The sequence below is a fragment of the Stenella coeruleoalba genome (assembly GCF_951394435.1).
Source record: "Stenella coeruleoalba genome assembly, chromosome: 5".
Taxonomy (NCBI): Eukaryota; Metazoa; Chordata; class Mammalia; order Artiodactyla; family Delphinidae; genus Stenella; species Stenella coeruleoalba.
The window spans coordinates 16,902,013-17,478,728 of NC_137150.1; the positions used below are offsets into that span (position 1 = coordinate 16,902,013).

The following is a 576,716-nucleotide window of genomic DNA, read 5'->3' on the forward strand; positions in this document are numbered from 1 at the left end:
ACCACAAAGACTTTGAGTCACTTATTATCATTGCTTTTGCTTTTTTGAGTCTTGATTTCTTCATCTGTTAAGTGGTATGAGAATACCCATTTGTAGATATTGTGAACATTGGGAGAATTACTTAAGAAAATGGAGTTAAAGAACTAGACACATTGACATATGCAATACCTGGTAGTTATTATTCCCCACTCTAGAGTTGAATACTATATTTTTCTAAACAAGTAATCAGGTATATCTGAGCTTTCTTATTTCTGGGATAGATTGCCCCCTAACAAAATGAAGATATCATCCCCATGTAAAATTTGGTAGCAAAAAAATTTCTTTGCAAGTCAAAATAATAAGAGCAAAATACGCTAGTTCATTCCCCAAATATTAATAACTATATGCCATGTATCAGGCACTGTGTTTAGTACTTAGGCGATACACATGCATACACACACACACACACACAGATTCAGGTTTTTTCCCTAAAGGGCAGATAATCTAGTGAATTTATTAAACTTTGGTAGTGAGTTAAAGCTTTACAGATTGAGGGATAAACTAGGAGTTGGGATTACATGTCTTATTTTAATACAGGTATATTACCTTCTAGAAGAACAAGTCAAACCATCAAGGTAGTGTGCCTAAACAGATACCTGATTGGGTCTGCTACAATGGATAAACAATTTATTAGTAATTAATAACAGCACTAACATTAAATAATATTTTTAAATAACCATTTTCAAAAAGATAATCTAGTTCACATTTTATTTACACTACACATTTCATCCATTCAAAATAAGAAGGTTAAACTTCAGTCCAATCCAAATCTAAGGACACCAAGTTCCTCACCATTAAATTAGGAATTGATTATAACTTGCTGTTATATATAACATGGCAGTGAGCACATTTATCAGGCCTTTAGAAGTACATTTCTTTGCCTGCAGGTTTCATGTTTTATTTGTTGGTTTTCACAGCTCAGACACGTGACAAAGTGCATTTCCGTCCCATCAGAAGCCATAGACTTGGAGTGAATGAGGTACTCGAACTGTGTGAGCTGAACCACTTGGGTGCAATGTGCAGAGGTAAGAGCATCACCAGGTGAGACTTGGTAGCCCAGGTAGAGCATCCCATCTCTATGGCTCTCAAGGGACCAAAAATTATTAAAATAAAAACATTAATTAGGCATTTACTATGAACACAACACCCTGGTTTGTAGAGAGCTTATACAGAGTACCACAGATATTGAAAGCACATTGTCTGACCTCAAAGAACTCAGCCAAGTTCAATAGCAAAAACTATATTGTAATCCTTGATTGTTATTACTGAGAATTGGGTGAGAAGAAGTGAAATCAGTTCTCTGGATCCTTGGAAATATTTACTGTGTATAGCCACATTTTTTTTTTGTTTTGTTGTTTTGTTTTGTTTTGTTTTTGCGGTACGTGGGCCTCTCACTGTTGTGGCCTCTCCCGTTGCGGAGCACAGGCTCCAGACGCGCAGGCTCAGCGGCCATGGCTCACGGACCCAGCGCTCCATGGCATGTGGGATCTTCCCAGACTGGGGCACGAACCCGTGTCCTCTGCATTGGCAGGTTGGACTCTCAACCACTGCGCCATCAGGGAAGCCCACCACATGTTTTTTTATGGCAGAAAACAATACAGTTCCCTGCCAGTGGCAAACTGACATCATTTAATTAAGTATTCTAAATGTATGCTTTCACTCAATTCTCTGTCAGCATTACCTTTTAGTAAAAGATCTACTGCGAGCACTGGCAAGGTTTTTTTAAGTCAAATAAAATGAAAGAATTGTTTTGGGTATAATGCTCTTGCTGCCAGACTCTCTCAACAAGATTAATAATTCAAGTGAAATACATCGCCAAAGGAACTGTATGCTTTCTCTCATTTGAACAAATGTTTAACTAATTATCTGCAGATGTGCTGAAAAGCCTGTACAAAAGTAAAATGTATCACTTGCTACCACTTTCAATGTAAATGCATCCTGTGGTTCCCTTCTGCATATTAAGGAATTTTAAAAGTAAACATTTGAGTGAAACATCTTTCCAAATAAAACCTTACTAAAAACAAATACAATGTGAGCAAGGTGTCCATTTTAGTAGCCCATTCCTGAACCAATATTAGCCTCTATTGAGGGAAACTGAGCTGTTGGAATTGAAATAATCAGGATGTTCAGGTCTAAGTAGACTTACTGAAAATACACAAAGCATTTGGTCCATTGTGGGGAAAAATTCCACCTCATTTCCCCCTGCCATGACCTGCTTATTCCATTTATGAACCGACAACCTGCTTTTTAGTTCATTTCCCATCAAAACCTAAAATGTGTCTGAATTTAAAATTTTGATGCTTACTCTTACAGCTTCATGTCCTAAACATTGCGTAGCTCATAGTACTTGACTTGAGAACTGCTGATGAGCTATGTGGCCTTCCAGTAATAGCTACCTGCTGGAAGCCTGCATACAAGCCAACAAGGAATTTGTCCTGTCTTTCAGGGTCAAGGATGGCTTCTATAAGGGCCATATATTCAAAGTATTACATAAGTTCTTTACTATTATGTCATCATATAGATTTTGACACATGCATCATACTAAAACTTAATCATAGGCCAATACTGGCCAGTGGTATTGTAGATGTAAGCAAATATAGTAATACTCCATCAAATCTCAACACAAAGAAGCTTTAAGATCAGAAGTACAAGATGAAACTGTGGTCCTACTCAGCCTAGTGTAGATGTGGCAGGAAGTGGGAATATATAAATATACACATACATACATGTACACACACAATAAAAAACGTTGTCTAGAAACAGTTCATCAATTTCCAGAAAATTATATTATTTGGTGGTTAAGTAACCAATTTGTGAGCAATCCACAACCCTTGGCTTGTGTCCCCCTTCTTTTCTGGCTGGATGCCTTTTGGCCATTTCACTCCTCGGGAATATTTCCAGCTATGAGTAGTCAGGGGGAATAAAAATGGTGAATATCAAATTAGTCATTCGGCCTGCTTGTCATTAGCTCTTAGGAAGGTTTGATGGAGAAAACAATGAAAATTAGATTTGTGGGTTGTCAGCCTCAATAATTTCTTCATTTTTACCTCTGATTTTTCATGGATAATGTAGAATTGGTATTACTGCTCAAATGTCACAATTTCCAAGCTTGGCTTGTTTTTAATTAAGTCATGAATATTCATCAATAGTCATGGTAGATCATATTCTTAGTCATTAGTCACAGATTTCATTCCCAAGGTCCCTGTTTAGTTTTTACATAATTCTATTTGTGTAAATGACCTTCTGTGTTATACAAGAATATATTTAGGATTTGGTACTTTGAGCACAGAAATTTTTCCATTTCAATCATAACTTCTAAATTGCAGAGATAGCAGTTTTAGAGTAACCTGTACTAAATCTGTTATGCTCAGAGAATAAGATTCACTTAAAAGAAAGAAGAAGAAGTTATGTATGTCTTAGATTGTGATGCAAAGTATGATGTCATTTGTATTTTCCAAGTAAACTTCAGCATATGCATTGGTGTTTTTCCTTCATGTGATAGTGAGTAGCCAGACCGGGAGAATGTTCTTCCTTACCATGCGTACACTGAGTGTGCTCTCAAATAATTGTTTCTATGCTTCTCAAAAAACCCAATATTGAATTACAGAAGTACTAAGCCCTTCCCAGAAAGCTGCTGAGAAACATGTGGAATATTTTACCCTGAAATGTGGTTGTGATTTAATGGTACTGCATTAAAGAAAATACAGTTGTTAGACAAACCCCGCTAATTATCTAGTTTTGCCAGCAAACACTGGCACATGTGTTTTACAGAGGTGTAATATAATTCATTACCATTAAGAGGCACAAAAGTTGTCATTAATGTAAGCTGTGCTTTGGGCAGAATCTGTGAGCAAAACGTAAACTTTCCAGTATTTCTAATATTAAAGGATAATTATCTTGTGAGTACAATCAAATGTAGTTATAATCAAAAGTTGATTATTAAGCACTGAACCAAAGTAAAAAGAATTGTATTCCTGAATTATATTTGTTATTTGATCATAAAATCATTCCTAATTTTCCATAAACAAAAGCCATCACTAAACAATACAGAGGGGGGGGGAAAGTGCAAGTTTTGGGTTACTTGAATTAGTAAGACTGCCTTTATGATTATTTTTTGTGTAGTTAGTGGGTTTGTTGTTGTTGTTGTTGTTGTTTTGGCTGTGCGGCATGTGGGATCTTAGATCCCCAACCAGGGATGGAACCCGTGGCCTCTGCATTGGAAGTGTGGAATCTTAACCACTGGACCACCAGGGAAGTCCAGTAGTTAGTGTTTTAATAGGAATTTGAAGACTTCTCATTCAAGATTTGCCTAAGCTTTTTGTACATATCCACTTCCCCTCCACCCACCCATCTTCCTCCCTAACTAGAGAGAAAATTCTAGGTAAATCATTATTTCTTCTTCCTCTTTTTTTCTTTATTTCATAGAAAACAGCATTTTAGAGTTAAAGTCAAACTAGTGTTTACATCAGCCAAAATATACTTTTGAGAACCTGGAATTCTGTATCTTTTTCCAAGGAATAAAACTTTATAAGGTACTTTGGAGAAGGTGAGTTTATAGTTGTGGTAAATTAAAGCTACTCAATTAGAAAATTCTCAGTGTTTTTCTCTTTTTTTTCATGAAGCATTTATTAAATATGAGTAATAACTTAGGCTCAGAGCTACAATATAAGTTCTGGGTTTTGTCTCTCTTCTTTGTAATGCTCCCTTAGGCGTACTATGCTCTTATCCTCTATTGCTGTGTAACAAATTACCTCCCAAAATGTAGTGGCTTAAAACAACACGCATTTATCATCTCAGAGTTTCTGTGAATCAGCAGTTTGGAAGCCATGTAGCTGGGAGACTCTGACTCAGTGTCTCCCACCGGGTTGCAATGAAGATGCTGGACGGAGCTGCATCATCTTAAGGGAAGCAGGATCTGACTGGGGTTGGAGGACTTGCTCCCAAATTCACTCTATGGCTGTTCACAAGAGATTTTACTTGCCAGACACTGCAGTTCCCCACGATGTGAGTCTCTGCAAAGTGTTACTTTTTTTTAACTTTTTGTTAGTTTCTGCTTTATAACAAAATGAATCAGTTATACATATACATATGTTCCCATATCTCTTCCCTCTTGCGTCTCCCTCCCTACCACCCTCCCTATCCCACCCCTCCAGGCAGTCACAAAGCACCGAGCTGATCTCCCTGTGCTATGGGGCTGCTTCCCACTAGCTATCTATTTTACATTTGGTAGTATCTATAAGTCCATGCCTCTCTCTCGCTTTGTCACAGCGTACCCTTCCCCCTCCCCATATCCTCAAGTCCATTCTCTAGTAGGTCTGTGTCTTTATTCCTGTCTTACCCCTAGGTTCTTCATGACATTATTTTTTCTTAAATTACATATATATGTGTTAGCGTACGGTATTTGTATTTCACTTTCTGACTTACTTCACTCTGTATGACAGACTCTAGGTCTACCCACCTCATTACAAATAGCTCAATTTCATTTTTTTAATGACTGAGTAATATTGCATTGTATATATGTGCCACATCTTCTTTATCCATTCATCCGATGATGGAAACTTAGGTTGTTTCCATCTCTGGGCTATGGTAAATAGAGCTGCAATGAACATTTTGGTACATGACTCTTTTTGAATTATGGTTTTCTCAGGGTATATGCCCAGTTGTGGGATTGCTGGGTCATATGGTAGTCCTATTTGTAGTTTCTTAAGGAACCTCCATACTGTTCTCCATAGTGGCTGTTCCAATTCACATTCCCACCAGCAGTGCAAGAGTGCTCCCTGTTCTCCACACCCTCTCCAGCATTTATTGTTTCTAGATTTTTTGATGATGGCCATTCTGACTGGTCTGAGATGATATCTCATTGTAGTTTTGATTTGCAATTCTCTAATGATTAATGAAGTTGAGCATTCGTTCATGTGTTTGTTGGCAATCTGTATATCTTCTTTGGAGAAATGTCTATTTAGGTCTTCTGCCCATTTTTGGATTGGGTTGTTTGTTATTTTCTTATTGAGCTGCATGAGCTGCTTATAAATTTTGGAGATTAATCCTTTGTCAGTTGCTTCATTTGCAAATATTTTCTTCCATTCTGAGGGCTGTCTTTTGGTCTTGTTTATGGTTTCCTTTGCTGTGCAAAAGCTATGACGTTTCATTAGGTCCCATTTGTTTATTTTTGTTTCTATTTCCATTTCTCTAGGAGGTGGGTCAAAAAGGACCTTGCTGTGATATATGTCATAGAGTGTTCTGCCTATGTTTTCCTCTAAGAGTTTGATAGTTACTGGCCTTTTATATTTAGGTCTTTAATCCATTTTGAGCTTCTTTTTGTGTATGGTGTTAGGGAGTGATCTAATTTCATACTTTTACATGTAGCTGTCCAGTTTACACAGCACCACTTATTGAAGAGGCTGTCCTTTCTCCACTGTACATTCCTGCCTCCTTTATCAAAGATTAGGTAACCATATGTGCAAGGGTTGATCTCTGGGCTTTCTATCCTGTTCCATTGATCTATCTTTCTGTTTTTGTGCCAGTACCATACTGTCTTGATTACTGTAGCTTTGTAGTGTAGTCTGAAGTCAGGGAGCCTGATTCCTCCAGGTCCATTTTTCGTTCTCAAGATTGCTTTGGCTTTTTGGGGTGTTTTGTGTTTCCATACAAATTGTGAAATTTTTTGTTCTAGTTCTGTGAAAAATACCGGTGGTAGTTTGATAGGGATTGCATTGAATCTGTAGATTGCTTTGGGTAGTAGAGTCATTTTCACAATGTTGATTCTTCCAATCCAAGAACATGGTATATCTCTCCATCTATTTGTATCATCTTTAATTTCTTTCATCAGTGTCTTATAATTTTCTGCATACAGGTCTTTTGTCTCCTTAGGTAGGTTTATTCCTAGATATTTTATTCTTTTTGTTGCAGTGGTAAATGAGAGTGTTTTCTTGATTTCACTTTCAGATTTTTCATCATTAGTGTATAGGAATGCCAGAGATTTCTTTTTTTTTTTTTTTTTTTTAGTGCATTTTTTTTTACAGATTGAAGGTTTCTGGCAACCCTGCATAGAGCAAGTCTATGGGCGCCATTTTTCCAACAGCATTGGCTCACTGCCTGTCTCTCTGTCACATTTTGGTAATTCTCACAATATTTCAAGCGTTTTCATTATTATATTTGTTACTGTGATCTTTGATCAGTGATGTTACTATTGCAAAAAGATTCTAACTCACTGAAGGCTCAGACAATGGTTAGCATTTTTTAGCAGTCAAGTTTGTTTTTTTTTTTTTGGCTGCACAACTCGGCATTCAGGATCTTAGTTCCCCGACCAGGGATCCAACCTGTGCACCCCGCAGTGGAAGTGCAGAGTCCTAACCACTGGACAGCCAGGGAATTCCCAAGTATTTTTTAATTAAGGTATGCGCACTGTTTTTTTAAGACATAATGCTATTGCACACTTAATAGACTACAGCACAGTGTAAACATAATTTTTTTTTGTGGAGTATTTTTTTTTAACATCTTTATTGGAGTATAATTGCTTTACAATGGTATGTTAGTTTCAGCTTCACAGCAAAATGAATCAGTTATATATATACATAAGTTCCCATATCTCTTCCCGCTTGCGTCTCCCTCCCTCCCACCCTCCCTATCCCACCCCTCCAGGCGGTCACAAAGCACCGAGCTGATCTCCCTGTGCTATGCGGCTGCTTCCCACTAGCTATCTACCTTACGTTTGGTAGTGTATATATGTCCATGCCTCTTTCTTGCTTTGTCACTGTTTACCCTTCCCCCTCCCCATAGCCTCAAGTCCATTCTGTAGTAAGTCTGTGTCTTTATTCCTGTTTCACCCCTAGGTTTTTCATGACATTTTTTTTTCTTAAATTCCATATATATGTGTTAGCATACGGTATTTGTCTCTCTCTTTCTGACTTACTTCACTCTGTATGACAGACTCTAAGTCTATCCACCTCATTACAAATAGCTCAATTTCGTTTCTTTTTATGGCTGAGTAATATTCCATTGTATATATGTGCCACATCTTCTTTATCCATTCATCCAATGATGGACTCTTAGGTTGTTTCCATCTCTGGGCTATTGTAAATAGAGCTGCAATGAACATTTTGGTACATGATTCTTTTTGAATTATGGTTTTCTCAGGGTATATGCCCAGTAGTGGGATTGCTGGGTCATATGGTAGTACTATTTGTAGCTTTTTAAGGAACCTCCATACTGTTCTCCACAGTGGCTGTATCAATTTACATTCCCACCAACAGTGTAAGAGTGTTCCCTTTTCTCCACACCCTCGCCAGCACTTATTGTTTCTAGATTTTTTGATGATGGCCATTCTGACTGGTGTGAGATGATATCTCATTATAGATTTGATTTGCATTTCTCTAATGATTAGTGATATTGAGCATTCTTTCATGTGTTTGTTGGCACTCTGTATATCTTCTTTGGAGAAATGTCTATTTAGGTCTTCTGCCCATTTTTGGATTGGGTTGTTTGTTTTTTTGTTATTAAGCTGCATGAGCTGCTTATAAATTTTGGAGATTAATCCTTTGTCAGTTGCTTCATTTGCAAATATTTTCTCCCATTCTGAGAGTTGTCTTTTGGTCTTGATTTTGGTTTCCTTTGCTGCGCAAAAGCTTTCAAGATTCATTAGGTCCCATTTGTTTACTTTAGTTTTTATTTCCATTTCTCTAGGAGGTGGGTCAAAAAGGACCTTGCTGTGATTTATGTCACAGAGTGTCCTGCCTATATTTTCCTCTAAGAGTTTGATAGTTTCTGGCCTTACATTTAGGTCTTTAATCCATTTTGAGCTTCTTTTTGTGTATGGTGTTAGGGAGTGATCTAATCTCATACTTTTACATGTAGCTGTCCAGTTTTCCCAGCACCACTTATTGAATAGGCTGTCCTTTCTCCACTGTACATTCCTGCCTCCTTTCTCAAAGATAAGGTGACCATATGTGCGTGGGTTTATCTCTGGGCTTTCTATCCTGTTCCATTGATCTATCTTTCTGTTTTTGTGCCAGTACCATACTGTCTTGATTACTGTAGCTTTGTAGTATAGTCTGAAGTCAGGAAGCCTGATTCCTCCAGCTCCATTTTTCATTCTCAAGATTGCTTTGGCTATTCGGGGTTTTTTGTGTTTCCATACAAATTGTGAAATTTTTTGTTCTAGTTCTGTGAAAAATGCCAGTGGTAGTTTGATAGGGATTGCATTGAATCTGTAGATTGCTTTGGGTAGTAGAGTCATTTTCACAATGTTGATTCTTCCAATCCAAGAACATGGTATATCTCTCTATCTGTTGGTATCATCTTTAATTTCTTTCATCAGTGTCTTATAATTTTCTGCATACAGGTCTTTTGTCTCCTTAGGTAGGTTTATTCCTAGATATTTTATTCTTTTTGTTGCAGTGGTAAATGGGACTGTTTTCTTGATTTCACTTTCAGATTTTTCATCCTTAGTGTATAGGAATGCCAGAGATTTCTGTGCATTAATTTTGTATCCTGCTACTTTACCAAATTCATTGATTAGCTCTAGTAGTTTTCTGGTAGCATCTTTAGGATTCTCTATGTATAGTATCATGTCATCTGCAAACAGTGACAGCTTTACTTCTTCTTTTCCTATTTGGATTCCTTTTATTTCCTTTTCTGATTGCTGTGGCTAAAACTTCCAAAACTATGTTGAATAAGAGTGGTGAGAGTGGGCAACCTTGTCCTGTTCCTGATCTTAGTGGAAATGCTTTCAGTTTTTTACCATTGAGGACGATGTTGGCTGTGGGTTTGTCATATATGGCCTTTATTATGTTGAGGAAAGTTCCCTCTATGCCTACTTTCTGCAGGGTTTTTATCATAAATGGGTGTTGAATTTTGTCAAAAGCTTTCTCTGCATCTATTGAGATGATCATATGGTTTTTCTCCTTCAATTTGTTAATATGGTGTATCACGTTGATTGATTTGCGTATATTGAAGAATGCTTGCATACCTGAAATAAACCCCACTTGATCATGGTGTATGATCCGTTTAATGTGCTGTTGGATTCTGTTTGCTAGTATTTTGTTGAGGATCTTTGCATCTATGTTCATCAGTGATATTGGCCTGTAGTTTTCTTTCTTTGTGACATCCTTGTCTGGTTTTGGTTTCAGGGTGATGGTGGCCTCGTAGAATGAGTTGGGGAGTGTTCCTCCCTCTGCTATATTTTGGATGAGTCTGAGAAGGATAGGTGATAGCTCTTCTCTAAATGTTTGATAGAATTCGCCTGTGAAGCCATCTGGTCCTGGGCTTTTGCTTGTTGGAAGATTTTTAATCACAGTTTCAATTTCAGTGCTTGTGATTGATCTGTTCGTTTTTTTATTTCTTCCTGATTCCATCTTGGCAAGCTGTGCATTTCTCAGAATTTGTCCATTTCTTCTAGGTTGTCCATTTTATTGGCTTAGCGTTGCTTGTAGTAATCTCTCATGATCTTTTGTATTTCTGCATTGTCAGTTGTTACTTCATTTTTCTCATTTCTAATTCTATTGATTTGAGTCTTCTCCCTTATTTTCTTGATAAGTCTGGCTAATGGTTTATCAATTTTGTTTATCCTTTCAAAGAACCAGCTTTTAGTTTTATTGATCTTTGCTATCGTTTCCTTCATTTCTTTTTCATTTATTTCTGATCTGATTTTTATGATTTCTTTCCTTCTGCTAACTCTGGTTTTTTTTGTTCTTCTTTCTCTAATTGCTTCAGGTGCAAGGTTAGGTTGTTTATTCGAGATGTTTCCTGTTTCTTAAGGTAGGATTGTATTGCTATAAACTTCCCTCTTAGAACTGCTTTTGCTGCATCCCATAGATTTTGAGTCATCGTGTCTCCATTGTCATTTGTTTCTAGGTATTTTTTGACCCTCTTTGATTTCTTCAGTGATCACTTTGTTATTAAGTAGTGTATTGTTTAGCCTCCATGTGTTTGTATTTTTATAGATCTTTTCCTATAATTGATATCTAGTCTCATAGCGTTGTGGTCGGAAAAGATACTTGATACAATTTCAATTTTCTTAAATTTACCAAGGCTTGATTTGTGACCCAAGATATGATCTATCCTGGAGAAAGTTCCATGAGCACTTGAGAAAAATGTGTATTCTGTTTTTTTTTGGATGGAATGTCCTATAAATATCAATTAAGTCCATGTCATTTAATGTATCATTTAAAGCTTGTGATTCCTTATTTATTTTCATTTTGGATGATCTGTCCATTGGTGAAAGTGGGGTGTTAAAGTCCCCTACTATGAATGTGTCACTGTCGATTTCCCCTTTTATGGCTGTCAGTATTTGCCTTATGTATTGAGGTGCTCCTATGTTGGGTGCATAAATATTTACAATTGTTATATCTTCTTCTTGGATCGATCCTTTGATCATTATGTAGTGTCCTTCTTTGTCTCTTCTAATTGTCTTTATTTTAAAGTCTATTTTGTCTGATATGAGAATTGCTACTCCAGCTTTTCTTTTGGTTTCCATTTGCATGAAATACCTTTTTCCATCCCCTTACTTTCAGTCTGTATGTGTCTCTAGGTCTGAAGTGGGTCTCTTGTAGACAGCAAATATATGTGTCTTGTTTTTGTATCCATTCATCCAATCTGTGTCTTTTGGTGGGAGCATTTAGTCCATTTACATTTAAGGTAATTATCGATATGTGTGTTCCCATTCCCATTTTCTTAATTGTTTTGGGTTCGTTATTGTAGGTCTTTTCCTTCTCTTGTGTTTCTTGCCTAGAGAAGTTCCTTTAGCATTTGTTGTAGAGCTGGTTTTGTGGTGCTGAACTCTCTCAGCTTTTGCTTGTCATTAAAGGTTTTAATTTCTCCATCAAATCTGAATGAGATCCTTGCTGGCTAGAGTAATCTTGGTTGCAGGTTTTTCTCCTTCAGCACTTTCAATATGTCCTGCCAGTCCCTTCTGGCTTGCAGAGTTTCTGCTGAAAGATCAGCTGTTAACCTTATGGGGATTCCCTTGTGTGTTATTTGTTGTTTTTCCTTTGCTGCTTTTAATATGTTTTCTTTGTATTTAATTTTTGACAGTTTGCTTAATATGTGTCTTGGCGTATTTCTCCTTGGATTTATCCTGTATGGGACTCTCTGTGCTTCCTGGACTTGATTAACTATTTCCTTTCCCATATTAGGGAAGTTTTCAACTATAATCTCTTCAAATATTTTCTCAGTCCCTTTCTTTTTCTCTTCTTCTTCTGGAACCCCTATAATTCGAATGTTGGTGCGTTTAATGTTGTCCCAGAGGTCTCTGAGACTGTCCTCAGTTCTTTTCATTCTTTTTTCTTTATTCTGCTCTGCAGTAGTTATTTCCACTATTTTATCTTCCAGGTCACTTATCCGTTCTTCTGCCTCAGTTATTCTGCTATTGATCCCATCTAGAGTATTTTTCATTTCATTTATTGTGTTGTTCATCATTGTCTGTTTCATCTTTAGTTCTTCTAGGTCCTTGTTAACTGATTCTTGCATTTTGTCTATTCTATTTCCAAGATTTTGGATCATCTTTACTATCATTATTCTGAATTCTTTTTCAGGTAGACTGCCTATTTCCTCTTCATTTGTTAGGTCTGGTGGGTTTTTATCTTGTTCCTTCATCTGCTGTGTGTTTTTCTGTCTTTTCATTTGGCTTATCTTACTGTGTTTGGGGTCTCCTTTTCGTAGGCTGCAGGTTCGTAGTTCCTGTTGTTTTTTATGTCTGTCCCCATTGGCTAAGGTTGGTTTAGTGGGTTGTGTAGGCTTCCTGGTGGAGGGTACTAGTGCCTGTGTTCTGGTGGATGAGGCTGGATCTTGTCTTTCTGGTGGGCAGGTCCACGTCTGGGGTGTGTTTTGGGGTGTCTGTAGACTTATTATGATTTTGGGCAGCCTCTCTGCTAATGGGTGGGGTTGTGTTCCTGTCTTGCTAGTTGTTTGGCATAGGATGTCCAGCACTGTAGCTTGCTGGTCGTTGAGTGAAGCTGGGTGCTGGCGTTGAGATGGAGATCTCTGGGAGATTTTCGCTGTTTGATTTTATGTGCAGCTGGGAGGCCTCTTGTGGGCCAGTGTCCTGAAGTTGGCTCTCCCACCTCAGAGGCACAGCACTGACTCCTGGCTGCAGCACGAATTGCCTTTCATCCACAGGGCTCCTTAATTTGGGATGAGTCGTTGTCTATTCATGTATTCCACAGATGCAGGGTACATCAAGTTGATTGTGCAGCTTTAATCCACTGCTTCTGAGGCTGCTGGGAGAGCTTTCCCTTTCTCTTCTTTGTTCTCACAGTTCCCAGGGGCTTAGCTTTGCATTTGGCCCCGCATGTGCGTGTAGGTCGCCTGAGGGCGTCTGTTCTTTGCTCAGACAGGACAGGGTTAAAGGAGCCGCTGATTCGGAGGCTCTGGCTCACTCAGGCCGGGGGGGGGGGGGCGGTGTAGGGAGGGTCACGGAGTGTGGGGCGGGCCTGCGGCGGCAGAGGCCGGCATGACGTTGCTAGCCTGAGGTGCGCTGTGTGTTCTCCCGGGGGAGTTCTCCCTGCATCCCGGGACCCTGGCAGTGGCGGGCTGCACAGGCTCCCCGGAAGGGGGTGTGGATAGTGACCTGTGTTCGCACACAGGCTTCTTGGTGGCGGCAGCAGCGGCCTTAGCGTCTCATGTCTGTCTCTGGGCTCCGCACTTTTAGCCGCGGCTGGCGCCCGTCTCTGGAGCTCTCTTAAGCAACGTTCTTAATCCCCTCTCCTCGTGCACCAGGAAACAAAGAGGGAAGAAAAAGTCTCTTGCCTTTTCGGCAGGTCCAGACTTTTCCCCGGACTCCCTCCCGGCTAGCCACGGTGCACTACCGCCCTGCAGGCTGTGTTCACGCCGCCAACCTCAGTCCTCTCCCGGCGCTCTGACAGAAGCCGGAGCCTCAGCTCCCAGCCCCGCCAGCCCCGACGCGCGAGCAGACAAGCCTCTCGGCTGGTGAGTGCTGGTCGGCCCGATCCTCTGCGCTGGAATCTCTCCGCTTTGTCCTCCGCACCCTGTTGCTGTGCTCTCCTCCGCGGCTCCCAAGCTCCCCCACTCCGCCACCCGTAGTCTCCGCCCGCGAAGGGGCTTCCTAGTGTGTGGACACTTTTCCTTCTTCACAGCTCCCTCCCACTGGTGCAGGTCCCATCCCTATCCTTTTGTCTCTGTTTAGTTTTTTCTTTTGCCCTAACCAGGTACGTGGGGGGTTCTGTGCCTTTTGGGAGGTCTGAGGTCTTCTGCCAGCGTTCAGTAGGTGCTCCGTAGGAGTTGTTCCACGCGTAGATGTATTTCTGGTGTATCTGTGGGGAGGAAGGTGATCTCCGCATCTTACTTTTCCGCCATATTCCCAGAAGTCCAATGCCACAGATTTCTGTGCATTAATTTTGTATCCTGCTACTTTACCAAATTCATTGATAAGCTCTAGTAGTTTTCTGGTAGCATCTTTAGGATTCTCTATGTTTAGTATCATGTCATCTGCAAAGAGTGACGGCTTTACTTCTTCTTTTCCAATTTGGATTCCTTTTATTTCCTTTTCGTGTCTGATTGCCGTGGCTAACACTTCCAAAATTATGTTGAATAAGAGTGGTGAGAGTGGGCAACCTTGTCTTGTTCCTGATCTTAGTGGAAATGCTTTCAGTTTTTTACCATTGAGGACGATGTTGGCTGTGGGTTTGTCATATATGGCCTTTATTATGTTGAGGAAAGTTCCCTCTATGCCTACTTTCTGCAGGGTTTTTATCATAAATGGGTGTTGAATTTTGTCGAAAGCTTTCTCTACATCTATTGAGATGATCATATGGTTTTTCTCCTTCACTTTGTTAATATGGTTTATCACATTGATTGATTTGCATATACTGAAGAATCCTTGCATTCCTGGAATAAACCCCACTTGATCATGGTGTATGATCCGTTTAATGTGCTGTTGGATTCTGTTTGCTAGTGTTTTGTTGAGGATTTATGCATCTATGTTCATCAGTGATATTGGCCTATAGTTTTCTTTCTTTGTGACATCCTTGTCTGGTTTTGGTATCAAGGTGACGGTGGCCTCGTAGAATGAGTTTGGGAGTGTTCCTCCCTCTGCTATATTTTGGAGGAGTTTGAGAAGGATAGGTGTTAGCTCTTCTCTAAATGTTTGATAGAATTCGCCTGTGAAGCCATCTGGTCCTGGGCTTTTGTTTGTTGGAAGATTTTTAATCACAGTTTCAATTTCAGTGCTTGTGATTGGTCTGTTCATTTTTTATTTCTTCCTGATTCCATCTTGGCAAGCTGTGCATTTCTCAGAATTTGTCCATTTCTTCTAGGTTGTCCATTTTATCGGCTTACAGTTGCTTGTAGTAATCTCTCATGATCTTTTGTATTTCTGCATTGTCAGTTGTTACTTCTTTTTTCTCATTTCTAATTCTATTGATTTGAGTCTTCTCCAATTTTTTCTTGATGAGTCTGGCTAATGGCTTATCAATTTTGTTTATCTTCTTAAAGAACCAGCCTTTAGTTTTATTGACCTTTGCTATCATTTCCTTCATTTCTTTTTCATTTATTTCTGATCTGATTTTTATGATTTCTTTCCTTCTGCTAACTCTGGTTTTTTTTGTTCTTCTTTCTCTAATTGCTTCAGGTGCAAGGTTAGGTTGTTTATTCGAGATGTTTCCTGTTTCTTAAGGTAGGATTGTATTGCTATAAACTTCCCTCTTAGAACTGCTTTTGCTGCATCCCATAGATATTGGGCCATCATGTCTCCATTGTCATTTGTTTCTAGGTATTTTTTTATGTCCTCTGATTTCTTCAGTGATTAGTTCATTATTAAGTAGTGTATTGTTTAGCCTCCATGGGTTTGTATTTTTTAAGGATCTTTTCCTCTAATTGATATCTAATCTCATAGCTTTGTGGTCGGAAAAGTTACTTGAAACAATTTTAATTTTCTTAAACTTACCAAGGCTTGACTTGTGACCCAAGATATGATCTATCCTGGAGAATGTTCCATGAGCACTTGAGAAAAATGTGTATTCTGTTTTTTTTGGATGGAATGTCCTATAAATATCAATTAAGTCCATGTCATTTAATGTATCATTTAAAGCTTGTGATTCCTTATTTATTTTCATTTTGGATGATCTGTCCATTGGTGAAAGTGGGGTGTTAAAGTCCCCTACTGTGAATGTGTTACTGTCCCCTTTTATCTCTGTTAGTTTTTGCCTTATGTATTGAGGTGCTCCTATGTTGGGTGCATAAATATTTACAATTGTTATATCTTCTTCTTGGATTGATCCCTTGATCATTATGTAGTGTCCTTCTTTGTCTCTTCTAATTGTCTTTATTTTAAAGTCTATTTTGTCTGATATGAGAATTGCTACTCCAGCTTTCCTTTGGTTTCCATTTGCTTGGAATATCTTTTTCCATCCCCTTACTTTCAGTCTGTATGTGTCTCTAGGTCTGAAGTGGGTCTTTTGTAGACACCATATGTATAGGTCTTGTTTTTGTATCCATTCAGCCAATCTGTGTCTTTTGGTGGGAGCATTTAGTCCATTTACATTTAAGGTAATTATCGAGATGTATGTTCTTATTCCCATTTCTTAATTGTTTTCAGTTCGTTATTGTAGGTTTTTTCCTTCTCTTGTGTTTCTTGCCTAGAGAAGTTCCTTTAGCATTTGTTGTAAAGCTGGTTTGGTGGTGTTGAACTCTCTGAGCTTTTGCTTGTCTGTTTTTAATTTCTCCATCAAATCTGGATGAGATCCTTGCTGGCTAGAGTAATCTTGGTTGCAGGTTTTTCTCCTTCAGCACTTTCAATATGTCCTGCCAGTCCCTTCTGGCTTGCAGAGTTTCTGCTGAAAGATCAGCTGTTAACCTCATGGGGATTCCCTTGTGTGTTATTGGTTGTTTTTCCCTTGCTGCTTTTAATATGTTTTCTCTGTATTTAATTTTTGACAGTTTGATTCATATGTGTCTTGGCATATTTCTCCTTGGATTTGTCCTGTATGGGACTCTCTATGCATCCTGGACTTGATTAACTATTTCCTTTCCCATATTAGGGAAGTTTTCAACTATAATCTCTTCAAATATTTTCTCAGTCCCTTTCTTATTCTCTTCTTCTTCTGGAAGCTCTATAATTCGAATGTTGGTGCATTTAATGTTGTCCCAGAGGTCTCTGAGACTGTCCTCAGTTCTTTTCATTCTTTTTTCTTTATTCTGCTCTGCAGTATTTTCCATTTTATCTTCCAGGTCACTTATCCGTTCTGCCTCAGTTATTCTGCTATTGATCCCATCTAGAGTATTTTTAATTTCATTTATTGTGTTGTTCATCAGTTCTTGTTTCATCTTACTTCTTCGAGGTCCTTGTTAAATGTTTCTTGCATTTTGTCTATTCTGTTTCCAAGATTCTGGATCATCTTTACTATCATTATTCTGAATTCTTTTTCAGGTAGACTGCCTATTTCCTCTTCATTTGTTAGGTCTGGTCGGTTTTTATCTTGCTCCTTCATGTGCTGTGTGTTTTTTGTCTTCTCATTTTGCTTATCTTACTGTGTTTGGGGTCTCCTTTTCGTAGGCTGCAGGTTCGTAGTTCCTGTTGTTTTTTATGTCTGTCCACAGTGGCTAAGTTTGGTTCAGTGGGTTGTTTAGGCTTCCTGGTGAAGGGGACTATTGCCTGTGTTCTGGTGGATGAGGCTGGATCTTGTCTTTCTGGTGGGCAGGTCCACGTCTGATGGTGTGTTTTGGGGTGTCTGTGGACTTATCATAATTTTAGGCAGCCTCTGCTAATGGGTGGGGTTGTGTTCCTGTCTTGCTAGTTGCTTGGCATAGGATGTCCAGCACTGTAGCTTGCTGGTCGTTGAGTGAAGCTGGGTGCTGGTGTTGAGATGGAGATCTGTGGGAGATTTTTGCCGTTTGATAGTATGTGGAGCTGGGAGGCCTCTTGCAGACCAGTGTCCTGAAGTTGGCTCTCCCACCTCAGAGGCACAGCACTGATTGCTGGCTGCAGCGCCAAGAGCCTTTTATCCACATAGCTCAGAATAAAAGGGAGAAAAAGTAGAAGGAAAGAAAGAGGATAAAAGAAAATAAAGTTATTAAAATAAAAAATAATTATTAAGAAAAAAATTTTTAAAGAAAAAACAAAAAACGGATGGCTAGAACCCTAGGACAAATGGTGAAAGCAAAGCTATACAGACAAAATATCACACAGAAGCATACACATACACACTCACAAAAAGAGGAAAAGGGGAAAAATTCATAAATCTTGCTCTCGAAGTCCACCTCCTCAATTTGGGATGATCCGTTGTCTATTCATGTATTCCACAGATGCAGGGTACATCAAGTTGATTGTGGAGCTTTAATCCGCTGCTTCTGAGGCTGCTGGGAGAGATTTCCCTTTCTCTTCTTTGTTCGCACAGCTCTCGGGGCTCGGCTTTGGATTTGGCCATGCCTCTGTGTGTAGGTCGCCAGAGGGCGTCTCTTCTTCGCTCAGAGAGGACAGGGTTAAAGGAGCCGCTGATTCGGGGACTCTGGCTCACTCAGGCCAGGGGGAGGGAGGGGCATGGATGTGGGGCGAGCCTGTGGTGGCAGAAGCCGGCGTGGCGTTGCACCAGCCTGAGGCACGCTGTGCGTTCTTCCGGGTAGTTGTCCTTGGATCCCGGGACCCTGGCAGTGGTGGGCTGCACAGGCTTCCCGGAAGGGGGGTGTGGACAGTGACCTGTGCTCACACACAGGCTTCTTAGTGGCGGCAGCAGCAGCCTTAGTGTCCCATGCAAGTCTTTGGGGTCCGCGCTGTTAGCCGCGGCTCGCGCCCGTCTCTGGAGCTCTCTTTTTTTTTGGAGCTCCTTTAAGCAGTACTCTTAATCCCCTCTCCTCGCGCACCAGGAAACAAAGAGGGAAGAAAAAGTCTCTTGCTTCTTCGGCAGGTCCAGGCTTTTCCCCTGACTCCCTCCCTGCTAGCCGTGGTGAACTAACCCCCTGCAAGCTGTTTTCACGCCGCCAACCCCAGTCCTCTCCCTGGGATCCGACCAAAGCCCAAGCCTCAGCTCCCAGCCCCGCCCACCCCAGCGGGTGAACAGACAAGCCTCTTGGGCTGGTGAGTGCTCTTCGGCCCTGATCCTCTGTGTGGGAATCTCTCCGCTTTGTCTGCGCACTCCTGTTGCTGTGCTCTTCTCCACGGCCCTGAAGCTTTTCCCCTCCGCCACCCACAGGCTCCGCCCGTGAAGGGGCTTCCTAGTGTGTGGAAACCTTTCCTCCTTCACAGCTCCGTCCCACCGGTACAGGTCCCGTCCCTATTCTTTGGTCTCTGTTTTTTCTTTTGCCCTACCCAGGTACGTGGGGGAGTTTCTTGCCTTTTGGGAGGTCTGAGGTCTTCTGCCAGCATTCAGTAGGTGTTCTGTAGGAGGTGTTCCGCGTGTAGATGTATTTCTGGTGTATCTGTGGGGAAGAAGGTGATCTCCGCATCTTACTCTTCCGCCATCTTCCCGGAACCCTATCGCAAAATGTTACTTGAATGTCCTTCTGATGTGGCAGATGGCCTCCCAGAGAGGGAATCAAGGAAATCCTACTTCTTTTTTTTTTGTCTCTTTTCCTTTTCTAGTTCAGCCAACAGGTGAACCCCAGACAGTGAGTTGCACTGCCATACCAAAAGGGATGGCACAGACACCTAAAGCCCTTTGAGAGAATATGTCCCTCTAGTCAGAGCATCCATGCAAGGCACTCCTGTGGTAAGATGATTGTGGGGGGGCATCCTGTTAGTTTGTTTTTTCTTCTAATTCACTGCTTTTCCCTGATGGCAGCCCAAATCTCATAGAATTATATGACAGTGGGAGGAGCCTAAAGCTGTGGGAGAAAGTCTTTTTCTTTTCAGAGAAATGGGGCCTAGAAAGTGAAGGAAAATCCATGAGAAGAGAGAACTAGAGAAACAGGTCCCATAATTCTGTGTATGAACTGATACAAGTCCCTGACTTAACCCTATGAGTTGGTTACATGAGTGGAACAGACACAAAAGAAGCATAGCAAATGTTTTGAGAACTCTTGTTGTCGCATAAACTGCACCATGTCCCAGACTAACCCCTGAGTGAAAGACCCAAACATTGCAACAAAGAGTTTAAAAAACTGAATTCACATTGGAACCAACACCCACAGAAAGTGATGAAGAACTTGCAGTCAAACTTACATGGCTAGATTTCCTGTTAATCAAAACAATCAACATTCTCCTGAGGATTTTAATGGGGCTTAGAATCTCACAACACATTTACAGTGTGCATAACAACGTTCAAAATTATTTGACATAAAAATTTTACAAACAGAATATATGACTAATTCTCAATGGAAAAACCAGTCAACAGACACAAACTCTGAGATTCCTCAAATGTTGGAAGTATCAGATAGACTTTAAAGTACCATGAGGTAAATCTGTACGCTCTTGAAGTAAATGGAAATATAAAACTTATAGACATAGAGATAGAAATAGAATAAATATTTTAAAAATCTTAACTGAAAATATGACACTGAAATAAAAACTTCCATGGATATCTTAAATGGCAGAAAGGAGATGACAAAAGTAAAGGTCACTGAACTTGAAAAATAGTAAAATAAAAATTATCCACTCTGGGGAACATAGAGAAAAAAGATTGAAAAAAATTTACAGAGTTTTAGGGACTTGTGGGAGAATGACAGAATGTCTAAAATTTGTGTCATTGGAGTCCTGGAAGAGAGAAAACATGAATTGGTGTAGGAAAAGAATAGCTGAAAACGTCCCAAGTTTGGTAAAAGACAATAAATTTTCAGATTGAAGAAGCTCACCAAATTCTAAATGTAATAAACTTAAAACAATGCTCAGAAATATCTTAATAAAACTGCTGAAGACTGAAGAGAAAATATCATGAAAGCAGCCAAAGAAGAACAACACATTACTTGTAAGGGAACAAGATTTCTCAATCAGAAACCATGGAAGCTAGATGACAGTAGGAAAACATCACTAAATTGTTGGAAAAAGACTGTCAACAGTTTTACATCAACTTCTATACCAAGAGAAAATATTCAAGAATAAAGACATTCTAGAGGAAGGAAAACTAAGAATTATTTTCCAACAGATTTTCTCTAAAAGAAATACTACAGAAAGTTCCTCAAGCTGAAGGAAAATGGTAAAAGAAGGACACTTGGAACTTCAAGAATGAAAGAAAAACAGAAATGGTAAATATCAGGGTAAATAAAGTAGACTATATTTTCTCCTCTTACTTTTTTTAATATGAATGACAAAAGCAAAAGCTATAATGTTTGCTGGTGGGGTTTTCAGTGTATGTAGATGAAAACGTATAGCAACTATAACATAAGGAGTAGAAAGTAGAGACATAAATGATTGTGATGCTTTTCCATTTTATTTGAAATTGAAAAATTATAACTTTAAGAAGGCTGTAAGGGGTAAGATATATATATACGTTATATAACATATATATGCTATAATTCCTAGATAGGCTACTAAAAACATAATAGAAAAGATAGACAAAAATCCAATAGATAAATTTAAATGGAAGTAAAAAGTAAAATAATCCAACAGGAGGCATGAAAGTAGAAAGAGAAACATAAAACAAAGGAGAAAAACAGAAAGCAAACAATAAAATGGTGAATCTAATTATACCAATAATCACATTAAATGTAAATAAACATACTAAGTGAAAAACAGAATTGTCAGGTTGGCTATATTTAATGTATTTACTTTAAATTGAATGATACAGGTAAGTTTAAAGCATGGAAATGATATACCATGCAATCACTAATCAAAAGAAATCTGTGGTGGCTATATTAATACCAGACAAAGATTTCAGGGCAAAGAAAATTACCAGAGGTAGAGAGGAACATTAGATAGTGTTAAAAGGGTCAATTCACCAAGAAGACATAACAGTTCTAAATTTGCACATACTTACCACCAAGGTAGTGGTAGGCAGAATTCCAGGATGACCCTCCCTGGCATCCCCAATCTGGTGTACACAACTGTATAATCCCTTCCTTCAAAGTATGGGCAGGACCTGCAACTACATTATGATATCACTGGTGGAATTACGTTATACTGCCTGGCAAAGATGAAGGGATTTGGCAGATGTAATTAGGGTTCCCAAGTCAGTTTTTTTTTTTTGTTTTGTTTTTTGTTTTTTGTTTTTTGCGGTACGGGGGCCTCGCACTGTTGTGGCCTCTCCCGTTGCAGAGCACAGGCTCCGGACGCGCAGGCTCAGCAGCCATGGCTCACAGGCCGAGCCACTCCACGACATGAGGGAATCTTCCCAGACCAGGGCACGAACCCGTGTCCCCTGCATCAGCCAGCGGACTCCCAACCACTGCACCACCAGGGAAGCCCCCCAAGTCAGTTTTGACTTTAAGTTAATCAAAGGAAGATTTTCTTTTGTGGGTCTAATTTAGTCAGGAAAAACTCGTTAAAGGGGTAATTGGTCTCTTCATGAAGAAAGAAATTTGCGTGCTGGCTTTGAAAGAGGTATGCTGCCGTATTACAAGAGGATCTGTGAAAGTGCTACATGGAAGGAACTGTAGGAGCTTCTAGAAGTTGAGAGTAATGCCCAGTCAGTTGCCAGCATGAAAACTGAGACCTCAGATATACAAAATTGAGGAATTAAATTATGCCAATAATCTAAGTGACCTTGGAAAAGGACCTTGAGTCTCAGGTGCCAACAATGACTTGGCTAACATGTTGATTTCAGCCTTATGGGACCATGAACAGAAGACACACCTAAACTGTGCCTGGACTCCTGACCCACAGAAACAGGGAAACAATAAATGAGTGTTATTTTAAGCTGCTAATTTTGTGGTAGTTTGTTGCATAACAATAGAAAACTAATACAAGAGCTTCCAAATACACAAATGAAAAGCTTATAGAACTGGAAGGAGGAAGAGCAAATCCAAAATTACTGTGGGAGATTTCAATACTCCTCTCTCAATAAACAATAAAAAAAAAAGAAGACAGAATATCAGCAAGGACATAGAGGACTTGAATACCATCAATCAAATGAAACAAAGTTACATTTATAGAAGAATACTCCTCTCAACAATAGCAGAATATACATTCTTTTCAATTGCACATGAAACATTTACAAAAAAATATTCTGGACCATAAAAACCAATCTTAATACACTTAAAAGACTTGTAATCAAACAAAATATGTTCCATGACCATAACGGAATTAAACTAGAAATCAAAGATATCTTAAAAACCCCCAAATATTTGAAAATGAACAATACTTATAAATAACTCATGGATCAAAGGGGTTCTCAAGGCAAATTATAAAATAGGTTTAACAAAATGAAAATACAACTTATTAAAATTTCTGGGATATAGCTAAAGCAGTGTTTACAGGTAAATTTATAGCAGTAAAGGCTTATATTAGACAGAAAGTCTCAAATCAATAACCTAAGCTTTAAGTAACTAGAAAATGAAGAGCAAATTAAGCCCAAAGTAAGTAGAAAGAAGGAAATAATAAAGAGCAGAAATCAATAAAATGCAATCCAGGAAGATAATACAGAAAACTGGTGAAACCAAAAGCTAGTTCTTTGAAAAGATCAGTACAACTGATAAAACTTTACCCAAACTGACCAAGAAAAAAGAGAAGATACAAATTACAAAAATCTAAAATGTAAGAGACATCACTGCAGGTTTATAGACATTTAAAAAGCAATGAGAAAATACTATGAACAATCTTTGCCCATAAATTTAATAATTTAGATGGGACAAATTCCTTAAGGTAAAAATATTATCCATTCTATCCAACCTCTTCCAGAAAATAGAATAGAAGGATAAACTTCCTGACTCACTTTATGAAACCAGCATAACCCTGATACCAGAATCAAAGACAACAAAAAAAAGCTCCAAATCAATATACCACATGAATATTGACACAAAAATTCTGAAACCAATATGAGTTAGTTAAATACAGCAATAATTATAAAATGATAAAGCATCATGACCAATTCAGATTTATGAAGTGAATGAAAATCTGATTCAACATTTGAAAATCGACTCTAACTGACTGAAAAAGAAAATGCACAAGATTATATCAACAAATACAGAAAATGCATTTGACAAAGTTCAACAGTCATTCATGATAAAAAAAAAAAAAACCTCTCAGCAAACTAGGAATAGAAAAACTTTCCTAACATGATAAAGGGCAGCTATCAAAAAAAAAAAGAAGGAAAAAGAAATCCTGCAGCTGACTTCATATTTAATCATGAAAGACTGAATTCTGTATAAGATCTGGAACAAGCAAGGATGCCTACTCTCTCCCTTCCTCTTCAATATTGAATTATAAGCCTAAACCAGTGGAGTAATGCAAAAGAAAAAATAAGATGCCTACAGATAGGAAAAGAAAAAAACTATCTTTAATCACAAATGACATGTATGTCTATATAGAAAATCCCAAGAAATCTACAAAAATCTCAGGCATCATGTCGTTTCATGCATGCATATTTCACAATATCTCTGAGATACTCTTTTTAAAAAACTCTGCTTTTCTTTAAAAAAATAAGACAGTATTAAGAAAATGAAAAGTCAAGCCTTTTATTTTTAAAATACATATCTTTCAAAAAGCTTATATCCAGCATATATAAAGTAGTCCCAAGACTTGAGAATAAGAAAACAACTCAATATTTTTAATGGACAAAATACCGAATGGATGTTTCATCAGAAGATATATATGGAAGGCAAATAAGCACATTAAAGATGCTCAACCTCATTAGTAATTAGGGAAATGCAAAATAAAACAATGAGATTTCACTACTTAATAAGATTTCACTTATTAGAATAGCTAAATTCAAGAAAATAACACTACAAGTGCTACTGAAGAGGCAGAGCAACTAGAACTCTCAGATTTGCTGCTGAGAATGCAAAATGGTACAGCCACGTTGGAGAACATTTTAGAAGTTTCTTATAAAGTTAAAAACATAGTTATCATAAGATCCAGCTATGGAACTCCTAGTATTTATCCAAGAAAAATTAAAAAATTTGTTTTCACAAAAACCTGTTTATAAGTGTTTATAGCAGCTTTATTCAAAATTTACAGAAACAAAAACAACAAAAATATGCTTCAACTGGAGAATAACTAAGCTCATCACACAATGGTTCATTATTCAACAATAAGAGGAACAAACTCTTGATGTAATCAACAGCATGGATAAATCTTGAATTCATTGTGCTGAGTGAAAGAAGCCAAACTAGACTATCATTTAATTTGAATTGACTTTTTTGTAGTGTTAGGTAGAGGTCAAATTTTATACTTTTTTCTAAGCAGTTGTCCTAGCCAGTTTATTGAAAAGTCTATCAATGGCACATATGTCATAATTCAAGTTTCCATATTGCTTCAGTCTGTTATGGGAACCCTGTTAATTTCTACTAATTGTTCCTGAACAATACTGCACTGTCCTACTTAATATGTACTATCTTTCTATTTATCTATATTTTATTTAATATAGCTGAATTGTTTCATACGTCTCTCTAAAGTTTTATACATCTTTGTTAAAATTGTTCTTACATATATATTTCATGCATTACTTTTTAAAAATTACATTTTTAATGTTTAATTACATAAAGCAAATGAATTTATTTTCATATGTTTTGTGTCTAGCAAACTTGCTAGATAATTTATTAATACTAATAATTTATTTGGAATCTCTTTGAATTTTTGAGGTAGACAATTTTATTACCTGAGATTAATGAAGGTTTTGTTTTCTCCCTTACAAACCCTACCCCCCCACACACATATATACACATATATACAAATATATATAAATTTGCTTTGCTGCACTAGCTAGAGATTGAACAAAAGTGAGGATAATGGATGTGATTGTTTTGTTCCTGATTTTAAAGTGATGGTTTCAACACTTCAGAAGTTCTGAAGTAATGGGATTTACTTCAACACCACCAAGTAAGATGTTTGCTATAGTTTTTTATCGAATTCTTTATCGAGGTAAAGAAGTTTCCTTTTATTCCTAGTTTGCTAATTTGTTGGTTTTTTTAAGTCATGACTGATTGTTGAATGTTTTCAAACATTTTTTTGCTCCTGTATTGAGATGATTGGATTGCTTTTCTCCTTTAATACATTAATATTTTAGTGTGATTATTGACTTAATTTTCTAATGTTAAATTCAAATTGAATTTGTAGGATAAATCCAACTCAATCCTGATGTATCAACTTTTAATTTTATACATAACTTGATCCTGGTATTTATTTAATTTTGCATCATTTTTCATGAGAGATAATTTTCTTATACTATTCTTGTTGAGTTTGATGTCAAAGTTACATTAATTTTATAAAATAGTGGAATTTTTTCTCTCTTTTTCTATACTCTGTAATAATTTATTTATAGTTGGAACGTCTTTTCCTGGTAAAACCATCATGGTCTGATGTTTTCTTTGTGAGAAAATTGTTACAGTCAATTGTATTTTTTAAATTGTTACATTATTTAGGCTTTCTATTTTAAGTTGACTCCATTTTGATGAAGTATATATTTTCTCTATATAACTTTATATGTATAGTAGATTTCTATCTGTATTTGCAATATATAAAATTATTAATGTCAAGATATTCGGCAACTACTATTTTTTTGTTTTAAAATTTCGTTTTAACTTTTATGTAAAAAAATTGACTTTTTATGTTGTACAGTTTTATGTTTTGACAAATAGAGTTGTGTAACCACCACCACAATCTAGCTGCAGAACCATTCTACTACCCCTCAAAATTCCTTTATGCTGCCCCATTGCAGTCAACTCCTCCCCCAGCCCTTACCACAAGCAACCACTACTCTGTTCTTCATCACTACATTTTTGCCTTTTCCAGAATGTCATAAAAATTAAATCATACATGACTTTGACTTTGGCTTCTTTTACTGAGCATTTGAGATTCACCCATGTTGTTGTGTGTGTCAGTAGTTCATTCCTTTGTATTACCGAGGAGTCTTCCACTGTATGGATGTTCCACGGTTTATCCACCCACCAGTTGAAGGATTTTTGTTTCTAGTTTATTTTTTACACAATTCAGATTCTTGTTTTTAGCTTTCTATTTTTTATATCACTTTAGGATTAGAGAGTTACAAAGATATTACAGAGAGTTCTCATATCCTTTACTCAGCTTTCCCTATATAACTATGGGACACCCATCAACACTAAGAATTGATCAATAATACTATAAATTAAACTACAGACATTATTCAGATTTTCTGTTAATGGCATTTTTCTGTTCCAAGTTCCCATCCAGGATACCAGGTTTCCTTTAGTGATCACGTCTCCTTAATCTTCTCTAATCTGTGGTCATTTCTCAGTCTTTCCGTGTCTCTCGTGACCTAAGCACTTTTGAAGAGTACTCATCAGATATTTTGTAGAATGTCCCTCAGTTTGGATTTGTCTGGTGTTTTCTCATTATTAGACTGAAGTAATGGATCTTTGAGAAGTACATCACAGAAGGCAAGGACCTTTCATTGTATCATATCAGGGAGTACATGCTATCAACGTGGCATCACTGGTGATGTTAACATTGATCATTTGATTATGGTAGTGTCTGCAGGTTTCTCCACTGTAAAGTTATTAATTTTCTCTTTCTATTCTCTGTTCATTAGAAGTGAGTCCTTAAATCCAGCCCACACTCAAGGGGAGAGGGATTAATTTCACCTCATGGAAAGAGGAAAATCAAGGAATTTATGGAAAATATGATAAAACCACTAGAGTAATTAAAAAATATTTTCAGGAAAGTTACTGGAGGCTATGCAAATATCCTGTTCCTCTTTAAAATTTTCATCCACTAATTTTAGAATTCGTCAATGGAATTTGTCTGTGGCCATTATTACCATGGTATTCTAATGGGGATTTTCTTTCATTTTCTTTCATTCTTTCTACATTTATTAATTGAATTTCTTCTCTAAGAAAGGTTTGTCCCCTCTCCAACATTTATTGATATTAGCATGAATTCATGGACACTCATTTTATTCTTTGGGTTATAATATAATGCTGTAATTATTTATTTTGTTGCTCAAATTGTTCCAACTCTGACCATTAAGTGTTGTGTCACTTTGACTCCTAAGTCCTTTTGACATGGCTCCATTTTTTAAAAGTACTTTCTTACTTTCTGACACAAGATCATTCAGATTAATTTTCCTGTTCAAGCCCTGAAATCAGCCATTTCTCCAAGGAGCTTTGGTTCTTTTTATTGGAAAGTGGTATTTAGAACCTAAGATCTGAGCACTTTTGCTGGTGTGTCACTTCTTTTAGGCCCTGTCAATGAACATAAAAAATTATACATTCTGTTATCTCATTAATATAAAGTTCAAAAGCAAGAAAAATTATTCATAGAGTAGAAATTGTTATTGGTTACCTTTGAGGAACAGAGAAAGTGTAATAGCAGCCAATATGAGGAAGACTTCTGGGATGCTGGTAATGTTCTTGATTTGGATGGCAGTATCATAGAGACTTTCACTTCATTGAGTTGTACACTTACAGATTTTTGCTATTTTGTTTTTCATTTCTTAATATAAAAGTTTGTATATATTTTTTAAATGTATATGAGATGCATTTACACTCCCAGCAGAATAGCTAAAGTTTAAAATGGGGAAATAAGCCTGAAAGTAAAAGACTAAGAATACCAAATCCTGAGGAGGATATGAAGCATCAGGAACCCTCACACACTGCTGGAGGGAATGTAAATCAGTACAACAGCATTGTTTGGCATTATCTACTAAAGTTGAACATATGCAAACCCTATAACCCAGCACTTACACCTGAGAATAAATAGGAAGAAAAGAAGGAAGAAAGCAAGAAAGATGTGTACATATGAACAGTGCTGTTCATAGCAGCATTGTTTATGATGACCTAAAGTTGGAAACAACCCAAATACCCCCTCAATAGTACAATGGATAAATAAATTATGGTCTAGCCATGCAATAGAATAATATTCTGTAATGAAAATGAACAAACTGTAGTTAATCACAGCAACATGGATAAAGCTTACAATATAATACTAAGGAGGAAAAAAACGTACAACAGATAAGTGTGAATTATTTAAAGTTCAAAACAGGCATAAATAAACTATGGTTGTAGAAATCAGTGTAGTGGTTACATTTAGGGGGGATGGAAAAAGTTGTAAGAAGAATAAGAGGACATTTATAGGATGTTAGCCATCTTTCTTGAATTAGATGGTAGTTATAAATATTAGCTTTTTTGATAATCCATTGAGTAGCACACATTGGTCTGTACATGTATTCGTTGCCGGGGGCTGCTACATAAATTTATTACAGTTCTACAGGTTAAAAATCTGAAATCAACGTGCTGGCAGGTCTTCACTTCCTCCAGAGACTAGAACGGAATCCATTCTTTGTCTCTTCCAGGTGCTGGTGGCTGCCAGCACTCCTTGACTTAAGGCTACATCAGTCCAATCTCTGCCTTCATCTTCACATCACCTTCTCCTCTGTATGTTCTAACCTTTCTCTGCCTCTCTCTTATAAAGATGCTTGTGATGGCATTTAAGGCCCGCCTGTATGATCCAGTATAGTCTCATCTCAGAATCCATAAAATTTAATCATATGTGCAAAGACACTTTTTCCAAATAAGATGACTTTCAGAGGTTCTAGGTATTTGGATGTGGACATATCCTTAGGAAGCATTAGCAGGTTACCCCAGTGTACTTTTCAGTTTGTGTGTCCTATTTTAATTAAAATTTTAAGGTAAAATAATGAAAGATACTTGGTGAACTAGAAATAAAGGAGAATGTTTTTTCTTCCAGTTTTATTGAGATATAATTGACATACAGCACTATATAAATTTAAGGTGTATGTCATAATGGTTTTGCTTACATATATCATGAAATAATTACCACAATAAATTTAGTGAATATCCATCATCTCATATAGATACAACATTAAAGAGAGAGAAAAATATACAAATCTGGTCTCTTTTTCTATGAGTGCTTTTGTTTGTTTGGTTCGTTGGTTGGTTTTGAAGTATAATTGACCTACAACAGAATATTAGCTCCTGCTATACAACATAGTGATTTGATATTTCTATACATTTTGAAATGACCACCACAATCAGTCTAGTATGATCTATCACCATACAAAAAGATGTTACCTAATTATTGACTATAGTCCTCACACTGTACATTTCATAGCCATGACCCATTTACTTTGCTACTGGAAGTCTGTACTTAATCTGTCTCATCCCCCACCCCTTTGGCAACCACTTGTTTGTTCTCTGTACCTGTGACTTTGTTTCTCTTTTGTTATGTTTGTTCATTTATTTTTTTTTTTTGATTCCACATGTAAGTGAAATCATACAGTATTTGTCTTTTTCTGGCTGACTTATTTCACTTATCGTAATAATCTCTAGGTCCATCCATGTTGTTGCAAATGGCAAGATTTCATTCTTTTTTATGGCTGAGTACTATTCCATTCTGTATATATATACCATTTCTCTATCAATTCATCTATTGTTGGCTACTTATGTTGCGTCCATATCTTGGCTATTGTAAATAATGCCACAATGAACATAAGGTGCCTATATCTTTTCTAATTAGTGTTTTCATTTTCTTCAGATAAATACTCAGGACTAGAATTGATGGATCATATGGAAGTTCTATTTTTAATTTTTTGAAGAATCTCCATACTGTTTTCCATAGTGGTTGTACCAATTTACATCTCCACCAACAGTGCACGAGAGTTCCCTTTTCTCCATATCCTTGCCAATATTTCTTAGTTTCATGTCTTTCTGATAATAGACATTTTGACAGGTGTAGGGTGATATCTCATTGTGTTTTTCATTTGCATTTTCCTGTAGTGATGTTGAGCACCTTTTCATGTGCCTGTTAGCCATCTGTATGTTTTCCTTATAAAAATGTCTATTCAGATCCTCTGCCCATTTTTAAATTGGGCTGTTTTGTTCTCTGATGTTGAATTATATGAGTTATTTGTATATTTTGGATATTAACCCTTTACTGGATATATTGTATGCAAATATCGTCTCCCATTCAGTAGGTGGCCTTTTCATTTTGTTGATAGTTTCCTTCACTGTGAAAAAGCTTTCTAGTTTGATGTGGTCTCTTTATTTTTGCATTTTTTCCCTTGCTTGAGGAGACATATCCACAAAATATTACTAAGACCAATGTCAAAGAACACACTGCTTATGTTTTCTTCTAGAAGTTTTATGATTTGAGGTTTTACATTTAAGTTTTTAATCCATTTTGAATTTATTTTTGTGCATGGTGTGAGAAGGTAGTCCAGTTTTATTCTTTTGCATGTAACTATCCAGTTTTCCCAACACCATTTATTGAAGAGGCTGTCTTTTCTCCATTGTATATCTTGCCTCCTTTGTCATAGATTAATTGCCCATATAAATGTAGGTTTATTTCTGGGATCTATATTCTGTTCCATTGTTGTATGTGTCTGTTTTTGTGCTAGTACCATACTGTTTTGATTACTTTGCTAGCATAGTTTGAAATCAGGGAGCATGATACCTCCAGCTTTCTTCTTCTTTCTTAAGATTGCTTTGGCTATTTGGGGTATTTTGTGTTTCCATACAAATTATAGAATTATTTGTCATAGGTCTGTGAAAAATACCATTGGTATTTTGATGGGATTGCATTGAATCTGTAGATTGCCTTGAGTATAATAGTCATTTTAACAATATTAGTTATTCCAATTCATGAGCACAGTATATCCTTCCATCTGTTCGTGTCATCAATTTCATTCATCAGTGTCTTATAGTTTTCTGAATACAGGTCTTTTACCTCCTTAGATTTACTCCTAGGCATTTTATTCCTTTTGATGTGATTGTAAATGAGGTTGTTTCCTTAATTCTCTTTCTGATATAGCATTGTTAGTGTATAGAAATACAACATATTTCTGTATATTAACTTTTTATTCTGCAACTTTACTGAATTCATTAATGAATTCTAATAGTTTTTTGGTGGCATCTTTAGGATTTTCTGTGTATAGTACCATGTCATCTGCAAACAGTGGTGGTTTCACTTCTTCCTTCCAATTTGGATTCCTTTTATTTATCTTTTTCTTGTCTGATTGCTGTGGCTAGGACTTCCAATACTATGCTGAGTAAAAGTGGCAAAACTGGACATCCTTGTCTGTTCCTGATCTTAGAGGAAAAGCTTTCAGTATGATGAGTATGGGGATAGCTATAGGCTTGTCATATATGGCCTTAATTATATTGAGGTATATTCCCTCTATACCCATTTTGTTGAAAGTTTTTGACATAAATGGCTGTTTAATTTTGTCAAGTTTTTTATGCATCTATTGAGATGATCATATGGCTTTTATTCTTAATTTTGTAAATGTGGTATATCACATCGATTGAACTGCAGATATTGAAACAGCCTTGCATTCCTGGGATAAATTCCACTTGATCATGGTATATGATCCTTTTAATGTATTGTTGAATTTGGTGTGCTAATATTTTGTTGAGGATTTTTACTTATATGTTCATGAGTGACATTGCCCTGTAATTGTGTGTGTGTCTGATATCTTTGTCTGGTTTTGGCATAAGGCGATGCTGTCCTCGTAGAATGAGTTCAGAAGCTTTCTATTCTCTGCAATTTTTTGGAATAGTTTGAGAAGGATATGTGTTAACTTGTCTCTAAAAGTTTGGTAAAATGCACCTGTGTAGCCATCTGATCCTAGACTTTTGTTTTGGGGGATTTAAAAAATATTACTGATTCAGTTTCATTACTGGTAATTGAGATGTTCATATTTTATATCTCTTCCTGGATTGGTCTTGGGATATTGTATATTTATAGGAATTTGTCCATTTCTTCTAGGTTGTCATTTTTATTGATGTGTGATTGTTCATAGTAATATTTTATGATCCTCTGTTTTTCTGTGGTGTTGGTTGTAACTTCTTTTCCATTTCTGATTTTGTTTTGGGCCCTCTTTTTGTCTTGATGAGTCTGGCTAAAGTTTTATCAATCTTGTTTATCTTTTCAGAGGACCAGCTCTTAGTTTCATTCTTTCATTTTCCTTTTCTTTTTTTTTTTTTCTTTTTTTTTTTTGCAGTATGTGGGTCTCTCACTGTTGTGGCCTCTCCCGTTGCGGAGCACGGGCTCCGGATGCGCAGGCTCAGCGGCCATGGCTCATGGGCCCAGCAACTCCATGGCATGTGGGATCTTCCTGGACCAGGGCACGAACCCGTGTCCCCTGCCTCGGCAGGCGGACTCTCAACCACTGAGCCACTAGGGAAGCCCCCTCCTTTGCTTTTTGTGTAGTAAAATTGTCTCTATTTTATTTATTTCTTCTCTGTTATTTATTATTTCCTTCTTTCTAGTAACTTTCAGTTTGTTTGTTATTCTTTTTCTAGTTCCTTTAGGTATAGGGTTAGGTTGTTTATTTGAAATTTTTCTTGTTTCCTGTGGTAGGCTTCTATTGCTCTAAACTTCCCTCTTAGAACTGCTTTTGTGCATCCCATAGACTTTGAATTGTTGTGGTTTTTTTCATTTGTCTCCAGATGTTTTTTGATTTCTTCAGTGATCCATAGTTGTTTAATAGCATATTGTTTAGCTTCCACATGTTTGTGTGTTTTGCAGTTTTTTTCTTGTAGTTGACTTCTAGTCTCATAGCCTTGTGGTCAGAAAAAAAGTTTGATATGATTTCAGTCTTCTTAAATTTACTGAGACTTGTCTTGTGACCTAGCATGAGATCTATCCTAGAGAATTTTCCATGTGAACTTGAAAAGAATATGTATTCTGCTGCTTTTGGATGGAATATTCTATATATATTAAGTACATTCGATCTGATGTGTCATTTAAAGCCCATGTTTCCTTATTGATTTTCTGTCTTGATTATCTGTCCATTGATGTAAGTGGAGTGTTGATGTCCCCTACTATTATTGTGTTGTTGTGAATTTCTCTCCTTGTGTCCGTTAATAATAACTTTATGTATTTAGGTGCTCCTGTGTTGGGTGCATATGTTTACAATTGTTATATCTTCTTCTTGGTTGCTCCCTTGAACATTATGTAATGTCCTTCTTTGTCTCTTGTTATAGTCTTCTTTTAAATTTGATTTTGTCTGATATAAATATTGTGTACCCAAGCATTCTTTTCATTTCTATTTGCATGGAATAACTTTTTCCATTCTCTCACTTTCAGTCTGTGTACGTCTTTAGATCTGAAGTGAGTCTCTTGTAGGCAACATAAATATGAGTCTTGTTTTTGTGTCCATTCAGCCACTCTATGTCTTTTGATTGGAGCATTTAGTTCATTTATATTTAAAGTAATTATTGATAAGTATTATTGCCATTTGGTTAATTGTTTTGGAGTTGTTTTTACAGTTCTTTTTTGTTCTTTTCTTCTTCTTTTGCTCCCTTGTGATTTGATAGCCATCTTTACATTATGTTTAGATTCTTTCTCTTTTTTGTATGTTGTATATATTATAGATTTTTGGCTTGTGGTTACCATGAGGTTTATATATAGCAATCTATATGTATACATGATTATTTCAAGTTGCTTATCCCTTAAGTTCAAACATATTTTAACAACCCTGCATTTTTACTCCCCCCAACCAGCGTTTACTATTTTTAACCTCATATTTTGTATATTTTTGTTTTGTTTCTCCCTTAACTACTTATTGTGGATACAGATGATTTTACTACTTTTTTCTTTTAACCTTCCTACTAGCTTTATAGTGGTTGATTTACTTCCTTTACTGTATATTTGCCTTTACCAATGAGATTTTTCCTTTTATAAGTTTTATATTCCTAGCTATGGCCTTTTCTTTTCTACTTAGAAAAGTCCCTTTAACATTTCTTGTAAAGCTGGATTCATGATGCTGAACTCTTTTAGCTTTTGGTTGTCTGTAGAACTTTGGATCTCTCCTTCAAATCTGAAGGAAAGCCTTGCCAGGTAGATTATTCTTAGTTGTAGGTTTTCCTCTTTCATCACTGTAAATATATCATGCCATTCCCTTCTGACCCACAGAGTTTCTGCTGACAAGTCAGCCGATTGCCTTATGGGCGTTCCTTTGTATGTAACGTGTTGCTTTTCCCTTGCTGCTTTTAATGTTCTCTCTTTATCTGTAATTTTTGCCATCTTAATTACAATGTGCTTGGCATGGTCCTCTTTGGCTTGATCCTGTTTGTTACTCTCTGTGCTGCTTGGACCAGAATGTCTGTTTCCTTGCCCAGAATAGGGAAGCTTTCTGCTATTATGTCTTCAAATAATTTCTCTGCCCCTTTATCTCTCTCTTCTATAATACAAATGATAGGATGTTTGATGTCATTTCAGAGGTCTCTTTTCTTTTTACATGAATCCTCTACATATGGATGAGTTCCATCCTGAGAGCACATTCGTAAGTCCAATTTGTAAGTCCAACAAAGTTAGCCTAGGCACCCAATTAACACAGTCATATATATAGTACTGTACTGTAATAGGTTTATAATAGTTTTCACACAAATAATACATAAAAAACAAACACAAAAAATAAAGGAAACATTTTTAATCTTACAGTACAGTACCATGAAAAGTACAATAGTACCAGCTACATCACCACTGCTTTTACGCTTGCTTCCGGACATCCTGGCCTTGAAATAAAGATACTATACTACTGTATTCTATACAGTACTGTACAGTAAAGTACACAAAAGCACAACCACTTGTAGAGGATGCACGCAGGTGACAATGTATGCCAGGCATGTGAAATAACTTACATGATTGAACATGCAAATGCATGTTTGCCTCTTTGAAAGTTTGCAACTTGAACGTTCATATGTAGGGGACTTACTGTATTCTTTTTTTCTTTTTTTCTGTTCAGTTTCAGTGATTTCCACTGAAATTCTGTTCTTTAGTTTGCTTACCCATTCCTCTTTGTCATCTAAACTACTGTTGATTCCTTCTAGTGTGTTTTTAATTTCAGTTATTATATTCTTCAGCTCTGCTTGTCCTTTATGTTTTTTAACTCTTTGTACAATTCTCACTGTGTTCACTCATTCTTCTCCTGAGGCCTTTGAGCATCTTTATGATTATTACCTTGAACTCTTTGTTGGGTAGATTTCTTATCTCTACTTCACTTAGTTCTTCTTCTAAGGTTTTATCTTAGAAGATAGATAGAAACATATCTATCATTATAGATAGATAAAGTTAGAAACATATTCTTCGTTAGAAACATATTCTTCTATTTATTCATTTTGCCTAATTCACTGTTTTTATTTCTATGTAGTTGGCAGGTTGGTTACATTTTCTAGTTTTGGAGAACTCTCCTTTTGTAGGAGACATCTTATGTGTCACAGCAGTGTACTCCCCTCTAGTCACCAGAACTGTATGTTCTAGGGGTACCCCCTTGGTGGGCTGCATGGGTCTTTCTGTTATAGGTGGCTGACTACTGTGGGAAGTCCAGTTGGCATGGCTGCCCCCCATCTGGTTGGTTGTCAGACCCTGCCTTGTGTGGAAGCTACTGGCCGCTGGTGGGTGGAGCTCTGTCACAGAGCAGCTGGTTCAGAGCCCCTGAGGGCCCAGGGTTGGTGCTGACTCACTGGTTGGCAGAGCCAGGTCCTAGGGTTTGTGTTGGTGGATCCAGGGGTCCTGCATCTTCTGTCTGCCTGCTGATGGGCAGGGCAGGTTCCTGACATGGCTGGCTGCAGGGTCAGAGGGTGTCCCAAAGCTGGTGTAGACTGGCTGGTGAGTGGGGCTGGATCCTGGAGTGGCTGGCTGATGATCCTAAGGTGTCTCAAAGCTGGTGTCAGCCTGATAGTGGGTGAGGTTAGGTTCTGGGTACAGTACTGGTCCTCTGGTGGGTGGAGCTTGGTCCTGGGGTCTTTGGTGTTTGGGCCCAGGGGTCTGGAGCTGGTGTTTATCCACTGGTGGGTGGGCCTGGGGACCCTCTGGGTGGCTCAGTGTTGGGTGGAGCCAGGTCCCAGTGTCTCTAGCTGCTGGGCCCTAGGGGTCTCGGAGATTGTGCCTGTCCTCTGGTGGATGAGGCTTGTCCCAATACTAGTGTCAGCCCAGTAGTGGATGGAGCTGTGTCCCAGGGTTTCCGGCTGCAGGACCCTGGGGATACTGAGGCTAGTGCTGGCCCACTATTGCGTGGAGCTGAATTCTGTGGTATTTGGATACAGGCCCCGGTGCTCCAGAGTTGGCTTTGGCCAACTAGTTAGCGGGGTCAAGTCCCAGGTGGTCCCTGGGCTAGTGCCAGTTCACTAGTGAATGGAGCTGTATCTTGTGGTCTCTGGCTACAGGGCCCTGGAGGTCCTGTAGCTGGTTTGGCTGCTGGTGAGCAGGCTGGTTCCTGACATGACTGGCTGCAAGGCCTAGGGTATCCCGAAGCTGGTGTCAGTCTGCTGGTGGGTGGGGTCAGATCCTCAGGCAATGGCTGAGGCCCAAGGTGTCCCAGAGCTGATGTTTGCCCACTGTTGGGTGATGTTGCCCACTGTTGGGTGGGACCAGGGCCCAGGTGGTCCTGGGGCCAGTGCTGGTGCGTTGTTGGGCACGGCTGGGTCCTGGGCCCTCTGTAGATGGGTCACATCCTGGTGGCAGCTAGGGGCTCAGGGAGTCCTAGTGCAGCTGGCCTGCTGGTGGGTGGGGCTGTGTCCCTGCCCAGCTAGCTGCTGACCTTAGGCAACCAAGTACTTGTTCTGACACCAGGTGGGGTCAGGTCCCGGTGCTAATAAGCTCAAGGGAAAACTCCAAAATGGCACTTGCAAGCACCATTGCCTTCATGGTAGAATGGGCTCCTCACAATGGCTGCTGTCAGCAGCTATGTCCACCAAAGTGAGCGCCAGTTGCCTCCTGCCTCTCTGGGAGACTCTCCAAGATGAGCAAATGGGTCTAACTCAGGCTTCTTTCAAACTATTGCTTCTTCCCTGGGTTTCAGAGTGAGGGAGATTTTGTGTGTGCCCTTTAAGACTGGAGTTTCTGTTTCTTACAGCCCTCTGGCTCTCCCCAAAATAAGCCCTGCTGGCCTTCAAAGCCAAATGTTCTGGTGCTTATCTTCCCAGGGCAGGAAACCCCAAAGTGGGGAGACCAGTGTGGGGCTTGGACCCCTCATTCCTTGAGGAGCACCTCTGCAATTATAATTATCCTCCCATTTGTGCATCCACCCACCTGGAGGTATGAGTTTTGACTATACTGCCTCTCTGCAGTCTTCCTACCCATCTTGTTATTGTTTCTTCTTTACATCTTTAATTGTAGAAGATCTTTTCTGCTAGTGTTTAGGTCTTTCTCATCAATAATTGCTCTGTAAATAGTTGTAATTTTGCTGTGCCTATGGAAGGAGGTGAGCTCAGGGTCTTCCTACCCTACCATCTTGGCTACTTCCCTGAATAGGTATTATTTTTAAAAACCAAAGCAACAATAAACATATGGCCACCTTCACACATGGCCATTTATGTATGTACTCCTCTATAGGTAACTGTGATAAAGGTGATGATAAAGGTGATGATTGACATTTATCTTGTTCTCTTCATTAGATTATTAACTCCTCAAAGCAAAGACTGTGCTTCTTCATGATGTAACTCTTTCTGTAGAGTGCATGGTGCATCGTGCATCGCTGATGCAGGTAATGATGGCATTGAAGAGGAGGATTCAAGTTACATTCCATATAATAATTTATAGGTAAATGGACCTCTTTCCAAACTCTGAAGTCACTCCATAGATGTGTTTTCTGTATTCCCTGACATTGTTAAATTAAAAAAAAATTTTTTTTAATTTTATTTATTTTATTTTTGGCTGCATTGGGTCTCGTTGCCGTATGCGGGCTTTTCTTTAGTTGTGGAGGGGGGGGCTACTCTTTGTTGCAGTGCACGGGCTTCTCATTGTGGTGGCTTCTCTTGTTGTGGAGCACAGGCTCTAGGCACGCAGGCTTCGGTAGTTGTGGCACACGGACTCAGTAGTTGTGGCTCCTGGGCTCTAGAGTGCAGGCTCAGTAGATGTGGTACACGGGCTTAGTTGCTCTGTGGCATGTGGGATCTTCCCTGACTAGGGCTCGAACCAGTGTCCCCTGCATTGGCAGGCGGATTCTTAACCATTGTGCTTCCCTGGTGGCACAGTGGTTGAGAGTCCGCCTGCTGATGCAGGGGACACGGGTTCGTGCCCCAGTCCGGGAGGATCCCACATGCCGCGGAGTGGCTGGGCCCGTGAGCCATGGCCGCTGAGCCTACGTGTCCGGAGCCTGTGCTCCACAACGGGAGAGGCCACGGCAGTGAGAGGCCCGCGTACTGCAAAAAACAAAACAAACAAAAAAACCCAAAAACTCTTGGTCCTAACAAGGAAAGTCTGTTCTATGCTTTTACTTTAGCAGAGGACATGTTTAAACACTGTGCTAACTGGTGAACTGTTCTGTGTTAGCCAGGAGTTTCTTATACTATATTATATCTATTAAGTGGAGGTTTTAACTTTAAATAGTGAGTAGTAAGTAGACAACTCAGTTATATTCCTTTGAGGGACAGGGCTAAAACTATAAAAGAGTAGAAAATAAAAATTAATTAAGACATTTAAACTTTGTTTTCACATTAACCAGAAAGAACAACTGGTTTAAATATATGCAGGAGTCACCCAGTTTCTAGCTATTTTCCCCATCAAGACTTGCGGTGAATCTATCCAAGCTTATGAGTGACCAACATCCTACTTTGCTTCCAGCATTGTATTTAAGTTTTATATAGGAAAAGAAAAGTTCATCTATGTGAACTCTTTCAACTTCAGCTCTTTCAACTCTTAGAACTGCTGCAACTAGGATTTCTTTGTTCTGGAGTACATGATGTGGAAATGTCTTGCTGCTCTATATTTGCAGACATGACTTTGCTAACTTAAATCAGATTTAGCACAAAAATAAGACATATTAAATTGTAAAGAGTATTTGCCTGAGAGCTCAGGTGTTAGGAGATTATAGCAAATTAAATACCGCTTTTTGAATATTTGATTAGTCTTTCCCTTGATATTTTTAGTTTAGGCTAATGTTTCCTGAGTGTATATCAATTTAATTTATTATGAAAGGGCTTTATTTTATGTCATCCAAAGCTGACTCTATGACTTCATTCTATTACTTAAACTTTTCCTCCCATATCACACTCTTTTGAAGTCCCTAAGGATGGGCCTTGGCTATCCTTTTATTTTTTAGGATTTGTCCTTCTTTTCAAATGCAAAATGGTTTCTTCTTATGGGGCACTGGAATTTGATTAAGTCTTCTTGTAATGGTCAGAAGTAAATTCTCCCTTTCCTAAATATAGAATTCCAAGAAGAAAAGGGGCATTTACTTGTGAACTGCAGAGTTTTAAATTATCTGTTTAGTTAGGCCTCATTTAAGCACTATGTCAAAATCTTGACAATGCTGGCATATGTCACTGCTGTATTCTGGCAAGATTATTACAGAATGTTGCATGAAGAAACTCCAAATTACAAAAGAGTTATGATCCATCCAGAAAGTGACTTTTGACTGCTGAAGATAAATCTCTTAAAGCATGTTTGGCCATTCAATCCTAGACTTCCTAGACTTTGAAGTGAAAAAAAACCCTCAAACCCTTCCCTTTTGTATTTGATATGTTAGATCACATGTGACACTGAATGCCGGTGTTCAGATCACGTCTCCACCACAAAGGACCCAGTGGGAATGCTTAGCTCTAAAGCAGAAGTAGGCAAACTATGGTCAGATCCAGTCCCCTGCCTTTTTTTGTATGGTGTGCAAGTTAGGAATTCTTTTTTTATAGTTGTAAATGATCGAAACAAAATCAAAATAATAATATTCTGATATATTATTTTTTTACATCTTTATTAGAGTATAATTGCTTTACAATGGTGTGTTAGTTTCTGCTTTATAACAAAGTGAATCAGTTATACATATACATATGTTCCCATACCTCTTCCCTCTTGCGTCTCCCTCCCTCCCACCCTCCCTATCCCACCCCTCCAGCGGTCACATAGCACCGAGCTGATCTCCCTGTGCTATGCAGCTGCTTCCCACTAGCTATCTACCTTACGTTTGGTAGTGTATATATGTCCAGGCCTCTCTCTCACTTTGGCACAGCTTACCCTTCCCGCTCCCCATATCCTCAAGTCCATTCTCTAGTAGGTCTGTGTCTTTATTCCTGTCTTACCCCTAGGTTGTTCATGACATTTTTTTTGTTAAACTCCATATATATGTGTTTCTCTTTCTGACTTACTACACTCTGTATGACACACTCTAGGTCTATCCACCTCATTACAAATAGCTCAATTTCGTTTCTTTTTATGGCTGAGTAATATTCCATTGTATATATGTGCCACATCTTTATCCATTCATCCGATGATGGACACTTAGGTTGTTTCCATCTCCGGGCTATGGTAAATAGAGCTGCAATGAACATTTTTGTACATGACTGTTTTTGAATTATGGTTTTCTCAGGGTATATGCCCAGTAGTGGAATTGCTGGGTCATATGGTAGTTCTATTTGTAGTTCTTTAACGAACCTCCATACTGTTCTCCATAGTGGCTGTACCAATTCACATTCCCACCAGCAGGGCAAGAGTGTTCCCTTTTCTCCACACCCTCTCCAGCATTTAATGTTTCTAGATTTTTTGATGATGGCCATTCTGACTGGTGTCAGATGATATCTCATTGTAGTTTTGATTTGCATTTCTCTAATGATTAATGATGTTGAGCATTCTTTCATGTGTTTGCTGACAGTCTGTATATCTTCTTCGGAGAAATGTCTATTTGGGTCTTCTGCCCATTTTTGGATTGGGTTCTTTGTTTTTTGTTATGGAGCTACATGAGCTGCTTATAAATTTTGGAGATTCACCCTTTGTCAGTTGCTTCATTTGCAAATATTTTCTCCCATTCTGAGAGTTGTCTTCTGGTCTTGTTTATGGTTTCCTTTGCTGTGCAAAAGCTTTGAAGTTTCATTAGGTCCCATTTGTTTATTTTTGTTTTTATTTCCATTTCTCTAGGAGGTGGGTCAAAAAGGATCTTGCTGTGATTTATGTCATAGAATGTTCTGCCTATGTTTTCCTCTAAGAGTTTGATAGTTTCTGGCTTTACATTTAGGTCTTTAATCCATTTTGAGCTTATTTTTGTGTATGGTGTTAGGGAGTGATCTAATCTCATACTTTGACATGTACCTGTCCAGTTTACACAGCACCACTTATTGAAGAGGCTGTCCTTTCTCCACTGTACATTCCTGCCTCCTTTATCAAAGATTAGGTAACCATATGTGCCTGGGTTTATCTCTGGGCTCTCTATCCTGTTCCATTGATCTATCTTTCTGTTTTTGTACCAGTACAATACTGTCTTAATTACTGTAGCTTTGTAGTATAGTCTGAAGTCAGGGAGCCTGATTCCTCCAGATCCATTTTTCGTTCTCAAGATTGCTTTGGCTTTTGTGTTTTGTGTTTCCATACAAATTGTGAATTTGTTTTTCTAGTTCTCTGAAAAGTACCAGTGGTAGTTTGATAGGGATTGCATTGAGTCTGTAGATTGCTTTGGGTAGTAGAGTCATTTTCACAATGTTGATTCTTCCAATCTAAGAACATGGTATATCTCTCCATCTCTTTGTATCATCTTTAATTTCTTTCATCAGTGTCTTATAATTTTCTACATACAGGTCTTTTATCTCCTTAGGTAGGTTCATTCCTAGATATTTTATTCTTTTTGTTGCAGTGGTAAATGGGACTGTTTTCTTGATTTCACTTTCAGATTTTTCATCCTTAGTGTATAGGAATGCCAGAGATTTCTGTGCATTAATTTTGTATCCTGCTACTTTACCAAATTCATTGATTAGCTCTAGTAGTTTTCTGGTAGCATCTTTAGGATTCTCCATGTATAGTTTCATGTCATCTGCAAACAGTGACAGCTTTACTTCTTCTTTTCCGATTTGGATTCCTTTTATTTCCTTTTCTTCTCTGATTGCTGTGGTTAAAACTTCCAAAATTATGTTGAATAAGACTGGTGAGAGTGGGCAACCTTGTCTTGTTCCTGATCTTAGTGGAAATGCTTTCAGTTTTTCACCATTGAGGACGATGTTGGCTGTGGGTTTGTCATATATGGCCTTTATTATGTTGAGGAAAGTTCCCTCTATGCCTACTTTCTGCAGGGTTTTTATCATAAATGGGTGTTGAATTTTGTTGAAAGCTTTCTCTGCATCTATTGAGATGATCATATGGTTTTTCTCCTTCACTTTGTTAATATGGTTTATCACATTGATTGATTTGCATATACTGAAGAATCCTTGCATTCCTGGAATAAACCCTACTTGATCATGGTGTATGATCCTTTTAATGTGCTGTTGGATTCTGTTTGCTAGTATTTTGTTGAGGATTTTTGCATCTATGTTCATCAGTGATATTTGCCTGTAGTTTTCTTTCTTTGTGACATCCTTGCCTGGTTTTGGCATCAGGGTGATGGTGGCCTCGTAGAATGAGTTTGGGAGTGCTACTCCCTCCGCTATATTTTGGAAGAGTTTGAGAAGGATAGGTGTTAGCTCTTCTCTAAATGTTTGATAGAATTCGCCTGTGAAGCCATCTGGTCCTGGGCTTTTGTTTGTTGGAAGATTTTTAATCACAGTTTCAATTTCAGTGCTTGTGATTGGTCTGTTCATATTTTCTATTTCTTCCTGATTCAGTCTTGGCAGGTGGTGCATTTCTAAGAATTTGTCCATTTCTTCCAGGTTGTCCATTTTATTGGCACAGAGTTGCTTGTAGTAATCCCCCATGATCTTTTGTATTTCTGCATTGTCAGTTGTTACTTCTCCTTTTTCATTTCTAATTCTGTTGATTTGAGTCTTCTCCCTTTTTTCTTGATGAGTCTGGCTAATGGTTTATCAATTTTATGTATCTTCTAAAAGAATCAGCTTTTAGTTTTACTGATCTTTGCTATTGTTTCCTTCATGTCTTTTTCATTTATTTCTGATCTGATGTTTATGATTTCTTTCCTTCAGCTAACTCTGTTGTTTTTTTGTTCTTCTTTCTCTAAGTGTTTTAAGTGCAAGTTTAGGTTGTTTATTCGAGATGTTTCCTGTTTCTTAAGGTAGGATTGTATTGCTATAAACTTCCCTCTCAGAACTGCTCTTGCTGCATCCCGTTGGTTTTGGGTCATCGTGTCTCCATTGTCATTTGTTTCTAGGTATGTTTTTATTTCCCCTTTGATTTCTTCAGTGATCACTTCATTATTAAGTAGTGTATTGTTTTGCCTCCCTGTGTTTGTATTTTTTACAGATATTTTCCTGTAATTGATATCTAGTCTCATAGCATTGTGGTCGGAAAAGATACTTGATAGAATTTCAGTTTTCTGTAATTTACCAAGGCTTGATTTGTGACCCAAGATATGATCTATCCTGGAGAATGTTCCATGAGCACTTGAGAAAAATGTGTATTCTGTTGTTTTTGGATGGAATGTCCTATGAATATCAATTAAGTCCATCTTTTTTAATGTATCATTTAAAGATTGTGTTACCTTATTTATTTTCATTTTGGATTATCTGTCCATTGGTGAAAGTGGGGTGTTATAGTCCCCTGCTATGAATGTTTTACTGTCGAGTTCCCCTTTTATTGCTGTTAGTATTTGCCTTATGTATTGAGATGCTTCTATGTTGGGTGCATAAATATTTACTATTGTTATATCTTCTTCTTGGATTGATCCCTTGATCATTATGTAGTGTCCTTTTTTGTCTCTTGTAATAGTCTTTATTTTAAAGTCTATTTTGTCTGATATGAACATTGCTACTCCAGCTTTCTTTTGGTTTCCATTTGCATGGAATATCTTTTTCCATCCCCTTACTTTCAGTCTGTATGTGTCTCTAGGTCTGAAATGGGTCTCTTGTAGACACCATATATATAGGTCTTGTTTTTGTATCCATTCAGCCAATCTGTGTCTTTTGGTGGGAGCATTTAGTCCATTTACATTTAAGGTAATTATCGAGATGTATGTTCCTATTCCCATTTTCTTAATTGTTTTGGGTTCGTTATTGTAGGTCTTTTCCTTCTCTTGTGTTTCTTGCCTAGAGAAGATCCTTTAGCATTTGTTGTAAAGCTGGTTTGGTGGTGCTGAACTCTCTCAGCTTTTGCTTGTCTGTAAAGCTTTTAATTTCTCCGTCAAATGTGAATGAGATCCTTGTTGGGTAGAGTAATCTTGGTTGCAGGTTTTTCTCCTTCATCACTTTAAATATGTCCTGCCAGTCCCTTCTGGCTTGCAGAGTTTCTGCTGAAAGATCAGCTGTTAACCTTATGGGGATTCCCTTGTGTGTTATTGGTTGTTTTTCCCTTGCTGCTTTTAATATGTTTTCTTTGTATTTAATTTTTGACAGTTTGATTAATATGTGTTTTGGCATATTTCTCCTTGGATTTATCCTGTATGGGACTCTCTGTGCATCCTGGACTTCATTAACTATTTCCTTTCCCATATTAGGGAAGTTTTCAACTATAATCTCTTCAAATATTTTCTCAATCCCTTTCTTTTTCTCTATAATTCGAATGGAATTATAATTCGAATCCCTATAATTCGAATGTTGGTGCGTTTAATGTTGTCCCAGAAGTCTCTGAGACTGTCCTCAGTTCTTTTCATTCTTCTTTCTTTATTCTGCTCTGCAGTAGTTATTTCCACTATTTTATCTTCCAGGTCACTTATCTGTTCTTCTGCCTCAGTTATTCTGCTATTGATCCCTTCTAGAGTATTTTTAATTTCATTTATTGTGTTGTTCATTGTTGTTTGTTTCATCTTTAGTTCTTCTAGGTCCTTGTTAAATGTTTCTTGCATTTTGTTTGTTCTATTTCCAAGATTTTGTATCATCTTTACTATCATTATTCTGAATTCTTTTTCAAGTAGACTGCCTATTTCATCTTCATTTGTTACGTCTGGTGGGTGTTTATCTTGGTCCTTCATCTGCTGTGTGTTTTTCTGTCTTCTCATTTTGCTTATCTTACTGTGTTTGGGGTCTCCTCTTTGCAGGCTTCACTTTCATAGTTCCCGTTATTTTTGTTGTCTGCCCCCAGTGGGTGAGGTTGGTTCAGTGGCCTGTGTAGGCTTCCTGGTGGAGGGGACTGATGCCTGTGTTCTGGTGGGTGGGACTGTATCTTGTCCTTCTGGTGTGCAGGGCCCTGTCCAGTTCTGTGTTTTGGAATGTCTGTGAGCTTAGCATGACTTTAGGCTGCCTCTCTGCTAATGGGTGGGGTTGTGTTCCTGTCTCGCTAGTTGTTTGGCATAGGATGTCCAGCACTGTAGCTTGCTGGTCATTGAGTGAAGCTGGGTGCTGGTGTTGAGATGGAGATGTCTGGGAGATTTTTGCCGTTTGATATTATGTGGAGCTGCAAGGTCTCTTGTGGACCAGTGTCCTGAAGTTGGCTCTCCCACCTCAGAGGCACAGCACTGACTGCTCGCTGCAGCACCAAGAGCCTTGCATGCACACGGCTCAGAATAAAAGAGAGAAAGTTGAAAGAAAGAATTAGTAGAAGAAGAAAGAGAGAAAGAACAAAAGCAAGAAAGAAAGTAGGGAGGGAGGAAGGAGGGAAGGAAGGAAAAAAAGAAAGAAAGAAAATAAAGTAAAATAAAGTAAGATAAAATATAATAAAGTTATTAAAATAAAAAATAATTATTAAGAAAAAAATTAAAATGAAAACAACAACAAAAAAGGATGGATAGAACCCTAGGACAAATGGTGGAAGCAAAGCTATACAGACAAAATCTCACACAGAAGCATACACATACACACTCACAAAAAGAGGAAAAGGGGAAAAAATAATATATCTTGCTTCCAAAGCCAACCTCCTCAATTTGGGATGATTCGTTGTCTATTCATGTATTCCACAGATGCAGGGTACATCAAGTTGATTGTGGAGCTTTAATCCGCTGCTCCTGAGGCTGCTGGGAGAGATTTCCCTTTCTCTTCTTTGTTCGCACAGCTCCCAGGGGCTCAGCTTTGGATTTGGCCCCGCCTCTGCGTGTAGGTCGCCGGAGGGCGTCTGCTCTTCGCTCAGACAGGATGGGGTTAAAAGAGCCGCTGATTCGGGGGCTCTGACGCACTCAGGCTGGGGGGGAGGGAGGGGCACAGAGGGCGGGGCGGGCCTGCGGCGGCCGAGGACAGCATGACGTTGCGCCAGCCTGAGCCGCGCCGTGCGTTCTCCCGGGGGAGTTGTCCCTGGATTCTGGGACCCTGGCAGTGGCAGGCTGCACAGGCTCCCCGGAAGGGGGGTGTGGACAGTGACCTGTGCTCGCACACAGGCTTCCTAGTGGCGGCAGCAGCAGCCTTAGCGTCTCATGCGCGTCTCGCGCCGCACCTCGCGCCCGTCTCTGGCGCTCCTTTAAGCAGCGCTCTTAATCCCCTCTCCTCGCGCACCAGGAAACAAAGAGGGAAGAAAAAGTCTCTTGCCTCTTCGGCAGGTCCAGACTTTTCCCTGACTCCCTTCCGGCTAGGTGTGGCGCACTAACCCCTTCAGGCTGTGTTCACGCCGCCAACCCCAGTCCTCTCCTTGGGATCCGACCGAAGCCCGAGCCTCAGGTCCCAGCCCCGCCAGCCCTGGCAGGTGAGCAGACAAGCCTCTCGGGCTGGTGAGTGCCGGTCGGCCCTGACCCTCTGTGCGGGAATCTCTCTGCTTTGCCATCCGCACCCCTGTGGCTGCGCTCTCCCCCTCCGCCACCTGCAGTCTCCGCCCGCGAAGGGGCTCCTAGTGTGTGGAAACCTTTCCTCCTTCACAGCTCCCTCCCAGTGGTGCAGGTCCCGTCCCTATTTTTTGGTCTCTGCTTTTTCTTTTTTCTTTTGCCCTACCCAGGTACGTGGAGACTTTCTTGCCTTTTGGGAGGTCTGAGGTCTTTTGCCAGCGTTCAGTAGGTGTTCTGTAGGAGTTGTTCCACATGTAGATGTATTTCTGGTGTATTTCAGTTATCTGTGGGCTTCTTCAGGTCGTCCAGGTAACCGTTCCTCATACTATATAAGTCAATTGCAGGGGAACTGTACATCTCCAAACTCCGGAGCTCCGCACTCCGGAGGTGCCCCTTTCCACGTGCTGCCTCTCCCGTTCTGCACAGGTCCTAAGCCGATATATTATTATATATATTAAAATGATATGAAATTTAAATTTCAGTGATTATAAATAAAATTTTATTGGAACACAGCCATGCTCATTCATTTATATATTGTCTGTGGTTGCTTTCTCTACAATGATAGGATCGAGTAGTTGTAATAGAAATCCTATAACCCATAAAACCTAACATATTCACTACTTGCCCTTTGCAGATAAAGTTTTCTGACTCTGCTCTAAAACCATAGACTTTCCTCTGCATTGTTCCATGGCTGTTCTCAGAGTGTGTTAATTACAGCCTCTATTAGGAGAAGTGAAAAAACAGAGTAATTTCTCTGTGATGATTGTGGTCTTTGGAATCTTTATTGAATCTTTCCACATAACTCTTTGTTCTTTCATAATGTCCTAACATGTCTCTAGCTTATTCCAAGAGAATGTCTAATATATTTTACAACTATGTTCAGTGACTTAAAATAACAATGAAGAATAAAAAGGAAAACTTCTATTTTTTTGTGATTATGATATATGTAAAACAAATCCTAATATTCTAAGACACTGCACTGCTAAGAAACTCCACTTATCCTATCTATGTTTAATGCTGTAAAGTACTTGAAAATGCAGCCGTGTGTGTGTGTGTGTGTGTGTGTGTGTGTGTATATACACACGCATATGTCTTTATTACTTTTCCCTATCATCAAAGAGACTGGATCTGGAAAATATTGCATTTGTTATCTGTGAAGAAAGGGCAAGTTTCTAATAAAACAGAATTAAGTCAAAGACTCAAACTGACCTAAGAGAACAGTAGAAGGGAGGGATAAGAATGTAAGTAGTAATTTACAAAATAGCCAGGACATGGAACCAACCTAAATGTAATTTACAAAATAGTGTAATTTACAAAATAGCCAGGACATGGAACCAACCTAAATGTCCATCGACAGATGAATGGATAGAGAAGATGTGGCACATATATACAATGGAATATTACTCAGCCATAAAAAGAAACGAAACTGAGTTATTTGGAGTGAGGTGGATGGACCTACAGTCTGTCATACAGAGTGAAGTAAGTCAGAAAGAGAAAAACAAATACCGTATGCTAACACATATATATGGAATCTAAAAAAAAAATGGTCATGAAGAACCTAGTTGCAGGGCAGGAATAAAGATGTAGACATAGAGAATGGACTTGAGGACACAGGGTGAGAGGGGGAAGCTGGGGTGAAGTGAGAGTAGCATCGACATATATACACTACGGAATGTAAAATGACTAGTGGGAAGCAGCAGCATGGCACAGGGAGATAAAAGCTCGGTGTTTTGTGATGACCTAGAGGGGTGGGATAGGGAGGGTGGGAGGGAAGCAGACGCAAGAGGGAGGGGATATGGGGACATATGTATGCATATGGCTGATTGACTTTGGTGTACAATAGAAACTAACACAGTGTTGTGAAGCAATTATACTCCAATAAAGTTCTATTTAAAGAAAAAAACCAAGAATGTAAGTAGTGTAGTTGTTGGCTTAAAAAAAATAATTTTTCAAGGCATCATCTGACAAGGATGTGATTCTCTAGAACTCACCCCTTCCAAAATTCCTACCATGTGTGTCAGGACAACAAAAGGATCCCTACTCCAAAACTCAGAATACCTCAGTGTTATGGAAAGCTTCATACAGTGGCCAACAGCTTAACCAGACATTGTGTATGATCTACCCCTAATTATAGTTTTGGATTCCTCACTCCTCTTTCCAGTGGCTGACCTCAGAAACCACCTCGAAGTTGTTCCTCCTCGAAAATCAACTTCTAGGGTTGTTAGTGTGGTTGACTATAGTGCCCTTGAGTTTTCCCTATGTACCAGCTCACACTCTGTTTGCTCTTAGAAAATGCTCATGAAATTCTACCAACATTGTACAACTACCACATTGTACCATCCCCTTTTCACACATAGGACATTCACCTTCGGACAACCTCTGAGATTTCATCTCATAGATCTGAGAATCCTTAGATGTATCTCCTGCCCGTGCTTAAGAAATCATGACGAATTCCGTACATATCCACCAATGATGGCCTTTGATACAGCACCTGTTAGAAAAGCAACATGTAGCGTTTACAGGGACCAGTGTACAGTGTTACAGTCAGCAAGGGTGTCCTCTAGACATCTCGCAGTCTTGACAGCTGTGGATGCTTGGTTATTATAGCGCTGCTTCTGCCTTGATCTTTTCTCAGGTCTGCATCTATGTGGACTTCTCACTTTTATCTGCTTCCGCCCTATTTTTCCCAGGATCCTTGGAAGTCATTGACGAGAAACGTTAAGATTCATGCATCATTTCTCTTTTATTTCTCCTTGATTCCCCAAATACATTTTTAACAATTCTGGTTCCTACATGCCTCTTCTACCTAACATCTTTCTTTACTCTCCCAACCACCAACTTAGCTTGTCATTTTGAGGCTGTACTGTTACAATTGCCTCCTAAGTAGTTTGTCTATTTCCTATAATCTGGAGCCTATGAACCCATAGGAGAACTATGCATCGGCTTCAAAATGGCTCTAAATCTTCCGAAGTTGTACCTATACATAGCATTCTGAATGACTGAAGGATTAAGAGTGTGGAATATTAATTGTTCATTGAAAAATAAGTGCCTTAGGGTCTGCAGCTTGACTTCCGTGGGCTGAGATGCAATTCTATTGGATCAGGGCTGATACTGACTGATTTTGATACCCTTTTTCTGCACTATTTCTCTTCATGGCACTTATCACTTGCGCCAGTAGGCTGTAACTTCAAAAACAAAAAAAAGTGGCCAGGATTTTAGGTCTACTTCACTGCTGTTGTATTCACTAAGCAGGTGACTTGATTGTTTGGTTAATCAATTAATAAGAAAATTGTGGGGCTGGGAGCTAGTAATGATTGGTCCTGATGAATAGATATGTAACGATTTTAGCATTTGTTTATCGTTGATATGCATATGAATGAGTTTCAAAATACATGAGCTCAGCAGTTCACTTGGTGGCCTAATGGTTAGGATTCCAGACTTTCACTGCCATGGCCTGGGGTTCAATCCCTGGTCGGGGAACTGAGATCTTGCGAGCCACAGGGAGTGGCCAAAAAACAACAAAAACGAAACCTGAGTTGTTATGATTGTCAGGTGATGTATGATGTAAAATCTTAGACTGGATTTATCGGTGTTTATTGCTCTGACTTAGGAGTGAAATGAACACCAAAAAGGGTAACGAGCCATGTCAATGACAGAGATGGGGGAGATGTAAATTCCCAGGTGTGATGTAAAGGGTAAAAAAGATGTGTGTGTATATATATATATATATATATATATATATATATATATATATGTATATATATATGTATATATATATATATATTTTTTTTTTTTTTTTGCGGTACGCAGGCCTCTCACTGTTGTGGCCTCTCCCGTTGCGGAGCACAGGCTCCGAACGCGCAGGCTCAGCGGCCATGGCTCACGGGCCCAGCCGTTGCGCGGCATGTGGGATCTTCCTGGTCCGGGGCACGAACCCGTGTCCCCTGCATCGGCAGGCGGACTCTCAACCACTGCGCCACCAGGGAAGCCCAAAAAGATGTATATTTATTGTCATGTTTACTAGAAAAAAATATCAAACCTGTGAATTTACTGATATTGTTTAGGGAAAGACTTAGAATAAAGAAGGGAGGAGTGATTTAAAGAAAAATATTAGGTAAACTATAGTGAGAGGTAATTAAAATGGCAAACCGTCCTGAAGGCATAGGTGAAACACAGTTTATAGTCCAGGAAGCACAGCGTTAGGAGTGCAGGTTAACTCCAGATGTGAGTTTGGCAATTCATATACATAGTCAACCTCAGCTTCTCCTATAAAATAGAATTATTATCATTGAGTTTTACTTATTTCTTGTAAACATTAAATGAAGCCATATTCAAACATGAAAGTGATTTGTACACTGTAAGAATCTATAGAAACAAATTGCATTATTAAGTATGGTTAGAAAGGAGACTGGTCAAACTTTAATCCTTGATATGCTGTGGAGCCTCCAAATTTTACAACAGTGTAAATGTAAACAGAAGTGGAGGAGGCTGGGAAAGGTAGGGCTTAAGAACAGGGGCCTTAGAGGTTTAAAATTAACTCAGTATTGTATTCTGGCTCTTAATTATTTCAGAGTATCACCTGAAAAATGGGTATAATTTTAGTGCCTACCTCATAAGGATATGTCCGAGAATTAAGCAACACATATAACGCTTCTGGCACATATATGCTCTGACTACAATACAGTGATTATTATTATTAAATAGGGCAAGTTGAACTAGAATTAGTCCCAACATGCCTTTCGGGTTTCTAATAATTCTGGCAGATTAAATAAAAAGTGGAAAATACAGAGAGAACTCTGACACAAAGCAGTTCTAGAAATATCTCTCATTAAAACCCTTAAAACAAGCAAACATTCCTAACAGGAGTTCTTTTTGAAACTGACAGCAAAAAAAATGACCCCATGTAACCATCCTGGGAAAAAAAAAAGGAGCATAACATGCTACGGTCATCTTTCTGTGATTCATCCTAGCAAGGGTCTGGGAGTCCAGACCTTGGTTAGAAATTGACAAGAGTATGAAGCCATGAGGTGATCTCCAAGGAGCTTTGGAAGAAAAACTGTGGATGTGAAGAATCCACAAATATGCCGTGTTTCCCAAGCAAGCTTCTAAGTCTAGAGATCCCATGTGAATTTTTAACTTAAAGAACCATGTCAGCTCTGCAGAACTAAAGACCGTGTTCTCATCACACATACTTCTAGAGTTACTTCTGGGTCCCTGATTCTAGAATTCGACCATGGTCACTGACCCACTTATTACTAACTATAAATCACTTGAATGTTTAGCTACTGGATATGGGACATTCCTGATGTTTGGCTGAGCGAGGCAGCTGCAGCTTTGTGGCGAAACATTCAGGCTGGAGAGCCAGGTGCCTGGGTTTGAATCAACTTCGGTTTCTCTGCTTACAAGCTGGCAATGACCTGTGGTGAGTCACTTACCTTTATGTGCCTAACCTGTAAAATGAAAATGACACAAACATTTTCCTTTTAGGTTTTTTGGTGTTTTGGGTGAGGTTTAAATGAGTCAATATTCGTAAAATGCTTAGAGTAGTATTGCCACAGGGTAAACCCCATTGTCATTATAAGAAGTTATTTCCTTAAACCAGCAATCCTCAAAATTTGCTGCATGGGAATCATCTGGAAGACTTGTTAACACGCAGACGCCAGGCCTCATCCCTGCAGTTTCTGATTCTGTGGGTCTGGGATGGAGCCTGAGAATTTGTGTTTTTTAACAAGGTCCAGTGTAATGCCGACGCTGCTGAGCCCAGAACCACAGCCTGAGAATCACTGCTCAAAAACGTTCATATCAAACTTTCATCAAAAGTTTAAACGCAGTGTAACTAAAGTGAAAAGGGTCATTTTAGTTATACTAAGTGTTTATGAGTCAAGATATTGGGGGCCCTGTCTCCAGTGCAGGCACTCTTAAATGAGGTCTGAGTTGCTAGGGGCGATTCTGGAGGCTATCTTCATGGATGGCGGGGGTGGAGGTGAGAGAGGGGGATGCAACTCAAACAGAAAAAATAAGAAAAAAAAAAGTATTTAAACCCAGTGCTCTGGTAATCCCGGAGAGATTTCTCCAGTTGGGTCAAACAGAAAATTCAAACTGCAGGTATCATAGGTTATCATGGCTACCTCTCAGCCTTCAGACAGAACTTTGATGAACCTCAGAACTGAGAACAGCTCGTGGTGATTCAAGCAAGTCCTTAAACCAAAAGATTTACCCATCACCTGTCAACAGGTGGAGGAGGTAAACGTGGGAGTAAAGGCCCCGCGGCTGAAACTGACCTGCCCACCAGCCAGAACGCGCCTGAGAAATACAGGGAATCGGAGAAAGAGGAGGAAATAAGACAGAAGGCGAGCAGACATCCGCGCGTTCTGCAAAATGAAGAGGAGTCTAGTGGTCGTTTATAATCCGCGTGCGATGGAGCCTCGGCGCAGTCCCCAGACACATAAATCAACGTCGCCCCGCCTCGCCTTCCCTCCCTCAGCTCTGGGCGGTCCCTGCGCCCCGGGCAGCTGAGCCCAGCACACGCCGGCGGCGGGAGCCCATTGGTCACCTGCGCTGAGAGGTGAGCGGCTCTGGCAGTCCTTCCCGGGGAAGGGGACAGGACCCATGCCCGGGCCAGGGGCAGCGGAGAGGGGGCTTGGCGTGGGAATGCAGCTAGTCCTGGGGCCCGAGCCAGGGCAGGGCCAACAGAGCACGCGCCGAAGAGGGGGAAGGATTACAGCAAAAATGAGAAGGTCGCTTCTTCGGTGACTGATGCCAAGCAAAAGACAAACTCTGAGCAAAGATTCACCAGTAGGTGGAGACCCTTATTGTGGGCACTTCTGACAGATTTGCCCAAAAAGGATAAGGGAGGAGAAGCTCCTGGGACTTGGGGGCAAAAGGGAGTGATATTAATACATATATTTAAATGACAACTTCAGGGGGAATTTAAGCACACCGTTGAGGGAGGAGAAAGGACATTTTAAAACCTCCACTTTGCTTTCTGTTTCCGTAGCAACAGTTATAAAGGCACGCTGCTGATTCATGTGAGCTCCGGTTATCTAGCTGCGGCTCGGGGGGTGCCTCCAGGTCTCTCTCCAGAGTAATACCCCTGAGCTGCAAGCCAGAAAGACCAAGCCACTGGCTTCACTTTGGAGCAGAGAATTTTTCCTTACTCAGGTTTGGATATGATCTTCCATTTCTTGGGAAGATTTTCAGTCTCTGCCTATGTCAGGAGAGGATTTAGGACCAGGACAGAAGAGCTCAGGTATTGTCAATTTCTATCTATTTCATTATACACATTTTCAGGTTTAAGTTTGTGGGAATCCACTATCCACGTGTTCTTTTAGACTTTTGATTCTCTTTTCAGTAACTCTCAAGTGGGCATACCCGTAACTTCTATTTTTCTAGCTGGATGAGAGAACTACCTGCATCCTATTGTTTCTTTCTTTGCTTACCTAATGATAAGAAGGTGGAAATGCTGTCTCCGATCATACGACGTTTATTTAAAATGTTTGTAACCAGACGGTTACAATGACAAAATTTGTCATGTGATTAATCCTATAGTAAATTTTAATTTGGCTATATTCTAATAATTCCATTATCTTTCTATCTATATGGAGATACAAGCGATTCAGCATTCATGTTATTTTAAATGTGGTTTATAGCTAAAGGATGGTTGCTGGTAGAATCTAAAAGAAACCATTCTATGAAGGTCACTTTTCTTAGAGAAGCATAACAAAGACGTTATTACAATCTTTGTATATTCTGAATTTCAGGCAAAAACTAGGTTTGGATCCTTGGGCTTCACCCCCATGTGGGTAACAGATACCATTTTTCCAACAAGCTGAGCATATTTCTTCCCTGGTTATGCTCCCCCACCCCCATAGCAGAGGAGAAGGGACCAAGAAAAGAGGCAGAGGGATGTTCTAAGTAGAGCAAAAGCAGACGGCATAATGCCTGCGAGGGGTCAGTGTGGCGCAGGTGCAAGGCTCAAGCCCTCTCAGCCGGTCAGTTACGATTACTTACGGTCATCGTTTGGCAGTGACATGTACAATGTGTCTTTTTTGTCAAGGACTTGAGGACATGTTAGAAAGAGATTTATTCGTCCTTTCAGTGGATTATTACGGCTCTTAAAAATGTTTTTGAAGAAGGTTTGATAAAATGAAAAAACAAACATATGTTCAATGATAAAAATGTGTTATGAAATTTCATTTGATCATATATATGCAGTAACATCCAACCCAATATGTAAAAGGCTGGAAGGAGTACGGCAAAATGTCATTGATTATATCTGGGTGGTGGGAAGTATGAGTGATTTTATTTTCTTTTTTCTTCTTATTTACAGCTTCTGAATTTTCTGTTGCACATGTATTAGTTTTATAATCAGTTTTTTTAAAGTCTAAAAAACTAAAGCATAAACAGGAAACTAAGCCTTATGTACTTCAGTTGTCACAATATCTCCATTATGGTTTCCACTTTCCTTTTCTAATGAATCTCTAAGTAATAGGGATTGCCGCTTTTCGTTAAGTGAAAAGCTGTAAAGGAATTTCACAACCATAAATATCCTGCTTGATCACAAGGATCTATATGAGGCCAGCATACACTATGGCTTTGTGAAGAGTAAGCTTTACCATAAAAGTTGTGAATGAAATTGGCCCCTTACGACCTTTTAGGAAGGTCTCCCAGATTACCAGTTACTGTGTGTGGTCTACTGGAACTTTGCTCAAACCATATTTATAACTCCGAGGTATGATGTTTTTTCAGGATGAAGGTGAAAAGCAGGGGAAGCACCAGCTTACTGGTCTCCTTCGCTGCAGTCTGCCTGGTGGTCTTCCCCGGGGGCAGGGCCTGTCCTCGCCGCTGTGCCTGTTACGTGCCTACAGAGGTGCACTGCACGTTTCGGTACCTGACCTCCATCCCACACAGCATCCCGCCCAACGTGGAACGTATCAATCTAGGGTGCGCAGGGGCCCTTGTCTTGCTTCCTTCTCAAGGAGGGATTGATGACACTGCTGATTTGTCCTCAAAACACTTGTGACTTTGGGAGATTAACCACAATTCTTTTAACAATATTTCTCTTCTGAAATGAATACATGAGGATCTTAAGCTTGCTGGGGCAATAAAAAATTTTTTTCTGTTAAACTTTTACTAAGAGAAAGTTCTTCTAGAACCCATAGTCCCTCATAGTAGGCTGAGAGGCCCATGATTATAGAAAAGCTGCATTCTGGCTACATATCTGCTGGATAATAATATAGCTCTTGTTAAGAATTAGTGTTATGATATATCAGTAAGAGGTAACAGGACAACTGGAAGCGTCCTCTTACACATAAAAGATATATATGAAAACTCAACTAGATCTTTTTTTAAGGCCCTTGGATTTTTTCTCCATAGAAACCGACTTATTTAAAAGGCTTTAAAAATGTGTAAATTAAATCTGCTAAAAGGCAACTGTATTTTAAAAGTTGATGAAAAACTGTGTGTGTGAATGCACATACAAGCAGACTAAACATCATTTATTGGACATTAGTGGGCGCCTACTGTGGGCCAAACACAATGATGGTACCAGGGATACAATGATGAACAAGATATATTATTCATTTCTAGAAACCATAGTTAAAGGGAGAAGACAGTTGTATAATTAGTACAATTTAATAAGAACTATAATAGAGCATACAAAGTGCCTTGGGACACAATCACTAACACTGTGTCCTGGCATTGAGCTAAGCACTCTTCATGTACGCATTCATTTAATCCTCATAACCCGTTTGAAGTAGGTTCTATTATTTGCATTTTATAGACAAGGAAACTGAGGCACAGAAAGGTTACTGATTTAACCCAGGGTCAGCCCTACTCCCAGGTACCTGAGTTTATACTCATACCCAAAACATTTGGCTTCAGAGCCCAGGTTTCTTAACCATTACTTCATAATGATGAATTACACCTGGGAGAACAAGGGGGCCATGTTATTAGAGAATGGACTGGGTCTTAACAGTGTTCACAAATAGGGCTAGAGTCAAAGGCATTCCAGCATGCAGGAACAGCATATGTACAAAGGTTTGAAAATGAGAAGGGATGTGGCATTTTCCAGGAATCTGAGTAGGATAATTGTAACTGAGACTGCAAGGGCTGGGTTGGAGGGGCTGACCTTCTGTGGCGTCTGATGAATTTCAACAATATTTCAAGCATTGGATTATCTCCTTAGAGCACAAGAAATAAAAAGGGGGCGGGGAGTGAAATTCAGTTCTATGTGTGTGTTTGTTGGGTTTTGCTTTGACATTTGAACTTTAGTTGACTTAGCTTATGCCCAGAATGATGTTTTTCTTTCAGGTACAACAGTTTGGTGAGATTGACAGAAACGGATTTTTCTGGCCTAAACAAGTTGGAGTTACTAATGCTACACAGCAATGGCATTCACACAATCCCTCCTAAGACCTTCTCAGATTTGCAGGCCTTGCAGGTGAGACTGATGTGGGGAAGGGGCAGGTTAATGCGGTGAGATGTGCCTCCAAAAGCTACCTGTTCCTGGAGAACCCCCCAAATCGACACTGTACATTAGATGTAGACATCAAGGGAAAAGGTCAAATAACTGATTTCTTTTTAAAGGCAACTGTATGTGGAAATTAGAATAAGAAAATTCTGATTTTCTCATACCTCAGGCTCATAGAAAGAAAAAAATTATCAATGCCCAAGGATTACTAAACCTTTAAAATTTAATCCTAAAAGGCCACTTCTAGTCATGTTCATCTGGGAATTGAATAGTTTCTAAAAATAATTGCAGTCTTTACATAGAAGTTAGCTTCACTTTACTTATGCACTGCCTTATTCAAAAACTTTTTTACAGTTACGGGGACTTCCAAGAATGCATCGAATATTGTAAGAATTACCACCCCAGTAGGAAAGAAAGCAAAAGGTAGAAGAAATCTTAGGAACAAGAACAAAGGGAATGCGGGGAACTGCAGGCATAAAGATCAGTATGTCTGCTGTAAGTAGGACTTGAGGCTTTTGAGAAGCTAACTCAATTTTTCAGTTAATTAAAAAATAAAACTACTGTTCAGGAAAAGTACAACCACATCTGATTTTAAATTAGAAAAAAAAAATGTTTCCCAAAGCTCCTCATAGAAGAGATACAGTGCAATAAAATAAAGTCAGTTCTATCCTTAGAAAAGATAAAATGCCAGTGGGCAGTGTGAGCCTTTTTACATCACACTAAGCCTCTGTAAAACCATAGATTTAAGTCTAGGTATGTGATTCTGTTGGTTTGGCTTAATCAGGCTTTATTTGGAATATATATCTTCAGAGGATTAGATGGAATACATTTCATTCATGGAATTCACACGTATTTGTTTTCTTGACCAGGTTTTCCATAGATATTGATGAACACTGAGTTTGATAATACTTGGGGCAAAGCCGTTCCATGTTGTCAATTTCAATTTTCTTTGCTTATTAGGGAACTTGGCATTCCAGAAAAACATTCTCAACAGAGATGACAGATTAGGTCAAATTAGGATAATATGATGATAAATCATTGTTTTTGCTAGCATTTCTTTTTCTTTTCTTTTTGGGAGAAGGAGCGTGTTCAGTTGGTAACTGGAGAAGGAATTGGAGAATACCCACACACTACTGAAATACTGAAAAACTTTTAATTTCAATTCAAAATCAATTAAAAATCATATTACTCATAATAGCTAAAAAATAAAAAGCACCCAAATGTCCATTGACTCATAAATGGATAAACAAAATATATTACATGTATACAGTGGGATACAACTCAGTAATAAGAAGGCATGAAGGACCGATATGTGCTACAACCGGGGTGGGTCTTGGAAATATTATGCTAATTGGAAAAAGCCAGACACAAAAGACCACATATCGTATCATCCATTATTTAAAATGTTGACAATAGGCAAATCCACAGAAACAAAGTAAATTAGTGGTTTTCTAGGGCTAGGAGGAGGGGGAGAATGCCTGCTAATGGATATCAGTTTTTATTTTGGGGTGATGAAAATGTTCTAAAATTAGATAGTGGCGATGGTTGCACAACCTTGTGAGTATACTAAAAGCCACTGAATTGTACAGTTTAAAAAGGTGGATTTTGGGGACTTCCCTGGCGGTCCAGTGGTTAAGACTTGACCTTGCAATGCAGGGGGTGGTGCAGGTTTGATCCCTGGTCAGGGAGCTAAGAGCCCACATGCCTTGTGGCCAAAAAACCAAGACAGAAAACAGAAGCAATATTGTAACAAATTCAATAAAGACTTTAAAAATGGTCCACATAAAAAAAATCTTTTAAAAAAATAAATAAAAAGGTGGATTTTTATGGCATGTGAATTATATCTCAGTAAAGCCATTTTATTTATTTATTTTTAAATTTATTTATTTATTTATTTTTGGCTGCGTTGGGTCTTTGTTGCAGTGCACAGGCTTCTCATTGTGGTGGCTTCTCTTACTGCGGAGCATGGGCTCTAGGTGCATGGGCTTCAGTAGTTGTGGCTCGCGGGCTCTAGAGCACAGGTTCAGTAGTTGTGGCGCACGGGCTTAGTTGCTCCGCAGCATGTGGGATCTTCCCGGACCAGGAATCAAACCCATGTCCCCTGCATTGGCAGGCGGATTCTTAACCACTGTGCCACCGGGGAAGTCCAAAGGTGTTTTAAATGTGAAAGATAAAATCATATTTCTTATGAAAAATTCAGGTTCAAGAAATCTTAAGTTTACTTGAAATGTCAAGATACTTTTGTATATGGTTGAAAATTTCCATAATACGTTTTTAAAAAAGTATACCATATACAAAAATAGAATAATATAATGATCCCCAATGCAGCATCACCCAGCTTCAGTAGTTATCAACACATAACAGATCTTGTTTCACCTGTACCTCACCCACTACTTTTCTACTTCATTGCATTGTTTTGAAACAAATCTGAGATATCGTAATGTTTCATCTATAAGTACTTCAATACATATGTCAAAGTTATGGAATCTTTTAAAATGAACCATAATATCAGTATTATACCTTAAAATTATAGCAGTAATTCCTCAATATCATAAACTGTTCATGAATATTCTAATTACCCTGATGTTCTCATACTTGATTTGCAACTCGTTTGTTTGAATTAGGATCCAAACAAGGTACACACACTGCATTGGATTAATCTCAACGTATGTTTTACTATGGATATGATTTTCCTTTTTGTGATAATTCCTTTGACAAAATAAGTGTGTTCTTTTTACTCTTAGGTCTTAAAAATGAGCTATAACAAAGTTCGAAAACTTCAGAAGGACACTTTCTATGGTCTCAGGAGCTTGACACGGTTGCATATGGACCACAACAATATCGAGTTTATAAACCCAGAGGTTTTTTATGGACTCACCTCTCTCCGACTGGTGCACTTGGAAGGGAACCAGCTCACTAAGCTTCATCCAGATACATTTGTCTCCTTGTGCTACCTCCGGATATTTAAAACATCTTTCATTAAGTACCTATACTTGTCTGATAACTTTCTGAGCTCCATCCCTCAAGAGATGGTCACCTATATGCCTGATCTGGAAAGCCTTTATCTTCATGGGAATCCCTGGACCTGTGATTGTCATTTGAAATGGTTGTCTGACTGGATACGGGAGAAGCCAGGTACCTGGACTGTTTCTTTCTTTTTTTTTCTTTATTGGAGTATAATTGCTTTACAATGGTATGTTAGTTTCTGTTTTATAACAAAATGAATCAGTTATACATATACATATGTTCCCATATCTCTTTCCTCTTGCGTCTCCCTCCCTCCCACCCTCCCTATCCCACCCCTCTAGGTGGTCACAAAGCACTGAGCTAATCTCCCTGTGCTATGCGGCTGCTTCCCACTAGCTATCTATTTTACGTTTGGTAGTGTATATATGTCCATGCCACTCTCTCACTTTGCCATAGCTTACCCTTCCCCCTCCCCATATCCTCAAGTCCGTTCTCTAGTAGGTCTGTGTCTTTATTCCTGTCTTACCCCTAGGTTCTTCATGACATTTTGTTTTCTTAAATTCCATATATATGTGTTAGCATACGGTATTTGTCTTTCTCTTTCTGACTTACTTCACTCTGTATGACAGACTCTAGGTCTATCCACCTCATTACAAATAGCTTCGTTTCTTTTTATGGCTGAGTAATATTCCATTGTATATATGTGCCACATCTTCTTTATCCATTCATCCGATGATGGACACTTAGGTTGTTTCCATCTGTGGGCTATTGTAAATAGAGCTGCAATGAACATTTTGGTACATGACTCTTTTTGAATTATGGTTTTCTCAGGGTATATGCCCAGTAGTGGGATTGCTGGGTCATATGGTAGTTCTATTTGTAGTTTTTTAAGGAACCTGCATACTGTTCTCCGCAGTGGCTGTATCAATTTACATTCCCACCAACAGTGCAAGAGTGTTCCCTTTTCTCCACACCCTCTCCAGCATTTATTGTTTCTAGATTTTTTGATGATGGCCATTCTGACTGGTGTGAGATGGTATCTAATCTGCCTGGAGGTGTTTCCCCAGTAAGTAGGGAGTGCCAAGGTAATTTAGCTGGAAAGAAAATGAAAGCTCAATAATAATTCAATGAGAATGAACTCTCTTAATTCATTAATGAATAATCTTTCATTAATTCAGGTCAACTATCCAATCATCACTCTTGGCTTTTAGCAAGATTGGGAAATAAGAATGTATTGTGTGTTACTCTCTTCCCTACTTACCACAAGGCATAAAAGCCCTTCCCTCTTCTTATCTTCCCTTCAGTCATTCGATCAATACATATGTTTTGGAGTTCTATTCAAGGCCCTGTGCTCAGTGATGCAACTACCAAGAGCACTGTCTCTGCTCTAACTACACTGCTGGTGGGATACAGATAAGCAGACAATCAGAGTGTAAAACATGCTTTGATGGGGAAAGTAGAATTTACCAAGAAGAGGGCAAGATCCATTCAGTCCCTTAGTTATTGTAAACTTATTATGTACAAGAGGCCAGAGACAACATAGGGATCCCAAAGTGAACAGAACTGATGAAGGTCCCTGCCTTCATGGAGCTTACATTCTTGTTGGGGAAAATGGACAGACAACTAATTGCACTATCGTTAAAATCTGATGAATCATTTCAGTTAATCAGGTCCTTAGGTAGTGACTGAAAGGAGTCCATTGATTTTGGCATCAAAGGGGTGGCTGGTTACTTTGGAAAGATCAATGAGAGCTGGATTGCTGTGCAGGTGGGAGGGGGAGGCAGGGCCACAGTTGACTCTGGAGAGGTTTGGCTTGAGGTGAGGGAGGAATGGTGGCCGCCAGCTGGAAATGTGCCATCGTTCAGGACTCCGAGCATCAGAGAGACCTGAGCATGTTTAAGGTGAGATGAGATTGTTGAGCAGGAGAAGGTAGCAACATTGCAGAAGGAGCAGATCATCAATGGAGCAAGTCCCCCGAGATGACTGGAGGGCAAGAGACCCAGCCATAGGGGAGGGATTTTCCGTAGGAGGTAGGAGGGAAAGGACTAGACTGGCACAGAGGCGAGTTGCTGGGTGTAGTGGAGGAGAGTAAGAAAGTTCTTATCTGATGGCTTTTCCTCTTTCGTGACGTTGTAGGAGAGGTGACTGAGGAGGGTGCTAGGAAGGGGTCAAGGTCGGAAGCTTGAGAAAAGTGGGAAAATTTGAAGTTGCTGTGGTAAAATATATATATATTGTGTGTGTGTATATATATATATAGATACACAATTGTATGTATATATGTATGTATATATATGTAGTCAGTCAAAATAATTAGTCAAAAAGTGAACTACTTTAGGCCAGTAGACACCACCTTTGCTCTTCAAGAGTTTGCAGTCTTGTAGGTAAGTATGATGAACACATAAAAAGATAATAAGGCTATGGGTGAAAAACATCAAAATGTTTATATTGAAGATTTAGTTCTATAGGAGCCAGAGTCAGTAAGTTACTTCTGCCTTGACTAAAATGGAGGAAAACTGTGCTGGGGCACAAAAGATATACCGAAAGGACAGGAAGGAATAATAGGGAGCAAGCAGAAAGGTAACATATACTCAGTTTGTGTTTGACATTGTGCTCGATGCTTTCTATTTAATCCTCACAAGAATCCTCAATTTACAGATGAAGAAACTGAGGCTTAGAAAAGCTGGGTATCTTGAGCTAGTCATTTAGACTCTTTTATGCATCAGTTTTCTCACCTGTAACATAGGGATAATAATAATTGGAAAAAATAATTAAAATAATACATATGAAGTGCTTAGCACAGCATATGACACAAAGTAAGCACTCAACACACATGAAGTATTATCATGATTTTCATTGCTACCCAGCTCACACAGCTAGAAAGTAGAAAAGTAGAAACTGAAAAGTCCAGACCTTTTTCTATAATGTATTTGGGATGGAGAAACTGCTTTGTACCTAAAACCAGATAGGATAAGTCTCATGAAGAGGGCAGTGAACAGCCCAATTTGCCTGGCATGGAGTCAGTAGAGACTGGCAAGGTATTCTGGTTTTTTTAAATTGAAGTAGAGTTGATTTGAATTGTTGTGTTAGTTTCTGGTGTACAGCAAGTGATTCAGATTATATATATATATATATATATATATATATATATATATATCCTTTTTCATATTTTCTATTAGAGTTTATTACAAGATATTGAATATTGTTCCCTGTGCTATACGGTAGGACATTGTTGTTTATTTTATATGTAGTATTGTATCTGTTAATCCCAAACACCTAATTTATATACCCCCTTTCCCCTTTGGTAACCATAAGTTTTCTAAGTCTGTGGGTCTGCTTCTGTTTTGTAAATAAGTTCATTTGTGTCATATTTTAGATTATCCACATATAAGTGATATCATATGGTATTTGTCTTTCTCTGAGTTACTTTGCTTAGTATAATCTCTAGGCCCATCCATGTTGTTGCAAATGGCATTATTTCATTCTTTCTTATGGCTGAATAATATTCCATTGTGTATATATATTTACCACATCTTCTTTATCCATTCATCTGTCAACGGACATGTCTTGGCTATTGTAAGAAGTGCTGCTATGAACATTGGGGTGCACATACCTTTTTGAATTAAGAGTTTTCTCCAGATATATGCTCAGGAGTGGGATTGCTGTATCATATGGTAACTGTTTTAAGTTTTTTTAAGGAATCTCCAGTATGTTTTCCATACTGGCTGCACCAATTACAACAGTGTAGGAGGGTTCCCTTTTCTCTTCACCCTCTTTAGCATTTATTATTTATAGATGGTTTTGAACCCAACTGTGGGGAGTGCTGAATGCCAGACTAAATTTTTTTATTTTATCCTATCGACAAAAGGGAGATTTTACAGTGGAAGATTTGAATGCAGGGTTTCCCAATGAAATGCTTTTTAGGGATGACCAATCTGTGAGCAGTGGAGAGGATGGACCTGGGGAAGGGGGTGAAGTGGGAACCCAACTAGGAAGTGCTCATGGTGTTTCATGTCTGGGGAATGAGAAATTGAATTATGAGGTGACCACACCTGAAAGTAGCTTCACAGATACCTAACAGGCAGTAGGGACTGAGCGGGGTTTTCCCAATACTTTCTAATGCTATGGAGAAATAAAGGAGAATGAGGAATGAGAAAGAACTGCTGGATTTTCATGCAGTTGCTAGCTGGACTACAGGGAGAGAATGGTGAGCAAATGGGGAAACTCATCTGAGAAAGGTAGAAGTGAAAGAAGAAATAAGATTTTGCCCATAGGGAGAAGTGATTCTGTGCTCAGTTCCTACAAAGTGTTAAACCTACTTGCCATTTTGCTAGTTACATGCTCTGGTAGTAAAATCAGGCTAATATATATGGTTAGCAGCTAACATTTCATCAGGTGGAGTATGCCACTGACTGTTAGATATCCAGTTATTTTACATACTAAAGAATTTTTTAAATGACCTAATAGAGCCCGGGAATTGCCAAACTAGAGCCCACAGGCCAATTCCAGCCCTGTACAAGCTTTCGTAAGTAGAGTTTTATTGGAACACAGTCATGCCCAGTTCTTTACATATCATCTACGGCTGCCTTGGTGCTATGGTGGCATAGTCGAGCCATTTTGTCAGAGACCTCTGGTCCACAAAACATAAAATCTTCGCTGTCTGGCCCTTTACATAAAAAGTTTGCTGACCCTGGCCTAGAGAACAAAGCCCAAGCTTGTTGGCCCATCATGCCAGGTGTTCCCAGCACGCTCCTTGCTGGGTCTCAGCCTCATCTCCTTCCTTCCAGCTCTCATCCCAGACACACCGCACACTGTTTTACCACCTCATACCTGCTCCTTCCCTGTCTGGAGCACTTTTCTGCCTGATGGGCTCCCAGCCACAAACTGCTCAGCACTCATCCCTACTAGGAAGGGGTGTTGCCTTTCCTATGTCTCATTTATCTACCTCTGTCCCCTAGAAAGTGCCTAGAACATAGTACTCAGTTTTTGTTAAGATTTTATCAATTAAATAGCCATTTGGCTGGTGAATACAAATGAGTCCACCAGCCACCTATGGTCTTTTTTTTTAATTGGGCTATAGTTGTTTTACAATGTTGTGTTAATTTCAAGTGTACAGCAAAGTGATTCAGTTATATGTATACATATACCTATTCTTTTTCAAATGCTTTTCCCATTTAGGTTATTACAGAATATTCAGCATAGTTCCCTGTGCTACACAGTAGGTCCTTGTTGGTTATGTAGTTTATATACAGTAGTATGTATATGTCAATCCCAATCTCCCAATTTATCTCTCCACCCCACTTTGGTAACCGTAAGTTTGTTTTCTATGTCTGTGGATCTGTTTCTGTTTTGTAAATAAGTTCATTTGTATCATTTTTTTAGATTCTGCATATAAATGATAACATGATATTTGTCTTTCTCTGTCTGACTTACTTCACTTAGTATTATACTCTCCATGTACATCCATCTTGCTGCAAATGGCATTATTTCATTCTTTTCAATGGCTGAGTATTATTCCACTGTATATATGTACCACATATTCTTTATCCATTCATCTGTCAATGGATATTTAGGTTGCTTCCATGTCTTGCCTATTGTAATGAACATTGGGATGCATGTATCCTTTCTAACCATAGTTTTCTCTGGATATATGCCCGGGAGTGGGATTGCTGGATCATATGGTAGCTCTATTTTTAGTTTTTAAGGAACCTCCATACTGTTTTCCATAGTGACTACCAATTTATATTCCCACCAACAATGTAGGAGTGTTCCCTTTTCTCCACACCCTCTCTGGCATTTATTGTTTGTAGACTTTTTGATGATGGCCATTCTGACTAGTGTGAGGTAGTTTTGTAGTTTCAAGTGTACAGCACTCTCATTGTAGTTTTGATTTGCATTTCTCTAATAATTAACGATATTGAGCATCTTTTCATGTGCCTCTTGGCCATCTACATGTCTTCTTTGGGGAAATGTCTATTTAGGTCTTCTGCCCATTTTTTGTTTCATTGGGTTTGTTTTTTTGATATTGAGCTACATGAGCTGTTTGTAAATTTTGTAAAGATTAACCCCTTATCAGTCTCATCATTTGCAAATATTTTCTCTCATTCTGTGGGTTGTTTTTTTGTTTATGGTTTCCTTTGCTGTGCAAAAGCTTTTGAGTGTAATTAGGTCCCATTTTAAAATTTTTGTTTTTATTTTCATTACTCTAGGAGATGGATCCAAAAAGATATTGCTGTGATTTATGTCAAAGAGTGTTCTGCCTATGTTTTCCTCTATTGAGTGTTATAGTACCCAGTCTTATGTTTAGGTCTTTAATCCACTTCATTTTTGTGTATGGTGTTAGAGAGTGTTCTAATTTCATTCTTTTACATGTACTTGTCCGGTTTTTCCAGAACCATTTATTGAAGAGACTGTCTTTTCTCCATTGTATAGTCTTGCCTCCTTTGTCATAGATTAATTGACCACAGGTGCATGGGGTTATTTCTGGGCTTTCTATCCTGTTCCATTGATGTATATTTTTATGTTCTGTGCCAGTACCATACTGTTTTGATGACTGTGGCTTTGCAGTATGGTCTGAAGTCAGGGATCCTAGTTCCTCCAGCTGTTTTTCTTCCTCAAGATTGCTTTGGCTATTTGGAGTCTTTTGTGTCTCCATACAAACTTTGAACTTTTTTTGTTCTAGTTCTGTGAAAAATGCCATTGGTAATTTAATAGGGATTGTAATTTAATAGGGATTGCATTGAATCCATAGATTGGCTTGGGTAGTATAGTCATTTTGACAATACAGTAAGTCCCCTACATACGAACCTTCAAGTTGTGAACTTTCAAAGATTCGAACGTGCATTGAAGGCCTGATGGAATTGGAGGACCAGAGAAAGGATGAAGAGAGACAAGAGGAAGAAGAAGGAACTGAAGAACCAAAGAGATTCACAGTGCAGGAGATGGCAAGGGGATTTTATTTATTTGAGGAGGCACTGTTAGTTTTTGAGACACAGGATCTGAATGTAGAATGGTACACGAAGGTTGCAGCAGCCATTCAGGATGTAATCCAGTGCTACCATTATCATCTATGATGAGAGAAAAAGAGCTACTACCCAGACATCACTGGATCATTTTTTTCAATAGGGTAGATAGAACTGAATCCAGCAAGGAACCAGAACCTGTGCCATCAATGTCAAGCATGAGTGAAATTGCAGCTCGCCCTCTATACTATTGCTGATGATCCTTCAGCTCTACCGTCTCCCACCTCCTCTTCCTCCTCCAGTCAGTAACTCTTCTTGCCTATTCACTCAATGCCAGCCCCCGTATGCCAGCTGTTGTACTATACTATTGTGCTTTTCAAGGTACTGTACTGTAAGATTAAAAATGTTTTATTTTTTGTGTTTGTTTTTTAGGTATTATTTGTGTGAAAAGTATTATAAACCTATTACAGTACAGTACTATATAGATAATTGTGTCAGTTGGGTACCTAGGCTAACTTCGTTGGACTTACGAACTGGATTTATGAACACGCTCTTGGAATGGAACTCATTTGTGTGTAGGGGAACTACTGTATTGATTCTTCCAATCCAAGAACACGGTATACTTTTCCAACTGTTTGTGCCATCTTCCATTTCTTTCATCAGCATCTTATAGTTTTTGGAGTACAGTTCTTTTGCCTCCTTAGGTAGGTTTATCCCTAGGTATTTTATTCTTCTTGATGCAATCATAAATCGGATTGTTTCTTTAATTTTTCTTTCTGATTTTTCATTGTTAGTGTATAGAAGTGCAACAGATTTCTGAGTATTAATTTTGTATCCTGCAACTTTACTGAATTCATTGATGAGCTCTAGTGTTTTCTGGTATCACCTTTAGGATTTTCTATGTATAGTATCAAGTCATCAGCAAACAGTGACAGTTTTAACTTTTCCAATTTGAATTCCTTTTATTTATTTTTCTTCTCTGATTGCCGTGGCTAGGACTTCCAAAACTATGTTGAATAAAAGTGGCGAGAGTGGACATCCTTGTCTTGTTCCTGATCTTAGAGAAAATGCTTTCAGCTTTTCACCATTGAGTATGATGTTGGCTGTAGGTCTGTTATATATGGCCTTTATTATGTTGAGGTATGTTCCCTCTATGCCCACTTTCTAAAGAGTTCTCCCCCATAAATCAGTGTTCAATTTTGTCGAAAGCTTTTTCTGAATCTATTGAGATGATCATATGGTTTTTATTCTTCAATTTGTTAATGTGATGTATCACACTGATTGATTTGCAGATATTGAAAAAAATCCTTGCATCCCTGGGATATATCCCACTTGATCGTGGTGTATGATCCTTTTAATGTATTGTAGGATTCAGTTTGCTAACATTTTGTTGAGGATTTTTCCATCTATGCTCATCAGTGATATTGGTCTGTAATTTTCTTTCTTTCTTTCTTTCTTTTTTTTGTGGTATCCTTGTATGATTCAGGGTGATGGGGGCCTCATAGAATGAGTTTGGGAGTTTCCGATCCTATGCGATTTTTTGGAAGAGTTTGAAAAGGATAGGTGTTAACTCTTCTCTAAATGTTAGATAGAATTTGCCTGTGAAGCCATCTGGTCATGGACTTTTGTTTGTTGGGAATTTTAAAATTACAGTTTCAATTTTAGTACTTGTGATTGGTCTGTTCATATTTTCTATTTCTTCCTGGTCAGTCTTGGGAGATTGTATCCTTCTAAGAATTTGTCCATTTCTTCTAGGTTGTCCATTTTATTGGCATATAGTTGCTTGTATTGATAGTAGTCTGTTAGGAGCCTTTGCATTTCTGTGGTGTCCATTGTAACTTCTCGCTTTTCATTTCTAATTTTATTAATTTGAGTCCTCTCCCTTTTTTTCTTGATGAGTCTGGCTAAAGGTTTATCAATTTTGTCTATCTTTTCAAAGAACTGAATTTGTTCCATTGATCTTTTCTATTTTCTTCATCTCCATTTCATTTATTTCTGCTCTGATCTTTTTTTTTTAAATTTACTAGTGTTGGGGTTTTTTTGAATTTTATTTATTTTTTTTATACAGCAGGTTCTTACTAGTCATCCATTTTATACACGTCAGTGTATACATGTCAATCCCAATCTCCCAATTCATCACACCACCCCCCCACCTCTTTCCCCCCTTGGTGGCTATACGTTTGTTCTCTACATCTCTGTCTCAATTTCTGCCCTGCAAACTGGTTCATCTGTACCATTTTTCTAGGTTCCACATATATGTGTTAATGTACGATATTTGTTTTTCTCTTTCTGACTTACTTCACTCTGTATGACATTCTCTAGATCCATCCATGTCTCTACAAATGACCCAGTTTTGTTCCTTTTACGGCTGAGTAATATTCCATTGTATATATGTACCACATCTTCTTTATCCATTTCTCTGTCGATGGGCATTTAGGTTGCTTCCATGACCTGGCTATTGTAAATAGTGCTGGAATGAACATTAGGGTGCATGTGTCTTTTTGAATTATGGTTTTCTCTGGGTATATGCCCAGTAGTGGGATTGCTGGGTCATATGGTAATTATATTTTTAGTTTTTTAAGGAATCTCCATACTGTTCTCCATAATGGCTGTATCAATTTACATTCCCACCAACAGTGCAAGAGGGTTCCCTTTTCTCCACACCCTCTCCAGCATTTGCTGTTTGTAGATTTTCTGATGATGCCCATTCTAACTGGTGTGAGGTGATAGTCCAGCCATGGCTAGCACTTCCAAAACTACATTGAATAATAGTTGTAAGAGTGGACATCCTTGTCTTGTTCCTGATCTTAGAGGAAATGCTTTCAGTTTTTCACCATTGAGAATGATGTTTGCTGTGGGTTTGTCATATATGGCCTTTATTATGTTGAGGTAGGACCCTCTATGCCCACTTTCTGGAGAGTTTTTTATCATAAATGGGTGTTCAATTTTGTCAAAAGATTTTTCTGCATCTTTTGAGATGATCATATGGTTTTTATTCTTCAGTTTGTTAATATGGTGTATCATATCGATTGATTTGCATATATTGAAGAATCCTTGCATCCCTGGGATGAATCCCACTTGATCATGGTGTATGATCCTTTTAATGTGTTGTTGGATTCTGTTTGCTAGTATTTTGTTAAGGATTTTTGCATCTATATTCATCACTGATTTTGGTCTGTAATTTTCTTTTTTTGTAGTATCTTTGTCTGGTTTTGGTATTAGGGTGATGGTGGCCTCATAGAATGAATTTGGGAGTGTTCCTTCCTCTGCAATTTTTTGGAAGAGTTTGAGAAGGATGGGTGTTAGCTCTTCTCTAAATGTTTGATAGAATTCACCTGTGAAGCCATCTGGTCCTGACCTTTTGTTTGTTGGAAGATTTTTAATCACAGTTTCAACTTCATTACTTGTGATTGGTCTGTTCATATTTTCTATTTCTTCCTGGTTCAGTCTTGGAAGGTTATATGTTTCTAAGAATTTGTCCATTTCTTCCAGGTTGTCCATTTTATTGGCATAGAGTTGCTTGTAGTAGTCTCTTAGGATGCTTTGTATTTCTGCAGTGTCTGTTGTAACTTTTCCTTTTTCATTTCTAATTTTATTGATTTCAGTCCTCTCCCTCTTGATGAGTCTGGTTAATGGTTTATCAATTTTGTTTATCTTCTCAAAGAACCAGCTTTTAGTTTTACTGATCTTTGCTTTTGTATTCTTTGTTGCCATTTCATTTATTTCTGCTCTGATCTTTATGATTTCTTTCCTTCTGCTAACTATGGCTTGTGTTTGTTCTTCTTTTTCTAGTTCCTTTAGGTTTAAGGTTAGATTGTTTGAGATTTTTCTTGTTTCTTGAGGTAGGCTTGTATAGCTATAAACTTCCCTCTTAGAACTGCTTTTGCTGCATCCCATAGGTTTTGGATAGTCGTGTTTTCATTGTCATTTGTCTCTAGGTATTTTTTGATTTCCTCTTTGATTTCTTCAGTGATCTCTTGGTTATTTAGTAACGTATTGTTAGGTTCCATGTGTTTGTGTTTTTTACGTTTTTTTTCCCTGAAATTGATTTCTAATCTTATAGCGTTATGGTCAGAAAAGATGCTTGATATGATATCAGTTTTCTTAAATTAACTGAGGCTAGACTTGTGACCCAAGATATGATCTGTCCTGGAGAATGTTCCATGCGCACTTGAGAGGAAAGTGTAATCTGCTGTTTTTGGATGGAATGTCTTATAAGTATCAATTAAATCTATCTCATCTATTGTGTCATTTAAAGCTGTGTTTCTTTATTAATTTTCTATTTGGATAAGCTGTTGATTGGTGTAAGTGAGGTGTTAAAGTCCCCCACTATTATTGTTTTACTGTTGATTTCCTCTTTTAGAGCTGTTAGCAATTGCCTTATGTATTGAGGTGCTCCTGTGTTGGGTGCATATATATTTATAATTGTTATATCTTCTTCTTGGATTGATCCCTTGATCATTATGTACTGTCCTTCCTTGTCTCTTGTAACATTCTTTATTTTAAATACTATTTTATCTAATATGAGTATTGCTACTCCAGCTTTCTTTTGATTTCCATTTGCATGGAATATCTTTTTCCATTCCCTCACTTTCAGTCTGTAAGTGTCCCTAGGTATGAAGTGGGTCTCTTGTAGACAGCATATATATGGGTCTTTTTTTTGTATCCATTCAGCAAGCCTGTGTCTTTTGGTTGGAGCATTTAATCCATTCACCTTTAAGGTAATTAGTGATATGTATGTTCCTATTACCATTTTCTTAATTGTTTTGGGTTTGTTTTTGTAGGTTCTCTTCTTCTCTTGTGTTTCCCACTTAGAGAAGTTCCTTTAGCATTTGTTGTAGAGCTGGTTTGGTGGTGCTGAATTCCCTTAGCTTTTGCTTGTCTGTAAAGCTTTTGATTTCTCCATCGAATCTCAGTGAGATCCTTGCTGGGTAGAGTAATCTTGGCTGTAGGTTCTTCTCTTTCATCACTTTAAGTATATCATGCCACTCCCTTCTGGCTTGTAGAGTTTCTGCTGAGAATCCAGCTGTTAACCTTATGGGAGTTCCCTTGTATGTTATTTGTGATTTTTCCCTTGCTGCTTTCAATAATTTTTCTTTGTGTTTAATTTTTGCCAAATTGATTACTATGTTTCTTGGCCTGTTTCTCCTTGGGTTTATCCTGTATGGGACTCTCTGCACTTCCTGAACTTGGGTGGCTATTTCCTTTCCTATGTTTGGGAAGTTTTCGACTATAATCTCTTCAAATATTTTCTCGGGTCCTTTCTCTCTCTCCTTCTGGGACCCCTATAATGTGAATGTTGTTGCGTTTAATGTTGTCCCGGGGTCTCTTAGGCTGTCTTCATTTCTTTTCATTCTTTTTTCTTTATTCTGTTTTGTGGCAGTGATTTTCACCATTCTGTCTTCCAGGTCACTTATCCGTTCTTCTGCCTCAGTTATCCTGCTATTGATTCCTTCTAGTGTTTTTTTCATTTCAGTTACTGTATTGTTCATCTCTGTTTGTTTGTTCTTTAATTCTTCTAGGTCTTTGTTAAACATTTCTTGCATCTTCTCGATCTTTGCCTCTGTTCTTTATCCGAGGTCCTGGATCATCTTCACTATCATTCTGAATTCTTTTTCTGGAAGGTGGCCTATCTCCACTTCATTTAGTTGTTTTTCTGGGGTTTTATTTTGTTCTCTGGTACATAGCCCTCTGCCTTTTCATCTCGTCTGTCTTTCTGTGAATGTGGTTTTTTTCCCACAGGCTGCAGGATTGTAGTTCTTCTTGCTTTTGCTGTCTGCCCTCTCTGCTCTGCTCTTTATGATTTCTTTCCTTCTACTCACTTTGGGTTTTGTTTGTTCTTCTTTCTTTAGTTGCTTTAGGTGTAAGGTTAGGTTTTTTATTTGGGATTTTTCTTGTTTCCTAAGATTGTATTGCTATAAACGTCCCTCTTAGAACTGCTTTTTCTGCATCCTATAGATTTTGGATCATTGTACTTTTGTTTTCATTTGTCTCTAGGTATTTTTGATTTCCGCTTTGATTTCTTCAGTGATCCATTGGTTGTTTAGTAGCATATTGTTCAGCCTCCAGCTGTTTGTGTTTTTTACAGTTTTTTCTTGTCATCAATTTGTAATCTCATAGTGTTGTGGGTGGAAAAGATACTTGATACTGTTTCAATTTTCTTAAATGTACCAAGGCTTGCTTTGTGGCCCAGCATGTGATCAGTCCTGGAGAATGTTCCGTGTGCACTTGAGAGGAATGTGTAGACTGCTGTTTTTGGATGGAATGCTCTGTAAATATCAGTTAAGTCCATCTGGTCTAATGTGTCATTTAAGGCCTGTGTTTCCTTACTGATTTTCTGTCTGAATGATCTGTCCATTGATGAAAGTGGGGTGTTAAATTCCCCCACTGTTATTATGTTATATATATTCATTCATTATATATAATTAGCCAAACCCATTAGTGCTAACATTTCTTTGTCGTGTCTAAACAATCAAGTGTTCTCCTTTGACTGAGATGCCTTAATGATCATTCTGTGAGACTCATGAATCAGTCACATCAACTTCTGCTTTGACCTTTTTTCCATCTATTCTAAGAGACTGACAGTTTCTCATACCTTCAGTTGCCTCACTTGGCAGTCCTTTTGCACATATCTCAGTAGTTAAATGTAACACAGCTTCATCTATTTTTGGGTGTCCTCCATTCTTAGGTTCCAAAAAGCTCTAGGTGTTGCTTTTCTATGAAATATGGGTTTGTGGCCATTTCTCTGACAAACACTTATTTCACAAATATTAAAGTTATGTCCTGCTTCTGTTTCCAGGCCTTTCTATACGCATAATAACTTCCTATTGTAATGCGAAGCATAGTGTTATCTTAATAGAAACATTTTAAGTGGCAAACAATATATGTAATACCAACAGTGCATGTAACTCAATTGAAGAGAAAACAATATATGTAAATATCAACAGCTGTAACAGTATTTGTGTGTGTGCAAGCAGTGGTAGCTATATCAAGACGGCCAGCTGGTCAGCCGCTACTGTAAAGCACCTTCAGTTGTAAGACACATCTCAATTTATAAGCTAAAATGTGGAAGAAATGTGGTCTTAGAATTAGGCTGCCCTTCCTTACTTCCTGTAATCTTTCCTGACCGTCCCTTTGCCAGGGTTGGGACACATAGATCAACAAGTAATGGGCTTACAGTCTTGTGGGAAAACAGACAACTAGACAAGTCTTTCTACTAGTGGGCAATAAGGGCTATGATAGGAGAAGTGGAAGGTACCAGGAGAACAAAAAGAAGAGAGCCCACCCAGAAGTAGCACTCTTCTGGCTGGGTAATGAAGGAGGTAAGTAGTTAGGCAGTGATGGAAGAGGGCCTGTCAGACGGCAAGTGTACTGGAAGGTAGGAGGAACAACATATGCCTGAGCTTGATTGGGCATGGCAGAGTTGAGGAATGGAAAGTGGTTCTGTGTGAATAGAACTGAGTGTGGTGGAGAGAATGTAAATGACATGATCAGATTTGCAACTGAGGTAAAATACCTGATGTCCAGGGCCGAGCAATAATCAAACCAAGATGGGATCATAATTCTGTGATGAGGTTTAATTAAGCCAGAAGTCTCCCATGTTTTTTGCTATAGCAGGGTTTGAGTCCAGGGTACTGGGAAGTACGTAAAAGGTCACAGCTGTTGGTAAGTGGGTGGTTGAGAAGAGCCTCTTATGAGTGCTCAAAGAGGTTTGCAGGCTTGCCAGCTACTTCCTCTGTGTAAGTTGGGACTTTAAATTTTGCTGAAGAATGCTGAGTAGCCAGATATATGTGGCATTGCCTGTAACATTGAAGTACACACTGAAGGGTTTGGAGTCATTGGTCAAAGAGATTTTCTCAAGCCTTTGAGAGGAATCATGCACACATGGGAAGGTGATTTGACCCTGTCCGGCCACTCTGTCAAGTGATATCTTCTAAGAAGTACAATGTTTCTTTTAAATGCTGTGTCTAATGCATGATATGGAACAGCATGGAAGTCCCTGGCTGTATTTTGTAGGAGGTAAAACTCCATACCTCTTATCAAGTATTGCAGTGACCAGCCATTTTAAATAGGCTCACCAGAGCTGTATTTTTAAATGACCAGGTACGTGATATGTGAATACCTGAAAGAGGAGATTTCTATGATTCGCAAAGGCTTAGGGTGGTCCAAGAGCTATAAGATTTTTCAGGCTTCTGACTTCACCAAAGTGTCAGTCCTTTAATGGGCTGCTCCGTTGCTTGGGCACAATGTTCCTCTTTCCCCATTAAACTTGATCCTCCTCCATTGAGTCTACCTCTGTTACCAAAGTCATACTGTGTCTTCCTTCACTCTTCTTCTTAATCACCCTCTCTGTTCAACCACATCCTCACCTCTTATTGATTGGTTCTACCGACTTCATTATCTCCTGCAACCATCTTGTTGTCTCCATTCCTACTGCGGCCAAGCTAGACCACACCAAGGTAGCTTGTAATTCACTCATTGTTCTTTTTGGTAATGGACAGAAACTTGGGTTCTTAATGATATCCAAGGGCTTATAAATGGTAATTTATCAAACAGGTTATCATTTAAAAGACAGTGAAGGTCTCTGAGTCTTAAAACATTAAAATGGGGAAACAGAACTAAATAATACATAAGTTAATAAAAAGCGACAAACATAAGCATAGCATTTTGTTTCCCTAGATAAGGAAACTATTTATTCAACTAATATTTATGGAGTACCAAATATATATATCAGGTACTTTATAGGCATGGGAAATATAGCAGTGAACAAGACAGACAAAATCCTTGTGCCTATAGATATGATATTGTGGCAGGGTATATAGACAATTTGTTTTCAGAAATCAATCCAAAGACCAAAAAAAAACACAAAAAGGACGAGACACTAAAATTTCTAAATTGTTGTTTTAAATTCTAGCAAAAGCTACTTATTCAAAATGTTTAAATGTTAATTCATAAAGAAGCCACAACTGGCAATAATTCAATTATCATTTTTTCTAGATATAATAAAATGCAAAAGAGACAGAAGTCCCTCCAGTCCTCAGCAATGTCCACGTTGCATGAACCCCAGGACCTCTAAAGGCAGGCCCTTAGTTATGGTCCCAGCTGCAGCTTTCCTGTGTGCCAAGCCAACCATTGACCCCTCCCTGAAATTGAAGAGCCTGACTATTCTGGAAGATAGTGTTTCTGTGTCCATCTCTCCCCAAGATTTCATGGCACCCTTCGGCTCCCTGACTTTGAATATGACAGACCAGTCTGGAAATGAAGCTAACATGATCTGCAGTATCCAAAAGCCCTCAACAACATCATCCACTGCATTCACTGCAGAAAATGACTATATCATGCTAAACGCATCATTTTCAACATTTCTGGTGTGTAACATAGATTACAGTCACATTCAGCCAGTGTGGAAAGTGCTGGCTTTGTACAGTGACTCTCCTCTGATCCTAGAAAGGAGCCACTTGCTCACTGAAACACCACAACTCTGCTACAAATATAAACAGGTGGTACTGAAGCCTGAAGACATCTTTACCAACATCGAGGCTGATCTCAGAGCAGATCCCTCTTGGTTGATGCAAGACCAAATTTCCTTGCAGCTAAACAGAACTGCCACCACACTCAGTACACTGCAGATCCAGTACTCCAGCGATGCCCAAGTCACTTTACCAAGGGCAGAGAAGAAGCCAGAGAAACACAAATGGACCATGATTTCCAGGGATAACAATACTAAGCGGGAACGCACTGTTTTGGTCGGTGGGACCATTGACCTAGATTGCCCCAGCCAAGGAGACCCTCCCCCACAACTGGAGTGGCTTCTAGCTGATGGAAGTAAAGTGAGAGCCCCTTACGTTAGTGAGGATGGACGAATCCTGATAGACAAAAGTGGAAAACTGGAACTCCAGATGGCTGATAGTTTTGACACAGGCATATACCACTGCATAAGCACCAATTACGATGATGCAGATATTCTCACCTATAGGATTACGGTGGTAGAGCCCTACATAGAAGCTTATCAGGAAAATGGAGCTCGTCATGTAGTTTCCATTGGTGAAACACTTGACCTTCCATGCCATTCTACGGGTATCCCAGATGCCTCTGTCAGCTGGGTTCTTCCAGGAAACACTGTGCTCTATCAGTCCTCAAGAGATAAGCAAATTCTTAACAATGGCACATTAAGAATATTACAGGCGACTCAAAAAGACCAGGGTCATTATCGTTGTGTAGCAGCCAACCCATCAGGGATCGATTTGTTAATTAACAAAGTTTCAGTCAAAATAAAAGGGCAACAGCCAGTGGAGCATAATGTAGAAACAGATGGATCTGGGTTTGATGAGCTCAATGCCATTGCTCAGCTTAAGGACCCACCAGCTGCACAACTCCCCACATCTGCTCCAGTGAGGGCTGAGGCTGGAAAACAAGTCTCAATCACAAGTAAGAATCCTAAGCATGGGGTGTTAATAGCCCAGCGGCGTGGAGATGCAACCAACCGACGTTTCGGAGAGCACAGGAGGCAGTTCCCTCCCTCTGCCCGGAGAATTGACCCCCAACACTGGGCAGCACTACTGGAGAAAGCTAAAAAGAATATTGTGCCTGAGAAGCGAGAAAATACCATAACAAAGCCACCTCTACCGGTCACCCAACTCCTGGAAATACCTGGTGAGGAAGTAGACTCATCAGGCATGCTCCCTCCAGATGAGGAATTTATGGTCCTGGTGACTAAAGCTCCCAGTGTTCTGGCAAGGACAGTGACTGCTGATTCCAGAAAATCATCTGATAGCCCTGTGACAAGTATAACTGCTGGCACCCAAGTCTCCCCAATTGTGAGTCCACAGATACTACTGCCTGAAAAACCAAGAGGTTTCAAACCATCTACTACTATTAAAACTAAAGCCATGTCAAAGAATATGAACACAACCACATCAAGCAAAATGCAAGGCACAACCAACCGAAATTTATCTACTATCTTTCCTCTACTACCTGAAGCAAGTCAATTTCAGGATACTGACGACATGGAGAGAAAAAGAGAGCATTTGCAAAGTGCACCCCCAGTAACAGTGGGGGCTACTACAATCAAAGATGTCCGTATCAAAATTCTGGGCAGTGCTAACAGTAAAGCTGATGTATTTTTAGGATCAGTAAATGCCACGAAGAGTCATCAGACGTCTGTAGTAGGAGTCAGCGAACCCTGGAGCCATCATTCCCATTCTCATGTTACTCAAAAACCTAACACCTCTAAGCTCCCTTCAGACCCATACACTGGTGCTCATTCTCAGTTACACATTCCTAGAAATAGTACAATTAACACTCCACTGTCCAGACACTTTGGAAGGCGGAGGAAAATTTGGAGCAGGGGGCGAACTCCAATTTTCCGACAGCATGGATACAACTTTGTGGGGCCAACACTCAGAGGTTCTTCTGTAGAAAGAACCACTGCATTTTTAGCCACAGAGCACAATGTGGAGTGCCCATCCTGTTCTCCCAGAGAAAGACTCACCACTGCTGCAGCAGCATTGCCTTTTCCAAGGACTTCCCCCATCACCCTCCCTGAAGCTAAAATTGCCAGAGTCATAGCAGAAGAATCTACAACTCTAGTCCACAATCCATCATTACTATTTGAGAAAAAACCAAATGTAGATGTTGAGAAAACAACACAGACAATAAAATGTTTCAGTGCTGAAAGTACCCAAGTGACTCCAACTTGTGCAGTTATGACTCATGCAACAAATATTAGTTACCCAAGCATGTCTAAAGTCAGTGAAGCTAAAAGAGATTCAGTGATTGTATCGCCACTTCCAGGTCCCACCATCAAGCCACCTATGCCTACTACTATAGCCATTACAAGACTTTCAAGAAGGAAAATTCCCTGGCATCATATCTTTGTAAATAACCATATCCAAAAAGAAAAGCTAAAGAATCAGCAAAAATTTGGTTCACAAAAAAGCACAGACTTGGTTCTTCCTAAAATATCTCCTGCTTTACCCACAGATAAAGTTTCCCCCTTCCATTTCACAACACTCTCAGCAAGTGTGATGCAAATTCCATCCGTAACATCAGCTACAACTCACCACAGTACCACTAGAACACACAGTCGTATAAGTCTCCCAACAGTGAAGGAGCTGCCCTTCCCACCTGTTTACCCTACACCTCCTAGTAGCTCAAGCAAAGAATCAAGTACAGATTTCATATCACTGCAAACAGCCATGCTGACAACTACTCCTACTGCCCCTGCATCTATCATTATCAACAAAGCCCAAATAGCCAGACCCAGGGCACGAAAAGTACAAAGAATAAAGGAGCCTCAAAAGAATAGGAATGACCCAAATAACTCTCCCAGCCAGATTTCTGGCTTCATTACACCCACCACTGTGACACTTCCTGTTCTAACAGCAGCTGAAACTTCAACCAAACCCAGTGTGTCTGTTCTCACTCATTCTCTTCTAGAAAACATAAAAGAAATTTCAAGCACAATTGGTCTTCATCCAAGAACCTTTCATCTGACAGATGTGCTCGAAGAACCACCCCAGAAGAGCAGTCAGACTTTGAAGAGAACAGCTGCTTCTGAAACCACTTTGTCCAGCAAACGACACCAGAGTACCACCACTAGGAACACAATCCTTAGACGCTCAACTGTGCCACCCTTCCTGAGCGCCAGTGCCACTCCAATGCCAATTCCCACCTCCCCTCCCTTGAGTAGCCAAAATGCAGTTGCTGACAATATGGCAACTCCCATTTTCAGGACGATGACAAGTACAATGGTCAAGTCACATGAATCCTCAAAGCACAATGCTCATCCACGGCAATTAGCAGTAACACCTCCCCAAACTCACCCAAATGCCAAGTTCACAATTGGAATCACCCACTTTGTCTACTCCAATCTGTTACGTTCTACTTCTATGCCAGCACTAATAACAGCTAAATCACAGACTTCTAAGTTGACTCCCTCTTCCTGGTCAGAAAACCATTTTTGGCACAAGTCACACCCAGAAATGGCTGAAAAGGTCAAAAAGCCAGTAGTGAGCATACTGCCCACTCCAGATCTGCCAGAGGACACCACTCATGCTTCAAATTGGGATACACAGAAGAATGCAAAGAAAAGTAGCTTCGATAAGACACCAATTCAAAAAATAACAACTTCCAAATTCCTTCCCTTTGATTCTTTATCTAGGAATATATTGCAAAGGCCCAGAATAGTTGGAGGAAGAGCGGCAAGTTTTACTGTTCCAGCTAACTCAGATGCCTTTCTTCCTTGTGAAGCTGTTGGGAATCCCATGCCCACTATCCACTGGACCAGAGTCTCATCAGGTATTTGAAACGGTTTCTTTACGCTTCATCTTCTTTAGTTACAAAACAAGGAAAACACTGTGTTATGTTTTGGGGTTATGTAGCCAAATAATCAACATCAACCTCAGATTTCTCCAAGACTCAAACAATTAATATCCTTATTTGATATATGCATGGCTTTTTGCTCATTAGAAGGTTTTAAAACATATGTTAAGACCATTTTTTTGAAATGCTTTGAAAGCAGATCCAAAGAAATTGTGAGTGGTCACTGTGTTGAAGCATCTGGCTTTTACATTAAAATTAGTTTTATTTAAAAAAAAAATCCAGAAATAACTTTACTACTCTGAAGACTAGGTGTCTTAATTTTAAATATATTATTTCCCAGTAGCCTAATAAAAAGATAGCGTTCCTCTTGAGACTTCCATGTGAGCAATTTATGTTTACTACCTAAACTTTGATGACCTATGGCTATAAATTTCTTTCTTCTTATCAGGACTTGATTTGTCTAAAAGGAAACAGAATAGCAGGTTCCAGGTGCTCCCCAATGGCACCCTGTCCATACAGAGGGTGGACCTTCAGGACCGTGGACAGTACCTGTGCTCAGCATCCAATCCATTTGGCACGGACCGCCTTCATGTCACCTTGTCCGTGGTTTCCTATCCCCCCAGGATCCTGGAGAGACATACTAAGGAGATCACAGTCCATTCCGGAAGCACAGTGGAACTGAAGTGCAGAGCTGAAGGCAGGCCCAGCCCTACAATTTCCTGGCTTCTTGCAAACCAAACAGTGGTCTCTGAATCATCCGAGGGGAACAGGCAGGCCCTGGTGACATCTGACGGGACGCTGGTCATCCACAATCTCAGCGTTTATGACAGGGGCTTTTACAAATGCGTGGCCAGCAACCCAGTGGGCCAGGACGCACTGCTGGTTAAAATACAAGTTATTGCGGCGCCACCTGTTATTCTAGAACAAAAGAGGCAAGTTATTGCAGGGACTTGGGGTGAAAGTTTGAAACTGCCCTGTACTGCCAAAGGAACTCCTCAGCCCAGTGTTCACTGGGTCCTCTCTGATGGCAGCGAAGTGAAACCATTACAGTTCGTCAATTCCAAGTTCTTATTTTCAAATGGAACTCTGTTTATAAGAAACATAGCCTCTTCAGACCGGGGCACTTATGAATGCATTGCTACCAGCTCCACTGGCTCAGAGAGAAGGGTGGTAATTCTTACAGTGGAAGAACGAGAGACGATCCCCAGGATAGAATTTGCATCCCAGAAATGGACGGAGGTGAATCTGGGGGACAAACTACTACTGAACTGCTCAGCCACTGGGGAGCCGAAACCGAAGATAATCTGGAGGCTACCATCCAAGGCTGTCGTCGACCAGCGGCACAGGTAAACCATACCTTTCTGTTGAGATGATCTTATTTAGCCGTACAACTTCGGAAGTGGTCAAAGGGGTAGAGCGAGAGTAGCAGCAGTGTTAGCACACAGACTCTACACAGAAAAGTAACTCGCTCTAAAGAAAACCTAATCATTTTGAGACTAACACAAAATAATACAAATTATATAAAAACCAAGTTTCTTACATGCCATACTCTAAGGGCCAGCTTCTTCCTGAGTTTATATAGTTAAAAAGGATAAAAAATCTCATTTGCTTCCATACTTGTGACAGTTTTAAAATGGTACCTGTGTAAATGTATTTATAATTTTTCTATCCAAAAATAAGAGGGAATGTTGTAAAGCAATCAAGTTCTGGAGAGATGCACTTCATTATTTCACTCTTCAGAATCTCCTAGTAAAGCATTTTCAATTTTAGTGCAATCTGTACTTAATTTATGCTACCCTAAAACTGCAAAGCACTTTATGAAAGTCACAACATTAAGGCCTTCACAAAGTGAAATGTATTCAGGACCTCAAATCACTCTGACGGTGTCGGACACATATGTACACATACACACTTTCTCTAATATCTCCTGTTACAGGCATATTAATAGTGATTTTTAACTGTTTTCTATACAGATTAAATCTCTTTGAAGAATAAGTTTGAGTATTAATTTTTGCCATTTACATGACTTCATACAATGATGTTTCATAATATGACAGAAAAGATGGGGATGAACATTTCCCTTTTATATGTTTGTTTGTTTATTTATTTTTAATACATCCTTATTGGAGTATAACTGCTTCACAATACTGTGTTAGTTTCTGTTGCACAACAAGGCGAATGAGCCACATGCATACACATGTCCCCTCCCTCTTGAGCCTCCCTCCCACCCTCCCTATCCCACCCCTCTAGGCATCACAAAGCACCCAGCCGATCGCCCTGTGCTACGCTGCTGCTTCCCACCAGCCAACTATTTTAGGTTCGGTAGTGAATATATGTTAATGTTGCTCTCACTTCGCCCCAGCTTCACGCTCCCACCCCATGTCCTCAAGTCCATTTTCTATGTCTGTCTCTTTATTCTTGCCCTGCAACTAGGTTCATCAGTACCATTTTTTTTTTTTTATTCCATATATATGTGTTAGCATACGGTATTTGTTTTTCTCCTCCTGACTTACTTCACTCTGTATGACAGACTCTAGGTCCATCCACTTCACTCCAAATAACTCAGTTTTGTTTCTTTTTATGGCTGAGTAATATTCCATTGTATATAGTTGTCACATCTTCTTTATCCATTCATCTGTCGATAGACATTGAGGTTGGTTCCATGTCCTGGCTATTGTAAATAGTGCTGCAATGAACATTGTGGTACTGTCTCTTTTTGAATTATGGTTTTCTCAGGGTATATGCCCAGTAGTGGGATTGCTGGGTCGTATGGTAGTTCTATTTTTAGTTTTTTAAGGAACCTCCATACTGTTTTCCATAGTGGTTTTATCAATTTATATTCCCACCAACAGCACAGGAGGGTCCCCTTTTCACCACACCCTTTCCAGCATTTCTTGTTTGTACATTTTTTTGATGACGGCCATTCTGACTGGTGTGAGGTGATACCTCCTTGTAGTTTTGATTTGCATTTCTCTAATAATTAGTGATGTTGAGCATCTTTTCACGTGCCTCTTGGCCATCTGTATGTCTTCCTTGGTGAAATGTCTATTTAGGTCTTCTGCCCATTTTTTAACTGGGTTTTTTTGATATTGAGCTCCATGAGCTGTTTGTGTATTTTGGAGATTAAGTCTTTGTTTATTGTTTCATTTGCAAATATTTTCTCCCATTCTCAGGGTTGTCTTTTTGTCTTGTTTATGGTTTCCTTTGCTGTGCAAAAGCTTTTAAGTTTAATTAAGTCCCATTTGTTTATTTTTGTTATTTCTGTTACTCTAGCAGGTGGGTCAAAAAAGATCTTGCCATGGTTTATGTCAAAGAGTGTTTTTCCTGTTTTCCTCTAAGAGTTTTATAGTGTCTGGTCTTACATTTAAGTCTTTAATCCATTTGGGGTTTATTTTTGTGTATGGTGTTAGGTAGTATTCTAATTTCATTCTTTTACATGTAGCTGTCCACTTTTCCCAGCACCATGTATCAAAGAGGCTGTCTTTTCTCCATTGTATATTCTTGCCTCCTTTGTCATAGATTAGGGGTCTATAGGTGCGTGGGTTTACCTCTGGACTTTCTATCCTGTTCCATTGACCTATATTTATGTTTTTGTGCTAGCACCATACTGTCTTGATTACTGTAGCTTTTTGGTATAGTTTGAAGTCAGGGAGCCTGATTCCTCCCACTCCGTTTTTCTTTCTAAAGATTGCTTTGGCTATTCAGGGTCTTTTGTATTTCCATACAAATTGTAAATTTTTTTGTTCTAATTCTGTGAAGAATGCCATTGGTAGTTTGATAGGGGTTGCACTGCATCTGTAGATTGCTTTGGGTAGTATACTCATTTTCACAATATCAATTCTTCCAATCCAAGAACGTGGTATATTTCTCCATCTGTTTATATCGTCGGTGATTTCTTTCATCAGTGTTTTACGGTTTTCTGAGTACAAGTCTTTTGCCTCCTTAGGCAGGTTTATTCCTAGGTATTTTATCCTTTTTGTTGCAATGGTAAATGGGAGTGTTTACTGAATTTCTCTTTCTGATTTTTCGTTGTTGTTGTGTAGGAATGCCAGAGATTTCTGTGCATTAATTTTGTACCCTGTTACTTTTACCAAATTCATTGATTAGCTCTGGTAGTTTTCTGGTGGCATCTTTAGGATTTTCTATGTATAGTATCATGTCATCAGAAAACAGTGACAGATTTACTTCTTTTCCGATTTGGATTCCTTTTATTTCTTTTTCTTCTCTGATCGCTGCGGCCAGGACTTCCAAAACTATGTTGAATAAGAGTGGCGAGAGTGGACATCCTTGTTTTGTTCCTGATCCTAGTGGAAATGCTTTCAGTTTTTCACTGTTGAGTATGATGCTTGCTGTGGGTTTGTCATAAATGGCCTTTATTATGTTGAGGTAGTTTCCCTCTATGCCCATTTTCCGGAGAGTTTTTATGATAAATGGGTCTTGAATTTTGTCAAAAGCTTTTTCTGCATCTATTAAGATGATCATATGGTTTTTATCCCTTAATTGGTTAATGTGGTGTATCACATTGATTAATTTGCATATATTGAAGAATCCTTGCATCCCTGGGATAAATCCCACTTGATCATGGGGTATGATCCTTTTAATGTGCTGTTGGATTCTGTTTGCTAGCATTTTGTTCAGGATTTTTGCACCTATGTTCATCAGTGATATTGGCCTGTAGTCTTCTTTTTTTGTGATATCTTTTTCTGATTTTGGTGTCAAGGTGATGGTGGCTTTGTAGAATGAATTTGCGAGTGTTTCTCCCTCTGCAATTTTTTGGAAGAGTTTGCGAAGGATCGGTGTTAGCTCTTCTCTAAATGTTTGATAGAATTGGCCTGTGAAGCCAACTGGTCCTGGACTTTTGTTTGTTGGAAGATTTGAAATTACAGTTTCAATTTCATTACTTGTGATAGGTCTGTTTATAGTTTCTAATTCTTCCTGGTTCAGTCTTGGAAAATTGTACCTTTCCAAGAATTTGTCCATTTCTTCGTGGTTGTCCATTTTATTGGTATATCGTTGTTTGTAGTAGTCACTTATAATGCTTTGTATTTCTGCAGTGTCAGTTGTGATTTCTCCTTTTTCATTTCTAATTCTATTGATTTGAGTTTTCTCCCTTTTTTTCTTGATGAGTCTGGCTAAAGGTTTATCAATTTTGTTTATCTTCTCAAAGAACCAGCTTTTAGTTTTATTGATCTTTGCTATTGTTCTCTTTGTTTCTATTTCCTTATTTCTGCTCTGATCTTTATGATTTCTTTCCTTCTGCTAACTCTGGGTTTTGTTTGTTCTTCTTTCTGTAGTTCCTTTAGGTGTAAGGTTAGATTTAGTTGAGATTTTTCTTGTTTCTTGAGGTAGGCTTGTATAGCTATAAACTTCTCTCTTAAAACTGCTTTTGCTGCACCCCATAGGTTTTGGATCGTGTTTTCCTTGTCATTTGTCTCTAGGTATTTTTTAATTTCCCTTTGATTTCTTCAGTGATCTCTTGGTTACTTAGTAACGTATTGTTTAGCCTCCATGTGTTTGTGTTTTTTATGTTTTTTTCCTGTAATTGATTTCCAATCTCATAGCATTGTGGTCAGAAAAGATGCTTGATACGATTTCAATTTTCTTAAATTTTCCAAGGCTTGATATGTGACCCAAGATGTGATCTGTCCTGGAGAATGTTCCACGTGCACTTGAGAAGAAAGTGTATTCTGCCACTTTTGGGTGGAATGTTCTATAAATATCAATTAGACCTATCTGGTCTCTTGTGTCATTTTTTTTTATTTCCAGTACGTGGGCCTCTCACCGCTGTGGCCTCTTCCGCTGTGGAGCACAGGCTCCAGAAGCACAGGCCCAGCGGCCACGGCCCACGGGCCCAGCCACTCTGCGGCATGCGGGATCCTCCTGGACCGGCGCACGAACCCGCGTCCGCTGCATTGGCAGGCGGACTCTCAACCACTGCACCACCAGGGGAGCCCTCTTGTGTCATTTAAAGCTTGTGTTTCCTTATTTATTTTCTGTTTGGATGATCTGTCCATTGGTGTAAATGGGGTGTTAAAGTTCCCTACTATTATTGTGTTACTGTCGATTTCCCCTTTTATGGCTGTTAGCATTTTCCTTATGTATTGAGGTGCTCCTATGTTGGGTGCATAAACATTTATAATTGTTATATCTTCTTCTTGGAGTTATCCTTTGATCATTATGTAGTGTCCCTCCTTATCTCTTGTAACAGTCTTTATTTTAAAGTCTATTTTATCTGATACAAGTATTGCTGCTCCAGCTTTCTATTGATTTCCATTTGCATGGAATATCTTATTCCATCCCTTCACTTTCAGTCTGTACATGTCCCTGAAGTGGTCTGACTTGTGTCTCTTATAGACAGCGTATAGGTGGGTCTTGTTTTTGTATCCATTCAGCCAGTTTGTGTCTTTTGGTTGGGGCATTTAATCCATTTACATTCAAGGTTATTATTGATATATATGTTCCTATTACCATTTGCTTAATTGTTTTGGGTTTGTTTTTGTGGGTCTTTTTCTTGTCTTGTGTCTCCTGCTTAAAGAAGTTCCTATAGCATTTGTTGTAAAGCTGGTTTGGTGGTGCTGAATTCTCTTAGCTGTTGCTTGTCTGAAAAGCTTTTGAGTTCTCCATCGAATCTGAATGAGATCCTTGCTGGGTAGAGTAATCTTGGTTGTAGGTTTTTCTTTCATCACTTTAAGTACGTCCTGCTACTCCCTTCTGGCCTGCAGAGTTTCCACTGAAAAATCAGCTGATAACCTTATAGGGATTCCTTTGTATGTTATGTTTGGTTTTTCCCTTGCTGTTTTCAATATTTTTTCTTTTAATTTTTGTTAGTTTGATTAATATGTGTCTTGGTGTGTTTTTCCTAGGGTTTATCCTGTATGGGATTCTCTGTGCTTCCTGGACTTGGGTGACTATTTCCTTTCCCATGTTAGGGAAGTTTTCAACTATAATCTCTTCAAGTGTTTTCTCAGACTCTTTCTTTTCCTCTTCTTCTTCTGGGACCCCCTATAATGAGAATGTTGGTGCATTTTGTGTTGTCCCAGAAGTCTCTGAGATTGTCTTCAATTCTTTTCATTCTTTTTTTCTTTATTCTGCTCCTCAGCCATTATTTCCACTATTTTGTTTTCCAGCTCACTTATTCGTTCTTCTGCTTCAGTTATTCTGTTATTGATTCCTTCTAGTGTATTTTTCGTTTCAGTTATTACATTGTTCACCTCTGTTTATTTGTTCTTTAGTTCTTCTAGATCTTTGTTAAACATTTCTTGTATTTTCTCAATCTGTGCCTCCATTCTATTTCTGAGATTCTGGATCATCTTTACTATCATTACTCTGAATTCTTTTTCAGGTAGATTGCCTATTTCCTCTTCATTTATTTGGTCTTGTAGGTTTTTGCCTTGCTCCTTCATCTGTGACATATTTTTTTGCCATCTCATTGTTTTTTTTTTATGAGTGGGATTGTATTCCTCTCTTACTGGTTTTTTGGCCTGAGGCTTCCAACACTGGGCTTTGTAGGCTACTGTGTAGAGCTGGGTCTTGGTGCTGAGATGAAGAACTCTGTAGGAACTCACTCCATTGAATATTCCCTGGGGTCTGAGGTTCTCTGTTAGTCCAGTGGTTCGGACTCACAGCTCCCACTGCAGGAGCTTTGGCCCACTCGTAGGCTCGTGAACCAAGATCCTGTAAGCCACCTGGGGTGGCAAAAAAAAGAAAAAAACCCCACAATAACAAAGTAAAAAATTAGACTAGGAAACTAACAGGTATGTTAGTAATATAAAAATAAAAATATAGATCTATCAACAACCAGAAGGTACAACAGTACCACAATAGTGAAAAAGAGGAGGAGGGGAAAAAAAAAAAGGCTGGAAATAGGCCTTGGCTGTGGAGGGCAGGGTCTAAGCAAGGGTGAGGTTTGGGTGGTGGGTGGGGCCAATGGTTAGGACCATGACAGGGCTGGAAAAGGCCTTGGGGGCTCTTGGGGGGGGGTGGGACTTAGGCTCAAGGAACAGAAGGGGCCCAGGCATGCCCCACACCCCTGCTCTCAGAGGGCAGGGGACCTCACCTGGGAGCCCAGCAGGCTTTCTGGGCTCAAGCGCCCTCTGCTCCTCTCCCACTCCTCCCAGAGGGACCCTCCCGCCTGCCTCTCCTGATCTCCCCAGCCTCAGGGTCACTGATCCTGTCTGGCCTCCACTTCACCTCCCCCTCTTAGTCCCCCTATGTCCTACCGGTTCACTTTGGGGTTCCTCCCGTCTCCTTGGGTGTCAGAGTCCCCTACCAGCGGCCAGTTGGTACCATAGTTGTGGGGAAACGCTAACTCTGCATCTTCCCATGCTGCCATCTTGACTCTGCCTCCATGTTTATTAATAGAAAATATCCATGCAAGAGAAATTATACATGAGTTTATGCTTAAAAGAATAGATTTTTTTCTAGTGTCAAACTATAAGTTGGTAACGGATATAGTTAAGGAAGTTAATTTGTGATCTTTAACTCCAAAGTAAATGTTAATTTTCAAATAAGTCATGAAAATTACCTAAATTTTAAATTGAAATTTAGGTTTAAAATTTAAAAATGCTGGGTTACGAAATGTAAACTTCACAACTCACATGTTTATGCTTGTTATCTACTATATGTATACCCATTTGTAGCATCAAATATTTTCAGTAGTTTACCAGTTTTTGTATATAATAATATTGGTATGTCTGTTTAATCACCCTGCAGCACATGAGGGTGAGTCTCATTTACCCAGAGACTGCTCATTATTCTGCGTAATTCTGAATACAATTTTACTACCCATGCAGAAACCAATGCAAGAAGTGTAGAAGGCATTATACTTGTGATGGGAATAACAGATAAATTTCTAATTTTAGGTTGTAAAAACAATGTCTAAAATGTTTACTGGGCATTAGGTCAATTTTTAAGAATGGAAGAGGTGTGAAAAAATGTAAGGGAATGTCTTAAAAAGTTAATCCAAAGGAATGTCTAAAACACATTAAGCATCTTAGAATAAATCTCGACCAATAAATCTCGCCCTAGGTAGTCCAACAAATCTTTCAGAGTTTGATAGCAAAGATATTAGGTAGGCTGTTTATATTTTGTTTTGGGAAAGCACTTACAAAACACAGAAAGATTGTTCATATTTTGGAAGAGGCAACAGAGTGTGTAAGATCAGAGATGCTATCACAGGCCCACTAGAGGTACTGTCATTCTTTTCTTTCATAATGAACTACAACTTGTTTGCTAACTGAACACTTCAGTGATTATTCTGCAACTAACCCACTCAGAAAGGCAAGAATACTCTTTACTTAGATGCTTTAGATGTCAAGAGAAATTAAAAGGGCACTTCTGCTGGAAAAAAAAAAAAAAGTCCTTCCTGTTGCCACTTCTTGGCTCTGTAAGTCTGAATTTATTTTAGATTCTAAAAATTAAAATTTTCATCATAACTATGCTCATCCAAGTCTATTCCACCATCAACAAAATAAGCAAAACGTTTTACTTTTTTAAAGCCTAGTTGTCAGGTGAACGTTGCCTTTTCTGAATTTTTTTTTTAACCATCTCAGACTTAACAGCACCACTGGTCTACCTCCATGACTTTAAATATGACTTACGTGACCTATGTTTCAGGACAGAATTGTGTTTCCTCTTCTTTGGAACCTTGCTTCTCATGACCTAGGGGCTTGTTACAAGAACAGAAAATCAGGCCCCATCCCAGATGGGCAGAATCAGAATCTGCATTTTAAAAAGATCCCCAGGTGAATCACATGCGCAATAAGGTCCAAGAAACACTGCTCTAAAAGACTGCAGATGCTTGCCTGTGCATTAATTTTCATAAAGAATTCCCTTTCTTTTACTCAGGGAAAACTTCCACTTTCAAAAGTAAATTTTCCCTTAAAAATATCAGTTTATAAAAGGAAACAGTTACAGTTCTCTTTTTATATATTACAACTTCCAGATGCATCAGATTTGGGAGTGAGGAAAGGTCATTTTGAGTCATTGGTTTTCAAAGGGTTGTCCTCCTACCAAGAGCGTTAGCATCGCCTGAGAACTCGAGTCCGATTCTGTGTTTTGACATGCAATCTGTGTTCTTAAAAGCTGTCCAGATGATTACAGCGCACACTCAAATTTGAGACTGTTTCGCAAACTTTAATGTTCATAAAGTCACCCGGGAAGTTTGTCAAACACTGGGTTCCCGGATCCCTGGCTAGATCTATTGGATCAGAATCTCTGAACAGTGAAACCAGGAAATATGCATCTTAAATTAGACCCCATGTAATTCCAATGCAGGTAATGAGGGAACTGCATTAAATACCAAGATTTAGAGCAGTGGTTCTTAGACTTTGCTGCACATGAGAGTCATTTGGAAAACTGAGTCCTGAGGCCAAGGTCACATTCCACACCAATTAAGTCAGAAATTCTGGAGGTGGGACCCAGGCAACAGCACTATTTTATACAAATGATTTTAATGTGCACCCGAGTTTGAGAAACAGAGCTCTTAGAAAGCATTAGGAAAGAATGATAGCAGGTGGCAGTGTAGCATGGTGAAAAGGGCAAGTTACTACGTCTGTCTAAGTATCTTTTTTTTTTTTTTGGCTGTATAGTGGGGGAACTACCTAAAGATTAAAAAATGAATGCAAAGACCCTTGTAGTTTCCATTCCTTTTTCTAAGTGCATCCATTATGATGACCTTCCTTTGGTTTATATTCAAGACAAGTTCTTTCCAGGCTTGAGGGAAAAAAAAAAAAAAAGAATATCAGCACTTGTAAGTTGTCCTACAACAAATACTCTTCCTACTTATGGTATGTTTTCTTGAAGGTAAAAAATGACTTGAGGCTGTTTGACTGGCTTAGCAGTTATGCTATGAAAGGCCATCCACGCTTTTCTCTCTCGTTTCTCCCCCCTGCTTAGCTCATGTTGCCAAAGAACTAGGAAGAAAAACTTGTACGGAGATTTCCACCTATGGGTGTTTTTGATTGCGTTTTTAGCAGTTACTCAGTTTCCACTGGTCTTTTTGAAAAACTAGATTTGGTTTTACCAGGAAAGATCTGCCACCTGATGGTTCAGTGTGGTAATAGCAGGCTGTGTAGTGGCTTCAGAGAGAAAAATGGTCTTCACGGAGTTCAACATAATGCAGAGAGAGACCAGAGTCACGGTACAGCTGCCTGCAGAGACGGATGCTTTAGTAAGCTTCTAATGTGTCTTACCTTGGCATTTTCTCTCTTTATAAAAAAAAGTAAAACTCATTTTCTAACCAAATAACTGATTACTAATATCTCTTTAAAAAGGAAAACCTGGTATCTTTTCTGAGCAAGTAAATTTGTATGAAAGTTGTTCTTTACTGACGTATATCACAAAATGATCATTTGATGTGTAAAGTGGTCAAGACCGTCATGGGTCTAGGAAACTGGTATTTCTAATATTCTCGTCACCATGAAAATTCTTGTTAATTGAAATGCAGAGGAGATTCATTTGAAGTCCATCTAAGACATAGTGCTTGTCTGCAATAAATCATATCTGTTCAGCTAATTTCATCTTTCAGAATAGCTTAAAAGACAGTGATTTTAATTCCATTGCAACAGTTTAAGAAAATGTCCATAAAGCTAATCCTGTGTAAGTAAGTCTCCCACCCCTTGTTAGTACCTGCACACTCAATCCGTCTCTTCTTTCCTCAGAATGGGCAGCCGCATCCAAGTCTACCCAAATGGATCCCTGTTTATCGGATCAGTAACAGAAAAAGACGGTGGAGACTACTTGTGTGTGGCGAGAAACAAGATGGGGGACGATCTGACCCTGATGCACGTCAGCCTAAGACGGAAACCTGCCAAAATTGACCACAAGCAACATTTTAAAAGGCAGGTTTTTCACGGGAAAGACTTCCAAGTCGATTGCATGGCTTCCGGCTCACCAGTGCCCGAGATATCCTGGAGTCTGCCTGATGGGACGATGATAAATAACGCCATGCAGGCCGACGACAGTGGCCACGGCACCAGGAGGTTCACCCTCTTCGACAATGGAACGTTATACTTCAACAGAGTCGGGATGGCAGAGGAAGGAGATTACACTTGCCATGCCCAGAACACTCTAGGGAAGGATGAAATGAAAGTCCACCTAACAGTCATAACAGCCGCCCCACGGATCCGGCAGGGTTACAAGACCAACGCGAGAGTCAAGGCTGGAGACACAGCCGTCCTTGACTGTGAGGTCACTGGGGAACCCAAGCCAAAAGTATTTTGGTTGCTGCCTTCCAACGACATGATTTCATTCTCTAAGGACAGGTACGCATTTCATGCCAACGGGTCTTTGTCTATCAACAGAGTGAAACTGCTCGATTCCGGAGAGTACGTATGTGTGGCACGAAATCCCAGTGGGGATGACACCAAAATGTACAAACTGGACGTTGTCTCCAAACCTCCATTAATCAATGGTCTGTATGCAGATAAAACCACCATTAAAGCCACGGCGGTGAGGCATTCCAAAAAACACTTCGACTGCAGAGCCGCAGGGACACCATCTCCTCACATCATGTGGATCATGCCAGACAATATTTTCCTCACAGTTCCGTACTACGGAAGCAGAATCACAGTCTATAAAAATGGAACCCTGGAAATCAGGAATGTGAGGCTTTCAGATGCAGCCAATTTTACCTGTGTGGCTCGGAATGAAGGAGGAGAGAGTGTGCTGGTGGTACAGTTAGAAGTCCTGGAAATGCTGAGAAGACCGACATTCAGAAATCCACATAATGAAAAAACCGTTGCCCAGCTTGGAAAGTCCACAGCATTGAATTGCTCTGTTGATGGAAACCCACCACCTGAAATAATCTGGATTTTACCAAATGGCACACAATTTCCCAATGGACAAAACAATTCTCAGTATCTAATAGCAAGTAACGGCTCTTTTATCATTTCTAAAATGACTCGGGACGCTACAGGAAAATATCGGTGTGCAGCAAGAAATAAAGTTGGCTATATTGAGAAATTAATTGTATTAGAAATTGGCCAAAAGCCAGTGATTGTCACTTATGCGCGAGGAACAGTTTACAGTATCAGTGGAGACACTCTATCGTTGCACTGTGTCTCTGATGGAAGCCCTAAGCCACGTATCAAATGGACTGTGCCAAGTGGTTACGTAGTAGACGGGCCTCAGATCAGTGGAAAATACATACTGCATGAAAACGGCACCTTGGTCATCAAAGAGGCAACAGCTTACGACAGAGGAAGCTACGTTTGTAAGGCTCAAAACAGTATTGGCCACGCACTGATTACTGTTCCAGTAATGGTTGTGGCCTACCCTCCCCGAATTACAAATCGCCTACCCAGGAATGTCCTCGCAAGGACAGGTGTGGCTGTTCAGCTCCGCTGTGTGGCCCTGGGAGTCCCCAAGCCAGAAATCACATGGGAGATGCCTGACCACTCCCTGTTCTCAGGGGCACACGAAGGGAGGACACGTGGAATTCAACGTTTTCACCCACAAGGTACCCTAGTCATTCAGAATCCTCAAACCTCAGATTCTGGGATATACAGATGCACAGCAAAGAATCCACTTGGAAGTGATTATGCAACAACTTACATCCAAGTAATCTGACAGAAAATAAAACTACCTGAACAAAGTCAACATCTGGACAGAATTTACTTTTTGGAAGAAGTTTAATCAAAGGCAGCCATAGGCATGTAAATGAATTTGAATACACTTACAATATTAAATTTATAATAGACATGCAAAAAAAAGGACTTGTAAATAAATGCATTATGAACTGATACTGATTTTTTTTATAATGGATCTCAAAACAAACTTTTAACTTAAGGCACTTTTATTTTGCCAACAAATAACAATGAACATGAAGCGAAAACGATCGACCATAAAATAACAAGTGGATAATGTACCTGAATTCTTCATTAAAGAATGGACTTTTTTCCTTTCATTACCATTTGCCTAGTGTCCACCTTCTATTAATCAATGTTACAAGCATGGCGCTGAGGACAGACACAATGGAAAAGATGATTAAATTTGCGGTCGATGTAAATTTGCCATCCTGATGTATAAATAAATACTGTGGTCAGTTTATAAATATTTTACTAAAACCCACAGAAAATAAGCGCTGAACTGTTTTATGATTCACCATTTTGTGCACTGAAAATTTTCACTGATGGGGAATAGAAAAAAAAGTTTTAATAACTGCATTTAAAAATAAATGCAGGCTGAATTTCCACTTGTAAGAAAGCAACTTAACACCTGCACATCATAAAACGTGAAAAGGGGGTTGATTACATCTATCCCAAATAAAACCATTAAAAAGTTTTTAAAATACACAAACTTCTTTATAACTTCAAAATCTAGCTCAGGCACCCCCGGTTTGGAACTGTTTGTTTATAAGGAAAAATTTTCTTAGGAGGAATCATTGCTCTATGAGCGTCTATTCTATAAGGTGATAATCCTTTGTGACAGGGAAATGTTTGGGAAAATCTAGACCGAATACATATAATGGAGTTTCACTGTAGTTAAAATTTGATCAACCCTATACAAAATGTTGCTTTTTGTAATTCACTGAATTTATTTATATTACATGCTTAATTCAACCTGAATTAATTTAAGGGACAATATGATTCAGCTTTTCTAACTCTAGAGGCTAGGATTTTCCAGTGTAATTTCTCCAGCATCTATTCAAATACTTGCTTATTATTTAAGAAGACTTATAGGAGACTTAATAAATGAAAAAGAAGAAAATGCCATAGGTCTTGCTCAGATAGCTCAGCACACAAAACCGAGAACTACATTTTTCCCTGTCAATCAGTTGAGATGGGGGTGGGGGGGGACTCACTTCATTTTGTTTTCATCACACCAACTTTCAGCTTGCCCCACCTAAAGAGGTGACCTGATTCCTACGTTCTTTGATGTTGGTATCCTGTGGCCATAAGCGGTCAAGGGCTACTCGTTCTAACAGTGATCTCATTCTACTTCCGGACCAAGAGGAATTAAAAAAAAGAGGACAAATGTAACCCTACTAGGAAGAAGCCTACTATGTAAACAGGCATATCTAAGGGCTTCTTATGTCCAACTCCATTCTATTTCAAAGTCTTTAAGGGGAACTGGGGTCTCCATCTTATCCTAAGATAATTTCCTCTTTGTCTCACCAAGCAAATTACCAGGTTCTGCCGAAGGACAGGGCTTTCCTTTGTGATCATTTCAAGACAAATCAATGCATATTCTAAAAAAGAAAAAGAAAACTCTCAGGAGAGAGGATTAAATGGGAGGAAATATGATAAGAATAGATTGAAAATTCCAGTTTCTCTCTGTATAGGACACAGGGGAAAACCAGTTCTAGGTTTTTCCTCAACTCTCTGTAGAATCGTCGAATTATAGGGCCTTACCATATCTTAGCTTTCCCACCGGAAAAAAAAAGGAGACGACAGCAACAAAAAGCTATGTCCCACAGCTTTCAAGTGCAAAATGATTAATAAATTAATTTCACTAACTTCTGCAAAATATAAAGTGCATACAAATGCTATGCAATTATAACACTCATTCTTGAAACAGTCTTACTTCTGTTTGCAATACTGAGCTACAAATATATATGGTTCAAACTGAAAAGTGGCATTTTAAACACCAGTAATTCTTGAGAAGAAGTAAAACAACAATTAGGACAGAACATGACTGGTACTCACTAGGCACGACATTCACATTTCAGTTGTTTTGCCAAGGCAGTCATTATATGACAGATTACTTTGAAGAAAAAATAACTTCATGAGCTCTAAGTATGACTCTCAAGAGGGAAAAAAACCAAAAACCAAAAGAAAAACCCTGATATACAAAACCAGCTGAAATGTCAAGATTCATCTTCTGAAAGCAGATAGAACATGTTAATTTAGTGAAAAGAATGGTCTTTAATGTTTTGGCAAAGTCTTTTCCAGCCCAGAGTAAACATGAAATGAGCGGGCTGGAGCGAAATCGTTTCACAGTGTACAAAGCAGTTCACATGGATGCTGCCACAGCAAAGTAAGCGGACACGTATTTGAGGTCATTTGCATGAGTCAAATTTTGCAATGAGTAACTCACCTGGGAAGATATAAATTATTTATATAATGATTTGCAAAGGAAATGATCTACTAAAGTTGTACCAGCTACATTTAAAAAAAGTAGTTCTACATGGTTTGCTCATTATAGACAAATCTATTCACAGTATGCTCGACTACGTTACATGTAAATTCACATGGCAAAAGAAAGTGAATTAACACAGAACATGGGAAAATATCCCCCACATGTGTTAAAATGCCCTGCAATTTTCACATTCAAAATTTTATGCATCTAAATCTAAAAAAATATTATATGGAATACTCTTAAGTTACACAAACTGATAATAATTTACTGTATTTTTCACTCTAATAGGAGCAAATTACCACATACTTGAACAAAGTTAAAATAGTTACTATTTCTTTATAATAAATTTGATGTATAATTTACTTTACTTGTGCTTTTTGCACCAATTTATAAATACAGTATATGCAATACACAACCAAGACAGACACCAACATTAATAGTTAAATTCAAAATAGCAAATACTTACCATACAAAATAAACAGCAAATACATCTCTTAGGAAAACCAGAGCCCCCCTCGACTTGGGGGCCAGATTCTCTGGAAACCATGTCAAGTTTGAGCACTGTGGAATCTCAGGCCAGCTGCGAGATTTTTTTCTCAAGTTGGCATAAGGTTCAGGAGAACCAAAACTGGACAGAGTCATTTTTGCCAAATCTGGCAAATAATTGGAACAATTCCACTGTGGTTCGTTCCGGCCTTTAGAATTTACATGTTGTACCTTCACAAAGACTCTGGTCAATGATCTCGCCACTGAAAACAAATTTAGTAGTACAGCTACTTCTAACAGGCTTCCACGTACCTTAGGGTGGCTCTCACAGAAGCCTTGGTTTAAGTTCTTGGTCTAAGAAGTTTAAGTACTAAGCAACAATCTGTTTCAGCACCTTTTGACCACAACAAAAGCAAAGAAAAATCCTACATAAATAAGAACAAAGTTCATAAAGTGCTTAAGAAATTACGAACATTTCAAATTAGAGCGATGCAAATAAATGTCCATTTTGCCACCAAAGGTGAATGCAGAATAAATGGGTCGCTTTCCTGTCAAGATCTGACATGCCTTTCAAATCAGTAGTTTGGTCCGGCACAGTGTGCAAAAAAAAAAACCCAAAACAAAAAAAAACCCCAAAAAACCAAACTTCATCATTAATGAATACATAAATATTTAAAATCCATTCTTTCTATAACTACGAGATTCAATAAAAGCACCAATTTCAAAAGGTCTGCTACCAAACTCTTCCTGGCGTAGGCCCCCATGATCCACATTTTTAAACCTACTTTCAAATTGAATGAAACAAAACCAAACCACACCTTTTCCTTTACATTTTGTTTAAACGCCTTTGTATGAAATGTAGCGTAAAACATAGGAAAACGCCAAAGAAATGAAAGAACAAAGGGACATTTCTAAAGGTGACTAATGCATTAAATGTGATTTTCTGTTTTTCAGTGCAAACAAAAAACTTCATGTCTTTGTCCTCTTCCAGACTCAGAAGTGTGAAGGATGCCCGTAGGGCGTCACTCCTTGCTGTGGCTGGTTACCTAATGAGAAAAAGAAAATCCAATAAAATTGCAGACGCAAAATTATGCCACAGATCGGTGGCACGCTCTTGTCACTGTTCCTCTATTCCTGAGGCTGGCACTGAAAGCAGACTGACTGGTCAGGAAGTATAACACTAGCCCAGACACCTGTGCGGCCAAGGTCTTTATACCACTGCTCGATTCATTCTGCAGAGGGGCCACCTCTACATCAGAGTCCCACAACGGCCAGCAAGAGGTCTTGGGAAGGTCATTGGCCCGTCAAAAGTCTGTATCCCTGAGCTAACAAACATCTCAATACGAACATAAAAAAGGACTGTAAGTATCATAAAACATGAAAAGTTCTGGAAACTTCATAAAAGCACATCAGAGATTCTACTTTAACACTGATGTTATAATAGGTGAGAGAGAAGTAGCTTGAAAGGGGCAATTTTCTGCAAATGGCCATGGATAGATACATCAGAGAGAACCGTGCAAGAGTGTATGCCTGGGAGAGAGAGGCTGTGTGTGTGACGCGAGGGTGTGCCTGTGCACGTGTGTCTATGTGCACACCTGGACAAATAAAGAACAGTGAGTAGGTTCAAAACAATGACACAGGCTTAGAAATAGCTACTGCCTGCACAACTCTGGTGGGACTATTCAAATCCAAAGGCCCCGTTCACACGGATTATGGCAGAAATGCAGCCGGCTGGAGCTGTGCAGTGGGCAGCTCAGCTTAGTTGCCCTTATTCAACAGAGGAGGCCGGCATCACTGCTCATGTCAGGCATCAGACTATATGTTGTGGTTAAGAGGTGGGCTCTGGAAGGAGACAGTCCGAGTTTTAGCCCCAGCGGCTAGCCGAGTAACCTTGGGCAAACGGGAAAATGTCCCTGTTCTTTAGTTGTTTCCTCATCTGTAACACGGGAAGAGCAATAATACCTCGGCGCATGAGGTGGTTTAGGAAATCAAGTGAATTAATACATGTAAAGTCATGGGTCCATGACTGGACCCATGGTCCAAGAAAGTGCTCCAGAAATGATGGCAACCCCCACCCCGCAAAAAAAAAAACAACAAAAAAACCTGCGTTCTGTGAGCCCTTGGACATAGGAACCAAGAGTATGCTCCCCAGATAGGCGCTACTCCATAAAAATCGTAGGTACATACCTCCAATCACTAGAAAAAAAAATTAAAATATAACATGTTGTCTCTACCTTAAAATTATATTCTCTCTTTAGCCATGCAAAAATATGAACTCTGGGGACTTCCCTGGTGGCACAGTGGTTAAGAATCCGCCTGCCAGTGCAGGGAACACGGGTTTGAGCCCCGGTCCGGGAAGATCCCACATGCCGCAGAGCAACTAAGCCCGTGTGCCACAACTACTGAAGCCTGCGCGCCTAGAGCCCGTGCACCACAACGAAGAGTAGCCCCCGCTCGCCGCAGCTAGAGAAACCCCGCGTGCGGCAGTGAAGACCCAGTGCAGCCAAATATAAAAAATAAAAAAAAAATTAAAAATGTGAACTCTGGAGCTGATGAAACACAGTGAAATTTTAACCACACGTGTGTTTAATAGACCACACCGACTGAACAGTTCTTGGAAAAGACTGACATGACTTAACTGAGGGAAATATTTTTAAAGGAAAACAACAACAAGAACAACAACAGACCTTCGTTATGCCCTCGGAGAGACACAGGGCATAAGAGAGGTGTTCCCTCTGCCCAGGAAAACACATGGACAGCAGCAGGCAGGAAATTAAGACTAGAGCCAAGCTGCCCCTCCCTCCCAGTCATAAACTGACCCTTTTCCCTACAATCTTCCACCAGAGCCACACCACTGCCTTCAGAACTCGCTGCTCTTAGCTCTGTAGCTCAGAGGCACAGAACCGAGAAATTGCTAGTCTCCCTGCTTGCTGTATGGATGAAAAACTCCATGACCCAGATAACGGTGACAGAGTTGGCAGCAGAATTCAGGTCTCCTGACTTCCAGGCCAATAGTCTTTGCATCACAGGGGCCTCGCTCCCATTTCTGAAAGAGTTTGCCCACCCCGTGACTCCAGCGCAGGGCGACTGGATTCATGGGAGCAGGCTGCTGGCACTGGGATGAGGTCCGATGAAATGGGCTGTCGGCATGCGCCCTAGAAAGGTAGCACGCCAGCACAGCAGCAAGATTAACTGGGGAGAAACACTGTCCTGCGATGCCGCCTGCCGCGTTCCAGGTCTGGATTTCTCTTAGCCGCTATCAGGAAGGGCAGGGTGGTGCCGTGGTAAGAGCAGCCACGGCCCTAGTGACCAGGGGACGGGTCTGGTGCTGGCCTCTCCATATCCGAGTCTTGGGGGCAGGGGGGCACCTATCCCGTCCCATCGTACACTGGAGGGTATCAGCCGAGTTGCTCTCTGGGACATCTAGCTTTATCAGAAAAGCACCTGCCGTCCCACCGGGCCCCCAGCTGGAAAGAAACATTCCCAGATTCCAAGAGAAGCAACAGGAAAACATCCTCGCTGAACTCAAGGAAAAGACTGGGGCTTTCCCGGAAAAGAAGCATTCAGACCAACACCAACAAAATGAGAACGGCCTGGACTTAAAACGAACACGAGAACGGCACCAAGGAAGACAGTTTCTGAGGAGCTGCCACCTGTGTTTTGCTCACTGGCTTGTTTTTCACGTCCTGGGAGCCATCTGTTCCTGACGGAGGGTACTTACTGGAAAGCTGCTTCTGGAGCTGCCGCACCAGAGCGGCCGTCTGCTGCTGTTGCTGGGTCTGCTGCAAGCCTTGCCTGGGAAACTGTAATCCAGAGAAAGGAGGGAACTCAGCGCTCAGCACAGACGAGAGCAGAAGGTCTGCAGTGCGCTTTGAAGCCCTGCGCAGGACCACGCCCAGTGCGCCGACACTGATCTTCAGCCAACCCTGGTCGACACCTGGGCATTACCTGAAAGTGCCCCATCCATTCCAAAACCCGTCTCCGGGGGGTGACCTAGCCTTTGCTGGGAGAGCCCTGAGGAAGGAGCCCAGCCGTGCCCAGTGGTTCACACGTTCTTGTTAGCTCAGCCTTCACCAGTTGGCTAGCTAGTATCACCATGTTACAAACCATTTGCATCAGCAAACTGAAAGCTGTCTGGAGGGAGGATTGGGTCAAGCACCACAGGCCTGGCCCTGGGCGAATGGAGACAAGAGCGTGGTGAGCAGCGCAGGGGCCTGGACTCATCTGGGACTGTGCCCTCCTGCCTGATGGAGGATGAAGGTCGGGCGGGGGCGAGCCCAGGGAGGCAGCAAGGACCACACGTTAAGGCGGTGCTGCCTTCCAGGGTCATACACATGCCGGCATAATATGAGGGCCCAAGTGCTCTGGTTCTAGCCATTAAGTTGATGCAGGAAATCGAGGTGGTTACTCCAAAGAGGGGAAAAAGAACCTATTTGGCGGAAACAAAATTACCTTTGATTAAAATCATTCATGGTGCTGATTCACCTTTTCCTTGACCTTCAAATTGCAGACTGTCACTCTGTTCTTCCTTTTCGTTTTTCCTTTCTGTCCCTCCCCACCTTCTTTCCCCCTAGCTTATCACTGTCGTAGCAAAGGATGTGTTCTGATGCAAGGATATCTTAATCAGATACACATCGGAATGAATTAACTTACCTCCATAGGCCCATCCCCTACCCACCTGGGTATGGAGTGCCGGCCCCCTGGCCTCCTGGCCTCTAGTGAGGGCAGGGGCACTCCCAAGATTGCAGGACAGGAGCAGAGTGAAGTCGGGAGGGAGCAGAATAAAGTTTTGGGTTTGTTTTTTTTTGCCAATTTCCTTCCTACTGGGTCTGTGCTGGTGGAACGCATCTCACCCTGGGATGGCCATGGTGCCTGTCAGCGGCCCTCTCTGTTTCTGTCCTTCTTGCCCCTCTGGGACCTGGGGGTAGTAACTGCTTCCAGCCCCGGCTGTTTTGTCCTCCTTAGTGGCCTTTAACCCTGCCCATACCTCTATAAATAGTCTTCTTTTAAAAACTCAATTACCCAATATGAGTGCAATATCTATTTCCTACTCAGAGCTTGCCAATATGGTTGAAAATAGCCCAGGACCGTAGTTAGGGTTGCCGGATTTAGCAAATGAAAATACAGAGTGTCCTTAAATGTGAATTTCAGATAAACGATAAATAATTTTTTGGTTCTAAGTATGTCCCAAATATTGCGTAGGACAAATACTGCATTTAGTATAAGTATGTCCCATGCAATATTTGGTACATAATTCTACTAAAGAGTTAATCATTGTTCACCTGCACCTCAAACTGATTGTGAGTCCTGTATTTTATTTGGCAATCCTAAATTAGAAGGCATTGCCGGGTTAATTCTTTTAAAACCGAGTATTTGGCATGACCGCTGGCTCTCAACTATTTCTCTCCCATTAGACTATGGGTGACTGCGGACAGACTTGGGCTTATTCCCTTATGTAGCCCTAGTATCCAGCTTTCCAGGCACATAGTAGGTGCTCAATAAAAATGAACAGAATCACAAATTCTAAAGTGCCTTCAATTTCCAAATAACAAGGAATGTACACTTCCACCAAAGTTACTATTTTCCCTGATACAAAACAGAAAATAGCACTTTTCCTTTTTTTTTTTCCTATTGCCCAACTCAAGAGGAAAAAAGAAAACAAAAACTCATCTTTCATTGATGTGGAAATGTTAGTAAAATAAGAAGAGCTTTCTTTCCTATTCAGGGGTTTCCACACTTATTTGGAAATATCACCCTATTTTTTTTTTAACATCTTTATTGTAGTATAATTGCTTTACAATGGTGTGTTAGTCTCTGCTTTATAACAAAGTTAATCAGCTATACATATACATATATCCCCATATCTCCTCCCTCTTGCGTCTCCCTCCCACCCTCCCTATCCCACCCCTCTAGGAGGTCACAAAGCACCGAGCTGATCTCCCTGTGCTATGCGGCTACTTCCCACTAGCTATATCTATTTTACATTTGGTAGTGAATATATATGTCCATGCCACTCTCTCACTTCATCTGAGCTTACCCTTCCCCCTCCCCACGTCCTCAAGTCCATTCTCTGCGTCTGTCTCTTTATTCCTGTCCTGCCCCTAGGTTCTTCATACCCATTTTTTTTCTTTTTTTCTTTTTTTTAGATTCTATATATATGTGTGTTAGCATACAGTATTTGTTTTTCTCTTTCTGACTTACTTCACTCTGTATGACAGACTCTGGGTCCATCCACCTCACTACAAATAACTCAATTTCGTTTCTTTTCATGGCTAATATTCCATTGTATATATGTGCCACATCTTCTTTATCCATTCATCTGTCGATGGACACTTAGGTTGCTTCCATGTCCTGGCTATTGTAAATAGAGCTGCAATGAACATCGTGGTACATGTCTCTTTTTGAATTCTGGTTTTCTCAGGGTATATGCCCAGTAGTGGGACTGCTGGGTCATATGGTAGTTCTATTTGTAGTTTTTTAAGGAACCTCCATACTGTTCTCCATAGTGGCTGAACCAATTCACATTCCCACCAGCAGGGCAAGAGTGTTCCCTTTTCTCCACACACTCTCCAGCATTTATTGTTTCTAGATTTTTTGATGATGGCCATTCTGACTGGTGTGAGGTGATAGCTCATTATAGTTTTGATTTCTCTAATGATTAGTGATGTCGAGCATTCTTTCATGGGTTTGTTGGCAGTCTGTATGGAAATATCACCTTACTTATTTAACAAAACCTAATACGGTGCTAGGTACTAGGCAATGTTCTAGACATTATAGGTATACATTAGCCCATTTAATCCTGACGTGGTAAGACCTATCCTAAGTCTCTCATCTGAAGTCCTTGGGGCAGATGTGTTTTGGAATTCAGTGCCTATCTGACTTAACTATGAAACATTCATAATACACAGACTAATCAAGGTCTACAAAGTACTCCATAATCAAACATACTAATTTCTGCAGGAAAATACACAAATAGTCCGATCAGGTGAAATAAATGAAAAGAGCTTCAAGTCCATTCAGGTGAGCTTTTCCTACCAAAGGAATTCAGGTCAGGTTTGCCTGTTCCGTGAAATTTCAAAGAAAATTTCCATTTTTAGAGGTGTCTGAATTTCGGAAATAAATATAAGGGATCGTGAACCTTTACTGCTGTTATTCTCACTTTCAGATGAAGAAACTGAGGCTCTGAGGGCTTCTGTCACTTGCCCATGATCCCTGTTTTAAGTACTGGGGCTGGAAGTCAGACAGCTTTCTGGACTCAGAGCTCAATAACCATGATCCAGTGCTACCCTTAGTTAGAACTTTTAGCTTCCAAATATTAATTTATTTGAAAATAATCAGATTTTCTAAATGGTTGGCTGCAAAGGCACCTAATCTTAATTTATCAGCTGATTAAACGTACACAGTACATAAATATTTAACATTTATTTATTCAACAAATACTTAGCTGCCTTCTTTATGTTCATTTAAAGTCTGCTTCAAACAGAGTAATTTATAGAACAGAACACTGTAGTGATCTTGTCAGATTCCTTATTTTGAGGAGTCAAGGTGGTAGCTAGGTGCCCGGGGAAGCTTGTGTGTGTGTGTGATGGGGGGTGGCGAGGGGAGTGATGGGTGGTCTGCTGGATGGCCTTAAGACATAGTATGCCTGGGGGACCCCAAGAGTCTACTGGGGTATCTGCAAGGTCAAAACCATTTTCACAGTAATATTAAGGCAGTATTTACTTTTTTCACTTTCATTCTCTCGGTTGTATACAATGCAGCTTTCCAGCTGCTACACAGTGTGTGACGTTGCAACAAACTGAATGTCTTCTATTAACTCAGACGTCAAAGAAAGCTTCGAAAATGTAAAACAATGTCATTCTTCTAAGTTTTCATTTTGATAAATAGGCCTACTTTTCATAAAAATTTTATTTCTGTTAATATGTAATGAGTGGCTAAGGAATCATAAAGCCACCAGGGGAAATGTTAAGAGTCATCCTCCTAGGGTCCTCCAAGGCTGCTCCAGCACATTTGCCCCTGAATTAGAATTTCTGGGGCAAATGTGCTGGGAACCTGTATTTTTAAATGGTTCCCCCCCACTGGTCTGATGCTTGGCTAGATTCTGGAATCATCCCTGTTGTTGCAGTTGAAACTTTTAATTTACCTAAACAGGTCAATAAATAGGTCAATTGAGGTTTACTAGAGGCCCGAAAAAACACAGTCTGTGTATACTGAACCTTCGCCGCGTAAGTGTGATAAATGAAGAGGGAACGGGTTTTCTGGACTCTCTCCATACAGGAGATGGTCCCAGTTTCTCTTACCCCTGTACCTTTGCAGATGTTAATCCCTCCTCCTAGAATACTGTTCCTTCCCCTTAATCCTACCCTACCCACTCCTAAAAATCTTACTCCTTCAAAGATGAGCTTAAGCACTCAGTGACTCCCTCAGGCATCCGAAGGGTGAATCCCTGCACCCTCAGCACCGTGTAGATGCCTTTCTTATGAACTATGGCGTAACAGGACAATTGCCTCTCTCTCTCTAGGGCTCTGTGTTTTGAGCTTCTCGGAGGCAGGAGCTGTCCCGGGCCTCAGCTGCAAGCACAAAACACAGAGCTCAGTAACGTCAGTCACACACCAGCCAAGGTGGCACAGTCGCTCTCCAGCCAACCATTCTCTGCTGAACTGAAAAAGTAATTTAAAAATGTATTTGATGTATTTTCACCAGTCCCTGTTGTGACAACACATTTATTCAAGAACACTTAACTTTTCTACTCAATCATTACTGAGGTAAAAATGCATCACTAACGAATAATTTCTATTTAAATAAATGTCACTGAATCTTTTTTGTCTCCGAATAGCTGACTTACGGGGGCTCATCCGTTTCAGCAGCAGAAGCAGACACTGACTAATCATGACCAGCAGCAGCAGGGCTGATTCATTAGTGATGGACCTTGAGCTGCCTCAGAGCCCCTGTAGACATCTCACCCTCTGAACTGTGTTTTCCTTTGCATATGGATAATGGGTGGGGTTTTCTTCCTTCACTGCCGTGACATCCAACAAACGAGTTATCCAAATCCAGGTACTTTTCCGGATTCCAGGGACACCAAAGTGAGTAAACACAGTCCTTGCCTCCTGCCGCTGTGTCCTGACACCTGTGACTGCACCATCAGTAAGCAAAGGAACAAAGTACCAAGGCAACGTTTAGTTTAAACCCGCACTGCCGACTGACAGGATCCACAGACAGATCCGCCTTCCTCTGATGGACAGAACACAAATCTTCATCCGTATCGGCTTTAGCACAATAGACTGTAGCACTGCCCGGGCCCCTCCACTGGGGGCCTGGACAGAAGGACACGTGCTCCGGAGGGCACACTCAGAGGGGACCAGCAGCTGGTGCATTTCAGAGTATTTAGTATGCATTCATTTGCAAGTTAACTAGCAACTTCAACTGAGCCTTTTTTGATCTGCACATGGTATTTAGTGGGGGAAAAAAAAAATTAAAAGTATCTGGCCTGTTACCACAAATCTCCCAAGAACGTCTTCCCCAACCTCCTTCCATAAATACTACTTCTCTTTTCTCTTCAAAAAAGAAAAAAAAAAATTCCAGATTCATGCAAAGGAAGGCAACCTGGCTTGATAAAGTTCTATGGACCGAATTTCTTCCATTTGCAAAGGAGAATAAGATTTTCTGGCTAATTCTGAATTCCAGAGGCATCCTGAAAAATTTCTCAATTTCTCTGACTGGAACATATGAATTCCTTGAGGAAGATTATATGACAATTCTACCCCACCTTTGACTAAAAGTTAATGCAATTATTTAAGTAACTACTGCTGCTAATTATGCAAATTTTTTAAAGTATATGTTCAATATAATATGATACTGACACAAGGATCAGTCAATTTAAAAAGCCAACTTTCTAAAGCTTTCTGTTAGCATGTTTTCCAGGTCACCCAACTAGGGCACCCTAAGTTTATGATGAAAAGGTATGACAGAGCAGGATGGTGTAAACATTATTTTCTTAAAAGCTGGAAGCAGCTTTAAAGAAAAACTCGTGGCCTGCTAACATAGTTGAGTCAATTTAATCATAACAACTCATGAGCTTTAAAAGTATTTTTCAAGTCAAGAACCATAATTTAGACCAAAGCTAAAGCTAGAGATGTCAAATATAATTCTCCAGCAAGGGCACCCATTCTCTTTCCAGATGCTCTTCCTTCACAGAAGATAAGTGACTTAAGTAAGCAAATGACAACTCCAGATTTAATTTGGAAGCACGAGCTTTTCTTACACTTCCTTTTTCTTCACAGAAAAGTTCTGTTTTCTTGATGACCCTTTCTGAAAAAGCACTAGCTTCTGTTCTAAGTTAGTTTTGTCACTTAGGATCACACTTTTCATAGCAGTGACCAACCTGCCTATAGGGGTGTTGATGACCACGGTCTCACAAGGCCCAGCTGCTGTTGTCAACAAGGAAACAGACTGACAAGGGACTAGTCAAAAACAGTGAATCAACTGCAAATGGCTTTCGAGGTCCCCTGCATTCAACCTCCTCCTCCAAAGCTTCCCAAACTTCTCATATTTCTCTTGACCTCTGTTACGTGTTAAATTATGTCCCCCCCTCAGAAAAAAAAAAAGATATGTTGGTGTCCTAACCGTCAGTACCTCAGAAAGTGACTTTATTTGGAGATAGTCTTTACAGAGATAGTCAACTTAAAGTGAGGTCACTAGGGTGAGACCTGATGACTGGTGTGCTCATAAAAAAAGGGAAATTTGGACACAAACACATATACAGGGAGAATGTCAGGAGAGGATGATAGGAAAGATCCGGTGGTGTGTCTACGAGCTGAGGAGTGCCAGAGATTGCCAGTAAACCACCAGAAGCTAGGGGAGAGGTATGGCTCAGGGCTCTCAGAAGAAAGCAGCCCTGCCAACACCCAGATCTTGGACTTCCAGCCTCCACAACTGTGAGACCATACATTTCTGATTGTTTAAGCCACACACTTTGTGGGACCTCGTTACGGCAGCCCTGGCAAACAAATACAACCTCACTAATGCTTCTACTACTTTCCATTTGACAGCTTCCGATGATTCTAAGCCATCTGGTGGCAGGAAGCAAGCCTGGCATGTCATCGCTGTGCTCCATGACCTTGGGCAGAGGGCCAGCCTCCACTGTACATACTGAGTAAGCACTTGTCAACTTGTGGATGTCACCAGATAGCAAGAGGGCAAGTCATGAGGAAGGTGGTGGCTGTGTTAGCACCATCCCTCCTCCCTTGAGACTTCAAGAAGGGCAGCTGTGAATGAATCAGAGCTGGCATCTCTTCAACAGCTGGCTCACCACTCCAGTCTCCAGCAAAGAAACAAACAGAGAAGGAAGAACACTGGCCAGTAACAAAAGCTGGATCTGCTGGAGATGTTTATAATAAATATATTTATAACATCTATAATAAATCTTAGAACTAATAAGAAAAGGAACAGTACCTAATGATAAAAAGAAATATAATACTTTTGTTAATATTGCTGAGGCTCTGTGGTATTGCTCTTCTGAAGATATACAATTAGAACTTTTTTCTTATACTTCTATTTTCTTTTATTGTGAGAAGACAGAAAAAAAAAGAGCAACAGAATACATATCAAAATATCCCCAGCAGCACTATTTTTGCAACTGGAAACAATCTAAATGTTCAACAGTAGGTGGTGTGGCTAAACAAGTAATAGCAGAGCAAAAGACAATGGACTGACTTCACAGCTGTTCAAAATTACAAACATGTGGACTAAAAGGATATATAAATAAGTATGCTGTAATAAAAGTATGCACAAAAAAGAAGAATTATGATAATACAAAAATCCAAGATCACTGACCATCCCTATAACTTCTAATTCTGAAATTACCTGAAATCTATCACTCTAAGTGATAAATTAGCCCATCTTAAGACTTACGACATACAACATGCCTGCCTTTGTACAAACAGCTGCTGCCTAGATTATAATATATTGCTCTAACACAATCCTACCTTAAGAAACAGGAAACATCTCGAATAAACAACCTAACCTTGCACCTAAAGCAATTAGAGAAAGAAGAACAAAAAACCCCCAAAGTTAGCAGAAGGAAAGAAATCATAAAAATCAGATCAGAAATAAATGAAAAAGAAATGAAGGAAACGATAGCAAAGATCAATAAAACTAAAAGCTGGTTCTTTGAGAAGATAAACAAAATTGATAAACCATTAGCCAGACTCAGAAAGACAAAAAGGGAGAAGACTCAAATTAATAGAATTAGAAATGAAAAAGGAGAAGTAACAACTGACAATGCAGAAATACAAAGGATCATGAGAGATTACTACGAGCAACTCCATGCCAATAAAATGGACAACCTGGAAGAAATGGACAAATTCTCAGAAATGCACAACCTGCCAAGACTGAATCAGGAAGAAATAGAAAATATGAACAGACCAATCACAAGCACTGAAATTGAAACTGTGATTAAAAGTTTTCCAACAAACAAAAGCCCAGGACCAGATGGCTTCACAGGCGAATTCTACCAAACATTTAGAGAAGAGCTAACACCTATCCTTCTCAAACTCTTCCAAAATATAGCAGAGGGAGGAACACTCCCAAACTCATTCTATGAGGCCACCATCACCCTGATACCAAAAAAAGACAAGGATGTCACAAAGAAAGAAAACTACAGGCCAATATCACTGATGAACATAGATGCAAAAATCCTCAACAAAATACTAGCAGACAGAATCCAACAGCACATTAAAAGGATCATACACCATGATCAAGTGGGGTTTATTCCAGGAATGCAAGGATTCTTCAATATACGCAAATCAGTCAATGTGATAAACCATATTAACAAAGTGAAGGAGAAAAACCATATGATCATCTCAATAGATGCAGAGAAAGCTTTCGACAAAATTCAACACCCATTTATGATACAAACTCTGCAGAAAGTAGGCATAGAGGGAAGTTTCCTCAACATAATAAAGGCCATATATGACAAACCCACAGCCAACATCGTCCTCAATGGTAAAAAGCTGAAAGCATTTCCACTAAGAACAGGAACAAGACAAGGTTGCCCACTCTCACCAGTCTTATTCAACATAATTTTGGGAGTTTTAGTCACAGCAATCAGAGAAGAAAATAAAATAAAAGGAATCCAAATCGGAAAAGAAGAACTAAAGCTGTCACTCTCTGCAGATGACATGATACTATACATAGAGAATCCTAAAGGTGCTACCAGAAAACTACCAGAGCTAATCAATGAATTTGGTAAAGTAGCAGGATACAAAATTAATGCACAGAAATCTCTGGCATTCCTATACACTAATGATGAAAAATCTGAAAGTGAAATCAAGAAAACACTCCCATTTACCACTGCAACAAAAAGAATAAAGTATCTAGCAATAAACCTACCTAAGGAGACAAAAGACCTGTATGCAGAAAATTATAAGACACTGATGAAAGAAATTAAAGAAGATACAAATAGATGGAGAGATATACCATGTTCTTGGATTGGAAGAATCAACATTGTGAAAATGACTCTATTACCCAAAGCAACCTACAGATTCAATGCAATCCCTATCAAACTACCACTGGCATTTTTCACAGAAATAGAACAAAAATTTTCACAATTTGTACGGAAACACAAAACACCCCGAATAGCCAAAGCAATCTTGAGAATGAAAAATGGACCTGGAGGAATCAGGCTCCCTGACTTCAGACTATACTACAAAGCTACAGTAATCAAGACAGTATGGTACTAGCACAAAAACAGAAAGATAGATCAATGGAACAGGATAGAAAGCCAAGAGATAAACCCACGCACATATGGTCACCTTATCTTTGATAAAGGAGGCAGGAATGTACAGTGGAGAAAGGACAGCCTCTTCAATAAGTGGTGCTGGGAAAACTGGACAGGTGCATGTCAAAGTATGAGATTAGATCACTCCCTAACACCATACAGAAAAATAAGCTCAAAATGGATTAAAGACCTAAATGTAAGGCCAGAAACTATCAAACTCTTAGAGGAAAACATAGGCAGAACACTCTATGACATAAATCACAGCAAGATCCTTTTTAACCCACCTCCTAGAGAAATGGAAATAAAAACAAAAATAAACAAATGGGACCTAATGAAACTTCAAAGCTTTTGTACAGCAAAGGAAACCATAAACAAGACCAGAAGACAACCCTCAGGACGGGAGAAGATATTTGCAAATGAAGCAACTGACAAAGGATTAATCTCCAAAATTTATAAGCAGCTCATGCAGCTTAATAACAAAAAAACAAACAACCCAATCCAAAAATGGGCAGAAGACCTAAACGGACATTTCTCCAAAGAAGATATACAGACTGCCAACAAACTCATGAAAGAATGCTCAACATCACTAATCATTAGAGAAATACAAATTAAAACTACAATGAGATATCATCTCACACCAGTCAGAATGGCCATCATCAAAAAATCTAGAAACAATAAATGCTGGAGAGGGTGTGGAGAACAGGGAGCACTCTTGCACTGCTGGTGGGAATGTAAATTGATACAGCCACTGTGGAGAACAGTATGGAGGTTTCTTAAAAAACTACAAATTGAACTACCATATGACCCAGCAATCCCACTACTGGGCATATACCCTGAGAAAACCATAATTCAAAAAGAGTCATGTACCAAAATGTTCACTGCAGCTCTATTTACAATAGCCCAGAGATGGAAACAACCTAAATGTCCATTATCGGATGAATGGATAAAGAAGATGTGGCACATATATACAATGGAATATTACTCAGCCATAAAAAGAAATGAAATTGAGCTATTGTAATGAGGTGGACAGACCTAGAGTCTGTCATACAGAGTGAAGTAAGTCAGAAAGAGAGAGACAAATACCGTATGCTAACACATATATTTGGAATTTAAGAAAAAAAAATGTCATGGAGAACCTAGGGGTAAGACAGGAATAAAGACACAGACCTACTAGAGAATGGACTTGAGGATATGGGGAGGGGGAAGGGTAAGCTGTGACGAAGCTAGAGAGAGGCATGGACATATATACACTACGAAACGTAAGGTAGATAGCTAGTGAGAAGCAGCCACATAGCACAGGGAGATCAGCTCGGTGCTTTGTGACCGTCTGGAGGGGTGGGATAGGGAGGGTGGGAGGGAGGGAGACGCAAGAGGGAAGAGATATGGGAACATATGTATATATATAACTGATTCATTTTGTTGTAAAGCAGAAACTAACACACCATTGTAAAGCAATTATACTCCAATAAAGATGTTAAAAAATTTTTAAAATATATATATATTGCTCTAAATATCAAAATAAGACACTATGCTTCTCAAGGCAGCTTTTTAAAAATTTCTGCTTAAAAGAAATTAAAAAGGCATAAAAAGCCTAGTGTGCATTTTACTATGCATTACGATTACCGTGGATGAAGGTCTTTGTTTCTCTGGAACTACTTTCCTATGAATACACTGGGAAACAATCGTGAGCCTGACCTCACTGACCCACTCAGCTCCTGAGATGGAAGTGTCTTAAGCCAGTGAGGGAAATACAACCTAGTGCATTAAAACATGTCAATACTGTCTTAGAAGTCAAAACTGAATGTGCGATATATACTCGCTACACACCAAAAATTATGAAATATTTACGACACTATTAGGAGAGTAGAAAGGTACTAAATTCTGCTGTATGAGACATGCTTAATTCCAGTGGAGCATGGGGACAGGGTCTCCCCTCAGTTCTGCATAAGCTGATCCTCTGCTTCCAATCATAACGAAGAAGCCTGAAGGCGACTTCTACCCTACTCCTGTAAATTTAACTTCGTGACGGAATCAAATGTTTATTTTTTTATCCTACCCAAAATAACGATTACATTTCATGATAAGGAAGAATTTCCTTAAAAATGAAGATCAAAATGGCCAAGGCAGAGGCTTATAAAATATCCTCAAGGTGTCCTATTCCAGTCCTTTTTGGGCATTCTCAGCCCTTTACCACCTAACTCTACTCTATCCCTGCTAATATACTATAGCCCGGGCCATACTGTTCCTTCTTTACTAGCAAACTGAAAAACCATCTATCTTTCAAATCCTGTCCTGGAAAGAGTCTACGTCAGTATTTTCCAAAGCGTGAGACACATGCAGTAACACGGCTCATCTTAGGGGTGGTACTCACTCAACTCATGTTGCTGAGCTCCCTGCAGAGTCGGTATTTATTTTTACAGATATTTCCAATGCGTGACAAGGGATGTGACCACTACCGCTGAGAGTGGTGATCAAATGCTTCTTTTTAGAAAACATTTGTTTAAGGAAATAGGAAAAGAGGCAATTTAAAGACAAGTAGCAGGTAAGTAATAAAGAAGGGATATGGCACTAGCAGAAGTAAGAAGTACTGAGGCTTGGACCACGTTGACTGGTGCTATGCATATAACATTTCGAAATTTGACTTACAAAGCTACAGAAGCAAATGATAAGATTACATGAAAATTTCATGAAATTATATGAAATGAATTACCTGAAAATTCTTGCAGCAAATGCTAACTGGCTAGACTCAGAGTTTCTTTTACATCAGTAAAGTAATATGTTAGAAAGTACTCTCATGCTCCTTTGGGATTATAGTGAAAACTCAAAGCCAAGTTAAGATAATCTTCTAAACATATCCATACTAAGTTATCATTCTAACACTGTTTAGAATAAAACTTGGTTTCTCAATATAAATATTTCGTCCACGGAACGGAAAAGTCCGAAGAAATTTAAAGAGGAAAAATTACATAACCTACTGAACCCCAAATATTTATTTATACCTTCTAGGAAAACAAATATACTGACTACAATGGTAACACAACCCTACTCTGATGAAGTGCTGGGGAGAAACGGCTAGGGTATATTTAGGCTTTTTCAGTTCTTAACAATCTCACAGGACATGAAAAATGCAATCTGCCTTTAAAGAACACCACCAAAAAAAAAAAAAAAAAAAAAAAACAAAAGGGAAAAAGGAAGAAGAAACCCACATGTTTGGTTTCAGAACACCAAGCCTTACCAGAGGCTGCTGGGGCTGCATGGTTTGGAGACCGAGGGTCTGACCCTGGGGCTGCGAGGACTGCTGAGGCTGCTGCATCTGGAAAGAAAGAAAAAGAATTATACATGTGAAAATAGGAGGTTGACGTCCGCCATTCCAGTTCCCTCCCCCCATATGCCTTTGATCTAATTAGTCTGCTCCAACAAGGATGACGCACACCTGCCTCCTCCGTCTTTGTCTTCCCAAATATATCGTTCCTCCTTCAAGGGCAAGACCTAAATCTCCTCTGTGTGCTTCCAGACTACTGCAACCCCAGGGATCTCTTCTTTGCTAGTCACAGTGTTCACAGTCTAAACCACCCTACACTGTCCAGGGACATGCTTTGTACTCACTGTCTTAATTCATTTCATGCCATTTGCCCTTCCACATATTTCATTCCACCTTACGCTCTCAAGTGAGACAAGGACTGCTCGCTAGTTATCTTTTCGTTCCCTATGGTACCCAGAGGAACTCTTGAATTTAGATTTTTTTTTTAAAGGAAGATGTAGATGTGAGAAGTTCTGGCCTAAATTACCAGCATAAAATCATAAATTGTGTCCGTGAACGCTGGCTCAAATACATGGCTCTTGGAAAACACTTGCAAGTCACAAAAGAAACACAGACTAGACGTCCACCAGGGGGAACATCACAGAGGAGAGGAAAATATTAAGAGGTGGTTTGTCTCAATGACCTTTAAAGTCTCTTCCACCCTAACGCTTCATCTCGAGGATGACAGCACCAGACTTCTTTTCAGCCTCTGCATTTTTCCAACTTGGTTTGCATACTGTCCCTCAAATTCTTTGTCTTCTTTAGGGCAAGGTAAGCAATAGTTATTGCCAGAAGGCATTTTTCATTAAGTGACAAGGGTCATGGATTTGGAGTCCTAGCTGAGGTGTGGGCAGGCCACTGCCAACATGGACCAGAAACACAGCGACTGCAATAGGAAGCCAATTCTCCATTGGGCTCTCTGTGAACCCTTTCAGGAAAAGTCACCCCAACTTTGTAATTATTAATCTGTTCCTTTATGGAGGTAGTCAGTCACCAAAAAAGGAATAAGTATAATTCGGATGCAGAAGCAAATCATTTTTCCTTATCTCCCAGGAATGTGTTGGTAATGCAAAACTTATCAGAAGGACACACCATGTTAATTGGGATAAAAAGTACACATTAACCAATAAGGAAGGTTTTCAAAATTTGTAGCTTGAAAACAATGCTAGTGTAAGAAAGGAAGTGGTAAATAAAAAAATAATGTAGTAACTTTCCTCGGTGATCTGGAAATGAGAAATTTTAAAACAGAGAAATATAAATATCAGTCCTAAAAAGCTCTGAAACATATACTTAGCACTTGGGGAAAAAATTATTTTAAGAAAATATCACTATGAGTATTAACAGTCATAATAATGGTAAAATTACCAAATGGGTGCTTGAGTTGCATTTTCATATTTAATTTTCACTACACATTTAAGAGGTGGGCACTATAATTAGTTCCATCTTATTCATGACAAAATTAAGGACTAGAGGGTTTTTGACCACGCTGGAGATTTTATATATGCAATGTGTGGGATTGGCCATCTATAGGCCACACTCCCTCCCAAACCAATTACCATATGTTGTTTAATTTTGTGATACAGTTCTTTCCACATTTTAACAGGCAAAAACTGGGATGCAATTCATGGCATCTTATAACTATGAAGCCCAGTTTTGTTGAAGATTTATGGTGGCTTTGGTCTGTCAAAGTGTTGGCACTGCCAACCAGAATTTTTTGGGTCACACTGAATTCAGACCTCAAACCCACTTGAGCTAACGGTTCAAATATTTTCTTCCCACCACCAGTGTCAAGGTTGAGACATGCAAGTTCCTTTGCTGTCCCTTTCTGCATGACAGGTTTATTTCTCATTGACCTCATACAAAGAGTATGGCCCTTGGGTGCCCCAGTTCTACTAGAGTTCCCATTCTCAGTGCTGCTTTCTTTTCCTTTCTTAGAAATACACAAAAGGACAGTGCATCTCAAGTTGGACTGTTGATGAGATTAGAGTCCACTGTACAGACTCATCAGGCAGTTTCCAACCCAACAACACAGGATAAGCTTGCTAATAATAAAGGCAAATGGAACAGATAAACCTAACAGCCTATATTCCCTAAACAAGGGAGGGAGAAGCCGGAATGTGTTAAGGGGAGGAGCCCTTTATCTAGGAGACTCAAATATTTATGACAAATAAGTGAAGGACAGCTCTCTGGATTCTACCAGAGACAGGATGAAATATTCCTTTGAAGTATCCTACCTACATAACTCCAACTTCACAGCCCAATCAGACTAGAGGTGTTAAACAGAAAAGTTTTTGGATCACAGACCCCTCTAGAAATCTGAACAAAAACTCTGGACGGCTTGACTGTTTCTAAAAAATACACATGTAAGAAATTTTGAACTCAAATTGCATGGCCTCTAGTCGAACAGTGACTGGGGAAGCTGAGGCTTACACTCCTAAGATAAAGGCATCCAGCTACCCTCCCGAACCTTTGTGAAAGGGCAAGGATGGTCTGCAAAAGGTACTCTTCTGTCCGCGACCTGGCAGATGCACAGAGAAAGGAAGACCCCTGCCGAACTGGAACTAAATTACCCCAGTTAGGTCCCAGCAATTAAAGTCTGAAGTGTCTGTTATTTCTTATGACCGCTGAGGACCCCACACACATTGCACTCACTCCCAGCTCCATACCTGGAGGGGCCTCTGCTGCTGTCGCACCTGTGGCTGTCTGGGCCTCACTGGGTCCTGAGACAGGGACACCGAGGGAAGGTTTGGATGCACGGAAGTCAGCACCGCATCCAGTCCTCCACCCACCAGAGGGCTCTGCTGAAGCGACTGATGATTCAGTCTGGTCAAGAATAAAGAACTTGTTTTCAGGCCCAAGCATACTGTCAAATGTTTATCATCAGTGCCACTGGCACACTGCACACACTCACAAAGAAGCCATCATGTTCAGTAATCACTATGTACAATTCAAATGCAATAAAGACCAGTGGTTAAGGTAACCTAGATTCCCAGGGACACATGGTATCATAGGTCTTCAGACAGCAAATGGCACAGGTGGGATTTAAACCCAGAACTTCGGGGCTCTGAAGTTCAAGTTCTTAGGCAACGTGCTATGCTGCCACTTATTAGACAAATAATAAACATGGTGCATGTTTTCCAAATTCATTTATTTTCCCAAATGTGTTACCAACGACCCTGCCAACTTTCCAAACAGTGATTACTAGAGTTGACCTGCAATCTTTGATGGTAACACACGGGAGTCCAGCTGCCGTCCACTGTAGTGCAGCAATCTGCATGAAACTGAGTTCTCCTAGACCCACGCCATCCAACAGAACTTCCTACGGTGACCGAAACGCCTCCACCTGTGCTGTCCAATGAGATAGCCACTGGCCACCAGGACCAGCTGTATCATTTCTGGGTCTCAGTGCAAAACAAGAATGCAGGGCTCTCTGATCAAAAATCAGTAAGAATTTCAAGCGGGTGACAATAGAGCATTACAATCAACCATGCGGGTCTTCTAAACACAGTGCCCTATGGGACTGCGCAGGTCACACACCTTCAAAGCTGGCCCTGCTGGCCACATGTGGTTCATGAACACTTGACATGTGACTAGCGTGACAGAGAACTGAGGAGCTTTAACTTAACTTTAATTAGTCTAAATTTAAACAGCCCACGTGGCTGGCAGCTGCTATAATGGACAGTGCGGTTATACGCTATGTACTACATCGACAAGATCCAATTAAAGCAAAAACGGAGTAAGAGTCTTTTCATGATCCGGTTTTGCCAGCCATTCCTGAGGTGGAAAAGGTAGAAACTAAGATATGTGACAAAAGTGTTATGGGCACCGTGCACAACGAGTATTGCAGATCAACATATTCTAGTAAGGCACTGCTAAGGATAATCAACAATTTTTAATCTTAGATATTTATTGCCAAAAAACCTTTTTAAAAGAGGAGGAAAAAAAGAACATTGGAGCTAACATGGTGGTATCATTGAAAAATATTACACAAATACTATGGGAGATGTGAGTCAAACAATAAGGGACTTGAAAGGAATAAACGAGATGGGGCACTGCTTCTTTTGAACCACAATCTGGATGCTGCTGAAGATGAGATGACGATGAAAATTATATGCAAATAGGCAAGCTCATAGGAACAATTATAAAGCACCATGTCCTAGAAGAAGCACGGTAAAGGCGAGAATTTGAGTGTCCACCACTGCCATCATTATTTCCACATGCATCACCTCTGAGAGCCACTCAGGGGCTGCAGGTACGGCGACGCCTGCTGCTGAACGTAGCCACTCGGCGGCTGCTGCTGCATCTGTCTGAGTCTTTCCATTAGCGCCGGGTTGGAATGCGCAGCCGGATAGGTTCTGGAATTATAGGTAGGAGACAGGACCACGCTGCCAGCCTGCTGCTGAGGGGTCTGCTGCAAAGGCATCTGCGTTCCGTACATCGTATAGCCCTGGGGCATGGTCTGCAGGCAGGCACAAGGAAGGAAGTCAATGTTTTGATTTGCCCCCAGCTTTCCTATCGCTAAGATATCGAGGGCAAAAACAAAGCCAGGAGGAGCCCCCTGAAATTCGCCGTTCTCAAAGACTCTTTTTAACTCAAAATACGAGGAAGAGCACTCTGGAGGCAGAGAGAGGAGCCCGAAAGTTATACAATGAACTGTTTGTATAATGATTCACCAGAAATTTCAATTAAAGAGCAAAAGGAATCCTCACTTGGTTAAGAGATCAGTTTTAAGCTCAGTTGCTTATTTTGAGGAAAGGAAGGGCAGGTTTCTGCACAGAAATAATCAGGCAAGCATCTCTACCTTTAGTGCACAGATGGCATCAATGTTCAACAGATCCCAAGCATCATTAATGTTGTTTCCAAAATTAACCAGAAGAGTTACTCATGCTCAATGTAAATTAAAATCATGGAGTACACTTTCCTTATATGTAACTACACTTCCTTGGATCTAATGAATTTGTCTGTAGTAACCAACCAGTTAACAAGAACAACAACAACAAAAACAATCAATTACCTTAACCAGAGAATAAGGGTGTCATTGGTGACTATTCAATAATCTCTAGTTCTGGTTGGACTGCAGCCTGTTTCAGCACTCTACCAATAATCGTTAATATATGAGTGGCTGATTCTCCAAATCTTGACACCCAATGTAAATGAAAAGCTTCAGGTTCTGCTGCGTCACTATCTACAATTTACAGAACAGAGTGCTGATTAAAATAGAAGAGGACTGCTCTTCAGGTCCTCAAAGTACCACATTTTAAGGTAGTTGAATGGCTCTGACTTGGAAGACAGAGTGAGGGATGATGACCTTCCTGCAGGCAGCGTGCAGGGATACAGGCTGTGTGGCTCGGTGCCTGTGAAGGCCAACCTTGGCCTTCCTTTCAGCTGTGGACACAGTATGAACCGCTGGCCTAACTAGAGGCCCTGCCAACATCCCTGGCCTCCTGATTATCCCTCCCTGAGAGGGATAGAGTACAAAGTTATGGAAGCAGAAATGACAAAACTATTAGAAAAAATAGCACAAGATTTGCATCATATTAAGGCAAATCTATCATTTGCTGAATAACTACTGTGTATCTATCTGGTGCTTTGCTAGTTCCATAGGTTGTCTTAAATCCCCACAATGTTCCTCTCTATTTTACAGAGAAGGAAACCAAGACTCAGAGTAACTCGCACAATGTTACACAGCTTGTAGGTTGTCAGGAGTTTTGTCAAGGTCTGATGCCAAGGCCAATTATCTTCTTATTCTACCATGATTCCTCTTCGAAGCTATCTTTGAATATCATAAATTCAATCATGAATTACATCATTATACATTATAACATAAGTACCCTGGTTGGGACTGTTCCTCATTTCAATATCTACCATCATCATTAATAGAAAGGTATGAACTGATATTTCTGATTCAAGAATTTCCTAAAATGTTTCATGCCCTTTAATCAATCCTGAGACTTGTTTAATAATCACTGGTAAAGCTTTGTTTTTGAAATGTCAATTATAATCTATAAGCAGAAGTGACTAAGTTCTATACCCCATGAGGGAATTGATACCCTACTTACCTAGTTCCCCCCTTCAAATAAAGAGCATTAAAAATCCCAGCAGCACCTACAAAGCAAACATGGGTACCTGTGCTTGCTGCAGACCTGGATACTGGGGGAGCTGAGGGGAGGGCCGTGCTTGAGCAGCAAAGAGAGCAGCCTGGTCCCCCGGCTGGCCCTGGAAGACAAAGCCGAGGCGGCTCTTGATCATAACAGCAAGGGCATGATCCGAGCTCCTGGTTAATTACCCCCAAAACCCCTGACACCGCGCCCTATGTGAGAACAACACTTGCAGATTCTAACCTGCATTGAATACTATTTCTCATCAATTTCCTATTAACAGTAGAGATTGCTGCACTTATTATTTCTTCCAAAGACGACTACAGATGTCCCCAATGATCATACATATATAAACACAAGCCAAAATAATCAATGGTCTGCTCATCAGAGAGGCTCTGAGTCAGCTTTCCTGTACACTCCAGGGTACAGATGTCCCTCTAGAGTAAAAGGCATGAGTCTCTAAGTGTGAAATCTGAAACCACAGAGTTGCCTCATCCTGTGCCCATAAAGTAAGAGAACACGTGGTACACGCAGATGGCATATACTACCTTCATGACTTTTTAATGATGTTTCTTCAGAGGGACCTAAAAATTGCCTATTTAGCCATGTATGCAAGGGATGAATTTGGGATCTCTTATGACTCTAATAATCAATTAAAATGTATAATAAGTTAATATCAAATACAGTTCTAACCAACTACAATGTAAAATAAAACCAATTAACATCTGTTCACCAGTCTTAATTTAATACACGTTTTGGCCTGAGGAAAAATAAATATATTCCTAAGAGCAGCTGGATGTATTTTACATTTTGGCGGCAGAACCTATTTCATGGAAGCTTGCGGTATTAATCACAGAAGGAGGCCAAGCTTCCGACCGCCCCTTGGTTTTTTCAGGACTTACTAATAACGAAGAAATGGGGTTTATTCTAGGATATTTCACCACTGTTTTATATCACAGATGTCCTCGTTTTTTTTAAGTGCTAAAATACAGTTATATTAAAAACCAATTTTAATGTTCTGGGAAAGTAGTGCAGCTATTTCTGGCAGGGAGAAAGGTATAAACATTTAGCTTAAGAGAGAGAACACCAACCATTATTAAGCATCTACTATGTGCCAGGGACTGGGCTTCTTGTTCTTATTCCCATTCTCTCACAGGAACTCTGCAGGGAGGGGACATCATCCCCATTTTCTTCAGGTAGGAAAAGCCAGGCTCAAAGAGCCTAGGTAGCTTAGCGAACTCACCCAGCTAGACCTGGCTAAGCCATGAGCGCTCAGGTAAGTCTGCCTCCAAAGCCTAGGGTTTCTTCCATTATGATGAGATGCCTCCATATGTGATATCAAGGATGAAAATATTTAAAACTTCATTTGGTGCTTATTCTTAAGGGACACAGAGCCTTGTAACCTCACCCCAGTAAGAAACCAAAAGGAGACTCTTTATTAAGACTCGTTAATGAGATTTTGAAATGAAACGTATACATCGGACGGTGAAGCCTTTTCTCTGATCCCCACATAAAATCACTCGAGGGCAGTTAAGAAACTTCGGCCTCTCCGAAGGTGGCTCTCCACCCATACACGGACCAAACACAAACTTCTGGGAGCATCTGCTATGGTATCTACATGTAACAGCTTCAACAAGAATCTAACTTTCCAGCGTAGGGTACCATGAAGATACTCTGAGCCTTTAGCTGATTAATCTAAGTGCAATTATATCCCTATTTGCTTAAGTCTAAGAAAAAGAGCCCAAACTCCCTCTAGGAGAGCTCATGCCACGGGAGTGTGGCTATCTGGAGCCTACAAGTATTGCCCCAAAGTATCCAAATGGCCCTTGATCCTCCAAACACTAAGCCAGGGAGTCACTAAATCAACCAGATCTTTACATGCCGCTCCTCGACTTGGTGCTCCCCAACAGCATTGTCCAAGGTCCCTGAAACATATACTGCTGTGCCTCTTGGTGGGGATAAATATATGTATATTATCATTTTTACAGAAGAAAAGAAAAATGAATTATTTCTGTGAGTTAGAATCTTGAGATCCCTAAGTAGTCTAAAACACCCAGGCCCTTTTTTGCCTTGGAGGGAAACAAGATGCGATGTGCCTGTGACAGAGGCATGCGGATACATAAAACAGATGTTTTTTAACTCTTTACTCTTCCTTTGCTTGTTGAAGAACCTTAGGAAACAAACTATGACTTATATGTAGTGGTGGATCTGAGTTACTGGGCAACGCTCTTTTTTTTTTGTTTTTGTTTTTTTTGTTTTTGTTTTTTGTTTTTTGTTTTTTGCGGTACGCGGGCCTCTCACTGTTGTGGCCTCTCCCGTTGCGGAGTACAGGCTCTGGACGCGCAGGTTCAGTGGCCATGGCTCACGGGCCCAGCCGCTCCGTGGCATGTGGGATCTTCCCGGACTGGGGCACGAACCCATGTCCCCTGCATCAGCAGGCGGACTCTCAGCCACTAGCGCCACCAGGGAAGCCCAACACTCTTTTATTGACAAAGAACAGTGGAGATTTTGGAAATTTAAGAAATACGAATTAAAAAACAGCTACATTTTTAAAAATCACAAAATTAACATTCAAGGAAAAACACTATAACTTTGGAAAAAAAGCAAGAAGAGAGGGGTGAAAAATTTCAAATCAGTTTTACACTCTAAAATTCATGTACTCTTCAGTGAACCCTTTTTAGTCTAAAGGTAAACTATTTATTTGTAAATAGACTATATTCCCTCCCATCGCCATCCCCCCCCCCCCAACTCGCTACTTAAGTACAGTAGGTAAGGGTTCTAACATTCAATACCCTCCCTGAGGAAATCACAAACACCTCACGTTGGCCAGCAGCGCTCGCCAAGGGCTTTTATCGTCATATTTGCCCTCAATGAAAAATACCCATCTCTTCTCCCAAACGGAAATGACCTCCTCCTGCTCTCTGGTTTTCCCAGAATAATGACAGGAACAAATTATTTCAATTTGTAGAAATAGTTCAATCTGTTGAGCAAGGAATGAATGACCAAGAAGTTCTTTAGTAACTTGAAAGATTTTACAGATGCTAAACGAGGACCATAATGCGGGAATAGGTAAGAAAACTAAATATAGTAAGAGTCTTAAAATGTTAGTAGGGATGGTTTTGCTGCATTCAGGAAGGGACTATATAAGGTATCATCTGAACTGGGACAGGCCAGGAGAATGGGGGCAAAGTGAGACCATGCCTGGCAAATTGTGACTTACGGTCACCTGCGTCGTACATAACCTACTTATCTGTTATTTTCTGAAAACTATCTAAGTTTTATTTGACTTTTTTTTTTAAAATCAGTTCCTAGCACTGTGTCTGGCATATAGTAAGTGCTCTATAAATATCTATTGAGGAAACCTAAGATCTAAGATTTAACTTAGTTTATCTGTGAAACAAGAGTTCCAGAGGTAAACTGAGATTTATATTTCAGGATAAATTAGTTTACCAAGTGCTTTCCAATTGCCCCATATTTTTAAGTACCATCTTTCGTTTTGAAAACTCACTTTTTAATTTAATTTTTAGCACCTGTCATTCTAATGATTTCTTCTTTCTGCCTTCATTAATACCTGGAGAGTAGCTCAATTGCCCCTCTTGATTTATTCTGCTTAACTGCAACAATCAGAGGCAACATTAAGTTCACACTTTTGTGGTTGTAAAGGAGGCTGGTTTCTGAGGGAATATCTGTGTCTAGCCAGGGGCCACACTGTGCTCCGGCTCCAGCTCCCCTGGCTCAGGTACCCAACGTACACGTGCTAAGAGAGTGAGCCACAGTTAACTGGGAAATTCTGATAGCTACATGAACCCATCTCTGCATTGCTACCCAGGGTAAATTCCTACATGTGGTCTCTCTCGTCTGTTTTTATACATTTTGCTTTAGGCTTGCCTCTGGGTAAGAAACAGAAATCTATTATATTTTCTAAAATTTCCACTTCCTAAAAACTTTTAAAAAAGCTGTGCTGTTCAATACTGACTCATCTTGCTGGTCTTTATAAGAACAATTCTCTCTCTTACTGCTTTATTTTTAATTAGACAAGAGAAGCATCTGAGCTCAGAGAGATGTAGACTCAAAACCTCTTGCATAATTTGAAATGAATACATCCAGTAAGTTAAAAAAATTTTTGATAAATCATCCTCAAAGATAATTTTCAATCTTCTGGGTCTTGTTCTCTTCATTAGTTCACTCTCTCAGTCAACTGAGAAAATGTGAGGGTCTCTTTCTAAAGGAGAATTGGTTATAGCTCCAATTAGCAGACAGTTACAATCAGCAGCATTTCAGAAGCAGGGATCTTCTATCCACTCAATTCACTAGTAATGAGTTTTTTTCAAATCCTTATTTAGTAACTTTCCAATAGTGTTCAAGGGTTGCAAGTAGAGAGGCAAGTTGTGCCTGAAAAACCACAGCCAGATGTTGTGACTCTGTTTCTGAAAATGCTGATTTAGGAATAATAATAAAAGTCACCCAACGAAAGCCAGTGGGTAATGTTTCACGAGTCAACTAGCAAAAAGGGTTTTACTTGTGATGACTGGTTTGGAAGGTACTGGGTGATGGTGCCCAAGGTTAAACAACAAGTGGCCTGAACCCCAAGTTTTGGTCGTCACATTATACGGGTGTATTTTGATTGCAGGCAATAGATACACAGAAAATTCTATCATTAAAAGAGGTCCTGTTGACCAGTGATGCTTAATTCTTTTATAAAGCTTCCCATCAAATATAACTTGGTTGGCAATCGATTAACAGTAACATTAACTGCTGGAACCACCTGATTCATCTTGAAATAAACACATGTCATACAATAATGAACCTTTACAATATATTCTGTTAACATGCCCATAAAGGAGGAATATAACATATTGATTGATTGAGTATACATACACATTCATTAAATTCCTGATATTGGAGAATATTAAAGAAAAGTAAGAATGGTGAAAAGGACAGCAAAGATATATATACACATTTCCATTTATTTGAATGAATATATAGATCATATAACCTTTTGACTTTAAATACCTGATGAACAAAATATTGTGTCTGTTTTTTTAAAAAGTAAAATCAATGGTAGATGCAAATTGTATTCTGTTCAAATTACATTGTCATCTGAACAATAAATGCCCTACAGCAAACATAAGCTACCTGAAAGATATTTTTAAATTTGATCGTTTAATTCAAGTTTTTTTAAAAACAAAAACCTCGCCTGCTCTCTGTACAAGTGTCAAGAAAAATTGATAGAAAAATTGACTGCTTTCAGAAAAGTCTCCAAACTTTCCTTTGTTGAAAGAACTATTAAAGAAATTGCCTATATGACAGTACTTCATAACTGAGATATTTTCAAAGCTTGTATATGCCATTAAGGATATTTTCACCAATGTATAGAAAATGTTACCCATTAAATTGGCAGTGAAACGAGTTGACTTACATTCACATCTGAGATGTGTGCTCTTTTTTATTCTAATGCTTCTTGGGTTTATGTTGTGGGTTGGCTAGCTGATACAGAAACCTATAAGTAATTTAATGCGAAACATGCATTCTTCGCTAGCCCAGGCAAAGCAGTAGAGATGAAGTCTTATGACATGCATGCACAAGACCTACGCTCAAAAAAAACACCTTCTCCATACCGGAAAGAAAATAGAGATGATGCGTTCTGTTGAGAATTTAGGAAGAACCAGTGAGTGGGATGTGATGAGAAGGGCATGTTTCATAACCACAGTTTTCATTATCTTGCATTGGCCTGTGAGTCAGCATGCCATGCGTTCCTCTACTAATGAGGTGAGTTATCGCAGAGAGAAGCGAGAGCTCGGGAACAGATGGGTTCAGAACTGGGACTGAGATGAAGGTACACGAACTGGCCTATGTTCCCAAGCCCAGGCCACGAACGTCCACTGGTTTCGATACCATACACGTATATGATGAAAATCATGAGGCAATCAAAGGGGACAACTTTCAGAAATAAATTCTGTTAAAGCGAACATGGTCAATGCATTCATGATTCTGTGTTACAGTCTCAAACATAAACCAAGTGAGTAACAGTGAAATGAAGACTATAATAATTACCAGCTAGAGGGGAATAACCTGCTTCTCATTCTGATGTTCAAAGAATAATGCTATAAAAGTTTACTTAAAGAAAAAAAAAAAAAAAAAAGAAAGTAAAAGGAATGACAGACAGCAGGGGTGTTACCATTATGTTGTCAAAGTCTTCCAGAAGGGAGACAGCAGAGTTACAGAAGTCCTACAGAAAGGGGACAGCAAGAAAACGGCAGACAATACAGATAAGATTGTTTAGCCTAATGATGTGGGTAGCCAAAATACATAAGAATTAGTTCATTTTAAAACAATGTTTCAGGGAGTCAAGACTTAAAAAACCCAGGCCCTAAGAGTTCATATTAATTTATATGCCAAACAATATCACCATAGGCTGGGACACAGATAAATAATACGGCAATAGTCATATAATGGAATAGCACATCCTGGAGGTTGAACAGGGACATACAAGAAGTAGGGGGGCTATCAGACCCAGATACCTTCCCGAAGCTAAGGGATGCTCGCACCTCGGTGTAAGCAAAAGAGCGCCCAAGTCCTTCCCAGCCCAGAGCCGGGGGAGAAGCGCTCAGGACATTTGGGTCACATGAAACACACAAGACATTAAGTGAACAAGTCATATATTATTGGAGGATGTCATTAGATAGCTCCATCCCCAGTAAATGCAAATGAAAACAGAGCATCAGTTTAACCACACATTCAATCAAGCAACATAGACAACAAATATTCAGAGTGCCACTGGTGTTTACACGCTAACAGGGAGTCTAATTTAGAAAAAGGGAACCATATGCTGGGGAAAAATATTCCTGTTTCTCAGGTCAATGATCCCCTTGCTTAATCATCTTTATGAATGAATTCTAAGTGACACTTAGTCTGAGACATTAAAATTTTTCTGTTCACTGAATTTCAGAAATAGAGATGAGGCAAAAAATTCATAACCCTAATGGAAAAAAAGAAAAGTATTTTATTATACTAAGAACGAGAAATCATAGGAGGAATTTCCCAACAAATAATATCTATTCTCACCATTTTAGGGGTAGGTACATAATTCATTGCATCTATTCATTTGTCTTTATATCCAACTACCACCTTTGTATTAGTGGTTCACTCTCTCAGCCCTCTACCCCTATCTTCTCCCCGTTCATAAACATCAAGCTGTGTACACCATCTATGAGATCACGACAGTTGCACAATCATAATGTCAGCAAACGACATGGGTGCCTTCCTTATCCTTCAAGTAAATAGCGAAATACCAGATATTAAGTAATAAGCAGAGCATCTACTTTCCTGGACATGGTTTCCACCCAAGGAACAAAATGACAGGGTTTAGGACATATTTACTAGCTCAGTGTTTTTTGTCCTCCTAAGTTCATTTTGTCACTGAGATGTATGAAAATTGTACTTCTCTGAGTCAATGCATTAAAGATTCTTGTCAAAACTCAAGATTTGTTTCAACAAGTCTATTTTGTACACCTTTACCAACTAAGAACCAAATTAGTTTGAAAATATGCTCAAATTATAGAATCAGGAAAATTACAGAAGGGAAAACTGAAATTGCTGGTAAAGTTATAAAACATGCCTAAACTCACAGGTAATAAGAAAATGCAAGTTAAAATCATGTAACGCAACACGATTTCACCTGCTCTGAATGAGGAAATTAAGGTCTGACAATATCAAGGGTTAGTGGAGGATGTGGAGGAAAGAAAACGCTCATTTATAACCGACGGGAAGCACCACCACTTTGGAAATTAAATCCGCATTTCCACTTCCACGTACGTACCCTACAACTCGGCACGTGCAGAAGACACGGACAAAAATGTCTACCGTAGCACGGTTAACAGTAACAAACAATTGGAAATAACTGAAATGATCATCAACAGAATGGATAAATGTTAATACTCATAATGGAAGAGTATCCAACCAGGACAAGCACATACATAAAACCAAGTATAACAAGGTAGATATAATTAAAAATTAGTCAAAACAAAAAAGTTACAAAACAGTACAAAAATACCTGTGTGAGACTATCATAATGTAAAGTTTCAAATCTGAAAGTAATACTATATAATGTTTATGTCCATGGATGCAAAAATATGTAGTAAAAATATAAAAGACATTCATAAGAAAGAAAAACATGAAATTCATGGTAGTGATTACCTCTTTTTCTTTATGAGACAAGGGGCCTCATCCACGTCTGTAAAGTTTTATGTAATAAAAGAATGATCTAGAGCAAATGTGGCCGAACATTATTATTTAATAAAGCTAGGTGGTAAGTACATTAGTGTTTGCTATATTATTGTCTATTCTTGTACGTTTGAAAAACACTGCTAAAAAGAGTGAGTAGGAGGTAAAGAGCAAAAGGAAGGAAACAGATATTCCAAGGTGATACCATATCCAGAAGGTAGATCAATTACCAGACCAAAAAGGATGGCTGCTCAACTGAAATGAGCGTCATCAATCCAAGAGGCATGCTTTCAGGATGTTACAGAGACACTTTTGCCAAGGAGCTGACAACTCTGGAAGGCTCTGACTCAGTCAGTGTTCTTTCATTAAATTACTTAATTCCTTTATTTGGATACACAGTGACGGCACCTGCTCCATGGTTAGATAACCAAGTGTTCTTACCAGTAACCACCAGCTATAACTGAGCACATCATTTCTGTCTGTCAGAAATCTTCCTCTTTAATATAATGAAAATCCTTATGATTCATTATCTGTAGCCAACAATCAACTGCTTTCTTCCAAATGTGTCTCAATCAAATTAAGCTAAACGTACCTTTTATCTTTCACTGGTCTCTCAGAATAAACTGTCTAGCAGTGATTATTACAAAGAACACAAGATGATTTTGTGCGTTGAAAGGGAGAAGTCAGGATAAAGTGATATCATAAATCAAGGCACAAAATTAAGTTCTCTTCCTGTATCAAAACTGAAGAGTCCCTTCAAAAGCCCCTTCTCTAGAATACTGATAAGGTGGCGGGGGGCGGGGGGGCGGGGAAGGGGAAGAAATTACCTTGTGTCAGAAGAAAAATATGAGGTATAAGAAAAAGGTGACTGAAAAACAATTTAAGCAGCATTTGGCATTATTATAACCAACATTCTATATTTTATGACAGGTCTCATGGGATATGTGGAAAATAAAATATTACAGTGATATTTTTATAACAGTGAAATTGGAATCAGTCCCTCTAAAGTTTGTATCACAGAATTTAGATGGTAAAAACATACTGCTCTAAGAAACCAAAATGGCTATTAGGAAAACTAAACAATCTTCAACATTCCTTTTTCTTGGTCTCTTCTACTGGTGGCCACCGAACACCAATCATATATAGGGACAATTAATGTAATTATACAAGTAAAGCACATACTATAAGCCAGCCACCGTTCTAAGGGCTGTTACAGACGTTAAATCATTAATTTCACAAGAACCCTGTGGAGTAAATGTTGCATTAGCTCCATTTTATAGATGAGCCTCTGAGGCACAGAAAGGTGACAAAATCACTATACTGGGTCCCATTTAAATAAGGGACACTGAGTAAGGAATGGAGGGGGGGAGACTTTCTACTTCCTTGGATGAAGACTACAACTGAGAAAAATGACAAGTTTCCTCACCTAACATCTTTGTGCATGTTAATATGCACTAAAGCTGTAAGAAAATACACCTGATTATAATAACAGTCACTACATCAAATAACTTGGTTAACAATACCTAACAATATCCATGCTATTTAGTACCTGTTTTCTAGACACTATTGGTACATTCCTAAGGAAGTGTAAGACGGTTCATAACAGAAAATTTCATGACCAACTGAAGCTGGTATTCAGTCTCTGTAGCAGAATCAGAATTATTTTATAATGGTTCTCTAGTTTTCATTGTGCACCATCTAAGGCTAGATCTTCCTACACACATCAACTCTGTCCATTACATGTAAAGAGGCTAAGGGGACTCTGCAAGGTCTGAGATGTATCCAGAATTCAGGAATTTGTGCCCTCTCTGCCCCATCTAGGTTTTCAAAACAACCATAGCAGAGGTTGCTGTTGGGAGAAGTTTCTGGAAGCACTCAGAGGAAGAGGTACGAGATGAGTCTGTGGATAAAAATCAGGTTGCTAAGGATCAAGGCTACTAAGAAACTCCAGCGTTCTGGAAATAGCTGCTCAAAACATGAATTCATTCAATAAACATCTCATAGATTTCTATCCTCTGCTCAGTAGGTGGAAAGATGATACAAAGTATTGTAAGACCCAATGCCTGACCTAAGAAGAGGGGGCCAGCCGGGGGTCACCGTACAACCAGCCTGAGAAGCTAGAGTCACATCCAAGGCTTGGAGCAACCGGTCAGTCTTTAAAAGCAGCTGCTACAATTCCAAGATAAGTTTTGAAGGTTAAGTAATTTGAAATTCTCCAACATGTTTGTTACATTTAAGAAAATGGATTCTGTAATTAGAAAATTTGTAGGATAAGGAGGAAAATGATACCTATTTCATCTTCTCTATAAGAAGCCAAAAACTGAAAGAAAAAAAAACAAACCCACAAGTTTGTATGTAGCTAGAGAGAATCACATTCTGTGTATGCGTTTAATCCGAGAAAATGCTACTGCCAAAATCTGAATCAACATTTCTTACTATGAAGGATATGGGTCAGTGCTTACTAGAAAAACAACGAATTGCATCCAGAATCATATATGAAAACACTGTTATCAATATCCCTTATATTCCATGTAATTCTGCCTTTATTCTAGATTTTTAAAGATTACCATGAGGCGAATTTTTTTGTGCCACGATACCACAGTTAGCTAGATTCTAGGTATACTAATCCATGATCTACTGGGAGAGAGGAAAGGGGCTAACGTTTCCCTCAGAACCTCCTCGGTGCAGGCACTCTAGCAGATGCTACATACAAGTCTCATCTACTCTATGGAGGACCACTCCATCCTGCGACTGCACCCCGTATGCATTTCTCTTCCTTTACAGAATTCTATTTTTCTCAATTATTCAACACTTCAAGAATGGTGAGGGAGGAAAAAACATGTCTGCTTCTGAAAGCCCTTCAGAAACTCCAAAGCAAGTTTCAACAGTTAAAGAAAGAACATGGGGGAGAGGGAGAGGTGACTATTATACAGGCAAACCTTGGAGGTACTGCGGATTTGGTTCTAGGCCACCGCAATAAAGCGAATGCCTCGATCAAGAGAGTCACTTGAAGTTTTTGGTTTCCCAGTGCATATAAAGGCTATGTTAAAATTATACTGTAGTCTAGTAAGTGTGCAATAGTATGATGTCTTTTAAAAAGTACATTTTAATTTAAAAAAATACTTCATTGCTAAAAAATGCTAACCATCATCTGATCCTCCAGTGAGTCATAGTAATAACCTCAAAGATCACTGATCACAGATCACCATAACAAATATAATAACAAAAAAGTCTGAAATATTGCAAGTACTACCAAAATGTAACACAGAGACACAAAGTCAGCAAATACTGTTGGAAAAACAGTGCCGAGACTTGCTCAATGCAGGGTTACCACAACCCTTCAGTTTGCAAGAAGTGTAATATCTGTGGAGTGGCACAAAGCGAAAGCACAGTAAAACAAGGTATGCCAGTACAATCACTGTTACGAAGCTGAGCTTTTATTACTTGAAGAAAGAACTCCTGACTTCTCAAAAGGAAAAAAAAAAAAAAAAAGCAAGATAAAAGGAAAGAAAAGAAAAATCCAACATGTGACAGAGTTGCTACAAAAGAATCAGTTAAAAAAAAGAATGCATTATCAGTTAATTCCTATTGGTACCAGCAGTACAACCCTAGATGGTATGAAAGAATAGTCAGGTATTTTTGAGTGTTGTGAGTAATGGGGTCCTACAGTGACGTTTTAGGTCGTAAGTCTACCTTCTCCAAACATGCAAGGATATTTCTGAATATGCGAAGATTATTCTATTGAAACCCCTTTAAAAAAATTTTTTTTTTTTGCTGTAGGGGAAATAGCTTGTCATGGCTTGTGTCAGGAAGTGAACTTCTGAGGACAGGTGTTTCACCTATAAATGACACAGTGAGCTCCTGCCCAATTAGAGACATTCAAAACTGAACCCAGCAGTAATAGATTGAAAGTGGGCTATTAATAAGTCAAATTCTACCTTGTGATAAAAAGGTAGATAGGAAAAAATAAACATTTCTTATTGGAAGGTAAATTTTACTTAGGCTTAAATTACTTTAAAAGCAAACTGAATTCATTCTAGTAGAATAATTATTCGACTTCCAGTAAATTTTTTCTTGATAAGGATTGGAAACAGTGATGTAACTTATTTTCATTCATCCCCAAGAAGAGCTAAAATCCCACTGAGGTTTTAAATGACTCCAAACATGCTGCCTATTTAGAGAAAAATCAAGGCTTCTTAAGGATTTTAATCAAATCTTCATCACTTCTGTGTAAGAAGTAACTTAGGCCCGTGTTTCCTGACACCCAGGGAGTTTGAGTGATCAAAAATCTCTCAGAGCTCAGGGGGAGACAAGCATGTAGTGACTGTTGTTTGTATTCTCATGTGGTTCAAACTAGATTCCTCTCTCCTGTCCTTCTTATAACACAGGTTAGAACAAATAATAAATTAAAAAAAGGAAAAGAACCATTTTTAAGACGGCATAACTAGCCCTACCACTCCCATCCCCCAAATCACTAAGTGGACTTCATGCAGAAATGCCACAAGTTGTACAATGGAGACACGTCTAGAAAGTTACTCAGAACACAAAGAATATTTTTAAAAGCGTTAGAATTCCTTCTAATTTGAAAATCGGTGGTTGTTCTTAGAGCAGGATACACTTGTAGACTGGCTACTTCCTTTGAGGATCATAAAGTACCTCACTCAAGGGTTGCTGTGAGATCTAAGACAATCAATACATTAAAGTTCTCAAAAAAGTAAGTGCTCTCATCGTGTTAGCGGCTACCGTCAGCACCATCATAGTGCAATTGTTCTAAGAAAAACCGGAAAACACAAAAAGTGTACAGAAACTGGAAGAAAAAGCACATTCTCACCTCCCGCTTTTTACTTTAACATATTTGTACAGATTGGTGGGTTATTTATGAGTCTATACTAAGTTTCGTGTGACTTCCACCAATGTTAAACAATCACTATCATTTTAAAATTTATAGAAGATGGGGTTATAGGGCATAAAAATAGAAATAATATAAATCAAGAGTTAAAGATATCCATATGCTGACTGTCACTTGTAGTGTATGTATTCTTTGCCTACTGTAGATCTTGTGAAGTATATACTAAAAACAGAGTCTGTGCAGTACAGGGCACTGTAGGAGAAAACCTAGGAAACATCAGGGCTTCAGAGCTACAACATCAAAGTAATACATCAAATAATAATACGTGAAAGTAGAGCTAAAAGGAGTACGGAATATGGTGATAACGATAATAGGGAATGAGTGCTCAGAGAAGGTCACTTCAAGGGTGAAAGTCCTGCAGCTTCCAAGTGACTAGAAAATCATTAGCTCTCCTTTTTGTTTTGAGGCATACTTTGAATGAACCTAAGACATTTCAAGTCCTTATCTGATCCATGATAATAGTAAAATACAAGGGGGGGAGAAGCATGTATCAACCTGTACGAGAGAGATCCACGTGCACTCGCTCGCACAGGTAAACAGGCGTGCACGTGCAGCAAGAATCTGTCACATCCCCACTCTCATCCTGAGCTAGAGGAACTAATGAAACGTGGAGGACGACACTGCTGATCGGGACAAACCTGTTGGAAAGGTCGCGTCTGGGCTTGCCTGAGAAGCCGCTGTTGCTGCTGCTGCTGCAGAAGCTTCATCTGTATCAACTGCTGCTGCGACGTGATGGCGTGAAGGGAGGGCGGCTGCATCACGGCCCCCGAGCGCCGCTGCAGCATGTTGGACAGAGCTTGCTTGGTATTGGTGGGGACAAAGGAGCCCGCGGGGTCCAACCTGGAGCCACCTACAAAAGCAACCGGAAGGAAGGGCTTTCTGCGCATGTTAATGCAATAGGTCTTCCTTACTTTATTAAAATACAGAAGTCTCACCCCGAGCCTCACCTGAGGAGCTCAGTGGGAAGTAGGGCACTGCCCCACCCTCTACAAATATCAAAGATCCCTAAGGGTTGCATAAATTCCAAACGATGGGGAGGGTGACGTCTAGTGAATGATAATATCTGAATGACTTCACAGAGGGCCCACTTTGGTTGGTAAAGTGAAACGCCCCGAGATGCAGAGTCACTGGCACAATTTCAGAATCATGTGGGTTCTAAATTATGCGAGGCGCCCCGGGGACACGTCACTTGCACAAAATGTATTGCCTTCGTGGGGTATTTTATCAAGTGTGCTAAGCCAGGCATAGAGACCCTTTTGGAACTTTAAACCCTTTTGAAGTTCATGGTATTTAAGTTTCTTTACCACAGCAAAATAAAAATGCCTGTTTTTCGGTAGAGAAGCATGACAAAACTTTAAAAACCTGAAATGCTCGGAAGCTTCAAATACCATGATTCTAAAGACAAAACACATTGTTTTTGAAGGGTAGACGTCAAATAAACAAGAAACATTAATTATAGCTTAAAAAAACAAATGGAAACCTTAACATATTTGCATATATAATCTGCCAAATGCCTTTAAGAGGAAAAAAAATTTCAACATTTACTGGCTTCAAGTAGGTGCCAATCCTTCACTCACCAGATAGTTTATATTCTTGAATGTATGTGAATAAGAAAACTTCTACATAAATACCTTACAAATGTTATATTTTTTCTTTAAACCAACTTGTATGATGGAAACAAACATTTCAACACTGATCAGTGAAAAAGCCCACATTCTTTTAAAGACTCAGCGTCACAATCAGCAATATGATTTATGAAGTCATTCAGCAGCATTTGAAGAACATTTGGAAAAAAAGTGGGAGGTCAATTTGAGTAACATGACAAGGTAACTTTTGTTGAAGAATTGGAAATATACTAATACAACTTTATTGACTCATTTTATAAGTAAGAGACATTCTTTTTAAAGATTAGGCTATGATCTACTTCTAATTTCCCTCATTTTTCTATAATCTTATACCTCTGAGTCAGCTAAAGAAATAAGATATAATAAATACACTGACGCCCTCTGTATAGTCTCACCGAATTAATTTCCTCCCCATCTCTCACCAAATGCTCTTTATTATTCACATGCATTTCCTTATAATTTTACCATCTTGGAGTGTATACATGAGAGAGAGAGATTGCTAAAGATGTGTGTGTGTGTGTGTGTGTGTGTGTGTGTGTGTTGGGGGGGGAAGGGCACTGTTTTGCATTTTTAAGAATGTATGAATGCAAGCAGATGGTACATACTCTTCCTCAACTCCATAGGATTTAAAACTTTATGAAAATCTATTAATTCACACATGTAAAATCCTCATAATTAATTGTTTTCTTCAATTCTTTTTCTTACATGTCATGATACCTAAGACTTACCTAATACCTAAAGTTCCTCAACTTATAAACACCTTTTACAATATTCTAGGGGGAAAAGGGTATGTGCCTTTTAAAATACTTAGCCTTCAATTTATAGACAGTCCTTGTGTTTGATTTCAATATCTAAAAAGTTTAAAAATGCTTAAATTCACAAGGACTTTGGAATTAAAGAGAGAAAGTCAAAAGAGAGGATGAGCCCTTATTATTTTCCACATTTACCACTGCCTAGTCTGTTCTTTCTTTTGTCGTCTACATTCTATTCACTCAATAACCTATTTTTAAGACCCCACTACAAGCCGGACACTGCTCTAAGTTCTGGGCATACTATAGTGAGCCATGAGAAAAAATACCTGCCCTCATGGAGCTTACATTCTGGAGAAGGCAGATAATAAACCAGGAAGTAAGTAAAATATAGATAGAGTCTATAAACAAGTGCCGGTGCTAGAAAGAAACTGAAGGAAGTGGAGGGGAACAGAGAGGCCAGGGAAAGGGTGTGGTTTACAGTTTAAAACAGGGTGGTCAGTGCAGGCCTCAACCCAAAGGAAGCAGGCAGTGAGCATGCAGATATCTGAGGGAGCCCACTCCAGGCAGGGGCCAGCATGTGCAAAAGCCCTGAGGTAGGATATGTTAAGATCACTCACTGAACCTGTCTGTTGTGTCAGGCTATCTTCTAAATGCTGTATTTTTAAAAACTCACTGTAAATTATATATGTGTGTTTGTCTGTGTATGTAATATAAAACTTATTTCATCCTTCAAAGAAAGAATGAGCATTTTCATCCATTCTGCTTACTGCAATACCCTAACAACTAAAACTGTATCTGGCACACGATGAACGAAGCTCAGTACATGTTGTTGAATGGATAATTGAATCACCCACACTGTGAGGGTATATGTTAGCACGTCCACTTTACAGATGATCAGACTGAGGCACAGAGAAGCTAAGACATGGTGGAGATGATACAGTAAGAGGGTGGTAGAGCCAGAGTTGAAGCAGAACTGTAACTCCCAGACCAGCTCTCTTAACCACAGATTCAGAGGACAAAATATGGATTCTCCCCTACCGTAAGCCAAGAATCAAAATGTCATCCTCCAATTACAATAAAAATCACAATATAATACAGAACACAGTAAGGAAAAATTATTATTTGTTAGAATGTCACATCCTAACAAAATGCAGGTTGAGATCTCAAAATAAACTGTTTCACAGAAACAGGCAAACTTTCATTTAGAAAGAAAAAATTAAATTCATTTCTAATTAAGAGACTTCTTTATTCAGAAAAATCTTTATTCTAGATATAAAATCTACTTGGGCTTGAATCAAAGCAATACTAACATTTACTGTGAATACGGTAGGATTTCTTACTGATATCTATTTGCTGCACCAAACTTCTGAGATCCTTCGTGGTATAAACAATTTAAAAGTTATAACATGAGGAAACAATAAAAGACACTAAAATAGTGTCTAATAATTCAAAATGCTGATAAGAATTATATCTGATAAAAGCACACGCAAATTTCACAACACAAAACTTTATGAACTTTTTATCTTATAGCTGAGATGTGCATCAGGGGCTAATCTTCTGACATTGGATGAAAATTCCAAAAGCGACACATGAACTAGTCACTGAAACTGAAATCTTAGAAGAAGGAAAAAACACCTTGAGTGGAGGGAAATTCCAGACATGTCCACTGAGCGCTCACTTCTGGAAATGTGCAAGTTGTGTGGAGGTTTCAGTTTAAAAGCAAAGAGAACCCCAAGCTATTTCTCACCTCGGAGTCCCCTGACTACGCTCCGTCTTCACATACCTGGAGTGAGAGCTTGGCTCTGAAGGAAAAGGCCGGGCTGCTGGGGCTGACCCATGAGGTTGTAGCCCCACAAGGTGGACTGTGGGTGATGCATCATCTGGGAGGAGACGGGTGAGTAGTTGGGAGGCACTCGGTACATGTTGCTCTGTGGATACTCCTTCAACACAGGGTTAAAGAAAAAAACAGTTACTTAACTCCACACGCCACAAAGATAATTAACGCAAATTCCTCCTATCACATTACTTGAGAGAGCTCCTATCCCAGCAGTCGGCATATTCTCTGCAAAACACTCATTTAAATTAAAACTCTTCCTTGACTTAAAATGTACATGGCTACAGCAGGGGAAGTTGGAAAAGGATCTCTTCTGCACTCTGTGTTTAAAATACTAAAAGCACATTTGGAACACCACCCACGGCCGAGAAAGTGTCTTTAGGGGCTGAATCTCCTGCTCACTGCATCTTACAAGGCTTTCCTGATACCTTGTACCTGGATGAGAATTAGCCAGAAAGGCCCACAGTACTTCAGAACCAGTCTCCAGCCTAGACAGTGTCTTAGTTCCAACTTTCAGTACAGCACTCTAAAGAAGTAGATTCCCCTTCCATCTTGTCCCCTTCCGCCCCTCACCACACTTCTTGCCCAGGGCTTTCTCTTCCTTGGAGCAACTGCAAAGCCTCTAAGGATCACACCTGAATGCCTCAATTCCTCCTTCTCCAGCCCTGAAGGATGAAAGGAAAACTAAAGGCTCAGTTCCCTGCAATATACCCGATTGAAAAGAGGCAGCTTCAGGAAAAGTATGGGAGAAAGGGACATGACCAGGATGCACCTGGGGAATGAGATGAGTCTGAGGTCTTTTAAAGCATCTGAAAGGAACAGAAATGCATCCATGTGGATAGACAGGCTAGGAGACCCAGACTCGGGGGAGTGGCAGTCTGAACCTTATTAAAACAGTCTGGACCTTTTTCAAAACAGAGGGATATTGGTAGGAAGGCTACACGAGAAGAGGGCACTGACATTCAAGTGGCATCCAAAAGCGATGGTGGTGTTTTCTAGAATAATATTAATCACCAAGCTATCAGCTAGGAAAAAATGTTTTGGTTTTGACATAGGTGAACAATACCAATAATTAGTCATGATGACTGAACAACAACTTGTGAATATTTCTTCCACTGGACAACAAGAACGCTCTCGAATTTTATAGAAAAATGTCACAAGTTCCCTCTCAAATATTTTCAGGTGAGTTTAAATGGAAAGCTATTTTACATGTTAATTCTATAAAATTATTTCTAAGTTACCATCTCATAGATTTCTCTTTTTTCCAGAAAAGGTTGCTCTAGGTAGGGAAGGCTAACAGGGAAACAAGAGGTAAAACTGTTTCAAATTATGTTTACTTCTTATAAAGTCTGAAAATATGGTAAAAAGTAGAATATAAAGGACAGTAAGATGGAAATGGTAAACTAGGAAATCTCAGAATCATCCTATTAGATAGATCAGATGGGGTTTTATCTAGGGAAAACAAAGAGTTTTCTATGTTAATTTACTATAGATACCAACTGCCCAAAATACAAAAAATATTTTAGACACCTCATAATAAAAATATGTACGAGGATGAGATTTTATAGGTCAAAAAATTCAAGTTTCAAATTTGAGAAATTGTGAGACAGTGAAACATTCATATTATTCACAATTGAAGCCTAAAATTAAACCAAGTTATGAAAAGTAGAGGAGGTTCTGTTGATGACATCTGAGCCGTCAGGACAGCTTACAAATAGGCTTATACTGCGCCTAGGAATGTTTCTTAGGGATATAATTCAGGAACTAGTAAATCTGCTAGGAGACGCTAACGTGCCCAAGACCTCTCTCTACTTCCCGTACTCACATCAACTCTCGAGCTGGATTTCGTCTTGCGCTTCCTTCCCTTTGTCTTCTTCTCTTCATCTGTTGTGGTTTTTCCTTGATCTGACAGCTCAGCTGATTTCCTCTCCGGTTCCTGAGAAATGGGAGATGTAGGCCCTTCCTCTTCCTCCTCAGGGGGCAGGGGCAGCGGCTCGAGGTAGTAACTTCGCGGCTTGGGCATGGGGTGTGTGTGATACAGGAGGAGGTGATGCTGTTCCTCGTACTTGATGACCTTCCGGTCCACTCGGACAGTCCCGAACCAGGCCCAGGACAGAGGAGCTGGGTTCTTCTGACCCTCAAACAAATCCCATGGGGACACCTTCTGCTTCGTGGAGACCTGGAGACCCTGTGGTGAAAAAATGCGCTATGACCACATGCTCAGATCTTTGCCTGACTCGGAGGCCAGGCTTGCTTGGGACATGGATTCAGAGAACATTCTGCCTCGTGGGGGTCTTAGAGAACTCTAGCACAAGGCAGACGGGCTAAGTGATGAGTCCAGGCTGACACTAGATCACTGAGAGCGGCGGCTACAATCCAGACCTTTAACTCCAGTTCTACGGTCCTTTATACGACACTGTTCAGGCTGTGACACCAGACAGTACAGTAGATTTTACTGTAAATGGCATTTTTTTCCATTTGGTTTTTTTTTTTCGCAAAAAAAAAAAAAATTCTAAGAAACACTGCAAAGGTGATCTTACTATACTGAACTGTAAACCTTTGGAATCTATTGCTTTTAAGATGAAACAAAACTTAGGAGTCAAGTTATAGTCAACCTCTAATTGGGTTGGACTTGATGCAATACAGGCACCTTTCAGGTACTTACTTGGGCAGTCTCTGAATAGTTAAGTAATATTATTACAGAATTAACTTGCACCAACAGGTACAAATAAAGACCTTCAATTCAAGCTTATCTCTACTGAGTGTAGAAGAAGAAATGTTATTCTGTTTCTGAAAATAAAAGTTTCTTATTTTTAACATTAATTGGCACTGTCCCTTGGTCCTTTCCCTGGCACACCAATCTGAAAAAAATTTTTCTTCCAAGTGACCCTGAAAATAACTGCTCAAGTTACTTTGAATAACTTATGAATGCTCCCGTTCCAAAGCTACACACACTCTTCCACGGTGGCTTCATCCAAAACCAAGGCTCACTTACCATCTGTATTTTGACTGCTTCCTAATATCTGTCTTGACATTAGACCTCTTTCCTGGGTGCCAAGACCATGTATCCAAATGTGTCACCACTGGAGAGCCCACCAGCACTGCGAACTCAACCTGCCCCTGACTCTAGCCTTGCCTCTCTCCACAACCGTGCGGGTACCAGCACTCAGGGCGCTGATTTACTGCAGCGCTGCATCTTGCCTACAAGCGACAGTCTCGCATGCCTTTGCACAAACACTTCCCCGTGCCTGTACCACACTCCGCCTTAACTCCTGGCTGACTCTTAATCCTCCAAAATGATTCAAGCGTCAATTTTCCTAAGGATCCTGTTCTGACTACCTACGCCACATCTGAATGTGTTGGCCCCTTGTCAGCTTCCCCTAGCACTCCGTACCAGGACACACAAATCTCACCACACCGTAATCGTCTACTTCCTCTTAAGGGTAGGAACTCTGTCTTTCATCCCTGTGATCTCAGAAATCTGTGGCCGCTCAGTGTTCACTGAAAGAGTAACTGACCACTCTTCTCATATTCTAGAGAACCACGTTTAATATCTTATATATATATCAAGTGTTCATTAAATATTGTTCAGTTGATAAGGAAATAAAGTGCCCTCACTTTAAAAAAAATTTGTTTACTCAAAACAGTCACTACATGAAGACTTTACCAATAAAAACTTTCTCATCTATTAAACGTATTCTGTTTCCAATTCTGCAGTAAAATCAAACCCCATCTTTGCTTTTTTTTTTACATTAAGGTTTTACTTACTTTTCCCTTGGTGGGCTTCAGAAATTCACTTAAATTCAGGAACAGTTTTAAATGAAGATCTTCAAAGATCATTATCTGTATGATAATGCCAATAACCGTTGCATTTAAATGACAAGGATATGTTTTAAAAAATCAAGAAACAATAAAGTTAAGATGTTTTACATGCCCTATAGGAAGACAAGAAAATGCATTTTGTCTTTGTAAGTTCATGCATTTTTATATATAAGAAACAAACATTTACTCTTGCCTGTTTTTTGTCTATAGAGTCGAATCCAGCAATTTTGTTTCCTTTTGTGTCAATCAAGGAGCCCATAGGTTCACAAGTGATGACATCACATGTCTGTTTTGGCAAAGGTAGCAACTGTCGAACTTTGTCAATACTTTCTGACCGCTTGTCTCCCAGCTCTTTCTAAAAAAAAAAGGGAGAGAGAAGTAAGACAGAAATTACAATAAAGGCAAAAGTTAACAAGAAGGAAGTTCCATTTCCTTTTTTATAGCTGGAATGTTCTTTAACCTTGAAGACGGTCTATGGGGCAGCTTTCATTGAGAGTGGTGAGGATGTTTCATTTCTTCTATTTAAGTAGAAAATAGAACACATATAAGGACACCCTTGTTACACAACACACATCAGAGTGCTGAAATGACAAAAATCCAGAGTAGCATTTGCAACCAGAAGGCAGGAGCTGCAGCACGGAACACATTCCCCAACCCAGGGTCAGACCTCAAGGTAACCATCGGTTATTTTATTAGTAAGGTCATCGGGTATGTTAATTTTTTTTCCTGCATTGTTTGTTTGCACTTTATTTCAAAGACTGTGTTAGTGGCTGGTCAAATGAATTGAATTTAGAAATATCAATGCAAATGTTTATTTTTCAACTGCATGCTGCCAGTCGAAGGCCAAATTATCCTAAATCTAACGTTGGCATTTTGGTTATACATTTGATAAGGGATTTCTAAAGTTCCTTAAGAAATTAAATGTTTTATGAATATAATTATTTTAAGAAAAATCTCCAAGTTATATATACTTATAACTTTTGGGTACTGGGAAGCTGAGGTAAAGCAAATAGCAAAATAATCACATTACATTAAGTTGAATGCAATAAATAGTATCTAATTTAAGGAGTGATAAGATAACATGCACTAAATAACAAATCCATAAACAATGAGAACCCACAATATAAGCAGGTCACAAACTTACTTTCAGTTTCTTTACTAAGTTCATGTATGCGCGTTTGTTCTCTTCAGATCCCCCTGGGGATGCATTTGATAGGTCAGAGGCCAATGTTCCATTGATTAAAACACCCAGCATGTCAAGAACTGTTGTGAATAATTCACTAGGAGGAGAAAGAAAGCATTTGCACCTTAAAGCAAAACCAAGACACTCTTAAATAACTGAGCATTTTTATTTAAGGCACAGAATTATTAGTGGTACCGAAGAATATACGATGTGATAGAATTTGTAGTCAGTATATCAAAGCCTTCACTACACACGCATGCAGCAAAATCAGTGTGAAATGAATAAGAACATACTTGTTAGTGTGCATGTCGACGGTTCCAGAAGTAATGATCTGAAGGAGAAGAAGGGCCCAATCTGTCGTCCACTGGGTGCTTCTCTGCACTGTGTCAAACATTCCTCCCACCTTGCACATAAAAAATACAATGAAAAAATATGCACGGTGTTACAGAGAAAATACCACCCTCACCACTTTATGCAACCAAATTTTGATTGGTTTAAAAATTTTTTTAAAAGGTGCTCTAGTTTATGGATTATCTTGTCTTCTCTCTCACCTAGCTATATATTTGCTACTCTTTTTGGTTCCATTAGAACAGGAACTGGTCATTCCAAAAAAAAAAAAAAGAAAGGGGTACTCTAGTGTAGACATGTCATCAACATGAATTACATACTAGTATAATTAGCTTTCTTTTGTCCCTAAATTTCATGATATCCAGTTTCATGACGTAATTTTCATCTAATTAAAGCTGAATAGATCAAAACCGCGGGACTCAATTATCTACAACTTTGTGTTGTCAGTTACTATTGAATCTAAGCCTGTTGTCATAATAACACTTGGAAATACCCAGTAACAGAGAAGTAAAGACAAGCGCCCAGGGCTGCTTGTTCACGCGCGGGAATTAATAGCAAATATCAGGCAAGCCATCTTCCAGAGTAGCTTTTATCTGGGCTGTACACTGAGAAAAGGAAAAGTCAGAGGAATGTGCAGTGGGCAAGGAATTTTAAACTTCTATAAAACCTCCCTGTGGGGATTTGTCTTTATGACCAATTTGATGGAAAGTTTGATAAAATTTTGCCTTAAAGGACGTTTTAATACAGTTTTTAAGCAAGTACGGTAAAAGCTAACACATCTCAAATTAGTTCTCTAAGACCTACTCTTGGCACAAATGGAAAAGAGAGAGAGATTCACTGCGGGTGAGGCGCAGAGGGCAACCCAATGCCTAAAATACCTACTGCTGTCCAGAAGCCAGACCAGACAGGAAGGACAGTGGCCAGGACGACAGAAGGTTTGAGAGACAAGGAAGTAGTAGAGAGAGCAAGCAGCAGGCCTCACCTTGGAATGGAAACTGTGGCCACAGCAGGAGTGGAAAGCTGGAGCTATTTTCACATTTAGATAAGTGTAATGAAGGGAGAACACTAGAAGCGTCTCTTACCAAATTCAGGCGGAGCTGCAATGCCTCGTGCATCATCTGTCGTGCTTTTATGTCATCTTGGTACCGTTCTTCTCTCCAATTACTTAAAATCTAAATCAGAAGACGAATGAAAACAACCCCCAAAACTTGTTTTCCCTGTTAAATTTGATTTTTCTCATATTTAAAGTTAAATTGAGCTTTTTTACTGACAGTCAAAAACAACTTCTTAGTTTAATAAATTAAAAACCAAGGGGAAAATAAAATTTTGCTTTCCTCTCCTTCCTCCATGCAGACAGAAATCTGACTATTTCTTTGTTTGGTATCTAATTACATACCCTGTTAAGAAAAATCTTATCTAATTACAGATCCTGTTACTAAGTCTTAGAAAATGCTGTAGAGGGTCATCAAGTTAAGCATTAACAAAAATAAAGATTATTTTTAAAATGCATCATTAAACTGGTCTTATAAAGATAAGTATAAAGACAGATAGAATTACATTTTATATCAGTCTTGTCCTGTATTTCTAGGGACATGCTGTGAATCCTAGCAAAAGTATTATTCTGATGTTTCATTGAAGGCTTGCTAGTTTATAAACTTGTCTTCCTTGATAAAGATATTGTAACCTATTTTGAAAAATATGACCTATTGGACATCAGTGGCATATCAATTTATTAAGTAACTGCTTCCTCACTGATTCAGACAAATGTTGGGAAGGGAAGGGTTGCTTAGCGAAGGCAAACCACAAGTGGGGAACACCCAGAATCAGATATAAGCAAAAAAATCCCAAACAAACCCATACTGCCATGCTCTGAAATAGGGCACCAAATGAGAATCATCTCAAAAGAGCTGAAATGAGTCGTATGCAGAAGTAACTGAGCCCAAGAGATGACTTGTAAGTACACCTCATGGTAAAAGGAGAGCACTTCCCAAATATCATCAAAAGATACGTATGAACCTTCCCCAAGGCAGGTGAAGGGTACAAGGCAGTTAACAAAACACACACGCTGTCATGGAGCTGACATTCTGATAGCGGGACAAATAAAAATAAGTGGAACAAGTGGTATGAAACCAGGGCAAGGGGATAGAGAATGACTGTGGTCCTACTTTTAGAGAGTGATTGGCGGGGGGATGTGGGGGGAGGACTAAGGAGGTGACATCTGAGCAGAGACCTGAGGAAGTGAGGGACCGGCCATGTTAATAACTTCCAGGGAAGGGGAGAAAACACGCAACGGCTCTGCAATCAGAATTTGCTTGGCAAGTTCAAAGAACAGTAACATGGTCTCTGTGTACAGAGTGGAGTGAGCGAGGCCATGCCGGGCAGGAAACAAGGTAGAGGTGGGAGCCAGTGCCCAGTCGTGGAGGGCCATGTAAGCCTAGACCCGGAAGTTTTATTCTAGGTATAGTAAGAAACACTGCAGCATTTTGGGCACTGGAAAAATATGTGGTTTACACTTAAAAAGGATCACTCTGGCTGCTGTCTAGAGAATAAGTCTCACATATCCAAAAGGGAGCGGATGACGAGAGGACCAAATGAGTTAAGTGTCTTGTTCATGTTCATCTAGTACCGTACCAGAAGACACGGTGTCACAGAATCACAGCCCCACGGGAGGTCTCCATCAGATGCTACCGCAGGATAAAACATCCCATATAACCAAGTCTACCCGCTCTGCTCCACTCTATACTTTCTAATTCCACTTTGATCACTCAGTTTCCTTGCGGTACACAGAATGTAAGTGCTCTGAATAGTGACCAGGAGAACTGTGATTGGTGGAAAGGCAAAGTCCAAAGTCTTTGTAAGTGAACCAAAATGCCTTCTGATTTATAAATGAGTATCTTGTGCACTTGACCAGCATCAGTCTGGCTCTCGCAGTAAAACTGAGTTTCTGAACCTACATAGCTCAAGCTGAGACCCTGCCTGCTACATGGAAGCCCAGCAGAGGAAGTGGAGAGAGGTCCCTTTTGTCGTACTGCCATGTCCCCTGCAACACAGATTGCTCCAGGACCTCTCCCATGAGGCAGGGTCAGGAGAGGAGCAGATATGACAAAATTACGTGCAATCTGGAAAACGTCACTTTTATAGTCTACATTCACCCAACACGTAATTAATATTATACTATCGTTAATCTCATGGTGACTAGAATGCCAGGTAGGAGAACGGGGCATGGACGGTGTTTTCCTGCTTCTAATCAAAACATGTTGTGCCCTTATTTTAAGGGCAGTATTTGAGTTTAAGCTCAGTATTTGAAAGGAAAACAAATGAATGCCATTAGGAAAATACCTGCCTGGCTCCATATTCTACTGTACTTTACCTGGTTAACTTGATTCTGCAGAGAGGTTAGGAGGCCTTCTCGTTGTTCATCTTGTCCCTTAAGGCAGGTAAGGACCAGGGAGAGGAATGGTTGTTGACTCAAAAGAGACATACTACAAAGGAAGTAATAACAGCAGATCTAGTTAGAAAGAAAGGATTACTTCATGTGCCACATTGATGTCTTGCCCTCGGGTTACTGGCTCTTATTTATTTTACTGTTACAAAAGGGAGGGGAGTAGTAAATAGCCAGGATTACTTGAAAAGTTAAATCATATCTCTAACTAATATGGTTAAAAGTCACTGCAATACTTCTAAATAATTTAATATGTTCTCTTGCCCTCGAGAGAATTCGCAAACTAGCATTAATTCGTACTGCATACGAGTGTGCTGGGGGGTGCAGGGAGAAGAGAACGTGTAGTTTCCATCAGTAAACGGAATTTAAAGGTACACATCAGGAGGAGTATCACTTTATACACAGAATAAAATGAAGAAATTGTAAACTTCTCTTTCACAACCTTCGTATTTTAGGGTCCAGGAAACAGGCCTATACGATTGTTCTGCCTGCTTTGTTTTTCAGCACATTTCTCAAGACCAAACAGCTGGGTCTGGGTAGAGCTAAGTAAGATGCGCACTGAGGTCTGAGGACTCCAAAACCAGAACGCTTGCTAGTGAGCTAGGGCACAGCTCTGCCACATCCCCCAGGCTTGACTTGTAAAGTGGTTTTAAGACGTCTGATAAAAAACCCATTTTAAATTGTCATTTTAGTACCATTTCTTCCATGACCAGGAACAACTGACAAAGCATACTGACAAACTAACTCTGCCACAGCGGAAAGGAAAATTTCTTAAGATGAGATCGAGGTCAAAATATTTCAATCTGCTTCATCTTACACCGGCAAAGCTGAGAGAGGCTCACTTGGGAAGAGCCAGCTTCAGACTCTGACACACCATCTCTGCTCCCCGTGGGAAGTGTGGCAATGCACATGCCATCACCCATTAGCAAATCGACTTTGAGAATTAAAACTGAGTCATCTGGTTGATTAATAAATACTGGCAAAGATGACAAAACAACCCAACAGCATACACGCAAAGCGAGGTCAACACCAAAAGGTATCAATATTTCAGTTAAGAAAGGAGAGCGCAGACTCAGAGGCCAGACCACCTGGGTTTCAACCCCAGCTTTACACCTCCTTAGCGGTGTGTCTTTGAGAAATTTACTTCACCTTTCAGTGCCTCTGTTTCTTCATCTTTTAAAAAGGATATGATGAGAGCACCTATCACATATGATTGCTGTGAGATGTTCACGTATGTGTATAATGAGTTTTATACAGAGGTTGGCATTTCATAAGGGCTCAGTAAATGGCAGCTACTAAAAAATATTACTGATTAGGGGGCAAGAAACCTGTATGTTCATGTTTTTCAATGTTAGGAATTTCCTTTTACTCCCGGGGCACTAAATTCATCACGGTTTCACATCAGAGTGTGCTTATGTTCCTTCTCAGTAACATGGTCAGTTTTCCAATAAAATTACTTGAAACCTTTTCTAGGGCATAAAATTTTAAAAACATTCAACTTGGAGGCTTATAAGTTAATATCTAGTCTAGAACAAGAGTCCTAAATGTTAAAAAGATTAGTAACTATTTCAGGGTCCAGCATGACAGAATCATAAATTATTCTATGAAATTGAAGCATAAGTACCTAAATAACAAGAAAAACAACAACAACAAAAGACCTGTGAATACAGGGACCAAGTGGATGTCCAGATTTGATTCAGCAGGTCTGAAGTCAGTATTTTTAATAGTGTAGCAGTGATTGGGGTACACAGGCAGAATTGAGAGCTAGTGTACTACATATTATAATCTGGGGTCTTTGAGGAACAGGGATTTGCCTAACAGAATGTTCTCAGTTCCATATAAAGATGAAATTTCAATGGACTCTGAGTACAATGAGCCTGTGCATCTGTAGAATATTGGATTTTCTCGACTGCCCTTTAAATTCTCACATAGAAACACATCTTCCAGACGTACCTTTTCTGTTTTTGTCTGTCTCTTTCCTTTTTTGAAGAAGAACCCAAGTGCTGTCCCTTCTCCAGCTCCTCCCCAGCAGCTTTCAACACTCTTCCCTGCACAGAAGTCGGCAGCCTAGCAATTAGGGGGGCTACCAGCCACACGCCCCTGCGTTCAGAGGAACTAAAATCAGAAAAAGATGTTATACCCAAGGAGGCATCCTTTTTCTCTGCTCTCACGGTTCTCATAGAAACTCCAGAGCATAACTTTTATGCACAAGACACAGATTATTCTAACATTCCCCCTTTTACTCCTATACTATCTTTCCTCTTGCCAAATACCAGACATTTGCACACACTCTTCAGTCATGCTTATGGAAAGCAATAAAAGGTGGGGTTCTGAGGGGATACGATAACTAAACTTTTTTTTAATTCTAGAAAAGTGTTTTTCTATGATTCTGGCTTTCTGAGCAGTAACAGTCCTTTTGTCTAACAAGCGATATACTTTTCTGTCATGGTTAAAATATGAAATGTTCTGATTATGTTTAAGTATGTAAATAACCAATTTTTAAAGGTTCAAAATTCACTAGTTATACTTTACACCTAAATGATGAAATACAGGTCTATCTGCCTTTTGTGATTATCATTTGAGCAAAACTGCCAATTAATAAAGATGGCAGAAAGAGTGTTTATTAGGAATAAACATATTAGGAATACCATGGAATAGAGCAGCCTCAGGGCACACTAGAGAAATTCTTCTGTCCTGAATGTCATCTGTGGTTCCAAGGAGTCGGGGTCTGCTCAACCTAATATTTAGAACACTAAGATATCACCCACCCCAGCAGCATGGCCCTTTAACATATTAAATAATGATAATGGACACTTACAAGTAATTATTTTCTTCACAATCCTGCAGCTTTATGAAAAAAATAACTGCATTATGAGAATAAAATGTACGGTTATGTGTGAAAAATTAATGATAGCCTCATAAAACTACAGAAAAAAATACCTTAGAAATGTCTTTATTCCATTCTGTCTTGTGCTACTCGTATCGGTACTTCCAATCCCGTTTGGGTTGAAGAGGCCCATACCCGAATTAGAAGAGTTATTGTTCAGGTCGGCCGACTGCTGGAATACCTCTATTGTTGCCTTGGCAATATTGTCCAGTAGGTTGTTCATTTCAGCCACCGAACCAGAGCCCTGGAGTTAGACGTGAGAAAACCAGCACGCATGTGTTTTACTTTATCCTCAAACACCAACGTGGTTTTGCTTTTCATAAAATTTTGTACACATACACGCTTTCAATATATACTCACAGGGTCCTTCAAGCACTGTTTGATCATTAACTGAAGTTCCAGCCAGGACTGCCTCAGGGTCCACTGCTCAAGATTCTGGGGAAAATGGAGTGAACACATTAGAATATTGAACGTGTTTTAAAACGTAATAATTCCTTGCACTATTCTCTTCCTCAAGAAACAGAGGAATGATCATACACAATAAATGGATTTATATGAATCAGAAGGCTTCCAAGTCTATTACATATGCTCATTATAAACACAAAGAAATAAATAGGAACTTTAAAATAATGTGCCTTACTCTGCTAGGCACTGTAAATGAATAAGACAAACATTTCTTCTCCCAAAATCTATCTAACCAACCACCTAAAAAAATGATTTCGATATTTTTTTAATAATATACTTAAGACAGTCCCTCTACAAAGCTTGTTTCTCACGTAAACACAGTACTGACTTAACACATCAATATTTATATAATGGTTATACACAGTTTGCAGTATCTGTACTACCCAGTAATAAAGTGTGGCAATTACACGAAACAGAAAATTGGGGGAATAAAAATCCCAATTTTTCAAATCCCAAAAATAGAATTAATTGAAGTTAAGAATTACTTAGCAATGACAAAAAAAAAAAAAAAAAAGAGGCACAGTAACTCTTGCTATAAATACAAAGAATGTGTCAAATAACAAAACCACAATCTTTATACTATTATCACTCACCTGAAGAATGCGTTTAATGTGCTGTCTTTGTAGGTTGTCCCCCTCTGTACATTCTTTAATGCCATGAGGATAACAGATCAGCTGCAATAATTTCTGTGCTTGCATATTTGAGAGCACAGGGTCCAAAATAAGTTCTTTGTCTGTGCATAATCTTTCAGGTTCTTTTAAGCAATGCTCTCCTACCCATTCCTAAAAATAATGCAGCAGTTATATTGACAGGCAGAGACTTTCATCAATATGTATACGTAATATGTACTAAACTCATGGTGCACAACAGAAAGCGGACAGGAATCTTCCAATTTAAAAAATATTAGATGGAAAAAGTGGGAGGGAAAAGGCTTACAAGCAAATTTTCTAGTATTTTGACTCCTTAAAAATACAAAGTAGAATCTTGGTTATAGAAAATTTTTAAAAAGGAATGCAAAAAAAGAAATAGGCAAAAAATACAGCAGGGGCAGAAAAAGCTAAATAAAGAAAATACTGGTATGTGTTTTCAGTCAGAGAATGAGGCCTTGCTCTAAGTAATGTTTTGTAATCATTTTTTTTAACCTCCTATATAACAGTAGTGATTCTATATTATAATATGTATTCTTCATTTTTATGGAATGCACTATAATATATTCCACTGAATAGATAGGACATAGTATAACATTGAGAAAATTGTCTTCCTTTTTTGATATCATTATGAATAATGTTACCACTGTAAATAAATATTTGTGCACATGTATTCTCTGTACAATTATTTTCTTAGGATAATTTCATGGAAGTGCAATTGCTGGGTCAAGGGGGATAGCAAACATTTAAGGCTATTGATGCATATGGCTAATGGACCTCTGGGGAGTTTCCACCAAATTAAAATTCTTTTAAACAGCTTTTCTTCATCATTTTTTCAAAGGCAAGTTCTTGTACTAGATGGGGTAAGAAATCATCAGAAGTACTAGAGCCAAACTTGAACCCAGATATGTTTCTGAGGAAACCTGTTTCTTAACCACCTCATCAGTGGCTCAAGGCTGGCTGTCCATTAAAATCACCTGGGGAGTTTGTTAAACTTCCAAACCCAGGCCCCATATCAGAGCAATGAAATCAATCTCAGGTAATGCTACCCAGGCATCAGCAATTTGTTAAGCATCAAAATATTTTTTAAACTCTCCAGGTGACTCCAATGTGTACCCACACTTAGAAACCAACGCACGGCTCGGTACCCTCTCAACATCTATATGACTAATAGCTAACTTTTACCATGGTTACAGTATACCTTAAGAAAAACATGACCCTGTCAACATTATATCTATAGCAAAGTGAAAAAGAGTATATATGGTAGGCCTTTTTATAGAAGGAAGGAGAATTTAATGCAAAATGGAAAGAAAAACCAGAAATAATGAAATTGATCACCTAGGGCAGGGAGGAACCCAGGGTAGGAAAGATGAGGGAGGGAGATGTACATCTCTCTGAATACACACTATTGCTCCTTGACCTTTGGAAGTATGTTACTCTAAAGACAGAGCTAGGGTAGAAAAAGAAATCTAAACTGAACACGAACAAAACCAAATGAAATCAACTCTATTTCAAGTGAATAACATATCCACACTGAAAGAGAAAGGTCAAATAACTTTTTAACATAATACTGTAAACGCTTAGGGAAAAAAGAGCTACAAACAAATCCTCAGCTCCTTTTAGTAGGCTGGTTTTTCACAGTGGTATAGTGGTAGTAATTCTGAACCTACTTCAGGTGTTTTGTAGAATTCAACCAATGAGTAAATGGTTGATGTTATTGGTAGCCAGGGTTCTTACTGTGGAAGAAGGCGGTATTAATATGGAATGAGGGAATGCAAACAAAAATTTGTGCAGTTTGATTGGAATTGGAGGTATCGGTATAAACTCATGCTTATACACACACACATTTATGTACATGGATGTTCTTTTCCCCCTAGATCTGTCTGCTGAAAGGGCCTAGAAGCAATGAACACACATTGTGCATAGCAACGAGCACACGTAGTGCTCGGATCTTGGTTTCTAAATACCGTCCTCTACTAAATGGAACCAGGGTTCCATGAAGGAATGAGTAATTCCAGGTCTGGGGCAGGGAAGTATAAGATAGGCCAGAAAGTAAGAAAATACTTGTTATTTAAAAAAAAAAAAGAGAGAGAGACGTGTCAAAATAACACAAGAGTCAGCATGAAAAGATTGATTCACACTGGACAAATGTGGGATAATTTGAACATGAAAATAACTGAGGACAGTATATTATAACATATATGAAAACAAATGAATGAGTGGAAGGAAGGGAGGGAGGGAGGAAAAGGGTAGGCTCTTCCTAGAGTAGAAAGCAAACTGATAAATGTGGAGGGAGTGGAAGAGTTGGGAAAAGCCATTCTGCAACCATTGTAGTAAAGACTGGTGTGGACAAGAATCAGAATGGATGCTATATGTGAGGTGGGGAAGAATGATGAGGAACAGAAAACTTGCACTGTCTCAGAGTGTCTCCCCAAAACTGTTTATTAATTGCAAGGGAAAAAATAATAACTATACAATAGAAAAATCAAAAAACCATACAATGGAGACAACTTGATCAAAATTAACGTCTCCGGTGAGGTGCAAATGAACCTCATGTGCCTTCAGATGTGATTACCTGAGAGGAAAGAACATAACATACTTCTACAGTATCCTGGCCAGCAAAGCATAATCTGAAGCTAATCTACAGGAAACTTCAGACAAAGCCAATACTGGGACAACTGACGAAACTGGAATGTGGCCTATAGGTGAGAAAAAATTACCATGCCAATGCTACATCTCCTTACTTTTGATAACTGTAGTTTGGTTATGTTAATAAATGCTGTAATATTAAAAAGTAAAGAAGAATAATGCATGCCATCTACTCTCAAATGGCTCAGTAAAAAGAAAAACATTAAAAAGTATATGAGGCCACATTCACACACACATAGAATTAGGAAGCAAATGTGGCAGAATGTAAAAAATGACTGAATCCGTATAAAGGGCATACTAGAGTTCTTTATAATTATTACAACTTTTCAGCAAATTTGAAATTATTTCAAAATAAAGTTAGCAGGAAAAAGAGGACCACATATGTACAAGTTTCCTACAATATTGGGCATTTCTCTCCAAAGAACAGTTACATACTCAAAGTTAAAGGCCAATTAAATCTGAAGAATACCTGTTGACAGATAGTCCTCAGTACATATCTAGCATATTCTCTTAAATTGGCAGTTTCTATGGAAATGCTTTTCCCACAGGATTTTGAATTTTGTGAGGCAGTCCAGATATCATCAGCATTTCCATCACGTCGTAAACCCCTCACGGTGAAGTCGTCATTCTTTAAAGAGCTGACATTGTTACTGCCAATTTTGGCATCTCCTAAATAACAGAATCACAAAAGCAAAATCACAGACGTTCAAAATATTGCCAAATATTTGGGAAATAAATGAGGCAAGCATTCAGGGATTTAAAATATATGAATGGGATCATCATTGCATAGTCAGTTGTTCAGCAATAGAGAGAAGGGATTGAGACAGTAAATGCTAGAACCCTGAGAAGTTTCATCAGACATGGGAAAAAAACCAACCAAACAAACAAAACAAAACATGTTCAAGACTCATTCTTTATTTCGTTTACAGAATTAAGTATGCTTTCACCAAACTTGGAAAGGCCATTATGAATCACACTTAATCATCACAGAACATTGATTTCACCAATATTTCAAGCATGAACGGTATTCAAATTCATTTGACTTATAGACAAGGAAAAAATGGGTTACTCACCCTTCTAGATGTCCCTTTTCCATTTCTTCTCTTACAATGACTTATTTTCTATCCATAGGTCAAGAGAAAAGTTTTGCCTTAGCCCACCTTACTAGCAACTTCTTGACAAGAGAGATTTATTTCCCTGGGAATGGAAAAGGGCAATGCATACTAAGGAAGCCCTGGAAAACAGGGCATTCATTGAATAACCCATGTCTTTCACTTTCCTCTCTGTAAACATCCAAATTAGAAAACCTCACCTGATCAACCTCTAATACACTCAATAAAACGAAGCTCAGGAAAGTGTTTTCCTCATTACAAGGTTCTGGGGCCGGGGAGGGGAACTGAGCAGAATGGTTGAATAGCTGGAAATAAGAAATCTTCTCTAGCCATGAAAGACGAGTAATTGTCATATTTTAAAAGTGAGAAATTAATATAATTTGGTGATAAAGATTGCCAAATGACAACAGAGCCTCCAAACTCTTGCCTGTTTACCCACAGGATCGTAAGCGTTGAACAGGAAAAATTCCTGGAACCAACAAATGAGTTTAGATGAGGCCCTCACGGCTTCACTGTAAGTGAAACCAAGGCCGGGTCAGTGCAAAAAGCCTTTTAAAACCCACAGGTCAACCAAGAAAAAGTTTTGACTCTGCTAAAAAAAATTTCAGAAAATCAGAATTGCTTAGTGAATATTTGCTTATAAAATCATAAGAGGAGGGGAGGAATAAATAATACATTTCAACTCATCAATATCTTATTAGGTATTATACATTTCTCATTCAAATACTCATACAAAAAAGTACCAAGTTCACTCCACTCACAGACGTTTGTTTAATTCAACAGAGCTCTTCAGGAGCTGAAACAAAGACCAAATTCTACATGTACCAACATTTAGCATGTTTTTTCCAACCTTAGGTGTATAAACAACTATTTCCGCACCTTGAAGTAAACTACTACAGAAATTAGAAAACAAATTCTATAAAACAACCCTATCTCCCTAACTCGGAATAGATCCTAGTGGATAGGACTTGAGAGAACATTGAGAACGACATGGTGAGGTAGATAAAACTGCAAAAACAAAACAAAGAAACAAACACCTCTGCCAGTCCTAGTCTAGGAGATCCTCATTCAGTTTAGATGTTAGGATGACAGAGAAGGTCTGGAAGGCTGTGCCAGAACCTTCTGTAATGGTAGAGACAATAGAACAAACACAGTGTTCAGGGACTGCGTGGTCCAAGGGTCTGCTGACATTCAACTAGCCTGATCCTGACTTCTCAGACCTGAAGAACCCTCCATGGCTTAGGAAGCTGTAAAATCTATCAAGAACTGGGGCCAATTAAAAAGGTCAAGGAAAGGCAATCAAAGAAAAATAAACAGGTGATTATGCATTGAGATTAAAATATGGTTATCTGGATAGTTAAAGAGGTTGGCAAACTGTACTTGGGATTAGACCGGTCCTACAAATCAAGGGGATAATGTCTAGATGGGACACGTCTTGGTTTCTGCCATTAAAATGTCTATCACTTATGCATTCACACTTCCAACATTAGTGTATGGAAAACCTACTCTTTAGTTTCTCTCATGGGCATTAGAGATACCACAGCAAAAATGTGAGTCCCTGACTTCATGGTACGTACATATATTTATTAAATAGAACTGACCAGCCAGCTTTCCTTTCAAACGTAGTCAGAGTAGAGCAATATGACTGACATGAGCATTTAATGTTGGCTGTACAATATTACAAGCTCAGAGGAGAGGGTGTGGCCTCCCGTGTGGCTCTACCTTTCCCTTTCTACTACAAAACCCACGGGCACTGCAAGAGGAATGTGTGTGTGTGTGTGTGTGTGTGTGTGTGTGTGTGTGTGTGTGTGTGTGTGTGTGTGTGTGTGTGTGTGTGTGTGTCTGTGTGTGTGTTGAGGCGAACTTTTAGTAGTTTGTTTTATGAAAACCCTGTTATGCTTCCTCATCATCACCGAATAACACTTCTCAAGCAGGAGTATAAAGGGTCAGGGTATATTCTAAAACATGTTTAAGACTCATCTAAAACAATTCCTAACCACTCAGTAAATTTAGTTCCAGTCAAAGGACGCTCCCTTGGAACATTAGAGACAACTTTTGTTTAGTCAAGAACATAAGAGGGTGCCCAAAGTTGAAATTAGGCAGTGTGAATTCAAGACTTCCTAATCTTTCAAATCCTAAATGATTTATAGGATAAAAATGTCTTAAGGTATTGCACTGTAAATGAAAAGACAATACTACTACTCCTGGAGAATATATATCAATAAAGATATAAGGATGTCTTGGACATTACAAATTAAATGAAAACAAAAGTGTGATATCCAATATTGATTTATCAACAGTATCAATATCATTGCAATTATCACCTCATTCATGAAAAAACTAAGGCAGATGGACATAAACGTGTCTAGGGTCACAGTGGAAGCAGAAAAACTAAGATTAAAACCCAGATTTTCTGGTTGTTCTAGTCCTGGAATATAATATGAAATTTAAACCTTTAGATAGATTACCAAATCAACTGTGTCCATCACAAAGTGTGGCTTCTGCCAACAAATGAAGTCAAAACAACCCTGTGGGTCTAAGGATCTATAGTACATCAGAATGAAACATCCTGCAGTTAAAATGCCACAAAAAAAGTATTATATTTAAATTCCCCCAAAATTGTAGATAAGGGACAGACTCCTCCGAGGCCAACTGAACGTGAACTTGGAAAATGCCAACTAATTTTTCCAGGAGAACAAACAAACAAAAATATGTTTCTAATAATATTAATTAGAGTTAAACCTGAATACAAATTATTTTGTCTCAGTTTCTGGTGATTAACCAAGCTGAGTGCCAGGATAGTCTTACCAAGCATCATAATTGCTTTTAAGACAGCAAACACCGCCCCCACTTCAATGCTGTTGTGAGCAGCGGCTAAGAGGTGTCTATCACAGGACGATCTTATTCCGGGGAAAGGTTTGCCTAGGAGGAAAACAACAAACCTTTAATAGTCTCATCACCATCATTAACCATCTTTTGTAACCATTTACAGTCAGCAGAGCCTTTCATTGTCAGACTGCCGGCACTTAATTGCTATTAGCTAGCTTTAATTGATGCTTCAGGGATTCACTAAGAAACACTGACAGTATTCCTTACTTAACCTTTTCTTTTTAAATATTAAGACAATGGTGTTACTCTTTAGAGAGATGTATCCAAAAAATCAGGAGGACTTTTATCCACTTCTGCTGTCACACACACACACACACACACACACACACGCGGAAATGATCTTTAGGAACAGAATGCAGTAACACCCCTAGAATTCTTACCTTATGCCTTTCACCTTAGTAAAAGAATAAATGCCTCACCATTGCCCTAAGCTGCTATGGTGTGTTTCATTAGCAACACACACAGTATGTTGGAGGATCATGCTGCCCACCAGCTTGGCCTGGCTGAGGAGAAGAGGTATTTTTATTGTTTATTAACTCTTGACGTGAGTTTCTCGATACATCCTGATATTACCTACATGAAAGGTGCTGACAGCCCTCTTAATGGCCATACCCCATGCCTTCATCACCTCAAAGCAAGCCCACCAAAATCAGGAAGGAAACTACAGAATGGACAGCCTACTTGGTCAATTTAAGCATATGCCTTCCAAATGAAAGCGTCATCAGAGATATTCCAGCTGTCAGCTCACCGGTTGCTTGAGGTAATAGGCAGGCCTGGGGAGCTCGGAAGAGATGAAGTAGGAGTCGGCATGTCATTCTCGCCCCAGGCTCCGCGTCTGCATCTCCACAAGCTAGGAGAGAGGGATTTTAAAAGCAAGTTTTCTAACATATTCAAGAACACGTCTTCCACCTTTCTATTATGCTAAATTTTCTGGAATAATCTAAATAAATGCTCCTTACAGTAAAAAGTAAGACACTGTCTATGCTTTTCAGAGAAACCGGAATCCTTCCTTAAAAACAAGTACTGAAAGTGTCGTTTCCAACCTCTTCCGTTGGGATCCATGTGACTTCGTTTGGAATAACTGTTATAAAGTCTACCATCTCTACCCTGATGCCATATCACTGCCCAATGCAGGTTCCCTTAAATTCTACTCTGTCACTGCCTTTTAATAGTTAGAAACCACTGCACCAAGACAACAATGAAATAACCAGCGCCGTTCTTGCATGCAGCCTTACCTGCGGCTAGGAGAGAGGGAAGAGCGACGTGCTGCACGACGTCCTCCAGGGAGAAACACTGTCGTGCTATCAGAATAGCAATGAAAGTAGCTAATGAATCATGGAATGAAAGGTCACTCACCTTCAAGAAAAACATTGACACGTTTTAATACCTAACACCCTTTTAAGTAACATCTAAGATTAATATCTAAGAGAATGTAGGTAATACGAATAAGATCTCAAATCCCAAATTGAACCGGTAGAGTGAAATGATTTATAATTATTACCCTCTAGGCCTCCTTCTACTTTATAAGACAAAGAATGAGGTCTACCCACACGCCCAATGCTTTAAGAAGATACTAAGCTTTAGCTTGAGTACATGTAACTGAAAAACAAAACAATAGAACAGCAAAATCAAGAAATCCCTAAAAGATGCAGCATAAATAAGCCTTTTTAGCAGAATGCAGTATAATCTAGCGTTGCAGGGTAAGACCATTAGGAAGCAACAGAAAACAGGAGGTTCCCCTAATTGAAAAACAAGCCTTATTAATGTTTTAGAGTCCCTTTTGGGAATAACCAATAACGATTCTGTAATATAATTAAATCAGTTTTAAAAACAACTTTGAAAATTCTCACCCGACTCCGAAATTTAAAGAAGAAAGAGTGAAGGTGAGTGAGACAGAGAATGAAAGAGGAGAAAGGGGAGGAAAATTAATTCATTCAGGGTGGAAACCTCTACCCTTTACAGATCTCACAAGACTTTGACAGAAAATAATAAGAAAAACAGCTGTAACAGCAGCCTCCACATTAAGTTGTCCTATATGCCAGTGACTATGGTTAGAGATTTACAAAGATCACCTCATTTAAGGGCACCCCACTGTGAGGTTCATACTATTATTAATTCCAACTTTACAAATGAGGGAACAAGCAGAGGTAAAGTGAAACAAAAAACAACCGAGAGATTAAGGAACTACGTTAAAGATAAAAATTTGGGTCTTTTTCTGTCTGGAAGAGCAGGTCACAGATATGAGTTTTACATCTTAGGTGCCCACAGAATGGAGCAGGATTATCCACCTGGTCTTCAGATACCAGAACTAGGAAATAAACCTTCAACGGGGAGCCAGTTTTTAAAATGTATAAAGTTCTTCTATACATGAGATATACTAATATGCAACACAAACTACTGCAAGAAGTGATGGAAGTGATAGGCAGAAATAAAGAATCCAGATGGATTTTTAAGAAATTCACACACCATGGATGCAACATGCTCTCTGAGGATATCTGTGATCCATAAAGGATATCTCTTCATAAGCTTCCTGACACCACTACTAAGAAAGACTGGACACCCCTCTGATTCTGAGCCTGGATGTCCTGATGCCACACAACAGAACCTATACTCTCAGATGTTTTTTTTTCATTCTAAGAAAACAAACTGGTGGTCTTCAGAATGTAAACTGCTTTAGTTAAATTATGTCCTATGCCATGAGGAACCCAAGGCACTTGGTAAAAACTATGAACAAACCACTCTGAGGAGACTATACAGAAGAAATCTCAGCTAACAACAAGGAAACTCTTGGCATCTCCACTCTAGATTAGGCTATTTTATTTTGATTTTTTCCCCTTTATTTATTCTTGGCAACCACATTCTGGTTTATTGCTTTCAGGGAGAGAAAGACAAAATAATTTACAATATTTCAGTTAATAGTTGAGTCAACTAAAAAAAATTACTAGCTAAATATTTAACTGCATAGTTGAGTTTTTAAATGAAAAAGAAAACTTACATCTACAGTGCAAAGTACATCATTAAACCCCCAGACGTGGTTTGAAGAACAACAGAGAGCCTTCAGGACTCCCAGCCATTCTGAACTGAGAACAGTGCAGCAGGCCGTCAGCTCGGAGGAGAAATTGGCTATGTCATTAATCCTAGAAAGAAGAAAAAGAATATAGAAGAAAGTAACAAAAGAGAAATACTCACATACGATAAACTTAATGAACACATAATTTCAATATCATCAAACATGGCGTTCATTTCTTAGATTCAAGGATATAATAAAAATCCACTTGTCAAATAACCTAGTAGAACCTGGAGCAGAAGGGAAAGGAAATGTCTTCAAATGGTTTCTACTGGCTTGGCCAAAAAATTCATTCAGTTAATGAATACATTGTTCAATAAAGTTCTGGGAGAAAATGAAAAATGTATCTTTTATCTTTACTTAAAACCAAACGAACGTTTTGAGCAAGCCAATATTTAATGCTGTTGAGCAACAAACAATAACCAGTATAGATGTCAATTAACATATTTTTAGTTCTGTGAACAAATCTGACCTGTAAATTCACATTTGTAAGGGCATCAAAAAAATTAAAAGGTCAGTCTAAATCCAGTGTTTTCAAAATCTGTCTTTTTCATTTGTATTTTCGTTATGCCTTTGAAAACATACCAGATAACTTACAGATTATATCTAGAGCATCTCACACCAGATCAATAAGCCAGGTTAAGAAAATCATGGAATAGAGAAGTAAGTGCAGGAATACAATAAGATTTAAAAACAAACAAAAGCCAAATGTCTGCTTAGGCAATTATTAAAGCCCTTAATTTCAAAGGAGCAGCCATGCAACAACTGTGTGGTTAATCGTGAATCCCAGCTCACCTTCCAGCATCCTGATGGCCCATACATACATTCATGAGTGTGTTGCAGACGAAGCTGTAGCGATTGGCCGCATTGTCACTAAGGATCTTGCCCAGCATTGAGTAGTTGATGCTACGGGCTGAGGGATTCTCAATAAAATCCATCATGAAGTCTGGATCCCATCGCAAGTTAGAATTTGCAGGAATCACATTATTATATATGGTTTGCTTTACTTTTGAACAGGCACTACTGAGGTTACAAGAAGAAGAGTTAAAAGACAAAACAAAACTAAAATAACTAGAAAGGTATTTCATTTAAGGACAGATTAAATGGCAGCTGTAATGTATTCCTAGAGAAGGTTCACATTATGGGTTCTTCCTAATAATCGGCACCGGACACAGTGCTTGGAATATGCTAGTTCAATAGTTACTGAATGGGTGGAAGAACAAAACAAGAATAAGACATCTGGGTACTAATCTTGATTATGTCCTAAGTCTTTTCTACATTTTACATGCTTTAAAAAAGAATCTACTATGGCTTCCAACAACTGTCTCTGAACAGTGGTTGGAAAGTGCTATTACTTAAGAATAATAAAAATGGATTGGATTACACATCAGGAACAACTTGGTGTTTTAGTCCTAATCATTCATCCTGTAAAGCGATTCCTCTCGGTACAAAGTATACGGGGGTTCATGTGCCATGGCTACTCTGGGCACCATGGTGCAGCTGAGAAAGAGAGGCTCACTCCCTGCCTTCAAGGAGCTTAAATTCTAGTAGGGGGATATGGGGAATACATACATTCTATGAGAGTACAGAAACTATTACATTGTTCCTAAAACTTTATCACACTGTACTTCTCAGCAGTATCTAGAGTTTTTTAAGAGCCTGGTCTACCACATTCAGAGTTACATCTGAAGAAAATGCAGAATATTATAAATTTATAAAGGGAATTAGAAAGCATCCCCTCTAACCCTGCTCTGCAGATAAGGCTGAGGGATGACCTGATTTCAAAGCTCAGATTCCATGTACACTTTGCTATTCTAGCCCAGTTGCTGTGGATAACAAATCCATAAGCCACAATTCACCTTCTCTATTCAAGAGCTCTTTTAAGCAGCAAAGACTCTTTGCCTTTTAGATTAAGTTTTGGCAGCAAATTTATTTGTGATCAAGGCGACACACGTCTTAGTCTTATGCGCCTACATAAACAGTAGCCAGGAATGATTTCCTCAAAAATGAAAAGACATATAGATTCTTCACCCTAAGCTGTTAACATTGACAACTGCTTTAAGAAAATTGAGATTGTTCCGTTCAGTGTTTACCAAAAAGTGACTTTTAGACATCCTCCTTCAGAATCACCTCTGGGGCATCTGTTAAAAATAAAAGACTCCTGGGCCTCACTGCAGGTGTACTGAATCTGTATGCTTAAAAAGCAGTCCCAGGACTTCCCCGGTGGCACAGTGGTTGAGAGTCCGCCTGCCGATGCAGGGCACAAGGGTTCGTGCCCCGGTCCGGGAGGATCCCACATGCCGCGGAGCGGCTGGGTCCCTGAGCCATGGCCGCTGAGCCTGCGCGTCCGGAGCCTGTGCTCCGCAACGGGAGAGGCCGCAAAGTGAGAGGTCTGCGTACCGCCAAAAAAAAAAAAAAAAAAGCAGTCCCAGGTAAAACTAAGTACCAAATATGCGTGGGAGCACTGGGCCAAGAGAGAGGACTGAAGCCACCCACTAAGTGGCAGCAAGTACAATCTTCTACACCCTTTTTCTTCGCCTACAACTTATATAAAAACTTGTCAGGGGTTGCTGAAGGATACAAGTTTGCAATCTGAAGTCACAACCTATTCAAAATGACAGAATTATACAGTCCCCAGTGTTTTTAAGAATCTCCCTTTTCCCTGTCTTAACCCTGCCAGGCTGCATATATTCTCACTTAGCAATAGTTCTTAATTTGTTTCATTTTCCCACTAAAAATGAAACAAAAACAAATTTTGCTCTCTGCCGGTTCCCTCCCTAATACCACGTCCCTGGTTTCCTCTACCACCCAATACTCGGAGTCTTTAAGGAAACAGAGTTCTGCAAATAGCAAAGCAGCATCTCTTGTTATTCAACTTTCCATTTAATTCTAACAATCTACCCCTGTCTGTCTTTGGAAACCAGAAGAATTCTGCTTTTCTTTCCTAATTTTTATAAAAGTCAGCCTCACTTTTCGATTAGTATAGAGACTTCTCTCAAGTTGATGCCCTCCTACCTCCTCTGGCAGTTCTTCTGAACTCTGTGGTTCATGGTGAAGTCTCGTGTCCCTTCATTTCTAGGCTTCATATTTCACTTATTACACTCTTTCCAGATGAGCTCTAGGTTTTAGTGAAATGTTAGCTGCCACCTAGGTCACTCTCAAATTCTTAGCACTCTCTGTTGCAGGCGTATATGGAGTTTAAAAAACCCCAAACCAAAACCAAACAAACAAAAACTCAGACATTTTCCTTCTGAAACTTGCATGTATAAGAAAAAACTGATAGAGTAATGAAAGCAACACCACCTTGAGGCCAAAATGACTTATGTTCAAATCCAGGCTTTATCATTTATTAACTTATAATGAGGAACGGCCATTTGTTGATAGGAAAAATCATTTCTACTTCCTGGGGTTGTTGGGAGGATTAAAGATCTTGATGGAAATAACCCGCCATAGTGCCTGGCACAAAGCAGCAGCTCAGACGTGACTAATCAGAAGCAGACGTGACTAATGCTCTACTTCCTCCAAATATGATTCTCACACAACCTTATAGATGATGTTTCTGATCTAATCATTCAAAATGGTCTATTAGTATACAAACAGAAGTCTCTGCATATCTAGCGTCTGTTTGACCATTTTTCGTAATCCCAAGCTACAAATAATGCCTGACTTGAAGGTTTCCTGAGAGAAACGCAGTTCTCTTCCATGGCTTAGTCCAGGAAATTTTAGACGGGTAACCCCTTGTGAAGCCCCATGGTGCTGATGCTAAGTAGCCCCTCAGTTCATGGCTGGTCTCCTGAATCTCCACACAGCCAGTGCGCGTTACTTGAATTAACTCATTTAACATGCTTCACCACGCCGCAGGAGCATTAGAGGTCAAATACACCCAACTGTGGCTTCCTTGGGAAATTCACACGGCTGTCGCAAGAACCGACTCTTGTATGAGAAAGCTCTTTGAAAACTGTAAACTGAAACTGAAAGCGCTCTGTAAAGTAATAGAAGAATACGGGGGCGGGGGGGGGGGCTTCCCTGGTGGCGCAGTGGTTGGGGGTCCGCCTGCCGATGCGGGGGGCGCAGGTTTGTGCCCCGGTCCGGGAGGATCCCCCATGCCCCGGAGCAGCTGGGCCCGTGAGCCGTGGCCGCTGAGCCTGCGCGTCCGGAGCCTGTGCTCCGCGACGTGAGAGGCCCGCGTACCGCAAAAAAAAAAAAAAAAAAAAAGAATATGGGGTATTATTATTACAACATTTCTGTGGAAAGATGGTTCCTAAGACCCACTCAGACATTCCATAAGGGATTATTTTGAAACCTAATTCATTTCATAAAGAACATACTTTCACATTTTTCCCTATCAATACCATTAAAAATATCATGGTTTTTGATTTGGTATATATCATTCTTTAAGCAGATTTTTTTTTTTTTTTTTTGCAGTGCCTACTATGAGCCAGACACTCTTCAAGGTACTGGGATAGAGCAATGAAGAAACTAAAGAAAGTTTCTGCTCTCATGAAGCTTACATTCTAGAAAGGAGCCAGACCATAACTAAATACATAATGTATGAAATGGGGAGGGGCAAAGTGCAAAGGTTCAGAGAATGACGGAGACCGGGGGGAGGGGCTATTTCCAGTGCGGTGGTCAGGGAGATAGAGCCCCGAACGAACTGTGTAAGGGAGCATCACGAGAGAGGTGACAGCAAGTGCAAAGGCCCCAAGGTGGGAGTGTGCTTAGAGTGTTGGGAGACCAATACGGACGTCCACGTGATTAGAATGGACAGAGAGAAAGTGGTGGAAGACAGGACTGGATCCAGTAGATCCTAAAGGCTAGGTAAGGACTTTGAATTCTATTCTGAGTAGATATGAGAAGCCACTGGAAAACTTCAAGTTATTCTTATTTCAAAAGGATAACTTCTGAAGACATGTTGAGAATACACTTAAGAGAGTCAAGAGTGCAAGCAGAGAAACGAGTTAGAAGGACACTACGATGGTCCAACCAAGAGAGGAGCACGGTGGTAGTTGCCAAGCAATGAAGAGTGGTCAGGTTCTAGATGTACCTGGGAGGCAGAGTTCATAGGATTTACGAACAAGCTGGATGCAAGATACAACGGAGCAAAGGAAACTGTAATTGACTATTCTTTCCTTGCCTGCTTCCAGATTCCAAATTTATTCTGCCAGCTATTACTGCCCCCTTCCCTCCCCCAACTTAGTTAATCATCTAAATTTCCTCCAACACCATTACGGAAGTACAGACTCTCCAGCACCTGTCTACCTGTCGTGGGTACAAGTGCTAAGGTGCAGAGGATGACAGGGAGTCAGAGATGCTCTGTGAAGTAGGAAGTTCAAGGAGTCAGAGAAGCAAACGCAGGGAGAAAGTAGGTATGCAAACAGTGGGGAGGCAATGTTCCAAGAGAGGTAACAGCAACTGCAAAATACAGAACGTTTTCTCTTATATCAAAACTGCAATCAGAGCTAAACATGCATAGTGATTTGGAATAGGAGGTTAGAGCTACAATGAAAGATAATTCAATAGGAATTCTGGCAGATATAATTAGGATTAACTTTCATTATTCAAACGGATGACAATTTGGTACACAAACAAATATAGGCACAATCCTATTCCTATTCTTTCGACTTTCTTCTACCCACCTGAAGAGGTCTCCGAATTTACTTCTGAGGTGGCTACATGACACATAGAGATCGTAGAGGTAGGCTAAGATGCATCTTTCTGGGGAAGAACATTCTGAGGGGTTCACCACATGCTTTACCACACCACACAATCTGGGGAGAAAAATATATGAAGAAATGAGACACTTTGCTAATATACGTGTTAGCGCTTGGATCTTTTAGAGTGAGAATGTGTCCATGTATTACTCAAGTAAGAAAAAAGATACCAGATTGTTAACAGTAATCATTATACCAAGTAAATAACTGCAAAAAATCAGTTTTCTATTATGATATTGAAACACTAAATATTTTTTTAACACTTCAGAAATGCCATTAAGAAATAAAAGAAATTCCTCCGTACAGAAGATATGTAGGGAGGAATCCACCGATAAAGCTGCTGTGACTAGGACACAAAAGTTGTAGGAGAGAATCTCTCATCAGTAAGAAGACTGACAAATTCTGGAAATTTGCAAAGGGCCCCATGTCCACTATGTAAAAGGGCAATCTCTTCGTATCAGTAAGTCTGGGAAATCTATTTTCAAGACCATGAGCTGGTTCTGGCATGAACTTGAAGAATTCATGGTTTGAGGTCACATTCTCCTTGTTTTTCCAAACTAGAAACAAATTTATTTTAGTTTATCTTAATAAGAATTTAAGACCCCTTCTTTTTAGTGACATTCTCCATAAGACTTGTGGTTCAGAAATACCACTATTACTCCAATTCCCCAGATCAGAAAGATGGCCTTTTGGGCCACAATTCATACAGAACAGAAGTTCATACCACACAGAAGTAAACACTAGCGGTCCATCCATCTATCTATGAGTCTGATTCCACTGTCATCTTGCATTCTGTTACAGGGCTCGGTACTACTACAACAGTGTCACAGACGACTCAGATTATTAAAGCTGAAAAGGGCTTTAGAAATCATCTGATTCACCTTCCTCATTCCACAAAGAGGGCTCTGAGCCTCAGAAAGGTGATGTATCTTGCCCACAAGGCAAAGAGCTACTTCACAGCAGATCCAAAAGGAGAACTTAGGTCTCCAGAACCCCAGTCTGGAGCCCTCTCCACTGTTTAGGGGACGGGAGGGAGGCTAGCATGTCAAGGCTGAGAAGGACCCTGGAGTCACAAACATCAGAGGTGGGACCTAGGAAACTATGCAAAGAAATAGCCACGTAGCATCCCAAGCCCTGTGAACTGACATCAGCAGAGGCAGGCAACTGATAAAGGCTGTCAATTATAGCAAAACTGTCCCACAGTTAAGGAGAAAAGTAGATGATTCAATCAGCTGTTACCTATATAAACCAAAAAATTCCAGGTATACCCTGAAAAGCAAAGAATTATTTTGTGATTAAAATAAACAAACATTTATTGAAAGTTTGCTAGGCATTTACTGTATCGCAGTAAATATTGAGTGTTTGTTTCCTCAATAATTTTGTCACTTACTCGAGGTAAGAAAAACATTTTACATTGAGATCCAATATGCTTATTCATATAAGTGCAAAAAAAAAAGAAAAAGAAAAAACCCCCAAATAATAGTTTTGGGGAAAATACTTATCCTTACTCTACATGATAAAGAACAAATATAATAAACTGAATATCAAATATGATTTTATGAACATTTAATAGAACACAAATTTAAAATGTCAAAATAAATGATAATGAAATAAATTCCAAAATAACAAACAAACAAACAAAATACTCGTGAAAACCTATTATATTCATTTCGTGACCAACTAGAGATGGTTCCATACACGGTTTTAAAAAGTATGGTATAAATCAAACAGCATGAATGAGCTCCTAGTCAGAAAGACTTTTAGCAATCTGGGAGATTTATTGGCTATCTGATGTTGGGTACATCACTTCACCTACCACTCCATTTAACAGGCCCGAGTTTCCGTTTCTTGACTTATAAAATGGTACTAATCATTCAACCCTACAGGGTAGTGGAGGGCTATAAAATAGTTCTATATTTCCTGGGTTCTAAGATGGTCATTTCCTTACATTTAAAAATATCAGGGATGTTTCAGATGTCCCTTAGTAATAATCTAAGTGTATATTATCTGTGGTTATGCTCTCATATGAAGAGAAAGCTTACGGTCCACAAAAGCTAAAATATTTACTATCTGGCTCTATACAGAAAAAAGTTTGCTAACTTCTGATCTCAGAGAAGAAAATTGAAGAAAGAACCAAGAATAGGAGAGACAAGGTAGAAGGAAAGATTAGGAAGATATTAACTGAGGTGCCTTCAAGTGGTAAGATAATATTTGCTAGGTGAGGAAGCGTGTAAGTAGAGAAGAGGCCCAGAAATAATAAACTTAAATCAAGCTCAATGTTGGCAGAAGTTTAAGGGCATAAATGCTACTTAAGGCTAAAAGCTGAAGTCAAGAATGTATTTCTCTATGGCCCAGCAATCCCACTACTGGGCATATACCCTGAGAAAACCATAATTCAAAAAGAGACATGTACCACAATGTTCACTGCAGCTCTATTTACAATAGCCAGGACATGGAAGCAACCTAATCGACAGATGAATGGATAAAGCAGATGTGGCACATATATACAATGGAATATTACTCAGCCATAAAAAGAAACGAAACTGAGTTATTTGTAGTGAGGCGGATGGACCTAGAGTCTGTCATACAGAGTGAAGTAAGTCAGAAAGAGAAAAACAAGTACCGTATGCTAACACATATATATGGAATCTAAGTAAAAAAAAAAAAAAATGGTTCTGATGAACCTAGGGGCGGGACAGGAATAAAGATGCAGACGTAGAGAATGGACTAGAGGACACAGGGAGGGGGAAGGGTAAGCTGGGACGAAGTGAGAGAGTGGCATGGACATATATATACTACCAAATGTAAAATAGATGTTAGTGGGAAGCAGCTGCATAGCACAGGGAGATCAGCTTGGTGCTGTGTGACCACCTAAAGGGGTGCGATAGGGAGGGTGAGAGGGAGATGCAAGAGGGAGGGGATATGGGGATACATATATACGTACAGCTGATTCACTTTGTTATACAGCAGAAACTAACTCAACATTGTAAAGCAATTATACTCCAATAAAGATGTTAAAAAAATTTTTTTTAATAAAAAAAAGAAGAATGTATTTCTCCCCCAAGATTACAAAGTAAAAATGTTTCATCTTAGGAACTGCAGTTAAAGAAAAGCACATATAATTAAGAGACAGCCTCTTTTACAAACTGAATGTAACAACAATTGGATTTAATTTGGTTATGGTTATTGATTTACATGTTTATTACAGAAACATCTTTGAGACCATGAAGAATATTATAAAAAATATTCAAATTAAAAAAAAATAAATCTATGTGTGTAGAATTAACGTGGAAGCTCTTCCTCTTCTCCTAAAAAGCTGCTGTTAAATGGATGACACTCTAGAATAGAGTACATGTTGATTACATGCGCTAGATTACCAAAAAAAGGCACTGTGAACCCCATGTTTCTTTTGAGCCCAGGAGGGTTGCCTTTCTTTTAAGTATATAAAGCTCTGGAGAAAGGAGTCTGCAGTGGACAAAAAGGAGCTCAGAATAGGTTTTCTGACAGCTCATTATACTTCTCTGGTGCCAGTAGCCTCGGCCTCATTTAATGGGGGTGATGTAATTACTTCGCCCAACTCCCTAACAGTAGTAGAGAAAACCTCAGCCTACAATTCACACAAACCGAAGAAAGACTAAGAATCAAAAAAGTCATTTATTCTAGATTAACCCTGGTCAAAAATTTCCTTTAATTTATAAAAGAAATAAAATTGAAAAGGTAAATCTATAAGATGATGTATGTGCAAAGCTTATTTGGCGTTGGATTCTCCAAACAGAAACTGAAATTACATGAGCGAAGAAGCAGTCACTTATTCACCATCCATAATAAGCCAGGATGCTGGGTAGCAGAAATGACAGCAACTAGGGGGAGCGAAGTAGCCACCAGGCAGGCAGGCAGACTTTTCATGCTTTTATCTCCTTTCCGATAAACGTTTCCTGGCACAAGCATTCCTTAACTGTGTTATACCTTTCTATGAAACAAACAGTACTATTTTTGTCTTAAAACCACTATCATATTTCATCACAAATTACACATTCTAGGGTATACCAACCCTTCAAACACCTGGGCCGTCTGATCGGGATTCAGGATCAGACAACTGTGGTATCTCCTGAGAACGGCCACAATGCAGACACACAGTCCCGTTGTGTAACTTCCTGCCAGGCTGGAGGATTTCAGGAGCAGTTCGGCTTCCACAACACTCAGTTCATTCAGGAGCTACAATGGGAGAAAAGATCGAAGAAAAATGTAGCTGCCAAAACAAATAGGAAAGACGTTTATCTTTACAAACCACGGATATATTGAGTCATTCTAAAACTACTTGATCTCCTTCCTTGTCCTGCCCCAGGAACATGCACATATACAACCACAGTCTCAGCACCCCGATGAATTAACTGGTTTTTATTTTTAATACTTTATCAAATTATAGAGTTTTCCTTCTGTCTGGGCATCACGGTCAATGCAATCGAGAGGTACCCAATACTGAAACAGTTATCAAAATTTTATGGTGGTCCAAAGTTCTGGACTGGATAGTTTCAGAGAAGAACATCCCCACCTCTGACTTTTTGTCCACTTGCCCCTCCTTTTCAATAAATGGAAGTTATTTATCATCATTTTCTTATTACTAACAAAGCTAACACCTCCAATAGAATAAGTAAAAGAAACCAAGTTTTATGTCTACTCACTAGTGACATAACAAATGAACTCAAGTATGTGTATAAGAAAAATAGTGAACAAATTAATAATGTTTCATATTTTTTGCTCTTCCCTAAAATATACTCTACTATAAATAGCAAACAAACTTTCACCTTTCCCTAAGCAAAAAACAAAAGACAAACAAGAAATACCCTCAAAGCTCTCACGTTTTAAAGTGACTATTACTATATTTCAGCACAAATTATAATTATTTAGTTGAAAATTATGAACGCAGATGCAATTAAAATGCTAGTTGAAAATGCTAGCTGAGTACTGTTGACTCAGAATGTTTCAACTATTCAAAAATGCACTGGGTGGCTCATTTTAAACTGTACAATGCCTAGTAGGTTTGCCTTCTGCAAAAAGAGAGAAGCAGGATCCCTTTGACACCTGTATTGCAAAGTCAATGAGGCCATTGATATTCAGTGCTGGCTCCATGAGATCAAAGATGAGTTGAATATGGTGAGCCAATGGGAGATGGTACGATGTTCCTGATGCAAAGCTTGTGATTTGTTCCAGCACGTTGTTAGAGATCTGTGCCAAAAAAAAAAGTGAAAGTAATCGTAAGACCAACAGTCCGAATAACTTTTATTTATTAAATTACTTCAATTTTGTAGGTAAGAAACGTGAATTTATACGTGATTCTATTTAGAAGTTGAAACATACTTCTACAGAAGACAAAACCATGTACAAATGCAATAATATCCTTAAAACAACTATAATTTGAAGAAATAAGCTGAGTTGTCATTCAGATCTACGCCCAACTCTCCTAAAGGCAGAACAACAATAAACGCTAATTAATTTCCAGATGACATCCATTTGACTATCAATGGATTTGTAAAACAAAAGAGATTTGGTTTCTTCTCAATGGCATAGTAATTTTTCTTCAGTCATCAACAGATTTCTCCCTTATCGATAGCAATGTAGGACTAAAATGTAATAATATAAGTACTGCATTATAGATTATTTTATATAGTGTTGATTATTATCATATGGTAAAAATATTTCCATGATAAAAATTAATTCCTCTGAGGAAGGCAACCTGACACTTAAAATTGAACTGCTTGATAGTTTAAGACGCTTCCAAATATGTTTAAAAAATGTATTTGTGAAACAAGCAAAGCCAAAAACATATATTGCATGAAAAAGATTTTTAAGGAAATATCCCAAATGCATAATAAAACAGCTTTAATGGCTACCTGAGATGTCACTTGATGTTGATCAAAATATGAAAGGAGTTGAAGTTTTGTGAACACAGTCTCCAGTGTTGGAAATGCCTCCTGTTTGCTCTTCCTGGCTTTCTGTCCTTCATCTCCAACTAAATAAACACACAGTAGGTACATTATTTTCCATTTAATTGAAGCTCTTGACTTTAATGGATACTTTTTATTGAAGTATAACATACGAATGGAAAATTGTACAAACTTACTGAATTTCTACAGAATAAATTTATGTAATGAAACTCAAATCACAAAATCACGTACCAAAACTCCAGAAGCCCCCTCAGGTCCCCTCCAGTCACTTCTCCCTCCTCAGAGAACCAAGATCCTGACCTCTAATGGCTTGGATTAGTACTGCTCACTTTGGAACTTTATACAAATGGAATCGTATGATACGTACTTTTTACATCTGGCATCTTTCACTCAAAATTACGCTTCTGAGATTGATTCATACTGTTGAGGTAGTTTTATTTTTTTTCTAAAAATTAACAATTCTTGGGACTTCCCTGGTGGCGCAGTAGTTAAGAATCCGCCTGCCAATGCAGGGGACGCAGGTTCGATCCCTGGTCCAGGAAGATCCCACATGCCACGGAGCAACTAAGCCCGTGCACCACAACTACTGAGCTCAAAGAGTAGCCCCACTCGGCGCAACTAGAGAAAGCCCACGCACAGCAACGAAGACCCAACGCAGCCATACGTACATAAAATTATAAAAAAAAAAAACCAAAAACAATTCTCACTTATGTACTATATCTAAACTTTTGGCTATTAATGAGAAGTCCCTCTATAAACGTTTCTTACCCACTGGCTTTTAAAATACGCTATCAACAATGAATGGGGGGAAAAAAATCACCGAGGCTCACATTGATATAATAGGAAAAACTTCACTGGCATTTTCTTAGGAGATTCCCAAACAGTTTAGTATGTAAAAAAGGAAATTTACACAATTCCTAACTTTTTTAGGGGTAGAAAGGAATTAAATGTCTCCACCTTAATGGAAAAGTGCTACCTTTATCAATTTAGTATAAAGAAGTTTGAAGAAAATATCAATAAGAAATACTATAAACATTGCTTATTCCAGAGGGACTCTTGCTCTTTCATCTCTAAGGATAAGATCCAGAAATAATTAGGTCCTATTTTAAAATATTTTTAATATATGTATTTACAAACACAAATCTAAAAACAAAAAGGAAATGTTGGATTATACGATCTCCACGAAAGATCATTTCCAACACTATGATTCTAAGCAGTCAAAGGCTACTGAGAAAAAAGCCCTCTTACTCACATCATCTTATTTGGGAAAGTTTAATTTGGGGAACAGAGCTCACTTTACTGATTTTTCTATTAAAGATTCAAGAAGGATTTCACTAAACTCAAAAGGCTTTGCTAATGGCAAATGGAATGGATTTAGAAAATAACAAGAAAGGAGACTTCTCTTTCAACAATAAGCAGTTGTGGTTTATAGATAGGCAAAAGACAAGCAAAAAACCCAGGCTGTTGTTTCCTAAGACAAACAAACTTAGAATTAAAAGGTGCTGAGTAACATAAGGTACAAGATTGTGTGTCACTTTTGTCAAATATCACCAAATGTAACGCAAATAATAAGAAAGGAGCTCATGAAACCTACTTGTTTTTCAGCATCTATTCTCAAAGGTACAAGTGGCATTTTGCCTTCAATACAGCTGTTTGCATGTCATGAGCATGTGTAAAATATCCAAGTTTTGAATTTTTCATTTACTAACATCATTAGTCCAAGGCTGAAAACTTACACCAATAGTCTTGGGTACCATGAGCTTTGGAAGTGAAGTTAATATATTTATTCAGTCCTTCCTGGGACCAAAACCAAGTCTGTTACCAAGAAAAGTAACAGACTGGAGGATGTGGACCCAGCACAAGAACTCACAAATACCTCTTTTTTTGGTTTATCTATATTAATAGGCTCTGTTTACTTACACATAGCTAACTTCTCAAGACCTCTTATAAAAAAAGATGCAATTGACTCTTGGCAATTTACATTCACTTTGAGAGAAAAATTTAAGAAATTAGTGGTGGTTCTCAAAGGAATATTTTAATGACATTTACATAGATAACAGTATAGTCATAATTCATAGATTTTCATCTGTTTTATGTTAATTTGCTTTCGTAATATATATTATTGCTCTCTTGTTGCTTAATTTTGATTTTCCTTTTTTTTCTTTTTTTTTTTTTTTAAATCTCTAATCCTGGAAGTTCTGACTTTTATTGGTATGGTAAAACTTCATTAATGTTTTGAAAATTTACACCCAAAGGTGACTAGTCAATGTAAATGTAAAATGAGATTTGAACATGTTCAACTGGAAATGTCATTTCAGCTTTAGATTATAAATCTCCCCCCGCCCCCAGGCAAGGTCCGGTTGCTCTGAGAGCACTCCTAATGAGTTCCTCAAAATCATGTTTTTATGTGTAGCCAGAAATCAAATACATGCTAAGACAACTTCTGTTTTCCTGCCTCACCAGCCTCTTTATCAGAAGGCAGCTCACCACATCCCAAATTAACAAACGTATTTCTGGTTGAGGAGTTTTATCTAAAACGTGGGAAAGACAAAAATCCCCACAGAAGATGACCCTCTCCTCAGGGGTACATCTAGTACTGTACCAGATACCTCAAAAATGAGCGTGGAACAACAATGATTTTCTCCTGGTGAGTTCACGAGCAAGAACTGCCTATTTAAGAGACTGGTACAAAGATAGGACAGACAATAGTCTAGCATTTTAAAAAACTTCATAAAGGAAGGAAGTAGACTCAGCAGAAAAGGATACCGTGTTGCTTCCTTCCCCGTGCCACCCCTCTCAGCGTCCCCAAACCAAACATTCCACAGGACCTGAAAAGACTCTCTAAAAGTAATTTAGGCAAAAGCCCATATTACTGACCCTTCTAAAGGACACAGTGTCCATCCCATTCCCAAATATGCAAAAAGTAGCTTCAAATATACTTTGCTAGCTAGTTGCAGGGCTTTGGGATTCAGCCCATTTCCTCTTTTCTCTAACAGAGAAAACAGCAAAACAACAGATCAACAGTTTTTTTAGAGCAGTTCTTTACCCCTCCCCAATCTCAATAATGACAACAGTGTTTCATTTCCCTTCCACAACCTCATGGCGCCTGTGTAGCACTAACTCTTTAAGAGGCCACAGAAGTGAGTTAGGGAATGTGATGCAAATAACACGAAGGTAGCCTTCCCACTGTGTTCTAAGACATCAGGCACCCAAAACACACATTCAGACTAAAAACACTTCGCCCTGCCCTCGTACCTTGTTTCTGCACCTGCACCCTTACTGATGGAGAGGAAAGAGAGCTATTTGCAATAGTTATATCTGTCCTTTTCTGTGGGAAAGATCTAGTGTGGGCAAGCTCTAGTAATTCAGCCGGTTAAAGTCCTAAAGACTGGTCCCCTGTGGAGAGGTTCGTAAAACAGTATTTATTTTGTACTGAACAAGACAGCAGGGTTCCTAGAGGTGGTTTATGCCCTGTGTAGGAAGCGTGCTGTTCGCACAGGGAAAATCCAAACTTTTTTTCCCCATTATATTATTTAAGTAACAGAGAGATAAATACCAGTGGTGGTAGTGGAGTATACATAATGATAGCATACTTTAAATCGTATGACTGTCTAATAAAATAAAGAAACTTTGAAGAGTAATTAGGCAAACGTGACGTGGATAATTACAAAGTTCCAATTACGTTATATGGTGACATAATACAAAGGCATAACTTCACTGTAAGAGCTGTGTAAAAAGCTTGGTGACAGAGCATCCCAAGTAAAGGCATTATGGAGTAAAGACCCAGTTTTCTTTTTACTTGAAATCGTTTGGAGACGTGGGTAGCCTCCCCTACCTACTGCAATTATTCTTCTGAATAACGTAAGAAAAGATCGGCCACTACTATGCCATGATTTTTAATCATCATGTAAACATGAGTACCCAGAGCCAACTATAAGCTTGAAAAAGGATGGAACTGGGGGAATGGACCTCTTCCAGCCTAAGGGTTTTCCAACTCATTCTTCAATACTTTATGTATGACTGCTGTGGAAAATTTGGGAAATACGAAAAGAAGACGAGCAAATGAAATCACCTCTATCTATCTAGAGAAGGTGCTATTTTCATGCAAGCATTACTATAAATGGGACCAAGGCCTTAAAATTTCAATGTGCTTATTCATATTTCAACGTGACAGTCATTCGGGGGAGGAAACCCCCTGCTGACAGTGCCATGTACGACTGTGATAAAGACCGTGCTGAGGGGAAGACAAACGACAGCACAATGGGGGCAAACGCATTAGGGCTCTTTACCCCCGGTCTCTGTGGTGCTCTTCTTATTTAGGATTTTCAAAATATCTTTGGTAATTTTCTTCAACTGATGCCTCGCTTCTTCACGCTCTTTGCCCACTCCATAAAGAAGGATTGTGCGCTGGTTATACTCATGACTTGAAGATTCATCCTGAAAAACAGAAAATGCATTCTGAAACCCCTGTTTAAAGGATGGGGTTCGTGGACATGATATGCGCTGACCACAGCAGCTCCATGCTGGCTCGTGCGGTGGTGGCATCCCGCCCACCTTTCAATTCACCTCAACCTCCACTGGCAACACCCTTGTTTTTCCAGTTTGGAACTTGCTAAAGTAAAAAAAAAAAAAAAGTGCCAACTGACCTGAAGTCTTAATAGAAGCAGTTGATGTGGGCGTACCTTACAGAGTAAGTTTTGACTCTTGATTGTTTAAAATTTAACATGGTATTAATTTCACATCCTATTACATACTATCTAGTTTAAATTTTTCCTTATGGAAAATGTTATTTCTTAGCAAGCTCAGTTTTCTACATGCATTAAACATCATTAAACATTTTATATTTAGAAAAAAGAGGATCCTCAAGTACTTTTATTACAAAAAAAATTCCATTTACTTCCAATATGACTGTGTAAGACACATGTGTATTTCTTTCCAAATGGAAAACGACAGACAGCATGGGTCTCATTAGGTGTGAGGAAAATAGCTGGAAATGCAAACACGTTCTGACACTACCTTCCTCTTCTGGACCACCTTCCCACACCTGCCCCACAGACACAGTGAATTCAAGCACTATTTTTCTCACAAGGGAAAGGAAATTACTTAGTCACACCATCACAAAAACAAACACACCGCTAAACACATTCTTTAGCCAGAGTTAAAGAGTCCAGGATGTGTCTTCTCTTATGCCTGGTTTTGAATTTTTCTATCTAAATTTCTCTCTTGGATCCTATACTCTTCCATTTTCTTAGTGAAAGTCCTAGCTCTACGTTTCAGTTCATCTCCTTTTCTTACCATTTGTACATGTTTGCCCATGCGAGGTACTTACTCTCCCTAACAGTATCTATCCCTAAGGAGCTCACGTGCGAAAAGTTTTGTCCCAGGGAAAACAAACTGCACTGTGTGCACGTAAATTAGTAATGGCTGCAAAAAAGAGCAAAGTCCTTGTGACCTGGAGAACGACAATGTTCAATTTGGAGTACTCCACGTGTGTACTCTGCACAAAGTAGCATTTTGCTTCTTTAGCCTTGAAGTAAGAGCCTGTTTCTTCTCAGTTTCTGTCACTGTTCTCTCAGTCTCTTTTTGTCATGCTGTCTTTCTCTCTCCTGCCCGCATTCAAAGCACCACTTCTTGCACCGGTTCCTTTTTTTTTTATAACATTCTATCAGAAATATACATTTGCATACTCTGCCAATCTATCTTGCTACCAAGTCCCCCGATAATTAATATTTCAGGTTGTTCAAACCGAGTAAGTCTTTTCTAGAAGCTGTTATTTAATAACTTGAGTTTCAAAATCTCCTCCGAAGTTTCAAAAGGCAGACCTAACCACAGGACAAAGTTGACATAGGTAGTGATTGCTATATCTCAGTGACCTGAGCTACTTTGTCAATCTCCAATTTTTGTTGTCATCACACAGTATTACTGATATACTTCCTGGTGGGGTGTGTACATATAGGCAAGCCCTATAAAGGGGACAGAAGGGCGATGAGGAAACTGCACAAAACTCAGATGTCAGTCATGTGCCCTGTCATGTCATGTGACATGTGATTGTTTTCAGTTAAGGCACCTGTCAAATGGTTCTAATGTAAACCTGTTGTGTGAGGGGTGATGGAAAGATGTTAGCAACAGCTGTTTATAGAGTACCTACCTACAGCAAGACAAGATACTAAGAACTCTGAGAAAATGCAAGGATGAATGTTCCCTGATTTAAGGAGTACAGCTTCAGTATCATAGAGATAGCACCTGCAGCGTTCGAACCCCAAACAGGGATGGTGACGGAAGGTATCCTGGAAAGACCCATGTGTTCTATGAACACGGGGTACTGTGGCTTCATATTGGCCCAATAACAACCCGAGCTCAGGGTAAGAGAGAGCTGTGCCTGCGTGCAGGGTGTGTCACCTGCCAACGCCATGGCCCAAGATAATGAGCCTTTTTGAGCCTCAGATTCTTCCTCTGAAAAACGGTTAACACTACATACCTTATAAGGTTTTGGTGAGAGTGGGGATCTGTCTGTAAAATGCTTAGTGGCATATCAGACACAGCACCGCCTGCTGTCCATTGATATTACTGCACCTCCACGCCTGCCCTGCAGGCACCCCACAGCCACGCTGTGCTGCATTGCTCAACATTTCCCGAAGGTGCCGGGCACTTCCTTCCTTTGCTGGTCCCTCCCGCCACCTGAAATACTCTCAACAGCCTCAAGTGCACGTGTGGAAATGCTATGCATGATGACAGCGTCAGGTCCCTCCGTCAACTCACTTTAGCGAAAGCCCTCACTGCAGAGGGAGGTGTGCGGACAAGCGACTTTGGAGCATTTATCGCTGTGTAATTCACCTATTTTCTAGGTATCTGTTTAATGTCTGTCTTCCTCACTAGACCATTCACATTTATATTTTCCTTAATGGCACTGACTAGGCACTTAATATTTGTTGAATGCATGAAATAATGAGTAAACAAGTGGATTAATGAAGAAACGTGACTAAAAGAATAGGGCAGGGATGAAGAAAAAAAAAAACTAGTTTAGTAGGAAACTTAACCTGATAACTAAGTGTTTAAAAAAACTGAAGAGGAAAAATGAAAGGCAGAGAGAAGTTTAGACCAAAAAAGTCTGTAGGGTGTAAACTAGGTCTTAGTGGTGGGAATAAAAAATAAGAAGCAAAATCAAGAGGTATCTGAGGAAGTTAGGAAAGGATCAGGCACCTGAGTGAATGTGCATCTCACTGGATTTCAAGACGGACTCACTAGATACAATTTGTTGGGGTCCGAGCGGGGACGGGGAAGGAGTAGGTTATAAGGGGGGAGCTCATAAATTCACCGTTAGGTGAGAGGAATTCAAGGGGTAGGTGGAAATGTATTACAAATGTCTAGTAGGTGGTTTGACGGCAGGTCTAATGCAGAAGTGACAGCTTACGGATAAGAGCACTATGTAACTGGAAGGCATTCAAAACCTCCATGTTCTCTTTGGGCAGGGGTTGGGAGGGAAAACAGCTGCAATAGTGAAGGGGATAAATAAACCATCAAATGATGGACACACACTCTCCATAGTTAATAAATAAGCAGACAAGTCAAGGTCACAAAAGCGAGGGAAGGGACAGTTAGCAACAGGGGTCATCAACAGTGTTGAATACAGTTAAGAAATCACAATGGGGCTTCCCTGGTGGCGCAGTGGTTGAGAGTCCGCCTGCCGATGCAGGGGACACGGGTTCGTGTCCCGGTCCGGGAAGATCCCACATGCCGCGGAGCGGCTGGGCCCGTGAGCCATGGCCGCTGAGCCTGCACGTCCGGAGCCTGTGCTCCGCAACGGGAGAGGCCACAACAGTGAGAGGCTCGTGTACCGCAAAAACAAAAAACAAAAAAAACCAAACAAACAAAAAAAGAAAACCACATGTGTGAACCTCAAAAGAGAAGTTTCTCTAGAGTGGTAGGGGCAGAAGGTAGGAAACAGGAGGTTTAAGTAAGAGCAGATGGTGAAATGGTGAAGGTGTGGGAAGTAAACCACACTTACTAGTAGTTGGGTATAAAGAACAATGGCTTGAGAGAAAAGTGATCATTGTATTAGGATAACCAATGACAAACTGGTTTCAAAGCTATGCTTCAAATGAGTCTCCATAAAGGAAATCCGGACTGGAGGGCAGATAACTGACAAAGGAGATGGGTAACAGTGACCTCTTGTCTGGATTAACTTCAAAAGACCAGGACATCTTTCCACTTAACCACAGACAAAAAAGAAAATTGGTGAAAATACAGGGAAATCTGGAGGTGAAGAAGTGAGGAACTTGAAGATGCTTGTATTAGTTCATTGGCTCTGTTATGTTCAGGGAATTGGGCCAGAAGCAAAGCAAAGCCATGAGGTGAGAGTAAGGGGATGGAATTAAAAAGCAAGAGAAGCCTGCAGTTAGCTGGGCGGGGTGGTGGGGGGAACCACCGGTCAACCTCCATATGGGGCATGACGACTGTGTTTCTGACAGTTAACATTTTTCAGGGAAACCGTGAGAGCCGTTACTCGTCTTCAAAGAGGAAAGGCAAACACGTTTTCAAAGCAACTCTTTTTCAATAGCCTACAAGATTGGTTTACATCAATTTTTTGTGCATGTAGAAAATGCACAAGTCTTTAAATAGCAACTTATACATGAGAATAAGGTCAATCTCAGAAAATGGACCAAATGTATCCAAAGGTATCAATGAGTTCTCCTCTTTAAACTAGGTATTAAAACACCCTCAAGTTGCATAGTTGTAAAGATCAGTACCAAAGAATTATTCTCTTGTTGATACCCTGAAGGACACGTTTGTGGGGTGGAGAAAGAATCCATAGGAGAGTCCGTGGAAGTCTAGCTAACCCCTTTCACGCTAGCCCCCTGCTGTCCTCGGGTTAAACAGGTCACCCCCCACCCCGAGTTCTGAACATCTCATCCTCCAGATCAATCACTTTCTTTCTTCAGATAATATCTCACACTCACACTTAATCGATCTTTTAAAAACTTAGGAGGATGCACATCCAAAAACTCTGGAAGGATTGTTGTACCACAGAAATTAAAAGATGTCTCTTGAGCCAGATGTCCTGAAAAGGGAAAACTTGGAGTTAACTGAAGGTTGATATTAGTCATCTTCATTTCTTTAAAATGAGTGATTAGAAATGTTGCCAAAACGTGTGTGTGTGTTCACAAGGATGCCATAATGGTGGTGAGATTATCAGAGCCATGTACTCTCCTTTCCCCTCCAATCATTATTTCTTTCAGCTGAAGCTTTCAATGTACCACGTTATTCTGTTTAGAATAAAATAAATTCAAATCAGTGTTACAGCAGTAATAAGCCTTGGGCTGGTGGGGGGCGGGGGGAGATGGGCGTGCACACTGTGGAGAGGCTGTGTGAAAGGAACAAGGAGATCAGTAGCTTCTCAGTATAAATACACCTGGCCTGGAGTAACTCTTTCTAATTCAAGAAAATCGGAGACTCCTTTACTTAGATTTGTGAAGGAAAGCTTTGTTCAAAAATAGCTTATAGTCCCCAGTGTGGCCAAAATGAGGCCTTTATCCAACGAACTCAGAGCATCCTAGGAGCGTAACGGCCGTCAAGCAGTTTAACGGTATATACTAGTCCTCTACTTTCAAGCGGAACACTCAAGACAAGGCTGACAAATAACCGCATCACCAGAGGTAGTATTCTTTTCTTGCTAAATACCGCAATGCCCAAGACTCCTTGCTTTTGGAATTTATCTTATAGCTAACCTGAATTTGTATGCGCTAACAGGTAAAGCCAAGCTAGATGACGTAAGAAGTGCCTTAGAATGCATGTGCTCCATCCAAACCTTCACTAATGTCAAAATGACTGCATCTCAAAACTGTAAGATGTTGGAACTAAAACAGCCTAAGAGCTCATCCAGTGGCTTAATTACCTCTCCATCCTTCTGTCCCAACCCGGTTTCACAAGGACCACAGGGTCCTTCCATTTCAGGGCATGGCCCTCTCTGTTCACAGTAATCCTATTTGAAGCAAATACATATTTTCAGATAAACAGACTTGATAAAATAAAGAAACCAATTAAACCACTTGCATGTAAAAATTCTAGGGTATATAGAATTACTTCACTTTTCCAGTCATCCTCCACTGAGTAAATACTATTAGAGAAGGTTTACAGATAGGTGTGGTTGTGAGTTAAAATCAGAGGAAAGAGAAAGTTAATTTAGATCAAGAACTGGAGCCTTTCATTTACCCCTCAAATCCCTAGTCATAGCCCTTTAGGAATCTGGAAATATAAATTCTCCATAAAGTAGCATGAATTAGTGTTCCTTTAGCATGGCATATTAATTTGCTGAAAATAGTCATGATTTTTCTTTTTTTTTTCCAAAAGCCTTGTTTCATCCAAAGGTCTTAGAAACACTTCACAAACTTCCTTTAAAGTTGACAATCTGGTGTGAAGGCAAGCATGACTCCTATCTTCTTAAAAGTGTAGCCATTCCATTCATGGCATTGACCTCTTACCGTTGGGCCTCAATGTAGGGGTGGGGCATGTAGGGAGGGGTTGTGGAGACAGTGAGATGGGGAAGATTTTTGTACACAGTGGTCACAGATGCAGGCTCTGGAATCAGACAGTATGAGTTGAACAGGATCTCTAACTTCGCTGCTCTGCTCCTTAGTTTCCATCACCCAGAGAATAGAAACAAGATGATTATCTACTTCACAGAACAGTTGAGATCATAAAAGGTTAGTTAATTCGTGACAACATAAGAAATCAAAAGTTGGCTGTTACTATTCTGAACTGTATGTAGCATAAAAGGTTTTTCAGAAAGTATGCTGTCTCTCTAAACCAACAAATAAGTTAATCTTCTAAAAGTATAGCATCAAAGTGACACCTCTAGATGACTAACAGATGGGGATCATCACGTGACTGACATTTCCAACTGAAATTACCCAAATTCATAGCTTGATTTCAAATCCATAATGCCAACAAAATTCTCAGGTAGTTTAAGTCAGTGGTCTTCAACCTTGAGTGTGTATGAGCACCACTTGGAAGGCTCATGTGAAACCACAGGTGAGGGGTGCATTCCTGAGTTTCTGATCCACTGGGGCTAGGTTGGTGCCCAAGAAAGTGCATTTCTCCTGATTCCCCAGGTGACGCTGAGCTGCTGTTCTGTACTTTGAAAACCATCCTTGAAGATTACCTAACCTACACAGAGACAGACACACTCAAAACTCAGAAGAAAGAAATAACCAAAACATATGTTCACAGCAAAGACACCTACCCAAGTGGATCTGCTGGTAACAGAAGGACACTACAGTTGGAAATATCGTACGAGTGTGTACACATGCGTGAGTGCCCACAATATTTACATAAAGGTAGTAGTGATTCCACAGTCCCTTCATTTAATGATATATTTCCCCAAAAAAACAAAAGCAAAGTCAAAAGAAAAGTAATAATAATTTGTTTATATTTAAATTCTACTCAAGAAAAGCATGAAAGACACTATATAATAAGCCTGGCAATGGATACAACTGTTTCTCTTTCTTAATGTAATTTTAGAATCTTAAAATTTATAATGGGGGGAAACTGTGTCGCCTACAAAGAGTTGCTCAAACACAGATTTAAAATACTGACATTATTAACCAGGAAAAAAACAAAGAGCAAGAAACCTAACATCCCTAACGAGCACACATTAAGAGTTAAAATGTGATTACTTGTTAAAAGGCAATATATCACCCAGTGTTGAGCACATGTGTTTCCAGGTAAATGAACATCTGAGAAAGCAAGTTTGCAACCTTCTCCAGGAAGCAGACGTTGACAGGCTTGATCTCCACTTGGATTTATCATTTTCATGGGAAATAACCCAAAGAACTCACAAAGCATCAACTCTATGGCAGGTTTCAGTAAAAAGCCACAAGATTTTAAATTGCTTTTTAAAAGATGACTTCTCACCCACGCTGCCCCATATTTCCCAGGGAAATAAAAGCAGAAGTCCTAAAAGCAGCCAGACAGAAACACAGCGTCTGCATAGCTTTGAGTCCACGGTGTCTGAAGGTAATTTCTGATTGTGAAGTCTTCTTCCTCTCTCCCTCTATTTCTCTCCAGAACACTCCAGACCTTACTGATGAAAGCTCAGAAGACTGTCTATCATAAAGAGTGTAAACAGCTAAACTAAGACATTAAAAGGAAAATAACCAGATGCCACTCTGCAGGTTTTATTAACTACCACATACTGGATACATTCAAATCCTTCAGAATCAACAGAGTAACCAGGTAACTTTATCTCTAGAAGTATTTGACAAGTATATGTATTTGCACTATGATGTGTGTGTGAGTTTTTTCAAGTTTTCTTAAAGTTGGAAAACTTTAATAGCAATATCATTGCAGGTACTTATATGGAATATAAATTAAAATACAAGCTGCATTAACGATGTTAGAGATAACCATTAACTTCTTCACTGAAAAAAAAAAAAAATTTACACAGAACATGGAAATAAAATTCAAATGGTCTTACTTATTTTACCTTGAGTGTAAAATGAAATTTAATATAGATAGAGGGAGCCGAAATTCTCAATATCAAGAATACTTGTTAAATAAGTTACAGTCTACGCAAAATGAGCATTCCCAAAGTAGAATTTCCAAAACCATCAGGGCATAAACAAAGGCAAGTAGCAGTAGCAAGGAAGGTTAAATCAGTGATCTTGTGTCAAATACTAGGGTTTATTTAGGTTTGTTTGTTTGTTTGATTTTTTAAGTTAAACAGGTGAGGAGGTATTGAAAATTGAAGCCATATTGTGACATGAATCTTCACTTGTTCTACTTTCAGTAATTAAAGGATGGAAAAAAGAATTCCACTGACATTTGGGGGAACTTAGCGCTGCCTTTGCTATATTTAAATCTTTTAAATGGAAGGATTTTTTTTTAATTTAGATATTTGTACTCTAACATTACCATGTCATATTTAGGAATAACACTTTACATAGAATCAATTCCATTTGTTTTTGATGAATTAAAATTTTACAAATTTCATTTTAAATTTCAAAACTTAGATGCCAAATAATGTATTCAAGTCAAGTGTTAATTTCCTTTATAGCTGCCTGTTGTGGTATAACAACCTATGGAACCAGACAAGGACATGATTTTGGTATTTTATTTTAATCATATACACTCTATAAATCTAGAAAGTATGCCCAGGCTGTTTTGAGGAATGCCATCTGATGACTACATACAGAAGCCATTTCCTTATTTTTTTAGCATTTAAAAATTTGCACTGAATGATATTCAAGAAAACATATGTAAAACCTTAAAATTTACTGAGCGAAGTTGGAAAAGAGATACACATGGGTTAAAATATTTGGAGCTAAAGAATAGTCTCTATGAGGCTGATTTTCGAACAGATGACTGAGCAATAGAGAAGCAGAAATACCTTCCAATTATAAAAGAAAAAAAATGTTTTCTGCTTTTTATTTATTTAACAACAATTTTTCCACAAGTGATGTTATACCAATTTCTTTTCACTTTTTACTTTTAAAATTCTACTCAGCAATTATCGGTCATTTCTCCTTAGAACCCTTTGAAGGTACTAGAGGAAAATGAAGTCCAGGAACAAGGATGGTGTAGGAAAAGTGACTGTGAATAGAAACAAAAAAGTTAGAAGGCGTGGAAATGAAGCTGCAGAAGAACAAAGCACAGCCCGAGTATTTCTCTTCTAGTTTTTATGTATGTGCACTTTTGCCTAAGATCAATAAATGTCCTATAAGAGGCAAAAATTCAAAAAACAAGAAACACAAAGTAGCCACACCTTCACACAATGTTCTTCAGGCTATTTTATTTTGCTACAGATAAAATATTTGTCACCATGAAATATTTTGAGATTTAATTTTCTGTGTTCTTACTGTCCCAGTGAAGCTCAGACACCTCAATTTTTCTGTGTTCTTACTAACTCCGACCCAGTGGGGATCAGACACCTCAACTTTTCTGTGTTCTTACTAACTCTGACCCAGTGAGGATCAGACACCTCAATTTTTGTCCAAAAATGTTACCCCCCGAGATGAGAGTGAAATCAAAGATCTGGGACTGAAAATAATCACGCCCTCTGTCCCCCTCTAGGTAGCCAAGCAGAAACACAAGCCATGGACAACCTCACCACTGCGGCTGGGAATGGCAGCCTGTGCACCCGAGATTACAAAATCACCCAGGTCCTCTTCCCGCTCTTCTACACCGTGCTGTTTTTCGTTGGACTCATCACAAACAGCCTGGCAATGAGGATTTTCTTTCAAATCCACAGTAAATCCAACTTTATTATTTTCCTTAAGAACACAGTCATTTCTGATCTTCTCATGATTCTGACTTTTCCATTCAAAATCCTCAGCGATGCCAAACTGGGAACAGGACCGCTGAGAGCCTTTGTGTGCCAAGTGACCTCCGTTGTATTTTATTTCACGATGTATATCAGTATCTCATTCCTAGGACTGATAACTATCGATCGCTACCAGAAGACCACCAGGCCATTTAAAACATCCAACCCCAACAATCTCCTGGGGGCTAAGATTCTCTCTGTCGTCATCTGGGCATTCATGTTCTTACTCTCCTTGCCTAACATGATTCTGACCAACAGGAGGCCCAGTGACAAGAATGTGAAGAAATGCTCATTCCTGAAATCAGAGTTTGGTCTGGTCTGGCATGAAATAGTCAATTACATCTGTCAAGTCATTTTCTGGATTAATTTTCTAATTGTCATTGTATGCTACACGCTCATTACAAAAGAACTGTACAAGTCATACGTGAGAACAAGGGGCGTCGGCAAAGTCCCCAAGAAAAAGGTAAACATCAAAGTTTTCATTATCATTGCTGTATTTTTTATTTGTTTCGTTCCTTTCCATTTTGCCCGAATTCCCTACACCCTGAGTCAAACCCGGGACGTCTTTGACTGCTCTGCTGAGAATACTCTGTTCTACGTCAAAGAGAGCACTCTCTGGTTAACTTCCTTAAACGCGTGCCTGGATCCATTCATCTACTTTTTCCTTTGCAAATCCTTCAAAAATTCCTTGATGAGTATGCTGAGATGCTCCAATTCTGCATCCCATAAAAACAGGAAAAAAGGACAGGATGGTGGTGACCCAAGTGAAGAGACCCCAATGTAAACAAACTGAGGTAGTACTTCAGTCTATTAGTGTTTGGAACTCCAAACAGGCAAGCACTATGTGAAAATATTAATACTGACTAAGAAGTAGCTGAGTTAGTCATGATGACTCTTGAAACAAGTAACAGAGGGTGACAAAAGCAATTTTCTTTTACTTGTCCAGTACTGAAAGCAATCTTAAAATGCAGAAAAGTAACTGAACATGTAGCTGTGTAGCAAAACAAACTGCACCCAGTCACCACGCCACATGCAAAACTACACAGAAGTCAGACGTGTGGAGTTTTGGCAAAATGGGTAAACATATAATAACATTTACGGTAATTTTTAAAATATATTACTGATCACAATGCTATTATCAACTTATTGTAATCAACTAAGAATGATAAATCTGATAAAATCTTCTGACCAAATATTATACTTATACACTTATATATGTATATATACTTAAACGTACTTACATATGTATATATATCACAGTCCCTTAACCAAATGCTGACCTATTGTGATACTCATAAGTAACTGGGACATGCAAAGAACAGTAACTACTAACTTTTAATTATAAGTAAAAACTTAAGGGATTTAAACTAATTGAAATGGTAATTGATGAGACTAAATTTTTTTTCATTAAGTAGAGGTTTTAAAACTACCTTCTCAAGAAAAAGAGCAAAAATAGGAAAGCTATTAAAATAGTTGCCTTATGACATTCTAATACCAAAAACTTATGAATATATCCTTAACACCAGAGAAACCAGTTTGCTACTACTTTGACAACTTCAGTAAATACAATACCATCATCGATACTTATCTTTATTAACTAGCTTCTAGAAACTGCCTGCGAGTTGGGTTAATGAACATTTCCCTTATGAGAAAAACAAGTTAAACATGATTATGCAGTTGAACAGTATAACTATTAGCAGGAAAGTGATGAAAATGTCTGGAATTACCTGTTGATGTAGATAATAAAAAAATTACATTAAACTCTAAAACATACTTTGTGGGAATTTCTTTGTTCAAAGACACTAGATACTATGACTCATCTTTCATATACGCCTACATCAAACCCCTTTAAGAAACGACAGCTGCCAACACAATCCGTTTTATTGCACACTATTGGGCAAAATCTCTTCTGAAGGTGACGTCTCACATCCATTAGTTCATACGTAAATGAAAAAATAGGTCAAACTTATAATGTAGTCTGATTTCCCCACAAGCCACATTATTTTTTATTATAAAAAAAGTACGTAACACACTTGGAAGTGGACACGATTCATCTCAGTTATTTAGGCTCCTCAGAGGTGATTCCCAAATACAAGGCACAGGAACCGATATCTAAATATAATGTGAGAAGAAATAAAAACGGTGAGTTGTAGGAAAAGGAAATTCACTGAACTCCAATAATAATCTATTTTATTCTGCTGAGTTAAATTTCAGTACGTAGTTGAACTCATTTAACTCCCTAGATGGTAGCTATTCTCCAGCGGCCACATTTCCTTCTCTGGCACTTCTGCGAGCAAGCACTGGATGTCAGTGGAGATGCATAGTCGACCTGCGGCTGGGCAAAGGCAGTAGCCATTTCTGCCAGATAAACCAATGCAATTCACTCTCATGTCACATGAGTAAGCACATTCTGTAAGAATACCAGGATATTTGAGCTGGAAGAGAAACTAAGGATCAACTAACCGGACCATCTTACTTTATATGGGAAAAGTGAAGGGCAGGTTTACTCCTCAATCCAGTCAAGTCAGGGGTAGAGAGTGGATGAAAGCTGGCCACCTCACGGTGCCAGGATCACATGAGGTGTCGGGAAACTACAGGATGGGCAGAGATTTCCTGAACAATCTTTCATTTTGGATTAAACTCATTCACTGAGATGACAATTTCCACAAGAGAAAGACAAAAAAAAAAGCAAAACAGAAAAGCTAATGGTATTACAGTACTTTTGTGGAAAAGAAATTGTAAAATGTTTGGAATTATCTATGTTTTTATATATAACGTGAAACATTTACATTAAACTCTAAATCACACTTTGTTGATACTTCTATATCAAACATCAAACTGATCCCATTCAAGACAGACTGAGAGATCAGTATTTATGGAACACTCATTATACACAGAAAATGTCACTATCTCTAGCTTTAATAACTTTAATATACACACTACATGTCACATTTCACAATAACTTCGAGAGACAGAGAGAGAGAGCGAGAGAGAGAGCGAGAGAGAGAGAGAGAGAGAGAGAGAGAGAGAGAGAGAGAGAGAGACGGAGAGAGGGAGATGCCAAATTTTGTAGACTCAGGTTCAGAAGATGAGACAAACAAAATGTAGTCTTGCCCATAGCCTTAGTGGCTAACAAGTCCTAAGGATGCTGGTTATTGGAAGTTTCTCTCAGTGGTTTCTTATATAAACAGTCATAGACAGCCGTGACAAACTCTAGCCTACAAGCCAAATCTAGCCTAGCACCTGTTTTGTACAGCCTGTGACTTAAGAATGGTTTTTCCATTTTCAAATGTTTTCAGGAGGAAGAATAAAACTTTACGTTGCATTAAAGTATGAAATTCAAGTTTTTGTGTCCATAAGGTTTTATTAGCACACAGGCCACACCCACTCAGGTTTTATCTATGGCTGGTTTCCTGCTACAACAACAGGGTTGAATGGTTGTGACAGGCTGCAGGGTCACAAAACCTAAATATTTACTAACTGGCTGTTTAGAAGATTGACAGCCCCTGGACTAGAACTCTAAAAACAGGGAGAAAAGCCCTATGTAGAGAAAGAACCCCCTCTTCATGCCTCTCGATGTTTCAGCAGTTTTGCACTGAAAACACCTACAGGTTCCTACGGCTGACCTAGATGATACGGTAACACCCAAAGTGGGAACTGGGATGAGGCTGGTGGGAACTAAATATATGCAAGTATACTTGCAAGCCGATAAGTAAAGAGAAACAGCCTGACTTTTTTTTAGAAAATGGGAAAAGGGCAAGAAAAAAATCAATTTCCAGGAGAAATACAAATAGGCAATGAAAATATGAAAAGATAGATACCCTCACTAATAAATAAATTTATATTTACATGACACGGCTTTTTTCACCTGTAAGTTTAGAACTGATTTAAAAGATTTTTAGTAATAGTGCTGGATAATCCTACTTGGTGAGACTATAAATGGGTACAGTCTTTCTGGAAAGCTTTTTGAAAATATTCAACATTGCAATGCACAGCTTTTGACCCAGTAATCCCACTTCTAGGAAACTTCCTATAAATATATGTTGGAACAAAATACAAAAATACATGGAGAGGTATTTGCTCTACAGCATGTTTTCAACAGAGGAAAAATGGGGAAAAAAGAAAATCTAAACGTCCATCAGTAACAGCTTAACTAAACTATGGTACCTTTATATAGTGTAACTTTTTAAAAAAAAAACTTGTTAGCAAATCTTCATGTACGAACATGGAACGAAACAAAGAGCTAATATGTCAATACATAAATATATACATATATATTTGCACACACACTGGTAGGTATATGTAAAGGGAATTAACTTTCACTTTCTACTACATATGTCTATATTTGAATTCTTTACACTGGTTTTCCTTTTATAATAAAATTATGAAACTGGATATTAATATATGTGTTTCAGATAGTAGTGTGAATTTATTGCCTGTTTCCAGTTCTATGTAGAGATTTTCTAACATTAAATTTATTCATACACAGATCACTACAGTTAATGTTAAACTGCATAATTTATTTTAGATTATTACCACCTTGGGCTAATTCATTGTGGGATTTTAAACACTTTCATATAATCTGAGAAAGTACCGTGGTATCCTTTGATGGGAAGTAAAAGGCTCTTCTATGAGTACAGGAGTTCCCACTTTGCCTTTCATTCCAAATGAAAGCAAATACTTCCACATCTTTTCAATTGTCATTTATATGGTAGTGGTTACATCAACATGAACATTATACTGTTGACTCTGATCCAAAAGACAATCCCTAAGGAGACAGCAAATGCAAAAAGTAGTTTATTCCCATTTGGCAGGCTTCTAATTTCTATGACTTTTCCTTACATATTTGATTCTCTCCTGATCCTACTGCTATGAACCAATTTACGTTTTCAACCTGGCACCTCACTTTGAGACTAAGAGTTTCACAAGTCCCTGAAACTTTATAGTGGATTCTATCTCCTCACTCATCAATCAGTAATACGCAGCTCAAAAACTCCAGAATTTGGTAAACAATTCCACATTCACCCTGTCTCTGGCTTCTGGCAGACAGGAGAGAGAGAGGCTGGTTCCAAGCGGGGGCTCTGAAACCAGACCATGAGGGTTTACAGTGGGCTTTGGTTGCAGGACTTTGGGCAAACTGCTTAACGTCTGCACCTCCATTTTCTCATCTGTAAAATGGGACGGATCTCTGAGACTGCTGTAAGAATTAAATAAGACCAGATAATCCCTTATAAAGTCTAGCTTGTGTGATTTAATTGGTTTTGACTAAATTCCCTTTGAGCTTGATAGGATTTTAAATGTTTAGTTTAGGAGCTTGCCAAATCGGAATAATTTCTAGGACCCTTCATCCGTTATCTTCTGTGATTCACTCCTGTCTTTTGTGCACTATCCCCACAGGTGCACACAGTATTCCATTTTTCTTTTAATTTCATTTAACAAGAAACTTACTAACACGTACCATTTGACGGACATTATTCAAAGCACCTGACAAACGTTCACTCATGTTATCCCCTCAACAACCCTATAAAGCAAATACTATTACTCATTTTCATTGTGAAGAGGGGGCACTGGTTTCACAGAGAGCATAAGTCACTTGACCAAAGTCACAAGTAATGGTGGAATAAGGAAATGAACCCAGGCCCTCTGGCTCCTGAGGCGGTGCTCCTGTCCCATCACAGCCTCTAAGGTACGGCATCAAGGGTGAAGGACCCTCCCTCAGGGGGCACCAGCACCACTGCGAACTAAGAGACTGTTGGCTAATACGTTTGAAGCACGTGGACATAAAGGAGTGAGTGATTTGTTGGATACTTACTACAGTCAAACATTGTGAAACCTACTACATTTAAGAGAAGATACTTCTGTAACTCTAGAAATGCCACCGTAAATCAGTTCCTCCTCTTAGGTTTCCCACATTTCGGCATTTTGAAATTTGACCAAAAAGTGATTTCCAGTTTTCATATTATGAAACTATCTTGTACAGCATTTCCCTTGTTTAAATTGAAACTATTCTGAACCTGCATCTAAATAATGGATTTGGAGCCATTAGGAAATTTATACTTAATTGACATAGATCTAATCCCTCTACTTAAATTTTTTTAAGTTTGCTTTTATTCTCTACTGAAGCAAATAAAAGGATATATGTTTAAATTATGTTCCGTTACATTAATAAAATCCAGAATCTGTATTTCCCAAGGATCAATTTATTTGAATCAAACACCAATTTTTCAGACTGTGCCACCACACTGGGTAGTTCCAACCAAAATTATCAGGCATCCTATTCCCTCATAAAAATGTCTGGTGGGATATGTAATTTTGTTCTCAGAATTCCAAGCTAAGTCACCCAAAATGCTCGATCAAGCCAACGCGACGGTCTGGTCAAATTCTGTGGTAAAACTCATAGCAAGAAATATGAAGTGAAACTCACCATGGAGAACTCTACATTCCCTCATAGGATCTTCTGATTTCCTCTTTCCCTTTATCTATCTGGGGAGCAAACATTTCTTCACAGACAACAGCTTTCTCTATACAAAAGCAGCAATTACATACTTCCAAAAGTTTTATAGAACTTGACCCAACGTTGACTGATGAAATTCCTGAAGTTTTCAGCACTTGGCATACAATCACAAATAAAGAAGAGACTTCCAAAAATGGCTTTCTAATAAGTGAAACAGTATATCTCCATTTAAATCTGCAATTCGCTCACCAGAGCAGTGAGTGGCTAACATTTTTTTCATGCTTCATATATAGTCAGCACTATTCTAGGCACTCATCTCAGCCTCTCAACACTGAGGTATGTACTATTATTAAACCCATTATACAGATGGGGAAAATGAGGCACAGAGCTACTAAATCATTTGTCTATAATCTACTACCCAATAATTGGTGAATCTGGAATTCTAACCCCCCAAAATTTGGGTCTTATAGCCCTTAACTCTTAGACGATACATCCTCTTATCTCTCAGAGATCGAAAGACCAAAAGACTAAGATACATGTCTACAGAAATAATCAGGTCATACCTAATGAACACACATTTCTGAAAAAAGCAGGCTACAAGGATGCAGATGACGATGCTGTCTGATTTTAGAGTCAACTCTTATTCTCCTACAATTTGGGGCTGTTTTCTGTACACTTCTCCCTATTATTATATACAAAAGGCACTAAAAATTCCATTGAACATGTAGAGAAGATAAACTGCAGGGAAGTTATTATATGAGAAAATATAAAAACAACTGCAACTAAACTGACTTACTCAAACCAGAGTAGATTAACAGTATATAAGTTTAAAATGAGAGAGCTTCCTTATTAGAAAATCCCCCAAAGGTTTGCATGTGAAGAGGTTCTAATGGATCACACTGCACACGTGAAAATGAGGAAGGAAACTGGGTATAAGAAAGCAGAACGACATTTGCTTCACATGGCCTTCATGGGCTGAACTAATGACTGCCTCGATCGGAAGACACTGAGCTGAGCATCCTCCCAAACAAAGGTGAATTTCAGCTGTTATTATGAGTGGCTTGCTTATAAATGATGGCATAGGTTCAAGGGGAAAAAAAATGCTTTAAGGTTAACATTCTACAAACCTTAGATTATGAGCCTAGGAAATTACATAAGGTACAGCAATCTGACATGAGTAACTTTACCTCTTAGCCAGCTTTGTTTTACTGCCATGCCAAAAGCCGAACTTGTGAATGGGGTAGAACCAGTTATTTGGATTTCATCAGGGTGTGAAAGTAATGGTACTGTTACAAGTACCAAAAATGTACTATGTGCTTTAAAAATTCTGGCCAGAAACAACATGGGACTTCTCAAATGATCTATTAAATGGGATGAAGACATGTAAGGTGCTAACATGCTGCAAACCTAAAGTCTGCTTTTAACAAGTAGTGTTTTGAAATCATGAAATGCTTCTTGTTTTACTGTGTGTGTATGTTTATGTGTAACAGCTGACATTGGAAAGCATGAACGACACAGTGATGAAGGGCTTCAACGGGTCTGAGAGGTGCCCCAGGGACATGCAGGCAGCGCACCTGGTGTTCCCAGCCATCTACACTGTCGTTTTCTTCATGGGCACCCTGCTGAACACTTTGGCCCTGTGGGTGTTCATTCACATCCCCAGCTCCTCCACCTTCATTGTCTACCTCAAAAATACTCTGGTGGCCGACTTGATCATGACGCTCATGCTTCCGTTTAAAATCCTCTCAGACGCGCGCCTCGGACCCTGGCAGCTCAGAGCCTTTGTGTGTCGTTTCTCTGCCGTCGTCTTTTATGAGACCATGTATGTGGGCATCACACTGCTGGGGCTCATAGCCTTTGACAGGTTCCTCAAGATCATCAGACCTTTTGGAAAATTCTTCGTACAAAAACCTGCTTTTGCAAAAGTGGTCTCAACCCTCATCTGGCTCTTTTTGTTCCTCCTCTCCCTGCCAAATATGATCTTAAGCAACAAGGAAGCAACACCGTCATCTGTGAAAAAGTGTGCCTCCTTAAAGGGTCCTCTTGGGCTGAAATGGCATGAAGTGGTGAACTACATTTCCCAGTTCATTTTCTGGACTGTTTTTGTCCTAATGCTTCTATGCTATACGGTGATTGCAAAAAAGGTATACAATTCTTATAGAAAGTCCAAGAGGAAGGGCAGCAAAAACAGTAAAAGGCTAGAAGGTAAAGTATTTGTTGTCGTGGCTGTCTTCTTTGTGTGTTTCGCTCCATTTCATTTCGCCAGAGTCCCATATACTCACAGTCAAACCAACCGTAAGACTGACTGTCGATTGCAAAATCAACTGTTTCTAGCTAAAGAAACCACCCTTTTTTTGGCAGCAACTAACATTTGCATGGATCCCTTAATATATATATTCTTATGTAAAAAATTCACAGAGAGGCTACCATGTATGAAAGGGAGAAAGATTGCAGCATCCACCCAGGAAAATCCTACGAGTCAGTCAGACAATATAACCCTAAGCTGATAACTTTATCATGGTTAACGATTGACTGACAAGACTTCAAAAGACAATTTACTTGGAAATCAAATGTAAGCAGTGAAAGAAAAGATGGCTTCGAGCAAATGCTTTCTTACATTTTACTATCCTCGCGTACAGAAAGGATTATATAAATTTTAATTCCACGTAGATCTATTCATAAGCCGAAATGAAGTATCCGTAAGAGAATGCAACGGGAAGCAAACAGCCACTAGAAGTCACCTTTTCAAGAGTGTTCACTTACACTTTGGAAAAGATTTATCGTGGGGAAATGTATATTCCTAAAAATACATATCTTCTAATTATGAAAAAGACATTCCTCCACTCTAAAACACCTCACATTCTTCTGCACATGTAATTCAAACAATGCTACGCTTTTGTATCCCACCTGCTGATTTAAAAAGAAAAAAACCCGAAAAACCCACCTTGTGAGTCCTTTGGTGAAAACTGAGGCTAGAGGTTGAAAGGGATGCTAGATGTAAAGCGTCTGGGGAATAGGTCAGAAAGCCCAGATACCTGGTGAAGGCGCTTCTTCTTAGAGTTACAAACAGCCTCTTCCCCAGTACGCAGCTACACCATAGGAGGCACGAGCAGCATTACTAAGCCACATAAAACATTGTACTGTAACACTTCGCTTACATCCTGAGTGTGTACAAATTCAAGGGCAAGAATACTGTATTCTGATTCTTTGGAATCGCCCCTCTGCCCAGCAAATACTCTAACGGTGGTTGAATATTCCACCTACTCAGCAAAGCCTTCCTGGGCCAGCACCTCCATGCTCCTTCCTCATGTCTCTGGGTGAAAATAATTACCTCTTCCACTGCTTGGGTATGTTAGGGCCCTCAATGCCGAGTTCCTTTTACTAGCTTGCTGTATTCTTTTTTTTTTTTTAATAGATTTATTTATTTATCTTTGGCTGCACTGGGTCTTCGTTGCTGTGAGCGGGCTTTCTCTAGTTACGGCGAGTGGAGGCTACTCTTCGTTGTGGTGCGGGGGCTTCTCACTGCGGTGGCGTCTCGTTGCAGAGCATGGGCTCTAGGCACGCGGGCTTCAGTAGTTGTGGCACGCGGGCTTCAGTAGTCGTGGCTCACGGGCTCAGTAGTTGTGGCCCGCGGGCTCTAGAGCGCAGGCTCAGTAGTTGTGGCGCGTGGGCTTAGTTGCTCCACGGCATGTGGGATCTTCCCAGACCAGGGCTCGAATCCGTGTCCCCTGCATTGGCAGGCAGATTCTTATCTACTGTGCCACCAGGGAAGTCCCTAGCTTGCTGTATTCTTGACTGCATCCTCCAAAGATGGTTAGGATTTTTTAAGAAAGACAACATATTTTGAAGACAGAAAATATGTCATGTTTTTTTGGTATCTCCCACAATACTTCCCACAGAGGATAAATTACAAATGTCTTAAATAGAATATGTCATCGTTATGCCATTCTTGGTACACATATAGATAGAACTGCTGACCCACGATCAGTAACATCTATACTGGGAAATTTTTAGAGGATGGTGACCTACTTGTACTTATTTACCTCCATATGTTTTCCTGAATCCCTCTGTGGTTCAAAAAAGAGCTGCTAAAGTATGTTTATCTGGAATTGTAGATGCTGATTTGCACCTTCTAGATAAAATGTACAAAGGAGTAGTCATGCTCTGTAGAAGTGCCACTAGTTCCAATACAACCATCAGACTGTGAACTCCAGGCCTCTTTCCATGGCCTCAAAGGCCCTGAAGGCCCTGGATCTTGTCCACCTTTCTGGCCTTTTTTCCTAAGTATTCTTCCATCCTTGGAAATGCATACTCTTGTGTAAGTTTATAATTATCAGAAAATGCCATGCTCCTTTTTTGCCCCCATGTCATTGCACTTGCAAATTTCCCTCTGACTCACCAAGAAAACTCTTATCCATCCGTGGAACCCTAAGTTGCCATCACTTAAACCATGAAATCTCATCTGGCTAAATTCCCACCACCACCTCAAATCCAATCACTCCATCATCTGTGTGTTGTCACACCTCAATTATTATAATGATCACACTGCTTTGTAATTACTGGCTCATACATGTATCAACTCTTTTCATACCTTATGTGTACTTTTGAGAACAGAAATTGTGTCTCATTGTGCAATCAATAAATATTTGATAAAATGCCAAACTGGCTTTATTTTTACATACTAGAGAAGCAAAAGGGAAGCCAATTTTCACTGATGTTTTTCTTATCAAATGATAATATAAACTTCTTGAAAGCTCAAGCTCTTTTTAGTTGGTCTCCTATGCATGTACACAGGGGCCTGGGAAGTGTGGGTGTTCTTGGGTTCACTAGTGAATGACCGGGAAGGAAGCAGGATTATTAAACAGTACACGTATAGCTTGGGGGCTAACGTCTATCATCATTTCAGTTTTAAAGCTATTGACAAAATGCTTTAGCTATGTATTGTCGGTTTTGGTTAAGTAAAATTTGTAACTGTAGCATATTACCGTCACCAAAACTCTTAGAAAGTACTTTGACATCTGATTTGCATTTGCTAAAATAAAAGAATTAAGTCATGATAACTATTAGAGATGTCACTAAATCCATGTTACCTTTACTGAGTACATTATACAATCCTGAGCAGACTCTACTAATGTATAAGTAATTGCATCTAAGCCACATTTCAAACTATGCTTGGGAATATGACCCATGTATTTCAGCTCTAATAATACTTTCAAAATACACTGAATGGATATAGATAATGAATATAATTTTGGGGAAAGATCTTTCAAGATAAAATTTCAATAGGAAATGTGTCCACCACAAATGCAAATATTTCATTAAATTATAATAATATTACAGTCAAAAGCAGAGTTCCTGACGTGTAAAATGAAATAATCTACCAAGAACTTAGAGAAGAGTCAGCTTAAAATCACATTCACAGAATGAAGAACAACTATTTGAGGAGAGCTTCCCAGACTAGCAATCACAAATACTAAAATCTAGAATACTTACAGAATGGGGAACTATACCATAGCCATTAATGAGACATAGAAGCGAGGGAAAAGTGGAAAAAAACATTAGTAGCTTTGGTAAAGTCTGTAAGCTCAGAGCACAATTAAGGGCTTCTGTCAAAAGCTAAACTGTCATCATTTTGACTGGATAAGGCCTTCCAAATACCCCTGATGCAGGAGAAGTGGGAGAGGATATTGTCCCATGCAGAATTAGTCTTCAGAAACCAAGAGAAATTACTGTAAAAGGGGAAGGAATTCTGCCCATTTTTTGATTGGGTTGTTTGCTGTGATGGTATTAAGCTGCATGAGTTGTTTGTAAATTTTGGAGACTAATCCCTTGTCAGTCACATCATTTGCAAATATTTTCTCCCAATCTGTGGGTTGTCTTTTCATTTTGTTTATGGTTTCCTTCGTTGTGCAAAAGCTTTTGAGTTTAATTAGGTTCCATTTGTTATTTTTATTTCCATTACTCTGGGAGACAAATCAAAAAACATTGCTGCGATTTATGTCAGAGAGTGCTCTGCCTAGGTTTTCCTCTAAGAGTTTTATAGTGTCCAGTCTCACATTTAGGTCTTTAATCCTCTTTGAGTTTATTTTTGTGTATGGTATTAGAGAATATTCTAGTTTCATTCTGTTACATGTAGCTGTCCAGTTTTCCCAGCACCATTTATTGAAGAGACTGTCTTTCCCCCATTGTATAGTCTTGCCTCCTCTGTCATAGATTAATTGACCACAGGTGCATGGGTTTATTTCTGGGCTTTCTATCCTGTTCCATTGATGTATTTTTTTATGTTCTGTGCCAGTACCATTACTGTTTTTATGACTGTAGCTTTGTAGAATAGTCTGAAGTCAGGGAGCCTGATTCCTCCAGCTCCTTTTTTCTTTCTCAAGATTCCTTTGGCTATTTGGGGTCTTTTGTGTTTCCATACAAACTGTGAAATTTTTTGTTCTAGTTCTGTGAAAAATGCCATTGGTAATTTGATAGGGATTGCACTGAATCTGTAGATTGCCTTGGGTAGTACAGTTATTTTGACAATATTGATTCTTCCAATCCAAGAACATGGTATATGTCTGTGTGGTCTGTGATTTCTTTCATCAGTGTCTTATAATTTTCAGAGTACAGGTCTTTTGTCCCTTTAGGTAGGTTTATTCCTAGGTATTTTATTCTTTTTGATGAGATCGTAAATGGGATCGTTTCTTGAATTTCTCTCTCTGATCATTCACTGTTAGTGTAGAGAAATGCAACGGATAAATAGACATTTCTCCAAAGAAGACATACAGATGGCCAAGAGGCACATGACAAGGTGTTCAACATCGCTGTTAGAGAAATGCAAATCAAAACTACAATAAGATATCACCTCACACCAGTCAAAATAGCTACCAACAAAAAATCCACAAATAATAAATGTTGGAGAGGGTGTGAAGAGAAGGGAACCCTCCTACACTGTTGGTGGGAATGTACATTGGTACAACCACTATGGAGAACAGTATGAGGGTTCCTTAAAAACCTAAAAGTAGAGCTACCATATGATCCTGCAATCCCACTCCTGGGCATATATCCAGACAAAAACATGGTCTGAAAGGATACATGCACCCCAATGTTCACTGCAGCACTGTTTACAATAGCCAAGACATGGAAGCAACCTAAATGTCCATCGACAGATGACTGGATAAAGAAGATGTGATACATATATACAATGGAATATTACTCAGCCATTAAAAAGAATGAAATAATGCCATTTGCAGCAACATGGATGGACCCTAAAGATTGTCATACTGAGCGAAGTCAGACAGGGAAAGAGAAATAGCGTATGATATCACTTATATGCAGAATCTAAAAAGAAATGATACAAATGAACTTATTTACAAAACAGAAACAGACTCACACACTTAGAGAACTAACTTATGGTTACCAGGGGGGATGGGTGGGTTGGGGGAGGGATAGACTGGGAGTTTGGGATTGACATGTACACACTGCTATATTTAAAATGGGGAACTCAATATTATGTAACAAGCTAAACGGGAAAAGAATTTGAAAAAGGATAGATACATGTATATGTATAACTGAATCACTTTGCTGTACACCTGAAACTATCACAACATTGTTAATCAACTATACTCCAATATAAAATAAAAAGTTAAAAAAATAAAATAATGAAAAAAAAGGCGGAGGCTGGGGAGGAAGAGGCAGAGAAGCAGTGTGAATTCCCAACTCAAAGACGTTAGATGGCCGATAAAGTGATCATGACATCAGAATATAAATTATTCAGTCTTATTAATCTCATCACTTCATATATTCCATATGCATTTGAAAGCAGCTCCTTCCATAACTTTCTAAAATCTTCTTTCTAAAAATGCCTGACCATCAACCCAGGTAAACTGTACTCTTCCAGTAAGTTAATAGATCAAAGCTCACATAGATTAGATCTTAACAGAACAAAAGCCCCACAGCAGAGGAACCTGCACCCAGCTGTGTTTAATAGCTAAGGGAGTACACACTGAAAAGACAGCAGCCCTCACAAATCAACTGAAGTGCCTGGAAACACAACTCCACTTTTTAAATTTTACATGGAAACCAAATGTAGGTAATATGAATATAGGACACACGTGTTAAATCAGTAGTTTTCAAACTTTAGCAGGTACCAGAGCCAGCTAGAAGGATTCTTAAAACACAGATTGCAAGGTCCACCTCCAGAGTTTCTGATTCAGTAGGTCTGGGGTGAAGCCTGGGAATAAGTTTCCAGGAGATAAGGATGCTACCGATTTGGGCCACATGTTAAGAACCCCTGTGCTAAAAGTTCCTTGAGGTTCATCCATCCGTAAGGACTGATTCACAGCACAGCACTGCACTCCTGGACATGAGTGCCCAAGGGTGAGATCTGTCAACAGGAGACAAACAACATTGTTACAAAGAGAGCAGGACAGCTATAAGGTGACAGGCAGTGGCAGGAACTACAGCTACCTGGAAAGTTCACGTCCCACTTAGGGGGGCATCTACTACTCAGTGCCAGCTGTTGGCACGGGAGGGAACTGGGGCCCAGGGTTGCCAGTGGGTAGCCACAGCAGCAGTAAAACCAGCATCAGCAACGACAAAAACAGCACACATTACTTACTATTTACTAGGTACCAGGCAAGCATGCCAAGAGCTTTAAATATACTGGTCCGTTTAATAATCCCAGGGAGCCTATCAGGTGCTATTGTTATTTCCATTTTAGAGATAAAGAAGTTGAGAAACAGAGAAGTTAAGCAACTGGCATGGGGTCACACGACTTATAAGTAGCAGGGCTAGGACTCTTAATTCAGACTCTGGCTTCTGAGCTCATATTCTTTTTTTTCTTTTTTTTTTTTGCGGTACGCGGGCCTCTCGCTGTTGTGGCCTCTCCCGTTGCGGAGCACAGGCTCCGGACGCGCAGGCTCAGCGGCCATGGCTCACGGGCCCAGCCGCTCCGCGGCATGTGGGAGCTTCCCGGACCGGGGCACGAACCCGCGTCCCCTGCATCGGCAGGCGGACTCTCAACCACTGTGCCACCAGGGAAGCCCCTCTGAGCTCATGTTCTTAACCACTATATTGACAATCGCAGATCTTCTAATGTTTTCAAGAGAAATCATAAATCCAGTCCACTCCGCCATATTTCCTGTTATTTTCAAAGCTTCCGTAGTCACCCCTCACACTCCCTGAATCCCACAAAACAGTACCTTCACGTGTGGACCCTAGTGGTCCGCATGCTGCCAGCTAATCATCCTTGACCTAGAAGCTGACAAGCACCTCCCAGGACCTTACACTCCTTTACTGAATGCTTGCTATGTGCCACGCACCATGTTACGTATGCACCTTACAAGGGTTATCACCTTTCTACTTCTCACTATTACCCCAGGAGACAGATACTACAGGGCTCCCTGTTGGGGAGAAAAAAAAGAAAAGAAAACGGAGGCACCAAGTGAACAGATACCTTGACCCTGGTGCCCACGACCCCACCAGCAAGCAGAGGCAGAGCTGGGACAGACACCCCGGAAGGTGGCCGCAAGACCACACCTCAGTGGCTCTGCTGCACTGCCTCTCTGACAGTCGGGACAAACCTAATTCCTCAAGGGGTGACACCTCAAGCCCCAGCTGTGAGAATGGTGAAGAGGGGGGCTCCTGAAAAGGGAGGTCTCAACACAGGAAAAGTTTCAACAGCTCAGGGGTATGAACAGACCAACCATGGACCTTCTGAGCCCTCTGGGGGCCCCTCTGGTTCTTAAGAGGAGTAACAGCCCAAAGAGTGGGTTGACTCGCTCATTTAGCCCATCACTCCTTCATCGTGTGCTTCGTGCAGGGCCCTTGGCCTCCCTGGAAGCCGCACACACACCATAATGAATCCAAACGTGGTTCGTGGAATAAGAGACATAATTAGCTCACCCAAGAAGCTCGGAGGAAAAGGCCGCTATTGCCAAATGGAGAAACTGAGCAAGGGCTCACAGGAGATAGACGTGTGAACTGGACCCCGGGGGAAAAACAGAGGCTTCGGAAGGGAACCCCGCGGTGCTCTGAGCAGTTTGGAGGAAGGCTCAGGTGAGGGTGGGCGCTGTGCTACGGCCGAGCGAGAGGGGCCAGGAGGGCCTGAGGCTGCAGCACGTGTGTGGCGAAGACAAGCCTGGGAAGGGAACTGGGACCTCGGTGCACAGCACTTCCGGGTTGCTGGGGTGTTCGGAGCTCTCCGTGAGCCACTGAAGGTGGCTGAAGTGAAGACTACTGTTCTCTATGCCGTGCTTTAGCAAAAGCAACTTGCCGGCAATAGGCAGTTCTGAATTAACGGAGCCACTGAGGCCAAGAGAGCAGTTAAAGAAGTCTTCCATCTATGCAGGCGAGAGCCAAGGGGAAAGAAATCTGACATGGAACTTAGAGACATTTTCAAAAAGAGACAAAGGTCTTGAGTCCAAGATCACTGGAGAGTATGGGTTTACATGTAAAACGTATGTGATTGATACGCAAAATGTATTCTCAATGGGGTCCATAATCCCCATCACACCCCCTCCCAATCGAGATTCATTGCTTTGAAGAAACTTAGCTTGGGTGATGTCCTTGATCGTGACGGGCGTGTTGAATGTGAAGTCCTAGTGAGAGAGCTGGGTCAAGGAGTCCAGCTAGTAGGGGCAAAATATGGATCCAGGGCTCTGAAGACAGGGCTAGATCAGAAGCCAAGGGAATCATCTTTTCTAAGAAAGGGAGAGAACAAGGAATGAGCTAAGCACCTCAGAAGCCATGCTGCACCAGTCTCGTGACAGACGAGATAGAAAGAGAGGAGCGATGCCTGGGATTGTGGGGGCGGGGATTGCCGACAAGGAGCACCAAGACGTTCCTTGGGAAACTGAGGAACAAGAGAAGTTCGAGGAGGAAATGAGAGTCAGCAGAATCCCACAGTCTGGGAAGGTCAAATGTGACAAATCTACAACTAACTGTGAGGTCAGTGGTCACTCTAAGAAGGAGGTGGCGTAGAGCCCCAGTCTGCAATAGGAAGGGCGGGACGACAAGCTACTCTTGTGAACTCAGTTCACAGGAGTTCCAAGGAGGAAATAAGAACAGCTGTTATATTAGCTCGGCCTTTTCCAAGGGTTTCTAAGAATAGGTGGAGTAGTAGCTCCTTGCCATGCTTCCTATGCAGTACAGTGTGAAGATGCTCCATGTGAAATGGCCCACAGAGCAGAGGCGCAAATCACATGGTGAGTGTCACCACACGACCAAGAGAACCAGCTTCAGTCAGAAAATGGGTGTGCCCTGGGCTTCCCTGGTGGCGCAGTGGTTGAGAGTCCGCCTGCCGATGCAGGGGATGCGGGTTCGTGCCCCGGTCCGGGAAGCTCCCACATGCCGCGGAGCGGCTGGGCCCGTGAGACATGGCTGCTGAGCCTGCGCATCCGGAGCCTGTGCTCCGCAATGGGAGAGGCCACAACAGTGAGAGGCCCGCGTACCGCAAAAAACAGGAAAAAAAAAAAAAAAAAGGGTGTGCCAACACCCATGTGTCAGATAATCAAAATATTATGAACTTAACCTTGACTTTCTAGTTGCAGAATGTTTTTAAATTTTTAATCATTCCAACTTTATATTCATAAAAACACCCCCATTCGTATTCATTTACTTACTCTCCCTCTGATCAAAAAAAAAAAAAAGCTACTGCTCACTAAGTACCAACCAAGTTTCAAACACTGTAGGAATTATCCTATAGTGTATTATCTCATTTAAACTTTACAATCTTACAAGGTAGCCATTTTTCAGAAGAAGAAATTGAAGCTCAGATATAATAATGATTTGCCCAAAGTAAGAAAGCACCTAAGTGGAGAGGCTGAAATCCACACTGGAAACTATGTGATACCAGTTACTGAGCTCTTATCAAGGCTGACACCGCCCCTCACAAGAAGATTTCCAAAGTGAGGAACTGGCCGGGTATAGAAGAGAGTATCAGTATGAGGGCGGAGGTCAGATGCAGGCACGTCTCCAGAGTCAGTCGCCAAACCATCCCTCCCCTTTAACTGACCATTACACATGAAGTTCTCATACCAGAAAAAGGTAACTGCTTTATTGAAAGCAAACCTAATAGATACAAATCATTTCAAATGACAGATTAAACACAGTAATTCAAGCACAGAGACCTAAAGATACCAATCTCAGCCAGGAAACATTAAAGGGTTTGTAATAATTATACTCAGCACGAATTCTCAGCAACTGGATGGTGAGCCACAGTTAGAGCGATTTTTGTGTACAGAGAGGTGGAACAGGAAGATCTGGAGAGGATTTTACTGCAGCCCTTGTTGTATGTTCTGGCTACATGCAAAGGACATGGGCATCCCAGACAGATCATTTGAGCTATGTGTCAATTAGATCCCTGCTCATCTTTGTCTTGTAATGATGAGTTCATGTACTGTGAAAGACTAAGAGGTCCTTCGTGTGTGCATTTTCCTTTCAGAAAAAATGGATACATCAGAGATTACAGAGACAGAGAAAATTAGACTGCAGTACCAATTCTCTGCCTAGCAGCGTTGGAGGAAGCAACACTGTGCCCAGGTCCAGGCCAATGCAGCGAAGCCAAATAAAGGGAGGAGAGAGCAGGCGGTCATATGCAAGGCAGAAATGACTAGAAGACCAAGGTAAGCCTTAGCAATGCATTTGCCAGTGCCTCACACTAAAAAGGGGGGAGGTAGGAATAGGGTTAAAAAAGTTTATTCTGGGATTTAGGAAGACGTATCAACACCATTACCTATTTTCATTCCTTTAAAGGGATGAAACATTAGAAACCTTCTCTCCTTGAGTGCTTCTGTCTCTTTAAGAATATATTTTGAAAGATTATAGAAATTCTCATCTAAAATTCTGTGATTAAACCAGAACCTTAGTTTTACAGAAAACTGAAGCCGGGAAAAGTTGAATGAGTTTGTCCAGTATCCCAGAGAAAAAGTGAGTTTGGATCCACGAACCAGGTCTCTGTCCAAAACAAGAGTATAGATATCCCCATTTGATTTCAAAGTTCCAAACCCCAAGGTAGACTTCAGGGTAATATATTCAAACTGCCTCAGAAACATTTGAAAGCATCTCCTTACTAAGTGACCCACAGGATGGACCTAGCGAATACAGAGCAAACCAATTTTCAAAAGCCAAGGAGATTTAAAAAAAAAAAAAAGCAGAAAGATTTAGAATAAAAGAGTAAACTAGAAAAACACAACGTGTGACCACTGATTAGTTCTGCCTCAAAAAATTGTAAAGAATGTTACTGGGAAAAAGCAAAATTCAGACTGAATATTGTGAGTAGGCAGGAGAAAATCCCTTTTTTTGTTGGTTTTTTGGGGGCTGTGCTGTGTGGTTTGCAGGATCTTACTTCCCCTACCAGGTACTGAACCCACGCCCTGGGCAGCGAAAACACAGAGTCCTAACCGCTGGACCACCAGGGAATTTCCAGGTAGGAGAATATCCTTGTTTTTAGGAAATACATGCTGAAGCAGTTAGAGGTGGGACATCTGTCCCAATGACTGCAACTTCAAACAGGTCTCCCCACAAATATGTGTGTTGAGGGGGAGGGTGGGGGGGGGTGTGAAAAATGTCAATGGGAAAATTTAGATGAAATCTGCTTGAACTATAATTTCAACTTGTCTGTAGGTTTAACATCTTTAAAAGTAACATTATTATAGAAGGACAAAAATCACCTGTAATAAAAAATGAAACACAAAAATTTTTTTAAACATTGTGGTGGTAGAGAAACACAAACACATAGCCTAGGACATCGTCCTATATTCAAAATAAATTTGGGGTTTGTAATAGCTAAACAATATTATTAAAATAGCTTCCTTGCATTTAATAGGATCTTCCATTGAAGCAGCAAGATAATTACTGTTATAAAGTCTCCTGTGGCTTTTATGAAATGTGAGACTTGCTATAAAAATCGGCAGAAAAAAAATTATGCAGGTTAAACTTTTGGTGATTTGAACAATAATAAAGCTATGGGCTGGTTCTTAGCTGCTCTTTTCATCAAAGCATTACACTCTTCTCTGACTAAACCTGTACTACTTCCCTTTTTGAAGGTTATGTAAGACCAGCTTTAACAAGTCCCAACTTGAGATCGGCATAACGTGCTTTAAGACAAATGCATAAAGGGTGCCTCATGTTAACTTTCTCACTACAAGACTTTGTATGGCCAGCCGAAGAGGATTTTAAATACACAATCCCACTGTGACTAAGGCCAGGAAAAGGCTAGTCCATGCCCAGCCCAGCCCACCCTCAGGAGGAGACAAGGAGGGCCACCTACTGCACTGACACCAGCTCCTTCCCTCCCCCTTGTGGAAATCTTAATACAAAACCAACACATACAAAGTCAAGGTGTGTAACCCTGAATTATCAAAACATTTCCCTTCAAATTCAAAACAGAATAGTATATGAAAAATATTATCAGCAGCGATGTAACAAAGGAAAGGTATTTTCTTTAACATTAAAAAACAAACAAACAAAAAAACCGTATTAAGTTAGTTGACAAGTAATAGGACGAAGTTAACCCAGGTCACAAATGTATTAAAATTTAAGGTAGATAACAGAACTGCCTTTATTCCCTCAACAGGAGCTCGTGAAATACTTGTCCACACAAGCTCCTCCACGTGAATTCACGCCCACCACTGGAACTGTGGGGCGAGAATCCTCAGAACTTGCAGAGAAGGTCTTTGCCCAACATACTTTCAAGGAGGCTAAACGGGATGTGCTCCTTTGAATTGATGCTTTTAAGGCCGGCAGTTGGTTATTCTGGCAGAGTTCCCGTTTTGAGCAGTACATCATTTACTGTTTATGGATCACAGTGACAAACGGCCAGAAGTGCAACCCCCGAAAAACAAGTCTCTCATCTCAGGCCCGCATGGCACAACTTCCCCCCCTCAAGATGCAGGGAACGGGCTTTAAATGCTCAAAGCGAAATCCCTGGAGAAGTAGTACCAAATGGCACAAAGCGGAGTCCACCCTGAACGAAGGATGGTTTAGTAAACGTGGCAATTTCTTATCCGACTGAGCCACTATTAAGTTGGCTAATTTTTTTTTTTTTTTTTTTTGCAGTACGCAGGCCTCTCACTGTTGTGGCCTCTCCCGTTGCGGAGCACAGGCTCCGGACGCGCAGGCTCAGCGGCCATGGCTCACGGGCCCAGCCGCTCCGCGGCATGTGGGATCTTCCCGGACCGGGGCATGAACCCGTGTCCCCTGCATCGGCAGGCGGACTCTCAACCACTGCGCCACCAGGGAAGCCCAAGTTGGCTAATTTTTGTTCAGAGACTTTCCCTAGGGCTAGCTACTCATCCACAACATACTTAATCCATCCTAAATAGAATGGAATGGAAAACCATTCAATTTTAGTTGTCTGTTTTTGTTTGTTTAGGAAAAGGCAACAGAAGAAACAAACTTTTGATATTCAACTACTGGTATTTAAATTAAATACATTTGTTTTTCTGCATAAACACAGGGAAAAAACCCAACTAGTACATATACATTATTTCCTTAAGGCATAAGTAAACACTAAGTAATACCTATTATTTACTAGCTTCAAAAAATGTTCCACCTTAATTATTTTCATTTATCTTTCTCTTCAACCATGATAGTAACAAGTTTTGATTTCATTTGGTGATATTTTCTTCATTTCTTTTACTTGCTTGAATGTTGCATTCAAGAAAATCTTGGAGTCTCTGGGAAATTTTTTGGAAGTTCTAAAATTAATTACAAATAGGAAAAAGTGATTCGATTACATAAATTTACCATTGTGGGAAGATTTTTTAAAAGAATAAAAGTTGTCTTGTGGAATTCAAGAGATAAGGTAAACTCGCCCCCTAAATAACTTTATTTAAAATATTTTTGTGTAGGTGAAAGCAGGTTATATGGAATTCAGCAGATTCTTGAATAAGACAACAGGTTTCCCAAGTTATCGATCACCAGTATGAACACATATTAATTTGTCTTTAATATATTGAATAATACCATGAAAGATCTGTCTTTTATAAAAGATATTCTGGTTCCTTTTTATCCAAAACTTAATTAGCAGGAAGGTTTGTAAATGCATATTTTCTGATTAGTAATAGGGAGTTCCCCTCCCACCCCCCAAAAAACCCTAAACACTGGGTCTGATTTAAGAGGGCCCAACGTGAGGCTTGGTGCCTTCCTCCTCCTTAAACAGCCCTCTGGCCCTGTGGGTTCCAGCCCTCTGTGTTCCCTTCTGGTGAATCACCATCTGATTCCTGCAGGTTCAGGAAATGTTCTTCCCCAGTCTACAAATCTCACCTACTCTCAGGTGTGAGTCATTTCTATTAGCAAGAGAGCGAGTTGCTCCAGTTGTCTCCGAGCAGGAGAGTTGGAAAGGGTGCCCCAAAGAACAATCTCAAGGTGGGCAGGGGAGCACCTACCTTCTCCGGCAGGGGCCAAAAAAAGAAAAGCTTATTTTTCACGCTTTAACAAAAAAACAACTTCCCTGCCAACCTTAGTTTCAAGGTTTATTCTTAATTAGAGTTGAGAAGCCTGTTTCGACTTGAAGACACCCGTATCAGGTGAATGGAGAGCCAGCTACCGCCATGAAAGGTAAATGAAGTTTTTTTTTTTTTTAATTTTCTTAAAAGCCATGGTTGGTAGGACGCAGCCCTGATTAAGAGTATAATTATACCTCTGCTTAAATCTGAGGTCTGAAGAAAAAGTGGGGGTTAGAATGCTAAGTGGATGAGATCCACAAGCTCTCTTTGGGAGGAACCACTCGTTCTGAAACGAGAGTCATCGTACTTCATGGAACTTCCCGGTTTCCAGCTCAGGGAGGCAGGTAATGCAAACCGTGCACTGTGCCTTCAAACGTGGAAACGGTATTTTGGAAATCACTTCTACTAAGTGGATTTTTAAATCACATTTGCTTTATTAGTTGAGTTAGTTTGCTTTATTAGTTGAGTTAAATCCAAAGTCCCTTATAATGGTTTCCCAAGACCCCAAACTGAAATTCGTTTCGTTCACTTTTCTTTTAAAAAGAGATCAAGAGAAAAAAAGATGATTTTCTCTCCTAACTGCCTCATTTTGATAAAAGAATCTCAATCGTTTCGTTGTAACACAATGAACAGGGCGATCCTCTTTCTGATTCCTTAAGAGATCATGTTAAAACATGTCAGGAAAGTCGCTGAGAAAACTGCCTAACTAGTGACGAACGGCTTAGGGACAGCTTAGGTCTGGTTCACATTCAAAGTCGTGGGGAAGCTCTTACTTCACTGAGGGAATCAAGAAGCCAGCAAGGAGATCTGAACTCTTCTAAGTTATAATAAGGATTCTGAAAGATAGGGGAGCCTAAGGTAGGGTGACTTTTCGATTTACTAGGTTAAGATTTATCTGCTACGGAGTTTTCTATCATATTCTCAAAGTGAATCTTTCAAGTTAGGTATATTACCATTTTCTAACAAGGACTTCCTTTCATAATTCTGATTAGAGACTCCGATTTACTAGCAAAATGAACAACAAAAACTTTGGTTCCATATTGCCAAACAGAGCCAGACACTTTTTATTTTATACTATTATCTTATTTATACTGTATTGTTATTTCTGCCAGTTCAAGGTTAACAGTCGTTTCCTCCTTGAAGCTAAGGGATCAAGGGGACGTGTTGTTTTAGTCCTTCAGCAAAATCCTATCCTAAGACTACTGTTTCCAACACCTATTCAAGAAGTGTTCCAGGTATATGTGGGTTAAGGAGAAGGGGCTGGGGGAGCAGTTAGATTGCTGAGTACCATACACTTAAGGAAGGAGCCTAGAAAAGAAAAAGTCATTAGTCAGAAAATCCTAACTATTTCATGAAGAGACCCAGGCAAAAATTTCCTGGCTAGAGACAGCATGTTGGGAGGGCTTATTACACTCTGGGATATGGGTGGGAGATGGAAAACTAAATTAGAATGGATGTTTTTATTTAGGTTAGTGGTATCTGTGCCCCGCTTCAGAGTCTGTCTACTTTCCTTCCTTCCTTCCTTGATATCTCAGGGTTTCACTTCCTTTAAGAACAAAAAATGTTACCCATAGCCCTGTCCTCTGAAAAAATGCCACAGAAACTTAAAACAGAAGAGACACAGACGGCCATTTGTTCTCTGTACTCCTATAAGCTGAGGAAAAACTAGGAAAACCCATGAAACGCCCTCAGAGCCCAATAAAAGGAATGGTGGTGAAGGCAGGATAGAAGGGAGGTGAAATTTAGGCGAAATCACCTGGGAGCATCCCACAGTCTCCAGGGGGCTGCTGTGTGCAGGATGGGACAGGACTTTGGTTTAAAGCAGAAAGGCCAGCTGGGGTGTGGGCGCTGACAATGTCAAAAGTTTCGTCCGACTTGAGCCTCTTAACTTCCTCAGGAGCTCACTGATGCCTCTCACACTAAAATGAGGGGATTAGATCGGACGGTTGTTCGAGGCCCCTTGTATGGCTAGATTCCCACGATCCAGGTGATGTGCTGAGGCACTAGGGTTGGTTAACAAGAACCCAAGGCTTGAACCACATGCAGATGCTGGAGAGGACACTGTAGGGTCAGTGATGAGGAAGAAGACTGGTCCTCCCCTTTTCTGTCCCAGCCAGCTATGTGATGTTCATCAAATCTCAACCTCCTTAGAGGCCCCAGATTCTTCCTCTGCAAGGCAGAGATGAAGACAGTCTGCTCCTGCTTCCTCGGGTGGGAAATTCTGCATTAGTACAAGTGGAAGGGCCAACTGCTGTTCCTAGAGCTGTTGACTATCTGAAGTAGACAGGAGAGAGCAGAGGCAGCCCAGACCCTGTGGTTTAAAACTAGATGAGATGAACCACGTGGAAAACATCACGGTGAACAAGAAACGAGAGGCAAACCTTCTGCTTCAGGCCATTGATTAAAGCCAAGCCCCTATCCAACCTGGCAACAATTTCCAAACTTTCTAACCTCCTCATACATGGGCAGAACAGAACGTTCATTCTTCCTCTTGTGCGTAATTAGCACATCTTAAGTTTCACTGACATTCTTATTATCCAAATGTGAAAAAAGCTTACACTAAAAATGCATTTGAAGGAGAGCGCTGATAAAGATTCACTTGGTATAAGCCATCACATTAAGTCATATGTATCAGTGATTCTATAATTTCTCTTATAAGGCAATTTCTAATAATAATTTCCAACATTTTGGAAGAAGGGAACTCCTTAACTGACTTTTTCTAATGTATTAGATAGAAACTCGTACGACACAAACTGTCCTTCTAAACCTTATTATTGAAACAACAATCACTAACGTGCACTGACACCTTAATATAGGTCCAAGACTACTTCACATTTTAACATAGATTATTTTCTTAGAAAACCTCACACAACCTGAAGACATATACTGCTGTTACCTCCGTGTTACAGGTGAGCAAATTGAGGCTTAAGTGGTATGCAAGTAAGCAGCAGAGCTCTGACCTTGAACCCTGTCTGCCTGCAGTCAACCATGCTCTCAGTCACTACTTTTTAGCGTTCTAAGCAAACTCAGTATTTGCTATTTGGGACCTCTTTTTTTTTTTGGTCAGTAACTTAACAGGTAAAATTGTACCGATCTGTGATTTATTTACTGTACTACTTGACTGAGGTAGATAAGTGGCTGTCTTGGGCACATCATGCCCTACAATCACGTTGGAGCTACTTGATTACCTAGTCTGCCCAAAGGAGAGACATCAGATTATAATGAACACATGAACCGCCCCCACCGGGCTGCGCAGAAATAGGAGCAAAAGAGTAGTTAAGAGCCCAGCACTTGGACCGACCTCTGTTCAAATCCAGGTTGTGCCCTCACCAGGTGTGCTAGCCTGGGTGAGCTCCAGCGGCACATGTCTGCTGCAGGAGCCTCTGCAAGTCTCAGTTTCTTCATTTGAAAAATGGGCGTACTATTCTTACTACCACTCAGGAAGCATCTATACGGTGAGCTTTTCCAAGATGCCAAGCTCCAATAAAAGATCTATAAGGCTTGAATGACATAATACTGTGGTAATACCTCATTCAATGCTCAAATCAATCCTATATGAGTGTTTTACAGAAGAGGAAACGGAAGCATAGTGGGGTTAGATGACCTGCCTAAGTAAGTGGCAGATCTGCAATTTGATTCCAATGTCTTTTTGATCAATTAAAATTTATCTTAGGGCTTCCCTGGTGGCGCAGTGGTTGAGAGTCCGCCTGCCGATGCGGGGGACATGGGTTCGTGCCCCGGTCCGGGAAGATCCCACATGTCGCGGAGCGGCTGGGCCCGTGAGCCATGGCCACTGAACCTGCGCGTCCAGAGTCTGTGCTCCGCAACGGGAGAGGCCACAACAGTGAGAGGCCCGCGTACCGCAAATATATATATATATATATATATATATATTTATCTTAATAATTTAGAACAGTCCTAGGCACAAAATAATATTAGTCAGCATTTGCTGAACCCATACGCTTATTAACTTTGTTGTTGTTGTTGTTATTGTGACTAGCAAGACAGAAACACAGACTCTTCAGCTACCAGAGGAGGGTTTGCCTGTAGTCTGGACATGCTCTCAGGTTAGAGATATTACCGGCTCTCAATCTGTCTTCTGAAACTCCACTTTTCAAGTCCCTGAGTCTAAAGAGAACCCTTTGCTAAAAACATCAAGATTCTGGCTGCTTCCAAAGTGGAAGCCAGTATAATAGGGGCTGCAGAAACAAAATATCCTAAGGTCCCTGCACTAAAGGAGCTTCTGATCTAGTTGAAGAAAGAAAAATCGTAACAGAAAAACACTTGGGCTGTCAGCACTGAGCTGTGTGGCTCTCCGGCTGAGAGCTGACAGAAGAGACCCAAGAAAATAATTCATGGGCATGAGTTGCCTCAAGATGGCAGGCATTTTAGGGCCTGCCACACTCCTTTTGGGGTGGAAGACCTGCCTGTCCAAACCTGTTCCTCCTCATAACGGCCAAACTCAAAGGTTAGACGTGAAACTGAAAACAAATCATCAATGAGCTTCTCAGAGCTCATTGCAAATTAGATAAACTGACTAAAGGACAAGTTGGAAAAGCTGCAAAATTGTTTACTGGTTGTATTTATAAAGAGGCCGGTCCTTCATATCGTGACTGGGTACCCTGCGGCTACTCACGGCGCACAGTAACATGCAAGCCTCAAATAATAACAGCTACATTATTTTTTGGTTGTTTCAACCAAGCATGTTAAAAGTCCTGGAAAATGAAAACTTTAAACAAAGTCTCGCACTGTGTCAAAATTGTCTATGTAGAACCCATATGATACACAGCAATATGACTAGATAAAGAACAGTGGATGCTGTCGAAAAGGTAACTACTATATCAATGTATCAGTGAGCAATGTAATCATGATCACTGTTCAAAAAATAGTACGGTTTCATCTCTTCAACATCAATATTCTCTTTTCCCGTTAGCCCGAAACATTCTAATTTCCTGTTGCAAAGACGAAACAAAATATCTATGTATATTCTGTGGTATGAAAAAGAAGTATCCACACGGTGCCTACAGCCACCGGTACAACAATGAAAAGGGGCGACCGCACGTAGATAGCAGCTCAAAGTTCAGCCGAAGCCATCCTACGGAGGCAGATGGTAGAACATACTTTTACCACATTGCTGTTTCTTGATAATTAATCGAGCAGAATCTCTCTGCCCCCTTCTCCCCAGTATACCTGATTCCAGTTACCAAAATTTCCCAAGTGCTAGACATGTTAAGTTAGACCATATGAAAATGCCATCTATAAAAACATTTCCATTTCAGTTCAACCTAATGCATCAGCATCAAGGAAGAAGACACCTTAGAGCTTTTGAGAAAGTATTCATCCCAAAGTGAATACAATGCCATTCAGTTCTAAAATCCTATAATGAACTCTCTCGTCTTACAAGCTCATCGATTTCAGGTGAAAAGGAAAATATTAAGTGAGGGGGAAATTACTAAAAATGAGGGGCAGGTTTGGAGCTGGCACTGGGTAACAAGGCTCTAGGTCCCCCAGGGTACTGGTAGAAACCCCATAGAGAGACCTGGGGCAGCCCCACCATGAAGTCAGATGTCACAAACTGTAACCCACAAACCGGCTTTATTTGGTCTGTTTTAATGAAATTAAGCCAGAATTTTTTTAATTTAAATTTTTGAAATTCATGCAATTTTATATAAAAATCCATTTTTTATAGTCTCATGGCAGGTGACCCACACACCTGCATGGCAACAGCCCAGAGCCTGGGAGCGGGGCAACACTCCGCAGTTCACCGCAGCCCCCAGCCTTCCCGATCATTTTTCCTAACACCGAAGCTGTTAGCTGTATTTTACTGGCCTGATGGTGCTGCGATTATTTCTTCTTATACCTGGCTCACTTTTCTCACTGACATTAGATTTGGGGCTCTATCTGAATTTGCAATCCGTCGCTTTAGTCCCCTCACTTCACAGTGAGCTGTTTAGAAACATCAGAGGACAGTGTTGGATCAGCTTCTCTCCTGGTCTTTGGCCATGCCTTACGCGAGATCACCTGCCAATTCCTATTCTCTCTGCCCTTCCTGGGTTGTACTGTTTCACTTCGTTCATAAAGAAAAAAAGATAATTAATGCCAGTGAAGTTGACAGCAGGAACTACTTTAAAGAAAATGTTATATATGTATGTACGTGGGTGTGTATGTATTCACACACACACACACACATTATACAAAATAAATTATCTGTGATGCCAGATCTTTTTACTACATTGGGGTGGGGGTGGGGTGGGGGATTTATTTATTTATAAATTGAAGTACTGTTGATTTACAATGTTCCAGGTGTACAGCAAAGTGATTTGGTTATAGACAGACATTTTTTTCAGATTCTTTTCCGTTATAGGCTATTATAAGATATTGAATATAGTTCCCTGTGCTACACAGTAGGTCCTTGTTGTTTATCTATTTTATATATAGCAGTGTGTATCTGTTAATCCCAAAAACTCCTATTTCTTGTTTTTATGAGAGGAAAAAATGAGACACGGTGAGGGTTTGATGCCAATGAAAACTGTACAATATCCACTAGCATTCAAGACCTCACTAAAGAATCTTTACCATTGATGGTAGGGGTTGAAACTGAAGGAAGACTTGTCTCTTAAGTACCTGTCTTAATTCATTAATTTAAACAAAAAGCATTGCAGTGTCATTAAACTGTGATGCGAAAAACTAGGGTAGCTAACTTGACACCCAATTCAATTGAGAGTGGCCTTGAGGACACCTACCCACTCATCCACAACCCAGATAACCACAGTGATGACCTCATTAGAATGGTGACCATGGCAACCACCATCATCACCGTGAAGAATAATTACGACCCTTTAAGTATAAGTATAATGCTTAAGCCATTAAGTATAATGCTTAAGCCATGGAATGACCCTTCGAAAACAAGGAACATCTCCATAAGCCTGCGAAAAGTACTCTCCTTTCTTAATAGGTTGGTAAATGGTAATCAAACAACTGAAGACTTACCTGGGGTCTTAGATTCTGAGCATTTTTTTTAAGGGACCAGAAGCCACTTGAAATGCATTTGGGTTAGAACAGATTCATTCAAAACCACTACCCTGGCTATTGGGACTGTAGCCTGTAACCTCTCTGACCAGCTAACTCTGTATTAATAGTCCAGAATTTCACTGTGTATACATTAGACTTTCCCTAAACAGAACACAAAAATATACATTTCAATTAAGGAAACGATAAAAATTGGACTATATGAGTAATAAGATTTTCACTGTTAAGCAGAAAAAAGATTTGCCGGGAATGACATTGCTGCAGCACTTACAATATAAAATGGACTTGCACACAGTACCTCTCCAGATTCTCACAGTGCCTTTGCGAGCCAGGCCAGGTACTTATTATTTTCGTCATTTCACAGACAGGCAAGCTCCAGCTCCGAGAGCTAAACGGCTTTGCCCAGGGTCAGAGCCAAAGACTCAGTCAAAAACATAACGCCTGCCGATTGCAGTGAGGTCCAGGGCACCGTCCAGGCTGCTTCTGAGCTGCCACTGATCAAGCCAAGCAGCACAGCGGAGAGGCAGCCTGTTCTGGGGCCACAAAACCTGGAGCTCGTCTCCTGGCTTTGCTTCTCACTGTCTGTGTGACGTTGAGCAAGGTGTTGAAGCTCGCTGAGGCTCTCCACCTGCACAGTGACCAGGTCTGGGGTAAGGTTATAAGGAAGCATTAGACACAAACCTTGCCTTCAAGGGGTTTACAACCCAGTTCACACCACCCTCCACCCCTCGCCCTCCCCCCTCCCTACATCAATCAGTGAGTGAGTGAGTGAGTAACTAAGGAAGTAATCAGAGGTCACCTGGAAAAAGAAAAGTTAAATCCAAATGTGAACCAAAACATACTTAATTGTAAGCTACAGGTGTCAAGCATAACTTTGCAAAGAGAACTTCAGGGTAGTACCTGAAAAACCAGAATGAAGGCTGTGTGCTTTGCATTCCAACACCTTTGGGTCACTGACTCCAAGCCTGCATTAATGAAGTGCCTTATGAATACAGTGACCTGATTCTATCACAGAAAGAAGTCAATATACCCAGTGAGGTAACTTGTTTGTTTCCCAAGGCCTTCAGCAGAGCTGTATCTTAGCAGCATTGGAAGACACACACACACACACACACACACACACACACACACACACACACTCACTCTCTCTCTCTCTCTCCCTCTCTCACTCCCTCTCTCTCTCTCTCTCTCTCTCTCTCTCTCTCTCTCTCTCTCTCATTCTCTCTCTCTCAGGCTTAAATTGGGAAAGATTCTTACGTTACAGGTGATTCCAAAATGCAAGAAAGGCTGCACCTTTCACCAGACGTTTTGCCTTAGGTGGGTCTTGTGAACATTACATCTCTCCACTGAACTTTAGGGACTACAGCAGTATTCCCATATGCTCTACTGGCTTAGTATAGCTTTTCTACAAGAAAGTGACCCCTCTCCACCCTCCCGCCAAAAAAAACCCCTCAGATCTGAAATTCTTGCAGTTCCAGATGCGAGCTTCTTAAGAACACATTGAAAAGTGGAGGACAAATAAGAGAGAGAATTATACTACAACTCTGTCACTTGAGAACCACCATCACCAAATAATCAGTCCAAAAAATCGTGAGCAGCAAGCTCTACGGAGCTTGCTCTGGGGAGCAAGCATTTAACTGGCATTTATCTTTCAAATCTTGACCAGAAAGGCAATAACGAGGCCCTGGGAAGCCGGGGAGAATTAAGGATCGCATGGCCTGCTGCGCACGCCTGCCGGCTCTGCCTGCTGAGGAGGGAGTTCCCCAGCCCCGCACAGCAGCTGCCTGCCCGTGTGGAGACCTAGCCCGGGAACGGTGAGAACAAAGCTGTGTGCCCATCGCAGCAGGTCCGGAGCCCCGGGTGCTGATGCTCCCCCAGTCTTCCCACCGCCCTTCCAGGCTACAGCGGAGGTTTGCGCATCCAGCTCACCTGGGTTCAGTCAAGCCTCTGCTCCACCGTTAATAAACCTTTCCTTCCTTGAGACACAGAATCTCCATTTTTCCAACCATAAAAGCGGTTTAACAATACGACCAGTTAGGGTTTTCACTTAAAGGCCTCAGAAGAGGGCTGGGCACAGAGAAAAGGTCAACTGTGACAATTAATTAATTCTCGGGTGTGCACTAAACAACAAGATCTCCTGCCACTATTCTTTGTGGGTTGCTAAGCGGTACCAGGAAAGTCATTTTGCTAAGAATGCTAAGTGTTGGTCGCCGAAGCGAGAAAAATCAGGAGTTGGTAGAGAGGGAGGAAGAAAGGCGTGTTTATAGTCAACGTAGGACATTCGATGATCCATATAGGTCAAATGTCGTCATAGAAGAGTAAACGATAAACGCACCGAGAGTTGCAAAATCAAGCGCCTACAGGACCTGGCGAGCAACGCTCCCGAGTGAGGAGGCCCAGGGACGTCGGCAGAGGATGCCGTGAGCTGGTGACCCAGACAGCATATTCTCCAAAGGGAAGAGTCAGCGAACACCGCTGGACTGTTCACGCTCACTGTGGGCAGATCTTCTTTTCCAAGATAGGATCCAAAGCTGCATTCTTAAGTGAAATTTCCTGCTGTTTTCCACATGGTTCAGGCCAAGCCAAACTACATCTCCAGTTTAGAAGATCCGCAGTTCCCTCACGAGCTTGACAGGGAAAACAAATCCCACCGCTGCCCTATCCTGGCCCTCCCGTTTCCGGCCCTCCAATATCAACCCCAGAATCGCTCTGCATGTGGACTCCAGGGCAGGGTAATGGGAAAAACTGCAGATAGGGTTTCAGTCAGATCTGATGGGAATACTTACTGGCTGTGTGAGTCAGGGCAAGTTAATTAACATGTCTAAACCTCGGATCTTCCCAGCTGGGGAAGAAAATGGGAATAAAACACACCTAGGGCACGGGCTGCTATGAGGGTTGCAGGAGAAATCAAGCACCAAGTTCAAGGCCTAAGATAAAGGAGACACTGAGGACATGTTCATCCTTTTCTACCATTTCATTTCACTCATTTAAAAAGCCAGCTTAGGGCTTCCCTGGTGGCGCAGTGGTTGGGAGTCCGCCTGCCGATGCGGGGGACATGGGTTCGTGCCCCGGTCCGGGAGGATCCCACATGCTGCAGAGCGGCTGAGCCCGTGAGCCATGGCCGCTGAGCCTGCGCGTCCGGAGCCTGTGATCCGCAACGGGAGAGGCCACAATGGTGAGAGGCCCGCGTACCGCAAAAAAAAAAAAAAAAAAAAAAAAAAAAGCCAGCTTACAACTAACAACATCGCAACACAGTTAACAGTCAAAGGATCATATCAATGGTTGGCTGGAGAAAACCTAGAAGGTCTCCTCTCAGCCTCGATGCTATCTAACCTCAGGAATGGCTGTGAAACCCAGGACTGCCACAGACATCGCCTTCTTGAGAGGTTTCGTCAGCTCTCAGCTAGGGGAGCAGTAGGTGGCATGACAGGGTTCCTGCCCATCAGTGAGATCCTGGACCCAAGCCCATGACTACAGCTGAAGCAATGCTCATCCCAACACCCTGCAGGCGCTGGGACGCGCAGAGTACGCACAGCGGCTCTGCTGTAAACTGCACGGGGGGCCCGGGAGCTTCGGTGCTGCTGTTGAAGAAGGAGCAGGCAGATGAGGCTCAGAGGCAACCGGTACGAAGCTCTTAGAGCAAAACGATCAAATGACTCCTCACGGGGCGGCTGAAACTACAAACCACGCAACAGTTCTCAGGTGGTGAGAAATGAGTTTCATTCACCCTGTGTCCAACCCATCAATCACTAAATGCATTCTACTGTGTACCTACAACACGCAACAGGGGCTTGTAAGACTTAGCCCATACCCTGCACAGCTGTGCCAGATGCTTCATAAACATTCTCACTTCAACCTCACCCCATAGTGGATACATCATCACGGCCACTGTACACAGGAGGAGACTGAGGGTCAGAAAGCTGAAAGGCAGCAGAGCTGGGGTCGGCACCACACCGCCACCATGTCGGCCAGGGGTAGGAGCAAGGGTTTGTTTGTTTTGTTTTTTTAAGCCAAGTGAGGAAAAATATTTTTAAATGTAAGACATGAAATGAGAAGCTTAGCAGAATCTTCCATTGGTACTATATCTACCTCTACCCCCCACCCTCTCTCTCTTTTTCCTGTGGTAAGCATAGTGTTTTGTTCTTTTTTTTTTTTTTTTTTTGAAAGAGTTGTCTGAAACCATTCCCTTACTTCCTCACCTCACAAGTATTACCCAACCCTTTGTCATCAGCCCTCTGCTCTGCCCCTACTTCCCCCCGTACCCAGCCCCTGCACTCAGGCAGCACGACATATGCAGCCCCGGCAAAGACCAACAGTGACCTCTCTGTTACTAAATCCCATCCAACGACGCTTCGCTGTCCTAGGTCTCTTAACTTCCCTGCAGGAGAAAACTAGTTACGACTTCTCATTTCGTAAACTCCCATCTCGGTTCACAGGCCATTAATCTTTGCCGGTAATCCTTCCAGTTCTCTGAGCACTCCTTCAGGCACTTCACCTTCCCGAGAATTGCTCCTTAAAAGCTTCGAAGTCAGCCTTCTCCTATTCTCACTCTACTGGGCAGGTTCATCCTGGGCAACCTCAGCCACTCCCATCGCTTTTTCTGTCACAGGTCTTCTGTTGATCTTAAACGTACCTCACCAGCCAGGAGCACCTCCTCAGGCTCCAGACCTCTATCTTCAATTCCTTAGTAGACATCTCCACATGGATGCTACGCGGGCATCCTGAAATCAACAAACCTAAACCTGAACTCCACCCATTCTTTCATGTGCCCCTCCTCTCACGGGGCCCTAACATCAGTGAAAGAGACCGACACCCACTGCCAAATCCTGGGAGGACACAACACTCCCCGTCCCTTTGCACCAGCATCAGTCAGCCACTCACTGCTCAATATGCCTCGATCTGTCACATCTCTCCACCACTCAAGGCCATCATCGTCTCCCCAGCAGACTACTGCATGTTACCTTGGGCCATGCTCAGCATTTCCATGTGCTCCTTTCCCATCGGACCTTCAGCAAACCTGCCACAAGCCAGGCATCGAAGCTGCCATGGAACCTCCCTGATCCCTGCTTCCCCTCATCAGGGGACACCTCTACCTCTGGATGTCTATAGCATCCCAACCTCTCACTCTGTATTTTGTGGTCTGTTGTACGTCTGGATCCTCCAGTAGATTCTAAATTCCTTGAGGGCAGAAACTTACCCTCCCCTTTACCCTCTTTATAATCCCTGAGCGTGGACCATCAGTAGACTTTGAGAAAATGACCTCATAGAAAAGGTCAGATTCTGACCTTGACACTGAAGGGGAGGCAGAGATTCCCAAGGTAGGGAAACAGGGGGGAGAAAGGAGGCCATGCAGGAGCAGGAATGGGTATGAAGAAAAATCGGGGACTGAACACAAGGCACGCCCCTGAGAGGCAACAGTTAGGTTAACGGAGAGAATCCCCGATCAGATGAAAATGATCGTGAATTCCATGTAGGCAAGGTTAGTGGAAATAACACAGGCAAAAGCTACGTTCACAAAGCACATAATTCATAAACATGTATTCTCACTTAACCTCATAATGATTCTATAGAGTAGGTATTATTGTCATCTGATTCAGAGGATTAATTATGGGACAAGAAGATTTCTCCCAAAGTTGAGTGCCAACTTTTAATTATCAGAACCCAGCATCTTTCGGCTTCCACACTCCATGATCTCCAACAGTAAAAAATAATAATTCCTTATATTTCATTAGTAACTGTAATTCAAGAAGTTCCCTGTCTTATCATACTCAGGGTTAGAGAACATGATGACATGGGTAATTTAGAAAGAAGAATCTAGCAACAAGAAGCAGGACAGCCAGCTTCAAGAGGAGAGAAGCAAGAAGCAGGAAGACCAGAGAGGAGGTCAGTACAGGGCCACATGTGACACTAGGAGGGCCTGGATCTGGAAGATGACTGGGAGGAGCAAGGTGAGGACAGAAACAAAGGAATGATATTGTAACAGAAGAAGCAGAAAGACTAGATAAGTGACTGACTAGATGGGGGCAAGGAAGAGAGAAAGATCCAGTCCAGTACTGAGGTCTTAAACTCTCTCAACTAAGAGATGAACCAAATATTCATACACAGGGATGAAAGGAAAATGATGTGTGCCAAAGGAAGGAAAGACAGTTCAAGTTTAGAAATGCTGAGTTTGAGGAACACAGACAGACGACACACTCCAGCGTACACAGTGGATTGAAGTCTGGGGAAGGGAAGGTTGTAGAAGAGAGGTGATGGCCGACCATCCGAGGAGACATGCACGCTCGTGAGAAAAAGAAAATGCAAAAATGAGGAGCCGTGGCCTAAATTAGGGGAGGCATTTCATCTAGAGAAGGTAGTATAAGAGACGAAGGAGGCAAGAGGATACTCTCATAAGCCAGCTGAGGAGAATAAAACATCTCATTTCCCAAACCTGGAAAACAAACTTGACTCCAGAAAAATCCAAATATCATGTCTGAACTAATTAAAACCCAACTCTCTCATATAGTTTCCATAGGGATTAAGAAAATGGGAGTATGGATGCCCCCAAAGTACAAATAATCACCCACAGCCAGGGTCTCTGGATTTTGAACCGAATTCTAAAAGAAGAAACTCATGGGGCTTCCCTGGTGGTGCAGTGGTTGAGAGTCCGCCTGCCAATGCAGGGGACACGGGTTCGTGCCCCGGTCCGGGAAGATCCCACATGCTGCGGAGCGGCTGGGCCCGTGAGCCATGGCCGCTGAGCCTGCGCATCCAGAGCCTGCGCTCCGCAACGGGAGAGGCCACAACAGTGAGAGGCACGCATACCGCAAAAAAACAAAACAAAACAACAACAACAAAAAACATGGTAAAAGAAGAAAACTCATAAATGAATCATCCAGATCGCTAAGCAGTGCCCCTCACCTACGTCAAGGGGTGGCAACTCTTGCTGAACGTATTTTGCATTTCACTATCTTCTTCAAGAGGTGACAGGGAATGTGCTTACTAGGTGCTTTTCCCTGGCCTTGAAAACTCATCCGTTATTGCACAGTGAGCTGCTAGCTTGTATCTATTCCTTTCCTCTTCTGTATACTACTTGTTCCTTTTAAACTTCATTCAAATATAATTTACATACCATAATTTTCATCCATTTTAAATGTACAATTCAATGATTTTTAATGAATTTATAGAGCTGTGCAACCACCATCATAATCCAGTTTTTATCACCCTAATAGAACCCCTCATACCCTTACAGTGAGTCTCCACGCCCACCACTAGCCCTCATCTACTTTCCACCCCTATAGACTTGCCTCTTCTAGACATTTCATCTTAGTGGTATTCTGTATCTGGCTTCTTTCCCTAGCAAAACATTTTTGAATTCATCCATATTATAGGTGTATTTCACTCCTTTTTGTTGCTGAGTAGTATTCCATTATGTGACTTTACTGCCTTTGGTTTATCCATTCATCAGTTGACATCTGGGGTGATTCAACTCTTAGCTATTATGAATAATGCTACTAAAAACGTATATGCTACCTGCATATAAGTCTTTGCATAGGTCTCTGTTTCCATTTCTCTTGAGTAGATACCTATAAGTGGAATTGTTGGGTCAGAAGATAAATTTAGGTGAAACTTTTTAAAAAACTACCAAACTGTTTTCAAAGTGGCCGTATGATTTTAAATTCCCACCAGCGGTGTACAAGGGTTCCTACCTCTCCACATCCTCGTTGACATTTCTAATGGTCTTTTTTATTTATAGCCATTCTGGTTGATGTGAAATAGTATCTCACTGTGTTTTTTATTTGAGTTCCCCCAATGACTAATGATATTGAGCATTTTTTCATGTGCTTTTGGTAAAATGTCTATACAAATCTTTAGACCACTTTTTAGCTGGGCTGTTTTTTTCTTATTAGGAAGTTGTAGAAGTTCTCTGTATGTTCTGAATTTAATCCTTCATCAGAAACATGATATGCAAATATTTTCTCCCAGACTCTTTTCCGTGTCCTCCTTAATGGCTGTCTGCTATCTCTTACTGCTGCTGTGGCTCACCCACTTCTAGACACTGCTTCTCCTCCAGTGTGGAGAAGCCATACTGGATTTCCTGTTATCGAGTAAGGTATAAGTGAAGCCAAAAAGATGGAAAACCACATAACTTGCCCACAGAGGAACAGAAAATTAGAGATGTCTTTCATGTAAACTCCTTGAAATGTTTCCATGAGAACTTGGATTCAAGAAAATAAGGTTTGCTGAAATCCAAAGGTCATTATTATGAAGTTTAGAAAACTGCCTCAATCCCAGTAAACTTTTATGAGTGGGGGGAAAAAAAGTAGGGTTTTACCTCCTTGCCTTACTTTAAAAACACGGCAACACCGACACTCAAAAAGGCGGGAGTCTAAGAGCCCTAATCATTGTCTATGATCCATTAACCAATAGATACCTTCTGACCACCCACTATATACCACCTACCCTAGTGATTCAAGGTGAGAGGCATGGACAGGGCTTCTAAACTCTCAAAAGAGATGATTGGTGGAGGGGAGGAAATCACTGAAAATTTGGACACCACTTTTTTTTTTTTTTTTTTTTTTGCGGTATGCGGGCCTCTCATTTTGTGGCCTCTCCCGTTGCGGAGCACAGGCTCCGGACGCACAGGCTCAGCGGCCATGGCTCACGGGCCCAGCCGCTCCACGGCATGTGGGATCTTCCCGGACCGGGGCACGAACCCGTGTCCCTGCACCGGCAGGCGGACTGTCAACCACCGCGTCACCAGGGAAGCCCGGACACCACTTTTTCCATCTATTACCAAATCCAGCCCCTGAACTTCACGTGTTACTAGGGAGCAGAAGAGAAGGACAAAGTAACAGAGAAAGAAACATGTGCCTCTCCACTTGCGGCCCAATTCTTAAATATACTTTTGCCTCCGAAGTGCTCTCTCCCTGCTGACTCAGCAGATGCAACTGCTGATGCAATCAGAAGATTGCCTTGTACTTGGAGGGGACGAGCTCACTTGGGGGCTCTCTGCAGCTGTGTGGTAGAGAAGCAGTATCAGTGAGGGGACACGAAGGCCTCACATGGTTTCATTTCATGAGAAACAGTGCAACTTCCCTACAGTGAACTGTTCCCGAAACACACCTGGCTTCAGCAGCACACTCATGACAACAGTTCCCAGGATTTCTTCTCTCTTGGATCGACTCCTGAGGAAAGTCAGAAAACAGGGACTAGACACAGAGAAGGCTGCTCAAGGAGAACTGGGGGGACTGTCCTAGAGCATTCAAAGCAATGTCACGTGCACATATGGTCTCAGGTAATCCCGATAAGAAGGTTGTGAGGAATCTGAAGCTCAGAAAAGTTAGGGTACTTAGCCCAACATCACACACCAGTCACTCAAAGCTAATTTAATGATTCACTCCTAGCCAAACTCTGAGCTTGGATGGAATCCAGTTAGCACAGAGAAATACAGGGACTTACGAGACAAACGTTCAAATGGTAATAAATTCTTAATGGGAATCTATGTTTGAGGAAAACGTAGAAGCCCACATAAATCTGAGTCCTGATAGGGATTTTTTTTAGGGCCTTCAGTCCGAAATTCCAAAAAGGTCGGGTGACGATGAAGGTCACACAGCTGGTTAGTGTAAATCCCAAACTAGAACCCTAGAGATTACAGGAGTGATTGGATGCTGAATATATCTGAGCTTATAAACCACTCTTTACATATATCAGCGCTAGATCTCTTAATTTACATACAATTGGAGATTGTTAAAACGTCTCATCATGCATGTATGTAAGTACATGTGCTGAGGTTAGGGGCTGGGGCGTGTAGAGTGAGGCAGAAGCAGGATGGCAAGGCATAGGCTAATATGTCCTGAGCACATTCTTTGACCTAGGTTCTGACAGGTGCCTTATGGACTATGTCACATAATCCTTATCACACTCCTGTTGTATGGTTGCTATTATTCTCATTTCAGAGATGAGGACACTCAGTCACAGAGACGTTAAGTAACTTTCCCAGGGCCACACAGTGGTATTCAGATGGAGAGAGCGTACACAGAAACGGTCCATGCTTCCTGGCACACGGAAAGAGCACAGAAAAACAGACAATTCTTATGTGGCACAGTCGTTCCTATCCAAAGAATAAGCCTTTTCTGAATCGTGGGGATATCTTTTCTTTTTTTCTTCTTTTTTTAAAAGTAAAGATCGAAATACTGTGTGTTCAAATTCCTGCCTAACTGTTTCTCTCCCCCCCACCCCGGCCCCCAGAAATCAAACCAGGAATAACCTATGCTGAGCCCTTGCGTCAATCGTCCCCGAGTGTTTCCTGACACGTATTTTTGCTTACAGTCCCTCAGAACTAAAGAATGGGGCTCAACGTGACATTTGCAAAATTACCAGGTAAGCGGTAGGGAAAAATGCAAAGAAAATCTTACTTGATCAATAACTGTTATTTACACTATGTGGCCATTTAGGGGTTTTAGCGGTCACCAACCAACTAACAAAATAAACCAGCATTTATCCTTGCCTTTCATTAAATGTAAAACAGCAAACATGCAGGGTGGCATCACTGAGAGAAATTTAACTTGCCGTCACTTTGTTTTTAAGCTTTGTTTCATCTAGAGACCATCTCTAAAAGAACAAGAAAGATTAAACTAATAATTGGGGAAGTTTTTCATACCCAAACTAAAGTACACATTACTTTTCAGATGTAACAGTCTAGATCAAGGTTCACTGAGATTCCCCAAGAGGTCAAGACAACATCTACCTACACTACTGGGTAGCTAGAAAATGGTCATGCGAGGGCAGCTGTGCCAGGGGAGTGACACTCTGCAATTTGCGTGACTTTGGTATTTCATTCCCACCTGGCAGGTAGAGCAGTGATATATCGTTGATACTTTCACACTTTGTGCCTAAGTGTGACATGCCCCAACGAGCAACAATGCAGCTTCACCAAAAGCAAAAGGACCAAGATTCTTCAACACATATCGTTCAGAATGTGACTGCTATTAATGACACAAAAGTCAGAGAGTGAACATCTACTGAGTACTAGACACTGTGCTTGAAACGTATGCAGAGCATTTAACTCTCAGAAGATCCAGCAAAGTGGCCGCTATTTATTCCATCTTACAAAGTCATGAAGTGGCTGAACCAGCATTGTCAAAGAGGACTGCCTGCAATGCCCTCTATCTGCCCTGTCCAATACAGGAGCCACATGTGGCTGAAGCAGTATCTGGCTACAAAGCCCACGCGTTTCTCCAGCACACACAGGTGAACACACGATCCCCCTTACACACAAACACAGGCAGCCACAGCCGCAACACACACATCCCACAAAACCACTCTCACAAACCCACTGGCACAAAATGATGATTTACTGTGGAACCAGTGTTCGTATGTCATTGCCTCTGCTAATTCAGTTTAAAAGGAGTTGGAAGAGGGGGAGCAGAGGGGAGAATAAGAAAGGGATTTTTACCCTCAATTATCACCCTGTAATCAAGCTCTGCACTAAACAAACAGGGAATAACATCTTGGGAGATAAGGAGTGTGTGAGCTGTGAGAAAACAGCCTTTACACTGTCAAAACAGCTTCTAGTTTTTCTTAATTGAATCACCAAACTACTTGTCATTAAAAATGTTCCCTAACCTGGCCAAGCTCTTTACTGACAGCAAAGAACAACATGATAAAACCTCCTGGGGAAAGAAAGCCACTCACTTTTAACGGTCTTTGTTCCTGAGTGGGAACATTGCAGAGAAACGCTTCTGGGCATAGCCACAGACTTTGGAAAAACTGGGGCAATGATACAGAAGAGAAGAAAGGCTGGCAGGAAAGAATATACCACAGACTTAATTCTAAAAAAAAAAAAAAAAAAAACTATGTCACACAGAACTCTCTATATTAAGTTCTGAACCTTCCAGAGCAACCCACAGATGGTTATTCCTGCTTCGCAGGAACCATTTTTCTCTCCACTACCATATTTATTGCATAGGATAACCCGTAACAGGCTTTAACCACTAATTTGTTTCAGCTGCCTCATAAATGTAGAATTTGTAAATGAAGTAATAAACAAGCCCAAGCCTATTCCACTGAATTAAGAAATCCTATATTCTAGAGCGTTAATCCCGTACATAAACTAAAGAAGCAAAACTGTGAGGTGACATGCTCAGCAGACTGTCTCAAAGCCACGGAACGGTTCAATAATCACTGTGGAACAAGGTTACTCATACCTGATGTTATTTATGACTCAGAGTATCTTTAAGGACTATTTCTGACATGCTGATTTAAGACTGTGTTTGATGATAAATATAACTGATCAGTAAATCGTCATTTAGTAAGAGTGCTTGTTCATACAATTAAAACTTTAAAGTATATAATAAACAGATACAAAATCCCTACCCAACCCTGAGAAGTATGGGTCCTTCCGTTCCACAACGGAAAAGCACAGCAGATCCAGGGAGCCGACACTAAGGGTGGAAATACTCCATGCCTATTATGCTATGGTTCGCAAACCATTCTACTTGCATTTACAATGGTTTTGAAAATCATTCGTTAGTAATTGTTACAAGGTATAACCAGTGTTTCAGGAGATGATGCAGCTGCCCCTTTTCAGGCTGGGTCCCTCAGCTAGACCACTCATCCTGTTTAAAAGTTACCTGTCCTCTCTCTACTTCCCTTAGGGTTCTATTCTGGGTTAGATGAAAGTAACTGTTAATAGTTTAATTGGGGAAATTAAGTCAAGCAGGTATCTTAACCCAGGTAAAGCTGCACATCTTAAGAAGCTTCTAAGGGCATGGATGCTGATGTAGATCTGATGGAGCAGAAGCGGCCAAGACTGAGACACTTCATTAAGTTAAAGACAGGCTTGAACGATCCTGTTCCAAGACAACATTTGAAACTGGCAACAGGAGTACAGATGGCAGCTGAATCAGGCATTTTAAACTTGTAAAGCTTAATAAGACTGTGGGTCTCATCATAACAGGCTAGTCCAGGTATAAATTACCAGCCTGTGTAAGGACGTTTAAGCCAGGAATACCAGTTTTTAAAAACACTGGTAGCAGAGAATAAAAGGGAAAGAATCACCAAGGGGACAAGGTTACTCGGGAAGAGCCTACACTTAAATTTCAGGCAGCAATTTAAGAACCTGTTTTTAGATTATAATCATCAAAACTATCTTCCTGGGTTCGCCTCTTCAAAGAAGGGAAACAAAATATATACTTCACCGCCTGTCATGTAGGGAAATGAGGGCTAAATTCATGCTGTTAGCTCTAAAACAAAATCATTCCAAAACATAATTGTAACTATAGTAAACATTATTAGTGAGACATGAAAATTCAGAAATGGCCTTCCTTGTCAACTTACATCCACACAGTTCATTTGTAAATTGTTAGCTCCAGTTTAAAAAAAAAAAAGACAAAATGTAACTGGATGGTCAAGAGATTTATGGGGGTGATTGCCCAGAGGGACTGCTGACAGCTGTGCAGGTCTGACCTCTGTGGAAGAGAGAGGGGAGCAAGGAGGCAGAGGAGGCAGATTCAGACTTCAGTGTAGTTTGAAGAAAGTTTTTTTTTTTTTTTTTTTTTGCGGTACATGGGCCTCTCACCGTTGCGGCCTCTCCCGTGGCGGAGTACAGGCGCCGGACGCGCAGGCTCAGCGGCCCTGGCTCACAGGCCCAGCCGCTCCGCGGCATGTGGGATCTTCCCGAACCAGGGCACGAACCCGTGTCCCCTGCATTGGCAGGCGGACTCTCAACCACTGCGCCACCAGGGAAGCCCTGAAGAAAGTTTTGACCAGACTGATGCAAAGTCCTCCAGCCAAAGTCACTCGTCAGAGAAACCCCTACTGTCCCAGAAACAGGCTTGTCTTAGTATCATGTGCTCAGTTACTGGCTGGGAGCAGTCCATGCGAAGCATGGCATCAGCAAGAAAACAGTGCTGGGTTCAGAACACTGAGCTGGAGTTGCCCATCAATTACACTCCCTGCAGTAGGAGATCTGAGAGGCCCGTTCTCATGGCTGTCAGGCAAATCCAATGTTCATAAACCGTTTCACTGATTATATGATACAGTGGTGCAGGTCTTTAACAACACGAACTCAAAATTCCAAAATAGCAAAAGGTTTAAAATTTTCATATTCTCAGCACAATACGTATAATCTAGACTTGTAAATTAAAATAGGTACCAGACTGCAATTATTTTTAATAACTGTCCTCCTTGAGAATGAATTTAAATATTAATGACAATTGTTCCTTTTTATTTCTCTTCCTAACGATGGTCCCTAAAGTTTCTTAAGTATTATAAAAAAAAAAAGTCATGGACAAAAAATTCAAAATGACCTGCTAGTTTTACTCTTTCCCAGTTCTTGATGATTAAATAGCTTAAAACTAAGAGAGAGAAAAAGATATTTCAAAGAGCGCCTGCCAAAGACTGCACTAAAAGAATAACCACATGCTACCATTCTGCTATATAAAATTCTAATTTTCTGCTCCCAAATTTTGTTGATTCTATTTGTAAGGATATCAAACACTGAATTAAAAATCTAATCAAGGTAGTTTTCACCGGTATATTTATTTTCATTTTCAAACAGTTAGCACAGAGAGCCAGAAATTCACATTTTACTCATGGGACTTGGGGGTGGGGGATTTAGGGGTGAGGTCACCAGTTCTTTTTTTTTTTTTTTAATGTTTTTTCGTCTGTTTATTAAAGTATAGTTGATTTACAATGTTGTGTTAGTTTCTGGTGTATAGCAAAGTGATTCAGTTCTATATATATATATATATATATATATATATATATACACACACACACACACACACACACATTCTTTTTCATGTTCCTTTCAATTATGGTTTATTACAGGAAATTGAGTACAGTTCCCTGCACCATACAGTAGGACCTCGTTGTGTGAGGCCACCAATTCTTTAGGCACTCAAAGTATTCACAGTGCAATAAACTGAGTCTTTAAATTACTAAAGACATCTTTTAACTAGCCCGAAACGGCAATAGTTCAGCCTGTGAGGAAGCCCAGCACTCTGTAGGGCAGGCATCAAAGCACTGAAGTGACGTCTCCCCGCTTCTCCTACAGATAATGAGCTGCACGGTCCAGGGAATCACACCCCAAGTAACACAAGCGATGGACCCGGAAAGAACACCACCATTAACAACGAATTTGACACTGTCGTCTTGCCTGGGCTTTACCTCGTCATCTTTGTGGCAAGCATCTTGCTGAATGGTCTAGCAGTGTGGATCTTCTTCCACATTAGGAATAAAACCAGCTTCATATTTTATCTCAAGAACATAGTGGTTGCTGACCTCATAATGACGCTGACGTTCCCATTTCGAATAGTCCACGATGCAGGATTTGGACCTTGGGACTTCAAGTTTATCCTCTGCCGATACACTTCGGTTTTATTTTACGCCAACATGTATACTTCCATCGTGTTTCTCGGGCTGATAAGCATTGATCGCTACCTGAAGGTGGTAAAGCCGTTTGGCGACTCTCGCATGTACAGCATAACCTTTACAAAGATTTTGTCTATTGGTGTCTGGGTGCTCATGGCTATCCTGTCCTTGCCAAACATCATTCTAACAAACGGTCAACCAACTAGGGAAAATATTCATGAGTGCATGAAACTTAAGAGTCCTCTGGGAGTGAAATGGCATAAGGCCATCATTTATGTCAACAGCTGCTTGTTTGTGGTTGTGCTGGCGATGCTGATAGGATGTTACATAGCCATATCCAGGTACATCCACAAATCCAGCAGGCAGTTCGTGAGCCAGTCCAGCCGGAAGCGAAGACACAACCAGAGCATTAGGGTGGTCGTGGCCGTGTTTTTCACCTGTTTCCTACCCTATCACTTGTGCAGGATTCCTTTCACTTTTAGCCACCTGGACAGACTCTTAGATGAATCGGCACACGAAATCCTATATTACTGCAAAGAAATGACGCTTTTCTTGTCTGCGTGCAACGTGTGCCTGGATCCGATAATTTACTTTTTTATGTGTCGCTCATTCTCAAGAAGGCTGTTCAAGAAATCAAATATCAGAACGAGGAGTGAGAGCATCCGATCACTGCAAAGTGTCAGAAGATCAGAGGTCCGCATATACTATGATTATACTGATGTGTAGGAGTTAAAGGCCACCAGGCCTTCTCTTGCTTGTCGAAGTCAATGTGTACAAAGTGTAAATAAATTTGTCTTTTGATTACCCTCGCTTGAGCCCATCGAAATATGGATGAAAAGAGAACTGAGATGATATGAAGTTGGGGTATAATTTGGAACTGAGAAAAACATTAAGGCATACCCAAAAAGTGAAATTAACAAGAGGTGGTGTGTGTCGCTGAGTGGCAGGGATCATGGCTCAGGGTTGAAGGAGCAGGTTACAGGTGCAGAAAAGGCCACAGCAATGCCAGCGCACTGCAGGAAATGCTTCCAGGAAATGCTGGTGCTCTGAAGCCACTTCTGAAAGAAGAGGAAGTGGAGGGAACTCTATCTAACCTGGATCCCTAAGATTTGGGAAAGAAAATGCTGTTTTCAACACAGCTCATACACTGCAGATGTAACTGAGTAAATATGGATTGCTAGGTCTTTCTGTCATTGTATCTATGGCCCATACACAACCTTTAGCCATTATCCCCTGTCTGTGTTTATTTATGTCTTATGCATATGAGAAAAACTTGCACAGTGCGGGGTGGGGGGTAGGCAAGAAAGTCCACCTGTGTTTTTTTAAGCAACGCGTTTGAAAGACTTAAGTCAATTAACTGATTTTAAACTTAGATTATTTCAGAGAAAAAAAAAAGTGTGACCAAAAAAAAAAAAAGAGTATTAAGACAAGTAGATTTTGGATAAAACACTCTGAACTTATGTTTGACATTCTTATACCCTATGCTGCATTTGAATCCTCCTGTACTAAGGGTAGAGAAGAGAATGTGAAGGCTTGGTTAATAATCAAGTATATATAGTTTATTCAAAAGCCACTTAATAGTCCTTATTTTAGAAAAACTAGAGTTTTAAAATAGTCTTCCTTTTGAGCTGTATCCCATCATTAATAGGGATATCATTAGTTTAAAAGTAACACCTTCAGGTGAAGAACAGAGCTCAATAAATCAAGTCAAAAAAGAACTATCTTAGAATAGTTTCTGCTTCGATATAAACCTTTGAGCCTTCATTCTTTTTCAAAGCCTTCAGCTGCTTGACCACTGACTAGATGCCTAATTTGTTCCTAACACTCAACAAGGAACCAGGGGAGCGTTAAAAGAACAGGAGTGAAGGCATGTTTGCTGAGGAAAAGGGAACATTACCGGTTAACGGAGACAAAGCAGACATACACATGCAAAACAGTGCGATATTTTATTTAGACTCTTGTAAACGATCTGCCTGCGAAATTCTAAAAAGCTAAAGTGAGCAAAAAAGAAGTCAAATATCCCACTCAAAAGTGATACTACCCACTTCCCTCTGTGTGTGTGTGTGTGTGTGTGTGTATTCTGTTAAAGGCATGTTCACCTCAGAACCTAAAAACTAAGAACCTACCATCTTTAATAGCATCAATGGCCCCATTTGGTGCTCTGAAATTTACCAAACCCCAGACTTCATTTAATCCTCTAAAATTCAGGCCTCAGTCTAAGAGGTCCTTAAAATATTTCAATCCCACTTGCATGTTTCTAAAATTGGATTGCTGTAGAGTTAGTGGGTATATTTTATGTAAGGGTGGATTTATTCTCTGAAATTACATGATTAAATCAATGGGACATCTTGAAACATTGACTTAGGAAAAAAATAGAAAGGATTATCCCTATTTTTTTAAAGATATATTACCAAAACATCAGAATCATACTGCTTGTTTTTTACACCAACGCTCACATTGTGGTCACAAAAATTACTTATCCAGGCCAACCAAGAATGAATCATTTATATAACTAACATAATATCAACAGGAATAGCATAAAATATTGTGCTGGTGTCATAAGTTAATACAAACTACTGCATTAATATTGAAGAAAATAAGCATTCTATTTGACTGGTTTTTAATTAATTGATAATTTGGAAACAATCTTAAACTTGAAATCTAAAATCTCTTACATGGAGCCTTTGGATTATAGTCAATGTTTCAGGACCCTCTTAAGGCAGCAATAAATAACAAAGTTAGTCTTTATTTTATGCAAATGAGAAACATATTCAGATACTTTCAAAAAGAAATTTTTCTATTACTTATAAAACTTACATGCAGAGAAACTGACTAATAGAAAATCTTCAGTGGATTACTAACTCTGTTATATTCATTATACCGTTCATACCATTTTCTTCTCATTTCCAAACAGTATATCATAATTTTTTTCTCAACGAAAGCTTCAAGGGAATGGTAACAAGGAAAATCCATAAATTTAGGTAAACAGCTAAGCCAAAATTGTGCACAGAGACAGTACAACCTAAACCACACATTTTATGATCATTCTGGAGAAATGTGATATATGTGAAAAAAATAAACAAAAAAAACAACAAGGGCAAAATAAAGCTTGGGGGTCACTTAAATCTCATAAATAGAGAGTTTTCTCCCAGACAGAACACCGCAAGAAGACAGCTATCAAATCAATAAATACTTACTAGGCACATACCATGTAAAAAAAAAATGTCTAACATTATATTTACAATAATCTTTGGCTATATCTAAGTAAATTATAAAAGTAAATATTTCTTAAGATCAAACATTTTCAAATTTCAACACAAACATCTGGTAGATGCTGACTTAGCTCCCGTCCCCAGCCCTCTATCACCATCTAGTGGTAAAATTCATGAAACACCTGAAGAAAACGACTCCTGTCCTATTTACTGCTTGCGACTGACTACACAATAACATGGCCTAACCCTTCCCTCCTCCCCCGAGTATTCCTTCAGTCATCTCTAATGCTAAGGTACACCAAAAACAGTCCTGGAGCTGCCCAGACAAATGTATGCTGGAAATGTTTAAAAAAATAATTGATACCTATAAGAAATTATCTTACAGATGTTAAAAAAACTAAAAAGGCTGCAACATACATGGATTTCACAGGGAAAATGGAACAAATACTGGCTGCTCTTCCTTGACATACAAAAAAATTTTAATTAAATATAAAATGATTTATTAGAGTTTATTTATTAGAGTTGAAGAAGGAGGAATAAGATTGTCAGTGTTAAAATTTTTAACGTATCAAGAAATGCATGGGATTCAAATGGCAACTTTTATTTTGAATATTCTAAAGTTTTTCTTATAAGCTACAATAACAAGAAATCATCTAAAATGATTTTTATAATGGTGTAATGTGGCTATCAGACCACCTATCTTTTCTCCTCCTCATTTGAAAACGCAAGATATGGAACTAAACTGGAAATTCCTTTCTTTCAAACAGCTTCATTGGCAAGCGTTCTTGATAAAGTGGCCAATTTCTCCTTGAATAATGCCAGAGAATATCCACTGGTTGCAGCAGTTCTCAGAGATGAGCCACACATCTGATTAAATCAGCCTAGCTTATGAACAAGAAGCTAGAATTAGTCACCAGACCGCCCAAAGCTTCCAAGTCTAAGTTTAGGTTTAAATGTTATAAACAAGACTTTCCAACAACACTCTAGACATGTTTATCTGGACACACATATAAACACACAGCATGTATAACGAGGGCTAATAGATTTAGTATAACAAACATGACTCAGCTCCTTAACCTATGGTAGTTTTCAAATAGTCCTTAGAAACAGACCTTAAACATCCCATCCCATGCTTGTTACTACTAGCCCAAACCAAAATACTTTCAGTAACAGTGAAGCCATCTGTCAAGTATCAAAAATAAATATCTCTTGTGTTTCCTCAAAAAGCCTGAACCATATCACCAGTGTCTTTAGATTTTCATGTGCTGTTTTATGCAGCTAGAGAAATGCCACCATTAAACACAATAGAAAAATGAATAAGTATATAAGGACGTGAATACTGGGCAGAACACTTACATGATATAAATTTGGAATCATCTAGATCAGGGCTTCTCAACCCCATCAAACCCAATGCACTCTTTCTGTGGGATATATTTCAACCTATTTTTAGTACAGTGATATGAAAGCCAGACATAATATAACCTATCTGCACACACAGACCTCACTTTGCCTGGTACTGTGGGACCATAACAATATGGACTGCATCGCTTTCTCTACCTCATCCAAGGAGGCTCCTTAACCCTTGAACTTGATTAACAGCATCACCATCCACCCAGGCACCTGAACTGGAAATTCTGAGTCATCCTATGACCCCTCTTGCCCTCACCCCTATTAGCAGCCCTGCACCAAACCTTGCAGATTTGCCCTCAGATACAGTGGGCAAGCTAGGCCTCCACCCGGCCTGGCCCTGCATCGGGCTTGCCTCGGGCCGGGGGAGGCTGTGTCGTCTCATGGACCAGCAAGGACCTGGGAGCACAGCAAACCTGGCTCCTACCTCCCACCGTACACCCAGCTGAGAGGAGAAAACGAACCAACTGCACCACGATTCTAAACTGCCGGCACTGCTGCTAGAGGCCTCAGGTTCTCCCTTCCGTCCCAGGTCCTCACATACTCTTCTCGCCTAGTACTTTTAACACTCAATGGTTATTTTCTAATGAAATAAAAATAGATAACTTTTATTGGGCACTCTCTACACAGCAGGCATCGTTCTCAGCACCTGACCTGCATCAACTACCTTCATGCCCTTGATAAACCCCTAAGGAAGCACCAGTATTACCCTAACGTTCTCAAGGTCACGCAGGTCAGAAAAGCCGTTGCTGGGATCCAGACTCAAGCCACCTGGCTCCAGAAGTTCTGGCTTTAACCACGGCTCAGTACTGAAATGAAACGCACGCCTCAAGGTATTAATGACATGACCAAAAGCCTTGCCAATTATTTATGTTACCGAATGCTAGGAGCACAAACTATTTCACCACTGCAGATAAAGCTGGGGTTGAAGTTGAGAAGCACCCTTAAGCAAAGCCTCAATAATTTCTTTACTAAATATGAAAGATTATACTCACTATTAAGAGAACGTTAAGCCTACCAATCACACGTATTTGATCATTTTATTCCCTTATAATTCAGATGAGCATACAGTTCAGGATCAAAACCTAGATAACTTTTGAGAGTGCAAGTGTCACGTACTGAGCTGGCACGGGTGTAAGCTGAGACAGTGCGGGCAAACCCGTGGGCACAGTGCGTCTGAAAATTCGCGTCTACGTTAGGATTGCGTTACCCAGTTAAACAGGCAGCTTAGGACAAGGAAAAAGGGCTCAGGGAATCCAGCCATTTCATCAGCGAGAGGCCCCACAGTGAAGCTTCTTCCGTCCAGTTTACTAACACAAACTGGGAAGCCCTGGATGCTGGATGAGCAGGTATTCAACAAAAATCTCTAACGGAGGTTTCCTGGGCGGGTGGATAACGGTTTCTAGGTCAGTGGTCGCTGCTGGCGGCTCTGTTCAACGCCACAGGAAAGAACCCAGCTCACCCAAGTTGAGTATTTTTATTTGCCTTGGCTTCCTGAAGGAACATATAAGCTAAATTCTAGTTTAAATTCTCTCTCTCCTCTACAGCAAAACCATCACAAATCTTTTGTCCCACTATTAACGACTAAGTACGAAATTTATGATTGGTATGACTTCAACAGGATTTTAGAGAGGGAGGCTGCATTTGTCCTTCCAGCACACAGGCCTCCGTGGAGACAACTAAACAAACAGGCTGGTCAGGAGGCTGGGCCACTGAGGGCACTGATGTCACCAACGAACTACAACTCGGGTTAGATAAACACCCCCTACAGGAAGCCTGCCAGGCTCCCGAAGGAGGAGTAGAACATGGGATCCGAACGAGCCTTCCGGTCATGATGGAGTCACACAAGTGGAACCACACGTCCTCCTTCAACCCACCCCGTGATCCCTGGGAATAAGACAAGGGCAACATGCACCGCTGCTCCCTGAACAGCTCACCTGAGGACTAAACACAGAAACTTGGCCTCACTGATTCTACATTCTGATGACGCCAACTGGTCCATGCAAAACAGCCTAAGAATCACTGCTGTGCTCCAAATAGGAACTAAACAGGTACGTAGCTCTCTACAGCATTAATGGCCTAAAACTACAGAAAAATTTCTCGGTCACGCTGCCAAGGAAACTAAATTGCCAACGAGGACCACACAACACTCGCACAAAGCACAAGCACACACAAGTGTGCTTTAGCTAACAGCAGTTTGCTGGACAGAGAAGAAGACTGAGTCTACAAATTTCAGGCGTGCTTAGTCTTGGGGCGGGGGGGTGACAACAACAGAAACCTGCATGAGCTCACCCACAGCATTCAGCTAACCTCAGGCAAGTTCGCTGGAGTCTCCCCACCACAAAACCTTCCCCTCAACATGCTAGCGCCTGCTCTTCACACATCACGCAGCCCGAACAGGCGACATCTATTTGTCGGAACAACTCCGGGGAAGTTTATCTAACTGATAAAAGGTTTATCTAACTGATATCGAGGCACGGGGAAGTCATTCCGCCCTATACGTGAGTTGACTTGAATTTCGTGCTAACAGAACAGCCTGTTTGTGGCCTATCGAACATACACTGTACATCTGCTTTAATTATTAAAGAAAAGGGTGCACAGACCAGAAGTAAAGGCCCTTGTTAAAAATAGGGATTAAATTCTTCCCTTCCTGGGGTGCCAGTGTTGGTCCTCCTTCCATGACAAGACAGACGCCCGTCCCAGGGGCCAAGGCCACACTGACTCACTGTGTACGTGCCGATCTTTTTTTGGAAACCATGAAGGAATGTATCCCTGACTTGTTTTATGTGCTCTGTTCTGAGAAGACATAAAACTGTGCTGAAAACCATGTTTCTCCAGAGCAGTTCCTCAAGTATCTGAGAGGCTGTCTCCTGGGCTTTAGTCCTCAGTTTGGCTCAAATCAAACATTTTTCTATTCCTATTACAGATTGTTTATTATTTTCATCGACATAATAAAAATGAAGTATTCATTCTCTATGAGTCTCCTTCCGGCCGAAGCTTCTCTCAGTGACTTCTGAGGCTCATTTTCCTAACTTGTTCTAACGATTTACTAAAAAAGCTGAGCCGTCAGAGTGCCAAGTAAATAAACCGTCTTATAAAGCAGCGCGCAATCCTCTAAGGGACCCGTCCTAGGATGAATCATGATGCAGGTCGGGGGTCCAGAAACCTACGGAAGGAACTCAAAAGTGGGTAGATACAAATGAGTAGATGATTTGATGCCACTGGGTTAACAGTATTTAAAAATATCCACAGTCCTTGTTTTCAGATGAATTCCATCGTCTCTCTTATCTTTACCTACAGGACCAGAGCATACAGTTGCAGGATATTCCCTGTCTTTCCCCTGTGTGTTTTGGTAACACACATTCACTCAACAAACATTTCTGAGAGCCTGCTATAGGAGTGGGTACTGGTGAGACCAAAACAAGCCAACCAAGGCAGCCACTGCCCACTCCAGCTGAGATTGATATAAAAACATAGGCCATGTGGGAAGTATATGAACAATGCCAAGATGTCAGGGACACGCCCAGGGATAGTGACAGGTGAACTGAGTCTTAAGAGCAGTATGGAAATAATGAGAAAGGATACATTTTGGAGACTCCGAGGGATAAAAGAAAATGCCCTCTGGCTTTATGAGCACTTTTCCAAAAATCCATACATAGAAGAGGAAATACATGCACTGAGATTTTGTTTTTGTGACTACGAGTTCTCAATTTTGACTCTTTGTGAATATCATCAACTGAAATTCATTCTTTCTGATTCTTAAGGTTAAACCCAATCTAATATTAGCAACACAGAAAACCTGTTTGAGCAATTCAACTAATTGAGACTAGGTATTCAACTCATGACTCAACGTCAGTGCCTATGTCAAAGTGAGGTTTTTGTTAGCCGTCCACAAAATATGTAAATATTGCACATATCAGTTCTTTTTATGAACTGTTACTGGTGCCAACCTTCCAGAAGGTGGAGCTATCGTACCAGACATTTGTTTCTCCAATAACTCTCAGATAAAGGTAAGCACACAACTGCCAACGAATTTCCATGCCTGTCGCTCATTTCAAGAGGTTAAAACAAACCAAAAAGCACTGTTTTCCAGTATAGTGACTAATTATGTTCTAAAGACGTACTTTCTGCCACGCCCTTCCACTACCCTAAGTCAACGCACTGACTTTGGCAGGATTTGATGCCTCACATAGAGAAACACACAAAGGCACGTCTGCATTCCATGTTTTTCTACCAGATCACACTTTTTAAAAGCACGTCTTCAATTACTGTATCACAAAGCTCGAAAGCGTCACTGTACAGTGAATTATGAACGCCTCACCATGACGATCAAGATATCCTCACATTATGCCCCACCCGCCTCGGCTGACTTTCCTTCCCTGATGCCTTAGCTTACACTGTTCTTTTCCTCCCAGATTGACTTTCACCCTATTCTAGGCATAAAAGAGCCATCATTTCAGACACCAGCTCCTTCACAGATCCTTTTCGAGGACAACTTCCAAACTCACTTCTTTTTTTTTTTTTTTTTCTGGCCATGAGGATTGAACTCTGGGCCTCATCAGTGGAAGCGTCGAGTCCTAACCACTGGACTATCCTAAATTCATTTCCTTTAAACTTCTCTGCACTTTCCTATAATGTTTCTATTGAGCCTTGTACTAAAATCCTCTGTATCCTTAACCCAGTATATCTCTCAATGTCCAGTGGAGTCCTGTCTGCAAACATAACCCCCTCTCCACACACACACACACACACACACACACACACACACACACACACACACACACCACTCTAAATCACTTGTCAGCAAAGCTTTATTTTAACTTTTTAAAAACAATGTAACCCAGTAAAGAGCTCCTGCAGTTAAAACAGATTCATTGAAAATGTCCATATCTATCTAAATGTCCATCAATAGGGACTGACTAAATAAATTATGGGATACTACAAAGCTATGCAGAAAAAATGGCATAATTATATAGGGCTAACATGAGTAAGTCCCCAAGACAGCAAGTGGGAAAAAGCAAATTGCTCTAGTGTGGCTAACCGTCCAGTGAAGCAAGTGGGAAAAATTGGGGATAAGGCAGTAACAATAAAGTTGTTTTTGTACCTAAAGAAAAGATTTTGGAGTAAGGAACAAAGTAAGACATTTATAGAAGTAAGTAAACCAGCTTTTAAGGCAGCCGTTGCCAGGCTGGATGGAAACTGACTGGAAACGATAACAGACCTTGGAGGATTCCCCGTATTAGACTCACTCTATTTGTACACAAATACACAAGAGATGTTTATATATAACCGGTCTCGTAACTGACAAGGCAGAGTCCCGCCTGGAAGCAATGCTGGGGAAAGGAAATGTGTGCGTGTGTGAGCATATGGGGTGGGCTGGGGGTGGCGGTCATACCCGGTTATGTGGAGGGTTCTGAGATCAATCAGGATGAAGCCCCGTGGTATTTTAATCCTAGGGTTCCACAAAGGGAAATGGAAATAAATTGAGGGAACATAGAACTATTCGGCATAAATCAAAGCATCAGAGACAAAAGGAAAACAAAACATCGATTATGTTGTCTTTTTTCCTTTTTGGAATCCTGGAAGCAGGAAATATGCCCTCTACATATTATTATTACTGCTACTACTATTATTATTACCATCATCGTTATTATTTTATTTATTTTGTATTGAAACTGGTGTCTAGTGTTGAATAAAGCCACGTTATTTGCGTCGTTAATCATCAGAACAGAATACCTAGTTTTTAAAATACACAAAATAGGATCAATAGTTTGTCAAGATAAAATATTTTTGCAAACATTAATAAGATACTTATTTCCATTTCTAATAGAGAAAAAATGTATACAAGCTAATCTTTACATTTAGGCATATGCACAAAATGCCCAGCATAAATCTCAAGGAAATACAAAAAATTTTACATCCTGCATTGAAATATGTCCAAGTCTTTCACAAATATGCCCAGGTTTCCACAAGCTCCAAACTCTGGGACACCTGAGGCCAGTTTTCAAAATCTGGGTGACAGGGCGAGTGAGGTGCATAAAGAAAGGAAGACTCCACTCCTAAAACCTCCCGGCTACAAAGAAGGAGTAACAACAGACAGTGTAAGGACAGATTTGTATCATTCACTGACATCCAATAGGGAAAAAAAATGATCAGAGAAGACAGGCTGAAATATAAAACTCAAGGCCCCAGGAGAAGTCAGACATTCTTGTTTTTGCTACATAAGTCCCTGATGATATTCTTACTTCCTCCTTGGGTTTCACCTAATCTGTGGATGTTCTAGCCCTAGTCTCTGTCTCAAGGTCTCCCTATGAATCTCTCCTCTCACTAATACCACCCAACTAGTCCTCTGATCATCATAATTTCTGCTCTCAGGGCACAGGGTCTGCACGGGCGTCCAAAGCTATGGCGGTAACTGATTAGGGCCAGGCAGCTGGAGGGAGCTAGACAAAACAGGAGGCAGGACATCTGCCTGGAGGATGAAAGTTCCTCCAAGGGCTGTAAGATCAGAGGCTCCGAAACAGCAAGGCAGGGAGGCTCACACGTGGCCACATTTCTGACTTACCCAGACACTTTTGGAAACAGAGAATTCTGAGCCAGAAACAAGGATTCTGATTGGTTCATTTGAAGTAGGGTCTTGGAATCTGCATCATTAAAGCTCCCCGGCTGGTGTCAATGACCAGTCAAGTATATAAACAATGACTTAAAAGAGTCAGAACTGCTTCAGAGTTCCCAGGTGAGCAGAGGGCAAGGAGGACCGCCCAGGGGCCCAGGGGTGAAGAGGTGGTAGCCCCAGGCTTTTCTTAAAAGCCTCCCAAACATTTGAAGAGAAACCACAGGACGTGCCCTTGCCCTGCTGGCAGTAAGCTCCTATAGCCAAAAACTCTCCTAAGGCAGACACTCTGTCTTGAAACATGCAATCCTGAGAAGACAGGATGAACAGACAACTCACCAAGTTCCTCCTGGACCCTTATGTTTTCATCTTCCCCAGTTCCAAGGCAAGCACAGCCTTAACCACTAACTCTACCACTCGCCTTGGTATCCATCATCATGATTACCCTCACCACTTATCTGCTGCCATCACTCTCTTTACCTCAGATTAAAAAATGTCACACCTGCGTACAACCAGCATTTCCTGATGAGAAAATACACTTTTTCTGTGCTCCCAACAAGGCCTGTCCTGCCTAGAGGAGCCGGCTCTCAGATGCTTGATGAATTAACGAACCAGCGTTCACTGTTCACGTGGCTGTGGAAAAGAGCCGCTGAACTGGGGAAGGAATCCTGAACTCTGAATCTGAACTCTGGCTGCAAAGTCCAGCCCAGCTACCTCCCCGCCTGAGCAACTTCGTTACATTCTCCCAAGTTCTACTCTCTCATCTGTAAAAATAGAAGCAGCTGTCCCTCACATGGTTCCTGTGTAAACCGGCTGTCACAGGATCTAATACAAAGAAAGCCCCCTTCAGTCAAGTGTGGGAAAGGATGTGTATCTGTGCTTCGATCCAGTCCTTGCAGACAAGTGTTCATCTGAGTCCCCCGGCGACCTGCCGATACGACTGCTATAAAGCAAAGGCCACGCACCGGCTTCCCACGAGCCAGTCAGTCAGTCAGGTTCCGTTTCGCCCCACAAGACATCAGGCCTACACGATTTGAAAAGTGTCTGACTTAGACGGCACGTGAAACCAGAAGAGACATAAAAGTGCAGTTGAGAGCACGGCTCTGCCAGGGTCCAAATCCCAACTCTAGGGGCTGTGGGACATCTCTGTGCCTCAGTTTCCTCATCTATTAAGAAAGAGGTGGAACCCACCCAGCTCATGGAGCTGTTGCGAGAACCCAACGAGTTAAAACACAGAAACACAAAAAAGTGTTTAAAACAGGGCAATCACCACTTGAGGTTCTGACAACACTGGCCCATCCACAGAGGAGGCAACATTGGACCCTGACAAGGTCTAGCTGAGCAGCTGCCCCCCCCCCCACTCCTGGGTGGGCCATGAGCTCTCCACTTCTCCACCATTCCTCAGTCCCCAAGGGTCTTACACCTGGTCTGCTTCACTTATCTGGACTACCTGTCATCAGGTGACCACCTGTAGGGCTCTCCCTTTGGCCTTGGACTTTGCAACTCCTGGTATCAAGAGGAAAACAAGCAGATCCAGTGAATTTAATTTAATGGTAATGTCCACCTGAGTCGTGCTGCATACAAACATGGGGCACCCCGTGGAGAAGGCAAGAAACACAAGAGAGCACGGGGACAAATCATGGGTGTTTCTGAGACCGTCAGAATAAACAGAGCCTCCTGCAATAAGTCAGGGAAGTCCTGAGAGCCGCAGTTCAGAGACTGCTAGTGCTAAGTCATCCATTTCATCAGCATAATGTTTACATCTGAAGGACTCTGCAATGTGCCCTGGCAATCGTCCTTGTCTCTTTGTCCTTACATGTATTTGCCCACCAGATCTCCTTGCAAGCGGAAGCTAGCAAGCCTCTGTAGGCAAACGGGTGCTCTGAGCCCCAGGGGTCAAAGCAGCAGCCAGGACTCTATGGGCACCGGGGAGGGAGGGAGAAGGGGTGCACCCAGGCACAGCCAAGTGGGAAGCTTCCCTAAACCAGCCCTGCGCCCCTTGGGGCCTCCGCCGAGTCTATTAAGGATCAGTAGTGACTACTGGGTTTGTATGTAAGACTCAAAATAAGCAAATATGCTTCATGAGGGAAGGGACCTGGGTCTGACTTAGTCACTACTTCATCCCCAGTGCCTGGAACACAGCCCATTACACAGTAGGTGCACGTAAAGTACCTAGAACAGCACCTGGCATATCATAAGCACAGAAATAAGTACTACTGACTATTGTGACTGCAAATGTACTTTATGTTTTTAAGTCAAACTGAACTTGACACGTTAAACTGTGAGCCCACAATCCGGCCGTGGAACCACCTGAGAGAACACACCTGCAATGTAGCAGCCTAATAGAGAGCTTCCAGGGCAGAATTTCTTATCTGGTTCTGCGTCACACACTCTGATGAGGGATTCGCAGCCCAATTCTGAGTACTTCCATCTCTAACTGCACACGGTTTTTCAGTGGGAATGACACTGGAGCGCTCCTTGGAACATTACGCATTATATTATACAACCTGGAAGAAACCCAAAATACAGAGATTTCCTGCCTCTCACTTTCAAAACAGTAACCTTAGCAGCACACACTTAGCAAAAGATTAACGCATGATGAGTTTATCTGAAGTCCTACTCGGGACCTGTTGGGTTGCCCAAAGAGTTCGTTTGGGTTCTTCCATAACATCTTACAGAAAAATCGAAACGAAATTTTTGGCCAACCCAAGATTTGTCAGTAATGCTTAAATATGGAAAAAATTAATGTGGGGAAAAAAATAACAATAACAGCACCTCTTATCTAACAGATGGGGTCATGGATGCCAGAATGCTTCTTTACTCAAATACTAATTCCACATTTTGCGGGAGCCCGGCTCATCACCTGTTTGTCACACCATGTGGCCGCTGACAAGAAACGGGGAGCAAAACCTGCCCCCCCCCACAAAATGTGTCTCTTAGGCTTGCTAATTATTTTGAGCTGGAAACAATCCAGGCACCAAAGACTCAGGAACCTTTGACCTACCCCCCTAACTGCCTAAAAGAATTTAGGTAGAGGACCTGTTCCAGGGAGGGAGCTACCACTACAGATACCTACAGTATAATATGAATTAGGTGTGCAGACAGGGAGGAACCTAGCAGAATTTGTTTGTTAAAATGCCTCTCGGGGTCCCACTGTCTCTGTACAGGGTACAGCAAATGTTTGTTTACCAAACACTGGCTCTTCTTTCATCTTCCTGTGAATTGCCTTCCCCCGCTTTGAATTCCCAGACCACTAACCTCAACATCTTCTCTTGTCTTTGGTTGAAGACGGAGTTTGAGGTGGTGGCTTCTGCCATTTTGGTGAGTTACTCAGTTTTCCTGGGTCTCTCCCATGTACACATGTTATTAGACGTTTTAGTCGGTCTCAGGTCAACGTAATTCTGAGGCCAGCCCCAGGAACCTAGAAGGGTAGAGGGCAGTTTTTGCCTCCCCCATGAGCTTCCTCTTAGGAGGGTGTGGTAGCTACAGCCATGTCTTCCCACCTCAGTGACCCCACCAGCTCTCCACCTTTTACCACATGTTGAATTTGGCAATGGCGAAGTTTACAAAGAAAACCTGCTGAGGTTGTTGCCCAGCTGTTCATTTGCCGGATGACGTGGCGATGTCGGGGAGAAAAAAAAAAAAAGTAGAAGAAAGTTCAAGAAGAAAAAAAAAAAAGGACCACGCTTTTTTAGGGATCACTGAAGGAAAGGAACTAGCACAGAGGCCAGCCCGACACGCACGGAGATCCAAACATCTCTCTTCCTCCTTGTTTCCATTTCCCGACCTTGAGTGAGTTCTAACTGACCAATTCAGCAGAGTGACAGCTGACCTACTATCTCATGGTTTCTGTCAAGTTCCTGATTTTCATCTGTTCCTGAAGACGAGTGAGAACTCTGCGTAGAACAGTCTTAACCTGGAGCGTCCACTGAGACATGTTCTGAAATGAATGCTGTTTGACTCACAGATGAAGGGCTACAAACAGGTAAGGAAACAGCTTTTCCATGAAAGAACATCAGGGTGTGTGAAGGGGCCATGAGAATGGAAGAGGAGAATTCTGGGCTAGGCGGCAGTGGTGCCGAGTACCACTGCACTGTCCCCATTCTCAGTAAGTTCCTTTGGGTTTGAGAACTATAATTGGTTGATGTAGTAATATATTTGCTCGTGCTGGTTTGGGGATCCAAATCTGAAATTTTATCACTGATGATTGTTTAGGATTTCCGACTGTGGCTGTCAAAATACATCTGTGATGAGGCGAAATCAGAGAAAATGCTTGAAAGGTATTCACCCAGGACAAACATTTCAAAAGCCTGTAGATATATATCAAAATTGCCTCTAAAAACTGCAAACTCAATTATGATAATAATACCTATAAGTCAGTGTGAGTATGTTTTGGTTGGCCAGTTCACGTAGGCATAGATATACAGTTAGTATCTATTTGTGCATATACTTACTTATATAGATAAAAGCTTTTGTCTTTGTTGTTATTGGGATAAATTAACCCTATTAATACCTAGTAAAGTATGTATTTACCTTGAAAGTGAATCACAAACATCTCTCCTGTGCATAGCAAAACTTTAAGTTCACATGTTAACTTATCATGGTCTAGGACTAACCAGCTAAATTATTTAAAATACTTTAAACATTATAAATTTACAGGACACACAGGGGAATTAGCGCAGATCCACACTGTCAGCACAGTGAACCAATCAGAAATTTTTTTTTCAAGCAAGGATGCCTAATTCTATGGGGAAAGTGAACCAAAGGTCACGCTGGTAAAACAGAAAATCCTCTATAGCTTGCATATTTAGCTTCCTAAAACGTACAGACTTGAAACAGCTTTGGCACTAAAAAAAAAACCTAGATAAGTTTAAAAAAATAAATAAATAAAACAATGTACTCACTCTAAAATATCAAAATAACCTTTTATGATCTGTGAACATAACAAATAAATTTTAGACTTCAATAAAATCTATAAATACACACATAAAAGTATGCACATCTATACACATTACACACTGGTAATAATACACATAAACTGTAGATTGTCGTGTCTGTTACAGCTTAGTAAGGAAGAAATGAGGGGACACCAAGATACTCAAAGCGTGAAGACCCAGGAAGGGAGAGTGGGCAGGGCGTGGGGAAAAAAACTACTGTTTGCTGAGATGTGAAAGTGCCCATTTCACACTTGAGGAAGTAGGCAGACAGGAGGTAACCACCCTGACCAAGGTTACCCAGCTGATATCACAGTGAGCCTGAGCCCCTGGGCACAAGGAAGGTACCTGCACCCCACAGGGTTTCAGTCAGCCCAGCCTTCCCACTGCTACACCCCTCCCGGCCCTGCCACACTGTCCCACCAATCGCCAATGGGCATGTCCTTCAATCCTCTTCAACTACTTTCATCCTCAATCATGCATTTGTAGGAGAGTATTTCTAATTCCCTGGTGCGAAGAGTGTTCAATCTAGTGTCACACACATATACTGGGGAGAAAAATTACTCTAAAAACATAAAATTATAATTATCCTTGACATATTTAAACAGGATACAAAAGGGGGAAGGAGACAGGAGTAGAAAAAGACAGTCTCTCAAAATCAGGAGAATTTTGGGGGGTGGGGGGGTGGGGGGGAGACACATTAAAACAGCTAATGGGTACACCAGGCAGCAAAATACTAAGAAACCACCCTCTAAGAGGCCTGTCTACCAAGCTCCTGAGTCCCATTCCCCTATTTGTAAAACAGTGATGATATTAGCACAAGACTACTGTGAAATTAAATGAGATATTATTTGTAAAATCTTTAACATAGTAATGTAGAAAGTGTTCAGTAAATGTTGGCTAACATCATCATTGCTTTCACTATTATTACAAAGACTCATTTAATCGAAGCAGATGTGTATGAAATTACATATCAGACCACTGGAAAGCATAATTTAGACATTTCAATACCTCTGTAGACCAAAACAGACAGATAAGATATAACGTAAAGCCGTTTACAACAGTGCCTGTCAAACTTTGCTACACGTCAGAATTACCTGGGGGGCTTGTTGAAACGCTTATCCCTGGGCCCTACTCCCCAAAGTTTCTGATTCAGTAAGTTGGGGCCAGAGAATCTGCATTTCTAACAAAGTCCCAGGTGATAGTAATGCTGCTGGTCTGGGGGTCCACCCTTTAAAAACCACTCATCTACGGTGAATCCCACATTCACATCTGCCTGACTAATAAATCTATCCATGTGTTTCTCATTCAGTCTAAGTCAGTTAACAAGAGGGCAAAATAATGAATAAATGCTTAAAAAGCAAAAGCACCCCCCATTAGTTTTGATTTAAAAAGAAAGGGAAACAAACAGATATTTCCCATTAGATCTATGATGTTCCTGAAGTCAACTGCTGAACTGAGAAATATTGGAGGTTTGGGGGGTTTTTTTCCAACGTACGAAGAGCTAGCATTGTTTCTGCAGTTAGGCAGGAGTCCTGCATGACGCAATTCTAGCAAGTTCACTTAGTCCGATGTGACAAAGCCTGCGGAGTACTGACGGCACACGGTGAAGCTGTGTTTCCGGGTCAGACTGTGCCAGTTTGAACAGTTGCACCAAGAGCAAGAACCCCAGCCACATTTTCTCAGATGGCTCCAGCAGAGCCGCTGGTGACCCACCTTGCTTTTTCAGATGCAAAAGAAAAGGGCGGAGGAACACTGTTGCCCATAACAATGTTCATTCTATAAAATGTCCCTAGAGTGAATTTAGGTGCTGAGGCTTCCCCAAGCCAAAGTCTGATATGGTAAGAAACCAGAAGTCATGTTTCTTCCATTTGGTTTCAACATTTCTTTGAAGGTTAGGTTGGTACCAGGGAGCTGTCTCTGGAATGCCAAGAACAGACCAGTCCACAGAGACACAGGTCGAAGCCAATGCAAGTTTTTTCTGCCGTCTCCTTCATGGGTATCCTCATTTGCAGAGGGCTGTCTAGCGGAGGAGGACTGAACACTAAGGAGAGTTTCTTTCAACTGAAAATTACATCGTCGGCATAAGAGTGCCACACCTGTCTAGGCAGAGCGGTAGTTCTCAAAGTGCAGTCCCCAGACAGGCTGCTGCACCAGCATCACCAGCGAACTTGTCAGACATGCAAATTTTTGATCCCAAACCTACCGAACATGAAACTGTGGGAGTGGAGCCCAGCAGTCTGTGTTTTAATAGGCTTCCAGGTAATTGTGTTGCACGTTCAAGTTTCAGTTCCATTGGGTAAAGTGTCACTAAGTCCTGAGACAACTCTAGTTTTCACCCGCTTTCTGGCATAATGGTAAACCGTTCCCCCTTTCTACCTCAGAAGTGTCCTGGTTTGGACAATAAATTACATGGTCATCCTTACCCTTCAGATCGGATGCTACAAAGGGGTTTCATTGGTTGGATTCTGTTTACTGCTTGGGATTTCAAATTAAGTGCATGTCTGCTACTACATTCTGGTACTAAACCCATCGCTGCCCTGAATGCTGAAAGATGCACTGCCTCCTAAAAGTCTAGGGATCATGGCTACAGAAATCCATTTCAGAAGAAGTATCCTATCTTTACCAAAAAAGAACCCACCATCAAACTATATAAAGTCTGGTTTAAATTTCTAGCATGTGGGATCAAGTCTCCTCCATCAGGTCTTTAAAATCCTTTTTACTAAATCTTCTGGTTCCTCTACAGGGAGTTTTCTTTTCCCAACTAGCAACCAAGAAAAGTACAAACTTAGTAGGAAATTTACTGCTCGTCTTATCTTTGTGGTAATAACTTGGAAATATTAATTCACAGAAAAACCAAGTTTGCCACAAAGTTTCTCAAGCCACCTGTTCTTTTAAAGGCAAAGTGAGATAATGGTCATATGCTTTTGGATCTGATACATTTTCCATTCCTTTGAAATCTTTTGTCTTCACTCAGCCTAAATTAAATTGCTGGCTTTTTATTCTTCACTGAAGTCTTCCATCTGCTGTTTCTGAAAAGCATCAAAGGCCTCAGATATCATGTTCTGACCCTTTATCTTTCAGATAAAAGTCAGAGAGGGATCGGTGGCTTCTGTTCAATTATGTAACATCTGCTATTGAGGCTAAAATCTCAAAGAAAAAAAGAGATCAGCTATTTGGCTTCTCAGACTTGGCCCAAAGGAGACTGTACACTTTGGTGTGAACACTGGGAAAAAGAGTCTGATTCTCAGTCTTCTAGGATCACACACTTACTTTTATCACGTGATTGGACGATAGGTACAATTTACACCAAGCCGACCTGAAGTGTGTTAACCTTTCTTTTATTGTGGGGGGAGATACCTGGCTGGAAAGCAGGGCCCACCTGCTGCTTACAGGCACTTCCAGCCCTAAGGTCAAGGCTGGTAAATGAGCTCACAGGAGGCTTCATCTAATGAATGTTACCATCCTGCTACAGAGGATAAGCAAAATCTCCTTCTCATTCTAGAGCTATTTCAGTCATTCATTCATTCAACAAACACTGATTCCTTACTGTGTGGCAGCCACGATTCTAGATACTGGAGATACTCTGCTTCCAAGAGTCCCTCACCTCAGGGAGCTTACGTTCTAATAGGCACAAAGACAACCTTTCCATTGGCAATCTTTCTCCTCTAGGAAGTGGTACTTCTTCAGTATGACAACAATCTCTGGGCCTATTTTAACTTATTAGGTTACATTTTTATTTTCTTTAGAGAGGTTTGGAAGGGATCCTAATCTCATCAGAAGCCAACCAACATGTACTGACTTGATCCAAATCTCAGACCTAACCCTGGTAGGAGCTGATAGCCCTGAACGCACTGTGATGAAAATGGAATACGGGAAACAATACTAAACTCAATTAAATATCCTAGGAGGTGGCCCGGAGTGTTTCATATTCTCTCTTTCCTGGCCCCTGAAACTGCCAACTATGTTTCTGCACAAGGATCTCACCGCTTCCTTCCCTACTATAAATATCTCCGCAAGCACCATCTTTATAGAAGTGAAAAAAGGAAGGGAAAGAATATGCTCTGCGATGAAAAGAAAACCTAAAATGTAAGATTAGCTGCCTCTGTATCCCTGAGCCTATGAAGAATGTGAAATCGGTAGTCCTTGTCGCCAGGGCCACTCAGGCAGGTAGCCGGCTAACCAAGAAACAAGACTAAGTAGGAATCACTTTTAGGAAAGGATAAATACTTCCTTTAAATACATTACCGTAACTTACAATGCACCTTTACTGCCTAATCTTTTGGTATTGTGGCGAGATTCTTCTTCTTGGGTATGGCTCCGCTGATGACAGTTCTGGAACTAATTGTCCCTCGTAAATTATAACTGTAGCACATTGCCAGTCACGTCCAGTTTCTTAGTTTAGTTCAAGTAGTATGAGAATTTTTAAAGACTTGAGCAGCCACAAGAGTTTACCACAAAAGCAAACCCAGACCTAGACTCTTAAGCCCTCAAAGAATGGAACCTGTCTTAGCCGAGTAAGGAAAAGACACAGTAGAGCTTCCCTGGTGGCGCAGTGGTTGAGAGTCCGCCTGCCGATGCAGGGGACACGGGTTCATGCCCCGGTCCGGGAGGATCCCACGTGCCGCGGAGCGTTAGGGCCCATGAGCCATGGCCGCTGAGCCTGCGCGTCCGGAGCCTGTGCTCCGCAGCGGGAGAGGCCACAACACTAAGAGGCCCGCGTACCGCAAAAAAAAAAAAAAAAGACACAGTAAAATTTCTCCACAACTTCTCATGGATGGTTGGCAATAAGGAGCATCTTATTTTAACAAACTGAATATGTCATGGAAAGAACATCCTGCCTCACTAGTTTTTATCTAATAAATCCATTCCTATCCCTACCCCACCTCAGGAGAAGTGCGTGCCTTGTTCTCGCTAAGGGAGACGCCAGTCCTCATGCTCGCAAAGCCAAGTAGCAGAGCACGATAATCAAGAGCAAAGACCGTGTATTCTGGGATCAGACTAGTTCAAATCTTTTTTTTTTTTTTTTTTTTTTTTTTTTTGCAGTACGCGGGCCTCTCACTGTTGTGGCCTCTCCCGTTGCGGAGCACAGGCTCCGGACGCGCAGGCTCAGCGGCCATGGCTCACGGGCCCAGCCGCTCCGCGGCATGTGGGATCTTCCCGGACCGGGGCACGAACCCGTGTCCCCTGCATCGGCAGGCGGACTCTCAACCACTGCGCCACCAGGGAAGCCCACTAGTTCCAATCTTGACTCCACACTGCTTACTCTGACATGACCCTGATAAAGTTACTTAATGACCCTATGAATAATTTCCCTCACTTGTCATGGAAGTTAAATGAATTAATATGTATACAGTGCCCAAAGAGTGACTGGCGTGACATAAGAGTACAAGCAATGTTTACTGTTGTCATCACTGTCATCACCTTATTTCTCAGGAACACAAATACAGTGGTTTGATGACTACAAGAATGGTGGAAGCCAAAGAGATATATTCGAACTCCAGTGTGCCATTTAACCTCTGCCTGCGCAGTTTACTCATCTGTAAAGACAGAATAAAAATACCTACCTAGGAAGAACTATCGTGATAGTTATCATAATGCCTGGTACACAGTCGACAGTCAAAAAATTACAGCTATTAACACTCTTATATGTAAAAACCTACAGCATACACTTAATGTAGTAAACCTACATTCCAACAGGTGTCCTCTCCTGCACATCTATCAAACCTCCATCCAAAGAACCTTAACTAGCATTTGATGATGGACTCAGCATTTCACTTGGAGCAGTGAAGGACAAACCACCTTCCCCCAGAAAACATGTTCTGAGAAAGTACACACTCGACGTGTAGGGTATAACCTGGGAAAATTTAAGCGCTATGCTGTGGAGTTAAAATAGGAGCTGAGAAATAGGAAAGAACACCGTGTGCTGGAGCATCTAGTGGACAGAAGGAACAGAATTAGGCCAAGTCCTGAAAGAGGAAAGTGATACAGCTGTAGAGGGCTGGGAAATGATAAACTGAATAGGGAAACAACTTCAGTTAACATGCTTATTGACCTCAAAACATGTCTTCTTTTATTCTTATCTTGACCCCTTGGCCTGAGTGAGACCCTGACCCTGTTTGGAGTATTTTCTCTCCAATCCTAATCTCTAACATTTATCCATTTCTGTCTTCAGAACACAACACAAACCATCTCTTGCCCAGAGAACGTTTCCCATCTGACATGCTTTCTTCTCAGCGTTCACGGGGTACATACTTCCTGCCATCTCTGCCATCGTTCTAACATCCTATGTACCATTTACATGTGGTTTACAACATGCATGATGTCTGCTCAATATGCTTACTGCTCCAAGAGCAAGTTTTACAGCTTTGACTTTTTCCCCCACTGAATTTGGGCTGGGTATAAACTGCACGCAATAAAATGGAAAACATTTTAAATGTAAATTCAATGAGTTTGACACCGCGTAATCACCACCCCAATTACTACAATACAGTATTTTCCATCACAAAAGTTCCCTTGTGCTCCTTTCCAGTCACAGGTGTCCACATTCCTGATTTCTGTCCCCAGAGCTTAGTTTTACCTGCAGTAGAACTGCATTTAAACAGATTCACACAGTACATACCCCACTGTGTCTGACTGCTTTGGCTCAACATACTGGTTTGAGATTTACCCATGTTATTGGCAGGTATGATTCCTTTTGATCCCTAAATGGTATTCTATAAGTGTACCACGATTTGTTTACTTATTTTAATCTGTCAACGAACATTTGGGTCATTCCCAATTTGGGGCTATTATGAATAGAGCTGCTATGAACGTTCCAGTAAAAGTCTTTTCGTGGATATATGTTTTCACGTCTCTTAGGTAAACACCTAGGAGTTAAATTACTAGCTCATAGGTAGTTATATGTTTAACTTGATAAAAGGTTACCAAACTGTTTTCCAAAGTGTATTTTCTAGTTTACACTCGAATCAAAAATGCATGAAACTATTTATTGCTCCATTTCCTTGTCGACAGTTGACATCATCAGCTTTCTGGTATTTGTTTTATTTTTCTGCCATGGGTATGAAGTAGTATCTCATCATTTTAATTTGCATTTCCCTGTTGACCAATGATGGGAAGCATCTTTTCATTTGTTCCTTGGTCAAACATCTTCGTATGTGATTTGTTCATTTAAGTCTTTTGGTCTTTTTTTTGAGTCCTTTGTCTTTTTTTATTACAGACTTATGAGAGTTCTTTAGATAGCCTGAATCCTTTAACAGAGTTACAAATTGTGAATATTTCCTCCCAATCTATGGCTTGCCTTTCATTTTCTTAATAGTGTCCAAAGAAAAATGAAAGTTTTAATTTTTTTTTTTTTTTTTTTTTTTGCGGTACGCGGGCCTCTCACTGTTGTGGCCTCTCCCGTTGCGGAGCGCAGGATCCGGACGCGCAGGCTCAGCAGCCATGGCTCACGGGCCCAGCCGCTCCGCGGCATGTGGGATCTTCCCAGACTGGGGCACGAACCCCGTGTCCCCTGCATCAGTAGGCGGACTCTCAACCACTGCGCCACCAGGGAAGCCCGAAAGTTTTAAATTTTGATAAAGTCCAATTTATTAATTTTTTATTTTATGGTTTAGTGCTTTTTATATCCTAAGAAATCCTTGCCTGTCCAGCATTGGGAACACATTCTATTTTCCTCTGTTAGCTTTATGGTTTCAAGTTTTACACTGAGATGTATGATCCATCCTGAATTGCTTCTTCAACTCCTCCACTTCATCTGGTAATAGATCTCTGCAGAGAACAGGTGCTCTGTAAACACTGCTGATTCATTTATAAATGCCCCACAGGTTAAGAGAAATGTATTTTTAAAGCCTGTTGGAGGGGCACGTGCTCAGCCTCAGGAGCATCTTGGATAGATGTTCAAGAATAAAGTCATGAATGTGACCCAAAGGAGCAAACCGGAAGCATCTGTTTAGAACTGTTATAATAATAGCCTTGCCTTATGATAAGCTTTTGACTAGGACAGGGATAATCCAAAGTTTCTATTTCTGCACAAATAACAGCTTTAAGCCAGCATCAAAAAAAAAAAAGTCGAACACTTTGCTCACACTATTTTCTTCTTCTTTGTGTATACTTTAGAACAATTGCAATGTCATTAGTGTAGACTGAATTCTCTTTAATGAATTAGGCTCCATAAAAACAGTCAGTGATTCACAGCAGTTCTACTGAAAACTTACTTTAAAGTGAGTAATAAATGTTAAAAACATTACTCTCAGGGGACATATTTTCTATAACCCAAAACATTCACATTATTTTATAGGATTTAGATGACTTTTAAAAACGTTTTACTAATATTTCATCTGGAAAACACGTCAACTCAAAAAATAAAGAGAAGTATTCCTGCTATTCAGATAAAGTCTACTAGCCATGCATCTTAAAACAAGAGCATTTCGAGCTATTTCCTTGAGATTTTACTAAGAAAACATAGGACTGAGAAGAGTAAAAATACTCTTTCCCATTTAATTGAGGCTTGGAGAAATTAATAAATTAACTAGGAGCACAGAGCATTTCATAAATACTAAATAATACAGCTGATAATTCTAAAGAGCTATATTATGACAGCTGCTTCCTGAATAGTTTTGAGCCAAAAACACACTCATTGCTTAGCAAGGCTCACTTATTACTCTGCCTTAGCTTAAGTTTCCACACTACAGTTGAGGAACTGCCATAGGAAAACTCTTTACATCTAAACAAAAACCTAGGCACTCATTTGTAGCTTGCAAGTACTCTGTTTTTAATGATTACCCAGTTTCACAAGCTAACAGCTCTTAGAAATAACCAACAGTAGCTGCTTATAATTTAGGTCGAAAAGAAGAGAAAGTACCATATAAATCTGGTATTGTTTCTTTTTATTATTATTTTTAAATTTATTTATTTCTTCATTTATTTAATTTTTGGCTGCACTGGGTCTTCACTGCTGCACGTGGGTTTTTCTCTAGTTGCTGAGAGCGGGGGCTACTCTTCGTTGCGGTGCGCAGGCTTCTCATTGCGGTGGCTTCTCTTTCTGTGGCTCGCGGGCTCTAGAGCGCAGGCTCAGTAGTTGTGGCGCACGGGCTTAGTTGCTCCGCGGCATGTGGGATCGTCCCCGACCAGGGCTCAAACCCGTGTCCCCTGCATTGGCAGGCAGATTCTTAACCACTGCACCACCAGGGAAGCCCCCATGGTATTGTTTCTTTTTAAAGAGAAAAGAGGGGTTTGTGTCTAGCTACTTGAATTTGGTTAAGTTACGCATTTAAATGCCTTTTCTCATCAAGTATTTCAATTATCACCATTTCCTTAATAGCACTCCATTATTTTTATGCCTTCCTAAATGTACAATCCTTTCTATAGCCGAAGGTCAAAAAGAATAAAAGTAGCAAAAAACTCCCAGTAAGAAATATTGTCTTAAGCCAAACATTCCATGAAGTGTTTAAGGGTTCCAATAATAGTCAAAATAAACTTTTCATTTAAAGAATGTGAGAAACTGTATCATGCAAGAAATACGCTCTAGAATGAGCTGCCCAGACACTACTTAATTAGAAAAGTTCTCTTGTACTTTACAGCATCGATACAATTCACCAATGTCAGCTGTGAAGTAAATCTTAGTTTTCCCTAAAATCCCTTCTAAATGACTCTGAAAGCACCCCAGGAGTGGCTAGATTGATTTCCAGGGAGGAGGGAGTTTATAAAAACGACAGAACCCTCTGGCATGCTGGACATGAGAATACCACTGCTTGCCTAGGAGAGGTCACTTTTTCTTCACACATGTCACATCTACAGCAAATTTGTGTTCTGACTCGACTTTCTCCTTACCAGACACCCGAATGCCCCTGTGTGCATACTTTGTTTTTCCCTGTGCCGAGCCATCAAGTCCCAAAGCTTTTCTCCTACAGCTGGAGTTCCCTTCTACGGATCTGTTCATGTCACTCACTCATTCACTCCTTCATTTACTTAAAAATCTTCGAAGTGCTAGAACAACAAAAGAATATTCAAGGAAAATGACACGCAGCACCCCTCCCCCATCTCATACAGCTAAGATTAACGTGGAAGTCAAAAATGCACCCCCTCCCCGCAAAAAAAAGGGATTATACGCTCATACAACAAGCACTTTTATGCAGATACAGTTTGTATTGATGCCTAGAGTCTAGGCACCCTGCGTTTACTTAAGTTCATTCACTCAACAACAAACTGCTTTCCATTTCCATGAATATGAGTCCAAAGTTTCTTCGGTTTGGGATTTCCAGATACAGTCAATGATAAGATTAAAATACTTCACAAGTCTGTTTACATTTCGACTTTGATGAGTCTGTGTTCTCATTTTAATGGAGAATTTTAAATGCCTTGGAAATTGAGCATAGGAAGGGAAATCGAATTATTTAACAGAAATCAGATGAGCCTTCCCCAAACGCACAGTGCCAGGAGCAGCCATCAGCATAAAGTTTCCATAGCAATGTTGTACCACAAACAGAAACACTCGGGAGAAAGGAGGAACTGAAAAAAGACAAGGTAAGGTGGCAGCAAAGCCAAGGGCACCTGTGTACACCGCCCGGTAAAACCTAGGCCAGTGGCTCACGAGCTCCTGTAATTCAGTTCAAGGCACAGACATCAATCAAACGCCTCCTTGGGTCAGAACGAGTCAGACTCATCCAGAACAGGCTGCCCTTTGTCTGCCACCTTCAATTCTCAGGGATACAAGGCCCTGTTGCAAGCCCTCTCGTTATTCCCTGAAAAGGGAAGAGACCCCTCTAAATCACAAGCGTTCCGATACTGTGTTATGCATGAGGCGAATCCTACTCAGAATCTTACAGGGAATGCTGATACACCAGACAGACAGACACAGAAATGCTCCTGATGGGGCTGAGGCCAAAACTCCATCAGCCTCCCTGGAAGCTGCCCTGGAAAGCCCTGGGGCCCAGCCCGGAGGCCCAGAAACTTCTTGAAACCACAGCTCAGAGCCCTCTGTAGAGAGAGGGATGACCTTGGATGAGACGGCCATATACTTCCTGAGTCCCTAGAGAGAAGGCGCCCTGAATATACTGTAAGACTGTCATCACTAGTGCGACGGGGGTGAGCAGTCTGCAAGTGCGCGTTTGAGAAGATGAGAATAAAGACTCAAAAGTGCTTTCATGATATAAGACATAAACACAAGAGTAAAATCAGAAAGCAGAAGAGAATGATCAAAGATGAGCAATCAATCCACGGCACTTCTGCTTTCTGAAAATTTCTCAGAAGCTACATGTCTCTGCTCTGAAAAACAAACTGAAAGACGGACAGTTTTTCTGAACTGTTTCATTTTTCAATGTTAGAAGCTCTTCTCTTAGTTTGCCATCAATATTGAGACTAAAGCCTCAAAACACAGCATCAAACATTAAATTCTATAGGTATCTCCACTTCCTTGATTCCTTCATTAATCCAACAAGAGTTCAGAACTGAGTACCTCCACCGTGCCAGCAGGTGCTGGAGACATGGCGGTGAATGGGACAAAGCGCCTAACCTCGGGAGCTTATAATCCTGGGGAAGAAACCGCTAAGCAGAATGGGGGTAGGACATGATGGGGCGTCCCCCCGCGGAGGAGGTGACCAGGAGCAGTCACAGTGAAGATGAGGGATCAGAACAGGAGACCTGAGTGAAATGAGGAAGACAGAGGGAAGGGAAGCGCACAGGCAAAGGCCCCAAGATGGGACTGACTCGTTGAAGCGGGGAGGATGGGGAGAGGCGGCGGCAGCAGCAGCAATGGCAAGAAGACGACTCCTTCTGGCACCAGAAGGGGTGAGGCCAAGAGCACAGGAAATGCAGTGAGGGAACCGGGCAGAGGCCAGCCAGGTCATCCAGGGCTTTGCAGGGCAGGATCCAAATGTGGATCAAAATCTCCCCGGGGTGGGTTACGACCGAGATTATGACCCAGAGAAGTTTTGTTTTTTTTTTTTTTTTTTTTTTTTTTTTTTGCGGTACGCGGGCCTCTCACTGTTGTGGCCTCTCCCATTGCGGAGCACAGGCTCCGGACACACAGGCTCAGCGGCCATGGCTCACGGGCCCAGCAGCTCCGCGGCATGCGGGATCTTCCCAGACTGGGGCACAAACCCACGTCCCCTGCATCGGCAGGCGGACTCTCAACTACTGCACCACCAGGGAAGCCCGAGAAGATTTTATATACACAAATTAAACTACAATTTGAGGAGGAACAATTTCAGGGAAAGGGCGCCCCGTCGAATATAAATGAGAAAACTCTCCATGCTGGGTTTTCACAATTACATGCTAGCTTATGAGCTTAGGTTTGATCTTCTGAGAGACGGGCCATAAGAAGTTTTCAGTAAAGGCTCTCAGGCAGTTTCCTCTTTCTCATCTGGTAAACCTCACTCCTACTGCCCTCAGTTCTTCAACTGATAGGACAGGATGGCCAATAATTATTTAGTTTTAGGCTAAGTGAGCACAAACCCTCCCTGATACCCCATCAAACAGGTGTTTACAATACAATGGAAATAATTACAGCAGTGGTACTGAGACCAACCTCAAAACACAGCCTTCAAAGTTTCGAGGGGAATGTTGCAGGGGGCAGGGAAATAAGAGTATGAGATATTTATAATGATGAGGAAAATACAAAGTCATCCGAACAACCATTAATGATTCTTTCCTTCAACGGGATGGTGTGCAACTATTCCAAAGAGAAATGAGGAGCTTTAAGAACTGACGTGGAAAATTCATGGAGACACACTGCGAAGTGGGTGGGGGTGAGGAACGGCGGCAAGAGACCCCAACCTCTGTCCACAGTTATCTGCTCTTCCAGGATTTAATAACTGCTAACGTTTACTGAGGGTTTTCCACACTTTAGACATTGCACCCGTGCTTTGTGAGTAATGAATACCATCCCACTGAATTCTTACAGCAATCCTATGGTATACAGAGAGTTCTTCCCATTGAACTGATGGGTTAAGTATTTTAGTCAGACTCAAATCGCTGCTGAGGGAGGCAGGATTTGAATCCAGGAATTTCCACCCTGTAGCCCCGTCCTTAGCCTCTCCATTACTCAGCTCTCAGAGACAAGTCCTTATTCACTGAGTGTATTAAATCAATTCGCTCTTGGATTCTTTCTTTAAAATAACATTACAGGAAAAAATGTCCACTTAGTGTTCTGGGAAATAATTTTAGGGAAAATTGAATTAATGATGAAACATGCAAAGCTCGTGACATTTTGGAAAGTCGATATGACCAAATTGGCATTACTCTCAAGATCAAAATACAAGGCCACTTTACACACAAATATAATTTAAAGGCTCAGTGACCTATAACAATTCTGTCAGCCCTCACTCTATTAGTAAACTGTGAACACCACACATTTGTACATTTCCTTCTGAGTCCAGCTGTTTGCGAACGTTCAGCACAGGGAACGTCACTGCACCCAGTTTAAAACTGAACAGGTGCCCACCATTCTAAGGTGGGCTGGGAAGGTTCCAATCAGCAGACATTCTTTCAGCTGTTCCACATGCTGATAACAAAGGAAGGAGAGATATTTCAAGGTGAGACTGATGATTAGCCTAATTACTAAAGGGTCCAAAAAGCATAGGGCCTGTGCACACTCCTGAGTCCTTGCTCCATCTCTGCAGCCACCTGACCCACGGAGAAATGTCACCGTCCTCATCCCCCAACCCCAAAGCGTTCATGCAGGAGTCTCCTCTCCTCCACCATCACCTCCACCACCACCCAACAGTAATTCATAGCAGTGTTTCTTATCATCCTAGAAGACCAGAAGAGGATACACGTCTGGGACCAAGATGGCATCTCCCTGCCTCAACTCAAATCCTTATCGGCTGTGTGACCTCGGGCAAGATGCTTAACCACTCTGAGCCTTACTGTTAGTGTTAAATTGGGGTACATTAGCAGCACTTACTCGTACACCAGCTATCAGGTTTTAATGAGTTAATACAAATAGGGAATTTAAACACAACAGTATCTGGCATGTTATAAAACTTCAATAAATGTTAGGTATTATTAATAATGCTATTGTTATTACCCTAGTGCATAGCTAGGAGGCATAAACTCCCCTCCAGTGTCAGTCACCAAGTGACTCTTCTTTTGCTTCTTATTTTGCCGTTTACAATAACTGGTTACCCAAGGAGAAATTTTCCAATAATCTTTTTTCTTCCTTTCACTTATCTCTATTTCTAATTTGCCCATGCATTCCTTAGGAATTTTAAAAAATTTAGTGGTTTAAAGTAAATGTAATTCACTAAAAATTAAAGCAAATTAATACAAAAATTCAGTTGTTTAAAGAAAAGTAAAAGGGAATTCACTAAAGTCCCCTCCCGCCCTTCTGGCTGGGTGGGGGGCCCACCAGAAGCCTCCGCCACATCAAGTGTGTGGCTGGTGAGAACGTGGCAGGACCACCCAGCAGGTACCATGCTGACATTCACTACAGGGCCTAGATTAATGCCTGGAGAAATCTCAGGGCATGAGCTGTTGATGAAAAAAAAAAAGTTGGGGACAAACCACAGGCCAAGGTTACTAAAGATAAATAATCATCAAATTCTCAGATCACTGGTGTGTGACTTCCTCTAATAATTCTAATAGGATTTATTCTGAAAATTAAAGTGCTTAGTTTATATCAGAGTACTGAATCAGCGGTTCCCAAATACCCCATTATTGTGTAAAGTATGTTTGTGCATTTTTCTAGCTTTCTGGCTTTCATCGAATTCTGAAAGGTCTTCACAACCTAAAGCTGCTACAAATTGTCGATGTAACAGTGATTCTCAAACTTGTGAAAGTGTGTTCAAGTTTGAGAATCACTATTAAATGATTAATAACAATCAGCCCTATCCAGCCATACAGTGAGGACCCACTGTATCCCCGGCAGTGAGCTGGATGCTACAGTTGACCAAAAACTAGAAAACGCCCTGAGCTCCCCCTTTAGAGTGCTTACAAATCTGAAATATTTATCACATAACAAAAAAGGGATTTTGTTCCAAATAACTTAGAATTAAAATACTGGCACAGAGACATCATAAAGGAATAAGAATTAGAACAGAGAATAAACAGAGCAGAAAAAGAATTCATTGGGGATAAACTGTAAGCCAGGACTCCTGAAACTTTGTTTGGAAAAGCACTGTGTGCTTTTAAGTGGTTGATGAAAGAATCCTCCTAAAGCCTAGCACAGAGTATTTATACATAGTAGATGCTCAATAAATGGACTCACAGTAGATGCCAACCCTATACCATAGCAGCATTCACTACAAAGAGAGACAAGGTAGCACCAGTCTGTCTTGAGGCTCATTTTAAGGTTTTCCATAATTCTGGGCTTGCAAATGATTTGGAAATTTTTTTGGAATATTATCAAATGATAAGTAGAATTTATCATTTCTATTCTGATTCTCCAGAGTGTACCTACTGTGGGGTGAATATATGTCCCATATGCCCAGGACAGACCCAGTTCACTCCTGCAGTCCCGGTCTAATTATAATTAATGCCCCTTGTTGCTTTCAAAAGTGCCCCAGTTTGAATAATAAATTATAAGATCACCCTATTCCAACCTGCTTTGGTTAAGCCTTTGGTAAGTGAAATCTCTTCAAAAGTATTTCCTGGAGCAAGGTACCTCAGATCAAAAAGTTTCTCCTTAATCTTAAAGCCGAGATGAGAAATACTTCACAGTTTAAAAGGACTGCCTATTTCTGCAGGAAAGCCAGAAAGTCATAGCACATCGCAGAGAACACTGTTCGCAAAGCGAGCTATGTGGTCACAGTCCTACAGCACCGCAATCAAACGCAAACAAAAAGAGCTCAGCACCTCAGGCGAACCATGTCATTCCATTCTAAAGCACTATCATCCGATGATGGACACTTAGGTTGTTTCCATGTCCTGGCTATTGTAAATAGAGCTGCAGTGAACATCGTGGTACATGACTCTTTTTGAATTATAGTTTCCTCAGGGTATATGCCCAGTAGTGGGGTTGCTGGGTCGTATGGTAGTTCTATTTGTAGTTTTTTAAGGAACCTCCATACTGTTCTCCATAGTGGCTGTACCAATTCACATTCCCACCAGCAGTGCAAGAGTGTTCTCTTTTCTCCACACCCTTTCCAGCATTTATTGTTTCTAGATTTTTTGATGATGGCCATTCGGACTGGTGTGAGATTATATCTCATTGTAGTTTTGATTTGCATTTCTCTAATGATTAATGATGTTGAGCATCCTTTCATGTGTTTGTTGGCAATCTGTATATCTTCTTTGGAGAAATGTCTATTTAGGTCTTCTGCCCATTTTTGGATTGGGTTCTTTGTTTTTTTGATATTGAGCTGCATGAGTTGCCTGTATATTTTGGAGGTTAATCCTTTGTCAGTTGCTTCATTTGCAAATATTTTCTCCCATTCTGAGGGTTGTCTTTTGGTCTTGTTTATGGTTTCCTTTGCTGTGCAAAAGCTTTGACGTTTCATTAGGTCCCATTTGCTTATTTTTGTTTTTATTTCCATTTCTCTAGGAGGTATATATATAACTGATTCACTTTGTTATAAAGCAGAAACTAACACACCATTGTAAAGCAATTACACTCCAATAAAGATGTAAAAATAAAAATAAAAAAATAAAGCATTACCAAATGCTTTTTCGCGGGGGGGAGGGGGGTAAGTTGGATTAGTGATAATAAATATGTATAATTATGTATTTAATATACACATAAGTGCATATATCAGAGTTCGGGAAATGAGTTATCTTCAGCAAAACAATTTAACTCATTTAAAAAAGAACATACACGTGCACACGCCAAATAAAACCATAAAATAGGAAGGCACTGTCATTCAAAGAAAAGGCAAATATTTTGGTGGCGACATTACTGTTGACTCTGTGGGGCTCCCTAGCCCACATACGTCCCTGCAGGCTGGATAACGGGCCTGGCCCGATGGCCCTCTCTGTGCTCCAGGCCCATCTCGGAAATGCCTGAAGTGCATAACTGGTAGTGCAACTACCACAAAAGGGGGACACGTTCAAATATGGCACTGAATGCGAAGATACTAGACAGGCTGGATTTTACGGAGGTTGTCTCCGTCTTAAACACTCTAGCCTCCAAAGCCATCTGACCCAGAGAGTACCTCACATTGTCCCAGGAAGGGCCGAGGAGCTTGGGGTAAAGAGGTAAACGCCTACCTCTGGTCCAGTGCACAACACCCAGACCTGCTGGCCTCATACCAACAAACCAGGGATGGTAAAGGAGGCCCGTAAAGCCGGAAAGGAAACCCAGGTTTGAGTTAACTGGTTATCTCACTGGAGTTCTGCAGGTCCTGGTACTGTAACTTCCCAAAGGGACCATATCCAATCAGCATCAATCTCCTTGTTACCTTTATTCTCCGTCTCAACTTCTAAATGTCAATTCAGTGGTTTTGAATTACTAAAATATCTATGAAGCCCGCGGCTGCGCCTTGTGGGATAAGCTTATTCAAGAACAAAAGTATTCTAGAAGGACACAGTTTTCAAACTGTATTCCTTAGCCATAGGGAATCATAGACATACCTTGGGGGCAACCAGGTAGAGACTGAGCAGGCAGGCCAGCTCTTCCCTGCATCTCCATCTGCATTCAAAGGTACACTTCCATCTGTTTTATCCACTAGGGTTCTAGTTAAGATTTGAACAGGAAAAAAAAAAATGGGTTCTACGTCTCTGCCCCTCAAAACAAAACAGAACACACACAGTTTTACAACATGTTAACTAGAACCAGCGACTGAACAAACACTTTAGAGAGAGACCACAAGAACTGCCAAAAAAGTCTGAAAACTTTGAGGAAAGGATCTTAGATAATCTTTCATACAATTCACTCATTAAAATTGAGGAATTAAGTGAGCCCTTGAGCATGTAAGTAAAAAGCATATCCTCACAATATCATCTCCATCCCCACTTCCTGCCCACTTTTTGTCCACAACTTTCCCCAAAGTCCCCCAAACCTTACCACTGGCCTGAAGTGTTCAGATCCTATTTGCACAGCTTCTAAGAGATGGTGCATCTATAGCCCACAGGCAGACGTTCCAGGAATCAAAATGCTAGAGTCTGTTTCTAAGATACGCCTACTAAGCGGGGTGGGGGGGAGAAGCAGAATACACTTAAATTATCTTAACTTGGAGAAATCAATAGAAATAACACTAATATTTACTAGCTCTACTTGCGGCCACAAACTGCATGCATGCCATGTGCACTGTTTCACCTAATGCACACAGCAACCCAGTCAGGGAGGCACCATCATCAGCACCATTTCCCAGGTGACAAAGGCGAAGCCTAGAGATGAACACCTGACTCCAGGGCTCCTGTCACACCTTCCCCACCCTGCAGCAGGCAGAGACAGAGACCTGCCCTCAGGACTCGGAAACGGCCCAAGCACATTAGCTTTTGATGCTAAATTTAAAGCGAACGAAGGTACAAATAAAAACTTCCCACGTTCCTCGGGATGCGTCACAACTCGGGCAATTCAACCGTGACTCTACAAACAGCCTAGAGAATGAAGATGCTCATTCTCCTGCCGCCAGGGGTACCTTGGAACTTAACCCAGGGCCAATCCCGGACGACACTTCATCAATCAACCTTTGTCTCTTCCTCCTTGAAAGAAGACACTAAGAAAATGTCTTCACCAGGTTTGTATGTGGCGCTCATACTGGAGCATACTAAAATTTTTTACGTCAGCAACAAGCCAACAAACAGAATTAAAGAGGTAGTGAAATTATATAAGAAATAATAATTGTGAGGGTCTGGAGTATTTGATGATGCCTCTGAGCTAGTTCCAGGTAGCTTCCAGATCTTTCTAATCCATGACAAGTAAGTAGTATACGAACTCGACGTTGTGCCTCTGAATGAAAATGAATCCCAAAAGTTGGCCTGGAGATGTCTCAGTGCCACGAGGACCCACAGATTGGAAAAGGACGGATATCGAGTCTGCACCTTCACTATCTTATTTTATAAAAAATAGAGCTTCACGCCAGAAAAATTGAACTTCAGATTCTTAATGTTGTCTACATACAAAATGCCTAAAGCAAGTTAGAAAAAATGGTGGGAAAGGAAGCAGTAAGTAGGAATGACCGTTAAAATGCTGTCCTATGCGGAGGAAACCTGTAATATAAAAATGTGTGTGAATCTCATCTACACCAAATGATCCAGAGACACTTAGAAGACTGTCTGAACACGGGCCAGAGGAAAATTATAATAAAATACGGTTCCGTAAATACTATATTTAAGCTCCACTTCAAAATCACGTTTTCTCCAAGCCATCATTACCTTTGATAGATAATAAGACACCCCTACAATGCAAGTCTCCTTGAAGTCTTTTTTTAGTTCCCCATTAGGAAATAATACTTATGACAGGCAACATTAACTCTGCTCTTCTATAGCACTCACACGGTATCCTGAGTTAAATATTACCACTGCTTTCGTAGGGATCAGCCCCAGGAAGAGACTGCGGAGGCGCAGAGCGGTTACGTAATGTGCTTAAGGATTCACAGCTAGCATGAGCCCGAGCCAGCCTTCTAACTACAACAATCTACTCCAGAGACACACTGCTCTCACATCCTCTCAACCACGCATTAAGAAATATTACAAATGCCTGAAAGATAAACATGCAGCGGTAAGATCCTATAAATATTTAGACTGCAACACGCCAATTGGCATTCGGTAAAAAGAGGATTAAACTGAAGTTGTAAAAAACAGCTACAGAGAAAAGACTCTGCATCAAGATGCCTTCCAGGCAAGATCACTTAGAAACCACTCCAAATGGTCGTGAGAAAACTTTACAGGTCCAAAACGTCGACAAGCTCTCATAATCGTTTCCTTTTTAAAACCACACCATCTCTCATATATTTCAGAAGCAGCTGTACGATGTGCTGCTTTTTTGAAACTAAGTGCTTCCAACAGAGTGGTAATAAGCATCTGAACTTCAGGGAGATAGCATATACTTCATACGTGGAGTTGATAAGAGGTATTTGGTTTGGCAAATGGCAAGAGATTATTTAGCAAACTCAAACATTATTTTCTTCCTATGGGCCATTAAAAAAAAAAAAAAAGAGCCTCTGTCATTTCCCACAAAACACCAGAATAGATTAATAACCAGTCAGCTGAACTAACAAAATACACACAAAATATTCTGCTTGTATGAGCTTTTGTTCTCCCTACCTGGGGAAAAGTAAACATTTCCTGCCTTTACTATTATGTAGCTTCATCTCCCCGCCTTTAATGAGAGAGATTCATCTAGACATGGCTAAATAATACCATTAGCATAATGAGCTTTAGTCTTTCCTGAAGGGCAGCAGGCTGATGTGATTTCTGGCAATGGAGAGGTACTTTTGGACCACACGGTTTGTCTACATTAGGAAAAAAGAGCAGAACCCTAACAACTTCTCGAGTTGGCTACAGTGAAGAAAGAGGAAGCATGCTCCTCCATCCACACTCCCTGTGGAGACGGAGTGGAAGGAAAGGGGATGGCTACCCGGCTTCCTCACCAAGGGGTCCAGGGAAGTGAAAGCACTGAAGTACTCCATCAGATGCTCCATCTTTAAAGGTGCCCAGGCTACCGCATACTGCTCATTTCCTCTTGAAATTACGCTCACAGTTTGGAAACACTTCTCCCAGCATTAAGGATGGCTAAGTTATAAAAGAGCTTTCCCATAACCATGGTTACTGAGCCAAAGACCTGCTCAAATTTGGATCGTTCCATAAAAATCAACATTTATTAAAACTGCAAAGCATAGCACTCTCTATCTTCCGTATAGTCAATGATAACACGACTTCAAGAAAATTATGAAGCAACGATTAGCCTGTAATCATATTAACAAGAGCCCCTACCATTCGCTGACCACCTACTTTGGCTGAGCATGGCAGTAAGAAAATACACATTACTTCATTTAAACTTTCCAACAACGTTAATGAGGTAGGTGGTACGAGACCCTTTTTACAGATGGGGAAACAAAGCGATGTAGAGAGATTACATAACTAGCCCACAGTCCCCAGGCTGATAAGAGGCAGAGCTTGCTTTTGTACCCAAAGTTAACTCTAACTACGGTATGTGGGATTAACTCTCAAGAAACACAGATTAATCTAATCCTGACTGTCTCCACGCTACAGCAGACAAGCTTGCCGGGGTTTTTTGTTTGTTGTTTGTTTTTCTCCCCCTTCATTTTGTCCTGGATGAAACTCTAGCCAAAGAGGACCAAAGCCTTCATCTCGGGGCAGGCTCTGACAGATTGCTCGAGATCCCCTAGAGGAGGACTGAAAGGCTATAGGAGGATGGGCTGTGGTTAGTCACAGATGCCTGCAAAAGGCACGTGGCGGCACAGATGCGCAGCCACTGCTTACACCCCACATCCTTGAGCTCAGCAATACTTAACTGCCATGGACTTTCTCTCTCCTGGAGGCTCATTATCTAGAGACCCTCCCCTTTTGAACTGTGACGAAAGTTTAGGCAGGTATTTAAGTCACACTCTCACACTCTGAGGGTTACCAACTAGCAGGAATCCTCAAAGTAGGATTTTTACAAGCTAGTGGACGTCATCGAGCTCCTCCCACATCTGCCGTTATTTAGCGGGTAGCTCTCTTCTCAGATTGCTTACTCTTACGTGAAACTGGTCTCCCAACAGCCTCATCAACTCCAGAAATCAATCCCCAGCCTGCCTATTTAGGACTCAGGAGCTTTTATCTTGAGACTGTTTGTATTTTTAAATGAATAAAATCAAGGGCCTTGCTTATCAGGTATAATATAATATAAGGCATCTGGGAAAACTACAAAAGAGAGCAGCAAAGCAAAGGTTCAGAATTTTGATTTAGGCTTTTGGTAGCAGGTAAGTTTCAACTAGGAAGAATCAAAAACACAGTCCTGGAAGTGTGTATGCATCGCGGACAGGACTTTTCCAAGACAGCAAACACTGCAAGCTGCCCAAAGCAAGATGCCTGGAGCGGATTCAGCTGGAAGGCCTCTTCAGTGAGATATAACAGAAAACTATTAATAACAAGGATTCGTCAACACATTTCCTCTGCCTGTTGAGGTACAATGCTAGGAAGTATCTATCCAGCAGAAGTTGTATTACGTAAAAATATGCCTGGACTTTATGTATTTTCTCTAAATGCAGCTGCTGGCAAAAGTACTTTTAAGCTTATTCATACGCATATATAGCTAAGAACTGGACTAAATGAGGTTTGGCTCAAATTAGAATACTGACGTGATAACAAGAGCTAACATTTATATAGCTTGTTTACATATCTTAACTAACTGTAAGTGGGAAAATGGGCAGCCTGGACTCAGGGGGAAGCCTGCCGTCATTAGACCCAAAGGGCACAGTTTCTCCTGGTCACTAGAGGCAGCTGGGGAATTGCGATCCCTTTCAGTGCAAGTGAAGAGCCTCGGTTACAAATAATATTGACATGGTTCTAACTATTTGAATAGAGGATACTGAGTTAGCAAAAAATTATAGACATAATTACCTAGGTGAAGAGAAGTATGGAGAATAAGCAAACTAAATCTTCATCTTCCACACAAAGTTGTCAACAGACACTAGTGGAAGACGAGAACTGTCAGTTACGTTAGAAATACAGGGATTGACACCCCAAAAGTGAACAAGGTCCCCACTGGGGCAAAAGAAAAGGGCAGGACTTTTTTCATTATAAGTTTTATAAAATTATTTGATTTTTTTAAAGTACATAAATGCATGACTTTGGTAAAAAAAAATTTAAATTAGTTTAATTTGAATTACCAACAAAAAGAAATCAAAATTAAAAGGATGTTTAGATTTCTTGGACTAGGAAAAGAAAGAAGGGAACATAGTGGAGTTCCTCATTCGTTAAATACAACCACATGCTTGTCTCTGTAAGATCTTCCTTTCTCACTGAGCTGGAGTCTTAGGAGAGAGGGTGCCCATGGATTTCAAACGGGTAACATGCTAAGCCCAGGAAGCAAACCTGGCAATATGGGGTGACAGAGGCTACAGAAAAACCACCTGCCCTCCAGCCCAGCAGGCCAGATGACTGCATGAATAACAGATGCAGGGAGTATCAGCAAAAGACCCGCCTTTCCCCAAAACCAGGAGAGACGGCCATTACCATCAGCGATACAGTACAAGGTCTGAGTTGTGATTATTCCTAATCAGAGCTCAAATTAAGCATCACAGGAGTTTAGAGAGGGGCTAACCATTCATTCATTCTTAGTGGGAAGATAAGGAAAAGCTCCTTATCTGGCCTGGGTTTTAAGGAATGCACAAGAGATCAACAGGTAGAGATGGAAGAAAGGGGCCATTCCGGCAAGCAACCTGAACAAGGCCAGCGGTGAGAGAAGAGATGGTGTGTTTGGAAAAGGGACACGGTCAAAGCCACATCCAAATGCACATCTCCTGCTGCTGTTGCCCCACTTCAACTCAGGAGAGTGTGGGGAGGGGTGAGCATCTCCTGGGACAGACAGACAGTTCAGTGGTTAATGGGTCAGTGCAAAACTACAGACATGATCAACTAAAATACACTAAGAGGGAGTGTACCTCTTAAACTACCTAGTTTATAGAAATACATCTTCCTTGGTTAAACTGGCCTGTTTCGTGTTGGACACTCATAAATCCCAGACACTGACATTTATCTCATTATTCAGCGATCCTGTCATACCCCCAGGTTTCCCCGAGTCCTTGGCTTTGTGCTGGTGGATTCTGTCAATAATTTTTCCTTATAATTCCCCAGGAGTACAGAGCTCATAAGACTTAGAGATTTGAGTTTCAGGTACCTTCAGTTCGCCCTTCAGCTTACAAAATAGAATACCATTATAAAGGTACAAGTTCCTTTAAAAAAGAAAATTTCCCCCCTTTGGCATTCTCATGTAGCACTTGTTACTTTCAACATTGCAATCTTTATTTAATCCCATAAAATGGAACCACGTTTGATCCGTACAGCCCCAATTACCAGTTTTAGTATTAAAAATATACGCATCTGACTCAAGGTTTCTTTGAGCCAATTAGAGCAGTTACTGGATTACAGACAAACAAACCCACTCCTGCAGGTCAAACTGAATATTTATAAAAGGCAGTTTATTTTTATGTCATGGATCACAAGCCTTCAAAAGTAAAAGTGAGCCCATTAATGTTTACTCTGGCCTTTATCGTTGTTTAAAAGTCTCCTTTTTGAAAACATACCAAGCACTGTAAGTAAAACTTGGAAGAAAGGACAGCTTCCCAGGGGAAGGGTATGCTGAACAGTGTCTGAAAGCAGAGTTCCCACAGGTTTGAGAAATCCTCAAGAGAATCGAACTCAGACAAGTTTATTCCACAGTTACTTAGTTATTTTGATTAAAAGACTAAATACATAAAATCTATCATTTCAAAGTCTTTTTTACTTAGAATAAAGCTAAACACCTAATTTTTAAGGCAACTCCATGTAAACAAAAATCAGATATAATAAACAGAGCAGATGGTATATGGATATAATAAAAATTAAGACACAAGTATCACCCCTGCTTTTCAAGTTTGCTTTACACCACTTCGCTTTTATGAAAGATCGACTTAGTACCTGTTTTCAATAACCGAAAGAAATCCAGAGGCTTTTTGCTTTTATGAAAAAAGGCGAAAAGCGTTCAGCGTTTGTTTTGCAGGCAGTCATTATAAAGGCAGCATGCAGCCCCACGTAGTGAGAGCCGAACCCCCAGCTCCTCCTCCAGAACTGTTCTCAGCTGCTCAGCATCAAGCCACAACAGCTTTGAACTGTGTCTGTGAGCATCTGTGCTTTACTTCAACTTATGTGCATCCATTAGCAAGATAGGCCCTAAGGTAATGGCTTCTTCACTTTATGACATTCCGGCTTACGAAAGACTCCCCAGGAATGCTCTGCCTTCGGGTAGCGGGGAAAACTGTACAAGAATGGCTGAAACTTTAGAAACACAATTCAAATTCAGGATGAAACAGGTGAAAGGAGAAGAGAATTATTCCAGAAAGTTATTCCAGGCAGAAGGAAAGGCCCAAGGACCATCATTAGTTGCAGGAAGTTCAAAGAGGTCAGGACTGCTATGACATAAAGTTCAAGGCAAGCAGTGGCAGCGGACGAGGGGTGTCAAGCCTGACTTGATTAAATAGCATAAACTTGTAAGTGATAAGGACCCACGAAAAGGTCACGGACAGGCTTAGATTTTAGAGGGACTCCACTCATGGGTGACTGGAGGGCAGACACTGTGGGTCGGGAATAGACTGGAGGAAGTGAATACAGACAACACATGACCTTGAGTTTGGTGGGAATCATAGACAAGAGATATTCAGGTGTTTAAAAAGAACCATCAGGTTTTCGTGATTGGATAGGTATGAGACAGTAAAGCAGAATTTAATGGTTTATAGCTTGGGCGACCCCTGGAGGTAGCACCAAATAAAAGGGACTTAAGGTCAATCGGAGTTTTGAGGGGTTTCGTTTCATTTTGATACTGATAAGAAGCATGACTGATAATAAGCATGCTATCTTAGGACAAAGGGAAAGAAACTGGTAAAAGGAGTAAAGTTGATGACATCAGTCCACAACTGGATGAGTCTAAACTAGACAGAGTCAGGAGCTTCAAGATGGCACAAGAGTAAAACGTGGAGATCACCTTCCTCCCCAGAAATACATAAGAAATATATCTACACGTGGAACAACTCCTACAGAACACCTACTGAACGCTGGCAGAAGGCCTCAGACTTCCCAAAAGGCAAGAAACTCCCCACGTTCCTGAGTAGGGCAAAAGAAAAAAGAATAAACAGAGACAAAAGAATAGGGACGGGACCTGCACCAGTGGGAGGGAGCTGTGAAGGAGGAAAGGTTCCCACACACTAGGAAGCCCCTTCGCGGGCGGACACTGCAGGTGGCGGCGGGGGGAAGCATCGGATCCTCAGTGGAGAGCACAGCAACAGGGGTGCGGAGGGCAAAGCAGAGAGATTCCCGCACAGAGGATTGGTGCCGACCGGCACTCACCAGCCCGAGAGGCTTGTCTGCTCACCCTCCGGGGCGGGCGGGGCTGGGAGCTGAGGCTTGGGCTTCTGAGGTCGGATCCCAGGGAGAGGACTGTGATTGGCTGCGTGAACACAGCCTGCAGGGGGCTAGTGCGCCACAGCTAGCCGGGAGGGAGTCCAGGGAAAAAGTCTGGAGCTGCCGAAGAGACAAGAGACTTTTTCTTGCCTCTTTGTTTCCTGGTGCGCCAGGAGAGGGGATTAAGAGCGCTGCTTAAAGGAGCTCCAGAGACAGGCGCGAACCGCTGCTAAAAGCACGGACCCCAGAGACGGGCATGAGACGCTAAGGCTGCTGTTGCCACCACCAAGAAGCCTGTGTGCGAGCACAGGTCACTAACCACACCCCGCTTCCGGGGAGCCTGTGCAGCCGGCCACAGCCAGGTTCCCGGGATCCAGGAACAACTTCCCCGGGAGAACGCACGGCGCGCCTCAGGCTGCTGCCTCTGCCGCCGCAGGCCCGCCCCGCACTCCTTGCCCCGCCCTCCCCCCAAGCCTGAGCGAGCCAGAGCCCCCGAATCAGCTGCTCCTTTAACCCCGACCTGTCTGAGTGAAGAACAGACGCCCTCAGGAGACCTACACGCAGAGGCGGAGCCAAAACCAAAGCTGAGCCCCGGGAGCTGTGAGAACAAAGAAGAGAAAAGGGAAATCTCTCCCAGCAGCCTCAGAAGCAGCGGATTAAATCTCCACAATCAACTTGATGTACCTGCATCTGTGGAATACATGAATAGACAACGAATCATCCCAAATTGAGGAGGTGGACTTTGGGAGCAACTATATATATATATGTTTTCCCTTTTTCTGAGTGTGTATGTCTGTGCTTCTCTGAGTGATTCGGTCTGTATAGCTTTGCTTTTACCATTTGTCCTAGGGTTCTGTCTGTCCGTTTTTGTTTTGTTTTGTTTTGTTCTTTTTAAGTATAGTTTTTAGTGCTTGTTATCATTGGTGGATTTGGTTTTGGTTTGGCTGCTCTCTTCTTTCTTTATCTTTTTAAATTACTTAAAAAAATTTTTTAATACTTATTTCTTCTTTTAATAACTTTATTTTAGTTTATTTTATCTTCTTCCTTCCTTCCTTCCTACTTCTATTAATTCTTTCTCTCTACTTTTTCTCCCTTGTATTCTGAGCCATGTGGATGACAGGCTCTTGGTGCTCCAGCCAGGTGTCAGGGCTGTGCCACTCAGGTGGGAGATCCAAGTTCAGGACACTGGTCCACAAGAGACCTCCCACCTCTACATAATATCAAACAGCGAAAATCTCCCAGAGATCTCCATCTCAACACCAGCACCCAGCTCCACTCAACGACCAGCAAGCTACAGTGCTGGACACCTTATGCCAAAAAACTAGCAAGACAAGAACACAACCCCACCCATTAGCACAGAGGCTGCCTAAAATCATAATAAGGCCACAGACACCCCAAAACACACAAACAGATGTGGACCTGCCCACCAGAAAGACAAAATCCAGCTTCATCTACCAGAACACAGGCACTACTGCCCTCCACCAGGAAGCCTACACAACCCACTGAACCACCCTTAGACACTGGGGACAGACACCAAAAACAACGGGCACTACGAACCTGCAGCCTGTGGAAAGGGGACCCCAAATACAGTAAGTTAAGCAAAATGAGAAGACAGAGAAAGACACAGCAGATGAAGGAGCAAGGTAAAAACCCACCAACCTAACAAATGAAGAGGAAATAGGCAGTCTACCTGAAAAAGAATTCAGAATAATGAGAGTAAAGATGATCCAAAATCTTGAAAACAGAATGGAGAAAAAACAAAAAATGTTTAACAAGGACCTAGAAGAACTAAAGAGCAAACAGTGATGAACAACACAATAAAACAAATTAAAAATTCTCCAGAAGGGATCAATAGCAGAATAACTGAGGCAGAAGAATGGATAAGTGACCTGGAAGATAAAATAGTGGAAATAACTACTGCAGAGCAGAATAAAGAAAAAAGAATAAAAGAACTGAGGACAGTCTCAGAGACCTCTGGGACAACATTAACTCACCAACATTTGAATTATAGGGATCCCAGAAGAAGAAGAGAAAAAGAAAGGGACTGAGAAAATATCTGAAGAGATTATAGTTGAAAATTTCCCTAACATGGGAAAGGAAACAGTTAATCAAGTCGAAGAAGCACAGAGAGTCCCATACAGTATAAATCCAAGGAGAAACAAGCCAAGACACATATTAATCAAACTATCAAAAATTAAATACAAAAAAAAAATATTAGAAGCAGCAAGGGAAAAACAACAAATAACACACAAGGGAATCCCTATAAGGTTAACAGCTGATTTTTCAGCAGAAACTCTGCAAGCCAGAAGGGAGTGGCAGGACATATTTAAAGTGATGAAGGGGAAAAACCTAAAACCAAGATTACTCTACCCAGCAAGGATCTCATTCAGATTCGATGGAGAAATTAAAACCTTTACAGACAAGCAGAAGCTAAGAGAATTCAGCACCACCAAACCAGCTTTACAACAAATGCTAAAGGAACTTCTCTAGGCAGGAAACACAAGAGAAGGAAAAGACCTACAAATAGCAAACAATTAAGAAAATGGTAACAGGAACATACATATCAATAAATACCTTAAATGTAAATGAATGAAATGCTCCAACCAAAAGACAAAGACTGGCTGAATGGATACAAAAACAACACCCATATATATGCTGTCTACAAGAGACTCACTTCAGACATAGGGACACATACAAACTAAAGGTGAGGGGATGGAAAAAGATACTCCATGCTAATGGAAAGCAAAAGAAAGCTGGAGTAGCAATTCACGTATCAGAAAAAACGGACTTTAAAACAAAGACTATTACAAGACACAAAGAAGGACACTACATAATGATCAAGGGATCGATCCAAGAAGAAGATATAACAATTGTAAATATTTATGCACCCAACAAAGGAGCACCTCAATACATAAGGCAAATACCAACAGCCATAAAAGGGGAAATCGACAGTAACACAGTCATACTAGGGGACTTTAACACCCCACTTTCACCAATGGACAGATCATCCAAAATGAAAATAAATAAGGAAACACAAGCTTTAAATGATACATTAAACAAGATGGACTTAATTGATATTTACAGGACATTCCATCCAAAAACAGCATAATACACTTTCTTCTCAAGTGCTCATGGAACATTCTCCAGGATAGATCATATCTTAGGTCACAAATCAAGCCTTGGTAAATTTAAGAAAATTGAAATTGTATCAAGTATCTTTTCCGACCACAATGCCATGAGACTAGATATCAATTACAGGAAAAGATCTGTAAAAAATACAAACACATGGAGGCTAAACAATACACTACTTAATAACGAAGTGATCACTGAAGAAATCAAAGAGGAAATTAAAAAATACCTAGAAACAAATGACAAGGGAGACACGATGACCCAAAACCTATGGGATGCAGCAAAAGCAGTTCCAAGAGGGAAGTTTATAGCAATACAAGCCCACCTTAAGAAACAGGAAACATCTCGAATAAACAACCTAACCTTGCACCTAAAGCAATTAGAGAAAGAAGAACAAAAAAACCCCAAAGTTAGCAGAAGGAAAGAAATCATAAAAATCAGATCAGAAATAAATGAAAAAGAAATGAAGGAAACGATAGCAAAAATCAATAAAACTAAAAGCTGGTTCTTTGAGAAGATAAACAAAATTGATAAACCATTAGCCAGACTTATCAAGAATAAAAGGGAGAAGACTCAAATCAATAGAATTAGAAATGAAAAAGAAGTAACAACTGACACTGCAGAAATACAAAAGATCATGAGAGATTACTACAAGTAACTCTATGCCAATAAAATGGACAACCTGGAAGAAATGGACAAATTCTTAGAAAGGCACAACCTGCCAAGACTGAATCAGGAAGAAATAGAAAATATGAACAGACCAAACACAAGCACTGAAATTGAAAGTGTGATTAAAAATCTTCCAACAAACAAAAGCCCAGGACCAGATGGCTTCACAGGCGAATTCTATCAAACAATTAGAGAAGAGCTAACACCTATCCTTCTCAAACTCTTCCAAAATATAGGAGAGAGAGGAACACTCCCAAATTCATTCTACAAGGCCACCATCACCTTGACACCAAAACGAGACAAGGATGTCACAAAGAAAGAAAACTACAGGCCAATATCAGTGATGAACATAGATGCAAAAATCCTCAACAAAATACTAGCAAACAGAATCCAACAGCACATTAAAAGGATCATACAATATCATCAAGTGGGGTTTATTCCAGGAATGCAAGGATTCTTCAATATACGCAAATCAATCAATGTGATACACCGTATTAACAAATTTAAGGAGAAAAACCATATGGTCATCTCAAAAGATGCAGAGAAAGCTTTCAACAAAATTCAACACCCATTTTTGATAAAAACCCTCCAGAAAGTAGGCATACAGGGAATTTACCTCCACATAATAAAGGCCATATATGACAAACCCACAGCCAAAATTGTTCTCAAAGGTGAGAAATTGAAACCATTTCCACTAAGATAAGGAACAAGACAAGGTTGCCCACTCTCACCACTATTATTCAACATAGTTTTGGAAGTTTTAGCCACAGCAATCAGAGAAGAAAAAGAAATAAAAGGAATCCAAATCGGAAAAGAAGAAGTAAAGCTGTCACTCTTTGCAGACGACATGATACTATACATAGAGAATCCTAAAGATGCTACCAGAAAACTACTAGAGCTAATCAATGAATTTGGTAAAGTAGCAGGATACAAAATTAATGCACAGAAATCTCCTGCATTCCTATACACTAATGATGAAAAATCTGAAAGAGAAATTAAGGAAACACTCCCATTTACCACTGCAAGAAAAAGAATAAAATACTTAGGAATAAACCTACCTAAGGAGACAAAAAGACCTCTATGCAGAAAATTAAAAGACACTGATGAAAGAAATTAGAGATGATACAAACAGATGGAGAGATATACCATGTGTTGGATTGGAAGAATCAACATTGTGAAAATGACTCTACTACCCAAAGCAATCTACAGATTCAATGCAATCAAACTACCACTGGCATTTTTCACAGAACTAGAACAAAAAATTTCACAATTTGTATGGAAACACAAAAGACCCCGAATAGCCAAAGCAATCTTGAGAACAAAAAACGGAGCTGGAGGAATCAGGCTCCCTGACTTCAGACTACACTACAAATCTACAGTAATCAACACAGTATGGTACTGGCACAAAAACAGAAATATAGATCAGTGGAACAGGATAGAAAGCCCAGAGATAAACCCATGCACATATGGTCACCTTATCTTTGATAAAGGAGGCAAGAATATACAGTGGAGAAAAGACAAGCCTCTTCAGTAAGTGGTGCTGGGAAAACTGTATAGCTGCATGTAAAAGAATGAAATTAGAACACTCCCTAACACCATACACAAAAACAAACTCAAAATGGATTAAAGACCTAAATGTAAGGCCAGACACTATCAAACTGTTAGAGGAAAACGTAGGCAGAACACTCTATGACATAAATCACAGCAAGATCCTTTTTGACCCACCTCCTACAGAAATGGAAATAAAAACAAAAATAAACAAATGGGACCTAATGAAACTTCAAAGCTTTTGCACAGCAAAGGAAGCCATAAACAATACGAAAAGACAACCCTCAGAATGGGAGAAAATATTTGCAAATGAAGCAACTGACAAAGGATTAATCTCCAAAGTTTACAAGCAGCTCATGCAGCTCAATATCAAAAAAACAAACAACCCAATCCAAAAATGGGCAGAAGACCTCAATAGACATTTCTCCAAAGAAGATATACAGATTGCCAACAAACACATGAAAGAATGCTCAACATCACTAATCATTAGAGAAATGCAAATCAAAACTACAATGAGATATTATCTCACACTGGTCAGAATGGCCATCATCAAAAATCTACAAACAATAAATTCTGGAGAGGGTGTGGAGAAAAGGGAACCCTCTTGAACTGATGGTGGGAATGTAAGTTGATACAGCCACTCTGGAGAACAGTATGGAGGTTCCTTAAAAAACTAAAAATAGAACTACCATACGACCCAGCAACCCCACTACTGGGCGTACACCCTGAGGAAACTATAATTCAAAAAGAGTCATGTACCACGATGTTCACTGCAGCTCTATTTACAATAGCCAGGACATGGAAGCAACCTAAGTGTCCATTACAGATGAATGGCTAAAGCAGATGTGGCACACATATACAATGGAATATTACTCAGCCATAAAAGGAAACGAAATTGAGTCATTTGTAGTGAGGTGGCTGGACCTAGAATCTGTCATACTGAGTGAAGTTGGAAAGAGAAAAACAAATACCTTATGCTAACTCATATATATGGAATCTAAAAATAGAAAAAAAAAATTGTCAGAAGAACCTAAGGGCAAGATGGGAATAAAGACGCAGACCTACTAGAGAATGGACTTGAGGATACGGGGAAGGGGAAGGGTAAGCTGGGACAAAGTGAGAGAGTGGCATGGACATATATACACTACCAAACGTAAAATGGATCGCTAGTGGGAAGCAGCCGCATAGCACAGGGAGATCAGCTCGGTGCTTTGTGACCGCCTGGAGGGGTGGGATAGGGAGGGTGGGAGGGAGGGATACGCAAGAGGGAAGAGATATGGGAACATATGTATACGTATAACTGATTCACTTTGTTATAAAGCAGAAACTAACACACCATTGTAAAGCAATTATACTCCAATGAAAAAAAATTATCCAAACATGCCCCCCAAAATAAATAAATAAATAAAGTAGACAGAGTATGGGAGACTTGGGCTCTTCCTCCAAGAGATGCATTGTGACTGCATTAATCCAGAGAACTATGTAAGAAAAGTAAAGGATCCCAGCAACAATTTGTTAAATAAGCAAACAATCCAGAAATTAGGGTCAAACAGGGCGCTCCAAAACCAAATTTAAGAGGAGAGGGAAACCTGAAGAAAGATTAGGAGACCCAACAGCACGAAATCCAGGTTGGGAATATGTGAGGATAACACCTGGAGTAGGCCGGGCACCAGCAGGCATCACGTGTCTGTCCTCCCCCCACACCCAGAACAGGGTGAGGCTAGAGAGGAAAATCACCCAAGTCCAAATGAGAGAGCTTTGGGGTCCTTTGAATCTCTCATCTCATTTGATAATGATCTTGCCCTCTGCTGGTCAAGACACTCCGGTGAACATGTTACTTACACAGCCTCCCCACTCCTTCCCCTGAAAGTGAGAAATGTTCTGGTCTGGTTGACTCTCAACTATTTTTTCTGGTTTTCCAACGGTTTTCAAGGAGTTGGTGAAGCCGTGTGAATTACAACTTGAAAATACTTCCCAATAAATACAGGAGCTATTCTTACAACAGTGTCACAGGCAGAGGTCATGGCCAGGCATGGGAAAGATCCAGCCTCCTGCTGGCTGGAGCTCTCGCTTACCGGGTCGCTCTCTCCTCTCTCTTGGTACCCAGTTTCATACCAGCTACTATTTGGTCAAGGCTGGATCATTTGTCACCCTAAGCACAAATCAGATTCAATTCACAGAAGCACAGAGTACAGCTGGGCTCCAAAGAGGACTGGACATCTGTGGTACTTGACATTCAAGCCTTTGGCGAGATGTCAACATTTCATAGAGCACTTTAAATGTTTTGGTTTGAGAGCTAATGCAGCATTTCCCACTGGTCAACACCAGCAGTCTAGGCAGAAAGCAAAGTAGATTTCCCTCAACATCAGATGTTACGCTCAGTTGCTGATCCAGTCTTGCCTTCAGAGACCATAAGAGACTGGATAAATTGGTAAGTAAGAAAAGCCCATCCAATGCAGGGTTTATTTAAAGATTTAAATATTTGTGATTCCACTGTAAAACGGCTTGTTGTGCTCGTAGTGTCCTAAATTCTTTTTCTGAATGAACAGAGTGACAGATTTGCAGGTGAGATGTGACTTTTCCAGGTTCAAAGACTAAACTAAGTCCAATTACCTTTTCTCTGTAAATGTTCTTTTTAATTTCATGAAGCACAATTTTCTTTCATGAGTTCATGCATAGGCTTTCGGAAATTCCTATTTTAAACAATTTGTAATCGTACTGCTTGTAGAATATAAGACAGTGTTGTGTGTATGTGGATAGTGAGTTAAAATCAGTTTGGGATATGGTAAAGGGCATAAATACAGCTGGGTTATGATGTAATCCTCAGAGCTGAGGGAGTCCAATTAAGAACTAAAATGCTGGAGGGAAAAACAGAAGGTTTGGTTTAACGGCACAAAAGGACACAACCTCACTAAAAACTGAAACCAAAGTGAAACACTTCATGAGAGGAAGCATTTTAAATCTTCTCTGAAATGGTAAATGCCTGGGCTACCGGTGTGGATTTAACGGTGAGTCACAATTGATTTTCAAAGGAAAAAACAGGAATTAAATAAGCCTTATAGGTGCTGTTCTAGCTTTTATTAATGTCTTATAAGTTTTGATTTTCATGTTCTTGATTCTTAACTTCTGATTTCTTCCTCTGAGATTTCATGTAACACTTAAATGTCAATCATTGGTAGCATTTTTAGTTTAATTTGTGGATGGCAGGGACAAGGGAGGTAACCTGTGGAACTTCTATTGCTTGTTTTTCTAGAAATTTGAGTAGTAAATTCCATAGAACCTAAACTAATAGATAATTTTAAAACCTAATTTGTGCTAAACTAATAGATAATTGTAAAACTTAATTTGTGCTTAGAATCCATTCCAGTTTATTTCCCAGCCAAAAAGAAAATCTTTCTTTAAAGAGCCCCATTTACTGGAGAAATTGTAAGAATTTACAACTGAAAGCAACTGAAAGCAGGCGGAGGTTTAGAGCATAATTGACCAACGACAAACAGCTCCCTCCCTCTGCCAACGAAAATTTTAAAAATCACTAAATTTAGTATTTGTTATAAGTTGTGACGTCCTTCTTAATAAATTACTCTCTAAATGGAGAAACAGCAACCTCTTAAGTCTTCTCTCATTCATTTTTATACCTACCACCTCCCTGCCAGTTCTCCCCGCTTAAAGAAAGCATTCACAGGAGAAAATCTATCTATTTATACACAGTGTAGACATTTAGACATATAGGTAGATCTCACACTTAACATAATTAAAATGAAGAGACTGGCATTTGCAACTAACTCCTGTTTCCTCCATTCAGTCCAACTCTCGGTATCAGACCCACCCATTCTGGGGAAGATGCTTCACGGCCTTCAGTGCTTCTTCAACACAAAACGTTTCACTGGCTACTAGGGATTCACACGTGCCATCAGATAGCGTGAGAAAGAAAAATCCAGAGTAAAACTTTGGTTTGTAAAACATAACCAAGATCTAAGCCTTCTTTACTTTTTGCCCTGTGCCCTCTGGTACAATAGATTTTATTTTGACTGTTCATGTGTAATTTTACTAAAAACTATTTAAAATGTATCAGCATTAACCTAACCGTATGAAATGGACATTTTCTGCAGATAAAAAATAGTCAAATATCAGCAATTTTATGACTCATCCTAATAAAAAGGAAAACAGTCTTAAAAGGTAGCCCCAGAAGTCGAAGGGCAAGGGAAACATCAATAATAATAATTTACATAATTTTTATATGCTAGTGAGACCTACCTAGTACGTCTAATTATCCCCATAGGTACTCCTCTGCTTTTAAAGGCTTTGCACAGATTCTGTTATCAAAACTGGGTGTTTCCAGCAGCCAAATTACACTGGGAAAGAACTTCTATCATTTCCTTTGTTTTACTGATTAGGAAACTGGGGTCCAGAGAGGTTCAGTGACGCAAATAGGATAACACAGCTAATAAAGACCAAGGATTGAATTTAAAGGAAAAAGTCATCTGGCCTCAAATCCAATGCCCTTTCACCTACCCCATCTGTCTCTGACCTAAGGAGATAAATGTGTCCAATAAAAATTATGACTTATACACAAATAAAAGCTGAAGATGCAAGAGTGTGCAGGACTGCTCTGCCCCTTAACTAGGCACTCACACAATAATGGCAGTAATCACACTGTATGAAACAGTCAATATTATCGGGACGCAAGTTTTTAGAGAGGCAATTTTACCTCGTCGAAAAAGCAGGCACTTTGCAGACAAGCAGCTGAATTTGAATCTACCGTGAGCTTGAGCTACCTTTTGTTTTGTTTTTTAGCTCCTTTGCCTCTTTGATCTACCTCTGTTCCATCTGTCACCCCAAAGAGCTACTAAGATATTAACTGGGCTTCCCTGGTGGCGCAGTGGTTGAGAGTCCGCCTGCCGATGCAGGGGACATGGGTTCATGCCCCGGTCTGGGAAGATCCCACATGCCGCGGAGCGGCTGGGCCCTTAAGCCATGGCCGCTGAGCCTGCGCGTCCGGAGCCTGTGCTCCGCAACGGGAGAGGCCCGCGTACCGCAAAAAAAAAAAAAAAAAAAAAAGATATTAACTGAGACATGCTAATACCCGGCACCTTAAGAGTTACTCAGTAAAAATGGAATTCCTCACTCTTCCTTGCCAGTAACTTATTAAGTTAGAGGTAGTACCGGCAAGAGTAAAATCCCATAGGAAGTTTCTTGAGTTGATTCTGACACACATGGAGCCAAAGAACTCACAAAATAAGGGGAAATGAATACTTCTCCCAATTTACCTCCTGTCATTCCAACAGAAAACCGGGCACCATGTCAGTACCCAAGTAGTGAGTACCTGTCAACATGTCTACTGAGTGCCAACTAACTAACCATCAGTGACCACTGTAAACAAAGAGGCCGGTCCCTCCAGGCCAGAACAGTAGGCCTGACAACTAGGAAGCGTGGAGATCTGGGTCAGGGCCCGTGAGCCCCACAGGTCGTGGTCCCATACAGAAAGGGGTGGGAGGAAGACATGAGAGGTATTATTTGCTTAATTCATATGTTTGGTGGATGGATGGATAACCAAATAGACAACCTTACCAAAAACTTAAAAAAAAATAAAGATATCTGATGTGTAGGAGTTACAATGAGAGATGGAAGTTATACACATTTTTCATTTCATCACTCTTCATAAAGGTCTGGTGTCTTTTTTTTTTTTTTTTTGGTATTTACAGACAGGCCACATATTGTACAGATTAAGAGCTGACATATTAAAATAAGCAAACTAACCCCCAAAAAACCTTATTAGAAAATAGAGCAAAATATATTTTAGCCAAGAATTGTCAAACTTCCGGTCTCATGATCCCTTGAACACTACTGAGAAGCCCAAAGAGCTTTCATGTTGTCATACCTAGCAATCTTTACTATATTAGAAATTTAAATTCTGAAATTCAAAAAATATTTAATTCGCTTTAAAAATAGCATCAAATGTTAACATGAATAATACACTTCTATGAAAAATAATTATATTTCCCTCCAAAAGTTTTAGTTAGAAAAGTGGCATTATCCTACTTTTTTTTTTTCCTTTTGCGGTACGCGGGCCTCTCACTGTTGTGGCCTCTCCCGTTGCGGAGTACAGGCTCCGGACGCACAGGCTCAGCGGCCATGGCTCACGGGCCCAGCCGCTCCGCGGCATGCGGGATCTTCCCTGACCGGGGCACGAACCCGTGTCCCCTTCATCGACAGGCGGACTCTCAACCACTGCGCCACCAGGGAAGCCCCGATCCTACATTTTTGCTTATCTCTTTAACATCTGGCCTAAGACAGTTAAATTCTCATATCCACTTCTGCATTGGATCAGTTTCAAAATGTACTTTTAGTTAAAGTAAACAGAAGAAAATCTAGTTTCACACAGATATGTAACAGGACAAGGAAGAAGTATTTTCATAGCCTTCTGGATTTTCTTCTTTGGTACCACACCAAAACTCAAAAAGTGGCAGTTTCTTAAAGGCTGTTTGCACAGTAGAAACTAAATTCATATCAATGAATATTTCTGTTATATTAAAATCCTTTAGCGTAACTTGGTCTTGGAATAAATCTTTTACCCCTGCTAGATTTTATATCATATAATCCTTGGTCATTTGAAGAGGTACCAAAATTCATCCAGAATGTTGACGTATAGATACTTTTCATTAGGTAGTGTCAAAAATAGTATTGATAGTGGCACTGATTTCATTGTAAGTACTGGAAAGTAATGCTATTTGTCTTCCTTGACTTGAAGGCTCAGTGCATTCAATTTTGAGAAAATGTCTGCCAAATACTCAAGTATGAACTGCCATAGTTTACGTGCATTCCACGAAGAAAGCATCTAATTCAGCTCGCAACTTACTCAAGTGTTGTTCCTCTAGACAACCATCATATACAGAAGTGCTTTGTGAGCCATTCCTATAATGTCACGTGAAATATTTAAGACACACACTTTAATCAAATGGACAATATGTATTACTTCAACACAGTCACTGTAAAGTTAACTTAGTTTTTTATTTTTTGTGTTGTTTTTTTGTTTGTTTACTAAGATTGCATGGATGTAAGGTAGGCAATGACTACAGGACAGACAGTTGGGTACATGGCCTTCATTTGTGCTGAAGTACCAGCAGGTTTGTTTTACACATTGTGGCTTCTGCACCAATACTACAGATGTCAGCACAGTGAGTGAAAAAGGCAAACAACATGTTAGTATTCTTCTGAAAATGGGCTGACCTCATGGTCCCCCTGAAAGAGTGTCAAGGACTCCATGGTTCCACAGACCATATTGTAAGAACCGTTATCTTAAAAGTGGTCCTGGGGCTTCCCTGGTGGCGCAGTGGTTGAGAGTCCGCCTGCCGACGCAGGGGACGCGGGTTCGTGCCCCGGTTCGGGAAGATCCCACATGCCGCAGAGCGGCTGGGCCCGTGAGCCATGGCCGCCGAGCCTGCACGTCCAGAGCCTGTGCTCCGCAACGGGAGAGGCCACAGCAGTGAGAGGCCCGCGTACCGCAAAAAAAAAAAAAAAAAAAGTGGTCCTGAAGAACCTAGGGGCAGGACAGGAATAAAGACACAGATGTAGAGAACGGACTTGAGGACACAGGGAAGGGGAAGGGTAAGCTGGGATGAAGCGACAGAGTGGCATGGACATATATACACTACCAAATTTAAATGGATAGCTAGTGGGAAGCAGCCGCATAGCACAAGGAGATCAGCTTGGTGCTTTGTGACCACCTAGAGGGGTGGGATAGGGAGGGTGTGAGGGAGACGCAAGAGGGAGGGCATATGGGGATATATGTATATGTATAGCTGATTCACTTTGTTATACAGCAGAAACTAACACAATAATGTAAGGGAATTATACTCCAATAAAGATGTTAAAAAATAAAAAAGAAAGGCAAAGTTGGAGCCACTACCTGAATGCTGTTTCTAGCACGGGCAGGATGCAGGTCTGTTGAGCAAAATTTGCATTTAGCTATTTTATAGTTCTGTTATATTTAAAGCCAAACCCTGTTACAGGGTCCTTTCTTCAGTGTCTCCAATATAACCAGAAGCCACCTCAGTTGAGACTTTGACATAGGAAAATTTTCTTTTGATACAAAAAAGCACTGATTCGGGGGGGAAAAATTGATAATTTGAATATACTAAAATTAATAACTTGTTTATCAAAATATACTTTTAAAGGAAAATGGACAAGTTACAATCTGGGAGATGCTATTCACCATACATATACCCAACAAAGCAGGTATCAACAATATTTGAAGGATTTCTACAAATCAATAATAGTACAAACAACCCAAAAGAACAATGAGCAATAGATATGACTAGACATTTATTTCATGGAAATAACCAATTAGCATATGAAGAGATGCCCATATCACTGTGATCATGGAAATGTAAATCAGGACCACAATGTAGTAACATTTCATAAGCAAAAAATTTTATATCCGAGAATAGGAAACGTTGAAGAAGATGTGTACCCACAGAGGATTTGCAACCACTCTGGAAAATAGTTTGGCATTATTTCCTATAGTTTAACATTCATATACCTATGATCCAGCAACTTAAATCCTCTATTTATACACACAAGACACTCTTTCACATGTTCATCAAGAGACGTCAAGGATATGTACCTTGGCATGGTTCAGAAGGGCAAAAACCTGGAAACATCCCAAACATAGGAAACTGAATGAATGAACCATGGCATGGTCAGACGATGGAATGTTTACAGTCACCAAAACACATGAATTACGGCAACAATGCTCACCAGCACGGACAACATGTGGTATCTAAATCTAGATGATCGAAATCACTAAATGATTACATATGTTTCTTCTAAAATCACAATTTCATACACACATAGACATACAACAACACACTTTTAGGAATACATACAGATGTAACAAAACAACCTAAAACCGCGAGAGAATGAAAAAAATGGGGTTCAGGGTGCATGGTGGCCAGAGAGACGGCATGTGGGAAGAAAGAGAATTCAGTTACATGCAGCTCGTAATTGTCAAAGTCTTGGCTTTTGTTTTGGTTATTGAGTTTGAGGGAGATTATTAACGTAATTAAGAATAACAAAATAGGGGCCTCCCTGGTGGCACAGTGGTTGGGGGTCCGCCTGCCGATGCAGGGGACACGGGTTCGTGCCCCTGTCTGGGAGGATCCCACATGCCGCGGAGCGGCTGGGCCCGTGAGCCATGGCCGCTGAGCCTGCGCGTCAGGAGCCTGTGCTCCGCAGCGGGAGGGCCCACAGCAGTGAGAGGCCCGCGTACCGCAAAAAAAAAAAAAAAAAAAAAAGAATAACAAAATAAAAATTTTAGAGTCAACCTTGCATGAACCTTGCGTGCTAAGAATACGCCATATGGTTATATAAGACTATGGTGAATCCAACTTTATGCACCAACAAATTTAAAAGATATCTATACATTTTAACCTATTACGCACATAGAAACTGTGAAACTCTGAGGTCCTGAACAGACTCATCATTTGACAGTTAAGCAAATCAAATCCTTAATTTGACCAAAGCTGTACAGATAGATTCATTCATAAATTCAGTAAATATCTATTGAACATCTACTATATGCCAGCCACTAATTTAACAGTGAACAAGAGAAATAAGTTCTGTTCTCATGAAGGTTACCTTCACGGCGTAGTAGGAATGGGGGGGGCGGGGTGGAGGGATGATGGAGGAAATAAATTGAAAAATAAACACTACTTTAAATAACGAAGACCACTCCGAAGAAAACAAAACATGGTGAGAGGGTGTAGAGCGCTGCCTACGCTCCTGGCTGTGTCAGGCATCGTAAACTGGGAAGGCCTCCCTGAGAAGGTGACGCTTGAACAGAGACCAATATGAGGCAGCCACAGTAAGATGCTAGAGACAGACAACGCCACAGACAGAGGCCAGGCCTCCGAGCACCTCTGCCCCAGTGAGGTTCACCTTTCTAGAAGTGGGTGTCAACATGACCGTGGTGACAGTGTGAAAGCAAATTCACCTGGGTATTCCTACTACTCCTACGCACTGCTTGACAAAACCTGGTTGTGGTCGTGTCTGTAGACCCTTGCCAAGAGCCCCCGCCAGTTTACAAAGGAACAGAAGCCTTTCACGATTTATCTGGGACAGAGAAAAAGAATGTACCTGCTCAGAGCTTTGTCCAGCGCTGGATGGCAGGCAAGGAAGAGCTCAAGGGGGTAGCTAGGCAGTTAAGTTTTGCTTTTCTTTTCAATTTTTGTTTCACTGGGCCAAAAAACTAAGCAGCACAATAATGTTTCGTGACACGTACTGGCTTACTTGCCAAAGGGAACAAATATCTGCTACTTTGCCTTCTCTACACCCCTACCCCATACACACAAACATACCTGCACTTCCCCCACAGGCTGACCAAGTCAGGGACATTCGAGAGACAGAAGAAAGCTTGCTGGCGCTTTTGCTGCTGCGGGCTGGGCGGATTCATATTATAGGCAAAAAAGCCACACAGCTGATGAGAGGCCTCTGTTGTCCACCAGGAGAGCGACTGTGGCCCCTGGATAAGGAACGTGGGATAGTAATAATCCAAGTTATGCTGACATTATATCTGCCAGGCCTCTCCTAGCCACCTACTAGGGGGAGGCATGTAACCAAGGTAAGAACATACGGGTAAGATGCTACAGCCACTGGGGGCTTGAAAAGAGGTGGGTTTCAATTGTAGGTGCTCTGGTTACCATCTCAGAACTTGTTCACGCCACTAAGCTCCCTTACACAGCTTTCTTCTTAGGTAAAATAACAATGTTTTAGGTCATTCATGAGAAATTCATGCAACTTCTACTATGAACTATTTGCTGAGCTAGATGAAAATACAAAGCTCTCTCTCCATGCAGTAGAACAGACAAGCTAATAAAAATATGACTTGTCAACAGGAAACAATATTCCCTCGTAGTTAAGGCTTTAGAATGACACTGACCTGGACCCACGTCTCAGTTCTACAATACACTAGTTCTTTCACCTTGGGCAAGTTACTCAAGCTGTCTAGATTTCAGTTTCCTTCACTATAATATGAGATTACTTCTGTCTTATGAGGTCTACTGGAGGATTTAAAAGTGCATAGCTGTAGTTCGTTCATTTTCAGTGCCGCACAAAAGTTCACTAAATTTTTTTAACCCTTTTTCCTGTTAATAATCAGTTGAGCTATTTCTACGTTTTTGCCATTACAGTGTTTCTATGAGCATCCTTGTACGTGGATATTCTCATACATACTTGGTATGCTTCTGGAAGAGAGACTTCTAGGGCATATACTTAGGAATTAAAATGCTCAGCTATAGGGTGAATGAACCTTCATCTTTTCCAACTATTTCCAATTCCTTTTCCAAACTTTCCAATTCCTTTAGAAACATAATACTGAGCTGGAGATAAAAACAAAAAAAAAAGTCCTGGAACACTACATACACCATCAACCACGAACAATTTTTATAATGGAATCTATGTTCATATAGATTTAAAACCATTTATGTTTAAAGGCAGGAAATAAGAAATACAAAATTCAGGTCAGGATTCCCTCTCAGTGGAGGAAGGTACAGCCCAGGGAGGAGGGAGGAGGGAGGAGGGAGAAGCTGGAGCACTGGTGAGGCTCCGGCTCTCAAGTCAGCACTGTGGTCTTTTTGTTGTGCTTTAGTTTCTTTGCATAAATTCTTTTCAAAGTATCAAGTAGTCCATTAAAAAGCAAAGGTATTTTTAAGAGCAATTACCACTGCCTGTGTCTGGTACCAGGGAAAGTTCCCCACGGATGGCAGTTACTGCTGTACAATGTGATGAGAGTGAAAGAGATGACAAGACAACAGCGGGAGCTCTGGAGGTACCGCAGCCAGGCTCCGCAGCGTCCGGGGCTGTGGGAGACGCAGAACCGCAGGAAACGGAGGTGCCCAGTGCGGATGGGAGAGGAGGCTGCTCAGAGGCCAGAACCACCAGACTCTGGGCCCTAAAAGGGCAGGATTCCCAACACCAAGAACACTATCTTGATAACAGGAGCCAAAGGCATAAGTGATAGATGAAAGGAAAAGTGTGTCTTATAGATGACAGTTTTAAGCAATGTTCTTAACAAAGATGATTTTGGCTTAGAAGAATGGGGAGAATGAGAAAAGAAGATGGCCAGGAACAGAGTAAGAAACACCAATTTAAGGACAGGCAGAGAAACTCCCAGAGGTGAATGAGAAGCAAAGGTAAGGAGGGTAGCAGAGAAGTCTGAGGAACTGTTATGCATTTGCTATGTGTCAGGCACTGAGCCAGGGACCCTTCCCTCAAAACTAATACACACACATACGATACATACATATACGTATGCATATATATACACCTGTATACATATATAGTTACATATACCAGCAGAAAAGTACATGTATACACACATATATACACACATTTCTTTTACTAAATTTTCTACTACATTTCTTTTACTAAACCATTTTGAGTATAAGTTGCACAAAATCATGTCCCTTCCCTCCTAAATACTTCAATATGCATCTCTGAAGATTAAGAATATTCTCCTAGTTAACCATGCCATTACCATACCTAGAAAAATTAAGACAATTCAATAACATCATCTAATATACAGTCTGCATTCAGATTCACACAAGTGCCCTAAAATAATTTCTATAGTGCTACCCTCTACCGCCCCCAGCCACCAATCAGTTCACACAGCACATTATTCCTCTTTGGCCTCTTTTGATCTAGAACTGCTCCCGCCCACCCCATCATGTTTGTTTCCTTTTCATGATACTGATTTATTTACAGAGTCTGGGCTGTTGTTTTATAGAATGATCCATGTTCTGAATTTGTCCAGTTGTTTATCCACGATTAGCTTTTTGACAAGGTAGGTTGTGTACATCTAACTGAGTCATATTGAGAGGCAAAATACCGAATTATCCCATTTTTGGTAAGTTCAATCATTCAGTGACTGCCAGATGAAAAGGTACCATTTTTTTCTTTGTTATTCTAAATGATCTGTGAGTGATGCTTTTAGATTGGAACATCCTGTTCTCCTACAACCTTTCGCCAAGAGACTTTTCACAAACACTGAGGACTGCTGCCTGAATCAATTATTACACTGAGGTTGAAAACTGTTGACTTTCTAATTCTATCATTCCTTCTACCTTTTCTAGCTGACATTCTTCTACAAAGAAGAGCTTGTCCCTGTCTTCATCCTCCCTTTTTCATCTGTATTTTTAATATCACTATCAACTCTTGAATGTGGTTTGTTTTTAAAAGTATTTTCATCTATTACTGTCCTTCTTATTGATATCCAAACTGTTGAATTTAGAAGTACCACCAAGTCAGCTCCCATGTCCTTTTTTTTTTTCTCCCCCCCCCCACCCTTAACACTTCCTCATTGGTCTGAGCACTTCCTTGCTTTTTGCCTGCAAGGTATCAACTCACCTTTCCCTGTGCCTGATTTGAAATCAGTCACTTCCCCAAGGAGCCTTGGTCCCTGTTAGTGGGTGGTGATACTTAGAGACAAGATAATCTCATTGATAATGGAGATTGCTACGTTTCCACCTACAGAGGATTTTTTACTTTTGTTATTTAAAGTTGGAAATGGCTTGAGCAAGTTTATAGCTATTAGGGTTATCAGGACTTCAAGACCTACAAATTTTATTGAGAACTTGTGGAGGTTTATACCTTGAAGGAAAGTAGCCTCTAGACTGAGAGAGAGCCTGAAAATACAAAAGAGGAAGGCAACAATGTATAAAGAAAGATTAGAAAGGAAGTCAGTGTAGGCTGCAATTAAAAAAAAAAAAAAAAAAAACCCCACCATGGAGTAAAATAAAGCTGGTCCTGGTCCATGCAGGTCATGAGCATGAAATTCAATTCATGGCACAGACAGGAAGGAGCACTTCTTATCATCAGATTCCGTCCATTCGGACACCACCTCTGAGGCAACAATGAAATGGCATCTAATAGCTCCCATAGGGCATGGCAAGGTGTAAGATAGCATCCTCAAAACACATATGAGCAACTCATATTGAAATCCATATGAAAAGTGAAACAGTCACAGATGTATTGATCTAAAGAGGACACTTACATTCAACAATGGATCCCATTGGGATGGGCCTCGGACTCATAAAAAGCAAAGGTCTTTCTTTCCATGTGTACTCTGAGCACCATCTATAAGCTGCATAAAAATGCATCCTTCACATTTAAGTCCTACTCATTTTGAAATGAAGGTAGTTGCTTCATTGTCATATGCTGTGTTTAATAAAATACAAATTCATTTAAAGCATTTCCCAATTCATAGGTTAGTGTAACAATATATTTTATTGCATCAAAGGTTACTGATTCCTCCAACAGGTAGGAAGTACATAAATTTTAGGCTTTGAAGTGTATGAGAATCACTTCTCTGTAGTGTTTCCACTCCCATCTAAAGTTCTGGATATGTCTATTCTTTTCCTTTGGGATATGCAAGCCTCAATCTTGAACAAACATATACCTGGTTGATATTTAAGCTAAGTCAAGTTGTTGGTTCCTCACAAACGAAAATCTGTTCCCCAGCCCCCTAGCAAAGGGATATGCGTTAAGGCCCATATAAAAGCCCCAAGATCTGAGGAACTGAGTACTGCATGCCTGATTGAGAAACGCAAACACCATCTCAGTAAAGCAAAAAGAGGTCAGAGGTTCATTTCCTTGCCTCACCCCAGGGAATAGCACCACATATTCCAAAACAACGCTGCAGAAGAACAGGCTGGAAAAAATTAAGTCAGGAATCCTAACAGCTCAATCTAAGTCCAGATAGAGAAAGGAATTAGTTCCCCAAACTCTGAAGACAGGAGTTTCACAGCTTTACATCACTCACATCAAAAATGCAGGCCCGTGTGGACTGCCAAGTAAGTGCATGAAACGCTCTGGACTTCACTCATACTCCCTGCTGCTGAGTGCCGCTTCCTATGATGAGAACCCAGGGACCATAAGAAGAACGGCCTTCCCCCAGCTTCCCCGAGGCAAGCACTGCTGGGCCAGACTCCCGAGGAGGTTCAGAGCACACTGCAGCCCTGCGTTTCAGTGCAGAAGAACATCAACCTCAAATAAACGTGGGGAAGTAGGGCACACCGTGGGAGCCTGACCCAGGGGAATTCCTGGCCGGCTGAGAGTCCCAGGGACCTCCGATTCGTCTATTGTCAGCTGAGTCACTCCCTGAACCCCCAATGTTTCCTCTGAGTCATACACTGCCAGGCACCAGGTATTTGATTCTTATAAGAATAGAAACCCTATGAGGTAGCAACTACTACCCTCTCACTTTAGAGATGTAAAGACAGAAACATGGAGGCACTCTGTAACTATTCCAATATCACAGCTACTAAGAAATTGAGCCATATTTCTAACCAAGGTCCACTACATCCAACATGCATGCTTTTAACCATTATACTGCACTGTCTGCCCATTATTCCAACAGAGCTGTAAAGAAAGCCCACTTCACATTCCAAGACCTAAGCATGTGAATTACTTAATCGCTGCTGAGTTACTCAACATACAGTTCAGGTTTAGCACCAATGAGAGAGCTGACAAAATTCTATTCCTGTATCAAAATGACACCAAATACAACTACCATTAAGGGGCTATTTCAGTAGTTCTCAACTTGGGAACATCTTAAGAAATGTCTGGAGACATGTTTCCTTGTCTTAAGTCATGGGTGCTGCTGGCACCTAGTGGATAGGGCCAGGGATGCAGCTAAACATCTTACGATGCACCAGACCACTCACCCACAAAGAACTGGAACTCAAAAACATGTCAGTAGTGCCAAGGGTGAGAAACCCTGGGCTATACCAAAGACTGTAGGTGGAAAATTCCTCAAAACCTATCCTGACGATCCAGATGCAGCTCCTGGTACGGAGGCTAGGATGGGTGGCCACTTCCATGGCCCCAGAAGTTTGGCATCTGTGCCACACCTCGCCCTCTCCCCCAGCTCCCGTGATCTGCTTGCATCACCACAAGATGTGAAGACTGACCCGGGATCGAGGAGGCGCCAGTCTTGCACTTTGCTAAGAGTTCTGCTAAAAGTATTTTAAGGGAAGTGGTTGGAATTAAAAGTAAAAAACTAGGTTTGGGCATTATTATCAGCTTACCATCACACTAACTCACCATCCGTTATGGAGTTTCTGTATGCAGTGGTACCCAGAGACTAACTGGAGAAACTGAAGGCATCCACACCTTGCAGACCTTTAACACCTAGATCAAAAAGGACATACTCACAAACTTACACGCACATGTCCACCTTCCCTCAAAAACAATACTGGATAAGTGATTCCTAAAAACAATAGAAAAATGCTGAAGGGCCTGCAATACATGCACATACTCATGAACACAAACAAAACATGCTTGCCCCGAGTTCCCTCAGGAGTAGAGGAGACCTGGCTTGGAGATGAAGAGACATAAGTTTGAATACTGTCTGGCCACATATTAGCTGCCCAATTCGCCTTTGATGAGTTACTTAACCATTCTCAGCATCAGTTTCCTCATTTGCAAAATGGTGATAACAGTAACTGATTGGCAAGGCTCTATCATGTTACTCAAGAGCTTGGGCAATCCGTGTCCCCCCTGCTGTGCTGTCCTCTCATGTGTCTTGGTGCATGTTGCCCGATAGCTCTCTCTGCCCAACACTGCCTCCCTCCCCTCTGACCCCCTTCTATGAAATAAACTGGCATGCTTAAAGTGACTTCTCCTTGAACAGGTCTATGACCTAGAAGCAGAGGACTCTGTTGACCCACTCCTAAGGAGTCACAATGTTGGGGAAAAAGAGGCAGGACCTAGAGTGAGGATGCAAGAAATTCTAAAACATTCAACCGACCATAGAATAAGAAAGGCCAGAAGCCTGATGACAGACTTAAGAATTAATTAATACTATTCAATAGTATAAAATATTTTTAAAATATAAAGTATGTTATAAAGTATTGAATAACATAAAATGTTATAAAATATGACTACAAGACTGAATAAGTAGCCCATATATAAATTCTCCTTCTATTCAACCCTTATGACTGTTCTGGAAACCATCTAGGATATCACATATTGGCACCACAAAGAGGGAAAAAAAAAAGTCACACATTACAGCAAGGGAGATAAAAGCAGCAATGATAAGAAAATGGCTTTAGTAAGTTTAGAAATGTACACAATGATTACACACATCTATACCACTTTCTATTGTTAGAAGAATCATCTAGAAACAAATATTTATCCCATATGAAAAGATCTTGGGGCACCTCGGATCAAAGTTTTTGATGTTTGGACTGTAAGGACAGAGAAGGAATTGTCAGACTGTCGTTAGATAAGAACTGAACAAAGAACAGGAAGAAAAATGCTCATCATAGGTGGGTACTGATTAAAGAGTGATTTGAAAGCAATTCATTTTCCAAATACATTTTCTTTATTGAATATTTTTTTATAAATTATTTAATTATTTTTGGCTGTGTTGGGTCTTCATTGCTGCGCACCGGCTTTCCCTAGCTGTGGCGAGCCAGGGACTACTCTTCGTTGCGGTGCACAGGCTTCTCATTGCGGTGGCTTCCCTTGTTGCAGAGCACGGGCTCTAGGTACGCAGGCTTCAGTAGTTATGGCTCGCGGGCTCTAGAGCACAGGCTCAGTAGTTGCGGCGCGTGGGCTTAGTTGCTCCGCAGTATGTGGGATCTTCCCGGCCCAGGGCTCGAACCCGTGTCCCCTGCATTGGCAGGTGGATTCTTTAACCACTGTGCCACCAGGGAAGTCCCTCCATATACATTTTTGTTTTCTAATTATGAACTATTTCAAGTACACAAAAGTACAGAAACTAATGTTGGTTAACACCAATACACTTAATCGCCCCGTGTTAATTGATAGTAATATTTAGGCATCATTGTTTCAGAATTTAAGAGGTGAAATACTGCAAATACAACTTAAGTCCAACCACCCTATGGCATCCCTTGCCCCTCCTTCCTTCTCCGGGAGTAAGCAGTTTCCTGAAGTTAGAAGATATCATTCCTGACCAGAACATGCTCAGTACTGACCTGGATCAAATATAATATTCCACCACAGAAAACTAAATCTCTTTATGTTTTGTTTCTAAAGAGAACTTCATGACCTCTTAGGGCTATTCTAGGTAAATATGCTTATTTTTTACCACTGGTTCTCCATAAAATATCAATTTATATTTACAGACTAGAAGGATGAGATTATTATGATGAAATTTATAATGAGTAAATGCTAAGAAAAATCTTAGATTTCAGTCTCCTTTTAATGTAATTTTTTCCTACCTCAAGTCCCAACTACAGCAAAGAAAAATAAGGTTGATTTTTTACCCTCCTCACCAAATATTTATTAAAGTCCCCTACGTACAGTCTTTTAAAAAAAAAACAAAAAACAGGGCTTCCCTGGTGGCGCAGTGGTTGAGAGTCCGCCTGCTGATGCGGGGGACACGGGTTCGTGCCCCGGTCCGGGAGGGTCCCACATGCCGCGGAGCGGCTGCGCCCGTGGGCCATGGCCGCTGGGCCTGCGCGTCCGGAGCCATTGCTCCGCAATGGGAGAGGCCACAACAGTGAGAGGCCCACGTACCGCAAAAAAAAAAAAAAAAAACAAAAAACAAAAAACAAAAAAACTTGCTCTTCAAGGAGTACTCGTTGGGTTAGTAGCACCAACATTATACCCAGCTCCAGACCTATGGAATCTCGAGTCTTCATTTTAGCAGGAGCCCTGGGAAATATGTATGCGCATTAAAGTCTGAGAAGGGTTGCCTTAAAGAATTTAGAAAGGTGACAACCTAGACCGAGGCAGAACCAAATCCAACCACCATTCTGCCAAACCTATCCTCTTCCTATCATACAATATAGCTTTCAGATGTTATCTTGGCAAAGTCCATGCATAAGTAGACCAGTGGTTATCAACCAGGGGCAATCGGGCCTCCCAGAGGACATTTTGTTCACAACTTAGGGAGATGATACTATTGGCCCCTAATAGAAGCCAAGAATGCTGCTGAACATCCTACAATGCAGAGGACAGTCCTCATGACAAATAATTATCTAACCCAGAATGTCAGTGGTACAGAGGTTTAAAAAAAAAAACACCAGAAAACAAAAAAAGCCTGCCTATGATTTCCTAGCTAAAAGGGTCAATTGTTAACTTCAGTAATTTAAATGAGCTGATTTGAGCAACCAAACCCATAAAGCGTGTGGGGGGTGGGGAGAAAGAAACCAGTAACTAAAAACACTTCATATGCAATCCTCTCAAGTAAAGGGTTTACAGGGTTTACATCACATCAGTAATCGTCAACAGTGACAACCAAAACGAAGTTCAGTAAAGCAACAACAAAAACGCGTGCTGAAATATTGCACAATTATACAAGCTGTATTTAAAAGGCAAGTGCACAGCTACGACACATACTTCTTCAATGAAAACATTCTGGCGTTTATTTAACTTAATTAAATCTTCGTTTTTCTCCTACAATACAGGATCATTAGCGAAGAAGCACCTTGGCCACTTCAAGATGACAAGCGCCCACTAGGCTAAATTACTTCACTGAAAGGAAACCTCATATCAGACAAAAATTTTAAAACGTAAGTGAACAGATCCTTTACCGTTATCAAGAGCTTTGTTAATTTCATCAAAGTATTACGAAGGAATAACTTCCCTTCTTCAGAGAAAGTAGAATTACAGCACACGGAACAGTGGAAGGTGGTCCATTTTAAGAGAAAAATGGGTCACTGTGTGTAATTACACAGAGGATGAGTAATGAACTCAGCATGTTTTTACTAAGATGATTGTATTTCCGGAGCGAGCATCGCCTTGTCTGGTCCTGTATCAACTAAGTTCTGCCCAAAGAGAGAGCCCTGAGGTTATATGCAGTATTCTACAACCTGAAAATACGAATGCAGCCCAATCCTGAGACCTAACATTTCACTAGGAACAACAGCGCTATCTGGATTAAAATGAAACTTTGCCATTGATATTCTAGCTGTGCAAAAAAAAGATGAGAGAAAGCAATTCATAGGCTCTTATTACACGTTAACGGCTGTCTTTTGGTCTCATAGATCCACTCCACCATTACGTAACCAAAGATCCAAAGTGACGGTTCATATAGACTAAAACGTTTCAAGTCATTTCATTCTCCTTTACCTGGATTTGTGGAACAAGGAAGATTTCCACCTAAGAGAAGCTGAAGCCTTATAATATTTTTTTCTAATTGAAGTATAGCTGATTTACAATGTTGTGTTAATTACTGCTATACCGCAAAGTGATTCAGCTGTATATATATGTGTGTATATATATATATATATATACACACACACACACCACACATTCTTCTTTTATGTGTGTGTGTATATATATGTATATATATGTGTATATATATATTTCTTTCCCCCCCATTACGGTTTATCTTGAAATCCTTCTTAAATGAAGTCTCAAGAATTCAGGGAGCTGTGCTTATGTTACCTGAAGCCTCAAGGTTAACATAATGACCACTTTCACTATAGAAATTCAGAGGTAATCTCAGAAGTAACGTCCATGGGCAGGGCTGGCTACACTTCCACAAACTGGCTCCACAGAATGTCCCTTATTTCGGTTGATCATCCAGAGGTGCTTTTCCTCTTTCTTTCTCCCCCTTTGCCTGTCTCTTGTCTTTGATGGGCTGGGACAACCTGCTTAGAAATAGTAAATCAGCTGAGAGCCTGGGGCAGGGAATGGAGGGTTGCTGGGCCACATCAAGACATTCTTTCTTTCTGATTTATTTGGTTCTTTTTATTTTTATGTTACCGTATAAAATCAGCATCCGTATGTTACTATTTCCTCCATCTGTGAAATGATTTGAAGTTTTAGTAGGTGTCTATCGGGATGTTAAATCACCTCTATACTAAAGACAAGGAGAGGAGACTGGACAGGTGTTACAAGGTCAAAGGAATACATGTCTCTTTTATCAGCTTGTCCTATTTTTCATCTAACGTGTATTCCTGCCTTTTGGTCTCGATATATAATGGCCTCACTTGCCGCAGATACCTTAAGATAGCCCCTTTTCCACACATCTCTTGATCCATCACTGTAGAAAAGGCTGCCACACTCTGAGTCACCAGGACCAAATATGATAAATTATGTACCTGGAGGTCACAGTGCCCTGCCATCAACACTACTGCTCAAGAAAAACAGACTTAAGAGCGTATTACCACTAAAACTGTCTCGGATTTACCATTAGCTCATTACCTACGTAGAATGAGCCTTTAATTTGCCTCTGCTGTATCCATCCAGACAGCAGCACGAGCAGCAGTGATGCCCTGCTTCTTCCCCCAGTCAACACGTCTCAAACAGAGACTCTGATCTGCCGTTGCTTAAAAACAGCCCAAAATAGCAAGAAGACGTTTGGAGGGAAAGACCCAAGCAAGCCTTGAGTACTCATTTCATTTCAGAAGGCACTCTGGCTCTAGAAGTTTACCTGGGTCAGCTAGCCCCTTCCATCAACCTCAAAGTGAGGAAAGGAGGAGGCATGAGGTGCATGGCAAAGCATATATGCTCAGATTCTTGACCCTCTGAGGAACCAGAGAGCAGAGTTGTGGACCCATGGCATCAGGCTACATTCAGACATATTGCAGTGCGAAAGGACAAAAGTCACGAGATTCTGAGAAAATGTCTTTACACAGGTTTCTAGAAGGAAAGGAAAGAAATGGTGGCTCTCACTAAATCATTTCTGGGAAATTCTTCACTATTACTATACACAGTGGCTTCTATAATTTTTCTATAAAGAGAGAAATTTGGTACTCATTAAATCATTTCTGGAAATTCTTCACTATTTCAGTATTTAGTTGTATATTATATAGCTAATATTTGTCTCTACTTTAAAACGTACTCACATCTGCTTTTTAAAAATTTTATATTTTAAACTCCAGTGAATCCAACAATTACTGAATACATATCATAATCCCCGCACCACACTGACCGAAGGGCTTGTTTTCCCAGCACCGGGACCCCTGGGAGCGTTCTCTTGAGCTCTGTGAGACTGGCTCTTAGACTAAGCTGCACCTTACTATCAGGGGACAAGACCAATTATTTACTAAATATAGACTCTCTGCCACAGTGGACAGTTAAAAATAGAAAACATGGCCCCTTCACTTACCATCTAATATATGAAACAGGCACAGAGGACCTACAAACAAACTCATTATGATCAGAGCCAAGTGGGCAGGGGATTAGATTTCCTTTCAAAGGAAGTCCAAGGACGGGCAAAATCAATTGCTAGAAATGTAACTAGTTTTGCCATATGCTTGCAGGAAGAGTACACAGAAGCAACATATTCTTTTGGGGGAAACAGCACACAAAGTTTGCATGTGTGATTTTTTTTTTTTTTTTTTTTTGCCATGTGACTGAATCTCATATTCCACATTTCCAAATTCTACTTTCTCACACTTCCTTAATTTTACTGACACAGCCCTTCACTCACTGTGTATAAAGCCCCATGCTTGGCACCAGAAATACAAAGATAAACAAGATACATTCTCTGTCCTCAAGGAACCCACTGTTCTCCACAATGCTTCTTTCCCATGACCCCTGACTAGATGTAAATTCTTAAGAGCAGGGACTCATGTCTTATATTCCCAGATTGCATTTCATTATTTCACAAATATTTTAAATATCTAATGTTCTAAATGTAATGCTAGGAATACAATGGTAAAAAAAAAAAAAATGACATGGTCTCTCTCCTCTGAAGGAGCTTACAGTAGTAGAGGAAACAAAAAACAAACAGCTAGAGAGACACGTGCTATGACAGAAGAAAGGCACAGAACTAGGAGCACACGTACAAGGGACCTCACACCCAATCCACCCCAACCAAGGCTTGGGAGGGCAAAGCTTCCTAAAGAAAGTGGCATCCAAACTGAGGCCTCAAGGATGAAGAGAAGTTAGCCAACCAAGAAGGTAGCAAAAGAGTCTTCCATACAAATGCAAGTTTGTGCAAAGGTCCAAGGTGAGAGAAATCCTGGAACCCACAAGGTACAAGGGTTCAGAACAGCAGGAACTCATCACTGGAGGTAGAATTAGTAGGGATCAGACCAAGATGGGACTTCTGGTAGCTCAGGGTTAAAGAGTGAGGACTTTATCCGGAGGGCAAGGACCAATGGATGAAGGGTTAAACAGGATGTTGACATTACAGATAAGACGGGCAGTAGACATTTTCTTAGATGTATCAAATAATCTTTCAAAAGAGTGCTAATCTTCCTTGTGCCATAAATCATCATGTCCAACATCAGTGAAGACTACACAGGATTCTCTAACAAAAGAAGGTTCTGGGTAATACCTAGGGTAGTGTCGTCCAATAAAAATATGATGCAAGCCGCATAGGTAATTTAAAATTTTCCAGTAGCCATATTCTTAAAAAAGTAAAATTAAGTGAAATTAAGATTAATAATGTATTTTATTTAATGGGATATTCCTAAAATATTTCAACATATTCTCAATATTAAAAATATTGAGATATTTTACATTATTTTCTGCGTACTAAGTCTGCAAAATTCATTGTGCATTTTCCATCACATCTCAATGTGGACTGACCCCATTTCAAGACACAGCCACAGCCACAGCCACATATGGCTAGTGGCTACCATTTGGACAGTACAGATCTAGAATGTACTTTGGGGAGCATTTCTCAGAATGCTTAAGGTCTTTCTATCATTTTTGTTTTCTAATTTATAAAAATAATGCAAATCAGTTTTTAAATGGGGAAAAACCCCACAGAATATCTCAACTTTTAAAGGTACCCATAATCCTATACCAAAAATACCAGTTATAGTTGGACGTGTATGTTTGTAAGACGTAGTCCTATGTCTAAAATATACATAGGGTAGGCTTTCTAAAAAGTAGGGTCTGTGTCAATAGCTCTTAAACCTAATATGTTAAAGAGCTGTGAATAAAATGAAACAGATTCTCTGTTTTTATAGCTTTATTACCTTTGAGACTATATTTAAATGAGTATTCCTGGAACTTTAGAGTTGTACAGCGACCTTTATCATTTTAGGGAAACGCTGGTCTCCATGATTACCTCAGTTCTCAGACTGTCCTGCTTCTCTAATTTTCCTTTCCTGTCATCTGTCTACTCCATTCTTCCCTTTTCAGAAGGAAGGGAGGGAAGGTGAAAGGGAGGAAGAGACAGGCACCTAAGGAATATACAGCAAAAACTTGGTTTCAAGAACTTGCTGGGCATGGCAAGTTCTTGCCCTTCCCTTATTTCTCGGCAAATGACTCGAAGGTCGTGACTGCCCTTTCGGTGACTATTTCACATCACCTTCCAGGCCTCACCTGCAGAAGTTACCCAACGATGAACGCCACCACTGCCCCACCCACAGAGGGGTCCTGCCCCCGGAACACCCTCATAACCCAGCAAATCATCCCCGTGCTGTACTTCGTGGTCTTCGTGGCCGGGATCCTCCTCAACGGCGTGTCCGGGTGGATATTCTTCTACGTGCCCAGCTCCAAGAGTTTCATCGTCTATCTCAAAAACATCGTCGTCAGTGACTTCCTGATGAGCCTGACTTTTCCTTTTAAGATCCTGGGAGACTCAGGCCTCGGGCCCTGGCAGCTGAACGTGTTTGTGTGCCGGGTCTCGGCCGTGCTCTTCTACGTCAACATGTACGTCAGCATCATGTTCTTTGGGCTCATCGGCTTTGACAGATACTATAAAATCGTGAAGCCTCTCTTGACTTCGTTCATCCAGTCCGTGAACTACAGCAAGCTCCTGTCGGTGCTGGTGTGGAGCCTCACGCTGCTGCTTGCCATCCCCAACGTGATCCTGACCAACCGGAGCGTCGGGAAGGCCACACGCATTAAATGCATGGACCTGAAGAACGAACTGGGCCTCAAGTGGCACCGAGCCTCCAACTACATCTTTGTAGCCGTCTTCTGGATTGTGTTTCTCTCCTTAGTCGTGTTCTACACTGCTATCACGAGGAAAATCTTTAAGTCCCACCTGAAGTCCAGAAAGAACTCCATCTCGGTCAAGAAGAAATCTAGCCGCAATATATGCAGCATCATGTGCGTGTTTTTTGTCTGTTTTGTTCCTTACCATGTTGCCAGAATCCCCTACACTCGGAGCCAGACAGAGACCCATTACAGCTGCCAGTCAAAAGAAATCCTGCTCTATGTGAAAGAATTCTCTCTGCTGTTGTCAGCTGCAAACGTATGCCTGGACCCCATTATTTATTTCTTTCTGTGCCATCCATTTAGAGAAGTCTTATGTAAGAAACTGCATATCCCATTAAAAGCTCAGCATGACTCAGAAGCTTCCAAAAAAAGGGGAAATGTAACACAAGAAAGCACAGATACTGTGTGAATTCCCACCTCCTTTCGAATAAAGTCTGTGCATGCATATTGTAATCTTCAATTACATAATAAAGGCAAATGAAGAAGAAGCATGTCCACGATAATAAGTATCATCTCTAGGCACTACTATTCAACGTAGTACAATAATAAAACTAAAATGTAAGTTTCCATGCTTGTTTTTGTACCATCAAAGAAAAGATAATACATTATTTAATCTTATCCCACCAAAATAGAAGGTTTACGTTTATAATCAATAGTCTGGTCAGTTAATACAGCACGTTAGACAGCAATAAGGAAGACAGGAAGTAATCAAGACAATTCACAGGGGCATCTTCCTCCTTCTAAACACAAGAATTAAGCTGGCATATTACGCAATTCTTTTCAACAGGGTCATTAAAGACCAGCTTAAAAGCAGACACGGTCTGATAAAGGATTAGAGGCCTGTTTGTAGTGAAAAAGTCAAGTCTTCTCCGATTTGAAGAAGCAGGATAAGCAGACACCCAAAAAATTACTTAAGAAATCCCCCACGGATTTATTTCATGGCATTTCAAAGGAAAGCAGATATGAACTCTGTACATCGCCGCACAAAAATGTAATCTTTCTCTGATAGCATTTTGAGGATGATGTAAGATACATCTTAAATACGTTTTATGTGAAGATTAGCTAAGCCGCTTAATGAGCCTAGTGTTCTGGTGCTAGAATATGTTTAAGTAAACTCTACAGAGGGAATCTAGATAGTGGCGTAAGTTGCCAGAAACTTCCCCTGTTCCATGGTATGGGAAAAAAATCTAGGATGTCTGAGAAAAGACGTATGCAAACAAATACCCCCAGCTGGCAACACACTTTATTCCCTAGGAGCAGAGAAAAGCAGTTTTCTTAGAAAGCAACTGGACCTGATAGAAAGAAAATCCAAAATTTGCAATAATGAGTGAGAAATTACACATAAAATGAAAATTTACACATCATGTTTTCTGAAAAACAAATTTCATATGTGCAGATATAGATATGATTGCTGGCTTCTGAGTCATCAAAGCTCAGTTCTTTCTCTGCTATTAACTGGCTGGAAGACATTTAGCCCATCTTTCAAATGCTCTTCTCAAACATTTTTGTAAGTCATGTTTTCATATATATGTGTATATATATATATATATATATATATGTATGTACTTCAAGCCTTACCATATATGTACTAATAAAAAATAATTTTAATAGTGTCAAGTTTTTTCTTAAGTCAAGATACCAAAAAACACTACCAGATTTACTCATAGTCAAGACATGGGTGGTTTCTTTAGTACACTCGATTACAAATGCTAATAGAATACAAAGAAAGAAGGCATAGGAGTACCCAGGAAGGAGTTGCATAGAGTATTTTTGAAATTCTATTTGCCACTGACTTTTCAAAACAAGTATTTCATATGTTCTTAGGACCTTATCAGATTTTAGGCAAAACTGAGAAAACACCTTTTAAACTGAGGAAGAGCTGAGAAGATTTTCACACTCTGTATCCACCTTCCACCCTCATGAAAACTCTCTGCTCCCAACTCTGGGTCAAATATCCTCTCCCAAAAAGAACAAAATCACAAACCTATGATAAACGTGCCTGGCAAAACTAAGCTTGCTATAGCATTTGTTTGGCTAAGTATATTTGCAAAAGAAAGTGGCTGTGTTTATTCACAGTTTCCATTGGTCAGGACAAATTAGTAAATGCTGGTGTTTTATATGTCCCCTACTGGGCCACAGGAGAAACTGAAATTATAAAAGAAGATGAGAAGCACCAAGTTTTGCGTTTGTAACCACTGTGCCAAAGCAAATCAGAAATATGAAAGGCAATATTTTTCAGGAAACAACATGCAATGCAAATAAGGATATCGTGAAGCAAGAGCTGAATAACAGCTACTGCATATCAGAACTTTTAAGGTAAAAGACCTGTACTTGGAAAACTGTAAGACATTGAAGACAACACACACAAATGGAAAGATGTATGCTGCTCACAAATTGGAAGAATTAATATTGTTAAAATGACCATACTACCCAAGGTAGTCTACCAAGGGTTCAATGCAATCCCTATCAAAATACCAATGGAATTTTTCACAGAACTAGAACAAATAATTCTAAAGTTTGTATGAAAACACAAAAGACTCCAAAAAGCCAAAATAATCTTGAAAAAGAAGAGCAAAGCTGGAGGTATCACACTCCCTGATTTCAAACTATACAGCAAAGTACAGTAATCTGATTACTACAGTAATCAAAACAGGATGGTACTGGCACAAAAACAGACACATAGATCAGTGCAATAGAATAGAGTGCCCATGCTTACACAATCAATTAATCTACAACAAAGGAGGTAAGAATATACAATGGAGAAAAGACAGACAGCCTCTTTAATCAATGGTGTTGAGAAAACTGGGCAGCTATATGCAAAAGAATGAAACTGGACTACTTTCTCACACCATATATAAAAATAAACTCAAATGGATAAAACGCTTAAGACCAGAAAGCATAAAACTCCTAGAAGAAAACACAGGCAGTCAGTACAGTCTTTGACACTGGTTGTAGCAATATCTTTTTGGATGTGTCTCCTTAGGCAAGGGAAACAAAAGGAAAAATAAACAAATGGAACTACAGCAAACTAAACAGCTTTTGTAGAGCAAAGGAAACCAAAAACAAAGCAAAAAGGCCACCTACTGAATGGGAGAAGAGATTTGCAAATGATACATCTGATAAGGTGTTAATGTCCAAAATGTACAAAGAACTCACAGAACTCAACATCAAAAAAGCAAACAACCCTACTGAAAAAATGGGTAGAAGACCTGAACAGACATTTTTCCAAAGACATACAGATGGCCAACAGACACATGAGTAGATGCCCAATATCACGAATCATCAGGAAAATGCAAATCAAAACCATAATAAGATACCACCTCACACTGGTCAGAACAGTTATCACCAAAAAGAAAAGAAATAAAAGGGCTAGAGCGGATGTGGAGAAAAGGGAACCTTTATGCACTATCGGTGGTAATGTAAATTGGTAAGGCCACTATGGAAAACAGTATGGAGGTTCCTCAAAAAATTAAAAATAGAACTATCAGCAATTCTACCTGTGGGAATTTTCCCCTAAAAAATAAAAAAAAAACTTATTCGAAAAGATATATGCATCCCTATGTTCATTGTAGCATTATTTACAATAGTCACGACATGGAAGCAACCTAAGCGTCCATCAGTAGATGAATGGATAAAGAAGATGTGAGAGAGATATACACACACACACACACACACACACACACACACACATACATATATACATACATACATATATACATATACACAGAAAGACAGACAGACATATATGCCGAGAACAAACTGGTGGTTGCCAGAGGGGAGGAGGACAGGGGGATCAGTGAAACAGGTGAGGGAAAGTAAGAGGTAAAACTTTCTTTCATGAAGTACATAAATCATGGGGATGTGATGTACAACATAGAGAATAAAATCAATAATATTGCAATAACTTGGTCTGCTGACAGACGCTAACCAGGCTTACCAAGGGGATCACCTTGTACTGCATAAAAGTATTGAATCACTATGTTATACACCTGAAACTAGTAATATTGTAAGTCAATTACCATTCAATTAAAATAAAGAAGAGAAAAGTCAGATCAATACAGACAAATCTTTGGATTTAACTTTGGAAGATCACTTAAGACTTCAGTGAGAGGAATGTCTGTAAGGTATTAGAGTTAGAAGTCAGATCATAAGGAGTTTATTCAAATATTGAAAAGTTAGGTAAATTAAATAAAAAGGAACTTTAAGGTCCAGGGCTACAACAAAAGATAAAATAGTAGGGCAACAGCGAGAGTGGATTAATCCAGAAACATCTCTGAGGTCATCAGTACTATTGTTTTTTTCATTATTTTGTGTAATAATGTGTTCTTTTCTGTAGCTAATTTATAAATAAGGTTTGTAATATATATCTGCTACAGCTAAAGTAATACAACATTTAATCACTTTATACAAGCAGTGCTATAAAATAATTAAACATTTTGAAAAGTGGTATATGGGAAAGTAAAGCTACATTTTGTTAAAGTGGTTCTTTTGGGGGGATGTCCTGTCATAAAGTGGTAATCCACATGCCACTGGAATCTTGCAGAGAATCGGTGACCAAAAGGAAGTAGCAGCTTCTACTGTTGAAGACCACACAGTTATCAGGTCATTCCTACCCCAACACGCAAACCCTCACAGCGCTGTTTACCCAAAAGGAAACCCTGTGTCACTTTGGGCAGATGACCTGTTATGTTTATAATTTGTGTGATATTATCTTTTGATGTCACGTTCTGTACTAATGAAGTCTTTTTTTTTTCTTATTCTCCATTGTCAAAGCACATAGGTAGTAGCAATAGGGTTTAAGGACAGAATAGAGAAATAATAGCACATACTTTACTAACATCATCAAACAGAAACAAAGCTTAGTTTAAGGGTGCTTTCTAGAGTCTCTAGATTAATCGTTTAGGTGGTGCCAATGTATCAAGAGTTTCTCATTTGTAAGTGACAAAAGAAAAAAGAAAAGAAAAGAAAAGAAACCTAAAATTCGGCTTGTGTGATAAAAGAGATTTATTGGCTAATAGACCTGAATGTCCAAAGTTGTGGGTATGACTTCCATTAATGGGCTGATGCAGGGCTGCAGCTGATGTAACCAGGGCTGGGTTTGTACTATTTCTCCAGTCACCTTCCATGGTGTTAGTTTTAACTCATAAAAGGAAGCTGTCAGCTCTCCTTTTGTGGTAGCAAACTAGAAAGGGATAAAATATACAGCAGTCTACGCTATACCAAATGATGAGGTAGCACTAAAAACACACTACACTAATAAACTAAACTTGCCTTTCTACCTGCCAAACCAGATTCCTCTCCTCAGACTGCCCTTCCCAGGACTGAGACCACAGTCTGCTCCCTGCCAGCCCGATGTCTCAGCGATTTCACCTCTGCAGTCGTTCCCAACTACCCATCTCTTCCCGGCCAATTTCAGATCCTCCTTGCCTCTCACCTAAAAAGACTGCAAGCGCCTCCAAACTGACTTCTTGTCTTCCGCTTTCTCCCCCAACCCAACACATCCCAAAGCCCGCAGGTTCACCTGGTACTGCTGAGCTCACGGCTCCTCTCTTCACATAACCTTCCTGAGCTCTCCACCGCATGCTAACTAAAGCATCCAAGACGGACCAGGTGGCACTAAGATGTAGTCTCAGCCTCTTCCTCACACAGGTCCTGCACACATACTCCACGCACCCAGACTGAGTGAGGGTCCCCAAACACCCTCCCTACAGCCCAATCATGTGCATCTTCCCCAAAACCTGCCGCCACTCCCTCACTTCTCAGAAGCAGCTCTTTGCCCACCTTGGTCAGAGGACTGCACTTCCTGGATCCCCACAGGCTCTAACAGCCCAGAGTCTATCTGCATCATCGCAGGTCCTGCGTCCTCCTTATCACCCTTTCTACACTGTGACCTTCTAAAAGCAACAAACACCTTCTCTAGGATGGGAGTTAAGGAGGCAGCCTGGAGTCAAGAAATAATTATGGTTAGAATTTCTTTTAACCACTTGATCAAAAAACAAAGACTCACATGGCAAGGGCAAGGGAGAATTGCTCCAAAACTCTTCTCCTGGAAAGTAACAACAGAGTTCATAAAATGCGTCCTGCGCTTTGAAAACATGTTACTCAAATTTCATAAGAAATAGACCATAGCACTCAAGTGGGGGTGGGGGGGAAGAACTTCAGTGACTAAAAAGAAACAAGATATCCTTTAAGAGCTCCTTTTAAGGGACTTCCCCACTATTAATTATTTTATAACCATGGATCAAATAGCACAGTCACACCTCACAACTGAAAGGTGAGATGGATGTATGTTGACTGATAACACTGTACAGTCAATAAAAAGGCGGAAAACCGAACGGACCGGCCAAGGGAACGACAGGATAGACTCGGCCAGCCCTACAACCAAGTTCACATTCCGAGAATGTACAAAACACATCGACCTTCAACATATTTCCAAATTTTTACACGATGTTTCATTAAAAAGGGAAAACTAGGGCTTCCCTGGTGGCGCAGTGGTGAGAGTCCGCCTGCCGATGCAGGGGACACGGGTTCGTGCCCCGGTCCGGGAGGATCCCACATGCCGCGGAGCGGCTGGGCCCGTGAGCCGTGGCCGCCGAGCCTGCGCGTCCGGAGCCTGTGCTCCGCAACGGGAGAGGCCACAACAGTGAGAGGCCCGCGTACCAGGAAAAAAAAAAAAGGGGAAAACTGAAGCAGAATTCAAATAATGCAGAAACCTCCACCTCTCGAAAGCTCTGCATCTACAGCTCACTTTAAAACTACTCTAATCATGTCCATCACTGTCAGATTTGAAGCTACCAATCTCAGAGTCAGGAAAGAATGTCTTTGGACTAACTCAGGTGGGAAAGGGGATTATGTGCCTTGAAAAACTTTCAAAACAGGAACCTAAAGCACAATGGCTCCAGAGAGAAGGCTGACTCGAAGCCACAGAAGCTGCTGGAGAAATGTTCTGATCAGCATTCATTAACCAGAGAACAGCTCCCTGCCCAAAGATCATAAAAAAACACTTCAGGATGCAAACTGTTTGGAGCTGTGAACATCCCAAGTTGCAAACTCCATAAGAAAAGTGGGCACAGTGCTGACTGTTCCACTGCCCAGTGGCACTCAAGTTCAAGTTCAAACAGCTGTAAACACTAAATATACGTTGGGGTGGGGGAGGGGGTGGTGGGGATGAACTGACCTGGTGTCCTCCTTTATAACCCCAGTTTCCAACCAACACTTTCATTTGAAGAAGCATAATTAAGTACTGGGACACTGGGGTCTAACAGTGCAGCTTTGGGCAAGGCCTCTATTTCCCCCATGCCTTAGTTTCCCCATCTGTAAAGAGAGGAATCTCCTCCATTTCATGGATTTCTTTAAAGAAAATACATTCTCAGACCTGTGTTCCTGGCCGTGGCAGCGGCTACCTACCCCAACATTCATTTTCTCCTTCCTCATTAGTTCCGAAGGCGACCATGGTACGTTTTAAAAGCAAATTATAGGAATGTTACACATTTGGGACTTCCCTGGCGGTCCAGTGGTTAAGACTCCGCGCTTCCACTGCAGGGGACACGGGTTCGATCCCTGGTCGGGCAATTAAGATGCCGTGTGCCGCTAGGCGCAGCCAAAGAAAAAAAAGAATGTTACACATTCAAACTGATACTTCTATTGAAATACTGTTGTTTGGTATTTGTGTTCAATAAGAACAAAAGCATGATTTGTGTGGATAAGGGACTGAGGACAAAAAGATTCATGGGGCAATTCAGCTTCAATTTTTAAATATACAAAATATCCATTAAAGTAAATAGTATGTCATTTCTTAAATAAGTATTGCCAGGACCAAGGTAAGGGAAACACAACTTCCCCTCACTTCCGACTTGGGTTTCTGAAATACTGGGTTAGTGACGTTGCGCAATTTCCTAGAACGCTAAGGAAATATCCACTGAAAAACATCTGTCCTTAATGAAACAGAAAGAAGTGACCTATGGAAATTCAAATGGAACTCACGTTAAAGACAAAAACAACAACAGGGACGGTAGCCAAGCATGTTTCTACTGTGAATAAACTTCTGCAAAATGCCAAGGTGCCTCAAGCTCATTCTCAAAAGGAGGAACATGGTTTAGTTTCACTATTAAAAGATTGGTTTCTCACTATTCCAAAAAGGAAATGGAACATCAAGAACTAGGAGACTTTAGCTCTTTTATATTTGGCAATCCAGACACAAAAAGCTGCCTATAGTAGATTTTTAAGAACAGTTGAATGTATTTGATTCTATCTATACCCCAAAGTGAAGGGGGAAGTACACATATAAATATGCCTATCTAAAAAAGAAGAAAGAAACTTTACCAAAAACCTTTGATTCCAGTGTCCCTTCATATCATTTTAAAACCAGTCACCACTCAGCTGGCAGCTAAACTGCACCTCACCAAATTCTTCCCATCTCACCCTCTCCATCCCCCTGTGAGTGTAAACTCTGGTCGTAACTGCTCGCTTCACTTGGCTGTCTGCAAGCATGTCTTTTCTGAAGTGGACAGAAGTGAGTTCTATCCAATATGACGCACACAAATCTTAAAAGACAGAGCGTTTCCCAGCACTATTACGATGAAAGTTAACAGTGGTTCCTAACGAAAACCAAATACAAAGTTTGAGAAAGATTTGGGTTTCTTCCTCCAATTTTTGAGTGAATATATGTAAAGTTATTCTCTTGCAAAATACAGTAATAACTACCTGAATTCGAAAGAACATCGGAGTATCAGAAACAAATGGACACTGTCATCATAAGCATCTTGACACATTATTGTTTTCAAAAGTTCCCTAGATCCTCCTTAAATTCCCTCCAGCTTGACAGTCCTCATTTAGTCTTTTGAGAGATTTTTCCTTAGCAAAGTGAATACCAAAAGGGAGGCATTTTAGATTCTAGAGAGGTTTCTTCTGACTTTTTTCTTTATTATTTGGAAAACTAAGAATTACTGACAGAAAAAGAGATGAAACCAAAGTACCCTCCAAGACAATGAAGCAATAGAAAAACCCAGACCCTAAGTGATCAGGCAATGGCTTTGCACTTAACAAACCGCCTTTGGACCGGCACACTCACTCCCCCACAGGAAGAACGAACATTTACCCAAACAATTTAAATGTACACTGGAGCTTCCCTTTTCATAGAATCTATTAATTACTAAACACCTGTCTCAATTCATTATGCCGTTGGGGCCAAATTGACAAATGTGCACCCCAGGTTTACTCTCATAACTGAGAAAAACAGATCCAGTATCTTTTTGAATAAAAAGATTACAAACTATAAAACAGTATGCACAACATAATAACATTTTTAAGTGGGTAAATACATAGAAAAATTTTAAAACGTATGTACCTAAAACGTTAACAATGATTATCTCTCTACATAATGATTTTCCTCTTCTCTTTCCAGATTTAACAACATAAACTTGACCATATCGTTTTTGTTTGTTAATAGACGTCTCAGCAGGATCCAAACTGCAACCATTTTTTAAATTAAAACTCTGAAAGACTGATGAGTATCAGTCTGTATACTGAAGAAATTTTGCTTAAACACCTAATATCTTTAACTCACAACACCATTCAAGGCACAAAAAATTGACATTCTTTAAAATCATTATGACGAAATACACATCTTGGGTGTTTTCAAAACAAAAAATCACACCTAGGTATTACAACAGATGAATAAAAATCTTCCCTCTAAAAGAAGAGATGAATCTGAATTGTTTAAGAAAGCTTACACCAAATTGAAAAGGACTTGAAGAGGCTTCCATACAGTTAAGCTATGTGCAAACCACAGTTTCATCTACGTCAATATGCAGCATTTTAAACCACATAAAAAGGAAAGGAAATTGTTAGTGCAGCCGGCAGTCCTGCAATGAGGCTGCTACTGCTGTAGCTAGCCAAACAGCTCACGCTTCTCTGCAGACTGGGAGCAAGGCGCGCTGAGGCTCAGAGAATATACCCCCAGGTATGTCTTTTTAAATACTTAATATATCCAAATGTCTTTCCATGGAAGGGAAATCTATGATTTTCAGCGCTTAAACCATGTAAGTTGAAAATGCCAGCATGTAATAAGGTTGCTGTGCAAGAAGGCACCAATTATTAAACGCCAAATAGATTCTCACTGTGCACTACACTGTCATTTTCTTCTACCTGATGACCTCATCCATCCCTTTCAGAAAGACAGCTTAATTCAGACAAGACTGAATACTGCTTACTTATAGGTAAGCTTAACTATTCAGTAACTCGATTTTATAACTGGATGGATAAAGGCCATTGTTGTAGGTCTCCACGACAGGGCACAACAGGTCTCTACAAACATTACGATAGGTAATTTCAAGAAGATTCCATTGTGACTTCCGTAAAAAAATATCTAATGAGTTTCTAAGCAATGGGCACTCTCAAACAAAGGAGACACTTGAAATCTTTTCTTGATTTTGCTGGAATACATCTGGGTACCTCAGATGTCCACAGGCTAATAACTGGTTGAAAAAATACTCATCAAGCACTTAGTTTTCAAATTCATGGTAGAAAACACAGAATGTTATTCTAGTACAATTTAACCTCTACTGGATAAGACCAAAATTTTTAAATAAAGAGATCTGTGTTTCATTGAAATCCAGACTGAGGTTCAAGAAAAGCAACGGCGAGGCACTGCCTGACTCTCGAGCATTATCGAATGAACAGTTACGCTGTAATTATTTTTAAATAAATTACCCATGAGTGGTATAGATGGCCAGTTCCAGTTACATAGTATATTAATTGATCAAAACAAATTATTTTCTAATCCTTCTCTTTACCACATATTCATCTATAAAATGAGACTTTATAATTGTATGAGCAAAAGGGGCACTCAGAAAAACACATAATATGTTAGTTCTCTTATAATGTAGCATTTGCAATACAACAGCATAGGCCAAAATCCCAGCACTTTGTAAAGGAAAAGTGAGCAAAGGTGGGAGATGAGGGTCCATCTACACCAACACTAGCTTCTGACCCAGAGAACAAAAAGGACGTTTAGAACGCCCAGGTACTAAATAAATGGTTACTATTAAAAGTCAAGTCATAAGGAATTCAGCAAAGCCTAGAGTAGACTTCAGACCTGAAGAGCTTCCTTCAGGCATTTAGGATAGGCAGGATTGGAGCTGGGAAGAATAAAGGCAGAGAGTCTAGAGAATGATCAACAAGGTCGGATCCTAGCCTGCTCTAACGAGCCGGGAAACCTTGACCAATACCCAAGTGCTAGACCTCAGCCTCCTCAAATCTGGGGATTGGACCAGATGCTATTAATAAAGGTTCCCTCCATCCTTAGAATCCTATGATCCCCAAATTGTATCACAACGAAAAGTACAAAGGAAGGAAGGAAGGAAGAGCTCCCAGAACAGTAGAGATCCCACCAACCTAAAGTAGAGAGTTGGGAGGAAGAGAGTGCGGATGATACGGAGGGACTAGGTCACAGGAATTTTGAAAGTAAAGGAGGTTTAGGCTTAAAAGATAGAAGCTAGGTTTGGTTTCTAAATATATGTACTGTAAAATGAAACATCAAAACACATGGAGCCTAAACATCTTCTAGTAGTATTTAGGAAAAAGAATGAATACTTTATTTCTGCTCTTTTACATGAAAATTGCTTAGACTATAGTTCCTCCCAATAGTAAGCACTTAGTAAAGGTTTGCTACTATAATAATAATAACAAGAAAGACAAATATCATATGATATTGCTTCTATGTGGAATCTAAAAAAAAAAAAAGGTACCACTGAAACCTATTTACAAAACAGAAATAGAGTCACAGATGTAGAAAACAAACTTATGGTTACCAAGGGGGAAGGGGAGAGAGAGATTTGGAGATTGGGATTGACATATATACACACTACTGTATATAAAATAGATAACTAATAAGAACCTACTCTACAGCACAGGGCACTCTACTCAGTACTCTGTAATGACCTATATGGGAATAGAATTTTTAAATTGTTACTCCAAATAATAATAATAATCAACATCATTATTACTGTTGTTATTATTGAGATAAAGTTTCGAAGTGATTTTGAACATGGCTTCTGAGATCAGACTGTCTGGGTGGGACTCCTGGCTCTATAACTTACCAGCTATATAACCCTGAGTGTTAGCCTTGTGGTGCCTCAGTTTTCTCATCTGTAAGACAGGGATAATAACATCTACGTGACAGAAATAATGAAAGGTTAAATAAGTACGTGTAAAGTACTTGGCATGGTGCCAGACACAAAGTAAGTGCTTGATTACTTTCATTGAGTTTAGTACAGAATGACATTATTCATGGACCCTCAAGTCCTATCTCAGGTACGGAAAGGCGAAGGACGTATACCCTTTAAATGTCACTTTAACTTAGAAAGTTTTATGTACATCTGCCTTATCCATCCACTTGCATACCGTTTCACCCCAACAGGTACATAATGGATCATTAAATAATTAGGAGAATTAAGATTCAGAAAGGCTTCTGAAGTTCTTGTTTGTTTTTTAAAAGGACGTTTCAGAGAATGGGCTTGTTTGGCCTTCATAGCCACTATACTTACTATTTGCTATTTTTACAAGCCACATATCAATTTTTTCTTGCCAGAACACAAAAGCGATCTTCTGAGTATTAAAACAAAGGAAGAAAGGTGTTTAAGATGCATGAGGAGGGTGTTTATCAGGAAGTAGCACCAGGAAGAATACCTGCGGCCCAAAGAGCATGAGTTTGACTAGACCAGGTCAAAGGGAATAAATGATACCCAGTTTGTTTTAACTTGTGCTATAAATTACCCAATGTTCCAGATTTGAAGGGAACGTGACAAGATTTTGTCACCATCAGTGATGATCACAGCGGTTCTAAGGGCAGGTCTTAAACTTCTAGCCCTGAGTGCTGCAAAACCCACAAGGAAAGAAGAAGAAGAAGAAGAAGGAAAAAAAAACCTCAAGTGTTAAAGTCAGATGTCTTCAAACATCTATATATACAACTGAGCTTCTCTTTGAGAACGGTGTAACCAATGGTCATACATCCTTGCCCTAGAAGCCTTTAAAATACGTTCTTAGTCAAACTTCTCACCAACACTGACATGGAAACATCTATACACGCACTGTTCAAGAGAAATATAGAGCAAACCACAAAGGTACTTTAAAATTATCTCACAGCTACACTTAAAAAGGCAAAAAGAAACAGGCTAATTTTAATAATATATTTAACCTAATATATCAAAAATATCATTTCAAGATGTGCTCAATATAAAAATTAAAGACATATTTTACTAATTGTTGTACTATCTGCATAAAACAGTACAATTTTACTACTTGCACTATTCTTTATAATATTTTACACTAAATCTTTAAAACCCAGTGGGTACTTTGCACTTACAGCACACATCAATTTGTACTGGTCACGTTTCAAGGGCTTAACGGTCACAGGTGGCTGCAGCCTACCAAACTGGATAGCACAGGTCTGCACCATCACGAATCTAGCGCCACAAGGCAAGACCAGAGTCTAATCCTACAACTTTTTCTGCCAAAAAAAGAAAAACGAAATGAAATTCTCATTGTGAAAATGTTCTAGTGGGTTACACAATAAAAGGCCTACATTTTAGACAGAATCTTTCAGATTTTAGTACAATTTTCTGTCCTTCCTCACCTCCCCCAGGTTCCAGCCTAGGTTCCGCTAGCATGAAGAGCTGTCAATCTATGAGAACAGAAAGCCAGAAAGCCTCATTGAGAGGCTCTTCAGGCTCAGCCACAACCAAACCCTTTTGTTTCCTCTCTCTATTTCTCAGAATTTCAGTTCACTTATCTCCTCTGCAAACTAACTTCCAACCCAACTGGTAACAAAAGAGCTCTCAGAATGCAAAAGTGTGAAGTCAAAAATATCCTTTCTAGAAGCAACCTACGCGGGATTTCCCAAAATCATAAAATCTGACCATGGAAAACCCAGGCTTCCTCATAATCTAAGATGGTCCCACCAGTCCACACAATCTAGTAAGTTCACCAATACAATTCTAAGAGGCAGAGAGACTGTGACCGTGGTTTTGTGAATGCAATTGTGCTATGAAGAAAATAATATCCAATTTGAATTATTAACCTCCCTTCTCTCCCCTTTGTTTTCTATTTTAACAGATACTTTGGATTTTTTTTTTTTGGGGTGGGGACAGCGTCATCTTGAGGGAAAGTAAGGATGACCAACAGTTCTACCTTCTGCCCAGTTTACAGAGACCTGGAGCCGTTCACATATTTTTTTTATTTAGTTTTCCTTGTTGGAATTATTGGAAGTTGTTTTGCAGCCTGGGCTTTCATACAGAAAAACACAAATCACAGGTGTGTAAGCATATACTTAATTAATTTGCTTACAGCCGACTTCCTGCTTACTCTGGCACTACCAGTAAAAATCACTGTCGACTTGGGCGTGGCCCCCTGGAAGCTGAGGATATTCCACTGCCAAGTAACAGCCTGCCTCATCTACATTAATATGTACTTATCAATTATCTTCCTAGCATTTGTTAGCATTGATCGCTGTCTTCAGTTGACATACAGCTGCAAGATTTATCGAATACAAGAACCTGGATTTGCCAAAATGATATCGACTGTTGTATGGTTGATGGTCCTTCTTATAATGCTGCCGAACATGGTAATTCCCATCAAAGATGTGAAGGAAAAGCCCAACGTGGGTTGCGTGGAATTCAAACAGGAGTTTGGAAGAAACTGGCATTTGATGACAAATTTCATATGCATCGCAATATTCTTCAATTTCTCAGCCATCATCTTAATGTCTAACTGCCTTGTCATTCGACAACTCTACAGAAACAAAGACCATGAAAACTATCCAAATGTGAAAAGAGCTCTCATCAATATACTTTTGGTGACCACAGGCTACATCATATGCTTTGTTCCTTATCACATTGTCCGAATCCCATACACCCTCAGCCAGACAGAGGTCATATCTGACTGCTCCACCAGGATTTCACTTTTCAAAGCCAAGGAGGCCACGCTGCTGCTGGCTGTGTCCAACCTGTGTTTTGATCCGATCCTGTACTATCACCTCTCAAAAGCTTTCCGCTTAAAGGTCACGGAGACGTTTGCTTCACGTAAGGAGACCAAGGCTCAGAAAGAAAAATCAAGTGGTGAAAACAATGCATAAAATATGGGATTTTCTCACGCTATCTCTTCCTGCCTTACTGGACAATTGAGTGTACAAAACTGCTGGGAAGGAGGGGAAAAAAGAGCCTCCATGAGTAAAAACACAGGCAGCTAGCGAATGTGGCTTGGTTCACTGAGAAACCCTGTTTCTAAACGCAAGCCAAGCAGTACTCTCGTGGTTGTCGATGCTCCTTAACCCAAACGTTTGTACAAAAAACTAAAACCTCTTGTTGCGCCGACATAAACCCTGCAGTATCCTTGAAATCTAAATGAGCTCTATGACACAGACTGAAGTATTCATGAGGTATTCATTTAAAGGCCTGGAACTGACTTCCTGATAGAAATATGCAAAATAACCTCCATGTCAGTTTCCGGGACGCCCTTCAGCAATACGATTTAAAGTCCTTTAGATCTCTTTAAAAAAAAAAAAAAAAAAGCCAGCTGATTTGTTACATGAAACCACCTGGGCTGTGCCTGATTTTGTTTTAATCCATCCCTTCGAAAATGGTAACCTTTTAGCTCACTACTCCAATTTTTAATAGCTAATTGTTTCCTACCACAATAGCTTGAAATTCTCTTAAGCTTTTTTTTTAAGCTTAATTTAAAAAGGCTTGGAAATACATGGATAGTTTTTAATGTACTATATATCCTTATAGTCTACCTGTAGGCTATAAATAAAGATTTCCTACTGTCAGTAATGACAAATCCAGTGAGTTCTTAGTATTATTTTGTAGCAATATGAAATAGACCCCATAACATTTTCAAGGGGGGTTGTTAAATTATACTAACTGCTAAAACTACTGTTTTGGAACTCACATCAAAGGTATGGAAAAATAGCACCAGTCACATGGTCTTAAGACAGACAGGCCGACACCACATAGCAAGGCCTTGTCAGAAATGCAGCACGTGCTGGGCTGATGGGTGCCAGCCAGGTCCTGAAGATGAGTCTGACCCCATGTAGGGACGGCAGTTTAAAGAACGGGTGACTCTTCTCTCAGGGTCACAACCCGTTGATCAAATTCTCTCAAATGCCAGTAATGCAGAATGGATTCAATAGTTGGTAATAAATAAAATACTTATTTAGGGAAAAGAAGGCTGAAAAGTTTAGACAAGCATACCTAAGGCTTTGTATCTGTTTTTTGTTTCAGTTACAAAAGCCGACATTAAAACAATTGGTAATGCATTTGCATTAGCTGCAATGATTAAGAAATGGTATTCCTCAAACAAAAACAAACACAGAGAACAGAGTGGTGGTTACCAGAGGGGAAGGACTGGGGAGGAGGATGAAATGGGTAAAGGGGATCAACTGTATGGTGACAGAGGGAAACTAAATTTTGGGGGGTGAGCACTCTGTAAGGCAGGGATCCCCAACCCCCAGGCCGAGGACTGTTAGTGGTCCGCAGCCTGTCCGCACAGCAGGAGGTGAGGGGCGGGGCCGGCGAGCGAAGCTTCATCCGCCGCTCCCCAGCGCTCGCGTTACCGCCTGAGCAATTCCCCCACCCCATCCGTGGCAAAACTGTCTTCCATGAAACCGGTCCCCGGTGCCAGAAAGGTTGGGGACCGCGGCTGTAGTGGATATAGAAGTAGACATATAACGTTGTACACGTGAAACATACAATGTTATCAATCCACATTACCTCAATAAAAATAAATGATCTCAAAGGATGGGGAAAGAAAAAAAAAAAAGAAAGAAAGAAATGGTGTTCCTGGAAGCTAACAAGTTTGATTCCAGACTCATTTTTTTAGCTGTGCACTGAGAACTATTTTCTGAAGCTTGAACCCTAAAGACGACTCCTATCCACAATTTTATAATACATTCTCTTGAGTTTGAAGAGAACAGTAAAGGAGAAAATGCACTAAAAAGTGCCTCTTACACCTATAACAGGGTAGATACTGGACAAACTCCAGCTAGCTAGTGCTAATGATAGGAACCCCAGTCGGCATCACATATCTAACACGGACAGGGTCTAAGTGACTCACCTGTGGTACAGGCTGGGAGAATGCCTAGACACTAGAACCTGTGCTTGTTGGCAATCTAAGAACATGTTTTTACTGAAGAGCAGATCAAGACATTCATATACGACCATATATGAAACTAGTTTACTTTCCTGAATCTTTTGGTCAAGTCCCCTTTTAGTCTTCTCTCCTTGGCCTTCACTCACTAGAGCCACATTTGAGAGACAAAGGAGAGGAAAAAAAAAAAACTTTTTGTTTTTTTAATCATATTCTTATATTCTCCTCACATGCATGATTGGCTAGTCGAGTTTTCCCTTTTATTAAGGAAGAGAACCAGACTCACTACAGCATTCCTAACGTCACTGTTCTATTAATATATACTTTTATTTCCCTGTTTTTGATGGCTTATTCTAAATTTCCCTCCCAGGAAAGGAGCTTCTGGACAATTGGTGAGAGAAGGCTGTTAAAAAATTACACCCTACAACATCAATTTTCTAGCAGTTCTTTTATGATTGCACATTACAGCTGAATTATGTCATAACTCATCGTGAGGCTTATAGTCACATCATTCCTGCTCTTTCCTCTAAGGAAGGGGACAGTCTTGAGAATGCTAAGTGCTGGGAACCACTGTGTCACCAAAGGTCACACGAACAACAGAGGAAAGAAGACCATGCTTGGGCAGCCCCCTGCTCTCACACCCACACACGGGCGAGGGAGACGTCCAAAGCGCTGCTCACCGAAGAGAAGAGCACAGAACCCTCAACCAATTTGAACCATTTTCAACTTTTTGCCATATTTCCTTTCCTCCATTTCCCCTGTCCATTTTTTTTAATAAAGTTTTTATTTTGGAGTAATTTAAAATTTACGGAAAAGGTATAAAGATAGTATAGAGAGTTCCCACATACTCTTCGCCTAGTTTGTCCTAAAGCTAATGCCTTACATACCACAATACATTTGTCAAAACTAGGAAATTAACGCCGGTGCGTTATTAACTCCAGACTTCAGCATGGAGTCTTTTTGACTCTATTTTAAAACAAATCACAGACATCATGAGAGTTCAGCCATGAATTCTTCAGGATACATCTCTAAAATATCAGGCTACTCTTTTTGGCTGCCATAAATAAACAGTGAAGTTATTCCATTATGTGGGAAATGAGTGATGCCTACAGGTAGCAGCTGAAAAATACTGATATATTCAGCCAGTGATGAACAAGAAAAAATTGTAGCTACTTTTGATATAGCCCCGGGCATAGAAAAATTAACAAGGGGTTCTCAATTGTAACAAGAAAAAAATATATGCGTGTAGTGATTTTGAAAGTCATTTTGGAGAGTGTTCAAAAATAACCAAAAAATAAACAAATTTAAGAAAATATTTAGCCTAGAGATCAAAACTCCTCAAAGATATCCAGGAAATAACATAATACGTACCTCACAATTACATTTTTTGTTAAAATAATAATAATAATAGTCTTCAATGAAAAAAAAAAGACTCACTGAAATTACACTTAAAATAAAATTCCAGGGAAAAAGATAATAGTGAACCTAAGAATTAAAAAAAAAAAAATTTACAAATTTTGGCCCCATTTTCACTACAAATATCAAAAAAACTAATCTTGTTTCCCTTCAGAATAAAGCATATCACTTGTTATGACTCAAAACACTAAATTTCCTGGCAACTGTTTTCCATATGCTATCCAGTTCTTAGTGTCAACAGGTCAAAATCCAAGTCCACCTCATACACAGCCTCTTCTGTGAAGCCATTACCGATTGCTCAACCAGACGCTCTTCCCCTTTCCAATATTTATTCTTTGAGAGTGAAAGAGACGCAGGAATGTCAAACGGTTCTCCTTCCAGTGGACACTTGGGTTTTTACTTAATTACTGCACTTACTTTGGTGCTTGTCATTTTATAGACATTTGTCTCCCTCCTATCTTATTCATCTTTCCTGTGCCCAAAAATTCTTACTCGTCTGTATAATACCAAAAGTACCTACCACAACACAGTGCACATAGAGGCTACTCAGTAAATGAGTTTCAAATTGAAGGAGGAAAACACATTCAGACATCATGTGCAGTGACTCAGATGCTCTTGATAAAAGGACATTGACATAGAAAATTCTGTTAAATCTAGCCAGCCAGTAGTAGTATCACACCACTAACTTGGACTACATGAGCACATAAGCTACATGATGAGAATCAATAACAAAAGAAGTAGCGAAGGCAAAAACTCACCTGCTATCGTACGTAGTATGCAGGCAAGCAGTTGAATAATCAATGGTCAATGACCCTGCAGTGAAATAATCAGGTTGCCAACTGACAAGCTGTGACTTACCAGAGGTATGGGGAAATGGGTTGCATACTGCAGATGTCGCAGGAGGTCATAATTAGATGGAAAAATTAACTCCCTTGGTTTTTCTCTCTTCAACAGCTTCTCACCGTTAACTGACATTCTTCTGCCCAGGGAAGGGTTAGCATTCTCACAGGACTCTCCAGGCACGGGAGAAAAAATCTAAGTCATGTAAAACAAATGTTGGAGATTGTAAATGAAAGAGAGCAAAACTAAAACACAGAACTTCAAACCCACAAGACACTCACACCATATCCTTTCCTTATTTAACCAATGAGCAAAATAATAGACTGTGTTAATTTGCACGTTTCACATTCAGATCATTAGCATCACCCCCCATCCTGAAGATGAGACAATGACAACCACACACGTAAGAGAGGTGCACAGCTACATTTCCTGGAGGACCAGAGAGAAAATCAGACTTATAGGTAAGTGTTCTCCTCATAGGGCTACATTTCCTAGAAAAACATATACACAGAAATAATTCACTAATAAAGCTCATGAACAACAGATCTAAAGGTTTTAGTCTGTACCCCAAGCAACATGTGTTTTCATAAAGAGTTAGTTACACATTGAGATCCCTGAGGAAGAACACGTTGTAATTATACCGAGATAAAGTAGAAGAAGGTATAACAAGTCCAGAGCCAGGAAAGCTGTTATTGAGAAGCTGAACGCACATTCAGCAAATCAACATGGGCTGTCCTGAGGAAACGACATTCATGTATTCCTGAGATAATGATCTCTAAATGAACAAAGGAGTCACGGTCAACCAGGAGGATGGGACTGTTAGAATGTACAAAAGGAGGCAAGGCAGCCAAAACTGAGGATGAGCTGAAATGAGATAAACTGCATGAGATGATTAACTGAGGGCTCGGGTGGAATGCGAGAGGATGACATTCACATCACAAGTACATAGTTCATTCCAATGCACAGGGCAAGGGGCAGAAGGACAGAGACAGTTGGGGCAGAGGTGGGGAGGAGTGGTTAATGGTCAATAAGAATTTGAAGGTTGAACCTACTGGAAATTCCGAACCAAAGTCAGTTTTAAAGTCACTCTTGTCTACTTCATCAAAAATATTAGTAGTTCCTGAGTCAATGCCCATATGCGCCATAATAGTCTGTTCCTAATAATTGTCAGAGAAAGAAAGTCACGTTGTACATTTTGTAGTTCATTAAGAAGCTGGAGCTAAAACACGACAGTGACATTTTAAACCATCTTATGCCCCTTTTCCCCCTAGTGTCTTTTGTTCTCAATAAAAAGAAAAGGAAGTTAAGACACCCATTGCTTTACAAAGTCACATTATTTGCCCTCATGAAGAAAAAGATTTAACTTCCGTGATATTTTAAGGGAAAAAGGACACAAACTTCCTGATTAAAAACAAACTGGCCATAATTTCCTTCTTGGGGGTATTCCCAGTCACACGCTCACCAACCTGCCTTAGTAAGAAAAATCTAAGAGTATATTTAAGGTAATAAGATACCTTGACGTCCAAAAATAGAAAAGAGAAAACAGAAACATAGAAAAGGCATAAACAGGTAAAGTAACTTTATTTTTTACTCTTTTTAACTTCTACTGTGGACAAATTTAGAAACAAAAGTATTTACATTAAAGAAACAATTTTTAAAAATCTTAAGAGTACAAACTACAAATTCAAGTGTGCAATTTTACTTGCAGGTTTTTAAATTACAAGGATAGCCACTATTTTTAAAATATCATCATAGTATACGCTTAAACTCTCTCAGAACCAATGTGAGGCTTTATTTTTAAAAAACTGTCACAATCTCTCATCATTTTCTACTATTTCCCATCACCAACTTCATGTATTTTGCCTCGAAAATTTCCGTAAGTATCTGGAACAATGTCCAAAATACAAGAAATTGGCAGAAAATTATGAAGTCATACAGTATAAAGTAATTTGTTAAAAAGAGCAATTCTGCAACATTTGAGAGAGATTAAATTTTTAATTAATTGAGATGAAAATACGATGTGTTATGACAAAAACATACGTATAAAAGAGCGATATAAGTAACGAATGATACATTGGAGAAAAGATGCTCCTTAGAATGAAAACAGACAGGACGTTAGGGCCAAAACAAGTCCAATTTCGAGGCTCCACATTAAAGGAAAACTGGAGATTAGAAATACGTAAAATTGGAAGAATATAATTCCAATCCAATGAAAAATGTGATAGCCTGTCAAATCTTTTCATTACTAGTTTTAGCATATCCAAAAGAAAATTCTAGGAGATATAAACTACAGTCCAAATTTTTTGTGTGTGAGTGAGGAGCAGAGATAAATGAGCTTTGAAGCAAGAAGAGTACAACTGGAAACGATCGCCCTTCCACCACCACATAATCCCTCTGACAGCGGTTCCCCAGCAGAGTCTGGTTTCTGGGGGTGGAACACCCCTCCCAGGGCCATACCTCCATCTTCACGTCATGGTCCTTTGCATAGTGCTCGTCTGCATGCTCTCCTGCTGGCGACCGGGGCCGAGTGGAGGCGGTGATGGACAGGTCTCCTCGAGAGATGAGGGTGCACATGTAGGCGTCATGAGAGAAGATGTCGTGCCGGATGAACTCACAGAAGAGCAGCACCAGGTTGACAAATTCCACCTTCTCACATTCACTGTTTGGATCCGCTGTCAAGAAACAAATTCAATCAAGAATCAGTTTCCTCAACTGGGTAGGGGAAAAAAAAAACAATGACTAATTTTAACAATATTTTCACTATCTTTTATTTTTCTTTTAACAAAATAAGGGATTTATTGGAAAATTATGAGGCTCTAGCATTTTGCACAGAACTGGCACACCAGGTTTTTTGTTTGTTTTGTTTTAAATTTTTATTTATTTTTTTTAACATCTTTATTGGAGTATAATCGCTTTACATTGTTGTGTTAGTTGCTGCTGTATAACAAAGAGAATCAGCTATACGTATATATGTATATCCCTATATCCCCTCCCTCTTGAACCTCCCTCCCACCCTCCCTATCCCACCCCTCTAGATGGTCACAAAGCACCGAGCTGATTTTCCTGTGCTATGCGGCTGCTTCCCACTAACATCTATTTTACATTTGGTAGTGTATATATGTCCATGCTACTCTCTCACTTCGTCCCAGCTTACCCTTCCCCCTCCCTGTGTCCTCAAGTCCATTCTCTACGTCTGCATCTTTATTCCTGTCCTGCCCCTAGGTTCTTCAGAACCTTTTTTTTCTTTTTTAAGATTCCATATATATGTGTTAGCATACGGTATTTGTTTTTCTCTTTCTGACTTACTTCACTCTGTATGACAGACTCTAGGTCCATCCACCTCACTACAAATAACTCAATTTCGTTTCTTTTTATGGCTGAGTAATATTCCATTGTATATGTGTGCCACATTTCTTTATCCATTCATCTGTCAATGGACACTTAGGTTGCTTCCATGTCCTGGCTATTGTAAATAGAGCTGCAGTGAACATTGTGGTACATGACTCTTTTTGAATTATGGTTTTCTCAGAGTATATGCCCAGTAGTGGGAATGCTGGGTCATATGGTAGTTCTACTTTTAGTTTTTTAAGGAACCTCCATATTGTTCTCCATAGTGGCTGTATCAATTTACATTCCCACCAACAGTGCAAGAGGGTTGGTTCCCTTTTCTCCACACCCTCTCCAGCATTTATTGTTTGTAGATTTTTTGATGATGGCCATTCTGACCGGAGTGAGGTGATACCTCATTGTGGTTTCGATTTGCATTTGTCTAATGATTAGTGATGTTGAGCATCCTTTCATGTGTTTGTTGGCAATCTGTATATCTTCTTTGGAGAAATATCTATTTAGGTCTTCTGCCCATTTTTGGATTGGGTTGTTTGTTTCTTTGATATTGAGCTGCATGAGCTGCTTGTATATTTTGGGGATTAATCCTTTGTCAGTTGTTTCGTTTGCAAATATTTTCTCCCATTCTGAGGGCTGTCTTTTCGTCTTGTTTATGGTTTCCTTTGCTGTGGCACGCCAGTTTTGATTGTCCCACTGTAACTGAAAAATATCAATAGTATCCAGTGTTCTGAGCACCATTTCTAGATTAGAGGTAGTGGTCCCTGGCAAATGAACGAAGATTTAAGTAATCATGCAAACACACAAAATTTCAAGTAAGAAAAAAAAAAAACAGGGCTAGACTGCTTTCCTCTGGTTTTACTATTATAACTGCTCATGATTCATGACTCATGACTGTTTGTTCTACCTAGAGTGTATCTGTGTTTTGGGGGAGAGTGGTTTGCACTTTTTCAAAGGAGACTTCACAATAGAACCATAATTCAGGTGGTACTGGAAAAAACTCGTGAGTGGGATCCACTGAAAAGAAAAAGGGATAACGGAATAAAAAGGGCCCCAAGATGGAGCTGTGCCATTTTTTAGATTCATAGCCAGTCTATTTCACTCACATTATGACTTTTAGTATCGCAGCTGTAAAACTCTGTATCTGCACCTTTGAGAGAAGGTTAAAAAATGACTGAAGTACTGAGACTAAACGTACAAAGCTCAGTCCCTGGTACCATCACATTCACAAACACCAATAAAGACAACAGCTGGATCCAGGGAATACTACACTCAGTGCCCTAAACCTTAAGCCTAAAGGTATGCTCTCGCCCATCTCCAAAGCCAATGATGGGCAAGCTCGATGCAGAGAAGCAGAAGAGCTTTCTCTGACAGAGCAGTGAGTGGGATCCAGAGCAAGCAAGGCGTAGGAGGAGGAAGTTCTTCCCCAATTTCTTTGGCAACAGGAATGGGGACACGATGAGCGGAGCGAAGGGCAAATGTCTGTCTCCCCCAGGACACGAGGTAAGTCAGAGCTGCTGACGTCCATCCCTGACAACGTGTTTTCTCCTCTCCGGAATCTCTCCTGTCTTTTCCTCTCTCTGCTCCCTTCTCCAGGCTTCATCACTGCTCCCTACATTCCGACCACCAGCTTGGCTGGGGCTCTTGTCCTCCCTCTAGCCTAGAGCAGCCACCAAGTAACTAAAAGAACCTCACCCCCAGGTGTCACTCAACCCTAAAGGAGGCTCTCCTCAGAGGAACAGGAAGCAGTGCTGTTTCTTGCTGCTTTACCTCTTCTCCACAGATGGCTCCCTTCTCTACCTTCCACTCTTTTCTCTCCTATCATTTGTCACTTTTTGCCATTTTTCTGTTTTTCCATCACCATCTGTCCTGAGACCCTCCCTGCTGTCCTTTGTCAGATGAAAACCTCAGAATAAAGGTCAAGCCCACTTAGCTCACACAAATGAGTTCTTTAAAGTTTCCACCTACAGTATGAACCCACTGGGTGGTTGTTTATTCCCCAGATCCCCCTCTCCCCACCAACAATGGAATAAAGACACAAAAAGAACATGATAGGACATGAACATCCGAGAGAGTGTAGGCAAGCAGCCAACCAGCTTTACAAACTAGTTCCTGAGACCTGCTTATAAGGTACTTTTGTTTTATGTTTTCCCCCTTTTAATGTCAGAAGTTAGAAAATCAGGAATTTAGAAAACAGTGCAAAAAGAGAAAGTTCATAATCACAATATATATATAATAAACATCACAAGACCTTAGCTCCTCTCTTTTGGTAAGAAAGATCTAGAAAGGGAAAATTAGTCCACCAAACACAAGGGAATGAGCCGACTTATTGTTTTAACTATTAAAACTCTGGAAATTTTTAAGTCTTTCAAGATTGCCTGATTCTAAAATCGCATAAAAGTCTCCATTGAAAATAGGCTACAAAATTTTGCTGGTAAAAGATGCGTTATATTCAGTACAAAGAACTTTTGATAAGATTACAGATAAGGGAGTGGGGAGGGTTTTCTCCCCTTTCTGATCAATTCCAAAAAAGGTCAATCCCCTTAGTTAAGATCTAAAAGCAAAGAGCTTTACTTACACAACGAGGGGGCCTGTGTATCTAAAAACCTTAGCAGAACATTCTGGAAAACAGGCAAACTAGATCCAGCAAGAGAGGCTGAAGAAATGGACTCCTTCTCATCTAAGACCTCTGATTCACCACATCTCTAAGATTAAAAATAAACAGGCAAAGTTAATTATAGAGGACAAGTTTGAAATGTGTTTTTTATTAACATTTATGTTCTTGGATAAAACAGGCAAAATTCATTGAGATTTCTGTATTTATTTGAGGGCCATGCATCATAAGTGAATATAATTTCTAAAAGTTGAGGGAAACTGCCCCCGAACAATTTAAATGATTTCAAAGAACCCCTGTGAAAAACATTATTCATGTGAATGACATATTCTGCATAGCGCAGTATGCATATCCGCTGATGTGTAATACAGTACAATAAACTACTCATTACCCCTATGCAAAACTGCTAAAAATAATTTGAGGTTGTCTTCATTTTTAAATAGTTCATGTTTAATGGTATTCCCTCCGAGAAATATTTGGGCATGTATCATTGCGTTTGATTCTTTTGTGTTTGTTTTTGTCAGGCAGTGAATTTATGAGTATGGTGGGGAGGTGTGGTATCAAATGAGAAAACTAACATTATTCTTCTAATAAGACTGTTTCACTCATCACACTTCACCAAGAAGCTCTCTCAGAACCTCCTGGAATCTCCACAGTTCATGAAACACATCTAGAGAAGCTGTTTAACTTCTACATTCTTAAGGTCAGGACTTGTTGGAAGACCGGTAAAGAAACAGTTTAGAAGCAATCAGAACCGCATTCTCTATTCTTTTTGATATTCCTTTGATTCTTCCCATTCTATTATATTTAGATATCATTTATTCAATCCATCCTCTCTTTATAAAGGTCAAATTTTGAAAATTGATTAATAGAAATCAATTATCTTAAACATTTCAGAGAGAATACATTTTTAGCTATGAATACATTTATACCTATTAAAATTACTGTCATCTATATGTGAACCTCTTCTGAGTGTGAGTGTGAGTGTGTGTGCGTGTGCATGAGTGCGTTAGTGTGTGTGACTATGCGTGTGTGTGTGTGAGTGGTAGGGGTGTGGGTGGTGTTCTGGGATACACAAGCGGGGAGGGGAAGACACAATAAAAACAATCCAGAAGGAGCAATGAAATTTGAGGAATTCAACTTTAGTTACTGAAGTTTCATCATTGCAATTCGCTGTAGAATATATTCTATTCATAAAGACGTAGGAAAAAAGCAATGCAACGCTTTTCCTAATTTGGCCATTGTAAAAGGGGCCATGTGGTTTACACCTTAGCATCAATATCCTTAAGCCCCAATTTCAACGACATGGCCTTTTGTATTTGGGGAACAGTGGTTTCCCAACAGAAGATGTCTAGGAAAATAGTCTTCCTATTTCATTTTTTAATACTGTCATGGGAAGCAGGTGTATTATCAGTAACACAACCCTGAACAGGGTGAGCAAGGCCCCTGTTGCCAAACTTACTCTCATAGGCGTTAAATAAGAAGGCAATAAGAGGGCACCAGGCATGAACTGAGAAGCCAATGAGGAAAGTAAAACAGAGCTGCCTGAGAAAGAGGGGCCGAGGGGTGGGTGCCGTTACCTGTACCTAAGGTGGGGATGGGGGAGCTTCCTGAGGAGGTGACACATGTTGAGCCAGGAATGCTAGACAGGAAGCGGCACCTCCGGAAACAGGAACGGCCGTGTAAAGAGCGGGGCACCGAGCGTGCCACCCGGGAGGAACAGCAACAGCAAAGGCCCCGGGCTTCCCGGGTGGCGCAGCGGTTGAGAGTCCGCCTGCCGATGCAGGGGATGCGGGTTCGTGCCCCGGTCCGGGAAGATCCCACATGCCGCGGAGCGGCTGGGCCCGTGAGCCATGGCCGCTGAGCCTGCGCGTCCGGAGCCTGTGCTCCGCAACGGGAGAGGCCACAGCAGTGGGAGGCCCGCGTACCGCCAAAAAAAAAAAAAAAGAGCAAAGGCCCCAAGAGAAACACGGGCATGGTGCGTGTGAGGACAGTGAAGACCAGAGGAGCTGGGGCTGTGTGCCACCCAGCGGAGGGAGGTCCCGGAGGAGGTGGGAAGGGCAGCTGCGGGGCTCCTGTGAGGCTCTGTGGGTCACGGGAAGGAACCGCTGGGAGTTTCAGGAAGGGGACAATGTGATCTGTGTCCATTTTGAAAAGGCGTCTCTGGCTGCTGGGGGGAGGATGGTGGGGAACACGGGAGGGAGGGAGACACTAGGCAGGAGGCCCTGCGGTCACAGCTGTCCAGGGGAGAGGTGACAAGGCTGGTCAGATCACACACATGCCTTCTCCAGAGCTGCCCCCGCCAGGCCCCACAGGCAGAAAGGAAGGCTCACTTGGAAGCTTTCCTTCAACAAAGCTAATGCTGACGAGGTTAGCTTTGCTTGTTCCCTTCTAATCTACTCCGGAGGTTTTAATTGGTCTCTCCTGGGGCCAGAACACAATCTCAAAAACGAATACAAATTGGCGTCTGTAACCTCACAGTCAGGACTGCCTCAAGAAAGTCTTTCTAGATCCACTACCCGTGTGTACATATACACAGATGTATATAATACCCAGTGCACAGACATCTGTGTATGTGTGTGTGCCTTAACCTCACAAAGGGAGATTTCCATTGTAAATCAGGTATTGAAGTTTCATTTTAAAGTAGTCCAGAATATAAATTATTGGCTTCATCGACTTAGAGGGATCCTACTATGGAGTCCTTATGTGAATTTGTATATTCTTCCTTTTCCCTTCAAAAGGGGAAAAAAAAAAAAAAGCATAATGAGAGTAAGAAACAGAATCCTGCCCAAAGCAGTATTTTTAAACAATGGCATCGACAAGGAGAAGGAAAACCCAACCTACCTCTGCCTCGATCTCCGCTTGCCTCTTCTCCAAGAGCTTTGCCACAGCCATGGCCCTGTGCTTGCCTGATCTCTTACAGCTCACGGCCCATTCGCACAGCAGCGTCACCACAGCTTCATCGCTGGGGGCAGCCTAACGACCAACAGAAATGGGTACCGGCCATGTCACATGAAACAGTCACCTGATGCACGAGACTTAGGCTGCAAGCCACAGAATATCTGAAGTTTGAAGCTTTCTTCTTACGTTGTTTTACATTTGTTTTAGAAATGTCCCCAAATCTATTTTAACTGAGGTATAAAGAGTAAAACGTCAGTCATCAGGAAGGAAATCACTTACTTAGAAGAGCTGAACCTGTGACAATTCCAAGAAAATTAAGAGTTTCCTTGTATATGCTTTCACTTACACAGGATCAGAAGCCAGCCCCATGGAGCCTCCAGAGCTCAGTTTCAAAGGAGATGGAAAAGGAGACTGACCACTGAATATCAAGGACAGCTGTTACAAAGCCCAGGTACTTCACTCCACTGCTGAGCCCCTTGGGTCCTCACTCACCGCCTCAGTCAACACATAATCCCAACGAGCCAGGCTAGCGGGTCTCCCAGTCCAAGGAGGAACTGGAAGGAACACACTGGAGGGGAGGCCGGGATGCTGATCAAAACTCACGGCCTTAGAGACAACAAGCATGAAGAGCGACAGCCACGCATAGAAAGGAACAAGAGTTACAAGCAGACCCAGTTAACAGAGGACGGTAGCCTGGATCTGGGGAGGGCTCAGCACTGCCACCAGAACTATCAGCTGTAGCTGGCGTGGTCTAGAGATGGGCACCACAGACTGAGGACCAGAAGAGTCAGACAAAGGTCACAGGGACCCAAGTGACATGAATTGTGGGGGGAGAGGGGGTGTAAGGAAGCAGGGGGGTCGTCCCTCTATACAATCGCCCCTTTCCCCGCAGAGGAGCTGTGCCAAACACTGAACATCAACTGCTCATTTTTAACATCTGCCCAGTTGTATAAACGCTATGGCCAAAAGAACCAGACAAGTGCCAGTACTGGCATTTATATGCTCTGCGAGACGCTCTTAACTTTTTAGAATCCCCCATGAGCTCAATTAAGGTTGTGATAGCTGGAGCACACTCTCAGGAAAAATACACATATACACACATGCACTTTAGCACAACACTTCGGAAGGTGTGAGGACTCTGAGAAGACATCCAAGAATCCCTGATCAGCTTTTAGATACCAGCAGACAATTCAGATCATGAAAATCAGTCTATTCCAAGATTTTTACCCATCCTGCCCTAAGTTCGGTTAAACACATGCTGACTTAAAGAAATGTTATCTGGGGCAGATATCTCAAAAGGAGCTCTGAGCCTCTTAATTTGAAACCAAGAGAAATAATTCAATTACAATGTATAAAGGTTGAACATAACATTTAAAAAAGAAAGCAGGGCTCCCCTGGTGGTGCAGTGGTTGAGAGTTCGCCTGCCGATGCAGGGGACGCAGGTTCGTGCCCCGGTCCGGGAGGATCCCACATGCCGCGGAGCGGCTGGGCCCGTGAGCCATGGCCGTGGAACCTGCGCGTCCGGAGCCTGTGCTCCGCAACGGAGAGGCCACAGCGGTGGGAGGGCCGCGTACCGCAAAAAAAAAAAAAAAAAAAAAAAATCACTCTATCAGGTACTCATTACATGCACTGCTCTCTGCTCAGTCTTGTGAAATATTTTGGATGATAAAGAAACTAGCCCTGACCAAACGAAATTGTTTCTATTCTGATCAAATATCGATTTTCAGAACAGGTTTTCTGCAATATATATTGCTTATTCTAGTCATTACTAAAGTCTTAGCACTTTTAACTGGCCAAAGCAGACAAAACAAAAAATGGGAAGTATCAATACTTGACCTTAAATGTAAACCTTTCAGTCGCCTCTAATGAAAATTTAAAATAAAAAATAACTTGGTATGGGCTTAATCACTCTCAAAATCACTAACAGAGATAACAATGGCAAATTTTCAGGTGCTAGTAACAAAGAGAATTAACATCTATTATTGTTTACTCAGTTTACAGTCAGACACTACGATGTGTTTCCAGAATTATTCCTTTTAATCTTCACTACCTATGAGCTAGCTATTATGATTATCCTCATTTTACAAATAAGGAAACCAAGGCATAGAGATGTTAAATAACTTGCCCAAGATCACTCAACTAATTAACGGAACTCTTGCCACAAGATACATCTTGGGAAATGAACTAAATAAGTAGAGCTACACTGTGTTCAAAGAACCTGGAAGGTGATCTTGACCCTCCCCCAGGGTACACGATGGCCCCGAGCTTCTCTTTGCTCTTCTGCCTCTACTCTGGGTGCTCAGAACATCAAAGTATTCTCCCTTGTGCAGTAATATTTATTTCCATGTAATATGCATCTTTCACGACATAGCTTCATGGCTACTGGCTTTAAATATCCATTAGGAAAGGGAAACACACCACTCAACTATTAAAGAAAAGTGCTTCATCTTCCCAAACACCACAAGCCAGAGTTGGAGTCTTCATGGGCAGTAACGGACAGCTTTTCATACTGGTACTTTGACAAATAGTAAGAAGTTGTTGAAAATACACAGCACGCACCCCCCTAGCCTCTAACTACACACAGGCAAATGGATAAACAAGAACAGGAGAGAGACAGAGAGTCATGACACATAAAGTTAAGGTCAGAGAAAAAGCACCAAACTAGGGGGTCAAGAATGTGGGGTCGGGCTTCCCTGGTGGCGCAGTGGTTAAGAATCTGCCTGCCAATGCAGGGGACACGGGTTCGAGCCCTCGTCCGGGAAGATCCCACATGCCGCAGAGCAACTAAGCCTGTGCGCCACAACTACTGAGCCTGCGCTCTACAGCCCATGAGCCACAACTACTGAAGCCCGCGCTCCACAACAAGAGAAGCCACTGCAATGAGAAGCCCACTCACCGCAACGAAGAGTAGCCCCCGCTCGCCACAACTAGAGAAAGCCCACGCGCAGCAACGAAGACCCAACGCAGCCATAAATAAATAAACTAAAAAAAAAAAAAGCAATGTGAGGTCTAGCCCTGACAGAAATTAAAATGTAATCATGGCAATAATAATATTAACAACTGTAAATCTTCAACCACAGTGATAGCAGTAGTAGTAACCAAAAATATTTACTGAGCAGATAACTGGGTGTTTTACATACATCATCTCTAATCTCAACAACAAACTTTAAGGAGGTGCTGTGATTCCCATTTTACAGGTGAGAAAACTAAGGTTCAGAAGTTCAGTAAGATGGCCCAGGGCACAGAGGTCAAAAGTAGCAGGACCGGGATACCTAATTTTTTCTGTTGTTCCCATCATGGGTGAATCAAGATCAGTGGAAGCACAAGGAACATCATGATTACATGGAAGTCTCCCAAGGGGCTCACATGCACCCCAGGAAGCCTGCCTCCCAGCCCACTGCAACCAACCACTGCTCCCCGCTGTTCTGGCCCTGACTTGCACCTCTCTAGGGATGACCCAGACCTCTAACCTAATTGACATGCAGAAAATGAAACCACAGGAGTGAATTACCAAAGATTTCATTCCTCCTCTGACACTTGCTAGATCAGATGCTTGTACAAGGCAGGGATCTGCCTTTTCCATGGTTTTATTTTCAGTATCTACCACAGTGCCTGGCACATAGTAGATTCAATAGATATCATTAATCAAAGAGTGAAAGCAATAATACAGTGTTACATGAAACCAAAGGTAAAAACAAGGTGGATGGTGGAGGGGTGGGGATGGGATTTACGATTTGTTCCCCTCCGCTGACACACACATGCACTTACTTAATATGGAAAAATAGGGGACTTCCCTGGTGGCGCAGTGGTTAAGAATCCACCTGCCAATGCAGGGGACACGGGTTTGAGCCCTGGTCTGGGAAGATCCCACATGCCCACGGAGTAACTAAGCCCGTGCGCCACAACTACTGAACCTGTGCTCTAGAGCCTGTGAGCCACAACTACTGAGCCCGTATGCCACAACTACTGAAGCCCTAGAGCTTCAGTAGAGCCCGTGCTCCACAACAAGAGAAGCCACCGCAATGAGAAGCCTGCGCACCACAGCGAAGAGTAACCCCCGATCACCACAACTAGAGAGAGCCCACACACAGCAACGAAGACCCAACGCAGCCCAAGATAGATAGATAAATAAATAAACTTATTCATTTAAAAATAGGAAAAATAGGGCTTCCCTGGTGGTGCAGTGGTTGAGAGTCCGCCTGCCGATGCAGGGGACACGGGTTCATGCCCCGGTCCGGGAAGATCCCACATGCCGCGGAGCGGCTGGGCCCGTGAGCCATGGCCGCTGAGCCTGCGCGTCCAGAGCCTGTGCTCCGCAACAGGAGAGGCCACAACAGTAAGAGGCCAGTGTACCACAAAAAAAACAAAATACAAAAAAACAACAACAAAAAAAAGGAAAAATAATTGATTTAATCTAACGGTTGATTAAGTATAAAACACTAGAAACGTTCCCATTCCTAACTTAATGAGTCACGGATGGATGCTGGCCACAAAACCTTTATTTAGCATCATTCTGAAGGACTGAGCCAGTGGAAAGAAACATAAATACTTGAATGGATATGGCAAGATTACTACAGTGTGCCTAAAATGATCCTCTCCTCCCAGCAACCCAAAGAATTGAAAAACATCATGACTAGAAGAAAACAGACAACTAAAAAGTGATGAAAATACTAAGTAGTCATGAAAAAAAAAAAAAAAAAAAACCCTGCAGAATATTTTGTAGGAAGCAATCCCATTTATGTCCCCCAACCTAGGTGTTAAGTGTTCACATACAAGTACATAAATGCCCGGGAAAGTATGCAAAGGATATAGACCAAAATGCACTGTGGTTACTGCTTGTGTATACAACAAGTGTCTGTTATACGGTCTGCCCTGCTCTAATGCTTTCACAACAATCCTATGATTGTTGAGCAAACTGAGGCCAAAGGTTAAATAACTGGTTAAATATCGCAAAGATACTAGGTCACAGACCCAAGAGTCAAATCTAAGCTATCTGCCACCACGGCGGGGACGCATGCCAAAATGCCCCCCCTTCTGGGCAGAGGGGTGGGACAGCGGGTCCAAGTCGCAGGCTGAAAGGGACTTCTTGATACCAAAAATGTATTCATGTACTATGTGCATAGAAATCACAAGAAGAGCGCTCGCTTCAGCAGCATGTATATACGTATATGTATATGTATAGCTGATTCACTTTGTTATACGCAGAAACTAACACACCATTGTAAAGCAATTATACTCCAATAAAGATGTTAAAAAAAAAAAAAAAGAAATCACAAGAAGAAATAACTTCTATAATGAAAACAAGTGAGAGAGGATGGATGGACCCAAAATTCAAAAACCAGTGAGATCCTTCAACTACCAGCACTGTCATCTGGCCTCATGAACGTGGGACCCACCCATTGTGGCAAAATACTAAAATCATTAACTCCGCTGCAAATCATCATCATTAATGGTGCGACCTATATCTATAATGAAGATATTCCAAATGCAAAGCCAGATTCTCATCATAAGGGGGATTTGTTACATTCTTCTTTCCTAGGAGAGGGCGGGCAGAAACTATTTAAATAGATTAAGTCTAATTCATTTCTTATTCAATCGCTCAGTAACCTAATGATCTCTAGAAACTAACCACGGGTCAATTCTTTAACAAACGAAGAAGGAAAAATAATTGGCAACTACATCTGAGAAGCAGGTTTCCTTCAGAAATTCAGAAGGTACTTGGTGAGGTTGTTTGCTATTTTAAAATAAGAAATTTCTTAATACACATTATAAAACAGTACCATAAAAGGGATGGGGAAAAAAATCAGTGACTCATTACTGTAAGCAACAGCAAACAAAAAGGACTTGAAATCAGATACTGAATAAAGCTCTTCAATAGCTTTTTAATCTGAGACTAAAAGGACATGTTTACAAATGTAATTAATCACTCTTAGTCAACATTAAACAAAATGGTCATATCTGGACAAAAACATTATTCATATTACAGCACCAATAAATAATATGGGATAAGACATAGAGCAGTGATATTAGCAAGTCACACGGTTTGCAACCTGAAGCACATTATGGCGATCTGGATGAATTTCAAGAATTGCGTAAGGTAACAATTGGTCTGAACTGCTAACAGAGCGTAAGCCTGTTGTACACAGTCAGGAACAGTATTTCTAACAGTCAGAATCACCATATGAGGCAATGAGCCTAATAAGATTATTAACCACACACTCAGAAGATTTATTATTTAAATATAAATACGCATTCATTTTTTAAAAATCTTTATACATATGAATGTTTCCATGCGTCCATTTCCAAAAGATATTTGAGACAGCTGATTTTTGATGAGGGAAAGGGCAGTTTCCTGGTCTCACAACCTTAGAATCAATGTTGCTAGTCTTTAGGCCTTTGTGACATCTGAGAAACAAAACATGCACCATGAAAGCAAAAAAGACTTCCTTTTTTTTTTTTCTTTTTAATGCAGCAGTTAAAAATAGTACAAACAACTCCAAGTTCTGAGAAGACAGGAGGAAGATAAGAAAATTAAAACAACTGCTGAGTATTTAAATCAACTGTCATTAATTTGCCCTCTGCCAAAAAATTAATTTGCTATCCCTCACTTAAATCAACATCTAAATAATAACATGAATAAAGAAAATAGTTTTGAGAAATACATAACTGCATGATAACAGCAGTCATTTATGAGATGAATTAGCGTCACAAAGTAAATCCCTCCAAGTCCATAAAAAGTGCCATGTCTCTCAAACTGAAACTAATCAAAACACTAGACTTAATTTCCAAAAGTCATCACTGTATGGTACAATAAACTTTACTGCTTTCCTCTTGCGACGAATGAAAGAAATATACAGATGAGAAGAAGGGAAACATAAATTTCTAAAACGTGTTGCTAGGTTCAAATCACTTGACATCCAAAGTTGCCCAGCCAAGAACAGAACAATTGGCATTTACTAGGCGTTTACCATGTGCCACCATATGAAGTGGATTCTATTAGTAAGAGAGAATGACACTGAGGGAGGTTAAGTAACCAGTCTGGGGCCCCATCCAGCTACTCTACAACAAAGCCAGGATCCAAATCCTGGTCTGAACTGGCCTCAAGGTTGTGATATCCTACAAAGGCCAGATTTCTCAACTTGAAGATTTTCTAAGGTAAATACCACATTAAAATTGCCACACTTTTAAAAATCAGTTAGAGGTTATTACTGCAAATCAGTATGCCCACATCAATGTGGAACCTGTTCACGGCAATTATAAAGGGTTTTCCCTCCTTTTTCCAAAGTTACATCTGACACTTGTTTGTTCAGCTGCAGGTACCTAAAATAAAACGACTTTTGAAAGAAGCAGCACAAAAAATAGAATGCACTAGTCAAGGATGTTGTTCCGGAACCATTTAGGACTCCAATCCCTGTTCGCCCACCAAAGAGTCGGGTATGAGCTTAGGCGATTTACTCAACCTCTCTAAGCCTTGATTTCCTCATCTGTAAAATAGAAGAATAAAAAAAAAAAAATTTTTTTTTTAAGCATGTGTCTCATCAGCCATGGAAAATTTCTAACAACAGGGCCTAGCGGCAAAGAAGTACTCACGAAAAGGCTGAAGAAGGAAAAACAACACACAAACACACCGAGAGGCCCACCCCATCTAAACGGGTTCATTACCGGCCCCCCTCGATAACAGCCCAGTCTAGGTGTCTGGACACACCACTCTCTCCCACAGCTATATGAATACAACTGCCCTGGTACTAATGGATTTAGTTTAAGAAAGAAGAAAACAGTAACTGCAAAAGATGAGCAACGCTCTCCCTTTGGGTGTCCAGCAGGAAAGCGCGTAACTTCTGAGGCACAATAAGCTCCGGCTGGGCCACGATCAAGACTCACGATAACTGTTGTAACACTTCAGCACACGGCACCTTAACGGGGAGCCATACCTGCGTGTTTTCCTAGTTCGCTTGACTTTTGGCCTCATCTGACCCTCCTATCTTGAGTCCCGGTTTTAAAAAGTGACTTTTTCTTAAACAACATTTAAAAAAAAAAGGGGGGGGGCTTCCCTGGTGGCGCAGTGGTTGGGAGTCCGCCTGCTGATGCGAGGGACGCGGGTTCGTGCCCCGGTCCGGGAAGATCCCACATACCGCGGAGCGGCTGGGCCCGTGAGCCATGGCCACTGAGCCTGCGCGTCCGGAGCCTGTGCTCCACAGCGGGAGAGGCCGCAGCAGTGAGAGGCCCGCGTACCGCAAAAAAAAAAAACACAAAAACACCCGAAGCATTGAAACGAGCGCGATCTCTCTGACAACATGGTACTCAGCCACCTCACCAGGGCGAGTCAACCCCACCCAACTGCTTCCCCACTGAGGGCAGAGCCTTCGTGAAAATCCGAGGACGTAAAAAGCCTGATAGATCCAGGCTGTGCTTTATGGATTAAGCAGACTGTGCAACGGGTAGAGTTGTGTGTGTGTGTCTGTCTGTCTGTCTGTGTCTGTCTGTCTGTCTGTCTGTCTGTCTCTCTCTCTCTCTCTCTCTCTCTCTCTCTCTCTCTCTCTCTCTCGGAAGTCCCAAGGGATCATATTCCTTCCATCTGTCTTTCATGGTCTCCCTAAATCCATCACTCAGGAAGGACAGCAGCTAGTGTTTACAGAGTACCCGTTTACAGGCTATAAATATTGAAATGTTTCATCCATATGGTTTCGTGCCATTTTCCCGTCACCAGCAGACAGAATGCCCAGTTTACGAATGGAGAGACCGAGACTCATCAAGCTAAGTGAACTGTCCGTGATGCCACCAGATCCACGCACTGACCTGCTGACTCGCCAGCTGAGAGCTCTCCTGTCAGCCGCCCACCCACCTGCAGCTGCGCGTACCTCTTGTGCGTCTGAACCTGAACCACCGGTAAAACCCACAGACTGAACAGACCTCGTCACGGCCCTCACCCCGAGCCTTCCCAGCCAAATCTTTCAGAGGGGTTGCCGCTTCCTGCCCACAGTCCCAGCAGCCTTTTTACGAGCACCCAAAAACACCAATTAAACATCTCCCGAGGGCTTGCTGGGCCTTGGCGCGGTGCCTGGAGGCTGGTGGCGTGCCGGTGACCAGGAGGAAGCTGCCCTGGGGCTGTGCAGCCCTCGGCTCACAGGAAGGGACACGGAACAAAGCACAGCCGTGACAGAAAAGACACGGAGCTTCTGCCTTGTGGGTAGAGGCCTGCAGCCGCACTGCTGCGGAGCCGGCCCGGACCAGAGCTGAAACAAGGCCTGTTCTGGACTCTCCATTCGAAAACGCCCACGTGAACTCATCACACCTGTCCAGGGAGCTAGATTTAACAGCAGGGGAAGAGCAAATGCGTATCTGCCGCTGTTCCGACCAGCTTCGGCCCCTGCAGCTGGTTTGGCCTTGTCATTACTCAGGAGAAAGTCTGCTTCCTCGGGCACCACAGAGAGAAGGGAAAAGGCCTCCTTTTGACTCTCCCTTCTATCCATGTCCTCAGGGCACCCCAAGACGCAGCTGCAGCTGCTTCTGCCCCCAAGCCCGACACAAACGAGGGGAGAAGCCGCGCGGAAGGAAGCGGTCTGGGGGCTCTGGAAGTTGAAGGGGGCACCTCCCGACCCTGCTGCCCAGAGGTGAGGTCGGCAACGCCACCCCTGCCTGTGGGTCACACGTGACAGACTCAGGCAGGGCTTGGAATCAGGAGGTCCTCACGGCCCCAAAGTAACCCCCTCGCGTGGGTATCGGGCTCCTCCACCTCTAGCATGCACAGCACAAGTGGTTCTAAGACACTGAACAGGAAGCCACCTGAGTCAGTGTTGCATAAAACACGTAGCAGGAACTGGAACGTGACAGGCAGCTGAGCAAACACGGCCCACAAGACATACGGCTTGGCCGGCAGAGTGGTTTAAGATTGGGAGAGTTTACATACAGATCTCCACATCCAGGTTCTCCCAAAACACGGGGCAATCAGGCAACAGCGTGTCTACAAGACCAAGCAGAAGCCGAGACAGGCTGCCCTGTTCAGAAAGGACAGCCCCTTTCCCGGCCACCTGGGCTCAGCAGCCCACCACACCTCTCGCTACACTGAATGGAAAGCCACGGAGCGCTAATCTAGAATAAGTAAACGTTAGGGATTTGGGTAAAACTCCCACCAGGGAACCATGCCGTCCTGACTCAGCACTAGGTTAGAGACCTCAGCGATCCAAAAGGACACCTGGAATTTCAGGTGTCCCTGCTGTCCTTCCAGACAGCTCACCTCTATGCATTAAAAAAAAATCTTAGTACTGCTGAGGCCTTTCAGCTAAGAAAAAGTCTTTATTACAAATAGAGAGACTTTCCGGTCTCTGTCCCAAAAGGACACAGCAACACTCTAACCTGCCTCAGTAAGCAGAGAATTAGGTAGACTTATCATCAGTGCGCTCTACAGGGATACTGAGGCATCTCTACTGAGACTTACTCACAAGGAGTTAGAAAACACACCCGGTCTGTACCTCACTCTCAACATCCTGACCTCCTACCTGGCATCAACGGTCTCAAACCTTATCTTTGAGATGCAAGGTGCTGACTTACAATTTATTTTAAAAAGAAGAATAGCCTGGAACAAATTCACATCAGGTTCACATGAAGGTAGGATAAGGAAAGGTTTTTGGTTGTTGTTTTATCTCTTCTTTCCACCTATGCGTTCTCAGAGGCGAGTATGAAAATCAAAGATATTTATAATCAGTTAACTATACAGTGTTCCTTCATACGGCACAGGGAAATACAGCCATTATTTTGTAATAACTTTAAATAGAGTATAATGCATAAAAATACTGAATCACTATACTGTATACCTGAGTCTAATATTGTAAATCAACTATACTTCAAACAATTAAGTTAAATTAAGTGTTCCTTCAAGATGGGTACCATGTGTTAAAACTTACCTCTGCATTCCTGATGCCTCCACAACTTGGATATACCATACATGCTTTCCATTGTAAAAGGAAGGGAAAATTTTTATTTCTCCCAAGATAAGGTTGAGAAAACATTACTGAAAATTCTGTCTTAATAGAGCAGTTCAGTAATGAGACACTGCTAGGAAAGCATAAAATAAAAATTGTCTGTGATGCTTAATTTTATGTGTCAACTTGGCTAGGCTATGGTTCCCAGTTTTCTGGTCAAACTCCAGTCTAGATGGTACTGTGAAGGTTTTTTTTTTTTTTTTAATAAAACATGAATAACGTTTAAATCAGTAAACTCTGAGTAAAGCAGATTATCCTCCATAATGTGGGTGGGCCTCATCTAATCAGTTGAAGGCCTTAAGAGAAAAAAAAGAAAGAAAAGGTTCCCTGGGTCTCCAGCCTACTGGCCTACCCTGCACATTTCAGACTTGTCAACCCCTACAATCACGTGAGCCAATTCCTTAAAATAAATAAACTTCTCCCTTGCTTTTATATTTTATATATATATATATATATATATATATATATACACACACACATATAAATATAATTTTCCCCCTATTGTTTCTGTTTCTCTGGAGAATCCTGTCTAAATAACTGTCTACAGATTTTTCAAAGACCGTGACCGCAAGGATTCATTCACTGCTGACATGCTAAATATTAGAACACATTCCCCTTAAATTAAAACCAAACCATTATATAAAATCCAATCACTAGATGAAGGATATTCTGCTAAAACTAAAATGATGGGGAGTGATGATAAAAGGGCTGAGAAAAATCTTTTCCACCAATATACTTAGATAGACCAGCCCAGCGGACAGTTCATTTTAATAATGGTGAGTTATTGTGGTCCAACAATAGAATGATTTCAGGGTGTAGACGCCTTCCTAAGATATTACACTTCACAGAAAAGGCTTTGCCAGAATTCAGTGAATAAAAAAGAAGAAAATATGCTAAGAAAATAAAAGGTGAAAAGAAGAAAAGAAATATTAACTCTACCTCTTGGTTATCCTTGTTTTGGTTCGCCCAGAAAATCTTATGATAAAGTGTCTCCATTGAATTGCTGGAATCCGTTCGGTCAAAGCAGTGTCGATCCAACACCTCCAACGTGTGCAAAACCCGACTAATGGTCACCCCTAGGTGCAGAAATTAAGCATGCAGTTAAGAAGGGCCAAACAAAGCCAGAGTAGCACAGTACAAAGTCATCATCAGGCGGGACAAAGGGAATTTTAAGACATTATCATTCTCAGCATAAAAGGATTGCCAACAAAATCAAACCTGACATTCTAGACAGCCCGGATCTAGAGGGCACAGACTGGAGAACGTCCTCAAAATGCACTAGGGGCTACGTCCAAGAGCGTCCTTATTCAGAACGAGGACTGATTTTCAAGAATGAGAGACACGGCAAAAAGTCCAGCGTTCCAAAGCGCTCCTTCTTCTGTGGTGTTCTGTACCTGCTGTTGACTCTTGGCACTTGTCAAAAGACCACCGAACTTCCACTGCACGGCCTCTTTGTTTGATCTGCTGTTCTACCTCATAAATCCTGGCCCGAACCTGAAAGATAATCACTTCTAATTAACTTGTGCTTGGAAAGCCCCAATGGCTGTCTAAATCATGTCAGGTTTTTCCACACGAGCAGAACATCCTCCAGTGAGCTACAACCTCAACTGCACTGTAGGAGTGCCTACACTGCACTCCTGTGTAGTGCCTGCTGCCCGAGAAGTGCATTTTAAAATTTACAAGTGCTGATTCAATGCCAGTTTTCGATAATAAATACCCGCAAAAATACATGCTTGCCAAAAAAATCTTTACAAGTGAAATATTTTCAGGACATCAAGACAGAAAGGTAAAAGCTCTAAAATACCATCTCTGGGCCATCTTCTGTGCATGAAAGCAACTAGCCACGCTTTATTAATTGAAGAAAACTGCTTGGTTTAACAAAAAAAACAAAAAACAAAAAAAACAGAGCTCTTGTTTAAGTATTTGTCATGGTCCTGTGGTTCAAGTTTCTTCAGTCTCTGAACCCAATAACCCAGCACTAATAAAAACATATAATAGTTACGAAATACCCAGACTCCTAACTCTATAGTGTATGACTACAGTAATATATAGACTACTAACTCGGGAGGTCGCGGTCATGTACGGTCTCACCACCGTAATTACTGTCCGGGGGGCAGAGCTGTCCACAAGAACAGCCCAGCAAGAGGGTGAGAAGAAAAGGAGCAACGTGACAAACTTCTGCAGTTCAGAGAGGCTACTGACTTCCCCGAGGTCCCCTGGAGAGATGGCGGCAGAGCTGGGAACGGCCCCCAAGAACCTGAGTGTGCTGCAATCCAGGCTTAGCCCACTGTGCTGTGATGCCTCCCAAGAATGAAAACACCCAACAAACCACTGGAACAGCAAGTCTACCTGCTGGTTGAAGGCCGTGTTCCCGCCCGGCATGGGGAGGCTGGAGGGGGCCACCTGCAGCAGATCCAGGGGCGAGCCCGGGTTCGCACTCTTACTGTCATTTGTGGAGTAGTTCCACACCAAGGCACTTGGGCAACAGAGAGTAACAGTCTGGAAATAAAGCAGGAAAATCCAGACGTTTAGAGGAAGGAGAAGAGTATCACAACAGCTTAAGGGTCATAAGCAAATTACAGTTTCCAACCAGTGAGTTTAAAATATGAACGTCTTACCCCATTCTCAACGTTTCAAGGGATGAGACAAAAAACTAAGATAGAATTATTCTTTTGAATAGGAGGAAATACACCTATTGAGAAATTAAGGAATGTTATCATCTACAACCTGGGAAACTTAATAAAAATGCAATAATTGTCATTTTAAAACTGTCATTTCAATTTATGTCGTGCAATTTAAAAAATGAAATGGAATCAGAATATGTAATTTCTAAGGTTGTAAAAGCTAAAAAGATTTTTTTTTTTTAAAATCTCTCAAATAACGGCCTCTTAAGTGCTGGGCAGGCAGTAAAGCTGGATGGGGGGGGCGGGTGGCAAACTTCTTCTATAAAAAGCCAGTTAGTGAATGTTTTAAACCTTCCAGGCTACCTATAATCCCCGTCACATACTCTTCCTTTTTGTTTCAGTAATGCACTGAAATGTAAAACCTATTCTTAGTACATAGGCTGGACTTGGCCTACAGCTTGTAGCTTGCCTACCCCAACCTTGGACCCCTGTAGACACTTTTCACTCAACCTCGCTTGCGCTTTCTACGACCATCTTACTTATACATCACAACAACCTCACGAGGTAGGGAGTGGTGCTCCCCAACTGGACCAAAGAGGCATATGAGCCACAGAGGACGTGAGCAGCCGGCCCGAGGCGACTTCAGCACACAGGCCTGGAATCACTATGCTAATCCCACTGCCTCCTAACTGTGGATTAAATAGTACAGCTCCTATTGAATTAAGCACTCACTCTGTGCTGAACACTGTCCCGGAAACGACAGTGTTAAGAACTGTCTCCATCCGCCATCCACACACGGGAAAACAGAGCCTCGAGGTTAAAGTTACTAAGTGGCAGAGAAAAGGCTAGAATCAGGACTGTAATGATTCTGAAGAAGATGCCTTCACCACGAGGCTACCGTGCCGCTCAACCACAAACTGCACCCGCCTAGAGAATGAGCGCAATAGTTCTTTTCTAAAATGCAAACTTCATTATTAAAAAACTAGAATCTGAGGCCAAGGAGACATCTTCGTGGAAGCCAGATGGCAGATGTGAATAACGTCAGTCCCTGACCCCCACCAGTGCATCTGTCTCCGCTGGCCCACACCCTGATCTCCTCCGTCCCATCCGTGAGGGTGTGGGGTTCTCGTCTCCTGTCCACGAGGGAGCCCTTCCCTGTGCTCTTAATTCCGAAGCCGCCAATATCCAGGGCACTGGTCCATCAAACACCCACCCCTCTGCTCCTAATCTTAGACTCGCTCTTTACCAGTTTGCCCTTAGCTTAGGAATACGTTCAAGTCTGTCCATAAAAAAACAATTTTTTAAAAAAAATCTCCACTCACCTAGCAGGAACCTCGATCTCTTCCCTTTATAGGCACGATTCTCAAAAGAAGAGGGATCTTTTTTTTCTCCTCATTCTCCATCGTTCCTCAACCCACCTGAATATGGTTCCTCACCCACCATTCACTGACCATCAGTGACCACCACGTTGTCAACGACAGTCTCAGCCATCTTCTTATCAGACATCCCCAACCCACCGGCCACTGCCCACTACTCACTCCTTCTGGCAACTTTCTGCAGTACCTAGAGAGGCAGTTCGGCATGGTGGTTAAGAGTGTGGACTCTGGGTCCAGGCTGGGTGTGATTTCCAGCTTCGCCACTTACTTGCTGTGTGACCTATGCCACCATTTCATTATTCCTGTTACGGGAGTAATATTGGCTCCTTTCCCATAGGACAGCTCTGAGAACTAAATGACACAATCTATGCTACAACTCAGAACAGTGCCTAAAACATAATAAATGCTATTAATATCATTACAGTTGAATTATGACAATATTATTCTCATCATCTTTGTTTATAGCAATACTCTCCCCACCGTTCTTCTCTCTCCAGTCTGGCCACACTTTCCTGGTCACCTCTGTGAGCTTCCCCTCTGCTACCTCTTAACCACGTGTGCCGCTCGGGTCCACAGGTCGTCCCTCACTACCAACTCTTTAGGTAATCGCCCCCCTCTTGGGGTCCTGACCAGCCGAGTGGCCCTGAGTGACCCAAATCCACACACCTGGCCCTGTCTGCCCGCGTCTTCAGAATCAGACATGTAACCACCTCTTGACCATAACCACTTGGAGATCACAAGGGATAAGACAGTCCAAAACTGAGCTTACCTCGGATCGTCCTAACTTACTTTTTGCCTTGTCTCTCTCTCCCCCACCTCCCCACTCCCACAGATCTTCCCTCTACTGTGGCCAAAACAATCTAACCAACCACACAGCTGACCACGTCACTCCCCACATAAAACCCTCCAATGACATCCTAATCAGAAGGCACAGGGGGTCTTCTACACCCTGACCCCCAACAGATTTCACACTTCAGGTATTCTGTTCAGACCAACCTGCACACAAGATGACTGATCAACCCTCTGGGCCTTTTCCCACGCTGTCCTTCTGCCAGGAACACTTTAAACCCATATTATAAGCACTGGTCAGGATCACTTCCTTCAGAAAACCTCCCCGAATTCTAGGTTGGCCTAGAAGTTCCACTTCTCAACTCAGCCCCCTGAACATCCCTCCACCAACCAGTTCCTTGTCACAGAACATGGAAACTGCCCTTGTATGAGCCTGTCTGTTTCCGGACAAAACAGTAAACTCTACCAGAGTAGAGGCCGTGACTCCGTAGCCAGTCCTGTCCCAAAGCCCCTGAGTAAAGAGCAGGACACATTAGGAGCCCGAGGAATGTGACCTGTGTGCTCCTAGAGCTACGACAAGGCTGCATCTCACACCTGGTGGCAACAGCCCAGCTGCCGACATGCTACTAGATGTTCAAGCAGTGCTGCCTGGCAGCTGAACAGAGCCTGGTCAGCCTTTTGGATCTTAAAGACTCCCAACTCCGTTGTTTCCTGGACTGAATGTTAACATAAAACAGGAAGGGCCAAGGACTTACCTGCAACATACAACTAAGTCCATAAACCAGGGGGCCGTGCTGTGCACAGGAGAGAAAGTCGGAGAAGGCCAGCTGCACGGGGCTCATGCCGGGGCCGGGGGGGCCGGGACTGGGGGCCCCGATGCCCGAGCTGTTTGGTCCTATCATCATGTGGGGCGAGTGGGCGGCAAGGAGGTTGGGGCCATCGCTAAGCAGCAACGCAAGACGCCGGGCACAGAAGTAGGCAAGGCGGCGGGACAGGTAGGCCGACTGGACAAACTCATCTGAATACTGGGGAGCACAAGGACACCAGACTTCAGTCACGTCCTAGGCTACTGGGTGAGACAGCTATCGTCATACAGGCTTTTCTTCATTAAAGACAAACAAACAAACAAACAAAACCCTTCCAAAGTGCTACATAGACTGGCGCTGTCCAACAGAAATATAACGCAAGCCACATATGTAATTTTAAGTTAAATTTAAAATTTTAATGGCTAGTAGCCATTAAAAAAAAAAAATCACAGAATGATGTATTTTATTCAGCCCAATATACCTAAATCGAAAATGCTATCATTTCAACACAGAAAGTATTAGTGAGATATTATATACTCCTTTTTCCATACCAAGTCAGAAGCCTCGTGCGCACTTTAAATCAAGAGCACGTCACAACGTGAACTTGTCACATTGTCAAGGGCTCACGAGCCACGTCTGGCTAGCGGCTACTAGAGTGGACAGCACAGATACGGATGTCTCAGGGAGGACACAGGGCACTAGTACGGTGTGGTCTCTGGGAGGGTACTGGGTGAGAGAGAGAATGACTTCTCAACTCGATACTCTTTCATATTGCTGGAATTGTCAAATGCATGAACTACCTTTCCAAGAAATTTTTTTTAAATAAATTTCATCCAGATAGCCTAAAGTTTAACAGATCTTAGGCCAATCATGAAAATAGGAAGTTCCCACCCCCAGTGGCTCAAAGAATATCAAAAGAATGTAGAAGATCCTCTGTATCCTTACAAAGAGACGATCTGTTTTGTTTTCACAGAAATCTGTGTGAACAAGGAGACAGTATTTCAAGAGCTGTTTGCTCAGCTCAGGGAAGGGGGGAAATCAATGTGGGTAAGAATACTTGAGAGGAACACGTGGCCCAGCAAATGACTGCTACAACTTACAAGAAGCCTCTTATCACTTCAAGTGTTGGAACATCAAGACCTTTTCTCCTTCCATTTCAAAAAGAAAATTTTTCCTCTTCCACCTCCACTTACCTCATCATTCTCATCAGACTCGTTCCTTGCCCATAAAATCAACTGGCTCATGGTTACATGTACTGTACCTGCAGCATTAGTGGTAATAAGAGTTTAAGAAGATCGTCATCCATTGGTCTGATCTTTTCTAACACATCCAAGATCCATGTCAAATATTCGTGTTTTTCTAGCATTCCTTCCTTAAATGAACAAAGAAAAATCACACTAATAATGTTAAAACAAAACCAACTAAAACTCAAAAAAGAGCAGTCTTATGTTTATGCTTAAGTGTAATTTTACTATTGTTTTTGTGGTTGTAGTAAAACATGGTCTCCTTGATCAAAGTTTCAATTCTAAACAAAGCAGAGAACTGGTGCTATTCTGTATGGTTGACTGGAGGGTTCTTTTGTTGTTGTTCTTTGGGTTTTGTATATCTGCTTCATTCTAAATTGATAAAAATTAATTCCTACAAGAAAGAAAATTCAGAAGCTTTCAGACTCCCAGGGCACGTCCAATACCTGGCTAGATTTCAGGGTTCTATGAACTCATACTCATTGGAGGAAACTTGGCCAACGGGAGTAATTACAAAGAACAAAAACACCCATCGTACTATCATCTCAAAAAAAGAGGTTGGAAATCCTATCAGATCCAAGGCCCCTTAGTAGCCTCCTTCTCTATCCTAAAATGAATTTCAGCTACCGTAACCTACCTACGAAATATAACCTTAAAAGTCAATATAATGGCCTAATCATCTGTAACATAAAGAAATAAAAGGAATTTGTAATAAAATAATGTATAAATATTCTGACATAACTACACTAAAAAACAACATACCCATAAATTTCCAAAATGCCTCACAGGGTTGGTGTAGCTCCTCTTAACATAAGCAATGTTAACATCTTCATCTATTGTCTTCCTATGTATGTACATATAAACACACACATTCTTTATGGCATTCCATGCACGCACATATTTAATGTCATATTATAACCTTGTATTATGATTCACATCATAAAAGAACCTTCAAGATAGAAACAAAAAGCTATGTTTTCTGGGAAAGCCACTTAAACTTTTATGGTCATTCTGGTTAACAACCTTAGTAGTTAATATGAAGTCCTACTTTGTTCCCAGCAACTCTGACATATCTACGTATCACCAGTGGTCCACTACCATGGTTATCAGTGACTTGTGTAAAAATATACTGCTAAATTATAGTTTCTATATTTAAAACATTACAGCGACACCACATTGACATGATAGCAAAGTGTTCACTTATTGCTAATTTCTCTTTTTTTAAATGCTTACAGTCAAAAAAAAGTTAAAAGGTTAGCCACAGAAAAAGTGCAATTTATAATTTTCAGACCAATAAAGTAAACTTTAAGTTAAAGAAATAAATAAAATGGAACCTGGCATGAAGAATTAAGAGATGGTGAAGGCAAGGTTCAAAAGAAAAAGTATCTTCATAAGCATGACTTCCAACGACTACATAATGTCCATCCTCAAGATGCTTTTGTTAGGTACCTGTACCCTTATCTCTGCACATGCACACCTGCACATGTACATACTAGAGACAGTTTCATGTTTCAGAATAAGGTGAATTAAAATATGATGAACTTTTAAATTAATGTCCCAGTTAGATTCATCTGTTTAGGACCTACCTAACTGCTTCCAAAAAAGAGATACTGACCTCAGTGTTCCTAACACATAAAGTAATCCTTCCTAAAATACTAAGCATGCTGAGAGACACTTTTTTCAAAGATGCAGACCAAATCCTCAGCTCAAAAAAAGTCATAAAAGCTCAGAGCAGGCACCGAAGTAGTCTTCTGCTAAATGTAACTAGAATTGGTTAAGAGTTGTTTTTACTGATTTAAAACTAACAATGCTACTTCCCAAAGGACCGGCAAAGTTTCCTACTTTGAGCTCTTAGAGAAAGTTGCTTACCACCTGGAAATTGTAATTGAAGTTCTAAGGAGGGAAATTTAGAAACCACACATCCTTTCTACCCCCTTCCTCTTTGATCAAGACAGCAGGTCGTGAACGTCTATGCTGGTAACACAACTCCAGCTGAACACTCGTCCTTCCTCCACGCCGGGAGTAAAGATCAATCGAGGCAAATAACGGCACAAGCGCCCTCTTCTGGTCAATATGATGTACATCAGCGTGTCAGGATGGGAGTTCAGTCGTTCCTCAATGCCCTTACCCCTCCTCTCAACTGCATTTTAAACTGCAGCTGAACAAAATTAAGATGACCTTTCATTGGAATAACTAAGCTCTAAAGGAGATCTATAAGACAGGAGGCATCAGCACAAAAATTTTTTTGAATTAATGCCTCCAGTTTTTGCAAAGTAAATGGCTTGGGAGGATTACATTTAATAGCGCAATTACAAACCAATTAACGGCATTAAAAGAGCTGGCATCACTGAAAGCTGGCGATCAATATGTATAATAGGAAGCTGTCATCTCAGGGCAAAGGTGTTACCTTTAATATTAATTTAGTGTGAGATATGTCAGATGGCTTTCTTTGAATGTATTAGTTCATATAGTGATATAATTTAACGCCCCCCTCCAAAAAAAAAAACTAAACTGTAAGGAATTTGCTCTCCTCTTAAAAGCATGCTAGCAGCCTTTGAGTTTCGTGGGAATGTTACCTGGAACATGTGGAATGCCAACTTTTCGTTGTACTCCCACTGCCTCATTGCTTGTTCCACGTCGGGTGGCACAGGGACAGGGCCATCGCCTGCGCTGGAAGCTAGGTGGTAAAAGTCGGAAATCTTGGCCAACTGCTCTCGAAGATACCTGGTAGATATTTGTGTCCACTCTGCATTTAAAACAAGAAAAAAAGAATCCATTTCCAGATACGATGACTGTAAGAACTTTTTCTTCCTTTCTGATTATCTTAAGGATATACTTATTAAACAAACATCTGTTACACAAAAATGGCTTTGGAAAACGTATGCAAGCACTGTTCAGAAAGGCACACCCACCCCAAAGCCCTTAAGTAATGCAAACTAGTGTAATGTGCCTGCCCCATCAGCTGGCAAGGACGCCTTGCCGGCCAGCTCTTCCCTTGTCCCTCTGTGACCCCTGACCTAAGAGAAGAGATGCCCACACTCATATAAAAATATACCAGAGGCACAAGCAGGGAATAGAACAGGGGAGGTGAGCACTTTAAGAAATCACAATTCCAGACATAGAGAACAGACTTGTGGTTGCCAAGGGGGAGGAGGGTGGAGGAGGGATGTACTGGGAGTTTAGGATTAGCGGATGCAAACTATTACATATACAGAATAAACAACTAGGTCCTACTGTATATAGCACAGGGAACTATATTCAATCTCCTGTGATAAACCATAATGGAAAAGAATATGAAAGAGAATGTATATGTGTACATATAACTGAGTCACTTTGCTGTATAGCAGAAATTAACACAACATTGTAAATCAACTATACTTTAATAAAATTAATTTTAAAAAAATAAATTAGGGCTTCCCTGGTGGCACAGTGGTTGAGAGTCCGCCTGCCGATGCGGGGGGCGCGGGTTCGTGCCCCGGTCCGGGAGGATCCCGCGTGCCGCGGAGCGGCTGGGCCCGTGAGCCATGGCCGCTGAGCCTGCGCGTCCGGAGCCTGTGCTCCGCGGCGGGAGAGGCCACGGCAGTGGGAGGCCCGTGTACCGCAATCAATCAATCAATCAATCAATCAATCAATCAATAAATATTAAAAAAGAAACCACAATTCTACTACTCCAAAAGAATTCAAAATCCCCCCAAATGCAGCTCTCTTAACGGTACATTTTTCCGGCTCCAAGTCAGGGTTCAAACATGCCTAACTAAGGTGTGTTCTGTTTCTGTCAATCTGTAAGAGGACTGACTGACTTTCCCCGCAGGCTGGTCCCAGATAGCGTTCCGCCCTGCACTCCCCCACCCCTGCCTGGGACACAAGAGGGGCCGCCTCTTGGACAATCAATCTGGACCTTCAGTTATTCTACTCTCCCCAACCAACAAAAGATGCCTCAGAACTCAATCAGAAAGAGTAGTGAGCGACAAAAGGTAGGAAACTGGGGAGGAAACAGAAAATGTAGCATTAAAAAAAAAAATCACTAAAATTATTCAAAGTATCCGCCACACGGTCACAAATTAAGTCAATGTGTTGCCTTTGACTGCCGTGAAGGATGTGATGCCAACTTTAGCCCATTCTATGGATAAAAATGTAATAATTGCATGCTCACAGCCAAACTTCCCCAAGGATTAGCGAAACAGCATTTCAGAAGAAATCATTGTACTGAAATATTACCACACAGTGCTGTTTTCTCATTATTTCGGCAGTAGTTTCTCCACCCTTCTTATTTTTAAAGGAACCTACCTTGACAAAAAGAAGAGTAGAAACTAAACATCTATTAGAAATTGAGCGTTTTGATTTTATTTTTTAAGTACTACTAAAATTACTTGACAACAGTACCCAGAGATGATTAATGACTGCTAAGTTTTGGTCTAAACCACTTGTTCTAATTGTGTCTTAGTTAAAACTGAAATTCAAATGCACACGTTAAGCACTGCTCCAGTAATAAGCCACTGCAAAAAGATGAACAGATACTAAGTCAACATTCTGTTCCTGGTATTATCGTTTTTCAGAAAGCACCACCGATAACAGATATTATTGTTAAAACTACTCCCTCGTCATTAAAAACCAAACAATAAATTATCAATGTCATCATTTTCTGGTGCCCCTGTTATGGACTAATCATCTCATGACTCTCACTCGTTCAGCAAAGCAAAATACCAACCATCAGATGAGAGGAGTTTAGCTTAGCTATAATAAGCAGAAACAAAAATAACAAGGATCCAAATCCTAGCTTTTGTGTGCCAAGCCTTGCTATTAACTCACTCTCAGTATGGTACTATTCTCAATGCCCCCTCAGAATATTTTAGCTTCAAGGGCTAAAAATAACATACACATTCACACACACCCCTACTTTGTCTAGGGTATATTTTCTTTTCAAGATTGTTTTTTTTAAATATAGAAGAAATATGCATTCACTACAGAAAATTTCTAATGCAGATATGACGAGAGAAAAATCTCATAATCATTAAACAGTTTTATATTTTTTGTTTTCTTTTTTCCTTCTTGTGTGCTTGACTGTTTACATAAATATATGCATAACTTTTTAAGGATCTGAATATATCATTCCACAATTTGAATTACTTTTAAAATTCAAGTGGAATTCAAATATAGACCTCTTGGTCACGTATTTTAACTTTAACCGTATTTAACTGACATTAAGTTATCATATCCATCAGACCGATTCAGAGACCTGGGACTGAAGAGAGTCCAGTGTGAACTAATATAAAAATTAGGATGCACACAAAATTTTCATTAGAAACAAAAAATAACAAATAGCCACTAGTACTGCACTCCTTAAAATTATTAGGTTCACGGGCACCTCTCATGCTTAGTTAGGACTGATCATTAAAAGGGAGAAATGAGGGCAGCAGCGGCAAGACACATAGCGGTTCTCAGCCCTGAACGCAAATGCCATCACCAGAGGCTTTTACCAAACGCCAGTGTCTTCGGCCCCATCCCACCAGATTCTGATTTAATTGGGCTGGAGTGGGGACCCAGTCCTAAGTGATAAAAAGGAAACAGGAACGGTTAGAGATCTTAGGGAAGGTGGGGGAGCAAGGTAAGGGGTTCAAAGGTAGAAAGATGCAGAAAGCGATGAAAGAGGCTGCTCTGAAAGTGGACCAGTTCTAAAATCGAGCAACTCAGAGGCTCTGGCTACATCTCTAGTTCACTGATGTCAGGTAGAACTCAAGGTCCACGAAGCCAGATTATTCGAAAGCTTACGAACATGAATGTTACTGACGGTGGGTCAGGGCTCAGCACTGAAAAGAACGACCTGTCCTTTTCACAACACTCTCCCTGGCATCTAAGAATCCTGTAGCCACTGTTCCTCTTTGTGGATGCCTCTCCCCCCAAACAGAAGGGATTTCAGAGGCCACGCGGTTCACCCTACCGTACAATAGATCCAGGCACTGCGGGCGTAACTCAAGGTCACACAGGTACACCAGAAGCACACAAACAGGTGTGAGATGCCCCACTCCAGGACATGAAAGTACATAAATTGATAAATCCACGATAAGTGAGAAGAGAGACTGTCAAGTTACATTAAAAGATGATCTCCCAGGGCCTGGAATACCTACAGTATTAATAAGAGAACTGGGAACTCAGCAGAGGAGGAACGTCCACCCTGGGGGCAAACACAGAGCACCCCAAATGCAGCAACGCTCACGGAGAGGGCGTCCTGGCAGCGCGACACAGCAGAGACGCAATACAGGGACGCACTGAGCACTACCGGTAGAATGAACTTAGGGACAGGATGGCCCTGGGTCCAAGTCCTAGCTCTGCCACTGAGTCGTGAGCAAGGCCATCTAGCCTCCGCTAAACCTCAATCTCCTAATCGCTGCAACAAGGATCAATAATACATCCAGGTTGGGCCTCCCTGGTGGCGCGGTGATTGAGAGTCCGCCTGCCGATGCAGGGGACACGGGTTCGTGCCCCGGTCCGGGAAGATCCCACACGCCGCGGAGCGGCTGGGCCCGTGAGCCATGGCCGCTGAGCCTGTGTGTCCGGAGCCTGCGCTCCGCAACGGGAGAGGCCACAACAGTGAGAGGCCCGCGTACCGAAAAAAAAATAATAATAATAATAATAATACATCCAGGTCAGTTACTGTAAGGATGAGTTACTTAGCACAGTGCCTGCACTGCAGAAGCGATCATCATTATTATTGGTACGAAAAGTTTTTAGAAAGGAAACTAAAGGTTAGACCTTGACTGCCCCTGATGTTAGACCCTGCTTCTGTCTCAGCTGAGCTGCAATGCCTAACATAATGCTCTGGATACGTGTTTATGGAATCAACCAACGTCAATTTCATGGTTCCAAAACCTTCGATGGATCTGCAGTCCTTGATGAATTGAGGTCAAACTCCTTAGCTGGGAATTAAAATCATGTCAAATACTATCTACCATTACATCCTCATACACACTCAAGGTGCTAGCTCAAGGGGTTTTCTCTCTCACTCTCACGCCTATGATGCTCTATCGACAGGACCTTCCATAACCACCTGTGTTCAGGGATGGGAAGATTTCTGGGCCCAGTGCAAATGTCACGTCTCTCGTGTAGCCTTCTCTAGTCTCTGGACACCACCCCACCACCTAGCGGGGATCTCTCTCTCTTCTCTAACTGATGTATTAGAATTTCCTCCGTCTCCTTCATCCCTATAAAACTATTCCTTACGTGCTCAAGATCTAAGTATTGACTTGAGTCAATACACTATAAGGTCCTCCCAAAATAAAGCGACTAAATCAAGTTCCTCCGCAATTATTCTGCCTATCAAATCTTCATACAAACATCTTCGCTTTCTAGTTTAAACTCATCACTGCAGACCTAGAAGGTTTCAAACACCACTGTAGGGAAAACGCCAAATTCCCTCTCTAGTGCACGCCGCCTTTATTACAACCAATGCAACTGGAAGCGCCTGTTCATCAGCGTGCTACAAGGGGCCCACGCAAATACAGAACTTTCTATTCTTTTTAGTAAACTTCCTGTAAATATAAGTATAAATGTAAACTTGACACACACACACCCTAATATACATATACGCTTTAATTTTATGAAGGCTTATTTTCCTTGCTAAATTCTTTCCTTTTATCAAAACCAGTGGGAACCCACTACATAAAATAGATGCAACAAAGATTGCTTTGTAAAAACTCCAACCAAGTCCAGAGATGAAGGTGCACATCTTTAAAGTGATCCACTTGAATCAGCACTTAAGTCAATTCCAATGACAGGCTCCTCAATGGAAAAACCTATATCCTCAAACATTCCCCCTGAAGCTACACCACTACAATGAAAGGTTCTTGCCTCTCCACAGTGAGAACGAACAGACGAACAGACCGCTTCTCAAAACTGCAGGATGTAGAGGATTTAACCAGCCCGACTTTGCCTTCGGTGCAGACAGATGGGAGGGTGGGGAGGGGGAGAAGGAAAGTTCAGTATATATAAGATGCTGCACCCTCCATCTGTGAGCCCCCAAGAAAATGACTGAAAGATTTTCTCGTTTTCTGTTGTTAAAATGCTTTCTGGATCCAAGGATGCCATCAACAAAGTGAAAAGGCAAACTCACAAAATGGGGAGAAAATATTTGCAAATCATTTATCTGACAGGGGACTTGGAGCTAGAATATATAATGAATGATTACAACGCAATAATAAAGAGGTGAATAATCGATCTATTTTTTTAAATGGGCAAAGGATCCGAATAAACATTTCTCCAAAGAATACAAACAAACGGCCGATAAGCACATGAAAAGGTGCTCAATGTCAACAGCCACCAGGGAAATGCAAATCAAAACCACAAGGTACGACTAGGACAGGTATAAACAAGAAGACGGATAATACCAACTTTTTGGTGAGGATGTTGTGGAAACTAGAGTCCTCATACGTTGCTGGTGGGAATGTAAAATGATGTAGCCACCGTGGAAAACAGTGTGGCAGCTTCTCAAAAGGTTGAACATAGAGTTAACATATAACCCATCAAGTCCACAACTAGTTATACACCCAAGAGAAATGAAAACATACGCCCACGCAAAGATTTGTACACACTTATAGCAGCATGGTTCGTAACAGCCAAGAAGTGGAAGCGATTCAAATGTCCATCAGCTGATGAATGGGTAAATAAAATGTCTGATATGCCTCTAATGGGAATACCACTCAGCCATCAGAAGTCATGAACTACTGATACTTACTACAACACGGATGAACCTTGAAAACATTATACTAACTGACAGAAACCTGTTTCAAAGAACCACATATGTTATGATTCCAGTTAGATGAAATGTCCAGAATAGGCCAATCTATAGGGCTGAGGGGGGTTGATGGGAAATGGGGAGTGACTGCCAATGGGTACGAGATTCCCTTCAGGGTGATAAAAATATTCCAAAATGTAATGATGGTTTCACAACTCTGTAAACACATGAAAAACCTCTAAACTGTATACTTAAAATGAACTGTAAAACAGTATAAATTGTATCTCAATAAAGCTATTACATAATTTTTTAATGTTTTCTTGAAATACCTTACTACCAATAAAAATTCATCCGCGTTTCATGAAGTAAAAAAGACTACTCCGCACGGATGAAAAGTAATCCACGACGAAAGGACGAGACTTTGAGGGGCCCCGGGAGGAGGTGTGGTTAGGGAGGAGAATAAGGGTAGAAGCAGGCGTGGCCAAGAGGGTGAACAGTTAAACCTGGGTGATGCGTAACAGGGACTTTATCACATTCTCCTATATTTGTCTATGTTTGAAATGTCCATAATGAAAGGCTTAAAAAAAGTTAATCAGTTGAATTCTATAAAACGATTCACAGGAAACCGGAAATCCCGTATTCGGCCACTGGTCAAACTTGGGGAGTGAAAGGCGGGGCGGGGAACAGAGTGCTGGATAAAGACGAGCCCCAGGGAAAACTGCTGCCTCAGGGTGACGGGAGACCAAAGGAGAGTCACCCCACCAGCTGGAATGTTGGTTCTGCTGAATGGGCGGTTAGTGAGATCAGGCCCTCTGGCTGAAAAGCAGGAAACGTACGTGTGTGTGCAGGTGGTGGGGGGGGGGGGGTGCTGGAATGGGTAGATGGGCTGTTGTCACTCCGTGGAAATGCTATGGTGCGATAAATTCCTGAATCTTTTTTATGCTTTAAGTTTTCCTCTCACTTAGAATTAACTGTACAACACTGGGGCTAAATGGCAAATACTGAATATCTGGTTTTGTCTGGATGAGTAATTTGACCATGTTATTTTTAACTGGCTATTTCTCTCTGGTTTTACTTACTGGAAACGACAGTAAGTACTGTCACTTGGGGATCAAGGTGACAACTCAAGAAAAAATAAAAATCATGGGCATTTGGCAGCAAACATTAAATGCCTACGGAGGGCCAGAAGCTCTCCCGGGGTCTGGAGCTACAAAGGTGAGAAGAAAGCAGTGCCCACCTGAGGTGATTCATCCTTGAGGTAGACACACAGGGACACAGATACTGACAGCGATGAGGTAAGCGCTCTGACATGCCATGGGACACAGGGGATGAAGCAAGGGGATGCTTTAGCCCAGTCTGGAGGGAAGGTACAAAGGAGTTCCACAGGCAGAAAGAGCAGTGTGTAAACATCCCAGGCCATGCGGACAGCAGCAAGGCAGAGGGAGAAAGGGTCACCCGTGAGGCGAGGTAGGTGGCCCAGGCCAGAGGTCCTCAAACGCGATGGCACAGAATGATCACCAGAGGGCGCCAGTTGGCTAAACATACCGATTTAGCTTTGACTCTGAGATTTCCACCCTGTGAGTCTGGACTGGGGTCCAGAAATCTGCGTTTATAAACAATAGCCCAGGCAGTGACAAGCTATGGAGTTTGATCTTTTGCCACGAATGACTCAAAGCCATGGAAGAATTTTAAGCAAAGGAAAGAGGAGATCAGATATGTAAATTAAGATTCTCTCTCAGAAGTTGCAGGAGGGGGTGGCAGGGAGGGAGACAAATTGAAAGGAGGCTGCAAAGTCCAGTGAAGAGATGGCTGAGGAGGGTGCAAAAAAAGAGGTAGGTAGAATTGTAAGCAACCTGACGGTGGAGAGGGAGAAACAGAGAGGGGTGGGCAGCTTCCAGATCTCCCTGTGGGGTAGCTGAGCAGATCACGGTGCCACAGAACGGGATGTGGAACAGAGCCGGGAGGGGGGAGGGTAAGGGGGCTAAATTCAATGCGTTTGTTTTCATGAACGTGTTGTTTTAATTAAACCTTTATTTTGAGATAAGCATAGATTCACATGCACTTGTAAGAAACAATATAGAGAGACCCCACGTACATTTTACTTACTTTTCCCAAATGTTAACATCTTGCAAAACTACAGGACAATATCACAACCGGGATACTGACACGGACACAATCCGCCGATCTTATTATTCAGGTGTCCCAGTTCTGAGTGCAGTTTTGAACACTTGGATTTGAGGTGTCAAAGATATTCATGGGAAGATGTGTCCAGGGGCAGGTGGATACACAGGTCTGACATTCAGAAGGCTCGGGGTGAAGATATGGATGTGGGGAACTCTATCATACGTGGGTTCAATGCCTTAAACGACGGGACTATGACCGCAGAAGTACCCAGCAGACACAGCCCCAGGTGTAGGAAGGCTTATTCTGCAAAGAATACGGCTTGTGCACTAACTAACTCAGCCCTCCCCTGAGCCCTCAGCGTATGTTTACACGCTTGGTGGTGAAGAGCCCAGGTTCTAGCGTCAGGTGGCCTGGTTCCTGTCGCAGCTCGAATCACTTAGCAGCTTTGGAGTCCTGGGCGAGTCACTCAGCCTTTGGATGCGTCAGTTACTTGTCTATCAAACAGGCTGATAAGTGTACTTAGCCTATATGGCTATTTTGAGAATTAAGTAAGATATAATGTGCTTAGAACTGTGACACAGTTTGCTGTGTCACAGCACAGTGTGCTTCTGAGAGGAAGCAAACTTGCATGATTTACAGGCCGGGCGGCCAGGAGCCCCCAGATGGGCAGGAAGTAACCTTGGCTGGAAGTAGGAACTCTCTGGCCAAGACAGGAAGACATGTGAGGACTGGCTGCTGCACGTAAGTCCGTACAGGTGTGTGTTGGGGTGGAAGTGAACAGGTGGTTGAGGGAGACTGACGGAGTCTGCTCCTCTCTGAAGTCCAAGAGAAGGGTGGTGAGACAGGGGAGGGAGCCTGCAGACAGAGGCGAAGGTCCAACCAGCCAACTGCTCTGAGGAGGGAGGGACAATGCCCCCCCAAAAGATAAGGGCCCTTACAGGGCAACATATAAATAACTGTGCAGTTGTGTGACTGACGCTTAATGCCTAAGGATCTCAGGGTGAAAAAGAGACCACGTGGCCAACCAAGGAGACGGGCGGCAAGGTCTTGGGCGGGGAGAGGAGAGGGGCTGACGAGGAGGGAGCAAAGGAGACTTGAGTCCCAAAGCAGCAGGGAGACTCCTAACCGCCTGCCTGCCTGCCTGTCTTCGAGAAGCCGGGCAGCATCTCATACCTGAGGACAGCCTCTGACCCTTTTCTTGGTCTGCCCCTCTCGCTGTCAGGTCTCCGATTCCTGTTCCCAGGCTAATGCGGACAAATGCTAACTGTTGCATTTAGGGATTTTTTTCCAGTTGTCCTTTTTCTCTGTCAGCCCCATAGGTGCATCTGAAGCCAAAGGCAGAATCCAGTTTCAGCCCCTGGAACGAGAATGCCGCATCCCGCCCATCAACCATGGCACGAGCTTCTGGGCAGCACCGCTTCGCGGTTTCCTCCTGACAGAGCGGCACGTGCGAAACGCCTGCCGTGACAGCCCCACCCCTTCTGGGGAGGTGGGGGGGCGTTGGAAATGAATGTTCTAGTTGTCAGAGGGTGAGTTCCTCAAATCCCTCCCAACTTCTGAGTGAGCGACGGCCTTGGCCTAGCTGAGATGTTCCTCTCACGGAATAACTGGGATGCTATTTTTCGAAATATTAAACTGGCGCGTTTACTTAACCCCGTAGGACAAGTCCCCACCGCCTTCCACATCTGAGACCAGGCTGAGGACTTCATCGCCCCAGGAGAGGACAGCTAGGGCAAGACAAGAGACTCGAGGAGGAGAACACAAATTTGCCTCCCCGTGAACAGGAGAACATGCCTCTGCGCGTTCCTGCAGCCTCGGGAATAGAGGGGGGCCCTCCTGAGGATTTGTGGGGAGGTGAAATACAGGCGCGGTGCTGGTGAAAGACCCGCTGCCGGCCCTGCTGGAGGCGCCTAAGCTACTGAAATTACACTACATCGGACGCTTGGTTACCCCTGCCCCTCCTCCAGCTTCTGCTACAGAGGAAGCAGTAGAAAGCCCCAGTCATTTGTGGAGCAAAAGTAAACCACATTTTCTTTTTTTTTTTTTTTCCTTTTTGCGCTTTGCATTGGTATTTAATTCCATGACCAGTTGTGCTTTGAGTAAAGTTCCTACAGTAAGAGCAGCACAGTGTTTACTTCTTAGGTCCTAGACGTAGTTGCTGTAAAATCTGTAATTCTGAACAAGAGTCTTCCACTAGGACGCGAATACAAATGCTACAGACATCACATCACCAGATAACCGTGCAAAGAAACTCCAGACCAAAAGGCTCTAAAACATAAAAACGCTACACATCACACAGACCACGCAGACCCATCCCCTGTATCCTCTCCTCCAGCACTCACCTGGTTTTATTTTGCTGAAGATTCCAAGACCATATGATATATTGTACGGTACGATATCATATATCAATACGATATGTTTATTTCCATCTATTCATCTTAGTTGTGTTACTCTCACAAAGATGTTCCAACTGACCATTTATCGACCCTTAATGTGTTTTCTATCCTGTCAATATATTCTATATGTTACTTGACTCCAAAATCATGGTGAGTTGAAATGGGCAGAAGAGCCGCTTTATTGCAGGGATTTCATTTGGAAGATTATATACACTTTGTCTGAAAATGACCCTGAAACTTAGAGCATGTCTTTTTTAACTAAAAAAAAAAAAAAAAAAGCTTTCTATTCATCATGGAATTAACATTCCCGTACAAATTGCAAAAAGAAAAGATCCAGCTTTTATAAGTATTACAAAGTTAGTAGCTTAGAGCCCCTTACAAGAACAAAGTGCTCTGTGCACAGCACAGAGCAAGCACCCATTTTCTGAAAGGAATGTAAAAACATGCACTAAAGATACACATAAAAATGCATTTCAGGGCTTCCCTGGTGGCGCAGTGGTTGGGAGTCCGCCTGCCGATGCATGGGACACGGGTTCGTGCCCCGGTCCCGGAAGATCCCACATGCCACAGAGCGGCTGGGCCCGTGAGCCATGGCCGCTGAGCCTGCGCGTCCGGAGCCGGTGCTCCACAAAGGGAGAGGCCCGCGTACCGCAAAAAAAAAAATACATTTCAGAAGATACACAAGAAACGTCACAAACAATGCCTTCTGAAGTGTGTGATGAGGGGCCGCAGGAGGACACAGTGAGGTGAGACTTCACTGCGCCCTTTGGGGTATTTTGTGTTTTTCTACCATGGATATGTGTTACCTACTTTTATAAAATTTTTAAGTCACACAAGCAGCTGTCTTTTCTCAAAATCCTCCTCTTTATGCTTTAAGCAACAGATCTACAAGATGCACGACAAATAAAAAAGCTCACGAAACACTGAGCTTTTTGAGACACCCCTCATACCTCACTCCATCCCAGCCTCACAGTCGCCCCTCTGATATGAGCCGCTTAGAAACTCTGCAAAGCAAACAGGACCCAGAAATGGGAGTCCAGGATGGAATTCTCAGTTCTCCCACTTTCCATGGATCTTCTCACCCTAATTGGTAAAATGGAGATACCCAGCTACCTCCGAGGGATTCTGCGAGGACTGCCCCAACTGACAATATAGAAAACCAGGCTGCAAACTACAAAAACTTCCAACAAACAGGTATTTGTGCTGCATAATATGTTCCAGGTATAGATGCACATGTACGTATTGATAGCCACAGACAGCAAAGAACTAAATTTTAATGAAATTGGGACTGTGATCACTATTTTATCACAGATTCATTAGTTCAACCAGGAGTCAACATTAAAAGTGACTAGAAAACAGAGAAACTGTTGAGCGGCAATGGGTTCTGAACAGGAAATTCAAGATCAGGTAATTCACCCAAACCAACAAGACCAGAAGAAACGACAGTGGTAAAAACCAAAGCAAATCCAGTACACATAAAAGAACTATAAATGTAACTCATGTGCTCTCAGTTTACCGGAGAGGAAGATAACTAGCTAATTTAAGACCAAGAAATACTGTTTAAGACGTGAAAACAAAACAAAGCACAAATTTCCCAATTTTTACTTAAAGGCTAGATTTCTTTAGGGCCCAGCTCATATTCAACTCTTACAGAAAACCTCCCCTAATTTTTCCAACCTCCCAGTCGTTTCCTGTATGATTACCGGTAACCATGTACCGACTGTTGCTCTGTGTTTTATGTATGCATCTTGTTCCCACAAAAATGCCTTTAAGGCAGCCCCCTTGAAGGCAGATAGCACAGCCTCCATTTGGTTAAAAACTTCACAGCATCTACTCCAGTGCAGAGAATCTTAATATACTTTTTTTTTTAACTAAATCACTCTTTATTCAAATGAAATATATTTAAATATATTTAAGTAAAAATATATATATAAAGTTCCCCGAATGCATTTCTCTAAGAAATTCAAAAAGCAATCATGAGCAGACATTACCTTTAACTGATCATAAACACACACACACACGCGCATGCACACACACACACACACACACGCACACACAACCAACAACCACCACCACTACCACATACTAGCATTCTAATATGGGCCCGGCTATAACATTTTTACTTTAGAAAAAGCTGAAACATGTTTCCATAGGGCAACAATGTGGAATGCAGAGTAACACTGTAGCATATTAAACTTGATGAGAACATTTAAAAGTGTATATAAATCAGGAAAGTACAATGGCGGTTGACAGGTGGAGGGAGGGCAGAGAGGGGAAAGGAGAGTTTATTTAATGGGTATAGAGCTTCAGTTTTGCAAGATGAAAAAGTTCTGGAGACCTGTTGCACAACAACGTGCAGACAGTTAGACTGTACTGTACATATAAAATGGTTAAGATGATAAATTTGATGGGATTTTTACCTCAATTTTTAAGTCTCTGTAAATTTTACATATCCAATTAACTGAACAACTACACACCTGGAAAAATATTAAAGTCTTCCAATTTTTGTTAAGGTCCCAAGCAGCAAGCACTTGGCTGAGTGACAAGTAAGCTCTCGTAATATTATCTAAGAAGAACTAAAACTGTAATGCATTCCCTGAGCTTCCTTCAAATCTTTTACATGAAGCACATTTTTTTTTTCAGCAAGGTACCTTCCAGAAAAGGTATCAACAACACAAAAATAGAGAGTAATAATTTGGGACTGAGATTAGGCTTAGCTAACTTTTTATTTATATCAAAGTTACACTTGCACGTGTCTTAGAGTCCAATAGCTCTGTATGACTTATTGTGAAAAACAGCCGTCCACTGTCCAGACTCCTCCATTTCCTATTCCCCAAAAGCAATTATTTTCAATTCTTTCATCCACTGTGTTTCTTTTGTTGACCTCTTTATCTCTAAATAACATACGTGCAGTTGTACTTCCTGATTTTAAGCATTATCTATTGGCTTCCTACTATGGAAGATGATGGAATAGTCAGCTCTCCTTCACCTCCCACCAAGACATTCTGTACTTAGATATTTCCTTTCTTCCTAACATATAGATTTTAATTCTGAATCTAGTATATGCTTATAGCAGGGTAAGACAGATAAGTAACCATGTCCTTGTTGCTGGAAACCATGTCATTGTCCGTGTAACAGATATGAAATAAAGGTAACATCAGAGAAATTAATAAAAATCTTTAATGTTACATGGGAATGTTAGAGATAAACTGGAAATAGGACTATAAACTCCCACAGGAATACACAACATGTGTACACACACATGTATTCACAGATATATATGTATCCCATCCATCCAGATAGGGCTTAGATGCCATGACATCCTAGTAGCAATGAGCACTTTCAGCATCCAGATCTTGCTTTCTAAATACCATTCCCCACTAGAGAGAAGTAGGGTTCCATAAAGAAACGGCTGATTGCAGACCTGAGGCAGAAAAAGTACAAGATGAACCTGGGAGGCTTTCTGTGCCAAAAAAGAAGGAGGTGCTCTAAGTCAAATGGTGTCATGTCAAAGGATACAAAAGAGCTTCAAACATCTTCCAATGGCCACCTTTGGGACAATTGGAACACTAAAATGAACAACAAGTATAACAGGTTGCAAAATGCTGAATGAAGGAATATCAGTAAGCCCATAACAATGACCAAAGATACATTTTTGTAAATAAGAACCAAAAAAGGAGAAACTCATTTATTAAAGAACTAAATGTGCAATGACAGCAATTCTTACTCTGAAAACTGATACTCAAAGGAAAAGAATTTAGCATTTATTCTGCCTTTTTTTTTTTTTTAGAAAGAATTTTATGATTTATCACAGCTGATGAGGGAAAGCCCATTTTTACAGAAGAATGCCAACATCTAGCCATTCCCAGTGAAATAATGGTTTTGGACTCGGTTCATCAATGGACGCTACAACTTTCAGGTGAAAGGAATGGAACGGTTGCACGCGCCAAAGTAGTACCCATAGGTCCTGTTCCTTCTATTGGAGAGCGGTTTTTACTGGATATAGCCAGAGTCCCCTCACCAATTCAAACCTATTTTTCACGCCTAGGTGGAGCATGAATTTAAATTATGCTTATGCAAGCACATCTGTCCAGCCGTCAGGGTTATTTTCATAGTAAACAAGGCAGAGATCTCCCTTATGACAAGTAAGATACAAGGAACACGTGTAAACGTGGAGGCAATCTTGACTTGAAACTCAAAACTCGTCCCTGGAATCAAAAAAAGTATGCACCGTCTTCAAGGACCCGAACTGAATGTAAGCTGGCTGGCTCCGATAAGAAACCAGACTGTCAATTATGTGTTGAGCGGGGCTTATTTTTGCAGTCCAAATGGCTCAATGAATATGTCACAAATTAATTACCCACTGAGCAAGAAAGGGAGCTGTTTCTTCTACGCATTTTGGGGGCGATAAGGACGGTGATTCCAAGAGCACAGTCAACCAAGAAAAGTCTCTCGCCCACCCCAAACGCCCAACCCAACAAAGCCTCAGGGGTACAGAGGAAACAACTGGGGGTAAAGAGAGCAGTTCCCTGGGCAGTTTAACCACGAAGCATTTTCAGCTTCTTCTAATCTGTTTCCCCAAAAAAGCCCTCATGCCCATGATATGACTTGTCACTCTTCACCATATTGAACACCCAACAATTCCTAGCCAGAATTAGAGCTGCTCATCTTGCAAGCAGTTTCACCTGGCTCTCGTCTCTCTGGCCCCCTGGGCTTTGCTATGCTTTGCCTGCTCCCCGTGGCACCCGCGAGCACAGGAGTTCTGGCTCCTCTGATGCTGCCCACAGCCCCCAAGTCCTGCAGCCTGTTCCCTGCCCGCACCCTTCTCCCTAGCGATGCTCCTTGCCTCCCGGGGCCAGACCTACAACATGCACATGCCCCCGGCAACCATCACAATGGGGAGGAAAGAGCAGACATCTCCTAGCAGGTCCACTCTGTGTGTACCAGCTAGTGACTTAACTTCTGAGGCTTGGGCCCCGCATACACGGAATGGAATAATAAAACCTACGCTGAAAGCACGTTGTAATGATTCCAAATAATGTCTGTAAAGTTCCCAGCACAATGCCTGCAATAATTAGCGGAGACTGGCTCGTGATGACCGCAGTCCTAGTGCAGTTGTTGCATACTATTTATTAACGGTCTATATTTACCGGCCACTTAGTGTGGTGGACACTGTTCTAAACGCTGCAGAGGTACTGACTCACTTCATCCTCAGAAGATACTGTCAGTCACGCCCATGGCACAGACAAGAAGCTGCGGGGGAGTGTGATGACAACAGTCATAGTAGTGAGAAGCCCTTCCAGGGCTCCCCACCATGCCGCTCTAGCGAACACGCCTCCCCACGGCCTTTCCGCACCGCCCCACGGGGACCTGACGCGCCAGATCAAAGTAAACCCTGGTCCCACGTCAGACCGCCTGATGGCCCTACTCCCCCGCAGATGCCATTCCTCTGCCAGAAATGCCCTTCCCTGCATGACAGACCCCGACTCTGTCCTCCTAGGCAGCGCTGCTTCTTCCAAAACTGCCCTCAGACGGCGCTTCCTCTGCGACCTCCCCGGGCTTCCCGAGCCCCTCGGGACTCCCTCCGCATTTTACGCGCTTCGCTGTTTGCGCTTCCTTCCTCCTCTAATATCTGCAGTGTTTGGCTGTGTGCCCCCTCCCCCCACTTGTGAACACCGGGGGGCAGTGACCACATTCTCCCCTGCGTCCCCACCGACCAGCACAGTGCCCAGCACAGACTCCGGGGCCCGGTCTGGACGCACGAGCTAAGGGGCTCCGTCCCCCACCTGCACATCAGTGTCTTCATCTGTGAACTTCCTCCCAGGGCTCCTGAATGATAAATCAGACAACAGACAGAGAGCTGAGCCAGCGCTCACTAAGAAAGGGGGAAGGCGGCACACGGCACATCACAGCCACCCTGGTGGCCCTGGGGAGGGCTGTTCTCACACTAGCCCACAGGAAACACCGTCGTAGGGCCCAACGGCAAAAGGAGGAGGTATCCCCAAGGCTGGAAAGCTCATTTTCACAGGACGCGTCAGGAGCTGATTCAATCTAGGGCTGTCGGGTGCGCCAAAATCCCGCCCGCCGCAGTGAGGGTGGGTCCATAACTGCTCACGGGACAGCCACTGTTACAGCGTTAGCAAGTATGGTATAACAGCACACACTAGAGTTATATGATGAGCTCACATAACTCATGAACGGCAAGACTCCTCCTGACTGTTGGGGAAATTCCTACAAATAAACGTACAGGGTTCTGTGTTATTTACCACAGTCCCATTTCCAAATCTGTTCAAAGATTTTAATTATATAACTCTGTGTAAGTTTTACTTTTTTTTTATTTTTAAGTATTATCTAGCTCATTTTACTGACTGACTGGTTTTTATTTAAAAATATTTTTTTTTTTTTGGCTGCGACGCACGCCTTGCGGGATCTTAGTTCCCCGACCGGGGAGAACCCGGGCCCCAGCAGTGGGAGCACCGAGTCCTAACCACTGGACCACCAGGGAATTCCCTTAGCTAGCCCATTTTAAATGCTCTTCTCTGGTGAGCTCAAAACACTTAAAACAGTTAAATATTCTTGTTCTAAAAACGAAACTTCATTCAATTCCAAAAAATATCGGAAACCAAATATGTATCACGTCTGGTATTCCTTCCCTCGAGTCTCTTAACACTCATCTATTAGACGGCATTTTCTAAACGTCATGTCCACCTATAACCTCTTATTTTTTCAGGTCTCATAAAGAGGGAGAATTAAAGTCTCTTCTTCCAAGCTTCCCTAATTCACCTCTGGTTTAAAATCTCTGCCCTGATGTTAGGATTTGTACAAGTCAAATATTTCTTTGCCCCCCCACCTTGAAACTACACATGCAACCTCACCCAGAAACCCAAGGCCCCTCTCGCCCCTCTCACTTTTGGGTACACACTGCACTAGGTATGTGTTTGCCCGCTGCAAGCTCCCAGGGCAGCAACTCACTTACTCTACATTTTAGATCTGTAACTCTGCATAATGACAGTGAAGATTTCTGTGTTGCTACATTTAAAGAATGTACACAACAGGCCTGCTTCCTTGTTACTGTTAGCCCACTGAACATTAGGAAAAACTCTCTTCAATAAAATCAAACAGCAGTGCTGTAGAGCTCTGTTCCAACACTGAATGTGGGAACTGAAAATAAAACATATGTTTCTATTACAAAGGAATAAAGGCCATTTCTACTGAAAACACTTCACAAATCCTAAGAACAATCATCAAGACAATGGAAGCCATAAAACCAACGCCAGAAGAGGGTGACACTCAATAGTCAATCTTGCCCCAAATGTGCTGAATGGTTTCTAGAACACAGAAACTATTACTGCAAGTTAATCATCTGCAGTGTATGCAATTTAATGCAATTCAACACATATATATGCGTGTACCTGCTTGGCTGTATAGCTTGCTTGGAGTGTGAAACTTGCTACATTATGGCCATGTCTACACAGTCAAATGTTTCCAAAGGCACTGTGTAATTCGCTTAAAAAGCTGAAGAAGGTGCTGAAGACAAAGTAGTAAGTGAGAGATACCCGGTGTAACAGAATGACAGCAAACCAAGATCAGATATTTAAAACTGTGTGCTCTTTTCATACAGTATAAATAGTACGCTACATTTGCGTTTTTAAAACACATGTAAGAATACAGAAAGAGCAATTGGATATCTACCTAGTTAAATTACCTATTAATCACAAAGGATAAAACAGTAACTCTGCAGTGGAGAAACCTGATAGACACCACCTTACCCAAAAGCTCAAAGTTATCACCACTGGTACTGGGACAATGCCATGGGAGGTACCAAGACACTCACAGCATCATTTCCGTGATACTCCCACCAAAAGTGCTTAACAAGAATCTGATGATGAGCAACTGGATAAATACAAACCGAGGGACATTCTACAAAATAACTGGCCTGTCCCCCTCAAAATGTCAAGGTCAAAAAAAGAAAAGCTGAAGACCATGGCAATTAAAGGCCACTGGACCATGGACTGGATCAAGGTTGAGGAGACCCATGTCTGGAGAGACTAAGGACTTTGCTTTCAGTCACCCAGACACGTAGCACCAGAGCCAAGACGAGTACAGCCCAAAGCTCTTTCTGAGATGCTAGACCTAAAAGGTTAGGGGTGAGGTTCTAAAATTCACACAATTTTAAAATATTTTTAGCCTTAAGCATTTTTTAGGTCAAAGCTTTTATACCGTACCCTGAGAAAAGGACAGTAGGCAATTGACCTTCATGGATTTAACATTCACACTTTTCTTTTTTCTTTTGTGGTACGCGGGCCTCTCACTGTTGTGGCCTCTCCCATTGAGGAGCACAGGCTCCGGACGCACAGGCCCAGCGGCCATGGCTCACGGGCCCAGCCGCTCCGCGGCACGTGGGATCTTCCCGGACCGGGGCACGAACCCATGTCCCCTGCATCGGCAGGCGGACCCCCAACCACCGCGCACCAGGGAAGCCCTAACATTCACACTTTTTAATACTCAAGAATAATCACAGAAAGGGGAAAGATGGCGGAAGAGTAAGACGCGGAGATCACCTTCCTCCCCACAGATACATCAGAAATACATCTACACGTGGAACAACTCCTACAGAACACCTACTGAACGCTGGCGGAAGACCTCAGACCTCCCAAAAGGCAAGAAACCCCCTAGGTACCTGGGTAGGGCAAAAAAAATAGAAAAAATAGAGACAAAAGAATAGGGACGGGACCTGTACCAATGGGAGGAGCCGTGAAGCAAGAAAGGTTTCCACACACTAGAAAACCCCTTCATTGGCGGACACTGCGGGTGGCGGAGGTGGGGGAAGCTTCGGAGCTGTGGAGGAGAGCACAGCCACAGGGGTGCGGAGGGCAAAGCGGTGAGGTTCCCGCACAGAGGATCGGTGCCGACCAGCACTCACCTGCCCAAGAAGCTTGTCTGCTCACCCGCCGGGGTGGGCGGGGCTGAGAGCTAAGGCTCAGGCTTCAGTCAGAGCGCAGGGAGAGGACTGGGGTTGGCGGCGTGAACACAGCCTGAAGGGGGTTACTGTGCCACGGCTAGCCAGGAGGGAGTCCGGGAAAAAGTCTAGAGCTACCGAAGAGGCAAGAGACTTTTTTTTCCCTCTTTGTTTCCTGGTGCACAAGGAAAGGGGATTAACAGCGCTGCTTAAAGGAGCTCCAGAGACGGGCGCGAGCCGCGGCTAACAGCGCGGACCCCAGAGACGGGCATGAGATGCTAAGGCCGCTGCTGCCGCCACCAAGAAGCCTGTGTGCGAGCACAGGTCACTATCCACACCCCCCTTCCGGGGAGCCTGTGCAGCCCACCACTGCCAGGTTCCCGGGATCCAGGGACAACTTCCCCGGGAGAACGCACGGCACGCCTCAGGCTGCTGCAACGTCACACCAGCCTCTGCCGCCGCAGGCTCGCCCCGCACTCCATGCCCCTCCCTCACCCCCGGCCTGAGTGAGCCAGAGCCCCCGAATCAGCGGCTCCTTTAACCCCGTCCTGTCTGAGCAAAGAACAGACGCCCTCCAGCGACCTACACGCAGAGGCGGGTCCATATCCAAAGCTGAGCCCCGGGAGCTGTGCGAACAAAGAAGAGAAAGGGAAATCTCTCCCAGCAGCCTCAGAAGCAGCGGATTAAAGCTCCACAATCAATTTGATGTATCCTGCATCTGTGGAATACCTGAATAGACAACGAATCATCCCAAATTAAGGAGGTGGACTTTGAGAGCAAGATTTATAATTTTTTCCCCTTTTCCTCTTTTTGTGTGTATGTGTATGCTTCTGCATGAGATTTTTGTCTGTATAGCTTTGCTTCCGCCATTTGCCCTAGGGTTCTATCCGTCCATTTTCTGTTGTCGTTTTTTCTTTTTTAAAAAAATTTTTTCTTAATAATTATTTTTTATTTTAATAACTTTATTTTCTTTTATCCTCTTTCTTTCTACTTTTTCTCCCTTTTATTCTGAGACATGTGGATGAAAGGCTCTTGGTGCTGCAGCCAGGAGTCAGTGCTGTGCCTCTGGTGGGAGAGCCAACTTCAGGACACTGGTCCACAGGAGACCTCCCAGCTCCACGTAGTATCAAACAGCGAAAATCGCCCAGAGATCTCAACACTAACACCCAGCTTCACTCAACGACCAGCAAGCTACAGTGCTGGACACCCTATGCCAAACAACTAGCAAGACAGGAACACAACCCCACCCATTAGCAGAGCGGCTGCCTAAAATCACAATAAGTCCACAGACACCCCGAAACACACCACCAGACGTGGACCTGCCCACCAGAAAGACAAGATCCAGCCTCATCCACCAGAACACAAGCACCAGTGCCCTCCACCAGGAAGCCTCCACAACCCACTGAACCAACCTTAGCCACTGGAGACAGACATCTAAAACAGCAGGAACTACGAACCTGCAGTCTGCAAAAAGGAGACCCCAAGCACAGTAAGATAAGCAAAATGAGAAGACAGAAAAACACACAGCAGATGAAGGAGCAAGATAAAAACCCACCAGACCTACCAAATGAAGAGGAAATAGGCAGTCTACCTGAAAAATAACTCAGAGTAATGATAGTAAAGATGATGCAAAATCTTGGAAATAGAATAGACAAAATGCAAGAAACATTTAACAAGGACCTAGAAGAACTAAATATGAAACAAACAATGATGAACAACACAATAAATGAAAATAAAAATACTCTAGAAGGGATCAACAGCAGAATAACTGAGGCAAAAGAACGGATAACTGACCTGGAAGATAAAATAGTGGAAATAACTACTGCAGAGCAGAATAAAGAAAAAAGAATGAAAAGAACTGAGGACAGTCTCAGAGACCTCTGGGACAACATTAAACGCACCAACATTCAAATTATAGGGTTTCCAGAAGAAGAAGAGAAAAAGAAAGGGACTGAGAAAATATTTGAAGAGATTACAGTTGAAAACTTCCCTAATATGGGAAAGGAAATAGTTAATCAAGTCCAGGAAGCACAGAGAGTCCCATACAGGATAAGTCCAAGGAGAAACACGCCGAGACATGTATTAATCAAACTATCAAAAATTAAATACAAAGAAAACATATTAAAAGCAGCAAGGGAAAAACAACAAATAACACACAAGTGAATCCCCATAAGGTTAACAGCTGATCTTTCAGCAGAAACTCTGCAAGCCAGAAGGGACTGGCAGGACATATTTAAAGTGATGAAGGAGAAAAACCTACAACCAAGATTACTCTACCCAGCAAGGATCTCACTCAGATTTGATGGAGAAATTAAAACCTTTACAGACAAGCAAAAGCTGAGAGAGTTCAGCACCACCAAACCAGCTTTACAACAAATGCTAAAGGATCTTCTCTAGGCAAGAAACACAAGAGAAGGAAAAGACCTACAATAACAAACCCAAAACAATTAAGAAAATTGGAACATACATATTGATAATTACCTCAATGGAAATGGATGAAATGCTCCAACCAAAAGACACAGACTGGCTGAATGGATACAAAAACAACACCCGTATATATGCTGTCTACAAGAGAACCACTTCAAACCTAGAGACACATACAGACTGAAAGTGAGGGGATGGAAAAAGATATTCCATGCAAATGGAAACCAAAAGAAAGCTGGAGTAGCAATTCTCATATAGACAAAATAGCCTTTAAAATAAAGACTATTAGAAGAAACAAAGAAGGACACTACATAATGATCAAGTGATCGATCCAAGAAGAATATATAACAACTGTAAATATTTATGCACCCAACAAAGGAGCACCTCAATACATAAGGCAAATACTAACAGCCATAAAAGGGGAAATCTACAGTAACACATTCATAGTAGGGGACTTTAACACCCCACTTTCACCAATGGACAGATCATCCAAAATGAAATTAAATAAGGAAACACAAGCTTTAAATGATACATTAAACAAGATGGACTTAATTGATATTTATAGGACATTCTATCCAAAAACAACAGAATACACATTTTTCTCAAGTGCTCAGGGAACATTCTCCAGGATAGATCATATCTTGGGTCACAAATCAAGCCTTCGTAAATTTAAAAAAATTGAAATTGTATCAAGTATCTTTTCCGACCACAACGCTATGAGACTAGATATCAATTACAGGAAAAGATCTGTAAAAAATACAAACACATGGAGGCTAAACCATACACTACTTAATAACAAAGTGATCACTGAAGAAATCAAAGAGGAAATTAAAAACTACCTAGAAACAAATGACAATGGAGACACGACAACCCAAAACCTATGGGATGCAGCAAAAGCAGTTTTAAGAGGGGAGTTTATACGAATACAATCCTACCTTAAGAAACAGGAAACATCTTGAATAAACAACCTAACCTTGCACCTAAAGCAATTAGAGAAAGAAGAACCAAAAAACCCCAAAGTTAGCAGAAGGAAATCGTAAAGAAGAAATCATAAAGATCAGATCAGAAATAATTTAAAAAAAAATGAGGGAAACAATAGCAAAGATCAATATAACTAAAAGCTGGTTCTTTGAGAAGATAAACAAAATTGATAAACCATTAGCCAGACTCATCAAGAAAAAAAGGGAGAAGACTCAATAGAATTAGAAATGAAAAAGGAAAAGTAAGAACTGACACTGCAGAAATACAAAGGATCATGAGAGACTACTACAAGCAACTCTGTGCCAATAAAATGGACAGCCTGGAAGAAATGGACAAATGCTTAGAAATGCACCACCTGCCAAGACTGAATCAGGAAGAAATAGAAAATACGAACAGACCAATCACAAGGACTGAAATTCAAACTGTGATTAAAAATCTTCCAACAAACAAAAGCCCAGGACCAGATGGCTTCACAGGCGAATTCTATCAAACATTTAGAGAAGAGCTAACACCTATCCTTCTCAAACTCTTCCAAAATATAGTAGAGGGAGGAACACTCCCAAACTCATTCTACAAGGCCACCATCACCCTGATACTAAAACCAAACAAGGATGTCACAAAGAAAGAAAACTACAGGCCAATATCACTGATGAACATAGATGCAAAAATCCTCAACAAAATACTAGCAAACAGAATCCAACAACACATTAAAAGGATCATACACCATGATCAAGTGGGGTTTATTCCAGGAATGCAAGGATTCTTCAATATAGTCAAATCAATCAATGTGATACACCATATTAACAAACTGAAGGAGAAAAACCATATGGTCATCTCAATAGATGCAGAGAAAGCTTTCGACAAAATTCAACACCCATTTATGATTAAAACCCTGCAGAAAGTAGGCACAGAGGGAACATTCCTCAACATAATAAAGGCCATATATGACAAACCCACAGCCAACATCATCCTCAATGGTGAAAAACTGAAAGCATGTCCACTAAGATCAGGAACAAGACAAGGTTGCCCACTCTCACCACTATTATTCAACATAGTTTTGGAAGTTCTGGTCGCAGCAATCAGAGAAGAAATGGAAATAAAAGGAATCCAAATCGGAAAAGAAGAAGTAAAGCTGTCACTGTTTGCAGACGACATGATACTATACATAGAGAATCCTAAAGATGCTACTAGAAAACTACTAGAGCTAATCAATGAATTTGGTAAAGTAGCAGGATACAAAATTAATGTACAGAAATCTCTGGCATTCCTATTCACTAATGATGAAAAATCTGAAAGTGAAATCAAGAAAACACTCCCATTTACCACTGCAACAAAAAGAATAAAATACCTAGGAATAAACCTACCTAAGGAGACAAAAGACCTCTATGCAGAAATTTATAAGACACTGATGAAAGAAATTAAAGATGATACAAATAGATGGAGAGATAGACCATGTTCTTGGATTGGAAGAATCAACATTGTGAAAATGACTCTACTACCAAAGCAATCTACAGATTCAAAGCAATCCCTATCAAACTACCACTGGCATTTTTCACAGTACTAGAACAAAAAATTTCACAATTTGTATGGACACAGAAGACCCCGAATAGCCAAAGCAATCTTGAGAACGAAAAACGGAGCTGGAGGAATCAGGCTCCCTGACTTCAGACTATACTACTAAGCTACAGTAATCAAGACAGTATGGTACTGGCACAAAAACAGAAATATATATCAATGGAACAGGATAGAAAGCCCAGAGATAAACCCATGCACATATGGTCACCTTATCTTTGATAAAGGAGGCAGGAATGTACAGTGGAGAAAGGACAGCCTCTTCAATAAGTGGTGCTGGGAAAACTGGACAGGTACATGTCAAAGTATGAGATTAGAACACTCCCTAACACCATACACAAAAATAAGCTCAAAATGGATTAAAGACCTAAATGTAAGGCCAGAAACTATCAAACTCTTAGAGGAAAACATAGGCAGAACACTCTATGACATAAATCACAGCAAGATCCTTTTTGACCCACCTCCAGAGAAATGGAAATAAAAACAAAAATAAACAAATGGGACCTAATGAAACTTCAAAGCTTTTGCACAGCAAAGGAAACCATAAACAAGACCAAAAGACAACCCTCAGAATGGGAGAAAATATTTGCAAATGAAGCAACTGACAAAGGATTAATCTCCAAAATTTACAAGCAGCTCATGCAGCTCAAAAACAAAAAAAAAACCCAATCCAAAAATGGGCAGAAGACCGAAATAGACATTTCTCCAAAGAAGATATACAGATTGCCAACAAACACATGAAAGAATGCTCAACATCATTAATCATTAGAGAAATGCAAATCAAAACTACAATGAGCTATCATCTCACACCAGTCAGAATGGCCATCATCAAAAAACCTAGAAACAATAAATGCTGGAGAGGGTGTGGAGAAAAGGGAATACTCTTGCACTGCTGGTGGGAATGTGAATTGGTACAGCCACTATGGAGAACAGTATGGAGGTCCCTTAAAAAACTACAAATAGAACTACCATATGACCCAGCAATCGCACTACTGGGCATATACCCTGAGAAAACCAAAATTCAAAAACAGTCATGTACCAAAATGTTCATTGCAGCTCTATTTACAATAGCCCAGAGATGGAAACAACCTAAGTGTCCATCATCGGATGAATGGATAAAGAAGATGTGGCACATATATACAATGGAATATTACTCAGCCATAAAAAGAAACGAAATTGAGTTATTTGTAGTGAGGTGGATGGACCTAGAATCTGTCGTACAGAGTGAAGTAAGTCAGAAAGAGAAAGACAAATACCGTATGCTAACACATATATATGGAGTCTAAGAAAAAAAAATGTCATGAAGAACCTAGGGGTAAGACAGGAATAAAGACACAGACCTACTAGAGAATGGACTTGAGGATATGGGGAGGGGGAAGGGTAAGCTGGGACAAAGTGAGAGAGTGGCATGGACATATATACACTACCAAACGTAAGGTAGATAGCTAGTGGGAAGCAGCCGCATAGCGCAGGCAGATCAGCTAAGTGGTTTGTGACCACTTAGAGGGGTGGGATAGGGAGGGTGGGAGGGAGGGAGACGCAAGAGGGAAGAGATATGGGAACATATGTATGTGTATAACTGATTCACTTTGTTATAAAGCAGAAACTATCACACCATTGTAAAGCAATTATACTCCAATAAAGATGTAAAAAAAAAAAAGAATAATCGTAAAGACCATGTAATACTTTGTAAATAAACTGAGCCGAAATATGGAATCGTGTGTTATGTGGCTTATGAAACAAGAGAAAACACAGCTAGTGGGTGAACCTAATCAACTATCTGTTGTGGGTATGCAGATAATAGAAATTTGAGCTTGGGGGGGTGGTTAGAAAATAATCCCCTCCCGAAACCAACTGATCACACTGGTAAGGAAATTAACAGCAAAAGTAATGAATCCAACAAGAAGTCCATGATGTTCTGAGCTAGACACTGGAGCTAGGCTTCCCTCCATTTGGTAGAGGAAATCATACAGTCCTGGTGATGCATTCATATCTGGGAGGCCTAAAAACTCTTAACTACGTGTTCTTCACAAATCATGAGTGCCCATCAGACTTTCATTTGTCCTAAAATTGTTCACATTTCATTTGGCAGAATCATTCCTGCATGATCACCTTTTTTCATGACAGTTAAAATCAGATTAAATGGAATATCAAGGAAAACAGGAACAAGTTACCAAAAAATATGAAGAGCATCTAAGGAATGGAGAGTAGTCTCTCCCTTATAGCTAGCAATGCTGAAGGTTTCAAGGATTACAAATTGGAGCAAATTAGAAAATGAGAAGAAAAAAAAAAGCATGCACACATATGCACAAACATACACACAAACGCTTCAAGCCTAACTGTTCATGTATTTATCGTTAAAACTACTGAGCATCTTTTGTACGCCAGGTACTGTCCTAGGAGATGCAGCACGGAACAAATCTGACAAAATATCTCATGAAGAATCAGTACAGCTCATGGTCAGTAGAAATAGGTGATCAATAAATTAAAATATAATGAGATGGCACTAAGAGCTATGAAGAAAAATGAAGCAGGACGTGACGAGAAGGCTTTTCTTAGGAAGTGCCCTGTGAGCTAAGCCAGCCGTGGGGGAGAGGGCAGGCCAGGGGGATATCCGGGGGCAAGAGGGAGAGTGGCAGGCACGGGTCAATGCCTGAGGTCACGATGTGCATACGGGTTGCTGGTGCGGGCTGAGGCACATGCCCGAGAGAGACAGGCAGCCGTGAGAGGATGCTGAGCACTGGCGTGAACCATGATGTATGTCCTAGCAGAATCACTCTGACCGCAAACTGGAAAGTTGTCATTAGAGGGGCAAGAAGAGAAACAAGGTCCGCTGGAGGCCCTGCAATAAAAAGCACAGGCGAAGGTGGGGTTGCTGGTGCTTTGGGCCACGGTGGCAGCAGCGGGAGCAGGAATACCTTGTTGGATTCTGATTCGATTTTGAAAGTAAAGTTAACAGGATTGCTGAGGGAGTAAATGCAGAGTTTCGAGAGGAAGCGAAAAGCCCAGAATGACAATACGTCTTTTACACTTATTCGCCTGATGGCTATGTATAACATTTACTAAGGAGAAGTCCGAGGAAGGAACAAGTTTCGGGATGGTGAGAAATCAACTTTGATTTGATACACATTAGGTTTCGGATGCCTGTTCGTCATCAAAGTAGAGGGGGCTAAGAAGCAACTAGATATCCAGGTTATGGGGAGAATTATTATTAAATGCAATAGATACATGGATATAGACAGGTAGAGAGAACGAGATAAAGAAGAATTGCACATATGTGTCTGTATATGAAGGAAGGAAAGTTCAAGAAGGAAAACATGGACAAGGGAGAAAAGAAATTTATACACTGTATTGTATCTACTTCGGCACCATTTGAAAATACTGTAATGAGAACATAACTACTTTAGTAATAAAAAAAGGGACACTTCTTTTGTTTCCCCCAATAAAATAATAAGCTGATGAAAAAATCAGACACGTAGTTAACACAAGACTACCGTGAAAAGAGACTCAGACAACCATTGTTAACTTTGTGGATTATTTCCTCCCTTTTTTTTTTCTTGACATTTATATATATACACTACACAGTTTTGTTTTTTAAGTACAGTTCATTTTTGCTTGTTATTTTGACACACATGAGATAATGCTGAACTCAAAGGTGGCAGCAGCCATGGAATCAGGCCATTTTTTGTTTTGAATTTCTGTGTTCATGCTTTTAGATGTCCCCACTCTCCGGTTCGTGGAGGCCCCTTTACCATTCCCAAATGCGCCACGCCCTGACTCACTCCCCCCAGGGTGCCTCCTGGCCCTGGAGGACATTTGTGCTTTCCATCCTGCCCCTCAGAGCTTTGCAGTTGGGGGTCGGCCTTATAAAACCATAAGCACGTTTCCATGTCATAAAGAATTATTTGTAAACCTAATCTTTACACGGACTCTTTATGCACAATTCTCTGTGCACAGTTCTAATGTAGCGTCCAACCTTCTATCAAGCATGTTTCAGCACCGCCTCAAGGCGTCACTGTCTAGTCACCAAAAGAGCAGAAACTCTGACTGAAAGTAGTTTCCCTTCAGTTCATTCAACGAATACCTACCAGTGCGTGTGTCTGTGCACGTGCGTGCGTGTGTGTGTGTGTGTGTGTGTGTGTGTGAGAGAGAGACCGAGAGAGAGGATGACGCACACAAAATCTTAAAAGATGATTTCAGACAGAGAAACGTGCTGTGAATAAAATAACAACACATGAGAACATAACTGGGAGGAAGGTGAAAAAGAGAGAGAATGCTGTGTAGCTGGGTGGGCAGGCAAAACCTACCGGGGAAATGACACTGAGCCAAAGCCTTCGTGAAGAGAAGGAGGCTGCAAATAGTCTAGAGAAGAGCAACTCAAGTACAGGGTGAAGAGGAAAGGCAGAGGGGGGCCCAGGAAAGGAAGGAGTACACGTGTTGGAGGGGTGTGTGTCCGGAACATCGCAGAAAGAGGGGGCAGACCACGGATGAAGCTGCAGGCAAGCATCTGGATCTTTAACGAAACTGAGTTATTTGTAGTGAGGTGCATGGACCTAGAGTCTGCCATACAGAGTGATGTAAGTCAGAAGAGAAAAACAAATACCGTATGTTAACGCATATACACAGAATCTTAAAAAAAGTGGTTCTGAAGAACCTAGGGGCAGGACAGGAATAAAGACGCAGATGTAGAGAATGGACTTGAGGACACAGGGAGGGGGAAGGGTAAGCTGGGATGAACTGAGAGAGTGGCATGGACATATATACACTACCAAATGCAAAATAGACAGCTAGTGGGAAGCAGCCGCATAGCACAGGGAGATCAGCTCGGTGCTTTGTGACCACCTAGAGGGGTGGGATAGGGAGGGTGGGAGGGAGACGCAGGAGGGAGGGGACATGGGGATATATGTATACATATAGCTGATTCACTTTGTTATACAGCAGGAACTAACACATCACTGTAAAGCAATTATACTCCAATAAAGATGTTAAAAAAATAAATAAAAAATTTAAACCTCCACCCCCCCCAAAAAAAAAGAATGTGGATCTTTATTCTAATTGTAATGAGAAACTACTGTAAAGTTATAAACAAGGACACAATACGATCTGATTTAGGCTGAACAATCAGTGTGGCGGTTGTGGAGAGACCAGAACGTTAAGGAACAAAAATATAGGCAGGGAGACCAGTTAGGAGGCTGCCGCTGTCACCAGCCAAGAGAGGGGATAGCTTGATGCAGCATTTCAGGAACTGTGGTGGTGACGTGTTCAGACACAGGACACGTTTTGGAGGTAAGAGCAACAGGACTTGCTGACTCAGGAACGAGGAATCTGTGCCTGGGTGAACAGAACCGGCACTCCATCCACACCTCAAGCGACTTTTACCTTCACTAATGGACCCTCGCGGGACTCACCTCTCTGGGATGGGTATGGAAGGTGCAGGCAACAAGTGTTTACAGGGTAATGTAAAATGTATCATACTGTCTCACTTACCCAAATTGGGATCAGTAGCCTGACGTTTCTTAATTTTCGCTTCAGAAATAGCAGAATAATAGGCACAAGTCATCTTGATCAGCCACGTTGCTCGAACCATTGGCACGGAATACTTAGCTAGATATGCAAAAACATCTTCTTTTTTACTAAGGATGGGAACCTAAAAAGAAATAATATATTTATAACAATCACATATTATGTTCATCGCTAGGCCAACCTAAAGAAAGGGGAAGCAAGAGAAAGAGACTCTAAGTTCCTGCGGGCTACGAAAAACTATCTCCTTTTTCTAAATGGCACGTGTCACTTTAAAAAAAAATTTTAAGCGAATTTTAAGAAAAAAGAATCAAAACTATGTTTAGCACATTGGCAATACAGTTTTATCAGTTGTGCTTTCTTATTTATAAAAACAAATTATTTTCAAACTCTCAGATGCTGAAAGCTACTCGTATCAGCAAAATAGGGGAAATAATCTCATGACAGTCCTCCAAGGAGTTTATATCTTAAAATTGGAAGGGACAGATAAAGTAAAAGCTATCCCCACTCTACATTTTATCAAAGAACATTTTTGTATAAAGCTTTCTGATTGTAACATCTCATAAGAATAACAATTTCCAGAAAGCTTCTAAAAGTGCCTTTAGACCAAGATTTTACATAGAGGCTAAAATGATGCATCAGTGAATCTGCCTAATAAACACTGAGCTAGAAACAGCTGGGTAATTAATTCACGGGTTGAAAGTGGGCACTTGAGGCAGTTAATTATTTCTTCCAGGCCACAAAGGTACTATTTAGCAAATTAGTATCTCAATGTTCTGCTGAATGGCTCGAAAGAGTTAATCCGGTCTTCTAGAATTCCTCATAAATACCCTAGGAATAGCCCGTTAATCTATACATAAGCTATCGAATCTACGAATACAGGGTAACGCAGCGGACAGAGAGGATGTTGGCTGCAACGCAGCAGGATGGGAAGAGTGAGATGGAGAAGCAGGCCGTGCCCACCCCCGCCCCCAGCAATGAGCACCCCTGTGCTACAGTCGCGGCCCCAGCCTGTGGTGGTCAAACCCATGACTCCCAGGCTCTTCATTTATGAACGAGACAATACCGACCCTGGCCACCTCACGGTGGCGTGAGAAGGAGAAAGCAAAAGAAGTACATGTATCAAAATTATAACAACTTTCATTGTGTTGCCAGTTCCAGTTTCAAGGAGTTCTCCGCGTCCCCCAATGTGTTCTCAGGCCATGGACCTGACTCTCTCCTAAGAGGATTCTGGAAACCCATAACCATGGACATCGCTAGCCCTGGTCTCTATGCCCCGAAGTCTCGCTCGATCTTGTGTTGAAAACCAAAGCTTCAAACCGGCTACCTGATTCATGGAGCACGGCATTTTTCTCTTAGTTAGCCAATGGTTCGGCCGGTGGATTCTTCTGCATTATACATATGCTACAAATCTGACCATTCGCAGTCTTGGAACAAAGTGTGATCCCAGAATTTAAAAGTAAGTGTTTTTTGTTACCCAGCTCTTTAAAACAAGCTATTTCACCTGGTTCTTCCCAAAGGAACATCAAGCGGCTCCGGCGATACAGAAAAGCTGCCTGGCTGGGCGCTGAGATGCAGTGTGTCCATATACTGCATCTTACGGGCAATGTAATAGACTTTTGATCATGTGCAGTTCCTACCTTGGTTGCTGACTTTAGAACATAACCTCCCCCATGACAAAGGCGACTACACGGCACACCACATAACTATATAAAAGGGAGGTGAAAGCGACACAGGCTAAAGCTATAAAACCTCCTCTCTGTGGATCACGGTGATACATTTTACCTAGAAAACCTCCTGAAAATTTAGCTTACAAGGCACATCTTTCACGGAGCACAAGGCTCTGGGTTTACTGTCGTTTAGGCCAGGGACAAGAAAAGCACCGTCTTATACAGTCAGTTCAAGACCGGAGCTGCTGGTTTTCACTAGAACATACAGTATGGTATCAGGGAGTTACATGTTAGCTGCCACGGTCAGGTTCCCTCTCAGCCAGACGTACCAGAAGACTAGATATAAGATCAAGGTCTAAAAACCAGGCAAATGCAAAAAGTGAAGTTAGCATCTCCAAAGAAACATTACCGATAGCATCTTTATAGAAGCCTAAAGGATTTCTTTTTGAACAGCGTTTGACAAGAAGGCACGGCCGGGGATGGGGGGCGCATTCTGAGCATGTGAAATGTTTACACGAAGCAGCAAACAAAGCTGAGTCTTACAGGAACAGCATAAGGCAAACCTCTAGCTCACTGTCCCTGCTGGCAGAGCCCTAAGAAAAAGGGTTGGCTCCAATCAAGGGCTTTCGCATTCCGAAGAACATATGTGAAGAAAGTTATTTAATTAAGGAAGAAGACACATTTTGATGGTTTTGTCACATTTACAGTTTGGGCCAACTCAGGAAGGAAAATATGTTTACACTGACTGAAGTATGACTTCCTACAGGGATGGATTCCATTTTCAGCCAAGAAACCATCTGACTTCAACTTGTAGCTGAACCCAGGCAATCACTGGGCAGCGGTCTGGTTTCTCAATCAAGGTGGAACCGCGTCTAAGTACCAGAAGAAAACTAAGACACCTAGCATGGCTCTCCATCCACCGAAGGGTTGCCCTTGTAACGCTTCTCTCCCTGTATTCTCCTTTCTGTCAGCACCCTCTGTTTGCTAAGCAGTGGTAGAAGCAGATGGAAATTCCAGAGACCACAGTAATCAAAGTCACCAGAAGTGAACACATCATTCTTAGTGAACTGTTCAAGAGCTAAAAGGATATCCCCAGGAGCAAGAAGTCTCCTTTTCCAAATCTAACTACGACCGCGATTGGCTTCAAAGGCCTTTCACAGGCCACTGTTGTCCTCTCTGTGGCTAAATACTTGGAGTGCTGTGGAGCTTTATATGAACGGAAGACCAGGTCCAGAAACCTGTCCATCCCATACAGGAAACTATTTTGAACTCTAGATCAGAGCTGGAAGGTGACTCAGGATCTCAGCAGGAAAAGGAAGGTCTTCTACATCAAGCCATCCCGCAGATAAATACCAGAAATTAAGAGGTATTCAAACTTTCTAATATGAAGGGCACGCAGAGGATGCAATCTTTTACCCAACTCTAAAGACTTTTCGCCACCTCAAGAAGATGAAATGCTGAGGAAGGGATGGGAAGGAATGACTCTTGAAATGCCCAAGAAATGAATACTTCAAAGTATATTCAATGGTTTGACAAAGAAAACATCTTTAACTTTGCAAAGAATTAACGTCAGGGCTTACCTGAGGGACACCTGACTTGGCCAGAGGCAGCTCCTAATAAAGAGAGAAGAACAACGGCTAATACACTGCACCATAATTCATCTCCCTCTTAAAAGATGAGAGACCATTACACCCCTAAAGCAAGGGCATCAATTCCTCATGAATATTCCCTTTCAGGAAATATCCCCCCCCCCAAAAAAAAAAAACCAACTGCATTCTGAAAGCTTACAAAAAAGGCAAACCTAAAAGGAAAGATGTCAGGCTGGCTACATAGGAGTTGAAGGTACTAACCAACGTGGAGGGTATGAACTTTTGGTAGAAAGCCATCAAATATTGAAGGATGGCCTTTGACTTCTGCAGCCTTCAGATACAATTCCCAGGCCACAGTGGGAACACGTGGTAAACGGTCAACAATGGAAAAGAAATGCTATGCGGTCCAGCCCATGTTGAGACAGAGGCACTACCTGAGTAGCAAGAGAGGGTTCCGCTGATCGTCTGCTTTGCAAGGATTTCGGTTGCCTTTAAGCACTAACATCTATGAAAGGCAACGCAAGGCTCCGACACTAGGGCAAAATAAAGCCCACGGGAACTACAGGCACTATTTTCAAAGAGGTGCTTTAGAAAACAAAAACATAAATACACGAAGGAGCTCTCCTCTAACCTGGGCCTGCACCAAGCCATTCGTGAAAACTTAAGAATAGAAGATGGGCTCCCCTAAAACTAAAGGGTTTCAGGGGAGATGAGAAAGACCTGGGGATTATTTGAAAGGTGTGTAAGAAGTCAGAGATCAAGACTAAGAGGGAGGTTTCTGGCTCTCATCTAAATTTCAAAAGACATTTTGTACTACTGGGACTATAAGATTGTTGAATCTGTGCAGTATTTCCCACGTGAGGAAAATGATCAAAGGCAAAGATTTTTAAAAGAACCCTCCCTTCCCTCCCCCTCCTCAAAAAAGCGGGGAGCTATGAATAAACCTGCCCATTTTGTACTGAAACTTTTTCAAAGACGGTTTTCAAGCACACACGGAATCACTATCTTTTATCTCACTTGTTCGGAAGAAGAGTTAGTTTAAGAATTTGGATGGGTACTTTTCAAGACAAGGAAATAACATTAAAGCAAGGATTTCTATTTAACCCATTTGGACATCCTGACCTAAAGAACTGAAAATGTAACAGAAATAAATGAAGTCTCACTGCCTGTTTTTGATTTTAAAACCCTGTCTACCTAATATCCACATAAACAGCTTCCTGTGTAGAATGTTTAGGTCTCTAGATGTCCTAGGCACCACATGCCATCAAAATGAAGGGGAAACAGCCTATGTGCAGCACACACCTAGTGCAGGATACCTGCCATTGAGACTTGGAGTTTTGGAGAGAACTGGGGAAAAGAAATATATACTTGAACATTATCTCAAATATTTTCATTTCTATAAGGCCTCAATTAAAACAATGCAAGAAATACTTAATACCTTTTTTGCCAAAATAGCAAGTGGTTTATTTCCTGCTAAGTCAGAGAACCAACTATGAATCGCACTCTGGGATCGAGCAGTAACCAGCCAATAATTATCTTTAGCATTAACTTGTGGTTTCTTCTTTCCGGTGTCCTGGAAAGTGTTAAGCTTTAGTTTCTCAGCTAATATGCTGCTAAAATAAGCTCCAATCTGTGGAAGAGAAAACAGAGTTTAAAGACAATAAGCAAGAATGTTAGTAACACACATATCAGTATTTTATTTTTATTGTTTTAATAGAAAATCTTCAAAGAGCCCATTGGAAAATAAAATGGGAATTTAAGTCCTTGAAGCTAAGAGTTGTGATTTCCTTACACTAACATAATGCAGAAACTCCCACAGCACCTTTGTTTCACTACTAACAAGTAGTTCAAGGGAACAAGAAGGGTCTCTGAAAATCCCTATAAAATTCATTATATCCTGAATAAATTTCAAGAGAATGGGTTCTGCTTTCATCTTTAGATGAACCTCTCCTTTTTCACAGTACACACCCATTTGAAGGGAATCTTTTTCCTGAGAGGTGTTGCATACAAGATCAGAACCTGGCAATCACACAGTAATCACTCTTTTTCTTGTTTCATTTTAATAGCACATAAATTTGGAAAGGAAACTCTGTATTTACACTCAGTGCTTTTAAAAAAAAAAGTCTAGAGAAATCTAATTTATTTACATGGAAAATTACAAAAGTCAATTAAATTAAATATTCAACATTTTTGATTGGGCTGCCAATTTCATGAGTACAAGTGTTTAGAAAGAGAAAGCTAGTGTGGCTTGCTCTGAATGGAACAAAGTAGCAAAGGGAGCTTCCTGTGAATGACTGGCATTTTCATATTAACCAAATTAAAAGAGGACAAAGGAAAGACAAAGGGACAAGAAGGAAGGGGACTGAGTAATATCTAAAAACTAAATGAATCCACAGAAAACCTCTTGGAATTTCCAAGAATCCTATCACAGCATCACATTTTGTCCCCTGGAAATTCTCTAATAACAGGATGTGGACAACAATTTCTAACAAATACCTTCAATAAGGTTAGCAGACAGTGGCCATCGTGATTAAAATAAAATACCTACCCTGCTGCAGCAAAATAAGAATCACTACCTTAGTTAATGCTCATGACTCAATAAACAATTAGTCTATAGGGTGGAACGCAGTTGGAAGCAATTAGCCAAGTTTATCTACCAGGGCGAAAAGCTGGTAAACATTTTTTTAATGTGAATTGGCATCCCTTGATCCTTGTGATTGAGGTACAGTGAAAAAGCCTGTTTTGTGTTGAGGTAATATGGCAATAAAAATTATAGTAATTAGAAAAAAAGGCTGAACCTTATTTTTTTAAAACAACTTCATAGTATTCTTTTTTAAGCGAAGTTTGCAGAATGTCCAGAGAATTAAATGCAAAAATTCACCAAAAAAACAGCTATTTGAAAACAAGGAGCCAAGAGTAACAAATTGTTTAATTTTAAATTTCTCAATCAATATTTGGTCTTTGCACCAATGGCACGAAATACCTACCTACGTAGATTGTTTCATATTTAAAAGATCTCTTATTTGCAATCATGTATGAGCGTTTTAATCATAATAAACAAAGACATTAAAAAAATTTTTAAACTAGTCTAAGTACTGTCAAAGAAGAATAGCCACGGTGATCTGAAAAGACTATTCAATTAAATCAAGCCAATCACTGATTTTGCAAATCAAGGGATTTGCAAAAATTGTATTTAAAAAAAAAAAAAAGTCTGGGGGCTTCCTGGTGGCGCAGTGGTTGAGAGTCTGCCTGCTAATGCAGGGGCCACGGGTTCGAGCCCTGGTCTGGGAGGATCCCACATGCCGCGGAGCAACTAGGCCTGTGAGCCACAACTACTGAGCTGCGCGTCTGGAGCCTGTGCTCCACAACGGGAGAGGCCCGCGCACCGCGATGAAGAGTGGCCCCCGCTTGCCACAACTAGAGAAAGCCCTCACACAGAAACGAAGATCCAACACAGCAAAAATAAATTAATTAATTAATAAACTCCTACCCCCAACATCTTCTTAAAAAAAAAAAATGTCCTGGTGTAGGTAACGGCCAAAAGAATTCAGAACACGGCAAATTTAAAAAAAAAAAAAGTCTGGGCAATCTCTTTTGCAATTATACTCTTTTCTATGTAGTTAATAATAGCAATGGAACATAGTGGCTGTATATATGTTTTACTTCCTAACAAATCTTATGAACAACTGCATAAATGTAAACAAAGTCAAAATTCCCAAGAAAGCAAGAGCAGAGAAAATACACATTAGGACTCAAAAAGAAAAGAAAAAAATCAAAACATGATCATACACTTAATTTTATTCTATCAGCAGTATATTCACATTATTCTAAAATCGAGAGAAAGTTAAGAGCCTCATTCCCAAGTCCCAAACTCCATCCCCTAACTCCAAAGAACCACCTTGATTAGTTTCTTATGTGTCTTTCCAGAGTTTCCTCATGTGAATACACATGAACAAACACGAATATATTATTTTTCTCTTATATCTATACCTCGTTATGTACATTGAGTAAGTGTCTGAGAGCTTTCCTTCCATATTTGTCTATGGAGAGCTTCCTCATTCATTTTTACAGACACATAATAATGTACTGTGTGCATGTACCACATTTTATTTAATCAAGTCCCCGTTAATGGACACTTGTTTCAAACTTCTGTGATTACAAATCACATTAAAATGAATAGCCTTTCCTATTTGTTATTTCATACATGTACAGCTATAGCTTTCAGATGAATTTTCAGGATTCAGATTGTATGATTCTGTAATTTTAATCAGCATTGTCAAATTATCCTCCATAATGTTTATACCAATTTGCACTCCCTCAGACAAGGTATGAGAGATAAGGTTTAATTTAAAACTTGTTTCCATCCATCCACAGCTATTTTGAAAGTAATTCATTTAGTAAGAAAATGAAAAAGTTTAGGGGCTATACTATAGGTCATGTATTTCATATTCATTAGATCAAATTCCCCTCAGAAGGTTTGAATCCTTGAGTAAATCTCACAGGAAGGATGAGAGCAGCAGAAGTGGTAACGGGTGCTATTTCCATTTATTCAATTATTTAAAATGACATAAAACTTCATACACCTGGGAACAATTTGGCAGTTCCTATACACAAGGCGTTCATACTTTGTTATGGACAGAATTGTGTATATCCAAAATTCAGATACTGAAGCTCTAAGCCTCAATGTGACTGTATTCGGAGATAGAGCCTTTAAAGAGGTAATTAAGGTTAAATGTTCATGGACCGATAAATGAATAAAGAAGATGTGGTACACAGATACAACGGAATATTACTCAGCCATTAGAAAGAATGGAATAATGCCATTTGCAGCAACATGGATGGACCTGGAGATTATCATACTAAGTGAAGTAAGTCAGACAGAGAAACAAAAGTATCATATGATATCGCTTATATGTGGACTCTAAAAAAAAAATGATACAAATGAACTTATTTACAAAACAGAAACAGACTCACAGACTTAGAGAATGAATTTATGGTTACCTGGGGGGAGGGATAGATTGGGAGTTTGGGATTGACATGTACACACTGCTATATTTAAAATAGATAACCAACAAGGACCTACTGTAAAAAACAAAAAAGAAAGAGAGAAAAAGAGTTAAATGAGGTCATAAGGGTGAGGCCTAATCCAATATGACTAGTGCCACTATAAGAAGGAGAACACCAGAGATACCCGCACACAGAGAAAAGCCCATGTGAGGACACAGTGAGAGGGCAGCAGTATACAAGCCGAGAAGAGAGGCCTCAGGAGAAACCAGACCTGCTGACACTTTCCTGGACTTCCAGCCTCCAAAACTGTGAGAAAATAAACTTTCTCAGAAAATCAAATTTCTGTTGTTTAAGCCCCTCAGTTTGTGGTATTTTGTTATGGCAGCCCCAGTAGACTAATGCACCTTCTAACCAAGTAACATGCTGCTGGGAATTTATCCTAAAGAACAAAAGCTACATGTTCAAATATGACTATACCTTCTTTATAAATAACCATAAGAAACAGATAATAAGCTAATTGCTGTACACCAGCAGTTTCAGTTATTACAGCACATAAATGATGAAACGTTATCTATCCATTAATTACTATGAATATGAATACTTCAGCCTCAAGGAAAGGTACACACAAAATGATATTACTTCTTTAAGTACGTAAGTTAAGGAAGATGAAAGTTTAGAGAGAGATGGTAGTTATATTTGCACAACAGTGTGAGTGTACTTAATGCCACAGAACTATACACTTACATATGTTAATGGTAAATTTTATGTTATGTAAATTTTACCACAATAAAAAAAAAGTAGGAAACAAATTACAACACATACATAATTGTAGTTGTGATGTTTAAAAGGTATCAAGCGAGATTGGAAAAAGTAAAAACACTGTGTTTGGTCAATAGGACAATCTGTAGAAAATAATTCTGTTTTTTTTCACATCACTTAAATAATACTTCAGTTGCTAGTTTAGCAAATTACATATGTTTGTGTATGCATGTGTGCATATAAAAAGAGATTTGAAATGATACACAAACTTTTAACAATGGTTATCTCTGGTTAAGAGAAAACAAGAATAGAAATTCATCTGTATGCTTGATTTCTTTTAATCTGTAGGCATGATTTTTTAATTTAAAAAGTATTTTAATATTTGAAAATAGAAATAACTCAAAAAGGATGAAAAACAAACCTTAAAGGATACAAACAGAAAATTCCATCTATATATCTAATTGTTAACATAACCACAAAGGAAAAAGACTTAATTCAAGAAATTTTTAATACAACACTCTGACTACATCCTTTTTTAAAAGATAAATATATTTTTAAATTTTTGGCTGCATTGGGTCTTTGTTGCTGTGCACGGGCTTTCTCTAGTTGCAGCAAGCGGGGGCTACTGTTCACTGCGGTGCACGGCTTCTCACTGAGGTGGCTTCTCTTGTTGTGGAGGACGGGTTTTAGGCGCACGGGCTTCACTAGTTGTGGCTCGCAGGCTCTAGAGCGCAAACTCACGGGCTTAGTTGCTCCGTGGCATGTGGGATCATCCCAGACCAGGGATCGAACCCATGTCCCCTGCATTAGCAGGAAGGTTCTTAACCAATGCACCACCAGGGAAGTCCCTCTGACTACATACTCTTAATGAAAGTTAATCTAAAGACAAAAAGCATGGTAGAGCAATTGTAAATTTTACATCGCAATTTTGTTGTTGGAATGACACTGGTATAGTTTATTCTGGAACTTTTTATGTATATTATAAGATAGAGTAAATGAATAAACATGCTAATATTGCTGGGATCCAGGGTTCTCACCTTAAGAGAAAGGAGATACAATGATGGAAAAGGGAAAAGCGTGGGAAAGACCCTGTGGTACTGACTCAGAACAGATGGATGGATGGGAGAGAGGGAGGGAGGGAGGGAAGAAAAAGAAGAAACCTAAATATTTTTGCCATCTCTGTCCACTGAAAGGGCCTAGAAGTTGTGACACTCAAGTAGCCATGAGCAAGCTGGGCACCCAGATCTGGGACGGGATAGGAAAAGAACAAGATGGCCCTGGACTATGTTATTGTACCTCAAGTGAGGAAGTGCCCAAAGGACTGGGTTGGGGGGTGAGGGGGTTGTCCAAAAGGCCCAAGAACCAGGTTAAAGGTGCCCCCACTGGCCAAATGTGAGACAGTGTGAGCAACAAAAAGAAAACTGAAGGTCATACAACTGATTTTAAGAGTTCAGGGGTTCAAAGTGATACTGAAAAATGGGGTGTCCTTAACAAAAGAATGTCAACTAATAAATATACGAGGAATAATAACTACAAAACCAGCATTTTGCAACCATCAGCAAAATAAATCATTCAGCAGGAATCGACAATTGATGCTAAAATCATAGCATAAAATTTTATTGGACAGGGCTTCCCTGGTGGTGCAGTGGTTGAGAGTCCGCCTGCCGATGCAGGGGACACAGGTTCGTGCCCCAGTCCGGGAAGATCCCACATGCCGCGGAGCGGCTAGGCCTGTGAGCCATGGCCGCTGAGCCCGCACGTCCAGAGCCTGTGCTCCGCGACGGGAGAGGCCACAACAGTGAGAAGCCCGCGTACCGCCAAAAAAAAAAAAAAAAAGAAAGAAATGTATTGGACAATAGGATGTTCATACCGTCTCAAAGTATCACCCTGTGGAGATTACCACGAGGAAAAGATGACTACTTTTGCAATGTAAAGAGATGGCAGACAGCACCTTAAGTGATCAAACAGTATAAGCAATTCTCAGGCAAACTAACACTGCATGTCTCCTGATGTGCACTGTAGTCTTTGCACCAAAAATATTTAACCTGAAAAAACAAAAAAACCTCACAACAACAACAAAATAAGGGACTCTGGAGAGCGGTACTGCGCTAGATTAAAATAGGATTAGGAGACACGCCAGCCAAAAGCAGTGCGTGACCCGTGATTGGACCCTGCAGCAGGACAGCATAAAGGATATCTGGGGGAACTTTGAATATGGGTTGTGGTTTCAATAACACAAATTTATCAACATTAGCTCCCATGGGTTTCACATACGTATGCTCTTTCGGAAGTTTTGGGAAGCGATGAGCATTACCTTTGACGGGTTAATTACAATATTTCTAGCCGAGCCATGCTCGTCTCCAGTAAAGGCGGGCTGATTGTTGAAGCCTTGCTTTACATTCACAGCGGTAAGTTCATCCTGTGGGTGGAAAGGTACTGATTAGTCCGAAGGATGTCAAAGCTCCAACTGAAGCCAACATCCCGTAGCCTCAGGAATGACGAACATTGCTATGCTCTGCAGAAGAGAACTGTTCAACACTCACCAAGGAAAGAAGCAACAGAGGTTTAAAAATCAATATATACATGTGTAGAGAGAGAGAGAAAGCAAATGTGGCAAAATGTTAACAACCATTGCCTGTAGGTGAAAATTCTTCACGAATAAAATTGGAAAAAGGAAAAAAAAAAAAAGCAACCTCCCCCCATAAACGTAAACTCATAGAATGTGCAGACTGGGATTGTTTCTAGAGAGCCCACAGCTTGACCGCCCCTGTGCACGTCTCTATGCTATGTTCCAGAAAACTGGCTCACTCAACTTACCCAAGACCCCACAGCGAGTTAAAGACAGGAATGAAGGGCTCCTAGGCGCAAGGCTTGTGATAACTACACACACCACAGCCCTGCAACTGAGGGGAAGTTTAGAGCTTGCCAAGCTGTCCGTACATCTCAGCTCACTTCACCTTTACCAATTCTGAGGCAGATGGTAGGCGCGTGTCTTCATGCCTGCTTACAGATAAGAAGAGTGAGGCTCGCTCAGCTAGTACAGTAACTGGACAAAGCCAGCACTGAAAGACCATCTTCTCAATCCTAGACTAGGAAGAGAAATTTCCATGACACTGTGCACCAGAGTACAAATGCCACAGGAAAATGTGGTCTAAAAATACACAGCCACAATTCGTACCCTCCTTAAAAAAGATCTACTGGATAGATATAGGAAAACTTTCCTTACCAAGGTCACAACACATCAAAAATAGCCCAAGGCATTTAAAAAAAAAAAAGACCTTCCCCTGGCCAGATCATTGAGTTATAGAACTAAATCAGAGTTCCCAAAATACAGACTTGAAAGAATAAAGGGGAAAGGTGTGCGTAAATGAAGCCACCTTCTGCTCCCCTCACTTCAGGCCAAGAAGTGGTCTCAGTGACACCTGGGGTAATGGTAGCAACAGCACAAGAATATACACTTATTCTTCACAAGTAATTGCTGTAAGTGTAAAATGAAAAAAAAAATCAACTGATCAAATCACTGCTATGATTAGGCAGAAAGCCTTAGGCCAAAATCGTTAACGACATAGAGCACCTGAAAGGTCACCTTGGCTGAGAACCGGGGTCTCCTGGAGTCATGCCATGTAACTTTACTTAATTGTGTGTGCTCTAGCTAATACCTTGGCTAGGCACAGTTCTGGTGGGCTTTCAAAAAAACCCACTACAGGAAGCTTAGCTCTATGGTAACCAAGTCTCCTCCCAGCACGGAAGGTAGCTGGAATTGTGATCCGCACAGAAAATGAGTTGCATGTATATATCAGAAGACATCTCAAACTGCTCCCGCATTTTCAAATAAATTATTTGGAAATCTAGGGCAAAACTACATAATGCATATTTTAAGTCAAAAAAGTGTCAGTCAACTGAAATAAAGCAGGCGTGCTAATGAAATTTCTGCCATCTCAGAGTCTAAGGAAGAAGGGGGACACGTGGTGTCACGAGGGGAGTGGGACAAGAAAATGGAATTTTTATCTGTGCTTTAGCATCAGAGTAATACAAGAAACACTAATTGAGGAATAGCTTATGTTTTTACTAAAAATACGTCCTGGGTTAATCAAGAGGGAATGTGTGAGGCTTTCAGGACCAGTTAGTTCCATTTAGTACTGCTTCAGTTTCTATTCTAAACTAACCCCTGCTCAGCTAGCTGCCTGTTGTGACTGACTGCTAATAAGCACTGGCCTGGACAGACATGCCACCCGCGCACACACACGCACACGCACACACACGCACAAATACACACACAGAATCGCCAGAAGGAAAAGAACATGGGACCATGGTAACAAGTCTGTCAGCCACAACAGATTTTCCTCAAACTAGGATCCACACAGGTACGGCTGGGAGCCTTGAGTGCTGAGAACTTTCCAAACTTGTATTCTCACTTTCATGAAAATGCATCCGGAATCTGAGCGCTTCTCACTACCACCGATGCCTCCCCCAGGTCAAGGCCACCATCACCTCATGCTTGGACACTGCAACAGCTCCTAACTGGTCTCCTTGCTTCTACCTTTGCCCTCTGAAGGCCACATTCAACACAGCAGCCACAGGGAGCTTTGGAAAACTTGAGTGAGATCACGTCACTCCTCAAAGCCTGCGATAACTCCGTACCTCAGAATCCGAGCAGAGGCCCTATGAGGTCCTACAAGTCCCTGAGTGATCTGGCCCCTTATATCTTTCCGACCTCATCCCTGATCACACTCCCCTTGCTCACTCTGCAGCTCCTCAAGTGTCCAGCTGGACGACCTCCAGCCTCAGGGCCTTGCATGGTCTACCCCTTCTGCCTGGATTGCTCTTCCCTGGTTTCCACATGGCCAACTCTCTGGTCACCTTAAGTCATGTCCTCGATGAGAAATCTGATGACCCTATTTGAAACTGGAACTGCTCACCCCATTCCCTTCACCCTAGCACTCCTAATCGTCCAATAATCCATAGCATTGATCACCTAAAACCCCACGTAATTTACTTATGATGTATCCTGTCTGTCTCCCCCACCAGAAGGTAAGGTCTGTGAGAACAGGGGTCTTTATGTTGTTCACAGAAGCGTGCCAAGAACACAGAGCAGTGGCTGGCACAGAGCACACAATATTCAATTCACAAAATATATTCAATAAATATCTGTTGAAAGAGTAAATAAGTGAATGATAACCTGTTTCGAACAATTCACGTAAGTATATTCTGAATCACTACCCCATGACGTTGAGGTCCCTAATTCTGGGCGGATTTATGACTAGAGCCACTTAACCTCTCAGAGCAGTGGCTGTCACCCCCTCAAGCCCGAGGCACCATCCTAAAAGCAAATATTTTTAAATGCCCTTTTTCCAAGTCTGAAATGAAATTCATAGACAATAACTTACCAACATTTTTTTTAAAAATCAATGTAATGCCCTCACTCTAAAAGTTTTTTCAAAATGAAAGTAAGTTGTAACAACATAGGTACTTGAAAAGGAAACCCTCAGGCATACACAACAAGACCTCTACTACCCAAAAAGTGTGGTCCATGGGCCATCAGCGCTGGCTCGTTAAAAATGCAGAATCTCATTTCAATCAGCTTAACAAATTCTCCAGGTAATTCATGGACACATTAACCTTTGAGAAGTGGGGCCCTAGGAGACATCAAGAATTAGTAAATGTTTGTTCCTATACCTAGAATCACCATAAATGCAGACTGATACAGGTGTGCTGTATTGCTATTTCAAATGATCAGAACAGCATGATGTGAATCTTCTGTAACGGTGAAAACTCTTAGTAAAATTTTCAAACCGACAAAATAAAATCTTCTCCCAATATATTAAAACGCAATCGTTATATTCCTCAGAGACTCAGTGTATACTGACTGTGTATTAAAATCATGCCCAAAAAATACTTTGAGATCACATGTAAATAGATTCCCACCTGGAACAGAGAGAAAACAGCTTTGAAAGTTTGGTGGCACATATGACAATCCAGTGGGACACAGGACAATTCGCCATTGAGGACATCTAGCACCCCGGCCCCGCCCACTAAAGGGCAGTAGCACCTCAACTGTAGGGACAGCCGACACCTGCTCCCAGAGTGTCACCACACTCCCGTAGAAAACCAAAGTTCACTGAGAGGACTGCCTCTGAAAAGGGGAATCCAGGTTTCAGAAACAGGGAGTGTCACACAGGCTCTGCTCCTGCTGCAACACCATGACGATGGGACGTCCAGCTCCAGCCACGACAGGCCCCTACAGCTCGCAGCTGTGGCTACAGGTGGAGGCCTTGCTGACCCCAGGGTAAGGATGACTAAGTGGAAATGCACACAAGGGGGACAAGAGCCCAGACTCTGCAATCAGACTGTCTGAATTTGAACCTCCAACTCCACTGAAGAGTGACTCAAAGCAAGCTCTGGAACGGTTCCCGGGCCTCAGTTTCCTCAACTGTGAAACAGGGATAGTAAGAGTTTCTACTACTATTATCTCCATAGCCCGGTTGAGGAAATAAAAAGCAGAGAGGTTAATTAACTTACCCAAGGTCACATAGTGGTAAGGAACTCCAAAGAATCCACGTTCCTAGCCACCACGCTCTATGAACATGGCCAGCAATAATTACTACTGCTGCTGTCTGTGTCGTATTTCTGGTTCAGGAAAGTGATAACCTGAAGCTTCAGTAAGCACTCAGAAACACAAAAGATCTGCTTCAGAAATTAGAAAGACCTTGGCCTTCAGTAGTGGTTCTTAAACTTTTGCATGCATCAGAATCCCCTGATGGGTTTGTTAAAGCACAGCTGCCACTGGGGCCCCTCCCCCAGAGCTTCCAATTCGATAGGTGGGGTGGTACCCAAGAATCTGAATTTCTAACAACTTCCCAGATGAGTGATGCATCCAGGGACCACACTTTGAGAGCCCCTGACATAAAGATTTGGAGTTGGTGGCTTTCTAGAAAACCAGGGCATTCTCATGCCCAGCATCAGGGCTGCACTCACCACCAGGGAGAAACTCGATGCTCCACCTTAGCTCAGGAGCAGGAAGTCCCAAGAAGAAAAGCCTGGTCAGAATTCTCTGCCACACCCCTGTCTCCACTCCAAAGGCGCACACACAAAGCTACACACACACACACACAACACACACACACAACACACACACAACGATCAAGGAAGAAAACAAGTTAGAAAGTTTCTCTTTCACTCCTTTAACTTCTCATAGACCCACGAATAAACGCACCGGGGCTGCAGAGCGCGCAATTAAATCAGGAAGCTCACAGAGCTGAAACGGAAGGCTGGAAGGCGCGTCTGTTGACGTTTACTCACGCAGAACTTTAGGTCAGCTTCCTAGAGAAACCAAGTGAAACGGAGGTAAAAACCAAAGCGTCACAACCAAAACATGCACCCTGACGGTTTTTCTCCTCAAGTTTCTTTAAAGAGTGAAAGTCCACAGCAAGAATCCAAACACTGAGTTAAGAGTAAGATTCAGATTCCAGAGTGTTTACTATTGTTGTTTAGACACAGTGTTTCTCAAACTCCGGTAAGGCACAAACAGACCCCTTTGAAAGGAAAAACATCCTCTCTGACCCCAGGATGCGTGATGAACCCAATTGGGGAAAATGAGATAGGACATGGGTACTTAACGGCATTAGGCAGCGCTAAGAGATTCAGAACAAGATGTAACGTGTTATACGAACTCAACTACAAACTTTTATGACACTTCGCTCTGAAGGCCTTTGCCAAATCTAATCAAGCAAATATGTAAGGGAGAGAGTCCAGATTTTAAAACAGCATGCCTCTCAAATCCCCAAGCCAGGGGACACAAATAGCTTCCTCTTGCACTAACCTTGAACCTCTTCAAAGATTTTTCTAAATAAGAGAGGATAACCGCCAAAGTCCTTACCATGGTCCTTACAGAAACTGAAACTTGTTTTGCTACACCTAGTCAACAATTCTCATAAAAACTAGAACCGTCAGCTGCTACTTTGCCTATTTGCAAAGCTGAGACAGCTAAACCCCTCAAAACTTGGGGACACAACCAACCACGAATCACGATCTTAGCACCAAATCCTTTCCAGTAGAAGAACTCCTTTGTTGGAGGTTGAAAATTTTCCCATTGTACAATGTGGGGAATAAAGAAAACTAAAGTGCCAACCATGAACTCAGAGAGTTTTAAATGTTTTTGTTTATCATTAACAGCAGTGGGGACAAAACACTGTACACACATGTGTGAGCCCTAATACCTACTCAGACAAGAGACAACGCTAGCTGAGAACACGCATTCTGCCTGGTGGCCTGGGGCAGCGGTGCACCAGGCCAGGCAGCATATGATTTCAACAGGTTTAAAACGGAATTGGTCCAAAAGTAACCTCAACACAGAGAAAAGAAATCTCGGCCACTTGGTCGTTGGCTTCAACTAAAATGATAAGCCTTAAAGCAATTTTAGGGAGACAGGTACCCAGAGACAAACAGAAAGAAAAGCCTAGAAACTGGCCCATGTTCATATGGAAGGCCAGCATTCACTCTGCATTTTTGTATTTTGTACCGATACAAAAGTCAGAACTTCGATATTCTGGGTGAACTCCAAATGCATCCATAAATCTCGCGCATTTACCTTGAACTTCAGAGAATGATGTTATTTTTTGGATCGCTTTCAAAGCAATCTTTTAATTGCAATAAATGTTTCATCAGGAAAGTGAAACCATTTTGATGCCAGTTTGGAAATTGCTTAAGCTCTTTCTCACTCAAAAGGGGAAAAAAGTCAGTTTAGCACAATTTTCAATGACCATCTCAAAAGCAGATAATAAATACACACACACAAGGTGCACACACACTTAACCTCCTCCAGACTTCTCATCTACCGCAAAGAACACACGCAGAGATGCCCGATTTCCTCGGTCACCTACTTGCATCTAACACACTAACTCAATGACTGTCAACAGACTGGACAGAAATGCCCACCAGGCATGACAATGTCACAGCAGTAGTTGTCTCTCTATGCACCAGTTAGGCTGTGTTAGCTAAGGTCTTACCCCAAACAAAATTTTTAAAAACAGCTTTATAACTGTTTTCCCTAGCTTGTCCACCTCTCTCCCAGAAGAGTGTTCTCTGAGACCCCTGAGGATGTCTGCAGATCCCATCTGAGAAGTGAGGCTATGATAACACCCATCATGGATAGATTCAATAGTGGTTTTTTTTGGTTTTTTGGCCTTGCCATGCAGCATGCGGGATCTTAGTTCCCTGACCAGGGATCGAAACTGCGCCCCTGCAGTGGAAGCTCAGAGTCCTAACCACTGGACTGCCAGGGAACTCCCAGAATCAATAGTCTTCAGGCAACACTTAGGGTTAGCAGATACAAATGACCCAAGAGATAAGGGAAAAATCTTTCTCGCCTCAGACCTCATCATTAGCCAGTTCTATCCATACTTCTCTCAAAACATGTCTCACATCTAGTCCTTCCTCTAAAATAATACGTACAGCCATCTCTCTACCCTGCGGCCACTGTCACAGCAGGCCCACGTTGCTGCTCTTCACACACCTCCCCTCCTCCGTCCTGCCCTTTCCTCAACCTAGCCTGCCCACTGGCCCCTGATGAACCTTCCTGAAACAGGTTTTCTTTTCTGCTCTACCCTATTCGAAAGCCTCAGAGGCGTTCCACCCACCCCACCCCACCCCACCCCACCCCACCCCCACCCCACCCCACCCCACCCCCACCCCGCAGGACCGAAAGAGAACAGAAGCATCTAGCACGACACTCTACAGATCCTCAATAACATCTGTGGGCCTTCGCTGCACCTAACTCCAGCCTTGACTCAAAACACGATCACCGGGCTTCCCTGGTGGCACAGTGGTTGAGAATCCGCCTGCCAATGCAGGGGACACGGGTTCGATCCCACATGCCGCAGAGCAACTAAGCCCGTGAGCCACAACTACCGAGCCTGCGCTCTAGAGCCCGCGAGCCACAACTACTGAGCCGATGCGCCTAGAGCCCGTGCTCCGCCACTGCAATGAAAAGCCCGCGCACTGCAATTTAGAATAGCCCCCCGCTCGACGCAACTAGAGAAAGCCCATGTGCAGCAACGAAGACCCAACGCAGCCAAAAATAAAAATTAATTAATTAATTAATTTTTTTAAAAAAACCACAATCACCTAGGATGGGCATCAAACCCCTCGAACAACCAATCTCCACTTCCCAGTCTCACTTCCATTCTGAGTGTCAGAATCACAGAGATCTGAGTTTGAATATAGAGCCTTACCTATCACAGGGAACAACGTAAGTGACCTCTCTGTACCTCAGCTCCTTCAACTGAAGTAAGACAAGAATAACTCACAGGGCTGAGGTTACATAAGATAAAATGTACAAAGTTTAGCACAGTGCCTGGCCCCATATTAAGTGCTCCATAAATGGTGGCTACTGGTATAAAAAAATTAGAGCTTTTTTTTTTTTTAACTTACATTTAATCTACTTGACTATTATATTCCTTGCCACATACACTGTGTTTTCAACCTCTAAGCCTTGCCTGATGCCACTCCCATCCCCTGGAGTACAGCATGAAATCTCTTGCCTTCTTCAAACCCCAGCTCAGGGCTTCCCCTCATTTGATCAACAAATAACGAAGTATACATCACGTGTGCTAAGTACTGGGGATTCCATAGTGAGCAAACTGCAAGTGTGATAAATGCCCCAAGGAGAAGTACTACCTGCTCAGAGCACACATGATAGGGGCTTAACCTAATCTGAGAACTCAGAAAAAACTCCCTGAAGAAGTGGTCTTTGAGCCAAACTCTGAGTCTGAAATAGGAGTAAACTAAGTTAAGAGGAGGACCCTTACAATAGCAAGGTTGACATTTTGCGTGAAGTGATATAATACTAACTCTACGAAGGCCACGAAAAGTTAGAGGTGTATACTGTAACTGCTTACGCAATCGCTAATAAAAATAAAATGTAAAGAGGTAAACTAAAATGTCAATAGGTAAGTTTCAATTATTTTTAACACAGTTTAATAATCCAGAAGTAAAATGGTAAATAAATCGAACCACATCAGTAATTGGGTTAAGATTCCAACTAAAAGACAGGGATTGCTAGAATGGATAAGGAAGCAAAACCCAGCTACATGCTGTACTTTAAATATATTAAGACAGATAAGGTGACAGAAAACTGATGGAAAGAGATATATACCATACAAATGATGAACTTAAGAGGGCTGGAGTGGCTATATTAATACTGGACAAAGTCAACTTCAAGAGAAAGAGCATTATCAAAGATAAAGAGGGGCACACCATAATGATGAAAGGGTCAACTCGTCGGGAAGACGTAACAACAATCACGAGCACTGTGTGCCCAACAAGAGACAGGAAGAGCGTGTGTAAGGTCTGTAGGTCTGGGAAAATGAAAGAAAGAATGCTGTCATGGCAGGAGCAAAGGGACGCAGGTGTGAGGTGAGACTGGGCAGTGGGTGGGGATAGAATACACAGGGTCTTGTGGACCAAGTAAAGGACTTCTATCTTTACAAGAGTAAAGGGTTTTACCCACACACCTATGGTCAGTTAATCTTCGACAAAGGAGGCAAGAATATACAATGGGGAAAAGACAGTCTCTTCAGCAAGTGGTGCTGGGAAAGTTTAACAGCCACATGTAAAAATCAATGAAGTTGGAACACACCCTCACACCATACACAAAAATAAACTCAAAATGGCTTAAATGCTTAAACATAAGACATGACACCACAAAACTCCTAGAAGAGAGCATAGGCAAAACATTCACCAACATAAATCGTACCAATGTTTTCTTAGGTCAGTCTCCCAAGACAATAGAAATAAGAACAAAAATAAACAAATGGGACCTAATCAAACTTACAAGCTTTTGCACAGCAAAGGAAACCATAAACAAAACAAAAAGAGAGCCTATAGAATGGAAGAAAATATTTGCAAACCATGAGACAGACAAGGGCTTCATTTCCAAAATATACAAACAGCTCATACAACTCAATAACAAAAAAACAAACAACCCAATCAAAAAATGGGCAGAAGACCTAAATAGACATTTCTCCAAAGAAGACATACAGATGGACAATAGGCACATGAAAAGATGCTCGTCATCACTAATTACTAGAGAAATGCAAATCAAAACTACAATGAGGTACCACCTCACACCAGGCAGAATGGCCATCATTAAAATGTCTACAAATGACAAATGTAGGGTGTGGAGGGCATGGAGAAAAGTGAACCCTCCTACACTGTTGGTGGGAATGTAAATTGGTGCAGCCACTATGGAGAACACTATGGAGGTTCCTTAAAAAACTAAAAATGGAGTTGCCGTATGATCCAGCAATCCCACTCCTGGGCATATACACAGACAAAACTATAATTCAAAAAGATACATGCAACTAACACAACATTGTTAATCAACTATGCTCCAATATAAAATAAAAACTAAAAGATAAATTAATTTTTAAAAAAGATACATGCACCCCTACGTTCATAGCACCACTATTCACAATAGCCAAGACAGAAGCAACTTAAATGTCCAATGACAGATGAATAGATAAAGATGTTGTACATATATACAACGGAATATTACTCAGCCATACAAAAGAATGAAATAATGCCATTTGCAGCAACATGGATGAACCTAGAGATTATCATACTAAGTGAAGTCAGAAAGAGAAAGACAAATACCATAGGACATCACTTATATGTGGAATCTAAAATATGACACAAATGAACTTATCTACAAAACAGACCCACAGACACAGAGAACAGTTGCTAAGCGGGAGGAAGGCCGGGGAAGGGATGGATTGGGAGGTTAGGATTAGCAGATGCAAATTATTATATGTAGATTGGATAAAAAACAAGGTGCTACTGTCTAGCACAGAGAACTGTATTGAATATCCTTTGATAAACCATAATGGAAAGGAATATGAAAAAGAATGTATAGATAGATATGTATAAGTGAATCACTTTGCCGTACAGCAGAAATTAACACAGCATTGTAAATCAACTATAATTAAATTTTTTAAAGAAAAGAGTAAAGGGTTTTATGCAGTGGGGTGACATCATCCAAACTGAATAGGTCCACAGTGGAGACAACTGATTGGAGCCGGTCAGACCAAACAGGAGGCCTGGGGGCAAGGGGATTGGGACGGGTTAGAGGCTCTCTTAAGAGCTGAGACGTGAGAAGACGGTAGCTAGGACCAAGACAGAGGCAGAAAGAAGGGGAAGCATGGAGGGATATTTACGGGGCTACTCAACAGGGCTTTTGGTAACATGTTGGATGGAATGACAAAGAGTGAGGTTATCAAGGATGTCCCCGGATTTCTGGGATGGCAAGAGCTCTTAAAACAGCGTATAGCAGTGTTAGGGGAATTTTTGGAGGGAAGAGGAACAGATCACAAGTTCAGTTTTAAATGTTAACTTTGAGGGCTTCCCTGGTGGCGCAGTGGTTTAGAGTCCGCCTGTCGATGCAGGGGACATGGGTTCATGCCCCGGTCCGGGAAGATCCCACATGCCGCGGAGCGGCTGCGCCCGTGAGCCATGGCCGCTGAGCCTGCGCGTCCGGAGCCTGTGCTCCGCAACGGGAGAGGCCACAACGGTGAGAGGCCCGCGTACCGCAAAAATAATAAATAAATAAATAAATGTTAACTTTGAGGTAGCTGGCAAAACAAGATGTTTCTTACAGACATTTAGAAGTCTAGAGTGCCCAGAAGGTAAGGTCCAGTACCAGACCAACCAGGGACATGCGGAGGAGGGTCTAGAGACAAGCCCTGCAGGCACTGAATTGTGTACCCCGAAAAGATGGGTCAAAGTCCCAACCCCTATACCTGCGACCTTATTTGGAAATAGGGTCTGTACAGCAATCATCAAGTTAAGATCATGCTGAAATCGGGTGGGTCCTAATCCAACAGCACATGGCTGGTGTCCTTATCAAAGAAGACACAGAAGGAAGACGGAGGCAGAGGCTGGAATTATGCTGCCACAAACGAAGGAAAGCCTGGGGCTCCCAGAAGCTGGACGAGGAAAGGAAGGATCCTCCTCTAGAGGTGTGGCCCTGCCTCCGGAGCTGTGGGAGAATTTCCATTGTTTTAAGCCACCCAATTTATGGTATTTTGTTTAGGCAGCCCTAGGAAAGTAAAAAAAATCCATGCAGGAGAGGAAGAGGGGAAGCTCTGCCCTATCCCTCAAAGCAAGACTACCCTCTAAAACCAGGATCCAGGCCATGTGGCAGCAGCAAGGGTCTACAACGCAGAGTCTACGGCTGAGAAAAGCAGCAGCGCTTGGCTCTGTAGAAGGGGACACCCCGGCGCCCTGCATCACAACAACAGGCACTGATTTCTGCTTGGATCTCTTCTAATTGACAGGTCACTTAACAGCTGTTTGAGAACTTCAGAAAAAAAAAAGGCGGGGTAGTGGGCTGTTTCCCCAACACAGCCAAAATGCTTGTAAGAAAAGGCACTGCCACCAGCCTCCTGAAGAGAGAGCCAAGGGAAGGGGCCAGACTGACTCAGGGGAGGCAGGACTCCCCTAAAAGGCCACCTAGCATTTCCCCTACCCCCACCAACATCTCTAACATCAGGGCCACATTTGCATCGAGGCCACATCTGAAACTCAGGTCTTTACACATCCACCCTTGTCTACACGGCTATTAATATTCACCCCCATCCAAACCACACCTGCAGGCCATCAATCACTAACGGTGGGGACTCAGACGAACCCCAAAGGATATGAGCTCAACACAAAACAGCAAGTCCTATCTTGCACACCTGTACCGAGCAGCAGGCAAAAGAGAAGAAAAGAAAACCATGGTTATAGTAATACTACTCTACTCTCTGGCCTTTACGCAGCATATTCACGCCCGTCTTCCTAAAAGCCAAATGGCTCTGGCAGGATGGGCGCCCGTTTACAGGCTGAGAAACTGAGGCTGAAGGTGGGGGGGCGGGGCAGTGAAATGGTTAAGCGGCCACGTGAGAATCAAGCCTCCAGGAGGCCCAATGTGCTCTCCAAGAAGTTGAGATCTTGGAGGAGATCAGTAGGATTCCAATCAACCTCAACTAGAATCCTGGCTCCCTCCTTTCCTGTGAAATGGAGATCCACCTACCTTCCGTTGTAAAGGATAAGAGGAAATCGTATGTGAGGCACTCAGCGCTTTAAAACTGGGCTCATGGGAGTTCCCTTGTGGTCCAGTGGTCAGGACTCTGCACTTTCACTGCCAAGGGCCCGTGTTCAATCCCTGGTCGGGGCACTGAGATCCCACAAGCCACCCGCCGCGGCCAAAAAAAAAAAAAAATGCTCATCACGGTCATTATAACTGTGATTTTTCACCAGGCAGCACATCCAGGCCCACACCACGCACCACACGTCCGGGGATTCAGCCACTCTCCAAAAAGCGAATGGGAATGTCCACCGAGTAGGATGTGCTGAACACACGAGACTCTGGGGCCCGACTCCCCAGGAGAACCTCCCTCATCCTTAACCATGAGACAGGCAGGCCCTCCCGCTCCACTTAAAGTGGGAGAGACTTTGATTCAAATTACCTCCAAATACACTTAGCATTTATTCCACTCCTATCTAAATAATTGTAGCCTATTAATTCATATTCAAATCACCTTCAAATGCATGTCACCCTCTGATATCAAACACCTGGATGTGGCTCTCAGGAAAATTGTAGGAAAACTGCCAGAGAAAACTACTTGAACTTTTAGATTTGCAGACGCATAAAGCAGGAAAGGGGACTTGAGGTGTCCAGAGTTGATTCTGCCCAGAACTGTATTTAAGGCAGCCTCAGGAGACAATTTTCTCTTTGGATCCCCCATTGCTCAGGTAAGTCACCGTCCCACACAACTCATGCATTGCAGTCACATCTTAATGTAAGCTCTTCCTGTAAATCATATTTTTCACTTAGTGCTGAATCTGCCTCCCACTGGGCTAGGTGATCTGAGGGCAGAAAAAACAAACTCAAGCCATGGTTTCTGTCCTCTGAAGTTAACTGTCCGGTGGACTGACTCACTGTGCCCCTTACCTGGGTCCTCCTGTTCACTTCTACCCTACGCCTAACTGCATCCCTCATGCCACGTGCCTGTAGGAAGGCGTGTTGTGCGATTTCCACTAAATGAACTGCAAATTCACAAAGAGGAAAACTTCTTGGGTGATAGGGATGGAACGGGCGCCGGAAAAATCTAGTAAAACTGCAGAACACCCTTCTTCCTGCCTGGGAGGGAGAACAGAGATTGGGAATGTCTTTTTTTTGCTGGTGGTGACGTTGTTCATTTGTTTACCCGGAAACAGAGAGGCTAAACCTACAGTTTTGAACCAAGAAAGCAAATGTCCGTGAGTCCACCTCCGAAAATGTAGTCCTAAAGTCAACCTCTGTTAACACCTCTCAGCCTCCACCCTTTTTATTTTCGGGAGGCTTGCTCATTCCCACCTCTTCCGTGGAGCTTAGCCAACCTTCCAAGCAGTCTGGCGGTTCACCGCCACCAAAGCCGCCCGTGGAGGGCTGAATAACAGGTATTGAAGGCGAGGTTTAAAGCATGGGACAATAAACCAAAAGCCCTTTGAGTCATCAGACCTTCAACTAAACGTTTCGTGCCGCAGGGTGAGTGAGGTGAGTGGGGAGGGGTGGGAGGGGAGGGGAGTCCGAATATTCATTCCAATCTAGCCATCAGGTAATTCTAGATACCTGCCATATCTCTAAAGACTGAGCACAAAAAGGTGTCACTCTGAGATGCTCAAGCAACAGGACCTACTACCACCCCAGGTGAACGGTGTCCAAGAACTCGAAGCATTTTCCGCACTCCCCTCGCCTTCATTTCCTTTGACCAATTCGTCACCGACCGCCAGTTCCTCTTCTCCAGTCCTATTTAAAGCCCAGATCTGTCGGGCTCTTTTTACTTCATGCTTTGGTTACTACAGCTGCCTCCCTCGCAGCCTCCCCGACTCCACTCTCTCCCCATCCGGATTTATTAGGCATGAGCTAGTGAGATAAATCTGACAGCGGGACCTCGTGAACTCGTCACCACCACCCCGCAACCGCAACCCGCCAGGACTCCAGGACTCCAAGCCCCATCTGCAGAGACACTGCCTTTTCCCCTCCATGCCTCGCTCATCCTACCTTCAGCTCTTTCTTAGGAAAGAAAGGGTACAACCTGCCCCGGCTCACTCGGGTCCTGCCCCTCACACCTACATCCTCCAGGGAGACCTCCACGTATTCCAACCCTCTCTTTCCTGAACTCACGCAGTATTTTTAGCCGCACTATACAGAGGGCAGAATGGTTACAGCACGGGCTCAGGAGTCCAATTCCAACTCCATCACTATGCAGCTAAAGGACCTTGGGCAAGTGAAGTGACCCCTGTGACCGCTCTCCTGTGCCTGTTTCTTCGTCTGTAAAAAGGAGGTAAGAGTACCCACCTGAGAGGTGTTTGTGAGGCTGACATAAAACCAAACATGTAAAGCACTCAGAATAACCAACACAATCAACGCTGTCTATCGTGATGGAACGCAGCACTTTATACCCCATACTGAATGTATACGCTATTCCTCAATTTTAAAATAAACAAAAACCAATGCATTAGTCATTTTTAAAACCGTTTTATGTGCGTCAGTGAGCCAGATGTTAATTTCTAGAGCTGTGCTACTCAGAGTGTGGTCTGAAACTGCTACCGGCCCTCAAGAATAATATGCAAAAATTGAGAGTGAGTGCTTGGAAACTTTCATAGCAACTTGACATTGCCACTACATTCAAGCAGCATTTCATTTTTCTAGTAATTCATTTTTATCATACATTTATATCAGTCTGCAACAGATTGAAAATTAATTTTAAAGAAACTTGTCCTTCACCATAGATATTTTGAGAAGCGCTGTTCTAGAGGGGACAGAAGCAGACTTCTATTTCTTTCCTACACACCCACATCGCTGAGTGCTGTAGGAAGCACATATCAAGTACTAAGTAAATGGAAGTATAACTTCACAAACATTTCGATTACTTAATAATGACTTAAAAGCAGATCTCATGTGAGTAGTCGAAATGTAAATAGTGTCTCCAGTTCACGATCATTTTTTTTCCCAAGGAGTTGACATTTAGTCTAAAATTGACCAAAGAGTGAAAACAGCTCTGACCCCAAAAATACTTTCCATACTGTCTACTAGCAGCACTGTGTAGAGCTTTAAAAAAAGAAAGAAAGAAAAAACGCTCAGCAATGTCAATATTAACCTTCCTCACAGAACTCAGGAGAAATATAAATTATTTCGCACTGTCTTGGACATACCTTTGATAGAGCCTCTCTCTATACCTTTACGTCAACCGGCATCTTAGCAAAAAATTCCAATGACGCTTCAGACCAAATACATTTTCCTTAGTTCTTCCCTGCTGCCAATGCCTTAAAATGGTCCTAATCTCAACAACCTCATTAGATTAATCCATGAATGAAATGGCTGGAAAGGGAAAGCAGCAAATTCCACCAAATTTGAGTTGACAACAAGGCGGCATTTGCGTAGCTGAGCTGTGGCACATTGGATGTGGGTTGAAGGCTGAGTTAATTCTTGCCGAGGAAAATCTTTGCACATTCAAACTAACGCTGGAAATGCTTGCAGAAAATGAAAGGTAAACAGGGAGTCCTGTATACGTCCTGCATCCCGTCCTTTCTCAGAGGCAGCAATGCGTAACACTACATATAAGGTGCCACTCCCAGTAGGACCTCAGTCCCCTGGTCCCTGGACCAGGTCAGCCTTGCTCCAGCGGACAGCCCTCTCTCTCCAGCAGATTTAATCTCTTCCTCTCTCTAACTGTCCCCAAAATCTATAGATATGTTCAAGTTGAGGATGCAATACGCTCTTGCTTTACTGAACTACTTGCAATTCCTCCAAAGACTGTGTCCCGTTTCCCATCTCAGTGCCTTTGCTCATACCCTCTGCCCAGAAGACCTTGTCATCTGAAAAACACCCACATTTCTGAAGACTCTTCTCATCCTCAAGAGAGATGACCCCTCCCTCATTGGTTTCTGCCACCGCACTGAATGACCTCAGGGCTCTGCACACAGGACTGTCATCTCTCCACGCAAAGCTCCTCAACAGTAGAAACCATGTCTTACATTTCCTGGCATCACGGTGCCCTGTACACGGCTTCTGAGAACCATTTGCTAATAATGACTGCCCCGTTACCAGGTCCAGTCAACAAATATTTCTTTAACCCCTACGGTACCCCAGACCCCCTCCATGCCGCTGGTCATCAGTGGGGGGGGGGGGGGGGGAAGGACATCGCCCTTGCTTCATGAAACCTACACTGGTTGGAGGACAGAGCACAGAAGAAAAGCACAGACGGTGCTGAGGAGCAAATCATCACACTGCAGTGACAAAGAGAAGGCAACCAGGCGGCAGGAAGCACACGTGCAAAGGCCCTGAAGGGGGAACTGCCAAACTAAGAGGAGGCCAAGGAGACGCTAGCTCTCCCCTTGGACCAGTGCTCAGCCCCACACCCGTCTCCCTAACAACTCCCCTCCTCGGAGGTCCTGCTGCCAAGTGTCTAGAGTCTGCCTCCTCCTCCCTCCCTCTGCACATGCTCAACAGGTAATCGCAGCCATGACTTCAACTAGCCATGCACAAATGACACCCAAATCCAGGTCTGTTCTACTGCTCTACAGTTCAACCTGGATTCCCCAGAGGCATCTCAAATTGGAAATATTTTTTTTAAAAATGAACTCATTCTCTCCACTCTCCTCCCCTACCTTCCCACCCTTGGAAAAAAAAAAAAGTTAACAAGTTCTTTCGTTCCCTATGGCATGTTAGTTGAGGGGTACTATCAATCATCTACCTACCCAGCTGTGTAAGCCAGTGCTCTCCATTTCAAAGACCTCTGAGGTTCCCAAGAACTTTCCAGCTACATATCAGTGAGACCAAATTTTCTTCATATCCTTCAATCGAAACAACATACTCTAACAGACTAAATGGAGAACTAGATATGAGAATCCAGACACTAAAGAGATTAGATTTGCAGAAATGTAAAACAATGCCACTCTTTCCACAATTTTTTTTTGATTTGGAAAAATAGTTCTTGTTCGTAAAATACATGTGAAACATGAAATTGGTTTATTATTTTTTAAATGAATTAATACATATTTCTAAAATTTCTCAGGTATAATTTCTAATATGGTAAATACTGAGATATAACTTACATGAAAGCTCTATGGCATCCTAAATGAGGTTTATTATAAAGGGGTCCTAAGATCAGAGAGTTTGGGAACCACTGGCCTAAGCTAAAAATGTTGGTACAGCCTTGTACTCGTTCGTCCCTCTCACCAAACACATCCATTTTGCCAGTTCTGCCGCCCCAATAACCTTTCTCCTAAATTCTCTCCTACTCTTTCTTCCCAAGCCCAGGAGGCCAAAAGGACCCACAAGAGACATCCCAATCAAATCCTGGAACCTGTGAGAGTGTTACTTACTCGGAAAAAGGGTCTTTATATATACACTACTATGTATTAATAGAAAGTAAATAACTAATGAGAACCTACTGTATAGCACAGGGAACTCTACTCAATGCTCTGTGGTGACCTAAATGGGAAGGAAATCCAGAAGAGGGGATATGTGTACACATATAGCTGATTCACTTTGCTGTACAGCAGAAACTAACACAACATTGTAAAGCAACTATACTCCAAAAAAAAATTAATTGAAAAAAAGAAAAAGGAAAAAGTGTCTTTGCAGATGTAATTAAGTTAAAGATCTTGAGATGAGATCATCCTGTGTTATCCAAGTGGGCCCTAAATCCAATAACAAGTGTCCTTATCAGGCACATCCAGAGAACAGACACACAGAGAAGGCCATGTGAAGACGGAAGTGGAAGTGAGACAGATGTGGTCACAAAGAGGCCAAGGGATGCCTGGAGCCACCAGAGGCCGGGTGCAGAAAGGAAACGCTCTCCCCTAGAGCTCCAGAGGAGTATAAGCCCATCAACGCTCCCTTCAGACAGCCGGCCTCCAGAGCTGCGAGAGAATAAATTTCCATCGTTCTAGGGCACCTGATTTGTGGTACCTTGTTATGGCAGCCACGAAAACCTGATCCACCACCCCCACCCCCGAGGCCTGGAACGTCAGTGACCACCTAGCTCGTCAGTCTTTCTGCCTCAGTGTGACCCTCAGAAGCACCATCCCTTCAAACTGAGACCCTTAGTCATCTGAAATCTCACTCCCCTAACACCCCTGAACGGCCACCTCGTGGCCTCCACACAGCACACAAAGGACCCCATAACTTGACCTTTCCTTCCCACTCTGACCCGGGTGCCCCTTGCACGCCCCATACCACACCTCAGGCTCACAGCACAGCCCACGTTCCTCCTGGCCTGTGACCCTTCACACCACACCCTCAGCCCCCTCCACTGCTACGCACCCTCCAAGTCCAAGGCTCAAAATCTCCTCCTCTACCAGGTCCTGTCAAAAAGTGGGTCACTGGGCTTCCCTGGTGGCGCAGTGGTTGGGAGTCCGCCTGCCGATGCAGGGGACGCGGGTTCGTGCCCCGGTCCGGGAAGATCCCACATGCCGCGGAGCGGCTGGGCCCGTGAGCCATGGCCGCTGGGCCTGCGCATCTGGAGCCTGCGCTCCGCAATGGCAGAGGCCACAACAGTGAGAGGCCCGCGTACCGCAAAAAACAAAAAAAAAAACAAAAAAAAAAGCGGGTCACTGCCGCTTGTCTCCACAGCACTTCGAACATTCCCCTCAAATAACATGTGAAACACTGTATCCCGTATTTACAGGTCTGTCACTCCCTCCAGACCAGGGTTTCTCAACCTGGGAACTACTGACGTTTGAGTCCAGATAAGCCTTTGTTGTGAGGACTGTCTGAAGTACTGGAGAGTGTTAGCGACGTCCCCTGACTTCTGCCTACCAGATGCCAGTAGCAGTTAACACACGTGTGCATGCACGCACACACATGCACGCACACACACACAGGCACCCATAACTGGAACAACCCAAAATGTCTTCAAACACTGCCAGTGTCCATAGGGGGCCACCCCAGATGAAAACCGCTGCTCTGTACTGAAACCTTTGGGGGCCCAGGACCATACCCAATGCTCTCAGCATTTGTTTTCACTTTCATTCGTAAAAGACATTTTGAGTCCGAGGTTTGGTCCAGGCACTGTGCTCAAAGCCAGAGACAGAGGAGGAAATACAAGTCTTAGGCCCTGTCCTCATGAAGCCACGGCTGGCAAAATGCCTACAAGGTGCTCAATAATAGTGACTGGATGACAGAATCCGTTTGGCATGAGCACATATAGTCATGCTTCCTTCAGAACACGGCAAATAAAACCCAGGGGCTAAAATTTTTCTCCTCTTCTCATGCCCGAGCATTTCATAACTAAGGGGGATCCCTTTGTATACAGAATGCCATGGATAAGTGTCACTCCCTGGAAGTGGGCAACTGGTGCAGCTTGTGTGTTTGTATCTCCAAGAGAGCTACCCATAAATAAAGGAGAATCTCAACCAAGAAAATGAAAACTGGACAGGCTCAAGCCCCAACACAGCCCACAAAGGCCAGCGCCAGAGCCATCTGCACCAGAGGCCATGCACAGGGCTGAGAACCTCCCACCAAAAAACAGGACGACAAGAGCGCCTGAGCTGAGGAGACACCACACAAGGTTCTGGCGGGCTCCGAGAAGATCAAGTAAATGGCTAGCTGAACAGTCCCCAGCTCTCACAGAGGCACTGGGTACCCTAAAGTGCAGAGTAGTTCTCATTGCCAGGGCAACACAAGGGTGTTTACCAGAAGTGGAGGCCGTGTACAGAGGGGAGGCCAAGTAAAGCCGCAAGAACAAATCAGGGCACACAAGTGCCTGGCCAAGATCTGCCTTCACGAGTCACTTTAACCTCTCTGGGACTCAACTTCCACTTGTACTGAATGAGGAAAGTGAGAGCGACCTATCTCTAAGCTCCCTTCTAGCTCTAAACACATCTGGTTCCCCCCCAGAATGATACAGACCCACAGACTCTCCCTCTCCAAACAAAACCCAATAGGGATCTCCCTCCCTTCCCACCAACACTCTTTCTGCCAGAAATGGAAACAAATGAAGGAGCCGTTTCCACATCCCCTCAGCTTCTGAGAGGCGCTCTGCAGAATTAAGCACCAAACAGACAAGGTACAGGTGATCTTTGTCTCTTGCTGTACTTAGGAAGCCGGACAGTAGGAGAGTTCTGGGAATGTATATTCTCTGGGAGAAGAGGCTCATGCTGTGACGGTTTGAGGGGGACAAAATAGAAATGAGAAGTACCATGACAACCTTCGAATGCTTTCAGACACAAGAAATTGACAACGGGCCCACCAATGGTTTAAACCATGTGGACACCTCTTGTTTACTTAACAAGGAGTCCAGGGAGAGGTGGTCAAGGTCAGTTCAGTAGCTTAACAATTTCATAAAGCCACTGAACCACCTCCACTCTTCATCCATAGGCTCACTGCCTCATGGTAACAAGACAGGTGCCCTAGCTCCAACCATCATATCCTCTTATTAATTTTCCAAAGATAGGAAGCTAAGGAGCTATCAGGGCATTAAGAGAAGGCACTCTCTCCCTTGCCTGTACTTTTTTCAGCAAGGAAAAATATTCTTCTCCAAAAAGTCACAAAGCAGATTTCTATTAAATCTCTTTAGCCAGAATTCAGTTATATGCTCACCCCAAGCTGCAAGAGAGGCTAAGAAAGTGGGGATTTGGCTTTAATTTTTTTTTTTTTTTTTTTTTTTTGTGGGAAGCAAGTAGGGGAAACAGGGATAAGAATGATGGTAAAGTAGCCAACAAGGCATCTGGCACATACAACCATACCCAGCACCGTGTGGGGAAATGCTTAACAACCAGCTTTCAAAAGAACTAAAACAAAACAAAAACTCCTAATGCGTAGCATTTGCCAATTTCCTTGGTGTAAATACTCCCTTGATGCCAAATTTCAAGTCACCAGCATGATATTAACCAGCTCACAAAATTCCTGAAATTTTAATAATCAGCTGGTACCACTGAATTGATACCTCAACATTTGGTAAAAATTAAGTTTACAATACTCTTTCCACATTCAAAACACTCTAGATGACTAGGTATTATTCTCTCCAGCTCATAGGTGAGGAAAATGACACAGCACCCCAAATCACACAGCTTAAGTGGCGGGGTTGGAATGTTGACCTAACAGCCCTAACCCAGCCTCATCACAGCTTTGACACGTCACAAGTGCCTATACCTACACCCTCAAGATCCCTCTGCCTAAACCTCAGCTCAAGGGGCTCTAACGTGGTTTGGAACCAACAACAAAGATGCACTCCAGTAAACCCAATCCAAGTTACCTAATAATTAAGTTACTTCCTCCAATGACACTAGTAGTGCACATTTATTGTTAACAGTGGAGAATACAGATTAGTACAAAAAAGAAAATAAAAATCACCCCTACACCCATCCTTAAAAGAGAGCAATTGTCTACGTGTGGGTGATAATCCTTCCAGATTACGCAGACATATATTTTTAAAGTAGAAATCATGCTATTGGGTAACATAATGACACTCTTCTTTTTAATGTAAATTTTCCAAAACAGAGAAATAGAGAGGACTGTACCATGAACTCCCTTGTTGTCATCACCCAACTTCAGAAATCCTCTAAAAACAATGAGAAGTCCAAGCGTTTCCATGTTCCCTTCTCAGAGTGGAATGTGTAGAGGTAGGCGCCTCCCTCCACACTTCCCTTGGATTTCTCTCCTGCCTGGCCTTCCCCACTCAGACTCTGAGGTCAGCCCTTCTCCAGGCTTAGGCCACCAGCTCCTTTCATCGCTGCTCAGAGAACGCTGGGGAAGGGAACTTGGAATCCTGCTCACTCTTCTTATGGATCCCTCTACCTTCTCTAATTCCTGCCTAGTCTGTCAAGAAGCCTCACAGCTGGGGTTCAGAACCTCATTAAAGGAGAGTTTCAGAAGAAATACATCACAATTCTTTGGAATTTCCAACTTCCACTTACTCCATTCTCCCACCTCTGTTTTATTTTCACCTGGATGGATACACCCCTGAGAGGCACTGCTAACCGGTTCAGCTGAAATCCTAGGGCTCTGCTTATCCTCATTTTCTCCCACTCAGCGCCCAGCCAAGGCAGTCTGCCTTCCAGACCTCACTTCCTGGTCCTCCGTCTTCCTAAGGAATCACATTTTACCTCTACAGGTGCCAGACTAAGTGAAATACCCAACAGGCTAAAGGATGGTGGCTGTACCCCAAATTAACAGCTTTACATGAGTCCCCAAAGAGCCTAGTTGAAAGCCCAGTCCCAAAGACAAATACAAATTCTGTAGCCCCCAATAAGTTCAAAGAACATGCTCATGGGACAAAGCAAGAACGGCTCCCCTGAGCCCCAAGTTTAGCCCAGTGCACACAGAAGGGAGCTGTGGCTATTTCAAGCCCAAGGCATGGAATTCTCGTCTGCCATAAACCATGTACGGCTGACAGAAAACAAGCCTATGCTGGGAATCATGGGTATTAGAACAGAACTTCAGGGGGGACAGTAGCTAAATGCATTTGCACTATACTAACACTCTGAATAGTGTATTTGTCTGAAGACTCCAACACATCAAATAGTGGGGAGCAGGCGGGAATAAGGGGGGAGTCTGGCTTACAACGGTCTCTACAGGTAAAGACACAAACTAAAGCAGTGGCTTTCAAAACTTCGTGTTTTTGGGAATCACCTAGAAAACGCGTTTAAAATGCAAATTCCTCAACCTCCTTCCCAGAAATTCTGAGTCAGCAGGTCTGGGGTGGAGGCGGGCGCATTATGGCGGCATTTTTAAGGAGCATCTTTGACAACGCTGCTGCAGGTGTTGGCAGTCCCTGAGAAATGACAGCTACTTGCGTTCCTCCGCCACAAAGTTTTTGTGGCAACACTCTTGTGAGCAGTGGAAGAAACAGGGCCTCTCACCCAGTGCTTTTTACACTGGTTCTGGCCTAAGAGTCTCAGGAGGAATAAGTTAAATACACAGAGGCCCGTCCCAAACACTGCTATTCAGGGAGGTCTATGATGGGGCCCTGGGGCCAGCCAATTCATCTCAGGGGGAAGCTTTCTCCCTCAACATCTCCGCCCTTTGGTGCCCCAGGCAACTGGTCAACCTGTCCTCTCATCCCGGGCAACTTCATCAACATCCTCCCTCTCAGAGGTTATTAAGAAACAAATTTTCACCGCCCCTCCCCCAACCTCCCCAGCTGTCACTAAAACAAGCATTTAATGTTTTAAGGGTTTTAGATGCTAACAAGAAAACAGGCGTTACCAAAATAAAACAAGCATTGGGACAGTTAAGAGTTATAAATACTCATAACTGCTCGTTAAGAGCTCTGTCTGCATTTTATTCATTTCTTCCAGAACTATTTACTGAGCACCCAGTCTCATCCCAGGCACTAGGCAGTTCACAAGTGTGGACGCAACAGACAAGCCCCTGCTGTCCTGCAGCTTACATCCTAGTGTGGAAGGAAGACCAGGGAGAGGATAAGGATTCTAATAAGGGAATTTCTGACAGTGACAAGCACCACAAAACATATGAACACAAAATAATGAACTAACAAGGATAAGAGAAGATGGGTTACAAAGAAGGTCTCGTTGCCAGCTAGTCTCCATAAGTAAATGACAGGAGACATGACCGCAGGGGCAGCAAGGGACAAGAACCTAAACACTAAGGAGCTGGGCCTGCTAGGAGACAGGTGGCCAGTGGTCCCACCACACAGCCAGGAGGCGGCTAAGCAAATCAGGAAGGGCCAGATCTCCAAGGGGCAGGGTCTTGGGGATGTTACAGGTATAACGAAGCCCCGGGATCATTTAACAAGGGAGGGGTTATACTAAGAGTAGCTGACCTGTACTAAGCACCGTTTGTGTGCCAGGCACCATTCAAATCTCATTTTATCTTCCCAGCAACCCCGTGAAGTAGGAACAAATAAGTAGGAACACCCCACCCCACCGCCGTTCCACAGGTCGTATCTGAGTCAAAACGGGCAGTAGGGGGCTTCCTTGGTGGCGCAGTGGTTGAGAGTCCGCCTGCCGATGCAGGGGGACGCGGGTTCTTGCCCCGGTCCGGGAAGATCCCACGTGCCGCGGAGCGGCTGGGCCCGTGAGCCATGACCGCTGAGCCTGCGCGTCCGGAGCCTGTGCTCCGCAATGGGAGAGGCCACAGCGGTGAGAGGCCCGCGTACCCCCGAAAAAAAAAAAAAACAGGCAGTAAGTGATGGAGCCAGACCGCAAAGCCAGGTGGTCTGGCTACAGGCAGTGGTTGTGGAAGTGACCAAGGGGCAGACGGGCGGGGCCTCGAAGGCCTAATTCAGTAGGGAACTTGAGTTTTATTCCAAGTGTGATGGAAAGCCATTGGAAGGGGGCTGAGACTTTCTGACTCGTTCCCTTAGATCTAAGAGAGAGGACAACTTCTGGGGAAAGCCCACCGCACCCTGGCTGAGCTGGCTGCTAGACCAAACTACTGCGACTTCGGCCACAGAGATGTCTAACCCTGCCCTGCCTGGGTTGGAAGAGCTCTCCAGCCCCTGCAGAATCGGATGCCACCTTCACTCTAGGTTAGTATCTCAGAGTGGAGCCCCGGACCAGCAGCATTAAATCACCAGGATCTTGTTAGAAATGCAAATTACGGGGTCCCACCTCAGCCCTACTGAATCTGAAAAACTCTGGCCATCTGTTTTTAACAAGCCCTACAGGTGTGTCGAGTGTGACACATTACCCATATGGAGCCATCCCCACCCCCATGCCCTCCCAAATCACGCTCTACTGGTCCTCGGGCAGCCTCTGCACTGCGCACCAAGCCATCCTCCCCTCTGGACCCTATTGGTCCTCGGGCAGCCTCTGCTCTGCGCACCAAGCCATCCTCCCCTCTGGACCCTGCTGGCGGGGTTCTATGGCTCCTGATGCCTAGAAATCTCACCACTGCCCCAACCTACTTTTCTAACTAATTTGATTTCCTAGAAACATTGACTATTCAGCTATTTAGGCCTCTTCTACCCTGGAAGTAAAACTTCTCTTCCTTTCTACTTCTAGAGTTTAATTCTGCTTTCAGCCTTGTAGCCTGCAAAGTAGACAGCAAGGATAATTTCTGCCTTAACCTAGACTCTCCCTAACACCCCTCAGTCGCCAGATTTCTCTTGATTCATTCATTCCCACTCTCATTTATAAATTCCTACACGTGTCCATGCCCTCAGCTAGGAACTAACTGCACTAGGCGCCGGGTACTTCAGGGATTCCTAAACAGCTCTCATCCCTGCCCTCGTTTCTGACCCCTTAGTGGGGGGCTGGGGGCAACATGCAAATAAATACAGAATTACAAATTGTCTACGTAGACTAGAAAGGCCTCTGAGGAGGCCGCTGGGCTGAGACCTGAATGATGAAGAAGCAGGCCTGACGGTAGTTTAAAACAGCAAATATTTGCGTGTTGAATCCATGCCATACTCTGGTCTAAGTGTTTTATGTTTACTATCCATATAGTCTTCCAACAGCCCTAAGGAGCAGGTAGTATTCTCATCCCGACTCTACAAGAGGGGATATTGAGGCACAGGGAGAATAAGGAGTATATGTAAACAGCAGAGCCAGGATTCAAAACCAAGCACACTGGCTCCAGAGCCCACCTACCCTCCTAACCACAGGATTCGGTGATGAGAGCAGGGTGGAATGGTGCGGGTGCGGGTGCGGGTGCGGGTGGAAAGGCAGACAGGGGTCCAGGCAGGCAGAGTAGCACGTGTAAGAGCCCCGGGGCAGAGAAAAGTCAGACTGAAGCAGAAAGGAAGTGGAAACTGGTGAGCGGTGAGGTGAAACTGGGGAGCGGCAGAGGGACTGGAAATATATTTGGGAAATGGACGGGACAAGACGTGCTGACAGGTGTATTATCGGGTGTAAGGGAGAAGGAGGAAACAAGGAGAACTCACAGTTTCCTGGTGCCCTATTTTCGAGGCTTGAGGACAGAGGGTAAAGTATCATAACACAAGATATACTAAAGTCCCGCAGAGCGCTGAGGCACAGCAAGCTCTCAAATGAACAGACTCCATCGACCAAGCAGGTTAAAGCTTCCAGTCCCCCCCACCCCACCCCCACCTCTCTACAGGAGGTCTTCATTCAAGGGTCCCATCCTGTCCCCCGGGAGCTAGTTTCCAGAACACTATTAGCCCGGGTTAACAGCAGTAAAAGCTGCAGCTCCAGTAATAAGAATAGCTTTACCAGGAGGAGGGTTTTTCTCACAAAAATGTAATGCGTTTAGAACCAGGGTTCTCAAGTTTTTCTCAACAGCACAATGATGCTAATTTACAAATGAGAAGTGATGCGGCTTGCCCGAGGCCACACAAATGCAAAGAGGCTGAACCAGAATCCAATTCCAGGTCTGCCTGACTTGGAAGCCCACACTTCCTCCATTAAATCAGCATTTCCCACAGCGTGGGACAGGTCTCTCTGATGGAATACACCAGTGGTTTTAGATGAACTTTTTAAAGTTTTAGTCCTTATGGTCTTGTTTCAATATGAATAATCATATGTGTGTGTATATAACATCAAATAAATAAAATTTTTAAATGAGATATATACATGATTTGAATTTATATATATATATCACATCAAATCCATGACTTCTTGTGTATTACTGCCTAAGACACAGAAAAGGTTTCCTAAAAGTTAAACATTAGAATAAAAGTACAGGTGATAGAGGGATAGAAGAGAAATGTTGAGGTGACGCATAAATAACTGAAGCTTGTGAAACACTGCTCACCACAGCACCGCCCAAAACAGCCAAGCACCTGTTCCATGTTGTATTCAAATCTGGCTACAGCCACACATAACTGACTCTGCTCCAGAGGGATAACATGTTGGTTGCCTCTGGGGAAAGGGAATAATATCAGAACAACACAATTTAGCATAAATCATCCTTAGCACAGTACTGGTCTTGACATAAGATACTGTTTTGGTCATCCAACTCCTCTCTGCTGATTCACCACACACCTTAAGTCAGGTAAGCTTTCCTGGGCCTCAGTTTCACTTTGTCCAAAGGAAGTTACAAAAAGCAGGCTCTAAGGTCACTTCCAGTTTTAGAGTTCCATAAAATGTCATAAATACCCTAAAATCCAAAAGTATTTTTTTCCAGAATCATTGAGGCCCCAACCCTGAGTGAGTGTCGACCTGAGGTATAAATGTTAAATAACCCCACAAGGCATCCCAGGCCCCCATCCCTTAACTGGGGAGATGCTATCAATTATGCTGCCCTCTGGAAAGATGTGACCAAAGACATTAATTACAAGATGATATGTCCCTGGCCCCACCAAAACTTTAAGAATTTTCTGCCACAAACGTTTAAGTTACTAACTTTCTCTATACTTGGTGGTTAGTGTTTGTTATTTCATCTGTAACAATTAACTTTATTCTGGGTGGCAGTAGCAGGGAGAGAAATGGGCAGGGAAGAAAGCTGCAAAATCTCATCAAACTCCTATCCTCATATTAAGCCTCTGCTGAGAAACACCTGTAAAACCTTCCAAGCTTCGATGTGAATTACTCCACGGATGTTCGAACACGTTTAATATGCTAAACCTCTAAAAGGAGTCGTCACTCCTTATCTTTCAGAAACATGATTAACAAAACAGTTTAACCAGAACAAGCATTCTTCCTTTATTATTGAAATAGATACATTCATCAAAAGGGAAGTCTTAAGGACCCTCCTGGCCTTCTTTACAAAGCCCCTTCTGTGATGTCAGTAGGCCTGTAAACTTTTAATAGAAGGTTTTTAGGTTCCCAGAAAGAGAAGTTTTGAAATGTGCTCACTTCATGTTTAGCTGAAGACAACAGAGGATGGGTGGGCTGCAGCTGGCAAACTCAGAAAGCACAGCTGGGTAGCAGGTGATCTTAAAAAAAAAAAAAGCAAATCCCAGGGCAAATTGGCATAGCCAGGGGTGATCATTATAACTGGAGAGTTGTTACATAATTACTTGTTAACTACTAACAAACATATACAAGGCTTCAGAATGCCATGGTTACTCTAGCCATCGAAGCTAGTGTAGCTAGTGGAAGAGTCCAGGTTCCTCCAATTAATTTCATTCAAAGAAACAAGCAATCCCAGGACCTATTCCCTTCCAAGGTAACCTGACTGCCTTTACATATACAAAACAGCCTCCAGCAATTAAGCCAATCGCCTCTAGGGATGAAAATCAGTGTTTCCCTTTCATATTGATTTTTAAAGGGGAGATAGAAGTACGTTACAAGAGCTAAATATTCATCACCTCGACAAAAACGACTTCCACTCCAAACTGGAAAATTTGAACAGAAAAGGTCTTCCGCCACCCCACCCACAGCCGCCCCTGCTCGGCTGGCGCAAAACCCAAGACCTGTGTCGGATGCACTGCATTCCAACATTTTTCAAAAAGTTTACGAGGCTTTACCGAAGCGGCGGGGAGAAAAATAAAGCAGGCAAAAGCCGGGGAGAGGGAGCTGGAGGGTTTCCGTAGGGAAGAACCGGGTGAAGCGCCCGGCTGCGCCGTGCAAGGCCCGGTAACGGGGAAGCGACCCGGCACCCGGAGAGCGAGCGCCCCCGTGGCGCGCGGGGACTGACAGCCGCTCGGTCTCCACCGCCGGGGGTCCCCCAGCCCCCCAGCCCGGCCCCCGCCACCAGTCCCCCTGCCCACCCTTCCCCCGCAGCGCCGGCGATGCCCGCTGGGCCAACTTGGCCCCGGGTCAGCGCTGCGGAGCGCGGCCCCGGTTGCCGGGGAGGCCGCCGGCGCCCTTACCTCCTTCTGCTTGGGGTCCTGCGGGTAGACGTCCGGCGGCCCGAGCCGGGGGCGTTTCAGCGGTCTCTGCTCATAGCTGAGAAGCCCGAAGGCGGCCATGATCTCTCATGTTAACCGGCGAAATGAATGAGAGTTGGAGCTGGAGCAGCCGCCTCTGAGCACCAGGGAGCAGCACTTTGCAGACAGACTCCCTCTCCCCCTCCTCGCTCGTGTGGCGCTGCAGGCAGGAATAAAGCAGGTTGGATGCTGCCGCTGCCCGGCACGCAGACACGCACTAATGGGGGCAGCCTTCGGCGGGCACCCTTTTGCGCTGGAGCCCCGGGACGCACCGCCAACGGAGGGGCTGGAGGTCCACCTGGATCCTCCGAGGCGCCTGCCTCCTGTTCCCCACCACCCTGTCCCCAGGGGGAGGAGCAGCTGATGGGAACGTGTGACTTTTTTCACCAATGGACCTAAACCCACCCCAGCCGAGCGCAGGGTGGGGGTGGGGGAGGGGCACGGGGCGGGGGGAAAAAAACTTTTCTTGGCGCCCCAGGCAGGTGGCTCGAGTGCTTGCCCTAGGCGCGGGTGGCCCGCCTACCCGAGGAAGAGACTGCGGAGCGGCCCGCCCCCGCCCCCTCTTCTACAGCAGGGACCCTTCCCCCGCCGCCACGCGCCCCGCAAACCCCGCCACCTGGGCGCGGACCCTGTTGGGAAGGAGGGGGACAGGCCTGGAGGGGGTGGGGGAGACAGGGATGCGGGTGGTGGGGAAGCGGCCGGTGCCTCCTAGACGCCCGCCGGGCTCCGGTGGCGCATCCGCGGCTCCGGTCCCCTCGGCGGCTCCGGGCAGACGCCGAGGCGCGCTGCTAGCGGTCGCAGCGGGTGGAGGGGGCCGTGCTCACGGTGGCTCGGGGCCGACTTAACCCTTTGCTGCCCCTCCAGGGGCTGGGGAAGTGGGGGTGGTGAGGAGGGTTGGCAGCGAGTGCCGACGGGGGTAGCTAGCCCGCGGGCATCTCGGGCTCCTCCAACCCCCCGCCCACCCCCGGCCGCCCTCCTTCCCCCTCCCCCCGCCCCCAACAGTTTACCTGTTGGTCCCCGGCTAGTGGTCAGGGGCCGCCAGCCGCGGCGGCACTTTGGCGGCCGCAGCCTCCACGATTCGGGTTGGGATGGGGCGGGAGGGGGGGGCGGGGGGAGGCAACTGGATTTGATCTGATTTGTAAGGTATCAGTCTCGGCCGGGCGAGCTCCGGGGACGCCGCGAAGTTTGCCACTGTCTGGGGTCGGCGGGCGACGCCGGCTCGCCGCCGCCGGCGTTCTCGCCCCCAAGGCCGGGGAGCGCGAGCTTCCGAGTTGGCGGACGGCGGCCGCACTGAGCATGCCCAGCTCGGCGGCCGGACCGCGGAGGAGTTTGCTGCGAGCGCGCTCCGATCCGCCTCTCCGGGTTTTCGCAGCTGCAGAGCGCGCAGCCCGCGGGCCCGGGCGCCGAGGCTGGCCCTGGGGTGTATCTGGGCGAGGGAGGGGGCGTCCCCTGGACCCCTCTCCCGGCCGCGGGCTGCGCTGTCCGCCTCGACCTCTGTTAAGGTCGCTGTCCCCGTGGCCTGAGCCGGAAACCTCACCTGCGCCGGGCGTGGGGGGGGGGGGCGGGGCGGGGGAGAATCCTCCAGAGGAGACCTCGGTGCTCCAATCCTCCCGCGCTCCCCGCTCGCTTTGGGGCGTGGGCACCCTGATGCTGGGCCACCTGCCGCGAGCCCTGCGAGACCGGAGCCGCGGAGGCGGGCCCGGTCTGTCCCGAGGGACCCCGCGGGAGGATGCGCCCGCGCTTGGCCAAGAATGATGGCTGCCATCTATGGAGCCCTCGCTTCATGCCAGGATCTTGACAGTAAAGGTCTCTGGTCCTTTAAAAAAACAAAACAAAACTTACAAGGTTTTACTGTACCCTTTTTATAGATAGAGAAATCGAGTCAGCTTAGGAAGGCCCGGTGACTTGCCCAAAGTCGCGAAGCAAACTCTGCCTGATCCCATGTTTCTGATTTATTCTCCACGACTTGGAATTGGAAGAAGTGGGTTCCTGAACTGCCCTTGCCTGGTAGGGTCAGGTTCCCCATACCCTGAGGAACTCTCTGACTCCTATTCCATCCTCCATAAGTTGGTGCTAGCAGAATCTAACCCAAAGCCTTTGTATAGCGCCAGGCACATAGTAGGTGCTCAGGTGATGCTGGCTAAATCTGATTATCTAGCTACTTACCTCTGCTGACTTTAAGCAAGGGGGGCGGGGGGTAGATAAACCATCGCAATGTGATAGGCTAGTTCTTAACTCTTGACTCTGACCTATTAGCACTTCCCAAAGCAGCTGAGGCCAAGTCAGGCCCGTAGTTTTTGGATTCTTTACTCAGTCTGAGCAAGTACTTTTAGAGAACAGTTACTTCCACCAAGAGGCATTTCCTGACCACCCTCTGCACCCTCCCCCACGGACTTCTCTTCCACTAATACCTTGGGTGTAACTTCAAGGCTGAACTTGCCCTTGGGATATAGGTATCTGTCAAATCTAGCTTCCTTGCTTGAGAAACAGGACAGTTGTCTAACTTCGTTAGGAAAATTGTCAAACATACCAAAATGCAGAAGAAATGGCATAATGAACCCGCAAGTACTCATCTCCCATAGCAAAGTTTTGCCATTCTTGTTTAATCTCCCCTGCCCCTAACACAATGACATACACTGGAGAGGACAGTGTTGTTCACTGTTGCAACTTAGGTACACGGCATGGAACCTGGCATATGGTGGGCGCTCAAAAAATATTTGTTGGCTGGTGGGACCGGTGACTGGGTGTGTGAGTGGGTGAGTAGGTGCGTGGCTGGGTAGATCACTGGTGGTACTATACTTTGGGGATCCTTGTGCTGACACGCTAGTCTGGTTGGGAGATGTAACCTAAATTCTTCCCTTGGAGTATCTAGGTGACAGCCTCCAACTGGCTTCCACAAAGGAAAAACTTTTGAAGCACTCCAAATTGTATCTAACCGTAAAGATTTTAAAATCAAAATGAATTCATAATGTGTCCCTAGTGCTTGGGTAAAAGGGAAAGGAAGAGTTCTCTCCCTGTTGGTCTCCCTTCTTAGTTTCTTCCCTTGTTGTGAGACGGTCTGGCATGGATGCTTTGGGCCTCAACATTTAAAAAAAAAAAAAGAGAGAGTGACAGCTTCAGTTTGCTGAGACACTTCCTCAAAAATCATCTTTTCGGGCTTCCCTGGTGGCGCAGTGGTTGAGAGTCCGCCTGCCGATGCAGGGGACACAGGTTGGTGCCCTGGTCTGGGAAGATCCCACATGCCGCGGAGCGGCTGGGCCCGTGAGCCATGGCCGCTGAACCTGCGCGTCCGGAGCCTGTGCTCCGCAACGGGAGAGGCCACAACAGTGAGAGGCCCACGTACAGCAAAAAAAAAAAAAAAAAAAAAATCATCTTTTCGCTACATGGACTTCCCAACGGTGTTTGGTCCCCTCAGCCTGACATTTGCACTCTGCACAATCTACTGCCATCTACCAACCCAACGTTTTCTCCTTAATCCCTCGCACCAGTTAGCTCTCACTCCTATTTCCAATATGAAATTCCCAGACCCTTCGTTTTCTGATAGCCACCTAAGGACAGTCCTTAGAGTCTGGACTCCTGTATGAAGCCCACCCCAAACTCTTGACGCACAAAATCATCCTTTGGTTCTTTCAGTACCCTAAGCACTTATTTTATTTCTTTTTCACCAGGTTTATTGAAAAATAATTGACATCCATCACTGTGCAAGTTTAAGGCATACAGCATGATGCTTCAACTTACATACATTGTGAAATGATTACTGCAATTAGTTCAGCTAGCATCCATCTTTTCATACAGATACAATAAAAAGGAAAGAAAAGAGGAAAAAAATTCTTTTTGTGATGAGAACTCTGAGGATTTACTCTCTTAACAACTTTCCTATGTATAATAGAGCAGCATTAACTATAGCGTCACGTGGTACATTACATCCCTAGTACTTATTTATCTTATAACTAGAGGTTTGCATATTTTGGCCACCTTCCTCCATTCCCCCATCCCCCATCCTCTGTTTCTGGTAATCACAAGTCCAATCTCTTTTTCTATGAGTTTGATTTTGTTTTGATTTTGTTTCTAGATTCCACATATAAGTGAGATCATACAGTATTTGTCTTTTTCTGTCTGATTTATCTCACTTAGCATAGTGCCTTCAAGGTCCCTACATATTGTCACAAATGGTAGGATTTCCTCATTTTTTAATGGCTGAATAATATTCCACAACAGCTTTATCCATTCGTCCATTAATGAACACTTAGGCTGTTTCCATGTCTTGGATACTGTAAATAGTACTGCCATGAACATGGGGGTACAGATATCTTTTCAAGTCAGTGTTTTCATTTCCTTTGGATATATTCCCAGAAGTGGTCATTCTCTTCTTTTAATACCTCATCATTTATTGGCATGCTTTCAAACTTGCCACACAGAAGTCTTCTTCCCATCCCCACCATAACCTCTTACTCTCCTTCCATTCCAGAGCTAGTCTTTAAGCTCACTAAGGCCAGTTAACACGGCTTAACATAAAGCCACAGGGTCTCTGCCGTGCTTGAATTTCCTTCACAGTGCCGGTTAACACAGCAGATAGGCACAGATTCTTGTCGAATAATGTGTCTCATTTGCTACTGACTCTAATGACTAATGTCTAATGACTCTCCCCTCCCTGGGCCTGGGAAAAGTTTGCATAGAACATGAATTGATCAGAGAACACCAGAGGCTCCCCAGAGAGGCCCCAGCCTAGCAAGAAGAGATGAGTTCAGGTACCTGAGGAAGTTTAGGACAGCTGGTGAGGGAAAGGGACTGAAATGTGGCCAGAGAAGGAGGAATTACAGACCATTTACAGCATAGAGGACTTTATCCCCCAAGTATGAAGCTAAATCTCTAAGGCTGCTTTGGTGGGTTATAAAAAGGGGTGTGACCCTTTTTCTTGCATCACATCCAAGGACTCCTCAAAGATCCCTCAGCAACAGGAACCTCCCTAGCTGCTTCTGTTCCTTCTGCAAGCCCTGGTTTTCAAAATTCTACAAGAAGTCCCTCATAGTTGGGACCTCTTTTGTGCTCTTGGACAAAGTCCCTTTAAGACAGCTCACGGCTGGCTTTCTCTCCCTACGTTTGGTCTGAGGAAATACACAGATGTCCTTTGCCTGTACATACTCTAGGGCAGGCATCTTCTCACCAGCCTTATCTCCTTGCCCCCATGGACACATTCTGAAAGCTACAGTTCTTTGCCTTGAAAGATCTCAAGTCTGGGTCAGAGACCACTTCCTCAGGTTCTCGCAAACTGCAGCAGACAGATGTTAAATGCCCAGGCCAGAGGTCCCCTCAAAGCTCTTTTCATGAGGCTTGAGGTGAGGAATAACATTTCTTGGGTGAAAGACAGAGACACAATCATATTTGCCGAGTGGATTTCAGAAAATGAGAGTAGAGAATGGCTAGGAGCAGAAGCAGGGTGTTGACCCTTCAGAAGCAATGGTCCTGTTATCCCTATTTTACAGATTAGCACTTGAGGCTCCAGAGGTGAAGTAACTGGCACAAGGCCATTGAGTTAGCAAGTGGCAAAGCCAGGATGAAACCTGGATCCCTCTGACTCTCCAACCTACGCCCATTATTGTCAGTGTGCTACATGTATTAATTATCATTTACATAACACCTATAGAAGTGAACATCGGAAGACAGTTCTGGTATAAAACAAGCAAAACTCGCGCCAGCTCACTCTGGCATATCGCATGCTTCCACTCAAGTGGAAAGAAACAATTCTCAGTGTAGTGCCTGTAGGTGAAGTAATTAAAGTGGCTGGTTTTCCCCATGGGACTGATGCTTGTCCAGGTGTATGTATTACTGTGTTTTGTTAACAGATTGTCTAGAGGCAGTCTTGCCTATTTTCAGTTTTTCTTATATCCCCATTACATTTAAGTCTATTTGTCCTGTGACTGCTTCTGAATCAAAAAAGAAAAGAATCCCCCCTTTCTGTCAGCCTCTTAAAAAAAAAAAAAAGGAAAAGTGAGAATGACTTGAGAAGGAATAAGAATATAGAAAAGAAAAATGGAGGATTCATTTGGGGACATTCCAACCAAAGGGAGTTTTTAATATAGTCTTTAGGCTCCTTAGAGAAATATAAATAACGCAGACATTAAGACTTCCTAAAGGAGCATTGACAATAGAATTATATTGCTAGCTAAAGACGTACTTTTACATTTTCTAGTGGCCACATTAAAAAAAAAGAAATAGATGAAATTAATTTTAGTAATACTTTTGTTTAACCCAATATAACCAAAATATTGCATTTCAACATGTGGCCAATCTCTTTAAATGTATTAATGAGATATTTTACACTCTTATTTTTTCTACTAAGTCAGAAATCTGGTGTGCAATTCATACTTACAGCACATCTCATTTCAGATCAGCCATGTTTCATGTGTTCAGCCGCCACATATGGCTAGCGACTACCATATTGGTCAGCCCAGCTCTAAAGGGATGTTTCAGTCCTAGTGAACCTGTAACATGTGGGATCTTAATAAAATCACTGAGGAAGCAGGGGAGTTTCCAAATTTAAAGAACAAAAAGTAATGGAAAGGGCTTTCCTGGTGGTGCAGTGGTTGAGAGTCCGCCTGCCGATGCAGGGGACACGGGGTCGTGCCCTGGTCCGGGAAGATCCCACATGCCGCGGAGCAGCTGGGCCTGTGAGCCATGGCCGCTGAGCCTGCGCGTCCGGAGCCTGTGCTCCGCAACGGTAGAGGCCACAGCAATGAGAGGCCCGCGTACCGCAAAAAAAAAATAAAATAAAATAAATAATGGAAAGAATAAAACAGGAGAAAGGTGAAGAAGTAAAGAAGAAAAGTAAAGGCAATTTGGGAAGACAGTAGATACCCAAAAAGCACTTAGTAGCTCAACAGACAGAAGTGTCAGGGAGGCAAGGACATGGAAAGAAAACTCTGGGGACTGAAAATCAAAGGATGAGATAAGAGAGTTTTGAATTACGAAGCTGAGCCAATGACAAGTCTAAAGATTTAACCTCATTCACCAGCAAAATGGTGTCTGCCACATTTACAAAAAGAAGGACGGCTGGTGGATTTCTGGAGAGGGACCGTGGTACACAAATGCAGGGCACTGTCTGGGTCACATAGTCAGCTTTTCAGCACCAGGATCTTATTTTGTTCACTCACCCAGAGCTGTTCAAAGCTCCACAAGGCAGACAAATGCTAAACAGACTCAAGAAAGAGTGCAGCGGAAAGTCAGAATGCTGGTTTATTGACACACAGGAATAGCCCTTTCCAGGGACTGAAATAGGTATAGCGCCTTATTCAGATCACCCGCTGGCTAGTTTTCAAGTTTGTTGTAAAACCGAATTCGTAAGCAGGTTTTTTTTGGTAAGCATAAAATTAAAGCAAGGAGAATTGGGTAATCTCTGAAGAATGTTCACAGAGTGCCTTACAGTAGAACTCACCTCCCTTGTGACACGAATGGGAAACATGCCACACCTCGGCCCAGTGGTGCCTTTGGTGGCTTGTTACTGACCAATGCCTGCATTATTTACTATATAGCAGAGGTTCCTGGTGGTCCACAAACACAGTTTTGTGGTTTTTTTCAGGTTTGTTTGTTTTGTGTTGGGCTTACAGTGACTTCTGGACTCTAGAAAAACCTGCCTGAACTGGGTCCACATTCTCAAGTGACACCAATCTGTTGGCGCTGAGGCCGACCTGCCCATTTGAGCGTGGCCTGTTGTCATAGCCCAAACAGACCAGCTCCCCTCTGAAGGTGGCTTACCTGCCTGGCTCCTGTAGCTCGTGAGAGCGAGATCCCTATTCTATGGGGACGTCTACTAACCAGGCCTAAATTCAGACTTTCCTGTTGAGAGAGACACACAGAGAGGCACATACAGAAAGAGAGATTCATTTTCAGTGACGTGATCCTTCGGTTACTGCTTTCTTATTGTTCATTAGTCAAAGTTCCAGTCTTCATCGTCTCTTAGTTTCAGATTACTACTCATCTGTTAGGATGGTTAACATCTGATGAAAGTGAATCTTACAAACCTATATTTATTAATGATGAAATATTTCAGTTCTCCGAGAATTATTTCTTTTCCCAGTTCTAGGGACATCCTCCTGTACTTCCTTATATACCTGCTGCAGTCACACAGAGCAAGACAACATGGAAAATGTATTCAGTGGCAGAATCTGTATATTACACCGGATATCTTGACACATTGAAATGATGAACTAAATGAACAGGATCAAATCTGATATAAGAATAAACTCTTCCTCCATCTACTGGATGTATTAAAGACAGTTTGGTACCTACTATTCCAAAGTTTAAATTCTAAGCAATAAAAAATAAATGCTGCCAACTCTTTGGTCTCATTTGGGGAACAGTAGTACACAGATCAATTACATGAATCCTTTATATAATAGCATTTTTTAATTAATATTGCTAAACCATTGCCCAACATTCTCACCACTGTGCCTCTTTCCAAAGCTGTTAACAAATAGTAAAATTTAGCAATTTGATTTTCATCTTCCTTCATTTCTTCTGCTCACCCTCTGACAGAGCTGCTGTCAGTCAGCCAAAAAATGTCAGCAAGAAGATGGAAGAAAAGAAGCAGAATTCCTGCTCAGACTTCAAACCGGAAAACAAGGGCTTGACTAATCTAGAAGTAACCACAAATGATTAGATAAAGTCAATGGCTCAGGCTGCTCCTCCTGCCTCCCCAGTGTACTTAAACTTGGTCCTCAGCAATTCTCCTTCTCTCCTCTCATCCGTACTTGCTAGTCTCTACTCTCGTCTTCCAGTGGTCTGGGCCAGTTCATCCCTAAATCTGTACGGAGACCTTCCTGGATCTGGATCCAGAGCCTAGAGCATTCGTGAATCCTGAATAAGCAGGTGGAATTAAATCACATACTGGCTCAGTGATCCCCACTAGGCCAAGCCAGTAGATCTTTGGCTGCATCCATTTGGGAAGAGTTATGATCAAGAAACTCCATTTGCTTAACACATGTTTATTGAGTAACTATTATGTACCATGTACTCTATAAATGCTGGGGATACAACAATGATATGACTGAGTAGATTACACTTCCAGAATATAGAAGAGACAGATAAGGAAACAACCACACAAACTAGTACAAAATTGCAACTGTGACAAGATCTTCAAGGAGAAGGACACGAGTTCTGAGGTTCTGGAAGGGGGATTTCCCATGGAAGAAATGCTTGTGTTGAGATCTAAAAATTAAATAGGCGTTAACTGGGCAAAAAGGAGGGAAGAATGCTTTAAGTAGGAACAGCATATGCAAAGACCCTGTGGCTAGTAGGGCTGAAAGAAGGCCAGTATGCCTGGACAGGGGAAAGAGAGGAGAGTCTGGTGTGAAGTGAGGCTGGGAGGTGGAGAGGACCACAAAGAACAGTGTAAGTTATTGAGGAGTTCTGTCTTTCTCCAATAGGAAATGGGAAGCTACTTAATGGTTTTAAGCAGAATTGTGTCACAATCAGATTTATATGGTGAAGAGATCACTTTGTCTGCAACATAGAACCTATATTGGAAGGGAAGTGGTCAGAGTAGAAGGGGGTGGACCAGTTAGTAGATAATTGCAAGCTCCAGGAGGAAATGATGGTTGTTTCCATCAGGCTGACAGTGGTAGTGGTGGAGATAAGTGAGCAGATTTGAGTGATATTTGAGAAATAAACTGAAAGAATTTAGTTATGATCACATATGGAGTGTGAGATGGAAGAGATAGTCCAGAATGATTCCTAGGTTTCTGGGTTGCTGAACAGGATTGATGGAGGTGTCAGTCACTGAGAAAGAGAAACTGGGAGGAGAGCCCTGTTTCTGGTGCTGGGGATAGGGTGGTAGGTACAGCAAGAGTTTAATTTTGGACACGATGAATATGAGGTCACGTGGTAGGCAGCCTCTGAAATGACTCCCAATGATACCTGACTCTTGGTATTCACATCCTTATATAATCCCTTTCTCATGTGTGGCTAGACCTGGTGGTTTGCTTCTAAAGAACAGAATAAGGCAAAAGTGATGGGATATCACTTCTGAAATTAAGTTACAAAGAGACCGTGACTGCTGTCTTCCCCTCCCTCTCCCTCTCCTCTCTCTCTCTCTCTGAATCCTCGCTCTGGGGAAAGCCAGCTGTCATACTATAAGCAGCCTTATGAAGAGGCCCCAGGGTAAGGGAGTGATGTCTGTGAGCAACAGCCAGTGTGGATCTGAGACCCACCAACAGCCACGTGAGTGGGCTTAGAAGTGGGTCCTCCCCTATTTGAGCCATGAGCTGACCGCATCCCTGGCCAACACCTTGATTTCAGCCACCTGAGAGACTCTGAGACAGAGGATCTCACTAGCCTACACCTGGATTCCTGACCCACAAAAACTGTGAGATAATAAACATGTGTGGTTTTAAGTGGTTTGTGGTTTAGGGATAATTTGTTACACAGCAATAGATATTTAATACAAATGACTTAAACAGATAAGTACTTTATATAAAAAAATATGTTAAGTTGTGGGATTTCCCTGGTGGTCCAGTGGTTAAGAATCTGCGTTTCCACTGCAGGGGGCACAGGTTCAATCCCTGGTTGGGGAACTAGGATCCCGCATGCCACATGGTGTGGCCAAAAAAAGGAAAAAAATACGTTAAGTTGAAAATTCGTTGCTATAGGTCAGGAGCACAGAAAACTCTGGACTAAAGATATAAACTTGATATTCATGCACACTGAGAGAGTATGAAATGAAGGAGGAGAGCTTATTGAAACAAGTCTTGAGGATCTCCATAATGTACTGGCAAGTAGAGAGAGATGAGCTTGCAAAGGAACTAGAAAAGGAACAGCTGCAGAGGTGGGAAGACAGCCAGGAGAAAGTTGAATCATGTAAGTCAGTAGCAGACATTGTTCCCCCAAAGTAGGGAATGGTCAAGTAAGAGAAATACTGAAACACTGTTTTTAGTATGAAAGTAGTTCACAATTCCAGCAAAAGCTTATGGTAGGACCGGAAGACAGAATGGCATGGATTGAGGTTGGGTGATACAGAAATGGAGAAAGAAAATTCTCTACAGAATTTGACCTCTGAAGGTGAGAAGGGAGATCAATTAGCAGCTGGAAGTGGATTATGATTGTTATTTTGTTTCTAAATGAGAAGACGTATAAAGAAAATAGGAAAGATTCAGGCCAGAGAAAAGGGAAAATACAGGAAAGAAAAAAGAAATAGTAGATAGTGTAAGCTTCCTAGAAGGCAGAAGGGGATTCTCCTCAGATGGGAGGTGAAATAGCTCTGCTATCAGAACAGGTGAGAAGGACCCACAGGACAGCTACAGAAATACTCAGGATTAAGAAAGTTTCTATGTGAGAGCTCCTACTTTCTCTCTAATATAGTACGAGGAGGTCATCTGCTCAGGGAAGAAAAGAAGGAAGGTTGGAGGCTTCAGGAAAGGAGAAAGGTTTGAGACAGTCACTGTGGAAAACAGGAAAAAGATAGATTTATAGTAAGTTTTTTGCGTAGTGTGAGGACTTGTTAGAAGTGAATGACCTTGAACTTATAGTAGAATCAATCTGCCTCACTGGGTGATGCTCAGCTGCTTGGATGCAGGCGCAGAGAAACAGACAGTTGGGTTCAGAAGTGTAGAGACAAATGGAGGCAACAGAGGGACGAGGAAGTCTGGGGAGTAGAGATGTAGGGCAGAGATGGGAGTCTAGAAATATTGTTCATGAACTCCCATCATAAGGGAAGTAAAGAAAGAGGAATGTTGATGAATTGAGAGACAGCAGAGGACAGACAGTGCCAATGATGCTAAAGAAGGGCTGGTGCGAGAGCAGTAGAATAAACACTGAGAAGCGGGGGAGGTTATAGTCAAGTAGAGGAGTGCTCAGATTGATAATTCTGGAGGAGTAGCATTACAGGTAATGATAATATCCAGGGACTTTCCATGGGAGTGGGTGGCCAAAGCGGAGAGGAAATCACTGGAGGTGAAAGGAAGGTGAGCACCTGAGAGACCACAGTGTTGGATAGGCCACCCACCTGGACCCTGTTGTCATGCAGACTGATCAAGGCTTGGGGGTAGGGAAAAGCAACTGGTTTGTCCCATGGAGCTGTGGGCTTTTTGCCCATTGCCAAGGTAGAGAATGAATGAGAGGACCCACCCCACCCCCACAGTGGATAACAGCAACAGCAGTGGTTGAAGCAGAAAATCTAAATGGCATGAGTGCAAAGAAGCAGGGTTTTAACAAGAGAGTGGAAATACAATATTGGGGAGTAAGAGAGAAACTGTGGAAGACACTGCTTGTTCTCTGCCTGATATCTTTATCCCTTTTCTTCCTTGCTAACAGAGTCCTGATTTTTTCTGGTGTGCAATATGCCAGCAAATATAGATTCCCTTCCTAGATTCCCTTGTGTCAAACAGTGGCCACGTGGCACACTTCTAGCCAGTGAGACCTCAACTTAATTTCACTAGGGAATCTGTGCATGTTTTTGCTTTCCTGATGCAGGCACCATCCCTTAGCTCCTTCTCTCTTCATGCATGGAATTCAAACGTGATGGCTGGGCTGCAGCAGCCATGTTGTGTCCAAGAGGTTATAAATATGCGGAAAAGGCAAAGATAATCACGGAGCTGTAAGCCCAGGTTTTGACTGGCCACCAAACTAATACCAGCAGCCACCTACATCCAGATTTCTTATATTATGAAGAAAGATGAACCCTATTTCATTAAGCCAGTGTTAGTTGAGTTTCTATTATTTGTAATAAATTACGGAAGAAAACAGTAACCACATGAGAGGGCTTTCGGATGAGGACAGCTTCAGCCAAAGAAGAGTCAGGAGGTGAGGGAGTCTTATAAAAGAAATTGTGCAGGTAGGGCAATTTGTTAGTTATGGAGAAAGGATTCAAGAGGCCAAGGTGGAAGAGAATGAGAAAGAGGGGAGGACTGCAAGCCTGGGACAGAAGGATGTACAAAGGTTCGTGAGAATGATGGTGGAAGTGGATCAATTGACCGTGTAGGCATGGAGGTGGAGGTTGCACTTTGGACCTTGACCTATGAAGACAGAAATGAAAAGGCATAATGGATTTGATCTCCTAGACTCTTTGAGGGCAAAAACCTGTGTTACCTTCCTGGAGGGATCACCAGGTGTGTGAGTGGGGCTATCATCTTTCCGCATCCTGAGTTAAGCAAGAAAAGAGACGTGTCATCCTTTTGGCCTCTCTAGAGAATCCACGTGCAGATTCAAAGCTGCATAATGAAACCTGGCAATTTCTCTGGATTCCCTCCGAATCTCCCTGGGGGCAGGAACAGAAGCAGCCCTGGGGAGGGGGAGGGAGTGTGGTCCACGGGGCCTGCCAGGGCTGGGTGAGGGAGGCATTCTGCCCTCTCCTCTGGTAATTGGCCCACAAAGGTGGTTATCTCCCTCAGGAGGGTGGTGTTCCCCTTGCCGAGCTCTCAGAGTCCCAAAGCAGAGTGACAGCACGTGCCTGGTGGACCATCCACGTTGCTATAGCAGCAGGCTTGCCCCTGGAGCCACGGGTTCATGGCAAAATGATCAGGCCTCTCTTAAAGGTTTCTGATGTGGGTTTGACCAGGCTGCAGGCCAGGTGGGCAGACATGAAAGCCTGGAGTCAAGAATAATCAGGGTAGGAACTTTACCCCAAGCAGTCAAAAGCCTAAAGAGTCTGAGAATGAGTATAAACTAAATGCAACAGGGACCCAGGGGTCAAACAGAAGAAGCATAATCCGGTCACCAAGACTAAGGGACATTCCTGTGATGGATTTGAGGGGAGACGGGGCTGGTAGTGAAAGTAAGGGAAGAACCCAAAGCAAAAGGGGCTGCGTGTGTGTGATTCCTCTTCACTGGCTGCTGGCTGCAGGGTGTGCTGGCTGAATTGCACTAATATTCAGGGACTCTGGGAGGACAGGGACCCCCAACCCTGGTCAGCCATGGACAGCTTGCCTTCCAGATTCTCTGCAGACTATACCCGATTCTTGCTCTGAGTTAATGAAAACTGATTCCGATGGTGTTAGGACTGCATCCTCACCTCCTGCCTCGATTCTTTTATCTAGACGGAGTTCTCAGCATCTCTCTGTGGGACCATACAACTGCAGCTACTACCCAGGATATCTGGCCAGTGTCTACCACCAGACTTGGTTCATAATTTACAACATGGTTCTCAGTTAGGACTAGAATCTACAGCTCTCTAGGCTGAGACCTAGTGGGATATGAGCTCCATTAGGAAAGGGTCTTTGAGAGTTTATCACTGTATTCCTAACACGTAGCACAGAGCCTGTCATACAATAGGAACTTAATAAATATTCATTGAATCATGGGTCACTGACAACCTTTCCAGCCCTTGCCTACATTCCAGGCTACTGGACGCTCCTGTGGGTGCCTGCCATTGGCACGGTCCTGCTTCTTCCAGGATGGACCCTCGTAGAACCGAGACCTTTCGCCCCCTTGTCACTGAGAGCACCTGTGACCAGAGATTCTCGGTGTTATCCACCTGCAAAGACTTTTGGACACCAGTGCCAGCCTGGACTAGTACAAGATTTCAAATGTCCCTTTAGCCATTGCAGTAGCAGCAACTGTATCCCTTCCTTGGTGACGACAGCATTAGTCCCCTGGCCTAGACCTGCTCCGACCCAGCCTACTTCCCCCTCTCCATCAGCTGAGGACTTGTCATCCTTCACAGTCAAGGCCTGTGGAGTCTGTGAGAGTTTTGGCAATACTACAGATGACCTTGAAGATCTCCCAGCTGCAAAAGCCTGGGGGTAAAAATTAGGATTACAGTAATGTAATTTTACTCTGATTCACAATTGAAGAAATATAGTCTCTCACCTAATACACTATCTAAAATCATATAGGAAATAGGAAATAGTGTATGTATATATATGTTTTTACACGATTTGAAATTATATATTTGTTAACCTATTTATATATTTGTCAAACTTTTTTTTTTTTTTTTGCCAGTATCTCCCATTGGAATATAAACTCCATCATGTCAGGAACTCTGTTCATTTTGTTTACTACCTAACTAGTAGGTGTCCAGTAACTATTAAAATAGATGAGTAAATTACTTCCAGATGTTCTCAGAACCCAGTTCTCTGGCTGCCTGTGGAACGCCCATTTTCCTCTTCACCTTCTCCATCTTCCCCTTGGCATGTGTGTGTAGACATCACCTCTGCCCTCCACCACCACCGTCAAGGCGGGGGTGCCTCATTTGCTATCAAAACGCCCAGTGCCACCTCCCACTCATATCTGCCCAAACCACACTGCACCAGGTTTGTTCATCTGGGCCCAAGCCTGCCCTACCAATGATCCCGATAACACACCAGTGCAAAGATGCCTGGCTGAGCTTCTCACTGGGGAGGAGACAGTCCCTTTCCCCACCCTTTATGTCACCCACATCCCAAACAAGGCTGCCTTGAGCTTCCAGATGTTTTGTAAAAATAACTTTTTTTTTTTTTTTGTGGTAGGCGGGCCTCTCATTGCTGTGGCCTCTCCCGTTGCGGAGCACAGGCTCCGGACACGCAGGCTCAGCGGCCATGGCTCACGGGCCCAGCCGCTCCGCGGCACGTGGGATCTTCCTGGACCGGGGCACGAACCTGTGTCCCCTTCATCGGCAGGCAGACTCTCAACCACTGTGCCACCAGGGAAGCCCCAAATAACTCTTTTGATCTTTGCAGCCAGCCCCCTGGCCTAGAAATCTGGCCTAAGCCCATCTCATGACAAGCTTAGTACTGTACCGAGGTGTTGGTACTGGACCAAGCTGGCACGCGTTGTTTTTTTTCCACTGTCTGACTTTTATCCACTCAGGTCCCTCAATGTCTCTTCTTATAGTCCTTAGTGCCAAGGGCTCTGTCCCACTAGCATGACCGCCACCTGTTCCCCTAGCATGACCTACGATCCTCCTATAGGCACAGTTAGAGCAGCAGCTAGACTGGCCACAACACAAGGCATTGGGATTTTATCCTGTGGGTGATGAAGAGCAAGGGAAGACTTTGGAATTGGAGGTTATCTTGAAGAACCAGTACCTTAGAGATAGACATTTATTGTCATGTACAGAATGAGACATGAGGGAAGACTCTAGGATATCTTTGGTCATTGTAATTCATTCCCCAAAGATCCTGATTGAACAGAATTCTACTTCCCTGCCACATCCCTATGGGAGCCAGTGGTTCCTTCTGAATATTTCTGGCTTTCTGAGCACCTGGTATATCAGTTTATGGTCCTCTGTGGTTAGGTGGCATCATATGACCAGTTGTGGCCAATGAATTGTAGTGAGAGGTGACAAGTAATTGCAGATGTGAGACCCTTCAGGACTCTTTCCTTCTGGGGTGATGACTGAACGTGGGAGGAAACAACACAACCGTGAGGAAGTAGTGGTGGGTGGCAGGTGGGCTGATCCCACTGGGGCCGTTGCTATAACCATCACCACATCCGGCAACCCCGAGATGGTGGCTACTCACTCCATCAGCCTGGACTCTTGAGAGACCTCGAGGAGCAGAGCCCTCCCCAGTGTCTTGTGAAGGACAAGGAGATTGAATGAGATAGAAATCTAGTTTTAGGCCACTGAATTTGGAGGTTCTCGCCAGAGCTCAGCCTAACATATCCTGACCAGTACATCTCTTTCCCTCCTTTCTTCTCTGTTTTTCTTAACCAGTAATTGATAACTTCCAGGCGGCCTTAAAACCTTCCTTCCTGGCCAGGAGCCTTTGGGGGTTCCAGGGCCAGGAAAAATGCTAAGAAGTATCACAAGGGCAACCCTTCAAATCAGACACAGTCATAGGGCTACATCTTCACCAGTGTAACAACTGGACATTAGAATCAGGCAACCATCCATTTAAACAGTACCAATTTCCTGTAAAGCACAAAAACCCTCTAGAAATGCTATGTTCCAGCATGACACAGAAGAACACAGCATCCTTCTCTCTCCTCAGCAGTACAGCTTATTAGCTCCTCTTCCAGGGGAGGAACCAGTGATCTAGTCAGCATTCCAGGGCATTCCTGGGCCACGTTATAAAGGCATATGCACAGATTTCCCTTCACTTTGGCTTGCCTTTCTTAACTTCTTTTCTCAGTGTGTTAAGCAGAGCTGGACAAGGCCTGGCCCTTACGGCAGCTGAGTGGTCCATGGACTTGAGGCCTCTCCTACTCCCTCTTTTTCTCTGTCTCTATCTTCTTCTTCCTCTAAGGTTCCTAGGATTTCGATTCAGAGGTACATGATGGAGAGACAGAAAGAAAGCCCACTTAAGCCACCAGCTTTCTACGCGAGCGCAAAAATGTTGGCAACAAGTGTGGCGATTTGGATTGTGTCAACTTAGCTAAACTGGAACTGGGATGCCCAGATTCCCCCGTGTACTTCCGCGTCTACGTGGACCTACAGAGGCACTCTGTGCAAGATTTAGAAGGTGGAAGTGAAGCATCTATGCATCCTCAGAACATCAGTGCCGGAGCCCCGGGCACCTTGTGGGCGTCTTGCCCACCCAGAGCAACTCCAGCTGCCCCTTCTGCTTCTCTGACTCCTGAGTCAGAGCTTGTTTGGCTCTGTGACAGGCATCAGCTGCTCCTACAGCTGTCATCAAAGCTGGACACCTAGGGGCATCGGGGAACAACCCGGGCTCCAGCTCATCCTCGCTTCCCCCGCTTCACATCCAACTTCCCTTCCCGACTGCCTGCCCTGCAGAGTCTGTGTCCCAGCACGAGAACCAGAGCCAACAGCCTGATCCCCAGCTCCCACTGCTGGGTCCGGTCAAGCCCCTTTGGTCAGTCCCTTACTAGGTAGCACTCTTCATGCTTCTGCTTCTCTGATCCAACCCTGACCAATGCACACAGATGCTGCTAAAAGGGCTCGTTGATTTTTCTCTCCCAGTTTTCCCAGCTTCCTCAGAAATCACAGCACGGGGGATGGGGATAATTAGCAAGCCGGCCAGGCATTCCTGGGCTCTCTCGCTATAACCTCATCCACATTTCTTCAAGTACCCCTCGCATATCAATAAAAATAGAAATACGGACGTCCTTAAAATGACCAAAATAGCTCATGTTAACTCAATAACCACGGGATATGCAAGGTCCAAAACACTGTATGAAAACTTAATGAAACAAGATCAGTGAGGAGCACACAGGCTAATCCGAGGGATGAGAAGACCACCTTCCCTGCACATGTGCTTTATCCCTCATTTATTAAATACTTAATATGTGTTAGGAAGCCAGCTGTTAAATGAGGTAATAAAACTAGCTGACATTTGAGGGTTTCTTTTATATGATGCAGTTTTCTAAGGTCAAAGCCCTTACAACAATATCTGGTTTAAGCACTCAATACACATTACCTGTTCTTCTTGTTCCAAGTGCTTTTTGTGTAACATCATGTTTAACCCTTACCATGACTTAGTGAGGTGGTGACTGTAGTAGTTGCTGTTGGTACCCCCATCCCTTTGACCAGGTGGGCACACCCACCTCCCAGCTGCTGTGGAGGAGGGCTGCTAAAGGTTTGCAGCTCTCCCTTCTCTCCAGAGCCTTGCCTTCCCATCTAACAGGAGCTGCCCCAGGAGGTTACATCGCAAACCAACCCTGGGTGACTTTCGGCAGCCAATGACTGAGGGACACAGGGCACAAAAACCTAGTCCCTTGCCTTAGGGTGGAACTAACTTTGTGGTCCAATTCATTAGCTCCCTGTGGATCAGACTGAAGCTAGACCCCCACTGAGACCACACCTTGGCTTGGCGCTCCCCTAGCCCACTGTTCCCTTTCTGTCTGTTCAGAGTACTCCTTCAATAAACCATGTGCCCCCGAAAACTTTTTTTCAATTCTGCTGCAAAAGAAGCTAACCAGGAGTGTGCTATAGATGTGCCCATTTCCAATGAGGAAATAGAAGCCAGGGAGGCCAAGGAACTTTCCCAGGAACTGTCTCAGACCTCACAGTAAGCTGTGCGAGCAGGATTTGAACCCAGGTAGTCTGAGCCTATGCTCTTTGCCACTGCTCTTCATATGGAAAGAACTTGTATGTGCCAATAAAAGTTATGTCTCAATAAACATTAGTTCTAGCCTCTTTGCTCAGATGCTGAGAATCGAAAGGCAATCAGACATGATCCTTGTACTTCTAGGAGGTTTTTAGCTCATGGAAGAGACAAACAGTCACCAGTAGGAGGCAGCGGTTATAGGAATAAACACACACACACACACAGAGCCATGTGCATACACAGATATAAGCCTCCTACTGAAGCCAGGTACTGAAGGGTTAAGCTGAAGTGAGAGGCTCCAAAGTAACTTCTTAAAAGTTGTGTTCGTGAGTCAAAGGGTAAATAAATATTTTGGTAGATTTTGATGCATTTTTTTCCATAGGGGTTTATCATTCTGCATTTCCACCAACAATATATGAGAGTACCCTGTTATTATCTTAAAACCTCTACAGCAAAGTGTGTTGCCAAGCTTTTCACTTTTTGTCAATATGATAATTGTGACATCTTACCTCATTGCTATTTTAATTTGAATTTATTTTATTAGCAGTGAAGTTGAACATCTTTTTATATGTTGAGTCATTTTTATCTTTTTTCGGGGGGGTAAATTGTTTATGTCTTTTGTCCATTTTTCTGTTAGGTTATAAAATAAGTTCTTAAGTAACTTAGAGCAGGGGAAAAAAAGCCAGGTTAGCTACAACTGCAAATTACTTGTGAAGAAACAGTTTTGTAGGGCTTTTTGTTGTTGTGGTTTACTCTTATGTGAGAGACCAAAGTTCAAATCTAAGTTTAGTTTATATCAATATTTACTGAGTCCTCCCTGTGGACCAGGCACCAGAGTCAGAGTAAGAAACAGTTCTTGCTGTTAAGTAGCTTACATCTTAGTGGGAAAATGGACTGTGAAATAATCTGGGAGACAGTAGAAGACAGTGATTCAAATATGGATTTGGAGTTATGTGGGCTCGAGTTCAAATTCTGACATTGCCATTTCAACAATGAGCTGTGTAACATTGGGTGGGTCACTCATCTTTCTGCCTAAGTTTCTTAAGATGAAAATAATAATAAGCACCTCATAGAGTTATTATAGAACTACGTTAGTTATTACATGAAAACCACTAACATACTGCCTGGTAAACAGTAAACATACAATAAACAGTAGCTAATAATACTAATAAACAAAAATGATTATAATGATAGTAACAAAAGTGACAGAGGAATTTACAGAGTGCCGTTGTACCGTATATATGCTCATTAAATTTTAGTTGAATTTAAATGTATTATGACTAAGTTATCAAAAATGTTTAAACCATATGCAGTATATTGATGAAATAAAAGTAAATGTTTAAGAAATAGTAAAATCACAGATATAGAAACAACAACTCTGGTATTCTGAATTGTTAATTGTATAAATAAATAGTAGTATAAAATGCAAAACAGTAGAATTCACACATTATTGTCATCCATTGATGCTTTTAAAGACAATTCAGGGAATTACACTTCAATTGATTGAGTCATTTACTAATTTTCTTTCTGTGTATCACCTAATATATACTGCTAAATAAAAGATGAATTCAAAGCTCATGTCTAATTTAAAATATAAAAATATAAGATTTAAAATATTTAAACATAATCAATAAAGATGCTCAATTCATTATGATACAATATAATCTACCTCCTCTAGTTCAAAAAAGTTAGCAAAAATGTCCTAGGAACTATGATCTGGAATGCAGCTCTGTACAAAGCTGTAAGGAAACACATTGGTTTTATTTTACCTGATTACAAACGTCCCAGCTATACCTTGAGGGACATTCATAGAATACAGAAAAGCAAAAAAGGAGAAAAGTCACATGTTATCCTACCACCCTGGAGATAAATTGTATTTGGGTTGTATCATACTCAAAAAAATTCAACAGATGTTTAGGGACCACCAACTATGTGCCAGGTCTAGCTTTTTCTTGTTGCCCTTGTTGTTGTTTGTTTTTGGCCGCACCGCGCAGCATGTGGGATCTCAGTTCCCCAACCAGAGATGGAACCCGCACGCCCTGCAGTGGAAGTGTGGAGTCTTAACCACTGGACTGTCAGGGAATTCCCAAGCCAGGTCTAGTTTTAAGCACTGGGACTGCTTGTACCCCAGGGATGTGGGAAGCATCTTTGCGGTGTAGTCTCCATCCTCCTGAACGGGCAATAGCTTCTGTTCCCTGGGATCAAGACATGGCCTGAAAAATCTACTCGCATTCCAGGGACCTAGATGACCGTGCACAGCACTGTTTAAAACACAGACTGTACATTCTAGAACACACATGCGAATATCACTTTTTCCAAAGGCTTTCATCTTTGCTTGAGCAAGGGACGCTAAAGGCCAGGAAAAATTTGACAGGACTTAAAGCCCAGCCTTGCTTTAAAGAAACCTGAAGTACAAAGCCGAACTCTCAAAACCTGAATTATCAGGTGATTATTCTTGTTTAAAAAGTGATCTTCTTCACTAAAGGATTTGCTGCAATCACTTTTCAATTTTACTGCATTAACCTGAACAGAAGCTACTAGGAATTCTTTTCATTTGAGTCCCAGGGTGTATTTAAATTTTCAACTTAATTTACCAGAAGTTTATTCCAAGTATGAATTTTTGAGAACATGTTAACTGTATACACCTCTAAATATGGCAAATTTTGTCTCTTGCTGGGGACTGTGGAGGAACCCAGCTCAGTGGCTTAGCCGTGTGTTGTTTCTGCTAACATTAGTTCCATTAGAATGTACTCAATAGATGGGGCTTCAAAACTTTGCTAAAATTGCATTGGTTTGCAGAATAGCTATGTTGTGTTAAGATTCATATCTTCCATAAAAGCTTCTAATATTAATCTTTAAAGATCCTAAATTGAGTTAGATTTCTTGATAGGTTCTTAGATGGGTCTCTTCCTTGTCATCCTTTCTCCTGTGGCCCCATGTCATTACTGGTATCAAAATCATCTCAGAGACTTCTTCAAAAATCAAAATACGAGAATATACAAGTCTAAGATGTGTCTGTCACCTTGCAGGCTCATCTTCCAAGGACATTTTCTTCTGGTATAAATTTAATTAAATAAAAGGCATAGTGCCCAGCCATTGCCATTTTGACACCTTCTAGTTAAGGATCGACTGCATTTTCTAACATTTGTGAATGATACTACTATTCGAAAAAAGAATCACAAGGGAGCATCTGGAGTTGGACAGAAAGCAAGTGTTCAACGAATGACTCTCAGAAAAACCGCCCAATGGTTTTACATGTTGCTGCTGAGAGTGTAATTGGTAGAACCTTTCTGGAAAGCAATTTTGCGTTCCATAACTTGATTTACTAATTCCATCTGGGAACTTATCATAAGGAAATAATAAGAGATATAAAGATGTTTGTGCAAAGATGTTTACTGTGGCAATTGGTATAATGGTGAAAACTAGAAAAACTACTAAATATTCCTCTATAGGAAATTGGTTTAATAAAATATTACACCATATGATGCTGTGGCAGAGATAGCTTAGCTGCCCAATTTCCATCCTCCTCTTTGTTATTAACAAGACCCTCTATTATTGTGGCCAGCAATGTGCTTAGTTAAAAATACTACATTTCACAGACTCCCTTGCAGACAAGGGGGCCAATAAGATATAAGTAGAAGTCCTTACATGAGACTTCCAAGCGCCTGGATTGCTGCCGAGACCCAGCTGTCTTGATCCCTGAGATGATCGCTCAAGCTCCACCAGCCATTTGGGGAGCACGCGATAAAAGCCAGGAGAATTCTAGTGACTGCAACTCTGACACCCTTGAACCACTGTAATAAAGCCAGTGACTGGCTCCTTCCAGACGTCTCATTATATGACAAAAAATAAACCATTATATGTTTATGCTAGTCAAACCCTGTTCATGGCGGCCAAACACAATTCCTTACTGATACAGATGAAACATTCTGCAACCAGTTAAAATTATCTTTCTGAAAAGTGAAATATAATATTAAAGGAGAAAGGCAGAATATAAAACCCTATATGTGGTATGCCCTACTTTATTCTTAAACTGTACATATATATTATATATGAGTGAACAAACTATAAAATATATTAAAATATTAATGGATGTCTCAGGATTGCGGGTTGTTTGTTATTGTTATGATTTACTTTCCCATGCTTCCTAAATTTTCAACATTGAGAATTTTTTAAAAGTGTTTTTAAGATTGCTTAATACACACACATGGGTGGTGAATGTATCCATTGATTACATCTACTCTTTGTGGAAAGCAGTGGGTCAAGATGGATCAAAAGCCTTTAGAGTTTTCATACTTTTTAACTCTACTTCCACTTGACTTATATTGATAAAATAATATGAGACCCAGACAAAGAACTAGGCACAATGATGTTTGCTATAACATTATTTTTGATACTGAAAGAATGGAAACAAACTAAACGTCCAACATCGGAAAAGTTTATAATTAAATAAATTATGGTATATCCATCCTATATTATGAGCACTTACGAATCACAATTAAAAGTAAGAGAAAGAACATTTTGGAACTTGTTTTAGAGCTATTTCCATATCCCTAAATCCCCCCACCCACTGGTGCAATGATGGGCATCAGTGAAACACGGAGGCACCCTCGATCTAGAAGACATTTCTGCCTCAATTGAAATTAGATTTTTATCTGAGTCCACGGCAAGAAATTAGCTTTGTTGAGAAAGACAGAAGATTTTTCTAAATGATGTTTACGTGCCAAGAGCCAAGCCTGGAGGAGTTCATTCTTCAGGGTCTGCCTGTCTGCCATGGCAGCAAGACCGTGAGATTGGCGGCCCAGGTAGGAGGAAGAATGATGTACTGGGTGCAGAAGCCTGAAGTTTCCCCCTCTCCAATCGAGGAAGCAGCAGCTGCTTTTCTGTGCTCTGCATCCCATGCTCCTGGTTCACTCATGTTTCAGTGGAGGCTGTGAGGAAGCTTCTACGCATGATGATAGCTCCCCCATCCAGGTACCCACCTTTTGTCTCTCCATTTTTCTGCAGTCAGGTGGGGAAGTAGGTTGGACACCCTCAACCAACGAAGATAAACTTTCCAGCCTCCCACCCTCTGGAGGAAGCATTCTGAGGGTTTTCTTTCCATTCCTCAGGGGTTCTCCAGTGGGTTGAGCCCCAGTTGCCCATGGCAGCAGCTAGCTCCGTAACATACCTTGATTCAACCTATCCTTCTTCTCACTTCTGTTTCCTGATATCACCTTCCAAATAAATAACCCGCGTCCCATTCCAATCCTTACCTCAAGCTCTACTTCTAGGGAAGAACCAAGCAAGGCAGATGGAGTATGGGAAGAAAGAAGAGAAAGAGAAGTAACAGCTCTGATTTATCCAACTTTGGGAATCCAAGAACATTAAGCGTAGTAACCCATTTCCCCTGGTATATTTGACCAACAATTTTGGAAAAACAAAAACATTAAATAGAAAAGAATGTATCAGAGTATATAGCATGTAGTAGGGGTAAGTACTGTTTCATGAGACTTCTGTTTCATGGGTGTGTGTGTAAGTACTGGGTCACAGTGTATAACATATTTCTTTGGTGGACTGTGGTCCAAAAAGCTGGAAAGCCATTGGTCAAGAGGGTACCATATGAGCCCAAGGAATCCCTGCTCTGCTGCAGCAAAATTGTCTAAACATTTATGAAAAAATTTTAATGACATGGAAAACTACTTTTATTTGGGACTGGGAGTGAAGGGGGAAAAAATGACAAAATGTTGGATACATTATAACTACAACTATGTAAGAGAAAAACTATGAAGTAAAAAACAAGGGCCATTTATCTATTTCCAAGTTTATCCAATGGGTGTATATTCCTAAAACACCATTAGTAATGAAAAGGCACTTAATTTAAAACAAGTGTTTTCAAAGACTTCCCTGGTGGTCCCGTGGTTAAAACTATGCCTTCCAGCGCCAGGGGTGCGGGTTTGATCCCTGGTTGGGGAGCTGAGATCCCACATGCCTCACAGCCAAAAAACCAAAACATAAACAGAAGCAATATTGTAACAAACTCAATAAAGACTTTTTAAAAAATGGTCCACACACAAAAAAACTTTAAAACAAGTGTTTTCATATAAAATAAGGGAAAAGCCGGAGACACAGGGCAGGGATTCCGTGGGTCTTGTTCCAAGTTCCTAAAATCATGTTTGCTACCCAGAAGCTAAGAACTACTTGTGGGATCAAAGAGTGAAAATTAAGGGGGCCCATGTTCAAAGACCCTAATCTTAGAAGCACACTGTCTAGCCCCAGGGGAGAGGGGGAAGCTGAGTGATGACACTGACCACGTGGCTATAACAGCTGTAAACCTTCCAGCATTTGCTGTGGCCTCCCAGAGTTTCAGATACTGCAGTTGTCACAGATCCTGCTGTTACCACCCATTTGGGAGACAATTCTGTATGTTGGTTTTGAAAAAGGTTTTAATTTTTTCAGTGTTTTATTGAAAAAGCAGTGTAAATGAATTGTTAATAAATTGAGTGGAAGGCATATCTGACAAAATGTTAATCATGGTTTCTTCTGGATAATGGGGTTATAAGAGGCACCAAGATTAGTGAGGATTTAAGGACCAAGCCCTGTGGCAAACTCTGTATCTACTAGACCTGTATTTTGTTTTCACAGCCATGCGATGAAACAGGTACTGTTATCCTTATATGACAGAAAAGGAAAATGCTTAATATTAATAACAGCTAATAGTTACTGAGCAATAACTATGTACCAAAAATAATGCTGAAAGCTTTACGTGCATAGTATCGTTTAATTCTCACAGTGACCCTATGAACCCTATGAATTTATTTTCCCATTTTACAGATGAGGAAAAGAGAGGATTTAGAGAGGGGTGAGGAAAGAGTGAAACAGCAGGTATAACGGCTTACTCCTTACTGTCTCCAAGGGAGCCGTGATTGACCCTTGGCCAATCCCTGGGAATGTGGCCCTCAGAGAGCTCTTCATATTAGTGATGAATGATTTTGTTATATACACCTGGAGCAGTGGACCATGTCCTACTGGCTTGTCGGGTTGCTTTTGCAATAACATCAGACTGATGATATGTACTTGGTTTCATTGTTGGGTCCCGATTTTTGATTGCCATGGCAGACTGTACAGCAGGAAATACCTATGCTACCAGCCCCCGCATAAAAGCCTTGGATCCAGAGACTCAAAGGGTCCTCCCTGGGCAGAGAGAGACATTCCAGACATGTCCCTATGCGTCTCTGCTAGAGAGAAAGCACATCCTGTGTGGCCTCTGATGAGGAAGAGCTTTGGAAGTCTTTGCCTGATCTCTCTGGACTTAGAAGATGTACATCTTTTTCCCTGATGCTTTTTCTCTGTATCCTTTGCTACCAAAAATCCTACTCAAATTGCTATTGGATCTTGTACGTTTTCCCTGAGTGAAACACTACCCAAGACCATGCAACCAGAAAGGTGGTAGAAATAGAATTCCAGCTTAGGAAGCCTGACTTCCAGGCTTGATCTCTTAATCATCATGTCTTACCACCCTATAGCTGGCATATATGTGAGGTACTGCACTTGAAATTGGTGCTATTATTATGATGATTACTGCACTTCCTTTGTTTTCTAAATCTTCTTTAATGAACATGCACTGTTTGATCATCAAAGGGAGAAAAATTTGGAAATGTCCACGATTAAGAGGCAGGAAGAAGAGAAGTCAGAAAGGAAACAGACTCCAAGGAAATGTTAGGATGGTACAAATCACCACGTGGAGGAGTAGCAAGGTTAAATACAAGGCAGGTTTTTTTTTTTTTTTGCGGTACGTGGGCCTCTCACTGTTGCGGCCTCTCCCGTTGCGGAGCACAGGCTCCAGACGTGCAGGCTCAGTGGCCATGGCTCACGGGCCCAGCCGCTCCGCAGTGTGTGGGATCTCCCCGGACCGGGGCACGAACCCGCGTCCCCTGCATCGGCAGGCGGACTCTCAACCACTTCGCCACCAGGGAAGCCCTACAAGGCAGTTTTATTATTATATAGGAGAAAACCTCCTCAGTCTTGGAGTAGGCAAAGATTTATTAGATAGGACACACAAAATACAAATCATAAAAGGAAAAACTGATAAATTGGGCCCCATCAATATTAAACATTTCTACTATGTTAAGACATTGTTAAGTAAGTGAAAAGGTAACTCATGCATTGGAAGCAAATATTTGTTATAGATGTATCTGACAAAGGACTGGTATCCCAAATATACAAAGAATTCTCACAACTTAAGTATATATTAGACGTGGGTTAAGTATCTGAATAGATACTTCACAAAAGAAGATGTAGGAATGGAAAATAAGCACAGAAAAAGACTGTCAATATGATGAATCATTAGAGAAATGCAAATGAGAATCACAAAGAGATATGACTGCACACCCATCAGAATGGCTAAAATTAAAGACTGACAACACATAACAACTAGAATTCTTTTACTTTGCTCTTAGGAATGCAACCGGTTTGGAAAAACAGTTTGGCAGTTCTTTAAAAGTGTACTTACCAGATAGAGGAGTATTTCTAAATATTTACTCCCTCCAAATAATATATGTCCACCCAAATATTTGTATATTAATGTTCATAGCAGTTTTATTCATGAAAGCTAAAACCTGAAAGCAAACTCAAATGTCTGTCAGCAGATGAATGGATAAAGAAATTGTGGATCCTCAATTCAATGGAAAACGAACTAGTTAGCAATGAAAGAGAACACACTTGATACATACAGCAACATGGATGAATCTCAAGAACATCATGTTAAGCAAAAGAAGTTGACACAAAAGAATGCCTAGTATATGATTATATTTATATGAAATTCCTGTGGTTGTCTTGGGATCTTTTGGAATGATGAAAGTGTTCTTTATCTTTTTTTTTTTTGCGGTACGCGGGTCTCTCACTGTTATGGCCTCTCCCGTTGCCGAGCACAGGCTCCGGACGCGCAGGCTCAGTGGCCATGGCTCACGGGCCCAGCTGCTCCGCGGCATGTGGGATCTTCCCGGACCGGGGCACGAACCCGCGTCCCCTGCATCCGCAGGCGGACTCTCAACCACTGCGCCACCAGGGAAGCCCGTTCTCTATCTTAATTGTGGTGGTGGTTATATAAGTATATACATTTGTAAAAATCCAAGAAACGACACACTAAAAATGGGTGAATTTATTGAATATAAGTTATACCTCAATACTGTTCACTTAAAAATATATAAGGCAAAAAAATATATATATATATAAATATATAAGGCAGTTTTCATTTGCAGCAACATGGATGGACCTAGAGATTATCATACTAAGTGAAGTAAGTCAGAAAGAGAAAGACAAATACCATATGAGATCACTTTTATGTGGAATCTAACGTATGACACAAATGAACCTATCTACGAAAAAGAAATGGACTCACAGACATAGAGAACAGACTTGTGGTTGCCAAGGGGGAGGGAGTTGGGGGAGGGATGTTGTGGTAGGTTGGGGTTAGCAGATGTAAACTAATATATATATAGGATGGATAAACAACAAGGTGCTACTGTATAGTACAGGGAACTATATTCAATATCCTGCGATAAACCATAATAGAAAAGAATATGAAAAAGAATGTATAGGGCTTCCCTGGTGGTGCAGTGGTTAAGAATCCGTCTGCCAGTGCAGGGGACACAGGTTCGAGCCCTGGTCCGGGAAGATCCCACATGCTGCGGAACAACTAAGCCCATGCACCACAAGTACTGAGCCTGCACTCTAGAGCCTGTGAACCACAACTACTGAAGCCCATGCGCCTAGAGCCCATGCTCCACAGCAAGAGAAGCCACCGCAATGAGAAGCCCGCGCACCACAACGAAGAGTATCCCTGCTCGCTGCAACTAGAGAAAGCCAGCGCACAGCAACGAAGACCCAACGCAGCCAAAAATCTTTTTAAATTTTTGAAAAGAATGTATATATATATGTATATCTGAATCACTTTGCTGTGCAGCAGAAATGAACTCAACCTTATAAATCAACTATACTTCAATAAATAAGTATATATATAGGCAGTTTTATTGAACGGGGACTGGTCAATACTTTCAAATGTTGCAGAAAGGCAAGGAGAAGGTAAATGGGAAAAAGCCATTAGATCTGTCCGATTGGGCGTGACTTGAAGTTTCAAGATTACAAATTCAGTAGACTCGGGGGTCAGAAACCTAACTGTTGGGATGTGAGAAGGGTATACTTGACATGTAGAACAACTTGGATGCACAGAGCACCAGATGCTGTCTCACACATGACATGCCAACCATAGAGCAATAGCTCCCAACCTGCTGAAATCCCAAACCCAGACATCTAATCAAGTACCCAGTTATACTGTTTATTAAAGATACTTTGTAACCTCAAGTAGAGAAATGTAATGATCATCTTCATCACTATAAGAGGTTTTTTTTAAAGAGTAAAACATGAATTTTTCAGCCTTCTCTGCGTTCTCCTATCCGTTCTCAGCAGGAGGTTCCCCTCCTTCTGAACTTAGAAGACTTCCTCTTACATTGGCATAAGTTTCTCCATCTATCTTCTCATCATCCACAGCCCCTCTCCTCTGTGCCAGGAAGATGTCTCCTCCCCCAATTAAGGACTCTCCCCTACCTGTACTGCGAATTCTACCACCACCCTCTTAAGTACTGGAAAGGTTCCTCTTCAGTAAGCATATCCCATCACTCCCTTACCTCTGCCTTCCCTTTGCCTTGACCAGGGGCTCCTAACCCCCAAAGCATTTCTCCCACCTCTTTTCAACACCACAGCTGTCAAACTTCTCAAGCAAGGCAAACCCTTCAGTCACTATTTCCTGATCATATTTCTCACAATCGGGCTTCTCTTTTGCCACAAGAAGCTCTCTCATGCCAAAACCAATTGGATTCTACAGACATACCCTCCCTAATCCTTCCATAATATTTAACCTGAGGGTCCAGCCCTTTCCTTATTCAATGTCCCTTTTCGGCTTCTGAGAAATGTTTTCTCCCACTTACCAAGCTAGTTCCATTCATTCCTTCCTCCACTAAATCTTCCTACCAAAGAGTTTGGACGTTCCCTCAGAATTTCTGCAACATTCCCTCCACCTCCCCGCCCCACCTCAGGGCAACACTTCTCAAACTCGAATGTGCATGCGACTCCCCTGGGAATCCTGTTAAAAGGCAGATTCTGATTTAACAGGGTTGGAGTGGGGCCTGAGATTTTGCATATCTAACCAGCTCCCGGGAGACGCTGATGCTGCCAGCTCCGTCCAGGGCAACGCTGAGTAGTAAGATCTCAGAGAAGAGAGCCTGCAGCCAGATTGAAACAGGTTCCACCCCAACGACTCTAAATGCGTCCAACACGAAATGCTCGTGAGCCACAATTTAAGAGCCACACAGTTGAACATTCAGTGAGGATCACCTGTAACTTTAATTCTTTAAGGGAAAGCAGTTTCCCTCAATATATTAGAGATGGATAGGAAGCACAACTCCAGATGTTGCAAAAACACAGAGTCCGTTTTTCATTAGCAGCAGCTGGAATAAGAAGGTGACATTATATGAGAGAGAGGGTTCTGCTGAATCCTCAGGCTGGAAGGCACCTGAAACATAAGAGTTTTTCCTAGAATATGTATTGAATGCCTAGTGACAAGAAGATTCAGTCACTCTCAATTCTGAATAAACCAAACTTCCATCCCCTCACATATGATTGTCCAATTGCACGCACTGCCTTTCTCCATAGATTGTGCCCTTCAACCGGCATTTGATTTTAGATTCATCCTCCCAGACCTATTCAGCTAAGCCAGTAATTCAGCCTTGATGGGATGTCAATGATCCCCCAGGAAGATAACAGTCCCGGTCCTCCTGTGGCACGAAGCTTTGAAAGGCTGGTTTCTTTCATCTCCTTTCCTCCCGTGTATTAGAAAGATTTCTCCCGCAGTTGGAGAATGCATTCAATAGCGTGATTTGGGCCTGACGATTATGAGGTGTCTCAGCTGCACTTTGTTATTTAATCACCTACCAAAAAAAGGGGCCATTTATTGTTCCTGGTACTTCAGCGGTAGACAGACTTCGGATTTCAAATCTTCTATGAGTTCACTAAAACTCCGCTCTGAAGAAAATAAGGTGGCATCAGAACACAGAACATTTGAGAGCAATTTCCTGATGAAAGGCTTCACCTACCGAGGATATTATTTCAGGCAACCAGAAAATAAAGACTGAATTATAAAGCAATTTGTGTCAAGATGCAAGTAATAACTACGAAGAGCAAATGAACGTTATATTATCACTGCTACTGAAATGAGTCAAAATTAATTCACGGTGAACCATTTTTCTAAAGATGGAAAGAATTTGTGGGTTTACTATCATGAACACCCAACAGTAGATGTTAGCATTTGTCAAATACTAAATGCAAATATTCAGATAATTAAATAAGGTCAGAAGAGGATGGGGAACAGAAATGTTGCTTTTGAGTTCACTGAGCAAAATCTGTTATCTGATTGACAATAATTAATTAAAGACAGAAATGAAGTCAGACCTGATCTTACAGTCCCTGCACAGACAGGACACTTCACTTCCTGTCCCTGAATTCTGAGCAATTCATCCTAGGAGAGTTTCCAGGCTTGGGAGAGACACTGTTTAAAGCACACGATGAGAAGAAGTATATATCTCTTTTCATCACTAAATCTCTGCTTGATTCACAACATGACAGGTCTGCTTTTTCGTATTTCAGTGACCCAAGGGTATGAGCTGCAAACGGTCTGGTGTTATCCTGTCCACGCTTCCTGTCACCACCAATGAATCTCCAAGGGAGACACCATGGCATAGTGGGAGGCATGGGAATTGGAGTAAAACACGCCAGGGTGCAAGTCTTGCCTAGGCTGTTTGCTAACTGTGTGATCCTAAATAATTCCCTTAGCCTCTTAGAGAGTCAGTTAACGCAGATGGAATTAATATTACCTAATCCTTAGAATGATGAGGATTAAACAAGTTAACACACACAAAGGACTTAGTCCAGTCAATAAAGGGCTGCTGCTATTGTCCTCAGGGTCACTTCAACACTTCATAATTACCATGCTGAAAATCTGTCATGTTTCTCCATTCCATGCTGGAGAAAGTCCAGTGTAGACTGACAAACAACCACCACCTCCTGATTAGTCCCGCTTCCAGCCCAGACTAGTTAATTCGCTAACCCCTGAGTATCGTTTGGGCTTTCCTATTTGTTTATTCACTCATTCAATCTTTCATTAATTTATCAAGTATATACTGAGTACCCATGATGAGTGTACTGGGATAAGTTCTGGGGTTCCAAAGAAAAGTAAGACACAGCCTCTACGCTCAAAGTGGGTCTAAAAGAAGACACAGCTATCTATATCAGTATTTATAATGCAATGGGAAATCTGCTGTAAAAGACAGAAAGTGCTACGAGAGCACCAAGAAGGAAGCATTTAATTCAGACCTTGTTTTCCTCCTTCAATGTCTTCCTCCATCTCTGTTATATAAAGTATATTCATCTGTCAAAACTAAACAATTCTAAGCATTGACCCTTTCAATAGGCATTTATCGTGTGCTCGCTTAATGCTCGGCTTCATAGTTAGTGCTGAGCAACCATTAAAAGGGCATTTTCCAGTAGGGGGGTTCCTCAAAAAACTAAAAATAGAGTTGCCATGTGATCCAGCAATCCCACTCCTGGGCATATATCCAGACAAAACTATAATTCAAAAAGATACGTGCACCCCTATATTTCATAGCGGCACTATTCACAATAGCCAGGACATGGGAATAACCTATGTCCACTGACAGATGAATGGATAAAGTAGATGGGGTACAGATACACAATGGAATATTGCTCAGCCATAAAAAAGAATGAAATAATGTCCTTTTCAGCAACATGGGTGGACCTAGAGATTATCACACTAAGTGAAGTAAGTCAGAAAGAGGAAGACAAATACCATATGATATAACTTATATGTGGAATCTAGAAATATGACACAGATGAAACTATCTACAAAACAGAAACAGACTCATAGACTATAGAGAACAGACAAGTGGTTGCCAAGGGGGAGTGCAGGTGGGGGAGGGATGAAGTGGGAGTTTGAGATTAGCAGAAGCAAACTGGTATCCATAGGATGGATAAACAACAAGGTCCTACTGTATAGCACAGGAAACTATATTCAATATCCTGTGATAAACCATAATGGAAAAGAATGTATATATATGTATAACTGAGTCACTCTGATGTACAGCAGAAATTAACACAACCTTGTACATCAACTATACTTCAATAAAAAAGGGCGTTTTCACAACTCAGTTGCTGTTCATTTATCATCTATCATATACTCTCTTGTATTCCCAACGATGCCATCGTGTGTCTCTATTCTCCAATTTGCTTTTGAGTTCCTTGAAATCAAGGATTGGGTCTTCCTGGATGGATGCCCACAGCTGCTAACACAGCAGAAGCAGATAGTAGATGATCAATAAGTGTTTGTTTATTGCTTCTAAGTCTAAATGCCAAGCTGAGTTTGAGATTCAAAGTAATTTCTACAGAATGTTTATAAGAACTAAATGGATTTAAAATGATGTATAATATAGGCTATTGGCAGCGGATATCTGAACAAAAAGAGGGGAATGGATTCTGAGTAGATAACCAACAAGCTCAGCCGTATCTCCGCCATGATATTTTTAATACAGGATGATTGGCTTCCACTATTTGACACTGAGAATGTTTTGTCTCCGAATATCTGAATAAGATATTGTCATCAGAATGACATTCACATGAATGAATTTTCATCTTGAAAGGACTAGTACACATTTTCCAAGGCAAATGCCATTATGCTAATTTAAATCCTTGATCAATTTTCTATACATTACAGTGAAAACATTTCCATTTTTGTATTATACTCCCACTTTTACTTTACTGAAATTATTGATATTTTCATTGGGATCAGTTCTCCTTAGGTAAAATTTTCCAACAGAGGTTTGATGTACCATTCAAGTTTTTGTCCACATCAAACTTTACTGATTATATCTTTGCCACCTTATGTTTTCTTTTGTTGCCCTCATTTTTACTAATTCCAATTTTATCTCGGTCAAATTAGACAAACCTAAATGTTATTAAGAAGGTCTCACTCCTGGAGTTTGAATTTTGTGTTGATAATTTCTGAGTCTAATTTTCCACATCAAATTTTAGTTTTCAGTATCACTTAGATGATCTCATTCCACAGCCAGGTTTGTGCTTTTCTAATAAATGTTGTTTGTGAACAGCATTAGCCACTGTCAGTTGGTTATTTCTCCCAAGTCTAGTGTTTGTAGTGATATGGTCAAATTGTCCTTGGGGTCAAAACAGCAGAGTCCAAATGGTCCTGTCAATGGAGAAGGATCACAGTTTTCCGCTTCAGAAGACACACGTTAGAGATGCAATCGTTTTTCCTTTCTACTCTTATAATACAAACACCCTCTGGAAGAATAAGACTTTAAAATATCAATTGGTGAGAAGCAAGTAATTGAGAATATACACTCTGCAGAACTGTCAGGGTTCATACCTCACCTCTACCATTTACTACCTGTGTGACTTTTACAGGTTTCGTACTAAATTGTGCCTCAGTTTCCTCACTTTAAAATAGGACTGTTTTGAAGATTAAATGAGTTAATCAGCCCAGAACAATCATTGGTACATAATGACCTCTCAATAAAAGTTAGGTTCCACTAAATGTCCATAAAGAGATGAATGGATAAAGAAGATGTGGTATTTATATACAATGGAATATTACTCAGCCATAAAAAAGAATGAAATAATGTCATTTGTAGCTACATGGATAGACCTAGAAGTGATCATACTAAGTGAGGTAAGTCAGACAAAAACAAATATCATATGATATCGCCTATATGTGGAATCTAAAAAACAGTACAAATGAAGTTATTTACAAAACAGAAATAGACTCACAGCCATAGAAAACAAACTTATGGTTACCAAAGGGGAAAGGGAGGAGGGGTAAATTGAGAGTATGGGATTAACAGATGCACACTACTATGTAGAAAATATTATAGATAACAAGAATTTATTGTATAGCACAGGGAACTACGTTCAGTATCTTATAAAAACTATAATGGAAAATGACTGAAAAAAAAAGAATATAGATATATACACATATGTATAACCAAATCACTTTGCTGTACACCTGAAACTAACACAGTATTGTAAATCAGCTATGCTTCAATAAAAAAACAATAAACAAACAAACTGGATGGAACAAAAACAAAGTTAGTTTCCATTATTACTATTAGCCAGAACAATTCCATCAATGTTCTTCAAATATATTGTTTTACATCTTTGTTCAACTGTGCCGTGCCTCAGTTTTCTCTTCTGAAAAATGGGGCTGTTAACAGTACCTACCTCATGGGGTGGTTGTGCCATTTGAATGTGTAATACAGTGCTTAGAATGATGTGTGGTACAAGGTTAAGTGTGGTTCAAGTGCTGTGTTAGCTGCTATTATTTTTTCACATTAGAGTGAGTGAGTTTACTGCATCCTAAGAGCTAGTTTCCATACAGAATATTGTAGAGGCAACACATGGAGCCTAGGGCCCTGAGGCCAAAGGGTGCCACTAATGAGTATGAAAATACATCGAAAGCAAAAGGGAATCATGCAGCTATGTGAAATGATAATTCATAATAATGTAAGCTCCATGATAGACATTTTTGCCTTTTTGTTCTCTGTTATATACCCAGCACCTGGAACAGTGCCTGGAACATCTTAGGCAGTCAATAAATATTTGTTGAATGAATGCATAAATGAATGAATGAATGTAAAGATTGTGTGGCAATATTGAAAATGCTTCTTATATAGTATTAAGTAAATAAAGCAAGGTATAAATTTACAGTAAGTCCCCTACATACAAACCTTCAAGTTGCGAACTTTCAAAGATGCAAACGTGCATTCGCACGTCCAATCATGTTAGTTAGTTCATGTGTCTGGCGTACATTGTCACGTGCGTGCATCCTGTACAAGTGGTTGTGCTTTTGTGTACTTTACTGTACAGTACTGTATAGAATACAGTCGTACAGTATCTTTGTTTCAGGCCCAGGATGTCTGGAAGCAAGTGTAAAAAGCAATGGTGGGCTTCCCTGGTGGCGCAGTGGTTGAGAGTCTGCCTGCCGATGCAGGGGACACGGGTTCGTGCCCCGGTCCGGGAAGATCCCACATGCCGCGGAGCGGCTGGGCCCATGAGCCATGGCCGCTGAGCCTGCGCGTCCGGAGCCTTGCTCCGCAATGGGACAGGCCACAACAGTGAGAGGCCCGTGTACTGCAAAAAAAAAAAAATATATATATATATATATAAACAATGGTGATGTAGCTGGTACTACTAAGAAGCGCCAAGAGATAACAATGGAAACTAAAGTGAAAATAATTGAGAGAGTGGAGCGAGGTGAAAAGGTGGTAGGTGTAACTCGTTCTTATAAGTATTATAAACCTATTACAGTACAGTACTATATAGCCAATTGTGTTAGCGGGGTACCTAGGCTAACTGTGTTGAGCTTATGAACAAATTGGACTTACGAATGCACTCTTGGAACTGAACGAATTCGTGTGTAGGGGACTTACTTGTATATTACACTATGATCACAACTTTGTGGAAATATACATGCAAATGATGAAGACCAGAAAGTAATGTGTAGAACTGAAAATAATTGTACTGCTATGCTGTCTGTAATATTGTTATATTGTCTTTTTATACAGCAAAACAAAGAAGGTGAAGGTAAAACGTTTCAAGAGAAAAATTAAAGCCATGTCATAACTTTATATAACGTGGGACACTGCACCCATATCCTTTTCAAGTTAGTCCCGAGAAATCAAATTACAATCATACAGAAAGAAAATTTGACTTAAATCAAATAACTGGGACACTTGATTAGTGGGATTAATTTTTATTTCTGATTTCAAGAGGAAAGCACAAAGGTACACAGACATAAATGGAATACATGTTACACACACACACACACACACACACACACACACTTCCTTTCAGGAATATCTTGAGCTGATTATCCATTCAACACAATCTCCTCGACTGGCTCCATCAATCATAGAATACAATGAGTATTTACGTTCATAATGATCTTTCTGGGGCACTGCAAGGACTTCAATCATCAAACAAAGATTCCATTACGTTTACCACCCTATACTTCCTAAGGCATTAAAGGGGCTAATGCATTTTAGAAAGATTTTTCTATGAAAAGATTTGAACAAAGGGTGTCAGGTTAATTTTTAGTTAACCAGAAAATTTAATTAACCAGAATGACTCGTCCCCTGAACTCTCCCATTAAATGAGGTTTGATTGTACTTTGGTTTCTGAAATCCTTGTCTAGCCTCTTCCTATTAATAGGGCCTGGTGGAAAAGACATAGTCCTGGAGTCACCTGCTTAGGGAAGACTAGGCTGTTTTCAGTCTTGAAAACAAAAAGACAACAAGTGAAAAAAATACATATCCTCTTTTTTGAATGCTTCTGACTAGGTTTGCCTTTGACCCTTAGATATGCTGCATGAATCAGCCCAGTTAGAAAACACGAGTTCAAGGTCTTATGGTTTCTATTTAAAACTCTATTAATGTTGTAAGTCTCATTTTGAGAAAATATACATTAGCCATTAAAAATTAATTTATTTTTATTTGTTTTCCAGATTAGCGGTCTTTCTAAAACAGAAAATTAAGGACTTAGTGATTTCATTGGCAGAAGCTAATTGAAGCACATATTTGTGAAATTAGACATGGAGAAGTGAAGCACCACCACTCACTCAACCACAGTGAGAATCATTTTTAACTTATGAGACAGAATAAAAGAAGAGAAATTAATATGCGTGTGATAAGTCCTCCATCTTCCTTCTCATCCTGCTGTGTCTATTAAGGAGGAGTCTGGGTCTTTTGTGATGATAATGGCGACAAGGGCAGAGTTGAAAATCTCAGGGAGTTGGGAGGCAGATGAAAGGAGAGGTCCCGGGCACTGGATTTTGTGCTTTTTAAAATATTAAGTCTTAAATTTATCAATGTTTCCGTGAGAACAGAATAAAAGGACAGTTATTTCTAAAGAGTTGATAATCAACCTGTAGCCCCTCAGGTCTCCCCCCATCCATCCAGCAGCAGGCTTCCTCACAGGGTGTCAGCAGCATTTCAACAAGGCAAACCCCAAAGCACAAGGTCTCATCAAGTCTGTGCTTTGTACCACATGTGCTGGTTTCTCGTTGGCCAAATCAAGTCACGTGGCCAAGCCCACTGCCAATGTGGGAGGAGAACTACACAGGGCACAAATAGGGAGAGGTGTCATTCAGTTAGCATAATAATCTCCAACACATGTTGAAACAATATAACCGTCTCTTTTTGGTAATAATGTCCATCCTCCTAACTCAAAGATGAAATTCACAGAGCTGAATATTTTTTTAAATTAATTTAATTAATTTATTTATTTTTGGCTGCATTGCATCTTCGTTGCTGCGCATGGGCTTTCTCTAGTTGTGGCAAGCAGGGGTTACTCTTCCTTGCAGAGCGTGGGCTTCTCATTGCAGTGGCTTCTCTTGTTGCGGAGCACAGGCTCTAGGCGCATGGGCTTCAGTAGTTGTGGCACGTGGGCTCAGTAGTTGTGGCTCACGGGCTCTAGAGCACAGTCTCAGTAGTTGTGGCGCATGGGCTTAGTTGCTCCGTGGCATGTGGGATCTTCCCGGACTAGGGCTCGAACCCGTGTCCCCTGCATTGGCAGGTGGATTCTTAACCACTGCACCACCAGGGAAGCCCAGAGCTGAGGATTTTTATGGCTCATTCCACATTAAGTGAAGCCTTCCCAGGAATACCCAAGTGGTTCTCTGTTCACAATGCACAGCAAATGTTCCTAGTGTCCACTCTTCCCATCTTTCCTTCTGCCTCTTTCACGGGCACTGCAGCAATCTCCCTGTATTTGTTTTCTGTTGTTGCCGTAACAAATGACCATAAAACTAGTGACTTTTTAAAGTCACCACTTCTTATCTGAAAGCCAAAGTCCAGTAGGCTTGACTGGGTATTCTGTTGGGAACCAGGCTGAAATCAAGGTGTCAGCTGGCCTGGATCTTATCAGGAAGCTCCGGGGCAGAATCTGCTTCCAGGTTCATTCAGGTTGTTCGCAGCATTCTGTGCCAGAGCTATCAGAGGGAGGTCCCTGTTTCCTTGTTGTCTGTTGACATGGGGTTGTTCTCAGCTTCTAGAGGCGGATCGCATTCCTTGACTCCTGGACTGCTATGTCTCAAAGCCAACGGTTGAGCACCGAGTCCTTCTCAAGCTTCATATCTCTCTGATCTCTCCTTCTGTTTCATCTCTCCTTCTTCTCTCCTGCCACGTCTCTCTGACTCCTTTGACATCAAGGGCTCAGGGGATTACATTGGGCCCATCTAGAAGATCCAGGATAATCTCCTTATCAGTAGCCTTAATTCCATTTGCAAGATTCCTTCACAGCAATCCTTAGATTAGTGTTTGATTGAGTGAACAGAGAACAAGAACCTTGGGAGGACATCTTTGGAATTCTACCTGCCATACCCCAAAGTCTCTTTCTTATCTTATACCTCTCACAAAAACGTCTCTAAAATTCAGTTCTAGGTGGTGGTATAAAGATGTTTCACCCCACTTTCCTCTTTAAAATTACTCCCAAACTACAAGAAGAAGAATAAACTGAAACGCCAACTCCATCTTTTATTAAACTAGAAAACATCTTTCCTACCACAATATACAGGTGGAGAAAGTAGATGGAGGAATTATAAATGACTTAACAGAGAGGGGGAAATTCAAACTTAGTGCTTGTGAGAAACAAGCCAATTTGTCTCATGGAAGTCCCAGAAAATCTCAGGAATTCAAGATAACTGAGGGTGAAAAACACTACAGTTACTGATATTTAGGGTTCTCCAATAAAAATTCCAGCTCACCTCCTGACCCATCTATAGGAAGCTCACCAGTGGTCATGCCCCACTCATGCACAAGAGGTTCTAGTCAGCTTTCTATTGTTTGACTCTTTAATATAAAACAGAGAGCCATGGATCGTCAGACATTTGTACAGACAAAGACCAAAACAAACAAAGCAAAAAAAAAGAACCTAAAGGAAACTCAAAGGAGAAGAAAACTCAAAAGTAAATATAATTAACATTCTCAGAGAGATACAAGAAACACTTGCTTCCATAAAATAAGAAGAGTATGCTATAAAAAGAAGTAACCAGAAAATAAGAACCTTTTATAAGTTAAAGACATATTAATAGAAATGAAAAAATTAACATATGGTTTGAAAGATGGAGTCTAGGAAATCTCTCAGAAAATATTTTAAAAGAATGGTGCAATACGAAAGAGAAGGTAAGAGCATTCAAAGATCATTATAAGACAGGGCTTCCCTGGTGGCGCAGTGGTTGGGAATCTGCCTGCCAATGCAGGGGACATGGGTTCGAGCCCTGGTCCAGGAAGATCCCACAGGCCGTGGAACAACTAAGCCTGTGCGCCACAACTACTGAGCCCGCGTGCCACAACTACTGAAGCCCACGTGCCTAGAGCCCGTGCTCCACCACAAGAGAAGCCACCACAATGAGAAGCCTGTGCACCGCAATGAAGAGTTGCCCCTGCTCGCCGCAACTAGAGAAAGCCTGCACACAGCAACGAAGACCCAACGCAGCCAAAAATAAAAATAAATAAATAAATTTATTTTAAAAATATTATAAGACATTGAATATCTGAATAATAGGAGTTCCAGAAAAAGAAAAAAGAGAAAAGGAAGGTGGGGATATTATCAAAAGAAGAGTACAAGTTTTTTGGACTTAAGGACTAGAAAAGCCCCACCCATGTGCCCAGTACAACAAATGGGAAAAAGACCTGTACTAATGCATGTTACTGGGAAATTTCAGAAACCAGAATTAAGAAAGGATCCTGGTAAAAATAGCCCACATTCAAAGGGTCAGGAATCAGGGCATTATTGTTTCTCTCAAATGTAAGAGCAGAAAGCTCTCAAAGAGTAGAGCAATGGCTTTAAATTACTGAGGCAAAAACAATTTCCAACCTGGAAGTCTGCACCCAGACAATCAAATAGAAGGATGGAATAAAAACATTTTACGATTTACAGTTTCCAAACCAAAAATCTCTTGTTCACCTTTCCTCAGAGTGTTATTGGGGTGTATCTCCACTCCACCCCCAGCTCCCCACAGACACCTCCGTGCCATGAGGAAATAAGCAAGAAGGAGGGACCCAGGAGGCAGGAAATGCAACAAAGAAGCATAGGAAATTCCCAAAACACTGGCAAGGGAGGTTCCTGGACTACAGCTGGGCAACAGACCCAAAGGGCAATCAGTCCAACCTAGAGCAGAACAGAGGGCTTTTGGAAGAAGTTCTTCAATAAAAACCAAAGCAAAAGAGGGGAGGAAGAACGAGAAATTTTCTGACAGATTTGACTGTGTAGAAAACGGTTACTAAAGGGGTATTTTATCAAGTGGTTACAGAATGTAGGAAGACATCAACTATGTAAAAACAAAACAAAACAAAACCTAATTTAAAAATAAGATAATTTTTATATTTTAGGGAAAAAAGTAAAGAAAGGAAGTACAACCAGTAAAATACTTGGCTCAAGAGCTAACAATACAAATAAAAACTCTATACGTGGCTTTAATAAAAAAATAGAGGTATGATTATGAGGGTGGTGGTGAGCATGTTCAGAACTGTGGGGAACCACAAGACAAGGCTAACAGTTGAAAGTAGTTGCCTCCGGAGAGCTGGATGGCTGCTGGGGAAAGGAGGGACTGAGGGGCTATAGGGTTATTATAAACTTACTAGAAATAATTATCTTCTAAAATCTATGTGCATGTACACATTGATAAACTTAAAATTAATACTTTAAAAAGCATAAAATCCAGTCCACAGGGTCTCTCCTTTCATCGACCTCCTCGCTCCCTGGGATTTTCTCTTCCTTTTCCCCCCTGAGATTTTTCAACTTCTGCCATGGAGAAGAGAACTAGCCATCCCAGCTGAGCACAGCCCCAGCTGACCCTCCAGCTGAATGCAGCCTCATGAATAGCCCAGGTGAAACACAGAAATGCCCAGCCAACCCAAGAACTGTGAGCTATTGCAGACAGTTGTTGTTTTGAGCCACCCAGTTTTGCGGTGGTTTGTTACACAGCAATAGATGAGTGATACAACATGTAACTAAAACCAATGGATTTCTCCTCCACGTGTACACGCCATTGAGAAACACACTGCAGACTGATTAAGTGTGTAGATTAGCCATTTTCTACATGTGAGACCCCCGGTGGATTATTTATCTCTCATTTTTCTCATCTGTAGAATGGGGATAATAATAATGGAACTACCTTATAGGGTTGTTGTGAAGATTAAATGAGTTGATAGATGCAAAGCAACTCAGAAGCGTTCTGAAGTCCATGTGCATTCTCAGTGTTAGCTATTATTTCACCATTCTTCTTTTTTTTTTACATCTTTATTGGAGTATAATTGCTTTACAATGGTGTGTTAGTTTCTGCTTTATAACAAGTAGATAAACATGCTTGAAATCTAAATATGTTAGTTATAAATCTCGGTAGCTGTTAGTTCCTAGGAATAAGATGAGACTCCAGTCCTGACTTTCAGACCAACTGCTTGATCAGGCAGGTTTTGTCTGTTTGTTTAACATTTTGTAGTGGACAGTTTTAAACATACACAAAAGTAGAGAAAGTTTGATAAACTCCTATGTACTCAGCTTCAGCAGTTATCAACTTATGGTCAAACTTGTTTCATCTAAATTTCACCTTCTTGTCTCACATGGGATTATTTGAAGCAAATGCCAGATACCATGTCATTTCATCTTTAAATATTTTGAAGAGATGAGACTCTTCCTTGTAAACATAACCCAATATCCATATCACTCCCAAAAGTTTAATATCCTTTTAGTACCATCAAATATTAGAGTCAAACTGCCCTGATTTTTTCTTTATACTTTGCTCAAATCAGGATCTAAACAAGATCTATATATTGCAACTGGTTCATAGATATGCCTGAGGTGTGGTTTATATAGTAAAAGCAGGATAAATGCCTGATTCTTTCTGCTTATTTACCACTTTTCAGCATAAGATTTGGAATCCCAGATCCTCCAAAGCGGAGCAATCTCTTCATCCTCTCTGGTCCTCGTGTAAAATCAGAGGGTGGGATTAGGTAATATCTAAGCTCCTTCCACCTCTATGATTCTAGTATTTTGTCTCCATTATCCCTCAGAATTGTGCAAGCTTGCACATTGAAGTGGCCTTTTCTTGAACCACTTTCTCCCCTCTGAATGCACTTTCTCCTCTCCATTGCCTAGGCAACTCCTATTCATCCTGTAAAGCCCAGCTAGGATGTCACCTTATGCAAGATACATTTAATGGAACAAATGTTAATTGGGTGCTCATTCCTCCTGCTGCCTCTCTACTCACACCACTCTCTTCTGTCTACTCTCCTTCCATAGCACTCTGCACTCACCTCTCTTGGAGTCCTTATTATGGTGCATCTTAATTATTCAACCACATATCTGTTTCCTATGATCATATGTGGATTCCCTGGGTCAGTGAGATCACAAATAAAATGTAGGTCTTATTGGAGTGACCCAATACTGTCTTCATGCTTCAGAGATAATCATGAATTTCCAGAACTGACCAAGTTGGTGAACTCTCAAAGGCCTCTTGACCTTCTGTTATCTCCATTCAACTTCCTATGTACAGGATACTAAATGTGCTTAGGTTCACTTTTGAATTGCCTGTAGAGATGGTCTTTATCTGAGTCTGCATCCTAGAGTATATGGTAGCCAGCATCTCCTAGGAGTTCTCATCAGCCTCTAAAATAGGTGTAGCTTAAAATATAGCACTGGGATACGACTGCTAACACAACATTTTGGGGTATTCAACCACAGTGAACCCAAGAGAAGAAGTCCGATTAGTTTTCCTCCTCTGTGTGTTTGTGTGCGTGTGTTTGTGTGTGTGCACTTTTGTCATTTGCCCTCAGCTCATTTGATTTCAGAGCACAGGCTGCCAAATAACAAGAATAAGAATGAATTGATAGCTAATCTTGTAAACACACTTTGAATAGTGTTGCAGGGCGGGAACCACAAAGGATGGGTTCCAAACTCTCCTAATAGAATGAAGCTGGTCCTCTTGGACTGCTGGTTTGCTGCATGGAAAAACGATGACAAGGGCGCAAAATGGCTTGGCCAGAATGTGATGTTTTAAGCAGATATGTGGTTCTACGCAAAAAATACAGTGAAATATGGAGCCAGTATGCCTTTTGAAGTGTTTCTTAAAATCTTGGAAAATATCTTAGAAATTATTTTGGCAATGATTTGAAACACTACCATTCCTGTGACCCAGGGAGAGTTTGATACTTTAGGTGCTATAATTCCACAATATAAGGATGCTCAGGAAAAACATATGCTTATTAACCGTGCAGAGAGGTCTTGTTCTTTACTCTCTATCTTTGCATATATTCCCTAATGGTTTAAAGAGAGGGATGACACAAAAATGACATCACTGTTGAGGTGAGGTTGAGGTTTCTTGTTGTCAGAAGCCACATAAACATCGTGATTCAATGAGTATTTTTGCCAAGGATCCTTAAATCTGTTCTAGGCCTTTTGGAAAGTTATTTCCAACTCCAAATGTTGCTCCCCAGGGCCAGTGGAAAGTAGGCAGAGACAGCAGGCACTTAAGCATGGTGTTAGGACTCAGGGGCTACTGAAGTACTTCTCTGCTCTCTATGTCCTCTCCCAAAAAACAAAACAAAACAATACAACTACACCAAGTATACTTCCTTTAAACCAATGCTTTAAAAATGCATTAGCGACGACTTAAAATTTATGTAACACACTGATATAAATTCTGTCTTGTTCCCCCATCCCCATCTCTCCCCCAAAGGACATTTTAGCATAGGGTGAGGGGTCTAGTTGCTCCACATCCCACCCACTAAGATTACTTTAGGTATAAAGGACACTTTGCAAACACAGTCTTGTTTATTCCTTTCAATAGCAAGCAGTATAGTTATCTCCATCCAGAGGTGGTGAAGGCTTTGGAGTTAGATTCACGTTGCCTAAATTCTCTAGCGACACACACACACACACACACACACACATGCACACACACACACACACCCATACACACACACACACCAGATAGCCAAGTTGTTAATTTGAGAACTTGTTAATTTGAGATATTTGTTAATCTGAGAACTAAAACTACCAGGAGGCTGAACTGGTCAGGACATCCTCTCCCTTTTGAATCAAAGCCCCTGGGGAAAGCTAGGGCACTCATAGAAGGCTACCTGGTGTAATCACAGCCAAGTCAACCCAAGGCTCTTCCTGGGGAGAGTCAGGAAGCTAGGGAGCCAGGTGTACACAGCCCAACAGGCTTGTGAACAGAGGTTGCCCACCCTCCAACATGCTCACACTTTCGATACTCCTATTCTAGAATCAGCTCATTCAACTGAAATATTAACTGATGACAAGTACTGTTGTAGGTCCTGGGAAGAGAAGCTAACCCAAGTCGTCTAGCAACTTCCTGCTCAGTAGGGGAGCATGAGTGTGAACAACCACCATTTGGGAAAGCTATCAAATCAGTCCATCAGTTACAGAAGTGTTACTGAAAAGGGAATCCATGGGTGCATTCTCTGGGATGGGACCTTTCTCTTGAAAATTTTTTCATGTGTGTTTTCATTTCGATGATAATCTAATAAAAACCATGGAATGTGAGCAGATGCTATTTCATCTGAGTGGCCACCTTATAAGTGACATTGTGGAAGAACTGAATCATATACAGGGTAGAAAAGGCAGGCCAAACACCAAGGCTTCTCTGCAGTAGCAGTAAGATAGTCACACGGTGAAAAGCAATTTCGTTTCAGCCACCACTTCGAATTAATGCTATTAACTTGAATTTTATTGGTTTTGCAATTTTGTTTGTATTTTTATTTGTTTGTTTTGGTTTATAATAATATAAGCTCTATAAGTATAAGGCATTTATATATAGTTTTACACATATTCAAGAAACATAATAAAGGGCTTCCCTGGTGGCGCAGTGGTTGAGAGTCCGCCTGCCGATGCAGGGGACACGGGGTCGTGCCCTGGTCCGGGAAGATCCCACATGCCGCGGAGCGGCTGGGCCCGTGAGCCATGGCCGCCGAGCCTGCGCGTCCGGAGCCTGTGCTCCGCAACGGAAGAGGCCGCAGCGGTGAGAGGCCCGCGTACCGCAAAAAAAAAAAAAGAAACATAATAAAAACTATATAAATCAACCCTGGGGTCCATCAGAAAGTTTTTATTTTTTAAAGGGCTCCACGTATTACTCAACTTGACAAACACTGGGTAGAGCTGACTTCAACTGCATTCTAAGCATGATTGCCTTGATTCGGTTCTCTACTAGCAACACATTTGGGCTACCTGTGCAGGTAGATAAATTATCCCTTTTGCATTGAATTTTAGCTCTCAGGAAGCTACACCACAAACTCAGTAAACTGCACTGCAAAAGCCATGTTCATTTCACATATCATTCTCTCTCTTTCTTCCTCCCGTCTTTCTATCAACACACGCAGGCACTGCACTTGGATATGTAATAGATACAAATGTATCTATTGTAATAGATGTAATAGATACAAATGTAATAGATGTAATAGATACAATGTATCTATTGTATCTGTAATAGATACAAATGTATGTAGATGTAATAGATACAAATGTATAGATACAAATGTATCTATGTAATATGTAATAGATACAAATGTAATAGATACAAATATGGAAGGGATAGGAACGATCCCTGCCTTCACGGAGCTTATAAGCCTAGCAGTGTTTTCCAAAAGCTCGTGACAATCAGCAATACATGGCAGGCATGTTAATACACATTTCTGAGCACCATCACAAGTTCACTGAACCAGAATCTCCAAACAGGTCCAGGAAGCTGTCAATTTAGCAAGTATCCCAGGTAAGTGTTATCAGGAGAATTTTTATGAATTTTTCTACAGATTTTGCTTCTCAGAGTCTGGAGTGGGGTCTAGGAACTGACTATGGTCCTCAGGGATGGAGGAAGTCAGCAAAACATTTTACGTGTGGACAGGAGATGACTGTGTTCGCATTTGAGATGGCAATCGCTCTACCATGTGGATGATGGATGATTAAGGGGCAAAATGAGAGCCCTAAGGCTAGTTAGAAAGGTGCTGGGCCACTGGGACAGGACATAATGGTGACCGGAGTAGAGCAGTGGCAGTGGGAGCTGCAATAGGTGACCAGACTCGAGAGGAATTTAAGAGGAGAATCTACAGGGCCAACTAATGGATGGACACGGGGGTTGAGGGAGAGAGGAGAGTCAAGGTTGACTCCTGAATTTCTGGGCTCAGCTCCTGAGTTGACGGAGAGGCCTTTTTGCTAGGATAGAAGCAGCAGCAGAAGAAGGCTGTGGGGCATGGAAAGGGTAGGTCATGAGTTTAACTTTGGAAAATTTGAGATTAAAGTGCCACAGGTACATCCAAGTGGAGACAGATGTTTCACATGAAGTATCTATGTGAACCTGCTATAGACTGAATGTCCCCCCTCCAAACTTTATCTGTTGAAATCCTCACCCCCATTATAATGGTATTGGGAAGTGGGGGCTTTGGGGGGGATTAGGCAGAGCCCTGATGCATGGGATTGGTGCCCTTATAAAAGAGACTGGAGAGAGCTCCCTTACCTCTTCTGCCGTGTGAGATCACGCAAGAAGATGGCTGTCTATGAGCCAGGAAGAGGGCTCTCACCAGACAGAGTCTGCTGGTGCCTTGACCTTAGACTATAAGCCCCCAGAGCTGTGAGAATAAATGTGGGTTGTCTAAAAACAACCCAGTCTACGGTATGTTCGTTGTAACAGCCCACATGGATTAAGGCAAATCCCTAGCTCGGGAGAAGAGTTTAGGATGGATATTTTCACTTAGGAACCAACAGATAAAAGATTCCTTGAAGATATAGCAGTGGATAAGATTGCCAAGGGAGTGTACACATAGAGAGACATAAGAATGCTTAAGGCAAAAAAACCTCCGAGGAACATTTAAAGAACGAAGATGCCAAATGGAGACGTAAAAGGAAAACCAGAAGAGTAAGAAGTCACTGCACCCAAGGGAAAGATTGTTTCAAAGGGGGGAAATGGCCTGCACTGTGGAATGCCGCCAAGGGGTCAGTAAGATAAGAACTGAGACGTGTCCACTGATATGAACAAGTAAGTCATGGGTGATGTCAATCAGAACAATTTCACTGACACAGTGAAGGCAGATCTCAGCCGGCAGAGGAGTGGCAGTCGAGGAAGGGGAGGTGGCAAGGGAGGGCACTCTTTCAGGAAGTTTATCTGAAAGGATAAGGAGAGAGCCATAAAGAACAGGATAGTAAGAGTGAGGGAAGGTGAGCATGTTCAATGCTACCAGGGAGGAACCTACAGAGGAGGAATATTTGTAGCTACAGAGGAAGGACACTGCAGAGGAATAGGTGTCTGGAAGGCTGGAGGACAGGAAAGACAGCAACAGTGAAGGGACTGGCCCTTGATGGAGGTGGTTCAGCTCTTCCATGGAGGTGCTGGTGAGTGGGAAGCACAAGGACGGGAGGAAGACACCATGTGGTCTTGGTGGTGCACCGCCGGGCTGGGATGGGGCACAGAGTCAGAGGTTTGAGGAGAGCAGAGCACAGGAGAGGTGACTAACAAAACACAGCAGGACTCTGGTGGCGCTGAAGCCTGCTCGGGTTACTGCCCACAAAACAATCCGCATGTGGGGTGACTTTCTTCAGCTGCACCACCCCCTGGGGAGAAAGGCAGAAGAGGTGGGTAACTGGACTCAGGCTAGAGGCTTTTCCAAATGTGTTTAGTGGGGAAAAAAGAGTAAAAGGAGTTGAAGAATATATGCACTACCAAATGTAACGTTGATAGCTAGCGGGAAGCAGCCACATAGCACAGGGAGATCAGCTCAGTGCTCTGTGACCACCTGGAGGGGTGGGCTAGGGAGGGTGGGAGGGAGCCGCAAGAGGGAGGAGATATGGGGATATATGTATACGTATAGCTGATTCACTTTGTTACACAGCAGAAACTAACACACCATTGTAAAGCAATTATATACTCCCATAAAGATGTTTAAAAAAAAAAAAGGAGTTGAAAATATTGGTAAGAGAGTGGTTGAGGTGAAGGGGGACATTTGTGATTTGTGACCATGAGGGTGGGTGGCTAAAGTGGAGGGAGGGTTATCTGAGATGAGGGATATTTTAAGGCAACAGTTAACTGCTGTCACAAACTCCAAAAGCTCATTGGCTTCACACAGCAAGAAGTGTCCTTTTCATTCACATAAGAGGCTGATGTGGGGCTTCCCTGGTGGCGCAGTGGTTGAGAGGCCGCCTGCCGATGCAGGGGACACGGGTTCGTGCCCCGGTCCGGGAAGATCCCACATGCCGCAGAGCGGCTGGGCCCGTGAGCCATGGCCGCTGAGCCTGCGCATCTGGAGCCTATGCTCCGCAACGGGAGAGGCCACAACAGTGAGAGGCCCGCGTACCACAAAAAAAAAAAAAAAAACCAAAAACAAACAAAGAGGCTGATGTGGATGTTCCTCATTGGGCAACAGTTTTCACTCAAGACCCCATGCTGCTTTCACCCTGTGCCTCTGACATCTTCTACAAGCGGGTCCCAAGGCCATCCTGAGCTTCTCCACTCTCGTCAGCAAGAAGGGGAAGAGGCGTGGGCATAATGGGTGAAAGGTTTTTGCATCCCAAGCCAGAAAGTGGCATATATCACTTATGCCCAAGTCACATAGGGTAAAACTCAGGCACATGGACACACTCATGTACCAGGGAACAGGGAAGTGAGTGCCCGGGAAGAATGGGAAGTAGGCTGGGTGATCAACCAGAAGACTTTGTGACAGAGACCAGAGCGTTAGCCGTCCATTTGGATGTGAAGCCACCCAGGTTGCATAGATGCTGAGAGGTGGAAATAAAACCCTGTTTGGGTGAAACATTCTTTAGTGAGGCATAGAGTGGCTGCTAAAGTGGTAAAGTGGGGCCAGAGGGTAAAGGCCAAGAAGCTCAAAGGTATAGCGTGGGCCCATCCTCCCTGGGAGTGGAGGTGAATGGTGTCGAGGCTCTGGGTACTTGGAGGATGGGCAACCTCCACTAGAAGGGCTGCAGCTTGGGGGTAAGTAGCATCCTTTAGAATGAGGCTATCTCAAGGCCAAAGGATGAAGTCTTTATGGAAGCAGCTGAAGACATGGGGCTGGGGGTTGTTAACTGTGGAACAGAGTTGCAGCAGGAGGCAGGAAGGAAGTAGGAGGGAGAAGTCCAGAGCAGGACGGATGGAAGAGAGGTGACCGGAAGGAATTACACCTGAGTAGTCAGCCAGGATTATAGGGGTGTGTGGAAAGGGAGATTTAGCTGGCCCCAAAGTGGCCAAGATAATTGATGTCTGCTATTCCCTGCGGTCAGGAGCATTCAAGGGTCCTGGTTACAACCTGGGCATGTTACTCTTCCCACAGAATTCAAGTCTCTGGGGGGTCAGAAGACGTTCATCCCTCTGGAAGGAGTTAGCAGAGATGTGGCTTTGCGTGTGAAGAGACAGAAGACAGGCTCAGTCAGGGCTCAGGGCTGAGGCAACAGGAATGGGGTTTTCCAAGGCAATGGAGGCTCTAACCCTGAGCAGGGAAACGGCTCCCTGTGAATCCCTGGCGCAGAGCAGGCACACTGGTTGACATGAATTCCAATGTAACATCTGATTTTTCGAGATGAATAGAAACTGCCGAGCCATTGCTCTCTGTTAAGTGTTTCAGAGGTGGGAGGGCTCTGAGATTACAGTCTGGATACGGAAACTGCATGCTCCCATCTCGAAAGCTTAGTAGTGAGTATACCACTCTGGCTTGCTATGATGCGCGATGAGGTAGCTCGGTTTGAGAAAAACATCTTGTTGGTTTTGGAGCCAAAAAAAATCAAAGCTGTAAAGACCATATGATCTGTGGCAGCAGTTTCTCTTCAATGACAGGTTTTATAAGTAATCAGAGTAGGAGGCCCTGTCGGGTAAGGCACGAATCTTTCCAAATGCTGTTAACTGGCACAGAAGGATGCCAAATTCATTCCACTTTAACACTTACTCTGTTACCCTGATATGAACAAAAGAGTTACACTAATGGTTATGATTAGTGGAGTACTTTAAGATACCTACATTCCAATGAAGTATTTCCTTTCCCTCTATTTCACAGAGATATGTTCTGATCTACCCCAGATATTCAGTGGAATGTGTGTGAGCCAGAAATGACAATAATAGGAAGGTAGAAGGAAGAGCATTAGAGATGCAAGAAGAGAAGAGAGACAGTTTATCAAGACCTGTATTTTACAATATGAATAATGTTACCTCATTTTTTTGTTTTTCTGGAGCAGAGAAAGGTTTATTGCAGGGCCAAGCAAGGAGAATGGGAGGCTCATGCCCCCCAAACCCTGAACTCTTCCAAGGGTTTGAGCAAAGCAATTTTAAAGGCAAGGTGAGGGAGGGGAGTCTCAGGGTAAGTGATCAGCCCGTGCAAAATCCTCTGATTGTTTGATGTTGAAGTAACAGGGAGGTTAACATTATCAACCCTTAGGCACCAGTAGGTCCAGGGCTACGTGCTCGTGATCATCAAGTAGTTAATTTCCTCCATTTGGTGGTTATCTCATTTTTTTTTAACAATAGGAAGTACTATATAGTATGACAGTGCATTGAGATGAGCAGAGCATGTTAAGAGATGCCAGTACCTCATGCTTCTGTTTCCACAGTGCTAGTGTCACTGATAGAGTTTGATCTGCAAGCTGCTTTATTATTTAGCATCTATATACAAACCTCAGGAAGAGGTGTGGATTTTATATATGACCTTGTCTTTACAAACTAAAGAAAAGAAAAAAGAAACTATAGCATACCTCACTACTTTGGAACTACTCTATATAAATAACTACCTGCACTTTATATGAAAGTGGCTTTGACCTTTAGGGAAAGACCTTTTCTACAAGGCAATCGATTTTTGCCATTCCCTGGAGTGTTTACTTAAGAAAGGCTTTCCTGTGATCAAGCTTCCATGGAAAAGACATTATTTCTAACAAACACCGGTTCCTATATGAAAATCGTATGGTCTAAAGTCCATGCTTAGGGTGTGCTGTGATATCCTCTTATGGTACAGAGGCATCATGACTTGAACGGGTTATTTCAGATCAGGCTTCAGAAACTATATGGAGCCGTTGTGCTCTAAAAAGGAGTTTTTTCTATCACAAATTGTTTTGACAGTTCTACCATCCATTGCAGACCTCTTGATATTGCAAAAAGGAATTTTTAAAAAAGAACATGGGCCCTTCTTTCTGAATCAATACTAGACTGGAGATATTTTGGGGAAAAGAGACCTTACAAGACTTGGAGGAAGAGCATCAACAGAATATTTATTATTCTCTCCACTTCCTTTCTTCAAAGTGTTGTGATTGAGGTCATCATAAATCTTTGAAAGTAACACTGCTCTTGTATATGCTATACCCACTACCAGAAGATATTTATAGAGATAAAATAGTATCTCACATCCCTTCAGTAAAGTTCCATGAAGCTGTTTCCAAATAAAAATGAATAAATAATGTTTATCTAGGCCCTGCAGATAATGTTAAAAAGCAAAAAATTGATTAGTCCATCAGTTCTTTTATGCGCTGACACTAACACCCTAGAGTTTGGGAGGCTGGCTTATTTTAAGAGAACATGGTTTAGAAGAGGCAAGGAAAAAATAAAAGACAAACCCATTAATAGATACTGATTTTGTTGTTAACGTTAATTTGATAACTTTGCAATTGCATTTTAACAGTGGTACATTCTTTGAGTTAGCATGATTTGGTGAAAAAAAAACCCAACATATATTGGGTTGGCCGAAAAGTTCATTCGGGTGTTTCCATAACATCTTACGGAAAATGAAATTTTTGGCCAACACAATATATATAATATAATATGTATATGTACGTTAAGTTTATCATTTCTATTTCAGGGTCAGAAAAAAGATTTGAGATTTGAAAATAAACTGTAATGATGTTGACATGCATTAGAAATCAATTCTCAACCATGGCAATTCAGACTGCTTATTCATGAGAGCCAACGAATAAGTGTGAATCTTAATCAAGTTGCAAGAATCGCCTTTCTCTCCTGCTTTTCAAAGGAGAAGATTCCTCTATATTGAAGGTATATGTTTGAAGTAATAAGGCTCTAATTGTAGTACTTTCTTTAAGTACCTGCATTAAGACATCACATTTAAGCTTAGATTACTCCTAAGATTTCTTTAAAACATACACATTTTATAAGCCTAGAAAGCTGCCAACTTGTATTTTTTTTCAATTTCTGAGTTTCAAGGAAGCAATCTTACTGCGTTTGTTTTTATATCCCTGATTCCATGCATGATATCAACACACATTGGGTCTTCTATAAATGTCGGTTGGATGAAAGAGTAAATGAATGTCTTAATGAGGCTTTAGGATGAGGGGAAACACTGTAGAAAGTCACTTCCCTTCCATTAAGATTCAACCTGAAGCATTCTGCAGCCTCTTTAATTGGAATCAATGGATTTTCACATTCGTATTCTGGTATGGATGCAGCCCTGGCCTCTTAAATTTCTTCACCAGGAGGAATATTACCACTCATCACATCATTTTATGGTTTGTTGAATGTGTTTATCTCTCTTAGGAAACTCTGAACTCTATTACCTTTTCCAGTTTTATGCTCCTGGTGCCTAGTACAGCATGTGATACAGGATAGATTTTCAGTAAGTATTCCATGAATGAATTGGAAGACTTTTGGAATTGCATCCTGTCTTCTGTGGCTTCCCCTTGGCCAACTCACTGCACCCCTGTGGGTCACAGTTTCCTCATCCATAGAATGAACGCTTTTTAAAAATCATCCTGTGACTGCTGCTTAACAGACTAGAAAGGAGTACTTGACTGCACAGTGGTATTAAAGATAGGGTAACTCATGGAAAATGTTCTCCTACACAGAATTTCTTAGAAAGGAGAAGGGGGAAGGAATGCTAGTTTACTTATTACAGTGGACCCTTGGGTTTGATCTGCATGGATCCACTTACATGGGGGTTATTTTCAATAGTAAATATTGCAATACCACACTGCCTACGTTGGTTGAATCCTCAGATGTGGAAGCACAGTATGAGTGAAGCTGGGATAGGGAGGAACCACAGATAAGGAGAAACCATGTATCAGGGCAACTGTAAATTATATGCGGATTTTTGCCTGCGTGGAAGGTCAGTGCCCCTAACCTCCCAACACCGCTGCATTGTTCCAGGGTCAGCTCTGTATGACTTAATCAACTTTGCAGCCACCCTGTGAGATAGGATGTTCTTATTCCAACAATAAGAAAAATTAAGAAAAGATAAGAAAAACTAGCTTCAGAAAGGTTCATAATTTGCCTAGGATCACACAGTCAGTCAATGTTCAGGCCAGGATTCAAATCCAGTTCTAATGACTTCAAAGTCTATTTACTTTCTTTTAGGCAAATGATTCCACTTGCTTAAATTCTGATAAAAAAAGAGAACCAGTTTTTAATGAGGGTAGGATATACTCTTTTCATTTTTGCTTCTTCCTTTTACAATTTGAGTCAAGGAAAAATATGGGAGATTCTTGCCAGGAACATACTTCCTAATTCTATTTCATCTGCTTAAGCTCCATGAAGAAAGTGGAAACTGAGGGCATATCAAATAAGGGAAAGAAGCCGTGTATCAAAGCATGAAAAAGGTCGCTCTACCAACTGGATAATATCAATAACATGAGAAGGACTGGTAGAAAAACAAGACAATGACAGGACAGGCCTGATGGGGTGGAGGGAGAGCAAAGAGTGTTTGCCTGATAAGAGCAAAAAGTCCAGGTTATGAGGATTGACATAGGAAATGACAAGTTTGTGGTGGCTTCACAGGAAAAGTCCCATAAGGATCTCTGCACCCTGTGGTGTGTTAGATGATTAGATACCGTGATGGGCACAGGCCACTGCAGTAGATTGTGCATTTCCAAACTAATATCAGACCTATCATAGTTTTAAGGGCTATTCTTTAAATCTTTTGCTGCTTGATTTTGTTTTAACAGGTTAACTTTCATTTTAACAACTTTAGGTGTTATAAGCAGAATAATTCTAGGGATTTGTACATGAATGAGGTCCAACTGCCCCTACACAATCACAGGAGCAATGTGGGATGGATTTGTGTCTGCTCTCAATAGAAAATCTGAAGCAAGTTGATGATATCTTTGACAGGAAATGTAAACGGATTTCTGTAGTGTCCAATGTTCTTCCTGATAACTTAGGTTTTCTCAAAAGTTATACATTGGGCTTCCCTGGTGGTGTACTGTTTGAGAGTCCATCTGCCGATGTAGGGGACACGGGTTCGTGCCCCAGTCTGGGAGGATCCCACATGCCACGGAGCGGCTGAGCCCATGAGCCATGGCCGCTGGGCCTGCGCATCCGGAGCCTGTGCTTCTCAACGGGAGAGGCCACAACAGTGAGAGGGCCGCGTACCACAAAAAAAAAAAAAAAAAAAAAAAAGTCATACATTAACTCACGATACTCCAGTAAACTTCTAAACTTCTAACGTAAGTTTTCTCCAAATGGAAGCTGTAAGGATCTAAATTTGATGGGAAGAAAGGCAGAGAAAAAGCTCCTATAGAGTGTACACGTGCAAGAAGCCAGGTGCCTGACGGTCAGCCAGTCAACATTGGTTAGGTGGGGGTTGGCTCAGCCTGGGATAAACCAAATTAAGCTGGGGGACTTTTCTTTACACGTTAGAAAAGAACATTCATCATCAAGATCTTTGTTTCTAACAGCAGTCTCCAATAAAAGAAACCAGGGCTACTGGGAGAAGTGGGTGATTCTAAGACTGGGACAGGAAATATGCAAGATGAGCCTGGAGCCTACGGAAGTACCAGAGAGTAAGGAGGTGACCAAACAAAGAAACAAAGAAAATAAAACCATCGCTGGAAGTATGTCAAAGGAACACAGGAGCCACTGGAAAGAGGTCCCAGTGGGCAAAACTAGAACAATTTGAGCAAATAAATAAAATAGTATTGGATTATAAACCAAAGTACAGAATAAATATCTATGAATCCATACTGATACAAATGATTTAATAGATAAATAAATGGAAGAAAGTAGACAAATCTCTTAGGCAGAATAATTCCAAATAACTTATGTAACACTCTCCTCTCTAGGAGGTGGAGCATAACCCCCCTCTCCTTAAGAGTGGGCTGTGCAGAAACAGAACACATAATCCTAAAATTTATATGGAACCATAAAAGACCCAGAATTGCCAAAGCAATCCTGAAGAAAAAGAACAAACCAGGAGGCATAACTCTCCCAGACTTTAGACAATACTACAAAGCTATGGTAATCAAAACAGCATGGTATTGGCACAAAAACAAACATATGGATCAATGGAACAGAATAGAGAACACAGAAATAAACCCACACACCTGAGGTCAATTAATCTTCGACAAAGGAGGCAGGAATATACAATAGGAAAAAGTCTCTTCGGCAAGTGGTGTTGGGAACGTTGAACAGCTCCATGTAAATCAATGAAGTTAGAGCACACCCCCACCCCATACACAAAAATAAACTCAAATGGCTTAAAGACTTAAACATAAGACATGACACCATAAAACTCTTAGGAGAGAGCATAGGCAAAACATTTTCTGATATAAATCGTACCAGTGTTTTCTTAGGTCAGTCTCCCAAGGCAATAGAAATAAAAACAAAAGTAGACAAATGGGGCCTAATCAAACTTACAAGCTTTGCACAGCAAAGGAAATCATAAACAAAACAAAAAGATAACCTACAGAATGGGAGAAAATATTTGCAAATGATGTGGCCGACAAGGGCTTAATTTCCAAAATATACAAACAGCCCATACAACTCAATAACAAAAAAACAAACAACTCAATCGAAACATGGGCAGAACAGCTAAATAGACATTTCTTCAAAGAAGACATACAGATGGCCAACAGGCATGTGAAAATATGCTCAACATTGCTAATTATTAGAGAAATATAAATCAAAACTACAATGAGATATCACTTCATGCCAGTCAGAATGGCCAACATTAAAAAGTCTACAAATAACAAATGCTGGAGAGGGTGTGGAGAAAAGAGAACCCTCTTACACTGTTGCTGTGAATGCTAGTTGGTGAAGCCATTACGGAAAACAGTATGGAGGTTCCTCGGAAAACTAAAAATAGAATTACCATGTGATCCAGCAATCCTACTCCTGGGCATATATCTGGATAAAACTATAATTCAAAAAGATACATGCACCCCAATGTTCATAGCAGCACTATTCACAATAAGCAAGGCATGAAAACAACCTAAATATCCATCGACAGATGAATGGATAAAGAAGATGTGGTACATATACAATGCAATACTGCTAAGCCATATAAAAGAATGAAACAAGGCCATTTGCAGCAACACGGATGCAACTAGAGATTACCATACTAAGTGAAGTAAGTCAGAAAGAAAAATATCATATGATATCACTTATATGTGGAATCTAAAATATGACACAAACAAACCTATCTACAAAACAGACTCATGGACGTAGAGAACAAACTTGTGGTTGCCAAGGGGGAGGGAGTTGGGTGAGGGATGGAGTGGGAGTTTGGGGTTAGCCGATGTAAGAGTTTATATATAGAACGGATAAACGACAAGGTCCTGCTGTGTAGCACAGGGAACTACATTCAATACCCTATGATAAAATATAATGGAAAAAAATATGAAAAAATAATGTATATATATTTATAGCTGAATCACTTTGTTGTACAGCAGAAATTAACACAATATTGTAAAACAACTATGCTTCAATTAAAAAAAAAAAAAAGACTGGGCTGTGCAGAGTGGCTTCTTTCCAGAAAGCACAGTATGGAAAGGGGTGGGAGGAGAATAGTAACTGACAGGAGGAACCTGACAAGTGCTACCTCAGGCAGGTGATCAAGGTCAACACCAACATCGATCTGTCATGCTTATTACAGGTACCCTTGATGTGACTTAAGGAAAATGGCACTTTACTTCTGTGGTTTTTCTCCCCAAAACCCACACCCAGTAAGAACGACATCAGACAAATCCCAGTACAGAGCTTCTTGCAAAATACCTGACTTCTCAAAGCTGTCGAGATCACCAAAAACAAAGAAAGCCTGAGAAACTGTCATAGTACCAGTTCGATGGGCACTCAGATCTATCTCTGTGTGTGTGTGTGTGTGTATAAAATGTTTTGGACTCCTTGTGTGGTGGCTGCTAAGAATGTCCCTTTCTTCGAGAATGTCTCCAGATACACAGACATGGGTCTGTGGAATATTCTACATATTTTCTGCCCTTCTAGGTCATGGCTGATTGATCTAAGAATAGATACCATAAGCCAAGATAATTGCATGATCTTCATCCCGTGGAGTATCAGGGAGACTGGGGCTTGGGAGCTGGGCCAGTTCACTGGTAGTGCTCTAAAGAGTTCTGTGTCCTGAGGCCTCGATGTTGCCCTGGTTCTTTCCCACCCCATTCCTGAATCTTGATGGTCCGACATTTGCCATCTATTCATTAGCTATCTCAATATTCATTCAAAAAAGATTTCATTTTACTTTTGCTGAACTAGCTTTTGCTGCTTACAATCCCAAAGCCTAAGTGTATATACATACACATGAAATATTTTTCAAATGGGGTCACAGAATTCATTATATCCTGAAGCATCTTTTTCCCATTGTGCTATGTATCTTTTTTTTTTTTTTATTTTGCAGTACGCGGGCCTCTCACTGTTGTGGCCTCTCCCGTCGCGGAGCACAGGCTCCGGACGCGCAGGCTCAGCGGCCATGGCTCACGGGCCCAGCCGCTCCGCGGCATGTGGGATCCTCCCGGACCGGGGCACGAACCCGTGTCCCCTGCATCGGCAGGCGAACTCTCAACCCCTGCGCCACCAGGGAAGCCCCTGTGCTATGTATCTTGAACATCATTCTACATACTTCTTTTAGTGACTGTACAGCATTTTACGTATGGATGTACTATAATCTATTTAGCCATCTCTCTTCTGATAGGTTATTTTCAGTATTTTTGCCATAGAAAAACAATGCTGAGTGCAGAGGAGGATTATGAGAAGCTGAAGGAAGAGGACATGGCTCCTTTCTTCTCTGCTCCTAACTCTAACCTGTCTGCCCCTCCTGAGACAAATAGCTTTATGAGGCTCTAGGCTCTGTAAAGGTTCCAACAAAGAACACTTCGTACTTGGTGGACTGGGAAAGCCAGCTGAGGATCCTTTCTGCCCACAGTCCCCAGCCCTGGAAGCTTTTCACAAAGCAAGGAATCCAGTGAAGACCTTGTCTCAGAGATCTGTGGCCCTCAGGGACAATGACCTCAGTCCCACATCAGCGTGCCACATCTCCTTGGCTCCCAGGAGACCTAGAGGAAATTGACCCGGTGGGCAGAGTCCTCTTGCTCCTGAAGCTGGGAGAGTGGAGGACGCTGGGGAACAAGCAAGCTTCCTCCAGGTGACCCAGGAGGGGCCTGGCAGCCTGCTGGCTTCTCTACTGCAGCCTCATGGGAGAAAAGACGGCTCTATTTTCCTCCTGGAGGATGCAGGAATGTCACCCTGAAGACTACTCTAGTAGACAAACACTGCCCCAAGGAGTAACCAAGAGCAAGAGACACACCTCTAAGATAGTCCCGCAGTCAGAGAGGAAGACCGTTCAGGTCACACAGAACACATGTCCACTTAAGTCAAGCTTCTGGAACAGACAGATGGAAAATTGATTAAAGAAAGAGAACTTAGGAGATGCAAGTAATCACACACATACACACTCACACACACAGACTTTCTGGCTCTAAAAACACGATTTCCCATCTATACAATTCAGTTGATAAACTGAAGGAGATTTACCAATGGTCTGGTAAATCAAATTAAAGAGTCATCTCAAAACACAGAGCAAAAATTAAAGAGAGGGAATCATCAGGGAAGAGGTGAGAGACTTGGAGGATGCATCAGGGGTGTGTAACCAGCAAATACTAGGTGTTCCAGAGGAGTTAAAGGAACAGATGGAGAAGACGAAGTAATTAAACAAATTAGAAGAACATTTCCCTGCAGTGAGTGAAAGTCTGAGTTTGCAAATTGAAAGGGCTCACTAAGTCCCAGGAATGACTGATGAGAAAACATACACCTTTAGGCAAACCCTGCTAAAGTCTTGAATTCTAAGGATAAAAAGAATAACGGTACATGTTTCTAGGGCAGAACAAAAAAGTTACCTACAAAAGAAAAAGAGTAAGACTCTCATAGTATTTCTCGCTGGCCATGTAGACAACTAAGAGAAAAAAAAAGCAGCGCAAGAATTCGATCTCACCAAGTTCTCATTCACCTGTCTGGGAGGGCAAAGGTGTTTACGGATATACCAGAATTCAGAGCGTACAGACGCCATGTCATCCACCAACCCCCGCAATGGCAAAGAACAGCATTTCTCAACTTCACTGTGAAATCAGCTGAGGAGCTTGTTCAAATGCAGATTCCAGTTCAGCAGGTCTTAGATGGAAAGAGGAGATTCTGCATTTCTAACAAGCTCCCAGGTATGGATCACAGGCAAGGACTCCCAGGCGACCTTTTGGGTTTGGATCCTTGGCTCTACTGCTTTCCAGTTGTGTGAACTTGTTCTTTCACTTTTCTCTGCTTCAGTTTCTTCATCTGTAAAGGGAGGATAATCATAGTAACCACCTCATAGAGTTGTAAACATTAAGTGAGATCACACACGTGAACTCCTTAAACTGAGCCTGGCACATAGTAAGTATTCGATAAATATTGGCTATCACCATAATGAAAGACTCTCTGGCAAAGTGTGATATGAGTGTTACACTAGAAGTTTTAGAACAGATGTAGATGCTGCGAAGACCATTTTATTATGGTAACTGAAGGTACTGAATGACCTCAGCAAGTCCTGACAGTGGAGAGTACGGAGGCGGGAGTATCATCACTGCCAAGGTTCCATCTGAGAAAGACAGAGGCGAGAGGAGAGAACAAGTGCATTCAGAAGTATTTCAGGGTCATCTTGTGGGAAAGATGGCCAGCTTGTTTTCAGATAGTAGAGAAAATGTCTTATCATGAGCACAGGAGTAGAGAAGGTGTCTGTTAACAGGATATAAAAGAATATTAGAATTTCCATGTTAACAGAAGAAAATGAAATGGACTGAACAGAAAATTTATCAAACTAGCAAGAAAAAAAGAATAAACTCAAGTATTACTCTTAAGAATCTTGCAAGAAAATCTAGGAAATTAAAAGTACAATCTAGGGACTTCCCTGGTGGCACAGTGGTTAAGAATCTGCCTGCCAATGCAGTGGACACAGGTTCAAGCCCTGGTCTGGGAAGATACCACATGCCATGGAGCAACTAAGCCCGTGCACCACAACTACTGAGCCTGCGCTCTGGAGCCCACGTGCCACAACTACTGAGTCTGAGAGCCACAACTGCTGAAGGCTGCACACCTAGAGCCCATGCTCCACAACAAGAGAAGCCACTACAATGAGAAGCCCGAGCACCGCAATGAAGAGCAGCCCCCGCTCGTCCCAACTAGAGAAAGCCCGCACGCAGCAACAAAGAACCAACACAGCCAAAAATAATAAAATTTGAAAAAATTTTTTTTAAATACAATCTAGTGTCAAGATAGACTTTCTTGACCAATCCTGATAAGCCAGACACTTCGCCGCTGCCACCCCAACAGATCTATCTGACTGTAAAAAATGGCAAATTGGGGAGAATATATATATATAATTAATGAAAGATTGGCTAGCTGTTCACAAAACTGATTCCTTTTCCTCAAGGGATGTACTTTTTCCCCATTATATTTTTACAGCTTATTGAGATACAACTGAGGTACAGTAGCCACGTTTAACGTGTACAGTAGAATGAGTCTTGCCATATGTATAACACCTGTGAAATCATCACCATAATCAAGATAAAGAACATTCATCACCCCCAAAAGTTTCTTGGTGCCCCTTTATAATCCATCCCTCACTCTCCACTCCATCCCCATGGGCTTACACGTAGCCTACATTTCCTAACTTTCCTATAGGGTCATGGCCAAGTGCCTAGGCGCCGGCCAGAGGGATGAGAGTGGAAGCCACAGCGTCCTCCAGGCCTAGTCTCCCACACATGACCATTTCTCTCTTCCCCTAGGTCTCGGCTGTCTGTTGACAGCCACGGTGACCAAGGAAGCCGCTGTTGAAGATGGCAGAGTGCTCATCAGGCTGGATCTCTGAATGACTGTGGAGCAGAGTACCCATCCCATTGACAATAAATCTCTATTGTGTTAAACCATTACTTGGGTGTCTGTTGCAGCAACGAGTATTGCCTTAGCTAATACAATAATATTCACAGAACACTTACAAATTGACAAGAAATGACCAAACAACCCAATGGAAAAAGGTTAACAAGAGTCAGTTCACAGGAGGGCAAATCCAAATTATGAACATATGAAACATATGGAAAGATGTTCATATACTAGTAAGTATGAATATTCAAATTAAAGGAACATACTGAACTAGTAACCATTAAAGAGACAGTACTATCAGGGATGAAGTGGAAAGGGTACTCAAACACTGGTGGTAAAAATGTGAGTTGTTACAAACATTTTGGAAAATTAATCTGGCAACATATACTAAAATAATAAATACACATATTCTTTGCTTTAGTAGTTCCACTCCTGGGACACATTTCAGACAATAAAGGCACTAGGATACAAGGATATCTTTGTAAGAGAATGTTTATTGCAGATCGTACATATGACAAAAACAGAAACAATTGAAACATAACTGGAAACAAAAATTATAACTATCAGTAAATGAATGGTTGAATAAATGATAAAATAACCATTCCATGGAAAGTAATGCAGCAAATATGAAAAAATAAATGAGAGCTAAATCAGATAACATGTAGGGATTTCCATGAGGTTTCACTGATTAAGAAAAGAAAAATGCAGAAAAGTGTATATAACACAAACTTATTTTCATTAAACAAAACCTTCCAGTATATGTATATGTGTACAAAAATATGTTTATATGTATATATGTGTGTGTGTAAAATTAAAAGAGCATGGAGGGCTTCCCTGGTGGCGCAGTGGTTGAGAGTCCACCTGCCAATACAGGGGACACGTGTTCGTGCCCCGGTCTGGGAAGATCCCACATGCCGCGGAGCGGCTGGGCCCGTGAGCCATGGCCGCTGAGCCTGCGCGTCCGGAGCCTGTGCTCCGCAACGGGAGAGGCCACAATGGTGAGAGGCCCGCGTACCGCAAAAAAAAAAAAAAAAAAAAAGAGCATGGAAAACTATTTAGAGATAACATAGGACATTAAAACACGAATCATAAGTATGGTTGGGGAGGAAGGTATGATAAGTTAAATAATGGCTCCCCAAGATGTCCATGTTCTAATCCTCAGAACCTGTGAATATTACCTTTTATGGCAAAAGGGACTTCACAGGTGTGATTAAATTAAGAACCTCAAACTGGGGAAATTATCCTAGATAATTTAGGAAATTATCCTAGGAAATTATCCTAGAGTGGGCCCAGTATCACTGCAGGGGTTTTTACAAGAGGGAGGCAGGTGAGGATAGAAAAGAAAGGAGAGAGAGGAAAAGGCAGTGGGACAACATTGGCAGCCGCAAGCCAAGGGATGCAGCCACCAAGAGCTGGAAAGCACAGGGAACAAACAGATTCTCCCCTGGAGCCTCTGAAAGGAATCAGCCCTGGCCACACCTTGATTTTAGCCCTGTAAGACTCATTTCAACTTCTGGCCTCTAGAACTATCAGAGAAATAAATGTCTGCTTTAAGCTACTACATATGTGGATACTGGTTACAACAGCAACAGGAAACTAATGCAGGGGTGATATGGGTAAACGGAGTGGTAAGTGAAAATCTTAGATGAGTCCCTAATGACCTTCATCTGTGTGTCATCTTCTCCTCTCGGGTGTGGGTGGAATCAGTGAATATGATGGGATATCACTCCTGTGATTACGTTAGATGGTGAAAGTGAAGGGATTTTTGAAGATGTAATTAGGTTTGACTTTGAATTCATCAAAAACATTGTCCTGGGTGATCCTGATTTAATCAAGTAAACTCTTTAAAAGAGGGCTTAGGCCTTCCCTGAGATCAGAAATGCTGGCTTTGCAGAAGTCGGTCACCACGAGTTCTACAGCCCCAGTGGATGAATTCTGCCAACAACCGCATGAGCTTAGAAGGGAATGCCGAGCTTCAGATGAAACTGCAACCCCAAAGACACCTTAATGCAGCCTGTGAGACCCTGATCAGAGGACCCAGCTGAGCCATGCCCAAACCCTTGACCCAAAGAAACGGGGAGATCATAAATGGGTGTTATTTTAAGCCTTTGAGTTGGGAGTAATTTCTTACACAATAGAAAACTAATACAGAGGGTGAAAATAGAGGACAAAGGAAAGATGAGGTAGAAGAAAGAAATTACTGCACTCAAAAATGATACTGATTATATTTATAATCAATATAAAACCGTAGAGATTGATATAAAGTAAAAATGAATATTTTAAAGGGAAAAAATAAACCTCACAAACATGTGGAAATGTAAAAAACAATTGTTGATTGAATTTCGAAGAATTTGGGGGAATGGTATGTGAGAAAGAGAGAAGGATGAAGGTACCTGTGCTGCTATAAAGTGAGAAATGAGAGAGAGATGGCGGAAAGGACTTTAAGAAGTTTAGCTGTATGTTTTAAGTGGAATGCCCTTTGGTACACATTGGGGAGGTTTCAGTGGAGTTTTTCACTGTAGTCAATGTGGGGATGTTGACGATATTTCTTTTGGCTACAAGGTAATGCTAAGGCTGTCCAGAACGTGGCCCCTCTTTCTATGGATTATGGTCCCCCAAATTCCCTGTGGCCGCCCCATAGCCCTTGGGCGAAAGCCCACGCTTCTTAGCAGGACTCCCGAGCCTCGTACCTTTGGCCCAACCTGTCTATGTACAGAGCTTTCGTTCTTTCCATTTAAATCACAGAGTCACATAGCCCTCCTTTATATATATATGGAGCCATCTTATGCGGTTATATCAGTAGGACAGGTTCTTACAGTGGAATTGCTGGGTGAAAGGATATGCACATTAAATTATGATTAAATCTTTATGTTTTCAAAGTTTGTCTCCATAAGAAACCTGTATCGAGGGGCTTCCCTGGTGGCGCAGTGGTTGAGAGTCCGCCTGCCGATGCAGGGGACGCGGGTTCGTGCCCCGGTCCGGGAGGATCCCACATACCGCGGAGCGGCTGGGCCCGTGAGCCATGGCCGCTGAGCCTGCGCGTCCAGAGCCTGTGCTCCGCAGCGGGAGAGACCGCAACAGTGAGAGGCCCGCGTCCCGCAAAAAAAAAAAAAAAAAAAAAACAAACCTGTATCGAGCTATAGCCTCCTCCACATAGGGCATGAGAGGGCCCATTTCCCCATATCTTGCCTGCTGCAATAGTATAAATATTGATAATACCATTTATCAGAAATCTTAAAAATTTTTGCCTATCGGGCAAAAAACGATAAAGCTTGTTTCTCTGATATGCATCAGCCATTTGCATTATTTCTCTGAACTGCCCATTCATAACCTTCCAGTCTGAAATGACTGTTGCCAAATGAAAGGCAAACCACCTTCTGTGGGACACAGTGACAGAAAAACTTCCCCCTTCCAACAATATCACCATGGAGTGGTGAAGGACTGAGTATCTCACCATCTAAGCTATTCTGTTACTCACAAAAAGCTGCTTTGGGAAAACATTCTGGTGAGTAAAACAGTAAAAATATTCCTGCCTACTAAGGTATGTGATACAACACAAATGAATCATTAAAATCATTGTAAGAATAGCTCTCATTTAAGTATAAAAGTCAGCAGGGAAAGTTTTTTCAGGGTTTGCTACAATAATCTACTCTGACTTAATGTCTTCTCTCTTACAAGGTTCTAAAGCGTTGCCAAATTTATCTTGTTCACCTGCTTCGCTCTGCTAACTTTCAAAGGAGCTGGATCTACATTGTTGAAACTCCATAGGGTAATATTTAGTTACCATTTTACTAAAGATCCCTGGCTGAGTCAACAAGCATAACTCACTTCATTCATTCATCCACTCATTCATTCATTCAAAAAAATATTTAACATGGATTACACACTAGGCTTCTGGTAAGACTGAGGAAACGGTGATGAACATAACTGACATATACCCTGTCTTCATGGATGTATAGTTTAGTGGGAGAAGTCAGTTCAATAAACAGAGCATTACTTTATAGTGTGATGATTAAGGAAGTTCAGTAAGCAGTCGTGGCTGGTTTGGGGTGGGCATGGGGAAGAGTGCTCCAAGCAGAGGAAACTGCATGTCTTTTATCAAAAACTATCATCATGATCGTGTGATATTCCCTAAGCATGCATGATGTTAGCTAGACATGGAATCAACAACTGTGAAAATTTTAAGAACCTTGATATATCCACTAGAGTCTCTGCCTCTGCCAGACAGGGAAGGGTCTCCCTAGAGTTGCTGGAACCTCTTGCCTGCTCTACAATCATTCAGCTGACATCTGTGGGGCATCTTCTCCATGCCGAGCTATGTGTTGGACATTGTGAATACCTAGCTGAATAAGACACCATTGCTAGCCTCAAGGGTCAATAGTCTCATAGGGATGGGAGGAGATAGACAAATAAGTAACTATTACCATAATTCCACATGATAAATACTGTGGAAGAGGAAGTATGGACATTATGAGATGAGAATAAAAAGAAGGAATGAACTTACTCCACCAGGGAGCGGGGAAGGAATCACAGATCTTGATGAGTGGATATTTACCAGAAAGTCAAACTGGGAAAGATTTTTTTTGTCGTTGTTGTTAAACAGAAGGAACACCAAGGCTGAAAAGGAAACATGTACATCCAGATGGTGAAGGCCTTGACTGGTGAGTGAGCAATGATGTCTGGACTGTTAACCCCAGGAGAGGATGGGTGAAGGTGTTATACAGGAAGTGTCATGGCAACCATCCATCTATGCAATGGGGGATTTATTTTCAGAGCCCACTCTGAACAGGAAGTAATCTTTTACACCCCCTAAAATTTAAGCCACTCTTTCCTCACGCTCCGCCATTACAGCTCCAAATAATGCAATCCCATAGGGGTACTGCCTATTCCAGGAAGTCCAGAGACAGATTTGCCTAAGACCAACCATTCTTGTGGCTAATGTTCAGAAGCTGAGAACTACCAGCAAAAGTAATAAAAACCTGAGATAAAAAAGTGAGCATCACAGTACAGGTACCCCAAGAATCAAACAGTGAGAAGCACACAGAGGGATACTGTTAAGGGTTATTACCAGTTTCTTAGGAAAGATCCACTGGAGACAAATGAAACCACCCATTACGTATCCTCTTTATGGTTAGCTGAATATAACTGTGTATGATAAACTTGAGAGTGTTCTCATTTCAGAGTGTGGCTTCAGTCGTCATCTTTTGCCGTCTTCATAAATTCCCTAGTTAAAGAACCCTTCTGTATAGGGTTCTGTATGCAGATGTCTGTGCTGAGCAGACAGTCAAGAGTTCAGTGTCCAGGGTGGACAAAACCAGCTAACAAGGCCCCCATTTAGACTGCTGCCTGGACGTGTCACCTGCGACACAGCTTAAGGTGTTTGGACTTCATTCTGTAGGCCAGAAATTCCTAGTGTCTGAGCAGTGAAAGAGCTGTACAGATCCTCTTAGACCTTCGGGTAACCAGGCAGGACCCGAGGCAATCATAGTCCTAAGCTCTTGGCCTTCAGCCACAAATAATCTCTTCCATTTAGCCCAATGGAAGCCTAAAACTATTACAGTTTCCTATGTGTAGATAAGTGAAAAGACCAGACTGCAAGGGGCAGCTGTAATGAACTGTGGTTATTGTTCTGAAACACGGGCACCTCCAACTCAAAGCTTTGGATGCCTCTCTGGGTGTGCCAAGGAAATAGGCTTGTAGGATAGAAGACCTGGGTAGGATGTCCACACTGGGATAATGAAGGCGAATTAGCAGGAAGGATTGAGAGCAGAGGTAAAGTCATCATTAAATTACCCTTTGAGATGCAATTACACGAAAGATAGTAAACAGCTGCTATCCATCTCTTTCTAGAAATGAGACAGAACTGGGTTTTAACTGCAGCCTGAGGAATTGATGTTAGATAAAAGAATGCAACAGGACCACTTCCACGCTCTCAAGTCACTCGTGTTTATACTACGAGAGCTTTCCTTGTATAAGTATCATAGTCTGCTTTGATATGGAGTCACCAGTGTATTCATCTGCCATGTTCATTCATTTTTATATCCACAATACAGAGTGGGCTTTCAATAAATGTCGCATTCCATTAACTTGTCAAGTGATGGTGATCAGGAGAGACAGGATGAAATTACCTGAAATTCATTAAATACAGAACAAATTTCCTCACTTGGAATGTCTTAGGAATCATGGACCATGGAGCCATGATGTATCCTTTTGTTATGCCTTTTTATTTCTCACACCCCTGTCTCCCAAGTTCTAAACTGAGAAACTCATACTCTCTTCTATGGAGGTAGTTGACTTACTGAATTTTCAAGAGTGAAATGTCATTGGTTATGTTCCTTTGGAACTTAAATCTATGAGATGTTCTTTAGCATAAATACATTCTATAGTTGAAGATTTACTGCTCTGTTCGCCGCATGTTCTGAATTCATTATGTAGTTCCTGATTCTTCAGTTGCCAGTTTTTCACATCCCTGTATTGTCATCTTGCTCCCTCCCTGACTACATGCCCTGCCTGGGGACGGACAAAGAACCAATTAATGTATTGGGTTTTTCCTGCTCTATGAACTCTACTATCTTGAAACAGGAAGGGGGAATAAAAGGAAAACCTTGTTTTTGCTACTTGTCTGAATTTAAACAATCTCAGAGCTTTACTAAGACTTCTGTAAAAAGGAGTCATCAGGCTTCCCTGTTGGTACAGTGGTTGAGAATCCACCTGCCAATACAGGGGACACGGGTTCAAGCCCCGGTCTGGGAAGATCCCACAGGCTGCAAAGCAACTAAGCCCGTGCGCCACAACTACTGAGCCTGTGCTCTAGAGCCTGCGAGCCACAACTACTGAAGCCCGCGCGCCTAAAGCCCTTGCTCTGCAACAAGAGAAGCCACCGCGATGAGAAGCCCACACAACGCTTCGAAGAGTAGCCCCCACTCGCCGCAACTAGAGAAAGCCACGCGCAGCAACGAAGACCATAAGTTAATTAATTTTTTAAAAAATGAATCATTGCAGTGAATAAAACTCCAATCTGCATAAGTCTTAAAATCCACTATAGCAGTCGGGGTCCTGGCAGGGAATAATTGACACACTCAATTACCTCGGGAGTAAATGAGGAGAGTTTAAGAATTATTTCATGAAGATGGGTCAGAGTTAAGGGAACCAACCAGAAATGGTGAAGCACCCAGGAATGAGCCACATTAGGGAGCTATTAACATCCATAGAGTTGGAAGGGCAAAGTGATGGCCCCGGTCATTGCTGAGGCCTGGGAGAGGGCCTGCCTGGCTGGAGCTATGGTCTGAAGTAGAACACAACTGCCAAGTCAAAACCTGGCAGGGAATAAATAACCCATCCTCTCTCCTCCAGCCCTCAGACCTCCTGATGGTGGTTCCCATTGGCCAATCCAACGTGAGGTCTCCAGAGATCTGCCTCTGGAGATACAGAACATGGGGAGAAAGGGTAAGTATTTTGGGGGTGTCAAACAAAGAACATGGAGCTACTCACGGTATCAGTCGGGCTCCAACAGGGACAAATGGTAACCCTTAGTTAGAATAATACATCAAGAGCTCCCCCACAAGGCATCTCTTTACAAAAGTGTGGGCAGGACATGGGGGAACCACAGAGGTCCATGCAGTAACCTGGAATTAGTAGCAATGGAGCTAGTACCACCTAATGATTCTAATACCAATTCTAACGTGTGAGGTTTTTTCCCCCCATACCACCCAGCAAGTCCAACACCAGCTGGGCGTCCTACAATTTAACTCAGTTCTGACGCTGTCCACCTGGAGAAGAAATCAGATCCCACCACTTAAGGGCTCAGCCCCACAAGACTGCCCTCCACTTTGGATGCCAATCAGAAGTCCAGATTTTTATCTGTGCTACTGACCAACTGGCTATAAATTAGAGGTTCCCACAACTCCCTTCTCAGTTAATTTGCTAGAGAAGCTCACAGAACTCAGGATTACTGACTTATTACAAAAGATATTGAAGGATACAATGCAACAGCCAGATGAAGAGATACATAGGGCAAGATCCTAAACAAAGGAGCTTCTGTCCTCATGGAGTTTGGGGCCTGGCACAGTGGCACATGGAAGTATTCTGGTTCACCAACCTGGAAGCTCTCCAAACCCCATCCTTGTCCGTTTTTATGGAGGCTTCATTACGTAGGCACGACTGATTAAGTCAATGGCCATTGGTGGTTGAATTCACTCTCCAGCCCCTCTCCTCTCCCTGGAGGTCAGGGAGGTGGGACTGACAGTTCCAACCCTCCAATCACATGGTAGTTTCCCCTGGCAACCAGTTTCCATTCTTTGGTTATCTGGGGGTTTTCCAAAGGTTGCCTCATTAACAAAAGACCCGCCCCCCCATCATTTAGGGAATTCCAAGGGTTTTAGGAGCTATGTGCCAGGATTGGAGCAAAGACCAAATATATATATATATAGTTTTTATTATAAAGTACAATATTATACCTCCCCAGCCCCAAAGAGGCAAGGGGAGAACACTGATACCAGAACCCGGAAGGAGAGTGTGTGGAGGAGGCTGCCTTGAGAGGAGCAGTGGCGTTTGATGAAGAAACACAAACAGCCTAAGGGAGAGCCAGGGTGTAAATACCCTGACCTCCCCCTTATTCCACCCTCTAGAGTCCCACCAGGGCCTCCAGTTAGCCAAAATGCACTGGAGGCCAAGGCAAATGGACCTCTGGTAATATGCCCATATAGGTCAGCCTCCCGATAGGGAGTAGGGTGGAGAAGAGTGAAAGGTGAACCTAGAGAGCCCAAAGATACCTAGCACACCTGCTTTTAAGTCTCTCTTTTCCTTCCTTCCCTCCTTCTTTCCTTCCTTCTTTCCTTCCTTCCTTCCTTCCTTCCTTCCTTCCTTCCTTCCTTCCTTCCTTCTTCCTCCCTCCCTCCCTCCCTTCCACTAAACTTTACTAACCTTGATACCAGTGGTCCCCAACATTTTGGGCACCAGGGACCGTGGAAGACAATTTTTCCACGGTCAGGGCGGCGGTGGGGGAAATGGTTCAGGAGGTAATGCGAGCTCTGGGGAGCCACGGGGGAGCGGCGGATGAAGCTTCGCTCGCTCGCTCACCTCCTGCTGTGCAGCACTGTGGTTCTCACACAAATTATTTCATTTAACCCTTAAGATTTCTCTCTAAGGCAGGAAATATTGCTTTTCCCCCCAGCAAGCGTCCTCCACCATGTTGACCTCTCAGCCATTTCAACCTTTTTAATAGAAGAGCTCTTTTTAAAAAATGAAACCTCACTGGAACTCTAATATATGAAACCAGTCAAGGAGTATATATTAATGGAAAGTTTAAAATGTAAATTTACATTTCCTTATAATTAGGTTAACCAAGGAGAACAGGATTTTTTTTTTTTTTTTTTTTTTTGCTGCACCTAGAGGCTTGTGGGATCTTAGTTCCCCGACCAGGGATCGAACCCGGGCCCTCAGCAGTGAGAGTGCAGAGTCCTAACCACTGGACCACCAGGGAAGTCCCTGAGAACAGGATTTTTGGTTAATGCAAAAGTTTGACATTGGTTTCACTAGCTTCCATTAACATCAGCAACCGCAAATGTTGATAGACTCCCTGAAACAGAGTTTGATGACCACTGAAATAAGTGACTGTGGAAACAGGAAATTTCAGTTTTTTCGACCTAAAATTTCCCGGCAATGCCTCCCTTTTGTAATCAGAATCTGACTACTAGAACACGTGAGATACAACTGACAGCTACACTTTTCCGGTCACCTGGTCAGGAAATCTCATCCCTCTGAAAACTCATCCTTTATACCTCAGTTATCGAACACTTTGGAGCAGCTTAGCCCAGGAAATGAAGGCTCTTGTTAAAAACACGGAGATTTAGGAAGCCGGGACGCGATTAACCATGTTGGCATTTGGCCAAATGACCAGTTAACAACCAGGGCCAGGAAAATAAGTGCTGATTAGTAATCCCTGGGTTTAGACCCAATCCTAACAATCCACTGTGACAGACCAGAAAATTCCTAACCTATTGTAGCTGCAACCACGCTGCCTTGAACAAAAAAGTATTAGTCTAATCAAAATTTATTCACCAGTGCTCTACTCATAAAGAAAAAAAATCCTGTAAGATTATTTATATTTAAATCTAGCAGACTGGAAATCACCTAGGTGCTCTCCAGAAAACATAAAATTAAACTTTGAACCTACACGTGAGGTTTCTAATGGTCAATGTTTGTTTAAAAAATGTTTGGATGTTGAATTTAGTCTTCATTCATTCATTCATTTAACAAATATTTGAATGCAGGTCATGCTCCAGGAGCTATTCTAAATTCCCCATAAGTCTCAGCGAGCGATATACCAGAAAGAACACTGGTTCCGAAGTCGATTGGAATTGGTGTACCGGTTTTGAATGCATTTTATCAAGTAACAGAATACCAAACTTACACCGGCTCAAACTAACCTTTTACATTTTTGTCCAATTCCTAGAAGTCTGGAGGGAAGCAGCTGCTGCCAGTTGTTCAGAGGCTTGACCACGAGGGGCTGCATCTCTGCAGTGCTGCTGGTCTTTCTCTCATACTCATCCCTCTGTGGTGACCAGATGGCTGTGAGGGAAGGAGGACATGAGGACATGGGTTGGTGATGGCGATCTTGGAGGAGGGTTGTGATGAAGGTAAGTCCCATTAGGGGCATGTTGTCAGGGGACTTGGTGATGCCATGACACTTAGCATATGTGTCCTATAGGCCAGTAGAGATACAGAACTGGATTTGAAGTCAGAGTTGAGGAGGACGTCTAAGGAGGCAAGAAGGCAGGAAGAGTCAAAATCGAGAGGTTAGGGGAAGAGTGAATTCTTAGAACTGAGAGATATACCCCTTCTGTAAACAGGGATTGGTCTGAAAGGGAGGTGAGTGTAGATGGGACAGCTGAAATATGGTAGCCTCAACAAAGAGGGAGGTAATGTCCTCTGGGAGGGGGATTGGGGCCATATTGAGTGATTGGATTGGAAACAGCCAGTGTGGGGATGTGTAAGGGCTGAAGAAAACTGGCTCAGCTGGTAGCATGATAAAACTTGTAGTGATTCAGGTCTGCAGATTTCCAGTTTCCCCAGCAGCAGTTCAGGGCCTAAGAGAGGAAACACAGCCAGAGGACACGAATGACACAAGGATGGTGATGGCCATGGATGATGAGGGCTTCAGGAGTGTCCATGGTGACCAGGTGTAGAAGAGGCTGACTAGAATCCCAGCTAAGCAAGGAGAGCATTCAGGGAGTCCCCCATCTACGAGGAAGTCCCCTGGCGCCATGTCTCAGGCTCCTTCTCCTGGAGAAGGAAGAACTTTGGGATTCCTTTCCCTACAAGACCAGCTGCAGAGCACCAGTGGTAGATAAGTTTTCCAAGAAAAAACAGAGAAGGGACAACTGGAATCAAACGATGAAGAGGTTAGCCAGGCTCCAGGTTCTAGCAAACTCTGGTGTAATAGAACTTTATCTCCAGATCCCGGATCACTTCTGAGGGGCTAACTCTAAATCCTGCTGAACTGACATACTTTCTCTTATGTTTATACTTTGCTTCTTATCCTTGTATTTTTGAGTGGGGTTCTCCAAACCTCCTTCCCCTATGGAGGGCTTTCTTTTTTTTAAGATTTTTTTGTTGCGGACCATTTTTAAAGTCTTTATTGAATTTATTACAATGTTACTTCTGTTTTCTGTTTTGGTTTTTTGGCCATGAGGCATGCGGATCTTAGCTCCCTGACCAGGGGTTGAACCCGCACCCCCTGCATTGGAAGGCAAAGTCTTAATCACTGGACCGCCAGGTGAAGTGAAGTCCCCTGCTATGGAGGGTTCTAACTCTGAAGGACATGCTGGTATATCCTTTAAGAAGACTCCTCCGTAGCACAGGGAGATCAGCTCCATGCTTTTTGTCCACCTAGAGGGGTGGGATAGGGAGGGCGGGAGGGAGATGAAAGAGGGAGGGGATATGGGGATATATGTATACATATAGCTGATTCAGTTTGTTATATAGCAGAAACTAACACACCATTGTAAAACAATTATGCTCTAATAAAGATGTTAAAAAAAAAAAAAAAGACTCCTCCTACCAAGTTCTGACCAGTAGAGGCACTGATGCAGAATTAGCCACTCTCTCGTCACAGGATGGTCATCTACACTTCTGTGGCCCTCCAGGATCATTCCTGGTTCCTGGGGAAGTTCCTTGTACTCATGTAGCAACACAGGAAGGGGGTGAGTATTAGGCGAATTGGGAGTGATTGAAGGATCTATCGTAGATAGAGCTCCAAGTCTGAGGAAAGTAGAAGGATGTGACTGGAGAGCACCAAGAATGCCAAATGTGAAATCTTTCCAGGGGAAGAAAGAGTACCATGATGGTTTCTGAACTGGTGAAATCAAATGACAGCTCTTGTTTCTCTCCACTTCTTCGCCTCAGAACTGTAACCTTCCCTTTAGGAAAGAAAGATGGTTTCTCTAGTCTCACAGAATTCTAGGCTCTTAGTATTGGGAGGTCATCTACTGGTCATCTAGTCCAGGCTACCACCAAAGCAGCAGGCGCTTCTGAAATTGCCTTGGTAGCTGGCTGGTTAGCATTTCCTCAAACCTTCCTGGGGCTGCGAGCTGTTCACTGCTGGTGAAGAAGTCCATTACTTTCTGGAAACTCCTGATTTCTTAGACAACTGTCCCTGACGTGGGATTGTCATTTACAACACTTCCCTGTAGCTCTCATTTATTTGTCCCAGTTTCATCCTCTGGTGCCTCATGAGGTAGAGATTTTCCCTTTCTCAAATGAGGGTCCTTCCAATGTTTCAGTGCTTCTCTCAGGTTGCCACTAATACTTTTTCTTGAGACCAAACACCCCCAGTCCTTTAACTTCCCCTTCAGTGGCATGGCTTTGGGACTCCTCACCACGCTGGTCTTCATCTCTCAGTTGGTCATGCAAGAATGACACACCCAGACCTGGACACCACATTTAGGCTGCAGGCTGACCAGGATGAGGAACAGTGGAACTATTCCCTCCTCTAAACTGGACACTCATGATACAACTACTCTAGCCTAAGATTGCATTCGTCTCTTTAGTCTGATGAGGCTATAACCCCATCTTCTGGGATTTCAGTGTACTACCACTTAGCTCTGCTTTCTTCCTGTGGTTTCGGAACCAAAATTATGTACGAAACTTGTCCTGAATCCTCTTTCTCCAAAGTCTTGGGCTAAATTCCACACCTCATTCGGATCCCTGGGAAATTTCTCATTACCAAGTGTCATGATTGTTGCTTCCATTTCCCCAACTGAGATGTTACTTCAGTTTCGTTTAGCGATATTTGTTGAGTCATTGCCGTGTGCCAGGAATTGTACTGGATGCTAAAGTCGGAGGAGAGGATACAAATGAATCAGGGTATGCTTTCTACCCTAGCACAGCTTGCAACACAAAAACACAGCATAATAATGCGATACAGGAAGAATTGTAACATATAAACACAGTGTTTATGGGGGTCCAGATGAGCGACTCTTGGCCCAAAATGGAAATTCAGGGAAGGGTTCCCAGAAAGAGAAGTATCTTGACTGTTGGGTAAGAATTAGAGGGCACTGGGAACTATGTGGGAAGACAGCAAGGACAGAAAGAGTGAAGTCAAGGAGGCAGAAAGCATGCTGGTGTATGTGAGGAGCTACAGGCTCTTTGGAAGTACTAGAGCATCAAGGACCAGAAAAGGAGGGGTGAGGTCACCGAAAACCTTAATCTCCACCTTGGGCTTGACTCAGTAGGCATTGGCGAGCTCTCAAAATGTTTCAAGAAGATGGGAGAGTGATCAAATTTGCCTTTATCGCTTTGGTCTCAATATAAAAAATAGATTTCAAGAAGGTTAATCTGGAGGCAGGCAAATGGGTCGGGAGTACTTAAAAGTCTAATGTGATAATTTAAGCAAGAGATGTTGAGGACCTTAACGAAGACAGTGGTAGTAGGATTAGATCAAGCAATATAATGGGTACAATGGACAGGCCTTGGTTTTGGAGAGCTATGAATGACAGAGAATAACAATAACAACAAAAATTCAGATTAGCTCCGCAAAATCTGGATTGAATGGCTAGGAGAATGGTGATACAACCAGCTGAGAGGGTAGCGAGATGTCTGGGGAACGATGAGTTCAAGTTTGAACATGTGGAACTTGAATTGCTTATCGAACATGCAATTATAATGTCCAACAAGTAATTGGGTTTATGTACCTGAGTGTCACAGGAGAGACCAGACTGGGAGATGAGGGACTTCGGTTCCTTGGTGGGAGTTAAAATCATGAGAATAGTTGAGCCAGTATAAGGAGAGTATGTAAAGAGATAGCCATGGGGCCAGAACACAACTGTGAGGTACACCAATATTTAAGGTAGATTTTACAAACAAGTTCAGCATGTTTTCTTTGATTCTGTGGCCAACATTTAACATCAGAAATTTCATCTGAAAATGAGAATTTCCAGATTCTCTTAAAGTCAGGGGCTCTGGACCCCCTGGACTTGCATTTTCACACAGCAACATTCTACCAAAACTGAGCAGCAGCTTCCCGTTTTGAATGGGATACATGTTCTCCAACTGTTTACAGCCCCCACCACTCACCGCTGTCTTTCTAACGCCAAGGCTAATGTCAACTCCCATTAATTATTACTATGGTGCTGCTGTTTCATATACTTGCTTCATTTATTTATATTACTTCCCTGGTCCTGGCAGATACTTGAGTTTTTAATTCCCAGCTTAAAAGGTGAGTAAAGGAAGAGGAGGCCCCTAGAGAGATCAAGAAGCACAGTCAGAAATGGCAAGGAACCAGGAGATAAATATTCTAGTTGCCAAGAAATTTCAAGAATGAGAAGATCAATAGTGTCAAGTACTACAGAGAGGTCTAATAAGATAAAGATTAAAAGTGACTATTGGTTTTGTCAATATGAAGACCATTCGAAATCTTTGCCAGAGTAGAGATCTTGGCCAGAATCATTTTCAGCAGAAGGATGGGTGAAGGAAGTGAGATCTCAGGGATGTGAGGACTGAACGCAAGGTGAGCAAGTGGAAAAACAAGTGAATTTTCTTCTTTCCAGAAACTTGACTAGAAAGGGAAGCTTGACTAGAAAGATCTGGGCAGCGGCCAGAGGCATTGGAAGGTGGAGAGGGTCAAAAGAGATTGTTTCTTTCCAAAAGAAGTCTTTGAACATATTTACGGATTGTATGCAAAGAGCCAGTAGAAAGGAGAACAACTGGTGATGTGTAGGAGAGATGATAGGCATAGAAGACGATGCCAGAGATGAGAGGAAAAGGATCAAGAATACAGGTGAAGGGGCTGGCTTTGAACTAAAAAGGGAACTCTTTATCCCCATGAATGGTGGAGAGGAGAAAGTTATGGGAAAAAGGAAGTTTGTAAGGTCAAACTGTTTATGGATAATCACTTTCTTGATAAAGTAGAGGGAGGGTCATCTGCTGAATGTGAGAACTATTGGTTGGAAGGGCTGTCAGAATTCCTGGGTGGGAAGGGGAGTAGGGGCTCACTGAGAATCATCACAAGGGTTGTTGAAAGGTCCCAAGGGCCCAGCTGAGGCTGGAGGTCAGTAATTCCCAGTGACGCCAGTGGTTTGAGTGGTTGAGTGATCTTCTCTAGCACCTGAGGGACACGCTCAGCTACGCAGCGTATTTACTACAGCACATGGCAGTGCTATCTTTAGGGGTGGCAAATACTATGGCTAAAAATACAGACCTAGTGAAAAAGCATGGATGACTGTCATCTTCAAAGCAGGAACTGTTCAAGAAACCTCAGCTGAACTCTTGGTATCATCTTTGACACATTCCCCAAGTTTTAGCATCAGGAGGAAGGTAATACTTGGCTCAAGAAGGCTCTTACTACAATTGTTTTTTCCAATTTTCAGCTGACTGAAGGTGCTCATTCTCATCCAGGGTAAGTGGACCATGTTTCAGGGAACTTCAAGACAGAAGACAGAAGCAGAGTCCGGAACCTAGCCAAGGGGCGGGTTAAAACTTGAACGGAGAAGACGGCATCAAGAAAGAGCCAGAGAGAAGGCAGTAAAAATTAAGGGACAAAGACTGAGGTGGAGAAGGGTTAGGGACAAAGGGGACAAAAGAAAGTAAGAAAACAAAGAAAGAAGGGGGGAAGGGAGAAGTCTGAAAAGACAGAGAGACGGAGAGGTACTCCAAAGAAAAGTGAGGAATGAAGCAAGAAGGAAGAGGCTAACTCCGACTCTGGAACCAAGAAGGCTGCCTGGGAACCAGCCGCTCCCATCCATCTGCCTTGGGATTTGGGTCTGGGGCCTCACCTGCAAAGCTCTCCTGTTGGTACCACAGATGCACACCCCTTCCCACCCATGGCCTCCACCTACTGCTCAAAGTCCAGGCCTTTTTCTTTTAAGGTCTCTGTCAATTAAATGGACAGTGGTGTCCAAGAAGCTACAAGTATATAACTCAGCAGAAATTTCTCCCCTTTTTATTTTTTAACCTCCATGTAACCATAATAGGACCCCGCTAAGCCTCAAAACCAGTCTATTTTGCTGACAAAAGTTAAAACAAATTGAGAGTTATAAAACTTCCTTCAGGGCTTCCCTGGTGGCACAGTGGTTGAGAGTCCGCCTGCCGATGCAGGGTACACGGGTTCGTGCCCCGGTCCGGGAAAATCCCACATGCCGCGGAGCGGCTGGGCCCGTGAGCCATGGCCGCTGGGCCTGCGTGTCCGGAGCCTGTGGCCACAGCAGTGAGAGGCCCACGTACCACAAAAAAAAAAGAAAAAAAAAACTTTCTTCAGCCATTGGCTGGTTAGGTAATCCTGGGTCCTCCACTTAAACTCTGAGTCCCTGTAAACTTTTTTTTAAAAGTCTGTAAATCCATTCATCTCATCAGTCTACAAAATGACCTTCTCTGAGTATGAAGGTACAAAGACCTTGTAACACCCTGTTTTCAAGGAGCTTATTAATCCGTAGAGGGTGAACATATGTGTGGCCACAATTTTTTTAGGTTATGTCACCCTCAGGGTGTCTCTTATTCAAGGAGCTGTTAGCTTCCTCTAAATATCCCTTAGGTGTTACTCCAGTTTTTTTAATTGTTATTTTGTATTTGTTTTAAATAACAGCTTTATTGAGACCCACACTAGCTTTTTATGTGGTGTCCTAAGCTACACCACCACCATCTTCCAAATGGTTTGCCTTCTTAATCCCCTTGTTCTAGAAATTCCGGAGTTCCCAACTGTGTCATAGGTCCCCAAGACCACACCCAGTTTTGGTGATTCACTAGGACTCACAGGACTCAGCAAATAATCATATTCATGGCTGCGATTGATTATGGAGAAAGGATATAAAGCAATCAGCAAAGGGAAGAGGCACATGGGTGGAAATCTGGAGGAAACCAGCATAGGCTTCTAAGAGGCCTCTCCCAATGGAGTCACACAGGATGTGCTTAGTTCCTCCCACAATAAATTGTGACGTCACAGGCTTCCCAGGTGGCGCAGTGGTTGAGAATCTGCCTGCCAATGCAGGGGACACAGGTTCGAGCCCTGGTCTGGGAAGATCCCAAGTGCCACGGAGCAACTAGGCCCATGAGCCACAACTACTGAGCCTGCGCATCTGGAGCCTGTGCTCCACAACAAGAGAGGCCGCGACAGTGAGAGGCCCGTGCACCGCGAGGAAGAGTGGCCCCCGCTCGCCGCAACTAGAGAAAGCCCTCGCACAGAAACGAAGACCCAACACAGCCATAAATAAATAAAAATTAAAAAAAAAAATTGTGACATCACATGTGAAATGTTGTTTCCCAGGGAAGCTCACTGAAGATTCAGTGCCAGGGTTTTTACTGGGGGCTGGTCACACAGACATCCTCTGCCCAGCACATACCAAAATTCCAGACTCCCAGAAGGAAAGCAGCTGTTCAGACAGTTTAGGCAAGTAAGCCACTCTTACCGCTCGATTTTCTTCCAGTGTAGAGAACGGTTTACCATTCAAGTTCCCAGATACCAGCCAAGGACCAACCTGGCAAGCGGCCTTTTTAGGCATAGCAGCCTCAGCCTTGCTAGTTCATTATTTTCTGCACACCAACATTATTGAGATATTTATTGGTTATAATAAATTCACTCCGCAATACTACCTTGGAATACCTGTCACTAACTAAAATCATAATATATTGTATATGTTATTCAGTTGCCTACTTGTTTATTTTCTGCCTCCCCTACTAGAACGTAAGCCTTGGGAAGGTAAGGACATTGTCACGTTCACTGCAGTATCTTTCACACCTTGAACAGGGCCTCCCCCACCATAGGCACTCAACAAATAATGGCTGAAGGAATAAAAGGAGAGATCAACAGTCCAGCCTGGGCCAGATTCAGGTGTGAGCTTCCCGGGAACATCTGGGGAGTAAAACTCCTTCATGGGTGACAATGACCATCAGATAAGACATGGGCCTAAGGAGTACTTTTCAAAGGCAGTTTTGTCGCAGAGATCCCTGGTCTGGTAGGCATCTAAAGTCAGAGTCTCTGCCATGCAAGCAACGTAAATGTCCATCAACAGATGAATGGACAAAGAAGATGTGGTATATATATACACAATGGAATATTACTCAGCCATTAAAAAGAATGAAATTATGCCATTTGCAGCAATATGGATGGACCTAGAGATTATCATACTAAGTGAAGTAAGTCAGACAGAGAAAGACAAATCTCATATGATATCACTTATATGAGAAATCTAAAAAAAAAAAAGACACAAATAAACTTATTTACAAAACAGAAACAGACTCACAGACATAGAAAACAAACTTATGATTACCGAAGGGGAAAGGTCGGGGGGAGGGATAAGTTGGGAGTTTGGGATTGACGTATGCACACTACTACATGTAAAATAGATAACCAACAAGGACCTACTATATAGCACAGGGAACTCTGCTCAGTAATCTGTAATAACCTAAATGGGAAAAGAATTTGAAAAAGAATAGATATTTATGTATATGTATAACTGAATCACTTTGCTGTACATCTGAAACTAACACAACATTTTAAATCAGCTATAGTCCAATATAAAATACAATTTAAAGAAATAAATTAATTAAATTAAAAACATAAAAATAAATAAAGGTCAGGTCGACTGTCAAAAAATAAATAAAGTCAGAGTCTCTGGGATCTCACCTGCAGCTGAGTCAAGAACAAAATATAAGAATGTTCTGTATCTGCTTATTCCTTTCCCTCTCTTACAAAAGATAAACACGGCGCCAGTGAGTTTTTCACGTGTTCCTCCCCACTCTCGGAAACATTTCCAATGCCCAGATTACGTAGCTCCTGGGGGTAGGAAAAACCATGTTCCTTGCAAAAAATGGCAATCTGTGCAGCCTTGGAGAAACCCTCAAGGACTCATGAATGGAAAGGGATCTCCGGACCGAAAATCAGTTCTCACTTAATGTCTCCTCTCGCTGTTGCTCTGACAGTTGAATGGGGTCAGTCTTTCATCTTATGTAATATGATGGGACAATTCAGCTTCCAATGAGTGTAGCAAATTTCCCTAGAGCTACACAGGACGGAGCGAAGCAGTTACATAAACACATATGGAGACTTCGAAATTTTAAAGAGAGGCCAGATACTCGGAGGGACGTGTTGCCCGCGGGGGAAATTAACAGCTGGGTCAACAAGCAGAACCCTCCAAGTTCCACGCGGATCTGGACACTTTACGACTGCACCTCAAGAAGAGGAAATGGCTTTAGGTACACACTCTTTGCGCTCACTCTGAGAAGACGAAAATAAACAACAACATTTTATCTCAGGACACCAGGAGGAAGAAAAAGTAATACTGCCAGAAATGACCACCAGGTGAAGGATTTGGGGTCAGAACAATGTATCAGTTGGGGAAACACACACTCAGAAGGACTGGCTGAAAGAATTGAATGAAGGGACTTGTTACAGGGGTGTGGACAGGTTAAGTGAACAAGGAGTGGTCAGGCACCTAGGCACTAACAGCAGCCGGAAGCTTATACTACGTTTAGGCCTGATGAGAGCAAAGGGCAGAAGGGGCGTCATTGGAGCCAGCAAGCTCCGTAGTCCTGGAAGAGGAGCCACCCATTAGAGCTGCAGCTGGACGCCGACAGGGTCGGAACCATAAGAAAATTTGGGGGAGCAGGGAAGGGGGATGATAAGTATCCCAGTCTCTTTTTCCTCCTACTCGTCAATCTCCCACTGATGCCTCCCACTGGCCAAAGGCAACGGGAAGCCAGGGGCAAGGAACTCTGTGTGAGACAGAACACAGAGGTCAGCTTCCTTGGGCTCAATCAAGTCAGAGAAGGGATGAGCAAGCCGGAGAGGGCATGTGCACAAAAGTCAGCACACGTGAGCTCTGCTACCCTCACCAGCCCTCAGCTGCCAACAATGGTTGACATCTGTGGAATGGGTTAGGCACTGTCCTGTGTCCTTTACACGGATAATCCTACTGCCTACTCGTGAAGTGATTTACCATGAAACGAACCAGCTTGAAGCTTCAGGGCCTCTCACTTGCACAGACATCTTTGAAGATCTGTAGCGGGATCCTAAAAATGAGTTCACACAGTCACATTTTTAGAAAGTGTGTAAGTGGAAGACATATTTACCTTAATCAAGATGACTGACCAGGCTTCCCTTCTTGTCAGGGGGCATTAAGTATCTGTGGGAATTTTTTGGATCTGACTAATGAGAAGTTGAGTTGGGATGACACTTAATTTGGATGCAGTGGAATCTTTTGAGGTGGTTTATAATCATCCCAGTGTAGGGATGGCTTCTAGGAATGCTCCTTCTGTCCACTCTGCTGATTCGTCATAAAACAAAGCTCAGGATGAGGGATCATATCCTGAGATGAAACTGACCTACAGCACATGGTAGTGGATATGTGGGTGTGGAAGAGAAGCAAGATTTGAAAGAAACAGAGCCAGAAGCTAGTCTTTGGAAAATTCTTCCAATCATCAGACGTGAATTCTCATTGATGCCTAGACAAGATGGAAGTTCTCTCTTGGCAAGAATGATTCAGTGCATACAGTTGTAACTTCATTGTACTTTTCCCTCCATTTTTGATGGGAATTGTGTGAAATAATAGAGTTCCTGTGCCTGTGGGGCATAAACCAATATCACCACCAATTATACGCAAGTTATATAAGTTATTCTATATCTTACTATGTATTTTGTAAATTATATAAATAAAACTAGAGAAAAATATGTAAATATATTCTAAAATAATGTATAATAATAACAGCTAATATTTACAGAAACTATACGATGTGTCTGGAACTGTATTAAGCACTTGATAGATAATTCATTTAATCTTCACAAGAAATTTCTGAGGTAGGTATTGCCGTTATCCTCTTCCTGGCTTTTATTTTTAAAAGCCGAAACCCATTGTGGAGACCAAAATTAAAGGTGAGAGATGAGTACTTTTCCGAGAAGCACGATCAAAGAAGGACTTTTCTAGAACAAAGCCCCAGGGACTGGACCTCAGTGGCTGGGCCCCAGGCTGTAGCCATGATGTGCTATAAGGATCAGCGAGGCCAAAGTGTGGTATGGAAATAGCTATAAATTAAAACAGGATAACCATTAAAACATTGTACAATGGATAACCATGTTTTATGAATTCAACGAGTACATGGAATATTTTCATGTCTGTCCTAAACAGTACTTTAAACACACGTAAGAATACTCAGTGGTCATCAAGATCAAATGAAATCAGCCACCATCCCATGTAAAATAGTAACATTTAGCAAATACTAATGTATGTGTGTGTGTATATAAATATATATGTATATTTTTTATACAAAACATGCATTAGCAAATAACACTAATACTTGCAGACCCTAAGGAAACACTTGGTCTGGAACAATGAGGACTTCAGCAGAAATTAGTCGAACATCTAACAGGACAGAGGCCTGAAATTGTGATAAAGTTGCTTTATGAACATTTTAAAAATGAATTTTTTTAGACCTCTGAGTTTGAGGACTAAGATGTATATCTGCTATCTAAGTTTAACGCTGAAAGCTGAGTCGAAAGAATTATACAGCTTAGCTTCACCTCCTTTAGTATCTGGGTTAACTGACAAAAAGAACATTGGCTTTGAGCCAAAAATAACTAGCTTCAAATCCCAGTTCTGCTATTTATCAGGTAAGTGACCTTGGAAAATTTACAAAGTCTCCCTGAGCCTCAGTTTCCTCAACTGTAAAATGGGCGTCATTGTAGGAAATCACTTAGGTAGTACCTTTAAAACTCCGAGCTAGCTACTATGTAACAGGCACTTAAAGATCGGTTCCCCTTTTAAAAGAAAATAAAATCAACACATTTTCCGGAGGAAAGTGTTACAGAAGCACAAATTACATAGTCCTGTTCCAACACCACCTAGCTAATATGTTTTATGAAGAAACCCAACTGTAATTAAAAGAAATTTTGACTCACCCAACATTTTCCCCCTGCTTTCTAAAACTGGAAACCAAGGAGGTAACATGTATCCATCTGTGCACCCACACCCTTCTGAATATGAAATTTACATAAAAGCCTTCTCAGTCTGTTTATCCAGCCCTCCTTGGCTTTGAGGCAGATATATCTGCTTCAATTAGAACCTAATCCTGCTCACCTCATACTAAAACCAGTGAGAAAGAAAAACAATAGTCCATTTAATTAAATTATGCTAAAGCCTGAATTCAATCCATCGGTGTATTAAGAAGGAAGATTTTGAATATTGATTACTGTTCCCTGCATAAAAGCCCCACTACCTGCTCCCCACTCTCCCCCTAGTAAACAGTGATGTTTCCCCTCCCCCCCAACCCCGCCCTCTACCCTGGCAGATTTTATTTTATTTAAAAACAAATTAAATAGGTCCAGTTGTAGACAAAAAAAGAATGAGAGCTTCCCCTTCTCCCTTCTTTCAACAGTCTGTTTCTGGTTTCTGGGACTTTCTGTCTGTCCTTATCCCAACCATACGATGCTGGGGGAGGAGGGGCACCGTCCTCCGGGTGCCCACTGTGACTTTTCATTCCTTGGACAGCACCCTGGCCTACTAGGGTCTCTTTCCTCTCTGCCTGCCCTGTTTGTTCTGCTAACTACCCTTAAAGAGAGGCTTGGCTCTGCTCGGGCCCAGACCCTGAGCTACACTAGGCATCTCCCTTTTTTGTTTGCCTACAAGTTACGCAAACGGTTGTGCATAGAAACCTTGAGTTAACTGATGTCCTGCTTCTCACCTGTTTGGGATGATTTGGGGGCTCATACAGAATCTGCACCCCAACCCAGCTCTGAAGGAAGGTGCACAATAAACTTCAGATTCCATACTGCTCTGTGTGAAAGGGGAAGGGGCTCCCCCTTGCAGGAATTGGCTAAGGAGGAAGAATTGCACAAACAGATTGGATTCCGGATTAGAGATTAGGGCAGTTACTTGCAAATCTGATTGTACCATGGAATCATTCTGGGAACTTTTAAATAATATTGAAGTCCTAGCCCCATTTCACCCGATTTAATTCATCTGGTTGGGACTTAGGATGTTATATATATATTTTTTAATTGTGGTAAAAAAAAACTCCACATAACATTTCCACCATAACCATTTTAAAGTGTATACGTTCATTAGTGCTGTGAAAGAGATCACCAGTTCTCTTTTATCTTGCGGCTCTGAACTCTAACCCCACTAAATATCAATTCCTCTTTTTCCCCCCTCTCTCCAGACCCTGGTAACCACCATACCACTTTCTGTCTCTATGAATTGACTACTTTAGATATTTCATTTAAATGGACTCATGCAGTATTTGTCCTTTTGCGACTGGCATATTTCACTTAGTATAATGTCCTCAAGTTTCATCCATGTTGTAGCATGTGACTAGTTTCCCCCTTTTTTTTTTAAAGGCTGAATAATATTCCTTTGTATGTTTGCACCATATCTTGTTTATCCATCTGTCTTTTGATGGATATTTGGTTTGCTTCCACCTCTTGGCTATTGTGAATAATGCTGCTTATGAACACGAGTGTGCAAATCTCTCTTCAAGACCCTACTTTAGATTCTTTTGGATACACATCCAGAAGTAGGATTGCTGGACCGTATGATAGTTCTATTTTTAAGTTGTTGAGAAACCTCCATACTGTTTTCCATGATGGCTGCACAATTTTACATTCTTATCAATGGTGTACAAGAGTTCTAATCTCTTCACATCCTTGCCCACATTTGCTATCTTGTGGGGTGTTTTTTGGTTTGGTTTGTAATAGCCATCTTAATGGGCGTGAGGAATGATGGTGATATCTCATTGTGATTTTGATATGAATTTCTCTAATTAGTGATATTGAGCATCTTTTGATATGCCTGTTGGCCATTTATATATCACCTTTGGAGAAATATCTATTCAAGTCCTTTAGCCAATTTTTAATCAGGTTATTTAATTTTCTGTTGTTTTCGAGTTGTAGGAGTTCATTATATATTCTGGATATCAATCGCTTATCAGATATTATGATTTGCAAATATTTTCTTCCATTCCATCGATTGCTTTTTCACTCTGTTGATTGCACCCTTTGATGCACAAAACTTTTAAGTTTGACGTATTCCCATTTGTCTATTTTTGCTTTTGTTGTCTGCGCTTTTGATGTCATATCCAAGACACCATTGTCAAATCCAATGTCATTAAGGTTTTCCCCTATGTTTTCTTCTAGGAGGTTTATAGTTTTGGTTCTTACATTTAGGTCTTTACTGTATTTAGAGTTGACTTTTATATGTGGTAAGGGTCCAACCTCATTTTTTTTTTTTTTTTTTGCATATGGTTATCCAATTTTCCCAACACCTTTTTTTTTTTTTTGGCTGCGTTGGGTCTTCGTTGCTGTGGGCTTTTCTCTAGTTGTGGCGAGCGGGGGATACTCTTCGTTGAGGTGCACGAGCTTCTCATTGCGGTGGCTTCTCTTGTTGTGGATCACGGGCTCTAGGTGCTCAGGCTTCAGTAGTTGTGGCTCGCGGGCTCTAGAGTGCAGGCTCAGTAGTTGTGGCACACAGGCTTAGTTGCTCCGCGGCATGTGGGATCTTCCCGGACCAGGGCTCGAACCCGTGTCCCCTGCATTGGCAGGCGGATTCTCGACCACTGTGCCACCAGGGAAGCCCCCAACACCATTTGTTGAAGAGACTTTCCTTTGTCCATCGAGTGGTCTTTGTACTTTTGTTGAAGATCATGTGACCATATAGTAAGGGTTTATTTCTCTATTCTATTCCACTGGTCTATATGTCTGCCATTATGCCAGTTTCACATTGTTTGGATCACTGTAGCTTCATAATAAGTTTTGAGATCAGGAGTGTGAGTCCTCCAACTTTGTTCTTCTTTTTCAAATTGTTTGGACTATTTGGGATCACTTGAGATTTTATGTAAGGTTTAGGATGAATTTTTCTGTTTCTGAAAAAAACTGCCACTGGGATTTTGATAGGAATTACATTAAATCTGTAGATTATTTTGAGTAGTATGGACATCTTAATAATATTAAGTCTTCCAATCCATGAACACGATGTCTTTCCATTTATTTCTGCTTGTATTTTCCCCAGCCTCAGTAATTTCTTCAGAGATGGGTTCATTGCCCCTTCAGAGCCAATGAGACACAAGGAGAATTTTATTGAGATTTCTGAAACAAAAGCAAGCTCTAGTCCCATGTGCCTTGAACCTGAGGGGATAAAGAGACTAAATATGTTGTTACCATCAAGCCATGAAACCGGAGATGGATGTCAACACAGTAAAAGGCTGCGATAAGAGATGGAGTGATATTGAGCCTGGATGATTTCCTCTGAGCCCTGAAGGCATCACTACTCCTGATCTTTTCAGTTATGTGAGCCCAAACAGTTCCCTTTCTGCTTAAACAAGTTTTCAGGGAATTCCCTGGTGGTCCAGTGGTTAGGACTCCATGCTCTCACTTCCTAGGGCCCGGGTTCAATCCCTGGTCGGGGAACTAAGATCCCACAAGCCGTGCAGCCAAAAATAAATAAATAAAAATAAAATAGTTTTCGGTTGGCATTTCTGTCACTTGCAACCAAGATCCTCACTGATTTAGAAAACAAGATAGCTGTCAAAGAGTGGGTGGCCAGGCAGCCGGAACCCAGGCCAGCAGTCCTGGGCATGAGCTTTCAACGATCAGAATAATGCTGCCCTTGAACAGAACTTGATCACTGGTTGAGGCCAGTCTGCAATTCGAAAAGGTAGCCCAGCTTGCCAACCTTGCAAGAATCTCCAGAGTCCCCAAGCCCATCACATCTGACTGATTCTTGCAGATTGCTCCTCTCTTCCTCCCAGCACTAATCTATTCTGCCCGTCAACACTGCTCTCAGGGAAAGATGTCATTAATTCATTCACACTAAGGTTTACATGACTCATATGTTCCTACCTGTTAGAATATCTACATTTCAAAAGGGGGGAAAATATCCCAGTAACGAATAACATTTCTAGTGATGGAATGTTTTAACATGAGAGTAGTTACTTATTTAAAATTTTAAACTGTCTTGGTTCACTGTACCATCTTTGAAGCACAATTCATTGCAGACAAATGAATTTGTCTGTGCCTTTATAGCTCTATACTGATCATATAACTCAGTGATACAGTACTTTATTAATCATTATAGAATACAGCAATTCACAGTAGGCTCAGTTTACTCTGAGCCTAAAGTACCCTCAAAAACATCAAGGAAAGCTCAGCATCATTGATACTTATTGAACACTTATTACACGTTCTGTATGCTAGGCACTGTTCTAAGAACTTTACGTAGGTTACCTGGTCTAATCCTCACTGGCACTCCACGAGGCAACTACCTTACAAATCACATATCGCAGCTGAGGAAACTAAGGCACAGAGATGTTAAGCAACTTGTTCAAAGTGGCACAGTTACTTTTTGAAGAAAACTACAGAGTAAAAAATTAGAGGCTCCAGGGTGGAGATGGCCTCCAGGGTTCCTCTGAGGTCCCCCAGGATTCACAACCTGGAATCTAATGAAACTGTGAACTGAGAAAAATTATTTTAGGATCACAGAAAACAGGAGCATCCAATGTGCCATTAAAAATACAAGAAAAATGAGATCCAGCCCGAATATCAGAAATAAGACGAGATCACAAAGCTGGTGCTTCCTAGTCTGTGCTCTTTGCATTCATTCATTCACTTATTCATTCCTTCAGCATAAACATCCCATAGAAAATGTTCATTCACTGCACATGGAAAATGCTGGGGGGGCCAAATTTTAAAATGTAAATATATAAGAAAAATAAATAAATAAGCTCTTTGTCCTCAAAGAAATAATAGTGTTGGGGGAAAAGTGTGAAATCGTTGCCGCAAAGTGTGATGATGCACTGATCAGCCGCTTGGAAGGGAGGATGAAGCCAAGACAGGGAAGGGCCGTCCAGAGAGGGAACCACAGAGGCCAGGAGACAGGGTGGGAGACAGCGCGGGAAGTGTTTGGGGAGCTACAGGGGCCTTGTTGCTGAAAGTGAGGCTGGGAAGATGGGCAGACAGGGTGGTGAGAATTCTTACAGCAGGCCGAGAATTAACTCTTTTGGGGGGGCCATGGGTGTTCTTGGTCACATTTGCAATTGGAAACAGATAAAAGTCTGGGATTAACATATACACACTATTATATATAAAACAGGTAAACAACCAGGATCTACTATATAGCACAGGGAACAATACTCAGTATCTTGTAATGACCTATAATGGAAAAGAATCTGAAAAAGAATCACTCGCTGTACACTTGAAACGAACACAACATTGTAAATTAACTACACTTCGATAAGAAAATTTCTGTGCAGAAGAGGTTAGAGCTGGGTAGGTGTGCTGAGCGGGGGATTTCGAGCATGGAAGTGACCTGGTTAGATTTGTTCTTAGGTTTGGGGTGAGGTGGGGAGGCTTCTGAGGAGCTGGGAAGAAAATGGATGAAGTTACAGGGGGTCGGGTTCAGAGGCCATTGCCTTAATCAGACGAGAGCTCACGAGCTCTCACGAGGGCTGCAGAGATGGGAGTAGGGGTGCACTGAGAGATACACAGGAAGTAAACTCACAGGGCTTGGTTACTGAGCATATCAGGTATGGGGGGCAAAAGGGAAAAAGGCAAGTCTGCCCCCTGGTTTCTGAGCTGGGAGATGGAGAAGATGGTAAGGCCTCGGGCTTCTTTTCTGCATTAGTACACGCAGGCTGTAAACAATTCAACCAGGCAGACCTGGAAGAAGCAACAAGTAACAGCTCCCTTCTCTTCTTCCTGCCTCATCTCCAGTGCCACTCGCAAAGGCAGAACCACTGTTAGTGCTATCTTCGTGTATTCCTTCAGATGTTTTTCTATGCCCATGCTGAACTCAGATAATTTTTTTGTGTGTGTGATACGCAGGCCTCTCACTGCCGTGGCCTTTCCCGTTGCGGAGCACAGGCTCCGGACGCGCAGGCTCAGCGGCCATGGCCCACGGGCCCAGCCGCTCCACGGCATGTGGGATCCTCCCGGACCGGGGCACGAACCCGTGTCCCCTGCATCGGCAGGCGGACTCTCAACCACTGCGCCACCAGGGAAGCCCTGAACTCAGATAATTTTTTAAACACAAAGAACGATTCTGCTACAAAGACATCTTGCTAAATTGTTGAAGTTTCTGGAGAGAATGTTTGCAATCAACTATGCATATCACAGTGTTGGGCAAAGTTTCAGGAAAGGGGGCAGTGTCAGAGATGACACTTCTGGGAACCACATCGCTGAGAGTTTATTTGGGGCTATGACACAGATTCACCCCGTGTGACAGCACAGTCCTTCAGAGGACTAAAAAACTGTCACACGATGCCCAGGTATAATGCACCAGTAATGCAATTAATAAACCTTCTTTGTTAACAATTCTCCTATAATATAGGTATATTCATCTCCAAGAATTAAATATAAAAATATATCCTCTTTGGTATTCAATGCCCTGGAAATGCCAGCAGAATTGTTTGTGGGTACATCAGCTTTCAACTGGAGAATTGGCTTTGGAAATTTTTCTTTCCCCTGTGACCGAGATAATATTACTTCTACAAATTAAAAGTAAGGTAAATGTCATAAGGATGTGAAGAGATGATTTTGATAGCATATGCAACTGCAGTTAAGTGGGATCTCTCTCTCTCTGTATCTCTCTCTCTCTCTCTCTCTCTCCACACACACACACACACACACACACACACTACATAAAAGTTGCTCAAATTTTCAGAGGAAAAACAAAGTCTACCCTTTTTATGGAGCTAAAATAAATCATATTGCACACACTAAATTGTGCATGTTCCTATAGGGAATTCACTGGTTGGGAGCCGCTATCAAGAACTAAAATGGAACAAAATAGCCCCATTTAAGAACTCTAAATCTTTCTAAAATTACGTTTCAGAGAGAACCTGTAACAACAGTTATAGTAGAATGGTAACTAAGAATATTAGGGCATTGGGCAAGAAAAATTTAAGTCTTATGCTTAATATTTTTAACTTGACGTAAAAATAGAAACTAATGTGTAGCAAGTGTTAATTCTTGGTCCCTTGGTTTTCTTCAAATGTGCTTACGATTTTAGCTATTTCCAGTGAGGCATCTCCCCAGTTCAGGAAGTAATTATAATATGTTATAATATAACATCTGTTACTATGATAAAGAATAGATAACATTCACTGAGCATTTATTAGGTGCCAGGTACTATTTTAAGGTGTTTGTATCATTATTCTATTCACCCTTGCAATCCATTATTATCCCCCATTTTAGACATATGACCATTCCTGACTTCTAGTATTGGGTAATATAGACTTGAGGGCTGCTTAATCAGGGTATTGTTTTGGGGTGACAAAACATTAAAATGGTTTCAAAAACATTCGTGCAAGGAACCCTGTCCAAATCAGGTATTTGGGGCTGCTTCACAGCTGAGAGTAAATTGCCCAGGTTGGTAACGGCAATAAAACGGAACTTAAAGCATTTGGTTCCACCCTTGGCACACAGAGAGTCCAAACTCAGAAACATTACCCTTTTGCATCTTGGACTACGGGTTGCCAGGATAGGGCATTCAACATGAATCCAGAAGAGAACTGCTTCCAGATCTCAAATTAGGGAGAGGGTGTGTATATCCTGGGAGGTTGCAGTGGGAAGCTGTGGATACGTGCATGGACAGGGTGCATACTTCATCAATGAGATCCCACCACAGAGTCAGTAAAAGTTTGTTGCTGTCAAAACAATCAGACCAACCAACCAAAACAATCATATATATGTTCCCATTAGAATGTTCGTGAAGACATTTTATTAAACGAAAAAGCCAGATGTAGAAGAGTCTGCGTGGTACATTATCAATTGTTTAGAAAGCAGGCGGCGGAGAGAGGATGTATTTACATCTACGCTAAGATGGTCAGTGAATATAACAGGAAAGTTTCACAAGAAATCACCTCGGGGGAGAGAGCTTGGGAAACTGAAGGTCAAGGATAGAAGACGACTTAGTTTTCACTGTTTACATTTTTAAATTTTGTAAACCATGTGTATACATTACTACTTCAGTTAGATAGATAGATAATAGAAGGATGGATGGATGGTGGTTGGTTGGATAGATAGAAAGATAGATATTTATCGTCAGCAAGATTTCTTACATTTCCCCCTTCATATCCATTTCCCCTACATATCAATTTTCCACTCTTCTCCACCATGCCCGATGCCCTGAGAGACTGACTTTTGGTTTCCAGTTAGGTTTGGCCAATGGGAACACCAGTAGCAGATCAGAGGAGAGGAAAAGGAAGTGGCTCTCTCCACACAGCCTTCTTTATCTATAGATTCTGAGAACTGTGCCCTCTCCAGTCCCCTTCACTTCTCATAGAGGATGACATCATCCCTTGTGATTCCTCGAAACTCTGCCCACACCTTTGTAAACTGTCCCTTTATAAACTCTCCTGCTCAGATTACCACGTTTGAGTGAGCCGAAATTTCCAGCTGGGACGCTAAGACAGACAGAGATGGTAGACTGAGATAGATAGATAGATCGAAGGAAGGAAAGGAGAAAGGAAGGAGGGAGGGAGGAACGAGGGAAGGGGAAAGAAAATAACTTTGAAAGAGGGTGGTTTAGATGTGTTGGTTCACCAGGGCACCCCATTGCAGAGTCAGGCACTCAGCATTTCAGACGCATTAAGTTCATTCTGCTAGGGCTCTGAGAATGGTTCTCTTCTTGGGGGTAGACTCCCACTAGCAAAGGTCACAAAAGACTGAAGAATAAATCAGAACACAGGTTCCTTATTTAAGGCACAAACCAGAACTCCCAAAGGGACTGGCCGTTTATCTGCTCTGGACAGCACCTTCCTCCCAGGAGAGGAATCCAAGGGTAAAGCCAGATTACCCTCTGGGAGCAGACAACTAGGGTCAGAGCAGTGGAGCTCAGCGAGTCTCGTGTTTAAAGGATCAGGGTGTCATCATCTTTTTGTGTCCATCTCTGTTGCAGGAACGTCTTTCTATCAGGAACACAACATATCAGGTTTAAAGGCCAAAACCTCCCTCTCCCAACAACTGAAGGCACGTTGCTAACTTTTTCTCTCTCTGACATTCTCTTTTATATTTTCTCTGCTGATTCTGATTGACCTTTTTTTTTTTTTTTTGGCTGCATTGGGTCTTCATGGCTGCACGGGCTTTCTCTAGTTGTGGCGAGCTGGGGCTGCTCTTTGTTGCAGTGCGCGGGCTTCTCATTGCGGTGGCTTCTTTTGTTGCGGAGCACGGGGTCTAGGTACGCAGGCTTCAGTAGTTGTGGCATACTGGCTCAGTAGTTGTGGCTCACGTGCTCTAGAGCACAGTGTCAGTAGTTGTGGCTCACGGGCTTAGCTGCTCTGCAGCATGTGGGATCTTTCTGGACCAGGGCTTGAACCTGTGTCCCCTGCATTGGCAGGCGGATTCTTAACCACTATACCACCAGGGAAGTCCCTGATTGGCTCATTTTTCTCTTTAGACATGCTAATACCATTTACTCTGCAAAGATTTTAGACAGGCTATTATTGTCAGATTTTGCTTGTCCTTCCCGCTTCTGATCTGGAGAAACATTTTGCCTACACATGCACCCATTTATTCAGTTAATGGTATTTATTTCGGGTCCTCCCTGTGTCAGAAGATATGTGTTCCATGCCCTGGAGACATAGTGGAGAACAAGAAAATTTCCCTGTCCTCATGGAAATCTTATTTTAATGGGAGAAACAGACAATAGTCAAGTTGACCAACAAACAAATTATATAATACAATTTTAGGTGGCAATATGAAGAAAATAAAACAGAGCAATGGGACAGAGTGGTTGGCCAAGGGGTGCTTTCAAGGAGGGCGATCCAGGAAAGACCTTCTGAGAAGGCAATGTTTGGGCTGAGATCTGCAATGGAAAGATGGGACCAGCTATTGGGAGGTCTAGGGGATAATCATTCCCAGCACAGGGAAGGACAAGAGCAAAGTCCCTGGGGCCCACACAGCACTGACTGTCCCAGGACGAGAAAGCAGACAGGTGCTGAGCCCAAGGAGAGCGGGAAAGGGTGGTAAGAAGAGATTTCATGGGGTAGATAGGCTGGAGCCCAGAGGAGCTTGTAGGTCCCAGTAGAGTCCAGATTATATTACGAGTGAGATGGGATGTCACCACAAAGCATCCATCAGGTGTGTGATGGGATCTGATTTACATTTATAAAGAATCATTGTGTTGGCCAAATTGAGAATAAATTGTACAAGGGAGAGAACCTAAGAGGTAATTGCAAGAGCCCAGGCTAGAGCCAATGGTGACTAAGACGAGCATGATAACAACACCCAGTCAGTATCAGAATATAATTTGGAGACAGAGATGGAAGAATGTACTGATAGATTGAATGTTGCAGAGTAGAAGATGGTGGCAAAAATCAAGAACAACTCTGGGGTTTGACCTGAGCTGAGGGGAGACAGGGATGCCATTAACAGTATGGGAAAGGATCAGGATTAGGGAGTGGGGAGGAAGCGTTCTGTTTTGGTTTTGTTAAATGATTCTTCCAATCATTATCATCTGATGGTTCACGTCTCAGAGTTCTGGGGGGAGACCTGGCTCACATTCTTACTCTTGGAATTCCTTGCTCCCTCTTTTATCCCCCCATAATACAAGCAAGCAGAAAAGACAAATAACTGGATTTTTTTCCCCTTCCTTCTATTTCTATGAAAAAGAAACACATGACAAATAAACCCAAATCGATTTATTTAAAATAGAACTTGCAGAGTGTCATAGGGTCAGCACAGTTTCAGCCTAGTGCTCTGTACCATCTGTACTCTCTGCTCTGCTTGGTGGGAGCTGATGGTCCAAGTGACCGTGGTGATGATCCCGGGACGCTGCAGGGTATGTGTGTCTTCTGAATCGTCACAGAAAGATGAACTTCTGTGCAGCCTCAAGTTAGTGTTAGGTAGACACTGTTTTACCCACATTATGCTCTCAGCCAAATCCCAGAATGAACTAAAAGGCTTCATGGGGATTATTTAATATAATAAATTTTCAAACAAGTAGAGGGTGACTCCCTCAACAAGTTCAGAGGTGTGAGAGCTTTTAAAATGTCTCATTACCGGGACATCCCTGGTGGTCCAGTGGGTAAGACTCTGAGCTCCCAATGCAGGGGGCCTGGGTTCGATCCCTGGTCGGGGAACTAGATCCCTCATGCATGCCGCAACTAAGCGTCTGCATGCCGCAACTAAAGATCCCACGTGATGCAACTAAGACCCAGCACAGCCTAAATAAATTAATTAATTAAATATTTTTTTAAATGCCTCATCACCCCCCAAAGATACTAAAATGACCCCTTGAGGGTTATTTTCTCCCTTGGCTGCTTCCCCTAACCTGTTGGAAACCACTATCTGTGATGAAAACTCCCCCCAATGACAGTGGATTTTATCTGCTGCTTCTGCATAGGCAGAAAAAAAGGTTGAGAACTATGAATCATGTCAAATTTACCAGTGTGAAGTAGGAAAAAATAAAAGCCAAAGAGGAAAATTACTTGTCCATGGTCATTGGATAAGATAGTGTCAAGACCTTTAGTTGAACCCAGGTCTCCTGACTATGCCACTTCTAAAACACCTTGAAGGTTTATAGAACAAATTTTGAAAGAAGTATTTCTTGAATTATAATTCCTTTAGAAGCAATGCTTCCTGTTAAACAAAATATTGAGTTGACGAATATATCCTGTTTTCCTATTCTAAGAAAAAGGTTAATTTATGTTTAACTTTTTTAAAAATTAATTAATTAATTAATTAATTTAGGCTGCATTGGGTCTTCATTGCTGTGCACGGACTTTCTCTCTAGTTGTGGCGAGCGGGGGCTACTCTTCATTGCCGTGCGTGGGCTTCTCACTGCGGTGGCTTCTCTTGTTGCAGAGCATGAGCTCTAGGCACGCGGGCTTCAGTAGTTGTGGCTCTTGGGCTCAGTAGTTGTGGCTCTTGGGCTCAGTAGTTGTGGCTTGTGGGCTCTAGAGCGCAGGCTCAGTAGTTGTGGCCCAGGGGCTTAAGTTGCTCCGTGGCATGTGGGATTTTCCTGGACCAGGGCTCGAACCCGTGTCCCCTGCATTGGCAGGCGGATTCTTAACCACTGCGCCACCAGGGATGTCCCATGTTTAACTTCTTGCACGAGGAAATATACGGAGAGCTATATGTCGAGTGGTGGCATTTCAAGATATTTTCTTTTTTTTCCCTTTTGGGGGATATAATTTCAACATAGTAGAATTCTCCCTCTAAAGGAGAATTAGGTATGCAGTTCTAGAAATGTTGACAAGAGTTTTCAGGTATGTAACCCCACCACAGTCATCACCCAAATTTCCCTTCTGCCTCTTAATAGTCGATACCTGCCAGCCCCAGATTCTGACAATCACTGGTGTAATTTTTGTCCCAATAGTTTTGCCCTTTCCAGACATCGTATAAGTGAAATCATACAATTGAGTCTGACTTCTTTCACTTGGCAAAAAACATTTGAGATTTATCCATTTTGGTGTGTGTGTCGGTAGTTTGTTTCTCTTTGATCCTCAGTGGTATTTCATTGCTTAGATGTACCACAGTTTATCCATTCACAGTTGGTGGACATTTAGGTTGTTTCCATTTGGGGGCAATTATGAATTAAACCACTATAAACATTTGAGTACAGGTTTTTATGTGGCCATATGCTTTCGTTTCTCTTTGGTAAATATCGAGAGTAGATTACTGAGTCATACTGAAAGTGTATGTTTAATTTTTCAAGGAACTACTAAACTTTTTCCCCAAGTGGCTGTACCATTTTGCCTTCGCACCAACATGCATTAGAGTTCCATTTGCTCTGCATCTTTGCCAGGACTTGGTGTTGTCAGGTTTTTTGTTGGTTTTTTTTGTTTGTATGTTTTATTTTATCTTGTTTTAATCATTTTATAAGTGGATTATAGTATCCCATTGTGGTTTTATTTTGACCAATGATATGCAGCATCTTTTCAAGGGCTCATCTGCCACTCACATCTCTTCTTTGGTGAAATGTCTGTTAAAAAATTTTTCCCGCTTTCTTTCCTTAGGATGTTTATTTTCCTATTGTCGAGAGTTCTTTATATATTCTATATATGAGTCCTTTATCACGTACATATTTTTCATATATTTTCTCCCATTCTGTGACTTACCTTTTCATTTTTTTTACAGTGTCTTTCAAAGAGTAGACACTTGTATCAATTTTTTAATTTTATGGTTCATATTATTTTGTCTAAGAAATCTTTACCTAACTTAAGGTTACAAAGATTTTGTCCTAGAAGCTTTAGATTTTAGGCCTCATATTTAGACCTATCATACATTTCTAATTAATTTTTAATAGGATATGGTTCTCCTTTTAAAATATCTTTGTTAAAGGAATCTTCTTCATAATGATAAAACATTTCTTGTGTCATCATTGATATGAAAACGTCATTGGCTAGCGTAGCTTTCATTCCAACAGAAGTGAAGACACAGAGTGAAGTGTGGTTCTCTTTCATAAGCCTCCCAGGTTCACTGAATTTATATCTATTCTCTGTAGGGCCCACGGCTCAGTGCCCAGGGCTTTGACATCATTTAAAGACACAGCATCATGTCTGATCTGACTAGCTGGTCATTTTCAGCACATGACGAGTCAAAGAGTTTTGGCTCCTAAGTATGGTAATTCCATAGGCTCTTCCCAGACCAGCTTGGGTTTCCCAGCACTCACCACCCCTTTATCCAACCGTGGGTGCTCATCTTGGAAAGAGCCTTTAAAGATAAGGCATCTGTAGCCTTCTAGGTTGCTTTGTCTACAATTTGCTTTTATTATTTTTTCACATAAGGACTATGCACAGAGAAGTCAGATAATTAATAAAGATCTCATGTCCATTTCGATCTGAATTTCCTGGTAAGGGCCTCTTAACCTAGAAGTTTTGCCTTGCTTTACAAGAGCTTAATGAAGCTATCTTGGCCACCAGGTTTAAACTGTTCAGTTTTAACACTTTGATGTCCTAGTGACTAGCTTATGTTTTACCATCCAAGAGGACAGTATTGTTTTACAAAGGTGAATAAATATGCACTTGGGCAAGATCTTCTCACGGGTGAACAAAGTATTTATTTTTCTAATTAAGCTGAGGAAGAGAGGGGTGGAGAGGCGGGGAGAGAATGGTTATGGTAGAAGGAAAGATATGTGAAGATTAATTCAGGTGTGATCCGCCCTGAGGGTGGGCGGAAAAGATCAGATCTGAGTAGGGCATGCCTTGTTGCTTGCAGATTTGCTAAAGGATATTACAATCTGGGAAGGCAAAGAAGAGGAAGGGACCCAGTATTCAGCAGAGAGTGTAGAGGGAAACTGAGTTTGAGCTAGGGCTGGGCGTGCAGGTCAAGTCCCAGATCGCCATACCTAACTGCACTGTTTTGGGGGGTTTTTTTAGTAACCATTTTTAAAATTTAAGTACAGTTAATTTACAATGTTGTGTTAGTTTCATGTGTACAGCCAAGTGATTCAGATATATAGATATAGATGTATGTACACACACGCATACATATGTTTGTACTCTTTTTCAGATTCTTTTCCATGATAGGTTATTACAAGATATTGAGTAGAGTTCCCTGTGCTATACAGTAGGTCTTTGTTGTTTATCTATTTATATACAGTAGTGTATATATGTTAACCCCATACTCCTAATTTATCCCCCATCCCCTCTGGTAAGTTTGTTTTCTATGTCTGTGAGCCTATTTCTGTTTTGTAAATAAGTTCATTGTATCATTTTTTTAGATTCCACATATAAGTGATAGCATATGATATTTGTCTTTCTCCAGCTGACCCTAACCGCACTGTTATACAATCCGTCTCAGGACCAGCTAGTGAGGCCCCACGCTGAAGGGCAGCCAGCACACTGCCAGCTACAGAGCCGCAGCAGGGTTGCTTGTGTGTGCCCAGGACTCAGTTCAGCCCTACCTGCGCCCTTCTGTTCTTCTCCATAAAGTTAATCCCAGGAAGGTCAGCAACCCAGGACTCTTGTGGTTCCTCCAGGATTGGAGCGGGGGGTCCTGGACATCTATGGGGGTAGGGACAGCATGAGAGGGAAATGCTCCTGCTTGATGAAGGAGGGACCAACTAAGACCAGGCTGAGCAAAAGTTCCCATGAGCTAAGGCAGGGCGGGACACAGGGCCTTCATGCACTGCACATGGGGTCCAAGGTTGATACCACACACCCTTCACTCAGGTGACCCTCCCAGCCAGTTCCACCTGGTGCAACAAACCAAGTACCAGACTTGGTGGGAAGAGCTGAAATCTGTGCTTCTCAGGAAAACAAACAAACAGATAAAAGACTTAAGAAAACTTGGGCAGGGGAGACTTACATTTGACTTCTGGGAAGAAGGGTGACAGCTGGCAGAAAAACGGAGCAATCAGCTAGAGCAGTAGAGGACACTTCAAGGCCCTCTTTGTGGGGCAAGACTGCTTCCTTCTTTCTGCAGACTGGCCTCCAAAGCTTTGACCTTGTGCCTCTCAATTCACCTCCAAATTTCCAGGAGGCGGACTCTGAGTGATCCAGATGTCTATTCCTAACCAATGTAGGCGAGAAAGGGTGGGTCACACAGTACAAATGTGGTAGCCACAGAGTTGATATCTGTGTGTATTGAAGGAATTTCTCAAAGGAAGTGCTGGGGGCCGTGCAGACACCCCAAAGGCACACGTGTTACACTGCAGTAGCACCTGCAGTAGTCATTTCACGCTGTTGGCTCCGCGGGTATCATTGTCTGGTTAATTGTCTTTTCCCGTGAAGCCCTGTCAACCCAGATTTCCCCAGGCAATTAACGTTTTCAAACCTGAAGATATCTTGTTGCTTTGGTCCCATCCTTAGAAACTCTTAAGACAATATCGAGTCTCCATTTGGCCATCTACTACTTTTAGCCCTCTCTGCCCATAGTCAGTACTCAGGTAAAGGTTTGATATGAAGCTAACATTTTGAATGAGAGACTAGTCTATGTTTTTAAGGAAGTCACTCATAAAAATGTATGTCTATGTACACACTGCTATATTTAAAAGGACCTACTGCATAGTACAGGGAACTCTGCTCAATACTCTGTAATAACCTAAATGGGAAAAGAATTTGAAAAAGTGTAGATGCGTGTATATGTATAGCTGAATCGCTTTGCTGCACACCTGAAACTAACACAACATTGGTAATCAACTCTACTCCAATATAAAATTAAAAAAATTTTAAATGTCTTAAGTTTAGAATTAACACAACATTGTTAATCAACTATACTTCAATAAAAAATAAATATATTTAAAAAGAATATGGTAAATATGTAGAAAATATTAAAAATCACTCATTTTTAATAAGCCACGTTTATTAATTTTGCTTTAAGCAAAATAATATAAATAATAGTGTATTATGGAGTTTATAACAAATGTAGAAATAAAATATACAACAACAACAAAAATAAAATTTAGAGTTAGTCTAAATCTCTCTCTAGCTAGCACAGCTCCATAAGTCAACACTCCTTGTTTCTACAGATTTGACAAGATATAAATCCACCTAATTGTACTATCATTCAATTCTCCAAGTTGAGAATATTTTAGGAGACTTTGTGATCTGCCTGACTGAAGATTAAGCTATCCTACTACTTGGAACATCTTAACCAGAGAAGGGGTAGGAAATCTAATAATTGCCCCAGTGTGTCTGAAAAGAAATGAGTTAATACGTAGAATAACAGCTGAAACAGAGTAAGCCCCACTATGTATTACATTTTTGTTAATATTTTGTTAATATTATTTTGATGCAAATCATCAAGGAAACTGTCAGGATTTTAAGTGTCACACACCCACACAAAAGAAAACATTTATACAATAATAATAGCTGGTAATGACAGATTCAAACTACTCAAAGTTTACCATCTCAACACACCTACCCTGGGTTATATCAATGAGGAAAATTATTACTATTTCCCTGTACTGGAAACTGGTTCATCTATTCTTACTAAAGGAGGTACCTCAGACTGTGTCTTCCTTCTGTAATAGCTTGGGCATCCTGCTCGGTTGAGGTTTACGAATCAACCTATCCTTGTAATGAGATACCAACAAGAAACCCAGAAATATCAGGGGTATCACACATCTTATCTGACACAGGCAGCAATCTTCCTCCACTCCCGGCTCTCTGGCTGTTCTGTATAAGAAGCCCAACTCTTATACTTATCCCACAGTCGTCACCAACCCTGAAAATCCCACACTGAATTCTCCCTCCAGTCCAAATCCACAGAGGCTTCATCTGTATTCTGAGAGAACTTTGTTTTCTTTTCCTTCCCTTCCCTCAACCCTTTTAATCCTCTAGTTCAAGCAATTAGCTCTACGAATATGAGCTCTCATCAAGGTCTAGCACATGCGGTAATTTTCCCCCTAATAAATCAATCAGCTCTTTCTGTGGAGTGGTTTCTTTTCCCCTTACAGTCATTAGAGAATGACAATGCTACTTCAGGATCCCCGGCAACTTGAATTAGTCGAGGAACGTCAATCAAATTTGCCAGATTTTGCTTTAAAGATGAGAAAAAGGGGATAGATTCACAAAGGCCTCTTGTCTCAGAATAGGAAGCTGGATAAACCCTTGCTGAATCTCTCTGAGAGACGCCTTGGAGTATAATGATCCATTTGGAAGAAAATCGAAATCACTCTTACTTGTGACAAATCAGACAAAACCCAGAAAGGCTCACCAAATAATCTAACAAATAATAATTGGAATAATCAACCATCCGGTGTTTCTCAGCCGTGCCATGTTCTATGATACATAACAGGTTAGTACGGCAGATAAAGAGAGAGAAATAATCTAGCAAATGGACACATTTTAATACTATAACTTGTGAGAAAAATGTTTTGTAGTTAGAAGGGAATTAAACGATCGTGTGGTCCATGCTTATCACACTTTAGGGTTGGGATGGGGGGGTCTTAGGGAATAAGGAGCGAGGGGGGTGCCCAGTGACAAAGCTCCTGGGTCCCCACCTCTTCCAATATAAAAGCTCGATGTTTATCTCTTATTACACCCAAGAGTTCAGTTGAGGAAACGGTTTCTCCAGTTAAAAATAATTTGAGAATGGCTATACATATAGCCAAGACCACTCTTTTCATAAATGACTAAAACAAATGCCAGAGGAATTAAAGAATTCTTAATTTAGTGAGGGACCTGGAGCCAGACCCTGGAGCACATCTTTCTCCCCAGCTCTCTCTCCACACCCCACCATGCCGTGCTACCTCTTACTCTCAGGGGACAAGTCAGGTGAGAATCTCTATGCCTTTGGATTGGAGCCTTTTTTTTCTTTTTTTTGAATGACCATAAGGAAAAACCAATGAAGCCAAATTAGTGTGAGAAGAGACACAAATACTATATTGGAAGTAAAAACATCGACTGCGGTTGTACTCCTTTCTTGATATTGTTTCCAGTCACACTGGGGAATTATATCATCATCCAGCACCGGAAAGGGGTCACTGGGGAGGGTGGAAAGACTTAGCTCCCTTTTCTTATGTCACCAAATGTATTGCTATTAAGATTGAGAGAAGTAAAGAATACTTGGTGAAAACTTGCTGACATTAATGACTCACGTTCTCAGAGAGGCTGCAAGGAAAATGGTGTCATCACTGTCATTCAAGACACTTAAGATGGAATTTCAAAAGAAGGCTGTCAGGCATAATGACTGCCGGGTTCTATTATATCATTCTCAGAGGGTGGATCACACACACTACTATGCAGCTTGTGGGTGGTTGATATTGAAGTTTGAAAGGGAGCTGCGCAGAGAGGAGGGGAGACGGGCGTAGGACCCGAGGTGGGCCCTTCACAACCGGGAGACATCACCACTAACGCTCGTGTGGTGACTTGGGGTAAAGCTATGATCCACGACCTGGTCTTTCATCTTGGATAGGCTGAAACTTGACCTCATCAGGACAATTCGACAAGATGATGCTCTTGGTGCTGAACAGAATTCAGGAAAGTCTGAGCTGTAAGTGGTTGTGCCAGTTTATTAATTTATAATGAGAAACTTTCTCTCAAGTGACCAGATGGCCATGCCTGATACATTCCACCGCTGAGATATCTGCAAAGCCCAGTCAGTCATCAGAAGGCAGCCGTTTAGAATGGGGTCTGAACCCTGGCTCCGAACCTTGACCGCACAGTGCAATTACCTGGTGTGATTCGCCATGAAGGCCATACTCGAATATCAAACAAATCTGAATTTCAGGGATTAGAACCCAGACATCAGCAGTTTTTAAAAATCTCCTCAAGTGATTCCAATGAGCAGCTGAGAACCACTGGCTTAGGGCAAAGAGACCAGCCAGGTCACCAGGAGGTTTTAGGCCTCCTTGTTTCCACAAGGGGATCCGTAATTTGTATGTCATAGACAAGTAGTTTTTTTTTTTAACAGGGAACAGATATAGTTTTGTCAATTTTTTAGCTTGCCAGGTAAGATGTTAAAAATTCAACTACTATTATTCCATTAAAGAAAGGAAATCTTAACAAAAATTAGGAAAGACAAATTTCAGAATGAAAGGTGAACTCACTACGCTGTATTTATTTTTCTCACGTTTCTACAGATCAGGGAAAACTTCGCTATAGACTGATGCAAACTTAAGAACTGACGTGATCTAACTGCTGTCCACACACATAGCCAGGGCTTTTCTTCTTGGACAGCTTTAGGTACATTTGACAGGGTTTTGTTCATGAAACCAACATCCTACGCTAACTACCCCTCTCTTACTGTGTCCTTTCTGTAGAGGTATTCATTGTATTGATTAAGTTGTAGGTGACTTCTGCTTCTAGGATTGGACATGGTCTGTCTCCTCCAATTACAGAATATGTTGATTTAATTAACTTAGCTCTCCTTAGACATCTTAAAGTTTCTGGAATGGGTGTGGCATATGGATCCTCACATAACGGCTTACTAGGGGCACTGGTGCCCCCTTGTTTTGCTAGTAGACAATCATGGCAATTATTCTAAATCCAGTGGAGAATTCATTGGGAAGCCGAATGAGTCGTTTATTCTGTGTGTCAAGTTACATGAAATAAATAGGCTTACTTATATTGTAAACCTAATTTTGAGTGACTCTTCGGAATCTTGTGTGTGCCCTGTCCTGTGGCCATGGTTTATGTTCCCCCCTCCTCCCCTGAAGGGACATTGGAATGATTGAATTGGTTCTATACTTAGTTGTCTATCTCCAACAAGACAGCCTCTGGCAACTACGAAAAGAGGGTAGCCGTGCCAAGAAGTCCAAGAGTATACCTTAAAGTCCCCCTCAAAGAGCTATTAACCTAAGACTCATTTATGCTGCCAGTGGTGTGGAATCTTCACAGATTAATTTCTTCTAAGCTGCCATGCTTAAAAGTGCATCAAGAGACTAGAAGCTAGCGCCAACAGGTGCTTCTGACCAACTGGGAAAGTTCTATTTGCAGATGTCTGTGTTTTCCAGGCACCCAAGATGTATAACAGATGATGGGCTACCCTGCCGTTACTCCCAGCCCAACCCAACCCAAACTGAAGAGCCGGCCATCTCTTCAAGGTCAAGGGCTGCTACGAATAGCAAATAAAGCTCAGGAAGCCTGGATTTGAATCCAGTTCCACTACTCTCTTGGGCAAGTTGTTTGCTTGTTCTGAGCCTCAGTTTCGTTATCTGTGAAATGGGGATATCATCGTGATCTTCTTCCTCATCACTTTATACACTAATCGTGAGAATTAGATAATTTAGATAAAATACTTAGCAAGGCGCCAGATGTAATAAGTTCTTACTAAAAGTTCAGTTTGTAGGTCAGAGCCTAGCACAATAATGTGGCATAAATAGACATTCATTAAACACTTACACACACACACACACACACAAACAAGTACTATATCTGTTTGCAGAAAGAGGAATCTCACTGGAAATGCGGTTAAAAAGCTGTCACTGAATTCTGAACTTTAATTTTCAGATCTCGACAATTTAACCAAACTCACTTTGCTATTTAGTATTGCTCACACCTTGGTCTCTTGTCTCTCTGACCAGTTACCTCTGCTGGGACCTGTGCTTTTCAGTGATGAATTCTCAGTGCCTTCCATCTGACTACAATCCATTATTTCCATGACAATGCCTTCGTCTTCTTTCCAGATTCTTGTGTTTCTCAGATCCAGAACCACATTCCCTTGCCATTGTCCCAAAGCAGCCAAATGTTTTAAAGGAAAACATTTAGAAATCTAGATATTTGCACCTGCCTCTCCATATTTTTGTGTGCCAGGAAAAAACTGAATCAAACTCTCTATTGACACACTGGTTCTAAATCACTGATCTGGGAGAAAAGGAGCTAGGAGCCCCGGTGGCTGGTCTACGGTGCTTCAGATCCATACAGAATCCCCTTCCGTCCATTATTTTATCCTGCTACAATGAACATTTTCCAAAATCAATTAATTGCCAATATATGTGTGTGTGTGTGTGTGTGTGTGTGTGTGTGTGTGTGTGTATTCTTCCTACCTCTAATGACACTCCTCTTCTCTCCCCACCAAAAGCAAAAACAAAAATAAAAACACATCAATAAATGAACTTCTCAAGTTGCTGAAAATTTACCATAGGAGCCAAGCCCGTTTCTGAAAGTTTCAACTCACCCAATCAGACAAAAGGCAGAGGAGAGGGGAGGCATTCATCAAGTTACACGGAGGACTCCATCTGTTATCTTAGACCTCTGTTACCAAGGGACACAAGAGGAGCTACTTGAAGGCAGTTTGAAAGAGTTTTATTTTACAGATTCTTAGTCCAAAGATTTCAAATTAGAAGCGGCGGCAGAAAAGGAGAAAAAAAACAAGTAAGCGTGATGAAGCCACCTTCATCCTGGCATTCTGACATTTAACCTGGTGAGAAACACCATCGATGGTGAAGTTGCCTTTTCAGCGGGGTTCTGTCTGTTCACCTTCCATAATAAATGCAGTCAAAGGGGCAGTCACTTCTCATCGGTCACAAAGGTCTGGTTTTTGAACCTCACCCTCACAAGAGCCATTTCTCATCATGCCAAGCCAACAGAAGAAAGTCATTTTTTGCATGGCTGGGATGTTAAGCTTTGTGTGTGCCCTCGGAGCTGTGGCAGCCCTGGGGACACCTTTGTGGATCAAAGCCACCTTCTTCTGCAAAACTGGGGCTCTGCTCGTCAATGCCTCGGGGCAGGAGCTGGACAAGTTCATGGGCGAGATGCAGTACGGGCTTTTCCATGGAGAGGGCGTGAGGCAATGCGGGCTGGGAGCAAGGCCCTTTCGGTTCTCATGTAAGTAACTATTGCATTTGAATTATTTAATACTTTAGGCAAACTCTTCCAAGTGTTGCAAGAAATTATTTTTAAGAGCCTGGCCCTGTCTATTGCAGGATGTTTTAAACGGGTATGAACTACTTGAAATACCCAGGTCTCTTCTGGACGGTTTCTTCTTCCTAGTTTTTATTATTCCATTCTTGCTATTTTTCTTATGACAATTTATAGTTCGTGAGTTGCCAGGGAATTAAACTTTTTGAAAAGACAAGCAATTAAAATTCTTAAATATTAATATTTATGTAAGAAATTATGGGCTCCGTTTTTAAAAGGGAGGAACTTGTGCGACAGGAAAGCTGTAAGAGATGATCTTGGTTTTGTTCTTTAAAAAAGAACCAGTGTCATGGGCTCCTTAACCAACTCTAGCTGCTTTCCCCCCTTGCACAGAACTTTGTTTCCTGTCTACACCCTTATTTTCCCTCCTAGGAGCTTTGCTGTTGAAAAATATTCTTTTTTTTTTTTTTCCTTACCCAATTTGGATCATTTGACTATAGAAATTTAAAATGATATGCTGTGCTAACTGAGAAAGAATTAGAAGCCTGTTTAGGATAGAAAATTTGCCACTGATTAACCTTCGAATCACGTACAGAATGTGAGACAGATTTTCCTGTCGCGATATTTGTGAAATGGAAGTGTTACCTGTAGTATTTACAACCTGTTTATCTTAAGAAGAGAATTTTTAAAAAATTACCATGTGAATAGGCAACTCATTAAATGAAAATTAATAAAAAGTCATTTGTTATATCTCTCCTAGTGCACATTCAGAAATTATTATTATTTCAAAAGGGCTGGTTTGGAACAATCTTATGAAGACACAGCCAGGAAATTACTGCATAAATCACTCTTCAGGAAAGGAGGTTACCAAGTGAGGCATTTAAAATGAATTATTATGTTGCCTGGGTATTTTTTTTCTAGCATAGGTAGAAGGCTAAATTAATTGAATTTATTATTAACGTATGCAGTGTCTAATTAAATTTCAGTGCTGGCCTATTTATATTTCTGCAACATTCCTGACAATTTCTTAGCAGTCATTGGACACCAACCTTCAACTCACAAAGGCTGTTAAGTGATATGAATTTGCATAGGGCTCCAGAAAATCCCCAAGAATTAGTCTTCAGCTTTTCAAGAAATTATCGTCTACTAGATTTGATGAAGTGGATACCCACCCTTTTCACTGCATGGCTTTAGTTCATTAAGGTAATGGGGCTCTTAGAGTTGCTTAGCTTCCCTTAGGGGGGAAAAAAGAACAAAGCAGAATGTCACGTGATTTGCAACTGTATTAAAAAACAAAAAAGGAAAAAAGATGAGTGAACCGATTTAACCATGAGTCATTGGCAGCTAAAGTGTGAGTAACGCTTCTCACAAATGAACTTAGACAAAAGCAGGGAGCCTACAGGGGATTTTTCTGGAGCTTCTGCATTTTGTACAGTGAAATGAAGATAAGCTTCACTCATAGCACAGGACATGTTCCAAAACGATATGTCTTCTAAACACTTACTTCACGGTAAGTGCTATGCATATCTTGTCTCATGTAATCCTCACAGGGCCACAGTCCTCTCTGGTTCAATGAAGGATTTTTTGTGGCTGTGTCCCACGCCGGCCCTGTCTGTAATGAAGCTGTTCTAATCAGGTGCCCCTTTGCCTTCTGTGAAGCCTCACAGAGCTGGTGGGGTTTAAACAGTACCCTACCCTATCTCACAGGATTGCATTAGTCCCCATGATACTCTTAACATCTTCCCCAGCCTAGTGAAGAAAATCTTGCATTGGACGGTGCAGATTTAGTTGGAGGTTTACTCTGAATAAATTGGGCATTGACAGTGTCCTTATTCTACATGAATTTTTGCTTGGTTCTGCTGTACAAGTTGATGTGTGTTATTTTTATGTGCAATGTATGTGTCCCTCTTAAAACCCAGATGTATGGTACAACGTGAGGATGAAGAATGGACCAGAAAAATAGTTAGGTGATGTTGTCATATTTGTTCCTATTAAATGTTCCCTATTGACCATTCTATCTCTTTTAATTATAACAAACATCTTCCCTGCCAGCATGCACAATTATGCTGGGAAAACTTCTGCCTCGTTTACTCTGGCTGATTCTCATCCATTTATGGGTCAGTGATTCATCTTCTAGAGGTCACTAGCCTTCCTACCTAGCACACAATTTCATTCATTATAATGAAGGACTGTTTTTCTTTCTAGGCAACACAACTTGGTCGGCTTAGTTTTTCCTGATATGTCACCCGTAAAATTTTAATGATGATGTTTCAACTCTAAATGTAGTCATCAAGACAAAAAGTACTGGTTTTTGAGCGCAGGGTGTGTGGGTGTGTTTCTGTTTTGGTTTGAAACAGTGCAGAGCGTCATCAAAATATGATACCCAAGAATCATATGGTGTCAATCATTCCTAGATACGCTGATCTCTTCATTGCCAAGACAGTTCAATGAGCTGGGGAAAACATATGGAATTTTTTTTTGACATGCGAAAAATAAAATTTAACCAATCACGTATCACAGCTCGCAACTTGAGTCATACTTTCTAAAGCATCTTGGACCTTATGATGGAAAATTTGGAAAAAGCTTAGAAGAAATTTAGCTGACTTCACGTTTTAGAGAAGCAGAGTTTCTTGACCAAATGAGGCATATGACCCAGACAGCAGAGGGAATGTTGAAACTACTTCGGTGAGCAAGCAGGTGGCTTCTCAAACATATTTTGGCGTAGAATAGTTGGGATTCAGGGTCTCTGTGACCAACACTGAGAGTTGGCACTCTGTCTCCATGGTCCCCTGCAGGTGTGACTCCTGTCTCCTGCTGTTCCCACCTGTTCCAGGTGATCAACTTGCATCTCTCCCATCACCCTACCTACACATGGCAGAGCTGCAAAGGTCTTTGATGTACCTCCTTCTAGTAACAATGCCTATCTCTCCCCTCTTCCTTAGCGCACCGCCTGTGTGGAAGCAGGCACAGCGCAGGTAGGAGGGACACCTATTGAGTTTGAGGAAGACTACCTGGTAGGAGGGAGGGGGGCAAGGAAGCCACCTGTACTGTGTCACCCAGCATGCAGGGCCCCTCTGGCCTTTTAGCTCGGGGTGTGGGGGAGGGGCTACTGTCTAGTCTCACTCACCCATTGAAACAGTCCAGCTAATAGTGATGTTGTTTTCCTCCCATTGGGGGGAAAAAGTGATTAGTGGGATAGCAGATCGTAATGTTTAGGAAACACTAGCATGAAGGGGAAAGCCAAATTCTCACAGTTATATCCTTTCCAGACCTTAATGTTCACTCTGTTATTTCAAATCACCTTGTACTAAAAGTGTCTGAGGATGTGTGTTTCACTGCAAGGAGAACCGGAGCCCCAAGAAGGCAAGGGGATGTGTATCCCTCAAACCATCCCGTTTCTCCCTCAAACCAGGACCTAGCATGACGTCTGTCACAAAGGGATACTTAGTAAATGTTTAAGCAATTTGCGATGCAATTTGCCACTCGCTGGAGGTTAGACTTCCAGCAAATTACTTCACTTCGTTGGTTTTCAGTTCTTGCATCTACAAAATGGGAGGTGAAACTAGGCTATTTCTAATGTCTCTTCCAGTTCAAACACTCTATGATCTGTATAACAAGGGGCTGGCTGGTCTAGACAAGGCCCTTCCAGCTTTAAATTTGCATGACTCTTCTAGCTTCAGTTGCTTGAAACCCCCACTGACAGATTTTCGCCACCATCATTAGAAGTGGTGAGTTTTGTGTGCCTTTGCTCTTTCATTTTCAAAGCTCCTGATTTTTAAAGTGAAGTATTCTGAGATACCTACCATTTATTAGGACCCAGATGAATTTCATTATCAAAGTGAATGCTTCTCTTTTTTCCCCCCCCGTCATAACCTTTTACTTTTTGTGTAGAAAATTGCAGGTTAAAGAAGGAGAAAATGAAAAATGGGGAATTCTGGAATTCTAAGGAAATGGGTTAGTGGGTTCCAAAGAGCAGGAACAGCCATAAACACTCAAGTAATTAAGAGAGAATTATTGAGAAAGCAAAAAAAGGAGAAAATCAAAAGGCAGGGAGAGACGGCCCTACTTGCTTCCGTTTTTTTCTTTCATTTTTCCTAAAACTCCTCTTCCATTCTCACTGAAAAACTCCTCTTTCCTGAATCTGATTTCATGAACTGGTAATGGCAAGAAATGAGGAGTGACTAGTATATTTAACACTCCACAGGTAGTCTTTACCCAAAGGCAGAACTTAAGCAGAAATTATCCTCAAATTAGCGAGAAATATGGAAAAGGTGTTTTTGAGAAAAGGCACTTCTGGCTCTCCTTGGCTAGTACAGGACAAGAACGTTTATTTCTCTCTCCTCCCTAACAACTACCTCTAATATCCTTATCAGAAAAATAATCCACAAAATCAGCCTTCTTTGACAATTGTAATTTTGCATATATGTGTACACACACACACACACACACACACACACACACACACACACACCTTTCTTCCCTTTAAATTACCCTCCACTCTAACAGCCAGTAAAGCCATTGACCTGGGCTTTCCTGAGAGATGAAGTAGAGGCTGACATGACGGGGCTGCTTCTGAGGTTCTATGTGGCAGGTCCTCAGTGGAACTTCCAGAACTTAACCCTGGAGTGTGAACTTTACCTGTTGGAGGATGACTCCTAAATTGTCCTCACAATTTGCTGCTCTGCCTTCTCTTTTGGTCTCTGAGGGTGACTCATCGTCCCCAAGGACTTTCAGACAATCCAAAAGAAAAAAATACTAATTTCAGCTGCCCGATTATTGGGTGTCTCACGGGTGCCAGGCATTTTGCAGATATGAACTCCAACCCTTACACGGGAGATGTTATGATGCTACTTCTCTTGAACAAATATAGAAACTGGAAACTCAGAGAGATCACAAAACCTTCCCAAAGACACAGACCTAGTAGGTAGCAGACCTAGGATTGAAATTCTTGATCTGCTCATTCCTCTGCCACATTCTGTCTCCTTACGATACGCAAAAAAGGATGCAAAGAGTTGAGGAAAATGTAAGAGTAGGACTGAGTTTCACCACCTATTTAAAATATTGTGTTGGGTTGGTGAGGGTGTGGAGAAAAAGGAACCTTTGTGCACTGTTGGTGGGAATGTAAATTAGTATACCCACTACCCAGTATACTACGGAGGTATAAAATAGGACTACCACACGATCCAGCAATTCCACACCGAGATATTTATCCAAGAAAGCAAAAACACTAATTCAAAAAGATATACACATCCCTATGTTCATAGCAGCATCATTTATAACAGCCAAGATATAGAAACAAAGTATCCATCAACAGATGAATGGATAAAAAAGATACGTTTTATATATACAATGGAATATTACTCAGCCATAAAAAGAATGAAATCTTGCCACTTGTGACGATGTGGATCAAACTGGAGGGTGTTATACTTAGTAAAATGTCACACAGAGAAAGACAAATACCGTGTGTTTTCAATTATATGCAGTGAATTACAAAATACAAACATAACAAAACAGAAACAGACCTACAGATACAGAGGACAAACTAGTGGTTAGCAGACGGGAGTTGGGTGGGGCAGGCAAAGTAGGGGAAGGGGATGAAGGGGTACAAATTCCCAGTTTTAAAATAAATAGTTATAAGGATGTAATATACAACACAGGAAATATAGTCAATATTTGTAACTTTGCAGTATAATCTATAAAAAGATCAAATTACTATGTTGTACACATGAAATTAATATAATATTGTAAGTCAACTATACTTCAATTAAAAAAAAAAACCTCAAAGATGAGAAACAATTATGTTGGTGCTTCACAAGAGCTAGTTCTCATATGACCAGGTGATGGTACTTGGCCTTAAGATTTGAATTCATTCATTTCCTCTTTATTTCACATTTCAGTGGCCCTGATATCTCAGTCCCAATCTTTGACCTTTGGAAAGTAAAACTGTCAAGCCAAGCCTGTTTAAGAACCTAGGTTGAGCAGGTCACATGGGTTACGTAAGTATATCACCTTGACGTTGATAGTTTACGTTGAAGGCAGAGATATCTGACCGCACATGTGGTTAGCTGAGTTAAAATCTGCCAGCGAAAATCTACACGGTACGATCTTCAAAGTTAGCTACTTGGACTACAATAAATATTTCACCACAGCAATGACGAAAATGGCAGGCTCCTTCCTGAGGTGACATGAACAGTTTCAAAACAGAGGCAGGGATGAAAAAAAAAAACAAAACAAAAAGCAGGTCCATTTGATTCACTACAAAAAAATGATACTTTTTAAATGAGGAATCAGTGGGATAGATGGGATAGAATGAGTATAAATCCAGATCTCTTTTTTCAAAAGATGAAAAATAAAAACTCATTTTAATCTCTGAACTCTATCAGGGTTTTCATAAAGCTAACGGCATATTTCTTTTAAAAACAAAACTCATCTAAATTAAACAATGACAAATGTGCCTTTCGTCTAGTCGTGCAGCTGAACACCCAGACTGGTTGTGGTGTGATGCTCTCTTATTACAGGTATGATAGCACTGACGAATAGCTGACTGTACCTGGCAGACGAATGTATGCAGGATTCGTATTCCGCTCCCCCTCAGCATGTTATAACTGTGGCAAAGCCATTCTTGGGAGTTATTACCCCAATATAATCACACCCCGTGGATTCAGAGCAGTTAAGTGGGTTCTGTTATCAGAGACACAGATGCACCAAAGCATCTGCTGTCCCTCAGCCACTGTGGGTGATTAAGACTCACTCATGGGGCTGCTTCCAATAGGCTGGAGTCAGGTAGATACAGTTCAGCTGAGAGAAATTCAGGCGCGGTACCAAGAAAACTGTATTTTAAATGCTTCTATCATATCATCATGTCTCCTCCTTTTAAGCGCTGGGGTCATGGATTTCATTCTCCCTGACCACGTAGCCATCAGAAGCCTGGCTCAATACCTGGGTGTGCGACTAGGGGTGATATTAAGGGAGATGAATGCATTGAGTTTATGTCAGGGAATGTCTTTTACTGGATTTTCATAATGACTAGCGGCAGATGGGCTGAGGGGAAAGTCAGATCAAGAGCATTTCTGTAAGAAGAAAAGAAATCTTCCTCCTTATTCCCTTTCAAGAAAATGAATAGCTGAGCACCAAGGGGCCAAATACAACTTCTTTTTGAAACCTACCTTTTATGTGAGGGACAAGTTGAGAAGAAAAACAGGACCTCTGAAGCTACCATCACGGCTTTAATCTGGGAAGAAGTGGCGGTACCATTGCTAACATCATTATCAGAGGGGCTGCTTTCATTCTGAGAGCTTCACAGATGGCGTTACCTGCAGTTTACATCTAGCCAGATGAAGACAAATAGGGTCGATGCGACCTAAACCATTAGATCAGTGGTCTGTAACCCTGGCTGTGATTTAGAATCACCCAGGGAGTCTTGAAAACTACTGACGCCAAGGCTCCACCCCAGACCAACTGAATCAGGATCTCTGGAGGTGGGACCTGAGCACCGGATGGTTTAGAAGCTCCCCAAGTGATTCTAATGTGTAGCCACGGTTGAGAACTATTGCGGTGGATGACGGCAAAACAGGTAGAATCAGGTGAGGCCAAGAGTCAGAAGCCCTCAGTGTTAGGGCTGGGCAGGTCACCAGAATGAGGGCAGTGAGGAGAAGCAGTATTTAGTATTGTTTCCACACAGCTGGGAGGTTTTCTGGTCACATTTGAGTTGGGATGCTTGCCTTCCATTCCTTTAGCTGCGTGTTTCTGTGAAGGGTCTCACGCTTCATCCACACCCACCTGGCCTCGGAGGGAATGAGAGATCTGATTGATGGGTTTGCAGTAAGCAACTGAGCATACTTGGCTCCCAGCCCCAGCGGCTTCAAAGGCTTCCCCTCTTTCCAAATCTGCCCACCAGTTACCGGAGTCTGCTCTTCCCCTGGCCAGCCTGTGGCTGGCAGGGAGTGGGGGAGAGGCTCCTAACTCAGCGGAACTGGGCGGACGATCTAAACCACATTCCTCAGCCCTGTATCAGAAATAAAGCGAACGTCTTGGCCTCCACCTGCGCGTCTCCTGTGGAAGGGCTCTGCTCCTTCTAAGAGTCAGGAGCCCTCTTTGGAGGTGTGTCGTCAGCCCAAGCATCATTTTAGAAAACCATTACAGAGAATGTGCACGCAAGTGCACAAGGGAAACAGAAGCGAGAATGGGGACAGTAGCTCAGACACTGAGGGGAGTGTGTGACAGGGAGCAGATCAGTGATTAACTCTAAACCCAAAGCTCTTGGATTACGGACAGCAATAGTCACCCACCAGGTCAGAAAAAAAAAACAAACAAAAAACTCTGAGCTACAAGATAGTTTGCCTGACTTCCATGTAATCTAAGGGCTCCTCTGGGAGGATCTTAGGTCCTAATGTACAGATATGACCCCACCTGTGGGCCAAGTAACTCCTTTCCCTCCCAGTGATCAAGGCTGAGACTTGAAAATGCCAGCACTCACCGCACTGAGTTCTTACATCCACCGCTCTTGGTGGAACTATAACTCTTCGGCCATTCTTGTCACGTTAAAAAATATTTAAGTGATTACGTACAATTTACAAAGAGCTCCCACATAAATGATCTCACTGTGTCTCTCAAAAATTCTGTGACTTATTTCTGTTACCACCCACGTTTACAGGTAAGGGAGCTGAGGTAGCAGAGGCCCCCATGAGCAGTAAATGGAAAAAACAGATTAATCTCAGACTTTCCTAATGCCAAAAGCTGTGCTTTTCCAGACCTGCCATTTTGTCCTTTGGTTAATGCCTGGCTATTTTTCTCTCTTCCCACCAGCTCCCCGCCCTTCTTGCTTTGGTCATGCATGATATTCTAACCATCTCATAGTCTTGGTTAGTGCCTAAACATAGGTTTAGACCAGGTTTACTGATTCCTGTTTTAAGAACTGCAGGATGAAAGATACGACTGCTAGACTGGAATCAGTAAGAGATAAAAAGAGAACAAACTTTCAGGATAAAATATAACAGAAGAACCCAGGAGACAGAAATAAAATAAATTTTAAGGCAAGTGAAATGAAACCCATACATTTATAGCAATCAAATAAAACATGGATTAATGGCAAGTAATAAAAGAACATACTTAGCAGTTAGTAAAAACAGTTTTTTTTATCTTATTACTTTCCAATGACCTACTGAAAACAGTGTAACCTCACATGTAAAACACAAATGCTTTGTAAGTTAGAGTACATGTGCCCTCATTCCTCTCACCCCCCACAAAAAGATCATTGGTGCTTATGTGCTCAAGTGTTCTTCTAGACTCTGAGGACACACAGGCAATAAGAGAAACAACTAAGAATCTAGCAGAAGTGTTTTTAAATAACTGACCACTTATAAGAGCTGTACAGGTTCCTCAGTCAAGAAGGGCTAGGTTGTGTTTTAATAACAAACACACCCAAATGTTATAGGTCTAAATCGACAAAGAATGGGAGTTCCCTGGCGGCCTAGTGGTTAGGATTCCAGGCTTTCACTGCCATGGCCCGGGTTCAATCCCTGGTCGGGGAACTGAGATCCCACAAGCTGCGCAGTGCACCCAAAAAAAAAAAAAAAAAAACCCACAAGCTGCGCAGTGCACCCAAAAAAAAAAAAAAAAAACCAACAAGCTGCGCAGTGCACCCAAAAAAAAAAAAAAAAAAACCAACAAAGATTGATTTCTTGCTCACAGTACGTATTCGTCAGAGATTAGCTATAGGTGTGTTTCAGGATGCAGCTACCGTCCGGAATGTCACCAGCTGTTGCAACAAAGAGCTGTGGAGGCTCTCACACTGGTAACTAAATTCTCCGACCCGGAACTGACACATGCCACTTCCACTTATATTTTCTTAGCCAAGGTTGTTACCTGGGGCCTCCAAAGGGGCCAAAACGTGCAATCCTATCATGAGAACAGAATGGGGAAGAACCAGAACTATGCATGGGGGAATAGCACCCTTTACCATCACCATGAATGTTGTTGTTCAGAAAGCTCAAAGAAGGAGAATTACTCTCTGTCAGGCCAAGGCACAGAGAAATCAGGAAAGGAAGGATTAGAGTTAGATTTCGCTAACTGCCATTGAAGAGGCCAATCTGAGCAAAGGAACAGCATGGGCCAAGGTATGAAGAGCCTGCTGTGGCCAGAGTGCAGAGGGTGCCTGAGAGACAGGTGGAAGAGGAAGGTAAGGCTGGAGACGGAGCAGGGACCAGGACGTGAGGGACTTCGCGGAACGGAAGCAGTTAGCTTTATCCTGTGGGCATTGGGAGACCCTTTAAGGATGTTTAGCAGGTATGTGTCAGGACAGAAGATGGATTGGAAGACCAAAAGAGAGGTGGGGAGGATAGTCAGAAGGCTCCTCCAAGATCTGGAGGTCCAAACCAAAGCACTGTCAGAGGCCTGGAAAGGGGAGCAAATATTTCCAAGATAATCAGAAGAAAAATCAACAGGACTGCAGTGGTTGGGAGTCCGCCTGCCCATGCAGGGGACATGGGTTCGTGCCCCGGTCCGGGAAGATCCCACATGCCGCAGAGCGGCTGGGCCCGTGAGCCATGGCCACTGAGCCTGCGCATCCGGAGCCTGTGCTCCGCCACGGGAGAGGCCACAACAGTGAGAGGCCCGCGTACCGCAAAAAAAAAAAAAAAACAAAAACAAATCAACAGGACTTGGTGACAGAGGATGAACCCCAGATTTCCTCTGGAGGGACGGTTGTGATCGTCCACCAAGCTAAATACAGAAGGGGAACATTCAGAGAGAAGATGAACTTACTTTGTGTCATGTTTAATGAGGTTCACTTATGGGCCAGCAACAAGAGACATCCATCAGTTACGCAGATCTGGAGGTCATGAGCGAGGCTGCGGCGGAGGCACAGTGCCGGGAATTGGCAGATTGGAGGTGGCAGGTGGAGCTACGGCTGAAGAGGAGGCTTCCCAGAGAGGGGGATCGAATGAGAAGGCGAAAGAAGATGTGTTCTGGAAAAGAGCAATATTTCCGGGTAGAAGAGGAGGGACTTGAGAAGGAGACTGAGAGGGGATGATCAGTGAGCTGGGAGGGAACTGGCTGAGGGGGAACCGTGGGAGGAGCAACCTTCCACCAGGAAGCGATGGTCAACAGTCCCGACCACCACAGAGGCATCGCGTGCGGGACAACGAAGATAGCCCTGGGACTCTTATAGACGATCATGGGGGACCTTTGCTAAAGCAGTCCTGATGGAGTGGTCCTCCTTTAAGAAGGGAGGTCCTTGGGGCTTCCCTGGTGGCGCCGTGGTTGAGAGTCCGCCTGCCAATGCAGGGGACGCGGGTTCATGCCCCGGTCCGGGAAGATCCCACGTGCCGCGGAGCGGCTGGGCCCGTGAGCCATGGCCGCTGAGCCTGCGCGTCCGGAGTCTGTGCTCCGCAACGGGAGAGGCCACAACAGTGAGAGGCCCGCGTACCGCAAAAAAAAAAAAAAAAAAAAAAAAGAAGGGAGGTCCTTGCAGGAGCTGAGGAAGGAATGAAATGTAAGGATCCAAAGAAAGACTGAGGTCAGGGAGTAGTTAGAAGAGTCCTAAGGCCAGGCTAGGGGGAGTGTGTGTGTGTGTGTGTGTGTGTGTGTGTGTGTGTGTGTGTGTGCGTGTGTGTGTGTGTGTGTGTGTGTGTGTACAATGGGAGAATCTTGAGTATGCTTCTATGCTGAGGGGACAGACCAGGAGGGAGGAAAAAGCTGAAGACAGATAGGACACGTAGATAATTAATGGATTTAGGAAGGACCCTGTGAAGCAAAAAAGGGTCTGAGAGCTGAGAGCACAGGGAGGACGCCAAGCCTTGGACAGGAGAAAAAATTTTTTCATTAAGAATGGAGGGGGCTTCCCTGGTGGCGCAGTGGTTGAGAGTCCGCCTGCCGACGCAGGGGACACGGGTTTGTGCCCTGGTCCGGGAAGATCCCACATGCTGCGGAGCGGCTGGGCCCGTGAGCCATGGCCGCTGAGCCTGCGCGTCTGGAGCCTGTGCTCCGCAACGGGAGAGGCCACAGCAGTGAGAGGCCCACGTACCACAAAAAAAAAAAAAAAAAAAAAAAAAGAATGGAGGTAAGGTTGGCCTGGACCAAAAAGAAGGGTGGCCCTGGGGTACTGAAAAGTTGAGGTAATTCCTCTGATAGCCTCTGTTTTCTCTGTGAAATGGAACAGTTCGGTTCGCTAGATATTTTCGAGCCTTTTGTAGGCCAGGCAGACAAGACTAAGGGACATGGAGTGGGGATGTGACAGTTGCTTAAAAGCGGGGGGAGGTTTGGAATATCTGACGAGGGACAGAAGAGGGAAAGACTGGAAAAGGCTTTGCAGAAATGGGGGTGCCACAGATCAGAGGCTCAAGGAGAGTGGGAGTCCAGAGGCAAGACATACAGCCCAAGGAATAGAGCCTCCCCCCACCCCGGCCAAATGACAGCAGGAGAGTAAACTTCCTAAAGAGAGCATCCCTGTGACTGCGTTTTTACTCCCGGTCATTAACCTGTGACTTCCTCAGCTCTGTTTCATAATAGTAGACTGTGGTCATGAGGGTACCACAGCCTTCCTCTGTGCTGAGCAAGCTATGTGATATGGGTTCCCTTTCTCTCCTCTCCCTCCTGTGACGTGGCTGCCTTCTATTCTATTGGTAGAGTCAGTCCAATGACTAGTTCCTTCTAGCTCTGTTTCTGACTCGATATCTTGTCAGAAATCTCCACTTTCCAGACTTCACAGAGGGGAAATTGAGCTTTGAACCAGGAGTTTAACATGTATGTTACAGACTATAACTCAACATCTTTAGGTTCCCTCGACCTTTACATATCTAGATAGCGTCCTCTTAGAAAGCATGCTGGCCCAAGTAAGTCTTTTCCTGGGAATTCATCCAGAAAGGTTATTCCTGCTCATCACCCACCCTCATAATAAGAGAGAAAAAGGTATGTGCTTGAAAACGTTCATGGAAGCATTAGCTATAATACCGAGATAATGGAAGGCTACCTAATGGACAATACTGCATCAGTTTGATGGAAAATTCATGTAGTTATCTAAATGGTAGTTATGAAGACAATCTGTATGACATGGGAAATGCTTATATTCTGAATAAAAAGAACAGAATGTGGCCTTAAAACTTCATTATGATTATAGTAATGTACGAAATAAATATTAAGATGGACTAAAGGACTAAAATATTAAGATGGACTAAAAATAAAGGGAAAGCTTTGCTTTTTATGTTGGTGAGACTGTGAGTGAAATTTGTATCTTAATTTCCATTTCACTCTTATAATGTTGTTCAATTATAAGATCCCTCCATAAACAGTTGGACCTTTGCTCAAACTAACAGAAATATGGAGAGAACAAGTCCATCTTCCCCCATCCTCCTGCCCTGCTAACAAAAAAGAGCTGTGTCATGTTCAAGTCTGAGATGGATTCTTTCACAAATCCCAAACTTTAAACCTTATTATTAAACAGCCATCAGTTTCCATCTAACATGTTGACAATCTCCCAAGTATGTCGGATTAAAATTTTTCTTTTAATAAAGAGATTTGAAATTCCACTCCAGTTGCCAGCCAGGTCTTTCAACTTCTTAAAAGGAAAAAAAAAAAAAAACACAAAAACCCACACTGGCTCCTATCATCCCTTTGGCAAACTATTCTATTTTATTTCCGCATTGTCCCAGATTCTCTCCAAAAACTCAATTCAGCTTCTATTACCACCAACCCCAGAAACAGCTTATATCAAGGTCACCAGTGACTGCCTGACTCAAAGGACAAATTCTGGTTCTCAACCAGAAACTCCCAACATACTTAAAACTGCCAACCCCCTTCTTCTTCTCCTTTGGCCCTGAGGTCGCTATCTGTACGGTCCTCTCCTCTCCTTCCTTCCCTCCTCACCGATGTGGCACTAACTCCTTTCCATCAGAATCACTGGCTTCCACCAAGAAACCCCAAATCTGCTAACCAGACTCCGTCCCTGCGTCCTACTCCAAGGAAAACGTATCCATCCAACATATCTGTGTCCAGAAGCTACATTATGCATTCTCCACAGCAGCAGGACCCCCTAAGAAGGTGAAAATGGATTCTTGGGGGCAAGAAAATATCCCTTACTCCTTAGAAAGTACGTATTATATGTGTATAAAGTACATATACAAATACAATACAGAAACCAATATACAATGTATCTGTGGTATTAAAATTTCATGAGTGGAGGGTGATTAGGAGGAATGTCTAAAAAGACTCCTTGGGTAAGGAGCAACAGTGAAAACAAAAGGCTGAGAAATACTGTTTGGCCAGCATTTTTAGGTGCTAGGAATACAGCAGTGGATAAACCAGACCAATGCACCTGTCCTCATGTTACAGGGGAAACAAAGAAACAAATAAGTAAAAATATGCCACTTATCAAACGGTGATAATTGCTATGGAGAAAAATAAAAACAACACAAGGTGCTGGGAATTCGGGGGTGGGGGGGTGACTGGGCAGGGGGTTGCAACTTTAAAAAAAGAAGGCCTCCCCAAGAAAGTGGCATCTAAGTAAATACACGGAGGTAAAGGAGCAAGCCATGAGTTATCTAGGGAAATAATACAGGCTGCGGGAACAGTATGTGCAAAGGCCCTGAGGTAGCAATCTTCTTGGCTCGTTTGAAGTACAGTAAGGAGACTAGTGGCTGGAGCACACCAAGCAAGGAAGCGGGTAGCAGATGAAGTCAGAGGTCTGACAAGAAGTCCAATCATGTACTGCCTAGTAGGCCATTGTATTGACTTGGCTTTTACTCTGGGTGAGATTAGAATTTTCTAGAAGGGTTTGAGCAGGGGACTGAAATAACCCAATTCACTTTTAAAAGATTCCACTGGCTACTGGGTTGAGAGCAGATTGCAGGATGGAGGGGTGGAAACAGGGAGACCAGTTAGGAAGCCCTTGCAGTCCTCCAAGTGAGAGATGGTGGTGGCTTAGACCAGGTGGAGCAGTGAAGACAGGGAGATGTGGTCAGGCTCTGAAGATGGTGCCGGGAGGTTTTCCTGATGGATTAAACATGAAATGTGAGAGTTAGAGAAGAATCAAGGGTGAGGCCAAGGAAGGATCGGACTGCCAGCAACTGAAGGCTTTTGCTAAAGGAAGAAGGCTAAAGGAAGCAAGGGTGAGAAGAGGAGATTATGAGTTCAGTTTGGGACACATTGAGATGCCTATTCAATATCCTAGTCAAGATGTTCAATAGGTAATGGGACGACATGCAAGGGTGGAATTCAGGGAGAAGTCTGGGCTGGAAACATCTGCTTGAGAGTACTTCCAGTTAAAGCCAGGATACTGCATAGAGCACCAGGGGAGTACGGGAAGAGGACGAAGTGGTCAAGGAACTGAGTTGTCCCCTGGGTGGCTCAGGAGATGAGGTAAACCAACAAAGTAGTTCAAGATGGTAGCCAGGGAGGTAGCAAACCCAGGAGAGTGCAGTTTCTGCAAGCCAGGGGGAAGAAAGCGTTTCCAGGAGGAGGGAATGAGCCACTGTGTCAAACGTAGACTAGGTGAGATGAGGAGAAAGATGGACCATTGGGTTTGGCAGCTTGAAGCTCTTTGGTGCCCTGGGAAATGTGGCATTAGTGCAATGGGTTCAAGAGAGAAAGTGGAGAGAGGAATGAGATGCTGAGAGTGTAGGCAACTCCCTGAGAGCGTTTGCTGTAAGGGAAACTGAGAAAGAGGGTAATAGCTGGAGAAGGACTTAAGTGAGATTTTTTGTTTTAAGATGAGAAAATGATAGCATGTTTGTGTGATGATGGAACTGATCCAACAGACGGGGAAAACTGATGCTGTGGCAGAGAGAGGAGAGAATTCCTCAGCAGTGTCTTTGAGGAAGTGGGAAGGGTGGACTGTGGTGGAATTGGCCTTAGGGGCGCACCACAGCAGACCTCTACTAAACACCTACCATGCACTAGGTTCTCCATACGCTGATGTCATTGAATCCTCACAGACGGGAGAGAAAGGTGGGATTAGTCTTATTTTTCAGATAAGGAAATCAAGGTTTAGGGAGTTCAGAGAGTTCGAAAAGAAGCTGAAACATGAACTTCCTTTGTCAAATTTCAAATGACTGGGGCTTCCCTGGTGGCGCAGTAGTTGAGAGTCCACCTGCCGATGCAGGGGACGCGGGTTCGTGCCCCGGTCCGGGAAGATCCCACATGCTGCGGAGCGGCTGGGCCCGTGAGCCATGGCCGCTGAGTCTGCGCGTCCGGAGCCTGTGCTCCGCAACGGGAGAGGCCACAACAGTGAGAGGCCCGCGTACCGCAAAAAAAAAAAAAAAAAATTCAAATGCCTGGTCATTGGCTGCCCATGGAACACTCTCATTTTACAGAGAGAAAGAGAGACCAATTAACCTGCTCAGGGTCCCATAGTGGACCAGAACCTGGGCGCCTGACTCTTGGCCCAGTAATCCTTTTCTTCTCTCTGACTAAGCTCTTCCTTCCTCCATGCCAAACGGTCACCTTTGCTGAGGCTATCACTCACGTCTGGAGGACCCTGCTCATTCTAGACCTTGTTCCTCCTGCTTTTTTTGGTTTTCAGTAAGGCTTATAGAGGTAAAACTGCATACAATACACCTCACCCTTTTTAGGTGTACAGGTCTATGAATTTTGACTGATGCATAGAGGCATGTAAATACCACCACAATCAAGATATAGAACACTTCCGTTACCCCCCAGATATCCCTTGTGCCTCTTTGTGGTCAATATCCTTCCCTACCCTCCAACCCCGGGCAACCACTGATCTGTTTTCTGTCCTTATCATTTTGCTTTTTCTAGAATGTCACATATATGGAATCATACGCAGCCTTTTGAATTCACTTACTTTCAGTTAGCATAATGCATTTCAGTACACCCAACCTGCTGTATGCACCAACAGTCCGTTCCTTTGTATTACTAAGTAGTATTTTGTTGTATGGACAGGTCACAGCTTGTTTGTCCATTCACCAGTTGATGAATATTTAAGATGTGTTTCAGTTTTTAGCAAATATGAATAAAGCCACTGTAAACATTTACATACAGATTTGTGTGTAGACATATGTTTTTAATGCTATTAGGCAAATATCTAGGAGTGGGATTGCTGGGTCATATGTTAAGTCTATGGGCTTTTAAGTACTAAAACAATTGGATATTCATATGCAAAAAAAAATTTAACCTTGGCCATGTACAAAAAATAACTCAAAATGGATCACAGACTTAAAGGTAAACCTAAAGCCAAAAAATGTCTAGAAGAAAAACATACAGGAAATTATTTGTGACCTTGCATTAGGGAAAGACTTCTTAGATTTGACCTCTAAACGTGATACATAAAAGAAAAAAACTCATAAATTGGAATTCATAAAAATAAGGACTGCTCTTCAAAAGATACTGATAAGAGAATGAAAAGACAAGTCACAAACTCAGAGAAAATATTTGTGAATTACTTATCTGATAAAGGGCTTGTATCCAGCATGCATAAACAATTCTCAAAACTCAATAATAATAGTAATAAACAATTCAATAAAAAACGCACAGAAGGGCTTCCCTGGTGGCGCAGTGGTTGAGAGTCCGCCTGCCAATGCAGGGGACGCAAGTTCGTGCCCCGTTCCGGGAAGATCCCACATGCCGCGGAGCGGCTGGGCCCGTGAGCCATGGCCGCTGAGCCTGAGCGTCCGGAGCCTGTGCTCCGCAACGGGAGAGGCCACAACAGTGAGAGGCCTGTGTACCGAAAAAAAAAAAAAATGCACAGAAGATGTGAATAGACACTTCAACAAAAAAGATATATGGGGTCTTCCCCGGTGGCGCAGTGGTTGAGAGTCCGCCTGCCGATGCAGGGGACACAGGTTCGTGCCCCGGTCCGGGAAGATCCCACATGCCGCGGAGCGGCTGGGCCCGTGAGCCATGGCCGCTGAGCCTGCGCGTCCGGAGCCTGTGCTCCGCAATGGGAGAGGCCACAACGGTGAGAGGCCTGCATACTGCAAAAAAAAAAAAAAAAAAAAGATATATGGAAGGCAAGTAAACTCACAAAAGGATGCTCAACATCATTAGTCATTTGGCAAATGCAAATTAAAGCTACAAGATAAACTACACTTCTATTAAATGACTACAATTTTTAAAAACCTGACAAGGGCCAGTAAGAATACAGAACACCTGGGACCCTCATACATTGCAAGGGGGAAGGTGAAATGGTACAGCCACTGTGGAAAATACTTGGCAGTCTCTTATAAAGTCACACATATAGGAGCTGGGGCTGGAGGACGGGTTGACTACAAAGGGGGAACAGGAAGCTTTGGGAAATGTGGAATAGTTCCATAACTTGATTGTGGTGGTGGTCACATGATCGTAAGCATTTGTCAAAACTCACAGAACTGTACGCTAAAAAGAGAATTCTTTTTACTGTGTTAATTTTACTTTGGTCTTAACAATAGGGGGAGAAAGTAAAAGCCAAGGCAGCAATGCCACTGTGTGACTTTACACAAATTACTCAACTTCTCTGCGCTTTTTTTTTAACCTATACACTGAGGATAAAATAGTACTTTCCTTATATTGTTGTAAGAACTAAGTGTGTTGATTTATGCAATATACCTAAAGCACATGGTACATAGCAAATGCCATATAATTAGTGGCTGTTATTTTTATTCGTATTATTATTACCCACATATTTCTCTTTGAGGAAGTCTGGTAATGAAATAATGAAGAGAAAAGAAGGGTAATTAGGGGTTTGGGGTGGTTGAAGGATGAGGAGACCTAGACACACGGACTCATAGACAGAATGGAGGAAATCAGTGATAAGGGAATGAAAGAGAGAGAGAGTAACGCTGAACCCACAGACCAAGCCTGTGCTGCTAACGTGGCATCGGCTGCCCGTTTTCATAAATAACTCCCTTTCCCTTGTCAACAGCTAATCAAGTAATTTCTCAAGGCCAGAAGCAACGCTGGATTAATGACAGTCCCTCCACAGATCAAAATGTTCAAATCCTTTTCCTGTGTTGTAATCCTACACCTCAAAGAATGGAAAGGACCGGACAAATCTACCTCCTAGATACACAATATCCAATATCATTAAGGTGACACCTCCCAATATTTATTTGAATGGTCTGCTCTCATCTTCTGCAAAGGAAAACTCATATTAGTGTTGGCTGGAAAATGGAGGGTTGTTATCAGAGTTCTGATTGGTCATTACAGACTCAGGGAATTTTCATCAAACAAAGAAACCTGATAAAATGTAAGCATAACATGCAGGGATTAGTGCACTCCTGGGTGACTTTGTCACAAGAGTAGGAATTTTAAGAGACTTCATAAGAATTAATATGCTCCACATGAAATTTATTTTCGCTTCTGGCTTTTCTTTCCAGGAGGCAAATCAGTGCAGTTTCTTCTGCCTTTGTTTCAATTCGGTAACAAACCTCAATTTTCAGAGGGGCTTCACCTAGCTGCCCCATCACACACAGAGGTGGCTACATTTTCTACAAGTGGGGAGATGGAAGGAAGCAAGGTTTTTGATAACTGCTAGTCAAAACCAAGTCAACAGCTACCCAAGTGTAAGAATAACAGGTTGGATTGATTGAGCTATCTCAGCAGTTGGAATCTCTGGAGGGCTGGTGATCATAGACCAGCTGCTTCGCTCTGCGCCCCCAGAGCACAGGGTAGCGTGGACCAGTAGAATCACTGACAGCCAAGGCTCAGCCCCTGTGCGCTTCCACACCCCGTGTGCCTCTGCACCCTCTTCCAAACAAAGCAGAGGCATTTTCTTGTTTTATATTTATCCATCCATCCATCCATCCATCCATCTATCCATCCATCTGATTTCTAATTGATAAGGACTTTTCAAAACACAATCACAACACCTTTAACATAACCAACAAAATCAATAATAGTTATGTAATATCATCTAAAACTCAGTCCATGTTCAATTTTCCTTGGTTATCTCAAAATGTCTTTCATAAAGTTTTGTTCAGATCCCAAATAATACCTATACGTTGCATTTGGTTAGTACCTCTCCTAAGTGTCTTTTAATCTAGAACCGTCGTGGGAATTTTTTGTCTTCATTTATCCTTTTGTTTTTTTAAAGTATTCATGTATTTATTGAATAGATAATGCTTGCAGAGTGGTAAAAATTTTTTTCCAAACTGTACTAAAAGGGACATAATGAAATATCCCTCAGTCTCCTCCCCCAGAAGCAGTGTTACCAGTTTCATGTGTAATCCTCTAGAAATAGTCTCTACCTAGACAAGCATGCCTGTCCCCAGGCTGTAGCCTGGTAGATAAGAGTGAGGACATGAGTTCAAGTCTGTACTCTGCCACTTACTAAGTAAAAATCTTGGGCACATCGCCTCTGAGTCCCAGTTTTTTCCTCTGGTAAATAGAACTAATAATAGTACCTATCTCATGGCATTGCTGAGAGAATTAAATCAGATAAGTTAAGTACCTAAATAATTACTTATTATATACATTCTCCTTTGGCTTTTACCCAAATGATAGAATGAGGCATTTTTCTTTGTTTGATGTGTTTTTTTCATCTAACATCGCATTTTGATGATAATTCCATACCTGTTCTTAAAGATTTGCTTCATTGTTTGAAATCATTGACTTAATTCTACTGTATGGATGCCATACTGATAGACACGTAAGTTATTTCCAACCTTTTGTTTTTACCAAAAAAATGCTGCCATGAACACCCTTGTAATATTTTATTGGATTCATATGCAAAATATCCATAGGATAAACTCTTGGCAGTAAAATTGCTGAGCTAAAGGATATGTGCATTTTAATTCTTTATAGGTAGTGCCCAACTGCCCCAAGGAAGCTGTACCAATTTACACTCCCAAGAAAAGTGCACAAGGATCTCCATTTCCCTACACCTTAGCTCACACAGGATATCACAGGATCACGTTTTCATCTTTGTCAATATGATTTGTGGAAAATGGTATCTCATAGATTTAGTGTGCATTTCTCTTATGGGAAGGTAAAAGAAATATAGCGCAAGTAAACCTCAGTAGTCAAATGACCGGCAGGGCACAAACAAATGACCTTGTCGGTACTCGTGGAGAGGATGTTCCCTAGCTGATAGCGCTAAGCATGTTTTATGCACGTCTGTAGGTAGTTAGTTATATCTAGCAGTGGTGAAAGGTTTGTTCTGAACCCTTCAACCGGGTTGCAGCTCCTTCACCTGGTTGCTTTCTGACACGTGGTCAGGAGCACAGCGTTGTGGCCTTAGGACATGTATTTGCACAGCCGACCACTTCCTCCTTGAAACATTTTCTTCCCTTGGCTTCCTGCTGTCCAATCCATGGATTTGCTCCTAACTCACAAGCTCTCTTTCTCTCCTGGGCCCTTCTCTCCTCTAGCTACAGCTTCTCCACAGGTGATAGCCATTCCCTTGGCTTTAAATACGAGCTCCAGAACCAGGGTGAGGCCACGGAGGCACCTAGGTCATAAAAGTTAAGGAGACATTTACTCTTGGGCTTGTGCAAGGGCAGGCTTGGCCCCAGAGCGTGACTGTCTCCTTAAGTTTCCCTATTTGCTCTAGGTACCTTGCTTTCCTCACCCTAGTTTCACCTCCTTAAATACCTCCACCCTCTCCCTGGACCTGCAGACAAATCCTACTTGTCGTCTCTACTTGGATATCCGAAACACAGCTCAAACTTAAAATATCTAAAACAGAACTCTTGCATCACTTCCCCCTCCCCTGGCCAAACCTGCTCCTTCTACTTATCGGTCTCAATAGCATCACCATTTATTCAGTTACTCTAGTAGGAGTTATCCTCGATTTCTTTCTTTCAACAAGTTCTATCTTCCATCTCCACATCTGACAAGCTCTCACCACTTCTACTGCTACACCTTAGGCCAGGCCTCCATCTCTTATCACTGTAAATACCTGCCACCTCCCCACACCCACCCCCAGTATCCCCGCTTCCACCCTTGGCCTCTCCCTCCCCCTCCCCTCCCCTCCCCCCCCTCCCCTCCCCTCCCCCTCCCCTCCCCTCCCCCTCCCCCTTCCCCCTCCCCTCCCCCCTTCCCCCTCCCCTCCCCCTCCCCCTTCCCCCTCCCCTCTCCCCCTTCCCCCTCCCTTGTGTACTCATTACTCAGCAGGCAGAGCGATCTTTTCACATCCTGAAGTAGATTAGGTCACTCTCCTACTTAAAACCCTCTAGTGGGAACTAAGAGATACGGGAACATATGTGTATGTATGACTGATTCACTTCGTTATAAAGCAGAAACTAACACAACATTGTAAAGCAATTATACTCCAATAAAGATGTTAAAAAAAAAAACCTCTAGTGGCTTCCAAATGAATTCAGCCTAAAGGCAGACCACCCCCCCCACCCCCGCCACCACGGTCAACAGACCAGGATCTAGCAGGAACCGAGAATCTGATCCCAGCCTACAGAAACCCACTTCTTCCTCCACCTCATTCACCAGGAACCGCGGCCCACGCCGGCACACCGCTGCCTCAGCTGCATTCCCCTTCCCTGAAACGCTCTGCCCCAGACCTTTATACAGGCACTTCCTTCTCAACATTCAGGTGTCAGCTCAGGTGTCACCTTCCTGACCACCCCCATCCACTCATCCAGTCACTCAAAACCCCATCACCCTGTTTTCTTTCTCCACAGCATTATCACACTCTGAAAGTGTCTTGTTATCAGTGGGTAACAGCCGCTCAAAACTCAGGGGCTTGAAACAGAAATTTACCAGTTCGGCTGGGCAGTTCTTGATTGGGACTTTCCCTGTTGCAGTTAAACAGCAGCTGGGGTTGGAGTCATCTGGAGGCTTCTCTGGGCTGGATGTCTAAGGTTCTTCCCTCCCTTGTCTGGTGCCCCCGTGCTCCTCTGGGTGGCCTCCTTTTCCAGCAGAGAACTGGACTTCCTGCATGGCAGCTCAAGTCTCCAAGAGAAAAGAAGTGGAAATGGTTGGTCCTCTTATAAGCCAGGCCTGAAAGTGGCACCATGTATTTCTGCTGCCATATTCAAATGGTCAGAGCAGTCATAAGCCAGCCCAGGTTCAAGGGGACTGAGGAATAACTTCTACCTCTTAAAGCAGAAGTGACATGTTTGTAAAAGGAGGAAAGGAATTGATGGTGGCCTTCTTTGGCAATCAACTGTCACGTTCGTTTACCTGTTATTTGTCTATCAACTCCCATTAGGTTATATAAACTCCATAAGACAACAGGGACCTTGTCTATCTTATTTTATGGCTCTATTTCCAGCGCCTAGAACAATGTCTGGCACACAGTAGGTGCTCAATAAATAAAGTCTGGGAAACTAAAATGGACTAAACTAAACTTCTCCAGTTTGGTTTTTCCAGATTCACTGACGCTAAGCATGCTGACGACTCACCAGATAAGAGAAATCCTACATTTATAAAGTATTTCATCTCTTCTGCAAACAAGAAAAACTTGCCCTGAACGCAAAATCTAGAAATAGATTTGGCATGTTTTCTAAATGGAAAATATTTCTTGTATCCCCAGAAATTATTTTCCCACAGCTTGTGCTACATCAAAATATTGAAGTTGACTGAAAATACCCCATTCTTTAATCTTGGTGTGGACAGGAAATAATTTTTGTTTTTGTATCAAAGGAAATATAGAAACCTCCTGACGTTTGAACTCCCCCAGTTCTGAAAATGTCATTACAAGTTAAGATAGACCTTTTTTTTTTAAAGACTAATGAGAAATGTCATTAAAAGTTTGGTCATCAAAATGTATAGATTTTGATTATAAAGCCAGCACTTGTTTATTTAAGTAATTACATATGAGCGAGGGCAAAAAAAAAAAAAAAAGCCCTCAAATCTCCCCCTTTGCTAGTTTTTACTGGTGAGTTCTATAAAATAATCCCATGTTTAAACCTTTTTGTAAATCCCTTGTAAATTAGTAAGTGAGAATGTATTCCTCTGAAGGATTTTAGTGATTTTTGAAGTTAAAAAAAAAGGATTTCATTTTTTTAAATTACACTTGCAGATGACCGCTGATGAAATTTCCTCTAATCTTTGTTTTATCTTCAGTTTTCCCAGATTTGCTCAAAGCCATCCCAGTGAGTATCCACGTCAATGTCATTCTTTTCTCCACGATCCTCATCGTTTTAACCCTGGTGGGGACGGCCTTCTTCATGTACAATGCTTTCGGCAAGCCCTTTGAAACCCTGCATGGTCCACTGGGGTTGTATCTCTTGAGCTTCATTTCCGGTGAGTACAGAATCCTATCTCTGAAGATAAATGCGCTTTTCAATGTGCAAAAGACAGAGCTACTCAAATGTAAAGTGACAGTACATATACGTGGATGTCCACGGTGGCACTATCTATGAGAGCAAAGAGTGGAGGTAACTATACTTATCCAACAATAGGGAGTTCAATAAATTCATTCCGGGGATCTATTTGACTAGAGGCATTGAACTATATTTTTGAAGATGAAATCAAAAGGACAAGTGCTTGTATCAAAAAGTTAAGTGAAAAAAGCCGTATATAAGATTTTATAAACATGAACCTAATTTGATTTTATATATAAATATAGAGAATATATACATATATTGTATATAGACTCTCCATATATATAGCCTCCATATAGATATACATAAATACACACACACACACACACACACACACATATATATATATATACACACGCACACATAGAGAGAGAGAGAGAGAAAGAGAATGTATTCTGTTGGTAGTAGTTATCTCTGAGCAGTAAAATTATGGGTGATTTTCATTTTTTCTCATACTTTTTACGATTTCCAAACATTCAGTAATGTGCCTTTATTTATTCCTAATCAGAAGAATAAATAAAAGCCATGAAAAAAGAGTAAAGAGCCAGTGTTCCACCCACACATGAGTTGCCATATTCAGGCCTATAGGGTCTTTGTGTAGCCTACGTAGGTGTATCTGGGCAAGGAGAAAACTCTAAACCCCAAAATTAGTTCATTAATGAACACGTCCTGCTCAGTAACTAGGGCTGATGGGAAACAATATAAAACCCAGGCAGTGCCACAGGGTGCTTAGGATATATTTACAAGAAAGAGAAAGAGATGAGAAAGTCGAAAGTGTCTACATAACTCACATGCACCATCCTTCAGTGGGAGGTCTCTGATTTCACCCCACTCCAAACTTGCAAAAAAGACTCAATGCTTTGTCATAGCCCCAGGAAGCAAGTCATTGTATTAATGATTTCATGGAGAGATGAGAGAGAACGTAACTCACACCAGCAAACAGTGTATTGAAGATCCCTATCAGACTCTCTGCTTCTCTGCAGCTGCCCTTTGGCTGCCAGCCCCCAGGCCACCAGGCCCCTTCCCTCTCTTGACACCACTCCCTTCTCCCTGCACAATTCAACTCCAGCCACAAACTCTCATAGCTCCCTCTCTATCAAACAAAGCCTTGTAGTTAACGGGTGCTCCCTTGTCTTAGAAAGCAGTATATGAGCCTCTATTCATGATCACTTGAGCACCCTTTGTTACCAACCTGGGTTCTTGGGCTCCTTAATCAATAGAAATTGGTAAAATGCGGAATTCAGGCAAGGCTTTACTGGGACTTGTGCTGAAGCACAAGGGAGTAACACCAAGTAACAGGTGCCCTAGCTTGCTCGCTGAGGTGGGGGGAGCCGGTTCCTTAAATGGGGTGAGGGTGGGAGCAGATCGGTGGGTCAGGCTGGAGGGGTGACAGGTGGTCTGCTCACCCCCTCGGTGGTGCTGTGTGAAGGGATCCTGCGCAGTACCCCGCTTTTGCTCCCCGCAACTCAGAAGTGGCAGCTGCGCTCTGACCTTTTTGTATCTTATTGTTCATAATTTGCCCCACGTGCACATGCGTGCAGTGATTTTTAGTCCCTTGTAGTTTCTTTGTATTCTTTTGCTCGAGGAGACAAAGGGGCCCAGGTCTCAGCCTGTCTCAACCTCTTGGGGTCTTCCACCATCTACATCTTGCTATTCAAATTATTTACCCAACCAAAATAGTTCTGTCTCTAGCGGAGGTTCTGCTAATATTTTCTCCATATTTTTCACAAGCAAATAATACAGTTTCAATTGTGCAGAAATGATTACCCTATGACGGCAGTGTCTAAGTCCTTCTCATCTTTGGATCGCTAGGGAAAGTATCCAGCATGGTCCTCTGCACACAATAAACGATTCAATACGTATTCACTGACTTGCGAAAGCAAGCCCAGAAGGAGATGTTAGGCCGGTCACTTAAACAGCACAGAATGCGAATGGGATGGAATTAGGAGAGTAGACCTGCAGAGGCGGTGGGACAAGATCCAAAGAGAGGGAACAGAATAATGTAAAGGAAGGCCAAGAGCTTTGCAATCAGGGCAGAGGAGCTAGAACGCAAATACAGGGTACACACAGACAGACAGAGGTAGCGGTTCAATCTCAAGGGAAGGTCAGGTTAGAAGTGGGTATTGGGATTACTTCACCCCACCCACGACAGCAAACCAAACTGGAGGATCTGGGTGGTGTGCCGTTTCAGTGAAGGCCCTTGAAGCAACCAGGGACCAACTAGACAACAGGATACACACTATTTAAACAGAGGGAATATAATGTTCAGGAGTGGTTCTTCAAGGGGAGTCCCCAGACCAGCAGCACCTGCATCACCTGGGATCTTGATAGAAAAGCAAATTCTCCAGCTTCACCCCAGACCGCCTGAATCAGAAACTCTCGAGTAGGGCCCAGCCGTCTGTGTTTCACCAAGCCCTCCAGGTAATTCTGATGCAAGTTCAGGTTTGAGAACCAGGGCCATAGGGAGTTGATTAAATAGACGTTGGAGGACTGAAAAACAAGGAGACGCTGAGGTAACTCAGAGATGGCCATGTCACAAAGCAGTGGCCAGCCCTAGGGCTAGGGAACCCAGGGAAGCGTTTAGTGTTACCAGAACCTAGAGGCTTAAGGAGAGGCCTCGGGGCACTGGGTCTCAGACCTCTGAGGAGGTGGCACTGTCATGTGACAGCAGCAGGCAGCTCTGGCAATGTGGAAAGGGCTTGGGAACTCCTCAGCTGAGGCCCAGAGAAGTGCTACCCAGTGGCAAGGCCAGCCAGACCTTCCTCCCCTGCCCTGGTATCCTCCCTGTTGGTAGGACTGGGGCAGGTGACAAGGCAGAACCAGAGTGGGGGGAGTCTGCACCCAACATCACAAAGCACAGAAAAGAAGAGCTGGTTTGATGCCAAGACACCACCGCTTATTAAGTGGCACAGCCATCTCACACTCTGGCTTCCGAATGAAACTGAGAACAGCCCATTTGGAAGACAAATTATTTGACTGTTCTAATGGACGACCAAACTAACGGTATTTGAAAAGCAGGATGACTCAGAGAATGCAGACTTTAATCCAAGTCCCAGATCTTATCTCGGCTTTTGGCCAAGTCTAGTGCAGAGAAAACCTGAGCACAGAAATATATGCGGGAACACAGGCCCTGGGCTCACACTGTACTGTATTTATCCTTGAACTTGTTGCAAAAGCAGGTGCTCAATAAAGGTCTGTGGACGAGGGAAGGAAGAGAGAGGGAGAAAGGAAAGAAGGAGCCAGCTCCAGATCTGCGTCTCACAGAGGATAAAGGCCCAGTGTTTCCAGATTATCTGTTTCTTTTAAAAATTCTTTTTTTTTTTTTTTTTGCGGTACGCGGGCCTCTCACTGTTGTGGCCTCTCCCATTGCGGAGCACAGGCTCCGGACGCGCAGGCTCAGCGGCCATGGCTCATGGGCCCAGCCGCTCCACGGCATGTGGGATCTTCCCGGACCGGGGCATGAACCCGTGTCCCCGGCATCGGCAGGCGGACTCTCAACCACTGCGCCACCAGGGAAGCCCTAACATTCTTATTTTTAAAATAAGAATTCTTATTTTTAAAAACCAGAATTTTCAACAATTTTTAAAAAACTGTGCCTGACAACGAAACATGTTTGAAGGTCAGATGGACCGACAGTTTGTGACCTCTAGAGGTAACAGGTCACTCTTGAATCACAGACTAACTACTTCATTCCCTTTGATCTACATATAGTACCCATAAGCCCCTGGAGGCTTGGAAAAGTTTATCGAAAGTTGTAATATTCACAGAGACCCCAGCTTTAAACCCCACTCGTGGAAAGGTGGGAATTTCACGGCCCTTATCACAAACACTCGGAATGTGAGACAATGAATCACACACTCAGAGGCCAGAGCCTGTATTGGGGGGGGGGGGTCCCTTAATGCCCGTGGGAGTCACACTTCACTAGAGACCTCCTTCCCCTGGGGCAGCTCTTTTCTGCTGAGTTTCCTCCCCCGTTTCTCTACCCCGGCGGCCTCCCTCATAGCCAGCAGAGAAAACCTCCTTCCTCCCTTTTCTTCTTCTCCTCCTACTCAGCCCTGGGTTCCCCAAGATGCCACCTTTCCTTGTGCTGATGTCACACCAGGGCTCTTTCTTCAGCTGTCTACCTCCCTGCTGGATGGGACCCCCAGGCTTGGCATCCTCCTTGGGGGGGAAGAGAAGGGAAAGGAGCTCTTCCAGCTTGTCTGGGACCTTGCATGCTGCCTAGAGTAACAATGCTGTGGGCATCTCCTTGAGTTCCCTGATGCACTGCAAGCCAGACCTCAGGGGGAGAAAAGGAAAAAGGGCGCCAACTTCTAGATGAGGTCAGCAACGGTTTGTCACCACAGCCTGCTTGTCCTTGCAGCCCAATATCCTGTGGCCCTCCTGGACCAGAAAAGTGCCTCTTCCACTTCTCACGGCCTTCAGTCTGGTTCACATTCCTCAGCCTTCTTCATGTAACTTTTCTTCCCACTATCATTGTTCCATGAAACCCACCCAAGTCAGTTAATTTGCTCTTTCTCATCTTGTCAATCATAACCCAGGCCTGAGAAGTCTTTCCCTGAGTTAGGATTTTAGTAATATCTTAAGGATCTCCCATGGTTCATTTTGGACAGTGATTCTCTTCCCGGACCACGCATTAGAATCACCAGAAGTAAGTTCCAAAAATACTGATACTGGTCCCACATCACAAATTGGAGTCTCTGGGGGTGGAGCCTGGGCACTGGTCTTTTTTCTTTTTTTTTAAGGTTTCATAGGTAATAATTCTAATGTGTGACCAGTGTCAAGAACCACTGATACAGGTGCACTCATTTCATTTATTCAACAAACGCTGACTGAGTGCCACCACGTAGCAGCCATTACGAGAGGTACTGGTGTTACCACAACCCATCAGGCACACAGTCCTGCCTTCGTGGAGGCTAAAATCTAGAGGGAGAGTCAACAGAAGTTTACACAGGGAATTAAAGATCACAATAATGGTGATGAACAGGCTGTCATGATAGAGAATGAAGGGAAGGGAAGATCGGGTCTTGATATGGCGGTCGGCAAAGGCTACTCCAGGTAGCTGAGTTCTAAAGATACAAAAGAGCTAAGGATCCTCAGAGAACTTCCCAAGGAGAGGAAAAAACACACATGGGGATGCTAGGGAAAGAGGCCAGCTTGTTGTAGGCACTGAAAGAAGGCCCATGTGGCTAGAGAACAGGCAGTGAGGGGAAAATGGCCAAAAAAAAAAAAAAATTAGATCAGTTGACGTCAGTTAATGTCAGACCTCAAAAGCCACGGCAAGTCTTTCAGAATGGATTCTAATTGCAATGAGACACTTCTGAAAGTCCTTAAGAAGCTGTCTGATAGCTGATTTACCTTTTAATTTTTTATAAATTTATTTATTTATGGCTGCATTGGGTCTTCATTACTGCGCGTGGGCTTTCTCTAGTTGCGGCGAACGGGGTCTACTCTTCGTTGTGGTGCACGGGCTTCTCATTGCTGTGGCTTCTCTTGTTGTGGAGCACGGGCTCTAGGTGCGTGGGTTTCAATAGTTGTGGCACGTGGGCTCAGTAGTTGTGGCTCTCGGGCTCTAGAGCGCAAGCTCAGTAGTTATGGCACATGGGCTTCGTTGCTCCCTGGCATGTGGGATCTTCCCGGACCAGGGCTCGAACCCGTGTCCCCTGCATTGGCAGGCGGATTCTTAACCACTGCACCACCAGGGAAGTCCAACTGATTTCCCTTTTAAGAAATGTCTGGTGAAAGACTAGGCTGTTGCATTGGAGATGGAGAGAGATGAATGTATTCTAAGAGCATTTTGAAAGTAGATCCAAAATGTTTTGTAGGTAGCTTAAGCAATTAGTAGACAGTGGGGGCATTAACCCAGCTGAATAAGACAGGGGAGGAACAGGCTTAGAGTTTAGGGCAATAAAGAAGTGGGGAGAGGAGCTTAGCATTAGAAATCAAGTGTTCCATTTAGGGCATGTCCAGTTTGAGATCCTATGAGATGTTCAAGAGGACATTTCAAGTAGACAGTCAGATATATGAGTCTGGAGCTCAGAGAAGAGGTCTAGACAAAAAACATAAATTTAAGAGTTGTCAGGATATAGATATCACTCAAAGCAATGAACATGGGTGAGATCATCTAGGAAGAGAATGTAGATAGAGAAAAATTGGCCTAGGACCAATCCCTGAATAACACCATCAGTTAATTTTGGGGTTGAGAAGAAAGAGGAGAAGGAGGCAGCAAAGGACACTGACTAGGTGTGTCTGGAGAGGATGAAGGAAAATCAGGAGACGTGGTGTCCCAGAGGCTACAAGAGGGGGATGGTTCAAGAGTACAGGCCAACAATAGAAAACAAATTTATGGTTACCAAAGGGGGAAGGGGGTGGGGAAGGGATAAATTAGGAGTCTGGGATTAGCAGATACTGACAACTAGATATAAAACAGATAAACAGGGCTTCCCTGGTGGGGCAGTGGTTGAGAGTCCGCCTGCCGATGCAGGGGACGCAGGTTTGTGCCCCGGTCCGGGAAGATCCCACATGCCGCGGAGCGGCTGGGCCCGTGAGCCGTGGCCGCTGAGCCTGTGCGTCCGGAGCCTGTGCTCCGCAACGGGAAAGGCTGCAAGATTGAGAGGCCTGCGTACCACAAAAACAAACAAACAAACAAACAGATAAACAGCAAGGCCTACTGTAGAGCACAGGGAACCATAGTCAGTATCCTGTAATAAACCATAATGGAAAAGAATATGAAAAAGAATATATATACATACACACATATATATATAAATAACTGAATCATTTTGCTGTACACCAGACACTAACACGACATTGTAAATCAACTCTACTCCAATTAAAAGTTAAAAAAAAAAAAGAGTACAGATCAACAATGAAGTATGGGAAAGGGAGGCCACCTGAGAGAGTCAATGAGAGGGAGGGAAGGGTGGCAGGGGAAGGCAGAATGGGGAAAACAGGGAGAAAAACACTTTCCTCAAGGTTTATAACACAGTAGGAGAGAGAGAGGCCCTCAAATTAAGGAGGTGGAGAAAGAGCAGGTGCCCAAATAGGAGGAGCTGAGTATAGCAGCAGCTAGACCCATAGTTTCACGCTGGAGCACTGATATATGCCTTTTACACATTCCATTCGAGAAGGTTCCCAATTGATGATAGAGAGTCTACCCCACATATGCATGTAAGAGAGCAGGTTACGTGGAAGACTTGCCATGGATCCTTAGTGGGACATCCTAGACAGTTCAGGGAATATTCCCTGAGGATGCTATGAAATGTATCGGTTCAGGCCTTTTAGAGGCGATGGAAACCACCGAAATGTGGACTTATTGCAAAGCGTATTTATTATGCCTTGTCTTACATGTAGCATCATGTTTGAGTTACACCAAGCAAGGCAAACAAAGAAAACAACGGCCTTTCTTTAAAAAGGGGATACTCCTAATGTGGACATAATTAATTACGACAATTACAGCCGTGGCATGGAACATACATAAGCTCAGTCATACGTAAAACAAGAAGACAGGAAAATAAAGAGCAGCACAGGGACAGAAGGGTGCTTCACGTCATACATCAGTTTCAGTATTAATCACACCCTGGCCTCTGTAATAAGTCTAGGGCATATTATTCTGCAACTGTTGGTGAAAAACCATCTGCAACTTAGTTCCACTTCAGTCCTTATGGAGGAGCTGTTGTTCAGAGTCTGAGAAAGATACAGGGACACCTGGGCATTAAAGCCACAGAGCCTGAGGAAGGATAGGATTGGTCGTAGGAAAAGTCAGCAACAAAAAGACTAGTTTCTCAGCATAAACTTTGGAAGGAGGCCACAGAAGGAAGAGAAGTAATATTAGCCAGCCCGTGATGGTCAACGGACAAGGAATTTTGTTTTGAGATACAGGGCAGCATCTGAAGGGGCAGAACCGTAGTGACGGGATTGCATTCAAGTCATTCACGGCAAGGACGCGACAGAAGGACTGTTGAACTCACTTTGCACGGGGCCCGGCCGTGCATGATCTGGTGCAAGGAGACGCTCAATCTTGTCCTGTCACAACTGCAAAGAGACTCCTGTCCTGTTCAGAACATGCACAAGTGTCTCCCCTGTGTTTCATTTAGAGTCACAACCCAAGTCCTTGCTACGACCACCAAAGTAGCACTTGCTGTGCCCACCCTAGAAACCCGCACACATACCTCACCTCTTACTCCCCTCCGCCTGGTTCTCTTCTTCTCTCTGCTCAAATCCCCTGGTTCCCTTTGCACTCTCTGTTCCCTCAGCTTGAAATGCTCTTCCCCTCCAATACCTATCTTCTCACCCCCGACTTCTTCAAGAGGCACTAAAGTGTCATCTTCCCCAGGCCATCCCTCTTCCCTGCTTTATTTTATTCTCCTTAGTACACATCACACTCTGATAAACTACAGAATGGAATTACTTATGTTGTTATAGCCTCTCTCTCCACTCTCTCTGCCACTGAGAGCTCCATGAAGATAGGGATTTTTGTCTGGTTCATTCAGTGCTGTATCCCCAGTGCCCAGAATAGTTCAGTCAGCATCCAATAAGTATTTGTTGGTAAATGAATAAAACAGAAGCAGCTCTACATATTTTCTAGTAACACGTGACAATCTCCTTTTCTGAAAATCAGTTCCAATGAGAAAAAGATCTTTGCATGAATCACTCTTCTCACTAACATGACATCTGTAAAACTTAAGTTAGATATGGGCTCTTCAACTCTCCATTACAGAAGACATTATGTCACAGAAGAAGGGGAAAAGCTGAACCCAGCTGGTGTTATAACTTCCTCCTCACCTGCTCTTTGGAAATACAGGACCAAATTGCTCTCCATTATGACCTCAAAATCTACTCTTAGATATTAGCTTGCTTTACTAGTCTAGATGGTAGCCATTGGTCTATAAAGCAGTTTGGAACTGCAGCAGCTTCCATTTGGGGAAGAAATCATTGCTGGAGATCTCACCAATGATAACTGACTTTCTAGTGAGATTACATAATTTCACAGAAAATTAGCACTTACACCTGAAGTGGCCTTTTCAACCCCACATATCGTCTCTCAAGACTCCTTAAAGAAGGAAATCTTCAACTTATCATTCTGTGGAGGAAATGGAATGCCTCCAACAGTTGTCATTGTAGGGGAGAAAAAGTTTTCACTCTTCCCTTCCAGGTTCTTTGGCTGCCTCGTAATTAAATTGACATAAGACAGGTTAACAGGAGAAGAACAAATTTCGTTTCATACGTACAGGAGATCATAAAATATGAGACTCAAAGAACTGACCCAAGCAGGCCGCGTTTATACCTTTCAGACAAAGAAACAATAAATTTGTGAAAAACTGACCAAAGTAGTTTGGGCTTGGGGTAGTAAATTAGTGAAGAAGTAGCAAGGTTTGTTTATACAGCCATCTCGGCCCTGAATTCCCTATCTCTGGTGTTAAGGATGCCTTCTACCCTCCAGGTGCAGGGAGGGTACGCTTCATATGGGAAATTTATTTCCTGATTTCAGGGAGACAGAGGAAGGTCAGAGTGTCCTTCTTGCACTAGTTGTTTCTTAAGTAACTTTAATTCAAAATAATCAATCTGTTGAAGTGGTATATTTGGGAGGGGCAAATCTTTCTTCCACTCATCATCTCTAAGAGAGTTTAAAGATGACATGTTAGCTTTCTGGAAATCTTGGCCATTACTTTAAATGGAATAGAAATTCGAATTTACTATTTCCCAGATGCAATCTTAGTGATAATAGGAGAAAGTTTCAGAGGTGTTTTTCACCTTTGAGAACACATGTCTACTGAAACCCATGGTACCCTAGACTCCCATGGACCCTGGCAGGGTCTTCCCACCCATAAAGTATAGTCACTCTCAGGGGTCACTGAGGGATAAAGAAGCAGCTTTCTTGTTGGCTGTGAGCTTCATTCCCTATATTGTAAGGGACTGGGGGGGAGAGGTGACCGATTCTGTAGTCTCAGCTGCCAGAGGAGAGCCCTGAGTGTGTAGTGTCTAGTACATGACACATGTTTGTTAATTGACTGATAATTCATGGTGTGACAGCCCTGTAACTCAGCTCTCCTATTCAGTCAGAAATTAACTCAGTAATCAAAGTCATTAAAAGGAGAAGGGAAAAAAAAAAAAAAAAAAAACACTACGGTACCAGCCAGATGGTGGGGAAATCAAACACATGAAAGGAAAATGGCTCGTCTTTGAGTAAGACACCCGGCAGCAAAACCTCGTATGCCCGGTTATATTCCAAATTCTAGCTTGAGCAAGGTTTGTCAGGTTTCCCTAAATTTGGTGTAAACTTTAACCTTTCTTATGAGCTGCAGCAGTGTTGGTCAGATAGACAGACAAGGGGGAAATCTGTCCAAATGGCCCCAGCTGAGTTTGGGCTCTTGGGGGACATGGGTAACTGGGAGGAAGCATGCAGGCTTGATCCTCCTAACCCTTGGGCAAGATCACGAATGAAAGCCCACATACCACGCGTCTCATCATTTAAAAGTTATAAGCTAATAGACTGTTCAGTGAAACATGTTTATCCTTCACCCTTGACACACGTCTCTCTAGGACCTGGACCTGGAGGCCAGATTCAGATTTAGACTTCTTGAGCCCTGGGAATTCTGCAGCTGATGTGGTGATGAGAGGAGGGCCGAGCCCTGTCTATTCGTCTCTCTTCCCGTGGCTGGTTCCATCCACGCCGTAAAGGGCCTCGAGCATAAGTGTGTGAACACTCCACCGCGTATCCGAGCTCTGACCATGCCCCCCAAACAGCCGTTCCTTGGCCACCCTCAGGCCTACAGCAGAAGCCACAAAATCCACCCCTGTGTAAATGGACCCAGGGAAGATGCTCGTGCCAGCCCAGGAAGTGTGCTCAGGGCTGTTTGTGGAGGAAATTCCTGGGTCCCAGGGGTACCATCTGGCATGGGGTCAGGGACTCCAGATGGCCCCATCCCACTGACATCAAGCATTCCTCACCCCGTGGGGAGGGGTGTCAACAGGAGAGAGAGCAGGACCCTCTAAATGTGGGACCCATAGCAGGAGCCCCCTTGCTGGAAGCGAAGGGCCAGACCGGAAAACGTGCTGAGCCCTGTTCCCACCACCACTAACATCCCTTACACACCTCTCTTCATGTCCCCAGCAGCCAGGCCACAAACAGAAACTCTTTCTGGGTATCTTTTTTTTTTTTTTTTTTGCGGTACGCGGGCCTTTCACTGTTGTGGCCTCTCCCGTTGCGGAGCACAGGCTCTGGACGCGCAGGCTCAGCGGCCATGGCTCACGGGCCCAGCCGCTCCGTGGCATGTGGGATCTTCCCGGACCGGGGCATGAACCCGCATCCCCTGCATCGGCAGGCGGACTCTCAACCACTGCGCCACCAGGGAAGCCCCTTCTTGGGTATCTTTTGGTCCATAATCCATAAATAGGTATTGGTGGTCCCACATTTCATTTAGAGCCAGGGACAGAGAGAGGCAAAAATATCCTAAATTCACACTGAGTTGTTTCCCTCCGCGTGTCCTAGCGTCACTGAGGGGTTGGCAGAGACTCAGGCTGGGTTTCCATGCTCTGACTCTGAAATGACCAAGTTGACCTCACGGACAACCCCAGACTCCAAGAGCAGAACCTCAGACCGTCCTCTTAACAACTATATCGTGTTTGGGGAGCTTGCATGCTTGAAGTATTAGCTCCAGTGAAGGGCTATGGGTCTTAGATACCCAAGCAACTTTTACTTTAAGAATTTGAAATGCAGTCTCAGTGTGATGCTTTCTCCTTAACAAAGCAGTACCTTTAAAATATTTAACAACTTGAAAAAGAGAACTGAGCTTGAATTTTCCTTTCAAGCACCAGGGAAATACAGTGTTTCGCTTCTGTCTGAAATTCACCATCTCCTCACACAAAGAGGTTCTCATGGTAAAAGCAATGGCATTTTCTCCACAATTTTCAAATAAAAGATAAAGAGAAAACAGCATCTCAGCCTTTTTGTTGGATCTAACAATAAAGGAATAATACAGTATTGCCAGGGGAGAGCCCTGGTTTTAAGCTCAGAATACAAAAATAGGCTGACAATTTTTACAAAGGAATATTCTCCAAGGCTGGTGGGAAGTGACGTTTCAAGAAAATTATATCACTTAATTACTTGGGGATGTATGATGGTGGCGGGAGCCAGTCCCAGGTGAAATTCTCACAGAAGAAATAGAATTTCACCTTTCCTCCTCACCCCCAAACCAACCCCACCCCCGTCTTACCAACCCAAACCCAGCCTTCGGAAAAGGAATGGGAACATCATTTGCATGGTAGCACCTCATGTCTGGAGCGTTCTCCCCACACGGCCCAACCTCCCTTTGCTAACTTTTCCTACAGCTACTTCCAAAGGACCTTCTAGGATGCTGCCCACCTACTCAGTAATAGCTACCTGCACCTCCCTTACTATGACACCCACTGCAATTGGTTTACAACTGTTTTATCTGAGTTCCCTGCCCGATTATACTCTCTGTTACAGCAGAAACCATCTGCATTTTCTTTAATGTTGAAATCTCCACCAGTATTCCCATGCTTGGCCCGTAATAAGTCTCATGGAATAAATGAATGAGTGAATTAATGAATGGGAACTTAAGCCACTATGTTGCTGCTCCCAGGGCATTTGAATTAACTGTAATTGAAGGCAAAAGCACTTACCCCTCCTCAAGGAGTCATAAACCTAATGGGAGAGCATGTGGAGGAACGAGGCGCTATAGTGTCAGTACGTTCTCTGGCGTGGCCTATCTGATGGATTCAGGGGTTTTTTTGGCGTGTGGTGGAACGAAGACTTGCAAGATGAAAAAATACATAAAAACCAGAGGAACAGCTACCAGTTAGTGAGCACTTCTATGTGCCAATTCTAATACCAAATGTTACTCTTGAATCATCTTTATTGTCCACATTTTATAGACAAGGAAGTGGAGGCTTGGAGGTTAAAATTGACGACTTTCACAAAGCTACTAGCGGAATCAGGGTTTGAACCCAAATTGGTTTGACCAAAGTCTGAAAACCATCTCAGCAAGTTTCCTGTTAACTAGCACCCCACTGTGATGGCCTAGGATGCAGATGTAGCCGTGGGAGCCCTGGGAGCCCCGGCTCTCCTCAATGCCCCTGACTCTGCCCCTCTTGCCACCTGCTTCTGCCCCCGTGCCATCCACCCATCTGGGGGGCTCTCATTCTCCATCCTCACGGGAGAGGGACTATTAGAGTTTCCAGGCACCACTCAATATGACGTGCTCCTGTCCTGCAGAGATCTCATCCAGGCCACAGCCACACCACTTAAGATTAGAGTAGGTTACCAATGAGGGATAAATAAGGGGAAAATAATAATAATAATAGGGCTTCCCTGGTGGCGCAGTGGTTAAGAATCCGCTTGCCAGTGCAGGGGACACGGGTTCGAGCCCTGGCCGGGAAGATCCCACATGCTGCGGAGCAACTCAGCCTGTGCGCCACAACTACTGAGCCTGAGGTCTAGAGCCCACAAGCCACAACTACTGAGCCCACGTGCCACAACTACTGAAGCCCGCGCACCTGGACCCTGTGCTCCGCAACAAGAGAAGCCACCGCAATAAGAAGCCCACGCACCACAACGAAGAGTAGCCCCCGCTCGCCCAACTAGAGAAAGCCCACGCGCAGCAACGAAGACCCAACACAGCCAAAAATAAATTAATTAAATAATAATGGGTTAAAAAAATACATGTTTATTATTCTCTCACACAAAAATCTAGAGGTTAAAGTCCACTGAAGACACTGGTGGCTCCCAATGTCTGATATCCAAAATTCCTCCCTTCCTGTTTTTCCATAATATATGTCTTCCATTTCTAAGGCCACCTTGTCCAAAACGTCTGCTGGTGCTCCAGCCATTGCATCCATATTTCAGCTACAGGAAGGAGGACAGGGGAAAGAGAGTGCAGGCCCCTAATACTGCACACTTCAAGGAAACTTTCTGGCCCCTACATCCCAGCCCCCCTCAACCAATGTAGCCCTCATTCAAGTCAGCCACATGCCCAGGTAAAAATCCTGAGTTCTATTACAAACAAGGAGAACAGATACTCTCCGCCTTGACACCTTATCCATGGCTGCCTTTGCTCAGGTACACATCTGGGCAGCTGTGGCCAGGTGGGAGCCCAAGGAGGGGGAGAAGCCATGTAAGCCTTCTGAAGGAAACCCTCAGCCCTTTCACAAGGGGGCTGGATGACTGCCATTTATTCTGCATGACCTGTGAAGTACAGAGAAATCGTTCTTTTGAAGCCACACCATAGCAGTGGCTGCTTTATAGCCTGATTCCACCACTGTGCTTTTAAGGTGCCCAGCAATTCAGCCTTCTCCTCACGCAAAGTGGAACGTCTCCCGGTCTCTGTAAGATCGGCATGATTCTACTCACACCACCCCCGAAAGTCTTCTCACGCGGAACCATAACCCGGGCACTACCAGCCATTGGTTGGAGAACCAGGCTCGGGATTAAAAATTTGAAATATATTTTTGCAGAAGAATGCACATGAGGATAACGGGAAAAGGCTTTCTTTAGTTTGCACACAAACCGTCTTTCCTGTCCCTTACAATCAGGAAATATTTGTCCCAACATGCTGTTTGTTCTTTCTCTTGCAGGCTCCTGCGGCTGTCTTGTCATGATACTGTTTGCCTCTGAAGTGAAAATCCACCGCCTCTCAGAAAAAATTGCAAATTACAAAGAAGGGACTTATGCCTACAAAACACAAAGTGAAAAGTACACCACGTCGTTCTGGGTGGTTTTCATTTGCTTTTTTGTTCACTTTTTGAATGGGCTTCTGATACGATTTGCTGGATTTCAATTCCCTTTTGCAAAATCTAAAGACCCAGAGACAACTAACGTAGCTGCAGATCTAATGTACTGAAGGGCAGACATGGTTAATTCTGTCCAACCTTTTAGATGCACAAATTAAAGTACCAAACCCTCTGTGATAATGTTTACAAACTGCGTACTAAGGATACAGGCCAGGAAGTCAGGGGAGCAGAAAGAAGGCTTTGGAAGGTTGTTTAACCTGGTGGGAAATTGCTTCGCCCGGGTAGTCAAGACAGTTGACTAGAATGGACAAATTGTTACTCCGTATCCACACCAGAGTGCAAAATGCCTGCTCCGTCAGGTAGGAATTGGAAGGCACGGGGAATATATTTTAATACAAACAAATACTATTTCTGATATATCTGCACATTTGTTGCCACAGGTACCAGAAAATAGAGCTGGAATCATTTTCCTAAAATGATAGTGCATTAAATGAGCATTGATAAAGTGTATCAATGCACTTTTTTAAAGTCATTTAAAGCACACTCTTACTATCCATGCCTATTGGTCAACATGTGTAAACTTCTAAGAGGAAAAAAGAAGAAACACAGTACTTTCAACAGACGTAATTGCTGGGACCACTGAGAAATCGTGAAAAATCATTCTTCCTAGTAAACTTGACGCAGAATGACTCATTGGGGCTGTTGCTTCTAAGTTTTTAGTGTTTTCAAGCACTAATTCCCAATTATGAAATTATATTACATTCTGGGATTACAGCGATATCACTGTCATCTTGGGTTTTGGTCTGTCACAAAAGCATGACTCAAGTCAATTTTTTTTTTTCCTGAATTACCCATGAAATTGATCTGCCGCTAACCAAAGGCCACAAGTGAGCCTAGAACTGACCGTTCCTCTATCCTCCACCTGCTGCCCTCGAGAAAGCGCTCAGGAAGAGGCAGAGAATGACAGAGAACACACCGCCAGGCCCCTCACCACAGCTGCTCGGTACTCAGCCGCCATACAAGAGGTTTTGACAGTGCTGGTTTTAAAAAATACTTTTTTCTCTTTGGGAACAATTTACAAGAAAAAAACAACTGTCTGTCTACCTGAGAAATAACTTGCTCTGATGGTGACCTGCAACCCACAGGCTGACATCAGAACACTCCCTTCATTTCCAGATGTTAGTCTCTCTACCTTCATTCAGGAAATATATCTGGAGAATTTCTAGAAGACTACAAGTCAGTCTAGTGACGAAGAGGATGCTTATTTCAGTAACGGGCTAGTGGAGCCTAGTTCTGGAAGTCGTCACGAAACAGTTAAATACAGAAGCATCTCGTGGTCCCGTCTGCTTCTTCAGAGCAGCTCCTCTAGGAGTGAGCAGGAAAGCACAAGGAACTTCACCGCCAAGGGTAACTGGCCTGAGGCCCTGGAAGTCCCCAGAGTCCCACTGGATCCCTCTCTCTCTTCTCAGAGTTTTGAAAAACTTCTAACACGAAGCTTTCTTCTTTAGAAAACAACTCCCTGGTTGTTCTCTGTTCTGTAAACAGAGATAACTCAGAGTGGCAACTGAAACCTCAGTGACAACCTAATAGGCAAACTAACAATCTTCCTGATGGGAAGTAGAGGAGGACTGCTGACCCCCCGCAAACTGGGTGGAACACAAAAATACAAGAAGATGCAACCTGGACCCTCAGAGGACAGCACTTAAGCTGTCCCCTTCTCTTCTCTCAGATGAAACGTTTGTGACACATGGCCTGAGAGTAACACTTCCAAGAGGGATATGGCCAGGACGTTCTCTGTGGGGATCAGAGGCCCCGGGAAAACAATCATCGCACTGTGTCCGACCTCCCACCCCAGGTGGCAGCCACTGTCTCACATTCCCTCTGGGACTCGGGGCCGCCTGCTGGCTGCAGGGCGGCAAACACAACACCACGGTTGGGGGCTCCTTTCCCGGTGTCCGTACACACCCTCAGCCCCCAGAACATTGGTGCTTGTTATGCTGTGGGAGAGAACGGCAAGAAGCTGTGAAAGCTGGGTCCTTTGGGGCAGAGCTGGCAGTGGACACGGAACAGGAGGGTGCCTTCCCTCTGTGCTCACTTTACAGTTTACGCGTCTTGTGCTCTGGAGGTCCCGTCTACTCCTTCAGAGCAGCTGCCCTCATGTCACTTGACAAGCATTCAAGGTTGATCACTTTGGCTGGTGACTCACACAGCACACAACCCCGGGGCAATGCCTCTCCTCTCTGGGGGCCCATTTGCAGGGAGGGAGGTGAGATGGGGAGGTCTGCCCGTCTCAGCCCTGGTGGAGGGAGGAGGGGTCCACACTGGCGGCAGCGCCAGGATGAACCAGCTAGGAGGAATACACTAGCCTGCCATTACAGTGGGTATTGTCCCGATCATGTACCTAATGGAAACCCAAACAACTGGCCAGGGAGAGGCTGGGGAGCAGAGAGCTTAACCTCTCTCAATTTTCCTCAACCTTTCCCCTTCCAACAAGACCCAGTATAAGTAAAAAGAGTGATGGTTTAGAGAAATGCTGCTTCAAGACCAGTCCCAAGCCATCAGCCCTGTTTTTCTAACTGCCTTGCTGCCCCCGACCCCCTTCTATTTAGATGTTAGGAGCCTGTGCTATTTGGGTGCTCGGGGTGTGATCTGGTGGTCCGCCCATTCTCAACCCCCTTCATCATGGCTCATGGCAGTCGTTCATGGCTCAGGGCAGATGTCTGCTTCAGCAGATAAGCCCCCTCCTCCAAGTGACAAGGGACAGAGCAGTGCTGGTCAATTTAGAGAAGAGGTACCTGTTCCTTGAAGCTAAAGGACAGAGAGAAAGCCTGGGCAGGCCTGGGGCCCTGGCTTCCAGGAGAAAATTCCCACTCAGGAAAACACCCTCTTGCTGATAAAAATGCAAACTCAATAAACTTACACTTTGATTTACAGACTCTGTGATTCCCCCGTACCCCCTTAGATAACCAGACACCCCTGCCGTGTCATGCCCAGAGCTGGGACTCACTGGCCTGTTTGGAAAGTCCAAAGGAGCCCAAGGCCAACTGGATGACCCTGTCAGAAACCTCCAGAAAGTGTCCCCTGTGGGTCCTACAGGACAGTATCACACAATGGCGGTAGAGACCCTGGGGAATAGCTATGGTGCTCTGGAAGCCACCCAACAATTAAAAGGCACACAGTATTGTAAATCAACTACACTTCAATAATTTTTTAAAAGGCACATGTCTTAAAAGGTAATATCTCTTTACTAGAGTCTTGGTTGGAGGGACTTCGACTCACTCGCAAAGAACAGGATGAGTCGCAAGCTGGGTGTGTCCCTCCCTTGGCACAAGTTCTCTTCTCCCTGTGGGCCAGCAATCCAATCTTGGAGGAGGGGGAGAATCTCAGGGGCTCCTGATATAGCCTCTGTTCCCTCTCTCCTCCAGTCTGGTTTGTAAGGGGGAGCACAGAGAAGGTGTCTGGACCCTCAAGCAATTCAAGCCCTTGCCCCAACAGAGACACACAGTCTCAGGGCACACAAGCCGCTCGCCTGTCGTTACAGCCTCCTCAGGTTCCAGTTTGTCACGGACTTTACCTAGTGCAAAAAAGGGTATCACATCTAATTCACAGGTATGCATTCTAAGATGCCCCAGCTCACTAATTGCACTTAACTTGCCATCCTTTCATTTAGCCAAGGAAAAGGAAGAGTATGGCCTTCACGTGGGGAAGGACCATGTTTGATGCACATTCCTGCCAGACACCCCAGGAGAAGCTGGTGTAGACACTCATCTGCTCCCACATAGGTGCTGCCTTCACGCTGATCTTTGGCTGTCACCCCCTCCCCACTGGCCCTCTGTGGCAGACACTGCTATGCACTCCCCACCCCGTTCCTCTTAGGAACACAGTTAAGGCACGTTTCCCAGCTCCTTTGCAGCTGGGGCCATGGGAGTGAGTCTGGATTGATGGGATACAGGCTCAAGTGACCCAGGCCATTTTTGGGGCTGGTCCTGAAGACCCTCCCGTGCGATGCTCCAGCTCTGCCTTCCCCTGGCACTGCAGGCTTGGAGGTCGTGGGATCCAAGTGGCGAGGCTACAAAGCAGAGGCAGTCTTCGTGACCTGCCCTGGAGCGTGACAAGAGTGGTAAATAAACTTTCTGTAGAGCCGCTGAGTTTGGGTGGTTGTTACTACTTAGCCTCGACAACAAAGCCCTGCTCTCCAGGAAAGTTCTGCTTCATGACAGTGAGAAGCTCTTTAAGTCCCTTGAGATACAGCCTGAGGCCAGGTACACCCTCTACCACCACCACTGAGTGGCTCCCTAGGCCGTCGTCCTCCGCAAAGCCATGGCCCTCTGGCCACATTACTCATCACGCCCCACCCACGAAATGAAGACCAGAGAGTGAATTTTCTGCATAAATATCTAACGAGTAAATAAAATACTTTTGCTTTTTCTGGTATCCTTCAGGATTCTTTCCAATGGACAATTAATAAACCCCTTTTCATTCATTCAGAAAGGTTTTATCTTGCACCTACAGTGGATCTAGCTGCGGGTAAGGCATTGAAGATGGGGGGAGGAAATGTAGAGTCAGAAAAACATTCTTTCTTGATCTGTGGTTGAGAGCAGAGAAGAATATCTGTCGATATCCTTATTTCCTTTTCAAAGCTTCAATTTATTATTAAAGACAGAGCTTTAAAATTTGTGCAGTAAAAACTCCACCTAATCAGATGCGATTCCTTAACTACATAAATCCCCCCCCAAATTAACAATTATCCTAGAGTTTCATTTTTCACAAAATATTGTAAGAACTGTGAAATTAATTAAATAATGCCAAGGAAGGTTTTTTAATGTATCTGAAAGAGCCAGGAGGGAGGGGGGAGGCTTCCATCACTGCCCAGGTTTGGGTTGTCACCTGGGTCGTGCCTAGGCAGGCAGCCATTTTCCCTTCCACAGTACCACTTGCCCTTACTTCCCCCTCCTGAGGGGTCAGGGCATTTGGAGGAGGTATTTTTCCACAGTTCTGGGTCAGACGAGCCCTGAGTGAGGTCTCGGGGCCCTGAGCAGAGTCCTTCCTGCAAGGACACTGATGGGAAACCCTCTCCCTGCTGTCAGCTGAGGCTTCACCTGGATGGCAATGAGGGTGACACCCAGGCACTGCCTTCATTTCCCCAACATTCTCTGGTGCTGGAAAAAGATGGTACTTAGTCTAGCAGAGATTCTAGGTTTAATCTAGGTGGACCTCTCCCCCTCCTGCCCATCCCCAGCCCTAGGAATTTTCTAGCTAGTTTGGAGACAAAAGCAAACTTTTTCTTCAAGAATGTATCTGACTCTGTTTCACACCTAAATTAGTGACTACTGAACTTAACATCAGTTTTTAAGTCCACCATTGTCACCCCCTTCTCCCCAAAGCTTATGTGTAGCTACCTGGACTGGGCAGAGGTATCTGGAATACAGGTGAAGAAATGAAACTGACATAGGAGAGCAGAAAAGCAAATAGAACCAGTGAAATATTTCACCCTCCACCCAACACACACACATTAACATGAAACTGGCAACAAGGACCTACTGTATAGCACTGGAAACTATCCTCAATATTTTGTAATAACCTACAAGGGAAAGGAATTTTAAAAAGAATACATATATATATATATATATATATATATATATATATATATATAACTGCATCACTGTGTTGTATACCTGAAACTAACATGACATTGTAAATCAACTATACTTCAATTTTAAAAAAAAAGAACTGGGAGCTCTTTCCTTCACGCTTTTTTTTTTTTTCCACTTTCTAGCAAACTTCACAACTGTCCTCCCACCTGCACAAATATGCTATTTCCTTTTTAAAATTCATAAATATATAAATACATAAAGTATATTTACGCTATACCAATTAATCCTCTATTCTTTACCCCCAAAGAAAGAAAACTTCCTATTTCACTTAATATCTTGGTCAGTGAATATTTAATATAGAAAAAAAAGCCCACTTAAAACATCTTAACCATCGCCATCACACTAGTACACGAGGACGGCCCCAGGGAGAGGCGGATCTCATGGAAAGCCAGTAGGACCAAGGTTGCCCTTCCCCTCCCTTCTCTTCTCTCCTACACCCTCCTCTGTGTGTATTTGTGTGTGTGTGTGTGTGTGTGTGTGTGTGTGTGTGTGTGTCTAAGGCCACATGCCTCTGGCCCGTTTCTCCCTGTACCTCTAATTCACTTTCCTCTCTCTCTCTGCATACCAGCTTTCTTTGTTTTTCAGAACAGGAGGGGGAGAAGTCCAGCTCTCCATTATCTGCAGGATCTACATTATCCCCAAGATCCAGAACCAATGAGTGAGAGGGAGTGGGGGAGGGAGGGAAGGAGGGGGAGAGAGAGAGAGAGAGAGAGAGAGAGAGAGAGAGAGAGAATGAGTATCAGAATGATGCAGCCCAGCCTCTGCACCAGATGCCCTTGGTCACGTGCCCATCCTTACTCCACGCAACTGAAGAAAGAGAGAGATGAGTCACAGAGGCAGGGAGGGGCTGGGCCCAGAGGATGAGTGTGTGTGTGTGTGTGTGTGTGTGTGTGCGAGGGGAGGTCTCCTAGAAGAGGATATGAGTTTGGCAGGTACCCCAAAACTACCCATCACGGTCGGTTATGTGATTCTGCGTCCCATACATTCATCTTTATTCCTTGTTATCTTTTAGTGTCATTTCTTGCCTTGTAATGACTGATCAAATTTCCTTCACAATTTCTTTCCCATTTTACTGTTTTCTAAAATCAGAGGGAGAAAGACATGGAGATACATTGAGAGAAAGACGTGGAGACACAGCTTCACTTTTTCTCTGTGCATCTCATTCACAGATATCCCAGCTGACGGAACAGTAAGTGCTTCCTTAAAGGGGGGGAGGGGGAGGGGCTCTCTAGATGATTTCTATGGAAAAGGCAAAGCAGTTTCGTTTCTAGATGTATTCATTCTACTCTAACGTGAC

General features: G+C 41.8%; 8 protein-coding genes across 17 annotated transcripts; 7 read left to right on the plus strand and 1 right to left on the minus strand.

The window, feature by feature from the left end:
• Nucleotides 1-1,044: 1,044 nt before the first annotated feature.
• On the plus strand, nt 1,045-94,798 carry IGSF10 (immunoglobulin superfamily member 10). Its single transcript, XM_079921176.1, has 7 exons — nt 1,045-1,064; nt 56,247-56,441; nt 57,810-57,939; nt 60,714-61,104; nt 76,893-81,194; nt 81,667-82,564; nt 92,879-94,798. The coding sequence occupies exons 2-7, from the start codon at nt 56,248-56,250 to the stop codon at nt 94,785-94,787; spliced, it is 7,824 nt and encodes a 2,607-aa protein (XP_079777302.1). The 5' UTR covers nt 1,045-1,064; nt 56,247; the 3' UTR covers nt 94,788-94,798.
• Nucleotides 94,799-94,849: 51 nt separating this feature from the next.
• On the minus strand, nt 94,850-425,802 carry MED12L (mediator complex subunit 12L). 4 transcript variants are annotated; one of them, XM_079921179.1, is made up of 45 exons: nt 425,007-425,802; nt 423,943-424,159; nt 394,551-394,655; nt 387,909-388,100; nt 386,462-386,494; nt 383,179-383,338; nt 353,084-353,253; nt 350,525-350,635; nt 349,213-349,482; nt 346,018-346,167; nt 345,063-345,162; nt 344,608-344,744; nt 332,633-332,764; nt 329,753-329,879; nt 326,290-326,504; nt 323,851-324,027; nt 176,763-176,910; nt 172,420-172,538; nt 171,611-171,754; nt 170,580-170,743; nt 166,454-166,585; nt 161,613-161,837; nt 160,746-160,887; nt 158,986-159,106; nt 158,499-158,600; nt 157,670-157,783; nt 154,219-154,418; nt 151,047-151,235; nt 150,349-150,423; nt 150,042-150,232; nt 149,055-149,216; nt 147,030-147,141; nt 144,742-144,831; nt 143,605-143,714; nt 143,273-143,408; nt 142,322-142,483; nt 140,132-140,494; nt 138,256-138,412; nt 134,734-134,945; nt 120,992-121,081; nt 119,092-119,324; nt 117,532-117,688; nt 114,800-114,877; nt 101,506-101,587; nt 94,850-98,830 (listed from the first exon to the last, which is right to left on the minus strand). In XM_079921179.1, the coding sequence occupies exons 2-45, from the start codon at nt 424,039-424,041 to the stop codon at nt 98,778-98,780; spliced, it is 6,441 nt and encodes a 2,146-aa protein (XP_079777305.1). In that variant the 5' UTR covers nt 424,042-424,159; nt 425,007-425,802; the 3' UTR covers nt 94,850-98,777. The 4 variants fall into 4 exon arrangements, with proteins under 4 accessions (XP_079777305.1, XP_079777303.1, XP_079777306.1 ...); XM_079921177.1 differs by having other exon boundaries at nt 94,851-98,830; nt 161,613-161,840; XM_079921180.1 differs by lacking the exon at nt 386,462-386,494 and having other exon boundaries at nt 94,851-98,830; nt 161,613-161,840.
• P2RY12 (purinergic receptor P2Y12) lies at nt 184,477-187,969 on the plus strand. Its single transcript, XM_079921192.1, has 2 exons — nt 184,477-184,704; nt 186,541-187,969. The coding sequence occupies exon 2, from the start codon at nt 186,564-186,566 to the stop codon at nt 187,572-187,574; it is 1,011 nt and encodes a 336-aa protein (XP_079777318.1). The 5' UTR covers nt 184,477-184,704; nt 186,541-186,563; the 3' UTR covers nt 187,575-187,969.
• Nucleotides 193,671-195,811, plus strand: P2RY13 (purinergic receptor P2Y13). Its single transcript, XM_079921193.1, has 2 exons — nt 193,671-194,277; nt 194,735-195,811. Exon 2 carries the CDS (start codon nt 194,750-194,752, stop codon nt 195,749-195,751), a length of 1,002 nt encoding a protein of 333 aa, XP_079777319.1. The 5' UTR covers nt 193,671-194,277; nt 194,735-194,749; the 3' UTR covers nt 195,752-195,811.
• On the plus strand, nt 227,038-232,989 carry GPR87 (G protein-coupled receptor 87; the record flags this gene model as incomplete). Its single annotated transcript, XM_079921181.1, has 2 exons — nt 227,038-227,071; nt 231,750-232,989. 2 exons carry the CDS (start codon nt 227,038-227,040, stop codon nt 232,790-232,792), a joined length of 1,077 nt encoding a protein of 358 aa, XP_079777307.1. The 3' UTR covers nt 232,793-232,989.
• P2RY14 (purinergic receptor P2Y14) lies at nt 246,453-306,047 on the plus strand. 5 transcript variants are annotated; one of them, XM_079921184.1, is made up of 3 exons: nt 246,453-247,283; nt 298,989-299,093; nt 303,807-306,047. In XM_079921184.1, the coding sequence occupies exon 3, from the start codon at nt 303,833-303,835 to the stop codon at nt 304,841-304,843; it is 1,011 nt and encodes a 336-aa protein (XP_079777310.1). In that variant the 5' UTR covers nt 246,453-247,283; nt 298,989-299,093; nt 303,807-303,832; the 3' UTR covers nt 304,844-306,047. The 5 variants fall into 5 exon arrangements, with proteins under 5 accessions (XP_079777310.1, XP_079777308.1, XP_079777311.1 ...); XM_079921182.1 differs by lacking the exon at nt 246,453-247,283 and adding an exon at nt 281,172-281,986; XM_079921185.1 differs by lacking the exon at nt 246,453-247,283 and adding an exon at nt 296,103-297,101.
• On the plus strand, nt 314,376-320,435 carry GPR171 (G protein-coupled receptor 171). The gene is made up of 2 exons (XM_079921194.1): nt 314,376-314,395; nt 318,547-320,435. The coding sequence occupies exon 2, from the start codon at nt 318,605-318,607 to the stop codon at nt 319,562-319,564; it is 960 nt and encodes a 319-aa protein (XP_079777320.1). The 5' UTR covers nt 314,376-314,395; nt 318,547-318,604; the 3' UTR covers nt 319,565-320,435.
• A 104,717-nt stretch (nt 425,803-530,519) lies between the features above and the next one.
• Nucleotides 530,520-569,875, plus strand: CLRN1 (clarin 1; the record flags this gene model as incomplete). Of its 3 annotated transcripts, none has more annotated exons than XM_079923305.1 (3): nt 530,520-530,772; nt 554,755-554,934; nt 569,568-569,875. In XM_079923305.1, 3 exons carry the CDS (start codon nt 530,520-530,522, stop codon nt 569,873-569,875), a joined length of 741 nt encoding a protein of 246 aa, XP_079779431.1. The 3 variants fall into 3 exon arrangements, with proteins under 3 accessions (XP_079779431.1, XP_079779432.1, XP_079779433.1); XM_079923306.1 differs by having other exon boundaries at nt 569,610-569,875; XM_079923307.1 differs by lacking the exon at nt 554,755-554,934 and having other exon boundaries at nt 569,610-569,875.
• Between the last annotated feature and the right edge of the window lie 6,841 nt (nt 569,876-576,716).

What these genes read in the sequence shown, in the direction of transcription:
- IGSF10 (XM_079921176.1), top strand. Translation starts at nt 56,248, where the DNA reads ATGAAGGTGAAAAGCAGGGGAAGCACCAGCTTACTGGTCTCCTTCGCT. An exon ending in GTGGAACGTATCAATCTAGG is followed by an intron (nt 56,442 to 57,809) that starts GTGCGCAGGGGC and finishes TTTTTCTTTCAG; the next exon opens with GTACAACAGTTTGGTGAGAT. An exon ending in CAGATTTGCAGGCCTTGCAG is followed by an intron (nt 57,940 to 60,713) that starts GTGAGACTGATG and finishes TTTTACTCTTAG; the next exon opens with GTCTTAAAAATGAGCTATAA.
- GPR171 (XM_079921194.1), top strand. Translation starts at nt 318,605, where the DNA reads ATGACCAACAGTTCTACCTTCTGCCCAGTTTACAGAGACCTGGAGCCG.
- P2RY12 (XM_079921192.1), top strand. Translation starts at nt 186,564, where the DNA reads ATGGACAACCTCACCACTGCGGCTGGGAATGGCAGCCTGTGCACCCGA.
- MED12L (XM_079921177.1), bottom strand. Translation starts at nt 424,041, where the DNA reads ATGGCCGCCTTCGGGCTTCTCAGCTATGAGCAGAGACCGCTGAAACGC. An exon ending in AGGACCCCAAGCAGAAGGAG is followed by an intron (nt 394,656 to 423,942) that starts GTAAGGGCGCCG and finishes TTCCACCCACAG; the next exon opens with GATGAACTTACCGCTGTGAA. An exon ending in TGCAGAATCAAGTTAACCAG is followed by an intron (nt 144,832 to 147,029) that starts GTAAAGTACAGT and finishes CTTCTGATTTAG; the next exon opens with ATTTTAAGTAATTGGAGAGA.
- P2RY14 (XM_079921184.1), top strand. Translation starts at nt 303,833, where the DNA reads ATGAACGCCACCACTGCCCCACCCACAGAGGGGTCCTGCCCCCGGAAC.
- P2RY13 (XM_079921193.1), top strand. Translation starts at nt 194,750, where the DNA reads ATGAACGACACAGTGATGAAGGGCTTCAACGGGTCTGAGAGGTGCCCC.